The following is a 437,121-nucleotide window of genomic DNA, read 5'->3' as shown; positions in this document are numbered from 1 at the left end:
TTTATTTCAACATGAGCTTTCGTGAGCTACAGCTCACTTCTTCGGATGCACAGAATGGAACACACAGATATTTATACATACAGAGAACATGAAAAGGTGGAAGTATGCATACCAACAGGAAGAGTCTAATCAATTGAGATGAGCTATCATCAGCAGGAGAAAAAAAACTTTTGAAGTGATAATTAAGATGACCCATAGAAGGTGTGAGGAGAACTTAACATAGGGAAATAGATTCAATTAGTGTAATGACCCAACCATTCCCAGTCTCTGTTTAAGCCTGAGTTAATTGTATTAATTTGCATATTAATTTGAGTTCAGCAGTCTCTCTTTGGAGTCTGTTTTTGAAGTTTTTTTGTTGCAAAATTGCCACCTTCAAGCCTGTCACTGAGTGGTTAGAGAGGTTGAAGTGTTCTCCCACTGGTTTTTGAATGTTATGATTCCTGATGCCAGATTTGTGTCCATTTATTCTTTTGCGTAGAGACTGTCCCCTTTGGCCAATGTACATGGCAGAGGGGCATTGCTGGCACATGATGGCATATATCTCATTGGTCGGTATGCAGGTGAATGAGCCCCTGATGGCGTGGATGATGTGATTAGGTCCTATGATGGTGTCACTTGAATAGATACGTGGACAGAGCTGGCATCGGGCTTTGTTGCAAGGATAGGTTCCTGGGTTAGTGTTTATGTTGTATGGTGTGCGGTTGCTGGTGAGTATTTGCTTCAGGTTGGGAGGCTGTCTGTAAGCGAGGACTGGCCCGTCTCCCAAGATGTGAGAGTGAGGGATCATCTTTAAGGATAGGTTGTAGATCTTTGATGCGCTGGAGAGGTTTTAGTTGGGGGCTGTAGGTGATGGCTAGCCTACCTCTGCCATCTTCATTGGCCAAACCGGACAGTATAATTCGCAATATAATTCATTCTACTTTCACAATGTATAAATATCTCCTGCCTGTGTGTTCCATTCTATGCATCCGAAGAAGTGAGCTGTAGCTCACGAAAGCTCATGCTGAAATAAATTAATTAGTCTCTAAGGTGCCACAAGTACTCCTGTCTTTTTGCGGATACAGACTAACACGGCTGCTACTCTGAAACCTGTGTAAACACAGTGCAACTTACCACTAAGCTCTTTCCCAGTCCCTAACGTGTGAAATGCCAAGATATATAGAGGATCATACATATATTTGGAGATCACAAAGCAGACGGAACAGTGTTTAAATGAACTGCTTTTACTAAACTTAATGATTTACAGGTAGCATTAGCTGCGTTTGTTGCTGGTGAACTGCAGCAAAATTTGACTTAATAGATGAACTCTATGGGAAGCATTTCCAGACTTTGATCATCTTTTTGGCTCCATTCACTTCTATAAAACTGCATAACAAAAACTCATGCAATTTTGCCCTGAAATGCTTGGGTATCCCGCATTTCCAACTAGTGCCATCAAAGGTGACTTAGTTCAACTACATGCATCCGATGAAGTGGGTATTCACCCACAAAAGCTCATACTCCAATACGTTTGTTAGTCTATAAGGTGCCACAGATCCAGACTAACACGGCTACCCCTCTGATATTTGTTCAACTGGGAAATTGTTGGCTTCTACCTGAATTATTTTTTTAACAGTGTAAAACATACTGTTGGACTCTGATAGACTGAAAATCCTGCTCTTCAAGACCCATTCTGAATGCTTATTTCTAGCAGCAGCTCAATAGCTGCAGCAGTTCAAATTGAGACCTATATTCTGATGGTATTCCATTCCTCTCAAATGGGCATCTAAGTCTCCTAGAGCTCTGAAGAGAGCAATGTGGTGGGAACAGAGGATCTCTGCCATCACTAGGGTCCTATACTGCAGGAGACAGTACAAGTTTTGGAATCCATCATTATGTATTGCAGTGATGCCTAGAGGCTCCTGTCAGGATTTGGCGCTCCATTGCGCTAGGCAGTACACAAACATGTAGCCCATGCACAGAAGAGCTTACAATCTAAGAAAAGTGGCATACACAGGTAGGGGGAGATGAATACAATCAAATATATTTGCATTTTTTCACTGCCCCATAGTCTAGACCTTGTGAAGTGATTCACGACTTAGTGTGTCTTAATTAACTTGGGCTTTCTCAGGTATTGAACCTAACCATTCTCCTGTCCACACAAACAACCCTCTCACCAGAGTTTAGTGCTTTCAGCTGAGGCTACCTAGTCCATTCTGAGGGACAGGCTTAAGCCTGAATGCTGCTTTCACTCAGGCTGATTACCTTCCTGCTTTGCAGTATGGATGTAGGCTGAATCACTTGGGTGCAAAAACAAGGAAAAGTCTTGTGGCACCCTTAAAGACTAACAAATTTATTAGAGCATAAGCTTTCGTGGGCTATGACCTACTTCTTCAGATGTATGGAGTAAAATATATATTTATGCCTGCCAACTGTAATTTTCACTCCATACATCTGAAGAAGTGGGTCATAGCCCACAAAAGCTTATGTTCTAATAAACTTGTTAGTCTTTAAGATGCTACAAGACACCTCGTTGTTTTGCTGATACAGACTAACATGGCTACCACTCTGAATCTTGTCCCTTGGGTGCAGATAGTCTTCCAGTGCCTTCCCACAGTTTTGCTCCAGGGTATCCGGAGGAACACACAAGTTCTCCCTCAATTCATTGGGAAAGCATCATAGAGCCTCTTATCTTACTGAAGTGCAAAGAACCATGGGATCTGATCCCAGAGGTGCTAGTGTCTTGTATGGGTGAGTGCTGCACCAATATAGACCCAGTAAATCAAGTATGGCTTTGCAGATTGACTTCTCACACCTGATCTAGGCCAATCCAGGCGCTTAGATGCAGGCAATGATCACTTGGGCTAACTCTGTAGTGAACACATGCATTTCAGAGCAGAAGCCAGGTGGGGGAACAGCAAGGTACTCATTTAGCTGAGGACCCCAATTGAGCAGATCAAATATACATTAATCAATCAGACAATTAATTTGGAGCAGATCAGTTAGTTAAGATGATTGAGGTGATGATTTATCTGCTAATTGTGGTTATTGCTCAGAAGACAATATGGCATTTTCATGAGATTGCTGCAAGTCCCCAGGCGAAGTTGTACCAAGTAGAGGATAGTGACTCAGCCAGCAGATGAGTGAGAGTTTGTGGTTGGGATCAATCTCTTCCTGCTGGTCCCCATGCCTGCCCTGTTTGAGAGCCTGGGCAGGGAAGATGTCAGTGGCACTAAAGCCCACTGGTGTGTCTGTAAGTGAGGGATAGAGGGACTATACACCTCCCCTTATAGCTGGTCCTCATTGCTTGATCTGCTTATGGATTTATTTGATGCTTTAGATAGTTATAAGAAATAAAACTAGACTTGGCAGTGGAAATTCTCCTTGTTTTGTAGGTGCAGCTGCCATGACAACTTTCTCAGCCTCTGTCTAATGGGTTAGAAATAGGTCTGTCTGATTTTTTTTTTTCTTGATCCAAGAAAACTTATGTTACAGCCCAGAAGATGCTTTTCCCAAAGTCACCTATATAAAAAGTACAGGGCAGATACAGTATGTGATGTGCGACATTGTGGCATGTGTGGCATACTTCCATATGTGATGATAGCTAGCCCCCTACCCCAGTAATCCAAGTGGTGCAATCATTTTATATACTTTCTTTGGGTCCTCAGAAGTTTTTTCTTTTAGTTTTTACAGTGGTCATTCTTTCTTCCCACACTACAGACATAACACGTATTCTTGAAATATCACGATTTTAAGCTAAATATTTTCCAACAGCTTTTACTCTACTTTATTATGTAGAGCAGCCTATTGATTGGGTTAATGATGCATGTAATGAATAAGCTCCTGAGATCAAAGAATCTTTTGTTAGAAACTACTGATTTTTTATCTTGAAAAGGCCACTTGTTTTGCAAGTAATTGACTGTGAAGCTGACACATGGTTATGTGTAAACGACAGTGTAAAAAATCTATTCCTTTTGTCATCTGGTTTTTAGATGGCTTAACCATTAAGAAGAAAAACAAGTTGCTCCTTTAGCTAAACACAAACCTATTGATTGCAATGTTAAGACCTCTCACCGTTTTTTATTTTTGTTCTTAGATGATGTGTGATCCTTCAGCTTTAAAATATGCCACCCAAGTTTCTAATTTCCTTGAGGTATTTTAAGGGTGCTCAACAGGATGTACTTCCTAAAAAGCTGTCACTTCCGTGGGTATGTCTACACTACGGGATTATTCCGATTTTACAGAAACCGATTTTTGGAAACAGATTGTATAAAGTCGAGTGCACGCAGCCACACTAAGCACATTAATTCGGCTGTGTGCATCCATGTACCAAGGCTAGCATCGATTTCCGGAGTGTTGCACTATGGGTAGCTATCCCATAGTTCCTGCAGTCTCCCCCACCCACTGGAATTCTGGGTTGAGATCCCAATGCATGAACTGTGTCGCGGGTGATTCTGGATAAATGTTGTCAGTCAATCCTCCTTCCGTGAAAGCAATGGCAGACAATCATTTTGCACCCTTTTCCCTGGATTGCCCAGGCAGATGCCATAGTACAGCAACCATGGAGCCTGTTCAGCCTCTTTTCACTGTCACCATATGACTGAATGCTGCTGACGGACGCGGTAGTGTAGCGCTACACAGCAGCATCCCCTTGCCTTTTGCAAGTTAGCAAAGACAGTTACCAGCTCTACTATATCGTCTGCAGCTTTGCAAGTTGACAATGACAGTTACCAGTCATACTGTACCATCTGTTCCTGTCACGGGTGCTCCTGACTGGCCTCGGTGAGGTCGGTCAGGGGTGCCTGGACAAAAATGGGAATGACTCCCCAGGTCATTTTTTAAGTTTTGTCTAAGGGAGAGTCAATCCTGCCTAGAATATCAGGCAAGCTTACTAAAGAACCAGAGAGGCAAATGGCTGCTCTGGTCAGAGCCCCAGACATCCTGCAGAAATGATAAGCTGCATGCCATTCTAGGGGGTGCCCCTGCAACAACCCCACCCATTGCTTCCCTCCTGCCCACCCCTCCTGGGCTACCATGGCATTATCCCCCCATTTGTGTGATGAAGTAATAAAGAATACACTGATTTTATTGCCTCTGCAAGCAGAGCCTCAAAGGGGGGGTGAATGGCAATCTCCAGCGCCATGATATTCCAGGCACAAGTGAATCTCCATTAGACCAAGCTTAAAGAAGAGAATGACCTGGAGTCATTCCCATTTTTGCCCAGGCGCCCCCGGCCAATCTCACCAAGGCCCGTCAGGAGCACTCTGGGACAATGATGATGGATATCAGGTCATACTGTACTATCTGCCGTCTTCAAGGGAAGGGAAGGGGATGCTGCTTTGTAGCGCTGCAGCACCACGTCTGCCAGCAGCATCCAGTAGACATACGGACATTGAAAAAAGGCAGGAGAGAATTTTTTTCCGTTTTTGCTTTCACGGACGGGAGGTGGGGCGACAACAATATACCCTGAACCACCCGCGACAATGTTTTTGACCCTTCAGGCTTTGGGAGCTCAGCCAAGAATTCAAATGGTTTTCGGAGAGTTTGGGAACTGTGGGATAGCCACAGTCGTCAGTCGCCCCTCCCTCCGTGAGCATCCATTTTGATTCTTTGGCTTTCTGGTACGCCTGTCTCAGCTCCTTGTCTCAGCTCCTTAGTTTCACGCAGCACTGTGAGTCCCTGTTGTGGCTTCTGTCCATCGTGGCCTTGGAGATTTTTTAAAAATGTTTTGGCATTTCATCTATTAGAACGGAGTTCTGATAGAACATATTCATCTCCTATACAGAGATCAGATTCAGTAACTCCCGTATAGTCCATGCTGGAGCTCTTTTTTGATTCTGGGACTGCATGGTCACCTGTGCTGATCAGCTCTCCATGCTGGGCAAACAGGAAATAAATTCAAAAGTTCGCAGGGGCTTTTCCTGTCTACCTGGCCAGTGCATCCAAGTTCAGATTGCTGTCCAGAGTGGTCACAATGGTGCACTGTGGGATAGCTCCTGGAGACCAATACTGTCGAATAGCAGCCACGCTAACCCTAATTCAAAATGGCAATACAATTTGAGCGCTACTCCCCTCATCAGGGAGGAGTACAGATATCATATTAAGAGCCCTTTATATCGAAATAAAGGCCTTCATTGTGTGGAGGGGTACAGGGTTAATTCAGTTTAACGCTGCTAAATTCGAGATAAACTCTTAGTGTAGACCAGGCCTAAGGTCCAAGGAAGGAAACCGTGAAACGTATCAGATTGTAATTAATATATTTAATCTATTCATTTTCTTCTGTGAGCTTTATCAACAAGCTTTAATTCTGTATCTGACACACATTTAGGGAGGGATTTTCTGCAGTTGGTAAGAAATGAAACTACTATAATATATTTCATAAGGGGCAAGCGTGTCTCCAGTATGAGTTTCTAAAGTATACTTACTGGGCTTTGCTTTCCAAGTCTGAGTTAAAAGTTTTAAGATTGGTTGTGTGCTGCAGAACCTTGTTAGATGTTAACTCTTTTCGTACTTAATTCCAAGAACTAGTCCATTTGGGTCCCCCATCCATTTAGTTGAAATGTCCTATGTGTTCATGACTGACAAAAAGAAATCAGTTGGAGAAATTCAAGGCTGGCCTTCTGTTTAAGGCAGAGGACTGGGATTCAGGAGATACAGGTTCTGTTCACACAGACTTGTTATCTGTGCAAATCAGTCTCCTTGTGTTTGTTTCCTCAGGTTACATCAAGACTCAACGAGGTCAGAAATGCACTCAGTCAATGCAGAAAATCCAATTGAGTAAAAGGCTCTGAAAATCAAAGTTCATGTCTTCCACAGAAATGCTCATCTCTAACAGAACAGGATACTGTTTTGATGAATGTGATCTCTGCAAATTTCTTGTAGGGGGCCAATGACTAACAAAATTCTTTACTGCCTCCTGCCAGCACACTGTTCAATAGGAATTGGCTGGTCTTCTGGATATGCTGATGCTCTAAGTGAAGAACTAACGTAATTTGGGAGAAAAGATGCTCATGGTGACAGAAAACTCAAACAGCAACCGTTAAAATAGGCTGAAGATGGCAGGTACTAAGCAGGAGAAGGTACAAACAAAAGCCAAGGAGTAGTCAGAAAGTTTCTTCCTGGTTGATTGTCCATATTATGCTACAAAAACATGGAATAAGGTGATCAGCAGGAAAAGAATGCATGCAAGAAATGAAACTGCAAATGCAACGTATATGTTTATAACCAGATTAACTTCATCCGGGTTTTGTTTTCCTAAAATTGTGAGGTTAGAGAATGCAGAGGAGATTAGTAGGAAATACTTTGAGCCAGTATTGGTTACACTCGGTAGCAACACAAAATGGTCATGTGCTTAGTGTGTGTTTATGCAGTGCTTTGAAAAAAGGAGAATGGATGGAAGCTTGACTAGAATTTGCATATGGGCTGTTAAGTTTAAAAGATACTGGTATACTATGCACCTCTGTATGGGGAAAGTGGGGGGAATGAAGTGCTCCTCTCATTTCTTAAAGAAGGTCTGAAAACTTCTGTAATGCTTTTGTGAAAAGCATGTAATAGGAACTGCTTCCCCAGATGCCAGCTCTGGGCTACATGTGAGCCTTGCAATACCAGAGCTGTTCTAAAGCAGTTTCATTGTTAGGGGCCCAGTGCGCATCACTATATTGATCTAACATTCCTCCTGCTATTATAAAAGACTGGGCTCCAGAACAGTCCTCTGTTCCTCTTTGCATTGGCACAAGTGGTCTCTGAATCATTTTCCTCATGTTTGAGTAGTTATTTTAGTTCAAATTTAATTTCAAACTTCTGTGGTGGGAGGAGAGGGGGGTGTTTCTAGCCTCATGGTTGTGGACATGACTTAGAAAAAGTCACCAGAGAGTCACTCATGGAGTGGCATGTGTCTTAGTCTGCAGACAGCCTGGAATAGAAGGATCCTACCAGTCACCTCCCTCTCAGTGGCTCTGCTGGGCCTGTGCTGGCAAGAGTTGATACACAATCCTCTGCTCAGGATAGGAGGGGGCTGAGTGTTCTCGCCTCTGGAACTGACCACAGCCAACCAGAAAAGAGGGTACACTCACTGGGAAGTAGGAGTTCCCAACTTTCCACTAGGTGGTGGTCATTTCCCCAGGGACTGGCTCCAGGCACCAGCATTCCAAGCTGGTGCTTGGGGCGGCAATCTGTAAGGGGCGGCAGTCCCTGCTGTTTTGCCCCCAAGCAGCATGCCGAATTGCTGGCGGGGGGGCAGTCTGTGTGCCCTTAGGGCGGCAGGTGCGTTTCCGTGGCGGCGGCAATTCGGCAGCAATTTCTATGTTTAGCTATCCTGGGCAGCTTCAGCTAAACATGGAAGCTGCCGCCCGCTTGCTGCCGCCACGGAAATGCGCCTGCCATCCTAAGGGCACAGGGACTTCCCCCCCACCCCGCCCACAGCAGCAATTCGGTGCACTGCTTGGGGCGGCGAAAACTGTAGAGCCTGCCCTGCACTTCCCCTCAACCCCATTAACCTATCAGATGACTTGTGTGCAGGGGGTGGGCCCTTGTGGTGACCACCACAAGCAGGGGAACGATCACATTGGGGCTCTGAGGTGGGGTATGCCTAGAGCCTGGATTATGTTCATCTGGCCTGATTGTGAGAGGCATCTGGACAAATAGGAAGAAACAGGAGGATTATTGGAGATGAAGGAAGCATCTAAGAGTGTTTAGCATTTTGTTTATTTAGGCTAGCTTAAGGACTACATTTTCTCACGTGGCTGACAGTGTCTTTCACGTTTGGGCTCCTCACTGACTCCTGCAGGCTCTGGCTTGAAGATCCAGTTTAGCATTTAAGATTTGAAGAGTGTGGGGTGAAGTAATAACCACCTGCTGGTTGCTTTTTGCAGAAACTTTTTTCAGAAGACTGGTACCAGATGAAAAAATTTTCTTTACATCTTAAGCAGGCTTAAAATCATGTGCATGCTTCATAAACTGAACATGTCATTTCATAACAATGATGTTTGAGCTGTGAAAGTTGTCAGTGACTCTTGTCCATAGTAATATGTCAAGCAGGCATGATTTCCCAAGGAGAAGCTCCACAGAGGCACAGCACAGCAAAACTTTGAATGGTTGTGAATCAAAAGAATGTTCCTCTGTCAAGGAAATAGACTTTTGATATACTCTGTATGCTAAAATTACTAAAACTAGTTCTTAGTATTCTGTCCCAAGAGATCTAATTTTGTCCAAGCTTTAGAATGAGTTTGTGTGGAAGAGAATGTTTTCTGTTTAAACACAGAAATTAGAGATGAGGGAACATCTATCTTTGCTATGCCATCTCCTTATTGATGATGATGCAGGATTCATTTTCTTTAGAATATAAACTTCCTCTTATAAGTTGTCATGGTATAAACCCCACTCTGAACCTTAGCATCCAAAAGGTGGGGGTACCAGCATGAATTCCTCTAAGCTCAATTACCAGCTTAGTACTTGTAGTGCTGCCACCAACCAGGAATTCCAGTGCCTGGTACACTCTGGTCCCCCCAAAACCTTGCCGGGGACCCCCAAGACCCAGTCCCTCTGGATCTTAACACAAGGAAAGTAAACCCTTTCCCTTACCATTGCCTCTCCCAGGCTTCCCCTCCCTGGGTTTACCCTGGAAGATCACTGTGATTCAAACTCCTTGAATCTTTAAACAGAGAGGAAAATTCACCTTCCCCCCTCCTTCTCTCTTCCCCTCCCAGACTCTCCCTGAGAGAGAAAGTAATCTAACACAGAGAGAAATTAACCTTTCTCTCCCCCTTCCCTCCTTTCTCCCACCAATTCCCTGGTGGATCCAGACCAGTCCCTGGGGTCTCACCAGAATAAAAAAACAATCAGGTTTCTTAAACAAGAAAAGCTTTTAATTAAAGAGAGAAAAAACAGTAAAAAGTATACTTTGTAAATTTAAGATGGAGTAGGTACAGGGTCTCTCAGCTATAGACACTGGGAATACCCTCCCAGCCTAAGTATACAAGTACAAATTAAAATCCTTTCAGCAAAATACAAATTTGAACTCCTTCCTGCCAATATACATTTGCAAATAAGAAAACAAACATAAGCCTAACTCGCCTTATCTACCTAGTACTCACTATTCTGGACATATAAGAGACTGTATCAGAGAGATTGGAGAGAAACCTGGTTGCACATCTGGTCCCTCTGAGCCCCCAGAGTGAACACAACCAAAAACTAACAGCACACACACAAACTTCCCTCCCTCAAGATTTGAAAGTATCCTGTCCCCTGATTGGTCCTCTGGTCAGGTGACAGCCAGGCTCACTGAACTTGTTAACCCTTTACAGGCAAAAGAGACATGAAGTACTCCTGTTCTTTAACCCTTAACTATCTGTTTATGACATAAGTAGGTAAAAAGCAGTGGTCTCCAAACTGAGGAGGAACCATGGCAGAGGGAGCACCACACTCCCAGCCCCACTCCACTCCCGGTTCTGCGCATCTCCAGGCCAGATCCACCCCCCAGCTCATCTTCAGCCCAAGCTCCACTGCTGAGGAAGCTTTAGCTGTGCAGTAATGGAGGGGAGTGCAGACAGATTCTGCTAAGGGGGGACTTGACTGGAAGAGTTTGGGCACCCCTATTATAAGGGTTAGCATATGATGAATAGATGTTTTATTAAGTGGTGGTTCAATTGTCTGAGCCCACCAGGTTGCTTATAACCATCTGTCATCTACAATGTTGCACTTAAAACCATCTATAATGTACTACTTATTTCTGTAATATGCTTATAACATCTATTAACCTTTTATAAACAGTTATAAACAGAACCTTAAGTTGAAGCGTGATGCAATATTCTACTCTTTCATCCAATATAGTAGTAAATGACTTACCTAAGCAATGGGTCTAATACAGTGCAGGTGGCATAGCGATCTTTGTGTTGTAATCTCAATACTCACTTTACCATCAACAAACTTTCCAGTCGTCGTCGTCTTATGAAGTAGTTGGTCATATCCACTATTCTGGGTGTGGTCAGTCCTGAAGCACTTTTCTGACTTGATCTTCCCATTCTATTATCATATTAATATAATACACAGTGTTAGTTTTTAAGGTTCTTTTTTGGATGGCCTCTCTCTGTTTATAAGGGACTCTGAATTCTTCTGCTCTTTGTCAGCTCTCACTTAAAGGATTAATAGAAAAGCCAGCAGAGACGAGCAGATGTTTCATGAATAGACCACTTTTTTTTTGTTCCCTTCATATGAAATAATCCATTTAGCATCTCCTGGTTGTATAATCTCCTCAGCATCTATGCCATATGGTGAATCCAGAAGCTAGACAGAAATTCATAAAAGGTTTTCAGAGTATTATGTGAAGACTAATGTAGTTGAATTCAGCATTAGTGGGACTGGGCCATTTAGCAGGCTTGCTCACATTAACATGATGAGATCATTTCCCACAGTATTGTCCATTTAAGAAACAGAATTTCCTTTTACTCGAACTAAAGTCTAGAAATTCTGAAGCCACAAGCCAGTTGATACACTGACTTCTGAAAAATGCTTCTTTCCTGCCTGCATCACCTGTAGAAATTGTGGCCTTGCTTTGACTAGAATTTAAGATGTGTTAGCTATCCTGTCATATCTAATGCATTCTAAAAGTCTAGGATAGACAATGTGTCTTTACCATATTTGTAAATGTTGGATTAAAGGCTGTGGAGGAGGATAGGTTGGGGCAGTGTACCTTGTCTACAGTGGGCTTTTAAAACATGTCCGTTATCATGCATTTTCTAATGTGCTAACGTTAGACCTTTAAACCCTCATGTAGACAAGTCCTATATGGAATACATAAGGCTGGTTGTTTGTAATGGGGAAAGCCATATTTGGGGGGAGAGGGGAGGGAAAGGAAAAGCCAATTCTGAATGCATGGTAAACTTTTGTGGGAAATTATATCTGCAGTGTTGTCACTGTGTTGAGCTATACATAAAAGCTTTTCATATTACTTCAGAGAGCTGTACGGTGACCAGACAGCAAATGTGAAAAATCAGGAGAGAGTTGGGGGTAATAGGAGCCTATATAAGAGAGAGACTCAAAAATCAGGACTGTCCCTATAAAATCGGTACATCTGGTCAGCCTAGAGAGCTGTCTCTTTCATCAGCAGAAATGGGTCCAATAAAGATGTTACCTCATGTATCTTGTCTCATGGGTAACTGTGAGCACTCAAGTATCCTTTTGTTTTACAATAAATTGTTTTAAACGATTATGTCCATGGGGCGTTATTCTGGAATATCTATAGCTATTAAATTCATACCTTCCCTTATTCCAGAATAATTTCCCCTGTAGATAAGGTTTTCTTGAAAATCACATCAGCTGGTTGATGAACCATAGGGTCACGACTAGCATGTACGCTTTGACAGCCAAGTCATGCTGCTTTTGACTTCTATACATACACACAACAAGGGAGCCAGCTTACATACTGTCCAGGCACTTGAGATTAAAAAAACCCCAAGCATAACTACAGTGAAGTACTACAGTCCTCACATAACTCACCAGCAGCAAATCAGACAATTTAAAACCTCAGAATCACCCTTCCAACAAGTCCCCACCTTTACTCTTTCCTGGTGTAGACAAGCCCTTGGTGAAGGCTGATCAGACTGATAGTTTTTCATATTAAGTTATGGTCTAAAAGTTGCAGAAGTCATAGCTGTGACAAACATCCTTGGTCAAAGACTGTGTGATAAAATGTAATGGAAGTCCCTTATTCAAGCATTGATGTAAAATGAATAAAGATCCACCGAAGACTGAACAGCAGAACAACCACCACTTTATTAGCCTTTTTCTGAGAGAAGAAGATCACACGATTGACATTTTTAAATGAGTTCCTCTTGTTTTAATTGCAATACAGTACAGCACACATTGTATTGTACAGTTTGACAAGTTGGAGTTGAGCTGTATTAATTACACAATAGGATGTTTATTTTAAACAGTAAATGTAACACTGGCTGGTATAGTCACAGCTAAGTGCGCCAATCTCGGGTCTGCCCGCCAGAAAACAGGGCTTGTTCCCCAAAGTGGTGGTATAGTCTGTCATAAAGATTTCACCAAGCCAATAACAAATGTATTATTATGCTTCCAAAATGCTATACTAGTTGTTATGAAGCCACAGACATTCCCCCTTCAAGCCCTCTAGCCCTTCATGCACCATCCAGACAAACCAGACTTCTGTGATAATGATTTTTAAAACCAGAAATCACATATTTGGTTCTATTGGTTCCAAAGATGCTCATCCCAGGTCAAAATATACTTCAGATCTTACCCAAAAACCATGCTGGTAGCCAATTCTTTAGTAATTAAAAACTAATGGTTATGAATATATATTTTTTTTAAATAAGTTTATTAAATTATTAAAGTGAATCATATCCGTTACAAGTATCAGAGAGGTAGCCGTGTTAGTCTGGATCTGTAAAAGCAACAGAGTCCTGTGGCACCTTATAGACTAACAGATGTATTGAAGCATAAGCTTTCATGGGTGAATACCCACTTCGTCAGACACATGTAATGGAAATTTCCAGAGGCAGATATAAATAGCAGGTAAGAATCAGTCTAGAGATAAGGAGGTTAGTTCAATCAGGGATAATGAGGCCCTCTTCTAGCGGTTGAGGTCTGAACACCAAGAGAGGAGAAACTGCTTTTGTAATTGGTTAGCCATTCACAGTCTTTGTTTAATCTTGAGCTGATGGTGTCAAATTTGCAAATGAACTGAAGCTCAGCAGTTTCTCTTTGAAGTCTGGTCCTGAAGTTTTTTTTGTTGTAGGATGGCTACCCTTAAATCTGCTATTGTGTGTCCAGGGAGGTTGAAAGTGTTCTCCTGCAGGTTTTTGTATATTGCCATTCCTAATACCTGACTTGTGTCCATTTATCTTTTTAGGTAGGGACTGTCCAGTTTGGGCCGATGTACATAGCAGAGGGGCATTGCTGGCCCATGATGGTGTATATAACATTGGTGGACGTGCAGGTGAATGAATTGGTGAAGATGTAGCTGATCTGGTTAGCTCCTGTGATGGTGTCGCTGGTGTAGATATGTGGGCAGAGTTGGCATCGAGGTTTGTTGCATGGATTGGTTCCTGAGCTAGAGTTACTATGGTGCGGTGTGTGGTTGCTGGTGAATATATGCTTAAGGTTGGCAGGTTGTCTGTGGGCGAGGACTGGCTTGCCTCCCAAGGCCTGTGAAAATGAGGGATCATTGTCCAGGATGGGTTGTAGATCAGTGATGATGCATTAGAGAGGTTTAAACTGAGGACTGTAGGTGATGGCCAGTGGAGTTCTGTTGGTTGGTTTCTTGGGCTTGTCTTGCAGCAGGAGGTTTCTGGGTACACGTCTGGATCTGTTCATTTGTTTCCTTACTTCCTCGTGCAGGTATTGTAGTTTTGAGAATGCTTGGTGAAGATCTTATAGGTGTTGGTCTCTGTCTGAGGGGTTGCAGCAAATGCGGTTTTACCTCAGCGCTTGGCTGTAGATGATGGATTGTGTGGTGTGTCCAGGATGGAAGCTGGAGGCATGAAGGTAGGCACAGCGGTCAGTGGGTTTCGGTATTGGGTGGTGTTAACATGACCGTCACTTATTTGTACCATGGTGTCTAGGAAGTGGACCTCCCGTATAGATTGGTCCAGGCTGAGGTTAATAGTGGGGTGGAAGCTGTTGAAATTGTGGTGGAATTCTTCCAGAGTCTCCTTCCCATGGGTCCAGATGATGAAGATGTCATCAATATAGCATAGGTGGAGAAGGGGCTTGAGTGGACGAGAGCAAAGGAAGCGTTGTTCCAGGTCGGCCATAAAAATGTTGGCATATTGTGGGGCCATGCGGGTGGCCATAGCGGTACCACTGGTCTGGAGGTATATATTGTCACCAAATTTGAAATAATTGTGCATGAGGATAAAGTCACAGAGCTCAGCAACCGGTTGTGCTGTGTCATATATGATACAGTTGATTTCAGAGTTTGTAGATCAGCATAAGAGCCATGATGTTAAATCTGCCAGTTGGTAATAAGTCTGGTTCACCCAAAAGCTTGGGAACTCCCAGTCCATTGTTCATAGCTTCCCTTTATTAGAAATCAGTCCAGAGATGTGGAGCAAGAAAGCAGCAAGGAGATGTCAGTCTCCAATTTATACCCCCTAGTTCATGTGCATGGAAAGTTACTGTCTCAAACATGGAGTCAGGGAAACACATGTTCTACATGCCTTTGCTGAACTATCCATTGTCTATGTGCTCTCTAAGGCACCCTCGGGAAGGGCCCCTTGGAAGAGTTATTTCTCCCAAGTGGCCCATCAACCATGGCTGGCTAGTCTTGATGTAAATCTGCCCTATGGGTGTTACCTAGGAACACAACATGTTTGAGGTACAAACACACAGCAAAGATCCATAACTTCATAGACAATGATAATACACACATGTAAACAGGATAACATTGTTCAACAAATCACAACTTTTCCAGTGATACTGTATAAAATTGTATAAAATTTATCACAATTGTGCAACAGTGGTGATACAGAAGTTGTACCTTAGTGTAAATGTGGTCAGGCAGCCCCTGCACCAGCTGCTGCTGGGGCAGTCTCAGGCCACCACCCCAACCAGCAGCAGGAGTTTGAGTGATGGGCTCAGGGCTGGCGATTGGGGTACAGGAGGGGGTGAGGGATCTGGGCAGTGCTTACCTCGTGAGGCTCCCTGGAAGCGGCAACATCCCTTTGCTCCTAGGTAGAGGCAAGGCCAGGGGTCTCGGCATGCTTCCCCTGCCTGCAGGCACCACCCCCACAGCTCCTATTGGCCGCAGTTCCCAGCCAATGGGAGCTGCAGAGTTAGCACTCGGGGCAGAGGCAGAACAGAGATTCCTGGCCACGCCTCTGTCTGTCTAGGAGTGGAGGGAGGGGGATGTTGCTGCTTCCAGGGAGGTGTGGAGCCAGGTAGGATGCCTGCCAGCCCCCCCAGCACCAGTGGGGCATCCCAGCCCCCTCAAGCACTCGGGCCACCCCAGCACCTGCAGCGCCAGCGCCCCCAGTCCACCTTCCCTCTTCCCCCCCCTAAGATTTAGTAAGGTGTATATAATACAAGTCATGGACAGGTCACAGGCTGTGAAGTTTTGTTTACTGCCCAGGCCCTGTCCATGATTTTTACTAAAAGTGCCTGTGACTAAAACATAACCGTAGCTATAGTTAATCAGGTCTTTGCAAACCGAAGGCTGGATTCTGTCACTCTTACTTCGAGTAGTATTAAGAGCTGGTATGAAGAGCTGCTGGAGGCAGCCATTTGCAGCGCACAAGAAATTTTGTAGGTCCTGCAAAACACAAGAACTTTGCTATCTATTCTCGAGTGCCCTCTACTAGCACCTTATCTGTTAACTATTTTCACATATACAGACAGAGCGCTCCTGTGACAAGTATAGTATTCTCCACATTAGCCTGATTTATTCACTCTGAAATCAGAGTTGCAGAGCTGGATCCTGAATGATTAGGGACAAATCACCATACAATCACTTCATGCAAATCATCCCTTCAAAGAAGCCATCGAATTGTCAGTTGCTAAGCAAAAATACAAATGATCTTGTCTTTGTTGTGTCCTAAAATACAACATTTCATGACAGGTTTTTCTGGGTGCTTTTTGCAAGCAAAGATAACCCCCCTATGAAAATGATTTTCTGTTAAATGTATTGTGGGTTTGTAAAGGTGAATCCTATTGGCTTCATTTATCATATGCTTTGGGATTGCTCTGTGAATCTGTGCATTCTGCCCCATCTTCAGCCCTGTGTGAAATACAGGTTAGATTTGGGTATGGATTTATGTTGTAAATGACTACTTTGTATCACTACCCTTGAGACACAGAAAGAATGCAAACATGATAGGGCTGCAGGATGACTTTCCCCCTCCCCACTCTTTATCCCTTCTGGTTCAGTGCATAGCTCTTTCTTGGCTGGAAAGTCTGTCAGGAATGCAGAAACCCATGTCTTGTGCTCTAAGCTACATGATTTTCTCACAACAACCAGCCTGTGAGCAGTCGTATCCCCTGATGTTTACACTAAAAGTACAGTTAGGACTTATTTTAGAACGCATGAAGGATGATCTCACACAGATATTTTTCATATGAGCGGTAATACAGCTGCATTAATTTACCTGATAGGTGATTAATAGAGATGGGCTGAGGAAGACATGATTTTGCTTTGTAAAAACTGACCGTTATCTCCTGGCTTTGCAAAACTTAAACTAGGGCTGGTTTTGGTCCAAATTCTATTTATTCCAAACCAGCCAAGTTGGTGAGTTCAAAGGTGGTTACAGATGAAAACCTTCTGATCTGGGCCAATCTCTAGTTACCCCTTGTTTCATTGGACCTAACTTAAAATATAGCTGAAATTTTAATTAATTCAAAGTATATCCTGTGTTCCCTCTAATTTTTCCCACCCATGTTTGGAATCAATTTTGTTATGTGCACCAATATGGAGGTGATGTGTGTGGGAGGGTGGGGCCAAGGGATTCAGATGTGGGAGGGGGCTCAGGGCTGGGCCAGAGGGTTGGGGTGCAGGGGGATGAGGGCTCCGGCTGGAGTGTGGGCTCTAGGGTGGGGCCTAGGGTGAGGAGTTCAGGTTATGGGAGGAGGTTCAGGGCTGGGGCAGAGGGTTGGGTGCAGGGGGGATGGGACCGGGGATGAGGGGTTTGGGGTGCAGGCTATCCTGGGGCCACAGCAGGGGGAGAGGGCTCCCTCCAACCCTCTCTCATCGCAGCAGCCTGGGGCCAAGGGAAAGGTGTCTCTCTGGCTGCGGCAGCTCCAGAGCTCAGGGAAGAGCATCTCTCCCTGTCTGCGGCAGGTCTGAGGCTGGGGGAGAAGTGCCTTTCCCCGCTGCAGCCCTGAGCACTTGCGCAGCCCTTAGGCTGCTGAGCCTAGAGGGAACTTGGTGTATGACATAACTTTTTACATATTTATTACTCCTGGGAGAATTCTGTGCCAGAAGTTTAAAAATTCTGCACAAAATATTTTCAAATTCTGCATATTTTATTTGTCAAAATAACACAACATAATCAAGTCCAACAGGGTTTTTTTATGGAGTGCGGGGGAAGGTATTGTTAGGGAATTGAGCAACTTCCCCCATGCACTCTGGCTAACCCCAAGCCTCTCCCATTCAATCAGGCACATCTGCCTCTGTCCCTGTGTGTCCCTCCACCCCTTGTGGCCTTGCAACCCCTCTCAGCCACCACTCCTCCCCCTGTGGCCCTGTACCCCCTGCCCCCATGTGGTCCTGCACCCCCACTCCCACTGAGTGCCTGGCTCAATGCTGTCCACCACTAGCTCCTGTGCCCCTGCCCCAGTCTGTCCCCCCAGTAGCCTTTCTGAACCCCAGTCCATTACTACCCCAGTAGCCTCTTTCCCACCCACCCCCCAATCCCGTGCCTCCTCTCTTGGTTCCATTGTCTGGACTCTGTGAGGAAAGCAGCCTCTCCTCCTCCCTATCTGGGGCTCGCTGAGCCAGCTGCCCTCTCTTCTGATGCCACAGCAGCCCCTGATGAGTGAAAAGTGTAATTGAAGCACCTCTCTGGCAGAATGTATTTTCTGCAGCAAAAAATATCTGCGGGGGTCATGAATTCTGTGCATGCGCAGTGGCACAGAATTCTCCCACGAGTATTTTGTGAGCTGAGTTTTCATGATTTAAAACTGGTTTTCAGTATATTTTTCTTACAAAGTCTGCCCTTAGCACAGATATTAGTGTGTATGTTTTTAGTAGTACACGGGCAACATGTTAATTACAGAGTTTTCTGAGATGATGCAGTGCAGCTAAGAAGTGTGTAAGTTCCTTTTTCTATTGCTGTTGCATCATATTACTGTATTTCATGGTAACTTTAATGTCAGAGAAATTAACATCTTATTTTTTATGCAGCCCTGTGAGTCCATCATAATCTTCCAGTTTTCAGGCGTTCTCACCTAATTGGTTGCTTGCATAAATTATAAAACCAGAAAGGACCCTTATTATAATCTATTCTGATCTCCAGTATAACAGAAACCATGAAATTTCATGAGCCCAATAACCTGTGGTTGAAGTAGGGCACATCTTCTGACTTCATTTATGTGTATTTTGAATGGCTTCCTCTAGTTTTCTCTTCCTGTTTCCCTTGCTATACAGATTTTTGGTTATTTTTCATGTACTATGAAATCCATCAACTTCTCCTGACACCAAGCCTTGTCCAAGTTGTCATCTTCCACCCATACCGTCAGCCATAAACTTTATCTTATCAATAAGCCTCATTCTTCCCCTTTTTATACCATTTGTGATCCTGCCCAAGCTGACTACTTTCTGGTTATATTTGAATACATTCTTCACTATTTCCCACCTCGAATATTCAGTCCCTTTATTCCAACAAGTATCTTGATCCAACTGGATTTTCCACTTTGAGATTTGCTTTCTTGATCCTGTTTCTTGGAGCCTTGTCTCCTTCATTCTCCACCCTCTTGATGTTTATCTCCATTCTCTCCACTGTTCTTTAACCAACTTGCCCTATCAATTCATACTGTTTCCCTTACTATACAGATTTTTGGTTATTTATTTTTCATCTACTATGAAATCCATCAACTTCTCCTGCTAGGACTTCATTTAAGGGGCCAAGAGCGCTTATTTAAATGTCTGAGGATTGCCACAGGAACTTTTAAGAGGCAAAAGCATAGATTGAACTCTGGTGAACACCACTAAGGTGTTCATCAGATTAGTAATATTGGGTAATTATCTATCCATACCTTTATTTTTAACTACGTGTATTGTTAAATTGCTCTTTTTACAGATGAATATCACAGGCAACATTTCCTCCTTTGACTTTATTTTTCCCCTGGGCTTCTACTTAATTCCTAAACTTATTCCTTCTGTAACACAGTATATCCCAGTGCTGTAGCTAGTGAAACCATTAGGGAGGTGGATACAATCATGGCTGTACAGTTGAGTTGAATGAGGTAGCTAGTATTGGGTGAATGCTTATGAAAGAAATAATCTACCAGTACTTGAAGGGTGCATATACTAGATCCTAGATATCTTCATGTTAGTCTACAGATGACCAAAATAAACCAGGTACCTCTGCATGATGGGGTCATCTGCTTATTTTCTTAAGGTTTTTACTACCTTACAATGAGCACTCATCCCAGGCTCTTGACACTGTGAATACACAAACTCCATCCATTACTCGCAGATCAAATACCCCAGCAACAGTGTCAGGGCCGGCTCTAGCCATTTCGCTGCCCCAAGCATGGCAGCACGCTGCGGGGGGCGCTCTACTGCTCACCGGTCCCGCGGCTCCAGTGGCTCTCCCACAGGCATCCCTGCGGAGGGTCTGCCGGTCCCGCGGCTCTGGTGGACCTCCCGCAGGCGTGCCTGCGGATGCTCCACCGGAGCTACGGGACCGGTGGACCCTCTGCAGGGACACCTGCGGGAGGTCCACCAGAGCTGCCTGCCACCCTCCCGGCAACCGGCAGTGCGCTCCCCACAGCATGCCGCCTCTAGCACGCACTTGGCGCGCTGGGGCCTGGAGCTGGCCCTGAACAGTGTAAATTAAACAGTTTAATTTTACTCGCACTTGAGTCCACCCTACCCACTAACACCTCCCATTCTTATGGGTAAGAGAGAAAAGTTAGATCACTATGGTCTGCTGAAAAGGCCTAACAAACTTGGAACGCTGGAAAAAAAAATTATTGATGACATGGAGATCCTGCAGGAATTTAACGTTCTGATGTCTGCCTCAGGTCTTTGGAAGCTGAAGATACAGTTACTCAGGGCCTGTCTACACTTAAGAGTGGCAGTGTGGGGGCTGAGAGCCTGGGCGCTCAGCTCTGTGCAGCTCCCAGCCAGGAGCACGGCAACTCCCCATACTCTCGGCTCCCTGCTCTGCGCCCAGAAGCAGGGTGGCTTCTGGACTCTCGGCAGGGAGCCAGCAGCCTCAGGGCAACATTCGGCAGGGAGTGGGGAGCCAGGAGCCCAGTGGCAGCCAGGCTTTAGTTAGAGCTCCCTCACCCACCCTGGGGTGACTGCCCAAGCTGTGACTGGATTTCTCATCAATTTCACAGCTCCAACATAGGAGCTGTGAAATTGACAAGAAGGACCATCAACAGCCAATGTAATGAACGCAGTGTCTGTAGGAACACTGCGTCATCCTAACTACACCAACACAAGTCCTATGCCTCTCGTGAAGATGGAGTTATTATGTTGGCGTAGTAGGGCACTTACATCAGAGAGAGCAAGGCTGTTGTGTGTACACAGACACAATTAGGTCAACGTAAGCCACTTTATGTCAACTTAACTCTGTAGTGTAGATTAGGCCTAACTAATTCTTCAAACATGAGTGCTTCTTTAGGGAGACACTGTAAAGGAAAACTATCATTGCTCCTTAACAGATAATTCTCCAAGTCAAAATGTCAGTAACTTAATTTTCATTGTGCAGCGTATATTTTAGGTTATTCCTTTTTTTTTTTGGTTCTACATACAGCTTGATACACACATGTATTGATGCAACACCCCTCCCTCCCCTTTTTTGGTCTGCCTATGCTATACAGATATTGACTATTGTAGACATATAGAGTTATAGCAGACTGAAAAAAAATATTCCATCTTTCACATTGGCAAAAAAAATCAGATAGAGGAAAGTGATTTCCTGCATTCAATTCTACAGTAAAATCTATAGGTCCTTGAAACATCAATTAGAGGAATGAAAAGGTATGTCTCAATTTTTTTGTACTAATGGTGGAAGGAAGTGACTGATGCTTTAGTGTTTTCTAGTGTAGAGTAGCTAAATCAGCTGTTCTGTAACTTCTTGTTGTGACGTTAACAGTAGAGATAAGTATCTTAAAACAGGCTTTTTTTGCTGTACTCACCTTGAGTAAATTTTTCCAGCTTACTATCAAAACTCGGGCATATGTGAAGTGTTCGCTTAATAAAGCGAACAGTGATCCATTTACTCATTCTCTCACTGCCCTTTGTAACAAGTAGCTCATTACTAGGAAGAGCTGCTTTGAGGCTGAGAATACTGGTGGTAGTAGTCAAGTGCTAGCTCCCAACTGGAGTGGTGTGTGGGGGTGGGGGTCACATGATAGTAAATCTAGGATTTCTTGCTTCATTTATGTGTGTGCATAGAATATTATGGTCACTCCTAGATCAAGGGATGCTGTTAATAGCTGATTGTAATTCCTCTGTGACCTATTCACTTAGGTAAATAAACTTTCCATTCAGAAAACACCAGGCATCTTGTTGCTCACTGAACTGAAGAAGCTGAGTTCCTTTTCTTTGTGCAATCCATTTCATTTTTGAGTCCTTTTCTAATAATAAAAGAATCACTGCAAGAATTCTGCAAAAAACATCAGGTAAAAATGCAATTTTTCTAAAAAAAAAAAAAAGAAAAGAAAAGAAAAAGAAAAAAAAAGTTGTTTTAACAGAAAAATTATCCAGCTGTTCTAGTAATCTGGGGATAAAAAGCATTTTTAAAATGTACAATTGAAAAAACTTTATTTAAAAAAATAATCAAGACTTGGAAAATATTACAGGGTTTGATTAAGCTTATTTTAGCATTTATGTGCATTTGAACATATGGTACTTTAAAACTCCACAGAATACAATGTGTTAATTGTTTAATTGTAAGCTGTTGTTTTTAAATATTAAGCAATATTTACAGTAAGTGTTGCTATTGACCTTGTTACTTATTGATTAAGGTGCCAACTTTCCATAGAACATTGAAAAGATACAAAGTTTAGGTCATTTATTTTAGTTCATAGGAAATTTCATTTTGCTTGTCAGATTTTAAAACACTAACTTTTTGCCCTCAATGTATTATGCCTGCAGACGAATGATAGACCTAGTTCAGGCATATTTTTATCGGGTTATATACTTTGCAAGATAAACTTAGTATCTTTAAAACATAAATTCAGCTCTGTTGTGATTGTGTTGCAACTAACATAATATTGTATAGTATGAATACCTCTCTGAGCTAAGCAGTATAGAATTATTTAATTTGTTCTAAACACCCATATAATTGCCATCAGCCTTTTTTCCCCTTTTGTTTGTTGGACTTGATGTATGGCTCAATTGTGGCATTATGCATTTTGGCTTTAGTTGCAGTGTGCTTTTGTTACTCAACTTTCTTGAGTAACGGCAATGGAAAGAACAGTTGCTTATGCTAGAAATATGTTACTCTGCATGGATTGATCTGGTTTATGCCCCAGGAGTTAAGCTGGTTACAGTCTTTTTTTTCCCAAGAGCTCTGGGTCGTTTATAACTTAGCTGTGAAAATTCAGATCACAGTTCACACTGAAACTATATTTGAGGTGTGAATCTGGGAGTGACCCTACATAAAGCAGAATGTAACTTTGTTTTTTATGTCATGTTTGTATAATTATAAACTTTCTCTGAGTGGGGAAAACACTCTAGCATTACAGATTAAACAAATATAGGATGAACTGCAGCAATGCACTGCAAGTTTAAAGGAATAGGATTCAGTTTAAGGATAAAAATCCTTATGTATTTTTGGATAGATGCACATAATGGAAACAGTTATTTATTTTTATTGTATTTATATATACTTATTTTCTGGTATTAGCCCATGATGGCAGAAATCTCATGGAAAAAGAGTTGATCTTTTGAGATGCTACCATTCAAAATGCAGACAATCTGATATCAGAGCCTGAGATTTTAGCACCAAATCTGAATCCAAAACCTATACATGATTCACCTGGATTGTGAACGATCAACCAGTCCTCTGTATAGTTCATGGTAAGCCCAACTAAGCGTAGGGGTTTAATTACCAAATTTGCTTGGGTATTATATATGAATTCCAGCCACTAATCTCAATAGCAGAATTTGCCTCCCACTTCAAATCTTTCTCGTTAAGTTTTGAGCAGCAGTGGAAGGAAAGAAAAGGGAGGAAGGAAGAGATGTGAAACTGATGCCCAGGAACAGAAAGTGGAAGGGGAAGAGCATCAAAAGAGGTGGCTTGTTTAATGGATTTCTCTTCAGAGGGCATGTTATATAAAAACAAAGCCTATCAAAAAGAATATCGAGAAACTAGATGTTAGAGACTTAGCAGTTTAAACGGTATCGTAGAAGTAGTGTGTCCTGGGCACCATGTTTCAGGAAAGATGTGGATGAATTGGAGAGAATCCAGAGAAGAGCAAGAAAAATGATTAAAGGTCTAAACATGACTCTGAGAGAAGACTGAAAATACTGGGTTTGTTTAGTCTGGAGAAGAGAAGACTGGTGGTGGGAGAGGGAAAACACAACAGTTCAAGTACATAAATGTCTGAAGAAGAAGGGAGAAAAATTGTTCTTGTTAACCTTTAGGATAGGACAAGAAGCAATAGGCTTAAATTGCAGCAAGGGCAGTATATGTTGGACATTAGGAAAAACTTCCTAACTGTTAGTGGTTAAGCACTGGAATAAATTGCCTAGGGAGAATATAAGAACATAAGAATGTCCTTTTGGGTTAAACCAGTGGTCCATCTAGCCCAGTATCCTGTCTTCTGTCAGTGACCAGTAGTGCTTCAGAGGGAATGAACAGAACAGGTTATCATCAAGTGATCGATCCCATGTCACTCATTTCCAGCACCTGGTAAACAGAGGCTAGGGACACTTCAGAGCATGGTTTTGCATCCCTGTCCATCCTGGTTCGTAGCCAGGACCCATTGATGGACCTATCCTCCATGAACACATCTTGTTCTTTTTTGAATTCTGTTATAGTCTAGGCCAGGGGTGGGCAAACTTTTTGGCCCAAGGGCCACACTGGGGTTGCGCAATTGTATGGAAGGACGGGTAGAGAAGGCTTTGCCTCCCCAAACAGCCTGGACACTGCCCATCCCCTGACTGCCCCCCTCAGAACCCCCAACCCATCCAACCCCCACTGCTCCTTGTCCCCTAACTGCCCCTTCCCGGGACTCCCATCTCCTATCCACACCCCCACCCCCTGACAGCCCCCCTGGGACTCCCACCCCCTATCCAACCGCCCTCTGTTCCTCATCCCCTGACCACCCCCTCCTGGGACCCCACCCTTATCCAACCCTCTCATTCCTTGTCCCCTGACTGCCCTCCCAAATCCTATCCACATCCCTGCCCCCTGACAGGCCCCCTGGGACTCACTCCCAGTTCTTCCAGTTCCCCATCCCCTGACTGCCCCCCAGAACATCCGCCCCATCCAACTGCCCCCTCCTCCCTGACTGCCCCCTAGGACTGCCTGCCCCTTTACCCAACCCTCCCGCTCCCTGCTCCCTTACCAGCAGCAAGAGCTTGCAGCTGCAACACCTAGCCAGAGTTAGCTGCATGCCCCACGCGGCCCAGCAGGAGCGGCGGGCCAGAGCACGGCCCACGCAGCGGTGTGGCTGCAAAGGAGGGAGGACTGCAGCAAAGGGTTTGGGGACTAGGCTCCCTGGCTGGGATCTCAGGGGCCAGGCAGGACAGTCGCGTGGGCCAGATGTGGCCTGCAGGCCGTAGTTTGCCCATGTCTGGTCTAGGCCTTCACAACATCCTCTAGCAAAGAGTTCCACAGGTTGACTGTGCATTGTGTGAAGAAATACTTCCTTTTGTTTGTTTTAAACCTGCTGCCTATTAATTTCATTTGGTGACCCCTTGTTCTTGTGTTCTGAGAAGGAGTAAACAACACTTCCTTATTTACTTTCTCCAAACCAGTCATGATTTTATAGACCTCTATCATATTCTCCCTTAGTTGTTTCTTTTCCAAGCTGAAAAATCCCAGTCTTATTAATCTCTCCTCATACGGAAGCTGTTCCATACCCAAAATCATTTTTGTTGCCCTTTTTTTGTACCTTTTCCAATATATCTTTTTTGAGATGGGGCGACCAGATCTGCATGCAGTATTTAAGATGTGGGCATACCATGGATTTATATCTTATGTATCATTTTCCTAATGATTCCCAACTTTGTTAGCTTTTTGACTGCTGCTGGACATTAAGTGAATATTTTCAGAGAACTATCTACAATTACTCCAAAATCCCTTTCTTGAGTGGTAACAGCTAATTTAGACCCCATCATTTTATATGTATAGTTGGGATTATGTTTTCCAATGTGCATTGCTTTGCATTTATCTACATTTAATTTCATCTGCCATTTTGTTGCCCAGTCACTCAGTTTTGTGAGGTACCTTTGTAACTCTTTGCAGTCTGCTTTGGACTTTAACTTTCTTGAGTAGTTTTGTATCCTCTGCAACTTTTGCCACCTCACTGTTTACCTCTTTTTCTAGATCATTTATGAATATGTTGAACAGTACTGGTCTCAGTACACACCCGTGGGGGACACCATTATTTACCTCTCTCCATTCTGAAATGAACCATTTATTCCTACTCTCTGTTTCCTATCTTTTAACTAGTTGCTGATCCACGAGAGGACCTTCCCTATTACCTCATGACAGCTTACTTTGCTTAAAAGCCTTTGGTGAGGGACATTGTCAAAGGCCTTCTGAAAATCTAAGTACACTATATATCACCCTTGTCCACATGCTTGTTGACCCCCTCAAAGAATTGTAGTAGACTGGTGAGGCATGATTTCCCTTTACAAAAACTATGTTGACTCTCCCCCAACAAATCATGTTCATCTATGTGTCATAATTCTGTTCTTTTCTATAGTTTCAACCAGTTTTGCCTGATACTAAAATTAGGTTTATCAGCCTGTAATTGCTGGGATTGCCTCTGGAGCTTTTTTTTTTTAAATGGCAACACATTCGCTATTCTCCAGTCATCTGGTGCTGTGCAATCTCAGTCACTGGAGATTTTTAAGAGCTGGTTAGACAAACACCTGTCAGGGATGGTCTAGACAATACATAGTCCTGCCATGAGTGTAGGGGACCGGACTAGATGACCTCTCAAGGTACCTTCCAGTCCTACAGTTCTAGAGTTCTATTAAACTAACTGTTGGAGCATGGTACGTTACAACGGATAAAAGCCTTTCCATACTTATTCAGCACAATAAAACAAGATTTCCGTAAATACTCAGGAATGTTTCTGAAAAGACTCAAGAAAAATAAAAGTCTAGTGAAAAGATTTTCATGTCTGGCTGCTTTTGCCAGACTGTTTTCCATGGGGGATTAACTTTGAACTACCAATTAAAAGTTATTGCTAAATCCTGTTATAGCAGAAAGCAATTAGTTTCTTAATCTTAAGATTTTACTAATGTGTCTCTTTCAGAGTGGATTTTTTACTTTTATTGCCAAGTCTTTTGTAAGTTACTGTCACAGGGTAGCTGCAAAGCCGGTAGGTTTCCTTGTGAGGATAATAGTGGTGGCCAGTACAAACTTTACTTTAAAAACAAAAAACAAAAAAAACCAAACCAAAAAAAAATGGAAAGTGAGAAAAGGGGATAGATAATATTACTCTAGTAAAGTGTGTCTATTGGTACAATGATGACTTCATTTCTTGTTCTGAAGCATTTAAAATCCTTGAAATCTGTCATGCTATAAGAGAATTATTGCAGTTTTCAGACAGCATCATTTGGAACTAAAGGCTGGATACACTTTAGGGCTATGAAAATTTTGAGTTTTATCAGCTTTGTTCTTCTGAAACCAGACAGACCAAGCCTCCTCCATATTTTACAAAGAAGTCTTAACACTGCCAAGGTTGATAGATCCAAAGTTTAGTTTACCTTAAAAACTTGATTTTTTAAAAATTCCTGATAATTATGGGAAGTAAGGACTTATGGTACTGCAAAACTCCTGACATTTTCCAACAGCCACCAAACAGTATCACTGGCAATAACACATTCCATATTTGTCAAAGTTCCACCTTAGGCAAATACTGCATTGTCTAAGAAAACAGTGTGTGGTAACTGCTGGCAGATGCTTTTCAATGGTGATTGTTTATGCTCATCACTTGCTTACACTTGTATGTCTCTTTACTCTGTGCTGGTTAGGCCTCAACTGGAGTATTGTGTCCAGTTCTGGGCACTGCATTTCAAGAAAGATGTGGAGAAATTGGAGAGGGTCCAGAGAAGAGCAACAAGAATGATTAAAGGTCTTGAGAACATGACCTATGAAGGAAGGCTGAAGGAATTGGGTTTGTTTAGTTTGGAAAAGAGAAGACTGAGAGGGGACATGATAGCAGTTTTCAGGTATCTAAAAGGGTGTCGTCAGGAGGAGGGAGAAAACTTGTTCACCTTAGCCTCCAATGATAGAACAAGAAGCAATGGGCTTAAACTGCAGCAAGGGAGATTTAGGTTGGACATTAGGAAAAAGTTCCTAACTGTCAAGGTAGTTAAACACTGGAATAGATTGCCTAGGGAAGTCGTGGCATCTCCATCTCTGGAGATATTTAAGAGTAGGTTAAATAAATGTCTATTAGGGTTGGTCTAGACAGTATTTGGTCCTGCCTTGAGGGCAGAGGACTGGACTCGATGACCTCTCGAGGTCCCTTCCAGTCCTAGAGTCTGAGTCTATGTCCATCTCAGAAACATAGCCACGATTAGAAATAGAGATGAATGAACCACTACCATTTTCAACAGCAAGTGGAGTAAGAAAATGTTCTGAGTTGATTAGAAAAGCTTAATTGTGCTGCTACAGTTATGCATTTCTTACAGAGACGTGAAAGGGAAATACTTCGTTCAGTTGTAAAATCAACATTTTGACTCTTCTCGTGTTCTTCGAATTTACATACTCAAAGCCTGATCATACCCTCATAAAGTTAGTGGAACTATTGCCATTGATTTCAGTGATCAGATTACTTTTTCTATTAATTTACATTGAATGAGGTCAAAGCCTGAGATTTGTTCTTAAAGGGATCACTCTTGTGACTGATAGGTAAAATGAGATCAGTGACACTGATGTTATTGTGTGTCGGAACATGATTCCGGGCACAACAGAGCACCCTGCTGTCACATTCATGAATGTTTAGAGAATTACCAAGTATGTGGACTCCTCTGGAAGCCTGGTGATAGAGTACTCTACTCACCATAAGTGGTGCTTCCTCCTGGCAGTTGTGGGAAACACCTGTCAGGCCAACACCCCTTCCAGGGGTTACACTCACTCTTTCCCCTTTTATAGCCCCTCTCTCACATCAGGAACTGCAGCATCCTCTTCATGACTCAGCCCTCTAGCCAGGTCACTGTGTGGTATCCCCTTGCGGGGCTATGTATTGAAGTCCCTGCTTACCAGCAATCTCAAGCAGTCCTCCCATTCACTGCCTCACGTGTCATTACCTTAGTGCCTGGTAGGGAAACCCGGGTTCCCCACCCCCCTACTCTAGGTTCCTGCTCAGGGACTCTCTAAACAGCAGTCAAGGTATGGCATCCTCCTGCGCCTTACTGTCTTTCCCTGAGTCTCTTCCTTTTCTCCTAGCCCTTCCCATTCCTCTGGGTTTCCCAGTCTCTCAATTCCCTCCCCCCACAGAGTAACCACACGCTACTTGTCTCTATAGCCCCCAAACACACCTCCCTCCTCCCAGGGAGCGACTGCAGACTACCTCCCTACAGCTTCCTCTGTTTTGAATTTCATGTCTTTATATAAGCTCTGTCTGTTTCCCCCACAGGTGATCTTTCCCAATTAGGGCTTTCCTCCCAGGCCCAATTCTTCCAGATTGCAGCCTAATTGGGTGATTGGGCCCACTTGGCCCAATTCTGCTCTTGCAGGGCAAGTGTTGGGAGTATGGCCCATCATAGGCCTATCCAGTGTGTACTTAAATCAACTGGTGACCTTCTACAGAGTTCAGTGAGTTTAGGATTGAGCCCTATATATATCTCCTCAATATATGTTCCATTCCATGCATCCGAAGAACTGGGCTGTAGCCCTCGAAAGCTTATGCTCAAATAAATTTGTTAGTCTCTAAGGTGCCACAAGTACTCCTGTTCTTTTTGCGGATACAGACTAACATGGCTGCTACTCTGAAACATGAATTACAGTATATTTCAATAACCAAGACAAAAGCAGAGACGTAGAATGACTGGATAAAACTAGACAAATCCGCACAAGATGCTGATCTGAAGCCAATGGAAAGATTCACGTTAGCTACATTGGACTTTGGACAAAGTTCTAGATGTATCTGTCCTCTGAATGCTGTATGTACTAAAATTCTCTTACCATTCAATATAACAAAGCAATGACAAATACATATCTTCCCTCCTACAGTCATAGGACACATACTTTTAGCTTTGGCTTGCAAAAATGCCATCTAATTAACATATGTAACTTGCAGTATAGTGTCTCTACTGAGTTTTCAGAAGTCTCATTTTCTGCTCATTGCATTTTAATTATTTGCATGCTGATGCTGGTTCTCTTATTCTACTGGGAGGGTTAATTGCTGTTTTGTTTGCGTGACCTATGAAATTACACATAGCACTTTATGGATGTTATGTTTCAGGTCTGTTCTACTAACTTCTTTGACCTGAGCTGCTTATAGTGGAGTTTCACTTTATACTTGGATTATTAAGAACATTTAGTTTAATTTAAAAAAGGAACCCCATCTCCTACCTTTCTGTTTTAATTAATGAAAGCATCATGGCATAATAAGACCTTATAACCTTGTAATATCAGATGTGACAGCTGCATTGATTATTTGTTCAAGAGAGGGGGATGAGCTTAATTTGGTTCTTCACATAAAAGGACAGATCCTGTTTTCTCTGAACACCCAAAACTATTGTCTTCCAGCCTGGATCAATAGGAGCTTTTGGTTTCAGGGAGTGCAGGATTTGCCCCTGTTGTGCATCCTGTCCCAACTTGGAAGCAAGTCACCAAGGATTTGGACTTGTGGAATGGGCTGTTTCCTTTTTTGGAGGGAAATGAATGGATACAGACTTGAGATATTTCTTCTTAGTCTCATTTGATTAATAAAGACCCTGATCCAAACCTCATTGAAGTTGCTGGAAAGTCTCCCTCTGACTTCAGTGGGCTTTAGATTAGGCGCAGTGTGCACACAGTTCCTGTTGACTTTAAACTAGGATGGGTAAAACAGCAAAAGCAGCAGCACTCTCTCTCTCTCTCTCTCTGTCTGATATCCCCTGCACCAGGGAAGTAGTCCAAGCACAGCCCTGTGTTCATGTTCTCAACCCTAAGCGAGCTTACACACAACTACCTAACCACTGCTATGCTTTGCAGGCTAACTCTACTTCATCCAGGTGATTCTGTTGAGGAAGCAGGCTGTGCCCCGCCCCCTCCTGTTCATCTGCTCTTAAACACAAAAGAAAACTCACTGAAATGACACCATCTCCATTCTTCTTTTAGCACAAGAGCTGGAGTATGTGTTAGTGCTATTAGTTTTGATTGAGGCTGTTTTAAGTTATAAAATACTTTCACTCAAGGTACTGGGCTAGAACAAACTCAGAAATTTGCAGTGGATCTTTTCCTTCTCCTAAATATTCCCATAACAGATCTTTGATTGCTGATATCATTTAGTTTCTTTTGCTTCAATACTGTTGATTGCAAATGTATTTTAAGTAACTGCTAAAAAAAGTCCATGCAGAATTTAATGGGGATGAACTCACTATGTTAAATAACTCTCTCCTGGGATCCCTTTGAACAAAAAGAGGTTGTCCTTGGTGTTTTGTGTTGGGCTAAGTCATGCAATGTTGTCTTCCATTGTCGACCAGAGGGTTAGTTAAGTGAAAATAAGATTAGTGGTTTTATCAAACCAAGGAAGATTCTGAACAAAGGATTCCAGAAGCAAAAAGCTAGAGCTTTCATGTACTTGTAAGGATTGATTCTTCAAGGTTCCCTTGCAGCTCGCTATTGCTCTCTTGAACAGAGACAGTCAATTGTGTTGCATTTTGCTGTGGCTTTAGAACATGGAAGTGTGCTCCTTGTCGACTTGTAACTCAAGGTGAAAGTAGAAACTTGTGACCAACGAGCAGATCTGACATACAGGGCCACACACTTGCCATTGATCCATGTGCAAAACTCCCAATGATGTTAAGGGAATTTCTGCTGTGGATTCAGGGAAGTGTGGCACTGAATGTATTGATCATATTCATGTCAGTAGCTGCAACTGGCCAGTGGTGAAGCATGATATGGGTAGGGAGCTTATTACACAAACCCTGTCATATAAACACCATTGGCAGAATGAAATAGTGTCAAACAAGCCGTTTGACCTTAGATATATTTATTAACTTCCAGTGAAGCAGGCTAGAGTAGAAGACTACTCAACTACGTGCAGCCAGGCTGGGTTTATCATCTGTCAGAGGCTGAAGAGACTTGATCTAAATTGTTTTTCGCAACCCACTTGCATTGTACTTGTGCTAGCTGGTTGACTTTGTAATTTCATAGTGTATGAAATGGGGTTAATTTGATTACAAAGTTGTTCAATCCCGCAAATGCAATTTTCTGTTGCAAATTGTTTTCTATGGTGTATTAAGCTGAGATGCTCAGCAATACAGGGGAGAGGGCAGGGGAAACCACTTTGAATATCTCCCTGGATGAACAATCCTCTTCTGTCTGGGTTGGCATGGGAAGAACTTGCCATTTGCAGATGACTCTTCATGTGATGCCTTAGTTTCTTAGTGTCGGATATTAGTGTAGGTTATTGTAACGGTGGGGGCTAAGTAAGATCATCTCAATTACCAACATCCTCATGCAGTGGTTTTCATTTCCAGCTGCTCCTCAGAACTCTCCTTGTCTAACCAAGAATGTTAATTACAATCTTTGGAATTTTATGTAAGCACTGGTCTAGTCAGCTGAGAAATAGTGTCAGCCAAAATGTTATCTCCACCATCATATGTAGGTCAGGCTCTGTTTCTTGTCTGATTTTTGATTTGTTGCAAATGTCATGATACTGTGTGAAGTGAAAATCCCCCTGTGGTGAGTCTCTCATAACATGCAGTGCTGCAGTTTTGTACTGTGATTGGCATTTACAGTGATGAGAGATACAAGATAACATTTTTAAAAGGTCTTACGTGACTCTAGTACCTCAGGTCAATTTTCAAAACTGACTTGACTTAGGTACTTAAGTACCTAAATCCCATTGACTTTAAGACATTGAGACGCAGGCTCCTAAATGCTTACATCCTGTCTGAAAATCAGACTTGGGCTCCTGAATCACTTGGGTACTTTTGAAAATTTTACCCATAGTCATGTTTAGTGTAATAGAAAACTGAATAGCTGGTAAAGGGAATGATCAATTACCAGCTTTCGTTGTAGATTTCCTATTTTTAGACTAGAAACTTCAGTATGGAGACTGAGTTTGGACAGTGATTAGCACATTGTGAGCGCTTCCGAAATCCAAATAATTTTCCCATCTGTAAAATTAGGGATAATAAATAAATGTGAATTTAGACTGAATGAAGCCCCGTTTGTTAAGAGCTGAATGTAAAAAGCGCACACAAAAATAAGTTCTGCATATTCCTGAGTGCCTTGTACTGGCAACTGATTAACTATTTTCATGTGTACAAACATCTGCTTAAAGCACTCCTGGACCATTATCCTTTCTGTAAAGGACACTGAAGAATTTCAGTTAAATATATAGACTTTGAAATCTTCTGTTTGCGTGGTTTTATTTTGAGTCCTTTCCTTTGTTTGCCATTTGCCCTCAGAAGATTTCTGCACTGCTAGATTTTTCTGGCATCAGCTTTGCCAATTCCAAAAGGTTGCTAGTAGATGAACTCCTGTCATGGTCATAATCAGCTTCACCTGTATCTCCATACATCTGGGGGGACTCACCTGAGTCACGCCTTGAGGACAGCTGTTGCTTGGTTGTTCTTAGGCAATGGCAGTTGTGGTGGCAGGCTTGTCCTTCTACTTCTACAGTGCATGATAATGGTGTTAGTCTTTGCATACATGCCCCTGCCCTCTATCTGGTGTCCCTGTCATTAGGCACTGGCTGTAGTTTACTAGCTGTCCTTTTTAGAGTTCAGAGAGCTCCTTGGTTCCTCTGTCATAGTAGTGTTTGATTTGCTGTCATTGCTATTTAATCTCCTTATCTACTGCTGGATAAGTTCATTTGGTCTAGGCAGTAGAATCCCTGCATGATTGTGGGACATGTAATGGCGGATTGGCTGCTTCCCAGGCCTTCTGTTGGTAGTCCTCCAGACCAGAAATACTGTCTTTGGGTCTTTAATATCCCACTTTTGAATAGTTTCTTAGCAGTCTTGGCAGCTGCCCTTTGTCTGGCGGTGATGCAATTAGATCCATTAGACTGGATGAGTCGTGTTCAAATTTTGCTGATACTGCAAACTCCTAATTGGCAAACTGATGTCCATGATCTGTATTAACATTGGCTGGGATGGCATGCCGAGCAAATTGAGTTTTGCAGCATTCAATAACAGAGGTTGCTGCTGTGGCATGTGAGGGATGTATTTCCCAATAATCTGAATAGTAATCAGCTATCACAAAGATGATGTGATTTCCCAATATACATAAGTCCAGGCCTACCTTGCTCTGTGATTGAACCTGTATTTCAGGTAATTGAGTGCTTCCTTTTGTTCATTTGCTAGGGATTAATTGCAGATACCGCACTGACTACTGAAGTCTTTCACCTCACTGCTTATGTTTGGCCAGTACAGGACATCTTGGGCCTTGTGTAGACACGCTTTTAGTATCAATATGCTTGAAGTGTATGTTGGTTACCTTTTCAGAGTGGATGTCTTTATAAAGGCAGTAGGGTAATAACACCATTTTTTTTTACTAACAGTTCTCCTCTGTACATCCAATATGAATACTGAGTGGCATGTCCTTCCTTCCTGTCTGGCCATCCTGACATAGTGACTGTTCTGAGTATTTCTCTGTATCTACAGACCCTGATAATCCATCACACAAAGGGGTTCTGTCCCTCAAGTGATAATTGTGAAAGTTCATTAATATTCTTGAGAGACATCTTGGCGCTAATAAACAAAGGCTTTTTGAAATTGGATTCCAAAGATTTGGAGTCTCTGTCTACCTGCATATGGCCACGAGATATTGCTCAAACATGGTGCATGCAAAAACTATTTGAGTATAGTTTTGCTCTTATGGAGTGTCCTGGAGACACATGCTACAGGGTGACAATTTTGTAATAATTCTGCTCCCAATCGGTATTCACTAACATCACAGGGAATGGTTCTAGGTACCTTTACATTAGAGTATTTTAGGACAAGATGGTTAGTGCCACAGGGTGAGCTGGCCCTTTAGAGGAGTTGGGGCTTAATGTCACCTATGCCAGGCCTAGTCACCTCCCCATGTGAAGGGAATGACACCAGGAGTAGTGTGATGGGAGAATGGGCCTAGAATCCAGGCCTGCTGGGCAGGAGCGTGGCACAAGGAATAAAGATTTGATTCCTTTTGGGGGGCTGGAAATCACTCTCCTCCCAGGACCCCACTGGGGACCCTGTGCTCCGCCCTCCTACCCAGCCCCACCACAGGGCACTCTGTGTTCCCACTACCACCAGGGACCCTGTGGTCCCCCTCGACCGACCCCTTCCTGGTCTGCCCCACTCCCAGAGTCTGTGCTCACTGCCACACTGCTATTGGTTACGAGGATTGTCAGTCCATATCATCGGAGCTGCTAATTGATGGAAGCAGAGAAGGAGGCGGGGTGGTGAGCTCTGGAGAATACTAGCTCCTGGAGAAGGAGATCTGGCTGCCCCGTGCTGCAGCTAAGAGGTGTGCCTTGGCATGCATTGTGAGCAGACCTCTGGTATGAAACTTGGGGGGCAGATGCTCCCCCGCGCTGGGACCAGAGGAGCTTGCTCTCCCCCACAGGGCCAGAGGAGTTCTGTGCCCCTGCCAGTTATTGCGGGGGAGTGTGCCCCTGCTTGCCCCCCTTTGTGCACACCTCTGCTACTGGGGATTATAGAGGCAGGCTGAGTTCAGTCAGAGAATTCAGGGAGCCTGTTGGGAAGAGGGCAGGTTGGTGACAGCTCTCCACATCTCTGAGGTGGAAGGCCTAGGAAAAGACCAGCAAAGGGCCAGGCCTCAATTGAGGGAGCTGGGAGAGAAGCCTCAGCAGAAGGCTGCCTAGGACTGCCAGCCTGTGGAGGAGCCAGCCTCAGCAGAGAGGGGACTCAGATCTCTGCACCAAGGATTGTGAAGCAGATAGAAGGCTAGATGGAAGAGTTTCCTTTTGGACAATATACTAATAAATGAGACCCCTAGAAGGGACGTTCTTTGACCCATGAGAGCCTATATGAAGTTATTGGGGAGCCCAAGCAGTAGACAGGCAGAAACCAGACTGGGTAAGTCCCTGCTACAGTTAGTCACTAACTTTTTGTATCCATGTAAAAGCATCTTGCTGTTGGAATTCCCAGCACCATACATCATCTTTATCCATCAGTCTCTTAAGGGCCTGATATGAGAGAGAGGTGGTAGGAAGTTGGATAGATTTAATAAGTCCCCCAAAGCACTTTATGGACAGGGCGTGTCCTAAACTGCTCAAATCTTCTGAGATTTTAAGTCTTCTGTGGTTAGGTGTCTAACATATACTAGAGCTGAGAAGGAACTTTTTTACTTTCCATTTGATTCCCTTGATGTACAATAACTCCTCATTTAAAGTCATCCCAGTTAACGTTTTGTTATGTTGCTGATCAATTAGGGAACATGCTCATTTAAAGTTGTGCAATGCTCATCGTTTGGTGGCCGCCTGCTTTGTCCACTGCTTGCAGGAAGAGCAGCCCGTTGGAGCTAGCTGGTGGGGGCTTGTAATCAGGGTGGACCAGCAGCCCCCCATCAGCTCCCACTATCAGCTCCTGCTCCCCTAAGTTCCCTGTGCTGCAGCTGCCCAGCAGGCTATCAATTGCTGGCATTGAGCTGTCCCTCCCTTACTGCCATGTGCTGCTCCTGCCCTCTGCCTTGGAGTTGCTCCCAGAGACTCCTGCTTGCTGTGCAGGGAGGGGGGAAAAGGGGGGCACTAATGTCAGGGTGTCCTCCTCCCCCCTGCTCCTGCACCCCGCTTACCCTATTTCCATAGAGCAGGGGGTACACATGACAGGGTTCAGGATGGAGATCGCTTCCAGGCAGCAGCTGCGGTCTCAGCAAGCTGATCTAATTAACAAGGCAATGTACTTAAGACTGGGATCAGCTACTTAGAGGGGAAATTTGCATCTCTTACTCTCAGACGGTGTGTGTCTCTGTCTGCTGTGTTCTCTCCCCTCCCTCCATGCCTGCTGCCTTGTAGAGTGTGAGGCTACATTAACAACCAGTTAACCCTTGAGGGCTCAGCCGAGTGCTAGTTCATCAGTTGGCAGTAAGGCATTCCCTGGGAAATATCCCACCCTCTGACTTCACCACCTCAACCCAGCTTCACAATCATCATCGCTGTGTACCGGTATTAAATTGTTTGTTTAAAATTTAGTGTGTGTGTGTGTGTGTGTCCGGTATTAAATTGTTTGTTTAAAATTTTGTGTGTGTGTGTATACTTTTGTCTGGTTAAAAAATTTTCCCTGGAATCTAACCCCCTCATTTACATTAAATCTTATGGGGAAATTGGATTTGCTTAACATCATTTTGCTTAAAGTCGCATTTTTCAGGAACATAATTAAAGCGTTAAGTGAGGAGTTACTGTACCCTACTGAGCAGTGCTTTCAGACTAAAATCATCAGCAGCATTAGCCTCTTGAAGGGAGTCTCCACAACGAAATATTAAGATGTCATCAACAGTTACACCAACCTCTTCAAGTTCCTCCAGCATTTTATGCTGACCTTACTGGTACACTTCTGGCGCCAGAGAAATGGCATTCACAACCATTGATAACTGCCAAAAGCAGTCCAGAAGGATGTCAAATAGTTGATCTCTTCATCATCTTATCTGTAAGAAATTATCTTTGGCATCTAAACAGGAGAAGATCTTTGCCTGTGTGAACCTTGCAATATCTCTTCAATTGCTAGTATAGGACAGTGGGAAAGTTTAGAGCTTTACTGAGGTATAAGAAATCAATATGTATTTTGGAGTTGGCCTATTTTTTAAAGTACCATATGCTGATCCAGCCTGTCAGTTCCGTAGCTTTCTCTAATGCTCTCATCTTCACAAGGCTGCCAAGCTGTTTAAGTTCCTTCTTCAAAGAAATTACTATTCTGCTTGGGGCATGTTGTTGCAGTTTCACCTTAGGGTTGATTTCCACCGGAAGATATCCCAGGTCTTTGAAAACCCTCAATATCTATTATTTGTTTCTTTGTTGAGAGGCATGTGGCTGGAACTGTCTCTCTTGCATTGTCACTGCATTATCTACCATATGTGAAAATCCCATCTCGTCACTAGATTCCTGTGAAAGCAGAAGTGCTAGTGGTGTTTCAGTTATTTCCCAGTTTAGTTTATGGGGCTTGCTCTTGTGTGGACATGTTGCTGAACATTGTTCCAGGAGATGTGCTAATACGCCACTGTAGAATTTTAGTCTGCAGTTTCTTTTGGTGGATTTATTTTTGTACAATTGCAGTGACCCTTAATGCTCATTGCTTTGCAGGTAGAGCCACTGTCAAACTGACATTTCATCTGAGTGACATGGGGCTGCTTGAAGTTAGAGTTGTGCATATCTGTGTCATTTGCTCTTCATAGCCATGCAGCCACCTCACACACTTCATGCAGTGGTTGGTAAAGACAGACTCATCTGAGGAGGTGTCATTGTCACGCCCTATCAGGTGCACGTTTATAGGACTGTTTCTGTCTCAGCTCCATATGCTTGCAGAATTCGTTCTTTTCTTGCAATAAGCACATATATTGCTTGCCCTTCTTTTCAGACCGCTGCTCTTTCTTGTTTCACAGTATATCTCCACAGAAAAAGCTGTGCATAGGCTAGCCTACCTGAGATGGCTTGAGTCCAGGGAGCATGGGTAACAACAGTAGTGAAGACAGCAAAGCAGGGGCATCAGTGCAGGTAGTTCAAGCCCAGCATGGGCCCTGGGTACGTGTTTGACTCAGTAGCCTGCCCTGAAGCCCATGCTGTGCTGTCTTCATTGCTATTGGTCTCCACATTAGCTGGATTAAAGCTAGCAGGGTTAGGCTAGCCAGTGCACAACTTTTGCTGTGTAGACAGACCCTTAGTCTGTTTGCCTTTATTTGTGTGTGGTGTAGTATCTTTAACTATTTCTCATGCTTTCGATGTATGCACTGCGGTGGCAGCTGCCTTAAACAGCACGATTAATTTCCAACTCTGTCACAGCAACTGTGCTCTGGCTTCATTATCTCTGGCACCTAAAACTTTCAGTTCCTCTGCCAATATGTCAAATTTGCACTGTGAGGCTAACAGTTGCAGCCTGGTTGTGTATTGGCCTGTCATTTCAACTTCAGTTTAATCAGTTGTACTGAAAGTGTGCCTTTCAGATACATTTCTTTTAGGCACGAAGTGTGACACACTGGCCCCACTGTAGTCAATACCAAAGCTCATGTTGACTTCAGGGGGACCAGGATTTCACTCCAAGTATTTTTCGATAGCATCTAAGATTTGAATTGCATCTCCCCTTCTCCGCCTGCTCGCTGTAAGTACTGACAGATTAGGCAGCAAGCCTTTATCCATTTCTGTATTCCATGTAGTTATTCTGATTGTGTTTTGTCCAGCCTCACAGCTACTTCATAGCTTGGTCATGAGGCCCTGTAGAATCTCCAGATTTCACAGATACCCCATTGTCATTGCTTCGCAGCAGTGAGTGGAATATTGCTCATAGTCATTGGCAAAATGACTACCTCTGGTCAGCTACAGCAAAGAATTAAAGCAGGGGAAACTCTGTCTGACAGCATGTTGCGAGCTCCCTGTAAAATGCAGCACACAACAAGAATTTGCAACGCGCAGCAAGATGGTTTTGTTAGTCCTATAAAAGGCAGGAATTGTAGTGCATATTCGTGACTGCCATCTACTGGCCCCTTATTTATTAACGATGTACAGATAGTTCTTGTCTACAGAGCACCCCTGTAACAGCTACTAAAGAAAAATGGATCACTATTTACTTAATAGGGGCTACAGTCAGTCTAAATTTACCTAGGCCAGTGGTTTTCAACCTTTTTTCCTTTGCAGGCCCCTAAGCAATTTTCAATGGAGGTGTGGACCCCTTTGGAAATCTTGGACATAGTCTGTGGACCCTGAGGGGCTGGAAACCACTGACCTAGGCATAATAGCAGCTGCCTACACAGTTTTTCTTTGGGAATAACAGATGTGCACCAATGATGGTCCTTGTCAGCTAATAGTTGTTGTGATTTTGTTGTTGCTGTTGGAACATTTTGATTTTGAGACCACAAAATAAGTGTTATTGTTTTGACTATAATTCCATCCTCTCTGCCCGCTTCTGCTTAGTGTGGGGACAGTCACATAGACATGTGCTTGCACATTTTCAGTTTAAAATGCACATCTCATTTTGCAATGGCAGTCTAGGTATAATAATGATGCATTCATAACATTAGCAAAACTTCTGTCTGATCATTTCAAAGCACTTTAGAAATTATAGTGCTCCTGGGAGGTAAACCCTTACCCTCATTTATATATGGGAAAACTGGAACAGAATTTCAGTGATTTGCCAAAGGGCAGCCAGGAAGTCTGGGACTTTGAACAGAACGGAGATCTCTTGACTCTCAGTCCTATGTTTTAACCATTATATTTCCTCAATATATTCATGCACAGTCATGACCTAGTTTTTATGCATATACAAGGCAGGCAATATTTAAAAAAATCAAGCCTTTAAAGTTTACAGTGTCTCTATCCAATCTTGAATTTTATGAAAATTCACTTCACTTGTCTAATATCTCTTCCTAGCAAACTTTTAAAACAACTTGACTTTAGGATATTGTGTATATAAGATATATTTATATTAAAAAGTCTGCTCTGGACTTTTGCCTGTCTTATAGAACTTGGTGCTCTCAATAGGTATGGTTATTCCAGCTAAGGTAAAGGTAGGAGGATGACTATGTGGGAAGTTTTTCCATACTTTGCTTTTAGCTTGAAGTGGAGGATTACCTATGCTGGTGGCCAGGTTTGGTCAGGGGAATCGTTTTGCTTCCATCTGGCAGAATGAGAAATATCCCATTGTTTTGGAACCTGGATGAAGTGAAATTCATGGAACAAGACTCAATCCAAAAAGGTCATCTCCATTTTGATCTGACTCATGCTGGGGTGGCTGTTAAATTCTCCAACATAGATGGCAGAGTGTGGAGGATTATGAAGAATATTTGGGATAGGCCAGGGTTGGTTAGGGGTTTGCACACATTTGCCACTTTGAAATGACTCTCTCGCAATATCACAGAGGTCTGAGTTAGATAAGAGTGGCTGCATGTCAGTCAAATCTGCTCCAAGATAGGTAGCATGCTTATATGTACTATGCACAGAGTAACACTCAGTCATGATATTGGATGGTAAGGAAGCTGTTAGGGAGTTGGTGCATCTCCTGAAGGAAGGCAGATTATGTCCATGTTCTATCTGAAGGCTGAGGACTGAAGGCATTTAGCAACTGAGACACCTTTAATGTTTAGCTGATGGATTTACAGGGATGGGCCAATGTTTTAAAAATTGTTAAAGGTTTCAGAGATCTAAAAGGATCAGAGAAATAATTATTGTGTGGATTTTTTAAAGCAATTTTCCCACATCAAAAGCCATTTCTATTACCTCTGTTTTTAATCAAATTATGTTTTTTAAATCTTCACAGAGCTTGTGCTCAACATTCAAGGTTAGGAACAAATTTGAGTTGATACTGACGATGATTTATTCATAGATTCACAGACTTAAGGTCAAAAGGGACCATTATGGTCATCTAGTCTGACCTCCTGCACAACGCAGGCCACAGAATCTCACCCACCCACTCCTGTAACAAACCCCTAACCTATGTCTGAGTTATTGAAGTTCTCTAATCTGGAAACTAAACTGTCATCTTGAGATGATTAATTGTAGAATGCTGTGACCGAACGCACCCCTGTATTCACACCCGAAACTTTATTGTAATAATCTTTCTACAAAATGTGCCTTATGAGGTATCCCTTGAAAATTAATAACTCACTAGTCAATGTCATGGTGAAATGTATGTATCAACATTATATATAGTTATGAATTCCCCCTGTATGATGTTGGTAGCACATGTTCAAACCCACATAGCCCTGGTTAGGCAGGGGTAGTTAAGCAGGTTTATGCTAAACAAAGGAATGTGTATTTACCTCAATTTACCTGTAAGCAGTAAACAGGGTCCTTGAGACAGCAAAAGGAGACAAGGCAAATTGGCATTTCCGCCTGCACAGGGGGTAAGAAAGAGCACGGGGGCACCTTCACGCCCAGACTCCACGTCCCTTTCTTTACTGTTTGAATAAACTTTGCTTTGAGAGGTAATCCTCAAAAGAATCCACTTCAGAGGTGACTGGAGTTTAAAAGTGAAGGGCAAAAATACCTCATTTTGTGTGTGTGTGTGTGTGTGTGTGTTTCATTCATTCTCTTTCACCTGAGAAGACAAAGGAACCAGCTCTTTGACTTTGGGGGAGGGGAGGGCATCCTGACCTGAGAATCTCATCAGCCCTTTTTCTGGGAAATGTGGTAAGGATTTTTATCTTGAATGAAATCTAGTTTAAGTCTTAGCTTCTAGAAAGCGTTTTCTCTTTATTACTCTGGTAACCATTTCTGACTTTAATGCCTTGTAGTTGTACTCGCCTCAAATCTGAGTTAAATACACTTGTTTTATTTTTTAATCAAAATTAATTCAGTGTTGTGTTTAAAGTGAGCTGATTAGTAACTCCATTTAAAGTAGTAGGCTGTTTCCAATACTTCTTACAGGGGCAAAAGACCTATAATATATGAACTGCCCGGCAGAGGGCTGGATAGTGCTGAGCCCACATTTTGGGGAAAATTTGGGAATAGGAATGTGCTGGGTCACCTTGAAAGTAGGAACTGAGGCTGGTGGAAGCCAGATTTTGGCTCATGTGTTGCTGACCAGCTGCTGGGTCAGAGTTGCAGGACTAGGACTGCATCTTAACACAGTCAGGGTGGGACCTGCATGCTGTTTGTGAGCAGCCCAGGTTGGGAGCTACAGCAGCAAAGCATGGTGAGACACCCAAGGTTGCAGGGCAGGTGGTGACCTAACCCCTCACTGGTCTGCATTGCATCCCAGAATGCTCAACTGTAAAGCAAGGTTTTCATAGAGTTTAAAGCAAGAAGGGACCATTAGAGCGTGCAATTATCCAGTCATCCCTGTATTTAGCTCAATAACTTATGTTTGGCAAAGCATATCTTCCAGAAAGAGATCCAGTATTCATTTGAAGATATTGAAAGATGGAGAACCCACCATTTCTCTTGGTGGTTTGTTCCAGTGGTTAATCACTCTCACTGTTAAAGTGCCTTTGTCTAATTTGAATTTGTCTGGCTCCAGCTTCCAGTCATTGGTTTAGTTTACAACTTTCTGTGCTAAATTAAAGACTCCTTTTACTCCCTGTTGTTTTCTCACTGAGAAGGTACATATATGCTGTCATAAACTCACTTCTCAATCTTCTTTTTTGATGAGCTAAACAGATGGAGCTCTGTAAGTATCTCAATGTAAAGCATTTTCTCCCTCCCTTGAGTTGCTTTTGGGCTGTTTTCTGTAACCTCTCCAGTTTATCAACATCCTTTTTAAAATGTAGAGACCAGAATTGTATGCAGTTTTCAGTAGCGTAGAAAAATGAATTGAGGCTAATATAAGGATATTTAAAACAACTGCTCCTCTAATTAGTACACTGAGTACTATTTTATTGTCTTGTTCCAAGTTTCAGAGTACCTATTTCATTACAACACAAAGAGGAGATACTTGGAACAAGAACATAAGATAAGAGGTTTAAATCAGTACGAAGTAGCAGCTGCCCTTAACTTTAAAAATGAAATAAAATAAAATAGAATATTTCACCTATAATGTGACATAAAATGACATAATGGAATAATGTAAAAATATAAAAATTAGATTCATTTTGAAATGCATTTTATGTAACAACGCCAAAACAATATTTTTTTTCAAAATTTCCATTTCATAGGAAACTTCAAAAATAATAATTTAATTCCAATATGGAACAAAAACAAAATTCAAAACGTCAAAATTCTCTTAAAATGGAAATTCTGTTATGATCATCTCTAATAATCAGGGTCAGAAATCACTCAACTACAATGTGGAAGCCTCTATTTGTAACATCTGGAAGCCAATCTAGTGCTCCTGCTTCACAGACTTTTCTTTTAATTCAGACTGGAAGGAAAATAGTATTCAAATCTACATTGTGTCCCTGCCTGCAGGTATATGGGATCTTGGGGAGCAATTACCACACAGGTGGGGTGCCAATTAATTTCTTTATTAAAGGAAAAAGGAAGTGGTGGGAATTTAACAATGAAATGCGATAGGATGGGGTGTTTACAATAGACAATGATGGGAGGGTTCTTCTTATTGAATAGTGTAGGGAGTTCTAACAGTGGGGTACAGTAAGTGGGGTTCAGCACAATAGGATACAGTACAGTCAATAAGCGTATCAAAAGAAATGCAAAATAAAATGGTAGCTTCTATATAAAATGGTCAACAATCTTCGATAGAATGTATTAAGTGGTTAGTGGCCTTATACACAATGTAACACAATGGTATCAATGCAGATACAAAGTATATCAGAGAAGTGGAAGCAACCAATCGGGTGTTATAATTACAAGTAAAATGTGAATATAAGTGAACTTATGCAATGTAACGGTATAAAAGAAAAGTAATGACTTAATTTGTGAGGCTAGGATAGCAGAGAATTTGTCAAGGAACAGGAGGGGGGAGGGGAGTGAATGATTAGTGGCAACTGATGAGAGGAGAGTGTGGCTGGAAGCAGCGAGAGACTCTGAAGCCCTGCAGGGCAAGGACAACAGAGCAGTGTGATGGTGATCTTTGGTAGGGGAGGGGCAGCGGAGAAGTGTAAAGAAGGGCTAGAGAGAGGTTTAAGCAACAAGCGGACACCAAAAACAAAGGAAAAAAAGCGGCAACGGGTTTGGGAAGTTTCACAGGGGGAGAAGCAGCAAGGGGTTTGGGAAGTTCGGAGCGTGATGCAGATGCGGGGGAAAAAGCAGCAAAGGGTTATAATGGAGACACGGAGAAGCACACAGTGGGGGAGATTGGAGCGGGGGAAAAACAGACACGGGAAAGTTCAGGGAGAGATCGAGACAGCGGGAGGATGAATTTAAGCAGCAAAAACCTTATTTATCTTAACCAACGACTAGGCAAAACAACAAATATCACAATTCTAAGCAAAACTATAACAAGCAACTATATGGAGCAACAAATCAATAAACTATAACAAGACAGGTGAATTTACACGCTCTACAATCTTAACAAACTATGACTTATTAAACTAAAAAAAACAAAACCTATGGTGCACCTTATGCTATGGGGAAGTCACAGAGGGCAGAGTGGTATGTGCCCGGATACAGCTCCCAAGGAAGCCAAGTGATGGTGGCTGAAGCCAAGGGATACAGCTGAAAGCAGGGAGCCCCGAGGCAAAGCCCACAGGAGCAGAGCTTAGCAGCGGCACAAACTTATTTTTAGCAGCAAAGCGCCGTGGAGTTTAAGAGAGGTTTTAAGATACAGACCAAGGTTTAGCTTGAGTCTGTGTGCTGGGGAAACAGAGCCAGCAGCTAAAATAATAAAATAAAAGTAGGGAAAGTTTCACAGAGGGATTCTTACCAGTCCCCAAGGCAGCAGCAAAGGCAGAAGCAGCAAGAACATCAGAAGGCTTGGTACGGTCTTGATAATCTGGAGATCTCTCAGGCAGCAATTTGTTCTTCATGGGGGGGTTAAAAAAACAGGGGTATGCTCAAAAATAAAATGAGAGCGGAGAAAGGACCCCCTAAAACCCCTGGCTGATCAGACCAGGCAGCAATGCAGGAACCTTTCTCATGTTTGTTTCAAAAATGTCTGTTTTTAACGGCAAACTCAGGCAGTTTCCCACCAGTAATCCTGATAGGCTCCCTCTATCACAGGGGATGAGGCACAGGGAAAAAACTGCAGGTTAAGCATAGAAATATGTCTGGGCATAGCCCTGTGCAATAGGTGACTCAAAAGCACATGAGGCCTATGACTCATGCCCAGGATCTTAAAAACACAATAGGTCTTGCAGCTCTGGACATTGCCTGCCCTACACCGAGCCCAGGTTCAATGAGGTGATAACAGGACTAACCCTTTGAACAGGGCAGTGGTCCCATTTAGCACATAGCACAAGTGGCCATCTCTTTGAGAAGGGCAATGGCTCTTGTTAAACAACTCAAGGGGCCCTCCCTTTGAGAAGGGCAGTGGCCCTGGTAAACGACTTAACAGCCAGGGAAGGGCGGCCACAGGAGGAGAACAAAAACAAAATGGAGTATGGGGACAGCTGTAAGAAACAAAAATGGAATAGGGGGATAGCTGTAACAGACATATTGAAGATGCTTTAAATATGATGATCACTCTCACTTATACATTGTTTATAGAACTGCCATTACATTATGCAACTGTTCTCCATAACTCCAAGGTTACAGTGTTCCAACCTTTCGTACATCTCAAGGTGGTGAACTGACTTTGTTTTATACTCTTTACTATACCTTCTAAGAACTGACCCTAGGACCATTCTCTGGAACTAATTTAACAGCACAGAAATTGATCTCGCTGAGCAAAAAGCTTATTCTGAATCTACAGTTTATTAGCAAAACCCACATTACCAAAAAAGGCTTAATCTCCTGAAAAAATACACTGATCAACAATACAGAGAGAGAACTTCTGCAATTTGTGGTGAGCATATATAAAAATCTTGGGACTTCACTACAACTTTGGACTCCAGAGATACTTGATTTATGTTCAACTAAATCTCTATCGGTCTGCTCAAAATATTATTAGTATTTCATAGTTATATTTGTAATGTGATTAGATGGTATGAAGGAAAGTTAATCCCTTACATTTTTAATTGCCACGTTAAATATGTAGAATGACAACACTAAGCATTCAAGTATACAGAGAAATGTAATGTTATACAGTTTTCCATTTACCTTAGGTAATGTTTGTAAACATAGGCAATCTTATAACTGTTCCTCTGACTTTTCCATGAATGCGAGAACAACAACAATATAAATCCAGTGTGATATGAAATCCAAATATGGCTGGAGTATTTTTGAAATGCTGCATCTTCTATGGACACAATCACAGATTAACATTTTAGGATGAATCGAGTGATTCTTTGTACACACTTAATCTTTCTGTATTAGTTGTAAGGTGAGATTTTTTTATTACAACATGGGGATGAGAGGAAGAAAGCTTTGTATTTGTGGGAAAATTACTGTTGGTAAATGTTTTGAAGTAAAGTAATTTCTTTGAGGGTAATAGGCCTGATTTACATTTACATTATTCCCCTTTACATCATTCTGGTTGTGTGAAGGGAATGTAGACTGGATCTAAATGCAATTTACTCTTGCTTAAGGCCCCTTTGCAAACAGTGGGAAGGTATCTTTGTGTAAACAAGAATCAGACCCAGTGACTTTGTCTCCCTTCCTTTCCATATTTTTACTCTATCGCACAATGTGTGAACAAGGGATCACTCCATGAAGATAATGGCACGTACTAAAAATACCATAAAAATACATTTTCACACAGTATGCAGTCAGATGGTCCAATTAACTGCTGTAGGAAGTCGTGGGGTCAGATAATGTTATGACCAATAACAACTAGTCTAACTAGAGTAGTTGTAGTAGGTCTCAGGATATTAGAGATAGGGTGTGTGAGGTACTGTTTTAGTGGACCAGCTTCTGTTGGTGAGAGAGAGAAGCTTCGAGCCACACAGAGCTCTTCTTCTGTTCTGGGAAAGGAACTCACAACAAAATGCAAAGTGGAACAGGTTGTTTAGCATAAGTAGTTTGCGCATATGTAAGCAATCATTCAAGGTAGACTAGTCTGTGAACACTTTGCAGTCACAGGACAAAAAGAGGGGGTTAGTGGCGTGCATTGCAGATTGTTGTCATAAGCCATAAATCTTGTCACATCCATGATTTTTAGTGTCTTAGCAGAATAATGAATTCAGGCTCGTCTTTTGAAAGAGTTGTGCAGGTTTGCTTTGAGCATGAGGACTGATAGGTCCCCTAAAATATGTACTAACTACTTATGCTAAACCAATGGTTCTCAAATTTTGTAACTGTGACCCCTTTCACATAGCAAGCCTCTGAGTGTGGACCCTCCCCCCCTTATAAATTAAAATCATTTTTTATATATTTAACACCATTATAAATGCGGGAGGCAAAGCGGGGTTTGGGATGGAGTCTCACAGCTCACAACCCCCCATGTAATAACCTCATGACCCCGAGGGGTCCAGACCTCGATTTTGAGAACCCCTGTACTAGGCAACCTGTTCCACTTTGCATTTTGCTGTGACCAGTGTTGCCAACTCCGCGTAGCTGGAAGTCACCAGACAAACCCTGAAAAGTTGCTAGATGTAGCTGGTTTTGAGTGCTTAAACTCAAAAGGAGTAAAAAAGTCGCTGAACACAATTTCCCTAGAATTTAACAGAGAATTATATATATACACACACACAGGCGAGTATAGTCACAAAATCATTCACAAGCAGCTCAATAGTGTTAGTAAAATCTATTCCATGCTCTTCTTACTACATTCTGTTGCACACCAGAAGCAACTACAACTGTACACTGTCATCATCGGGGGACAGCATCTGCTCATTGGGAGAGAAAGTGTAGCCCCCTTACTCATTGGGAAGGGTGCTCTGTACACTGCAGCCCAGATTGGCTGTGGTTGGTTAATTTCAGCTGAGTCTCCCTTTCTTGCCAGCCTGGATTTGAGCTGACAGGTGGGTGAAAGGGAGAGCCCAGAGCCAGAGTGAGGAGGGCATTCACCTGACCTGAGCTTGGCGCTGCAGGGAGCAAAGAAAGTAGATTTAAAAACAAAAATCCCTTTCCCCTCTCTACTCCCCATCCTTCCAAGGTTTCATCTCTGAAAACAGCTGGGAAGCTAACCCCAGGCCAAGCCAGGGGAAGGAGTAAAGGGGAACTGAAATCAAGCTAGTTCCACCTTTGATCCTGTAGTAAGAGCTTCATTCCTGGAGGCACAGTGCCCCACCATCCCATTGGGGCACATGGCTCTGTCTCATCTCACCTACCTTCCAACCATGTGGCTCTCCTCACTGGCTAACCTGCCTCCGCTGCCCAGCCCACTTCATTAGCCATCTTCCCTGTATCACAGGGTGTGCCACGTACTGTGGAGCGGCAAGAAAGAACACATTTGTGTAAAAAGCCCTGGCTAATGTGAAGCTCTCTCCATGTGCTCCTGGTTTTAGCTAAGTATTTAATTAGCCTCCACAGACTTCTTTTCCTCGCCTGCAGATTATAGTGATCTCAGCCCAAGAAGCCCTGGAATGTGATTCCTTCTGAGAACATGCTCAATTGAGATGTAAGGAAGTCAGCTGGTGTGCAACAGAATGAGCATGGAATGGATTATATTAACACTATTGAGCTATTTGTGACTATACATACTGGTGACTTCTTTCTCTGAATATCACTGTAATTGGCAAAGAAAATCTCTATATTCATCACTAGTCACTTTGACACTTATTTTCTCACTAGGGAAACCGAAAAGGCACTAAATCTAGTGACAAAGTTGCTAAGTTGGCAACACTGGCTGTGACACGGGGAGTTCCTTCCTCACACCGGAAGAAGAGCTCTGTGTGGCTCAAAAACTTGTCTTTCTCCCCAGCAGAAGTTGGTCCACTAAAACATATTTCCCTGCCTCTCTAATATCCTATCTCTCTGTCTAACCAGAGTCACAAGTGGTCTGATCCTGCAAAGTGTGGAGCACTCCTGTGTGGCTCAAGAATTGCCTCCAAAGTTTGGGTCTGTACTTTCCAAAACTCAGAGTTGTTTGCACTTGCAATCTGGTTGGAGCCCATCTCTAATATAATGTTAGTTATGCATGCTACAAGCAATCGTGCCTCATCTTTTAGGTGGATCACTGTAGGGGTCAGGAAACAAAGGATTTTTCTCTCAGCTAGTTATAGAGTATTGCAAAGTTGCCAGGTGCATTATGGGAGTTCTTCACTTTCTTTTGCAGCATCAAAGTTTTAAAATTGCAAATTAGTCCAGGAAAAAAAGTCTGTCTCTCTCTTCTCTTCCTTAGTTCAGCCTGCACAATATTATATTGAGCAGTTCAAGTCAACGTTTTAGATTGGAAAGGATTGTCATGTGCTCAAAGAGCTTAGTGCTCTAAAGCCAAAAATACTTAAAGGGAAATGGATGGTATGTGGCTATTCTTTCATCCAAGCTTCTCTAAAACAGCTGCATAAGAAATTCATTTTTTTGCTTCAGAAATTTTGGAGACAAGCTGTGTGAAGGTACAGTATTCATTAGGAATGGTAGAAGGGTTCACTACTGAACTTGCTGCCTAGAAATACATTGTCTTTAAGAAGCTTTGCCTAGTAATAGTTTTTTGCTATTTGCATTCTGTTAAGATGAACTGACTAAAGATGTTATCTTCTCTTTGTGAAGCAAACTTGGGCAGTAGAGTTTCCCTTCATTAATGGTGTCTGACCAAAGGCATGTACTGCAGCCTGCCTTCCAGTCCCCCTGCTTGGGTCCCTGGAAGAAATTGCTGGTTGAAGTGTGTTCACAGTATGTGGGGTACTAGTTTTTAGCAATTGTTATGAAATTCAAAGCAAACCAAGTTTGTACTGTCTCTGTGCCTGACTGTTACATGTGCAAAGGAGAGGTGACACTGCTAGTTTGCATTGACATATACAAAACAGAATTAATCTTTCGTGGAGCTGGTGCTTGGACTGTGGCCCCACTCTGCCCCAAGGCCCCGTCCTGCTTGGCCTCTTTCTCCTGAAGCCCTGCCTGCTGCTTGTATGGGGGAGGGCATAGAGAAGCGAGCAGGGGAAAGGTGGTGTAGAGGAATGAGTGGGAGGTGGGGCCATGCAGTGGAGTGGGGGCGGGGTTGGGCACCGGTGCCCCTTCTGAGTGTGGGCATGGTGCCATTGTAAACCTGGTACTGAACATATACAAGTGACAACTGTGGTCATGGTGGGCAAGACTCAGAGTTTTAAAATTTTATTTCAAAGAGGGTTTATTTAGAGTCTATATTTTTGCTGTGGCAAAAGAGCAGAATATGGAGGTTGTTAGCAAAATGTTTCCGAGGCCTGGCAAAAAGTGGCTGAGGGTTGACCCTGCAAGTTCCTTTCCTCAGTTCTTTTATACAAAACACAAAACAAATAATACACTAAGGCACACAGTTTTCACATTATAGGGCAACTTAGAGCAGTATGAAGGATTTTTTTTCAAGGTACTTAAACAGTCTATCACCACTAGTGTGAGAGGGAGAGCATAGCTAGTGTTCATTTTCTTGTGTCACTAGGTAGTACAAAACAAAACACAGAAAAATGTTCAAAGACAAAAACTCCCCATCCCCTGTGGGCAAATGCTTTTGACAAAGCAGTCACCTCCATATCTGCTCTGTGAGTACTTGGCCTCAAAGGCAACCTGCACAACAACCAAAGGGGAGCCTGGGGATTTAAATTCATAATGCTGCTAGGCGTTAAAAATCATGGACTTTTAACAGGGACGCTGGTTTCATGGCTCATTACAACAATCATAGAAACACACATACTGTACCTGCTAACCCTTAGTGGCCCACTTCAAACCCCTTTTTGCATAACAATCTAACCCTTATTGCCCCATCCATCTCAAATGACCTCCTACAACATGGGTTTTCCTTTCTGCGTAACAATGTGTCCCATCTTGTAGTTATCTGAGACACGTTGATTTCTTTTGCCAGACCGGAAGAGCTCTGTGTAGCTTGAAAACTTGTACCTTCCTCCAACAGAATTTGGTCCAATAAAAGATTATTACCTCACCCACCCCTGTCTGTCAGTCTGTCTGTCTGTCTCTCTCAAAAATCACTTTTAGTATTAAGTTGCTTCCCAATTATCTTTCCAAATGGTATATGAAACCTCCACAGTCACTGACAAATCAAATGTCTGTTTTGCGCCTCTCTCAATCAGTATTTATGTGGGCAGAGAGAAGGGAAACAACTCAATAAAATTAACACCTTTGGAAACATTTTTGCAGCAGTATAATCCTAGACCAAAGGTCACCAATCTGGGGGCACACCTTCCTGGGGGGGAAGAGGGGGCATGGCTGTGGCCTGGGCTAGCCCCCATAGGGCGGCAGAGAGGGAGTGCCACTCAGCTCCACTCCTGGCCTTGGCTGCTGGCTTGCACTCTTGGGGTCCTGCCTGCCAGCCCTGCACCCAGGGCCTTGGCCCCCGGCTGAAGTTCCACTCCTGTCCCTGCCCCACAGCTATTGCTCCAGCCTTGTCCCCCTTATCTCTGTCCACGTCTCCCTCTCCTGGAGCTCTGGCTCTGCTCCTAGCCTCGGCTCTGTAGAAGCAGGTGGGGTGTGTGTGTGTGTGTGTGTGTGTGTGTGAAGTAAAAAGTTTTGTGACCACTGTCCTAGACTTTAGTTTTCCTGAGTTAAAGCAATGAGAAGCCAGTCTTGGTATTACTGAGCAATGTGGAACAGTTTCAGTTCCTCCTCCTTCACCTTCACGGCATATCCGCACTCTACCTATTATTTCTCATTTGCTATCAAGAAGTCAACTCCTGCTTCCGTTCAGCTCAGGATGCCAGCCTCTATCACACACCTTAAATTTACAATCCAGGATCTTTGTGCTTTCTCTAGTGCTGCCCCTCATGCTTCGGAGGCTCTCACCATAAACATCTACAGAAGTAACTCCTTTCACTTGATCCCTCCTCAAATCTCTCCTTTGCTGTGAGGCCTACAAAAAACTCAACAATGGCTAAGTAGCTTGTGTATCAATATTACTGACTACCACGATGACCAATATTGTCTCGCTGTTTTCTTGAACTTCCCTGTCTGTCTTGTATCATCTTTTGTCTCTTGTCTTAGAATGTAAACTTACTGGGGCAGGGCCCTTATTGTTGTTCTATATTTGTATAGTACCTCTGTAGTTTGGTGCTAATGTCATGCTGCTTCTTCATCACCTCAGCCTGGGGACCTCCTCAGTTGCTGGAATACAATTTCAGTTGCTCTATCAATATTAAGACGTTTTTGTTCCTTTTTATCATCCTGATGGTTGTGGAAATTCTCTTGGTTATATATTTGAAATTTCAATGTGCATAAGTACTTACGATAAAGTCATAGATGACACGATTCCTACAGGAATTACCACAAACCTCATCCCTTTCTGCTCAAAGTGAAAAGTGCACTTCTTTGCTTTATCCTTCATAAACAGCACATCACATGCATATGCATGCCAGCCAACCAACCAACCTGCAAATATTTCCCTGGGAGAGCACTGGAGAGGAGGAACTGTATGTGACAGATGCTAGTCATATTGCTTAATAGATAGTTGGAATGCATTCAGATATTGCCGTGGTGGATGCAACATAAGAACCTGAATAAATTAGATGAAAAAGACCTGTCTGTGTATTCACTAGAATTTTCTTTAGTGACCCAAAAGATGATGGGTGCATCTGTGACTCCTATTCAGAACGTATTCTGCAGTTTATTAGATCATACTATAGGAAAATTGTAGGTATACTTGGTAAAACTTTCACAAGAGATTAAAGTCCCATTTTTAAAAGTGACTCAGGCACTTAGGAGGCTAAATTCCATATACTTGCAATGAGACTTTGGCTCCTAGGTGTCTGTCACCTTTGTAAATGGGACTTGAGCTTAGGTACCTTTGAAATGTTAACTTTTAGCCTAAATTTTTCTTTGCTCAGTTTTATCCTATGACTCCTAGTTACACATCCGTTGGGCCCCTGAAATAACTCTCCTTTCCTGGTGAGGTGTTTTGCCCATTAATCTGCATTTGGCCAAACTCTTCATGTGTAGTGCTTTTAATCTGTTCTTTGAAGTCAGTGGTGGTGCTGTTTGCAGGGCTGGCTCCTGCTTTTTTGCCACCCCAAGAAAAAAAAAAACAAAAACCCAATTGAGCTGCTGCCGCAGAGGAAGAGAGGGACTGAAGGACCTGCCATTGAATTGCCACTGCAGACCTGGAGGTGCCACCCCAATAACGGACGGAGTGCTGCCCCAGGCACCTGCTTCCTTTGCTGGTGCCTGGAGCCGGCTCTGGGTGTTCGTATGCTGATCTGAGTTTAATGCTGTTTATTTTCCCTTTTGTGGTATTAGTGTGCCCCGAGCTGTACATAGCAGACATGTCCACCTACACGTGGGTAGGGGAATCAGATTCAGGGGTGGGAATTGAATGTGACTCTGACTTACTACCAGCTTTATTGATCATGTCTCCAGCTAGTGCTCTAGTGATTATAAAACATCCCACTAATATCTCACAGTTAAAGGTTTTCTGCTTTAATTCAGGTGTTAGAAGCTTGTGTTTTTACTGATGAAGGGTGGGAGTTTGATCCCACTGACAAATGTGGTGTTGTGTCTATGTGGAGACAGCTCTTTACAAGGGCATTGTGAGGGGCTCTGTGCTGGAGTGTTTGGTGGGGACCGGAAGAATGGAAAACTTCTCTACCTAGAGTGTGAAGAGACAGTGGAACTGCTCAGTATGTGCCACAGCCATCTGAGGGTTGCCGTAGACCCTGTAGCTCACATACCTGTTCTTCTGAAGGAAAGGACAGTAGGTCTGAGCTCACTGGGCTGATGCCTTCCCCCTTCTCAGTTCCCCTGTGTGCTTGAATGCCTTGAGTCCCAATGCAGTTGAACTTTGCAGCATGGGGTGGGCAGACTCTGTATCATCCTAGCATCCCTCCCCCAAGGACACAGTAGAACCAAACCATTTTTAGGACATTCATAACTGGGGTGGGCAGTTTTTACCTCTCATCAAATATCCCTTCCAAGCAGGAAGTAAATGTTTTAAAACCTCTGTTCTATGCATTCTAGGGGCCTGATCCAAAGCCCAGTGAAGGCAGTGGAAAGACTCACATAAGCTTCAACAGGTTGGTCCTAAGACTATAGTAAGCTGGCTCACATTCCACACATTCTGAAATGTGTATCTTGGAATTACATTTTCATGAGCTTTAACTCTTCATAAAAAAATCAGTTTGACAAATCAGCAGCTGTACCTTAGTCTGGGCTCACAGTCCTTGAGGACTCCTCTTTTGTAAGAACTTCTTTGAAGCAGTGAAATTACTGAATTTGTCCCTGCTGTATCATGAAGCACTGCCACTAGCAACACTGAAACACCAGTTTTTGTTGATGCCTCTGTTAATTTCTCTCCCAATATCCAGTGTTGCTGGCCAGATTCTGAATGACACAAACTGAGTTACTTTTAAAAATGGGACTTTAGTGTCCTGTGAAAGTTTTACCAAGTATCCCTAAAATTTTCCTATAGTGTGATCTAATAAACTGCAGAATACGTTCTGAATAGGAGTCACAGATGCACCCATCATCTTTTGGGTTACTAAAGAAAATTCTAGTGAATACACAGACAGGCTCATAAGAGGTCTTTTTCATCTATTTTATTCAGGTTCTTATGTTGCACCCATCACGGTAATATCCGAATGTATGTTAAGGCAAGTTTATTTAAAATGTGGAACTGATAAGAGTCAGAGTGTTGGAATTGGGTTAGTGCACTATCCAGTTTCCAGAAATGTGCATTCAAATGGCGGTCTCATTCTGTTTCCCCTCTGTTTGTTCACCCCACCGTTTCTCAAGTTCTGATTCAGACAGAGACCAATGATTAGATGATCCATTGGGTTTCCCCATCAGAACTAAGGGTTGCTGGTCCCAGCACTAAACCTGGGCGTGATCATTTAAATGGAAAGCAAAACTTCTATAGAATCAGAACTGGGCCCAATGTGGGAAAAGGAAACTAAATAGAAATCAACAAGGACTAACGTCAGTGGAGCTACTTTGATTTACAGTAGCTACTCTTGAGGGCATTCTGAGCCAAAAGTAATTCTGTGCACAATATTTTAAAATTCTGCAAAATGCTCCAAATTTTATTTGTTAGATAAATGTGGAGGCTCCAGCATGGCAATGGGGAGTTGTCATAAACAGATAGGAGTTAATAAAACAGAAGTACTTTATATCTCTTTTGCCTGTAAAGGCTTAACAAAATCAGTGAGCCTGGCTGTCACCTGACCAGAGGACCAATCAGGGGACAGGATATTTTCAAATCTTGAGGGAGGGAAGTTCTTGTGTGTGCTGTTAGTTTTTGGTTGTTGTTCACTCTGGGAGCTCAGAGGGACCAGACGTGCAACCAGGTTTCTCTCCAGTCTCTCCGATACAGGCTCTTATAAGTTCAGAATAATGAGTAGTAGGTAGATAAAGCAAGTTAGGCTTATGTTTGTTTTTTTATTTGCAAATGTATATTTGGCTGGGAGGAGTTCAAATTTGTATTTTGCTGAAAGGATTTTAATTTGTACTTGTATACTTAGGCTGGGAGGGTATTCCCAGTGTCTACAGCTGAAAGACCCTGTAACATATTCCATCTTAAATTTAGAAAGATAATTTTTACTGTTTTTCTTTCTTTAATTAAAAGCTTTTTCTTGTTTAAGAACCTGATTGTTTTTTTATTCTGGTGAGACCCCAGGGGACTGGGTCTGGATTCACCAGGGAATTGGTGGGGAGAAAGGAGGGAAGGGGGAGAGAGAGGTTAATTTTCTCTCTGTTTTAGGATTACTTTCTCTCTCAGGGAGAGTCTGGGAGGGGGAGAGAGAAGGAGGGGGGAAGGTGAATTTTCCTCTCTGTTTTGTGATTCAAGGAGTTTGAATCACAGTGATCTTCCAGGGTAACCCAGGGAGGGGAAGCCTGGGAGAGGCAACGGTGAGGGAAAGGGTTACTTTCCTTGTGTTAAGATCAGAGGGTCTGGGTATTGGGGGTCCCCGGGCAAGGTTTTGTGGGGACCAGAGTGTACCAGGCACTGGAATTCCTGGTTGATGGCAGCGCTACAAGTACTAAGCTGGTAGTTGAGCTTAGAGGAATTCATGCTGGTACCCCATCTTTTGGACGCTAAGGTTCAGAGTGGGGAATTGTACCATGACAGGAGTAAAGGCCACTGGCTGCACAGAGGTGGGAAATCACTGTGCAGCTCTTCTCCCGGGGGTCAGATGCAGGAGTGAGGCTGCACCCAACTCTGACACAGCACAAGGATAGAGCCTGCCCCAGCAACACCCCAGGGCCCTGCCCCTCTGTGCCAGGTGCACCAGGCATGCGCAGGCAGGCTCAGCAAGGCAGGATCCAAGTGTGAATTGAGAAGGTTCAGTATGGGGCAATCTGGGTGCAAGCAGCTCAGTGGGGGAGCTGGGTGTGGGGTAGGGGATGACCTGGGTGCACAGGGGCTTACTGTGGGGGTTCAGGGTGCAATAGTAATAGGATTCTGCAGGGGGATCCAGGTGAAGGTGGCCAGGGCTCAGGAAGGGGGTCCAGGTGTGGGGAGCTCAGTGGAGGGTCCAGATACTGGAGGAGTGGGTCTCAGTGGTGTGGCTCATCAGGATGGTCCAGGTGTGTGTGTGTGTGTGTGTAGGTTCTGAGTATGAGGGGGTCTGGATACATGGGAGTTGGGTGAATGGGAGAGCAGCGTCCTGTACAGAGATCTCTCCCCTTGCAGCTGAGGAGCGATGGGTTCAGGAAGCAAGGATGTGTGTGTGTGTAGGAGGGAGTTTGCAGAACTTCCTACAGCTGGGGGAGAAATCTGGAGGTGGATCTGACCTGGCCCCATAAGCCGTACTGGGACAGAGGAAGTCCCATCCTCCCCAACCCAGCCTGGACTAGCAGCTAAGCCTGGCACAGGGTAGGAGCCACCAGCTGAGTTTTCCTCAGTCTGGCCCCTTGCCCCACAGTGATTTACCTCTCTGGTGGCTGCCCTGGGCAACCGAAACATACTGCTGGGGAAGGGCACATGACCACTTTTGTGGCTTCCTTTTGCTTCCCCATCAGAAAGTCATTTTTCTGCAGGAAAGCAAAGAAATCTGTTGGGGACATAAATTCTGCACATGCGCAGTGGCACAGAATTCCCTTAGGAGTAACTAGCTGAGGAATTCCCTTCTGAAATGCTTTGCTATTTGCAATGCCTGTCATCAGAGAAAATTGTTTTAGTATTGTTAATTGTTTTATAAGATAAGAAAAATTCTGTCCCTGTGGCTTATTTTTGCAGGTTATGGTAGTATAAACCCATAATAGGGGAGCCAAGCATTTTCTGAATGTAGCTGCTGAATCTTTCAGCATAGAAAGGAACTAATTTTTTTTAAATGAAACTTTGTTTTCAAATGCTGAATATGGAAGTGGAAGGAAAATGGAAAAAATTGCCTCACGTGAAATATTTCAGGGTCTGCATTAATAAATGATTTAATAATATGATTAATTTTATCTAAAGAAGTGGCAAGACTAGATTTTTTCAATCTGTGTATTCTAATGAAACAATTCTCATTCATTTTTAAAACCAACATCATGCATTGCATGGAGCTTGTTTCATCAGCTGAAACAAATACTGTACCAAAGAGCTATGATTTCATGCATAAACCTTAGAGCATTTCACAAAACAAACTCCACCATCTGTTTGATATTATGGCATGGAAGACCAGTCTAAAAGCTATATGCCTAGGCCACTACAGTGCCCTTTGGCACTGGAGCAGTATAAGAAAAAGGATCTTTGTATTTCTAGAGTGCCGGCCATTTGGACAAGAAGATAAACCAACTGTATGATGAACTCTCCTTTTCTGCACCTGTTTGTTCTATTTTTTCCCTGTGGTACAGCTGCTGGGGCATATGGGTGCTCTAATTTCTTCACGCGGGAAGACTCCTTATTTTCATATCTTCTATGGAACAAATTTAGGCTAACAGAGGACTGGAAAAATGTGACATGAAGATTTACTACATATCAGTATTCTAGCTGCTGCTGCAATTTGAAGCACCTCCAGTTTATCAAGTTAGACATAAGAAAGATTGACACCATGAGAATAACAATAATCTAGACATGTCACTCTTGGTGGGGAATAACGCAATTTTCTGCACTGTGTTTTAGTAAGCCTGGCTCTCACATGCAGTTTTCAGAGTAATTTTAAATTTTGAAAAAAAACCTTCATGATATTTTCTTCGTAGAGTGAGGATTAAGTACCTCTGCTTGCTGATTTTATCCTTTTCCAGATGGCAAATGTTGAGTTTTCTTGTCTTTCAAATAGAGCTGCAATGAACAGGGCTTGCTTTAATTTATAATTTTTGTATGACAAAAAAGAAGGAAAAAAGCAAAGAAACCTATTTGTCATACCCCCCCAAAAGTGAAAAATAGGGTTAAGCTGTACACACATTTAACGTGTGTAAAGTATAAAAACAATCATAAAACAAATAAACTCCAAACCAACCAAACCAAAAACTGTGATTTTTTTTTTGGGAGACATTGACCTTCAGAATGTTTCTTCTCAGTAGCTTTTCCTACCCTGATGACGGTCTGTAATATCTTTATCCTGGAACATTTTTACAGTCAAGAGGATTTTAAAGATGTTGTGATGAAGTTAAATTTTCTTGGGAGATTTTCTTGAGAATACAGTATGCACCTACAGAAACTCTTGTACATCATCCTAGAAAAGAGTCAGTCCTTGTAATTAATGTGGTTCCCCAAAGGTCCTCAATCAATGAGAAGCATCCAATGCTTTTCTCATCTGCGAGGATTGTTTCATGTTCTGGAACTAAGGTTACACAGGAAGCCTTCGGATTTGAAGAAGAATGTTTAGCCTTTGTGAAGACAAATAGTGTTATGCTCTTGGAATTTTTAAAGGAATATAAAAATATGACTTTTACACCATGGCTTTTTTGTTTTTTTTTTTTAAAGTGCATGGCTATGACATAGGAGAAAAAAACCTTCGGGGTATACATTTAGGTCATGACGGAAAGGAGATTATTTTTGCTTTCAGGCCTGCAGCGTGTGTCTGATCCTACATAATCTTCTTCAATATCTTAATAAGAGCAGGGTGCATATTTTGAATGGCTTCCAGCAATGATTTGTAAAACTATATTCTTCGGGCACCTCCTGTTCACATTGACTCCAAAGAGAGTGAGACTGAGCGTGAAATCTAAATATTTTATTTTACAATACCGTTGTCTCAGAAACTACCTTTTCTATATGCTAGAGAGCATGACCCAGGCCCAGGGGGTATTCAGCACGTAGATGCCCTCACTCTACTGTCTTGTTTTAGCTCCCCCAAAACTGTGGATAATTGGCTGTTCCTATGTTGTCTTAGCAGGCTCCAGGCTATGACCTTGCCTAGGCTTGTGTGAATAATATTGGCTGAATTCCATGAGTTATTCAAGAAACTTCATGCTATTAAAAATGTTTTCTTCATTCGTCCATTTTTATGGAGCAGGAAAACTATGTGCTTATGCACAAGTTTTCAAAGACAATAGTCCCACCTCATTTTTATTAACCACCCAGTGCAAATCAGAGCCATTGGGGAACCCTGATGGAGGGCAGCTGGCCCTGTGTTGTTTCAGTTAAGTCCTGATTTTCTCTTTTTAGTGCACTGCACATTGTCGTATTAAAATGAAAGTTTAGAAATGTATAACATACTAAAAGGATGGTTCCATGCTACCAGGGATCCTTGGTGATTCTGATATCAAAGCGTAGTGCCCTCTGGAGGCATATTATGGAAGAGGAACTGGTAGGTGATTCAAAGTCCCATGCAATCAGTGGGCATCTTTGCATTCACTTCAGTAGGCTTGGGGTCAGCCCCTTTGGCAGGCATAATAATTGTTTTTTTTAAGTGTTTATGCTCCTCTTCGCCTGTTCCATGTCTTCTTCCTTGTTCACTGTTGTGCCTGCAACTCACTCCTGTCTCTAGTGGGCAAGCTGACAACTTTTCATTCAAATCCTTACTTAAAAATGTGTTTCCTACCTGAAGCCTCCACATTATCTACAGAGGTTGTGGAGTCTCCATCACTGGAGATTTTTAAGAGCAGGTTAGACAATCACTTGTCAGGGATGGTCTAGACAATACTTAGTCCTGCCATGAGTGCAGGGGACTGGACTAGATGACCTCTTGAGATCCCTTCCAGTTGAATGATTTTATGTCAACCCACTAAAAGCAGTAAGCAAGGAATGCTGTACCAGCTCCTATTTAAAACAAACACAAACAGAACAAACTAAAAACCTTGCAGCACTCTTAGGCCCATGGACATCAGGAAACTTGATCAAGAGCAGCCCCCAAACTTAAATACACTGCACATGAGTCAAATGGGGTTTGTAATGGTCTGACTTATTGGAGTAGGTCATACTGGTACTGTGCATCTAAACTAGGGGTTTACACTGGCATAGATGCACTGGTACAAGTTTCCCTGATATAGACCGGCCCTAAGACAGAACTATCCTCTGGTTTACCCAGAGCATTTTCTGTGCATTGTTTTGCTGATTCATTTAAATGGTAAGTTCTGTGGGCTAGGAACTGGGTTGTTTTCTGTTTTGTAAGATTCAGGACGTTCTGTTGGCACTTCTACACACAAAACATACAACCTACATACACTAATAACAAATTAGTGGAGCAATTCAGCATTTCTTGCTGAAGTGAATGGATTTTTTTCATCTCTTAGTTGCAATCCACCTTTTAAATGGCAATTGTACAATTTCTGTATGTTTTTAGTGAAAAAATTGCTTTTGAAGATCAGCCTGACTGCCACAAGAGGTCACTTCATCCCTGTTTTTATTCCACATTGCTACAATGGTTGATGTTTCTAAAAAATGGAAATGTATGGGAGAGCGAAGGGTGTCTTTTGAACTAGTTCTACAGGCTGGCATCTTCATTGAAACTCTGCTTCATTGTGCATTTAATGTAGCCTTGCAAAATTGTCACAAAAATTTACCAGGCCAGGCAAAAAATCGCTAGCCTTCCTTATAAATGTCTCGCACACAGCCTCTTCCTACCATCCATATTGGGACACATACCAGTGCACCAACAGAGAGAGACACACTCACTCTTGGTTTGAAAAAACCGCATAACTATTGCCAAATAACATCTTGGGAGCACACACTTTGTGTGCGCGTACACACACAAGCACTTTCTCTCACACAAGCATCAAAATAAACTTCATTTGCTCTCTTTCTCTCATTCTCTTTCACTCTCGTTCTCTTTTCACATCAGATTCTCTGTCTCTTTCACACTTGGCTGTTTCTAATACTGGACAACTATTACAAGAAACCAGAGTGCTCAATGGCTGTATATATTTAAATAGTTGAGAGAAGGTGCCAGTAGATGGTGCTCAAGAATATGTAGTGTATAGTTCCTGGGGTTTGTAGGAACAATAAAACTAATTTGTGAGTGCATTGTACTGCAAATGGTTTCCTCTGTTCAGCTCTTTGCCTCAACCCCACAGCACTATTCACTCTCTCCCTCTGCACCTATGTCCATCAATTCATCACCATACAGCATTCATCCTCAGATACCCACTCAGTGCTTCTCTACATGAACATGGTTTGCAGCAAGCTAGGGTGTGAACCTATCCCATACTAGCTTGCTGTGGACGTGGACTAACTGCCATGTGGATTCTGCTGCTGTCCATTAACAATTCGCTAATAGGGTTTGAGCTAGTCCTCTTTGAAATGGGATTAGATCAAAGCACGTTAAACGTGTGACAGCAGGGGCCACAGGGCCACTTTGTGTACATCAGGCTATTGTGGTGTAGATTCACACCTCAGCTTGTTACAGACTAAATGTTTTATGGATAAACCTTCAATGGCCACTCCATTCACCCCTCTGTTTGCTCACAGTGCATGGCTGCCTTGCCAACAAAATACTTTAGTTTTCTTTTCTCTTCCCCCATAAATTCACTGCACCCAGTCTATTGCTCTGCAGAAGTAGCTCTTCAAAGCTCTCCATCCCTTTCTCTTGGTTAATCCCTTTCCTGGTTGCAGCTGCCACCAGGAAGCACAGCACCTTTTACCAGACTTGCAGTCCAATTGGGAATCTCACCTCTCTATGCTGCAGAGTAAGTCCTCCAGGAAGTGCAGAGATACCACATTCATAAGAACATAAGAAAGGCCTAGTGTCCTGGGTTAGACCAAAGATCCATCCAGCCCAGTATTCTGTCTTCTGTCAGTGTCCAATGCCAGGTGCTTCAGAAGTAATGAACAGAACAGGTAATTATCAAGTGATCCATCCCCTGTCTCCCATTCCCAGCTTCTGGCAAACAGAGGATGGGGACACCATCCCTGCCCATCCTGGCTAATAGCCATTGATGGACCTATCCTCCATGAATTTATCTAGTTCTTTGTTGAACCATGATGTATCCAATGAAGTGGGTATTCACCCACGAAAGCTCATGCTCCAATGTGTCTGTTAGTCTATAAGATGCCACAGGACTCTTTGCTGCTTTAACACTAAAAAGTCAGTCCCATGAATATGGAATATTGAAAGACTTTCTCATTAAAGACTAGATTGTCCTGGGATGTAACAATAAAAAAGTCCACAAGCGGTTACTCTGGGAGATGGATCTGATGCTAGAAAGGACACAGATCATATCACTGTGAATACCAGAGCTAAATCATCAAAGTAAAAGTTAAAAGAAATTAAATTGGTCTGGGACAGAAAAATGAAAAGCAGGACACAATACCAGTGATAGTAGTAAAGAGTCCTGTGGCACCTTATAGACTATCACTGGTATTGTTGAAGGTACCAATGTGATATTTCTAAAGATAGATTTAAGAATCTAAAGTGCCTTCCAAAATCTGAGAGGGATGACGTGTGGGCCATGCTTTCAGATGTCTTAAAAGAGCAACACTCCGATGCAGAAACTACAGAGCCCGAACCACCAAAAAAGAAAATCAACCTTCTGCTGGTGGCATCTGACTCAGATAATGAAAATGAACATGTCAGTATGCGCTGCTTTGAATTGTTATCGAGCAGAAGCTGTCATGAGCATGGACGCATGTTCCTTGGAATAGTGGTTGAAGACTGAAGGATCATATGAATCTTTAGCGCATCTGACAAGTAAGTATCTTGCGATGCCGGCTACAACACTGCCATGAGAATGCCTGTTTTCACTTTCAGGTGACATTGTAAACAAGAAGCGGGTAGCGTTATCTCCTGCAAATGTAAACAAACTTGTTTGTCTGAGCGATTGGCTGAACAAGAAGTAGGATTGAGTGGGCTTGCAGGCTCTAAAGTTTTCCACTGTTTTATTTTTGAATGGAGTTTTTTATACATAATTCTACATATGTAAGTTCAACTTTCATGATAAAGAGATTGCACTACAGTACTTGTATTAGGTGAATTGAAAAATACTATTTTGTTTTTTACAGTGCAAAAACTTGTAATCTAAATAGAAAGTGAGCACAGTATGCTTTGTATTCTGTGTTGTAATTGAATTCAATATATTTGAAAATGTAGAAAACATCCAAAAATGTTCAAATAAATGGTATTGTATTGTTTAACAGTGTGATTAATCCTGTGATTAATCACGATTAATTTTTTTTAATCACTTGACAACCCTAATAAAAAGAGAACGTGTCCACTTCCCCACAAGAAGTGAACTATTATCTGAGATGACAGGAGTCAAATTCTTCAGCAAAATAGATGCATTGGCAGGATTTTGGCAGCTCCTCTAGGACGCTGAGATTTCGAAGGCCTGCACTTTCAACACATCATTTGTCATACACTGCTTTCTAAGACTGCCTTTCAGAATATGTTCCACTCCAGAAGTATTTCATCATACAAGGAGCCAAATGCAAAAGGGTCCAGCAGATACGAAAGTGTACATTGATGACATAATAATTTGGGGCAGCACTGCTACTGAATCTCAGAAATGACTGAGGAGAGTATTGTTACTGCCTGTTAACTGGGGGCCCTACAGGCTGGGAGCTAGCACCCCAGTGTTGGACTGTTCCCATCCTGTTGGGGCTGCTTTTTCAGCCTCCAACCTGGCTGCACAGGATTCAGGGGTGGGGTGGCAGCAGCGGGGGGCACTTCTAATAAGGTAAGGCACAGGGGAGAGGGCAGCAAGATGAAATTTTGCCTATGTAGCAGATTGTCTTGAGAGGCCTCTGTTGCTAGGGAGAAACAGTCTCTCTTTCTCCTTCCTCTTAAATCAGTTAAAACAACAAAACAACCCTCCCTTCTACCCTAGCCAAGAATTCCCTTAAACTGTAAGGCCTTGGTTACACTGGCGCTTTACAGCACTGCAACTTTCTCGCTCAGGGGTGTGAAAAAAACATCCCCGAGTGCTGCAAAATACTGCGCTTTAAAGTGCTAGTGTAAACAGTGCCGCAGCGCTGGAAGTGCGGCTCGCAGCGCTGGAAGTGCGGCTCCCAGCGCTGCAAGCTAAACCACATCAGGATGTGGAGTACGTGCAGCGCTGGGAGAGCTCTCTCCCAGCGCTGGCGCTGCTACCACACTCGCACTTCAAAGCGCTGCCATGGCAGCTCTTTGAAGTTTCAAGTGTAGCCATACCCTTTGCCTAGTCAGATGCTCCTACTTTTATATCCAGTTGACTTAATCACTTACACTGATAATGGCATACACACGTGGGCCTCTTTCGTTTGTTAACTTGAGTGAAGGAAACTGGGGTGGAAAAGTCTTCAAACTTGTGGAAAGTGGGGGGAACAGTGCCTCTGTGGCATGCTTTCCCTTTTCCCAGACATCACGTTCCTTAAGTTCCTCCATTGAGTCTGGGCTCAGCAGGTCCAAAGGAAGGATGACTGCTCTCTAAAATATCATCCCAGTTCATAAACAGTTTTTAATTAGAAGATTGTTATTAACTGATAGAACATAGGATCATCTTGAGAGCTATTGCATTCTCTTGCATCAAAGATTTCTGGCATACGACGATAGGATAATGTGGACCCAGTACGTATGTGGTGTTACAGTGAAACATTACAATGTTGAAATACACACACAAATCATAATTTAATGAAACTGTACATCATTGTCTACAAACGATAATGTAACACATTGCTGACATGTTGCCACCCTTCCCTTATTCATGGTAAATAAGTAAAGTAAGAAGCCTCATTTAGTGAACTGGGGTGCTGGGGACAGATTTTCAACTGTATCTAAGGACCTCAGGGCATAGCAAAAGAGAGGGGACACAAGGCAGGTGTTTGCACCCCCTAATTGTGGGGCTGGTTCTGCACTGGCTTGCCCAGTGAGTAAATTAAAGCAGACCCAGAGATGCTCTAAAGAACAATTGCACAGGGACCAGTCTTCTAACCAAAGATTGCTGAGATGTAGGGGTGCTGGGATGTAGGCTCTGCTTTTCTTACCCTGGCTGCAGCCAGTTTAGGAGCTGCTACAGCAGCCTATGCCACCGGAGGATTCCCACTGCAGGGGAAAATCATACCTATAAGTGCTAGGTATTTCTGGTCAGTTAACCTAGTTGACCTGAGAACAGTACCCTCACAGTGTGGAATGGATTGGTTGAAGATGAATATGTAGAAAGAAAGTTTTCCCTTCCAGGAGAATTTCCCCCAGTTCAGTTATGTACAACTAAGAAGCAGTATACAAAAAACCCTTTCAAATTTAAACCACTCAGATAAATAGTTGATCTCATTGGCACCTCAAAAGATTTAGGGAAAAAATGAATATGGTGCATTGGTAATTTACCAAAGCCTTAAAAGTGGATGTTCAGCTACTTGTGGTAGGATGGAGAGGAGTTCTGATAATAACTTGAGCATTATACTACACCCTTCTGTCATAAACAGATAGCTAAGGGTTAACGTCTCTTTCACCTGGAAAGAAGTAATCTGAAACACCTGACCAGAGGACCAATCAGGAAACAGGACTTTTTCAAATCTGGGTGGAGGGAAGTTTGTGTGTGAGTCCTTTGTTCTTGGTCTTGTGCCTGTCTCCCTCTCGGCTATGGGAAGGATTTCTCTATTTCCTGCTTTCTAATCTTCTGTTTCCAAGTTGTGAGTACAGAGATCATAATACAATAGGGGTTATTGTTTTTTTCTTTTGTATTTACATAGTATAGTATAGAATTGTATTCTTTTTGAATAAGGCTGTTTATTCATATTTCTTTTAAGCAATTGACCCTGTATTTGTCACCTTAATACAGAGAGACCATTTCTTATGTATTTTTCTTTCTTTTTACATAAAGCTTTCTTTTTAAGACCTGTTGGAGTTTTTCTTTAGTGGGGAACTCAAGGGAATTGAGTCTGTGCTCACCAGGGAATTGGTGGGAGGAAGAAGTCAGGGGGAAATCTGTGTGTGTTAGATTTACTAGCCTGACTTTGCATTCCCTCTGGGTGAGGCGGGAAGAGAGATTAGCTCTTGGTACTTCTGTTTTCCAAGGCTGGAAACGGGGAGGGTGGAATCCCTCTGTTTAGATTCACGGAGTTTGCTTCTGTGTATCTCTCCAGGAACACCTGGAGGGGGGAAGGGAAAAGGTTTATTTCCCTTTGTTGTGAGACTCAAGGGATTTGGGTCTTGGGGTCCCCAGGGAAGGTTTTTGGGGGGACCAGAGTGCTCCAAAACACTCTAATTTTTTGGATGGTGGCAGCTTTACCAGGTCCAAGCTGGTAACTAAGCTTGGAGGTTTTCATGCTAACCCCCATATTTTGGACGCTAAGGTCCAAATCTGGGACTAGGTTATGATACCTTCACAGTCAAAGTCTATATAGATTTACACCAAATCATGGTGGTAGCACCACCTTTTTAGCTCTGATATCATTCTTTTTTCCATCACCAGCTCTCAAAGATTCCAGAAAGGCTAAACTGAGCGGGATTCTATTTGGCTAATGAATTCTGGATGAGAAACTAAGAGTGTGTCTATGCTACAGAGACTATGCTGGCTTAATCCTATAGCATAGAAAGGTTTTTCCTCTCAGTGTAGGAACACCTCTTCCCTGAATGAAATTAGCTTTGTTGATGGAAGCAGTCTTCCATCAACATAGCTACGTCTACACTGGGGATTAAGTTGGCATAGCTATGTCAGCCCGGGGTGACACAGTAATGTCAACTTAACTTTTTAAATGCAGACCAACCCCAAGACAAAAAAGAATAGGATAAAAGAAGCCATAAGAGAAAAGGCCATCTATAGAGTTGGCTAATTGAGCCTACTATTATTTTGGGGTAAGACTTGAATGTTGTCATTTATAGTGACCTTTATGTGCAGGGTGGGCTTTGTTCATTTTTGATTGCTTTTCTCCTTGTAGGAAGACTAGTGAATTCTATTTGTTTTTATCCTGATTGTTCTGGAGCACTCTGGCTTAGCTTGCCTCTTCCATCTCTTGTAGATTATTTTTATTCTAATATTGTTATAGTAATTAAAGACACTAAATAATAATTTTTTTATCCTTTAGGGATTAGGGTGGGCGTTTAAGGTGCAGAGAGTGAGTATGCTGTAGAAATGTTGCTGTCTCCTTTCAGGTCTGTTCCCCTCTTTTGCCTTTCTGTATTCAGGAGGAGCATTTGGCCTTTAGTAATTAAGTGTTGCAATAAACCACATTCAGCTGTATCAGTTTAAGATAGAATGTTCTTTAACTCAATCTTCTGGCTTTTTATGTATTGTGTGGATTCTGAAGTGTGGTTTTTAAACACTTTCCACACTGAATTCTAATGATCAAAATATAAAAGCTTTTCAGACTGTTAAACACTAAGGTTTTACTGTATTCACCATTAATAACCATAAAATAAAACCTAATTTGCATCAAGATTTGATTTAGGTTTCACAAATGTAACCAGTAACCTGTGAAATGGAGGGTTATCTTCATGAAACTCAAGTATTTGATCTGCTTAATGAAGGACCACCGGCTATGGTATAGTTTCAGTGTGACTACAGTATTCTTAGAGAGTCTCCTGACTGAGAACAGAGTAGTTGCTTTAACAAGCAGTGTGGCTGCATTAGAAAGGCATTCGTGAATTAGTATTAATATGACATGAGAAGAAACTGCATGGGGGTGTCATCTATACTGTTTCTGACTTGATGAGTTTGTGTTTTGTCTGGTAGCAGTAATGTGCAGAAGAAACAAACAGGATAGCAAAGTAGAATATGATAATATTAAAAATGATGATGCTTTTTCGATTTGATTGTTTTTGTGAGGGGTGTTGAATGACAAGAGAAGGCCTCTAAGACTGCGGTTTGTAGAACTAATGAGCCACTTAATTGCTTTCTGCAACTAAACTGTTTTTCTCTAATGTCCATGCCAAGTTGAAACCGAGACTATCTGTTAAACTGCGACACACTGTACTTTCCTACACACGTGGCAATCTGTATTTCTCTTCTCTGCCTTGTTCTTGCTCTGTTCATGTAATTGACATGGCAATTTCTTGCAATATCCTTGGGAGACCATATAGAATTAAAGTTAAGTATCTTTGGGGTTCATTGTATTAAATAAATGGTTTATGTATTGTTGTGGGCCGGGATTGCATGAAACCTCTAGAAGGGGGAGATGTAACTGATATGAGACTTGGCGGTTCAAAGGACTATACCGAACAATGTGCCAGACAAGAATGGGCTCTTGAAACAAAAAAAAGCATTAAGTGGTTTTCCTGGGGAATGTCTCGGGCGAGGTGAATGCAATTCCCCACTTTCAATTATGTAAAAAACCCAGCCTTTTGAAGCTATGCCCCTGAGGAGTGGGCCTGTGGCTTCTGATCCCCTGTTACATGAGACCAAGATCAGAGGCACAAGCTGTATAAAAGAGAGACTGAACTGTTGCGGTTCTGAATCTGAAACGGTTATGAATTGGTAATCAAGAGGAAAACCTGGCTGGGTGTTTTGAAGGACTGACACCTATCAGAGCCTGAGATGGAATTGGAGTGACCCCAGTAAGCTTTTTAGCATGCATGTGGGTTCTTTTCTTGTTTTAATATGTTTTCTCTTGTGTAAGCAGAGTCAGGATGAGTGCTACCCTGACATCTGGTGGTGAATTGTAGAGAGTGTGGAAAGAATTTCAAGAATTGCATTGGCATCCACCCCCCCCCCCCACTTAGCATAACCCCACAGCACGTGGGGATGGTCATTTTAACAGCTCTGGGATCCCCAATTTCTTTGTTATTGGGGCAGGGAAAAAAAAGTTTGTCACCCTGATTATGTGAATGGGGAGCTGTGGGACTGCTTTGTGACAGAAATGAGTCAACCTCAATTGGTGGTACTTGCTAAACATGGGACATGGGTTTCAAAACCCCATGAATTGAGATAGGTTGGGGACTGGTGTGTGTACCTGATGGTATGGGCCCCTTTTGAGGGCCTGAAACACCAATTGCCATCCGCCTTTCTCTCAATGTTAAAGAGTAGAGCTAATTTTTGATTCTATTAGGAGTCATCTAGAGAGCTGCTGAGCTGAATTCATGTTGGGCCAATGGTGCACCAGCACTTGGGCTCCCCTGCTAAGAGCTGAAATCACTGAAAGAGCTGAATTGAGATCATGGAGTGCTGTGTTAACTATGGGGGAGTCTGAAGACCTATCGTTAAGCGGCTGGCAGGGCAGAGCAGGTTTGCAGCGTGTTGGGCAGCCCATGGACCAGTGAGCGGAGTGAAGCGGTTTGCAGGGACAGCTGGAGAGAGCAGCACAGCTGGTGTGGTGGAGCTGGTCGTGGTGAAGTCTGCAGCAGAACGCCATGGAGAGGCAGAGCAGTTGGCCGTGGCCCACGTAAGGTGCCCCTTAACACCCGGTGTGGACTTCCCCCCACCTTTCCACCCAGGCTGGGGGTGGGGTAACACTCTGCAGATAAACTCTCGATTCTAGGTGGCACTGACCAGAGACTTTTGGGTTGTTGGACTTTGAGGTGATTGGACTAAGACCCTAAGGGGAAAAAGGACATTGCCAAACATACTGGGGGTGGGGTTTTTTTGTTTGTTTATGGTGTTCTGTATATTCCTTTTTGTGGTGTTTCTCCAGTGGGGATGCTGCATTGTTTCCCTCCTTTATGAAAAGGATTTTGCTACACTCAGACTCCGTGCTTGCGAGAGGGGAAGTACTGCCTCCTAGAGGCGCCAGGGGGGTGGTATGTAGTGTCCCAGGTCACTGGGTGGGGCTCGAGCCGGTTATGCATGGTGTTATTGAAACGGAACCCCTGGATACTGAACCCGGCCCTTGTTGCTGCAATTCAGAAGGGGGCAGAAGGGTTTACACTAGCAATGTTTTTTGCCTTTAAGACTAAATGTGCTTGCTTATAAAAAGCTACGTGGTAACTTATAACTGCAGACAATTACACTCTTCACAACCTCTGCAGGGGAAAGCAAAGCACAGACACTAATCTTGTAGGCAGCCTGGCTTGCTGGGAATATCACTGTGTAGGGAACTGTATAGGCTTGAAAGCTCCTGGTCAAGAGGGAGAGAGATGCGGGTCTCTGCACAAGAGAGGTGCTAGCTGAGGAGCTGGGAGCCTGGAATGGATGCCCTTGTGGTGGGGGGGGGGACACAGGTGCAGTTTTCCTGCCCTGTAACAGCTCACACAGTGCTCTGTTTTACTTCTCATAGCATGTTAAGTGCTGATAAAAGAGCTGCTGGAGGAAGCCATTTGAAGCACTCAACAAGTTCTATTGGTCCTACACAACTCAGAAATTACGCTGCGTATTATTGAGTGCCATATATTGTCATGTTATCCATAAACTATTTATATATGCACAGATATAGAGCACTATATATGTAACACTCTATTGTTTTCTATGTTCTGGTAAGCTACTGAATTCTCCTGTATTTTGTCCCAAACCAGTTGATGGTGTTGGTGGTATGGGAAGGCAAGACCAGATACTACATCTCATAACATGGCTATATAAGTTTGCAGCAGGGGTGTCTCAGATAAGCATATTATGGACCATTCTGTTTATAGACTCCAGGGAGCTGATTTAGAATGGTTTAGTGTCGCAGGTAATGTTTAATCATCTTGTTTTTTCTCTTCCAATTATTAATTCCCAGAAAAACAGTACTCTTGTTACCAAACCATGTATGTGACTAGACTTACTCCTCCATTCTGAGAAGCATCCATTTCTTACTACATATTCTTTGTTAGCTAGTTTTTAACTCACAATCTGAGTTTAGCCCTTAGCTTGTGGGTTATTTATTTCTCTTAATACTCTCATGTGAAGCTCTTTGAAACTGTATCCGTTGACTGTCTCTTTTCATTCCACATTTCATGTTTCTGTCCAGGATTTTACACCATACCCGTCATTGCGGTGTCCAAGCTTGTTTGGTAAATCTTTCAAAGAATTCTAATGGGCCTGACTTTAACTTTTATGTATTCGCTTGTTTGTTTTGAATTTAGAGCCTTCAGTCTTCAATATATTTTTCTGTAGTGCTGCTCCTTTACTCTTCTGTTTCCATTTGGGGATAGAGAATAATAATAAGAATATATTATTGCCCTTACATAAATCGATGGTACGCCCACATCTTGAATACTGTGTACAGATGTGGTCTCCTCATCTCAAAAAAGGTATATTGGCACTAGAAAAGGTTCAGAGAAGGGCAACTAAAACGATGAGAGGTTTGGAACAGGTTCCATATGAGGAGAGATTAAAGAGGCTAGGACTCTTCAGCTTGGAAAAGAGGAGACTAAGGGGGGGATATGATAGAGGTATATAAAATCATGAGCGATGTGGAGAAAGTAGGTAAGGAAAAGTTATTTACTTACTCCCATAATACAAGAACTAGGGGCCACCAAATGAAATTAATGGGCAGCAGGTTTAAAACAAATAAAAGGAAGTTCTTCTTCACACAGCACACAGTCAACTTGTGGAACTCCTTGCCTGAGGAGGTTGTGAAGGCTAGGACTATAACAGTGTTTAAAAGAGAACTAGATAAATTCATGGAAGTTAAGTCCATTAATGGCTATTAGCCAGGATGGGTAAGGAACGGTGTCCCTAGCCTCTGTTTGTCAGAGGGTGGAGATGGATGGCAGGAGAGAGATCACTTGATCATTGCCTGTTAGGTTCACTCCCTCTGGGGCACCTGGCATTAGCCACTGTTGGTAGACAGGATACTGGGCTAGATGGACCTTTGGTCTGACCCAGTACGGCTGTTCTTATGTTCTTATCTCTAAAATAAATACAAGTGAATACATTATCTGATTGATTTAGCCTTTTTCCTCTGTGTATTTCTCACAAACCAATCCTGATTCCTACAAAGGTATTTAAGTATTCACTAGAGTAGATAGTTGTTGTGAACAAATTTCAGCATCTGAATTGTTCATGATGTCTTCGTTATTTGCTATTATTTATTGAGCTGTATTGGATAGTCACCTTCTGCATGACACATGTCATCTTTTTGTTCTCTGATTGGACAACTGAAACTTTTAACATCAGAATATTGAATAACAAAAGAAAAATGGACAAAATGAGTGTCACAATTCCAATTTGAATAGTGGCTTGTACTTCTCAGGGTCTATAAATGTTTTCTTGAATAAACTTGCCAGTAATCCAAATCCTCATGAACTTGATGATTTCTATGACCCCATGAATAATAGAAGTACAAATTTGCCACATATATTCACAAAAATATTTTGGAATAAATATCATCTGGTCCTAGTGATATTGCCCTTGATTTTCTCAAGTTGCATTATCATTTGCTCTTCGTAGGTCCTTACACGAACTAACTATTGACTTCTATTGTGCCTATAAAGGCTGCAGGGTTTTCTCTGCAGAGTTAACTTAGGTGATTGGTGCCCAGGTGTTGAGGAGCCACACTACAAAGCCACATGCAAGTTGCTGTGTCCTTACTGGGGTTGTGCTCACCCATGTGTGTTGCTGGTTCTTTGTGTTGCAGTAAGCTGAGCTGCTCTATAATTCTTTTCCAGTGAATTGTGATCTCTCCTTCTGGGGACATGGGGGAATTGTGAAAAGGTACAGGAGGACTATCAGCACTAGAATGGTTTAATCTGTGTCCTCACTGTAAAGCAGGCAAGTTACCTGCCTGAGTGAAAGTGGCAACTGGGCTTTAGCCCCTAGCTCCACCCAGGCCAGGTAGCCTGGAGTGAAAGCACCACCAAACTCAGATGAGAGGTTTTGTGTGTGTATGGCAGGAGGGTTGGGGAAATACCTGAGTAAGAGCTGAGTTAACTCGGTGGTGAAGTCATATCCAGAGAGGGCTGGATTCTCTCCTTTGTCCTAGATCTGCTCAGCACAAAGTGGGGGTTGCGAGGTGGAGCCTCAGGGAAATGCTTCCTGAACTGTGGCCAATCTATGTCAGCCCAAGGACTGCTCTAACTTACGTCAGCAATGTGGTGTCTGTTGAGGATTGGTTTAACATCGTTCCAATCAGCTCCTTTCTGGTCCCTGACATGCCTCCTGTGCTGAAGGGAGGAGTGGTTGGAACAAGAGTTGGCTCTAGAGCTTCCCTGTTGCTAGGAGACTTCTCAATTGGCCAGTTACAGTTAAAATCTGGCTCCTTTGTGTCAGATGAGCAACACAAAGGAGCCAGATCAGAAATGAAAATCTGGTTGTTATTGTCCTTGAGACCCTCTTACACTCATAATGGTCCACAATTCCTGCTGATTTAAGCTAGATTCATGCAGATAGCTTACTGGACTGGGGCTTAAGCGTTTCTGAGGTAAAAAACGGCTAGAAGTATGTGCTGTATCACATCTACCTTGCTGATGATGTTGTACGGGCACCTGTTTCTCATTCTGATGGTAACAATGCCAGAGCTCAAACCTGCAGTGGCAATGAATATAGTTCATTCTCTAGAATAAACCAGTTTTAATTGGGAGAAAATGTTTGTGGGGAAATTCCACATTTGGGTAAAGAGAAGGATAGCTATGTCTGGTAGGCTGTTTTATGTATTTATTTTAAATGATGGCTGTTTTTGAAGCTGCTCAAAGTTTTCAAACGTTTAAGTATTTCTAGTAGAGATGAATACCAAGCAGACTACAGGTAAGCCAGTCAAAGTGCAAGATAAATATAGTATGTCCAATGGCATTTTAACACTGGATATCAACACATGTGTATGTGTGCATGGGGGTAGATATAAAATGTGCATTCAGTATGTTCCTAATAGATTTGTTTTCAATCTTTTCAGGATAGAAAACCAGTCGAAAGGTATGTACTTGGATAGCAAAGATGATGGCGCAATCTCTAGAAATCTAGAGATGGAGCTGACTCAGACATCCTCTCCACACCATGCTAACTTGCAACGGGAAGGTGGCCGCTGAACCAATTGCCAGCAACTTCAATGAGCTGCGGCTGTTAAAAGAGTTTCATGGAATGGTGTCTGTTCAGGGACAGCCAGAAAAACTCTATCAAAATGGAGCAATAGGGCAGGATTGCTGTGTTCCCCTTGGAAGGATTTCAGCCCGCTCGCCATGCAGGGGAGGTAAGGGCAAGAACCAACAGAGTCAGTTTCTTTTATTGAAAGTTGTTTTTGATTCCCTTACGGAGTTGATAAAATATATTTTCTTTAACATCTTTCTATAACGTATGGAGTGAAAAGCTTAGCAGGAATTTATAGCAGTCGTAATTGCTTAGAGATGGTAGCTGGCTCAGCAGGTTCCTGGACTAATATCAGCCTTTATAGCTGCTCTGCATCGATTTTGCTATGTTTTCCAAATCTGAGACCTGAGTTTTCTTCACCACTCGGTGTGTTTTGTGATGGGTTTGTTTAACCGACAGAGAGAAAACATCTTTGTTTTGATAAAATGACACCCAAATTAGAAACTACTTCACAAGTCTACATCCAGGTAATATGCGCATCACTGCTGGGGAGGGCCATAGACATACAAAACACTAATAATGCAGTCATGAGCACAACATAATACCATACATGGTTGTTTAGGGTCTGATTACTTGAGATCATGAGCGCCTGCTAGGAGATGTTCTCTACACTCACTGCAGCCAAGGTGGCAGTATCAGGCCCCAAATGTGTGCAATTCTATTTTTATGTTTAAAGTGGCAACTCCACAATATTGCTAGTGCTGTATAAACTTTCCACACCCATTTTCATTGTGCTGAAGCGCTTTGACTCTGAAAGGTAGCAATCACTGAGCTCCTGAGACCCAGTTATTGTATAGAAAAATCCAACCTGAAATAAATAGAATAAGCACCCCAGTGAGAGTGGGGGTGGGAATAAAAGACATTTAGAACTGTTGTCAAGAAACCTCAGTGGTTCTGAGGATTCTTGATGTCTATTTCATAGATCCATTTAAGGCTAGTAGGGACCGTTGTGCTAATCTAGCCTGGCATTCTGCTTAACACAAGCCATAGAATTTTAGTGTTTGATTCCACCCAAAATGAAATGTTTCATTTAGATTTTGAGCATATTTTAAAAATGTTTTTGCATTTTAAAAAATTGCAGAAAATTTCAAAATAAAATAACTTTTTGAACTTAAAAAAGTTTCATTCTGAAACTGTTGAAGTAAAACATTTAAACTTCTTTGGAACTCTTGTGCTTTTTTGACATGAACAATTCAATGAAACTGACATGAATCCATGAAATGTTTAGGTATGACCAATAGACACTTTTGGAAAAAAAATAGTACTCTATAGGATGATATAAAAATATATTCTTACTGAAGAACTGATTTTTTTTCCTGTTTGTTTGTTAGTTGGGCCTCTATATGTCTGTGGGAAAGAAGCTGAGTTAGGAATTTCAGGGGATCATAATTTGTCCCAAAATTTCCTTTAGATGGAAATGTGGATATCTTTAACGTTTGAAAGAATTGCAACAAAAATAATTGAATAGTTATTAATTATTAATAAAAATCAACTCATACTCCTTAAATATTCTTCTGAGTATTTTTACAAAATCCCCAGCAGTTTGGAACAAAGTCAAATTATGTAAAAGCTCCTTAATTTCAGTGCAGCAAGAATTATTATTGGCTGATGGAAGGTCAAGATGTGCTTTTTCAGAACATGATGACAGTAAGTGGAGTATGAGAAAATGGGCTACTGTGTCTTGGGGAGCCAAAGACAACTCCTTTTGGAAAGTCTTGTATGTGTCCATATTGAATAGTGCTGTAAATACAGTGCTGAATAGCAGTAACTGTACAGTTAATAAACAGGGTATTTTGAAGTTGAAAACTACATAAGTTATAGACATTAGAGATGAAGAAGACATATTAGATCATTGATCCACCTTTCTGAAGGTAAATGAGTTACTGTGGTGATCTAGGGATAAATGTGCAATTACTGTATCATATTACAGAGAATGAGGTACTCTAGCTTTTATAATAAGCATTATGCACCGGAAAAGGGTCTGCTTGAAAGTCTCAACTGATCTGCCCTCTCCCCACCCCAACGCAATTTCAGATCTCTACATGCAAATGCCATTGACATAATAAATGAATCTTGCAGCATTTTAACTCCCACGTTTTTTTATCAGCATTATATCCAGTCTTCTGATAGCAAAAATCTGCATTGAAAAGTGATGATTTCAGGTAAAATATTTACAATAGAACATTGAGGTCGGATCTTGCAATCACTTATACTTGTGCTTAACTTTCCTCCTCTGCTAGTAATTCCATTGAAATCAATGGGATTACTCTCATAATAAAATGAAACATGTGAGTAAGTCTTTGCAGGGTCCAGGCCCCAACCTATATGTCCGTGCCTTTCCAGAGTAATGAAAATTTCACTTCTGATGTTGTTTAGTGTGATACTTACAGATGAAGAGTACTACTGATTAAAAAAGTGAAGAACAACCAACCCAACAAAAACGTCCTAGTCGCAGGAAAGAATCCATTAATTTGGCATGTCTGTGTATTTGTTTTATGTATCTATTTAAGTTAAACTGGTTAATTATCTTTCAAGGATAATAATCGCAAGGTGTCTAATTTTTCCAATGTATGCCGAAGCACGCTGTTTCAATGAAGCTCTTTAAAGGGATTGAGGATTTACTTCAGTCAATAAATTAAACTTTAAGAATTGTTCTTAAATTAACTGGCCGATTTTATTTTTGGGAGGTGGATGTCAATGAACAGTCCTCTGCATTTGCTGTAGCGTGCTGAGGGTGCCCACTTTCTATGTGGCCCAGGTCCTGCCCCCACTCCACCCCTTCCCCAAGGCCCACACCTACCCCACCTCTTCCCACCCCATTGTGACCCCAGCAACTGGCTTAGGAAGTACAGGGCCCAATTCGAACAGTTTGGTGGGGCCCCAGCAGGGATGACTTAAAAAAAATCTAAAAAAAACACGTGCGGCTTGTACTCACCAGGCAGTGCTTTGAGTCTTCGGCAGCACTTCGGTGGCTGGTCCTTCACTCGCTCCAGGTGTTCGGCGGCACTGAAGGACCTGCCGCCGAAGTGCCGCTGAAGACCCAGAGCACTGCCAGGTGAGTAAAAATTAAAAAGGTGCCTCTAGCCAGGGAAGGGATCCTTACTGGGCGCTGGGCCCTCTTAGGCACGGGGCTCGATTCAGGGAATTGGTGGAATAGGCCTAAAGCTGGCCCTGCTGCCCCCTCCCCTAGCACGCTCTGCACTCACTCCTTCCCCACCCTGCCAGCATCTCCTGCATGCTGTGGAATAGCTGATCGCAGCGGGCGGGAGGCGCTGGGGGGGAAGGGTTGGAGAGGTGCCAGTTGGCAGGGCTGCCAGCAGGTGGGAGGTGCTGAGGGTGGGGGAGGAGCTGATGGGAGGCTGCAGGTGGGTGTTCAGCACCCACCATTATTTTTAACATGGGAACTCCAGTATGGAGTCAGGCCTAGGGTAGTGGGTACATACCATGGAGGGTGTATTGCTTCAGTTCAAGTACTTCAGGCTTGTGCTTGTTCAAGGATTTGAGGTCAGTTGTTAAGTCTTCATTAGATTTGTCCTTTTAGCCTGAGCTGCCATTTACCCTATCAAATCCTCTAACTTCAGCTTTCACTCTGATGTCCCATCTGATTCTATTGCTTACCTCTTCCTCTTCATAACCTCATTGACCTAGAGCCCTTTATCAACCATCATGGTGACCTCCTGGGACCTTGTGTTTTCTAAGCACTGCTCCCACTTGGATCTCTCATCGATATGTTCTCCTTTCTGATCACCACCTTATTTCCTTCAGTATTGGTCACATGCCCCCTGGTTGCATGACTGGGTCTTTAAGAACTCCAATTTATCACCTTTTTTGACTATTTTTTTCAACTCTCTGCACTCTCCTTTCCTTTCTTCTCCATGCCTTCCATAGGTGACACCTCATCTCCTCTCTCTCCTTCCCCATCCTTAACTCCTTTGTTCCTCTCTCTTGCTGCTTACCCACATCCCCAGTTCTGGTCAGAACTCTCACCTGCTTCATGCGTTGTTAGTGTTTCTGGAGAAAAACCAGTGACCAACAGTTTTCCTCTGTCTCTCTTCTATTGAGGGGGGAGAAAGAAGGAGAGGCAGAGCACAGGGTTTCTTGCCCAACAGCTCTTCAGTGTTATAATCCACTCATTTGATACCTATGTGTCTGTCTCCTTGACATGGAGGACTGTTGAATGTGTTGGCATCAACTTCTGTTGATGCTCCCATCCATGTTGAGAGGAGTGAGGAACAGATGTTAGTGTTGGTACCTGTGGGCTGTTTTTGTTGCCGTCTTGTTGGTGAACCCTAGCATGGCAACGCCCTTATTACTCCTCTTCAGAGTTTGGCACCAGAGCCTCTTCTGGGAAAAAGCTAAACCTTGGTTCCTGAAACCTTGGTCTCAGTTTTGCTACCATTGGCAATGGAACTCAGAATCCATGCCAGGGATCTCCACCAAAGTCCATGGTAGTTTTGTCAATTCTCTGTCAGGACAATGTAGAAAGGACTTGATGACCGGGGGCCTGATCCTCAGCTAGTATCAGTCAGTTAGCTCCATTGACTTCAGTGGAGTACATGATTACAGGAACTGAGGATCTGGCTCTTGACATACAGAAGAACCAGCTTTTTTCTTCTAGTAACAAAATGGGAACCCTGTGCTGGACCCAGTTCATTTAACTTACACTTCCTCCTATATCCTGCACGGAAACCATCCCCTTTCTGCGCTTTGCATTCCTGAAATAACCCATCATCCACAAGTGGGCATAAGAAATAGACCTGATTATGCATTCTGGTTCTGCCTGAATCTAGTTCCTTTCCCTTTTTTCATCTGCCCATATGCTCCACAGTCGTCATGATTGTGGTAAAAGTGGTCCCCATCGAAAGGTGACCACTTTTATAGGCCATGAATAACATCTACAGTTATACAGGATGTTTTTAAAATCGGGATCTAGAATGCTACAGCTCATAACCAACTACTAACTGAAAGGGTTAGGAGGAAATTTCCATTATGGAATTTCATAGTTTTTGCACTTCTGGGCTTCATGTATATTCTCTGAAGCATCTGGTATCTTCCACTTCCAGAAGCAGTGTACCTGACTTCATTAATTGAACAGAGGTCTGATCTGGTAGATATTTCTTATGTTGAGAGTTGTGGGTCGTCTTCCTGTTCACTAGTTACCAATACATACTTCTGTTGTAGTATGTAGGCATCTCAATAGCATGAATGCAGATTAGGCTACCTTCGCAGGAAAAGGGCTAAAGACTTCCTGTTTTTGTACCTAAAGCTGAAATTCTCTCTATCTCAACTTGGGAGGCAGAAAAGGAGGCCTACAGCTGTGGGCTATTAGGCTCCAAAGGCCAAATCTGAATTAATCAGGAAGAAGACATAGATGTCTCTTCGCTTTGAGATGTCATTCAGACCTGAGTCTGAAAAGCTCAGGGCATTTTGGGGCTGGGAAAGATGGAAAGAAACCTGATTACAAAGCCATTTCTTCACATAGCACTTTGGGCCCTTTTCTCCTGCTTTGGATGTAATGGCTGGTCAAACCTTCCTTTGGCTATCCTGGTAATTATCATCATCTGTTTTAAGGCAAGGTCAGAAACTGGACATTTTTGGGTAGAAATTCTACATTTCTGTAGGGACTATTCTGATCGTCATGTCAGTTGCCCACATATTGGAACAGAAACCAAGGCAGTAAGAAGGATTTATTTTAGAAGTTTGTTGTTAATTCCATTCGGTAGGGCTGGAATTGTAGAAGCCTTCAGAAATCTGGTGCATACAAGCCGCAGAGGTACTAATGGGATTTGATTCCCGGTGGGCCCTTTACATGCTACTGCAGTACAAAGAATTAATAGCAACTTAACAAGTTTTAAATGAAACCAAAATTGATAATTTAGTTTAACACAGTTTTAGTCTGGCCATATTAAAGCTTCTCTTAAGCATTTATTATAAATGTGGATGTATTCAAAGATTATACAGTTTGTTTTCATGCATAAAAATATACAGTGTGAACCCCTGGAATAAATATACACTCTCTGTTGGTTATTTAACCAATACTGGCTTAATATTTGTGTGTTTACTTGCTGTTTTAAAGCATCATCCACATAACCGGTGGTCCAATGTATCCCAAATTTGAATATGATGCAATAGTCATTTCTTTGAAAAAACTTGGAGGAAGATTGAGAGTTTGCTCGTGGAAAGGGAGATCAGTGGGGGCCAAAAGGCTTTTCCATTGCTTTCATTTATTGGCTGGCTGAGAACTATTTTTTTTCCTGCCTCTGATTGTTTCTATGATGCTGTGTGATCATCACTAGTCAGTTACATAAATTGTTAGGGTGCCTAGGACTTTTTATATAGGCACTCTTTATTCCTTACATCTATAAATAAATATAAGCTATATACTGGAATTACCAGATTCATTGAAATGTGTGAAATATTTATATCAGTGCCCAGAGGTGAAAAGTAAGCTTGTACGGTCCAGTATGGCATACCGGCAAGAGCTGGTATACCGCCGACTGCACCAACAGGGGGCAGCTTCCCTAGGCTGGTGATTTAAAGGGCTCAGGGCTCCCTGCGCAGCTGGAGCCCGGGGCTCCAGTGGTGATTTAAAGGGCCTGGAGATCCCAGCCACTGCTACTGCAGCGGAGCCCCTGGCCCTTTAAATCACAGCCGGGGCTCCCGGCCCTCGCTGCAGCTACCGCTCCTGCAGTGATTTTAAGGAACTGGGCCTCCCAGCCGCCGCTACTGCACGGTAAGTCCTTCAGTTTGCTGTCACACCCTGACAGTACTTGAACTTTAGAAACACTCCTAGATTTTCTTGAAACAGGGATCATGGGACTCTTGAGTGGAAGCTGAACCCAATACCTGGGCTTATTTTGCATCAAAATTTTCACGACTATCGTGACTGAGACTGTTCTTTCTATTTCTGATATGGTAGTAACTTCATAAAGTTCCCATTATGTGAAAAGGAGTTGAAGATAATCCGTATCCTGAGGACCACCTCGTTAAAACTAGATGCAACACGTGAGAGTGACAATCAGAAGGAAAGGTGTAAGAGAATGAGGGAAAACAAAAATAAACATATTATGTACATAGGCCAAATAAATACATTAATATTAGGGCTGTCAAGCGATTAAAAAATTAATCATGATTACTCATATGATTAATCATACTGCTAACAATAATAGAAGACCATTTATTTAAATATTTTGGATTTTTTTTTACATTTTTCAAATATATTTATTTCATTACAACACAAATAAAAAGTTACACTGCTCACTTTATATTTATATTTGATTACAAGTATTGCACTTAAAAACTCAAAATAGTATTTTTCAATTCACCTAATACAAGTACTGTAGTGCAATCTCTTTATCATGAAAGTTGAACTTACAAATGTAGAATTATGTACCAAAAAAACTGCATTCAAAAATAAATCAATGTAAAATTTTAGAGTCTGCAAGTCCAGTCCTACTTCTTGTTCAGCCAATTTCTCAGACAAACAAGTTTTAATACATTTGCAGGAAATAATGCTGCCCACTTCTTGTTCACAATGTCACCTGAAAACGAAAACAGGCATTCTCATGGCAGTGTTGTAGTTGATGTGGCAAGATACTTGTGTCAGATGTGCTAAAAATTCATATGTCCCTTCATGCTTCACCCACCCTTCCAGAGGGCATGCGTCCATGCTGATGACGTGTTCTGATCAATAACGATCCAAAGCAGTGTGGACCGACACTTGTTCATTTTCATTATCTGAGTCAGATGCCACCAGCAGAAGGTTGATTTTCTTTTTTGGTGGTTCAGGTTCTGTAGTTTCTGCATCAGAGTGCTGCTCTTTTAAGACTTCTGAAAGCATGATCCACACTTTGTCTTGCTCAGATTTTGGAAGGCACCTTAGATTCTTAAACCTTGGGTCGACTGCTGTAGCTATCTTTAGAAATCTCACACTGGTACCTTCTTTGTGTGTTGTGAAATCTGCAGTGAAAGTGTTCTTAAAATGAACAACATGTGCTGGGTCATCATCTGAGACTGCTGTAACATGAAATATATGGCAGAGTGTGGGTAAAACAGAGCAGGGGACCCCAAGGAATTTAAACTTACACAAATTTAATTAATATATTATTTTATTAACAAGTGTCGTCAGTATGGAAGCATGTCCTCTGAAATGGTGGCCAAAGCATGAAGGAGCATACGAACATTTAGCAGATCAGGCACATAAATACCTTGCAATGCCAGCTACAAAAGTGCCACGCAAATATCTTGTCATGGTATAATTCCCCACTCTGAACCTTAGCGTCCAAAAGATGGGGTACCAGCATGAATTCCTCTAAGCTCAATTACCAGTTTAGTACTTGTAGCGCTGCTACCAACCAGGGATTTCAGTGCCTGGTACACTCTGGTCCCCCCAAAACCTTGCCCGGGGACCCCCAAGACCCAGTCCCTCTGGATCTTAACACAAGGAAAGTAAACCCTTCCCCCTCCCGTTGCCTCTCCCAGGCTTCCTCTCCCTGGGTTACCCTGGAAGATCACTGTGATTCAAACTCCTTGAATCTTAAAACAGAGAGGAAAATTCACCTTCCCCCTCCATCTCTCTCCCCCTCCCAGACTCTCCCTGAGAGAGAAAGTAATCCTAACACAGAGAGAAATTAACCTTTCTCTCCCCCTTCCCTCCTTTCTCCCCACCAATTCCCTGGTGGATCCAGACCCAGTCCCCTGGGGTCTCACCAGAATAAAAAGACAATAAGGTTCTTAAACAAGAAAGCTTTTAATTAAAGAAAGAAAAACAGTAAAAATTATCTTTGTAAATTTAAGATGGAATATGTTACAGGGTCTTTCAGCTATAGACACTGGGAATACCCTCCCAGCCTAAGTATACAAGTACAAATCAAAATCCTTTCAGCAAAATACACATTTGAACTCCTTCCAGCCAAATACACATTTGCAAATAAAGAAAACAAACATAAGCCTAACTCGCCTTATCACCTAGTACTTACTATTCTGAACTGTTTCAGGGAGATTGGAGAGAAACCTGGTTGCACCTCTGAGAACTCAGAGAGAACAACAACCAAATTCTAATAGCACACACACAAACTTCCCTCCCTCAAGATTTGAAAGTATCCTGTCCCCTGATTGGTCCTCTGGTCAGGTGACAGCCAGGCTCACTGAACTTGTTAACCCTTTACAGGCAAAAGAGATATGAAGTACTTCTGTTCTATTAACCCTTGACTATCTGTTTATGACATGCCTGTTCTCACTTTCTGGTGACATCATAAATAAGAAGAGGGCAGCATTATCTCCTGTAAATGTAAAGAAAGTTGTTTGTTTTAGTGATTGGCTGAACAAGGAGGAGGACTGAGTGGACTTGCAGGCTCTGAAGTTTTACATTGTTTTGTTTTTGATTGCAGTTATGTAATAAAAAAAATCTATTTTTGTAAGTTTCACTGTTGTGACTACAGTACTTGTATGAGGTGAATTGAAAAATGCTATTTCTTTTGTGTATCACTTTACAATGCAATATTTAATAAAATAATAAACACTTTGATTTCAATTACAACACAGAATACAATATATATGAAAATGTAGAACATCCAAAATATTAAATAAATTTTTAATTGATATTCTATTTTTTCAGTGTGATTAAAACTGTGATTAATCGTGATTGATTTTTTTATCACAATAACTTTTTTTGAGTTAATCGTGTGACTTAACTGTGATTAATCGATAGCCCTAATTAATATCAGCTGTTTCTATTGTCCATCTACCTAGCTGTTATTAGTTGCCAGTTACCATTGGCATCACAGTATATCTTTTGAAGGAGTGCAGGAAAGTGGCTTTATGGATTAATTCAGGGAGAGCCTATGGCATTTTGTGTTCATTTGAATTACAGCAGAGCAAACAGCAGACAGTTTATTTGATTAATTTAGTACCTTTGTTTATGAATGATCCAGGAACAGACCTCAATTTTTTATAAATTTCTTTGTTGTTTGAAATCATGTCAATAAATGATTTTATGTGAACATATTTCATTATTGTTCGTGTATTGTTCATCAGAACTGTTGCTCTGAGCTTTTTCTCTGCTTATAATTTATTGTTCACAATAGATCATGTTATCGCTTCTGTTTCCTGACTTGCTGAGAAAAGCCCATAATGACCTTTTAAGACATAAACTTCCAGAGAATCCATATTCTGATGAGACTTCTTGCAAATAAATTTCACTAGTGTGAATGTTTTGTGCATAGTGGAATAAGAGGGGCCACAAATACTCCCAAAGTGAGTTTAGGGCTTTTATTCAAATGAATATTTACAAATTCTTTTTTGCCTTGTCAAGCTTTAGTTTGAACCCAAAATTCAAAGCTAAATTTAGGGCAGTTTTGAACCTACAAAGATCAAAACTGAAACATTATTTTACATGAACGCCTGAGAAATGGTAGAAAATGGCTGAGTTCTGCACTCTTCTACTGTTTTCCTAATGGTTGTCAATGTGGTGTTTTGAGGTCTTCTTAGTTAGGCCTCCAAGGCCATTGTGGAAAGATGCCAGTGACATATGAGCTTCAATCTGCTTTGGAGTATGACAGCTGTTTCATCATGTAAACCTCTTTTTAAATGTAGGAGGCTTTTAATGTTCACAACTTTTTTTACATTATAAGGTCAAAGAGTTAAGCCAGCCAGGCAATCAGACTTTCAAAATAAATAAACTGTATGTAGGCAATTACAACTGATAAATAAGCCGTTTCTTGGATTTACATTAGCCAATTTAGATGAATAGATTCCAAGGTCAGAAGGGACCATTGTGATGATCTAGTCTGACCTCCTGTGTAACAGAGGCCATAGAATGTCCCACAATAATTCCTAGAGCATATCTTCTAGAAAAACATCCAATCTTGATTTAAAATTTGCTGGTGATGGAGAATCCACCATGAACCTTAGTAAATTGCTCCCATAGTTAATTACCTTCACTATTAAAAAGTTGCATCTTATTTTCGGTCTGAATTTATCTAGCTTCAGCTTCCAGCCAATGGACCTTATTATACTTTTGTCTGATAAACTGAAGACCACATTATCAAATATTTGTTCCCCCTCGTGTAGATACTTATAAACTCTGATCAAGGCATCTTATTTTTGTTAAGCAAGTAGATTGAGTCTATCACTATGTGGCATATTTTTTAATCCTTTGATCATTCTTGTGGCTCTTCTCTCAACCCTCTCCAATTTATCAGCTTCTCCTTGAATTGTGGGTACTAGAACTGGACACAGTATTTCAGCAGCTGTTGCAACAGTGCCAAAACCAGACGTAAAATAACCTCTCTACTTCTATTCAAGAGTCCCCTGTTTATGTATCCAAGGGTGAATTAGACGTTTTGACCACAAGGTTGCACTGGCAGCTGTTGAGTATCCACACGATCCCCAAATCTTTTCAGAGTCAGTTTCCCAAGATAGTCCCCCATCCTCTACATATGGCCTACATTCTTTATTCTTAAATGTATATTGTTTGCTCCACTCTCTGGTTACTAAGCAATCCAGATCGCTCTGTTTCTGTGATCTGACCTGTCCTCTTCATTATTTATCAGTCCCCTCAATCTTGTGCCAGCTTCAAACTTGATCAGTGATTATTTTATATTTTCTTACAGGTCATTGATAAAATTTTAAATAATGTAGGGCAAAGAAATGACCCCTGTGGGACCCCACTAGAAACATACCCATTCAGTGATGTTTCCCTGTTTATAATTACATTTTGAGACCTATCGGTTAGTCAGTTTTAACCCATTTAATGTATGCTGTTAATTTTGTTTCATTCTAGTTTTTTAATCAAATTGTCTGTTTGTGGTACCATGTCAAATGCCTTACAGAAGTCTAAGTATATTACATCAACACTATTACATTTATCAGCCAAACTTGATGTAATCTCATAAAAAATCAAGTTAGTTTGACAGGATCTATTTTCCATAAACTCCATAAAAATGGTATTTATTATTTAATTTGTTATTTGAGTCCCATATCAGCTGCTCCACTATCTTGTCTGGGATTGATGTCAGACTGAGAGGCCTATAATTATCTGGCATCCTGTTTAAATATTGGAACAAACATTGGTTTTCTTCCAGTCTTCTGGAACTTCCCCAGTTTTCCAAAACTTATTGAGAATCAACATTAATATCCAGCGTGCTCTGCAGCCAGATTTTTAAAACTCTTGGATGCTAGTTATCTGAAACTGCTGATTTAAAAAAAAAGTCTAGCTTTAATAGCTGCTTTTTAACATCCTCCCGGGATAGTAGTGGAATGGAAAGAGTGTTATTGTATGATATGACTACATCTATTTCTCCCTAAATACAAAACAAAAATATTTATTGAACACGTCTGCCTTTTATGCATTAGTATTGGTAATTCTACCATTTCTATCTAGTAGTAATGGATCAATGCCATTGTTAGGATTCTTTTCGTTCCTTGTATACATAAGAAACGCCTTTTTATTGTCCTTAACTCTGCTGGCCATAGACTTCTCTTTTGTTCCCTTTGCTTCCTTTATCAGTATTCATAATTCATACCTTCTGATTATATTAATGTGAAAGCTGGCTGACCCCCCTTAATAGATTACAAGCAGCCAGTGGGGGGGGGGGTGAGTGCTGCTCATGGAGACAGTAGCCCGAACTTTAGCACCATCTCTGTTCCTCTGCCTCAAAGCAGGAAAATCTTGCTCCAAACCAGTCAGTACTACCCAGATAAACGGGAGCATAAGATTTACACTTACCAGTCAAGTATTAACACGCAAGGGTCTTTGTCTGAATGTGTATAAAAGGTTTGTGAAATTTGTGTAAAACAGTCATTTGTACCAAGGTACAGGCTCTCCTTTTTCTGCAGAATAAAGCATTTTTTCTTATCCCTGTCAGGCTATTAATTGGCTCTCAGCTAGGCAGACCCGATATTTTGGTAACATTAATTACTAATAACTTCCCCTTTATTCCATTTTTGTATAGGTTCCTTCACTTCCTCTCTAAACCAGGTTGATTTTTTTAACCATTATGACCACCTTCTTTGATTGTGAGTTTCTGCACATGTACTAAAGTATTCTTAAACAATTCCCAAATATCATTCACATTTTTCTGATCAAAATCTTCCTCCCAGCTGATATGGTTCATATTTTTTTTCCAGCTTTGTGAAATTGGCCAAGTACATAGTTTGGACTTTGTTTTGTTTGCACATTATACATGAGATCAAGTCATGATAACTTGTACCTAAGCTACCATTACTTTTCAGTTCTGTGATTAGTTCTTCATCTGTCAAGATGATATCTAAAACAGAATGCCTCCTGTGTTGGATGCAACATTTTTTGAGTTAGGAAATTGTCATCTATAATATTAAGAAATTCCAAGATGTTTTATTTCTGGAAGCATGAGCCCTCCAGCATGTGTCATTCAAATTGAAGTCCTCCATGTCCACAAAGCTTATTTTCTTACACATTATAGATAGGTGTTTAAGGAGCTGTTCATGCTTTTCCCTAGTGTGATTTGCTACTTTGTAGCAGACACCAACTAACACCCCAGCTTGTGCTTTACCTGTTAGGACATTGATCCATAAACATTCATGATCATTTTTTTCTGAGTTATCAGTGACACAGAAACAGGAAATGCCTAGGTTCCTAACATTGGTGTATAGGCAATTCAAGAATTTATTCATATCCTTTGGTTCCTTGATTAATTTTGTTCTTAATATCTCAATTTTGTGCTAAATATGTGCTCATACCTTCCCTCTTTTTACACCCCTCCCACTTTTGTTATCAGTTTAATGCCCTCCTTACTACTCTAGTCAGCCTGTCCCTGAGGAAATTTGTTCCTTTTCTACAGAGGTGGAGTCCATCCAAATTATACAGCCACTTCTCCTTACAGAAGATGGACCAATGCTCCACACAACTAAAACCCTCCTCCACATAACTACTAAGAGGTTCACTTCTAGAATCTTCTGCCTTCTGTCATCCTTAGCTCATGGGATAGGAGGGATCTCAGAGAAGATTGCTTGGACATTCTTCAGCACACTTCTGCGTTCCCTGAAGTCATCTATTATCTGCAATGTACCTTGTGACCTAGTGTCGTAAGTGCTGTTGTGGAAAATCGACCACACCGTTGATTTTAGATCAGACAGCCCAAAGCTCTTTTATTGATTACAAGTGTGCACACAGGGAGAAACAGCGGTCCCTACGCAGAGGGTCGGCTGATCTGCCCCTTACAAATTTTACTAAGCTTTTAAAGCTTAAAACCGCAAAGCGTCACTCAGCAATACATCTGATATATCCTTATTTGGCACTTACATTGCTAATTTTGTAAACCATTAGCAAAACACAATTGATACTTTCCTTATATGGTTTATCTATTACAAATTCAGCAGCACTCTGTCATAACCATCCTGTTATTCTGGTCTGATGGTCATGTGGGCCTAAATGTTCTGTGACCCTCACTTGCGGTTACTTTAAGCAAGCAACTTATTGCTACAATATAACCCACAAAGTTGCAATGGCTCCCCTAAGGCCCCCCTTGCCTCCAGCTAGTACTTTTTCAGACAATGTATCTGTGTAAACAAGTTTTAGGGAAGTTAGGATGGTACAGCTAAGGGCTTGGCCTGTAAAATCTTGATAACTAAAAGTCCCTGTTGTGGAGGGGAATAACAGAAAAGCCCCTGTTGTGGAGGGGATTTTATTTTTCCTATCAGTGCCAGTCTGAACCATCTCCAATTGATCCTTTCCCATCAACCTTAGAAGCCTATGCAGTCTCAGAGTGGTGTTTTGTGTCAGGAAGACAGCAGACTGTCCTGTTGTTTGCTTGTCCCTTGCAGAATGTTCTCTCAATTATTTGTAGTACTGAATCCGCCAAAAAGATTGTCTGTCTTCCTCAGATGATTGGAGGTCTCTTTGTGGGCAAGCTTGGTTTTCTTACACGTTGGGCCAAGCTGCTATCCACAAATTGTGTCCAGTACAGCTCTCCATTCCCCTGGACTAGTTGGATCTTGAAAGATATCTTCCAGAGTTTCCATGTTGAGGACCTGATATTGATTGGATACTTCCAACTGTATGGAATTCCTCCTGGTCCTCGACTCTCTGGTGGCCACAGCCTACCCTTGTGTCTCCAGCTGTGTAGAATGCTGCCCTCTTGCCTCTGCTAGTTATGAACTGCTAGTTATGAACTTTCTGACTTTCTCTCTGTCTGACTCCTTGTTAGCTAACTTGGGGAATTGCTGTTGGTCCAAGGCAAAGCGTACGGCCATTGCCCCACCTGGGCACTAATTTCCCACACTGCAACATTTTATTGCTAGAACTGTTTTACCCCTTGTTTCCTGATGTTACCAGTGCCCATCTAGAGCACTCGTGGGATAATAGGTTTGACTGGTGATGCTGAGAATCTGAGTGCTACATGGGAATAGAAATTTGGAACAATAGTCAGTCATATTGATTTCAGTTACTAGACAGCAAGTCATGCCCCAGCTTTCTCCTCACGTAGGTGTGCAAGCAGGGGCGGCTGTAGACATTTCGCTGCCCCAAGCAGGGTGGGATGCTGCAAGGGGCGCTCTGCCGGGAGGGCGGCAGGCGGCTCCGGTGGACCTCCCACAGGAGTGCCTGTGGAGGGTCCGCTGGTCCACCGGAGCCACCTGCCGCCCTCTCGGCGACCGGCAGAGTGCCCCCTGTGGCATGCTGCCCAAAGCACGCGTTTGGTGTGCTGAGACCTGGAGCTGACCCTGTGTGCAAGGGCTCAAATGCACTGGAATCAATGAGGCTTTTCTGAGGGATACCAGCACAGGACATCACACAATGCAAAAGAGCACATGGTGGGTGTGGAGAGGAGTTAAGGGGAACTGAGAGGGTAGGGCTGGTGCCTGTGTAAATCTACCTGTGAAAATCCCCTCATTGGTGTGGGGAAGGTGTGCCTAGATGCTTACTGCACAGAAGGTTGAGGAGTGGTTCCAATGCTGCTCCATGGCCTGAGGAGGGAAATACAGATTCTTCAAACCTTGATGGACGTACCTAGCAGTACAGCTTATTAGCTCAGCTGGGATGTGACAAAGAGGATTTAGCCCCAAGTTTCTCTCATGTTTGAATTGAAAGCATGGACATTAATGATGGAAAAGTATTGTTAGATCTGCTATGATTTTGCAGTCACTTTGCACAAACATAAATAACTGCACTGTGCACAGCAGTGGAAAATCAGGCCCAGATCGGCACCTCAGTTGTGGGAGTATGCCTCTCATTTATTTTGGATCCTCAAAACCTAGTGTTTTTATTCAGTCCTCTGCTATGGCTGGATATTCAGGTAGAAGTGGTTTCCAGGAGAGCTTTTTGTCATTTGCTCTTTGGCAAAGGGCTTTCTGATATGGCGCTTGCCATAGCCAGTCACTGCCAGGCTGGATTATTATAACACACTCGATGCTTTAAGACCATCTGGAGATGGCAGCTAGTGCAGAAGGCAGCTGTCTATTTACTGAGTTGCATTTCCCATAGGTTGCACAGTACACCTATGGTCTGTTACCTGCACTAGCTATCATTTGATTGCCTCTGGTGTTTAAAATGCTTATGACATTGGTGATACACTCTATTGACTATTTATATTCTTGTAGCACCTATACTTAACCAGTGGTGAACCAGGACTCCATCATGCTAGACCAAAAAAAAATGGACCCTAACATACTTAGATTGTAAGTTCTTTGTAAGACAAGAGACAACAGATGGATTCAGACAAGCAGACTGAGAATACATGGAAATGAGACCAAATTGGTCAACATGCTGAGTGAGACCACTGCTCTCAATCTGGCAGCCACAGTAAAGAAACAGCATTTTACCCGTAAGCATCTTACCTGGTGATTGCTTACTTCTGTAGAGTAAGATTGCCCAGTCAGGGTAATTCCCAACCTGGGTAGATGTATGAGTATTAGCTCTGCTCAAGCTAGTGCACTAAAATATTAGTGTGGCTATGGTGGCCTGGGCAGTGGCCTGACTATGTACCTAGGATCTAGATGGGGATATATTTGGGTGGCTAGCCTGAGCCACCACTGTGGCCATACTGCTAAATTGAGCAGAACTAGTATGTGTACATCAATCTGAGCTGGAAATTTACACTTCCCAGTTACAGTGTTGACGTAAGCATGCAGAGAAAATGTTCCTGTTAGGCTTTCTGGTGGTTGGCCCTTTACATTTTCCAGCCACATGGACTCACAAGGCTGAATTGGCCATTTTGCAACTGCCTGCTGTCCTGCAACTCTCCTCTTCCTCCAGCTATTAAGTAGTATTATGAACTCATGTTGTATTTTCTCTTACTTTTTCCCTTTCTCATTCCTGAGAAGATGGCACATGTTCATAGTATTGCAGACACCCGAGAGAAAGAGAACACACTAGTCAATGTGGGAGATGAACAGAGCATGGACTAGGGATTTTGCAGGTGAGTCAATGTTTAGAGATGTAAATGGAGACGTGAAAGGTTTTAGTTGTGGCCTGGTTGTGGTGGGGAAGGAGGAGAGGAAGGAGCTGAAGATAAGTCTAAAGGTTAGAGGATTGAGTAACTGGAGGCATGGAGGTGTTGCCAAGAACAGTTGAAAAAGGAGCTAGTGGAGGGACCTGGAAGGAAATAGTAGACTTTAATCTTGGGCCATGTTATTTCTGAGATCGCGTGAGGGTGAGAGTCTCAGTTGGTGTTAGTGTAGCATAGTGTAGCATTGATTTAGGTGAGTGTAGATGCAAAAGAAGAGAGAGCCCAGGATCAAATATAGGGAATTCCCTGTAAGCAGGGAAGTGGGGCAGAGGAGAATCAGTTGAAAGGGACACAGAAGGGAGGGTTAGAGAGGTAAGAGGAGAACCAGGAGAGGATGAATCTTGAAAGTTGAATGAGGACTGAATAGCTAGAAAGATAGTGTAATCAACAGTATGAAAGGATGATCATAGACCCTGCATTTGTCTAGGAAGAGGCTGCAGGAGACTTTGAGATCAGTTGCAGAGCAGTGAAGTGAGTGGAAATCATACTGAAGTGGATCCAGGAGTGAATTAGAGGAAAATGAACTAGTGCAACAATTGTGAACAGCCTTCTCAGTGGGTCAGAGCCTCAGTGTAAAATGGCGTATCTCCCTTGAAACTGGAATAGGCAGGAGATCAAGGGGCCAGCACCATTAGAAGTGAGTACCTTTTCTTAAATGTAGCTTGTAGAAATTGATGGTCTTCTGTCCCTCAGTGGAGGTGTTCCTCACCTTGCAATATTGACTCATTTCTGCTTTCCAGCGGATTGTTTTTCCAAATCCCAATGGAAATGAAGAGCAGATTATGAACAGCATTGGGGAACTTCACTTTTCTCAAAATCACCAGATATGTGTGAGTGTATAAAGAAAGGTATCTTTCATATTTCCCCTTTTTAACTTGTTGTGCTGTTATAAGCAGATATTCTAGCAGACAGTTCTCCTAAGAGACATTCATTCCAACACACAATCATTGAACACTAAAATGTCACTTTCCCTGGAGCTAGTAAAATGTCAGATCTCTCTGCAGACAGGTGTGCACCCTTACATTAAGTGCACTGAAAATCATTCTGCAGCTAGTAAGTTTCGTAGCATCACAAAAGTTCCCAGAATAATGATCACGTTTTTAAGGATTGATGGATATGCAATCCATGTTAAATTGAACATAGCAGTTGAAAAATAGGCAGGTGCAGATGAAATGAAATTAGCCTACACATTTAAAAAAAATACAGGGTCACTATGAACTGTGATTTTTCTGTTTTTTTTTTTTTGACATTACGACTCATAAGGAGCTCAAGTGATTTAGTCTCTGAAAGCTAAAGCTGCTGAATGAGGCACTGAAATGCTTACAGCCAGTGCCCAAGCGAGCAGGTCTCTGTTTAGCATGTACTAATGGGCCTGCATGGGCAACTTGGAATCAATTGTGCAGAAAGGTCAACAGCAGCCAGTGGCCATGTGGAACCTGATCCACAGTAGCCCATGACCATAGTGTGAACGGGGGGCCAGTCTTGTCAGAGTCAGCAGTGGAGGTGGGTGTGTTGTGGTTTCATTACTTTGATTACTATTTCTTTGCACATATCTTCTACGCTCTATATTTCTGCCAAACGACGTGCAGTGATTTTACTTCTGTTAAGATGAAGTATTTTGTTTAAACAATAATTCCCCAATAGATCCAATCTGTGGTTTTTTATTGATAGGTATCAACTAGTTCATCTTCCCGAGTGAAATAGGGAGAGTTATTGCTAATGTAAGCAGTTTGGTAGTTACAGTAACTCCCAGTTTAGAGATATGTGGCAAAAGAAGCTGACTTGTCTGTGGTTTTAATGTAATTCAAAAACAGCTGGGAGAGGCTGATGGCTTCACTAGTGGTTAATGAGCTATTCCCTCTCCCTCTCTGAGTAGTAAGAATAGAAAACAGGGTCCGTCTGGCATGCCATTCATAGTGTCATTGTTATTTCTGGGATGCTGTAGTATGAAATGAAGCTCTGGTGCTGTTTTTGCATGAAAGTCTTTATGTAACACATCTATACTGACAATTTGACTGAATTTGTGTGTGTGTGGTGAGGCATTAAATTTGCCTTTGGAGTAGGAACTGTTATGCAGGAGATAAGCCTACCATAGGATATGTAAGCCAGAATTAATATGCTTGCCTGCATATTGTAAATCAATGTTTTACAACCATTACTCCGCCCACTATTGTACTTTTATATAATGTGATTTTTTTCCCTGCTACTTTTTAAAAAAAGAAGCAGCCTCGGATATACTCAACTTTAATCTCTAGGAGTGAGTGATAGGAGCAACTCTGCCTCCTCTGTCATGCCAGTGACATGTGAGATTCAATCCTCTTTGGGATTTATTGACAGCTGTTTCATCATGTAAACCTCTTAGAGTGAAAAGCATGAACCAGATTTTAATGAATATGTCTGATAAAATGAACGGTAAATCCAAAGGAAAAGTGGAAATGGAAAATGTTGTCTGGTGAACTGTTTTTAAATGTAGAATGTTTAAGGTATGCTTCAATATTACAGAAAACATACAATTTTACTCAGATTTTTTTAAACTCCGTAGTATACAGAAAACTTAGACTGTTCAGAATTGATTTCCATTTACTTACTGAATGCAGCATAGGTGCTTTTCAGCTCTTATAAAAAAGACAAGTATTCGATGTAAAAGTAACACAATGTGATTTTTGCATTTAGAACATAAAAACATGTTCTAACAGCATCTTCATCTCATGTCTATTTGGCACATAGGAAACACAGTTTTTTGTGCCACAATGCAAGGAAGCTGGAGTTATTATAGTGAAGGATGCATTTTCACAGAGAAATTCTTAAACTCAGCTTTTTGGGTATTACTACTTTGAGCACAGCTTAAATAGCAACGAACACCCAGAAAGTTGCCTTTACAAATCTTTTCATTGTTGTATAATGGTATTGAAGAGGATTATAAATTCAGAAATTTCTTTCTAATCTATTTAGTTAGAAGACAGACTATCCTGGACTTGGTACAGAAAGAAGTGTGGCTAGTTTTCATATTACATATATAAATACAATATAGGTTACATTTTTTGAAGCAAATAGCCAAGACTATTTCTAATTCTGAAATATCAAGAAGCAGATCCTTAGCTAGTGTAAAATAGAGTAGCTCCATTGAAGTCATCCACCAGCGGAGGAAGAGCTTGGAGCTTCCTTCACTACCAGGCTCCATGTCACCTTTCTTACCTCTCAAAGGGTAAAAGTTTATTCAAGCTGTAACCCTCAGAAGAATTCTTTTCAAAAGTTTACTGGTCTATAAAGATAGGGGATGAATCTCAAGTGACAAGCAATTGAATCAACTGATTGCACACATTATTACTGTATTATAAAAATGTATCGAATGTGGTCTTTTCTGAAAGCTAATGTCACGCTGGTGATTAATGTCATTAGGACATGTATTAACACTATATGAGGAAACAGGGATATTTAATTATATTATGCTTTAAAGTTTGTGACCAAACAGGGAGAAACAGACAGGAGAGAAGGCAGCTATTTACCTCTCTCCAATGAGATTAAACAAGGTGTGACCAAAAACAATGGAAGTCTCATTTTACATACAAATCAGCAAGGGGATGGGAAGTCCACAGGAAGGGAAGAACAGCATGAGGTCATTCTGCCTCTTGAAACAGTCATTGAACTTTGGAAGATATAAGCAAGGACAGATGCCACCTTTGACATCCATCACTAGACATCCACTAGGGAACATAGCTCTTACATGTTGAGAAAAATGGGTCCCTCAACTAAGGAGGGGGTTGAAATATCTGGAAACTGAATATAGGTGACAAACTATGTTGAACAAAGCCTGTTTCTTGCTAAATTAGGTGAAAGACTTTTACATGGGTGTGTTCACTTATACTGGCTTATAACTTTTTTTTTAACTTTATTCTTTTTACTTGGCATCACTTAACTTATCTGCTTTTGTAAATAAGCTTGTTTTACTATTAATGTAAACCAATTCTGCTGTGTTCAAATGGAAGGGTGTATTTCCCCCAGTTCAGTTAATAAGTTGTGATGTATTTTTGTGCCTCTAGACAGAGGAACAAATGAACCATATTATTTCTCTGAGCTGCCCAGGAGCGGGCTGGGCATTGTACAGAACGTTTCAGGGAAAATTCAGGACTGAGACTGTGTTGGGGTCACCTTGATAGTTGTAACAAGGCTGATGGAAGCCTCTGTGGGGCTTCTGGGGTTAGAGGTGCAGAACCAAGGCTAACTGCGTAGCACACAAATACTCAGGGTTTGATCTGCATGCTTGAGCTGACTGTGAGCATCCCAGGCTGGGAGTTACAGTAGCAAGGCGTTCTGAAGCTCTCAGGTTACAGGGAAAGAGGTGATGCAACCTCTCACTGGTCTGAATTGCACCCCAACTTCTGTGACAACCACTCCTTCATTAATAGCAGCAAGGCTCACAATGAGCCCAATCCTTTCCCCATAGAAATTAGCATGTTTTTCCATTGACTTCAATGCAAGCAGGATCAAGCCCTAAATAAATAAATGAATAACCATTAATAATGGGATTTGCAAAAGCTCCTAAGGAAGTGAGGAGCACAAGTCAGTGGGATTTGTGCTTCTAACTATCTGATGCTATAAAAAACCTCACCCTAAACTAGCAGTCCTTTAGTTTTGTTACTTAGTTTAGTGCTTTTCTGTTGTCGCATAACCTGGTCTTTCAACACGTGGCAGTAATACTCATCCATTTAAGGTGGATAAGAACATGTTTTTTTCTCTTGCCTGTGATTTTGCTAATGCTCTCGGGGGTGGGGGACAGCAATTCTTGTAGATTTAGTCTGTTCGCTGGTCTTACTTGACTATCTTATAGGATATATATCTTAGAGTAATACAAATTAAATTTTTTTGGGTATACGCCTTGCATTTTATTTGTATGGGTGTCTGTTTCTCCTAGTAATCTTTTTTCTTTATTTTAAACCAGGTTTTTTTATATTTCAAATCCTATTTTCTTTAAATGCCCAGATACTGGTATTTTGCTACTATGTAGGGCCCCAGTCATGTAAGGGGTGTGTGTGTGTGTGTGTTCCTCTGTGACTGCGCAGAGCCTTATTGACTTTATTGTGGCTCTCAGAAATGCAAGTGACCACTCATATATAACAACTCACGAGCTCAATACCTAATTATGTTAATCTGGGGGACTTCTTTTGTTTTGTATCTGGATACTTTTTCCTTCTTGTGTTACACTGTTGCTCTTCTGAGTATCCAGTCAGCTCTCTCCCTCCAGTTCCTGTTGCTGGGGCATCCCCCAGCCTGACTGCCATTGCACACCCTACTGGAATATCTCCTTCTGGCCATTGGCTCAGAAACACATTTTAAAGAGCTCTTTGCCAGTACAGTCAGTTAGGAATTTTTTGATGAATCAGTTTTCTGTTGGAAAATGCTGATTCATCTAAACCAAAACTTATTGCAAGAAAGGATCAGTTTTGACAAAACTTTTGTGAGAAGATTTGATAGTTCAGGATGTAATTTCTGGTCAAAACCAGAGCCCCACCCCAGAATAGCCTGGTGAGTAGAGCACTTATGTAAGTTACCTGTGTTCAAATTTCTGAATGGGTTGTGAGATCTCCAAATCAGTCCCTTGAACTCAAGTCTCTCACATCCCAGATGAGTGCCATAACCACTGGGCTATAGAGTCTGTCTTGCTCTATGGGCCAATGAATATTTAATTATTGATACAAAGTGGAACAGCTCCAACAGGTGAGACAGATACCCACCACAGAATAGCCAATGTTACTCAACTGTGATGTGGGAGGCCTGGGTTTAAGTCCTTGCTCCGGCTCATTTGGGAAACCCAGAATTTGATTAGGCAGATCAGGGATTTGACCCCAGGGCTCAGATTTGTGCATGATGGGAAAATAATTTCCTGCCCAACTGTGTCAGTCCAGTGTTGTTGTTCATCTCTGCACTAGTTGAACTGATTGTTTATGGGAGGGGTATGCTTTGTTGCGAAACAGTGGTCTAATTTGTGCTCTGTTTTCTGAAGGCAATATGAAATACATTTATACTCCCTTCTGAGAGAGTTACTGATTTAAAATCATTGAATCTTTTTGATGCTTAGGAGTTTACAACCAGGTAACAGTGTAACTGTCTGATTCAACACATACTAGGGGTCCAGTCTTTTGATACAATGCCTGTTTAAAATGCTTTCAAAACACCATAAAATGCTGGTTTTCTTATAGACTAACTAGGTTGTTCAGGCACTGTTTTGCCTATAAAGTTTTTCTTTTTCTTTTTAAATATAAAATTATGGTATGATATTTGTTCTTGTAAAATATATATATTCCACTAAACCACTCTGTCCAAGCTATTACTGTGCCCTAATGCGCCTCTTTCATGATGGGCCCAATAGAAGAGATTTTTAGTACTAATTCTGCTTCTTCTCAACATAACCCCAATCTGCAGGCTGCTGTAATGTGTTGCAGTGTGAGAATCTGCTGCTCGGTTCAGTGTCTTTCTGTTCTTTGTGCAGCAGCCTGGAACCTTCTGCCACATTAGTAGAAAAAAATTATAAAGGAGCTTGCACTGTCATACATTTATGCAGATCTCTTGTCACAGAATCCCCTTGCTTAGTCAGCAGCAAACCTCTGACATTTTTAAGTGGCGTGTCTCACTTGGTCTCCCTGCCCCAGCACGGGCAGGGGTTCAGCAGATATTCCCTGGATAGGCCTTGTTTGACTAAACTACTATTAATGTACACACAATCACACTGCTAATAGAAGACCGTTTATTTAAATATTTTTGGATGTTTTCTACTTTTTCAAATATATTGATTTCAATTACAACACTGAATATAAAGTGTACAGTGCTCACTTTATATTTAGATTACAAGTTCTTGCACTATAAAAAAAAACCAAAATAAATAGTATTTTTCAATTCACCTAATATAAGTACTGCAGTGCAATCTCTTTATCATGAAAGTTGAACTTACAAATGTAGAATTATGTACAAAAAATGCATTCAAAAATAAAATAATGTAAAATTTGAGTCTGCAAGTCCACTCAGTTCTCCTTCTTGTTCAGCCAATCACTCAGACAAACAAGTTTGTTTACATTTTCAGGAGATAATGCTGCCCGCTCTTGTTTACAATGTCACCTGAAAGTGAGAACAGGTGTTCTCATGGCAGTGTTGTAGCGGCGTTGCAAGATATTTATGTGCCAGATGTGCTAAAGAAGGGGTCGGCAACCTGTCAGAAGTGGTGTGCTGAGTCTTCATTTATTCACTCTAATTTAAGGTTTCACGTGCCAGTAATACATTTTAACGTTTTTAGAAGGTTTCTTTCTATATATAAGTAAACTATTGTTGTATGTAAAGTAAATAAGGTTTTTAAAAATGTTTAAGAAGCTTCATTTAAAATTAAAATGCAGAGGCCCCTGGACTGGTGGCCAGTACCAGGGCAGTTTGAGTACCACTGAAAATTAGCTCACCTGCTGCCTTCAGCATGTGTGCCATAGGTGCCCACCCCTGCGCTAAAGATTCATATGTCCCTTCCTGCTTCAAACACTATTCCAGGGGATATGCGTCCATGCTGATGATGGGTTCTGCTCCATAACAATCCAAAGCAGTGTGGACCAAGGCATGTTAATATTAGTTATCTGAGTCAGATGCCATCAGCAGAAGGTTTTTCTTTTTTGATGGTTTTGGGTTCTGTAATTTCCGCATCGGAATGTTGTTCATTTAAGACTTCTGAAAGCAGGGGGAACAGAAGGGAACTCCAGCCCTGTGTCTGCCAGGCTGCAGGCTCTGAGAGGAAGGGCCTAGCCACTGCAAGGAGTCAAAGGGGAAGTGACCCAAGTGACCCTTGCCTTACACCTGGCCGGCAGGGCTGGCCGTCTGGGGCTGCACCGACCCCCTGCCAAGAGGGGTGTGACTTTGGGGGTGCAGTTGCCCACATTGGCCGGGACACAGAGAGACAGCTGATTGGTCCCCCTTCCCCGGAAGAGGGTGAGGATGGACTAAAGGGCACTGCAGGAGGGCAGTGGCTCGAAGAGGATGCTGCAAGTTGGGAGCAACACAGGTCCACATGCCAACTGAGGGTGAGATGATGGATGGGACTCCACTGGGAGAGGGTGCTCCACTGGACTGAGCTAATTCCCAGAGGCAACCAGCAGGAGGTGCTGCGGTGGTGAGTCCCAGCCCCATCATAGGGATATACAATTGTACCTCAAGGAGTTGAGTCACAAATTTAATTAACACATTATTTTTTTTAACAAGTTTTATCAGTATGGAAGCATGTCCTCTGGAATGGTGGCTGAAGCATCAAGGGGCATACAAATGTCTAGTACAGGGGTCGGCAACCTCTGGCACGCGGCTCACCATGTTAAGCACCCAGGTTGGCTGGGCCAGTTTTTTTACCTGCCACATCTGCAGGTTCGGCTGATTGTGGCTCCCACTGGCCATGGTTCACTGGTCCAGGGCAATGGGGGTGGCGGGACGTGGCAGCCAGCACATCCCTCGGCCCGCGCTGCTTCCCACCACCCCCATTGGCCTGGAGTCGTGAACCGTGGCCAGTGGGAGCTGCGATTGGCCAAAGCTGCAGATGCGTCACATAAACAAACTGACCTGGCCCGCCAGGGTGCTTACCCTACAAAAATGCCATGAAAATGCCTGTTCTCACTTTCTAGTGACATTGGAAATAAGAATAGGGCAGTATTATCTCCTGTAAATGTAAACAAAGTTGTTTGTCTTAGTGATTGGCTGAACAAGAAGAAGGACTGAGTGGACTTGCAGGATCTGAAGTTTTACATTGTTTTGTTTTTGAGTGTAGTTATGTAACAAAAAAATCTACATTTGTAAGTTGTACTTTCATGACAAAGAGATTGCACTACAGTACTTGTATGAGGTGAATTGAAAAATACTATTTGTTTATCATTTTTATAATACAAATATTTGTAATAAAAATAACATACACTTTGATTTCAATTACAACACAGAGTACAATATATATGAAAATGTAGAAAAATATCCAAAATATGTAATAAATTTAATTTGGTATTTAACAGTACGATTAAAACTTTGATTAATCGCGATTAATTTTTAAAGTAGCAATTCTTTTTTTGAGTTAATCACATGAGTTAACTGTGATTAATCAAGAGCCCTAATAATAATTACTAGCATTTGTACATGACTGGGCTTTTTTCCACATGATTCCCTGCCATTTTGGCTTAACTATCTTATTCAGTATGGTATCTTTATATTTCAAGATGAAACTTAAGGAAATCACTTCTCCTCCATTTCTAATGTTTCTCTTTAGAAGACTTTATTATGCCTTTTCCCTGGAGTCAGTGTCTTCCTCCAGGAGTCATAACTTAGTCTTTTTTATGACCCTTATCCTGGTGTGGCTGGAAGGTTGAGGCTTGCTAGGCAAATAGTTAATGTATAGCAAGCTCCATGGCAAATCTGCAGTGCAGTAGCCTGCCACATATTAACTGGAGTAGATTAAAGTGAACTAGGCAACATTTAGTGGGCGGTAGCAGGGTCCACATGGACAGTGAGTGTGTGGCAGGCTGATGTGCTTTAGATTTACACCACAGCATGCCGCATACAAACTGTTCATCTAGACAAGTCCTCATTGCAACATTGAGTGAGTTTTTTTTTTAATTTGTAACCTCACTGAAATCAGAAAGCCACAGCTTGCCTGTTGCACAAGAGAGGCTTGTTGTCTCTGTGGAGATTGAGCAGAGTCCTTATGAATGGTAATTTTACTGTAAATCACCAATAATTATTTGTTTTGAGGAAAGTCCCATAAAAAAATCTGAGAAGTACGTCTCTGCTGTTTCCAGACTTCAATGATATCCCAGGCTCACTGATTGAGAAGTGTGAATCCAGGTCAAACTTAGATATGGGAGAGTTGTCCTCAATATAAATCACACTTCATGTATATATGCTTGCAGGGGAATGCCAAAACGTCTGTCATTTCAAGAGCAAGATGGAACAAAAACCAGTTTTTGAGACTAGAAGGTATCTAAAGTGTAGTTCTGTACAAGGCTTAGGGAAACACAGTGCATGTCTGTGTTGAGAGAATCTAGTATCTTTAAACTGGGGGCCAAGAAATGCCTGATTGATATCATAAAATGTGATGGATAGACTGGATGGATACTACATTGCCAAGGCAAAATCATCTACCTATTGAGGAGGGTATTTTCCCCTTCAAACCCTGGACTATAGTTTTTATTATGGTTGACTTTTGGATGTGTAGGAGCTTGTTGTTACACAGGGAGTTGTCTGAGATTATTCAAGAAGAGTTGTAAAAGAAAGCTGAACTAGTGTTAGAATTCTTCTCGCTTTTGTCTATCTAGTTTTTGGACAAGTGACACTGTGGGGAGTGCCAAACTCAGGTGTTGGCAACCTCTGGCACACGGCTCACCAGGGTAAGCACCCTGGTGGGCTAGGCCGGTTTGCTTACCTGCCGTGTCTGCAGATTCGGCTGATCGTGGCTCTCACTGGCTGCAGTTCACTGTCCCAGTGCGGGCGAGGGATGTGCTGGCCATGGCTTCCTGCCACCCCCATTGGCCTGGGACGGTGAACCGTGGCCAGTAGAAGCTGCGATCGGCCAAACCTGTGGATGAGGCAGGTAAACAAACTGGCCCAGCCTGCCAAGGTGCTTACCCTGGTGAGCCGTGTGCCAGAGGTCGCTGACCCCTGGCCTAACTCTAGTAAATGTATAACAAACAAACAAACTAAAATCTTAAGATGTTCATCAGTTTCTATAATTTGTTATCCTTGATGTTTTTTGGATCCTAGTCAATTGAGTTTATGTATTCTGATCTTGTGTTTCAAATTCATCTTTTGTTGACACTGCATCAGGAACCTGTGTTGAATAGCTAAGTGTATTAACATAGGTTAGATAACTCCTTCCTAGACTGTGGTTTTACCATCACTGCTCCCTGCTGGGGCCTTTAAAAGCAGAAGGAATATGCAGAGGTGCTGGAACAATTTGTAGAGTGAGGGTGCTGAGAGCCATTGAGCCAAACTGTAAACCCTGGATACGATGGAAACTACTTCAAGCCAGGGGCTGCTGCGACACCCCTAGTTCCAGCACCTATGGGAATATGCTTTGAAGCATATTGGCTAAGTTATAGTTTAATAACTCTGAAAGTCAGCATCTTTAGCAAATATGGCCTAAGGTTGTTGAGTTCACATTTTTCTAATGCTACAGTACATAGTTGTGCATGGTGTTTTACAATAACAAAAGAAAAGGTCACCAGCCCTAACAAACTTACAGTTTAATTAGGATACTATATAGTGAGTGGTGACCACAGATTGTAGTGCCATGTGGAGGGAGGGAGAAGGAATATGGCCACAAGAAATGGTAACAACTAATGTTACAATTTTTAAAAGTAAACTAAAGAAATGTTGCAATTATAGCTATTTTTTAAAATGATGCTTATCTTAGTTGTGTTTTTGTATCCCGCCTCGTGAATGAAACTATATGAAATGCATGGTGTTGAATTGTGTTTTTTTCTTTTAATAAGGATGTGAGGGAAGAGTTGGACTTTTCCTGCCAGCCTCCACTCTCTGCTTCACTCCCTACTCTAATTAAAAAAGCCAACCATCCTTTAAAACCAAGGAATCTGTTTATATTGTTGACATGTTTTCTATAAGACTGTCATCTGTGTGACTAATTTATTTTGACTCTATACAATAATTACACTTTGAACTCAGAAACGCGTTTCTAGGTGATCTCCTAAGGGACAAAGACAGCCGGTATAAATAATACTCTGTCCAAATCTGTGAACCTGAATACACAGGGCAGCAATTCTAAACTGAAAATTATAGAAAGAACAGCAGTTTCTATTTTGGGTTCATTTTTAGATTTATTTAATAAATTATTCCTCTTTATCTCTCAGGCTTGGGCAGTTGACATGCAACAGAAATGAGATGAGTATGTAAGTCTGAAAATAAAATGAATGTTGTCAGCTCATTAGATGTCTTTGTACATTAAATAATTTAATATTCCAAGTTCTATTGGAATAATTCTGTCCTAGTATTTTGTAGGCTTCCTGTAATATATGAGGAAGTCTGGTGCTCACATTATCCTGATTCTAATGCAGTCAGCCGTTGAGCTTGTATACATGCTTAAGAAACTATGTGGGTAACATTTCAAAAGAGTGGCCTCTATTTTGTAGGTACCATTAACACCAGTAATATTTTCACCCAAGTTTGTATGTCTTGCAACTGAAATGTAGGTATAAATCTTGCACTTCTTAAGTACCTTATTGCAGCTGCAAATCAGATCATTAGGATGACAAGTAATCTGCTGTATGCCCGCAATTTATTTTTAAAATGCTAAAATTGTAGCTACAAACTGCATCTGTCAAAAGGAAAGGCCAGCTCTGGTGCACTTGGAAGTGTATACCTTAAGGCTAGTGTCTCACTGCCTATGATGTGTGAGTGCAATAGGGAAGTAGAGCGGTAAGAAGCCTCCTTCCAGCTACAGTGGTACATGTAAGAGCTAACCATGGCTATGCCCTTCCTACATACCAGTCAGCAGAACTTTTTGGCTGCATGGGTGTGTGTATGTGCAGACGTATCTTCTTTAGGGGAAGTAGCTCTGCATGCTCTCCTGTGTGTTAGAAGAACTCCCAGGGTTCATTTTCTCAGTGAGGCAGAAGGCCTTTGATGCTGCTTCTGAGGTTTCATGGCTTTGCACCATGCACAGTGCAGGGATGTGCCTAAATGGTTCATCTAGCCCTTTATGACTTAGAAGAAAAAAGACACTCTATCCTCTAAAGAGTTTGTCCTTTCCAATGTATGTCTGAGAAACCCCACTATTCTGGATCACTGTGGAGAAAACCATTTGAAATGTCAATGCCTGGGCAGAACATGTGTTTTGAAAGCACCTGTTAATAGGTGGACTTATTTATTAGGCCCAGAAAGTACAAATAAACATTACAGTTGTTGGCCTTTATCCTTTGTAACTAAGACCCCAACCCAGTGAAGTGTGCAGTGCCCTTGGCTCTCGCTGAGTGCCCTGGGAAATGGAAGGAGCCCACACCTGACAGGATCAAGCCCTGCAACTCAGTAGAGTCTGCCACTCTTTCTTATGTTGAGTTGTGCCTTATATGATGTTGGGATGGAAATAGGAGAACCCCAGTGAAAATATCATTGCAAGACCCTCTTGACAACCTTCAGATTGTCACACTCCTCAAAATGCACTGCTGCAATTTGAGTTATTGGAAAGAGCTATTCAAATACCAAAGGCCAGATTCTACTTTCAGTTGCAACAGTGGAAATCCAGAGTAATTACACTGACTTCCATTGGTATTTGTGGTGCTGTAACTGAGGCCACAGTCTGGCCTCAAAGCACTGCTTTTCCCATTGTGGTAGCAAATGTACTTGAAAGCCTTTAAATATTGTTGACTGCTTAGCTTTGCTCTTCATTCATGCTAGCACAACTAGAAAATCCTAATTTTTAAAATTCCTCTTTCCTTATTCTTTCTCCTTCCTTATTCACATGCAATTTCTTTGCCTGTCTTTTCTTCTTTTCTTGATCTCCTTTTCCTAACCTTTTCAGTTTCATTAATCTGTCGTTCCTTCTTCTGCTTCTTTCTTTTAAAAAATGTTTTGAACAGAAGCTAGAAATTCACTAAACTGTCATTTTGTCAGGGTATACAATTGTGTGAGGACCCTAAGTCTGTTTGGTTTAACTTGATTATTAATTGCTAATCCTGTTTGAGACTCGAGAATAATGTTTTACCAATTTCTTAATGACTGAAGACCAGCATATTTTAGAAGATGTTCACAACATTCAGTTGTTCCACAAATCTGTGTTTCTTTCTGTTTTGTACTAGTGCTGATCAGCCTAGTATCTGAGCTTTCATCAATGCTAGATAATCATCAGATGTAAAATGATTAAAAATTAATTCCATGATGACTTTCCTAGCTTTGAGAAGTGTGATTCTTTGAAAAAATCATATATTTTTGAGGAATATCAATGTTAATTTATCATAAATTCAAGTTGATAGCAGATTTAGTTAAACTAAAAGCTTTTAGCAAATTCAGAGGAGAGGCAATGCTGGCATTTAAAAGTTACCCTGCTTGAGTGTGTTTTGTTGCTAAATATGTAGCCATACATTAAAAGGTTACTGAAAATGTTTTCTTAAAGCAGATTCATTTTTCAGTGTGCCTGTAGCATTTGGGAATAACTTCTCTTGACAGGTTATCTGTATCTGATGCATAGAAATGTGTGTTTTGGATTTGAACTACTGCCAATCTACACTGCTTCCTCTTACACACTTGTAAATTGTTGGCAGTTGTCAACAGCTGGACTGTTGGCACCACCTGCTTCTAAAATGTGTCACCTCCTTCCTCCCTTCCCCAGTTCTTGCTCTGCTTCAGCTCAAGGCATCTGCTTTTTCCAGAGCTCTAAATTTTTCTTTGCTGAAGGAGTAGGTGGAGGAAAAAAGCTGCAACTGCACTTTCTTTCCACTTTACAACCCTCCACAGTGGGCTTTTTTTGCACTGTGCTCATTGAAAATTCTTCTCTTCAAACAGGGCAGAAGAAGAATGGAGGTCAATTTAGGCCTCTTACTCAGACTCCGGTTAGACCAGGTTCAGATCCATGAATTCAACACCATCTTCTCAGCCTCCCTCAGTGGAGTCACTCTTTAGAGAGGTCAGCCTCACCTTATTCCAGTTCTTTATCTAGAACTTGATGGCCTCCTAAATAAGCAGTTTAAACATGCCTTCACATCAGGGAGAAAACAGAACCTTGCCATCGCAGGTAAGAATCTTGTGATATGGTAAGCTTTTAAGCAAAGGTAGCAGCTGATATCTAGATCCCTGCTGGACATTTATTCTATCAACATGGTGCCATGACAAAACCAAATCATAACTAACTCAGATCCAAACTAGGCTCCAGTTCTGAAAATCTCAGGCTTGGTCATCCAAATCCCTGGCCTTCAGAATGACGGTCATTCATCTGCCCTGCTTTCTAACTGCCTGGCTCTTACTGAGCTTAAAGATGCCTTGCCTAGCAGAACGCTCCATGAAGGGAAGGGATGATACCACTTCCTCTCTCCCACTTTAGGCAAATGCTTCCAGTGGCACAGCTACCCTTGTGTGATGTGCTGGAAGGCAGACTGCACCTACAGAGGTGAATCAAGCAGAGTGACATGCATCCGACGAAGTGGGTATTCACCGATGAAAGCTCATGCTCCAATATGTCTGTTAGTCTATAAAGTGCCACAGGTCTATAAGGTGCTGCTTTTACAGATCCAGACTAACATGGCTACCCCTCTGATACGAGCAGAGTGTGTGTATGGTACACAAGGAATGATTTCCAGCTGGGATAAGTCCAGCCCGGTTCTTATTGTTTCCTTCTAGGGGATGCTTCCTTTTTGATCAATTGTTTTTTCCTTTGGCTTACAGGGGGATTCTGGTTTGAGTCTCAGCTGCAGTGATGTGCACGGTACATTTACAGTCCAGCTACTGGATGGGGAATTCTCTGATTGGTTATATCTTCTGTAATATCTGGTCAGCAGTTGGCAGCTCCAACACCTTTGTGCATTTTGGGCACCCTGGGCATTACTGGATAAAGGGAAATTACTCCACGCAAATAACCAAAGAGAAAACAACACAGTATATAAAAAAAATGCCTTCATTGCTAAACTTTTTTGACATCTTAATGGTGCATGCTTTTAAAAAGTCAACAGGTTATTTGCTGATTTAGTGACATACTTAAAGTGGTAATTAAAAACTGTCTGGAGCCCACTTAGAGATGTGAGCTGTCAAGATGGCACTTCTCTCCTCAACTCTTAACATGTCAATTGATCAAACTGCTTTTACACTGGGTAGTCTTGCCAATGGAATTGTTTAGTTTTCCTGTGGTGTAAGTGAAACCACTGTGGCTCAGACATGATAGAGAGATAGGTATGAGATATATCAAAGGAGCAACAGTTGATTTAAACAATTGCTGTAGGGTGGGGCAGTGTCATTTTTTCAACACAGCCCCAGTCATTAAATAGATTTTATGAATATGGATGGAAGAATATGTTTAGCATTTACTTAACTTTTTTTTTAAAAAAGTTCCCAAGTTTTTACTTTGATAACATGATAGATTGTGGCTACATTATGCAAATATATTTTTAAAAATCACACAGTTCCCCAAACCAATAATTATTCTAGAATATATGACTTGGTTTAAGGACGAATATTCTCTATTGAGTCAAATTAGGTGTGCCCTGAAAAAGGTTTTGTAGATGCTTCAAAAAGTATAACTAAAGAATAACAGGCCTGCATTTGTCACTGGATTTTTGCCTGATGAATTACCAGAGGGGTAGCCGTGTTAGTCTGGATCTGTAAAAGCAGCAAAGAATCCTGTGGCACCTTATAGACTAACAGACGTTTTGGAGCATGAGCTTTCATGGGTGAATACCCACTTCATCAGATGCATGCACCTTATAGACTAACAGACGTTTTGGAGCATGCATGCATCTGATGAAGTGGGTATTCACCCACGAAAGCTCATGCTCCAAAACGTCTGTTAGTCTATAAGGTGCCACAGGATTCTTTGCTGCTTGATTAATTACTGTATCTTCTGTCTCTCTACCCCAGGGCTTATCCCCCAATAAGTCCTGCTTAAAGTTTTATTTACATTACAATTAGTATTCAGAAAAACATACCTTGGCTCTCTTGTATTTCTATGCTTCTTTTAATAAGCCACCTCTGTGACTTCTCTGAGGGCCTTAGATATAACTGATCTGCTGAAACAGTCTAACTTTTTCTGAAGCAGTTTTGCTGTAAATGTGTTTTATCTGGTGTCATTTTCAAGGAGTCCTATTCAAAACCGTTGACATTCTTGCTTGCAAATTCACCCCTTCTCCAATTCTGTCTGGTCCCTTTCCATAGAAGTGAAAATTTTCATTATTTTCCATTGTCATAGAAATCCTTATTTTACTGGTATGTAATGCAGCTGCTTAACAGACCACATGTGAAGCATTATATTCACTGGTGTTTAAAATATATACGTTATTTTATGGGGAAGAGAAATGTATTGCACTGTGTGAAATGATTAATCTCTTTTCAATGTCAAACTAACTAATTAGGCGCCTACCATCGCTAGTGATTAATTTAGCAGTGTTTGTCAGCTAACAGCAGAACTTGTGGTCTGATTTCCTCCCTCTGGTTTTGTCAATATGTTTAAGGAGAAGCTTCTTTTAGCAGCAAATTCTTTGCTTTGATGTATTGAGATTTGAAAACTTACTATTTTTTGCATTGCAATTCCCAGAACAAAATCTTGCCCTTTCCTATTATTTAAAGGAAAGTACAGTGTAACTTTACCTTGGGTCTAGGACAGACTTTTCAGGAGTGTGCTCCACAATATGTCTGATGGTGCATAAGTGTAGAAACTCAGTGTAGATGTAGATAGGAGCATGTTCTGAGAGGAGCAAGTGTAGATGGGAGCATGTTCTGAGAGGAGAGTCTAGAGCTTCTCTCACAGGCCTGATCCAAAGTCCGTTGAAACCAGTGGAAAGACTTCCAGTGACTCCAGTGGGCTTTGGAAGATGTCCACTCTGCCTGGTCTTAGGAACAGCATGTAGAGTGCTCCTCAGTCTGCCTAATACATTAGGGTTGCCAGGTGTTTGGTTCTGGACCAGAAAGTCCAGTTTGAAGGGAACCTGTACAGTCTATGGTCAGAAGTACTGGACACCAAAACTCCAGTTACCGCAATTTTCCAGGGCCATATCTAGGGCGGGAAAAGAGGGCAGCTGCCACAGGCACAGAGCTGATGTGGGGAGGTGCAAAAATGGAGTGGCACAGGATTGGGCCCAGTGGTGTCAGCCCTCCAGGACTGAGCCTGGAGCCCAGGGCAGAGCAGCACCTGCTGGGCAGGAGTGGGGAGAATGGGGAGGAGGGGCCGCCCTGCCTCCCGGCTGGAGGTGCTTTTGGTTCCACTTTGCCCCAACCCCCGAGTGGGGCTGGCTTGGCTGCTGCCACAGGCCTGGAGGAGCTGCAGCCAGGGAAACAGAGTGGGGCCTGGCTCCTTTCTGGGTGCTGGGTGAAGAGGATTCCTGTGGGGAGCTGAGCAGCCTAGGCAATTTTGACCATAGCTGTAGTGCAAGGGTGCCTGAACAGAGGGAGGGACAGGGACATATTGCCTCATTACTTTTAAAAGTGGGAGGGACAAGCCCTTCCACTTTTTCCCTGCCGTAGGGCAAGTGGGTGAGGAGGCTGAAGATGTGAGTCATCAACCTGCGCCAGCTCCCACTCAGCCAGGGCTGTTTCCTACCTGCATCCCGTGGGCGGGCAGGCAGGTGGGCTCCATGTCAGGCTGCAGCTCCCAAACCTGGCTCCATGAGTGGCAGATGACTAGTCCCCTTCTGAGCAGGAGGAGCCCAGGTGGGGGACAAGAGTAGGAGGGGAGTGCGTGGGGCCTTGGAGGGAAGGGGCAGAACAGGGGGTGAGGCCTTGAGGGAAGAAGTGGAACAGGGGACGTGGCCTTGGGGGAAGAGGTGGAACAGGGAGTGGGGCCTCAGGAGAAGAGGTGGATCGGGGCCGGGGGAGGTTCCAGCACTCCTGCTGTAGTGAGAAATTGGAAAGTTGGCTATTGCGTAATACATGCAACGTAGTATGAGGAGTTCTCAACAAACAAATGGGAGGTACTGAACCTCTCCCTGTTCCTTATCCCTCCTTATAGCCATGAGAGGGCAGTGGAGAGGACAGGGAAGGATAATTCTTTCCCCCAAAAGCAATTAGAATGAGATGTGGAAGGAGGCAGCGCACTAGGCCTGATTCTCCACTACCTCTGCAACATAGATGTAAAATACTACCAACCAGAATTGTTCATTCACTCACATTAGGGCGAGGGCATAATGACAGTGTGCTGTGGGCACCAGAGGTTCTGCCCTGGCCTCCCATTTGGTCCCCCAGGCTCTGCATGACTGCGGATGAGCCCTGCCTCCTATACCCTACCCATCAGCTTTTCCATGAGAAAGCATGGTTCAGCCCTGAAAATTCCTGTCACAGACTTCCCAATGACTTCGCAGCATTTGCATTACGTGTGAGGTGGAGAGTTTTCCACTGACCATGTCAGTCAATTTTCTGGGTTCCCATGGAAACAGCCAGACACTGTGTGTTTGTAATATCAGTGATTATGAAGTATGATCTCTGTTGTCAGGACCTGGCTAATAAAAATCAGTCAAAAGCACAACAAATGTCACATCCCTCTCCCCCGCAGCCCAAATCTGTATGCTCAGCTCTCAGCAGCTGCCAAAGGGTTAAGAATACAATTTTCTGTCTGGAGAACAGTTTCTCTCTTAATTAATAACAACATTCCCAGCTGCACTGGGAATGTGTTGAGAATAAATGCTGGAAGAGACGCTTGAATACTTGACAGTAGTTACAGTTATACTTGAGGCAGGCTATACTTTTCTTTTCTGAAACCTGTATGCGAGAGGGATCTTTCCATGTTGCTAGTGTTTTGTAGTCACTGGAAAGGACACTGTCAGTGTTTTTTTTCCCTCATGGCTATTGATTGGAAAATGAAAAGTAAACAACAAAAGTGTCTTTGAAGTATGAAAATGTTTTTCTCTATTTGTATTATCTGTTGTTTATTTCCCCTACATTTTGGATGAAGCTGAAATTAAAACGGTGTATTCCTCTCTCTCTCTCTAATTGTATTTTATGTCTACCAGCTTCTCTTAGTTATGCTGTGTTTGTGTTTGTGTGTGTGTTTTGGCCCAGAACTGTGGGAATGGGGAAGTGCTTGTATCATGGTATAATCCCCCTCTCTGAACCTTAGCGTCCAAAAGATGGGGTACCAGGATGAATTCCTCTAAGCTCAATTACCAGCTTAGTACTTGTAGCGCTGCCACCAACCAGGAATTCCAGTGCCTGGTACACTCTGGTCCCCCCCAAAACCTTGCCCGGGGACCCCCAAGACCCAGACCCTCTGGATCTTAACACAAGGAAAGTAAACCCTTTCCCCTGGTTGCCTCTCCCAGGCTTCCCCTCCCTGAGTTACCCTGGAAGATCACTGTGATTCAAACTCCTTGAATCTTAAAACAGAGAGGAAAATCCATCTTTCCCCCTCCTTCTCTCTCCCCCTCCCAGACTCTCCCTGAGAGAGAAAGTAATCCTAACACAGAGAGAAAATTAACCTTTCTCTCCCCCTTCCCTCCTTTCTCCCCACCAATTCCCTGTTGAATCCAGACCCAGTCCCCTGGGATCTCACACCAGAATTAAAAAAACAATCAGGTTCTTAAACAAGAAAAGCTTTTAATTAAAGAGAGAAAAACAGTAAAAATTACCTTTGTAAATTTAAGATGGAATATGTTACAGGGTCTTTCAGCTATAGACACTGGGAATACCCTCCCAGCCTAAGTATACAAGTACAAATTAAAATCCTTTCAGCAAAATACAAACTTGAACTCCTTCCAGCCAAATACACATTTGCAAATAAAGAAAACAAACATAAGCCTAACTCGCCTTATCACCTAGTACTTACTATTTTGAATCTATAAGAACCTGTATCAGGGAGATTGGAGAGAAACCTGGTTGCACATCTGGTCCCTCTGAGCCCCCAGAGAGAACAACAACCAAAAACTAACAGCACACGCAAAAACTTCCCTCCCTCAAGATTTGAAAGTATCCTGTCCTCTGATTGGTCCTCTGGTCGAGTGACAGCCAGACTCACTGATCTTGTTAACCCTTTACAGACAAAAGAGACATGAAGTACTTCTGTTCTATTAACTCTTACTTATCTGTTTATGACAGCTTGTCAGACACCTTCACCCCTGCTCTGCTGTCTCTTCACCTGTGCTGAATGTAAGCTGAGTTCATTACAGCTGAGGATCTGGCCCTCAGTTTCTAGCCCATGCGATTGTGAAGTTAACCCTCTAAGTGCAAACTGATTCCACGGTTTAAAGTTCCGCATGCTGATTCCCTCCTCCAAATAAGTGTTGTTCGGTCCATGTCATAGTTGCTCAGGGTTAGCCAGTGGGTAGGGAGGGATACACCTAAACTACTGTTGATAGTTTTGGGGCCATTGTAAACATCCTGTTTGCCACAGGCCACAAGAAGAGGGGCACCAGGGTCAATGAATGTGCATTAACGTGGAGCAGTGCTCCTTCCCAGAGCTCACTCCCAGACCACCTGTCTTGACCCTAAATGAACCATCAGTGCTGCATGTGTGAGACCAACCCCTAAGATAGCCATTTTATTGGGGTTTTAGAGGTGCAGAGGGCCTTGTACTAGATCTCCTTACTGGCATGAATTTCACCCCTAATTATTGCTGCCTAGTCCACGTCATCCTTCATGATGATTTTCTAACTTTTCTCCTCTCCAAAATTTTTCTCTCTGAAACTTTCCACCTTTATGGATTCTTTATGATCTTATTTGTTTTATAGTTTGTACCTCTCTCATTCTAATTAGACCCATAACCTCATTAGGGAGAGGGATCTTCTGATTTCACCAAGGTTGATGTTTTTCTGTTGCTCTTTTCTATACTTGTGTTTCCTTTAATTTTTCCACATTTTTGTTGTCATGAACAATATTGTTTTGTTCTGAAGAAAGATGTTCAGTTTCAACATATTGGTCGTTCTTTCTTGGCAGTTACATGAAGCTAGAGTTAAATTCAAAGGTGACTTAAATAGTGCAGCTCACACACCAGTAAATGAGGATGTTACATGTTGAAGGAGAGGAAGGGTAGGGTTATCAGAGCTAATGTAACCAATATGAGGTGGTAAGATAAAGTAGCTATACCTTCTTACGTCGCTTGTACCCTTCTTTTGGTTGCACTTGCTGCTGCCCCTTTTCCTTGTGTGTTGATTACTCACTTAGGGGTAGATGATGGTTTTACTGTGTGCCCTGAGTAAGGAGCAGCATGTAGCACTTTGAGTTACAATTCAGTCCTTGCTTCCCTTGTTCTCTAGGATGGGAAGTAAGACAGTGCAGCTTACTTTCCCCTTCACACCTGCTCAGCGGAGCTGGCTGATGCATTGTGGTGCTGGAACCAAGGCTTTTTCCACTTCCTATCCACTTGCATGGGAATAGAAGTGGCCCACACTAGACTGGAGTTTACACCATTTACACTAGCTGAGGACAGGGACATTTATTTGTAAATAGAAATATTTTCTGATTAAAGCAGGAGAATCTCATTCTGTGGAGGAGGTATCCTAATTCCTTTCAATGAAAATGACTGTGATCCAGCAGTTCCTGATGGATTCCTGCTCTTTTACACAGCCCCATTAACTCATGGGGAAATGTATGGGTATAAGCGTCTGCTGTGTGGATCAAATTATAGGACTGGGGACTAAGTCAGGAAATGTCTCTGTTTTAGATATGTATTGTATATGTCTACTACCAGAGTATCCAGTTGTAAACCTATTTCCATGTGGCATTTTTTAAAGGAACAGAATGGTCAGTGAGAAATAAATTTTAATCTAAGTAGTGTGGATAAGAAGTTCTAGAAGATAAACCATTAGCAAAAGAGAATGGGATCATTTGTAGACTGTTTTCTGGCTATTAATCTCAGATTTTAATTTCTTTATTATAACACAGTATCATGTGACACTGCGGAGATTGTTTGTCACATGTAAACCTTAGCAATATATAATTCCCACCACGCTCTGTCTTTTTGATTGAACTTTATCATTGTGCCCCAAGTTCCAGTGTCCTATTTTACAGGAGAAGCAGTTAATCATTTTTTGTATTATATTTTAAAATAAGCTTATGAATTCCTGATCATAGATACATAAATTATATGGGCAGAAGGGACTGACTTTCTAAGGAACTCAGACCATAGAACTTTGCCAAAATAATTCCTGTTGGAAGTAGACCAGATCTTTTAGAAAAACATCCAATCTTGATTTTAAAATCCCCAGAGATGGAGAATGTGTCACAACCCTTTGTAAGTTGTTCCAATGTTTAATTACTTTCACAGTTAAAAATTTATAGCTTATTTTTAGTCTGAATTTGGTCAAGCTTCAGCTTTCAGCCACTGGATCTTGTTATACCTTTGTCGTTAGATTGAAGAACCCATGATCAAATATTTGTTCCTCATGTAGGCAGTTATAGACTATGATCAAGTCAGCCCTCAACCTTCTTTTTTTGTTAAGCTAAACAGTCTGAGCTCCTTGAGTCTATCACTATATGGCATGTTTTCAATCCTTTAATCATTCTTCTGGCTCTTCGAACTCTCTCCAATTTGTCACCAGTCTTCTTGAATCATGGACACCAGAAGTGGACACAGGATTCTAACAGTAGTCACACCAGTGCCAAATACAGAGGAACTACAACCTTCCTACTCCTACTTGAGACTCCCCTGTTTATGTACCAAAGGATCACCTTAGCTCTTTTGGCTATGGCTTTACAGCTAACGCTCATTTTCACCTAATTATCCACTGTGACCTCCAAAACTTTTACAGTCACTGCTTCCCAGGATAGATTCCCTCATCCTGTATGTGGGGCCTACATTCTTTGTTCCAAGGTGTATAGTTTTACATATGGCTGTATTAAAATGCATATTTTGTTTGCTTGTGCCCAGCTTACCAAATGATCCAGATCACTCTATGTAAGTGACCTGTCATCTTCATTATTTATCACTCCCACAATCTTTGTGTCATTGCAAACTTCATCCATGATTATTTTATGTTTATTCCAGCTGTTACCAGATTTGTCCGTTACTTTGGGGTATGCTCATTTATTAGGGTTATTCTTGTAGGCGGGGGGTAGTTCTGTAATTCTGTCAATGTACTGCTTGTGTCACTTGTGTTCTCATATGGAGCTCTGCTTCTTCCTGCTGCAAATTCCCTCCCAATGGTGTCTGTTTTTGAAGTTTTTTTGTTGGAGAATTGCGACTTAATACTTCAAAAACAGACTCCAGTGAGAAACTGCAGAATTGGAATTAATTTGCAAACTGGACACCATTAAATTAGTCTTGAATAAAGACTGGTAGTGGATGGGTCATTACACAAAGTAAAGACTATTTCCCCATGCTAATTTTCCCCTACTGTTACTCACACCTTCTTGTCAAATGTTTGAAATGGGCCATCCTGATTATCACTACAAAAGTTTGTTTTTTCTACTGCTGATAATAGCCCACCTTAATTGATTAGTTTCCTTAGAGTGTATATGGCAACACCCATTTTTTCATGTTCTCTGTGTGTGTATATATATCTTCCTACTGTATTTTCCACTGCAGGCATCCTATGAAGTGGGTTTTAGCCCATGAAAGCTTATGCTCAAATTCATTTGTTAGTCTCTAAGGGTATGTCTACACTACAAAATTAGGTCGAATTTATAGAAGTCGGTTTTTTAGAAATCATTTTTATACAGTAGATTGTGTGTGTCCCCACACAAAATGCTCTAAATGCATTAAGTTGGCGGACTGCGTCCACAGTACCGAGGCTAGTGTCAACTTCTGGAGCGTTGCACTGTGGGTAGCTGTGAGTAGCTCTCCCACAGTTCCCACAGTCTCCGCTGCCCATTGGGATTCTGGGTTGAGATCTCAATACCTGATGGGGCAAAAACAGTGTAATGGGTTGTTCTGGGTAAATGTCATCAGGCCCCCCCTCCCTTCCTCTGTGAAAGCAATGGCAGACAATCATGTCGCACCTTTTTTCCTGGGTTACCTGAACAGATGCCATACCACGGCAAGCATGGAGCCCACTCAGCTAACCGTCACCCTTCGTCTCCTGGGTGCTGGCAGATGTGGGACTGCATTGCTACACATAGCAGCTCATTGCCTTTTGGCATCAGACGGTGCATTACGATTGGTAGCCATCGTCGTCATATTCCTGGGTGCTCTTTTAGCTGACCTTGGTGAGATCAGTCAGCGGCGTCTGGGCAGACATGGGAGTGACTCAGCCAGGTCATTCCTATCTTCTGCCAAGCACCCAGGAGATGACGATGGCTTGCAGTCGTACTGCACCGTCTGCTGCCAGCCTAAGATGTAAAAGATAGATGGATCAAAACAAAAAATTGACCTGATTTGTTTTGTGAAATCAATGGCCTGCTAAACCCAGGGTTTAGAGTTCAATCCTTGAGGGGGCCATTCTGTGTGACAGTTGTTTGTGTTTCTCCTGGATGCAAAACCACCCCTTTTGTTGATTTTAATTCCCTGTAAGCAGGGGCGGCTCTAGGTATTTTGCCGCCCCAAGAATGGCAGGCAAGCTGCCTTTGGCGGCTTGCCTGTGGGACGTCCCTGGTCCCGCAGATTCGGCGGCACGCCTGCGGGAGGTCCGCTGAAGCCACAGGCCAGCAGACCCTCATCAGACATGCCACTGAAGGCAACCTGCCTCCTGCCCTCGCAGCGACTGGCAGAGTGCCCCCTGTGGCTTGCCGCCCCTGCCTGTAATCCATGTCATCAGTCACCCCTTCCTCCATCAGAGCAACAGCAGACAATTGCTTCGCACAAAACCAGGCGAGGAGGCGACAGCAGTGCAGTGACGAGAGGGACATGGTCATAGATTTCTCACAAAGTACAGGTGGGCAATGTGTCCCGGCAATGTGCACATCATGCTGATGAGCTCTGCAAACACGCTGGCCAAATAGGAAATGAAATTCAAAAGTTCGCGGGCCTTTTCCTGTCTACCTGGCCAGTGCATCTGAGCTGATAGTGCTGTCCAGAGCAGTCACAATGGAGCACTCTGGAATAGCTCCCGGAGGCCAATACCGTTGAATTGCCTCCATACTATCCCAAATTTGACCTGGCAAGGCCGATTTCGGTGTTTATCCCCTCGTCGGAGGTGGAGTAAAGAAATCGATTTAAAGAGCCCTTTAAGTCGAAAAAAAGGGCTTTGTCGTGTGGATGGGGCCAGGCTTAAATCAAGGTAAAGCTGCTAAATTCGACCTAAAGTTGTAGTGTAGACCAGGCCTAAGGTGCCACAAGGATTCCTTGTTCTTTTTGCTGATACAGACTAACACGGCTACCACTCTGAAACAGTGATGCAGAGATCTTTTAGCTTAGGTCTGAGGAGCGTTGCTGCAGAGTGAATGAGGAAACTAAAAGACACCCAAAGGGGAGGGGGGGGAGAGAATGGAACTGATGCATATTTTGGATTCAGACATGAGAACACTTGAGCATGGGTAGATGTTTTCATAGAGAAACAACAGTGGTTCAAGGGAGAACACTAGATTTGTTTACGTATAAACTGATGGCTAATGGGAGTATACCAAAGTTGTTTTGTTCAGGCTAGACAATGGGAGCTGATCATTCCTGGCCATGGGCAGTGTTCCTTGGAGGGAGCTCACAATGCAGTTAGGGGGCTCCAGTATTTTGGATACCAGTAAAGGATTTATTACTAGAATTGGTCTGATAACTACTGAGCTGGGTGTGTGCAGGAGAGGGTTTTCATTAACAACTTTAGCAGAGATCCCCCATCATGCAGTGCTTCCCTGCTTTTCTGATCCCAGAATTCCATGCAGTTCTTGCCTTGAAATCTCTGCTCTCCATTCTGTATGCTAATAGCGATGCATCCTTGTCCTATCTTTGATGCAAATGAGGCTAGGGGAGTTTCCTTAATCCTGTCATCCTAATCCCAAGGATTTAGGTGTCTCCCACTGCCTTTTCATTGCATTTTGTAAGTCTTTCTTCTGATCGGCTTTGGTTCAAGCAGAGGCTGGGGTTGGGGGGTCAGACAGGCTGGATACTGCATTCTGGTTCCCCAGGGACACAGAACTGCTAGGTAACACAGGTCATTGCTAAAAATATTAAATCAAGTAGGGTCAAAAATCAATGCTTGTGAGGCTTTACTAGAAACACACCCACTCAATAGTGATTCCCTATTTACAATTAGATGTTGAGACCTGTCGTATAGCCAGTTTTTAATCTATTTAATGTGTGTCATGTTCACTTTGTTTCATACTATTTTTTTAATCAAAGGTCTGTCAAGTAGTACCAAGTCAAATGCCTTACAGAAGTCTAAGTCGATCACACCATTACCTTTATCAACCAAATTTGTAATCTCATCAAAAAAAGATATCAAGTTAGTTTGACAGGATCTATTTTCCATAAACTGATGTTGATTGGCATTAATTATATTACTTGCCTTTAATTCTCTATTAATCGAGCTGTATTAGCCACTCCATTGTTTTGCCTGCGATCAATGTCAGGCTGACGTGCTTATAATTACCTGGGTCATCCCATTTGCCCTTGTCAAATATTGGCAGAACACAAGAGACTTCATCCTGCCATCAGAATTGTAACTAAACATTTCAACTTCTGGTGAAAATTTCTGCAAAGAATGTGCAGTTAGAAGATATTGTTAATGTTAAATGAGCCTAAAATTATAAATCCCAATAGTATTTTAATTATGATTATGGATTTTATTTTGTAAAAACTATAGGGTTTGAAACAATCGTTTTAGACTGTGGTTGAGTTAAATGAGGGCTCAAGCTCTCAAGAACATGGAGTTTTTTTTCTTTAAACTTTTTTAATGTGAATGAAATGCTCATACAAAGATGGCATGTTGACAGCGATAGAGAATGGAGCCATCTCTTCACAGAACAGACTCTGACAACGAAACTTACACTGCAGTGCCAATGTGCCGGAACCCTTAACTATGCCCAGTCGTTTCCTGGTCTTTCTTCTGAGATTGCTATAACAAGGTGCTTACAGAGGGGCGTGCATGTAAGATGTAGACCATCTACTGAAATCACCATCTTCAGTTCACATAGGCCTGTCATAAACAGATGGTTAAGGGTTAATGCTTCTTTTACCTGTATAGGGTTAAAAAGTTCACCTAGCCTAGCTAACACCTGACCAGAGGAACCAATGGGGGAACAAGATGGTTCAAAAGGAAAGAGGGAAGTTTTTCCTTTGTTTAGAATTTCAATTTCAGTCGGAGTGAGAGAGATCAAGGAACCAGCTTCTTATCAGAGTAGTAAGTTTTAGAAAGGAATAAATAGGTTTATGTTTATTTCTTTGTAACCTGTCTTATGCAATTTGAGGTAGAATCAAATTGGGTATTTGGGTATTATTTTTTTTATGTGTAACTAAAATTGTGCCCAGGGGAACATCTTCTGTGTTTGAAATCTGTTGTCTGTAAGAGTAGCTGGTATGCTAATCTCTCCAGAGAGTTTTCTTTACCTTTCTTTTCTTTAACTAAAAGCCTTTTTTCTTAATACCTGGTTGATTTTTCCTGTTTTTAGATCTGCGGGGATTGGATCTGAACCTCACCAGGGAATTGGTGAAGGAGTCTCTCAGGCTACCCAGGGAGGGGAAGGTTTTGGGGGGACAGGGAGTGATCCAGACATGGAAATTCTAGATGGTGGCAGTGGTACCAGATCTAAACTAGTAATTAAGCTTAGAAGTATTCATGCAGATCCCCACATCTGTACCCTAAAGTTCAGAGTGGAGAAGGAACCTGGCAAGGCCATAGCAGAGCTAGCAGATGATAACAAATATTGGAAACTATCTGGCAGATTGAACTGAACACCTAAGGTCCTGATCTTGCAAAGTCTTATGTACATATTTAACTTCACACAATGTGAGTAGTCCCTCTGACTTCAGCATGGCTACTTGCAGTGCATAAAGTGACAACTGCCTCAGTGGATCATGGATAGAGATGTGATCAGTGATGTAGCTGTGTACTAACTTATTTGTGGTTTCGGCGATCGGGACCAGAGTCTTATGTCAGCAACAGAATGGGAGCTAGTAGAGGGATCAGAACAAAGAGATAATGGATTCACAGTGGCCTGCAACAATGAAGAGGTAAATTGATGCATAATGGAACCTCTTCATCGTGCCCATCCTTGGCTCCGTATATAGTGATTCAAATAATCCACTATTATTTGACAAAGAGGTGACAAAGCATGGATTTCTGTGGGTAGATCCTCCTCCAGGGCAAAGTTTACTAGTAAGGTGGAGGTGCAGGAAGCCATTTTTTACCACAGATGCTATTTGATTATCGATGGTTAATGACAAATCAAACAGGATCCCAAAACTTAGCAACCAGTTTGATGAATGGGGAGAAGTGTGGATTGCCGTGGATGGAAGGAGGAAGACAGGCGTGTCAGCCAGTTCTTCAAAGGGTTTCTTTCATCTGATCCAGCATCTCTTTGGTCTTGCCAAAACATCTGAGTCCAAATGCAGCATAAAATTCTCTCTTCTGATTTGCGGTATAAAACTCTTCTTCACAATGTGGATCTTTATTGCATACCTACCCTGGTTGCACATGTGAAATGACTTCTGTGGGAGTTAGGCACATGGAACAATACAAATTATGCAATCAGAGGGGACTGCACTCAATGAAGAAAGGAGAGAATTTTGCCTGCAATTTTTTAGAAAGCAGTCACTTGATAAGTTAATATTAATTAGTTATATCAATATACTTTTAGCTTATCAAATATTGTGTAGAGCCTTAGGGAGTCGTTCAAATGAGAATTAACAATTCTGTTGATTTATCTATTTAGTTTTATTTATTTATTTTTAAGGTACCACTTTGGTTTGCCGAAATTATTCAGTGCAAGGGTCAAAGGACAAACTGCTTTACAGAGAAGACGCCTTTGCTGAAGGTTTCCTCTGAGGACAATGGGTGGGTTATTTTTATTTCAAATTAAGGATTGCTTTTACATTATTCCTTCTGGCATTCTGATTGTAGGATTGCAGAGAGGCAGCCTAGACAGTAGGGGGTTCTGAGCGGAAGTAGGACTTTAGTGGAATATGATGGGGAAATAGGAAGGAAAGGGAGGAGTAGGTTGTGTGAAGGAAGATGAGAGGAGAGCTGTAGGTTGAGTAACACTGTCATGTAGATACCAGTGCATAGGATTTTCTTCACATATTGCTGCTTCCTGATGCATTGGGGAGCTGAGACAGCAGTGGTGTAAGAAGCTTGTAATGTACTGATGTGTTGGTGTGTATAAAATCCAATCCCTGGTGCACCAAGAGGCCAATTCTTATATGCACTGAGACACTGGCGCATCAAGGGTTCTTCCCCCATGGAGGTACTCTGTGGACTCCCCAGTGAACCAAAGTATGTGTCAAAACATTGATACATATAGACTGGATACCTTCCAACTCCTGCCCCTTCACAGACTCCCTTACACCCCAGCCACCTTTGCACAGTTACCCTTCTCCTTGTGCCCCGTCACACAGCCATACTTCTTTCCCTCTTTACTAGTTTTTTCCACAGGCCGCAGAGATGGGGAACCAGGCCAGAGACTAGCTGCACTCCAGTCAGCCTTCCATGAGTCATCAGACTGGAGCTGTTCTCTTCACTGCAGCAAATGCATGGGGTTTGACAGGGCAGAGATTCACTCTCATGAAGCATAGGTTTGTTAGAGAAGCTGTCTGCACTGCCCAGTTCCTAAACACATGCAATTTACTTGACTCTGTGTAGCTCAGCGGTCGGCAAACTTTCAGAAGTGGTGTGCGGATTCTTCATTTATTCACTCTAATTCAAGGTTTCGCGTGCCAGTAATACATTTTAACATTTTTAGAAGGTCTCTTTCAATAAGGTCTATATATATAACTAAACTATTGTAAGTAAATAACATTTTTAAAATGTTTTTGAGAAGCTTCATTTAAATTCAATTAAAATGCAGAGCCCCCAGATTGGTGGCCAGGACCCCAAGTAGTGTGAGTGCCACTGAAAATCAGCTCGTGTGCCACAGGTTGCCTACCCCTGGTGTAGTTCCTAGAATCTCAGACAGGTAACATTTCTTCCACCAAGCCATCACACTAATAACCTGATTTTGCAAACTTTTAGGCACATGCTTAACTTGATTACCATGAGTATTCCCAGTGAAATCAATCACAGGAAAGTTAAGAAGTGTGCAAATCAGGATATAAATCAGTATATTTTTAAATTAAAGGAAATCATTATTTTTTTTTTATTTATTAAAAATGTTTTGTAGGCTAGATGTATGGCTCTTCATAATCCAGATTTTACCACAGATGATGATTCATGGGATACAGCTCTGCAGAATTTGAGCAAAGGTCTCACCTGGGAAGTGAAATGGCCAGCTTGTCTAGATCTGCTTCCTCTGAGAAATATGAACTCTTGGACAACCTTCATGTCAAGTTCAATTTACCAAAGATGAGGTATGAATCCAGAGCTTGCTTGTTTTGTTTTTGTTACTTCTGCAAGGATCAATAACCAAGGCAGATGTTTTGAAAATGATTTGATTTCTGCAAATGAGTAAAATAACACTCCATATTCTGGGTCATGTTGTCCCATCATTTTTAAGTCAAAACCAAAACACACTTTGAAATTCATCGTGAAATCTGGTTAAGATTTACGGCTCCTTGTTATTACTCACATCTTGTCTTAGGTCTCTTACTAAATACTATATAAGGGAAAAATATGTCTTTATGCCTTTTTTAAAATTATTTGTGTTCATTTGTGAATATATCACAAGATCTTCCACAATAGGTTTTGCTGCTTGGATAAATTTTTGTTTGAATAGTTTAACTACCACTATTTTGTAAATGTATTTTTATTATAATTATAATAGCCTTTTTTATGTACTGTAATGCAAAATGTGCCCAAACCAACCTGCATCCTTCAGTTATCTAAAGTAGGCAGACCTTGTATAAAGTCTACATTTACTTCTTTCTTGGTGTATGGGTTTACTAGTAAATTAAATGTTATCAACACATCCTGAATTTAAGCCTAAAATTGGTCAGTGTTGGCTTTTCCTAGATTTTAGCTGCAGAATCTCTTAGTTCTAGATGCTAGTTCGCTTTGCCCCTTCTAAAAACTACAGCACTCTTTTTATATTCTAGTTGCACCTGCAATAATCACCTAGCAGCATTGCACAGGGTTCAAATATCTTTTATTACTCACATAGATGCCCTGCATCCTGTGCCAGTTTCTAGAGTCTGCCACTCTGTTACAAAATGTTATTTGGCTAAATCACACAATGTGCTTTGTTTAAGCTCACTGCTTCATGTTTATCTTCCAGTTCTAATTAGGGATATTTAAATAACATGGGATTTTCCCTATTCTCCATTGTTGTTGAATAAGCAGAGTAGGCTAACTGTATTGGCTACAGTTAGCACAGCTTGGCTGAATACTGACAACTATACCAGCACTGTTTCTTTGCAATATTAGCAGCTTGAGCCAATATTTGATATTGTTTCAGTCCTCCTTGGTTTCTTTACTTAATCATTTGCAAAACTACACAAGTTTTCATTTTAGGAAAGTGCTATATTTTCTTGGTGGATTTTCCTGTGAGATATTTTGCTGTATTGTTGAATATACATAAGGGCCAGATCCTCAGCTGGTATAAATGAGCATAGCTCCATTGACGTTAATGGAGCTACTAGTTGAGGATGTGGCTCGCAATCACTAAGTTTAGAGACAGAAGGGGAAATTCTGCCCAGATTTGCACCTCATGCAGGCCCATTGGAGTCCAATGGGATTTCCCTGGGAGTATAAATCAGGATAGAATCTGGCACAGAAGTTGTACTTGCATTACTGTGCCAGATTAGAATCGTAATGCAAGACACAGGTTGCTAAATATGGTTAAGTCAAAGGCTGGTTTGTAAGCTGTTAAAAGCGCTGCTCCTGTAATACTAGATGCCAAAAACCAACCAACCAAACAACCCTCTCCCCCAAATGCTATGCTTCATCAATAAAATAACATTTTTCAGAAACTTCTAATTATATCTTGTCAGCTTTTGAGGATGAATTTGTTATTTAAGGACAAGTAGTTATGGACTTCACAATTAACGCCTCTTGATTTCTATTGCATCTTCCAACGTAGTTGTCATCATGTATCTTGTTTCAATAAGAACTGTTGAAACATAATTTGAAAGTGCAGACTGAAGATTTATCAAATGCATTAAATCTAAAATAATCTGAAGAGGGCTTTAATAATTTGTAAAATATTAAAAAATCCCAACAAAGTACGTAAATAGTAGTTTGTTGTTAAGAGGTAGAGAATAGAGGTGGGAGAGAGAAACAAAATATATAATTAAAGACATGTACTGGGTGTTCTTCACACATCCTACTTGGTTGTAGCTCACACGTATTATCAATCCTGAGGTGCTGGTAATTGCTTTTGTAACTTAAAATTGGTCATTGCTGCCTTGAGTTTCAAACCTTTTTTGTTCTGCTATTTTTCATTTTTCAGTAGCTTGGACTTTGATGTTTCTAGATGAAAGACTTTAAATAGACTGAGCCTGCTTCTCCACTGCCCTGCGGCTTGGATCACTCTGTGGCCACCTACATGGTTTCTAATTTTCCCATGAGTGATCTTGATCCTAGGACTTATTTCCATTATGATTCAAACATGACTTCTGAATCTTTTGAAACTTGTCTAATTTAGTTTTCTATTACACAAATGACTCTCTTAATACAGCTGTTTATTGAACTAGAGCCTTCTCAACTAATTCTAATGTCTTGGAATGTTTTTCTCTTTGCCACCATCAGGCTTAAAGCAACCCACTCACTTGGCATTCTATCAGGAAGACAGCCGATTTTTTAATGTTTACTTTTAGCTAAAATACTAGGGAGACATCCATGGTTTTAGTTAACGGAGAGATTTAAGAGACAAATTACACAGCAGAACTCATTGCTACTGTGAATATAAAACAATGTGACATACCCGGGGCACAGTCCAGACTAGTGGGGGCTGTGTCACCCCTGTCCTTGGGAGTCTTATAATGCTTTGTTGTAGTAGCTCCCACCTGGGCCACTCACAAACAGCCTTCCAGCGGGCAAGCCACACGCTGAGGTCTGTGTGTAATTGCAGCCTGACAGCTAAACCCTAGCTCTGACCAGCCTTACTTATACTGCGGGATGACCTCAACACACCCCTAGTCTCAGATCTTCCCCCAGAAATTTATGTTCTGTACTGCCCAGCCCTCTCCAGTACAGTACAAATATATTGTCTGTTATTCCTTAAGGGAATAATATGCCAGCTTATTATTGTAAATAGAGTTACCCAGACACTCCAATTCAAACACACTGGATTAGATAAAACACTAAAACAAGTTTATTAACTTCAAACTATATTAGATTCAAAGATTTATCACCATATGCTTCCAGCAAGGTTTCTGACCAAACTCTTCTGGTCAGGACCCACCCTTCCCCCAAAGTCCATCTTCTGTTTTCCCTTGTCCTCTTAGGAGTGATACCAGAAAGAGAGAGATGGTGTCTTGGAGTGTCTGCCCCTTCTTTTGGTAGTCCTATCCCCCATTTGAGAAGCATTTCCAGCTGGGAGCAAGGTGATAGGCAGTCTAGTGAAGGAAACTCCATGCTGTTTCTTTGCTAAGATATAGATTTTTTGCCCCGCCCCCTTCCTTGCAAAATACTGGCCACTTAGCAGGTAATGGTTCATCAGCCTTATTTCCACCTGTCTGAGGCATCAGCTTGCCCTTTCTCAGTAACTAGTTTGGCCACTCCCCAGACTTATCTGGAAAACATACTTCAGTCATGATTTCAGCTTATATTCAAACTTTATATATAATGTTGCTATGTGCATTTTGCCATGATGTTATTTATCAGCAAGTTATGAGGTATTTATTGATACCTCACAAGGCATATCTTGTACAAACATTATTCCAGTAGCATATAGGGTGTGAGCCCCGGGGTATATTTTCTATCACACATTGATTTTACATATAGTATTGACAAATAGAAAAATAATTAGTAGAGAGAGAGAGAGACCTCCCATGTATAAGAAATAGGGACATAGTTTTTAAATGGTAAATGTAAAAACAGATTACTGGAAAACGCAAATTTTTAATAGAAAATAATTTAATTTAAAACAAGCATGGTTTGACATACTAAATATTTTCCTGAGATTTTAGCATATTTGATGGCATTGAATCTTTTTAAAATAAGTCATTGTTCAGTGTACTCAGGCTCACTGTGATAATGTAAAATATAAATCAAAACCAAGGTTCTGATAGTTTATTTGTGAATGTCCAGAAACTGGTGATGTTTTAAAGAGATAATTTGATTATTGTAGGACTCCAGATGTCTATTCCCTTCTTACATCTATGATTTTTTTCAATAATTTTCAGGGTATATATTAGAAATATTTTGAGGGAATGATCAAATTTTGGAGAAGTCAGCCATGACAGTGTGCCTCTTGTGTAATGAGTAAAATGTATTTAGGGCCCAGCCTTGAAGTTCTCATACAAGGCAAACTCCACTGATGTTAAAAGTAGCTTTGTATTTGTAAGGATGACAAGATTGGGCTCTGGAATGGCAATAGACAATTGCTTGCATTTTAGTGCCCGTATTCAGTACTCTCTGGGGAAACTGAGTTCTCTGGCTAATCATGTTTTTTTCTATGTAAAAAACTTCCGTATGATCAAACACAAATAATGTTTTTTATAAAGTTTGTACAAGTAACATTATTCTTACCTTTCAGATGCTGTTTAAGATTCCTAAAAGTTTCAACTCTTCTTATCTTTGTAGCGGTGTGCTCCGTAAGTATTGGATTTGCAACATTCTTTCATTTAATAAATTAGAATTAAATCAGTGTAATGATTTTAAATTGGAGTTACTGTAATTTAAGGCTAAATTTAATCCTGTCAGGGGAGTGAGGATCAATGGGTAAAAAGATGCACAGGTCTCTTGTGGACTAGTTAAGACTGTCCCACATGCTACATACTGTGCCCCCAAGGGAGCTTGGAGAGGAGGCAGGTCCAGTTAATTAGCATGTATGTCACTGGCAGGTGTATAAAGATTTTGAGATGGCTTCTCAAGCACTGCTTCAAAACTGGGGGCCTTCAGGGGTCAGCTTCTTCCTCTGTCAAAATGTCCACACTAACTCCTCCTTTTCCTCCTCAAACTCTCATGGAACTCCTTGCAGAGTGGAAAACAGGCTCTGCAAAACCTCGTGTGGGCTCTCTGCCTTCCCCAATGGCTGCTAACATGTGGCTGTCGGTATCTCTTTCTGGTCAGCTAGCACAGGGAGGGGAGCTGCAGAAGGCTGCACTCTAGCAGCCATTGGGGAAGGCAGAGAAACTGTCCCATGAATAAAGCTGGGAGGGTGAAAATAGTATAGAGCTTCGTATTTTAGATAATTCCCCCAGACCCAGCCCTTCTTAAAAATCTCTCCCATTTTGCTTGATGCCCTAATTCTAATTCCTCTTTCTTTCTGTCTCTAGAACCCTTTCCTCGTTCTCCTCTGTCTTGTCCTTCTATAATCTCTGCTCTTTCCTTTTTCCTCTTTTCATTATTCTAATACTCCTGTCTCTTTTCCCTGTCCACAAGTGTCTCTTGCCTGTAAATGCTGTGCATGTGTTTAATTTCTGTCTCTAATGAGCTGTAGCTCATCTGTCCTCAAATCCCCCCCTGTAGTCCACTGCCTGATTCTAGTTCTCCCCTCTCACTCTTTCCCTTCTGGGATCCTCATTTTCTCTCCTCCTTTCTTTCATGATTATCCTGGTTTTCCATCCTCCTTGCCTCATATTAACTGATCAACAGTGCTGGTGGAGGCAGCCAGCTCCCGAATAAGTGTCTCCTTTCCTGGCTCTGTTGCTCCTTGCTGTACTATAATGAAACAAATCGAACACTTGAAAGGTGGAGGCAGAAAAAGAATGGAGGGAGACACTGATCCAGGATTCAGTAGCAGTCACAGTGTTCTAGTGGAGGGAAGCTAGAGGAATAGCAGGGAAGATGGCTGAGGAGGGGTCTGCAGTTGTCAGATTGATGCTGTTGACTGGACAGTCCTAATGGAATCTGTGAACTGTTAGGCTGCAAGGCTCTGCAAGTGTTTTGGAGACTGGAAATTATCTGCTTGCCTGACATAAGGAATCTTTTTCTATTTGGCACGATTCCTGTAGCAGAGGGCATAATAAGCATTTGTTTCCCTTCAGCCAGGGAAGGATTTGGGCCTAACTTTCCAGACAGTTCCTTAAAACTAGCCTGCAACTTGGTCCTGGCCAACAAAATGTATGACTTTGCTAGTTTAAATGTGGTGAAGGATTACACCTCAATACCACTCACTCTTTTTCCGAGTCACAGGCCTGGTTTTAAGTTAGAGAAATATCAGCAATTGGAATTAATATACCTGAAAACATTATTGTGAATTATGCATTTGTTTATAAGGTTCAAGAAAGGCCATTTCATATATTTTTTGAGACAGACTGGGGAGATAGGTCAACTCTGTAACAATTCAATGTATGCTCATTTTTTGTTTGTCGTAGATTTTATTTAGCACTTATCCAGATCAAGGAGCACACTGGCAGATGTTGGCTGTGTCACCATTGGAAAGTTACTGTATCCTTTAACATTTTCTTTTGTTTAATAATCAGAGAGCAGTGCGGTCATTGGTTATACTGATAAGCTGATACAAAATGGCTTCTTGGCTGATTACAACGATTTATTTCCTTAGAGTCTGTGATGCTACCTGACTGCCCTTATGGTAGCAAATTAATTTGTTCACAAACCTGTTTCCATAGTAACTTATCTAAATGATAATGAATTGTGCAAAGGCCTGATTTTCCTATTTCTTCAACTGGACACCATTTGACCCCTACTCATGTCTTAAAAAGGGAACTGAAGTTCATAATGAAACCTGACCACAATATGCAAAATGTAAACAGAATTATAAGGTCACAATGACAGAAAAATCTCAAAACTAGTTCCCTTTCATCTGTACAGAGTGTCAGTTTGGTCAGATTTGAGTGATGTTGTGACACCGTGCATCGGATCACAATGACACTCACTGAAATTTGGCCCGGTTACCCTTTTGTCTGGACAGAGGGCTGACTGGATCAAATTTCAGTGATGTTGCAACCACACAGCTGGGGCAATGCTCTGGACTGCTCCAACAGCAGCCGTACTGATGTAGTAGGGGACCACTATTTAAAAGTGCTTGGAGCATCTCCCCCCTCCCCAGCTTCATAGCCTATGAAACTTTGAGCAAGTGCCAAAACCTTGAGGGGAGGGGGGCATTTATTTCATTTCCCCACTCCTGAAACCTCTAATTGGCACCACTGCTTGGAACCTATGCGGAGGTGAGGAGGGAAGACATTTAATGTGATGCTTCTATTACTACTAATGTGAGCTGTTCATTATACATGAGCATTTAGTGAATGATTAAATGCACCAATATTCTGGTGTTGAATCTGAGTTTTTAGTATCTTGAAATCTAAGTATTAGACTATAGGGAATTAACATCTACATACACTGAAAGATTAATAAGCACTGCCAGGCTTGCAGGTAATACATGGTATCGTTATTAGGATAGGATTAAAATTAAAAATGATCTGGACAAATTGAAGAAATGGTTTGAAGTAAGTAGGACGAAATTCAATAAGGACAAATGCAAAGTACTCCACTTAGAAAGGAACAATCAGTTGCACACATACAAATGGGAAATGACTGCTTAGGAAGGAGTACTGTGGAAAGGGATCTGGGGGTCATAGTGGATCACAGGCTAAATATGAGTGAACACTGTAACATTGCTGCAAAAAAAGCAAACATCATTTTGGGATGTATTAGCAGAAGTATTGCAAGCAAGACACGAGAAGTAGTTCTTCCACTCTACTCCACGCTGAGTAGGCCTCAGTTGGAGTATTGTGTCCAGTGCTGGGCACCACATTTCAGGAAAGATGTGAATGAATTGGACAGAGTCCAAAGAAAAGCAACACAAATGATTAAAGGTCTAGATTGAAGGGAAGACTGAAAAAATTGTTTGTTTATTCTGGAGAAGAGAAGACTGAGAGGGGACATAAGTTTTCAAGTACATAAAAGGTTGTTAGAAGGAGGAGGGAGAAAAATTGTTCTTCTTAACCTCTGAAGATAGGGCTTAAATTGCAGCAAGGGCGGGGTAGGAAAAACTCCCCAACTGTCAGGGTGGTTAAGTGCTGGAATAAATTGCCTAGGGAAGTTATGGAATCTCTATCAGGATGGCAGAGATGGTCTAGATAATACTTAGTCCTTCCATGAGTGCAGATGACTGGACTAGATGACCTCTTGAGGTCCTTTCCAGTCCTAAGATTCTATGTTTTTGTTTCTCTTGAATTCTACTGAAGAGGTCATACTTAGGAATGACTGCAATTCTTCTATATTATTTTTGTTTGCCATACTAGTTCTAGAGTGCTACATATGTGAATGGTGAATTAGGGACCAATAGGAAAGGTCTCTGCCCTGAGAACTTATGCATCCAACTAGACAGTGTGTATATGTATCCTCTGAGCCTGGCCTACAAAAGATGAGGGTCTATTACAGATCTCCACTGAAGAGTCTGACTGTGATGGGATGCCCACCCTTTCAGGGCCAGGATCCTGGGGTTAGGCAGCCTTGTTCAATTAGTCCCACCTATGCCATAGTTAGCTGCCTCCAGCCAAGGCGATAAGATTAATTGGGGTCAGGTTACAGCCTGATTAATACTTGAACCTCATAAAAAGGCCAGAGAACTCAGAGGGAGGACTCACAAGGAGCAAGCTGGAGTCCTGTGAAAGGCCCTTCAGTAGGTTCTGGAAAGACTCCCAAGTCAGAGCACTATCCCAGAGCAGGGAAGACTGAAAGGTAGCCCAGAGAAGCTGAGGCTGTGAGGGGACTCCAGGGAAAGCAGCTTGGGAGTCAGCACTCTATCCCAAAGCAGAGAGACTGCTGGGAACTGAGCCCAGAGGATGGGCTGAAGAGGAGCCCAAACAACAAGAAAGAACCTTTTGTTTATGTGAACTTTTGTTGCCCCAGAAAGCAACTGAACTCTGAGAGTGACCTAGCCAGAGAGTTGAGACACAGAAAACCCAGGTGAGGGGGAACTGAGGCAGGGAACATCCCTAGTGCCATGCTTTGCCAGCAAGGGATGCTATGGGGCAGTTATGTCTGTGACACTGGCTCGTTAGCTCAAGCTGTAGAGACTCTTTTTTTGGGCTCTGGAGGTCCCTGAGTTAATCTCTGATGGCAGCCCTGGCACGTTTTTCAATTTAATATCTGCTGTTTAGTGAATTAGAAACATATGACCTTGTCTCATCTCAAGGGTGCATCTCCCATTGATGTCTGTACTCATGTAAACGTCTGATCTTATGAGGAGCTTGCTGTGCAAAATTTGCTCACAAAGGTTAGTAGGAATAGAGTCCAGGTAAAGAACTTCTCTCTCAAGATTTGACTCTGTCATCTTCTGTGTTTGGAAAGGGCAGAGATCAGTGAAAAATAATAATGATTCAGTTCTGACAGGAAGGTCTATGCAGGCACTGCCAGTACCGCTAATTCAAAATTAACTGTGTTGGAGAGAAATAGAGGAAAGAGCTAAAGTTTTGAAAGCAAAATGTAGCTGATGTGGGAATGCAGAGGCTTATACACTCTAGAGATGGTTGGGAAAACTTCTAATGAAAATATTTTTCAGTGAAAACAAAGAATTTGGAAGCATTTTCATGCCCCAAAGAGTGATACCCTTCTTTCTTCTTCTCCTTTTGTATTTTTTCCTCTTTTCCAGCTTCAGTTTGATGTTTTTGGTTTTCCCTGTCATGCCCACTGTCTCTCAGCACCAGAATTCATTTTGTTGGAGGCAGTACTTCCCATCTCTGGCAGTAGGATGTTTCTGCTGAAATGGATATTCTCCACTTTTCATTTTACCTATGACTACCTCTTTTCCATCTTCTCTACCTCCTTCCCTTTCTTTCTTTTGTTGTTCCTCACCTGGGTTAACCCTAGTTGTCTCTCTTCCCATCATCTTCTATGTCCCTCCTTCTGAACTGCTGCTTCTTTGCTGTTGCCCATTTCACCAAGGCACATCTGGCACACAGCACTGAAGTAGCTAGGCTGCAGCTGTCAAAAGCAATACCAGAAAACCACCCCTCCAGTGACTTTGTGGAGATTTTTCCATGTCTGTAGGATTTGCTTTAGTAGGATTTTGTTCACAAATGCATTTGGTTTCCGTACTGTCCCTGGTTCAAATTAAATTGATTTAGTATAATTTTCCAAAATGGTAATGGTGCTGTTCCTTTTTTTGTTTGTTTTTTAATCGTTTGTGACTTGTTGACTTAAAAGCTCATTCACCTACAAGAGGTATTCTGTGCCGGTGCATGGCAGCAGGCCCTCTTTTGCAGAGGATTTTTTAGGGACAATCCCAATTTTGGTTTTTTTTCTTATATGGGATCCTATTACCCCTCACCCCCTGTCCCGATTTTTCAAACTCGCTGTCTGGTCACCCTATGCTGTTGTGTCATGTTTGTGAAATATTTGCAGATCTTTGAATGAAAGGCAGGTAAGTGCAAAGTATCAGTAATTAAGAAGATACACCTTTGGGAACTGGGTTTTAAAAATAGCAGAAAAGATACAGTGATGCATTAGCATAACCCAGTGCTTCTCAGTTTAGGGGTGAATACTCCTAATACACAAGGCTTTTTGGCCTACTGTGACTGCACAGTCAACAGTATTCACAAATGATCTGAGTTCATTAATTAGAAAACTGTGAACTACCAAGAGACGTATTTCTGCTTTTCTCCCATAATGAAAATAAGTTTTGGTTTTGTAGGATGTTCTGAAATGCTAGATGTTCTCCACATTCATTACCGTGCTTCTCTTCATGCTGTGTTTCTCATAGCTTTTGCCCTGATCTATACGAATTTGTATGTTGTGCAGGCAATAGAGAACAGAGGTCTGGAGCAAATCAATGCACCATAATAGAAATAGGGTTTCTGAAATGAAAAAGTAATTGGGATTCTTGTATGCTAAAGAGGAATTGTGCAATCCAACCATATATCACCTCCCCCTAGTTTAAAGAAGAGTCTGTGTTTCTTTGGCATAGTACTTATTTACCTTGTCACACCTATTATAATTATCTTTAGTTGAATGCTTCTCTCTTTAACTAGAAATGTTTGGCTCCTGTAAGAAAAGTATTGAAGGTAATAACTGTCACACCTTCCGTTGCATTGCAGTTCTGAGATTCCTTCAAATTCCTTCCAAGCTTTTGAGCCACTTCTTTCCCACAAGACTTCATATTTAGCTTATCGAGCTGTCAGCTCCCACCTTTGCTCTGCTGATGATAGCAGCCTTGATTACCTGTTTGCCCACTTCCCCCTCAAAGACCTTTGTACTGTCTCTTTTGCCAGTGCCTGCTATACACTGGGGAAATTTCCAGTCAGACTCAGTAATGTCATTTCCTTGTCCTTCAAACCCTCCCTCAAAGTCACCTCTTCTTTAACTGGACTCTAATAATGACAGAGCAGGTGGTGGGTTGCGATTACTGCCCCCAACTGGCTAAGAATTGAGCACATCTGAGCAAGACAGATGTCCATCCAGTCTCCTTTTACAAACCTCCAGTGAAGAAGCTTCCACAACCTCCTGAGGCATTGTCCTACTGTTAGGAAGCTTTTCTTGAGATTTAATCTTATATGCTGTAGTTTGAACCCATTGTCCTGCCCTCTGTGACGAGAGAACAATTTTTCTCCACCTTTCTTATAGCAGCCTTTCAAGTATCTGAAGACCTCTGTCACGTTCCCTTTCAATCTCCTCTTTTCCAAACTAAACATACCCAGTTCCTTCAGCCTTTGTTCGTATGGCTTGCATTCCATCCCTTTGATCATCTTTGTCACTTGCCTCTGTATCCTTTCCAGTTTCTCTACATACTTTCTATACATTAGTGACCTATTTGAGGCTTAACCAGCTCTGAGAAGAGTGGTACTATCACTTCCTGTGACTTGCATGCTACAACTCTGTTAAACCTAAAATTGAAAAAATATATATATATTTTGAAACAGCATCACATTGCTGACTCATGTTGAAGATGTGATCCACCACAACTACACAGATCCTAGTCAGCAGTTTTCCCCTCCCCTATACTGTATTTGTGCATTTGGTTTTTCTTCCCTAAGTGTAGCACCTTACATTTGTCTTCGTTGAATTTCATTTTGTTGTTTATAGCCTAGTTCTCCAATTTATCAAGATCTCTCTGAATTTTAGCTCTGTTCTTCAAAGTATTGGCAACCCCCCACCCCAGCTTTGTGTCATCTGTAAATTTCTATATCTATATCCAGGTCATTAATAAAGATGTTAAAAAACACCGGATCCAAAACAGATCTCTGTGGAACCCCACTTGAGACCTCTCTCTAATCCAACATCATTCCATTAATAATTATTCTTTGTTTGCGGCTATTTAACCAATTATGTATTCACTTAATGGTAGTTCTGTGTAGCCTATATCTCTCCAGTTTAGATGTCAGAATGTCATGAGGGACTGTCAAAAGCCTTACTCAAATCCAGGTGTATTATGTCCACCGCATTTTCCCCTATCCACCAAATCAGTTACCCCGTCGAAGGAAATCAAGCTAGTTTGGCATGATTTGTTTTTGGTAAATTCTTGTTGGCTGCTAGTGATTACCCCTTCATCCTCCAGGTATTCACAAATTGAATGTTTTATACATTGCTCCAGGCAGCCAGCCCTGCTGATCTGAATTCATTCGAATTGGTCTGAGGTATTCTTTACTTATCCTGATCTGCATCCCTTCCCCTTTATTGTCTATGGTAATTTGACTAGTCGTCCGGTCGCATGTTATTTTGTGTGAGAAGACTGAAGCAAAGTAGGTATTGAGTAGCTCTGTACTCATATCGTTTTCCATTACCTGCTTGCTTTCTCCATTGAGCAGCAGACCCAACCATCCCTTATCTTTCTTTTTTGTCTGACATATTTGAAGAACCCCTTCCTGTTATCTCTAACTTTCCTTGCCAGGTGTAACTTTCCTGATTTTTCTCCCTAAAGGCTCTTGCTATTCTCGTGTATGTTTCCTTGGTGACATGGCCCTCCTTTCATTTCCTGTATGTATCCCTTTTCCTTTCAGATAGCTAAAATGCAACTTGTGCAGCCACATTGACCTCCTGTGGCTCTTACCTTTCCTCTGTGTTGCAATAACTTGATGATGAGCTTCTAGTGTTACATCTTTTAAGAACTGCCAACCCCCTTTGACTCCTTTTCTTTCTAATTAGTCTTTCCACGGGACCTTGCTTACTAGTTCTGAGTTGGTTGAAATCTGACTTTCTGAAGTTCAGTGTCCCTGTTTTACTGTTCTCATCTCTTTCTTTCCATAGGATCTTGAATTCTATCCGATCACAATCTCTTCCTCCCAAGTTCCCGACCACCTTCACGTTTGCAACTAATTCATCACTGTTGGTCAAAACCAAATCCAAAATTTAGACACCCCTCCACAGTTGTTTCCTCAACTTTCAGGATCAGAAAGATGTCTCCTACACATGCTAAGAATTTGCAGCACGTATTAGGTTTTGCTGCAATAGTCTTCCAACAGATAGGGAAGTTAAAATCTGCCATTAATGCTAGATCATGTGCATTAGCTAATCTTGTTACCTGCTTGTAGGATGACTCATCCACTTCCTCTTCTTGATTTGGTGGTCTGTTATAGACCCCGACCCTAACATCGCACTGTTCTTTCCCCTTGTTATACTCACACAGAGACTCAACACTTCCCCTGGGACCTCAGAGCAGGTGTATACTTTCTCGATGTACAATGCAATACCACCTCCTTTCCCCACCCATACCTGTCCTTTCAGAGCAAGCTATATTCCTCTTCGCTGGTACTCCAGTCATGGGAGTTGTTCCACCATGTCTCTGTGATGCCAATTAGGTTACAATTTTCTTCATATAACAGATCTTCCTGTTCTTGTCCATCCTCCTTGACCCATTTGTTTGTCTCTTCCACCTGTTATGTCTTGTCTTTTAGATTGTAAGATCTTTGGAGCAAGGAGTGCCATTTACTATGTGTTGATACAGTACTCAGCACATGAGGCCCCCAACTTGGTTGGTGGCTTTGTGCTACCACAGTATAGATCTTAGCAATATTTGAGGTTCGTCCTGTGGCTAAGTTCTGAGCAATTCACAATTATCTCTTAAATTGACTGGTAAGATATGAGGCCAAAGTGTTTCTGATCAGTGATTTTCAACAAAACTATTTTGAACTTTTCAGTGTATGGGGGAAGGGGTGACATTGGAAAAAAAAAAGATATAAGCTAATGAGAAGGAAAAAAGAAGAGTGAGAAGTTGAGGATGTTAGTTACCATGATTATGGCTGAAGCTGCATGGGTTTTGAAATCAAAGATTGAATGATCACTGCAATTACTTCAGTCACAGAGCAGGCAGAGGTCATTGTGAAACCTTTTAATCATAATGCCATGAAGAGCTGGGGGCAGATGTTTATCAGTAATATCAAAAGGGTTTTTCCTGTCCTGAGCGACAATCAACCAACTCGCCCCTCACCTCATTCTTAGATATAATAGTCTTGGTGACTGACTAAAAAATCCTGTTGCATCTCTAATCTTTTGTGTCTGCCTTTTTGGGGTTTGTTTTATTGTGGTAGCTCAGTTTAATCAGTACACTCCTCAGATTTCCTGCTGCAGAACAAATATTAAGTGTCCCCTTGTACTCATTTGTAATGTCTGCAAGGTGCTGAGCCCTCTAGCTCTGATCCAGTAAAGAACTGAGGCATATGCTTTATGTTAGGCATGTACCCAAGTGCTTTGCTGGATTGGGGCCAGAGTGCCCAGCACTCTGCAGGATTGAATCATAAATGCATTAATAGTACAAATATTAGGCAAAGAGCGAGCTGTGAACTTTAACAAACTGAAGCCTCCAAGGAAACATTTCCCTCCATCCCACAAGAAACCTCCAACTCATAGCTTCCCTTCATTCATTCCTCCCCCAACATCCCTGGTATCACCTCTAGAGGAGCACCCAGATAATGTGTGACTGTGGCCCCACTCCTATTATTGGTGGGGACACTGCTAGCCATTGCTCTGATCTTTGCTGTGGAAAGGATAATCTTGAAAGTTGCCTCCCTTTCAATCCAAGGTCTCTTCTGAGATGACAAGAGGCCTGATTCCCTGGACCAGGCTTCTGCTGTATCCAGTTCTTTGCTCAGTTGAGGGTCAGTAGCTCATATGGCTGAGAGAGTTAGCAAGGGAAGTTTCCGGGTTTCTTTAACAACTATAAAAGCAGCAAAGAGTCCTGTTGCGCCTTATAGACTAACAGACGTATTGGAACATGAGCTTTCGTGGGTGAATACCCACTTTGTCGGATGCATCACCCACGAAAGCTCATGCTCCAATACGTCTGTTAGTCGATAAGGTGCCACAGGACTCTTTGCTGCTTTTACAGATCCAGACTAACACAGTTACCCCTCTGATACTTTAACAACTATATATGCTACAAAGTGAAACCCCAGAGTTCCTAGCATGCAGTTACTTTGGAACCCATTACGTCTTCTGATGCACTTTGCTAAACATTATGGGATGCCTTGTGGACTTCATGCACTGCTAGCCATAGCAAAGGAGGAGGGGTGTATGTGTGTGGGTGAAGTAGGAATCAGAATACTTCCTATACTCCCAGAAGAACCCTGGGATTCTTGGTGTGCTCAGCAGTGGATTAACATATGGGCCCAGGCCAATTTGGGGACCCCCACAAGAGTGCCAGAACCTGTGTAGAAGGGGGGCACTACTGGCACCAGAACTATGGCCCCACCCCCTGCTCCTCCTGTTCCCCCTGAGGTCCCGCCTCCTGGCCAGGCCAGAAGTAAGAGCCACCGAGAAAACCTGGGCTTCTGTGGGGAGCCCTGGACCTTCCACCTGCCCTGGGTGAGGGGCTGAGATGCCTGAGAGCAAACCCCAGCTAGTGTTCCCACTCTCGGGGCATGCTGCCAGCTCATATTACGGCCTGGCTCCAGCTTCTGGCCTGGTTGAGGGCAGGTCTTTGTGGGGGAATAAGAGGAGCTGGGGTGGGCCCCATGTAAGGGGCGGCTAAGATCCACCTCAACCCCCCCTACCAGGAAGGGGCTGGTACCACTAGCAGGGGCTGTGCTTTGTGGCAGGGGAGCTGTAGTAAGAAAGAGTCTTGGGGCTTGTTGAGTGGAAAGGAAATTGCCGGTTTCTCCTATTGGGAAAACTTCTCTCCAGGTGCACGGACTATAATGAACCTTGAACTCAGGCTCAGTGTGAGTTGGGTCTTTCCCTGCAAATGTTTTGTGCATCTCTTTGCTTTGACAAGCTTCTGAAATGAATTCAGTAAGCAAGACATTGAAATCATTAAAATGAATAGACATCATTAAAATCAGACATTTGAAAATGGTTCCAGTTTGACTCATAAAAACATGGCTGTAGTTTTCCACAGCAAAAGTGTTTTGAGAACATCAGATTGTATAGTAGATGCAGGCTATGATCTGCAGTGACATAACTGGGGAAAAAAGATGAGATTCTGAGTATTGTTTGGAAGGAGGTAACCCCAATGGGATTTCAATCTAAGTTTCCCAGCTTAGACCTGTGAAAGTTATTAAGTTTCATGTGCAATCAAATATAGGACCTTCTTGCTAGGGCTTTTTCTTATGGTTTCATGTTTGAACAGTGACAAATGAAAAATAAAGCTATGTAGCAAGAAACTATTTTGTATGAAGGCACCACTGTGCATACCTTGAAAATACGTTTTCCTTTTTCCTTATGACTTTGCTTCCTCTGTAGTAGCTCCTGAATGTGTCATCTGTATAATTACAGGATTTATGTTGGATGTATTGTGTAGCACAAAGGTGCCATAATTATATGCACCTGAAGCTTTTTCGTAGAAGTAAATTATTGGCTGCACTCATAATGGTGTACATAATGACTGTCAAAGGTGTCCCAAGTCATTAGGTTAATGAATATAGGTCAGCAAAACTTTTGAAGGACAATAATTAATGCCTCTCATTAGAGCTGTTGATATGGTTTCAATAAAGATTTATGCCATTGCACTGGGGTTTGGAAATTGTGACAGCAAACTACCCTGGAAAACTGTAGCAATGGAAGAGAAATGTAAGATCAAGTTTGCTAGGGACAGCATTTGAATTTTCCTATTTGGAATTTGTTTGAAGAAACAACTATTGACACTTCATTGTTGCTTTGCATTTTTTAATTCTCATCTTATGCAATTATCCCTTTTAAACAAATTAAAAATAAATGTTTGAGTGGAATCATTGCTTGGGAAAAGTGTCAGATATTCTGATAGCTCTGGAGACTGCAGTCTTCTTTCCACAAGCCAGGGTACAGAGGTACATGCTTCCTTATTATGCACAGGTAATAGCCCTGACCTGGAGACACCTATTTTTTTAACACAAAGGGTGGTTCAGTGTCCATGCTCATTCAGTCTTTCTACTGAGAACTGACTGTGTAACATTGTAATTCTTTGTAAAGATGTAGGAACTTCAAATAGCAAACCAAAACATTCTGTATTAAAACAATCAGAGTATGGTCAGCCTGGGATAACTTTAGTTATTTCACTAGAGATTATTTAAAAGTGGGATAAAGTGCTGTCCTGTAGCTATTCAAACTAGTAAGAATACTTTAAAAATTCTAAGTTGCTTTTTTTTCTTTCCTTGTTCAATCCTCTCAGTACTATGGGCAGTGAAATGTCTTTCTGGAAAACAAATTAATTGCCTGACATGAATTTGTAAAAATGTTGCAACATTTTTACATCTCTTTGTAAACTACCCCCATTAAATGTCAGGTGATAGGGCCTTACTTCAGCAATGCTCTTTAGCACTTTTAAAAGTTCAATGATCCTAAGTAGTATTTAATGATGTGCTTAAATGTAAACATTGGGTTTGTTTAACCACGGCCTCAATGCTGAAAATTCGTAAGTGAAATTGTGAAAGTCAAATTCCAGATTAGTTACATTAGCATGGTAGCATATTGTTTTCAGTATTTCCCATCCCGTTCCTTATGTATCCTAGCATTTTGTTGGCTGCACATTGAATATACATCTTTATTGAGTGGTCTACATGATGCCCACTCAATGTGTGTCCGCATCTGTGCACAAAATTATCTCCTGCTCAAGATGGCAGCTGGGATTTGAAATGTGTCATTCAAGCCTGTTGTCATGGTCCGGTTGTTGGCAGCCAGACCTAGTGCTGAAAGCAAGTGTCCAGTCATGAGACAGGAGTCAAGAGTCAGGTGGGTCAGGATGCCAGGAGGTCAGAAGCAGGAGACAAACTGAAGGTTAGGAACCATGATTCAGGAACTAGAGTCAGGCCAGGTCAGGATACCAGAGTGTCAGAGACAGGAGACAAACTGGAGGTTAGGAACCACAAGTCAGATGTCTGGAGTCAGACTGGGTTGGGATGCCAGGAAATCAACCCAGGGAAGCAGGAGCAGTGAGCAGGAAGCACGAGGTGTGACTTTTCCCATGACCCTTACAGGCCTGGGTTCAGGAACTGTGGGTCATGACCCCTGTAATTGGTGGAAATGTTGTTTATTGTTAGTTCCTGAGAAGAATGACTTCCTTTTCCATCTAGTTGCTAGTTTACAGCAACAAAACAGCCTTTAACTTAAACTGGAAGGAGTGGGCCTACAGTTGACTTCCACATTTGCAGTTCCCAGCCACTCCAGAAGGGGGCTTCTAGCACCACAGTTTTAAAAAAAAATGCTACCTAACAGCTGCATTTCAGAGGGTGGGAATCTTTTTACATAGGTTTTGTTCTGAGAATAATTTTGATTGCATTTGAGAGACTGCCTCATATTGCATTTTTTTTGTCTCTGAGTTAAGTAATATACTGTATTTCAATATAATGTGTAATCTTATATAACTACCACTGGAAGTTTAACCCTTAACAGGTTTTCCATCAGCTATGAATATTACAGATTTTCGTGACTGCTGCTCTGCTGAATAGTTAGAGCTAGGAGGACCTTTTTGCAGCAGATGTGGTTGATCGGCAGGCAGAGGACTACATAGTAGTGCAATGGGCAGATAGAAGACCCTGGATCAGAAGGAGACGTCAGCCCCCAGGTTATGGTTTTCACATACATTGTCTTTGGAAATTTTGTGTCACGTCTTTTTTGAGATTCCTTTCTGTTACTGATATTGGGTTATCTCTGTCAACATTACATTGGATTTTGTTTTTTGCTGTGAAATGTACATTGATGTTGGTCATTAGCTATGTTGTTGTTAGTAACTAGTAAAATTCCATTTTATCTTGACCTTACAACAATTGCATTAACCCCTCTTTTGGAATTAATGAGCTCTGGGAACAATTTCCTCTGACCGTGATCCTTAGCATACAAGTGCTGTCTGTCTAAAAGAAATCAAATTAGTGAAATTTTGGCTTAGAGGATTTGGGGGGAAAGAAGCACTCAAAGAAATAGACTTAAGGTGCTTTTTTTGCACTTATGCAAACAGATTTCATAAAAAATGAGATAATTAACTGAAGGGAGAGGCAAATCAGAGTACCATAAAGTGTGTTAATCTGTCTGCATGTGTAATATATGAAAATAAAAAGAAGCAACATAGTTTAAAAAATAACCATGACCACAGACACCTACTTTTTTTTGGTGATTCTCTGTATATGGTTGGCCTGTGATTTGTTGTTGCATCACACCTTAATCATCAGCATTGTAACTGCATACAAACTCATGGTTACTATGTATAAGTTAATAAAAGCAAATCCATTACCTCATCAAGTAACGTCATTGGGCCCAATGTTGTCGAGGTAATTATACTGTTAAACCAGCGTTTCTTACTGATGGGAGGGATGCTATAATTTGTGCAAACCGTAACAATCCCCAAAAGATCTTTCTGCTAGCTTGGAATAGCCAGAGTACAGTTTGCTCCAGTCGCCCACTTCTTGCTGGACACTTCCCTGGACTGCCCAGGACACTGGGGTGGGGGCAGGTAGCTAAAAATTATCCATGTTGACTTTATGCCACCAAGGGTTCCTTTTCCAAAGGTATCCCCAGCTGGTTGTTTAAGAACTGCTTTCTTTCTTCTTTGTGCTGTACTCTGAGATGAGGGGACAGAGCAGGAATGAGGAATCGGGTCTCCGATTTTTACTGAACTTTGTCTCTTTAAATCCCTTTTGGCTCCAAAGAGAGAGAATCTCTGCACCCATATTTGAAATACACACTCCAGTATGCATTCAGATAACTTGCCCACATACCAGTGTGCAGCAATATATAATGTGCAGAAGCTGTTTTTCCTGAGTTCTTATAGTCATTTCTCCATGTAAAGGACCAAATTCTGGCTGCAGTTTCCATTGGTCAATGATCTCCATACATCTTGGGTGTATACCAGAATTTAGACCCAATTGTGTAGACATCAAAATAAAACATGTATAGAAAAATTGAATAGAGCTATGCACCACTTTATTGATCTTTAATTACTGGTCTTGTTAAACTGAATCTCTTGCAGGGTCTTATACAACTGGAGTCTACCTTTAAACTCAAGACGAAATGAGCAAGTTATCACAACTAGAATCTTTGAGATACTTAACAGGTTGGCAGAAACCAACTGTAATAAAAGTTTGTATAAACTGATTACTTGAATGCTATGAAATATATTTCTTTTCGTTAAACAAAACTACTAAATCCCATCATTTTGTAATTCTTCAGACTGTCAGTAAACATAAAATTTCCTAGTTTTTTAAAAGTAATTACAATATGGTCATCCTATCCACTTCCTGGACTTAAGTACATTCCAAGATATGGCATTTACAATCTGGTATTCAAGTATCATAAAAGTGCTTTACATTTTTTATTTTAACTAATGTAAACAATTTTACGGTTTTTTTAAAAAAAAATACGACAGTTGCCTATTTCATTCTGTAAGGAAGCAGAACTTTCTTTTTTTTTTCCTACAGTAATGCAATCTCCATAAACATTCAAGCTTTCCTACAGGAGTCTGCAATTGTTCCTCTCTCCATGAAGCATCAGTATCTTCATGCAAATATAGAGACACAAGTAACAATTGCATCAGTCGTTTTAGCAGGCGTTTATGTGCTTATTATATTGGAGGTAAGTCAATGTATGCACTTTGTATGTCTGTGTTTGTATCATTTTTGGCAGTTAATTTACTTTCTGAAATTGAATCTGAAGCCTTCCAGTACTATCAGACACTGCTTAAGGCACAAACAAGACTCCTAAATATGTTGGAGGAATTGGAATGAATGGCAACGGATCCTAGAAGGTTTATTACTAACTGCCTCCATAGTATTTGAGCAGTTCTTGGTTATTTCTTTCTATAGGAATCTTGTGGTATTTCCATTATATTTTATAACTTGACTGTGAAACAAAGTCAGCCTGGGTTGAAATTTGATGGATAAGATCTCAAGCCAAAAGCAAATAACTCACACAAGTTAAAAAGTCACTTTGGTCATTCCCTTCTCTAAGACATCTCAGAACAAAGTAGAAATCTTTTACACATATAAAACAGTAAAGTAAACATTACTTTTATTTTTAAAACAATGATAATTAGAAATACCTACAATGCATCCTTTAGGGAGGAAGGAGAGGATTTGAGTTAATATGAGGGAAGTCAAGGAATGAAGAACTTTAAATATTTATTCCAAGGCTACTAGATATCCAGTTTAACTCAAATATCTTGTATCATGACTCAAGATGGTAGACATATGAGAAATGGTAAGGATTTATGTTTTGCTATTCAACAAGTCTTTCTTGGATTGTGAATAACAACATGACTATCCTGTAGATAAAATATGACATGTAGGAAATAATTCCTTCTACATTTACACCACTTTTATACTGGTGGAAGTCCATGGACTTCAACTGAGTTGCATTTGATTTTCACGGGTGCAGGTGAGAGGACAATCAGGTCTATGAAGAGTCTCATAATAGCAATGTCTGGTTTGCTGATTATTCTTCCCTATCCATCTTCGTGATCTTTTTCATACTGTTACCCATTAACATGCTAAATAAGATAAGGGAATGCCTTTTTTCCATCCAATTTCAGTAACAGAGACAGATGCCACGTTTACAGAGGGTTAAAAGTTTAGATTATTCACTTCAGGAGTGGAGATTTACTTATGAGGCTGAACTGGCTCTATGTGCTTTATAGATGTGTACTCAATACACTAAATGTGAAGGGGGATGGTATATTTGGATTTTGATTTAAAAGCATCTATATATGCAGCACATCATTGAAATAACCTTAATAACATTTTAATGCTGCTTTTATTGTCCTAAATTTATGCAGTCCTTAGCAGTTGCAAAAACATTAGGTTTGAATGTGTGTATGACTGGGCTTTTTGTGTGCAGAAGTTTGCAAGTTAGAGGCTACTTGTGAAGAATTCACAAGTCATAACAGCTAACAAAACTTTCAGGTACTGAGACTGCAGATGCGACTAGACCATAAAGCCTAGAAATGCTTGCATGTTCCTACTGTTTCTAAGAGAAATGTTTAAAATAACTGTAGCTGGGGTTTTTTGCTAAATATTAAGGGACAAACTCTACCCTCAGATGTGTGCTTCAGTGGAACTACTTCTGCAGATTCAAGCATAGAAACAGCAATAAAAACTGGAAAAATTATTTTGTCATATTTCCATGGTAACTATTTTTTATTCTATATCTGAGTTTTCAAAATGGTAAAGTCTTTCATTGTAACAGTGGTTAGCTGCTTCAAAATGATATTTGTTCCATTGGCAAATGTGACAAACAGAGAAACTTTTAAATGACAGAAATCAAGGGGACAGTAATCAACATTCTAACAGAATATGATGATTGTCTGGTCTCCCCACGAATCACTTGCAGAATGTGATGGAATTGATAGACAGTGACTTACCTTACATGAGGTGTTTAAAACTGTGGCTTTTAGAGTAGTGATTCTCAATTCTTAGTGCTCTATTATTCTGTTCTCACTGTCAGAGAAATCAGTTCCCAGTGTCACAGAGATAATCTTTTACTACTTTCCATTTTCTACATTGCTGCTGCTTTTCATTTTTCTGTCTTTTACACTTTCCCTTTCTTTTACGTCATTTCATTTAGAAATTTACTGTTCTCTGAGCTTCGTTTAATTCATTTTCATAGCCTACTGTTTTGATTTACTGTGAACTTGTAAAATATTTATCTTCTGAATTTGCCTATAAAAAAAAACAAAACAAGGTGACTTTTTTAGGAAAAAATGGCATAAGAGAGTTAATTACTTTTGTTCAGAGACTATGTAGCATATTGTGTCCTGACCAATAGCATTTAACTTGAACAGGAAAAGCCAGGTAGGAAAAAAGCAGCTATGCAAGGATTAGCCATTTAAATGGTTACTTTAATTTATTCCCAGATCTGGGAGCTCTGAACTGGGGAGGGAGGCCAATGCAGCCCAGTTTTGTCATGGATGAAAGTTTTGGATAAAGATTCAAATTTCAGAAGCTTATCTAAAACTCGGAACCATCCCTTCTTGGTGCCCTTTTGAGTTGTTTGCCTGAACACAAGGCCATCTTCCTCACCAAGCAAGAGTTTTTTCCTGCTTGTCATGTTCTGTAGCGAATCCTCTATGGAAAACTCACATTCCCTAGAATCCACTCCCGCTCTGATGTCCCTTAGAATCAGTGAATCGTAGTGTTAGAAGGGACCACAAGGTTAATCTATTTTAACCCTTTGCCAAGATGCAGGATTTGTTGTGTCTAAACCATCCAAGATAGATGGCTATCTAGTCTCCTTTTGAAAACCTCTAATGAAGGAGCTTCCATGACTTCTCTAGGCAGTCTGTTCCATAGTCCTACTGTTCTTACAGTAAGGAAGTTTTTCCTGAGTTTTAATCTAAATCTGCTACACTGTAGTTTGAACCCTCACTCCCTGTTGTCCTACCCTCTCTGACAGGAGAGAACAACTTTTCTCCATCTTTTTTATGTCAGCCTTTCAAGTATTTGAAGACTGCTATCATGAACCCCCTTAATTTCCTCTTGTTCAAACTAAACGTACCCAGTTCATTAAGCCTTTGTTCGTATGGCTTGCATTCCATCCCTTTGATCATCTTTGTCACTTGCCTCTGGATCCTTTCCAGTTTCTCTATATCCTTTCTATACAGTTGTAGCCAATATTGAACAAAGTACTCCAAATGAGTCCTAACTAGAGTCAAGTAGAGCGGTACTATCACTTCCCATGATTTGCACACTGTCTTTGTTAATGCAACCTAAAATTGCATTTTTTTTTTTGCAAAAGCATCACATTGCTGGTTCATGTTGCGATGGTAATCTACCACAACTCCCAGATCCTTTTCAGCAGTGCTGCTGCCAAGCATTTATCTCCCATTCTGTATTTTTGCACTTGTTTTTTCTTCCCTAAGTTTATCATCCTACATTTATCTTTATCATCATCCCAACTTCTGCTACCAGCAGCGTCTCATTAACTGTGGTAAGACTTTAGTGGCTTCACCCTTGTGCACTGGTCTCTGCTGCAATCATTCTCTTGGACTTTTCTGGAACTTGGATTTCAGTAACTCCCATTTCTGAAACCTTTGTGGTAGAGATGCAAAAGGCTCGGTGCTGTAGTCAGTATCTTGGATTTTCCTGAAAATGGGATTTCAGTGAAAATGGCTTGGTCTAGGGAATGGGCAAAAGTTTAGTCTGGTTCTTATTTTGCCTAAGCCAATTTGTCCATCCCTCGCCATTTTGATTGTGGAGATAATTTTATAGTGTGAAACTAATGGTGTTCTGATGAAGTAAAATATTCAGAACTAACAACTTAAGTGAATTGTAAATCCTCCTCCCAAATCATATTCTTGTGAATTTCACACTAGGGACCAAATTCTTTTCCATTACAGCATAGTAAATCTGTGTTGATATCAAAGGGAGTTACTTTGGATTTACACGGGGTGTCCTACAAGTAGAAGTTGTATCTAGTCTTGATACTGCACTGCGGTAGAAGTCATGCTGTTTGTTAGATCTACTCTCCTTCAGGCAAGACATTGTCATTATATCTATTTGTAGTCAGCTTCTTAAAGACATGTTAAGCATTTTTTTTAAAATTGCGATAAAAGTAAAGATAGATTAATTGGTCAAATCTTACATGCGCAAACACTCTCCAACCCCCGCAACCAACACCCACTTCCACAATATCCCACTCAAACCAGTCTCCTGTAAAAGGAAAATAACCTTCACAATCATTTTGCTTTTATTGGACTCTGCTATATTTACCACATACACCCAATGTTGTTGTAGCATATAACCTTTTTGCCCCTTATGAGTTGGCATTCTGCAACTCTGTGCTTAAAGCTATTTTATTTCTGTGGCCATCTCACCTTCATTTTCTGTTTGAAGTCTCATTTATTCATGTGACCATTCTTTCCTTCAATAACTTTACACTGATTTTTTGTAAGTTGATTTTTCCTCAAATATTGATCCATTACCTCTGTGTATTTGGAGTTTCTGTTGCTTTTATTTTATTGAAATAGCTCCTGTTTTAATTTCTTCCTTTCTTGGTTTTTCATTTGAAAAACACACTTTACCATGTTACATTTTATGTTTTGAACCTTGGCATTCATTTCTACTGTGTGTGTGTGTGTGTGTGTGTGTGTGCGCGCGCGCGCGTGTGTGATCTCCACACTTCTTATGATGTGTGGAATTAAAGTAAAAGATATATCATGATGTAGAATTGTTGACAAGTAAAGATTATTTCATCTGATTGAGAGTCACCTCAACTGCACAGGAAATCAAAGCAAATGTATGTTTTAAAACAATAATGTTTATTAAGTTTAACTATATTTTTCTTCTCATATCTTCCCTCTGTGATCCCTTCATGCTTGATAAGTGATACAGAAAAGTTGACATAAATGTTTGATGTTGTTGTATGAAGACATCTGTAATGAGATATAGACACCTGAAATATTGAATTGACGTTAATTTTCAAAGAATCACATTGAGAAAGTAGTTCACTATATAGTTCAATGCACAGATTTTAGTTAAGGTTATGTATATATTCCCTTAAAAACACTTATAGAAAATTTAAAAAAAAATCCTCTGAGTGAAATACTAAATGCTTTAACTCAGAAAATTCATGGGTAAGGATTCATTAAAGAAATATGACGAAGTCCTACTTCCAGTTGAAAGAGTTAAGCAGAAAATTGACGCTAAGTGCAATGAAATCCTGGTAATTTATTACATCTGTTTACTCAGAAGGTGTTTTGGATTTGGATCAATCTCTGTTCTATACCACTCTTCTTTCAGTTTCCTTTTTCAGTTAACCCTTATATCTATTTCTGTAATTAAAATAATTAATTCTACCACATTAACTCAAATTCAATTTACACTAGAATATATTTTTAAAGGCGGAGCGTATGCCAGTAAACTAATGTGTATAGAATCTTATACTGATCCGTTGTTCCTTCAACTTTGTGGTGGCAAAACATTTTTGACTTTTGCCCTTCTGTCTTTATATACTAGTATTTCACAATTGCTCATATTTTGGTCACCTAATACATGTATATTATATATAATTTTAATGAAATGATTTTAGGATTAATTAAGGGGTTTGGATTGATAGAACTAGAAACTGAAGTTCTCTGTTTAGCACAGGCAGCATCAACGCAAACCTTTTCTACATGGCCCCACCAATAATTCAACACAGACTTACTATCTCTAGAATCAAAGAAGGGTTGTAAAGTCTTCATGGCCGTTTGCTCTTTGGCTTTTTTCTCTGAGACTGCCAAGATGGATGCCAGTAGTGATGTTACCCTGAAGAGAGAGCTGAGAATTCCAACTTACTTCATGTAGGCCACCAAACAGTCTACTGGGCTGGATGCGAACTGGTGATCTAAAGCAGCGGTTCTGAAAGCCGGTCCGCCGCTTGTTCAGGGAAAAGCCCCTAGCGGGTCAGGCCCCTTGTTTACCTGCGCGTCCACAGGTTTGCTGATCATGCTCCGCTGGCCGTGGTTTGCTGCTTCAGGCCAATGGGGGCTGTGGGAAGGGCAATCGCAATCCCTCGGCACGCACTGCTTTCCAAGCTCCCATTGGCCTGGAGTGGCAAACCGTGGCCAGTGGGAGCTGCTATCAGCTGAACCTGCGGACACGGCAGGTACAAACAACGGCCCAGCCTGCCAGGGGCTTTCCTTAAAAGTGGCTGACCGGCCTTTGAGAACCACTGATCTAGAGCAGTGGTTTTCAACTTGTAGTCCATGGACCCCTGAGAGTCTGCAGTCTCTAAGATTTCCAAAGTAGTCTGCACCTCCATTTAAAATTTTTTAGGGTTCTGCAAGTAAAAAAAGGTTGAAAATCAGTGATCTAGAGGAAGAAAACACTACACTCTACTACCTAGTCCTTGGGTACTCAGGATTTATATGAATTAGGCAAATTATATTAATATTAGGCAAATAATTAGTTACAGCTCCATAGGAAGATGTGTGTGGTTGATACATTTAATGCAGGGGGCAAGATCATTAGTAGGGAGGAAAAATTAGTTGTGTGGCCTTGTCTACTATTTCCTCTAAATAAGGCCTCTCTTTAACTATTGTAAAGTAAAATCTAATAGATGACCATAGTTTGTAACTATTTATGCTACTTAAATATCATGCTATCAGAAACAGCCATGAAATTGCCATTTTAAACTGTTTTACAGAGACTTGTATAAAGTTAAAAATTGAGTGCAAAACAGAAGTTATTTCATTACACATAAGAAACTAACAACATATAAATTTTAATGGCAGAAAAATGATACCAGCAGATATTTGAAATTCTTTGAGAACCTTCATAATACTGTGTTTATCAAAGGAACCAGAGGTTCAGTTTCATATCCTGTTTTACAGGTAATCCTAAGAAAAAATCCTCCCATGATCTTTAAAATGACGTTTTAATAATCTAGTATCTTGAGTAACATTGAGTAATTGAATTTTTGATTAAAATATAGACACATACAAGTGCATTGTCGAGTTTTAAAATCCTACAGTGGCTTACCTAATGAAACCTAGATTTATGATCACAGTTGTTATTAACTTAATGGGAAAAAGTTGCATTTTTCTTCCATATTATAGTCATGTTATAAACAAGTTTAAATTATGATTATGTATCTGTTAGGTTTAATTTCTTGAACTCAAAGTACAGTCAATTTTCATGCAACACTTAGATGGGAAAACTGAATAAAATATTTTCTTAATATGCCAAATATTCATAATAGCAAGTGATTTGAATAGGCTCAATTAAGGTATGCTGATGTTGAGGGAGATTTTTCCCAGTGCTCAGGTAGAGCTAGGGCCCAAAGATCAGTGCACTCAGCACGGGTTCTTATCCCACTGATAGTTTCTGTTTAAAAACGGAGGTAGCAGAGTGCAGATCAGAGTATCTCTTCATACTCTGCCAGGGGACTGGTGGTAACTATGTGAGGAGTGAGAGGAGTATTCATAGCCTTTGTTGGAAAGGACAAAGCAGAACCCCCCTTGGCTTCTCCTTGTCCGACCTTGCTGGGAGTGGGATATCTCACTCTGGCTCCCATTTCCATGCTTTTAGTGAGGTAATGGGGAAGAGAATAGTTAGTCAGCTCCTGGTCTGGGCAAGAAATGGGGTGACAATCACCAGTGCTGCTTACCTCCTCTCAGTGATGAAGCTTTGGGATTCCTTTTTCCTTTAGCCTTTCTGAGAAGGTGAAGAGAAGAACTACTGGCTCTGCCAGCCCTCCATATGGTTGGAGGAGACAGCAATATGTTGCCCAGCTCATCTCTGGTCCTTGACCACATTGTTAGCGATGGAAGAAGAGAAAAGAATCCATGTACCAGAGCTATCAGATCAAGAGACCTGGCACTAGTCAGGGTTAATCGAGATCAAGATGGGCAAGCGTTTTGGCCCAAGGGCCACATCTGGGTGGGGAAATTGTATGCAGGGCCATTGTAACGGGTCCATTGCCCTGACCCACCTCCTGCTCGCTAGCTGTCCCAATAAAGTGCAGAGAGGCCTCCAGTTATGCAGCACCCGTGGCTTTATTTACACACACAGTTCTCCCACCACCAGTGTTGAGCTATATACAAGGCGTGCAGGGTTAGTTCCCTCTTTTCCTGCAGTCAGCCTGCAGCTAGGAGACTGACCTTTCCCTGGCTGCCTTTTCTGCTGGCTCCCAGCCCTTATGACTGCTGGCTTGCCAGGTCTGCAGTTGGAGCCAATCCACAGGCCAGGTGTCAGGTCTGCTTCACCAGCCCCAACCTATTTCTCTTGATTGGAGCTGGCTGAGCAGGGGTAATTAGGTGCTTTTGCACCAGCACCCTTTTACAGCCATGAATGTAGGGCTGGGGCAGGGGGTTGAGATGTGGGAAGGAGTGCAGGGTGTGGGAGGGGGTGCAGTGTGCAGGAAGGGGCTCAGGGCAAGGGGTTGGGGTGCAGGGGGGGCTCAGAACATGGGGTTGGAGTGCAGGAGGGATGTGGGGTGTGACAGGGGGCCCAGGGCAGGCGGTTGGGGTTCAGGGTGCAGGAGCGGTTTGGGGTGTGGGCTCTGGCCTGGCTCCACTTACCTCGAGTGGCTCTGGGGTGGCAGCAGTGCACAGCAGGGCTAAGGCAGGGTCCTTGTCTGCCCTGGCCCTGTGCCACTCCCAGAAGTGGCCAGCATGTCCAGCAATGGCTCTTGTGGATGAGGGCTCTGCTGTGCGCTGCCGTCACCTGCAGGTACCACCCCTGAAGCTCCTATTGGCCATGGTTCCCCATTCCTGGCCAATGGGAGCTGCAGAGTTGGTGCCTTCAGGTGAGGGCAGTGCATGGAGCCCTCTATCCCCCACCCCAGGAGTCACAGGGATGCCTTGTCAGCTGCTTCTGGGAGCGGCGTGGGGCCAGGGCAGGCAGGGAGCCTGCCTTAGCCCTGCTGCACCATGGGGCTGTTGAGAGCCCTGATGTGCCGGATCCAACCTGTGGGCCATAGTTTGCCCTGCCCTGATCTAGATGCTGAATGTGCATGGATTTGAATCCAATGAGGATGAATTCCAAACATGAAATCCATGCACAAAAACCTGGCCTGAACACTCCTCTTTTTTAGTTTTTAAAGGAACAATGTCAGGTTAGGAATCATAGGCCAGATCCTGTGCCCTGGAAAGGACACTTAGTACTACTAGGAAAACTTCAAAGTAACCTTAAAGATGTTCTAAATATATATCTGAAGTGTTCTCCTGATGCAAGGAGCACTGTGAGTGGATGTATATCTGGTGCAAGGGGTGGATGGGGGCTGGCTGCAGGCAAGGAAGTGACTTTTTTAGGCAAGGATCCTTGTCTGGTAGAATAGTGCCTTTGAAACGACTTTAGCCAGCATAAGATGTCACAGTCTTGTGGCTGCTCTATCTTGCACGGGGAGCTGTTTTAGTCACTGGCTGCCACCAGCCTAAGACTCTACTTGAATTGCAGGATGATCATTAAATAATTGAGGCTGAGTTGCAGACAAGACATGGAAAATCACAGAAAAGTAATAATGGACCTTTATTAATAGCAGTAACTTGGAAAAGCCGCAGTAGATCTATTTATTTAAGAAAAAAATTGCTGGAATGATATAAACATGCAACTGTTAGGTTATGTCTTTTCTTTTTTTTTTTTTTTTATATCTGGGGAATTTGGTGTAACCAAAGGGCTGTAACAAGGGTGGGGTGAGTGGGGAAGTCACCCAGGGTGCAAGGCTTGGGTGTAGGGAAAGAGGAAAAATGGACTGGAAAAATGATGAAAAAAATCTGATGGGGGTAGAGCCCTACAGGAAGCATATATTGACACTTTTACTTCTGTGCTACTGCTGGCGGTGGTGCTGCCTGCAGAGCCGGGTGGCCAGAGAGTGGCAGCTGCTGGCCGGGTGCCCCAGCTCTGAAGGCAGCGCCACTGCCAGCAGCAGCGCAGAAGTAAGGCAGGCAATACCTTGCCTGCTGATGCATTCTACCCCTTACCATTTTTTCCACCATTTTACTGCTCCATTATCCCCTCCCTCTCCCATGGCTTTGCAACCTGGGTGGCTGCCCCACTCACGCCACCCTGGTTACATCCCTGCCCAAAACTATCCAAGATCATTTAATGTACTAATAGGGAAAAGGTATCTGTTGCAAACCTCAAAACGTATGCAAAATTCTGAACTGTGCAAAGCTAATTTGAAACTAAACTGCGGTGGAAGCCTAATATTGTGGAATCTGCAATTTCTGCAATATTGCAAATGAAGTAGGATCTTACACTGGCCTCAAAGGAGATGTGACGGTGGCATAGAATGTTATAGTCACTGTAAGAAATTTTTTTTTAAGTCCAAACCAAATTACTGTTTTAATTGAAATAAAAACAAAAATAAATCCCAAACAGGAGACCACTTAACTCTTTTTTTTGTTCTCTTTAACTCAATCACAGTGTTGCCCCTATATTACTATCCCTGGCATTACCTCTCTAATTGTTTAAATAATTTTAAATATATTTTGCAGTTGAGTTTTGTTGGACTGGTTTTTCTTATTTTGAACAACCGTACCTTTCTCATAATGAGGTTTGACTGTACAGCTATGGTACTGTATGAAATATAAATTGTACTACATTAAGAATTCATTAGATAGGAATGTTACCACCTGGATAGTGCTGCTTGCTCTTCTAGGAACTAAGTGACAGTGAACTATAAAAGATGCTTTTGTCATAGGTAGAGCATTGTATTTTAATAGGGATGTGATACTTTCAATACCGAGTGTAAAAACTGCTTCACGGTGTCCATTTTTGAGTCTTTATTGACTTAATTTGGAACTGTCTTGCTGAATTTGTGAAGGAATGTGAAGCATGTATGTGCCCTATCTTGCATCGTATTTCTGGTTTTTTTTTCCAAACTGGTCAAGACAGGCAATAGAACATTAAATTAGCTTAAATGAATGCAGCTGTAAAGCTTCCATGCTGCCTACGGCAACCAAGAGGGAAGAGAGCCATAAAGTTTTAAAATTTTAACAAGTTGCTAGAACACACACCACACATTTCTAATGCGCACAAGCTTTCAAACGGAAAAAAAAACACTCATCACCTTTGTGGCCTCAGATGATTTCTTCCTTGAACAAAAGACTGAGATGAAGGGAATGAATGAAGGAGTGTGACGGAGTGTGTACTCCACAGATGTCCTGAATGGGATAAAGTGGACCTGAGAGGACAATTATGTTATCTGGCTGCATCTAGAAGGAGAGCAAGGCTAACTTGTGGCGATATGTTTATGAAAGATTTTGATTTGGAAATGGTCCCTCATAAGGGACTGTGCTGTGACTGTGGGAATTTGGAGATGTTCCCTGGTGGCAGAGGTGGCGAATACTGCATGGCTGTGTGCAGCAGCTCAGGAGAGAGACTCTCCAGTTTGTTTTTATTAAAGTTTTATTCCTTTCTCATTCACTGGTTTGTTGTTTAATGAACCCCAAGTTCTTAACATGGTGTCAGACCTGCTGAATGAGAAGGAATCTGCAGTCATTTTGAAGTTAACGCCTTTGTTTGTAACTGAAAACAGAGACAAAGGGACACGCCAAGAAAGCATGTGTAGCACCCTGCATGGAGGTTTTGGCATGTATTAGGTGAGCCCTATAGTAGCTTGACTAGCTTAAGAAGGGGAAAAAAGCCAAAAATGGATGTGCTGCCACCTCCATCCAGTTTGCAATTGTCAGGCAATGTTGAAGAGAACTGGAAAAAAATCAGACAGAGATTTGAATTGTATTTAGCAGCCACAGGGGCAAAGGAGAAAAATGATAAAGTGAAATCATCTATCTTTTTTCATGTTGTTCGTGAGGAAGTATTGGATATTTATAACCAACTTTAAGTTTGAAGAAAGTGAAGCAAGAAGTTAAGTAAAATACTGACTAAATTTGAGGAACATTGCATGTCAAAAAGGAGTGAAACCTTTGAGAAACTTTTTTTACATGCATGCAAAAAAACTGATGACACCATAGAGCAATGTCAGAGAATTAAGCAAGCTCAGTAAAACCTGTGACTGTGGTGAGCTGACAGAGTTTCTGGTCAGAGATAGAATCATTTGTGGCATTAAAGACAATGTGTTAAGAAAGAAACTGCTCTGTGGAGACTTAAATTCAGAATTTTTTTTCCCAAATATGCAGGGCAGCAGAAACTGAAACTACAAGCCAAAGAACTGAATTCACCAGAAGAGGTTATCCATGTATTAAGTACAAAAGAACGTAGCCAAAATAGGTCAAATCAAAGAGTGCAACCACCCTCTATGAAAACCACTGCTAGGGGAAAGAGTGGGTACAGTCAGTCATGTGGAAGGTGTGGATGGTAGCATGGCCCCAAACAGTGTGTTGCCTTTGGGAAACTCTGTTAAAACTGTGAGAAAATAATCATTTTGCAAAATTCTGCAGATCCCAAATGCAGAAAAATCAAGTGTATTTCAGTTAAAGACCATCTGGTCGAGGAGTTATTTGGAGATGTACTGGGATCTAACAAGCCTGATGAGAAGGACTGGATACTGCCTATAACAATGGAACAATTGTCCACTGAAACTGGACACACGAGCTCAGCGTAATATTCTGTCTGAACAAGATTGAGACACTAAAAATAATACCAAAACTGAGACCAATAAAAATAAAAGTAACTGGTTATTCTGGAACAAGTAAACCAGTGAAGGGGAGGTGCACTGCTTGCATCAACCATAAAAACACGATGTATAGGCTCCAGTTCATTGTAGTGTCAAAAATGCCAATTTTAGGCCTGGCTGCATGCGAGAAACTCAGTCTGGTAAAACATGTGCTCTCATTACAAGATCATACTGAACCTGGTTTATGAGGCACTCTTTCGGGAATATCACGACTTGTTTCAAGGGTTGGGTTACTTGCAGGGTGAACATACAAGCCAGATAAACAAGCAGGTTCCTCCAGTTATCTATCCATGTAGAAAGGTGCTCCATGATAAATTCAAGGCTGAGTTTGCAAGGATGAATGCAATGCAAGTAATACAAAAAAATTGAGGAGCCCACCGAATGGGTGAGCTCCCTAGTCATTGTGGAGAAAAATGCGGCCAGCTACGCACATGCTTAGATCCCAGAGACTTCAACAAGGCTATAAAAAGAGAACATTTCAAACTACCAACCACAGAAGAGGTTATCGCTCAGTTTGCAAATGTTCAATATTTCAGTAAATTGGATGCATCCTCAGATTTTTGGCAGCTAAAATTAACTGAAGAAAGCTCAGAATGATGCATATTTAATACCCAATTTGGAAAATACAGATTCTTACGCTTACCTTGCAGCATAGCTTCAGCCCCAGAAGTGTGCCACAAAACTATACATATAATCTATGAACATATGAATTGTTGTTGGCACCTCAGTGGATCACATCATCATCTGGGGCTCAGTGAAAGAGCAGCATGATTATAGACTTCGGAAAGTCCTGGATGCAGCTAGAGCTGCAAACCTCAAAAAGGAGAGAACAGTGTTTTAGGAGTTACAGAACTGACTTTTGTTGGGAGCATTATTTCCAAAAAAGGTGTAAAATGTGATGAGGAAGATTACACCCATTGAAATGATGCCACATCCACAGTCAAAAAAAGGATGTCCAACAGTTCCTAGGAATGGGTAATTATCTTGAAAAATTCATACCTAATCTACCAAAGCAGCAGCTTTGAGAAAACATCTAGAGAATAAAAATGAATAGTATTGGGATGGAGAACTGGAGCAATCACAGGAAGGTTTAAAACAACAACTGATACACAAACCAGTACTGAAGTTCTATGCACCAGGAAGGCCTATTAAAATCTCAGCAGATGCTTTACTGTTTGGGTTAGGGGCACTGAATTTACAGAACCATGAGGATTGTTGGCAATCAGTGGCATATACATCCAAATCAATGACTGAGGCAGAAACCAGATAAGCATAGGTCAAAAAGGAGCTCTTAGGAATATTGTTTGCCTGGGAGAGGTTCAGTCAATGTATTTATGAACAGATAGTGTAAGTGGGAACAGACCACGAGCCCATGATAGTGTTATTTAGCAAACTGATAAATGACTGTTAAGGATTCAAAGAACGATGATAAAGCTGCACAAATATGATTTGGTTGTGACCTACATGCTCTGTAAATTAATGTTCACTACAGAGGCACTTTCCAGACAAAGCCAGAGAAGACTATAAAAAAGAGATGCAAGCCTATGTAGATCTGATTGTAAAGTCAATTCCCACAGTTAACAGGAAACTGCAACAAATAAGAGAGGAAACGGAGAAAGATGAATCATTGGGAATCCTTAAAGAAGTGATTATTAAAGGTAGCCTGAAGCATAAGCAGTTACTATTCAAGCATAAGAGACTATCGGAACTGTAGACATGAACTTACTGTGATAGATGGGATGTAACTCCAATGAGTCTCTGAAAAGAAATGCTGCAGAATATCCATAAGGGTCGCTTAGGGATTGAGAAGTGCAAACAATGAGTACGAGAGGTGCTGTAGTGGCTGTGGATCAGTCACATCATCACTAATATGGTAGGGAACTGCTTTTCCTGCTTGAGCTACAACCCATGCCAACAGGCAGAACCACTGAGACCTCATGCAGTTCCACAAAGGCCTTATGAGAAGGTAGCCACTGATTTATTTACCTAGCAATCAAAGGATTATTTAATAGTCACAGATGATTATTCTCTGTATCCAGAAATTTGTACACTGCTCAGTACTAATAGTTAGTCAGTGATAGCTGGCAGGAAGGGAATCTTCTCCAGACATGGAACTTCAGATCAAGTCTTCAGTAATAATGGGGCACAATTTTCCAGAGCAGATTTTAGGCAATTTGCCATATATTGGGATTTTCATCACAAAACAGCAAGACGAAATTACCCCCAATCAAATGGACGTGTGGAAAGGTCTATATGGATAGTAATGCACCTTATGAAAAGGACTTTTGACAGTGGGAGTGATTTGTATAAAGCTTTATTGGCTTACCAAAGTACACCTCTGGAAGAATGGCTTTTCTCCATCTCAGCTGTTAATGGGAAGAAGATAGATCTAATTAACCAATTACTGATAACTTGCTGAAATCTCATAACAATGAAACCATATAGAAGATGAAAGAGAATCAGAAGTGGAAGCAGAAATGTTATTTTGACAAAAGGGCCCGTGATCTCCCATCTCTTAACCCACATGATAGAGTGCCTGAGGAATTACACCTCAGATACTTGGGGCCAAAGAGGTACCATTAAAGAACAGCTATATCCAAGGTCTTATGTAGTTCAGACAGACCGGTGGACATGTTTTGACATAACCAAAGGGATTTACAATCAATTCCAGAAAGTTCCAACACATTGACAGCTGAGGTGGACTCCGGCATTTCTTATTTGACTGATTCTTTAACCATCAAATCACAAAGGTGAACTTGTCAAGGAACAAGAAAACAATTCAGACTCTAATAAAAGGCTGATATTGAGAAGATCAGAGCGGGAGATTAAATGTCCTAAAAGCCTCATAGACACTTGCTAACCTGCCTGTGTAAGGGGTATTTGAGTGAAGTGAGTGGTAACGACTCACTCAAGAATGATGTACTGGTAACCTCTCCTCTGTAGGTAGCTGACACATTGGGGTTATGAAAATGTACTAGGTGGGCTGAGAATTTAATGCATGTTACTAAATAGTTATCTGTTTATATACGTGTACATAAAAGTTAATTAGTTTATATTTCTACATCTTCCCTATTAAAGAAATTTATGAAAGATTGTGATTTGGAGACTGTCCTTCATAAGAATCTGTGTTGTGAATGTGGGTATTTGGAAATGTGCCTTGGTAGTGTAGGTGGGGAACACCACATGGCTGTTCACAGCAGTTCACCAAAGACGTTTTCCAGTTTGTTTTATTAAAGTTTAATTCACTGGTTTGTTATTTAATGGACTCCAAGAGTGTTACATAACTGATTGGGAAGTCCAGCTGGGCAGGAGCAGGTTGGTTAGTATAAAGAGAGGAAGTTTGTAGTACAAAGGGGCTGCAGGGAGAGTCTGCAGTCACTCTCTGGGAAGAGAAAGATGGTGAGGAGGAAGCCCAGGGGGAAGAATAAGCCATAGGATCCTAACCCTGAAAGAAGGATCAACCTAGAGTGGCTGTGGGGAAGAAGGCTTGAGAAAGGTTGGGTAGGAAGGAATCCAGGGAAACAGCAGCAAGGAGCGGGAGTGGAAGTGCTCGTACCTTGATTGCTAGTTGTAGGGTCCCTGGCCTGGAACCCAGTGTAGTGGGAAGGGCGAGATTGCGCTACCAGTCACTGACAAAGAAGCATGAGTCCAGAGAAGGGTATGAGGACATTGGAAATCTCTGAGGCAAGGATGTGAAGGCCAAAGACCCTCTTGTGAGTACACAGGACTGTCTTATGTTAGGCTTGCTGTTACTCTGAAAGGGGTGAACTAAATCTTGCCCTGGACGGAGGGCTGATTTATGGAAAAGAGATTGCCGCTGCAATGGAGTGACTGTCAATACGGGCCTGGCCGTGAGGAGGCACTCCTGCAGTGATGGACTCTTTTACAGGAAGGCAGAAGAAAAGTAGTAATGAAGACATAGGGAAAAGACTGGAAGGAACAGGGAAATGGAGAGAACTGTTGGAGCAGAGAATGGATGTCATGAAAGGAAGGGCTGGCTGAGTGAGTGAGAAAATGGCTCACAGTGACATTCCAGAGAAATTCCCCATTGAGTACAGAATTCCACATTACAGTATTTCAATAGTTGCTGACATAGGTCTTCTGTACTCCACGGGGATTCACTCCTGCAGGAGCGTGGATGGTGTTTTCACAGACAGCTTTCCTTGGAGGGTTGTGGTGTGGGACCACTACTTTAATTTCTCTTGGAGCTTTAGGAGCTCCCCATGGCTGGAGGTTACATCAGAGGTAGGTTGTGTTCCCCAGTTATCCTGAACACACTTTCTGCATGGCAATTCCTCTTTCCCCTCTTCCAAAGGAAGCTGGCTACCATATTTTCAACTAACATTTGGCCATGTACACTACTCAGAGCCAAATTCTAGTGCAGCACTAGTTTACTTCTCCAGGGGCAACTAGGAAATCAGGGCAAATTATGTACGACTATTACACTAAACTCTTTTTCCTTCGATGAAACACAGGAAGTCCCTTCCAGTCTTATGTTCTCAAGGCCTTTTGCCTAGTATTTTTCAGGTTCTATCCCTGGCTATTGTATTTATAGCCCTGAGGGATGGAATTTTCCAAACTACTTAGCATTGGCCTAATTCTGCTCCATGGAAGTTGACTTCAGTGGGATCTCAGAGGGAGCAGAGTTAAACTAATGCTGAGCTCTTTAGAAAATCTGATCCTTAGTTTACTGTGTACTGATCCAATTTTTTCAGTTATCTAAGCAGGACTGTTATGAAAACTGCAATGTCTTTCAACTCCATAACCAGCCTCTTTGGCCTTATCAGCACACAGAAATAGTCTGATCTATATTCTTCAAGTTAACAACTCTTAGCAACACTGAAACATGCTCGCCTTAGTCTGTCTAGTTATACAGGAAATTTTGCCTGTAGCTAAAATATCACAGGTATAACATCAGCACAAAAAAAATAACCTCCTGAATTTACATAAGGCTCCCTTTTCTACAGAGAACCTGATAACCCCAACTGTGTCAGATGAGGGATTTACTGAAGCGCAGCTCATTGAGCTTTGTCTGCCTCTGTTTGTTTTCTCATTAATTAAGACAAGAGTCCCAATTTACAGCAACTAGCTACTTGTTAAATGTGATTTTCATAGGCTCCATAGGCTCTAGTTGTGACCAAAGCTCCCTTCCCCAGTTCTCCTTGTAGGTCCATAAAATACACCACCGTTGACCACACATTATTTTACCATTATTTTGTCATTTTATTGTAAGCTTTTTACAAAGTTGATTTTTCTTCTCACAAATCTTATGTGCATAATATGTTATTCTGTCAAGAGAGGAACAACATATCAGGGAGGGCAAAAAAAAAAAGCATTTAACAAGTTCAGTTGAATGAAACAAACATTTCCATTTTTCATTCCCCTTCAGCATAGATGATAACAGCTAATTTAGCTGAAAGTGTGACTAAACGCTCACATCTACATGACTTGATTTCTGTTAAAGTCCAGGAGTGTGGCGGTTTTGAAATCTGTACATACTTTCATATCATTTCACTAGCTAATGGTAACTTTCAGTGCTTGAATGTTGGTGGTCTTTGTTCCTGCAGCTGTAAGGATCATTAAAATGTCTATAATAGGAATATAAATTGAGAGGTTAAAGCCAAAGGTTGAAAACTGTTCATTCACGATACTTGTTTATAATTTAAGAATAATGAATACACTTCAGAAATCATGTTTGGGGTCACAAATGATTTGCAGAAGATTTGTGAACAGAAAAAAGGGCTAAATTCCTTAGAATATTATTCAAAATAATAATTCAACCTGATTCTAAATGTATATTAAGAAGTTGTTTGCAATGTGAAAACAAATATCAATTGGTGTAATTGATTTATTTAAACTTCATTTTTGGGTTATCTTTTCCTATGAAATAAAGAAGTTTAATAACTTAAAATTTTTTAGATTTATAAGTGAACATCTCAGCTCAGTAAACATGAACCAATATATATATATATATATATGAAGCTCTCTTGTCATCCTGTTACATTACTTATATTCACCTTCTTTATGTAAACAACTTGTCTAGTACTATCTTGTGTTTTAAATCAGTGCATTGGGAAGTGACAAAACTGCTATCTTTAGGTCATTTTCCTTCAGGCAGAGATTTCTATAGCACAGCTTTCCCCCACTGACATCAAATCAGAGCAAATAATTTGGCATACTTTGAGTAGAAATGAATATAAGGCTGGATGTCATAGATCAGTGGATTTTTTTTTACCGTGGGTTGTACCTGCTATTCTCTGGGAGTCGCACAATTTTCTACAGAATCTAAGTTTTCATTTAAAAATATTCCTTGCGGTTCACAGAGATAACCTTCCATAGGTGTTGCAATAATTAGGTTTACAGAATGCATGAAGCAGTATGCAATTTGCACAGACCTGTACGGATGATCCATATTTATAAGACTATTTCATAATTTATATGAATACTAAAATATGTAGATCATAGCCCTGATCCTGAAAACCCTTACTTATACATGCAATCTTACTCACTAAAGTAGTCCTATGAAATACTTTTTGTGCATATGACAGTACTACAAAATAGTTACTATGTAATTCTTTGAAAAATAGGAAATTATTGATCAATCTTTTTTTAAAAAAAAGCATGCAATCCTTTTCCACACTTATATGGCAAAATTTTAATATATTTTGACTTTTGCACATCCAACTGCATTTTTACTTGTTTTATAATTTTTTTCATTGACATTTAAACATATGTAATATTTTAGTTTACTGTTTGTACAGATGTGTCCAAGTAACTATAGGCAGCATTACATTCATATTACTAAGTACAGAAAATATATTATCAGTGTTGATATTCTTTTTCCTGTTAGTTGCTTTGTGGCTCCTGCAGGACAGGCTTTGTGAGCCCTGACACACCCTTTCTCTGGCCAGCTACATCTCACATTCCTGCTACATCCATATTCTTCTCTCTTCTTCAACATGTAAAGTGGAATTATGCTGGTTGTGCACACTGTGATAGACCCAGGGCAGTTGGGAACAGCAGAGTAGTAGAAGGGAGAGATACTGGCCACTGGATAAACAGTTTTCTATTCCCTGAGTGGCCAGAGCAGGAGCTGCTCCAGGCTAATGAGAACACCTGACTCCAATTAACTTGCTAAGAGTCAGGTGACACTGTTAAGCACCTGAGTCTAATTATGGCCCCTCTGATGCTATAAAAGAGCTATCTCCAGTCAGGCCAAAGGGAGCCAGAGGAGAGGAAGTGCGTGTGAGGAAGGTCTGGTGGTGAGGACAAAGAAGGTGTTGGGAGGAGGCCAGGGGGAAGTAGCCCAGGCAGTTGTAGCTATCATGCAACTGTACCAGGAGGCACTCTAGACAGCTGTAGTCCACAGGGCCCTCAGCGGGAACATGGAGTAGAAGGAGGGCCCGGGTTCCCCCCAAACCTCCCAACTCCTGATCAAACACAGGAGAAATTGACCTGGACTGTGGCTTCTGCCAGAGGGGAAGTCTCTGGGCTGTTTCCTGACCCACAGAGTGAATCTGTGAGGCGAGCAAATCCGCCAATAAGCTCAGGACCCACCAAGGTAGAGGAGGAACTTTGTCACAACACCCATTGAATGCCACACCACAGCAAGTTACACGTTGTAATTTTTTTTTGGCTAACCTACTCCCAATAACTATCTTTTACTTGGTGGAAGTCCCTGAGTAAATAATTCAGGTGCAGTGAATTTGCCCCACTCCATTTTGCACAAAGGAAGTGGACATGATTGAATTTCCACACATTGGAATCCCCAAGGGTGAAGATGAGTCCCCAGCAGGCATAGAATCCAGAAGAATTGGTTCTTACACTATGCCTTCTCCTCTGAAGATCTGGTGTAAGAAGAATATCAGGAATGAGGAGTGTATTATGACCCGATTATGTAATGCCATCCCCAGCTGTGATCAATGTCCTGCAAGAGCCATTACCAGCTGGTTTTCGTTATAATGGCCTTCCAGGCTGGGACAGAGCCAAGCAGACAATCAGGTGGCTGTAACTGGGTCCCTGAAGTTCCCCATGCTCTCCTTTCTGCTGCATTCAGAAGACCTCAGCTGCAGCAGAGAATCTATACCAGGGGTGGGCAAACTACGGCCCATGGGCTGGATACGACCCACTAGTCATTTTAATCCAGCCCTCTAGCTCCTGCTGGGGAGCAGAGTTGGGGGCCACTTCACGTGGCTCCTGGAAGCAATGGTTCCCCTCTGTCTCCTATGCATAGGGGCATCCAGGGGGCTCCACTCTGCATGCTGCCCCCACCCCAAGCATGGCCCTCACATCTCCCATTGGCTGGGAGCTGCAGAGGCGATGCCTGCAGATGGGGCAGTGTGCAGAGCTGCTTGGCCACGCCTCCGCATAGGAACCAGAGAAGGGATGTGCCGCTGCTTCTGGGAGCTGATTGAGGTAAGTACTGCATGAATTCTGCACTCCTGACCCTCCCCTCATGCCCCAACGTCTTCCCCCAGCCCTGATCCCCCCATCCTCCAAACCCCTTGATCTCAGCCCAGAGCACCCTCCTGCATCCCAAACCTCTCATCCCCAGCCTGCACCCCTAGCCGAGCCCCTATGCCCCAGATCCCTGTCCCAGCCCTGATCCTCTTCCCATCCACCAAACCCCTTGGTCCCAGCCCAGAGCACCCTCTTGCACCTCAAGCCCCTCATCCCCTCCCCAGAGCCCATACCCCAAGCCGTAGCCTGCTCCCCTTCCTGCACTCCAAGCCCCTCATCTGCGCCCCAGAGCCCACACCCCCAGCTGGAACCCGCTCTCCTTCCTGCACCCCAACCCCCTGCCTCAGCCTTGATCCCCATCCCACCCTCTGAGCCTGTCATAAACAGATAGCTAAGGGTTAATGTCTCTTTCCCCTGAAGCACCTGACCAGAGGACCAATCAGGAAACCGGATTTTTTCAACTTTGGGTGGAGGGAAGTTTGTGTCTGAGTCTTTGTTTTCTGTCTGCCTGCTTTCTCTGAGCTTTGGAGAAGTAGTTTCTACTTTCTAGTCTTCTGTTTCTAAGTGTATGGACAAAGAGATCAGATAGTAAGTTATATGGTTTCTTTTCTTTGGTATTTGCATGAATATAAGTGCTGGAGTGCTTTGATTTGTATTCTTTTTGAATAAGGCTGTTTATTCAATATTCTTTTAAGCAATTGACCCTGTATTTTGTCACCTTAATACAGAGAGACCATTTGTATGTATTTTTCTTTCTTTTTATATAAGCTTTCTTTTAAGACCTGTTGAAGTTTCTTTACTGGGAAATTTCAGGAAAATTGAGTCTGTACTCACCAGGGAATTGGTGGGAGGAAGAAATCAGGGGGGAGCTCTGTGTGTGTTGGATTTGCTAGCCTGATTTTGCATTCCCTCTGGGTGAAGAGGAAAGTACTTTTTGTTTCCAGGACTGGGAACAGAGAGGGGGAGTCACTCTGTGTAGTTTCACAGAGCTTGTGTCTGTGTATCTCTCCAGGAGCACCTGGGAGGGGGAAGGGAAAAAGGATTATTTCCTTTTGTTGTGAGACTCAAGGGATTTGGGTCTGGGTCTCCAGGGAAGGTTTTTCAGGGGGACCAGAGTGCCCCAAAACACTCTAATTTTTGGGCTGGGTGGCAGCAAGTACCAGGTCCAAGCTGGTAGCTAAGCTTGGAGGTTTTCATGCTAACCCCCATATTTTGGACGCTAAGGTCCAAATCTGGGACTAAGGTTATGACAGAACCCCTCAGTCTCAGCCCGGAGCACCTTCCTACACCCCAAACTCCTCATTTCCAGCCCCACCCCACAGCCCACACCCCACCTGCACTCCACCCCAATTTGTGAGTATTCAAGGCCCACATTCAATTTCTATTCACAGATGTGGCCCTTGCAAGTTTGCCCACCCCTATCTACCCCCTGTATTTCTGTCCAATTGGCTTACATTCTGCATTGATTAACACCCCATGCTGAAGTAAAGCAAATTCCCATACCACTCCACTGAAGCCAGGAAGCCAAGTGCATCTTTAAAGTAAATTCCTTGCAAGGCAGAACGTAGCTCAACATTTCTATTAAGAATGTCATACATTTTGTACCTTTTCTAAACAAAACCCAAATTTTCATCCATAGTACTTGACAGTGTTCAGTGGAAAATAACTAAGCCAGGTTGCCTGTGTTTCTACAAATGTCAGGTTCTGATGCCAGATTAAGGCTTTAGTCCTACTTTTCAGATTAATTAATGGCTCAAGCCCCTGTTGCATTATACACTGAAATTCTATCTGTGAACCCACATGACAGCTATGGTCTGCTGCGACAATGCAGATCACAAACACAGGATGAAGCCTATAAGACAAGGGGATGACACATTCTTGGTCATGGGGATCTGGCTATGGAACAAACCTTCAGAGGAGATCAGGCAAATGCAGAGTCTTAACCATCTTTTTCTTCCTCTTTGAAAAAGCCTTTGGTCTTTTTATTTACAACACTGACATCCCATTCTACGCATTAAGCCCCTACTGACGACAAAAAAAGTAAACAAACATTTTAAACTTCAAAACCAAAACCTCTATTTCTTGCAGAGGTTTCCCCCCCCCAGACACTCCATGCGATTCAATAGGGATTGTGGTATTAATTTTATATGGAAGGTGCTCTAATATTACAGTGGTGGGTGGCGGTATAAAACTTTTAGCAAAAGCGATGTTTGCTAGAGCTGTTTTCTATCCAAATATTGAAGCATAGCCATTTTTATTAGATGCAAATGAAGTCCTCACTAAGATAGAAATATCTTAATGCAACAGGCACACATACGTCACTGGACAAAAAGTGGAAAGGAGATGAATTGAGCTGCATTTGGAGCTTTACACGAAAGTCATTGACAATCATCTTTCAGCTGCCATTTATCACCATTATAAAGAGAAATGAAATGTTGGATATGGTGTATCATTTATCAAATGTCTTCAAAGGCAAATTTTAGAAGCCAGGATGCCCTAGATTTCAACTGGGAAAATAGTGCTTTAGAATAATGAAGTCTGGCTTCTAAATCATCTCATTTGACGTGCTTAAAAGATAAGGCACTTACATGCCTCCTGAATTTTGGAAGAATTGTTCATTTTCATAAAGGCAGCATTACAGTCTACTAAAAACACTTGATAAACTGTGCATGAGTTATACACAGGGGAGGCTTTAGCGGGGCTTGATTGGGGTCATTTGCACCCACAGAAATCACAAAACTAGAGGTGCCAAAACAACCTTCTGGGGTGATGTGGGGTGGGATTGGAGAGCTGCAGTCTTTCCTTTGTGTTATGGAGGTGCGTGCAGCTCCATAGCCTGGGCCACATGTCATGGTGGCATGTCGCTGCACAGTGATGTCAGAATCACACGCCATTTTGGAGGCCTGAAGGGCAAAATCTGCCAGAGGGAGTGCTGGTGGCCAGGCCGGTGGAGCAATGCCTCCATGTGTCCCAGTCTCTAGGCTCCAGGGAAGGGGTGTTGGGTTCCTGGCAGGGCCATCTCCCCTACCATGTTATGGGTGGGTGTCTGTTACTGCTGTGAGTAACAAGGACTGGCCCACTGAATGCACCCATAGAATCAGGAGGCTACATCTGCCACTGATTGTAAAGTTCCTTTGAATAGCTAGTGGAATTTGATCTGAAGTAGTTTCAGATGTTCTGAAATCATTCTGCCATCAATGGTTTTGGAAATTTACAGTATTTTTAATTAATGTCAAGTACCATAAATGTGTTCAGAAAGAGTTGTAGAATGGGTGAGTTGGGGCAATTGATTTCTTATGGTAAAATACATACAGTAATAGAAATTGGCATACAGGATTAGGCTAGTGGTCAGAATGCTGTCTGTGACAGTGACCAGTAAATTGTGCAAAGTTCTTGGTCTCACTGATATCTTGTGGGAGTGAGTTCTGCAGGCATATTGTGCATTGTTTTAAAAAGCATTTGCCTATACACTATATCCCATTAATCTGTGTGGTCTGGGGACACCCAAAACTTGCAGATAACCAAGTGTTGGGATCAATGAAAGTGTTGCTTCTTCCAACCCCATCCTGGTCCCACATTTCCTATGCTCTTCTGGCTGCTTCAGGTGCTCCAGTGTTGCCATGCAGAATCCCGTGCTGACTTGCTTCTCACTGCCTGAGCAGACAGTCCAGAGCTCATTGGTGTTGGAACTCAGACAGTGTCAGCTGTGGGATGTGCAGGCTGGCCATGTGTCTGCCAGTTTGATGCTGCTAGGCCTGAAGCCCCACCTGGCCATGGGAATTGGCTGCTGCCTGGCTCAAAGCTGGCCACACACTGCTACTGCAGGCACCAGCTGGGCAACTTTGCAGGCTCCTGGATGGTGGTATAGCCATGTACATTGATGAGCGCTGGGATATCCAGCTTAAGGGGCACCAGGATCAGCCCCTTCTCCAGTAGCCACCTGTGGGCGGCTAGGCATGGGGATGCCAAGGGACAGGTGACCCACTGGCTGGGGTGAGAGTTGGCACAGGGTATAGCTTTCTGAGAGACTGTGTTCACCTCTGTCCCTATAGGGAGGGGGCGAGTATTGCCATCCTCAGGGGAAGGCTGTGCTGGGGGTGCTTTGCATGGGATGCTGTGGAGTGTGCCATGTGAGGGTCAGCTGCAGGTTTACCTGGGGTACACACTGTGGATTCAGATTATTAGGATTTTCAGATAAAGGGAAATTTGGGTGACTGGGGAATATACTGTAGTAGGTTTGAAGTTTCTGCTTTTGTGGGTATGTCTTAACTGAGAAAAAAGTGTTTTTTCATTGAGGTACCTAACTCAGTATGAAATTCTAAGAGAGACAAGGCACGGTAGTTTTTAACTTCAGTGTAGCTAGCTGGGTAGGTAAGTCTACCCTGAGGGGTAGGGAGATAGGATTGACCTTGACCACCTACATTTATAGATTGTAGATCAGAAGGGACCATTGTGATCATCTCATCTGAACTTCTGTAAAACACAGCCCCAAAATAATTGCTTTAAGCAGATCTTTTAGAAAAACATTGTGTTTTGATTTAAAAATTGTCAGTGATGGAGCATCTACCTCAATCCTTGGTAAATCATTCTAACGGTTATTTACCTTCACTGTTAAAAATTTATGCCTTATTTCCAGTCTGAATTTGTCCAGTTTCAACTTCCACTAATGTATCTTGTTGTATATTTGTCTGCTAGACTGAAGAGCCCATTATCAAATATTTGCTCCCCATGTACATACTATGGATTGTAATCAAGTCACCCCTTAACCTTGTCTTTGTGAAGCTACATAGATTGAGCCCCATGATTCTAGCACTATGAGGCAGGTTTTCAAATCATTTTATCATTCTCTTGGCTCTTCTCTGAACCCTTCTGAGCACTGAATCCCAAACAAGAATCATATTCCTGGGACAGTTGGAGAACTCTGTGAGGAAACTTGAGGTAAAAACTATCATGCCTTTTCTTCAAGATGATTTAACATTGAGACAAATATACATACCCAGGCTTCACTCCTCAAGCTCCACACAGCAATTGCCTTCTCTGCTCTGCTGCTTGTCTTATACAGGGCCCTTCTGACCCCAGACTGGCTGCTCCATCAGGCCCTCTGATCAGTTGTTCCTCTATAGCCACTCTAGGCTGCCTGCAGGACTTCTCTTTGCTTTATTCTGTGGCCTGCCTCCAGACCTCATCTACCTTGCCGTTGGCACAAATGACTGGTGTCTAACTCAGAGTGAGTGAATGGTCTAACTATTATTTGCAGCTTTGAAGGTGTCTCAAATTTATATTTAAAAAAAATGTCATTGTAATTCCATGTTAGTTGTATTATGTCCCTATTAAGGCTGTTTGAAAATATTCCTCTGAAACTTCTTGTAATGGAAAATCGGGTTTTTGACTGACCCAGAATTTTTGCAAAAAGTGCCCATTGATGATGGCAAAACTCCCTTTGATTTCAATGGGATGAGGATTTGATCCTCTCCCCATATGCCTCACTGCAGAGCTTCTGCCTAAACTCTTCCCCTGCCCTCTGCCAGACTTCCACACTGGGGATGGGATGAGTAATGGGATTGATAACAAGAGAAAAAACCCTTCATTGTAGGTCACTATCATCTTTCATAAGCACTAAATTCTCTCAAATGTATTTTTAGATGGGGAATATAAAGTATATCTGCTCTGAAAGATCAGAGCAGTATGACCTAACTACAGCTCATAAGGGTTTTACCAGTAGTGTAGCATAAAAAAAATCTAAATAGAAATCTACTCTTTCCTATCCCTCACTCAAATCCACCCGCTGAATAATTGCATCTTATTTTAGACAGCATACAAATGTATTTTCCACATTTATTATTATTGTATAGCTTCTGCTTCATAGTTTGTTGGAATGAAGGGCTGCACAGTGGACAAGCTATTTACAATGTGTTTTGTACCTGAATAGTCATTGTTCAGTCTCTAGGAAATACTATTACTTATATCTCTTGGAAACTCATCAGGATGAAGAAGCTGAGTGATGACTCCATTTTTACAGGAAAGCTCTCTAGCCTTCCTGCAGAACTTGAGATCACATCGCCAGGGGTGAAAGTAATTTAAAGGACTTACTGGTACTCTGGAGTCCTTAGGAGGAGGCAGGGCCTCAAATGGAAGAGGCATGACACTGGTACCTCAAGATTTAAAGGGCCCGGGGCTGGGGCTGCGGTAGCAGCATCTGGGAGCCCCAGGCCCTTTAAATAATCTCCAGAGCTACCAGCTGCAGAGGCAGCTGGGAGCATCAGGGGTGATTTAAAGGGCCCGGGGCTCCAGCTGCTGCTACAGCAGCAGAGACCTTGGCCCTTTAAATCACCATCGAGGCGACCTCGGCCTCTGGCGGAGCTTTAAAGGGCCAGGGGCTCCCAGCTGCCGGGTGGTGATTTAAAGGGCCCTGGAGGGTAGTGGCAGTGGGAGCCCTGAGCCCTTTAAATCGCCACCCAAGCCGAGCTGCTGGAGCCCTGGGGTAGCAGTGGCAGCCACAGGCTCGGGTGGTGATTTAAAGGGCCCAGGGCTCCGGCTGTTGCTACCACCCTGGGCCCTTTAAATCATCCCCAGAGCCCTGCTGCTGGAGCCCTGGGGTAGCAGCGGTGGTGTTCCAGTGGCAAGTTAAAGGGCCTGGGGAGGTAGCGGTGGCCAAGTTCCAGGCCCTTTAAATTGCTGCCAGGGGAAGCCAGGCTGCCCCGGTATGGCACACTGGCTCTTGCTGGAACACCGTACCAGGACATACCGGCTTACTTTCACCTCTGAACATCACCACCAGGTGATGGCGAGGTCCTCATAACCTGTATTTCTGCGTATGTGTATGATGTGAGATAAACTCATAGACTCTAGGACTGGAAGGGACCTTGAGAGGTCATCGAGTCCAGTCCCCTGCCCTCATGGCAGGACCAAATACCGTCTAGACCATCCCTAATAGACATTTATCTAACCTACTCTTAAATATCTCCAGAGATGGAGATTCCACAACTTCCCTAAGCAATCTATTCCAGGGTTTAACTACCCTGACAGTTAGGAACTTTTTCCTAATGTCCAACCTAAATCTCCCTTGCTGCAGTTTAAGCCCATTGCTTCTTGTTCTATCATTGGAGGCTAAGGTGAACAAGTTTTCTCCCTCCTCCTGATGACACCCTTTTAGATACCTGAAAACTGCTATCACGTCCGCTCTCAGTCTTCTCTTTTACAAACTAAACAAACCCAATTCCTTCAGCCTTCCTTCATAGGTCATGTTCTCAAGACCTTTAATCATTCTTGTTGCTCTTCTCTGGACCCTCCCCAATTTCTCCACATCTTTCTTGAAATGCGGTGCCCAGAACTGGACACAATACTCCAGTTGAGGCCTAACCAGCGCAGAGTAAAGCGGAAGAATGACTTCTTGTGTCTTGTTTACAACACACCTGTTAATGCATCCCAGAATCACGTTTGCTTTTTTTGCAACAGTATCACACTGTTGACTCATATTAAGCTTGTGGTCTACTATGACCCCTAGATCTCTTTCTGCCATACTCCTTCCTAGACAGTCTCTTCCCATTATGTATGTGTGAAACTGATTGTTCCTTCCTAAGTGGAGCACTTTGCATTTATCTTTATTGAACTTCATCCTGTTTACCTCAGACCATTTCTCCAATTTGTCCAGATCATTTTGAATGTTGACCCTGTCCTCCAAAGCAGTTGCAATCCCTCCCAGTTTGGTATCGTTTGCAAACTTAATAAGCGTACTTTCTATGCCAACATCTAAATCGTTGATGAAGATACTGAACAGAGCTGGTCCCAAAACAGACCCCTGTGGAACCCCACTTGTTATACCTTTCCAGCAGGATTGGGAGCCATTAATAACTACTTTCTGAGTACGATTATCCAGCCAGTTATGCACCCACCTTATAGTAGCCCCATCTAAATTGTACTTTCCTAGTTTATCTATAAGAATATCATGCAAGACCGTATCAAATGCCTTACCAAAGTCTAGGTATATCACATCCACCGCTTCTCCCTTATCCACAAGGCTCGTTATCCTATCAAAGAATGTTATCAGATTAGTTTGACACGATTTGTTCTTTACAAATCCATGCTGGCTATTCCCTATCACCTTACCACCTTCCAAGTGTTTGCAGATGATTTCTTTAATTACCTGCTCTATTATCTTCCCTGGCACAGAAGTTAAACTAACTGGTCTGTAGTTTCCTGGGTTGTTTTTATTTCCCTTTTTATAGATGGGCACTATATTTGCCCCCTTCCAGTCTTCTGGAATCTCCCCCATCTCCCATGATTTCCCAAAGATAATAGCTAGAGGCTCAGATACCTCCTCTATTAACTCCTTGCGTATTCTAGGATGCATTTCATCAGGCCCTGGTGACTTGCAGGCATCTAACTTTTCTAAGGGATTTTTTACTTGCTCTTTTTTTATTTTATCTTCTAAACCTACCCTCTTCCCGTAAGCATTCACTATACTAGACATTCCTTCAGACTTCTCAGTGAAGACTGAAACAAAGAAGTCATTAAGCATCTCTGCCATTTCCAAGTCTCCTGTTACTGTTTCCCCCTCCTCATTGAGCAGTGGGCCTACCCTGTCCTTGGTCTTCCTCTTGCTTCTAATGTATTGATAAAAAGTCGTCTTGTTTCCCTTTATTCCCGTAGCTAGTTTGAGCTCATTTTGTGCCTTTGCCTTTCTAATCTTGCCTGTGTTATTTGCCTATATTCGTCCTTTGTGATCTGACCTAGTTTCCATTTTTTATACGACACCTTTTTATTTTGTAGGTCATGCAAGATCTTGTGGTTAAGCCAAGGTGGTCTTTTGCCACATTTTCTATCTTTCTTAACCATCGGAATAACTTGCTTTTGGGCCCTTAATAGCATCCCTTTGAAAAACTGCCAACTCTCCTCAGTTGTTTTTCCCCTCAGTCTTGATTCCCATGGGACCTTACCTATCAGCTCTCTGAGCTTACCAAAATCCGCCTTCCTGAAATCTATTGTCTCTATTTTGCTGTACTCCCTTCTACCCTTCCTTAGAATTGCAAACTCTATGATTTCATGATCACTTTCATCCAAGCTTCCTTCTACTTTCAAACTCTCAACGAGTTCCTCCCTATTTGTTAAAATGAAGTCTAGAACAGCTTCCCCCCAGTAGCTTTTTCAACTTTCTGAAATAAAAAGTTGTCTGCAATGCAGTCCAGGAACTTATTAGATAGTCTGTGCCCCGCGGTGTTATTTTCCCAACATATATCTGGATAGTTGAAGTTCCCCATCACCACCAAATCTTGGGCTTTGGATGATTTTGTTAGTTGTTTGAAAAAAGCCTCATCCACCTCTTCCACCTGATTAGGTGGCCTGTAGTAGACTCCCAGCACGACATCACCTGTGTTTTTTACCCCTTTTAGCCTAACCCAGAGACTCTCAACACTTCCATCTCCTATGTCCATCTCCACCTCAGTCCAAATGTGTACATTTTTTATATGTAAGGCAACACTTCCTCCCTTTTTCCCCTGTCTATCCTTCCTGAGCAAACTATACCCATCCACACCAACATTCCAGTCGTGAGTATTATCCCACCAAGTTTCAGTGATGCCAACAATGTCATAGCTGTATTTATTTATTAGCACTTCCAGTTCTTCCTGCTTATTACCCATACTTCTTGCATTTGTATATAGGCATCTAAGATACTGGTTTGATCTTGCCTCCCAGCTTTGCCCTGACCCTCCTTTCTCTCTGCCATTATAGCTCATGCTCCCTCCTGTTTCCAACCCATCTCCCAGGTCTTGTTCCCCACTTACCTGTGGGGTTTGCTCCCCTGTCCCCGTTGAACCTAGTTTAAAGCCCTCCTTACTAGGTTAGCCAGTCTGTGTGCAAATAAGGCCTTTCCCCTCCTCGAAAGGTGAATGCCATCTGTGCCCAGCAGTCCTTCCTCGAATAGCATCCCGTGGTCGAGGAAGCCAAAGCCCTCCTGGTGACACCATCTTCGCAGCCAGGCATTCACCTCCCCGATGCATCTGTCTCTGCCCGGGCCCCTACCTTCGACAGGAAGAATCGAAGAGAATACCACCTGCGCTCCAAACTCCTTAACCTGTACTCCCAGAGCCCTGTAGTCACTCTTGATCTGCTCAGTGTCACACCTCACAGTATCATTTGTGCCCACATGGATGAGTAGCATGGGGTAGTAGTCAGAAGGCTGGATAATCCTCGACAATGCCTCTGTAACATCTCGGATACGGGCCCCTGGCAGGCAGCATACCTCCCAGGATGAACGGTCAGGGCAACAAATGGGTGTCTCCGTCCCCCTCAGCAGAGAGTCTCCAACCACCACTACCCTACGTTTCTTATTATCAGTGGTGGCAGCAGACCTCCCAACTTTAGGGGTATGAGGCTTCCCCTCCTTAACTGTTGGGGGTGATTCCTTCTCTCCTGTATCCAGAAGAGCATAACGATTATCTATTACCACAGCAGGAGGGTTTGCAGCAGGGGTGGAGCACTGCCTGCTGCCAGAAGTAACCAGCTGCCAGTGTCCACCCTGAGCCATCTCCTCCTCCACTGGTGTGTCAGTAGTCCTGTGAACTGGGACAGCTACGTCAGCTGTCTCCACATGGATGCTGTCTCCACATAGATACTGTCTAGGAATTGCTCATGGATACAGATGTTCTTCAGCCTGGCCACCTCCTCCTGTAGCTCTCCCACCTGCTGCCTGAGAGAGTCCACCAGTAGGCACCTTTCACATTGGATGCCACCCCCAGCCTGGATATCAGTAAGTGGAAATTGCAAGTTACAGTCTTTGCAAGCCCACACCAGAATCTGGGTAAAAGCATCCATGCTTTGGTGCTCTGTCTGGCTACAGGCGCAGGTGGAGGAGACAGAAGCAGTGCTGCCACAGGTGTTGCGGGTCCTCCTCACCATCGTAAGCCTCCCTCTGTCAAACTTTCTCAAATTCCCGTCTGCAGCTCCCTGTCCTCTCTGCTCTGCTTTCAACAGAAAGGTTTTGGATGTGGCTTGGTTTATAGGTTCAGGGGACCAATGGGTCACAGATGAGACCGACAAGGGACCCCTACTCCCTTCCTACTCCCCTTCCCAACTCCCTTGCGAAACTCCCTGTTAGCAGCTCCTGTTTGCTAAGCTCCCTGGTCGCTTGTGCGCAGCTTTATGAAGCCCTGGCCTGAGTGAATGCCCCGCCCACTGGTTAAGGCTCAGCTAATTACCAGAGGCTTCTAGCTTTCAAACCTTCCTTAGTAGCTCCGCCTCCAACTGCCAGATTCAGCACACTGTCCTTCAAACAAACAAACCACCAATGGAGAAATCAGTCTCCCAATTTACACAATAAGGAGTACATGAAAATTCTGCAGATTTTTTGACAAATAGATTTCTTACTAGGCATATTAATACAGAACTTTGAATAATAATTCATTTAAACTACATTACATAACTGTATTTCCCGCACCCATCAGAAGCAGCACAAAGGCTTGGAGGTTACCAGAAGTAATGGAGGAGCTGAAGAAGAGGAAAGTAATTGCTAGGAAGGAGTCTAGGTGTGAACTTGGAGGATTGTTGGCTAGAGGTGGGAGAAGGATGGATCAGTTTATTTTTGTGGGGGGAGGGAGGACGGGACAGAGATTGTTAGGGAGTTGGGGAACCTGCTCCATGCAGACCCTGGATGACTCCTAGCCTCTCCCATTCAGTCAGGTGCATCTGCCCTGTCTCCATGTGGTCCTGCATCCCCACTCAGCCATTTCCTCCCACCCCCATGTGTCCATGCATCCCCTTGCCCCCGTCCCCATGTGTCACTGCACTCCCACTCAGCTTCCCCATCCTCTTGTGACCCTGAAGCCCCACTCCCATTCAGCTCCTCGGGCAGGTGGGTATCAGGGATAAGAGGTGCAGTGGGGTAGGTTATCTACCTGTGGAGCAAGGGGAGCTAGTGAGGCTTGGCCCGATCACTCTATTCCCTGGCTTGCTCCTGGGTGCCACAGCAGCTACTCCAGCCCCTCTGGGTCCTGCTCTTACCTCCACCCTCAGCAGCAATGGAACCCTGCATGGCTTGAGCTTGAACTTGCTGAAGAATAACCCGCAGGGACGGAGACATAGCTCTGCACCCACAATACTTCTATTTTGGGCATGCTATGCCCACCACCTTCCTCCCTCAGTTCTGCTCTCCCAGGGGCAATGATACTGGAAGACCAGAAAAATGGAGATTGCAGTAACTATGACAGGAGATAACCAATGCAGTAACATGCCCTTTGCCATAGAACTGAAAGGAAGATATAACTGAAAGTAATTTAAAAAGCACCGAGCACTCACCGCTGTTAGTTTATTAATAAAGCTTTAAAACTTAATCACTTGGTGTGCTCCTTCATCTCCTCCCCTAACAATCCTGCAGCCTCAGGCAGATTGATAACAAAAATCTGTCGCAAAGGGATAAGGAGTAGAGGGAAGAGAGGATTTAGGACAGAGCCTTGTAGGACATTGCCAGAGAGGGAAGGAGAAATACCTACTAGAAGAGATGCTGAAAAAGTGACCTGAGAGGTAAAAAGAACACCAGCAAGGTGCAGAGCTTCAGAAGCGAGAGGAGGAGAGAGAGAGAGAGAGAGAGAGAGAGGATCCTGGAACAGAGATTTACAGAAAATTGAAAGATAATGAAGATGGAGAAGAGCCCCTGAAGCTGTGGCAGGCAGAGATCTATGTACACACTGCTGAGAGTAGATTCAAAAGACTGAAGATAGCAACATGATTTGGAGGAGATCCAGTGGGCAATTAGAGGCAGGGCACAACATTTTGGCACCTGAGGTGGGCAGCGCAAATGACACTCCCATGACCCCTTTCTTGGGCCAAAACTTTGAAAGGTCTCAATTCTGCCTTCTTCCTGTTCTACTCCTCTCATGGTACTGCTCTGCTACCTACCCCAGTAAAGGAGAACTAACAACTTAAAATGCCTTGTTCAAAAATTTTAAGTAACACTTAACTTTCAAATGCCTGAACAGCAAATGTATCTTCTTGTCTGCATAGTAAACACTGGCATTTTTGTCTGTTTGAATAATAAAAATGGTGCTTTCTGTGCTTTCTTGGTTGCAAAGATTTGAACTGCTTCCTGGAGGTCCACAGTCTGGGCCAGCTCATGCTCTTCTCTTGCTTACAACATTTATTTCAAACAGAATGTCATGCCACAACACTAAGCCACACAGAAATTTGAAGTTATGTATGTTTCTGGTGATTCCATTTCCCTCTGCCACTGTTCTTCCACAAACAGTTCCTGTCAGCATTATCCTCCATAATGGCAACTATGGCATCATCTGTCTTCCCAATTTGGTGTTTATTGCCTCCACTCGACTTTCCCATCATGTGGCACTCAGTAGTTTCAGTGTCAGAGAGGATGTTCCCAGATGTTGCTTCAAAATTTGCCATCGATGAGTTGATGCAGAGAAAAATACAAAGATGCTTTGAATTGCATTAAAAAATTCAGCAGCCTCACTAGAAGCTAATGCTGCATCACTGACCACCAAGTTCAATGAATGAGAACTGCATGGGACAAAAAAAGCTCTAGGATTTAACTCTCAGATCCATGTCTGCACTCCTCTGTTCTTTCCTCTCATGTTGGCACCGTTATCATAGCCCTGACCTCTCATGTCAGCTATCACAATTCTCGTGTCTTCCAAATTTTTAAGAAGCACATTTGTCATACCAGCTCCTGTAGTATCAGCAATGTCAATAAATTCTAGAAAATGCTCTCTGACAGATACCATTGCAGGGACATTTTCACTAGGTTCTGTTGTTGTTACAAAACGCACCATTAAAATCATTTGTTCCATATGGCTGATGTCAGGTGTGCAGTCCAGAATAACAGAGTAATATCTTGCTGACTTCAGATCTGCCACAATCTTCTGTTTGACTTTTGTTGTCAGTAACTGTATGATCTCATTTTGAATTGTTTTTCTGAGGTAGTGGTATGTGTACATTTCTTGGATGGTGACTCTTCTTAGATGCTCCTGGAGTACAGCATCAAACTCAGCCATCAGCTCCACAATTTTAAGGAAGTTTCCATTGTTTGGCACATACAGCTGATCTGAACTGCCACGCAGTGCTAGGTTTTGGGTAGCAAGCATTCTTACAATGGCAATGAGCCTTTTCAGAACATTTTGCTAGTAAAGAGACTCTGATACAATCTTCTCTTAATGCTAATCTTCTATGGTAGCCTTTAACCTTAGTCTCATCTCAAGCTTTTTCCACCTATGGAATGCTCTCTGGTGATTTGTTGCCTTCTCATGGCATGCCAGATTTCTAGCCAGATTTTTCCAGTCCTTTGTTCCTGTAGAACCCAGTGTGGCTGGAACATTGGACTGGAAGAGTTTGCAACAAAAACAGTATGCAGCATTCTGGGTTTTTGAGTACATAAGCTATGGCCTCTCCACTTTGTCACTATAGTAATGTGTTGGATGGAAACTTCTAAATTCATTGTCTTTGGCGAACATGTTTTTTCACTTGCTGTGGGCAGTACAAGGAAGTCCCTCAGGCTACTGCTCAAGTGGGTCCACAGTCCTGGATCATCTAGATTTAAGGAACTAATCTCAGCAGCAGCAGTTTCTTGTGCCTTCACCACACTCTTCTCTGGTCTACACTTTTCTTCAGGAATGTGCATGGTTACATCTATTTCAAATGGAGATATGGATGCTGCAGTAGCTGCCAGGTCACCTGCACTCTGACTAACTGGAAGATCAGGCATCTCCTCACCACTTTCATCCTCACTGGGGCCGGAAGGCTCACTGTGAACATTTGTCTGTGTATCTCAGGAGAGCTCCTTCCTGCTTAGATAGAAAAGCTTCTTTTGCTTTCTTTCTTTTTCTGAATACTGCCCTAGTGGGGCGTTTTCTTCTTTCACTCATGGCTGCTGTTCTGTGCCAGCTATAGTGGCTCTCAACACTCAATTGAAGGGGACAAATAAGCAGGCTGGTAGCAGGCCCTGAGTGAGGGAAGATATCAGCCTCTTAAGGGACCAACTGATTCCTACCTGCCTGTTATGTCTCATACCCTCCTTCCTCCAGCACAGCACTCTACAATCTCTGTGCATCTAGAGCAGAGAGAATACATATGCACCAGCAGCAGACACAATTTTCTACGCTCTGGGTCCTAGTGGCGTCCCACCACAGTCTGGCACCTGAGGCGGCCGCCTCAGTTCACCTCATGGTAAGGCCAGCCCTGGTTAGAGGGGAAGATATCAGGCCAGCTGTTATATATGGCTCATTCAAGGAGCTAAGGAGTGTAGAATAGAGTTGGTTGGAATGTTTTCATTGAAATATGCTGTTTTGCTGAAGCTGGAATGGTTTGTAGAGATGCAGATATATTTGTGAAACTTCTGCTAGGAAAGATTTTGCATGAGAATGAATCTGCATGTCTGTTTATAGCTGGGTGGTTGGGGTCCTAGCCTCAGAGGTAGGAAATCTAAGTTTGAGTTTCTGATTTGGTGTGAAAAACTCTGCTCTGAAACAGGCAGAACAGGGACTTTAACCTGGATCTCACACATCCCGGGACAATGCCACCCATCCACAGTCAGCTATGTTTTTGTTCCACTGCAAAAAAAAAATGTCAAACATTGCAGTGAAATGGAATTTTCCTCCTCCTGTCAGTTATAGTAGAGAATGGGAGGGGGATGGGGTAATAAGTTGCAAAAGCAGAAAGAAGTCAAGGGTGTTTTATTTGCTTTCAGAATAAGGCTATGTCTACACTACAAGTGTGACAGCGGCACAGCGGTGGCGCCACAGCTGTTCTGCTGTAGTGTAGACTCTTGCTACAATGACAGAAGGGATTTTCTGTTGCTATAATAAACCCATCCCCTTGAGAGGCTAGGGTTGATGAAATAATTATTCCGTTGACCCAGTTATGTCTATACTAGAGCTTATGTTGGCTTAACCCTGTCTGTCAGAGCTGTGAATTTTTTGCACCCGTGAATCATAGAAGCATAGAATCATAGAAGAATAGGGTTGGAAGAGACCTCAGGAGGTTGTCTAACCTCCTGCTCAAAGCAGGACCAACCCCATCTAAATCATCCCAGCCAGGGCTTTGTCAAGCAAGGCCTTAAAAACCTCTAAAGATGGAGATTCCACCACCTCCTTAAGTAACCCATTCCAGCATGACATAGCTAGGTCCACCTATTTTTTAGGTGTAGAGGAGGCCTAAACAGATTTAAAATAGTCTTCAGTAATGTCTTGCCTTTTGTTACAGATTGTTCACAGAACCCTAGCAGCAATGTTGGGCTCCTTGGCAGCTTTAGCTGCATTAGCTGTGGTTGGTGAGGTAAGTTGCAACCTTTCAAGTATTCAGTTTATTTCTGTGCATTGTGTCATAAATCCACACATACTTATTCCTGTGAAAATGGTCCCATGGTGCAGCAGTCTCTATGGGACTTAAAATTCTTCAAGAACAGTATTTGTGTACTCTGTGAATTCCTGAGTTCTTGGAGCCATGAAAGAGAGATGCAGTCTTGGCTCCAGGTGGGAAAAAAGAGAGCAAGGCCAACTTAGTGGTACGATATTCTGATTTTGAAGGAACTTGAATACAACCATTTTCATCTTAATTCAGATTTACTCTAGTTTAATCTAATTTACTGTGTGATGTAAATGGGCTGAGATGAGGCCTAGTCTAACCTTCAATTTTCTTAGGTTCTGCAAACTCTTAATTTTTCTAGCTTATGTAAGGTCTATATTAATAGTGCTGGAGCTAGCACTTTTGCTAATGGATAATCTTTTACTCCATCAGGCATGCAAATCCCATAGTTCCCCAATTTTTACATAAATTGTTCTCCCTCTATAACATTGATAGAGAGATGCAGAGTTGTTTGCTCTGAGTTAATTAATAAGTAAAAGGTGATTTTATTAAACACAGAAAGTAGGATTTAAGTGGTTCCAAGTAGTAACAGACAGAACAAAGTAAGTCACCAAGCAAAATAAAATAAAATGTGCAAATCTATGTCTAATCAAACTGAATGCAGATAATCTCACCCTCAGAGATACTTCAGTAAGTTTCTTCTCAGACTGGACACCTTCCAGGCCTGGGCGCAATTCTTTCCCCTGGTACAGCTCTTGTTCCAGCTCAGGTGGTAGGTAGGGGATTCTTCATGATGGTTCTCTTCATCGTCTTTGTTCTGTTCCACCCCTTTATATATCTTTTGCATAAGTTGGGAATCCTTTGTCCCTCCCTGGGTTTCCACCCCCTCCTTCTCAATGCAAAGAGACCAGGTTAAAGATGGATTCCAGTTCAAGTGACATGATCACATGTCACTGCAAGACTTCATTGCCCACTTGCCAGCGCACATGTATACAGGAAGACTTACAGATAAAACACACCCATCTGCAGACAATTGTCCTGGTTAATGGGAGTCATCAAGATTCCAAACCACCATTAATGGCCCAACTTTGCATAATTACAATAGCCCCTCAGAGTTATATTTCATATTTCTAGTTTCAGATACAAGAGTGGTACATTTATACAAATAGGATGATCACACTCAGTAGATAAGCTTTGTAATAATACCTTACAAGAGACCTTTTGCATGAAGCATATTCCAGTTACGTTATATTCATTTGTTATCAAATTTTTATAAAATCATATAGACTGCAACGTCACAACCATGACAACATCTGACCAGCCAACTGCCAAGGAAGCCCACCAACCAATGAAAGATACTGAGACTAGAGATGACACCACCTGGTCCCTGTTCTGCAGTCTTGATGCTGATGCTCCAAAGATCAGCAAGCTAAAGAATCATTTTTTCTCTAAGACTCTGTCTACACTAGCAGTTTTGTCAGTAAAACTTTTGTTGGACAGGGGTGTGGAAAAAACACCCCCGACTAACATAAGTGTCATCAACAAAAGCGCCAGTGTGGATAATGAACGCTATGTCAGCTAGAGACAGTCTTCCACCAACATAGCTACAACTGCTCATTGGCATAGAACGGCTACACGGGAAACCTTACAGTGGTGCAGCTGCAATGGTACAGCAGTGCCTCTCTAAGGTCTGTAGTGTAGACATGGCCTAAGTAACCTTTTTCAGTTTTGTTCCCCTTTTTAATCTGCCTGGCAAGAATCCTTTGTGCCTGTATTGATTTTTCTCCAAACATTTCAAAAGTATGAACAAGAGAGTGTGTATGTCAAAGAAATAGCATGTGCTTATTCTAAATCTACAGTAAATCCTAACTTAATTGCTTCATGTCCCATTAGGTTATAAAAGAGTATCTGCTCCCAAAAGGGAAATTATGGGTTGTTCACTTTGTATCAGAGAGAGGGAGATTAGGTAAGGAAAGAGTTAACTGTAGAAAGACAAGGTAGAAGTTATTCAGTAAGTGGCAACTTTAAGGAAGTCTGGTAACTGGTTCAAGAGCTTAAAAGCAGACTATGACACCTTAAGTTTGTACAAAAATAGATCATGTGTTATATTAAGTCCATGATTTAAATCTTAACTGTTTTCATCCTATGATCTGGTCAGTTGTTGATTCCATTCCATTATTGTCAATTTGTTGATTTATTAGTTCAATTTCAATTGAAATTTTGATTTGACAATTGTGCTGTTCAATCCTTAAATAGTCTAGTAAAAGATGTAATAGTTTTAGTTAGATGTTTACTTAATTTCAAGTTTGCTTTTATTAATTTGTAATAAATCCCTTACAATCATAAAGCTGTTTTTTTTCAAAATAGCAAGAAGAGATCACAATACCCTCACCTGGGAAAAAAAATTAATGTCATTAGGTATACCAGAGCTCCTTGGCTGTGTCCGAAAACTGATATCTTTATCCCTCACATTTTTGTCATGTTCAGCTATATTAGGCTTCCCATGGGGCCTAAACAAACATATCTACTGGTTATACTGCCTTGGGGCCACCATAGATAACACTCCCTCAGTGGTGTTTACTCCTTTCAAATATTTGTATCTTCCCCCATGCTCCTTAATTGACAATTAGCAAAACTATATGTACTTGTTCTTTCAATCTTTGCACATATTCTTGTGACTACTCTTCTCTGAATTCCCTTCAATTTGTGCACACGTGAAGGTGAATTGTCCTATTCTGCTAGCAGAAAGTAAAGTGAAGTGCAGTCTATAAACCAGTTTTCATTTATTTGTGTACAAGAGAAACAAACAAACTAAAAACCAAATGTTTGTGCTAGATAATGAGCTGTTCAGGCTGTCAGCATTTTTCAGAGATAATAGAAAAGAGCCCCCTTTGGGTACATTGCAGAAACACTAATTAATTTCTATCACAGCTTATTTAAATAGTTCACCAATTAAGCGGAATTTGCAGTTCCATAGCTAATCACTTGTTAGGTCATCCACAGGATTAACAGATAATTGTATTGTTTGATTTGCAGAGACCAAGCATGGTCAAAGTGGTGGAGTGGATTGATTATGAAACCCTGGCGCTGTTGTTTGGAATGGTAAATAAAATGTAATTTTTGCTCTAAAGATGCTGGAATAATTGTAGTCAGTGTCTAGCTTTTTCTTTTTCTTTGTTAACATCCTTTTAACTGAGAGATGCTATATTGAAAATTTGGCTTCTTTAGAGTCAGGGACGGCTCTAGGGATTTTGTTACCCCAAGCAGGGCAGGCAGGCTGCCTCTGGTGGTTTGCCTGTGGAGGGTCCGCTGGTCCCGCAGCTTCAGTGGACCTCCCACAGGTGTGCCTGCGGGAGGTCCTCCAAAGCTGCGGGACCGGCAGACCCTCCACAGGCACGCCTGTGGGAGGTCCACCAAAGCTGCAGGACCAGTGGACCCTCCACAGGCAAACCGCGGAAGGCAGCCTGCCTGCCGCCCTCGTGGCGCCAGCAGAGCGCCCCCAGCGGCTTGCCACTCCACGCACGCGCTTGGCATGCTGGGGCCTGGAGCTGCCCCTGTTTAGAGTGTTTGAAAACTGGAGGCACTCAAAAACTTGGAGAAAATGAGGCACTTTGGAAAATGTTGGTCTCGGTTTCTTCCCTTCATAAAACAGGGATGATAACTAAAACTGTATAAAAGATGGATTTTTTGGTTTGCTGAGTCAAGGTGGAATACTGTTTCTTTTATTGGACCAACTTCTGTTGGTGTCAGAGAGAAACTTTTGAGCTTGCACAGAATTCTTCTTCAGGTCAGAAGGTCAGGGCTGTTTTTCATGGCATTTTTTGGCTTGCTGACAGCTCTGAAAAATTGAAAAAAAAAAAAAGGTTTGATCCAAAATGAATAGGAAAATTGCACAAAAATATTGGTGAATTTGTCCCCAAAATGAGCATTTTAAAGGACAAGAGCTAGAGGAGGAGTTCTCCTAAAATACTTTAGCCCAGAGTTTAGGGCACTCACCTTGAATGCTGGAGAGACATCTCTCTGCCTGATGTGAATAGGGTTTTGAAAATTGGGTGTTCCACATTGCAGGAAAACACCCTAGCCACTGGGCTTTGGAATATTCAGATGTGGGGCTCTCTCAATCTCTTATTTCTGCTGTTCTACTTTGTATAAATAATTAAATATACATAGGACTTAAACTTGAGTCTCCATCATTATAGGTAAGTGTTTTAACCACCAGTCTATAGAATCATTCTCACTCACTTTTCCTGGCCCAGTGACTATTCTCTGTATTATTAATGAGAATGAATAGTCATTGGACCAGGGGAAGAGAGTGAGAATGACCCTATAGCTTGGAGGATTTGAACCTTGATCTCAGAGCCATAACCATTGGGCTAAAAGTTAGGAGAGCAGCAGGAGCCACCACTTCTGCCCCTGAAAAACATTTGTGAATTTGTGAGAAAGTCACAAAATAGTTTTGGGTCAAATAAACTATTAATCAATTTTTTTGTGTGCTGATCTCTAGTGATAACACACCTCCCGTTGAAAGGATCTTTGAGATCTATAAATGAAAGCCTGCATACATGCCAAGTGTTATCACTAAGACAAGATGGGTAATACCTTTAATTGGACCAACTTCTGTTGAAGAAAGAGACTAGCTTTGGAAAGTGTTATCACTCTCATTCCGCTTGTTAATTTTATTTACATTAAGCCTTCCTCAAACATACTCATCTAGAGAAAGTGATTTCCTTTGTCCTAATTAGTATTCTGTTGTGAGCCTGAATGAGCAATTGGACAAAAGCATATACCTGGCTAGACTATAATAATATCAATTATTTGCCCACCTCTACTCCTATTAATCTATGTTGTCCTTTTGTGACTGAAATATGCTAGGGTATCATAAATAGACAAAATCCACTGCCATCTACATTCATTGCCATTTATGAATTTTAATGACCACCTGCATCCAGGCAATCTCCCTGAAATATGGAAAAATTTAAATAATCTTAGGGAGTTGATGTCTTCTGGACTCTACAGAGCACTGCCGAAGAAAACAATTGTAAACTAATGGCCACTTTTGCTTAGTGAGAAGGTCAGAGAGATTTGTAATGTGTGGTGCCTACAAAGTAATTAGATATGAAGCTCACACCTGTAGAGAGGCCTGCACAAAGTCTATGCACCCCTTGCATCCTGAAATAAGACCACGGCCCGACTGCGCAGTTGTAAATTTTACCATAAATACTAGTAATAGAAATCTGACTTCTGATACCTGGCATCCTGATTTACATCTGATGTCCTCTCCAAAAACAGGACCAAAATTGTGGCACAGTTGCAGGACTCCTTGTTATAGCAACAAACCAAACCATTCCCATTTTTTATGTGAATAATTCCATCCTTATTTCTTTCTTTTTCTGTAGATGCTTTTAGTGGCCATATTTTCAGAAACTGGATTTTTTGATTACTGTGCAGTAAAGGTAGGTTATTGTGATATCTTACATTTATATTCTTTATATACTGTATATTACTGCAGCACTCTTACATATTTATTGAACTCATACAACTGCTGTTTAGTCAAACCTATTAGACTAAACCATACATTTAAAAACATTTATGTAAGGACAATTTACATTTGTCATACTACAAAGTATAGTGGTCAATTTATAATTCTTTAAGGAGCTAAGGGTTAAGGAAGCATTTCAAGTTTTATAAGTTAAGGCCACAGACCCAGGTTCAGTAGTGTACTTAACCACATGAATAATTTTAAGCATGTGAGTAGTCCGATTAGGGTGACCAGATGTCCTGATTTTATAGGGACAATCACTATATTTGGGTCTTTGTCTTATATAGGCACCTGTTACCACCGTTCCCTAGTCCCAATTTTTCACACTAGATATCAGGTCACTCTAAGTCCCATTGACTTCCTATCCACTGTGTGCAACAGAGCTGGGCTCCATGCATACTCGTCTGTGTCCAGTCCAGAGGAGAGTAGAGAGGAGGTGTGGGTCAGACCACTGGGTTTATGTTTATATATGATTTAACGGCCACAGACCTTTGTGTAGGGGTTGAACCAAAGACTCAGCTATTATTCTATCTGAATAGATGGTAGTGTGGGGTGGCTTAGGCTGCACAGCCCATGGGTTGGGAGAATAAATTCAGTCATCCCATTCATAGTTTCCTCTGCAAAGCTTGTTTACTCAGATTGTATTCAAGGCAGTAGATTTCCATATGACTATAAAAGGAGGAATGCAGGATTTGAAGTTAAAGCAAGAGAAAACAGGAAACCTGAATTCTCTTCTTGGTTCTGCCACAGATTCCTTGTGTTACCTTTAGCAAATCACTGACTCTTTCTGTACCTATTTCCTTAGCTGTAAACTGAAATATTTTCCTACTTCCCTAGAGTAGTTTGCAGCTAAATTAATTAATGTTTGAAAATCATACTGAGATCCTTGGATGGCAGGCCCTGAAGAAGTGACTAGTATAACAAAATTTCCCCAGTCATTGTTGCACCAACTTTTATTAAGTTGTTCACTGGTCATTTCTGAAAATGAAGCTGATATGTTCCATGCCTTTATGCCATTGCTATTTGTTTGGTTTTATTAGGCTTACCAACTGTCTAGAGGCAGAGTGTGGGCCATGATTATCATTCTGTGTCTTATTGCTGCAATTCTTTCTGCATTTTTGGACAACGTTACCACAATGCTTCTCTTTACTCCAGTAACCATAAGGTATTTTATGTTATGCCTTTGGCGTTAGTTGGTTATAGCTAACCATTGCTAGTTGGTGTGTGTCAAAATCATATTTGAGATGTTTGTTCAGCAGTTTAAATGGACCTTACAACTGCAAATGCTCTGACTGTAATTACTGTCTAGAACTACAACTTTTAAAGAGTTCAGCTTCCTTATTTTCATGCATCAGTTGTGAGCACAAATCCAAGTACAGATTTAACTGTCTCTTCAATAAAGTAGGTACAGATGCAAATACTCTGAGTTGTGCCCACATTTGAATTGTAATTGCAAATTGCGCAACCCATTTCATTCAGATTGCAAAGTATTATAACTTGAGATAGACCTGTCTCCTAGAACTGGAAGGGACCTTGGATGGTCATCAAGTCCAGGCCCCTGCCTTCACGAGCAGGATCAAGTACTGATTTTGCCCCAGATCCCTAAGTGGCCCTCTCAAGGATTGAGCTCACAAACCCTGAGTTTAGCAGGCCAATGCTCAAACCACTGAGCTATCCCTCCCCCCGTTGTTCTTACAAACAGGAGTGCTGGAATTTTTGAAAAAAACCCAGCCCCAAACCCCTATTCCTTCGTGTATAGACTAATATTCATGTACAATTTTACCTCCTAATGGATGATTTAAAGAAATTATAATCCCTGCTAATACTACTGGCAATTATTCTGTACTGAAGAACTCTTTTTGGAATAGAAGACTCTGAATTCTATCCTTATTGATCTGCATGAAGTGGATACAATCCCAGATTAATTTCATATTTCTAGATTAATTATTTTTTTTATTAAAACAGTTACTTTAGTTACAGTAACTTTCTGGAGACTGCATGGGATATGTAATTACATTTAGTTCATGTGATTATAAATCACTCTTTGTCCTGAATTTAACCTACATTCAACTAGGTAAATCCAGCTAATCCAGTTCAGTTAAAAAAAACTAACTGGGGTGGGGAAGATGGTTTTAAATAGGGCATCGGGTGATGTAACACTTGCAGTCTGTATCATATTTACATGTATAGAATTGTATGAAGATATGTGTCCCATTAAAATGTAGTTTACAGCAGGAAAGATCTATTTTGTAAGTGGAATTTATTATAGGCTGTGAAACAGCTGGTGAATGAAAGCTCCATTTGTTTGCTGTGTGATTATGTTTTAAACAAATAACATCACTTTTACTCAAACAATATTTTTATCACTAACAGTAGGTAAAAATGAGATGGTTAAACAAGCTTCTCCAATTATATTGTAGAATATTTGGAATTAAATAAAATGTAATTGGTGATGGATTGAAATCCTAAAAGTCTACATATTTTGAAACATTGTTTACATGCAATACTACTGTAGCATTTATTCTGTTTTATACTAACGATTCTGTAACACTGGAAGGCAGGGTAACATCAGCATATGAAAGAATCTTTTATTTGAATTGCTGTCAGGTGTACTTCTAAACTGGCAAAATCACAATAATTTCTACTCTAATGGTTATTCTAAAAATATAAGGTTATTATGTATGTGTATATTTCTGAAAATGTCATGCTAGAGGTCATTCTTTTTATCCTGTTGTTGTTCTCCTTAGTCCTTACCTATAATTTCCCAGTGCTATTTTATACTGTTGTTACCATGGAGATGAAGCTACCAGAAAAGTCTACTGATTCCATGGCCATGAGGATTCAGACTTTATCAGTGACGCATAAAATATGGTGTTCTGTTCTTGTCATATTTTGTGGTAAATTGTTTTTAGAAATAATTCAATAAACCTTCTTTAGCTATAACTTATTTTAAAACATATTTTGAATGTCAAGAAACTTTATGATTTGCAATGTTCTACCTGTTTATATGGGAAATAGAAAATCTTGGATAAGTGAACTATAACAGTTTAATCCTATAGTTCAGGTTGACACATTTTAATTATCCTTCACAGCTTTGCTTTTATGGACTACAGTAAGCATTCTTTTTGCAAAGTTTATCTATGCCCCATCAAGAAAAAATAGTAAAGGACCATTAAAGTTGTACAGTTATGCACTCAGAAGTCAAGGAATGACTTGTGCAACTGCATTTCAATGTAGTCTTTAATTACATAATCTCACACTATTGCTCAAATAATACAATGTAACTTTTTACCATACATTTTTTCCTCTGGAGTCTTAGGTACAGTATAAATGAGTAATCTCTTGAAATATTTTTATGCTTTTAAATGGACACTATTTTCATTGTGATAACATCTGTTTTAACTTTGGTTTTTACAAGAGAAGTTCTTTTCTCTTTCTGAAATATACATTTTAATAACATATGGTTAGATTGAGTCATAAATCCAGTTTTGTCTAAGGGCAGTGTGTAGCTGCACTGCCACCCAATCCCAGGAGAAGCCCTGTGAAGGAATTTTGACTGAAGCTCAATTTCTCCTCTGCTCCCATCTTGCTTACAGGGGCATGAATTTATTGTAGCCATTTATAGAATACAGCTTATTTCCCCACTTCACACTGGCTCATCTCCACTAGTCAGCATGTTTTTTTTTTAATGGGGGTGGATAAGGGAGAGAAGGAGCCAAGGCTCCACCCACTTAATTGCCTCCTTGACCTGATGGGTTTAGGAGTGGGTTTTGGTTACTCAGACCCTGTTGCAGAGGCAGAGTGGGGCGGAAAGTGTTAACATAAGGGTGCAGCGAGGCTTTCTCCCCATTGTTCTCCTTCCTGGCTGCATTAAGCTGGGTCATGTTGTGTTGTTAGTTGGCAGCCATGTGTTGTATATTTTCTTTGCAACCAGCACCACAGCCACATTTGGATGCAATACAGATGATAAGGAAGTATTGCATATCTTTCCTTTACCTGTAGTTAGTCTTTGTCTTTTTAGTTTGTAAACTGTCTTTGGGACAGGGACTATGACATTCTGTGTGTCTGTACAGGACCTAGAGATGAAGGATGATCCAGTGGTTAGGACTAAAGTGAGATAGGGAGACCTTGGGTAAATTCTCTACTCTGCCATAGCCTTCCTCTGTTGCCTTACAGAAATCACTTAGTCTCGCTATCCCTCAGTTTCCCATCTGTAAAATGGGGATAATAGCACTTCCCTACATCACAGGGATGTCAAGGATGAATTCTTTAAAGATCATGAAGTACACAGATACTAGAGTAATGCAGGCTCATAGAAGTACCTTAGATAGAGAAAATGAGGCTGCAGTCCATATTGTTGGAGTCCGTGGGCTCTATTGTAATCTAAATAATAAATAACAAATTGGTAAAATGAAATCCTCCCAGAGATAGGGGGAATTGTAATTTGTTCACAGCCTGTGTAGGTTTCTTACCTGTGCCCCATGTCAGAGAGCTTTCCCTTCAGCCCCTTCACTGGTTCTTGTCATGCAGACAGAAAGCAGAAGACCGGAAGTCTGAAGTGCAGGCAATGCAATGTTTATTGCGCTTTAGTTCCAAACAAGCATATTCCAAAGCCCTTCAAACCAGTCAGGCTTATCTCTATACTCTGATAACGTTTTCCTATTCCCCTCCCCAAACTACAGTTTTATACGCCAATAGAATCCTCTAGCTCCGCACAGCGATGGAGCTCCCTCTTCCCAGTGCTCTTTTCCAGCTCTAACACCGCAGAGCATTTACCCTGTCTCCCCCTTCCCAGCTCTGACAGTGCCTGTGTCCCTGTTCCTCATTCCCCTATTCCCAGTCCCCCATTCTCCCATTCCCATTCCCATTCCCACTCCCATTCCCCATTCCCACTCCTTTCTCTTAGCAGGCCCAAATATACCTGCAATGCACACCCTTATAACTTATGGTCATGTTCCATTCTGGAAGGTCGTGAGTCGGGGTCTTCATCTCACCCCTTTTGTACCCAATGGGAGGGGTAAAAAATGAGGTTGTGTTCTGGTCAGCGGCAGGCATTTCTCTTTAGTGTTTTACCTCCCCCCACAAACCCCCCTTTCCCCTCCCGACTGGTTGCCTGACCTTGCTTTGAGATACAGAGTTGAGGCAGTCTTTAAGTGTGCGTTCATATATTACACTCCCACCATACCCTGTAGCACTTTTAGCTTCATCCCTTATCTCTTCCCATTGTACTAAAAGCCCCATCTGGTTGTGGGAAATGTAACACACAGCATCTTTGTCCTTTGTTCTTCACAGATATTAGTATAAGATATAAGAGTATCAAAGTCAAACCCAACATTCAATCTCAGGCTGACAAACAAGCCTATATGCTAACACCCCAAAGAAGTGTTCTGAAAACATTATTGAATATCTTAAAATAAGTTTATGGAATAGACCCTCCAGGACATTCATTTTCCATACATTAGTTTTACCCCACAAACTGAAGGTTAGCCATTTGGGCAATAATTGGTTCTATATTTATCTTAGGGATAGAATCATAGAATCGTAGGACTGGAAGGGACCTCGAGAGGTCATCTAGTCCAGTCCACTGCACTCCTGGCAAGACTAAGTATTGTCTAAACCAGTGTTTCCCAGACTTGGGATGCTGCTTGTGTATGGAAAGCCCCTGGTGGGACGGGCTGGTTTGTTTACCTGCCATAGCTGCAGGTCTGGCTGATCACAGCTCCCACTGGCCACGGTTTGCTGCTCCAGGCCAATGGGAGCTGCTGGAAGTGATGGCCAGTATGTCCCTTGGCCCGTGCTACTTCCAGCAGCTCCCATTGGTCTGGGGCAGCAAACCACAGCCAGTGGGAGCCGTGATAGGCCGGACCTGTGGATGCAGCAGGTAAACAAACCAGCCCAGCCCAACAGGGGCTTTCCCTACACAAGTGGCATCCCAAGTTTGGGAAACACTGGTCTAAACCATCCTGAACAGGTGTTTATCTAACCTGCTCTCAACAGTCTCCAATGATTGAGATTGCATAACCTCCCTAGGCAATTTATTCCAGTGCTTAAGCACGCTGACAGCTAGGAAGTTTTTCCACATGTCCAACCTAAACCTCCCTTGCTGCAATTTAAACCCGTTGCTTCTTGTCCTATCCTCAGAGGTTAAAGAGAACATTTTTTCTTCCCCCTCCTTTTAACAATGTTTTATGTACTTGAAAATTGTTATCATGTCCCCTCTCAGTCCTCTCTTCTCCAGACTAAATAAACCCAATTTTTTCAATCTTCCCCTCATAGGTCATGGTTTCTAGACCTTTAATCATTTTTTTTGCTCTCCTCTGGACTTTCTTCAATTTGTCCAGATCTTTCTTGAAGTGTGGCACCCAGAAATGGACACAATACTCCAGTTGAGGCCTACTCAGCGCGGAGTACAGCAGAAGAATTACTTCTCATGTCTTGCGTACAACACTCCTGCTAATACATCACAGAATGATTGCTTTTTTTTGCAACAGTATTACACTGTTCACTCATATTTAGCTTGTGATCCACTATTACCACCTAGATCCTTTTCTGCAGTACTCATTCCTAGGCAGTCATTTCCGCATTCACTTCCAACTCCTCTCAGCGTGGTATCATGCACAAACTTTTTAAGTGTACTGATCCCTGCGGAACTCCACTCAATCTGTCCTTCCAGCTTGACTGTGAACCACTGATAACTACTTTCTGGGAATGGTTTTGCGACAAGTTATGCACCCACCTTATAGTAGTTACATCTAGGTTGTATTTCCCAAGTTTGTTCAGTATCAAAAGCCTTACTAAAGTCAAAATATAACACATTTACTGCTTCACCCCTCTCCACAAGGCTTGTTACCCTGTCAAAGAAAGCTACTAGGTTGGTTTGACATGATTTGTTCTTAACTAATCCATGCTGTCTGTTATTTATCGCCTTATTATCTTCTAGGTGTCTACAAATTGATTGCTTAATTATTGGATGTCCTGAATATCTTTGGGAATCAATATTCCTAAATATTTCATGTAAAAGGATTGCCATTGAAAGTCTTAATTTGAGAAAAGGCCTTTATGGGCATATTTGTTAATTCCTAAAATTTCTGATTTACCCCCTATTAATTTTATATCCTGAGAGGAGTCCAACTTTATTAATAGTGGTTAGTAGGTTAGGAATGGTAACCTTGGGCTTAGATATAAATACATCATCTGCATAGAGAATAATTTTGTGCTCGGTTTGGACCACCCTGATACTATGAATATGTTGATTTACTCTGATGGCAGCAGTCAAAGTTTCTAGAGCTAAATCAAACAGAAGAAGTGAAAGGGGGCACCCTTGCCTCAGACCTCTCTGAAATGGAAATGGGGTAGAGTAATACCATCGGCAACTACCCTAGAAGTTGGGTTAGAGTATAAAACCTTAATCCAAGCAATATGTTCTTTATCAAACCCAAATTTTGCTAACACAAGCAAAAGATAATCACAGGCTATGTGGTCAAAAGCCTTTTTGGCATTTGAAGAAATGACAGCTAAGGGTTCCTCAGAATCTCTCAAAGTGACAATAATATCAATCAGTTGGTGCAAATTATCTGAGCTCTATTAAGAAGGAAGCCCACCTGATTCGTGTGTGAGGGAACTTTGTCCAATAGCATAGCAAGAGCTTTAATTAAGATCTGAGTATCACAATTGATTAAAGAAATTGGCCTGTAATTACTACATAGTTCAAGGTCTTTCCCAGGTTTAGGAATAACCAAAATTACAGCTTCTCTTAGAGTAGGCAGAAGAGTTTGCTCTTTCTTGGCCTCACTGAACATGTTCAAAAATATAGGTATTAAAGTTTCAGAGCACTTTTTTTGAAATTCAGTCGAGATCTGATCTGCACCAGGAGTCTTTCCAACCTTCATTTCTTTTGTAGCTTGAGTCAGTTCCATGATTTCTAAAGGAGCATCTAATAGTCCCTTCTGCGAGTTAGAGAGCAGTGGCAGAGACGATCCAATAAACAGTTACCTAGCGTATTTTACTCTTCAGCTAAAAATAGTTTTAAATAAAACTGTTTACATTGTTTATTAATATCGGAATGTACTGTATATAATTTGTTACAACTATTGTGAACAGCAGCAATCTTATTTCTGTTAGTCTTTTGCTTAATCTGCATGCAGCAGCTTGCCATCTCTCTCAACAGATTCCCAGTAGCTTTGCTTCAGACAGACTAAGGCAAACTCAGCCTGTTGGGACAGAAGCTTGTTGATTTCATATCTTAGGTTGATGAAGATTCTGAGTTTCTCTGGGGAGGAGGCAGGAAGCATAGTGTATAGCCAAGGCCTTAATTTCCTTCACCAGAGTATAAACTGTGTTCTGTCCATTTTATTTTAAAGATGGCACGAGAGATGATAGAGCCTCTGATGAAGGCTTTAAAGCACAAGTGATATGTGTGTGTGTGGGGGGCACATTGGGTCATGTGCCCCCCCCCCAGATTTCTGCCAAGCTGCGCACGGCTGAAGGGACGTGCCTGGGAAAGGCACCAGCAACGAGTGCTCCCACTGGGCAGAGGTGGTGCCCAGAGCAGGGAAATAAGACTGGGCTGGCAGTGCAGATCTCCACCTGAGAGGGTGCAGGAAAGCCTGCTGAGTCTCATTCCTTCCTTGCTGGCAGCTGCAGTTATCTGCTTGAATATGTGTCTGGACTAGCCTGCCTGGGGTGTGCAAAAGAGCTCAGGGAATCACTTGGGGCAATGGAGAGAGAGGCAGTGGGGTCTGGGGAGCTGAAATGGACTGGGAGGCTGGGAAGAGGCAACAAAGGCCAGGAGTGATGGGGGTGGGTGGGGAGGGTAGTGGGGGGCCAGGGATGATTGGGGGGTCCAGGGGAGGCGTTGGGATGCAGGAGTGATGGGTGAGAAGCTGGGGGAGGCAACAGGGTCCAGGACACCAAAATACAAGTTCACCCAGGGCACCATTTCCCCCAAGGCAGAACCTGGCAGGGCTAGACTTAAGGGTGGGTGACTGCCCAGAGTGCCATGGTCAGAGCGCCGTGGTCAAGAGGGTGTTGCTGAAGGGTATCTTGGCAGTCACCTGGAAGTTGACTGTGGCTGTGATGGTGAGGGGGGGTCCCCCTCAACTATTAGCAGTTACCAGTTGCCTAAAGGCTTCCCAAGGTGTGACAGCTGATGAAGTAGTGGGAGCATTTTTTAAAAAAGAGTTCTAACTCCTGCTGGATAGAATTAACAAATGATGTATAGAACAGCAGAGGTGTATGTAATTTCCACATTTTAGTTGGAGGGGCATACCCTGAGGGCCTAAAAGATATATGTATAAGAACATAGTAAGGTATAACAATAGTACCAATGCCACAGTCAGTGACAGAATTGATCGAATCTTGTGACACAAAAAATAGCCCAATCCTGAATATGTTGAATGAACTGCAGAAAAAAAAGCTCTGAGTAAGCCTATGGCCAATCTATCCACATTTTATAAGCCTAAATCAGCCATGTATATATGAAGTACCTCATGAGTATTCATGTTTTTGTATGTAGATGTAGAAGATTTAACAAAGACTGGATCTAGAGTTTTGTTAATGTCTCCAGCAACAATAATAGGATGGTGACCCATGTCATTTAAATTTATAAAAAGTTTATGAAAAAAATTGGGATTATTCTGGTTTGGCCTTTAGAAATTGGTTAAATGATTATAGAATTCTCAATTTTAGCCTTGAGGACAGTAAATTTGCCCTTACTCTCAAACCTTGTTCTTAGAATATTAACATGCAACTTTTTATATATTAGTATAGCAATGCCCCTAGTTTAGAATGAAAGAAACTAGAAATTGAAAGGCCAACCCAATCTTTATTTTGTTTACAAGCTTCAGGTTCTGTCAGATGTGTCTTTTGGAGCGTAGCAATGTCAACATTCTCTTTTTAAAGCATTTAATATATAGTTTTTCTTTTAATAAGGTTATTCAAATGCTTTGTCTTCTAGGAGAAACATGTAATTATAGAAGCCATCATTGCTAAAATATACCAGAAAAAATATAAAGTCACATTGTGAAAAATGAGGAATTGCACATTCTTGTGAGAAGCATACAGTTCTTGCTTATCTAAGCTGCAAAAGTTCCATAATCCAGTACATATTCACTGTACCTGTCACTTCCCAGTACACATTCTACAGGAAAGGAAAGGAAATTCCCAGCATGGGAGGGTAATGGGAGGAAGGCAGAAAGCGGAATAAAATAAGTGAAAAAACAAAATGGAAAATAGAGTGGAGAGAGAAATACATGTTAGTACGTTACAATAAAAAAGGAGAATCTGTTTAAACAGTCTAAAATATACATTTATCAATGTGGGGTGGCTGGATCAGGTGAAATTTGGATATCCTCACAGCTCCTGGGACCCCAAACATTACAACTATAGTAATCACCTTGTCATAAACAGATAGCTAAGGGTTAATGTCTCTTTCACCTGAAGCACCTGACCAGAGGACCAATCAGGAAACCGGATCAACTCTGGGTGGAGGGAAGTTTGTGTCTGAAGTCTTTGTCTGTCTGTCTGCTTTCTCTGAGCTTTGGAGAGTAGTTTCTGCTTTCTAATCTTCTGTTTCTAAGTGTAAGGACAAAGAGATCAGATAGTAAGTTATATGGTTTCTTTTCTTTGGTATTTGCATGAATATAAGTGCTGGAGTGTTTTGATTTATATTCTTTTTGAATAAGGCTGTTTATTCATATTTCTTCTAAGCAATCGGCCCTGTATTTTGTCACCTTAATACAGAGAGACCATTTGTATGCATTTTTCTTTCTTTTTTATATAAAGCTTTCTTTTTAAACCTGTTAAAGTTTTCTTTACTGGGAAATTTCAGGGAAATTGAGTCTGTACTCACCAGGAAATTGGTGGGAGGAAGAAATCAGGGGGAGATCTGTGTGTGTTGGATTTGCTAGCCTGATTTTGCATTCCCTGTTGGTGAAGAGGAAAGTGCTTTTGTTTCCAGGACTGGGAACAGAGAGGGGGAGTCACTCTGTGTATATTCACAGAGCTTGTGTCTGTGTATCTCTCTAGGAGCACCTGGAGGGGGGAAGGGAAAAAGGATTATTTCCCTTTGTTGTGAGACTCAAGGGATTTGGGTCTTGGGGTCCCCAGGGAAGGTTTTTCAGGGGGACCAGAGTGCCCCAAAACACTCTAATTTTTGGGTGGTGGCAGCAGTACCAAGGTCCAAGCTGGTAACTAAGCTTGGAGGTTTTCATGCTAACCCCCATATTTTGGACGCTAAGGTCCAAATCTGGGACTAAAGTTATGATACACCTATATTACCAATAAAACCAATGACAGACCTACCGGTGGCAATTTTGCAACAGAAAAGCTTCAAAAACAGACTCCAACGAGAAACTGCTGAGCAGGAATTGATATGCAAACTAGATACAATCAATTTAGGCTTAAATAGGGACTGGGAATGGCTGAGCCATTACAAACATTGAATCTATCTCCCCTTGTTAGTATTCTCACACTTCTTATCAAACTGTCTGTACTGGGCTATCTTGATTATCACTTCAAAAGTTTTTTTTCTCTTACTTAATTGGCCTCTTAGAGTTGGTAAGACAACTCCCACCTTTTCATGCTGTGTGTGTGTGTGTGTGTGTGTATATATCTCCTCAATATATGATCCATTCTATGTATCCGAAGAAGTGGGCTGTAGTGCATGAAAGCTCATGCTTAAATAAATTTTAGTCTCTAAGGTGCCACAAGTACTCCTGTTCTTTTTGCCAATAAAACCTTGATACTTCAGTAAATAAGGAAGCATCATCTAATAAAGTAATGATATATACATAGTTACTAATAAAATAATAGATTTTACATTGATGTGCCTTTCCCATGGACTAGCCTGCCTGGGTGTGCAAAAGAGCTCAGGGAATCTGTTGGGGCAATGGAGAGAGAGGCAGTGGGGTCTGGGGTGCTGAAGTGGGCATGGGAGGCTGGGGGAGGCAGCTAGGGGCCATTGGAAGTAAATTGATGATAACCCTTTAATCCTTCAACCTCAATGAGAAAGAAAAAAAGAAAAAGAACTAACATATCAGTATCAACTAGCACCCATCCACTTGTTTAGAAAAGTCATGTCAGATCTGAGCGAGCAATACATAAATTCCATAAGATCAGATCCCAGGATCTGATCTTATGGAATTTATGTATTGCTCATATACATGTCACTTCTTGTGATGAAGGAGTCTTTAGATTTTCTGAGATATTTTTCTGCCTTTTGAGGGGAACTGAATGATCCTATCTTCTTGCCATTCTTAATATGGAGTATTGCCAGGTATTTAATAATCTACTTCAAGGCCATCTGCCTAGCCAATTGTTTCACTTGGTTAACAGCTGCCCTCACTGCAACCACATCATGGGCATAATCTTGAAAGAGAAGTATTTTAATTGCTGGTTCTCTCCTTTTTTGATCTGGATTTCTGCAATATAAGCTCCTTATGAACTTCTAGAACTTCGTAATTAATGTTCTAGGCCAATCTTCTGGAGCTGGTTTGGGGGCAAGGGCCTGGTGTGCTCATTCTATTTCAAAACAAAAATTCTACTGGCAGATCCAACAATTTAGCAGTTTAGGGACAAATTCAGAGGGTTTACCTTTCTCAGTTACCTCAGAGATACCCACAATCCTGATGTTATGTAATTGTGAGTGGCTTTCCAGATCAATTAGCTTGGTCTTAATAGTCTTGATATCATTACAGTTCTTCAGAACCTGTAATTACTGGTAGTTCTTCTTTGAAATCATCTTCCACTTCAGAAGTTCTGTGTTCAGCTTCTCCCATCAAGCTGGATAGAGCCTGTACTCTGAATCTCAGTCATGTTGATCTGTAGGGTGGAAACTGTAGATTTAATTTCAACAGTATCTGCAGCTACCTGTTATAGTACAAGCCAGCAGCTGTGTTCGGGCTAAGGCACCATTTTGTTTGTACGAATGGAGGAGGCAGATTTCCTCTGTCTTTTTGGATTTGAGAGGAAGATGCGGAGCTAGAGGGCATCTTGTGGGTTTCACTAGTCAGGCACAATATTCCTTGAGGTTGGATGATAGGGGGAGAAGTGTTAGGGGATGATATTTTGGGATACCCCATGAGTTCTTCAGAGCTCAAGCAACATGCATCCACTTTGGTCACAGTGCCCTTTGGTGTCCCCCAAGCACAAATTTTTAACACTAAGGGTAATTCCATCTCTCTTAGGCACTTAGATTGCTTATGAGGGAGAGAAGTACTATTATCCCCATTTTAAATATGAAGAACAGAGGCACAGAGATTGTCACTTGCCGATGGTTACATGGGAAGTCTGAGGTAGAGCTGGGAACTGAACCTGGTCTCCAAAGTCCCAGGCTAGCACCATCTTGCCCATCCTTCCTCTCTTCCTCTAGTTCACCATTGGAACAACTTATCTCATGTGATCCATTCTCTGTCATTTGAAGTCTTTGCATCAAGATAGGAGGTCTTTCTAAAAAAGATACTGTAGCTTATGGACACAGTCACATTCTGTGCTTGTATATGCAGGACATCAGACTAGATGATTATAATGGTCTCAAAATCTGTGATTCATTTAAACACAAACAGCTTTGAACACATTCTTAAGTCCATCTCTATTCAAGAAATCACATAAGCATGTGCTTAAATGCCTTTGAAATCAAAGATATGTCTACAGTGAATCTGTGAGGTGTGATTATGAGCTCAGGTGAAAAGATTTGTGGTAGTCCAGTTTGAGCTACAATGCTCAAATAACAGCATGGGTGTTGCAGTATGGGTGGTGGCTCAGGCTTGCTGCCCAAGCTTAGACCCATAGGATTGAGTGGATTGGGTGGCTAGCCTGAGATGGCACCAGTGTCACAAAGTCCACCCTGTTATTTTTAGAGTACTACCTCAGGCTGAGCTGGCATGAGTCTGCCCACTTGTGCTGACAATCACACCTCCCAGATGCAGTGTTGCTGTACTTAAGTGCTTTGCTGAATTGGGGCTTAAGACTTTGATTCAGGAAAGCATTTAAGGACATGCAAGTCCATCTCTGTTCAGTTATGCACTTAGACGTATGCTTAACTTTAAGCACGAAATGGCTTAGCACATGCTTAAAGTCAAGCACGTGTTTAAGGGCTTTCCTTAATCAGGACTTTAGTGAACAGACTGTGCAAAATGTACTGTGTATGCACAGCATGATTTTTAATGGACCATAACTTGATAAACTCATTCTAGTGTTCTGAGACACTACTTCTCGCTGAGGGCTATTTCTTTACAAATTGATTAATACCTATAAACAGGTGTTCTGCTGGTAGTGAAGTTAAAAAAAATGCATGATTTTTTTTAATAATGTGGCAAGTGTATTTTCTACTCTCCTTGTCCTAAAAAAATGTTGAAATGCTCCAGCTCAACCTTATAAGAGGAGGGGAAAAAAAAAGTATGGGCAGAGACCAAACTTGGTAAATTCTAGCCTGAAAGGTAAATGTGTTAGAAAGTTATATACCACAGTGAAGGGTTGTTAAAATGAAAAGGCTCATGTAACTTTAACTATAATTCAACTGCTGTAATGATTTGCTACTTTTAATATTGTTTTTAAAATATGTATTTTGAATGCAGTAGCCATTGCAGTATATTGTCAAATTTAATTACTAATTATGAAAGGTCAAATTTTAACCTTTGTTCAACAGTTTGGAATTTCCGACACAAGTGCCAAGTTTTATAAATCATTTAAGGTTTGAGGCAATTTAATCAAAGATGAAGCTGATTTCATTTTCTTATGTATACCGCAGGTTATGTGAGGTACTTAATCTTGATCCTAGACATGTGCTGATTGCAGAAGTTATCTTCACAAACATTGGAGGGGCTGCCACAGCTGTCGGGGATCCACCAAATGTGATTATTGTTTCAAAACAGGAAGTGAGGAAGGCGGTATGTATTGTAATCCATTGTGTTACCTAAAAATAGGTGCAGATGTGGGTTTATTCAGTAGTTTAGACCTTTTCTTCCCACAGAGATCCATATAAGGAAACAAAATACACCTATTCTCTTCCGCTATTTTATTGTTAGTGCTACTGGGTAGAGCTAGGTGAAATGTTTCAAAGCAGAAATATGTTGAACAATGGCCTTATTTCAGAAACAATTTTAGTCCCCTTCCACATTTTTGAGGTAACGCCGAAAAGGACTCCCGCAGCCATTTTTTGGTATTTTTTGCACTCCACCCCGTTTTTCAGGGGAGCAAAATGGATAAAAGGAAGAAAGGAAAGAGTGGCAGCGGCAGATGAGAAAATAGGGAGCAGGAGATTGAAATTGCTTGGGTTTTTAGTGAAGATTTCCCCCCCAAAATTTCAAGTTAAACAAAAAAACCCACACAAACAAAAGTGATGTTTGAAATTTTTGAAACTTTTCACAAAAGAAGCTTTACTATATTTTCAGTCAGCTCTGCTGTTGGATGATGCCAAACTGTGAGACTGCTTTGTCAAGTGTGGGATCTGGCGCAGAACTGCAAACCTCAGGTGTTGTCAATTATTGTATAGTGTTATTGAAGACAGAGAACAGGCGACTTCCCCCAGCATAGGCCTCAGCTTGCTGCTAGCCTCTACCCAGAGTACAATGGCTTGAGAGGTTTTAACTTCCTACCCGAAGCTCCAGTATTAAGAATATAAGTTTCATTTTGTTGGCTAAGTGAGGTCAATGAGAAAAGTGATCTGATCTGCGGTGTACTGCGCAGTAGGAGCTTCAAGCATCTGATCTTGGAACTTCTTTATTCATAGCCTCCCCTTGAACACAGATGCCTTTTCCTTCCTTTGAGGGTGTGTAGAGCCCCTGCTCTCAGGCTTTTAGATTTTGGGAGGAGCGGAGAGTCATGTGGTTCTTCTACACCTCCCATTATAGTTCCCTTTGTTGAGAAGAAGTCCCTCTGACCTCCTATCATAAACCTATTCCCAGATTTGGACCTTAGCGTCCAAAATATGGGGGTTAGCATGAAAACCTCCAAGCTTAGTTACCAGCTTGGACCTGGTAAAGCTGCCACCACCCAAAAAATTAGAGTGTTTTGGGGCACTCTGGTCCCCCCAAAAACCTTCCCTGGGGACCCCAAGACCCAAATCCCTTGAGTCTCACAACAAAGGGAAATAAACCTTTTCCCTTCCCCCCTCCAGGTGTTCCTGGAGAGATACACAGAAGCAAACTCCGTGAATCTAAACAGAGGGAGTCCACCCTCTCTATTTCCAGTCCTGGAAACACAAGCACTTCCCTCTTCACCCAGAGGGAATGCAAAGTCAGGCTAGTAAATCTAACACACACAGCTTTCCCCCTGACTTCTTCCTCCCACCAATTCCCTGGTGAGCTGCAGACTCAATTCCCTGGAGTTCCCCACTAAAGAAAAACTCCAACAGGTCTTAAAAGAAAGCTTTATATAAAAAGAAAGAAAAAGTACATTAAAATGGTCTCTCTGTATTAAGGTGACAAATACAGGGTCAATTGCTTAAAAGAATATTGAATAACAGCCTTATTCAAAAAGAATACAATTCAAAACACTCCAGAACTATAGACATGTAAATACAAAAGAAAAAAAACAATAACCCCTATTGTTTTTATGATCTCTGTACTCACAACTTGGAAACAGAAGATTAGAAAGCAGGAAATAAAAAAATTCACTCCTCATAGCCGAGAGAGTACAGGCAGAAGATCCCAGAACAAAGGACTCACACACAAAGTTCCCTCCACCCAGATTTGAAAAAGTCTTGTTTATTCAAAAAGAATACAATTCAAAGCACTCCAGCAACTACACACAGGTAAAATACAAAAAAACATATAAATCACTATCTGATCTTTTGTACTTACAACTGGGAAACAGAAGATTAGAAAGCAGGAAATAGAGAAATCCTTCCCATAGCCGAGAGGGAGATAGGCACAAGACAAAGAACTCAGACACAAACTTCCCTCCACCCAGACCTGAAAAAGTCTGGTTTCCTGATTGTCCTCTGGTCAGGTGTTTCAGGTACTTCTTTCCAGGTGTAAGAGACATTAACCCTTAGCTATCTGTTTATGACACATGGACTGAGTGTTGTCACTGTAGAGACTTCTGAATTTTTCTCCTTGATATTTTCAATGAAATTCCTCTATCAGTTTTGCATTTCCCTTTGAGTCACTTCTGAGGGAATGATTAATGCCTCTGTTGTCTAATTCACAGAGAGCTTACACAAGTACCCCCAGCATATTCTTGATACCGTCTAAACAGTAACAATAATACAGCTTTGCAATCATCACTTTTTGCTCTCAGATGGAGATTGGTTAGGAAACCTGAGATGTTTATGGCTAAGTTTTTATTTTATATTTGTGCAAATGGTGCATGAAAGTAAGAAACTCTCAGAATCCTCCTTTCCACTTTGGCTGTAAAAATACAGGCTCATTCTGAACTGGGGTTGATTTCAATGGAGCTGTTCACATTCTTAAAATGACACATCTTAGGCCTGACACATCTACATTACGATTTTAGGTCAAATTTAGCAGCGTTACCTCGATTTAAGCCTGGACCCGTCCACACGATGAATCCCTTTTTTCCGACTTAGAGGGCTCTTTAAATCAATTTCTTTACTCCACCTCCGACGAGGGGATTAGTGCTGAAATTGGCCTTGCGGGTAGAATTTGGGGTAGTGTGGATGCAATTCGATGGTATTAGCCTCCGGGAGCTATCCCAGAGTGCTCCATTGTGACCGCTCTGGACAGCGCTCTCAACTCAGATGCACTGGCCAGGTAGACAGGAAAAGGCCTGTGAACTTTTGACTCTCATTTTCAGTTTTGCCAGTGTGGCAAGGTACAGGTGAGTGCAGATCTCATCAGTAGAGGTGACCATGATGGAGCCCAGGATTGCAAAGGAGCTCCAGCATGGACCGAACGGGAGGTATGGGATCTGCTCGCCATATGGGGAGATGAATCCATGCTAGATGAACTCCGTTCCAGTAAACAAAATGCCAAAACATTAGAAAAAGTCTCAAAGGCCATGAAGGACAGAGGCCATAACAAGGACGCACAGCAGTGCCACATGAAAATTAAGGAGCTAAGGCAAGCCTACCAAAAAACCAGAGGCAAATGGCTGCTCCGGATCAGAACCCCAAATATGCCACTTCTATGATTAGCTGCATGCCATGCTAGGGGGTGCAGCCACCACTACCCCAACCCTGTGCTTTGTCTCATCAATGGAGAATCACGCAACACAGAAGCAGGTTTTGGGGACGAAGAAGTTGATGATGAAGAAGAGATTGAAAATAGCTCACAGCAAGGAAGCAGAGAAACCATTTTCCCCAACAGCCAAGATATGTTTCACCCTGAACCTAGAGCCAGTAACCCCCGAACCCATCCAAGGCCTGCTCCCGGACCGTGAAGGTGGAGAAGGGACCTCTGGTGAGTGTACTGTTGTAAATATTACACATGATTTAAAAGCAAGTGTGTTCATTGATTAATTTGCCCTGGCATTCGCGGCCAGTACAGTATGAGGATGGAGCGGAAATCCTCCAGGGACATCTCCATAAAGCTCTCCTGGATGTACTCCCAAAGCCTTTGCAAAAGGTTTCTGGGGAAGGCGGCCTTATTCCGTCCGCCATGGTAGGACACTTTACCACGCCAGGCCAGTAGCACGTAGTCGGGAATCATTACATAACAAAGCATGGCAGCGTATGGTCTCAGTGTTTGCAGGCATTCAAACAACATCAGTTCTTTAACTCGCTGTGTTATCCTCAGGAGAGTGATATCATTCATGGTCACCTGGTTGAAATAGGGTGATTTCATTAAGGGGACATTTGGAGGTGCCCATTCCTGCTCGGCTGTTTGACTGCGGCTGTTCCCCACTGTTAGCCACGCTGTGGGGGGAGGGGTTAAGCGTGAGTGATCTCTCACACCAAACTGGCAGGCCCTCAATACAAGAGGCAGAATGCAACCTTGTAATGAAAGCACATGTGCTGTGTAATGTGAACAGCAAGGTTTAACGTGAAAGAGTCTACCCATTGTTCTCTAAAATGTGTCTCTTTAACTACCACTCTCCCTTTTCCTCCACCAGCTACAAATGTTTCTCCTTTGCAGAGGCTAGCACAGATTAATAGGCAAAAAAAACGCACTCGGGATGAAATGATCTCTGGGTCCTGCTGTCCTCCCACACTGACAGAGCATAGCAGAATGCATGGAGGCAGACAAGGTCAGAGTGCAGGAAAACACAATATAAATGTGAGGAGAGGTGGTGGGCTGAAGAGAGTAAGTAGTGGGCTGAAGATGATAGGTGGCATCAGCTTGCTGACAGAAGGCAAGAGTCGATGCTCAGGCTGATGGAAGATCAAACTCATATGCTCCTGTGTATGGCTGAGCTGCAGGAAAGGCAGCAGAAGCACAGACCACTGCTACAGCCCCTGTGTAACCAACAGCCCTCCTCCCCAAGTTCCATAGCCTCCTCACCCAGACACCCAAGAATGCGATCGGGGGGCCTCTGGCCACCCAGCCACTCCACCCCAGAGGATTGTCCAAGCAACAGAAGACTGGCCTTCAATAAGTTTTAAAGTTTTAAAGTGCAATGTGGCCTTGTCCTTCCCTCCTCTCCCACCCCTCCTGGGCTACCTTGGCAGTTATCCCCCTATTTGTGTGATGAATTAATAAAGAATGCATGAATGTGAAGCAACAATGACTTTATTGCCTCTGCAAGTGGTGACTGAAGGGGGGAGGGGAAGGGAGGGGCAAGTGGCTAGCTTACAGGGAAGTAGAGTGAACCAAAGTGAGGGGGCGGGTTCATCAAGGAGAAACAAACAGAACTTTCACACCATAGCCTGGCCAGTCATGAAACTGGTTTTCAAAGCTTCTCTGATGCGCACTGTGCCCTCCTGTACTCTGCTAACCGCTCTGATGTCTGGCTGCGCGTAATCAGTGGCCAGGCGATTGCCTCAACCTCTCACCCCGCCATAAATGTTTCCCCCTTACTCTCTCAGCTATTGTGGAGTGCACAGAAAGCAGTAATAACAATGGGAATATTGGTTTAGCTGAGGTCTATCCGAGTCAGTAAACTGTGCCAGCGCGCTTTTAAATGTCCAAATGCACATTCTACCACCATTCTGCACTTGCTCAGCCTATAGTTGAACAGCCCCTGACTACTGTCCAAGTTGCCTGTGTATGGCTTCATGAACCATGGCATTAAGGGGTAGCTGGGTACCCAAGGATAACCATAGGCATTTCAACATCCCAACGGTTATTTTCTGATCTGGGAAGAAAATCCCTTCTGCAGCTTTGAAACAGACAGAGTTCCTGAAGATGCGAGTGTCATGTACCTTTCTTGGCCATCCCACATTGATGTTGGTGAAACGTCCCTTGTGATATACCAGTGCTTGCAGCAACATTGAAAAGTACCCCTTTCGGTTTATGTACTCGCTGGCTTGGTTCTCTGGTGCCAAGATAGGGATAGGGTACCGTCTATCGCCCCACCATAGTTAGGGAATCCCATTGCAGCAAAGCCATCCACTATGACCTGTACATTTCCCAGAGTCACTACCCTTGATATCAGCAGCTCTTTCATTGCATTGGCTACTTGGATCACAGCAGCCCCCACAGTAGATTTGCTCCTCCAAATGGCCTGACTGACCAGTAGCTGTCTGGCGTTGCAAGCTTCCACAGGGCTATCGCCACTCCCTTCTCCACTGTGAGGGCTGCTCTCATCTTGGTATTCTGCCACTTCAGGGCAGGGGAAGGCAAGTCACAATATTCCATGAAACTGCCCTTATGCATATGAAAGTGTCACAGCCACTGGACATCGTCCTAGACCTGCAACACTATGTGGTCCCACCAGTCTGAGCTTGTTTCCCGGGCCCAGAATTGGCATTCCACAGCATGAACCTGTCCCATTAATACCATAATGTACACATTGTCGGGCCCTGTACTTCCTGAGAAGTCTGTGTCTATGTCTATGTCCTCATCACTCTCATCACCATGCTGCCGTTGCCTCTGCGCCTGGTTTTGCTTTTGCAGCTTCTGGTTCTGCATATACTCCAGGATAATGCGCATGGTGTTTACAGTGCTCATAATTGCTGCAGTGATCTGAGCGGGCTTCATGATCCCAGTGCTATGGTGTCTGGTCTGAAAAAAGGTGCAAAATGATTGTCTGCTCTGACGGAGGGAGGGGCGACTGACGACATGGCTTACAGGGAATTAAAGTCCACAAAGGCGGAGGCTTTGCATCAAGGAGAAACACAAACAACTGTCACACAGAATGGTCCCCTCAAGGATCAAACTCAAAACCTGGGTTTAGCAGGCCATTGATTTCACGGAGGGAGGAGGAAGCAAATGAATACAAAACAAATTGGGTCTATTTTTTCTTTTATCCACTCATTTATCTTTTACATCTTTAAGGTGGCAGCAGATGGTGCAGTTCAACTGCTAGCCATTGTCAACTCCTGGGTGCTCGACAGAGGATGCTGCATTACGACTGCTAGCCATCATCATCTCCTGGCTGCTTGTCAGAAGACAATGCAGTAGGACTACTAGCCATTGTCATCTCCTGAGTGCTCGGCAGAAGATGGGAATGATGTGGCTGAGTCACTCCCATGTCTGCCCAGGTGCCCCTGATTGTCCTCACTAAGGTCGGTTAAAAGAGCACCCAGGAGTACGACGATAATAGCTAGCAATCGTAACGCGCCGTCTGCTGCTAAAAGGCAATGAGCTGCTGCTGTGTAGCAATGCAGTCCCCACGTCTGCCAGCACCCAGGAGATGTATGGTGACCGTGAGCTGAGCGGGCTCCATCCTTGCCGTGGTATGGCGTCTGCACAGGTAACCCAGGAAAAAAGACGTGAAAAGATTGTCTGCGGTTGTTTTCACAGAAGGAGTGAGGGAGGGGGGGCCTGATGACATGGACCCAGAGTCATCCGTGACACTGTTTTTGCCCCATCAGGCATTGGGATCTCAACCCAGAATTCCAGTGGGCGGCGGAGACTGCAGGAACTGTGGGATAGCTACCCACAGTGCAATGCTCTGGAAGTCAACACTAGCCTCGGTACTGTGGACGCAGTCCGCCAACTTAATGCACTTAGAGCATTTTTTGTGGGGACACACACAATCAACTGTATAAAAACGATTTCTGAAATAGCGACTTCTATACGTTCGACCTAATTTCGTAGTGTAAACAAGGCCTAAGTGATTTGCTGCACAAGGGCCACATGTGTTTGTAGCTTAAAGTTTGTGGATTTAGCAGGAAGAAGAGCAGTTTAATAGATTAGCATAGGGCCAGAAACTTGAGAGTTGGATTCCTGTCTATGCCAATAAGGGCATATCTGTACAAAGAGTTAGTGCACAGCAGGGTGCAGTGCAAGGTACTCCAGCATGCTTTGCACTAACTGTCTGTGTGGACCGTGCTGCTGGGCCCTAATTGTACCCTTGGGTGCTTTCCATACTGCTATAGGTCAGTGTGTACTAGGGAACTGTTAGTGCTCAGCAGCAGGGTTCACACAGAGAGTTAATGAGTGGCATGCTGCAGTGATATAGATTTACACGCTGGCTTGCTGTGCACTAACTTGCTTCTTTGATGCATGATGTTAACAGGAGAGAGAATTAAAGTGAAAAAGAATGGAAGGGAGAGGATTCAGCACAAAAAATTTCCCCTTGCCTAGGGCTGAATCCATTGCCTTGTGCAGCCATTTCAAAGTGGGCATAAAACACTAGCATTCTGATTTGGTAGCCTTTTGAACTCACTCTGCACAGGTGTGAATGACTACACAAGGAGCAAGGGAATAGAGGGTCTGATCCTATGTTATATGTGGGAGTGGAGGACACAAACAGTAACAGAGAGGCCTTAAGGAAAGGTTGGGCAACAAAAATTCTCAGCGTCTCCTAATGAGTTTATCAATGTATTAAATATATGACGAGATCTTTTGTTAGGGCCATATAGAAAATCTTTCTTGTTTTGTGACCAAAAATAGGATAACGTTATTAAATTAGTTCTAGAAAACAGAACATTTTTAACACTTTAAAAAACTCAGTTCATTTTATCTGGTTTGTCTGTCTGTCTGAATGGTGTACTCATCACTGTAGTAGTATTGAGACTATAGAACTTTCATAACAATGCATAACTTTATTATACAAAATGTACAGGTGTAGGGTCATCATGAAACTGTCATTCTTTGGATTAAAAAGATATCACTTCCTGTGATTCATTATTCATTGATTATAGGTTACGATAAAGTTAGCATCTGTGGTCTATGAATAAAATTTACTTGTAAACCTGCAGCATTTATGACTGAAGCTCAAAGAAAATACTTTGTATTAGACGGTAAAAGTATTTCAAGCAACAGATTGTAAAAGAGTAGACTATAAATTAAGGTGGCCACCTAATTCAGAGGAATGTTTCTGCTGAGTTATTGTATAGTAGTAGTAGTATAAAACTTCCAATTGCTTTATAAAAATTAGGATCTTTCCCTTATTTGCACCTTTGCAGTGGTTTCCTCTCAAAAATCTGAGTGATTGTGTGAACGCCATGCTGTTCCGTGCTGATGTGTAGTGGGGTGGTCACTGTGCACCCCGTTAGGAAGGGATTAAAAGCAGCCAAGGGAAGCTGGTTGGGTAAACAGCCACAGGTGTGGCCACAAACAATTAGAGTCCAGCTGACCCTGATAAAAGGGCAGGCTGAGGGAGTGAAAGAACACTCTAGCTCTATTTGAGAGGACTAGGCTGCCCCACAGAGCAAGCAGAGTACCTGAGGCAGAGTAGGGCTGGGGAAGGGCAGGGAGAGCTGAGGAGCTCTGGCCTGGTGAGTCCCCAGGCTGAGGCCTTGATAAAGGCCAGAGAAGGTACTAGGGCTGCAGGGAGGCAGCTGGGGCTGGAAAAAGCAGCAGGTCCAAACCCCCTTGCTGATGATGAGTGGCCACTTCAGATTGCAGTTTGCACCTGAGGGAAGGAGCTAGGTGAGGACTGGCAGTGGGTCACTGAGGTGAGGTGGGCTTAGGGATTTGGGATTCCCTAGGGAGGGGAGACCCAGAGTGTTGGGGCACTGCTGTCGGGCGGCACCCTAAGGTAAGGGGCACCAGGGTCTGGGAGGGATGTGGGGCCTGAAGTGCTATAAGTGGTGGAGATCAGGAGAAAGCAGGCACCGGTAGGAAAACACCGGCCAGCTGGAGGCGCGCCGAGGCTGGAACTGAGCTATTTCCCGGATAACCAGCAGGAGGCGCCGTGGCAAGAGTGCCTGCTGTGCTACATGATTTCATAAGCTATTTCTTCTCTCACATCAGGAGAAACTATGGATCTTCATCGTTGTCTAATTTAAATATTTTCTTCATTTAAATTCATTCAGTCATTGTCGCTCCTCTTGCACATGGGAAAAGAACTTCTTCTCATGCCAGGAACAGTAGAATTCAGTCTCTCTGAGTTAGATGGGAGACAGATCCAAGCAGAGATACAAGCAACAGCCTTTTTTAGGTTTTGAAGTAATTTTATGTTGTTAATATTCAATGACACAGCAAAAAAATCAGATTATTCTGGTTATTAACTTTCATTTTGCAATTCAAGTCAAGCCTGTTTTAGTAGTCAATATTTTTTCCAGAATTTATGGTCATGTAGAGATTAATTGTTAACACTATAACAAAGAGGGGATTCCATGCTGTCTTATGGCAGGTGGCACTGGTTCTTCAAACACTAGCAGTTATTGAGCAAAGAATGCATCTGACGAAGTGGGTATTCACCCACGAAAGCTCATGCTCCAAAACATCTGTTAGTCTATAAGGTGCCACAGGATTCTTTGCTGCTTTTACAGATTCAGACTAACACGGCTACCCCTCTGATACTTAGCAGTTATTGAGTTAGTGACTGTTAAAATTAGACCAGGATGAAGTACCGGTTACAGAGAGGGAAGTAGAGGAAAGTAAGATGGTATTCAGAACTGTGTGTGTTAGGTCCAATATCATGTGAATTGCTAGCAACAGAAAATGAATGTTACCTTCTGCAGTCCATGTAGCTAATGTATCTTGTAGACGGGGTTAAATGTGTAGACATAGTTGTTAACCTTGAAAATGTACTAGCTGGTTGTAGTCAATCTTAGGTCCATTAAAGGTATTAAACAGGGTCACACTAGTGGTTAAAATGTGTTAAATGACACTTGTTTAATCACGGCCTCTTAGGCATGGCCATGGAGACTTTATTTTGGTTGTTTCTTGTTGCTCTTGAAATATAAAATAAAGGCCATTCTTAGTGAAAGCATAGTATTTGGTTGCTCCTTATGCAAGAAAAAAACCAAACTATACATTTTCAGTGATATCTTGCAATTATTTCTGCTCTTGGTCATTCAGAAGATGTTAGACCATAAAACAATACCCAGGCCAGCAGTGCTCTTTTGGCACTGGTCCAAGGCTTAAGTCCTGGATTGTTGTATTTAAGTATAATTTTCTCTTTCTGCCTTAAAACTGAAGACTTGTTCTCAAAGTTTTATGTGCAAAGAAGTAAATTTCACACCTCATAAGCAGTCAGAAGAAAACATGCCAGATACATGAAGATAGTGATATATTATTTCAGGAAAATAGTGTGTTCCTGTATCTCAGTATGAAATAGACATTTGTAGAAATTTGTGCTTAAATACAAGAAGAGATGCCCATCTGCTTTCAGTTTGGAGTCTCAGACAACAGAACCTGTAGGCTGTAATCACCCTAAAACAAAGCTTAAGGATGCCTTTGCCATCTGGGAAGGTTGGCCTATTTCACAGAATCAGTAAGGCCCCAAGTAAAGGGTATTTCAGCACCACATAGCATTTGTCTGACACACTGAAACCTCCTAGATGAAAATTATTTCTAATCTCTATTGTTCAAGTCAAAGCTATTTGAGCCAATTGTGTGAGAATAATCTTTATGACAATGCATGGAAACTTTGCAGTGTGCAGTAGACACATTAACCATTTAAATTGTGTTCAGAATATAATAATAAAAAGTTAGAAGATAATTTTCACTGACTTGTATGCCCATATAATTATTTAGATGAGTAAGTGGTCTATATAGGGCTGAATGATGGCTCTGGCTATATAGAAGTGCAGGGGAGTAGGGGGATGTGATGTGCAAGGTATGTGACTCGTAGAGGATACAGGCTCCATAGGGATGCTACATCCCCTTCCCATGCAGAGGGATGGGGAGGTGATAGGGAGTGGGTGGAGCCTTGAAACTACCCACTTTTGCACCCATAGGTACAGCTATGCTACCATCTTGGGTTGCAGTGAGTAAACTCCTAGTGCAACATATTCCCTCCACAGAGCAGCAGAGGGATTTAGTGGGAGATTGTAACTCCCTATATCACAATCCCCTTCTTGGGTTGCTCCAGGGGCAGTGCAACAATGCATTACCCCTGTGTTGTGTTCTGAGGTGAAATCCAGACCAATGAAAGATTGTTATCACTTGACCTGTGGTCCTAAGTGCTTTAAGTGCTCTGTTGCTGCGGCTCCCTGTGGGAGCCTGGACTGCTCACAGTCAGCAACAAGCATGCACTCTCTGTCTGTATGCTGTGCAACCTTCATCTAGCACTCTGACATCAGCAGTTTGTCTACTGTAGCAACACAGTCATTCCCTAGTTTCAATTAGCTTTGATTATACCTGTGAAATGACCTCAATATACCCCCAGTCCCAATTTTTCCCCAAACCGTGTGCCTGCATTGTCCAGCCCTTTCCTGGAACATTCAGAGGAATACTAAACTTGGTTTGCCTCCTCTAAAGAGGCAAATGCACAGCTTATGAGTGTAACTGAAGTAAACAAAGTCACTTCAGTTCAAACACAGCACTGGGTGCTTTAGACTAAAAGTAAAACAAGTTTATTTAGTTACAATGACATAGATTTTAAGTGAAATCAAGTAGAAGGAATAAAGACTGAAACGGGTTACAAACAAATAACTCAAAATGTTTTCTAATGCTACCACTGTAACAAGCTGTTGTCTAGGTATCAGGTAAAGATTCTACCACACACTTCTTCCAGCAAGATGACTGACCACCCGTCTCTTTGGCCAGGATCTCTTCACAAGTTTCCTTTGTCATCTTAGGTAAAAGATAACGTGGGGTTCATTGTCCCTCTCTTTCACAGTCCAGTGAACTTTTAAAATGTATTCTTCTGGAGGTTACCCACAAAATGAAGTTCATTCAAGCTGTGAGGAAGGAGACTGGGAGTCTGGTGGTGAAGGGAAGCCCCATGCTGCTTTCTTCCTCCATGGGTATTTGCTATAATGCAAATTGATCTGTTCCTGTCCCCTCCAATGCAAATGAATGGCCACTTGACATGTGATTGCCAATAGACTCCAATGACACCTATCTGGAAGTGTCAACTCATCCTTTGTCTGGGAGAAACCTGTTTACTCACTCCACAGACTTGTCTGGTAAACACATTTTAGTCCCACACATGCTACATTTGTGTGATCCCATGGGTTTTTACCATACATACAACACACAAGAATATTAATAATCAGTGTGTTATTACTTTTTCAATGATACCTTACCTCAGGGGTTCTCAACCTTTTTCTTTCTGAGCTCCCCCCTACAAAATGCTATTTAAAACTACATGGCCCACCTGTGCCACAACAACTGTTTTTCTGCATATAAAAGCCAGGGCCAGGGTTGGGGAGCAGGTGATCAGGGCAGTTTCCCGGGGACCCTCACCCTATGGGTCCTGCAAAGCTAAGTTGCTCAGACTTCAGCAACAGCCCTAGGTGGCAGGCTCAGGGCCATGGGCTTCAGCCCCATGCAGTGGGACTTTGTCTTTCTGCCCTGGGCCCCAGCAAGTCTAATACCAGCCCTGCTTGGCATACCATCTGAAACCAGCTTGTGGCCCCACAGTGGGTCCAGGACCACGGCCTTACCTGACACACATCAGATCAAGTTTATGACATTAATGAATACACTGAACTGATCAGGCCAGCTGATAATCTATACTAGATCTCAGGGAGTCCTTTTTCTCTGGCATTGGGATGTTCTTAGATTACACCCTAACATAGAGTTTTGTTGCCTGCAATTCCTCCACACCCATTTTCCTTCCGCTTATATCTCCAGGGAGGAGGTAGTACTTTTCTTCCTAAGAAATTCAAAGATGTCAGTTGACTGTTGGGCAAATCTTGCTAAATTTAATCTTGCTTGTTATTTCTCATATTACTTGGTATGGCTGCTGCACACCCAGTCCTGAAAAGTGTCCACAGTGTCAAAGGGAGCTTGGAGCATCAGACTTTATGCAAAGTATGAAGAAGATAGCAAAGGAAACTAGCCAGTGGGGCTGAGTGTTGAATTGCCTGTCCTCTTCTCAAAGATTTAAAGAATAAGCAGGGGTTGATGGGAGAAAGTTTTGGAGCTGAACAAGCCCTTGAATTCAGCCCAATTATCGAAACACTCTGTGCAGCTTGAGTAGCAGCTGTGATGGAATACCAAGAAGATGCAAATAATTTTCCTCTGCTGATGTTGTGCACAATCCTTACTTCTGAGACTTTTGTGTGTCAACTCTTGTGCCCTTGGCCTAGTCTTGAATTTCAAAGAGTATAAATTGACACTGTCCCTTAAAAATAAGTATCTGTATGCAGCGCCTCATCTCAGTTCAATTTCTTTCAGCTGTCAATCAAACTTGAGAGCTGCTTATCAACTTTAGCATTTTATAATTTTTCCTGATTGCTATGCTTTTCTTTTTCACATAGGAATTTAATTTTGAGGGGTTCAGATAAGGTATTTCTTGTACTGTGTTTTTCTGTTGAGAAGTTTCTGCATTGTTACAATTGATAACAAAAACTTTCAGCACTGGTGCAGACATCGAAGACCTAGAGATGTAAGAAACTTTGTAAATCGAAGTCTAAGACCTGGTCTCTGAGGTACCATATTCTTTAACTTTGCCAGTTCCCATAACACACGCCTCGGTCTAATCCAATGATCAGAAATAAAGGTGTTTTATCTGCATTTTAGGTCCTCCTTTCTCCTTTTCATTTTAAAAGTAGCAAATAATCTAAATGCCATTACTCTATCTCTATCTCTTCAAGAACTCCTATCAATAGGATCCACCTTAGTGCTGTCTGTCTTTGCACTGAGATAATAAATTGCTGTCAGTGCTGTGAAAAGTCTCAAGTGCATTACATTCTGAGAGTCAGTTAAAACTGAAAGAATTGAAACTTATTTCAGTAGCTCTTGGTTAGGTATATTCTGATCACCTCTCCTGTTTTACTCCTCATCCAACTGTGTCCCAGTCAATGTATTATCCCTGGAATGAGGATTATTGGTTTGTGCAGCATCAAAGTTAATACAATTCAATCACCTTTATACCTCTGGATCTCTTCAGATTATATAGGAAACCTGCAAACCTTTTAGATTAGACTGTGTAGGGCCAATTACTGCTTCTTCATATCTCTTGGATCGTGGTTCACGTGGCAGCATTTTCTGTCTTCTTTGTAATCCATATCTTTAAAGAAAGAGGCCCTTGTGCAAACATTTGGGTAGTTAGGCCCGTTTTCATGCAAAATGTCTGTAATTGTGTAAATATATGCAGGACGATATGTCTGTTTTTGTGAGTGGATGTTGAAAATCTGGCCCTGTAAGTCTTTGTTTACTCGCATGACTCTTGGTAGAGCTCTTAAAGTTTGTAGATTGATTCCTTCATAAATGTTCTCTCCTTCAGCTCTGAAACTTAATTTGATATCTGCTAAGTATCCAGACCGTCCTTTATGAGCATTTACAGGATTGACTTATACAATCTGTTCTGAAAAGATGAAAGGGGTTGGGTGGGAGGCCCTCTGTCTTGTTTGCTCTGGATGTTTTCACATCATATATACTTGAACTGAGAGCTTTCCACATAGATGCTTTCAATAGGGAGTATGGTGCAGCCTAACAATGTGTATTTCAGGTAGCAAGTCCAAGCTGTCTTAAAATTCAGGAAGTAGACAGCCCTTGATTCTGCACGGAAATGTTGTTATTATTATGTATTATTTTGCATTACAACAGCAGCAAGATGCTTTAACTGAGGCTGAGGCACAGAAAACTTAAATGACTTTACACAGCGAGTCTATGGGAGAGATGGGAATTGAACCCAGATCTCTTGCGTGGTAGTCTAGTGCCTTCATAACTAATAATAAAAAAAAACTTCCTCCCAAATCTGGCTCTGTGGGGATTCCCTGGTGAGAGAACTCTTGTTGTGGATACCAGAGGGAACCTTGATATCAATATCATCTCTAATATCTAGAGTTGAAACTCTTTGTCATTAGGACTTTATTAACGTTAAAGCAATATAATATAGACAGGGGACAATCTTGAATTTTTTTGGTAAGAAATGATGGATGAGGTTTTCAAAAGCACGCTGAATTGGCTCAACTCTCCTTCCATTTAAGGCAATGGAGTTTTACCTTTGACTTGAATGGAGCAGAGCTAGATCAGCACTAAGAACGTTTGGAACAGCCCATCCCAAATATTGAACATTACATATATATATTTGAGTTCTGCGTTGACCCCATTCTAAGCCTCTGTCATACAGGAAGTATAAAGGAACTTGAACAAATACTAAATTGAAGAAAAATATTGCAAAATGTGTTCCAATTGCTAGATAATGCTTTTGCTGTAATAGCATATTATAGAATTTGGGACAAGTCTTGGTTTGAGTAAAATGGATGCAAAAACTCATATTGTCATCAGTGGAGCCAGGAACTGGTAATTAGTGTGTAAATATATAAAAACTATTTTGATATAGTGAAATTTAATGGAATATTTTTGAGTTGGTTTGGTTGGCATGAAATTTATTTAATAATAATTTCCTGAGACTGCAGAAGCACAAAATTTGCTATGCTTGGAAATTACCTATTGCCTGCTTTGAGACATGTATATAAGCACTGAATTGTAAAGTACACAATGACAAATACTTTTTCAGGTAATGTGGGAAATAACTGATCTGTAATTTATTATTGCATTTTTATTCCTAGGGTTTGGATTTTGCAGCATTTACAGGACATATGTTTGTTGGAATTGTCTTGTTCTTCTGGTCTCCTTTCCTTTCCTCAGACCTCCTTTACTGGAACAAAAAGCTTTACAACAAGGAGCCAAGTGAAATTGTTGGTGAGTTAGAGCATGAAATCATATTTTTATAGCCATTGAGTTGGATAATGTTTAAAATTAAATGAATTCCGTGTACCATAATGTTGTGTGTATGAAAACAGATTGGTCCACACAGCCTCATTCTATCTCTGAATGTTAGTATTTTACTAATAGTTGGTTTTGGTTGTTTTTTTATTTGCAAGTAATGATTTCCTGACACTACTGCTTTTAGTTATGCGTTAAGATTTATGTACTTACTGAAGGTGTGCAGCAAACTATATGAAATATACAACCAAAGTGAATAAACATTATGCTAATTACATCACCTGAACCTAATGAAGCGTTTTTCATTGTGCTGAGAGTCGTAATTGAAATAGACTTATCAGCAATTTAAAAATCATTGTTGTGTGTTTTGTTTTTTCATTTGGGTCATTATGGTTATAGGAGGTGTGACCAGGAGAAGAATTCTAAAATAATCTAAACTACTCAAGATAACATCTGTGCAGAATTCTCACTCATGGCCTTTTGTTCTACAAGTTCCTTGGAACTTCCCAAGGTCTAAAGGTTTTTGGTCCCTAGAGCAGTTTTCATGGGTTGGGGCATGAGCTACATTTGCCATCCTCCCACTGGTAGTTCCACTATATAGTGGTCTAAATGCTGCTTTTGGAAGCTTCCAGATAGTTCTTTCTTGTCTGCAGTTAGAGAGAGAGTTACTGTAGGAGCTTTGTCTCCAGCTTTCTATTGTGGCTCTTCATCCCAAAACAGACAGGAACTGGAAGGGCTCTCTTCTTCTGGTGTGGCCATTCCTATCTGCCAATCAGGTCCAGTCCTTTTAATTTGCCTTTTAGTTTGCTGACCTTACTGACTTTTGTTTGTGTTTTCAAAGCCTTAGTCATTGCTCTGAGGCTTTAATTTGACTATTGGAATCCCCTCTCCAGTAGAGCTGCTGTGCCCTGGCACCAGCTGATGAAGAAGGTGTTACATACCCCTGTCTCAGCTAGCCCTGTTTGAACAAGGTTGGGTAATAAGTGCTCCTCTGTAATGTTGGTGATTGCTCACCTTCCTCTGCAAGAATTTAGTAGTCTGGACAACCATGTCAAAGCAAAGGAAGGCTGAGCATATGGCACCACCCCCCAGAAGGCTGTGCTTCAGTGCTGGGATTCAAAGATTAGACAAAGGTTGGAGGCAATCTTTTGAGTCATAGCCAAAGTACAGGTTGAGCTTTAGGAACAAGGTGTCTGTCCTGGTCAGATCCTTTCTGCAGTAACTTAAAAGGTAAGTGCATGAGGGTGTTGATTTGTCCTGTCATCAGATGTGGGAAGCGTTTGATGTAGTTGATACAATAATGAGATCTGCTGTCTTGGTAGTGACTCCCACCAGGGGTGAGTGGCTGTAGTCTCCTCCCTGGAGATCGAGAGAAAAACTTAATGACTTGCCTTATCAATGAGAGAGCTTGTTTTGAGCTGCAGGCTTTTATAGAAATCTAAAGAGATAACATGACACCCTGTTCTCTTGGGCTTGTATCCTGTCCCTTAGGCCATCTCCTCAAGGGAGGGAAGTGAAAGGTGCTACCGCTTAGAAAGGTGGCTTGTGCCTTGACACTTGATTTCAAGGGAGGCCAATACCCACATTGCCCAGGATACTCATTCACAGCAGCAGAAGCCAATGGCTTTTCAGTATGTACCAAAAACCAAAAAGTTTTTGAAGTGTTCTAGGGGATATAGGAGAGAGAAGGTGAGAGAATATCTTTTATTGGTGGGAGAGATACACTTTCAAGCTTACACAGCCTGTCTGTCTCACCAACAGAAGTTAGTCCAATAAAATATATTCTCTCACTCATCTTATCTCTGTAATATCCTGGGACCAGCATTGCTACAAAAACACTGCATACAACTAGGGCAGATAGGCAGCCAACCACTTTCTGTAGCTTGCCAGGACATCCCTGTCAGAACAGATTTAAGATCCTTTTACCCTTATATGTGCCCTTATCCCCCTGTACATGAGAGTCCTAGGAATTGCTCTGTGGGACTGCAAAAATCAAGTTTTCAAAAATAATCAAGATTTTTCTCAACCTCTGGATATCAGGAAGAGATGTTGCAGGAAATCTATTCCTAATGTCCAAAAAAGCTATTAAGCTTGTGCTTCTAGGCAAGAAAGGAAAGGATGTTATATCCTGATAGTAAAAAAAAAAAAAAGAAAGAAAGAAAGAAGCATCTGGCAACACCTTAGGTCTCAGGGAACTGAATCAATATTTACTCCCCAAATAGTTACTGGTTATCATGGGAACCTTCAGTGATCTTTTAGGAGAAATTTTCTGGCTAGGTGCTCTGCAGCTGCCTGATTAAGGGTATTCAAAAATAAAGGAAGGTTTCCATTGGGCGGGGTTTCTCAAAAAGGGTCACCACTTGTGAAGGGAAAGCCCCTGGTGGGCTGGGCTGATGTGTTTATCTGCCCCATCCGCAGGTCCCCGATCGCAGCTCCCACTGGCTGCAGTTTGCTGCTCCAGGCCAATGGGAGTTGCTGGAAGTGGCGCGGCTGAGGGACTTACTGGTTGCCACTTCCAGCAACTCCCATTGGTGTGCAGCGGTGAACTGTGGCCAGTGGGAGTTGCGATCGGGCCGGACCTGCGGATGGGGCAGGTAAACACACCGGCCACGTCCGCCAGGGGCTTTCCCTACACAAGCGGCAACCCCTGTTTGAGAAACACTGCCATAGGGGAACTACTCTACTAATTTTGAGTCTTGCCTTTTGGCCAGGCCTCAGTGCCTGCATCTTTAATGAAATGGTTGGTGATAGGCATAGCTTACCTGACTCCTCGTGGGAGTGGAGGGGTCAGCTTACTTGGCTGATCAAAGATACCAGTGGGGTGACAGAGTCACTAAGTTTAAATAATAATTTACTCAATTCCCAACTTGTTCTGAGTAGACAATTGAAGTATACAGAATAGGTGGGCTGAGACCTCCATTATTACTGATGTTAGGGAGGGTTCAGAACTCTGAGTGTAGGAAGTTCTCGTCTGTCTTGCACAAGGCCCAAGAATAAGAATCCTGCATGGATGAGCTCTTCAGAGAAAAATAATTACAAGGTGAGTAATTATCTCTTTTGATGGAGGGGAGAGTGAAGCCCCATAACTTTAAAATCCATTGTAATTTTGGATAATTATAAAAGATTATTACCTTTCTTTGCCTACTGGGAGTATATTATTATAATCTTCGGTATCCAGAAATTTTTTCATAACCTATCTGTTTGTTATTTGAAATGAAATTAGTTCACTTAAATGAATTTCTTTTCTAATTAAAGTGATAGCTTTCATGGATATTTTCTTGTATAATTGGAGTTGTTATTCAGTAATATTTTGTTTAAAATGCCATTCTGCAAGGAGTCTCTGTAACAGCGTGTACTGGGTCCACTGAGGTCCCCTGCTGGAGGCCTTGTGGTTCTACGACATCCTGCCCTAGAAAAAGAGCAGTAAAGGTGGGTCCGCCAGGCCTGCCTAGAAAGGCTGCAGGGAAGAAGCCAATCAGAGCCCAGCAGGCTCAGTTAAAAGGAGCTGCAAAGGCTGAGCAGGTCAGTTGCTGGCTGGGACCAGAAGAGTGAGGAAGGACTGCAATGTTGTGAAATTCTCCAGGCGAGGAGGCCAGGGAGAGACCCTGCTCAAGTAGGAACAGACAGAAAACCCGAGGACTGTAACTGTAAGGTAACTTGGGTGAAGGTGATGGGACAGAGTGGGAAGCAGCCCAGAGAATGCAGTAGCAGCAACTATTAAGGAAAGCAGCATGTGGATGATATTTGCAAGGTCCCTAGGTTGGGACCTAGAGTAGTGGGTGGGCCCGGCTTCCCCCACTGGTGAAGAAGCCAAAGCCCTGAGAAAGGGATACGTTTTATGTATGTAGAAGCCCAAGCAGAGGGCTAGAATAGAAGCCCAAGCACAGGGCTGAAGAACCTGCAGAGGGCCAACCATTTGTTGAACTTTACCAGTGGAAGGGGACTGAAGTGAAGGAGTGACCTCCTGGAGTGTTGGGGCAATAAGAAGGTCAAGAATCTCCAGGGAGAAAGCCCTGGGGACACTACTCTATATCGAGGCAGGCACAGACTTAAAGCTAGCCCAGAAGGAGGTGAGGTCTGAGCCCAGAGACAGGACTAAAGACTTGAACAAAGGCACAGGGATAGGTCCTGTTGGACCTTTTACCCTGAAAGAGGTTCATCCATTTTAGACTTTATGTGACTTAGCCATATTTAGATCATATTTACCCCTAAAATTGTGAAGTTATTTTTGTAATATTTCTTGAATAGAAAATTTTCTTTTTATGGTTTTAACCTTTACATTGTGTTTTGAGTGTTTTAAAGAAATACATGCATCCGATGAAGTGAGTATTCACCCTCGAAAGCTCATGCTCCAATACATCTGTTAGTCTATAAGGTGCCACAGGACTCTTTGCTGCTTTTACAGATCCAGACTAACACGGCTACCCCTCTAATACTTAAAGAAATCAGTTGTGTATAGTCACATTACTGATTAACGTGAATAATACATTCATTCATGAATATTATATTTAGCCAATACAGTGTTGTAAAGTTTTAAGAAACTGGCATATTTTGCCTCAAATTAGCCTTTTTATTTATAATCCCTATTACTCTCAACCTAGTATATTCAGAAATTACAATCAGTGTACTGTGTGCTTTCCCCATAATCAGCAGCTACTCCATCTCTGAGAAGCTAATCAGTAGCTGCTCAATTAAATCAAATGCTAAAGCACTATTTCTACTGAAATTTTCTGTGAAATGGGAAGAAAAGGTGATAAACACAGATTTCATTAAAAGGTAGCTGCAGTAATTTGGCTTTGGAAAAGCAACAGAATATGCTCAAGATGTCTTAATGAGTCCTTTCCATCTCTAATTGCCATGATTCTGTGATAACTTGAAATGTATTGTTTGAAGCAGCTCTTTTAATCAACTAAATATCTGCCATTTTACTCTCTGATTAGCAATGAAACAGTCTTTGAAGTTATAGGAAATGGCACTGATATGTTGTTCTCCACTGATTTTTATTGTTTGTTATGTAGTTTAAGTATCTTCTCTTGTTTTTGGCTACTTAGATTAGTCAGCTCTGAGTGGGTTACTAAAAGCAGATTGACTTTGTTTCTAAGAAAAGGTAATTCTGTTTATTTGAGGAGAATATTGACTATTTATTTTCAGCATTGTGCATTACCTGTCACTTTAAATCCTGGCATCAGTTGAGGGCTGTAAAACTCAAGCAAGCTTGTGCTCTTTCCATAATACGGCTTACCTCTTGGGGCTTGCTAATCTTGAAACAGACAGACAGAGACACACACACACACACGAAAAAAAAAAGGAGAAACAAACACAGAGAACTTTAATTCTAATCTCTGTTGTTTAGATCCCTGTTAGCACTTCTTGAGTGCACCCCTTGGGTGATATGCTTGGCGTCCTGCACCTTACTGTGGGTGAAGCCATGCGGTCCAACCACGCTTAGACTGGGTCTCTGGGCTGCAACCCCCCTGTTTACCAGTTGTGTTAATGTGACCGGCCCAACTAAGTGTTATCTGTCAGTCCATTCCCTCCAGGGACCTGTGGCCAGCATGGTGGTTAAAGTGACTCAAAAATGGCTTCTTCGAAACAAAGCATTATTTATTGATCCCCCAAAGGTACTGAGCACATAGAGCAAAGGGTAAAAACAGTAAAGGTTGATATACACATGTCCCCTTTTATTTAATCTTTAATCATTCCTTAAAAGCTTTTGTGCATTTCAATCAGCCCAATTACCTCCACCAAACTGCCCCTGCTGGTTTCTCCCTTTCTCTGTCTCTATCTCTGTCTCCTTGCCAGCCAGTCAGCTCTCACTGACACTCTGGTCACTCAGGGTATGTCTACACTGCAATTAAAAACCTGTGGCTGGCCTATGCCGGCTGATTTAAGTTCGGGCTAAGGAGCTGTTGAACTGTGGTATAAACGCTTGGGCAGGAGTCCGGGTTCTAGGACCTTGCAAAGTGGGATAGTCCCAGAGCTTGGCTGCAGCCTGAGTCTGAACATCTACGCAGCAATTAAACAGCCCATTAGCCCAAGCTCTGTGAGTCTTATTAGCTGGCATGGGCCAGCCATGGTGTCTAATTGCAGTGTAGACAAACCCTTCAGTCAACCCCCACCCTTTTCTAGGCCTGCTGTTCTCTAATGTTTAGAATGCTCTTTATTCTAGCCTTAGCCTTGGGAAGAGTAAACCATTCTCAGCTTGTCCGGAGGCCCGGTAGAGTATAATTGCCCAATAAACATCTTCCCATGGTTTTCTCCAGGACTATTGCGGTGTCATTGTTTTGCATTTCCTGCTTGGTTACTTTAACCATCCCTTTTTATATAACTCCATTGCTAGTAATCTGTCAAACAACATACAGAGGCAAATTAATCAGAAATATCACAGATATTTCCCAGTTGTTATGATCCCTAGTACGTGTGGGGGGAGACAGGAGGGGAAATGTCTTGTAGAAATATGTGAAAGAATGTTGAATTCCCCATTACCATGAGGGAAAATGTTGAAGAAACACCTTCTATAACATATGATGTACTGAAGAAAAAAATGAAAATATATAAACCTAAAATGAAGTGCCCTATGCATTTCCCTGAAACTTGGGTATTCTAAGAACAAAGGACCAAGTACAAAAAGTTCAGGGCAAAAAGTTCAGAAAACAGTCTACAAAAAAAGGCATTTGAATAGCTCAGGATGAATAAGAGAGATCTTTATCTTGTTTCAATTTGTCACCTGGGACCTGGCTTCTTTAATCTATCTTTCTTTAGTGGAGAAGAATCAAAGGAATTCCACACTCACCAAAGAAAGAATAAGATTGGGTGGTGTGGTCAGAGGATGGAAAGAAGATGTTCCCTAAAGAATAGAATGCGGGAAACAATCGTATATGCCTGTAGGAGAAAATAATATTGTTGTTCCTCTCAAATAGACAGAATTTTCAGTTGTAAAATCAAAGGCCTGTCTTAAAATCATTGTTATTCCCTTGAGGATTAATGACACACATTTTTCCCCATTGAGAAGTACTGCCTTCTACCAGAGGCTTACAGCTACTTAGCAGCTAGTGTTCAGATCTCAGGATTTATGAAGTTCTTTATCACCAGGGTGGTGGGTTATATACAATATTGTGGAGCTGTCACTCCACTTAATGACTGCTGCAGAGGCAGGCTTTCCTCTAAGAGAGCCCATAATTTGGGGAGATATAGCCCTCCAATTTTTCTATGTTGTTTGATCCAAGTTCTAACTGTATCACTCACTCAGGAAAATAACTGTTAAATCAAGAGTGTCAGATGCCAGTTGTGGGGCCATGTGCTGTCCAATTGATGTATTTATCCAGCACACATGTCAATTTAACAATATACTGTAGTCTAGCCCCCTAGCAACAGAGGAAACAGTGCTGCAGTGGCATATCACTTTGCACACGGAGCCAGGAGAGCACAGGGGAATTGTCTAGGTTTGTATGATTGTAGTCATGTGTAAAGAATTTGGTATAAAGAGAAAGTGATGTAATCTGCCTCAACATGAAGTGCAGAGGCATAGAAATAGACTGGTGTGCTACTCTGTCTCCCTCTCCTATGTGAAATGCTACTGCTGTCTCTGCAGACATCAGAAAAAGGATGAATGGGAGAGGAGAAAAAAAGGCACAAAACCTGGAGATGGAAAAGTATCAAAATGAAGAAAACAAAAGGAGAGAAAGTAATGAGGGAGACAGAAAAGAGAGAGGGAGGGACAATACAGCTGCCTAAAAAGGAGGAGATAAGAAAAGACAAAGTGAAAATCTTATTTAGTCCTCACTGAGCAATACATTTGACACCTGTGTGTTAAGTATAGAACCTCCCATTATCTGAGTAGTGTTGTTATAGCAAAAATAATATCATTGTACTGTACATCGTTTGTAGAATACAGAATGTTGTCCACTTTGTTCTGTAATTTTAGAAGAATACATGCAGTCTTTCTATGGTCAAATTAAAATGTTGTTTTAATACTTTTTTTCTTGAACTAGTATTTTATTTTTTCTTACTACTAAACAATCTAACTATCCTCTTGCATTCCATTCCTTCTAGTACGTTGTATAGGAATTCCATACTAATTAAAATTGAAGTGGTTTAGAGGTTTCAAAGTTCACACCTTCCTGAGTGCCACAGGGACAAGCTTCTGCATCCTTTCTCTGCAGGAAGGCTTAGAGAGAATTGTGGGCCAGGGAGGGGACATGGTCAGTGGTAGCTGTCTGTTGCCTGGGTCTTCTGTATAGTAGAAATACAGCATCTCTGTTTAATTCTGTGTTCCATTCTCCTGAGTAAGGGGTCAACGGTTTAGACTCTTAGGGTCTGATGCACAGTCCATTGAAGGCAATGGAAGTCTTTTAATTGACTTCAATGGATTTTGGGTCAAATCCAAATTGGACATGTGGTGTTAGATGTCACAGAGAAATTTTAGGGATCTATCATTAGATAACAGACAGTCACAAAAGGCATTTTTTGTTTTCAACTTGTCCCAGCATTTCTGCCTATCATTTTACTCTCTCTAAAGAGAATATTTGGATAGCTACAATAGCAGATTTACCTTGAATATTACATTTCTGATGGTAAAAATATCAAGTTGCTATTTCTTTCACTTGCAAAGGTACCCATAAAAATATAAACCAGTGTAAATGTCTGTAAACCGATCACTAGGGTTGAACCTTGATAGTGATTTTTTGCTTAAAGCTCACAGGTTATTCATGCTTCTTCAGAGCCCCAGAAAACTGAGATTCCCTGTTTTCAGTCACACTTAGTTATCTGATTTATTTATAAAAGTTGAGATTGTATTAATGCTTACTCATGCTAAAGCACAGTGGGGTGTTATCACAGGGGACAAGAGTTAGAAGTACTTTTTGGGAGAACAGGCCAAATCTGTTTTTTTTTTTTAATGTGGTTGAGAGTGGACTGGTGGCAGTGCTCTACGGGCCTGACAAAAAAAGTTTAGCTTTTTATGGTAGCAGTGAATTCCTCTAAAATGCCTGATTTTCTGTACAATTCCCAAATGTCATCCGCTTTAGTGGTTGGCTGCTTCTGTTGATCTTGAATCATAATTGGGTCTACTTGGGTTCTTTAGAAATAGATCTTGTTTTGACAGAGGCATATTTAAAGATTATGATAATTTTGACAACAATAATAGTATTTAGTACTTATGTAGGACATTTCATCTTCAAAGTGCTTTCCAAAAGATAACTAATTCTCACAACACTCCCATGAAGTAGGTAAGCATTACTATCTGTTTTACTGATTCTGAATAAATGCTACTTATCAATATTTCCTTCAATCCCTGGATAAACCAGTAATTTTATTTAATGTTAAATTGTTTACAAATGCTGATTTTTTCGTACATTAACCAAACACATGGGCTAGAATGTTGTATGGGAAAATAAAATATAAAAATGAAGGGTGAAGTCCTTAATTAGCTTCCATAGGCAGGTAAGGTAAGGTAAAGACCAAGCTTTTGTATCCTTTCTCCATGGCTAAGGTGGCAGCATGCTCTGTAGGCGTACCATCTATAAGGATTCATTGGCCAAACACCCTGAGCAGCATAGATGCTGTTACTGATTATGTCTGAGGATTCAGTTCCTCATCCTTGCTCATGTTAATCTGACCACATTCGTTTATTACCAGGGTGTGGCAGGAGAGACAGTGCTGCAATGTTAAATTTGTGGAGTTTTCCCCATAATGGAGAGGGGGCTACCTCCCTCCTTTTAAAAGGCAGGGTGTTTGGGCCCTGGGACCTATTTGTTCCTGTGACTTCCCACCAGCTCTGGGATCCCCTTTCTCAACCCTCTCCCCTCCCAACATGCTATAAAACTCCACACCCCACCTGTGCCACAATAACTGGTTTTCTGCATATAAAAGCCAGGGCTGATGTTAGGGGGTAAAAAGCAGAGCAATTGCTTGGGGGCCCCATGCCACAGGAGCCCCCACAAAGCTACATTGTTCAGGCTTCAGTTTCAGTCCCGCGTGGTGGGGCTCAGGGACCTGGGCTTCAGTCCCATGCAGTGGGACTTTGGCTTTCAGCCTTGGGCCCAAGCGAGTCTAATGCTGGCCCTGCTTGGAGCCCCCCATGAAACCTGCTCAAGACCTTTAGGGGGCCCCGGACCCCTGGTTGAGAGCCACTACCTTATCTCACTTCAATCTGCTTTGAAGTGTGGCTATAATGGAGTCAAGCTCCATGAAATCCCCCTGTCTTGCAGACTCTGAGACTTCTTCCTTAACTAGGTTCCAGCGAGCAGAAGGGTTCCCCTTGTATCGCACGGGAACAAGTACTTAAGTCCAGATGTACAAAGGCATTTAGGCACTGAAAGATGCAGATAGATGCATAGTGAAATTTTCAAAAGTGCCTTAGTCAAGTAGGAGCCCAATAATAGTTAGACAACTAACCTCCTTAGGTGCTTTTGAAAATCCCGCTAGGCAGCTCTCTGCATGTTGAGGCACTTAAATACCTTTGTAAATTTATCCCTAAGTTGTTGAATGTCAGGGTTGGGCAAATTATGGCCCAGGGGCAACATTTGGCCCTCTGGACATCTGAATTCAGCCCTCAAGCTCCCGCCAGAGAGCGGGGTCCAGGGCTTGTCCTGCTCCGTGAGGCTTTTGGAAGCAGCAGCATATCCCCCCTCCGGCTCCTATGCGTAGGGGCAGCCAGGGGGCCCTGCACGCTTCCCCCGTCCTAAGCGCTGCCCCCAGAGCTCTCATTGGCTGGGAGGACAGGGCAGTGTGCAGAGCCACCTGGCCACGCCTTTTTGTAGGAGCCAGAGGGGGGACATGCCACTGCTTCTGGGAGCTGCTTGAGGTAAGTGCCGCCTGGAGCCTGCACCCCTGACACCCTCCTGTGCTCCAACCCCGTGCCCCAGCCCTGATCCCCTTCCTGCCCTCTGAACCCCTCAGTTGCAGCCCAGAGTAACCTCCCGCACCCTGAACTCCTCATTTCTGGCCCCAACCCAGAGCCTGCACCCCTAGACGGAGCCCTCATCCGCTCCCACACCGCAGCTCCCAATTTTGTGAGCATTCATGACCCACCATACAATTTCCATACCCAGATGTGGCCCTCGGGCCAAAAAGTTTGCCCACTCCTGTCATTGAATGTCCTTAGCTGGATAGTGGTGTGGGTGAGGGATCCAAAAGACAAATAGTTTGCTAAGAAATCCAAAATGCCCAGTGTAATCATTTAGAATGAAAGATTATGCAAAGAATAATGTTTAATGAAAGGAATATTACTAGGGATATTAAAACATTCTGCTCCAAACATGTATTAGCATTGTTAAACCATTTTAATTTTCCAAGTGAATTACTTAGTTTATTATACTAAAGGTTGTTGTCAATACTTGCAGTAGCATTGAGGATGTCCTGAGGTATGAGAAGTTCATATATTTTTGGCACATACTGTAACACTGCTCTACAGCCAAAATGCTTCTGAAATAAATGTAGTCCAACTTTACAAATTCTGGGTCACTGAGAGTGAAAATGATGCTTAAAATTGTTGATTGGCTCTAGTTTTCAAGATATGTTATTGGGTCAGTATATATGACCCTTGACTTGGGAATGGCGGAGGATAAGTGAGTTATAAAGGGAAAGGATTTCAATTTAAACCAGAAATGACTAAAATACATCTTTGACTGGATCTATGAATAAATCTATGACTGGGTTTGGACAGTACTTGCTTTTTAGGCAAAACAATGAATGATGCAATCTGAAGCTGGTATTGCGTCATACATGATATGAATTGCATCATGTTCTTCCTAGAAGTCATGGATGATGCAATCATAACGAAGCTTACATCACTCTGCTGAACAAATTGCCCTATATCAGCTCTAGAAATCATCCAGTGTCGTGCTCTCTTATTTGTCAGTGTTTGATTTTGCAAAGGGACACATTTGTGTTTAGCCAAAGTGAGCAGAGATGCCTCGTACTTGTGTGAACAGTGCAGATAACTTCCTCTATGTTTGTGGTGAAGTGACTTTTGCATCACAAGAGCGCAGTATAACCACCATGATTAAGAAAGCCTATCACCTTTCTTTTTGGCTGCAAAACTGGAGATCAGGACAAGAGGTGGGCCCCACACATATGCTGCAACTTGTGCAATAAATCTTTGCCTGTGGTTGAACAGGAAAAGGAAATCTATGTCTTTTGCAGTGCCAATGATTTGGAGAGAGCCAACAGATCATACCAGCAATTGTTACTTCTGCATGGTGCCTCCAGTTGGGAAAGGTGTGTCAAAGAAGAAAAAGTGGACTGTGCATTATCCAAACATTCCATCAGCTATACGCCCAGTACCCCACAGAGAAGGACTGCCGGTTCCTGATGCACCAGAATCATTCTCACTTGAGTCAGATGAGGAAGAGGAAGAGGATGAAACTTCTGGTCCTGAACCATCAATGTCACAGGACCCACATTTTCTCCCATCCTCCTCCTCTGAACCACACCTCATAACACAAGGTGAACTGAATGACCTTGTCAGGGATTTGGAACTACCCAAGAGTAAGGCCGAGCTGTTGGGCTCCAGACTACAGAGTGGAATCTCCTGGCAGGCTATCAGGGCAAATGGAGCCCATCAATGCTTGCAGACTATTGCTGAACAGTGACAAGAGATGCTCCATTTAATGAATACAAGAGACAAGCCGAGAAGCGCCGAGTAGACACTGAATAGGACTAAACTATGTACATAATATTTTTTTGCCTTTTGTTTCATAATACATTTTATTGATATAACCCTTTTGCTAATTTTTAAAGTGTTACATAAACAGGACAGGTGAAATATTATCATGTAAAGCAACCATAAACACATGAAAAGACCTAGGTTTACAATTTATGATTAAAACTCTACTATCTACACAATATACATAAACATAAAATGTAAAAACTTAAATATCTTAGAAACAGTAGCCAATCAGTTGTTTTAATTGTCATATTTGAATTCAGCACATCAAAATACATAATAAATATCACATTTTATCTCTGAAGCAGATGACTTCTCAAAAATTGTAGACCCGTGTAATGTGTCTTTTAACGAGTTGTGGTCCTTTTCACTTTTTTAGGAAACAGATAAGATTTTGGTTCCTTTAGACTTGAGATTGTTTGTTCTATGTCTGAACTTCTTGAATGCTTTCTTACTGCTACTTTAAAGTTATGAGAATCCCTTGGGGAAAGAAAAATGAAGATCAAGTATTCTCCAGTTCTCTGATAACAAAATTGGATACTAATATTGTGTAAAAAGGGAAATATGTAATTTTCCTCTTATTTATGATGATTTTATTTAAATTGAAAGGTTTCTAGTTAGGAGAACTAGTGGTGCACTGTGATCAGGAATCACCTAAATTACTTTATGCAGATGCAGAAGAATACCGCAATATCTTTATGTAGCTATAGAGCAATAGTCCACACTTTTATCATATTCCTTTTCCCAAAGGGGGAACCTACAAAAACAAAATCCTAGTTGAGAGATGAAAACATCAAGAGGTGATTGCTTTTATATTCCTCTCTCTTGTTTTTATGACATTCATAACCCTGAGTGCATCCCAAAATGAATGAAGAGACACTTATGTCAGTCAGCAGGGCCTGGACTTGATTAAACTTTCTGTGGTGATATTGTGGGAAGATGTGATACAGAAGCCCATTGGTGGTTCATTACTTTGTGTCAACAACTCTTGTCAAATCTGACATACTTACTACATCTAGTACACTGTTTTCATGATATATTACATGCCACCTTTTGGGTATATATAATTGAGAAATAAATAGCTAATTGATCATTAATATTTTTGCTTGATGTGGGTATGGGGTGTGTACAAAGTTATGGATTTATGTTAGAATTATTTTCTTAAAATGTGTATGACAAGCAATGCATAAGCCCAGTCTGCCTTAGACTAAGCAATGTGTATTTGCTTGTCTCCTTAGCCTGGTCGTAAGGCAGAAACAATGAATGTATATTTACATATTAGGTAAACAAAGCTAAGAGGCATGTCAAAGGGTTACTGTCTATAAAAATGGGGTTCTGAACCTCAAATGATAAGCAATTGAATCAACTGCTTATATACAATATTACTGCATTATAAAAGTGTATTGAGTAAGGTCTTTTATGAAAGCCAGTGACACATTGAAATATATGTATTAACACTACATGAAGAATTATAGATATTGACTGATATTATTCCTTAAAATCTGTGACCAAACACAGGGAGAAAGAGCTTTTCCCCCAGAAAGTAGGGATGGTAGCTCTACTTAGGGGTCTACAATGTAAATTAAGGATTATAAAATCAAAACAATGTAAGCCTCATTTACATATGAATCAGCAGGGAAATGGGAAGTCAACAAGAAGGGAGGAACAGCAGGAAGCCCACCTGCTTCTTGTAACAGGGTCACTGAAATTTGGGAGATACAAACAGAAACAGAGAGCCATTTTGGTATCCATCACTTGGGGGGATTAAGGAGCCAGAGCTCTTGAAATCACAGAACGTTGGATCCTTCGACAAAGGGGGTTGAAGTCTCTGGGAACTGCATTTAGATGAGAAACCTGCTTCAGCAAAGATTGTAACTTACTGAAATTAAGTTTTAGAAGTGTTTTTACTTTTGTTTGCTTGTAACATTTTCTATCTTTATTCCTTATATTTGGTATCACTTTATGCTATGCCTTTTTGTTAAACTTGTTTTACTTTTATTATAAATCTATTAGGTGCTGTGATTGAAATAAGTGTTTGTCAAACCCCAGTTAAATTAATGGGCTGCAGTGGATTGTCTCTTTAAAGGAGCAACAAACTTAACTTCTGTAAATGTTCAGTGAGAGGACTGGACACTGCAGGGAGACATCTTGGGAGTGGGTGTTCACTGTTTGTTACCTGCAAGACAAGGTTTGGACCGGCAGAGTCCTGAAGAGTTTGCTGGCAAGGCAGTCAAGCTGGTGTGTCAGGGAGTTGTCACACAATTTAACAGGAGCAAAACTCTCACTTGCTGACTGAGAGGGATGACACAGTAACTCACAATTCTGGAAACCCTAGCAGAACATTACAGAAGGCTAGGTCAAAGAATCAGAGTTTTCATTTTATTTTGATTGCTCTGAGGTTTGCAGTCATTCTGAGAACTTCTAACTGTGAAGTTGGTCCAATAAAAGATATTACCTCACTCACCTGGTCTCTCAGTTTTTAGACAGCAGTTCAGACTGAATAGTTACCTAGATTTTAAATCTACACTATATACCATTGCTATAATGAGAGTTTTCACTCTGGCAATTCTTCTATTTAACAAATATCTCTTCTGATTTTGATGTATCTTTCCCTAGTTTATTTAACAAAATATAGCTGAATGTAATGATTTACTATTATATCTTAAATTGATTGCTATAACATACTCTGTATCTTCAGTGCCTTCGTTATTAGGTCTTTATGTTGCTAGATTAAAAGTATTGGATGAAATACTTATCTGTTGGTTATAGCTGAAGTCATTTTGAAGCTGCATTTTTTCATGATTCTTCATTTCTTAATAAAACTTTGCATCTGTCAGGTTTAGATAGTTGGTTGCATTCTTTGATTGTATTCATATGACCTTTTGACGGGACACACCACTTAGCACTTGTCTGGTGCCTCTGCTTGGTCACAGTGGGGATTAGCTCTCAAGGTGATGCCCCTTCCTGTTGTTGTATGTTGTCCCCTCATCTCTCACTGTGGTCTGTAGCCCCCCTCTCACTCTCTGGAATCCCAGTGTCTCCTTCATGACTCAGCCTTCCAGCCAGGTCACTCAGCATTCCTCCTTCTCTTCCAGGATACAGTCCTTCAATTCTCTGTTGGGCAGGCAGCCTTCCTGTTCACTGCCCCACCCGTCTATGCCATGCCCTTGGTGGCTGGTAGGGGAACCTGGGCCTGCCAACTTCTCTGGGTTCCAGTCCAGGAACCCTACACAAGTTCTTGGCTATCCTCTCCCAGCCATCATTGCTCCTTCCTTGGAATGCTTCCTATAACTCCTTGTTTCCCTCCTTGCTCTGGGTGTACCAGCTCCAAACCCTTCTTCCTTTTCCCAGGGAGTGACTGCCCTTTCCCAGTGGCAGCCCCTGTCTGTTACCATCTTCCTGGCTTTATAGGTCCCATCTGTTCCTGCCCAGCTGAACCTTCTTGCAATCCATTCCCTGCTCCCTGGCTCTCCTTCCAGGTGCAGTCTATGGAGTTAATAGGCCTACCTGGCCACCTTCACTCCTTCCAGTCCTGTGTCATGGATACCCATCACAGACCTTAGTAGTTATTTATTAGGTTAAAACATTTTACTGCAGGAAATTATATATCCATGGCTGAAAAGAGGATAATGAATTGCATAGCAATTTCTTTTTCTTCAGACAGTTGTCAGAATATCCATTTGTACTGTAATAAAAAAATAATTAACTTGATTTTGAAGATACTGCCATTTATAAATCTGATAGTCCGAGTTAAAAATCTCTTGATTGTGAGTATACTGGAATAATTTTGATAGATTTCAAAGCAGAGATAATTTTCTCTAAAAACCAAAATAGATCATTAGGAATTTAGTTGAGTGAATGGTGGCAACTTGTTTTGGAACTTTCTCTGATTCTGAAGTTGATAAAGTAATATTAATACTGTTAGGAAAGTGATAATTAGCAAAAGAAAAGTATAAGTAGTTATAAAGCTTCTCTTAGGGTAGAGTCTAGAATCTCTAATAGAAGTGGGAGCCCTACTATGCTAGGTGCTGTACATAGATATCCTATGTCACTTTTCCAAATAACATAAAATCTGAATAAGAAGGGATAAAGAAGCAATTATTATTCCCACCTGTAAACAATAGGAAAATGAGGCATAGAAGATTATGGCCCAGCTTTTCAGAGGGATTTAGGCATCCTTCTCCTATTGACTTCAGTGGGAGTTAACCATCAAAATCACTTGCCCAAGATCAGAGAAAGTTTGTGGCAGAACTGGAAACTGAACCAACATCTTCCGACTTGACGTTCAGTGTCTTAACCACAAGACTTCTTTCTCTCTAACAAAATGTATAGTTAGGATAACTGTATGCTAATTAATAACCAATCTTGACTGAGTGTTTTTTAATGGGTCACTGAAGCCGTCATTGTTGTCATTATACTGAATTCCTGTTTCAGAGGCATTAACGTCTTGCCTTGTGATTTGAGGATAATTAATCCATGTTAGTTCACTGTATATCTTTCAGCTATGTTTGAATGTTATTTAAAATACAGAATTGTGTTTAATTTCTTCCATTTTTGCTGCCATAAATTTAGCAAACGTTGTTGTCTGTTATAGGCTCTTAAACTTTATTCTTTCATGTGAAATGCCATAGGAGGCTGGCAATGTTTTACTGAAACCCCTCACCCAGCTAGCAATTGTGGATCTTGCTGGGGAAAACCCCCAAATTCCAATGATATTGTTCGTGATAGGGAAAAATAATCCTGACCATCTGTACTGCTGGATGCTACACTCTGCTTTGGTCCGTCAAGCTCCAGATTCTGCTGTGCAGGCTGCAAATCTCTATAAAAGTGATTCTCTGTCTATTCAGCTCTGTGAGATTGTCTATTTTGGGTTAATCTCACTTTTAGATTACAAGATTTTTTTATTTTGATAAATGTTGAGGCTCAAATAGTAGAACTGTTTAGAAGAAAATGTTATCACTTGGGTATAAACTCTTGGATTCACATTTATATATTGAAGGCTGCCAATGACCTTGGTACAAATGATTATATAAACAATACGTAATAAATAAAACTGACATTTCTAATTCCATACAGTTTCTATTCAGCAGGTGATTGGTATTTTTAGCTCGAACTCTTATGTATTTCTTTCAACAATATTGTGCAGGCTTCTTGTGTGTCTGTGTTTTTGTGATTTTTTTTTTTTACAAATAATTAAATAAAGCAAAGCATGTGCTGTGGATAATTTTTTATCATCACAGTATTTGAGAAAAACTGATCCTCAAAGCACTTCCACCTATGCTTATCTTCACCTGCATGAATAGGCTCATGGAGATGTGAGGGGGTTTGGGGTGCAATCCAGACCAACAAGGGGTTCTCACCTGCCCTGAAACACTGAATTCCTCAGATGCTTTGCTGCTGTAGCTCCCAACCTGGAATGCTCACAATCAATCTGCAAACATGCAAAACGCGCAGGTCACACCTGAGTGGGTGTGGTAGACTGCCCTTGTTCAGCAGCTGACCCCAGCAGCCTGTCTATTGCCCAACTCTCTTCCACCAGCCTGGGTTACTATTTGGAGGATGACCCCCAACAAACTCCCAGTCCCAAATTTTCCCAAACCTATGTGCTCTTTCATATCCACCCCTCTCCTGGATAGTTCAGAGAAATAGTAAGGTTTTGATGTTTCTCTAAAGAGACAAAAGCACATCATAGCTTGTTAACTTAACTGAGGTAGATACGCCCTTCCATTTAAACATAGCACTGAGTTGGTTTATATTAACAGTAAAACAAGTCTATTAACAAAAGAAGATAGGCTTTTCAGTGAATTCATGTATGAGAGAGAGAGAGAGATTTACAAGCAAAGAAAAGTGAAACCCCGTCTAAAAGTTGAAAACATAATTTAGCAAGATGCAGGCTTTGTTCTTGATAGTTTCTCTCACCAATTTTCTTTCTAGCCATGAATGACTTTCAATCAGAACCTTCCACAGAAGCACAAGGTGATGTTTCCCCTTATCTTCCTAGGTGAAAGATCTCTGCCTAAGCAGGTTTCTCACCTATGTTCAGTTCCCAAATGGAAGCATGGATCAGCGTTCACATCACACTCCCTATCAGTACTCATCCTGAGCCGGGGAAGCTAATGATCCAACCAGTGGACCAAATTCGGTGGTGAATCCTGGTCATGTGCCACTTGAGGCATGTGCATATGTTAAGAAGTTGTTCCCAAGGACTTCAGCTCTGTCTTGATTGAAGGATCCATCTTTCTCAGCTTGCAAGAGCTCTGTTCCCTTGTGTCCGTCTAGTGATGGGTGCCAAAGATGACTTCTCTCCTTGCTTATATCTTCCACAATTCAGCGACTTAGTTTCAAGAGGCAGGATTACCTCATGCTGTTCATCCCTTCCTGTGGGTTTCCCCCTGTGCGTAAATGAATCTTCCATTGTTTTGATTCCACCATGCTGAATTTTTACATAGAAGACAGATCTATAGTTGCCTTCTCTCCTGTCTGGATGGGAACCTCTTTCTCCCTGTTTGGCCACAGACTTTAATACATATTAAGTATCCAGATTTCCTCTTATATTTTCAATACACACATTTCACAATATTAATCACTGATGTCATTAGCTTTCAGAAAAAACTTCATGCTACACTTTTATAATACAGTAATATTGTATAGAACCAGTTGATTCAATTGCTTAACACTTGAGGTTCAGCCCCCATCTTTATAGCCTGGTAGACCTTTGATATGGAGTGTTCTGTGGATTACCCCTCAAAGTAAAGTTTATTCAATCTGTGAAGAAGGCAATGGGGAATCTGATGGTGAAGAAAGCTCCATGCTCTTTCTTCCCCCACTCGTTAGCTTAATAGCTAACAACATTCCACACAAAGATGGAATACAAGCCATCAGGAATAGTATCTCTGATAATATCATGGCTAACCTGGTGCCTGAACTTTGTAACTTTGTCCTCACCCACAACTATTTCACATCTGGGGACAATATATACCTTCAAGTCAGTGGCACTGTTATGGGTACCCAATGGCCCCACAGTATGCCAACATCTTTATGGCTGACTTAGAACAACGCTTCCTTAGCTCTCGTCCCCTAATGCCCCTACTCTACTTGCGCTACATTGATGACATATTCATCATCTGGACCCATGGAAAAGAAGCCCTCGAGGAATTCCACCATGATTTTAACAATTTCCATCCTACCATCAACCTCAGCCTAGACCAATCCACACAATTGGTCCATTTCCTAGACACTACTGTGCTAATAAGTGATGGTCACATAAACACCATCCTATACCAGAAACCCACTGACCGCTATACTTATCTACATGCCTCCAGCTTCCATCCAGGACACACCACACAATCCATTGTCTACAGCCAAGCTCTAAGATACAACCGTATTTGCTCCAATCCCTCAGACAGAGATAAACACCTACAAGATCTCTATCAAGCATTCTTAAAACTACAATACCCACCTGCTGAAGTGAAAAAAATAGATTGACAGAGCCAGAAGAGTACTCAGAAACCACCTACTACAGGACAGGCCCAACAAAGAAAATAACAGAATGCCACTAGCCATCACCTACAGCCCCCAACTAAAACCTCTCCAGCGCATCATCAAAGATCTACAACCTATCCTGAAAGATGGGGGAGGGATAGCTCAGTGGTTTGAGCATAGGCCTGCTAAACTCAAGCTTGTGAGTTCAATCCTGGAGGGGGCCATTTGAGGATTGGTCCTGCTTTGAGCAGGGGGTTGGAATAGATGATCTCTTGAGGTCCCTTCCAATCCTAATAATCTATGATTCTATGATCCCTCACTCTCACAGGTCTTGGGAGACAGGCCAGTCCTCGCTTACAGACAGCCTCCCAACCGGAAGCAAATACTCACCAGCAACTGCACACCATACAACATAAACACTAACCCAGGAACCTATCCTTGCAACAAAGCCCGATGCCAGCTCTGTCCACATATCTATTAAAGTGACACCATCATAGGACCTAATCACATCAGCCACCCCATCAGGGGCTCGTTCACCTGCACATCTACCAACATGATATATGCCATCATGTGCCAGCAATACCCCTTTGCCATGTACATTGGCCAAACCAGACAGTCTCTACGCAAAAGAATAAATGGACACAAATCTGACATCAGGAATCATAACTTTCAAAATCCAATGGGAGAACACTTCAACCTCTCTAACCACTCAGTGACAGACTTGAAGGTGGCAATTTTGCAACAAAAAAACTTCAAAAACAGACTCCAAAGAGAGACTGCTGAACTTAAATTATATGCAAATTAGATACAATTAACTTAGGTTTAAACAGAGACTGGGAATGGTTGGGTCATTACACTAATTGAATCTATTTCCCTATGTTAATTTCTCCTCACACCTTGTATGGGTCATGTCAATTATCACTTCAAAGGTTTTTTTTTCCTCCTGCTGATGATAGCTCATCTCAATTGATTAGACTCTTCCTGTTGGTATGCATACTTCCACCTTTTCATGTTCTCTGTATATATAAATATCTCCTTTCTGTGTGTTCCATTCTATGCATTCGAAGAAGTGAGCTGTAGCCCACAAACGCTTATGCTGAAATAAATGTCTTAGTTTCTAAGGTGCCACAAGTACTCTTGTTCTTTTTGTTGATATAGACTAACACGGCTGCTACTCTGAAACCTTAATAGCTTTGTTTATCTAATATGTAAAAATGGACCTTCATTGTCTTTGCCTGAAGATTGGGCTGGTCAAAGAATCAAATATGCATTTCTTTGTCTAAGGAAGACTTGTTTGTGAACTTCTCTTGACATTCCTGGTTTAAACACACTTTAGTCAGAATTCTAGCATATATCCATAACTCTTACTACCCACCATGGACATACATCATGCAAGAATGGTAATTCGATCAGTAAATTATTAGTTTCAAATGATACCTCGCAAGGCATGTTTTGTACAAAGATTATTACAATGATGTGTAGGATGTAAATATCAGGATGCTCTGGGTTGCAGGAGTTCAATAGGGGCTAGCCATGTGAATAAAGATAAGCAAAATCATAAATGATTGCCAGATCAGGACCTTAAACTTATTTGGTATTGTTGGGAAGTTTGGTCTGGTACTTAGAATACCTTGGTGGAAGCCAGAGACTACTGAGTTTTAATCTCAACTGACACTGATTCCCTCTGAGACCTTGAGCAGCACTTCTTTGCCTCTGTTTCCTCATCTGTAAAATGGGGATAATGCTTATTTATCTACTTCACAAGGACAAATTAGTTAATAATTGTAAAGCATATCTAAGAACTAAACCTTATAAAATTATATTATTGTTACGTGAAGCTATAAAATCCGTGGTGCTGTTTTTTTTCCCTTGGTCAATGAATATATTGATAAAGTTATCTTTGCTCTAAAATCTTAACTAGGAAAAATATATTTTAGTGAAAAAAGTTAGACTGCAATACTATGAGGAGAAAATTGTACTCCTAGGAATATGATTTGCACTTTATTATCCACAGCCCATCACTGCTAACTGTCTTGACTGTCTTTCACCAAGAGAAGTTGGTCCAATGAAAGATATCACCTCATCCACCTAGGCTTCTAGAAGTGTAGTGCACTTGCAGGTTAAAATTATCATAAAATGGCAATTATCATCTCATGTTGGATGGTCATGCTTTCCTGAGTGTATTTAATTAACAGAGCTGGTCGCTAAGGATTTTGAAAATTAATTACATTGAGTTTGCAAGACTGTGTTCTTTGATATTGCTAATGTTAGTGGTGGAGTGAATGATATTCTGAAAGAGGGAATCATTCTGAATGTGAGCAACAGGATCGCAGGAAGAGAACACACATTTGGTTTTTTAAAAAAACTAAATACAACTTTTTTAAAAGGTGGGGTGAAATCCTGGCCACCCTGAAGTCAATGATAAACCTCAGTGGGACCAGGATTTCACTTGTAAATTTGTCTTGTTTTTTCAGTGTTTAATGTGTTGGATGAAGGGATGACTGAAAGTGAATGAAGGTGCTAGCACAGATTGGCCCTATGAACCCCATAAGTTTGGTGAAACGTTTACTTGAGACTAGAACTGGATAGAAAATGTTTTTCAGTGGAAATTTTCTAAAAATTAAAAACGTTTGGCCAACCTCCTTCCTCAACTTCCCCTCCCCCAATCAGAAATGCTACTGCAGTGCCTCATGGGAGTTGCATGCCTCTCATTCTCCTCTATGGGTTGGGCTTTCTGACTGTGCTACATCTCATCTGATGCACCACAGTCTCCTCTTGTACTGAACCACTGCAATGCATCATGGGAGTCCCCACGCACAATGTACAATGAAGCAACTCCCACAAGGCACGACATTGGCATTTCTGAACTGAATTTTTTTTTGGTTTTGGGGTATTTGTTTTTTCAACTTAAAAGCAGTTTTGGAGAAAAAAAGGGGTTAAATGAATCAAACTGTATTTGATGGAAAATATTCAACCTTTTCCACTTGGGGCAAGTAATAATGAACTAGTGCAGGGGTCGGCAACCTCTGGCATGCGGCTTGCCAGGGTAAACACTCTGGCAGGGCGGACCAATTTGTTTACCTGCTGCCTCCGCAGGTTTGGCCCGTCGCAGCTCCCACTGGCTGCAGTTCGCTGCTCCAGGCCAATGGGGGCTGCAGGAAGCAGCATGGGCTGAGGGATGTGCTGGCTGAGGCTTCCCGCCACCCCCATTGGCCTGGAGTGGCGAACCGTGGCCACTAGGCACCGCGATCAGCTGAACCTGCAGAGGCGGCAGGTAAACAAACTGGTCCAGCCTGCCAGGGTGCTTACCCTGGCGAGGTGCATGCCACAGGTTGCCGACCCCTGATCTAGCGGATTCTGTAGATGGTGAGAAGAAAGAGAAACCTAGACTACTCAACTGTCTCTCATTCTAAATGACCCCACTAATTTGTATCCCCAAATTAACTAAATTCCACACATACGTTTATTGTTGAAAATAAAGACTTAGGGAACTGAGGTTATCTACAGACTTAATTACATTAAAGGAATAAATTCTACAAGATTTTCATTTCCCTGCATAAGTGAATTTTATGTCTCTTATTTTGAAACTTTGTTGCACATTACAATGGGCATTTTGCACAGAGCACTTCACACACCAAATAGTAACATATAGTACAAGTCACATTATCTTGCCGAGGAAAGACAAGAAAGGAAAACATGTTTTTGACTTAAGCTTTCTGCTCTTCAGTTCTGTTTGGTACCTCAATACAATGGTGATAGGTGTCTTCTATAAAAAACAAACACAGTTTCACTCAATGAAAAAGCTACTAGGGAACAACTTTTTACTTTAGCTGAAGGAAATTTGATAAAAGATTTAACCATCTTGAAGTAACAAATAACCATAGTAGGAGGTCTGGCCCCTGGGGGGCTGAATAGATGTGATTGAACAGGGTGTTGCAACTGAGACTATCAAAAAGCAAAACTGTAAATGGCATTATCATGCTCCACAAATGTCTGCCCCTGCAAAGGACAATAAAATGCTCTCTCACTGAACAGAGGTGCTGGAAGACCCGGCACAAAGCCATGATAATTGGGTTTGAGGATACATGAATAAGAAGAGTGAGACATAGGTCTACCTTGGTGTGAGTGGGATCCAGTAATCAAGGAGAAAGGAAAAGATAAGTTGTAAAAATAACTCTTAGTGGGCCCCAATAGTGAAGGACAAGGAAAGAGATAAGCTGTATAAAAACAAGTGCAAGAAATAATAATGTCAGCAGCAATGGCTAAGAATATGTGGAAGGAGGATAAGCAGACTTGGTGGAAATTAACAAAATATGCTGTATATGTGTGGCATGAGAACAAAGCATGCTATGTACAGGGATTGCTCCTGAAAATAACCTGATCACTCACAAAGTGCATGATATAATGTAGGATGGAAGATGCATGCATGAGTATAGGGTCAAATTTGTACATAAAGTAATTAACACTTGGACTCATATGCCCTGTACCTAGCCCCCACCCATGAGTCTGATCAGTGCTGTCTATTCTTAGTGTATGGCAATCAAGAAACCTGAGCGATGAGTTCTGGGGAACCAGTAGATTGAGGTCTCAAGAGAAATCCCAATGTGATAGAATCTTCTTGGCATCTCTCATATCTCATGTACTTAAATTCAGTGTAAAAGATTATCTCATTTAGATTGAAACAGCATATAGGATCACTTAAAGTTTTCCCTTTACCATACAGGGATCACAAAGCAACATTTTTAGAGACAAAATCAGTGTGTTGAAAGAAAATCAAGAAGCCTAAAAAGAAATCAGACTCCACTTTTTCTTTTAGATTTTTCATTGAAATGGGAACTTTTAGTGCACGGTAGCAGGGTTCGTACAGATGGAGCACAGCAGGTGAGTGTGGGGTAGATTTACAATCCAGGCTGCCATTTACTAACTGTTCATATAGGCAAGCCCTTAGATTGTAAACTCTGGGCAAAGACCATCATTTATACACCTATGAAACACATTTATGAAGCCATTCAAAATGTAAGTCAATTGCTGTATGTGGCTCTCTGTTTGCAACAGTTATGTAAAATATAATGTTTCATCAAGAGTGAATCCTTGTTAAGCCTGTCTCTGCATGATTTATAATTTTATAACTGAGAATAATTGGTCACAAAGGTAGGGGGCTTCAATAGATATGTCACTGTTACTAAATAATATGAGCAAACTAATCACAACAACAAATAGAACTAATGTTACCTCTTTCAATATATAAGGAAATACTTGTTTTCAGGACATTTGGAAGGATAACTCTTAGTAAATGAAATAAATGCTTATCTATAATTATTTATTGCTAAATTATGAATAAACAGCACAAAGAGATTCACATGCCTCTCTTCCCACACTAAAGTTCTCTGGCTATATGAGTGATCTGGAATTGGGCAGCAATTAACCCTTGGTAATTTGCTCAAATGGGTTGCATCTTGGGAAAAAAGTTTCTTCTAGGTGGTATTTGATATTATCTGTGTAACTAAGGATTCTGCTTGTACTTTCTTAGGATTCTTCTAGGAAATCCAAGGCTCTTTCCTAATGCACACATTCCATCACTCTAGCTGATGTCAGGCTCCAAGGTCTTATCTCTACTGGGGGAAAAAACACATTGTGTTAGAAAACATGACAAGGCCACTTTTTGACTGACACCAGATTAAAAATTATTTTGGCCTGAGTGTGGACAAGGATTTTGTGTTTAGAAATTTGTTAGGTGGCTTACTGTTAACCCTCACTCTCACAGATCTTGGGAGACAGCCCTGTCCTCGTTTACAGACAGCCCCCCAACCTGTAGCAAATATTCACCAGCAACCACACAGCACAGAACAAAAACACTAACCCATGAACCTATCCTTGCAACAAAGCCTGATGCCAACTCTGTCCACATCTACTCAAGTGACATCATCATAGGACCTAATCACGTCAGCCACGCTGTCAGGGGCTTGTTCACCTGCGCATCTACCAATGTGATATATGCCATCATGTGCCAGCAATGCCCCTCTGCCATGTACATTGGCCAAACTGGACAGTCTCTACGCAAAAGAATAAATGGACACAAATCTGGCATCAGGAGTCATAACATTCAAAAACCAGTGGGAGAACACTTCAACCTTTCTGGCTACTCAGTAACAGACTTAAAGCTGGCAATTTTGCAACAGAAAAGCTTCAAAAACAGACTTCAAGGAGAAACTACTGAACTTGAATTAATATGCAAATTAGACACCATCAACTTATGTTTAAATAGAGACTGGGAATGGCTGAGCCATTCATACACATTGAATCTATTTCCCCAATGTTAAGTATTCTCACACCTCTTGTCAAACTGTCTGTAATGGGCTATCTTGATTATCACTACAAAAGTTTTTTCTCTTAATTAATTAGCCTCTTAGAGTTGGTAGGACAACTCCTACCTTTTCATGTTCTCTGTCTGTGTATATATATCTCCTTACTGTATGCTCCATTCTATGCACCCTATGAAGTGGGCAGTAGCCCACGAAAGCTTATGCTCAAGTAAGTTTGTTAGTCTCTAAGGTGCCACAAGTACTCCTGTTCTTTTTGTTAACCCTAGGATGCCCAACGGTCTCAGTGCCTATGGAACAAGCATCTCAGACATCTCCAGAACTTATATCCCTGAGAAATGGTTTAATGTCATTACACCATGTTCTCAAACGCAATGCCACCACAATGGATAATTAAAACATTTATTTTATATAATTAACAATGTTTTAATATGAAAATAAAAAAAGTGAAAAGAATCCCAACAGATCATGGAGCTAGCATTGTTCATGCTAATTCTTCTTGAACAATTTCATGCTTTTCATTCCATTCCATTCACCTTCCTTAATTTATATTTGTCCATTTTCCTTGTACAGGGGCATTTACCTTCATATAGTTCTACAAAATGGCTAACACTCTGTCAGCAGTATAATAGGGTACAGTTTATTTTGTACAGGTTAAAAACCTATTCCTTGATTTTAGACCCAGAGTTTGTTTGGATATGTGTGCCCTGTTCTTTCGTCAGTCAATAGGAAACACTTACTAGCATTGGAGGGAACAATTATTTCTTTGAAAACTGAATCAGGGCTTTGTTTCATTTAAAGTTTTAATAATGTGTTTCCTCCACACCAAAGCAAACTTTCATAATAGTTTTGAAGGTCACTAGCTCTATGCTGCTTCCATTTGAGTGGTTTTGAACTTTGGAGTGCAAGACATTGTGTGTATTTGCGTTTTTTGGATTTTTTGGTGGGATCTGATATAATATGTATTCTAAATCACTTTAAGCTAAACAATCCTATTTCTTCTTAGAACTGAAACACGAGATCCATGTTTGGAGACTGACAGCACAACGCATCAACCCTGCCAGCAGAGAAGAAACTGCTGTGAAATGCCTCTTAATGCAGAAAGTTCTGACTCTGGAGATCTTGCTGAGGAAAAAGCTCAAAACGTTCCATAGGTATAGCCTGCACAAATTCACATCACTTTAATTTTGTAGAGGCACAGATTTTTTTGGAGACTTGTGAAATCTACAGTCTGGTGGAATGGAGGACAATTTATTGGGGATGGCAATTTATGGAACTTTGCTGTTTTTAGCATGGGGCTGCAGGGTTTTCTGTGTCAATGCTTTACTAGCTGTTCATAAGATTAGGAGTGAAATCTAGCCCCACTGAAGTCAGTGATACTGAGGCCTGGATTTTACATTAGTAATCCTACGCACAGCTAGTAGAGTGAAGATCAGTGTGTTCTCCATTGGGACCAGACCTGGACTCCAGGGCATGCTTTTGAGCATCATATGGGAATTGGAGAAGAGGTGCTGCCCCTTCTAACCAGCACCCTTCCTAATGATGATTAAAGACTGAGTAAGTAGCTAAAAGATGTTTGATAAATGTAAGGAGACAGAATTGGGTTTTTGAGGCTGCAAAATATATGGTAATATGCCCCTGAACTTCAGGGTCTAGAAACATCAAGTACTGTAGTTTTCATTTGAAGACATAAAAAGTAAGTTTGTGATCCTTTTCCATTCAACAGTGTCCTTCAGAACTTACAGTGTGGCATGCTGCTAAATTTTAAATATAAAATATTAAAGTGCTCTTCAATGAGGATGAGACTTTGGAAGACATCCCACTCATGTATAAAATTATTTATTATTAACATTTTAAGAAAGCACTATCAATTTAAATATGGCCCACAATTTAAATGTTGCACTGAGGATGGGAAAAGCTTTAATAAAACCTAAGTCCAACAAAATGTTAATCCAATTTTTTTTAAATTCCAATGAAAATAATAACAATAAAAGTTGCTCTTTAGAATTTGAAACCTGCCTAGTACAGTACAAACAACCTGGTAGTGAAAGTGACTCTAAAGTGAAACTGACTATTAATTTTCATTGTCCAAGCTGAGTGAAATGTAGATAATTAAATAAAGGGCATGAAAAGGGAAATGTAAATTGGATTTTAAAAATGCTTTCAGTAACCTAAAGTGTTTTTGTGTACATTATATGATGTTTACATTGACATTGTACCTATTGAACAGTCTGGCAGGTTCATTTTAAGAATCATCAAATCATGATCAAAATTAGGCAATTTAAGAGAAGAGAAATATAATATTATAAGAAATCATGATTTACCAAAGAGAGAACTTCTGAAGTGTGCATATAAACTACCTCACTGATGCTGGAAGTCAGGATTCCTTCAGCATAATGCAGCAATATGTAATCCATTACTGTTAACAGCACAGCTCCTGAACCCCAGGGTATGCTGGAAGAGCTGACTATAGTGATTAACTCAATAAATTAATCGAGATTTTAAAAATTTCATTATAAAATGCAAATGATAGTTGAAAGCTGCTATCAAATCCCACCTCACTCTTCTCTTCTGCAGACTAAATAAGCCCAGTTCCCTCAGCCTCGTAAGTCATGTGACCCAGCACCCTAATCATTTTTGTTGCCCTCTGCTGGACTTTCTCCAATTTGTCCAGATTCCTTCTGTACTGGGGGGGCAGGAACTGGATGCAATACTCCAGGTGTGGCCACACCATTGCCGAATTGAGGGGAATAATCACTTCCCTCAATCTGCTGGCAATGCTCCTACTAATACAGCCCAATATGCCATTGGCCTTCTTGGCAAACAAAGGCACACTGCTGACTCATATCCACCTTCTCGTCCACTGTAATCTCCAGGTCCTTTTCTGCAGAACTGCTGCTTAGCCAGTCGGTCCCCAGCCTGTAGCAGGGCATGAGATTCTTTCATCCTAAGTGCAGGACTCTGCACTTGTCCCTGCTGAACCTCATCAGATTTATTTTGGCCCAATCCTCCAATTTGTCTAGGTCACTCTGGACCCTGTCCCTCCCCTCCAGTGTATCTACCTCTCCCCACAGCTTTGCGAATTTGCTGGTGGTGCAATTCATCCTATCATCCTGGTCATTAATTAAGATGTTGAACAAAACTGGCCCCAGGACTGACCCCTGGGGAACTCTGCTTGATACTGGTGCCAACTAGACATCGAGTTGTTGATCACTACCTGTTGAGCTCAATAATTTAGCCAGCTTTCTATCTACCCTATAGTCCATTCATCCAATTCATACTTCTTTAATTTGCTGGCACATGACCATTGTTTTATCTCAAAATGGCACATGTCAACTTCCAGAACTGGTGCAGGAGCTAACTACAGTGTTTTGCCTCAGTCCTGCAATGAAGTTTGCAAGTTCAGGCCTAAAATGGTGCAGAGTTCCTTTGAAGTCAGTGGGACTTTTCATAAGCATAGGGTCTATGTGCTAATGGATTGCATTGCAGGATTGGGTTTTTAAGGTGAAATCCTTGTCCCATTGAAGTTAATGGGAGTTTTGCTATTGGTGTAATAAGGCCACAGTTTCATACTTAGAATGAATTGCTTATGTAAGTAAGAGGATGGTCTAAATGTGAGAGCAAGGCTGTCCTTACCCATACACAAAGCACAGAGCTGCGTAGGGCACCAGGAAATTTGGGGCACCAAATTTCCTGGTGCCCTGAGCAGCTGCGTGCTGCTCCAGCTCTTCCCCAGGGCCCCCGCCTCTTCCCTGCCCTAGCCCTGCCTCTTCCTGCCCCTATCCAGCCCCGCCCCCACTCCCCTGCCTGAGGAGTGCAGCAGGGCTGGGCCTGCACTCACTGGCGGCAGGAGTGCAGCAACCCAGCTCCAGCCGCGCTGCCGGTGAGTACTGGGGGGTGTTTCCCTCATACCCCCCAAGCCATCCCTCCCCCCACAGAGGCCTGGGGCCAGCCTCCCTGCTCCTGTCCTGCAGAGGCCTGGGGCCCACCCCTCTCAGAGGCCTGGGCTCCCCCCACACGTGGGGGGTGGGTGGGTGTAGGACCCCAGAACAGCTAGGGACAGCCCTGTGTGAGAGGAGTTAGTTGTAATAAAGAGGACATATTCCAATACTGTATTAAGATTGTGGCAGAACTCTAATTTCATAACTAAAGGGCATGTGTCCTTTTCTTTCAGACAAATTTCACAAGAAGATAAAAACTGGGAAACACATATTCAGGAGCTCCAAAAAAAGGTAGGTAAATGGCAGTTATACTAAGTTTCAGAAGAACTGGGCCTCTGATTTGGTACACAGATGATATTTTGATGTATATCCTAGCAGAAAAAGCAGGAACCAATTCAGTGCACCTATCAAATACTCTCCATGCAGGGAAGAAAAGCTGGTGGGCTGACTTCTGAATGGGACAGAATTAAGGTAGCACATTCAGATGTTCAAGTTTCTTTTAAGTTTAACCTTAAGTTTGAATTCCCCGTGTTCCCTTTTTTTTTTTTTTTTTTTTAACTATAGTGTACTTTAGGTATGTATACATACATACATACACACAAAACTGTCCGATATGTTCCTGCAACCTTAAATTTACTTAATGATGTTTTTTGGTCACACTTTATACTGAGTTTTCATTTATAAATACTTTTAATAAAGTGTTAATACATGATTAATTGATGGTTTAATAAATTGCTAATCTAGAGTTATAGATTGCAATAGTTCAACAGGTTGCTTATATCATGGCTTGTAGCTTTAGAGAGCATCTTCTACTGATATCCTTATTACCATCTATAACATAATATAAACATGTTGATGACATAAATATTAATATATTTTTTGTGGCGTGATAGCACCTAGGAACACCAGTCACGTACCCGGGCTAGCAATACTATGTGCAGCACAGACACAGAACAAACACAGTCCCTGTTTCAAAGAGCTACAGTCTAATCAACGTCTTATTAAAAGAACATTAGTGTAAAGTGGGATCAGATTTTTAAATAGTTTTAACTGTGTGTGTGTGTGTGTGTGTGTGTGTGTGTGTGTGTGTGTGTGTGTGTGTGTGTGTGTGTGTGTGTGTGTGTGTGTGTGTGTGTGTGTGTGTGTGTGTGTGTGTGTGTAGAAAATTGTGACTAGAGAGGGGAATGCCAGGACAGAGAGTGGGAGAAGGTGGGGACTATACAGAGGAATCAGGATGGGGTGGGGGAGGAATCTCGGTGGAGCAAATGAGACTAGAGAGAGGAACCAGAAGACAATAGAGAAGACTGGGACTAAAAAAGGAAACTAGAGAGGAATGAGGGAGAAGATGGGGACTGGTGATAAGAATATGGATCTTGGGGAAAAACAGGGGTCAGGAAAGGAGAGTGCAGGAATTAGGTAGAAAATGGAGACTAGAATGATGAATAAAGGGAAAGAGTAGAACCTGTGGATTAGGTTCTAAGATTTTGGAGCAGAATTCAATAGCAAGGGGTTCATTTATTTCTGTGCCATGGAATCACAGACAACATTGAGCCCTGATTATAATGGAAATTGCATTTCAGTGTTACTGTTCCCATTACAATAAAGTTAAAACTGGGGTAGCTGAACAAATATGAACATTTTGAGCAGTCATGACCTGCAGATTCCTGCTATTCACATTTGTGTCAAGAGTCTTAAATCTACTGTTGCTTCTGCTAAATTGTAATCACTTACCTAACATACAGTATGATAATGAAAATGTGTAAAAATAGGCTTCCTTTATTATCAATTACATACGAAACAAATTTAGAAGTTGTAACTGATGTCAAAAGATTTTTGTTGTCTAAAATGGAATTGTTTCTACAGAATTTTCTTTTTTCCCCCCAAAAGAATCTTTTTCCTAACTTAAGATATTTTTACTTTTCTCTTCCTGTATTACCTTTCCTTTACAGTAAGAAATTTATGCCTTACAAATGCATGCGGGATTGAAAGTGTGTACAGTATAATAAATTCTTCTGTAACATAGTTGTGAATGTTTTTCCTACCTACAGCACAGAATAACAGACAAAATGCTTCTCATCAAATGCCTGACAGTGTTGGGTTTTGTTATCCTGATGTTCTTTCTCAATTCATTTGTTCCAGGCATTCATCTAGATCTTGGTGAGTCTGATTTCTCTGCTTTATCATACTGATAGACTTAGTAACAAAAATGTGACATTTGAGCTTGGATCTCTTCACAAAGTCCTTTTCTTCTATACTATACATATCTCTGCTACACAGTCCTATAACACTGATCAGACCAGAAGTTTCCCAGAGTAGGTTCTCAAAACCTGGGAATGTCCCAATTAAATCAGTAGTGACAGGTATGTCAATGATTTCCATTCTCTGACCCTCCTTCCATTTACCAGAGAGGAGACCCATATCAGAGGAGTCAAAGATCGGTAGAGTTCCCTGGGTGCCTGTGTACATGCTTCTCAACCTGTCAAGAGCTGGGATACTATGTATGACAAAAACCAGACATGAGGGGCAGAAAAAATCATTCCTGCAGGAAAATTAAAATGTTCTGGAAGCCATTCCTTCAGTATTAAATAACTTTGTATAATTTCAGTTCTCTGATTTTGTATTATCAATGTCAATGATTTTTTATTGAGGAGACATCAGATTTGTATGGAATGTGGGGACTAAAATGAGCAATGTCCCTTGAAATAAGAGGTACCACTGAGAGGTACCTATGTATTTAACAGTTTATAATTAAGCAAAAGCTAAATGGAATTTCATGGTTCAAAGACAAGGTATTTTCCTGGTCCAATTTTCAAAGGCCTGCTGCAAACAATGGAGATATGAGAGCTTCTCATAGAAAAGGTCACAAGAATCCTTTGTACTGGAAAGCGTTAGGCAACCTACATATAGAGTTTGCTACCAGCTCCCCTTATAATTACCCACCACCAGCAAACCAGATAACTCAGAAGATTAAATCTCCCTCCCTCTCCATTATTTCCTCTTCTTAAATTTTTCTATTCCAAAGCTCCCCATTTTTATCTGCCTGGGTGGCAAGATATGTTTACACCATGACTTGAAGATTTTCAGATTTGGCCTATTTCAGACTAAGGCTATGTTTCATTGTTAAAACTTTTGTTGCTCAGGAGTGTGAAAAAACATCCCCGAACGAAAAAAGTTGTAATGACAAAAAGCACTGGTGTGGGTAGTGGTTTGTTGGCAGGAGATGCTCTCCCAATGATGAAGCAACCTCCCACCCATCTCCCCCATTGGGGGTGGTTTTATTTTGTTGCCTGGAGAGCTCTCTTCCTGGCACAAAGAGCGGCTATGCTGCGTATGTTACAACGGTGCAGTTGTAGCAGCCCAGCTGTGCCATTGTAAGGTGAGGAGTGTAGACATAGATTAAGGCAATGGAGGCTGTGGGAGAGTGAATTCTGAAGTTGTGAGGCCTTCACAAAGAACATTTGCTCAGAAGCCCTTTCTCACGTATACCTGTGGAGCTTTAGCTCAAGCACCTCTGCTGACTTCACCTGTGGAAGTATGGCACACAGAGAGAAGTACAGTCAACATTTTAAACTTCACATGGAAACCAACAGGCAGGTGGTGTGGCATATACTCCTGTCCAGATACTCTTACAAAGCCGTAGTTAAGGTATAGCCCCATGCAGAGTACCTGACAGTAATCTTAGTGAGGCAGAAAACAGGCACTCAGGGTGGGCAGCTGAATGAAGAGAACATGAAGTGAAGTCAGACTAACCTCTTAAAAAGAACCTTTCTCAATTCCCACTAGCTAGAGAGTCTTTCCAAATCGGAGGCAAGGGTTTGGCAGTTTCCACTTTGCTTCTCTGTTCCAGTCTCTGCTGGCAGCTCTCAGATACTCTAACCACCTCTTCTCCAGAGCCTCATAGGGTCAGTCAGGGACAGAGGCAGGCAAAGGGACAGCCTTACAGCTCAGAGCCTCTCTTTGATTTTTCAGCACCTGTGCTGCAGAGTGAGTGGTCTCAGCAGTCTTATGGAGCTGGAACTGTTGTGCTTCCCCAAAGGGACTCAGGATACAGCATCATACCCCACTGAGAGGTCACATAAGCTGGGGGAGGAGGTAATTCTGAGTTTGAGGAGATATACTAGTGCTAGATCCCCACCCAAACGGGCAGGACTTCCCCAGATCCTGCAGCAGGGAGGGGGCCTCAAACCATCCCAATAGGCAGCCCCCATCCCTCAACTGGCTCACATGAGGAGAGATAGGGAGGTGGTGTCCAACCCCTGTAGATGGGCATGGAACCCACTAGACCCTGGCACACACACATAGAAGGCAGTGAGAGGAGCTCAGAAACCAGAGGGGAAACGCCCCCGTACCCTACATCACATGGAGGGAGGGAGGGCTGCTCAGATCCCCCTAAAGGGGCAAGGGCTCCCCAGATATGGGCACATGGGAGGGAAGAATGTGGGTTTCACTGATATCTCGGCCTCTATTCTCCCTCACTCCACGACACTCACTCCCACGTCCACCATCCCAGTGTCCCACCTCTCCAGTCCTCCTAGCTCCCACAGCTTCCTCACTTGAGTTCCTAACCTCTCTCCCCTCCCATATCACCCATCCTGTTTTATCTTCCCCCATAACCTTCTCTTTTTACTTCAGCCCCCAACCCTTCTCCTCCTCTTTCCCCACTCTTCTGCCCCTTAATGCCCCTTCCAGGAAGCATTCACATGTCTAATTTTTTTCTGCAAAATATTTTGATTACATTCCCATCAAAATATAATTCTTCCATTGACTTAGCTACTGCCTCTTGAGGAGGTGTGTTACCTGCAGTGATGGGAGAAACCCTCTCATCAGTAATGTCTACATTGAAGCACTGCTACAGCACTGTAGATATGCCTCTGTAGCAGTTTTAGTATAGACATACCCTCAGTTCAAAATGTCTTTTGTGTTAGGTGAGGGCTTGTAATTAACTTATATTTAGGCCATATCTACATGACAAAATTATGTTGCCTTATGTCAGTATACAGCCACCGTAGTTATTAAATCACTTGTGTGTGTGCACGCTTGGCTCCTTGTGTTGGTAGTGCACGTCCTCCCCAGGACCATTTGTATTGATTGAATTGTCGGTGTGGGGCATTGTGGGGTGGCTCCTGAAAGCCAGTAACAGTTGATGAAAGTAATGCATTGTCTACACTGACACTGCATTGACCTGCCAGTAGCGGAGGTGATGTTACTAAATGTGTGTAGAGTGTCACTTATATTGTCAGGAGTCAATTTAAGTGAGGGTACTTCTACAGCTAGGTTGACAGAAGGTAGTTTATGTCAGCCTAACTGTGTAGTATGCACCAGGCCTTAGTTATGTTAATTGAACGGTAAATGTGATACTCTGTACCTTGGGGAAACACACAGGACCCCCATGTTCATCCTTGTAAAATGATTGTGTGCTATACAATGTAAAGTTTGTCATGTTGGGTGTCTTCGGAAGGCTCACGATGCACTGAACATTGTCGTTATAGTGATGTTATATTAATTGTTATTACAGTAATGTTATAGGTTATAATTTCAAGTGTATAGTTATGAGGCTGAAAATGTATCCTAATGGCTTAAAATAAGTCCAGGCAAAAACTCTTCAAGAGCAGAGAGGCAGTTCACACTTCATCAGGGTATATATGGGACAAACCCAGCCCAGCCTCATGGGAACAAATGACGCTGGCCTGGGCAGCAACAAAAGGATCTGTTGTACTCTCAGGTGAGTCACCCCCTTCCTTTGGTCAGTTTGGGACTGCGATGAGGTAATGCTCATCTGAATCTGAAGATGGAGGCAAAGCCAAGAGGGAAAACAGAACATGATAAAAGGGAGAGACTTTTGCCATGCTCTTTCTATCTCTTACACCTCCAACTACAGACACCACCACCAAGCAACTGAAGTGCTGATCAAAGGGGAGAGCTTGGCTGAAGAGCAGCTCGCCAGCCTGTGGTATGGAACATCTAAGTTTGTAAGGGCACTGAAAATGTTAAGATCAGCATAGAATGCATTTTGCTTTTATTTCATTTGACCAAATCTGACTTATGCTTTGACTTATAATCACTTAAAATTTATCTTTGTAGTTAAAGAATCTATTTGTTTGTTCTACCTGAAGCAGTGTGTTTAGTTTGAAACATGTCAGAGACTCTCCTTGGGACAACAAGCTTGGTTCATATCAATTTCTTTGTTAAATTGATGAACTCGTATAAGCTTGCAGCATCCAGTGGGCATAACTGGACACTGCAAGACGGAGGTTCCTAGGATTGTGTCTGGGACCGGAGATATTGGCTAATGTCATTTGGTTGCACAATCCTAGGAGCAGCTTGCATGCTAGAGGCTCTGCGTGAACAGCCCAGGGGTGGAGGTTCTCACAGCAGAGCAGGGTAAGACTGGCTCCCAGAGTCAAGGATTGGAGTGATCTAGCAGATCACCGATCCAGATAACACCAGAGGGGAAAATCAGGGTAAGTTCACAGCTAACAGTCTCAATGAGGTCTGTCATTCATTCGTTCATTAGTACCTCTCTGTTTAACAGAACAAGGCAGCAGAAGGAAAACATTTTGTAGGAGGTGGGGACAAGTAACTCAGACTTCAAATGACCCCAAATTTGGATCACTAACACTACCCATGTTCCCATGTGGTGCACCAAATTTCAAAGTGATCTGAGTAACTATTTGGGTTTTGGAACACTCACAGTTGCTGAGCTTTAAAGCATATAAGATGGCAGGAATGGAAACCCTGTAGCTATTGTTTTGTATTGGTGCATGGACACTATAAAAATGTACATTTTTGTAAATACCGGTCTCGGTTTCGGTCCTGTGAGGATTTAGTGGTGCCTTGCACTCCCTTTGTTAAAACTGAGACTTTTTTTTCAGGGCTTACATCTTCATAGTCCCTGTCTCAAGTGACTCTTCTGAGGCACACCAAATGTCCAAGGAATCCAAGTGACCATGTTGATTTTAGAGGACTTAGAAATATCGACCTTTAAACAGAAGTAATGACACAAGCTTAAGTACAGTGGTGCTGCTGTGCCACTGTAATTAGTGTTAATGGGGGCCGCAAACTCACACCATGAGGGCTTATTGATAACTCCAGAACTTAATTTTAACTATCAGTTACATATTATTGTTACTGAACTTTCGCTGGTGTGATTCTCCATGGATTTTCAGTTCTCCAGTGTATGGAAATAATTTTCTTAAAATACAGCATATCATATACTCGAATGCTTCTGTTAAAGTTGTGCAACATTTTTCCTCATAAAAAGGAAAGTGGATCTTATATGGGTGTTTAATTTTCCTGCAGAATAATATGTTATACAAAAGTTAGAGTGTTAGCAGTCTAATAACTTTTAACTGCATTTGGTAGAGTGAATCAGAAAGATTATAGAATTCTTTATCAAACTCCAGCATTGATATAATTTTTCCATTATGAATTATCACTAAAATAATTTGCAAAGGCTGATGTTTTAATCTAAACAATAAAATCAACATATTTAACAGCCTTATTAAATGCTAGCTGCCTTCCTGTTCAGTTTTCTTGTATCCCTTCATTAATTTACTTAGTTCTATTTATATGCAAATACATATGTTAATGCAGTGTTAAGGCTGAGGCTTTAAACAAACAGAAATAGATAATTGAGAGTGAAGGTTCCCACAACAGCCTTCATTTTATCTCTTCTGTATTTGATTTTTTAAAGTAATTTTTGTTTTATTCTGTTGGTTAAGCCCTCCAGGGAAGATACTCATTTCATTATAGGCGTGTACAGTGCCTAGCACAATGATTTTTGACTGTGGCTCATATGTGCTAGCATCATACGTCAATTATTATTTATTGATATGATTACACTTTATATGTAACAGTTCCACGTATGTAGCATTCTGTACTATTTGATCTGGTAATGAGATGATGTTGTTTTTAAAATGTATTTTTTTCCTGACTCTTGCATGGTAAAAATCCCAACTTTGATGTAGCATTTACTGATTTTTGCACAGAATTTTCTTTTTTTTTCTTCTTTATATGCCTTTCAACCTGTCCACAATTTGCTCCTCTGTATTACTCTAAAGCAGTGGTTCCCAAACTTGTTCCGCCACTTGTGCAGGGAAAACCCTTGCGGACTGGGACGGTTTGTTTACCTGCCACGTCTGCAGGTTTGGCCAGTCGGGGCTCCCAGTGGTCATGGTTCACTGCTCCAGGCCAATGGGAGCTGTTTTGGAAGTGGCACGGATTGAGGGACGTACTGGCCGCCACTTCCAGCAGCTCCCATTGGCCTAGAGCAGTGAACTGCGGCCACTGGGAGCTGCGATCAGCCTAACCTGTGGACGTGGCAGGTAAACAAACCGGCTCGGCCAGTCAGGGACTTTCCCTGAATAAGCAGCGGAACAAGTTTGGGAGCCACTGCTCTAAAGTGAACCTCCCATAACTTGGCTATGTTCTATTCATAGGCCACACAGTTTCTCTGCAGAACTTCCTTTCCAACTCCCTCCCCAGTAGAATGGTTTTTGAATCCAGTTATACATTTAGCCTCCACACCATGCCCTGGGAAAAAGTTCCTCAGGTTGACTATGTGTTGTGTGAAGAAGTACTTCCTTTTGTTTATTTTAAACCTGCTGCCTATTAATTTCATTGGGTGACCCCTGGTTCATGTGTTATGTGAAAGGGAATAAGGGAGTGTTATTTATCCTTTCTCCAAACCATTCATGAATTTATAGATGTCTATCAGATCCTCCCTAGTCATTTCTCTGAACAGTCTGTCTTTTTAATCTCTCCTCATATGGAAGCTATTCCACACCCCTAATAATTTTTGTTGCCCTTCTCTGTACCTTTTCCCTTTCTAGTGTTTCTTTTTGGAGAGGGAGCAGGCTGCAAGCAATCTAGGCTTTCTTTCAACTTGTAGACAGGGAATAAACCAGACTTGCCTGGGCTATGGATAAAGGGGTTAAGCGTACATAAAGGAATGTGTGTTTGTTATTTTATATCCACTTCTCTAAGTGCTGTGTACCTTATGGGCAGAATAAATCCTGCTTTGTTTTGAAGTAGCTGTTTCCGTATAACTGCAAACACATGCTGTCACAGGCTCCGAGAGGATGGCTCCTGCATGTGCCAGGCCCATTGTGCTAGCTAAATAACACAGCTGGCAATTGTGAGTATAAACTGGAGACCCAGTTGGATATGTGTGGATCATGAGATCCCACCCCAAGGCAAAGTGGAGGCATAGGCCTGCCACATAATAGGGATGCACTTTGGGGACTGCAAGAGGGTCTCAGCAGGAGTAGCCTACTCAGGGGCTGTGACAAGTTGTTCCAGTGGTTAATTACTCTCACTGTAAAAAATGTGCACACTATTTCTTGTCTGAATTTATCTGGTTACAACTTCCAGCCATTGAACCTTGTTATACTTTGCTAGATTGAAGGGCCTTCTAGTATCAAATTTTGGTTCCCCGCATTCTCGCTTCTAGATAGTGATCAAGTTACCTTTTAACTGTCTCTAAAATTTATAAGATTGAATTGGTGAACTCTGTGCTTATAGTCAGGTTCCTCCTTGAGAATTAATTCTCATTTGTATTTTAGATTCACTGCAGTTCAAACCTTTGGCTGTGCCATACATAGCACTGTTCTTGACTTCCAGTAATTCTGTAAAATTTTGTCCTTGAAACCTGTGTTGAGTGCTGCTAGGCTGCACCCTAACATTGGCCCTTTGAGTGCTCCTGTCATGATCAATGAGATCTTATATTGTTATAACATTTAAATCCTGTGACCTGAGCACGGTAAAAAGAATGCATTCATTGTTTTCATTTCATTTAATCTGACTTCTGCTTTATTCAGTAAACTAGATTTTACAGGCTTCCTCTTTATTTTATTGCCAATGCATTACATTTAGAAATGTGTTGCACTATTGTGATTACAAAAGCCTTTGTTGTGTTGTCCTTTCTTTGGAAACCACATCTGATATTTACTGACTCATTTACATAATGCTCAGGAAGTTTTGAAGAAATTGACAAGAGAAATTAAAGAGTATAGTTCAAAAGGGCACCAATAGAATAAAAACCAAATGACATCCACAGAGTGTGTTATGCAAATCAGACTGGAAGTTTTGTCTTTATACAAAAATGAGTGACACCTCAAATTCCGCTCGGTGAGTTTTGCCCATGTAATTTCTGTTGATTTTCAGCCTGCTGCTGTTTAAACAGACATGCAGATTGCCAGCTTTTACAGTAGTTTCTATGATTGAGCTAGTAATTATAACAGACTAGTGGTTGAGTAGCCAAGTATAGCGCTTGCTTGGAAAATTGCCTTGTGATGAAGAAAGCTCTGTGTTGCTCTGGAGTCTCACATAAACTTGATTAGAAGTTACAGTTGTACAGAAGTTTCATTCAAAACTAAAAATTTGAATGTAACCCACTTCCTTCCCTGACGGACCAAGGGACGCACTCCACCCATGTACTTATCTGCAACACCGATACTGACTTGGATTCCTTATTCATCCATGGGTGGCGTACCCGAGCCCACTTATCCACTGTCACTTTAAAAACCCTTGCACCCCAATCTAGGTCTATGCCGGTTATGCAATATGTATTTATCTTTTCATCCTTGCAAATGATATCTGTAACCCCCCATAATACAAGCCTGACCCCAGATGTACAGTACTTTCCCTCTCAAACTTGTGTATCTTTCATTTCAAACATTCACTTTAATAAAATTTTTAAACCTGCACTGCACCAATGTTCTGCTTAGAAACACTGAGCCTGATTCTCCAATCACTGCACCCTGTGAAACCTAAGCAACTTCCACCCCCTACTTATGGGTTCTTGTTTATCATGTTTCAAAAAGTGGATCTCAGAGTTCACTAGTTCATAGCAGAAGTGTTTCTTCCTCAGTACAGTTGAGGCAAATAAGCAAGGAGCAATGTGTACAGAAGCTTGCACAGATGCTGACAGTGCTGCACCTAATTCAGATGACTTAAATCTACAGGTCCAGGACTAGACAAACCCACCTATCAGTGACAAATAGGAAGCTTTTCATAACCAGTTGAGTTCTACACAATTTAAACTTCATGAAAAAGTCAAGTCCTTATGCAAAAATAATATTCCAAATGTGAAATGAATGTAAACTGGGGGGTGTCTTTCTGAGAGTGTAGAGAGCCTGAAAAAAATGAGGTGTCTATGGGTTATTGCCCCAATCTTATTACCAGGACACAGCCTGAGCAACTGACCTGTGTATTAGGGAGTTCTTCTTCGAGTGATTGCTCACATCCATTCCAGTTAGGTGTGCGCGCTCGTCGGAAACTTTTTACCCTAGCAACTCCAGTGGGCCGGCAGGTCGCCCCCTAGAGTGGCGCCGCCATGGCACCCGATATATACCCCTGCCGGCCCACCCGCTCCTCAGTTCCTTCTTACCGCCGTGTCGGTCGTTGGAACTGTGGAGCGCGGCATTGCTGTCCTCCACGTCCCTAGCTCTCCTTGTTACTACCGTTGTTACTACCGTTGTTAGTTAGTGGTTAAGTATAGTTAGTTATTTAGTTTATAGTGTAAATAATATTGTACATAGTTGTTAGCCGGTTTGGGCCGTAGCCCTTCCCGGCGCCCGGCACCGGGCTCATGCCTGGTTCGCTGGGCTTTAAGCAATGTGCGGCCTGTAAGAAGCCTATGCCGACCAGCGACCCTCACGATGCGTGTCTAAAGTGCCTGGGGGAATTGCACAGGTCGGACAAGTGCCGCATTTGCAAGGCTTTTAAGCCCAGAACAAAGAAGGAGAGAGACCAGAGACTTAGGACTCTCCTAATGGAAGCGGCACTTGACCCAGCAGCTTTGCAGACCGTGATCTCTACACCGGCACCGGATCGCACCGGCACCGGAAAGACTCCCCGGCACCGACCTTCCCCGGCACCGGGTGCAGAAACAAGACCATCGAAGTCTGCAACTCCAGCCAGGCAGACTCGAGTGGAGCGCCTGGCATCGACATCTGCCGCGGCACCACCGGCACCGTCGACTTCGGGCCCGGTGGGTCCGTCGAGTCCGGTCCCGCCGAGCTCCCCCATAAGATCTGGGGTTGAGCTATTGGTCCCATCCACTCCAGAGACCTTCGCCTCGGCACGGGACCTCATTGCCCTGACTGAGTCAACTCAGCCGCCACCCCCGGTACCTCCGGTGCGGGTAGCGTCCAGGGGCAAACCCATGATGACGGCGCCGTCTCGGGACTCACGCTCGCTGTCGAGGTCCCGACGCCACGGTCGCTCGAGATCCCACCGCCGCTCGCAGTCCCGGCACCGTTCCCCTCGGCGGTACCGGTCGTACTCGTGGCACCGATCGGCCTCCAGACGGTCACGGTCTGGTTCCAGCCGCCGATACCGACACCGGGACTCTAGGAGCCAGTCTCACCGTCATTCAGCGCACCGGTCGACCTCCCGGCACCGAGCTGGTGGCAGGTCCCGGTCCCGGTCGACCTCCGGGCACCGCGGCGGTGGCAGGTCCCGGTCCCGATCCCGGCACCAAAGCAGCGGCCGGTACCGGTCCAGATCCCGGCACCGAGACAGAACCCGGTCCCGATCCCTGCGCCGGTATGACTCCCTTTACCGGTCCCCGGCACCGAGAACATCTTCGGTGCCAGACCGCGGAGACTCTTACCAGCCGCGGTCGGCCCCGCCATGGCCTTCCAGACAGCCGTCGGTATCATCACAGGCGGACAGCGTATATGCGCTGGGCACCGACAGACAAGCGGCTCTCTTCCAGGACCCTCCGCAACAGGACCAGGGTCCGCAGCAGTGGGGGTTCTGGACATCCTGGGCGTACCATCAAGCCCAGGGCCCCCAACAGCTTCCTCCTAGGCCTGCAACGGCAGAGCACAGGGTGCCGGAGGCGTCGTTGTCCCGCCCCCCTCCCTCCCCGGATGGGGAGGAAGGATCGAAGCAGCAAGACCCTGGTCTTGCTCCTGAGCCAGAGGTGAGGGCTGAGGCGGACCCCCCGCTGGACACTTCCTTGCCAGGGGTCTCCTCATCCTCCTTTCCTGATGAAGCGGTGGCTGGCACTTCCTCCAATAGCCCTCCTCCGCTAGATCTCAGGGCACATCAGGACCTCCTCAGGCGCGTAGCACAGAATCTGAGCCTGCAAGCCGAGGAGGTCTCTGAGATCGAGGACCCCGTCGTCAGCATCCTCTCCTCCAATGCTCCCACCAGGGTCGCCCTCCCCTTCATTAGGACGATCCAGGCCAACGCCAATACAATCTGGCAGTCACTGGCCTCCATCCCCCCTACGGCGAGTGGCGTCGAAAGGAAGTACATGGCCCCCTCCAAGGGCTAGGAGTACCTCCACATTCACCCGACACTATGTTCCCTGGTGGTACAGTCGGTGAACGAGAGGGAGCGTCACGGACAGGAAGCCCCAGCCCCCAAATCCAAGGAGGCCAGGCGTATGGACCTCCTCGGCCGCAAGGTCTATTCGGCCGGGGCCCTTCAGCTCAGGGTTTCCAATCAGCAAGCCCTTCTTAGCCGCTACGCTTTTAACTCATGGGTGGCAGCGGACAAGTTTAAAGAGCTGCTGCCACAAGAGGCTCGTCAGGAATTTGCGGCGATTCTTGACGAGGGCAAGAAGGTTGCACGAACCTCATTGCAGGCCTCTTTGGACGCTGCAGACTCGGCTGCCCGTACCCTCGCCTCGGGGGTAACGATGCGCCGCATCTCCTGGCTTCAGGTTTCTGGCCTTCCACCGGAGCTCCAATACACCATCCAGGACCTCTCGTTCGAAGGCCAGGGCCTGTTCTTAGAAAAGACAGACCCCAGACTGAAAAGTCTTAAGGACAATCGGGTCATTATGCGCTCCCTTGGGATGCACACGCCTGGGACGCAGCGCAGACCCTTCCGGCTGCAACAACAGCAGCAGCGTCGGCCATACCCCCAGTTCCACCAGCGGCAGGACCTTAATAGGCGCCGCGGCAGGAATGGAAGGCGCAGACAGTCGGGGAACCAAGGGGGGCAGAATCAAAGCTCCTCCAAGCCCCCGCCTGGGCCCAAACCTTCGTTTTGAAGGTGCGCCCGAGGGCTCAGTACCAGTTTCCCCCACGGATCCTTCCCCCCTGTTTTTCAACCGCCTTTCGTTTTTCCTCCAGGCGTGGACCCAAATAACATCCGATCGCTGGGTCTTACGCACGGTGCAGACGGGATACCGCCTGCAGTTTGTATCATGTCCTCCCTCCCGCCCCTCTTCCTCGTCCCTCTTCAGGGACCCCTCTCACGAGCAATTCCTTCGGCAGGAGGTACAGACGCTCCTCAACAAAGGAGCTATAGAGGCGGTTCCGGAAAACGAGAAAGGCAAGGGGTTTTATTCCCGCTACTTTCTGATCCCCAAGTCCAAGGGAGGCCTCAGGCCTATCCTCGACCTGCGAGAGCTCAACAAGTACCTAGCGAAGTTGAAGTTCCGCATGGTATCCCTGGGGACCATTATTCCATCCCTGGATCCGGGAGACTGGTATGCCGCCCTCGACATGCAGGACGCTTATTTTCATATTGCCATATGGCCACACCACAGATGATTCCTTCGATTCGTGGTGGACCGCCTTCACTACCAATTTGCAGTCCTCCCATTTGGCCTTTCTACGGGTCCGAGGGTATTCACAAAATGCATGGCCGTCGTTGTGGCACATCTTCGGCTCAGTCGTATCCACGTGTTCCCTTACCTAGACGATTGGTTAATTCGGGGCACGTCGGAGCTACAGGTTTGCAGCCACGTCCGCAGGATCACCGGCCTGTTTGCTACCTTGGGCCTCATGATCAACGTGGACAAGTCCACCCTGCTCCCCTCGCAGAGGGTGGAGTTCATTGGGGCCGTCCTGGACTCCACCGTGGCCAGGGCCCTTCTGCCGTTGCCAAGGTTCCAGGCGTTGTCGGCGATTGTTCAGCGCTTGCGGGCAGCCCCCTTGACATCGATACGGACATGTCTAACCCTGTTAGGCCATATGGCAGCATGCACATTTGTGACCGGATACGCTCGGCTCCGCATGAGGCCCCTCCAGTCGTGGCTCATTGCACATTACCGGCCGGCAAGGCAACCACTGGACATGCTGATCACAATCCCCCAGGGGGTGTTGGATTCTCTCAGCTGGTGGCTAGACCAGTCCGTAGTGTGTGCGGGGCTCCCATTCCACCCGCCCCAGCCCTCGGTGTCCCTAACGACGGATGCCTCAGATCTCGGCTGGGGGGCCCACCTGGGAACCCTGAGAACACAGGGCCTTTGGTCCCCACAGGAGGTGAAGCTGCACATCAACATGCGGGAGTTGAGAGCGGTCCGCCTTGCTTGTCAAACGTTCCATCACCAGCTTCAGGGTCGTTGTGTCGCGGTATTTACCGACAACACGACGACCATGTACTATATCAACAAGCAGGGTGGCACCAGATCCTCTCCCCTATGTCACGAGGTGATGCGACTCTGGGACTTTTGTATAGCCCACTCCATTCACCTCACAGCTTCCTTCCTCCCCGGAGTACAGAACACGCTGGCGGACCGCCTGAGCAGATCCTTCCTCTCGCACGAGTGGTCCCTTCGCCCGGACGTCACCCTCTCGATCTTCCAGAGGTGGGGTTGTCCCCGTGTGGACCTCTTCGCGTCCGGGGGGAACAGGAAATGCCAGGCGTTCTGCTCTTTTCTGGGCCGGGAACCCGGGTCTATAGCGGACGCCTTCCTTATTCCGTGGACGACCCACTTGTTCTACGCGTTCCCCCCGTTCCCGCTGGTCCACAGGGTCCTTCTGAAGGTGCGCAGGGACAGGGCCCGCGTGATCATGGTAGCCCCGGCATGGCCCAGACAGCATTGGTACCCCGTGTTGCTGGACCTGGCCATAGCCGACCCTGTTCCCCTGCCCCTTCACCCGGACCCGATCACCCAGGACCACGGAACTCTCTGTCACCCGGACCTCCAGTCGCTGCACCTAGCAGCGTGGCTCCTGCGTGGCTGACCAGTTCTGAGTTGCGCTGCTCCACCCCGGTACGTGAGGTACTCTTGGGCAGCAGGAAGCCTTCCACTAGAGCGATATACTCGGCCAAGTGGAAGCGTTTCTCCTGTTGGTGCGTGGAGAAAGGTCTCCTCCCGATGGAAGTTTCGGTGGCCAATATTTTGGACTATATTTGGTCCCTTAAGCAACAGGGCCTGGCGATATCGTCCCTGCGGGTCCACCTGGCGGCTATCTCCACCTTTCACCCGGGTGGGGATGGCCGCTCCGTTTTTTCTCACCCGACGGTGACTAGATTCCTGAAGGGGCTGGAACGTCTATACCCTAACGTCCGACTCCCTGCCCTGACCTGGGATCTTAACCTGGTGTTGTCTCGGCTCATGGGGCCACCCTTCAAGCCGTTAGCTACTTGCTCCCTACTCTATCTTTCTTGGAAGACTGCCTTTCTAGTAGCTATTACCTCAGCTAGACGGGTGTCGGAACTCCAGGCTCTCACGGTAGACCCCCCGTATACAGTCTTCCATAAAGATAAGGTGCAGCTGAGGCCACACCCTGCCTTTCTCCCCAAGGTGGTCTCAGCCTTCCACGTCAACCAAGAGATATTCCTCCCGGTTTTTTTCCCGAAACCTCATTCTTCAGGCAGGGAGCAACAACTCCACTCGCTTGACGTCCGTAGGGCTCTCGCGTTGTATGTGGAGAGGACCAAACCGTTCCGCAAATCCCCTCAGCTTTTCGTGGCAGTAGCGGACCGCATGAAGGGGCTTCCCATTTCCTCGCAGAGGTTATCCTCATGGGTAACATCCTGTATCAGGACCTGCTATGAGCTGGCCCACGTTCCTACGGGCCGTGTGACTGCGCATTCTACCAGGGCGCAGGCGTCGTCGCTGGCTTTCCTCGCCCGTGTGCCCATCCAGGGAATCTGTCGGGCAGCGACCTGGTCATCGGTCCACACCATTGCTTCCCACTACGCCCTGGTCCAGCAGTCAAGAGAGGACGCGGCCTTCGGATCTGCAGTGCTCCATGCCGCGACTTCTCACTCCGACCCCACCGCCTAGGTATGGCTTGGGATTCACCTAACTGGAATGGATGTGAGCAATCACTCGAAGAAGAAAAGACGGTTACTCACCTTTGTAACTGTTGTTCTTCGAGATGTGTTGCTCACATCCATTCCACACCCACCCTCCCTCCCCACTGTCGGAGTAGCCGGCAAGAAGGAACTGAGGAGCGGGTGGGCCGGCAGGGGTATATATCGGGTGCCATGGCGGCGCCACTCTAGGGGGCGACCTGCCGGCCCACTGGAGTTGCTAGGGTAAAAAGTTTCCGACGAGCGTGCACGCGCGGCGCGCACACCTAACTGGAATGGATGTGAGCAACACATCTCGAAGAACAACAGTTACGAAGATGAGTAACCGTCTTTTCCTTTGAGGTGGATGTGAACAGATTTTTCCCCACAGGCCACCCCACTGAGGCAGGGCTGTGTAGGGACCTCCAGAGCTGCCAGGGAGAAAAGAGGAGGATTTATGCCAGACAGAGGTGCAAACGGCCTCCATTCATCTTGAAAAGAGTGTCAGCTCTGAATAATCTTTGTTTTTCTTAGTTTTACACCTCAGATTGCTGTTCTAGGATTCTGGGAGGCTATCGCCACCACACAGCACTACTAGTAAATAGGGTAAATCTTCTGATACTGCCATAGTGCATAGTTGCATAGGCCTATCATCTTTCATGTGAACTAAATTAATGTAAACAGAAAAGTGTAAAACTAGATTGATGCTAGGTAAAAAAAAGAATGCGGGGTGGTGGTGGAGGGAATGTTTTGACATTTCAGTTTAGAAATTAAATGTTTTCTCTGATGAGTTTTAGGGATACTTAGGGTGAAAGGTCAATAATTTAAAAGTTTGCTGCTGTCTTGGGTTTCCTTCTTCCAAAATGTTTGGAAGCACATTTTAAATAAATAATTTAGGGTAGCACATGTTAGCTTAGGAATCAAGAATATCAACTGTACTGGGAAGGCATCTAGAATATTAAACAAAAAAAGATCGTGTATCACACATTTTAAGGGAGGCTAAGGCTTTGTGCCAAAATAAAAATTCTGAAGGTTAATTCAGTATTCATAGCCTATTTCAATGTGCCTTTTGTGTAAAAAGTGATTTATTCTCTTTAATCATTTGCAGAATTTAGTGTTTTCTTCCAAAATACCTAGGAGTGAAATATTAATAATTTCCAATACAAATAAGCTTATAGGTATTGACTGCAAAGTAACTATTCACAGTGATATTTGAATCTCACCCGCATTTAAATTCTTAACAGCTAATATTTCTTCTTCCATCATTTTACTTCTAAAGCATTCCCATATGGTTTAGTAAATTAGAGGGTAGGAGAGAAACTCCAGGAATCAACCTTCTTTCACAAAGCTTTAAATAAAAGGTTGAACAAACTAATTGCATGAAAAATACTTCATATGTGTTAATGCTTCTGATTTTTTGGCCCTAATTCATTTGTGTGAGGGAGACTTTCACTATAAATTCCATAGCTGATACTATTTATGAGGGTGATGGTGAATTAGAAGAACTTTAAGTTTACTAGGCTCTGCCTGTCTGGATTTAGGCTCTTATCCAAGGCCCACTGAAATCAGTGCAAGTCTTTATGTTGACTTCACTGGGCTTTGGATCTGATCCTTAGTCTATTGCATACACAGTGTACCAATGAAATGAGGACTATTGAAAGCTGTAGAGTTCTCCATTTGTTTATGATAATGTGCACAGGATTATCTCAATTACGTATCCATCAACAGTCATGAAGGAACACCTCTTGCCATTCCATTGTTTAACTCTATGTAATACCTTTTGGTTAGTTCTGAACTCTACTATGCCTCAACCAAAGGCCCCTCACTGTTCCCAGAACATTCTAGCCAGTTCCTTTCTGACCACAATCCACTAAGCAGGTCTTCGCAGGAGTTGATTAATGCTGTTCCAGCTCTCATTGCCTGAAACCTCTCTTGCCAGACACTGGATATATCCTTTTCCCTGATTTCCAGTGAATACCAACTGAATTGTCTGGGAAGCTCCTACCTTCAGTCAGCCCTTTCCTCGGGAGCTGATGGTTGAATGTCTGTTCTCTTCCCTGGTCTGCCTGCAGGTGAGCTGTTTTGCTCCCCTTTAAATTCCTCCTCCAGCTTTGTGCAAGTCTTGCAGATGTGATGGGATGGAAATGGTTGAGCCTAGAGCAGCTCCTTAACCCCCTGTGGTCCTGGGTGGGATTTCTATACCCTATCACACCATCCCAATCTCTCTTGTCTGTAGTAATTCCTCTTGTTAATTTTTCACAAGTGTTTCTCCTGCCAAAATTAAGCTGCCAGTTTCTACAAGTGAGGCTGTCTCCTTAACTCCTGGTCTGAAAATGACGGACAGCAGAGTGGCATGTTGAGGCATTCTGACTTTTAAGGATTTCCTTCTATGAACTGCCTTCTTTTATTTCATCTCTTATGGCATATAGGAGTGCTGAGTTAAGCTGGCTGGAAGCCATGTCTTGGATTCAAGAACAAAAAGGCACATGAGTGACTTGCACATTTTATTTTGCTGCTCTCTGATGTACATCATGTAGAGATTAGACTGCCATGTGGAATAAATACTAGCTTTCTGTTTTGATTTAAGTGTGTAGGTGTTAAAAAGATGGTGAACATAATGGTTTTTAAAGTATTTGGCTTATCCTTATCTGACTGTTATATATATAAATAAATAAAAGACACCATTCTGCATGGCACAAATAATTAGATAAAGTGAACTATCTTTTTGCAATAATGAGAGTTAGCATTTTGGAATGGAGCCAGATTCTTGCAGCCAATATTGGCTTGAACACAGAATGTCATGTCCAATCCATGCCTTCTTGACAAGTTAACTTTGCAACACTTCTACTTGGAATGTGTGAGAGAAAGGTGTCTGCTTTCAAGGACACTCCTGATATTCATTTCCTTTGAGGCAAATTTCCCAAAATAGGTGCCCAAATTATGCCTTCAAAATGTGCATTCATCCTTGAAAAACAGACATTGTCCAGACAGTTGCACAAAGCGCAACTTATAATTGCGTGTACAAGTGCCCATATTTTCAGTACAACTTTTGTTTTGTGAAATATACCCTTTCAATCTAAATATTCACACCCCCTTCATTTTATTTTTCACTTGCAAGGATGATGTAGGATATATATTTTAATTATCTTTTTAAAAATCTGGCTGCTTTTACTGAGGGAAGGCCATGTAAAATGATGCAGGCCTATATACTTCTGTACCATAGGAAGTCATGTAGCTGTTACATCTGTCCATACAAATCTCATGTAGCTAGGGCAATGGTAGTGACCTGAGGCATTTGGACATCTCAGATGTCAATGTTTAATTGGGTTTTTCACAGAATTCTACCTTAAATATCATCACATCTTCTAGCACTTGGATTAAACAGGACTATCAACAAGAACAGTGAGGGTGGACTTTCTAATGCAATGGTGGGTGTGATTTCTCCACTCTGACCCCACAGTGACCAATTGCTATTGTTTTAGCAAAAGGTTACCTGAATAAAGCGCATCTGACCTTGGAATTTTAATCTGGTGTCACTCATACTGTGGATGTGCTGATCTGTGGCTGAAAAGCAGCTGATCTTGTTGTGTGTCCTCTTCTCCTCATTCTATGCTATGGTCTTTGCTTTTTCATTTGATCTCTTCCCTCCACCATGGGTTGCGGTTTCTTTTCAGCTCAATCAGATTCTTTCCATTTACTCATGCTGGATGAAGGTACCACTGTTACATTGCGAACTGCCCTACACAATCACCATCACAATTCCATCCCTGAGGCAGTCTTAAAATATGCTACTGCAAGTGGCATAACAGCCAAGAAATCATTTATATAGTGAGACCTGTTTTAGGAGGCCAACAAATTTCACTTACTTAACAGAAGAGATCTAATAAAGATGGAACAAGATTGTGTTCAGGCAACATTAGAAAAAGTCTATTAAAGATTAAAATACTTAGCTGGTGCCAACATTTATTATTTCTGAAAACTTAACACATGTTCATACAATTTGTGTATTCAGGTACATATGGTAAAGTAACAGCACTAAAATTAAGATGTTTTAAAATACTTCAGTGCAGTACAATTTTATTTTACACTCAGAACTCTTAGAACCCCTTCTCCTGGACTCTTTTTTTTCTTTCTGAGTGGAATTTTTCAGCATTTTAGTCAACATCAATAATTTTGAAATAGCATAGAGAGTACATTTATAAAGTTGTGGATGATATCAAGCTGGGAGGGGTTGTAAGTGCTTTGGAGGACAGGATTAGAATTCCACATGATCTTGACAAACTGGAGTAATGGTCTGAAATAAATAGGATTTAATTCAACAAGGACAAATGCAAAGTACTCCACTTAGGAAGGCATAGTCAATTACACAAATACAAAATGGAAATGACTGCCTAGGAAGGAGTAATGCAGAAAATGATCTAGGGTTACAGTGGATCACAAACTAAATGAGTCAACAGTGCAGGAGCGGTGCCAGGATTTCTGGCGCCCTAGGCAGAATTCGGGGGGGAGGTGGCATTTTGCCCATTCCCCACGGGGCACCTGGGGGCTTCTGGTTCTGCTGCTGTCACACCGCCAAAGAAGGATCCTCTGCCAAAATGCCACAGGTGATAGCAGCAGTCATTGCCGAAACGTCAGCGGTAGCTCAATTGCCTGCCGTTGTTTTCCACGGCACATCGGCGGAGGTCCTTCTTCAGCGGCGCGACGAGAGTGGAATCCGAAGCTCCCGCGCACCCCATGGGGAGTGCGCAAAATGCCGCCCTCTGAATCCTGGCGCCCTAGGCGATTGCGTAGGGTCTCCTAATGGAAGCACCGGCCCTGCAACAGTGTAACACTGCTGCAGAAAAAGCAGACATCGTTCTGGAATGTATTAGCAGGAGTGTTGTAAGCAAGACATGGGAAGTAATTCTTCCATACTTCTTAGCACTAATAAGGCCTCAACTGGAATACCATGTCCAGTTCTGTGCATCACACTGTGGGGAAGATGTGGACAAATTGGAAAAAGTCCAGAGAAGAGTAACGAAAATGATTTAAGATCTAGAAAACCTATTATGGAAAAATTGAAAAACTGGGTTTGTTTAGTCGAGATGAGAAAACTGAGTGGGACATAAGTCTTCAAATATATAAAAGGTTGTTATAAAAAGAAGGGTGATAAATTGTTCTCCTTATTCACTGAAGACACGATAAAACATAATGGGTTTAAATTGCAGCAAGGGAGATTTAGGTTAGACATTAAGGGTAGTTAAGCATTGGACCAACCTACCTAGGTAGGTTGTGAAATCTCTGTCCTTGGAGGTTTTTAAGAGCAGATTAGAGAAACATCTGTCAGGGATAGTCTAGATAATACTTAGTCCTGTCATGAGTGCAGGAGACTGGACTAGACGACGTATCGAGGTTCCCTTCCAATTCCACATTTCAGTGATTCTATGTCTGTAATTTCATAAATGGATCCAAATAGTTCCACATTTTGTGTGTATTTGAATGATCTCTCTCTCGCACACACACACACGCACACGCAACATTAGCAAATACTCAGTGTTGATGTGTACTCAGGTTGCATGTTTTTGTAGAGGAAATATGAAGCTGTAATTAAAGTTTTGTATTATACTGTCAGGGCAGCTAATGTGTTGTGTATTTTTCTTGTGTGTTGGAGGCCGATGGAAGTTACTTGTGAAGATGTGGAGTCTATCAGCATCCATGGAGATGATGTGTGTGGGCATTAGTGAGTGGTTAAGAGATGTCCTATAACTTGGCATTCCCCTGCTTTTAGATATGACATTCCTAGCGATGTTTCATCCCTTGTAAACAAATTTTCATTTGGGGAAACATCCTGGGTTTTTGATAAAATGCATATAAGATGTATAGTTGTCCCCTCTTGCTGGGGTTGCTGGAGTGCTGTGGTGCCCCAAACCTTCTTAATATACTTAATAGCATGCAAGATGTACCATGACTTGAAGGAAAGCACTGAAGACATGTTGGTTGCTAGCCCTGAACATACCTGGTGGGTCCCAAAAATACACACATGCACATCTCTCTCTCTCTCTCTCTCTCTCTCTCTCTCTCTCTTTCTCACACACACACACACACACACACACACACACAGTTATGAGTGGTCATTTTGACTGAAGGAAAATTTTGAATACACTGGAAAAGATAGGAGAAAAATCATTAATAATGGTGTTTAATTGCAAACTGATTTTGTTAAATGTACACTCATCACTAGCTGATTGGGAGTTTTAACTATGGAAAATGCAAATTATAGCAGGCGAGCCATTTATCAGCAGAAAGGAACTGACAAAAAGTGAGAAACGGGGAGAGTTTCCTTAAAGTGCTAATTTTTAATTAATTTCAATTCATAAACCAAGTAACAGATTTACTTACAAATTCCAGAAAATTCAATCTTCACCCACAAATAATGTGCTGTAAATTTGGGAAAGATGCATCGTATTCATCTTGCAAAACAAAGAGGCTGAATATCTTCTTTAACTGTAAAATAGATTCCAGCCTTAATATAGAGGTACTATTTTACCTGTATAATACACACGTTATGTGCACAAATGGCTGTGTACATACATATTCCCACTGCCTGTGGTGATGATATCAATATAACTGATTGGAGAACCATGTGATAAATAAAATTTACTACATGGGCCTGCAATGGCAAAGAATTCATCTACTCTGGGACTACTTCTAAAATTCCATACCTTGAGCCTTCAACAAACAATTACCTAAAAAGAAAAAGGCAACCTGACAGAAATGTTTCTTTGTTTCCCTCACATGGGGGAATTGCCATTCAAAATTACTCTGGCCCAAGTTCTAGAATGAGGCAAACTTCACCAGTGATGGGTTTAAATGTCAATATCTTGTCGCTGCACAGGGCTAGCAATGGAAATCTGTATACAACTGGATAGGGAAACTTCCAAGCTTGCCAATGGAACCCAGCATCTGTTTTGCACCTTGACATTAGGCTTTCAAATCATAACATTTTTCAGTAGAGAAAAATACTTTAGGTTATTTATAGAGATATTCATATTTCCCTCTGGGCTCTATACTGCTATGCTAATATTCAATGAGGCCTCAATCTGGCAAAGTACTTAAGCACATGCTTAATTTTAAGCGTGTGAGTAGTCCCTTTGAAGGCAAGAACAGGGCTGCAACTCTTAGTACTAACATTTTTTGGAAGCTCAGTAAAATGTATCTCAAATATTTTCTGTAACAGACTAACAGACGTTTTGGACCATGAGCTTTCGTGGGTGAATACTCACTTTGTCAGATGCATGTAGTGGAAATATCCAGGGGCAGGTATATATATATATATATATATGCAGGCAAGCTAGAGATAATGAGGTAGTTCAGTCAGGGAGGATGAGGCCCTGTTCTAGCAGTTGAGGTGTGAAAACCAAGGGAGGAGAAACTGGTTCTGTAATTGGTAAGCCATTCACAGTCTTTGTTTAATCCTGTGCTGATGGTGTCAAATTTGCAGATGAACTGAAGCTCAGCAGTTTCTCTTTGAAGTCTGGTCCTGAAGTTTTTTTGCTGCAGGATGGCCACCTTAAAGTCTGCTATAGTGTGGCCAGGGAGGTTGAAGTGTTCTCCTATAGGTTTTTGTATATTGCCATTCCTAATATCTGATTTGTGTCCGTTTATCCTTTTCCGTAGCGACTGTCCAGTTTGGCCGATGTACATAGCAGAGGGGCATTGCTGGCATATGATGGCGTATATTACATTGGTGGATGTGCAGGTGAATGAGCCGGTGATGGTGTGGCTGATCTGGTTAGGTCCTGTGATGGTGTCGCTGATGTAGATATGTGGGCAGAGCTGGCATCGAGGTTTGTTGCATGGATTGGTTCCTGAGCTAGAGTTACTATGGTGCGGTGTGCAGTTACTGGTGAGAATATGTTTCAGGTTGGCAGGTTGCCTGTGGGTGAGGACTGGCCTACCACCCAAGGCCTGTGAAAGTGTGGGATCATTGTCCAGGATGGGTTGTAGGTCCCTGATGATGCGTTGGAGAGGTTTTAGCTGGGGACTGTATGTGATGGCCAGTGGAGTCCTGTTGGTTTCTTTCTTGGGTTTGTCTTGCAGTAGGAGGCTTCTGGGTACACGTCTGGCTCTGTTGATCTGTTTCCTTATTTCCTCATGCGGGTATTGTAGTTTTGAGAATGCTTGGTGGAGATTTTGTAGGTGTTGGTCTCTGTCTGAGGGGTTAGAGCAGATGTGGTTGTACCTCAGTGCTTGGCTGTAGACAAAGGATCGTGTGATGTGCCCGGGAAGGAAGCTGGAGGCATGAAGGTAGGCATAGCAGTCAGTAGGTTTTTGGTATAGGGTGGTGGTAATGTGACCATCACTTATTTGCACCGTGATGTCTAGGAAGTGGACCTCCCGTGTAGATTGGTCCAGGCTGAGGCTGATGGTGGGGTGGAAGCTGTTGAAATCGTGGTGGAATTTTTCCAGAGACTCCTTCCCATGGGTCCAGATGATGAAGATGTCATCAATGTAGAGTAGGCAGAGAAGGGGCGTGAGTGGACGAGAGCTGAGGAAGCATTGTTCCAGGTCGGCCAGAAAAATATTGGCATATTGTGGGGCCATGCGAGTGCCCATAGCTGTGCCACTGATCTGGAGATATATAATGTCATTAAATTTGAAATAGTTGTGTGTGAGGATAAAGGCACAGAGCTTAGCAGCCAGTTGTGCTGTAGCATCATTGGGGATACTGTTCCTGACAGCTTGTATTCCATCTGTGTGGAATACACAATTACAGAACCAGTTTCTCCTCCCGTGGTTTTCACACCTCAACTGCTAGAACAGGGCCTCATCCTCCATTATCTCTAGCTTGCCTGCATATATATACCTGCCCCTGGATATTTCCACTACATGCATCTGACGAAGTGGGTATTCACCCACGAAAGCTCATGCTCCAAAATGTCTGTTAGTCTATAAGGTGCCACAGGACTCTTTGCTGCTCTTACAAAACTATTTCCGTTTTTCTTTTCCTGGGGCAGTGCAGAATATGTGCACACCCTTCCTGTGTAGGAGGCATCACAGAATTTTCAGAGTGTATGGTACATTAAAGTTTCATGATAGTCCTATTTCTCTAAAATCAACAGAAACTGTAACTGTATCCCGTAGAAACCATAACTGTGCGGAACAGTTAAGATCAGTGCATCAAGCAAGAGACACACTGATTTTTCTCTCTCTCTTTCTGATCTATAATATATCTAAAACGGAAACCATGTAGGATGTAATAGAAATGAGATGAAATTTAATAGTGCAAAGTGCAAAGTCATCCATTTAGGGCCTAACAAGAAGAATTTTTGCTGGAAGCTGGGGACTTATCATTTGGAAGTAATTGAGGAGGAGAAAGACTTGGGTGTTTTGTTTGACCACAGGATGACTATGAGTGGCCAGTGTGATGCAGCTGTGAAAAATGCTAATGCAGTCCTAGGATGCATCAGGTGAGGTATTTTCAGTAGGGACAGGTAAGTGTTAGTACCACTATACAAGGCATTTTTGAGGCCTCATCTGGAATATTGTGTGCAGTTTTATTCTTCCATGTTCAAGAAAGATGTATTCAAACTGGAACAGGTGCAGAAAAAGGCCATGAGGATGATCAGAGGAATGGAAAACCTACCATATGAGAGGAGACTCAAAGAACTTGGCTTTGTTTAACCTAACCAAAAGAAGGCTGAGGAGAGATACGCGTGCACTCTATAAATACACCAGAGGGATAAATACCAGGAAGGCAGAGGAGTTATTTAAGTTAAACACTAATGTAGACACAAAAACAAATGGATATAAACTCTCCATCAACAAGTTTAGGCTTGACATTAGAAAAAGATTTCTAACCATCAGAGAAGTGAAGTTCGGGAACAGCCTTCCAAGGGGAGCAGTTGGGGGTGGGAACCTAACTGGCTTCAAGACTGAGCTTGATAAGTATATGAAGGGGATGGTATGATGGGACTGCTTACAATGGTGTGTGACCCATGGTCGACTGCTAGTGGCAAAAATCCCCAGTGGCCAGAGACAGGACACTAGATGGGAAGGGTTCTGAGTTACTACAGAGAATTCTTTCCCAGGTATCTTCCTGGTGGGTATTGCCTACAGGCTTAGGATCTAACTGCTCCCCATATTTGATGATGAGAAGGAATTTCACTCTGGGTCAGATTGGCATTAACCCTGGTGTGTTTTTTTTCCTTCCCCTGCAGCTTGGGGCGCGAGTCACTTGCAGGTTTAAACTAGTGTAAATTATGACTCTTCTGTAACTTGAAGTCTTTAAACAATGATTTGAGGACTTCAGTAACTCAGCCAGAGGTTAGGAATCTGTTACAGGAGTAGGGCTTGTTGTTCTGTGGCCTGCAATATGCAGAAGGTCAGACTAGATGATCACAATTGTCATGATGCTCCCTTCTGACCTTAAAGTCCACGTAGGCAATGAAATACAGTAAATTAGGGGACACTGCTCTCATTCTTTTAGGTCTTAGCTGCTGTTTCTTGGAGGATTTTTCACTGTTCTTCTTTTTTCTTTCCTTCTCTCTCTGTTCCTGTCTGCTACCTTTTCTTGCTTCTTCTTCTTGCACTTCGTTTTTAGCTTCTGTTGTTGTGAGTGGGCTTCTGAGGAAAAGTGGGTTTTGCATTGTAATAAGAAGACTAGATGTCACGTGATGACTAAAGATCATTCTGATACTTGCCAGTAGGATGAACCTCAACCTGTTACCAAAAATGCTGTGTACCTCCACTCTCTTGATAGTTTCCCCATGGACACAGATAGTTTGTGTCCCTGTAGGGTACAATGGGCTCTGAGAGTCTTGAAGAGAGAAGCCAGTCTCCACAGTACCCTGGTTCCTTAAAATAGTTCAAGATTAGGGAATGAATCCTAAACTGGAGCAAGGACAAGCGAGAAGCCAACTGAGTGCACAAAGCCCTGACGTGATACGTTCTCCATAGCTAGTCCATCCCCAGAGACTGTCTGCCACGCCTTGCACAGAGAGGAGTTTCTAGTTAACTTTGATAGACACAGATAGTCCTGGGGAGAGGAAGTTACACTAGCCCAGTCATAAGACAATAAACCCATGGAGTGATTAGATCTGTATCAGTGGGCGTGGTCCCCTGGGTAGCTGGATTTTGAAGAAGGCACCATTTCAGTCTGGTTTCCACGGACTAGGGCTGAGTCTAATGATACTTGGAGGCCTCTTAAGGCAGATGATTTAAGACTATGGCCAAAGTCTTGATTAAACTCCTTGAAGTGTTTCCCTGTTCCTCACTTCTGTTTTGCCTGGGACACAGTATATGAAGACATAGATGGCACCTTATGAGAAAGATATGGAAAGTTGTGTGTAATTATAGTGGGAGGGAGGCATGATAGTATAATTATTTATTTCCTAGTGTCTCCTATACTACATATGTTTAAAAAAGAGAGAGGTGATAAGATTGCTCCCTGTACAGCTGCACATGTGAGAACTTTTGAGGGCTAGGAGCTGCTACCCATCACTACTCTCTTGGATCTGCTAGAGAGGAATGAAGAAAGCCACACTGGAGGCTGTCTTGTAGTAAACGTGTGTGTAAACCTAATACAGTTTATAAAGACTGGAAGTAACTTGTAGAAAAATATTCTAATAAAACATTGGCACCATATTAACAAATGAGTTACAATATACTTCTCTATGCAATTCAGTTACTTTACATAAACATTAGCAAATAATTATTCCCTCTGTATAGCACATTTAAGGTGATTTGACTTCATGACAGGCAGGAAGAAACAAAAAAATGCCAAGATATTTACACAGATTGCTCCAGAAATATTAAGAACTGTTAGTTCTTAAAAGTTCCAGGTTTGCTAAACATTACACTTGTGCAATATGGGTTTAAAAAGCTGCCATTTAGCACTTGGCTTGTATAGGTATAAATGTTGAAGGTACAGTAGGGCAAAGGTGGTGGAGAATCAGGGCTTTGGGACCTAATTTTACCTTTAGAATTGAATTCAAAATTTGTATTGACTTTAATGGGAACTGAGGACAGAACATCGGATCTCAGTTTGGTTTTGCTGTGGTGCAGTGGTGGCTGAGACTAGACAGTTGAGAGAGAAATCAGTTAATTTATGTGAACCATTAATTCATCATAGTCCTTATTTATACTGAAAGACACTAAAGCCAGATCTTTAGCTATGGTGAAGATCACACCAAGTAAGTCATGGTTAATTAATCATTTAATTTGCATTAATAGATTACACTTCGTTTTTAGTTTGGAAGGCAGGAACGATATAATAGAGTTGTCAATGGCGATAGCCAAGGGATGGGATGGACAGAGATCAGGAGTTCACTCCTTCTGTGGATACTGCTAAAGCATCCCTGACCGTGGACACCTTTTTTCTTCCTGTGGCTTATAAATACTTCTAAAGAGCTTAATTTCTTGCCTTTGGAATTCCCAAGATTCTTTCTACTGTCAGGCATTTTCAAAGTGTTTTCCTGGGAGCATTTCCCTCTACATGTTTTTCACATCTCAACATTTCAAATTACTCCAGGTGAGTGCTGTGCTATTCTATGATCAGGAATACTTTTTAGGAGAAAAATAGATAGATTTTCAGCTCATGCAATTATGCCAAAATTCCGCATCCATCTTGACAACAGCTGACATTATCTTTAGTCCACATCAATCCCACTTCCTTTGTGATGCCATAAAAGTGAACTGTGTAGAGGAGGGCACTACATCTGTATACAGCTTGACCCACCACCCCACATCTAGCTTTCCTCCGTAAGCTGCTGAACTGCACCAATTCCCCTGCCTGGCAAATCTCTCCACTCATGGAGATGAGAGATGGATTTGGCCCTCATAAATCCAGATTCACTCTCAGCAGAGCTGAGAGGCATTCATCCCCAGGAGAGAGTGCCCCCTTCCCTTAGGGATTCTGTCCTGGGAGGGCAGCTTCATTTTGCAACTAGGGCTTTGTCAGAGACGCATCGCTGGAGGGACCCAACTAGCCTAGCTACATCCCCTTCTAAGCCAGCCCTGCTCTTTCTTTGTGCCATTTCTGCCCCCCTTTCTCCCTTAGAAGTATAAGCATTGCTTTTGGTCTGCTTGACCACTGCTGCTGGGCACTTATTCTCACCAGAGAGTGAGTCAAACTCAGTATGTTGGCTTGCCAAATGGTGGTGTTTCCTTCCTTGGTGGTGAGTGGAGATAGCAATCAGTCATGACTTTTGGATCTGGAATCTGATTCAATTACAATGTCCTCAAAGTCTGGGGTCAGGATTTGTGGTCCAGGTTTAGGCCCATTGGAGAGTTCTGGAATGTGAGCTGTCTCAAAGTTTGGGGAGGTTTGGCTTCATGTTTCACTTTGTGTTCATCGCTAGTTATAGGAAAGTATTTTTGTTGATTTGTGAAAACAATGAGATTTCCTAATCCCTCATCCTCTTCTCTGCAGGCACATGCAACCTTGATAGATCAGGTTTGCCTCATGCTAAAGGGGAAATTCTTGTGAGAGTGGTTTTAGTAGTGTAGAGACATCAGAAGCCAGATTATGGAGGCTCAAGTTTAGGTATTGAGGAGAAGGAATCTATGAAAGGGAATGCTGTGACTTTTGGAGGGAGGAGAGAGGGCAGTAGTTAGAAAAGCAGGTGGTAGTGAGGGAACTTTATTCTCCAAGTCTTTTCCAATAGTGTCTTCATAGGTAGAAAATGGATCTGGGAGGGAAGCGCTAGCAGTTAAAGTCAAGGGGGAAAGTGTTTATATAGTAGAACTTAACATAACGCATACATGACTATTTTACAAATCCATTAAAATGAAATGAAAATTCCTAATCAGGATCCAATATTATGTGGCTTTATAAAGGTCTTTCTTGACTTTCTAATGAGTGCTACATAACTAAAAGAAATGTTCCCTATAATTTTATGCATGCAATATTTTCAACAATTGTGCTGTGCTCCAGGAATCACAATTAATCTAAAATTTCCTTGCAAGCATGCAATATGTTATTTAAAGTTCCAAAAGTACATATGTATTGGAAGAATAAAAATTGCATCTCCTGTGTAAGGGAATCTTTGTGTAGAATTACTGTGGATCTCTTTCTTTAGGAATTAAAGGGCATCAGTCAACATTCGCTCACTTCATTAATGGTCTGTATACATTGATCTGTATGTTTCTACTTTTATTTTTAATCAAATTTAGATGGAATGCCATTGAGTGTTAATTTTAAACCTTTGGATTTTCTTAAAAACTAGGTTTTGTTTGCCAGATGCTGGGAATGGGCATCAGATGATGGATTACTTGATGATTACCTATTCTGTTCATTCCTTCTAAAACACCTGGCGTTGGCCACTGTTGGAAGACAGGATACTGGGCTAGACGGACCATTGGTCTGACCCAGTATGGCCGTCCTTATGTTCTACGTTCCTTGGTGACAAGGGAAGCAGAAGCACATATGTCCCAGATGAATGGCCCCAGATCTTAAGTGCGTGGAATCAGTCTGCTGTATTTGGCTATTTCACAGAATGAGCTAGAAGTGGCCTCTTAGAAGGCCATTTTATGTATCTACCTGCCCTGTGGCAGGATCTTAGTATCTCTAAATCATCTTAATTATTAGTTTTGACTTTAAGATTTCTACCAGGAAGGATTTTTTTTCCAGTGGCATAACGTTCCAACTATAGCAATTTGATAGAGATATAGGAAATAGTCACAACAAAAAGAGAAATAACTTGAAATGGTGAGGAGCTTTGTGCATATCATTAACAATTTAAAAATGTTGTATATCAATAGTTTTTCATCAATAGTTTCATATTGGCCCCTTATCCAGTCGAGTTTCCTTCTGAGCAAAAATGGGCGCATGCCTAGTAAAAATTCTCTTTGAAATTTGAAATTTCTTAGCTTGAAATTTGGCATAGTCCCTTGGCAAAAATTGCCATTTCATGCACAGACAGTTCCAGAATACATTCAAATAGTATTGACAATAACCCGAGAGCATGAGTCAGGAAATGCTGTGATTATTTTCCCTGGTTGAATATTGAGCTTTGAGATTTTAGATGTCTGTGGATGAAAAGAAGTGTATAAGTGTATTAATGTATGCTGTGTTATTTTAGTCAGGACAGTCCCAATATATTAGACATACAAGGTGAGGTAATCTCTTTTACTGGACTAACTTCTGTTGGTGAGAAAGCTTGAAAGTTTTTCTCTCTCACAAACAGAAGTTGGTCCAGTAAAAGAGATTACCTCACCCACTTTGTCTGTCTAATTGTATTAATAATATTTACATACAGTATATATGTAAATGTCAGTACATGCATACTCCATGTATACATAGTTTATCACTGTTTTTAAGAGAGAACCCTCATATCCTGGAATAGCCTTCCTTTCCTCAGTTTATCCTGTAGCCAAAATATCCTGGAGGTCCTATATAGCAGCTACCAGTGTACTGCGTGAGGAGGACTGGACAGAGAATACCTTTCAGTGCCTATCCTAATCAGATGGAATTTTATTTGTGAAGCAAACTCAGTGGATTTTTTCAGCAGCACAAGATGCTTCCTCTAGCTAAAGCCTCAACATACTTATTGATTCCTCAGCACTTCCAGAAAATGCTGGCCTCAACAGCATAAGGTTGTTAATCAAACGTGGATCTCCTGCTACATTTGTACAAGGTTTCTATTTCTACATAAAACTAGAACATATTCTTGTAAAAGAGATTTGTGAAATTTCCTTGCTACACAGTCAGCACAAAAAAAAGGTCAGAAAATGTTTACATGAAAGTGTTACTGTATATTTTATGTCCTTAGAAAAATAAATGTGCATCTTAGACAAATCTAGAACATGTAACAAACATTCCCTGTTCTTTTTTAATGCAGGGTGGATTGCAATGTTGGGAGCTATTTGGCTGCTAGTGTTAGCTGACATCCATGATTTTGAGATGATACTAAACAGAGTGGAATGGGCAACACTTCTTTTCTTTGCCGCACTGTTTGTTCTAATGGAGGTAAGAAGAATTAAGACAAAAATGCACTTAGTCCTCTTTATTTTTAATCAATGATTTCTATAATCTGGACAGTTAGAATTGCAAGAAGGACTTGAATAATGGGGGCAAGCATTATCCTGAATAGAGGACTCACACAAGAAGGAGATGAAAGCTCTGTAATATTTCTCCTAATAGTTTAGTTATAATAACAGAGAACAGAATTATGGAATGGGGAGAACTGCTCTGGAGTGAAATCTCACTTTTCATTATATCCTGGATTTTGTCCTCTTCCCATTCCCCTTCCCCTTCCATAATTTCCAATAAGGAGAGGTTTAGTTTCAAACTTGGCATGTGCGTTCCATGTGAGCAGACAATTATTTTTTAACCAAGTTTAAAGTTATTTCGACAAGCCATAGAAAAAGCAGGAGTTAGTCGTAGTTTGAAGTTCTCACTTTTCCCCACATCCTGCCTACAAAATGGCTCATCTAAGAGGTTTCAAATGAGATTTGTTTGAAAGCTGTTTGTGCGATCTAGCACACAAGACAAATTTCAAATACTGAAAATCATTGTTAAAACATTGAATGCAAGTGAGGCTTGAATAGTTTAATACGTTGTTTGTGCATTCAATTTCTGAATGGCTGGTTGATTCAATCACATTTGAGTCCCATTTGATTCACTACTTCAGAATGTTGATGTGAAATTTTTGTTTTGGGTTGGCACAAATGTTTGGAGAATGGGTGATCTTTGTATGAATACCCACATTCACATGCAAACAAGGGTATTTGTGCATGCACAAGAATACTCATTATTCACTAGTCATTATTCTGTTTTAAAAGTTTCAATCTTCCAATCATGTTGCACAAATAAGGCCGGGATCTGACTTAGGTGAACAGTCTCATACAGTGAATAGTCAAAAAGAGCAGTTTATAAACAACTCATAATTTGAAATTTGTTTGCATAAGCAAATAACTGTAAATAGCAAATAGATGTGTATATCTGAATTCATTTATGATCAATTCATCAACAGAAAAATGGGCCAAATTTGCAGCAGATTTTTCCCATGAATAAGTCATCTAGTTCTGTTTAATACACAAATAAGGAGTTCAGAACCTAGTAAACTCCTGAAAGATTATTGGAGGCTCTGAGCATTGGAAAGGTTGCAATCAGCTTAATGGAGTTCAGCCCCCCACTCGTTCATCTATTGTGACCTAATGCATCCATTCACATACACTCTCACACATGCAGTTTCTAATGCTATCCTGAAATGTGTTAGGCAGGACTGGGAATCCCTACTGAAGTCACCATAGTTTTATGGTGCTAGCATTTTATGTTAAGTCACATTCTCTGATTTACTGTTTTAGCTTGAGTTTAGATGCTTTTATCTGAGTACAATGTTGCTATAATATAATGTAGTAAACCATGTTGAAAGCAGTTTTGCCATTTACTGAAATTTTGCAGTTCCTATTGATATAATTCCCTGAAATTTTTTTTTATAATTTCTCTAGTCACTGGTGGGTTTTGGAAGAATGGTTAACAAAACAACATTTCTTCAGGCTCTCTGGAGCTATACTGTCATTAATTCATGAAACAAACTGGGACCGATGAAATGCTCCTTGGAAAAGTGGCAACCACATTTTAACTCTTCCACTTACAAAAATTGGGGAGACAGCTCTGTTGCTGATAGCTAAATGCTGAGAAGTTTATTTTTAAAATGGGTATTATTGGAGTGTAGGTGTGCAGGCTTGCGTGGCCGCCCCTCACTGTCAATCTCAGAGGGGGGCCACACCTCTTCACCGTCACGCATCTGCAATGGCAGTCTGTATAAGGGGAAATTACCTGTCTCTAGGACTCAAACCCTCACACAGGGTAGAGAAGTGAACAGTTCAGAGGCCCAGGCCCTGGGGCAGGACATGGCACCAAGTACAATCTAGGGGGCTCTGGCAAGGGGTGAGTGTCCCAGCAAGTGCAGGTCTCCTGACCTAAGGAGTGTGGAGTACTGCCACTCCAGGGAAGGAGTAGCAGGGGGGATGTAGGCCTGCCCAATGCCCAGCCTAGGGCCCTAACAACGGCAGAGTGGTCTGCCACTGGGTCAGCAGGGATCTTGACCATAACATGCTGACCTAATCTCTGGCAGCGCTGCAGCCAGACTTGGGCTGGCAGCCCCTGGGGCACTTCCTATACTCCCCCTAGGGTGTACCTTCCAAGGGTCATCGTCCATTTCCCCAGGGTACACTGCAAGCGGCAGTCCCAGCAATTCCTCAGCATCCAGCGTGTCTGGACGTATGGGTAGCTTGGGGCCCTCCTTGGGACATCAGAAGTCTTCTGCAGGCTCCTGCATCCACAGTGGGGAGAACGTGTCCATCTCCTTTGTCAGCTACCTCTCAACTGAGCTACAGGGTCCACCTTTTATACTTTCTGTTCCTGTCCTTCCCCTCCGCTTCTGGTGTGGAGACAGTGGCCTTCCTGGTTCTGCTCAGCAGGGAGCGGCTTGTTGCCCCTAACTGTCAATCTCTGAGGGCGGCCATGCCTCTTCGCTACATGGAGGAAAAGCTCAAATATCATTAATGTTATTGCTACTCTGTACATTTTGTTAAAAATGTGAAACTTTTAAAGGGACACTCAAGTAGAAACCAAATTTAGATATGTCTAAAAAATTAATACAAATGTTTAATAGTTTTGAATTTTCCAGCAGAAGAGATTTTTCTTTAGATTAAGTCTCAGAGGGGTAGCCGTGTTAGTCTGGATCTGTAAAAAGCGACAAAGAGTCCTGTGGCACCTTATAGACTAACAGATGTATTGGAGCATAAGCTTTCACCCGCAAAAGCTTATGCTCCAGTACGTCTGTTAGTCTATAAGGTGCCACAGGACTCTTTGTCGCTTTTCTTTAGATTAAAGATTCCTGTCTGGTGTTTGTATAGTGTATGGAGGAATTTAACTGAAAGACATAGTAATCTGTTTCCTGGGTACTGCAACATTAAATGCAGAAGCGATTCTTCCCTCTTCCAGGGTCAGCAGTGAGATAGCCTCCATTTTGTTTTTCATTTCAAATGCAGAGCATTATATAGGAATCACTGTGCATCCTCTCCCTTTCCCTCTCTCCCTCTGTATTTATTCTCTCTTTTTCTAAAGTAAATGTAATCTAGACTAAAAGTACAATTTTTCTCTTTGTACCCATGTAATTAATGTACAGCATAGTATTGCTCTAGATATTCTAACTCATCTTTAATGCAGGGACTTACTAGGTAGGACACTACAATTATCCTCAATTCTTTTTCAGGAGTGCCATGATATTGTGACCTTCCACCAGGGATGACACAAGAGATAGACCTAACAACTGAAAGACAATTCCCCTGTCATTGCAGTGTCATTCTCCCTAGTACCACACAAAAACATGGACATTAGGTTTGAGCCTAACTTCCTATTTGGAATTTGAATGTTAAACCTCCTGACTCAGAAGGAAACACTGCTGCCAGCTGAAACACACTAATATCTCTGGCTCAGCTGTGTTACAGTAGGTGCAGCACCTTTTTGTAGCCTTCCGCTCTGACAGCGCTGTGTTTGACTCCCAGTTGCTCATATTCAAAGCTATATTGTCCATGCTGATTCAATAGGGAACTGGAGAGAGTAAAATAAAAGAGTAGAGGTACTCAGGCTGAGGGTTCTGTTTACTTTGAGAGAATTGGTTGTTCTCTCAGGGTCATCTCAATTGTATGTGTCCTGTGCCTCTCATATCACTGGCATGTGGTGCCTGCCCTCTTTCCCCTGTGACCTTCATGTACTCTTTTTTTTCAATAACCCACCTGAGCAGCTGGAGTTTGAGGGTGTAGTAAGAAATGTACCTGAAGAAGCTTCAGATGACTGCTCTGTTGTTGCTTGGTTTAGCACAGGAAAACAATTATAAGAGGCTAAGCTCTTTGGAGCTGCCAGCAATTCTCTGAAGTTATGAAAAAGTAGGAAATTTGTATTTGTAACAGACAGGCCATCAACATTAGGTATCAAAATTTGTATTAATAGAGCTGCTGAACCTTGAGATGGGATCCTCAAAAGTGCACCTCAATCCCATTATGGACATTCTGGAGAGGGAGGTGACAAGTCAGGGGTCTGCTTCATTATGCTGACTGCTCACAGTGGCATAAGTTAGAGCAGCCTCATGACTGTTCTAAATCATGCTGGGACCAGGCCAGTGCAGAATCAGGGCCCATAATTTTCACTTCAATGCTTGCCCTCCTCTTCTGTGCTGAGCAGAGCTAAGAGGTGAGAATGGAGCTTAGGTCTGGGAAAAGGGGAAGAGTTTGGGGAAAGGTGAAGATAGGAGTTGGCCCCTAATAAAAAACTGGAAACGAAACATTCAGTGTGATGACCTGAGCATCCCTAACTGAGATCTAGGCAGTAGAGAATGAAGTTTAGAACACTGATTTTATTTGTTTTGAGTTATTAGTATTCTCACTTGGTGGGGTCCAAATTTCTCTACCTCTGCCATAGACTATGTGGTTCAATAGTCTGGTCTGGACTGATGAAGTAAATAAAGAAGAATTTTTTTTCTTTAACGTTTACATTCAGATCTAGGGTATAATGTGACCACTTTGTGCTGTGCTGCCAGCAGAATCTTGATCCAGAGCTGGTGGATAGATAGTCAGAGGATAATTATAATGTGAGAGAGATGGGATTCCTCTGCTGCCATGGAACCAGTGTAGAAGTTCCCACACCACACTCCCTACATCAATATAGTGGTATGGGCAAGGCATCCCTATGCTGCATCTGTGATAAATGAAAGGAGGGGGATAGCTCTCTTTTTTGGAAACCCAGTTAGCTATAAATCCCTTATGATATTGTTCTCTACTTGCTTTACCTGTAATAGGGTTAAAAAGTCTCCCTGCATAAGGGAATGGGCACCTGACCAAAAGGGTCAATGGGAAGGTTAGAATTTATTGAAATTGGGAGGAGGTTTTCCCCCTTTGTCTGACTGTGTTGTTCTCTGGAGAGAGGGGGACAGAGCAGTGATGCTGTAAAAACCTTTGGGCCAGGTATGAAAAAATCATACCTAGAAACTACTCATTTAAAAACCCAGATATGTAAGTAGATCAGGAAATGTCTAGGAAGGCACAATTAGGTTTATCTCTGTTTACTTCTTTATGGCTTATGGACTCCTCTGGTCTAACCCCAGGTGTTTTTGTTTTGCTTGTAACCTTTAAGCTGGACCTCAAGAGAGGTGTCTTGATGTAATTGTTTTTTTTTTAAATCTAGAAAAAAGCTAAGTTCCAAATATATTTTCTTTCTTTCTTTTTTAAATAAAATTTACCTTTTTTTAAGAACAGGATTGAATTTTTGTGTCCTAAGAGGTTTGTGCATATGTTGTTTAATTAGCCGGTGGCAGCAGCTGATTTCCTTTGTTTTCTTTCTTAGCTCTTCCCTGGGGAGGGGGGGGGGTTGAATGAAAGGGCTTGAGGGTATCCCACAGGAAGGAATTCCCAAGTGCGCCTTCCTGGGTTCTCAAAGCAGTTCTTGCACGTGGGTGGTGGCAGCATCTACCCATCCAAGGTCAGAAAAAAGCTGTAACCTTGGGAGTTTAATACAAGCCTGGATCCTTGCAGGCCCCCACCTTCTGCACTTGAAGTGCTAGAATGGGAAATCAGCCTTGACAGCATCAATTCCTGGATGTGGTTTCATCCCTTGAAACTGTCAGCAGCCAGTGTAAATTAGAGCAGCCCTACATACAACAGTCCTTGGACTGGAAAAATGCAAAAGTGAACTTCATGTAACTTTGCATCTCCATATGCTACCTCCTTGACTTGCACTATGTGTTTCTTGGCAGTAGCTGAGAACGTGATTGATTTTTGGGTTCTGAGTCCAGCTATTTTACAGAAATTCTTTCTTTTTCATTTTTCTTTTTCTTTTTTTTTCTTTCTTTTCTCTCTTTTCTTTCTTTGCTGGAAATAAGCCACAAACTTCAGCCCCTGACCTGAACTGTCCAAAGTTTGAAATATTTGCTCTAGGTTCTTTGTTCATATCTGTCTAGGTTTCTTTAGGTTTAAAATAATTTGCACTCAAGTATTCAAACAAAATGCATCCACTCCAGAAGAAGGGAAACTTTAAACCTCAGAGTGGTGCTGTTATTGGAGATGAGATGTCTGTGCTGTACATTCCCTTTAGAGAATCTGGGTGACATTTCAAATGCAACAACATTCCACAAATAATGTGGCTCTGTTGACATTTCTACTGTTCTCCTTAGCTTGCCCAGCTGTCATGTGTACCTTACATAGGGTGAATATTGACATATTTTTGAGAGAAAATACCTGTGTTGGCTTTGTTTTAATTAACTTTAAAATATTTATTTCAACTGCATATTTGCTCACATACTATTGGTTGATCTAAATTTCTCTCTTTTAGGCTTTGGCTCATCTTCATTTAATAGATTATATAGGAGAACAGACAGCTTTGTTAATAAAGGTACATTTCAATGTTTACAGTTATTTCATTCCCAAGATAGAGAAATATTTGTATTGCTTTAATAAATATACTGACTAATCATTGCAGATTGAAGGATATGTGAAGGGTTGTATTCCTGCATCAGATGTGCAATGGGTGCATTTCACCCTTCAGTGTGAATGGTCTTCAATATACATTATGTATCCCTCTTCAAAGCCAGAATATATGATCTTATCTAAAGAGTGTGTCTTTTTTCTGTAGTTTTAATTCACTAGTAAAAAAGGTGGGGGAGATAATGTACAGGGGAAAAAAAGCTATATAATTATAGCTGCACAGGACATTTCTTGTATGAAACATAAACATGATTGTTAGAAATGTCACTTGCTGTATGCCTCCTTTCCCACATTTCTGTTGACTCAGTAGAATTATTGTGTGCATAAATCCTTCAGTTATTTCTTTAAAAAATATTTTTTATTCATATCACCTTTTTTAAAAATGAGTGTCTTGATGATTTAGTGAAGAATCTGTACAATTATGCCATTAGTAGCACACAGAAATATCAAGTTATTGCTAGAACTGAAAAAAAATGTCAGTTAGCTTTCAGTTTAAATGGAGTTATAACTTCATTTTTTTTAATACCAGGTAGTTCCCGAGGATCAGCGCCTAGCAGTTGCTATCATTTTAGTACTCTGGGTCTCTGCTCTGGCATCCTCCCTAATTGACAACATTCCATTCACAGCTACAATGGTATGTCTCTCTTCAGCAGTTGCATTTCTTCTTTCCATTATGTGCAGTGAGTCCAACTATTTGATAACAAGTTTGCTTTGTGAGACCTTAACTGTTACAATTTCCCCCACCTCTTAGAGGCAGTGAATATTATTACTGGGCTTATTCATCCCATTCAGGCCTGGTCTACACTATGCGTTTAAACCAATTTTAGCAGAGTTAAACTGATTTAACCCTGTACCCATCCACACTACGAGGCCCTTTATCTCGATATAAAGAGCTCTTTAAATTGGTTTCTGTACTCCTCCCCGATGAGAGGAGTAGCGCTAAAATTGGTATTATCATAGGATTATGGTTAGTGTGGCCGCAAATCGACAGTATTGGCCTCCGGGCGGTATCCCACAGAGCACCACTGTGACCGCCCTGGACAGCAGTCTGAACTCGGATGCACTCTCCAGGTATACAGGAAAAGCCCCGCGAACTTTTGAATTTCATTTCCTGTTTGGCCAGCGTGGAGCTGTGATCAGCATAGGTGACCACACAGAGCTCATCAGCACAGGTAGCAATGCAGTCTCCTGAGAATCGAAAAAGAACTCCAGCATGGACCGTATGGGAGGTACTGGATCTGATCACTATATGGGAAGAGGATTCAGTGCTAACAGAACTCCATTCCAAAAGATGAAATGAAAAAATATTTGAAAAAATTTCCAAGGCCATGATGGAGAAAGGCCACACCCGGGACTCAGTGCAGTGCAGAGTGAAAGTTAAGGAGCTCAGACAAGCCTACCAGAAAACCAAATCAGCAAACGGAAGGTCCTGGTCAGGGCCGAAAACATGCCGCTTCTACGTTGAGCTGCATGCAATTTTAGGGGGCTGCGCCACCACTACCCCACCCCGTCCGTGGATTCCGAGGTGGGGGTTGTAATCTCAACCATGGCTGAGGATTCTGCGGAGGGGAAAGATGAGGAGGAGGAGGAGGAAGAGGAAGAGGAGGACGACCTTGCAGCGAGCACACAGCACTCCATTAGCCCCAACAGCCAGGAGCTTTTTGTGACTCAGACAGAATTACCCTCCCAAGCCACTAGCCCAGACAGTGAAGCCATGGAAGCGACCTCTGGTGAGTGTACCTTTGTAAATATAAAACATGGTTTAAAAGCAAGAGTTTTTTAATGATTGATTTGCCATGAGGGCTTGGGATGCATTCTCGGCCAGTACAGTTACTGGAAAAGTTTGTTAACATATCTGGGGATGGAGCGGAAATCCTCCAGGGACATCTCCATGAAGCGCTCCTGGAGGTACTCCAAAAGCCTTTGCAGAAGGTTTCTGGGGAAGGCAGCCTTGTTCCATCCACGATGGTAGTACACTTTATCACGTCATGCATGTAGCAAGTAATCGGGTATCATTGCATGACAAAGCATAGCTGCGTATGGTCCCAGTGGTTGCTGGCATTCAAGAAACATCCGTTCTTTATCTCGCTTTGTTATCCTCAGCAGAGTGATATCGTTCATGGTAACCTGGTTGAAATTCAGGAATTTAATTAAGGGGACAGAGATGGCCATTTTCCTACTGGGCTGTTGCTTAAAAGAAATCCTTCCTTGCACGTAGCCAAGTGGGGGGAGGGGAGGAAGGATAGCACTAAGCTTTTTTGCGTTTGGCTAGCAGGAATCGTCCCAGCTACCAGCCACGTGGTGGGGGGGGGCAGAAAGGGGGGTGATTAACAGTGATCTTCCATGATACCAGCCAAGCGGTGGGGGGAGGGGTAAAGCAATCATCCTAGAGAATTGGATGGGGGGGTTGGCTTCTGCTGCTGCATGTTAACAGGAAGAAGCATCAGAGGGCACTGTGTATATGAAGGCTGGAGAAGCTGAAAGACAATGGCTTACCATGGCCGCATGCAAGCTGAATTCTGATGCCCGGACCTGCGTCTGTGAGATCTGTAACACCAGAATCGCAGGCACTCAATATTAAGATGCAAAATGCGACCTTGTAGTGAAATCACATGTGCTATGTAAGGTGAATAGTGTTGTTCACTGTGAAAGAGTTTAACCATTGTTCTGTAAAATGTATCTTTTAAAATACTTCTCTCCCTTTTTTCCCTCCCTCATGCAGCTGCACATTTTTCAAGCCTCCCTACTCCATCCCGAAGACTCTCTCAGATAAGGCGGAGGAAAAAGAAGACGCGAGACGAAATGTTCTCGGAAATCATGGAAGTAACCCACAATGAAAGAGCTCATTTGAATGAGTGGAAGGACGTGGTAGCAAAGTACAGGAAAGATGCCAGTGAACGTGAAGACAGGAGGGACCAACGTGAGGATAGGAGAGATGCTCGAGATGAGAGGTGGCGGCAGGAAGACCAGCGGTGGCGGGATGCAACACTGGAGCTGCTGTGTGATCAAACTGATATCCTCTGACGTTTGGTGGATCTTCAGGAAGAGCAGCGGGGTCACAGAGTGCCGCTGCAGCCCCTGTGTAACCACCCTCACCACTCACCATGTTCCATATCTTCCTCACCTAGAAATGTAAGAACGCGTGGGGGAAGGCTTCGTGCACCCGCTCACTCCACCCCAGTGGACAGTCCAACCAAGAGGCTGTCATTATATTGAAATGTATTTAATGGCCTTTTCCTTCCCTCCTATGCTCCTCCCAAACCACACCCGGGATACCTTGTCAGTTCTCTGCCTCTTTTTATAATTACTTTTTAATAATGAATACATGATTTTTAAATGATAGAGACTTTATTTCCTTAAGCAAGCTGTAATTAAAGGGGGAGGGTGGGTTGCTTACAGGGAAGGAGTCAGTAAAGGGGGGGGCGTTCATCAAGGGGAAACAAACACAGCAGTCACACCATGCCCTGGCCAATGATGAAACTCGTTTTCAAAGCTTCTCTGATGTGCACCGCTTCCTGGTGTGCTCTTCTAATCGCCCTGGTGTCTGACTGCGTGTAATCAGCAGCCAAGTGATTTGCCTCAGCCTCCCACCCCGCCATGAAGGTCTCCCCCTTACTCTCACAGAGATTGTGGAGCACACAGCAAGCAGCAATAACAAAGGGGACATTGGTCTGGCTGAGGTCTAAGCGAGTCAGTAATGTGCACCAACGTGCATTTAAACGGCCAAATGCACATTCTACCACCATCCTGCACTTGCTTAGCCTGTAATTGAACAGCTCCTGACCACGGTCCAGGCTGCCTGTGTATGGCTTCATAAGCCATGGCATCAAGGGGTAGGCTGGGTCCCCCAGGATAACTCTAGGCATTTCAACATCCCCAACTGTTGTTTTCTGGTCTGGGAAGTAATTCCCTTGCTGCAGTAGTTTAAACAGAGCAGTGCTTCTGAAGACACGAGCGTCATGAACCCTTCCTGGCCATCCCACATGGACTTTGGTGAAACGTCCCTTGTGATCCACCAGTGCTTGCAGCACCATTGAAAAGTACCCCTTGTGATTTATGTATGGGTGCCCTGGTGCTCCGGTGCCAAGATAGGGATATGGGTTCCATCTATCGCCCCCCACAGTTAGGGAATCCCATTGCAGCAAAGCCATTCACTATGACCTGCATGTTTCCCAGAGTCACAACCTTTCGTAGCAGCAGCTTAGAGATTGCTTTGGCTACTTGCATCACAGCAGCCCCCACAGTAGATTTTCCCACTCCAAATTGATTCCTGACTGACCGGTAGCTGTCTGGTGTTGCAAGCTTCCAGAGGGCTATTGCCACTCGCTTTTCCACTGTGAGGGCTGCTCTCATCTTGGTATTATGGCGTTTCAGGGCAGGGGAAAGCAAGTCACAAAGTTCCATGAAAGTGCCCTTATGTATGCGAAAGTTTCGCAGCCACAGGGAATCGTCCTACACCTGCAAACCTATGAGGTCCCACCAGTCTGTGCTTGTTTTCCTGGGCCCAAAATCGGCGTTCAATGGCTAGAACCTGCCCCATTACCAGCAGGATCTCCAAAGTGCAGGGACCTGTGGTTTGAGATAATTCTGTGTCCAGGTCCTCATCACTCTTGTTGCCGCGCTGCCGTAGCCGCCGCCTCCTCCTTGCCTGGCTTTGCAGGTCCCGGTTCAGCATAGATTGCACGAGAATGCGCGAGGTGTTTACAACATCCACTATTGTCGTACTGATCTGAGCAGGGTCCATGCTTGCTGTGCTATGGCGTTTGCAAAGTTCAACCAGGAAAAAAGGCGCAAAATGGTTGTCTGCTCCTTTCACGAAGGGAGGGGTCAGGCTGTACCCAGAACCACCCGCGACAATGATTTTTGCCCCATCAGGCACTGGGCTCTCAACCCATGGACGCACACCGTCGAATAATGTGCTTAGGGTGGCCGTGTGCACTCGGCTTTATACAATCTGTTTTATAAAACCGGTTTATGTAAAATCGGAATAATCCCGTAGTGTAGACGTACCCTTAGGCATCTCAGGGGCAATTTGCACATGCAAATATCAAATTTGCAAATGCCATGATAATTAAGTATGAAATTAAGTGCACCATTGTACTTGTATTTTTGCACTGGCCCTGGGCTTCTGGCCTTTTAAGCATCCGGCACTCAAATCTTATTATTTTTGCATTAAATCCATAGTGGCACTTCATAGTAATTCATAATGACAATGAATAGTCATTGGGTCAAGGAAAGAGTGAGAACTACTTTATAAAAACTAGTGCTTAGGGCACTAACCTAGAATTTGGGAGACCCAAGATCAAGTCCCTGCTCCAATACCTATTTACTTATTTATATAAAAAGGGAACAGCTTCAACAGGAGAGAATCAGAGAGGTCCAACCCACTGGAGGAGGCAGTCTGCCTTTGAAACCTTTAGCCCTGTAGTAAGGGCATTCTCCTGCAATGTGGGAAACTGAAGTTCATATCCCATCTCTGTACTAGGCAGAGAGGGGAATTGAAGTTGGGTCTCCTGCATGCCAGTTGAGAGCTCTAACCATTGGGGTTAATCTAGTTTAAGCTAAATAGGAACAAAGAACTGGAGCCACACAAGAACAAAACAAAAAATGGATTAAGAGAATCTAGGGAATCTCTCCATTGCTTAACAAATATGATTATTTCTAAATACAAAGGTCGGTGGTCGAGCTGAAAACAAGAGGAGGAGGCTGGAATTTGGCTGAGAGATTGTAATCTTAAAGCTCTTTTGTTCACTTCAAGCATTTGATATTGAAGATCCAGATTTCTACCCCAAATCAACATTCAAAAGGAGATGATGTCAGAGTTCATTTAATCAAAATGGTGGAAAATTGTGGAAGTAAAATCGGACAGTTGAATTCAGCATTTTGTCAATGTTTTAGAAAGATGCATTTCTGTCCATCCAGCTCAGCAATAAAGTGTGTTTTCAAGACACTTCAATAAATTTGGTCTAAACTTTGTAATAGTTGTGTTGTAAGAATAAGAGCAACAACAAGAAAACTCCACAATAAAGTTGGTTCAATGGTTTTCAAACTGGAGTACATTAGCTCTCAACAAGGGGGTATATAAGACAAATCCTGTAATGGCATATTTTATTTAGTGAAATTTAGCAGTTTAATCATAGGTATATTATGACCCTATCTCAGATTGCAGTACACAGTAGACTATATTATTTGGAAAGGGTTATGCGGCCTAAAAAAATTGAAAACCACTGTATCTGTATCTATATGTATCTAAGGGCAGATACAAAAGAGTAGGGCCTACTAGTTCAGAGAGTGGATACTCAATTATTGTATCTCTTGTGTTTTACGTACAGAACTGTAAGCTTTTCATGCTGGGCAATATGTCTGGCTATTTATGCTTGCAGAATGTATGTGGTAAATCACATAGTATTGTTTTTGTTTCATTTCACAAAAATATTCTTGATTTTTCAATGCCCCTGTTCTCTTTAACGTGTGCGTGCTGGATATATCAACAACAACCTAGCTTAAATGCTTTATTTTTTCATTTTAAATGCCTGCTGTCTTAGCACTGTTAATTCAATAGCCAGGGAGTTTTCCCCTAAAAATATTAGATGTTATAATGGGAATGAAAATCATGTTCCTTATTTTAATTGATTTGTTTTATAAGCTGCATATGTTGAGCCATCTGTTTATATATTTTTTTTCTTTTATTAACAGAGACTAAAAATGTAGCCATAATAAATCCTAGTTTTAGTTGACTTTTACTACTATTTTCTCAATATACCGTAATAAATAATTTCTATTAACCACACTGCTGGCAAGGTGACTGAAGCTTGACAGTTCATTGTTAGAAACCAGATTGACTTTGACCTGCCACTTTTTATCTCGAAAATTGACAGGAGCTCTTCCTTTGCAGTGCTGTATTTTTCACAGGTAACTAATGTCCTCAATGTCACTTTTATTTTTGGGTCTCCCTTTGTCTTCTACTTTACCAGAGTGTTTGTACAATCTTCAGTAGTACGGTCCATTGATAAAAGTGTAAGACTGGACCCTAGCCATCTGCAAAGACAGACTGTCCTTAATGAGACATCAACAGTTTTGAGAACTACAGATACATTTTCCCATGAATACACATTCTGAACAGTGTGTGCAGTTTTCATTCCAAGCAAACACTTTTCTAGTGTGTAATTCTTAGAAAAATATGTACGAAGAATTAACATGGTATAAAATTAAAGTTTTAAAAAACCCTTGAATAGAGAAGATACCATTATCAAGTATGTGCCGGCAAGCTTGTGTGTAGCCTTATGCAAGTGCACAGGAGAGATGTAACATGGTACCTTCCACCCTCCCTTCTGTCCCTATGCTGGCATTGGGCACAGACCTGTGGGGTAGCTGAAGCCACTCTTCCTGGATAGTGCTGGAAGTGTTTCTAGCTTCAGCAGTGGGAAGAGAGAGAGGGACTCTATCACTACCTGTCAGAACTGGGCCAGTTGAGAGAGGAATGCCCATCACTTCCTTTCAAAGGGTGATTGAACTGCTTTTGCAGCAGCAGCATGAGCTACCTTGAGTAGAAAAAGGAATTCTGAGTGAACTGCGGCACAATTCTTCCTCACTGCCTCCCCCCCAATATTCTCCATGGCTTAACAGCCATAATGTAATGCATTATCTATATTTGTGCTTCAAGGAGGGCTTTCCCCATCACATCCTAGCTTTTCCTTCTGCTTAATCTTGCAGTGTGATCAACTTCCTATGTGTGTAACTGGTTTTCTTTTCATAAAAATGAATTATGTACCAATCATCATTATGTTTTTCACTGTGAGATCAAGTTGAAGATTGTGTCTGTTAAGGACAGATCAAGCTCCTGCTTAAAAAAATATCTTTGGTAATGAGGAAACTTGATAAGAATTTTAAAATATGCCCTGTTTTGAGTATGCCCACTTTGTGATATTTTTGTTTACAAATGATGTAAAACGAAGGATGATCAAGGAAATGGAGGGCCTATTTCGCTCAAGGAGACTAAGAGATGTTGGTTTGTTTAGCCTAGCAAAACAAAGGCTGAGTGGGGGCACGATTGCTTTCTGTAAATACATCAGGGGGTATGAAAAGCTATTTAAGTTAAAGGACAATGTTGGCACAAGAACAGATGGGAATGAACTGGCCATGAACAAATTCAGGGTAGAAATTAGAAGGTTTCTAACCATCAATGGAGTGTGGTTCTGGAACAACCTCCTAATGAGAATAGTGGAGATGAATAACCTAACTAGTTGTAAAATGGAGCTGTCATAAACAGATAGCTAAGGGTTAACGACTCTTTCACTTGGAAAGAAGTAATCTGAAACACCTGACCAGAGGACCAATCAGGAAACAGGACTTTTTCAAATCTGGGGGGAGGGAAGTTTGTGTCTGAGTCCTTTGTTCTGGTCTTCTGTCTGACTCTCTCTCGGCTATGAGAGGATTTCTGTTTCCTGCTTTCTAATCTTCTGTTTCCAAGTTGTAAGTACAATATAGTAAGGCAGTAAGGTTTCTATTGTTTTTCTTTTTGTATTTACATGTCTATAGTTGCTGGAGTGCTTTGAATTGTATTCTTTTTGAATAAGGCTGTTTATTCATATTTCTTTTAAGCAATTGACCCTGTATTTGTCGCCTTAATACAGAGAGACCATTTTAATGTATTTTTTCTTTCTTTTTATATAAAGCTTTCTTTTAAGACCTGTTGGAGTTTTTCTTTAGTGGGGAACTCCAGGGAATTGAGTCTGCAACTCACCAGGGAACTGGTGGGGGGAAGAAGTCAGGGGGAAATCTGTGTGTGTTAGATTCACTAGCCTGACTTTGCATTCCCTCTGGGTGAAGAGGGAAGTGCTTGTGTTTCCAGGACTGGAAATAGAGAGGGTGGACTCCCTCTGTTTATATTCACGGAGTTTGCTTCTGTGTATCTCTCCAGGAACACCTGGAGGGGGGAAGGGAAAAGGTTTATTTCCCTTTGTTGTGAGACTCGAGGGATTTGGGTCTTGGGGTCCCCAGGGAAGGTTTTTGGGGGGACCAGAGTGCCCCAAAACACTCTAATTTTTTGGGTGGTGGAAGCTTTACCAGGTCCAAGCTGGTAACTAAGCTTGGAGGTTTTCATGCTAACCCCCATATTTTGGACGCTAAGGTCCAAATCTGGGACTAGGTTATGATAGGAGCTTTGATAAGTTTATGAATGGGATTGTATCATGGAGTTGCCTGCAACAGCATGGACTGGACTCAATGACCTGGGAGATCCGTTTCAATCCTATGTTTGAGTCACGTACGAAAATCAATTTTCATATAATTTGCTGACTGCCTTCCGTTCCAGTTGCAACAAGGGGGTTTGAAGCAACCCACAAAACCTGTTGAGTCAGGTTCTTTTCTAAGTATTTTCAGATATTCCAAGACCAGAATGGACTACTGTGATCATTTAGTCAGACCTTCTGTCTAACACAGGCCATACAACTTCCCTCCCCAAATAATTCCTAGAATATATCTTTTAGAAAAAGATCCCATCTTGAATTAAAAAGTTGTCAGTGCTGGAGACCACCACAACTCATGGTAAATTGTTCCAATGGTGAATTACTCTCACCATTAAAAATCTATGCCTTATTCCTAGTCTGAATTTGTCCAGCTTCAACTTTCATCCAGGGGTTATACCATTCTCTGCTAGATTGAAGAGCCCATTATCAAATATTTGTTTCACATGTAGGCAGTTACAGACTGTAATCAGGACACTTCTTAACCTTCCCTTTGTTATGCTAAATAGATTGAGCACTTTGAGTTTGTCATTATAAGGCATGTTTTCTAATCTTTTATTCATTCCTGTGGCTCTTCTCTCAACCCTCTCCAATTTATCAACATCCTTCTTGAATTGTGGAACTGGACCACTGTGTTCCAGCAATGGTTGCACTAGTGCCAAATATGGAGGTAAAATGACCTTTCTACTTCTACTTGAGATTCCCCTGTTTATGCATCACAGGATACATTAGCTCTTTTGACCATAGCATCACACTGGGAACTCATGTTCAGCTGATTATCAACTATGTCCCCCAAATCTTCTTCAGAGACGCTGTTTTACAATCTTACTTTAGTTTTGGGGACATCATCCCAGGCTTCTTTTGTGGCACTGAGCTGAGAGGAATATGAAGACATACTGCATCTTGTAGAATCATTCAGACTTCTGGGATCTGAATTTATTTCCTGAGGCAGATTCCCACTTGTTGGTATTTCCTATAGGTTTTTTTTGTTTATTTACACCAATGTAACAACCCCAATGTGTGTTTCATACATTTATAAAATTGACTCCACATAAATGAATACCAATATAATTGTATGTGTTATAAAAGCAGTGAAGAAAATGTTTATCTTCAGATTTTTATATTTGCTTTATTTTTATGTTTGTGACACAACCCATTCACTAACCATAGCGCATACTACAGTATAAATAAATACACTCTTAAATGACACTATTTTAATTAAAGGTGTCATTTATATAAAGCGGTTAGATGCCTGGATTGTTCTGTGCACATCAGTTTTGTAGAATCAAGGTTAGTGAGGGGATTGCCTTAATATAACATGTGTTTGAGGGCACTCTTCTTACTTTCAGGTGCAATAATTATTTTCCACAGACATGCCGTCTGTCTCAGTATCAGCAGGCAGACACTTAGCCCTGCAGTGAAAGGGCAAAGAGAAGTTGGCTTTGCTCTGCTGAACCCCATTCTTCACTGTCCCTAAATCCTTCTAACAGCACATTAAACTTTCCAGAAAAGCTAGCAAGCTCTCTAGAAATTAGTGGAGAGATTTCTCCCCAATAAAAACAAGGAAAAGAGTGTAAGAAAGAAACATTAATCTCCTGATATAAAGTTGTTGCTCTCATATCACTACTGTTTGTTCTATTTATAGTCCCTCTAGAGGGTAGGAGAAAGGAGCATAAACTTTGACATATGGTTGACACAAAAATAGAGATTGGCTTTTGCCTCTATTGAAGGGCACTATGTTTTAGCTAAAAAATTTCAAAACATTATTCAGTTCCAAAGAACATGAAATAAATATGGGAAAGGTAGCAGTACTGTGTTTGTTTTATCCAAATGCATCCTGCTTTGTAATAACCAAATTGATTTGCTGCAGACCCTTGTAAATATATACAGCTTGGTTCAAAGGCAGTTTTATAAGTAATCCTCATCTGAAAAAAAATATATATTGAAGCCTAGAATGACACATTTCCTTCCAACCATTTAATATTTTATGTTTCTCTTTGCAGCACTGGGTTAATTGCATCTGTAAACGAGACTGAGGTTTTAAGCATTCAGAGTGAGTTCAAAAGTGATGCCTAGAACATATAATTGTATAGATTAACATGACAAAGGACATTAAATGTTATTTAATGGGAGAAATGGAGAAGCACTTCTCTTAAACTTAAGTTCATACACTGACTTCTCCTGTGTAAAATATCATTGTTAGAAGAGGAGACATCCAATGATCAAAGGCCTGATCCAAAAGCCAGTGAAGAAAATGGAAAGATTCTCATTGACTTCAGTGGTCTTTAGATCAGGTCCTATGTGACAGAGTGCTGGGCAACAACAGTTGAGCCAGTACTCTGGTCACTGCAGCTTTAATAATGACTCCAGAGCAGACCCAGTTATCAGAACTGTGCCTAATGGGTGTGCTGAGGAGAACTAAGAGGCTACTCAGACCATTAGGTAGATGATGTAAAAGGAAGGAAGAAGAAGGGAGGGAGATAGCAGAAGAGAGGGGGAGATTACTTGTCCCTCCTTGTCTGAGGAGCTGAGGACTTCCTAGGCCTATAGATGTAAGACCATATAGTGTATGAGGGTGGTGGAAAACAATATTGTAAATAAACAGCACAAGGTGTTTTACCAGAAAAAGGTTTCTGAGTTGTTTGTGGATTTGAGAAGAGGCATGAGAGAGAGGGGCCCTGCAACACACTGCAAGAGTTACTGCTGAAGTGCAAGATGATTGATTCCTACATACACTACTCAGAGTCATTAGAATGAGGAAACGCTTGGATGGAACTAAAACAATGTGGTTGTGTTGTATCCAACGTTGATTTGGGGGCATTAAGAATTAGTCTTTTTATGAGACTCTGTACTCTGTGTGTCAGCTGGGTAGTTCACAAAACTTGGGGCATTCCTGGGCTCAGAGAAATATTTTGAACTGGAATTCTGGAACTTTAACTGACTATTTTTCTTTCAACTCAAATCCAGTTCTTGAAAGTTCAAGTTCAAGATGCACCATTGCTTGTGGAGAGTTGCTGTTGTTATCAAAGGACACGTGTACACTACATTAAAATCCTAAACCCAGGAGAAATACTTTTCAAATATGTGGAAGAAGGTTATAGTACATCAGACCCAAAATTTGACTTGTATTGTTTGGTGATGATTATATGTTGGATTCCAAGTGTCAGGGAAAATCTGCTGTCAGGGAAAGTTTTGGGGCTTTGATCAAGCTAGTAGGCCCAAAGTATTAGCTGAGCTTGCTTCTTTGTATAAAAGGCATAGAAAGACAGTGATATGGAAAAAATCCCAAGATAGCGGAACAATGACTTTGTGTACATAAGGGGCATAAGTAGGTGAAATGGAAAGTCCCCAGACATGCTGATTTGCAATAACTAAGCTTGTGAAACAAAACCACAGTGAAGGCATTAGAAAAGTCAAACCACAAACGAGACTAGGAAAGGCTGAATATGGAAAACTGATTGTTCAGCTTGGTTTTGACCTGCATTATATTTTGCAGTATATTCCAAATAAGGTAATTTAATGTACAATGTGTGTGTAATTTGTTTGTGGTTTTAACTTTTATAAGCTGACTAGAAATTTACGGAAGGCAGAGCAGCTTGCCACCTTGCATGGGGTCATGCTGACTCTCCTTGCATATAGGCTCGCATAAAATAAAGGAGCCTCAGGCTGTCTGATCCAAAACCAACCATGTGGTCAATTTTCCACAACACAAGTTCCTTTGAAAGAAAAAAATATATAAGTGATACAGCACTTCATCACGAAGACAAACATATCTATTGATAATGCATGGCTTTGCAATATTTTTCTTCTCTTGCTGCAAAAGCAGCCATCTGAGGGAATTAAAGGTAAACAATCCAGTCCTGCTGTCTCTGTTGTTCTCAGAAGGATGACACTATTGATGTTTTTGACAAGCAGACTAAGTAGACTTTTAATAAGAAGAATAAGTCACAGCATTTCTAACTGAAAGAAAAATCAATTTGTCAAATAAGGAGATAACAATAAAACTGGTGGGGTAAAATATATGTTCGAGTTTCTAACAAGGTATTACATATAGTTTATACAAGATTTTAAAATATGGATGCCCCTTTTCATTTAAGAAAATTACAAGATTTTTGTTCTTACTTTAAATCATTGTAATGTGTGTTTGTCTCTAGAAAAGATATAAAGAATCATATACTTTCCTGCTGTGACTTGTTTCTCATAGATTTCAGTGTCCTCAACCAGCAGTGGCAACAGGTCATTTGGACCAAATGGGGCTAAAGCCCATCAATAGTGCCTCAACTGGCACACTATAAATATAGAACTGGATTCTCTAGTGAGAGTGTCATAAAGAGTCTCTGATCTGGCCATGAATGCGTAGCAGAGAACTGTTTTCTGGGTGTTATTGTGCTGGATCTGCATCTGTTCCTCTGCCTCCCCTCCACAGGGGACACTTAAGGGGTCCTTAAGGAGTCAGCTGTACTCTGCATCTCAGACCATGGCCAGGAAATGTCTGAGCTGCTAGGCCCTAATTCAGTCAAGCATTGCTGGGGTCTTATATCTGAATTGTGGCATAGGCTCAGTTGGTGAAGAAGGCTCTAGCAGGGAAGATCTTCCTACTGGGAGTCCCCAAAGGCAAGAAGAGAATTCTATGCCTGTAAACAGACCAATATTATAGCTTAGCTCTTGGTAGCATTTTCAATTGTTTAATTAAATAGATTTTGTTGATGCTTAGTTCATGGTTAGTGTTACAAGTAATATATATGCATCTGTTTTTGTTTATATTTTTTTCAATAACAGATTCCTGTGCTTCTCAACCTGAGTCAAGATCCTGATGTTAACCTGCCTGTGAAACCACTAATCTTTTCATTGGCCATGGGTGCGTGTCTTGGAGGTAAAGGACTGTACTAATTTCAAAATTACTGTATGTATAACCATTCCATAGAATAGCTCAAGTGCAATAAGGCTCCATAATTTTATTATAGAAAGCACACTCAGTTCATATTGACTTTGGAGGTCATTGGATCAGGCCCTTAATGAGTGTCTGCTGCATACGCTATAATAGAGTTTTTCTGATTTGTTTGCAATCTGTGTTTGAAGGCCAGATATGCATAACATAGTCTAAATGCACAGAGAAACAGTCCAGATGGTAATTAAAGCGTTCAGATCCTTTGTGAGGAAAAAGAAAAGGACAAATTTAGCTTTCAGATTCATAGATGCCATAGTGGCTTATTTAAAAGGAGATGCAGTTACTGATCCAAAGGCCATTGAAGACATTGGGAGATTTTTCCATTGATGTCAGTGGGCTTTGGCTCAAGCCCAGAAGACTACAAACAGATATATTCACTACCTTATTTAGCACTCCTTACTCAGACAAAACACCCATTGAAGTCAACCTGAATTGAAGTCAGTGAGAGTTGTGCCTTAGTAAGGAGAGCTGAATAGAACCTGGTGGTATTTAGCTAAAAATAAAATATCATCTTGGTGCTAAATTGGGTTCCTTGTGTTGCTGCTGTAATTAATCTTCCTCAACATAAAACAGTGTGATAAATTAGATGGATTTATTTCTCTGCCAAACTTTATTATTAAAGAAGTCCCACAAGGATCTGTTGCAGGCCCAGCTGGCATTCTAATTTATAATAGCTGTATAGGATAGCCATCTGGTAGCACTTTAATTCACCTTTATGTTAGTTATTCTTTTTTATATTCTACAAATATTTCACTGTCATTGGTAAGATCCTGTTGCAACTCATTCATAACCAAAGTACTGACTAGTCTGTTTTTAAGTGCAATTAAAATAGTGTGAGATTTTAGTAGAATAATAAATCTATGTTGATTTTAATTGCTGACAGTACCTGAGAATTTAATATTTAATTAATTATTTAATTAAATGTAAGAATTTAATTTAATTTATGGTACTGTGCTATGTTTCATCTTATAAATATTTGGATACTTGTGTAGATGCTGCTAAAACTCATGTTGATTTTCCACAATAGAAACTTAAACCCAAATTGAGTTTCCTGTGCTGCAGAGGCCTTCTCTCATTTATTCAGCTAAGTGATTGCTAGTTCAAATGACCTTAATACTCAGCAAAGATTATAATGATGTAATTGACAGATTGACCTTTTAGGGTGCATTGCAGAGGTTGGACACTATATCAATCACCAATCATTTGTTACTGGGACATCTTTTCATAGTCATCATTGCGACTTAGTCAGCTGATCTATCCCTCTTCATCACCGGGATATGAAGCATCAGCATTTGTTAAAGTAAGGGCTTAGCTAGACAAAGAGTTAGTTTGCAGCGAGCAGGGATGTAAATTTATAGTGCACTAGCCTGCTGTGTGCTAACTATGTGGACCGTTCTACCATGCACTAAAAGTTCCCTAGTACATTTTAATCTACTTTCATTTCAAACAGCAGCAGGTCAGTGTGCACTAGGGAACTTCTAGTGCATGATAGCAGGGTCCACATGGACAATTAGCATATGTCATGCTAGTGTGCTGTAGGTTTACTCCCTAGCTTGCTGTGCATCAACTGATTGTCTAGACAAACATAAGAAGTGTCAGAATATCCTCTTATTTCCGGAATTTGCTCATGCTTGCCTCCGTGCATCTCTAAGATACTACTCTGGTTTCATTAAAGTGGTTGGCTGGGATTTTCAAAAGAGGGAGTTAGGTGGCCAAATCCCATTGGAATTAAACGGGACTGAGGTACCTAACCCCTTTGGGCTTTTTAGTAGAACTCAGCTGTCATTTCTAAAGTTTCACTTACCTTCTTGCCCATATTTGTTGTTGTATCATCATATGCTCTTAAAGAGAGAAAATGATTGATGTATGTATGAAGTATGCAAAATTGGTAAAGGTGTAAACAGTGCTTTGGGATTTATTTAAATGAAAGGCACTATGAGAATACACAAAGTGCTTTTAAACTAAGTACCTAGATGAATAGCTTGATAGAGCATTATCATTATTAGTTAGTAAACTCAGAAATGAACTCTCTGTTAAAGCCCTTTGTCATTATTTGAAAATAAAGTTGAAGTATTTCAAATGAAGTAGCTACTGTGGAAGGCTGAATGAAACATGTCAGTCAGTGGATGGATGGCCTGCAGGCCAAGGTACAGACTCTTGGTGCTCACATTGCAAAACTATCTGCTATATGTTGGAAGCCAGTGAAGGGGAACTTGGTGACAGAACAGTGACTGGAACTTAAGAATGAAAAATACTCAGAATACACTTGTTTAAAGTGCTCTAGAGGCCAAAAAACACTAGACCAATCTTCTCGTATGAAAAAACCAGTGATGACCTTTTTGAAATTCATTATAAAGGAAGAATTTGTGTGTTGAAATGGTGTAAAGAAATCCCATGAGGACAACTAATCCTATTGTAACTGTACAATACAATTATAATGTGATTCTCTGATTCATTGAGCAGAGACTGGATTCTACCAGCCACCCATGCAGTGAAGGAAATTAAGTACACAAGCCATTATGTAGGGGAATTTGACTAACCAGTGCAATTTGACTCACCAAACATGGATTTACAATTTGTTTGTTTGCAGTACACAGCGGCAAGACTCTGTAGATACATTGTTAGCAGGGCCTAGGGTAAATGCTGCATTCATTAGCAGAGCCTAGGGTAAAGGTTAGTGTAGGAGGGTCAGTTCACCACTCAGCCCTTTCCCTGGCACTGGATAATGCCCTTGAACATTAGTACTAGGGCATTTCAATTTATGCTGCTGCTTCTTTTCTGCCCCTGGTTGCTCCTCATGCATTTGTGGGTATACTTGAGGGAAGGCAGGGTTGGGAAATACTCTCACTACTCTCTCAACTCTGCAGTGGCTGCCATGGAAGTGGGTTTTGGGGTACAATCCAGACCAGTGAGAGGTTGTCACTGCTTGTCCTTGAGTATCTTAAAGTGCTCTGCTACTGTAGCTCTCTGTATGGATGCTCCCAGCCAGCATTCAAGAATTCATAGAGTGTCTATGGTTAAGCAGCCCTGTTTCAGCAACTCTACAGCCACACTCTGGTCTTCACCAGCGGTGGTTACTACTAGCCATGTGACCCCAAAACACCCCCAATCCTGAATTTCCCCAAAACCATCTGCCCTGAAATGCCCAGCCGCTTTCTGAAACATTCAGAGGAGTGGTCAGGTCCGTTGCTCCTTTAAAGGGACAAAAGCACAGCAATTCGTTGCCTTAATTGGTGTTAACAGCATTTATATTCAAACAGAGCAGTGGCTTAGTATAGATTTAAAAGTAAAACAAATTTATCAAGAAAAGAGAGGTTTTAAGTGAGTTCAGGTGCAAGATGGTTACAAGCAAATAAATGTAAAGTATGCTTTCTGGTGGCCAAGATTTAACAAGCTGCAGCCTTGGTTCAAAGTAGATGTCTTACTGATCTTTCTCCTTTCCAGCCATGGCTGACTTTCTCTGTCAGGAACTTCCACAGAAGTACAAGATGCCAGTTTCTCTTATCTTCCTAGGTGAAATATCTTTGCCTACGTATGTTTCCCACTTATATTCAGTTCCCAGAAACTTCAGCCTCCTTGACTGAAGGGCCCATCTTTCTCAGCTCCAGCACCTTGTGTCTGTCCAGTGATGAATGCCAGGATGGCATCTTCTTTCTCCTTATATCTTCCCAATTCAGTTTTTTCCCCAGACTCAAGATGACCTCAAGTTGTTCTTCCTTTCCTGTGGACTTCCCACCCCTCTGCCATTCGTATATAAATGGGAATTCCATTATTTTGATCACACCTGGCTTAATTAAATTGGAGACAGGTAGCTAACTGCCTTCCCTCCACTCTGGGAGAAAACCTTTTTCTCTCTTGGATTGGTCACAAACTTTAAAGCATAATATCAATGAGTATCCATAATTACTCATATAGTGTTAATACATACATTTCACAATGACATTATGACTAGTGTGTCATTAGCTTTCATAAAAGACCTTACTTGATACCCTATTGTAATACAGTTATACAGTACACAATCAATTGATTCAATTACTTATCGTTTGAGGTTCAGACACCCTGTCTTTATAGTCCAGTATGCCACTGAAATGTGTTCTCAGATAAAGTTTTTTCCTCCTCCTGGGAAGAGATGCCGCGAAATCTGATGAAGACTTCATGCTGGTTCCTTATCTGCTGGTGATACTCGAGTGATGACCTCCTCCCTTTGTTAGCTTGATGGATTTGTTTACCTTTTATATAAATGTACCTTCACTCTCAGCCTGACAAGAAGGCTGGTCAAGCAAACTAATCCAAATGCTTTGTCTAGGTCAGACTGGGCTTATGCATGGCTTTTCAAGCACATTTTAAGAAGCACCATTTCAATGAGTTATTAGTTTTCCAGTGATATTTTACATGATCCCTTTTACATACAGATTATGACAATAGTGAACTAGAGTCCACTGGATTGGTCAGGACAGCTGGAACTCATTGCAACATGCCAGGGAGCTCCTGGCCATCTGACATTGGGATGCTCTTAGGGTCACATGTGGGGAGAGATTAAAATTCAAGTTCTGCTTGCTGTTTCCCTTCTTTTGAAAAGCAGGTAGGGGTGGACCTTGAACACCAAACTTTCCTCTCAGTCCAGAGGCAGTGGTGGTCATGACTGGCTCAATGCCTCATGCAGCACAGGAGAGGCAGCAACAGCTCTGCCCAGGTACACTGGAGAGGATAGGCTCTCAAAAACCAGTCACCGCTCCCTAATTCTCAGGGATGTCCCTGAGTATTTGCCAACTTTATGCCAGCAGAGATTCCTTTTACACAGGGTGGATTCTTCAGGGGAAATCTCTGACCAGTGTAAGTTAAGCTTCTATAGTCAAAAGTGAACATGGTAGACTGGAGATTTAAAGCTTGCCTGAGCTTATGATTTCTTCTATCTGTGTATTGAATGACCCTCTTCACTCACATATGCCTGTACAGTAATGGTCAGACTAGTTAAGCATTGGGAATTTATTGCTTATAGTTTTTTCAATGCTAATTTTTTTACAGCTTTAATATCTGGCAATATTGATTACTTTTTAATAATTGATTGAGCCTGTTGGAACCTGTAAAACTGCACTAAACCAGAAAGTATAAGCAAACAAAAAACTTGGTGGTTTGTTTCCTGAGGTGTCTTGAAGACCATTACCCATTCCATAATTCTCCTGTAGGAGATTATAAGGAAAATCTAATAGCTCATATCCAAAGCTAATGTTTGGAGGCTAAATGGTGGCACAGTCTATTGTCTCCTTGATTTGCACATTTCAACACACATAAATTATTTCTTTGTAATGAATTTCAAAAAGGTCATCACATGGTTTTCTTGCACATGTGACTAGGAGTACTAGCCCAAGTCCCAGGGGAGCAAAGCCAGGGACGATTGCTAAACTCTACATTTTCAGAGCAAGTGAGGATGTACTCACAGTATTTCTATTAACTGGTAAGATTTAGAAGAGTCAAATAATAACATACAAATATAAATATATCTTAATAAGATTAAATACACAATTGGTAAAGTGTCTGTTGTTTATGAATGCTCAGTTGATTGCAACCAGACTCTTTTTTGGGCTGAACAGGCTGTTGCTAAAAATGCTACTTTAGGTTCTTTTACCTTTTGGCATCTGGAGACTTTATTTGTCCCTTTATCACTGTCCCCATCACCTAGTCTTAGTCTGTAAAAATGTAGGTGAAAAACTGAGTGAACAACTTATATTAAAAAATTATTGGTTCTTACCTGCTGATGTGGGCATATGCAAATTGTATTCACCTGCACTTGTGGAGACTGCTGAGGCCTATGTGAAATTTACCCCTCACATATGGTATTTCTGCTACTCTCCTCCCATCTTGGGTTCTTTTGTGGGAGAGAAGCTTTAAACTGTAACCAAAACAATTCTGCTGGGAGATGCTGGCTATAAAATTTGGCTGAACTGGCACATCCCAGAAGTATTCTGGCCATGCTCTCTCTCTGGTAGTTTGTACCACTTTGGAATGTGGAGTGGATGGAGGGGGCGGGGTTGTAGGCAATTTTCTGCTACTGGGCACCTTTCCAGCTTAGGTTACACTGCAGTAGCTAGCAAAACCCATGGGTGAATCAAATTCATCATCTATAGGACCTCTGTACTAGATTATAGATATTTAAAGAAGCAATCGACTACATAAATGGGCAGTCAGGTATGTCTCAGTGACGCAGCACTACAGCTTTTACTGTCTCTTGTCTTGTCTCTTTGGTTTACTCCCTTTATGTGGGTTGAAGGTGATGTGTGCTCTGCACAGTGGAGAGTATAATTTATTATACCCCTTGGTGCTATCCAATAAAATGTTAAACTATCTATGAGCCTGCAAGACTTAATGAAGGTAGAAACCTGTTTAATATTGCCAGACAAAAGTGCTTCTTTGTGACAGATAATATGAGAGAAAAGTTATAGTCTCTAATAATTAGGCTTTAAAAATATTTTTCAAAAACGATGCTAAATTGGTACTAGGAAAACAACTTAAATAGAGCTAAATTAAATTCTTTTATAGTAATAACAGCTCACATTTATTTAGCGCCTTTCATCTTGAAGGATACCAAAGCTCTATATAATTTTAAAAAAGTAAGAATGTTTGGGGTGAAAATATAGTAGCTGTTGAAGAGTACACAGTAACACTTCACAACATTTAAGATAGAAAATGGGGGCTTAGTCTTATGTCTCACCTAGAAGACAGCTATATTTTAGATAAGTTTTCTGCCTGTGAAGGTATGTCAACTCATAATCCAAATAAAAGGGTAGAATCAAACGGATTGAGACTGATTGGGATCTTTTAAAAGGAAAAGGACAGTGTGTTGCATCTTGACCTTTACAAATAGCTGAAATAAATAGACTTAAAGACTGTTCCCTATTTTTCAAGACTATAATAAATGTGTTTCTAACAATTCTGTGCCTTAGAATGCTACAAATCTAAAGCAAAAATATAGTGTACCTTCATCCTTTCATATGTTGGCACCTAATCATTTCCATTCCTCAGTATTCTTAAGCTGTGGTTGATGTCAAGTACACAACAGCACTGTTTACCTGTCCTCCTTTAAGAAGCGCTCATTTCAGATTTAAATTTTACATCCTCAGTCTCTCTATTTGTCATTCTAACAGGAACTGTATCATATCCAGAGTGAGCACCAATAAAATTGCTATCTTCTGTGATCAGTTCTTCATATTCACCATCAGTGTTTTCCAAAATGTCCTGTTGTTGATTTTTCCTATCAGCCCCAAGAATCTGTATATTTCTCTCATCTCTTAAACTCTAGAGTAATGTTGTTGCACTTGATAAGCCCTTAAGAGATATTCACCTTTGATGATATCCAAACTCTGGATCATATCACTTCATCTGTTTTCAGTAGGGAGTCCTGCTTAAATAATGGTGGTGCAATAATGCCCTCAGTGTGAGAAGAACAGGAGTACTTGTGGCACCTTAGAGACTAACAAATTTATTTGAGCATAAGCTTTCGTGGGCTGCAGCCCACTTCATCGGATGCATCAATGTGAGAGTTAGGCTTATTACAAGGACCTCACAGCCAAAAAAGATGCTGTAATCTTTAAGACTGCTAAAGAGAAACCTCTCTGGAAAATGTAAAGCAGAAGAAGCAGAATTTTAGATGATTCCAGCCAAAATTCAAAACAGTGTTTATCATCTGTAAACAGGTAGCATCTCAGGCTGGCTAGTCTTTGGACTTTGAGCTAGCCTAGAGACCAAAGTCAGGATGCTTCAAGTCCTTTCCTCAGTTTATCAAGGATGCTTTGACATACAGGTCTGACAGCAGCTGTCTCTAGTATACTTTCATATGCAGCGTCAAGGAGGAGGAAATCCTTGATCTCCAAGGATAATGTTATTGCTCCAGAGTCTCTAGAAAATCCATGGAATTGACCAACTTCATAGTTTAGATCACTTCTGAGCCTTATGTCATAATACGGCTACCAGGTTAGTTCAATCAAATATGAATTAAAGCTAATGGATTTTCCTGGTTTGATTTGACAGAAATCTCTCTCTCGTTGCTTGAACAATCTCTTTGGAATCTATACCTTGCTCCTTATACTGAATGTTTGGAAAATCAGATGCACATGTTGCCTCTCTCTGATGGCAAAACTAGGCAGTATGCGACCATCAATGAACAAAGTCATGAGGCCTGACTACAGTTAGCAAGTGGATTTGTCCCAAACTAGCTGGCATGATGACTAATTACACTAATCAACAAATGGAGCGGATACAAATATTACAATTATATTCATAAAGTATTTCCCATCCAAAACTAAGGAACTATGGTTGTTGTACAGTAATTCCAAATAAATTGTTGACCCATTTGGAAAAAATAAATAAGAGAAATGTATTGAAACAAACCCACTTGTAAAAGCTACAAAGAAAATAGATGGGAAGAAGAAAAAAGGAAAAGAATCTTAAGGCTATGCAGAGGTACAGCTGCAGCACTGCTAGGTCGATCTGATTTTAAAACATAGACCAAGCCTAAGGAACAGACCAACATTGATGATCATTAAGAACAGCTTTGTGAAAGAGTGAGCAGCTGTTTTTTATAAGTAGGGAGTGAAGAACAGAGGGTGGATGTCAAGGAGGGAGCAATTCCAAATGGTTGAGCAAATGCAGCAAACGCGTGATCATCAGCTGACCCATGAGAAGGTGGTGGAATGTCTAAAAAGTGATGCCAAAGTCTGAAAGCCCATCAGAGTGAGTCTCCTGAAATAGATCTTGATAACAATTAGAAGCAATTAAAAAGCCTTAAAAAAACCCCAAGTGGGCCAGCTTAAAATCAATCTGCCATTGTTCGAGCAACCACTATAATGTGATCACAGTTGCTCAAAACCATGAACAAATGGCATTCTGAATGAGCTGCTAATGTTTGATAAGCACTGTTGGAAGCCCTGTTAGGTAGGAGCTTAACCTTGTGATTATCAGCCCTGTGTTTTTTGTTGCTGATATAAGGTTGTCACAAGATAAATAAGGTGGATTATTAGAGCAAATTGTGCAACTGAAAAAAATGTGTGACTAATATATTTAATTGTGATTGTTATAGATGGGGTTAAAACTTCTTACACTGATGAGGTTTTTTTAATTGTATTGTTCAGAAGTTTTAACATATCCATACAGACACATTCATACACAATGACCAAAAAAACCCACGGGTCCGAAGTACGGATTTAACGATAACACAATATGAAATATTCATAGATAAATAAGACAAACTTTTATTCCCTAACTCCACCTCCTCAAACAAACAAACAAGCTCCTCTCCCCCATCCCAACATCAGATGTCCAATTTACCTGGATTCAGTTGTAATGCTCTCATGAAAGACCAAGTGTCTTCATAGTTGGATCTTGTGCTTCTATAGATTAATGTCAGTTTTTCCATGAGGCTGCTGTTAGTTAGGTCAGTTAGCCAAGCAAAAAATGCATGAGGAACAACAGATTTCCATTTTTGTAAAATGATTCTTTTGGCTACTATAAGTGCTGCCGCAATCCATTTCCTGATATTACTCAGACAGGGTAGATCTTCTAGAATGTCTGAAACACAGAGGCTTGATGTAGGGGAAATATCTACCATACTAAGGAAGAGCACCATACACTTCTTTCCAAAAAGTGGATATACTTTGACATTCAAAGACTGCATGAGAGAGGTTTGCACTGGAGCTATCACATCTCCAATGTTTACTATGTGGGACGAGTCCAGTTTTATGCAATCACTCAGGAGTCCAATAATATCTATTTAGAATTTTGTTCTGAAAGAAATGCAAAAACAGAGAACTGGATGTTTTGCATATATTGTGCCAGATATTATTCCACCTAAGAGAAGAAATGGACATGTTTAGTGTCTTCTCCCATTTTTTTATGGTATAGTTCGTAGGATAAATCAAGGAGTTCAGCCATTTGTTTGTGTTACCCACAAAATGTTTTTGGCTAATATTCTTTTTCAGGTGCTCTTCAAGTGGAATGTTATTTGTGGTCTGCCAACAATTGCCCAAGTCCTCTATAATTTAGAGTTGAAGCTTATTGTAGAAATGACCTTGATTTATTAATAGCTGGTATTTGCCACAAAGATATGTAATGGAAGTTAAAGTAGTCCATTCAGTAATATCTTTTATGGTTAATATGCCATTGATTAGCCAAGTGGATTTGAGTTTTGAGCTAATAGCAAATTTAAATTGGGTATTATTCCAGATTGGCGTGAAAGGAGGGCTGGATTTTCTGAAGAATGTGTCAGGAGGAGATAAATATTGTATTTTTCCTTAAAGGTGCAGGCAACCATTTAAAAAATGGATGTGCAGAGAGAAAGCCAAAGGGGTTAACTAATTTTTCTTCATTCTCAAGCCATAATGGGGGTTGGGAAGAGTTGGTGGGATAGAATCATCTTGTTAAAAATCTTCATTGAGAAGTCAGGTGATATAAATACAGATTAGGAAATCCCCCTTACGTTTAGCCATGATTTCTTAAGTATCTTGTGGATATCCGGGATGTCTTCAAATTCTATAAGAATTGTTGTACAACTCTATTTATGCTTGTGAAAGTTAAGCAGGACATTTAAGTTTAATTAAGCTAAACAAATATCTCAGTCTTGGTCCTACGTTCATTTTAATAGCTTCTACCTTTCCCAATAAAGATATTGGTAGTGAACACTATTTCTCTGTCTTTTTTGTCATTTCTCTAAGTATGACATCCATGTTTGCAGATACTATCTTTAGTAAATCAGAGCATATCCTGAGGCATAAGTAGGTTATCTCTATGTATGAATGAAAGGAGCATGATAGTATTTGAGATGGATTTGGTCTATGAGAAATAGCCATCACTTGAGACTTGTTCCAGTTTATCTGAAATCATGATATCTCACTGAAGTAGTTTATTGCAGATAGTAGTGATGGAATTGAAGAGAAGGGATTTTTGAGAGTAAGCAGAATGTCATCCGCATACAGACTAATCTTTACTCTTTATCCCAGATGGTAATTCCTTCAGTGGAAGGTGTCTGTCTGATAAATGCTGCTAGTGGTTCCATAGGTATATCAAATAGTAAAGGTGATAGATGACATCCCTGATGTGTTCCTCATTTTAACTGAAAAAGGAAGGCAGTCACATCATTTGTCAGAACAGGTACAATGGGTGATTTGTAAATAATATCAATCCAGATCAGAAATTAAACTCCAAATCCAAATTTTCTCAGGATCACTTGTAGGCATGGCCATTCCACTTGATCAAAGACCTTTCCAATATCTAACGATAGGATGGCAGCTGGAACATCAATTGTTTGTGCCTGCTGGATTAAGTGGAATATCTTCCAATTATTGTCTGCTGCTAATTTGCCATGACTAAAACCCACCTGGTCTGCATGAATGATTGATGGAGCAGTGAAATGAGAATCTTTGTCAGAATTTTATAATCTGTGTTCAACAGAGAGATGGGGCGGTAATCGCCAGAGTGACCACTGTTCTATTTTTTTTCAATTAGGGTAATCATCATTGTTCCCATGTTCCATGACATTATTCCTCTGCTAAATATTTCATTAAAGGCTGCTGACAGTATCAGTACTAATTGATTAAGATCTTATAAAATTCTGCTGGAAAGCCATTGCACCAGGCACTTTGCCCAAGTTGAGTGAGCCAATTGCCTGCATATCTTCTAGTGGAGAGATATCTGCCTCCATATAATCGGTTTGATTTAGTGGGAATGTATTGGTCATATAGTTTGTAGCTGAACTCAACATGATGTTTAAAGGTTAGCATAAAGATCTTTAAATTGTCTGTTACTTTTATTACATTCTGAAAAGAAAGTCCATTGTCCTGTAGCAAAGAGGTTATAGAATTATTGGATGAAGCCATATTATTTTTCCTCTCTAGTTTGTCTGCTTTATCCCCCACTCATTCATAATGCATCTTTTTTAACTCTATTAAACATGAATTTGTTCCGGGTAGACATATATTCATTGTATTTGTATTTTGGGGTAGTGAAAGAGTGCCGGAGCTCATTATTTTGGGGGTCTACTTCAGTTTTTTTTCTTTCAAATTTAACAACTTTCTCTGCCAAGAATTAAGTAATTTATGCCTTTCTTTTCAGATGTGAATTTTATGCATTCTCCCCTTAAGGTTGCCTTCAGTGCTTCCCATAACGTTATAGTAGAGGAGACAGTATTTGTATTTTCCTTCAATAAGTTGATAATTGATGTTTCAATCATTTGAAGAAATTTAGTCTCTCTAAGTAAATATGTGTTTAACTTTTGACTTGAGGCTCTTGTAGCACTATGGCCAGAATCTATATGAAGAGAAATTAGAGCAGTGGTGGGCAACCTGTGGCCTGTGGGCCACATGTGTCCTATCAGGGTAATCTGCTGCGAGCTGCCAGATAGTGGTCCGCGGCTCTCCTCCTGGCCAATGGGAGCTGCGGGAGGTGGCGGCCAGCATGTCCCTGTGGCCCACACTGCTTCCCACTGCTCCCATTGGCCAAAAACGGCGAACTGCGGCCACTGGGAGCTGCAGGTGGCCATGCAAATGTGTAAACACACTGTCTGTTGGCATGCCAGCAGATTACTCTGATGGGTCGCATGTGGCACATGGGCTGTAGGTTGCCCACCACTGAATTAGAGCATGATCAGAGATGATGATGCTACCAACTTACACCTCCAGATATGCAGGAGATAGCATCTTATATACAGAGGTGAAAGTAAGTCAGTACGGTCTGGTACAGCATACCGGCAAGAGTCAGTATACTGCTGACCATAGCAGGGGGCAGTTTCCTCAAGCTGGCGATTTAAAGGGCCTGGGGCTCCTGGCAGTAGCTTGAGCCCCGGGCCCTTTAAATCGCTGCCAGAGCCCTGCTGCTTGGAGCCCCCAGGTAGGAGCGGTGGCTCTGGTGGTGATTTAAAAGGCCTGGGGCTCCATGCCTCCGCTTCCTGTCATAACCTTAGTCCCAGATTTGGACCTTAGCGTCCGAAATATGGGGGTTAGCATGAAAACCTCCAAGCTTAGTTACCAGCTTGGACCTGGTACTTGCTGCCACCACCCAAAAAATTAGAGTGTTTTGGGGCACTCTGGTCCCCCTGAAAAACCTTCCCTGGGGACCCCAAGACCCAAATCCCTTGAGTCTCACAACAAAGGGAAATAATCCTTTTTCCCTTCCCCCCTCCAGGTGTTCCTGGAGAGATACACAGACACAAGCTCTGTGAATCCAAACAGAGTGACTCCCCCTCTCTGTTCCCAGTCCTGGAAACAAAAAGTACTTTCCTCTTCACCCAGAGGGAATGCAAAATCAGGCTAGCAAATTCAACACACACACAGATCTCCCCCCTGATTTCTTCCTCCCACCTATTCCCTGTTGAGTACAGACTCAATTTTCCTGAAATTTCCCAGTAAAGAAAACTTCAACAGGTCTTAAAAGAAAGCTTTATATAAAAAGAAAGAAAAATACATACAAATGATCTCTCTGTATTAAGGTGATGAAATACAGGGTCAATTGCTTAAAAGAATATTGAATAAACAGCCTTATTCAAAAAGAATACAAATCAAAGCACTCCAGCACTTATATTCATGCAAATACCAAAGAAAAGAAACCATATAACTTACTATCTGATCTCTTTGTCCTTACACTTAGAAACAAAAGACTAGAAAGTAGAAACTACTTCTCCAAAGCTCAGAGAAAGTAGGCAGCCAGAAAACAAAGACTCAGACACAAACTTCCCTCCACCCAAAGTTGAAAAAATCCGGTTTCCTGATTGGTCCTCTGGTCAGGTGCTTCAGGTGAAAGATACATTAACCCTTAGCTATCTGTTTATGACAGCCTCCGCTTCCACAGCAGAAACCCTGGCCCTTTAAATTGCCATCAGAGCCCGGCTGCCGGAGCCCTGGAGCGCCAGTGGCAATTTAAAGGGCCTGGGGCTCTCCACAGCGGCTGGAGCTCTGGGCCCTTTTAATCGCTGCCAGAGCCCCGTTACCAGAGCCCTGGGGTAGAGGTGGTGGCCCAGGGCTCCAGTGGCAATTTAAAGGGCCCAGGCCTCTCCTGTGGTAGTGGTGGCCGGGAGGATCGGGCCCTTTAAATGACTACCAGAGCCCCGGGCCACCCCCGCTACCTCGGGGCTCCTGCAGGGGGGCTCTGGTGGCAATTTAAAGGGCCAGGGGCTCCAATGCAGTAGTGGGAGCCCTGGGCCCTTTAAACTGCCAGCAGAGCCAAGCTGCTGGAGCCCTGAGGTAGTGGCAGTAGCCCAGGGCTCCTGAGGTAGTGGTGGTAGCCCAGGGCTCCGGTGGTGATTTAAAGGGCACAGGGCTCCCGCTACTGTCCCTGGCCCTTTAAATCACCATCAGAGCCCCGGTGATTTAAAGGGCCTAGGGCTCCCAGTTGCCGCTACTGCAGATGGGGCCCTGGGCCCTTTAAGTCTTGATTTAAAGGGCCCAGGGATTCAAAGGCCATGCCTTTTCCGGTTGAGGCCCCGACCCCCGGCTCAGGACTCTGGCATACAGGTAAATCCTTTAAATTACTTTCACCCCTGCTTAGATATCATAAAGAAATCTAATCTGGAATAGGATGCATGAGGTGGAGAAATATGCGTAGTCATGCTTCATAGGATGCTTCAGTCTCCAAGTATCCAATAGTCCAATATCCTTCAGTAGGGATAATGGATGGTGTGCCAACAAGTTCTGAGATTTTCATCTAAAGCACTGTGGTGTGCTTTGTCTATGATATCATCCATGACAGCATTCCAGTTTCATCCTAATAACACTGGGATAATCAGCTCTGCCGGAAAGAAAATCAGATATTTCGGCAAGAAAGGGTGTATTTCCATCATTAGGATTATATACATGCTCCAGAATTAATCTCATAGTATTGAAAATGTCTTCAATTATTACGAATCCGCCCTCCGGCTTTTACCGTGACTGAATAAATTGAAAAGTTAGGCTCTTGTGGATTATTATTACTACCCCCTGCTTATGGAGTTGAAAGAGGAGTGATAGTCATGTCTTACCCATAGTTTTTTAATTCTGTCTACATCTTCATTCCTTTAATTGGTCTCCTGAAGGAAAGCTATCTGACATCAGTTTGATTTTAAGTGCCCCAAACTTTTGATTTTTTTGGAGGATTCATTAAGCACCCCTACTTACCAGGAACAAAACTTAATAATGTTCATGAAAAATTAGTGATTGTTCAGCTGCTCATTGATGCCCAGTAGATTGAAAGTCTTTGCATGTCTTTTTCTATTAAGAAAAACAAACAAAAATCATATACCATCCACCTTAACTTTAACATCCCAGACTGCTAATACAATCATGTTCAGATCCCAGATGGCATATGCCTGCACCCACCCTTGCACACCCTCCATATGAATTAATTAGCAATCTCCCAGAAATATACCTATATTTACCAAAATATGAACGTATGCCAAGTATATAACTGAATGAAACCTATTGCTTCAGAGATATGAAAGCATAAGTAGTAGCATATAGTATATAAATGTTAATATGCACATGGTATATAAATAGTTACCTCACTAGATTAATGGAAAAAGGTAAACATGAAGTGACAAATGATAATGTGTGCAAACAAATATGAACATATTATTACTATATACATATTATAAATACATGTAAAAATTACAAGTGTCCATACAAAGTGATACAGGTAGTCAGAAATAATACTCAAATAATTATGAGTATATTAGCTTCATGTATATATTATAAATATATCAATCAACATACATATAGTTATAAATATAGTGCATACAAGGAAAGGAGATAAGAGTAATATAATTATTGTGAATATAGATATTTTTATATTGGCTTATCAATATATTGAAAATATTGATTCTCAAGCTATAATAAATATCTTGCATGTGACTACTAAATATACTCTATTACACTATTAAAATATCAAATATGTCAAATACTGCCTGGTTTTCCCAATCACAGGTTCCTTTTCTTCAGGGCTATACTTTCCATTTACTTTTCCTTTATGAGAGGATCATGCTGTTATCCTTAGTGAGATCTGGTCTCAAATCCAATACTGCTTGCCGAGCATCCAATGGAGTAATGCAGTATTTCACAGAATCTGTCATCTTCATTATGAAAATGGCTGGATATCGGAGGCTGTATTTAATAGCTGATGCCCTGAGAGCTGCTTTGATGCCATTAAATGCTGCTCTCTTGCTTAAATTTACAGAGAAGTCTAGAAACAAAGAAAATGTAAAATCATCATTCATAAGTGTTCCTTTTTACCTAGTAGTAGACATAATTTTGTTATTACATCTTAGCAATTGAAAAATGACAGGTCTGGGGTTTTGTACTCTCTCCTTCTGGCCCCTGCCACTCAATAAACCCTTTCAGTCTCCAGGGGAGGCAAACTGGATCCAATCCCAGTACCTCAGAGAATGTGTTCTGGAGAAAGCTAATCATGATTTTTCCTTCCAGCCCTTCAGGGATGCTTACTAACCACAGATTATTCCTGTGTGATCTGTTTTCAAGATTTTCTGTGTCTCCTCAAGATAGCTTAGTCTTTGCGTTAAGAAAGCATTCTCCCTTTTAACCTCCTTCAGTTCTATGGCAGTTTTCTGTAATTTATTCTCTAAACAGGTCAAACATGTTTTGACTTCTTACACATCTTTAGGGAGCTCATGTGTATCTTAAGATAAAAGATCAAATATGGTAGTTAGAAAGTCCTTCATAGCGGCAAAGTCCTGTCTGAGAGACTATTGGGTTTCCTTGACATTAGCTTTCTTTGGAGACTCAAGCTTGGGTCATTTAGGGTATTTCTACACTGCAATTAGACACTCACAGCTGGCCCATGTCAGCTGACTAAGGCTTGCAGGGCTTGGGCTAAGGGGCTGTTTAATTGCACTGTAGACATTTGGGCTCAGGCTGCAGCCTAAGCCCTGGGACCCTCCCACCTCCAAGGCCCTAGAGTCCAGGCTCCAGCCTGAGCCCAAACATCTAAACAGCAATTAAATAGCCCTTTAGCCTGAGCCCCGTGACCCTGAGTCAGCTGGAACAGGTTAGCACAGGTTTAATTACAGTGTAGACATACCCTCAGTGTTTCTATTTTTCCTAGCAGGATCCCTAATAACACAACAAAAATGGTCCCTCTCTTCTAATTAGTAAATTTCTGAAAGAAGGTTGTAGTTTAGGTACCCAGGAGCCCTTAATTGATTAGGTTTAGTGTGTAGGGGAGCCATCTTCTCTACAGGTCACGTAACTCCCGCCTAGGATAACCAGATAGCAAGTATGAAAAATCAGGACGGGGTGGGGGACAATAGGCTCCTATATAAGAAAAAGCCCCAAATATCAGGACTGTCCCTATACAACTGAGACATCTGGTCACCCAACTCCTCCCCAAACTGATGCATTTAACAGTTGCCTTTATTTCAGGTTAATTGTAAGAAACAATAGTGGCCTCTAAGTCAAAAGCACACCCAAGACCAATCGGGAATTCTAATGATTCAGGTTGAGAAGTTTCAACAGGGGATTGTTTTGGTAAAGGGTATATGTGTGTATGTGAGGCCTGGTCTACACTAGGGGGCGGGGTCGAAGTAACATACGCAACTTTAGCTACAGGAATAGAGTAGCTGAAGTCGAATTATCTTATTTCAACTTACCTCCCATCCTCATGGCGTGGGATTGACGGACGTGGCTCCTCGTCAACTCCGCTACCACCACTCGCCCTGGTGGAGTTCCAGAGTCGACAGGAGCGCGTTCGGGGATCAATATATCGCATCTAGATCCGGCGGGTAGCGTAGACATACTCTGAGAGAGAGGCACAGCACACCAGTAACAACACAGGGACAGGAGCAAGAAAGAAGCAGAGAGAGAGAGAAAGTCAAGCTGAGAGCCTGGAAGTACAGTAAAGTGGCCCCATGATAAAGCTAAGAGAAAATGCTTTTTGAATGCACGGTGCTGGCTGGAAAGGCAAGGTTGGAACAGCAAATAAAGGAACTGTCTCCTGCAATTTTATTCCTCTTATGTTCTGAGAAACATGACTTTTGTACATTCCTTGTAAATACACAAGATTACATTAAAGAAAATACCAGACTCTGTTGTCAATCTCTACTTCCAGCTGGAGCACCTGCAAGGCCCAGAGTTTTGACTAACTGCTTAGGTAACATTACTAAATCTTTCACATAATCATAGCTGAAGATTGGATTACTTGAAAATAAACTGAAAAGATTTTAATAAATAAAATTTTGAGTAACCAATGACAAAATCTATGGTATTTAATGACAATTACATTATCATTTTAAATGCAGAAATTAATTTTTTCAATTAAAAATCCTGTTAAAATTGATCTATTAATTAAGGATGTAGGAAAAAATAAAAAACAGAAGACATTTCCCATAAATTAAATCCCACACATCAGAATCTTTGATTACTTCACAAAGAAAAATAAAGCAGAGAGAAAATAACATGAAAATATTCCCCCAAAGGAATGATAATTTTCTCTTTTCAAAGAACAACATACAGATGAAAGCTTTTTCTTCCAGACTTATGTAGATTTTTATATTGTCCCCTACTTTAGTATCTGAGAGTCTCCAAAACATTTAACAATAGAAATAACAACCATTTATCTTTTCCCCTTCCCAGCTTGTAGGAGAAATAGGTTGCTTTGTTTACAGGTTGGTGTGTGAGAGACCATGGGTGCTTGGTGCCTTTGTGTATGTGCTTTTGAAGAGTCTTGTCACTTAAGAGTGTGAATTCCACGATCTTGGTGCATCTGCTATTAAAGTCGCTTCTTCTGCACTCAGAAGCATCTATTATTAATGTCAGTGTCATGGCAACAGTGGAATGTTGCTGTCATTGGAAGCTGGGGCCACTAAGAGAGAGGTGTTGTGTCAGGTGGCTAAAATCAATCCATAAGGGGTTTCAAAATCGGAATTGAGACCTTGAACTGGACAGAGTTTGCAATTTCTAAAACTGCACAGCATTTTATTTATAGACAGTTGCAACAAACAACTTTTAAAATACTCTTCACCAATCCCAAATACAAACACCATCGTTTTAACATGATTCTATATATGTATATTTTGGGTTGAAGGACAAATATTTGAAACATTGTTTCAGTTTTTAAAAATTGCCCTGTCAACTATACATAGAGGCAAAATCAATAGTTTGTGGATAGGATGAAGGGTAATTTACTTGTTCTGTATCCATGAGGTTTCATATTTACTGTGTTGTGCATCTTGTGTTTTTAAAAGGGTCCTATGTCATGATATAAAGAAAGGAAGAATAGTTTAATGGTTCAGTTCTGAATTGATTTAGTAAGGAATCTACAGACACTCTAACACTAATTTGATGCTGTTTACACTGTGAGTGAAATTAAAGTAAGTACTGCAGTACCTTTACTTGTACTAATGATTTTTTTCTTTGTGGAAAGCAATTATTTGCTATGCAAGCTTTGCAAATTAGTAATAGACTAATGATTGGAGAAGGACAGCACAGTTGGCATTTTGGATTCCTAAAACACAAGTGCAGGTTTATTTAATTGTATTTATTTTCTTAATACATTTACTTGTCATGAATTTCAGCATGTCCTTTGCTTGAAGCTTGTTATGTCTATATTTCAGATTATTGTGAGCATTTAAACACATTGTCTTGTGTTTACCCACTGAAATAAGAAAGTGAACTGATCTACAGTATAAAACTGGCAACTACATTCAGCTTGAATGTCCTGGGGACTTCCAGCCAGAGCAGAGGGGGAAGTAGTATCATGCTTTTAAATTCTATTGCAGCAGAAAACTTAATCTTTCCAGATTCCTCACTCTGCTGAGGTAGCCTTTTCCTAGATCTGGCCCCTGTTTTGGAAAGTCACTGACAACAGCTGGTGTTGCTGGTAGGAAGGTTGAAAAATCAGTGGAGGGAGAGGAAACAGGAAAAACTCTATCCAGGCAGTGATTGAATCATGATCACAGCAATAGTGCTATCAGGGTTCTAGCATAGTTTCACTGACCAATATAGAAAGGCATTATTTTTATAACCATTTTACTACTATGCTATTGAGAGTATTCATGCATAATATGTAACATATCACAAGGTTTCTATAGTAAAGGGATCATGGCCAGCACGTTGGTCATAACAGGAGTTACAGAAGCATTTTAAACAAGGAACCTGAAACATGGCTGATTCGAGGATCAAGTTGAAATACCTGCTTTCTAGTTCAGTTGGCTGAAGTCCCAGCTTCTGAGTCACAAAATTATGAACAACGAAAAATGTGTAAAATGTTGGTGGCATACAATATTAAAGGCTTTCAGTGGAATGAGCTTTCATTTCAGGTGCATAAATGGATAAAATACCAGGGAGTAGACCAGGGATGGGTAAACTATGGCCTGCTGGCCACATCTGGCCCTCCAGCCAGTTTAATCCAGCCCTTGAGCTCTTGCTGAGGAGCGGAGTCTGGGGCATGCCCTGCTCCCGCGCTCCAGCCGGGGAGTGGGGTTGGAAGCCACTCTGTGCACCTGTGCTGAGGCTCGCAGAAGCAGCAGCATGTCCCCCCTCTGGCTCCTACATTTAGGAGTAGCCAGGGGGCTCTGTGTGCAGCCCCTGCCCCAATCACCACACCCGCAGCTCCCATTGGCCGGGAGCTGCAGGGGTGGCACCAGCAGATGGAGCCGGACAGGGGACATGCCGCTGCTTCCAGGAGCTGCTTGAGGTAAGCACTCTCTGTAGCCTGTATCCCTGACCCCCTCTTGTACCCCAACACCCTGCCCCATCCTGGAGACCGCTCCCACACCCTGAACTCATTTCTGGCCCCACCCCAGAGCCCACACCCCAGCCAGAGCCCGCACCCCCTTCTGCACCCCAACCCCAATTTTGTGAGCATTCATGGCCCACCATACAATTTCCATAGCCAGATGTGGCCTTGGGCAAAAAAGTTTGCCCATCCCTGGAATAGACTATTGATATTATCCCCACTGATAGTGCTCCATTTCTATTTCAGTGCTATGTAAGCTGCCTTTTCTGAGAGATGTCTGTTGTTGTCTCAGATATATCTTGATGTTATAGATGTTTACATTAGAGAGAGATGCTTACTGGTTTGTTCACAGCGGGAGATAGTAAAGTAATGCACAAAGGATCTGCTGCAGCCTGCCTTGTGTCCCTCAAGCTCAAGCTTGTAAAACAGCAGAACTACACTTTTTCTTTCATAGAAGCAGAAATTTTGATTACTGATTTTCCCCTAACCCCAACAATTAAGGTTGAGTCCTGCAATACTTACTTACACAAGGTGGCCTCATGGAAGTAGTGAGATTGCTGCTAGGTGCATAAGTGTGTCAGAATCAGGCCCCTACTCTGCATGTAATTCAGTCTGGGAAAGTTAGCTAAAACATTTAATTTATCTGCATATTTTCCTGTAGACTCCATGCACAGATAAAAATGTAATCAACTCAGGACCTTGATGCATCTTGATGTTACCCAAAAGATGTCAGGTTAGAAAAAATGTTTAATTTTCATGACTGAAATCTCTTATAGTAATTCATATCCATGTGCTGTAACCTGTAATGCTCATCTTGGGTTTGTACACAGAAGTAGCAAGTTGGGGTAAAAGCACAGAAAGACACCTACCTAATTTAAGTAAAGCTCTTCTAAGATTCCAGAACCAGGCTTCATTGAAGTCAAATACAGTCATGTACAAAATGTGATTATTTTCTCCCCACCGACTGCTGGTTGTTTTCAGAACAATTAGTAAGGATAAAAATCTTCTGAGTCGATTTAATATTTCATGCCCTTCCAGCTCTTTATTTAAAAAAAATAATGTTTCTGGCAATTTTTAATTTTTTTATGCACACAAACTATAAAAATACAAGTATACAAGATCAGGAATGCAGTTTCATAGATGCATGTCAACTAATTCTACTTAAAGCGGCAAATTTGAATGAGTCTTTTGTGAAACATATAAAGTTAGCTAACCTATGTGATGGCTGTCTGTTCTCGGGCTAATAAGAATCTTCATTTAATGTTAACTTCTGTAGCCAGATTTGTGAGACCGTTTATTGCCATGTAGGAAACTGAATGCATTATGGCTCTTTAACCTTACACATCACTTTGCCTGTTTTGAGGTACACAGAGAATATTTTGCTTCAAAAGTGACTGGGAAGCCTGAACCAGAATTTATTAAATGAGAATTTTGTTTAGATAATATAAGCAAATGCTCCTACGCTCTTGTCACGTGAGTTGAACCAATATCCACTCAATGGAACTACCCAATCTAGTGTACCAAACCACGTCTGGTCACCCTCCTAGAGATACTAATTCTTAGTCAGCTGGCAAGAAGAAAGCAAAGGCTGGGCATACTTAGAATTCATTTAAATAAGTGGCTTTTGTTTCTGAATCATTCTTAATTGTTTTATCCTTGGCCAAAACTGTCAATTTCTTTTCTTGTACTTGAGGCTAATCCAGGCTTTTACATTCCATGTAGGAATATTTATCTGAGTACACAAACAGAACTGACATTTGAGGACCTTAAGTACCTTGAAAAATAGATCAGAAATATCATATTTATCACCAAATACCCTTCAAAGAACTTTTATCTTGTTTCTGCATAATGACTGCACAAAACTAAAGCAGTTCTACAGTGAGTCTATTCTATTATATTTTTTGTAGTTTCTTATATGGCCCTTATGCCGTACTATCTGAACTCCTTCCTGCAGTGCATTGTGACTAACGTCTGATATGTGTGGTTAATTCTTCATCCTCTTCCAAGGGGAAGAAGAATGCATGCAATATAGTGTTTTGATTTGGTAGGATTTTGTTTCTGTTTTAATATACATGCTGCCATGTATTTATATTAGAGAAGGCAAGGTTGTAGCACTCCTTTCCCTTGGAGAAGAAGTTGTTTGGGTTTATAATGGCCCTTAGTTTCTGTGCGAGTTCATGTCACAATCTCAAACTAACCCATGAAATAGCTCTGTCTCATTCACAGATGAGCTTTATCTTTGTGGTAGAAAGTTCCATTGTGACTGAGGAGTGGAGTTGTCAATCACAATCTTCATCCCAGAGCTTTACGCAACATTTTACATATTCTAGGACTGATCCATGGAGTGCCTTGAAGATAATGACCAAGACTTTGAACTTGACTCAATATTCTATGGAAAGCCAATGTCAATAATGGAGGACAGTTCTGATGCACTGCTGCATTCTGTATTAGTTGGAATTTCCTACAGGGTTGACAGCTTCATGACCAGATTTATAACAATGCTGTAGTCCAGCTGAGAGATGACAAAGACATTTATAACTGAGGCCAGGTCCAGCAGGATGAGATGGACTCTCCTAGCCAACTGGAGATGGTAAAAAGAATTACTTGCAGATGCTGCTGTGTGAGAGCTTAGTATCAGTGAGGAGTTCAGGAGTGTTCCTAAACTACAGACAAAACGACCAATTTTGGGTCTTCATCTTCAACCAGAGGAGACTTCACTGTAGCTGCAAACACATCAAAGTTCTTTCCTCTCTCCCTCAGCATAAGCTCTCTCTTGCTTAAATTCAGCTTCAGTCTGTGAGCTGATCTCATCCAGTCACTTAGCTATCTTGGTGCTGGTGGTATAGTCATATGTGGTGAGGGAGAGGTAGAGCTGTGGGTCATCTGCATATTGTTGGCACTTAAGTCCATCCCATGTAACCAGATCAACTAGTGGTTGCATATGGATGTTGAATAGGGCCAATGAGAGAACTGATCTTTGTGGGACTCCACAAGTGAGAGGTCTAGTGTGGAGGTACAGTTTCCCATCACTATCCTTTGGGTGTGACCGTCCAGGAAGGTCTTAAGCCATTTTAACACATTCTCTCTGCCACTGCACTCAAGGTGTACATTAGTATCTCATGTTTGACAATGTCAAATACTGTAGGTAGGTCCAAGAGGATAAGAACAAATTTCCACACACCATCCATTGACAGCGGGAGATCATCCATCAGGGCCACTAAAGCTTTTTCAATTTCATGTCCTAGCTTTAATCCAGATTGTACTGGGTCTGTTAGCTTCAATATTCACTTCAATTATGAGAGTTTATGGCGAACCTTTGGCTAGAATCTCTAAAAGGTTTTTTGAGCAATAGAATGATAGATGTATTTGCTTTACTGAAGTCTGAGTTTTTCCAGGTCAGTTAGTTCATAAATTTCCTTTGTCTCTTAGAGTTATGGATAAAACCCAGGTTGAATGTTTTTACAGTACCTGAATTTACAGAAATCTAAATTTCTGGCCTATTTATTTTAGGTTTTGTATGTTTGGGAGTAAATTTAGGGCAATATTTTTAGCATAAAAGTTAAGAAGGCCTTTTAAATGTAATGTTTATTAATTATTATTTGAAGTAGTGCCTAAATCTAATTAAACCACATGAACACGGAGAACAACAACAACAACAAAACCAAACTAACCCAAAGCCAAACAAATGCAAATAACCTTCCTACTTTCAGATAATATTTAAGATGATTTTCCCCAACTTAACCCCACTTTTGGAAATAAATTCATTGCAAAGGCAGAAACTCTTTCTATAATGCCTCATAATGCTTAGGCATTATTGCAGCTTCTATGCAGTATGTAAAATCTCCCACTATTTGGTGATCCCTACAGTACTTAGATACAACAGTGAGACACGAGGATATTGTTAACTGTTTCTTTAATCTGAAAGAAGATGAAGATTCATCATGTTACAGTAGCATTGTTTTTGTTGTCTTCTTTTGATGGTGGTATTTGGCAAAGAAATATGCTGCAATCAAAGCAGAAATCTTTTGTGAAAATGCTTGGGGACAAAAGACTAGTGATTAGTTCAAATTGTTTTGGAATTAAAAATGTTTTAAGCTTTCCCACCTGATTTCTTTCCTCTCTTTGCTTTTGGATCTATTTCTTGTAACATCTTCTACCAGTATACATGTAAGACACAAATTTGATTTCATATCTCTAAATAAATATTTCTTAATGCATTTAGAGTGAGAGATGGAGTGAGAAAACTAACTGAAAACTTGATGGATGCCCTCAAATGACAGAAACTACTTAGTTTGGGGAAACACTTCTGAAGGTTCAGTACCAATTTTTTTGTCGTGCTGCACTGTCATTTAGCTTTTCTCTCTATCCTGAAGTAGTATGTGTGTCACTTTGTGGAGGAGAGAGGCAATGCAGCAAATCTGTCTTGGTGCCACAAGTAGAATACTCCATGGTGTTACAACTTTAGGCCCTGATGCTCTGAAAGGATCCATGTGGGTGCATGCTTGCACTTCCAGGCAGTCCCAGTGACATCAGTGGAACTCCTGGTGGGCATAAATGGCCCTCCTCATATGGATTCCTTTGTAGAATCAAGGCCTTAACAGTGGGGTGAACAGCTTACTTTATTTTTCTCCATGAAACTATTAGATATTTGGACATTCTAAGACCAGAAAGGACCATTGTGATCATGTAGTCTGACTCTTGTATAAATAACACAGACTGCAAGACTCCCCAGAAATAATTCCTTTTGAACTAGAGCATATCTTTTGTCACTGAGAGCAGCAAATGTGGGAAATGGAGAGAAGTTAAGGGATTGTAAAGGAGGTATAATAAAAAAGGTATGTTTACTTACTGTTTTTCAAAGCTGTTCCTTCATGGTGCAGAAGCAGAGAAAAGAAAACCAGTATGGAACTATAACATTTAATATAAAAGAAAAGCAATCCCAAGTGAAAGAGGGAAACATACTCATGGGAAAAATGTGATAATTAAAACACAGAAAAGCACAATCCGGGGAGCAGTAGCAAGGAAATAATTCAATTTAAATGAAAAGAGATGAAAGATGGTGGAGCTGAAGAAGCATATACAGACTTGTGAAAAAATTAAACTTTCTAGGTGCAAGGAAAGTTAGTTTGCTTTTTTGCAGAATCACCAAATTGTGATTTGGGATTATCCTCTTTCTGTTTAAAGCCATGCACTGGGCTAGGTTTGAAAGTGTTTTTTCTAATTGCACTATTTTGCACAGGTTGAGTCCTTGTTCTAACCCCACAATGAATGTACAACAGCAGTGCAGGGCCCAGAGTAGGAAGAATGGTTCTAATATAGAAGCAAACTGGACTGGAATAAAAGACCTGGTTTCAGTTCCTGGCTTAATCACAGACATGCTATAGGACTTTGGATGAGACATTTAATCTAGTTTGTGCCTCAGTTCCCCATCTATAAAATGTCCTACCTTGCACAGTTGTTGAGAAGATAAAATCCATTAATGTTTGTGAGGTACTTATATAGTTTTAATCATGATACTATCTAACTACTTAGCTAGTGATCCTGAGGCTCTTAGCACTGAATCCCCATCACTTGTAGCTTCTTCAGAATGCAGCAGCAGCATGCTAGCTTGGTGGCTTGAGTGTGATCTTATTATGTTTACCCTATGTTCCTCATTGCCTGTCAATGAAGGCCTGAGTAACCACTTTTTATTCTTGTCTTATTCTGCTGTAACTCCACTGTTGATGTAAAACTGGAGTAGCGTAGCAGGCAATCAAGCCAAGGTGGCATATTGAATAATTTGGTCCTTTGGTTGCTAAATCTCTTAATATTTTATTAATTGTAATTTATTTATTACCTGTTCCAATCCATTTCTTATCTTCTTTAAAAGAAAAAGCATAAATCTTCCCCCAAGGTTATTTTTAGTAGAATCTCTCTTGGCCTCATATTTTTTACCTTCACACACTCATACCCCTCCATTTCTTTCCCAAACCTGAACCCCACAGTTTTGTTTTGCTTGAATGTGGAGAGGGTATTTTATTGAATTGTGTTTTAGACTATATGTAATGTTGTTCCTGGGTACTCTGGGATGTGGAAAGCTATGTGAACAAAATAATTCTTCATGATAGAAAGTTTGCAGGCTTAGTCACTGCAATCTCCAGACACAGCATATTAATATTTGGAAAATCATGTGACTGTCTTTCCCCAGCTTTGTTCTTTCATAAGCTGAGCTCTGGAGGACCAATAATACTTACTAAGCCAAAACAATTAACCTCAGAATTAATTACCTTCTGATCTAGTTTTCTCAAAGTCAGACCAGTAAAATATCAGTGCAGCAATGGGTGACTGGATCAAAATGTAAGAATGATCTTATGCCAGAGGGAGCACAGGAAAAATGCATTCCTAGAACAATGGATTCCAAACATAGTGCCATTGGACACAACAGATGAGTTACACTATTATCCTTGGAAAAAGCCCTATATTAGAAGGCTGCCCCTTTTGCTCAAAATATCATTTAGAGAAGAAAATGCTGAAAGTACTGTAATTTTCCCAGCAATGCTCCAGGCCAGATTTATTGGCAAAGGACACCAGTTATGACTGGTAGAGTCAGCTACAAAACTTTTATGGAGTTCAAGCAGGCCTTCCCAACCTAAAGCTTTGGATAATGAATTGGACTGTTTGGATACCTGAATAATTTATTTCTTTATGTGAAATGAAGGGATTAGAAATGGAATGGGAGAAGGTCAACTACTTGAAAGAATTGGAGAGGAACAAGATCTAGTGTGTACTTCCCCCTGAAAGGTACACACGTTTTAAAAATACAGCACAATACTTTGGTATCTCTTGAGGGAGAAGTATAAATTGGTATACCACCACTGACTACTGAAGCTATACTGGTTTATACGAGCTGATGATCTGATCCAGGGGTTTTAAAGAGACAGAACATTTGCAGTTAACTATTTATAAACTGCACCTCCTTGGTACTGAAATTCCACCCTAGTAGAGACACTATGAACAACATCTGTTCCGACCAGTCTGCACCCTCTTTCAATATTTTTTTAAATCACGAGTTTTATATATGTTTAAAAAAGAGATGAAAATGTAAGAGATTAATTTGCCAATCTCATGCACACACAGAAGAAATTCATCTGTTTTCTTAGTATCCTCAATCAATAGTTCAGCATATTGTTGCAGAAATGTGCATCCTTTCCTGTACTTCCTCCTCTTCATTTTATCCTGATAGCACCTCTCTGTTTATAAAACCAGTAATCAGAAAGTTTCTCGAATACAGGTCATTGGTGTCATTTTGACTACATGGTGTTATGTTTCATTCCCATTCTCTTTGCTTGCTGGGAATCTGAGAATGATGTGAGGCTTAGCTATGAAAGCATTAAGCTATTTATAGGCTGAGAGTTATTGTTGAGATGGCTTCCTTTCATGTATATGCAAGAGAATTGATTTTTCTTTTCTAACCAGCAGATCTAAAGTCTTCAACTTAGACTAACTGAATGGCAAAGCAAAGGAAGAGTAAGAAGCAAAGGACAAATATAAACTGATGTTAATTTTTTTTTTTAATTACAGGTAATGGGACATTGATCGGAGCATCTGCAAATGTGGTTTGTGCAGGAATTGCAGAACAGCATGGCTATGGCTTCTCTTTCATGGAGTTTTTCAGGTACCTTTTTAGACTTGTTACTTTAAATTTCTGTTTAATTTTCCCTTCAATAAATGTATCTGGAAGCCTGATATAAAATCTGTTAAGTAATAGTTTCAGTTAACATTTAAAAATGTTAAACAAGAGTTGATAAGCAGTACATGGACCTACTGCAGTAAAACAAATTATGTCTTTATTGCTGGGATTAGTTAAGCATCACAAACATAGGCCTGCAGTGTTGTCAGATCTATACAATTCAGGTGGAAGTGGAGCTCCTCAAGGAAAAGAGAATCTGAAGATAAGATTTCAGAAAGTGCACCTGACTTCAGTTGGATACAAGACTTTGGCTTGTTAATTCTAACAGGAAGCTTGGTAGTTGGGCATTGCCTGGAAAATTTGGCATAAAGCCAGTGTAACTCCACTGAATTCAGTGAAGTTACACTAATGTAAAACTTGTGTAATGAAGCATCAGTCCCACTGCATTCACTTCTAAGCATTTCATTACGAGAAACACAAATGACTGAGAAGTTAGATCGGGGTTCTTAAATTGTGGTCAGTGGACCATTTACTGGTCACAGGATGGTAGTTTCTTTTATTTATTTCCGGCTTCTGTGTTACATTAATAAAGTTAAGATACATAGAGGGCCAGACGTTAAGCTGGTGTCAGTCGGGGTTGGTGTAGAGAAAAATGAGAAACTCTGAAGTCATTGGAGCAACACTGATTTACATCAGCAGAGAATGTCTGGCTTGAATACTTTTAATTTACTTTTCTAGGTAACCAATCGCTGTAGCTACATTAACAATATTATGCCATCTTGAATGAACAGAAGGAGGCCATTGAGACAATCTGTATTAAAATATAGTTCAGAGAATGAAAAAGTTTGAGTTAGAGTGTAATGACAAGTTAGAGGTTGTCTAAGGAAAGTTAAGGGGAAAATGTACTTTTTTTTGGTGAAGGTCCACTGGAACTGGTGGCCATAGTGTACATCTGAAAAGAAAATCTGGGGGAAGGAGGAATAAAATAGATCTACTTTCTTAGTTCAATTACAATGAATAATACACAAACTGGGAGTTGAAAGTTTTTTTACTTTGATGATACAGAAAGTAGAAAGGCACATTAGAAATGGAGCAAGATGAAGGAGGACAATAGAGACCATGGTTGAAGCAAAGACTTGGCATTTCCTAGTTGACTGCCCCTAGTATTTTGTCTGAAACCCGCTACTGATATTAAAATGAATTTTTCAGTAGTTTGTTAATCATATTTTAGAATTATCGTAGCTCAGTGGTTTGAGCATTAGCCTGCTAAACCTAGGGTTGCGAGTTCAATCACTGAGAGGGCCATTTAGGGATCTGGGGCAAAAATCTGTCTGGGGATTAGTTCTGCTTTGGGCAGGGGGTAGGACTAGATGACCTCCTGAGGTCCCTGCCAACCCTGATATTCTATGAATTCATTTTTATATTATAATTAACATCCCTGGTATCACCAGGTCATAGTCTGATACCCTTGCTCATACTGAGTAGCAATTTGCTTCATAAATTGGTCCCACTTAAGTGAGTAGGATTTACTTGTGGAGCAAGGTTCTCCCCACTCTAAGCAAGAGTATTATAGTCTGGCTGTTGTGACTAAAAATGTAAGGAGTTACCAGTAAAAGAAGTATTTAACAATTTGAGCTACTCTGTACTTAATTTAAGGTGCTCAGAAGGCGTTCAAGGGACTAAAACTGGCCCTTATTTCATTTTGCCATTTGATATGTTTTCAAGTTCCTCCAGTCTTTAAGGTGCTGATGGGAAGGGATTGATGGGAATTGGGAGATAAAGGACTAAAAATCAAGCCCAATTAAAGATTAAATCACAGTTGATTTAGCCAGAATACCATATTGGGTTTATTTTTTACCACTTAACTTGCATATTTGGAGCAGAGAATACAGAAAACTTCTTCTCATAATTTCTCTCCTTTTTTCTTTTTTGTTTTTTTCTCTACCTCCCCATCCCTGCTGCTTTCCCTCATGCTGGTTCTGTGAAAGCTACCAAGCCTGGATGTAGCAGAAACCAGAGTTGAGACATTGGTAATGCTGATGAGAGAGCTGTAAATTTCTGACAAATCCCCAAACATGCTGCTGTTAGGAGAATTTGACCCAAACTGTCCCTTTAGATCCTAACATTCACATTTTCTGATCATGAATTTCAGAAGTACATAATGCAAATCAGTCACAAATTTTCAGTTTCAGGACCTTTTTAAACTATATACTGTCTTATGCAGCTAGGGTGATTGGTGGTACACTTTTAAGAAATTAAAAATGGGCACTTGTACAAAATAGGGTGATGTAGAAATGATGGATTTATTTTGGATTGCTCTGTACACATTTGCAGGCATTCAGATTGTCCTTCTAGGATTTAGCTTTTCCATCAAGAATTTTGACTTTTTGGAAAAAAATGAAACAGACAAATTTCCCTGACTGGATTTCATCTCCATGGTGACCACATTCCTCCTACTTGCTGTGCCGCCGTAACACTTCATGAGAGTCCATCCAGAGGAGTGGTTGTCCAGCTGGGGATACTGGCCCATAGAGCAAAATGGGGGCATGAAGCTCCTGAACTACAGTCTCCATGAGGCGTCTTTTCCAAGTGACAATTTTGTAGCTGAAAACTGAAAAGTTTTCAGGTGTTCCTATTGTCAACAAAAAGTCAAAATTTTCCATGGAAAGCGTACGTGGGTCATGGGAAATTTAATTTACCCAAACACTACATTTTCCATTGAAAAACAGTTTGATGCAATTTTTTTGACCAGCCCTACTAATTATAACATTTCAAACTCAAAGAGAAACCCTCAAGGTGAGGTTGAGTCACTCTTACCCTGAGTGGTAGGATACAGATGTTGTCAGGATCCACCCAGAGCCTTGCTGCTGCTGCTGTGCCTCAGACCTTGTCTAGATGAATAGTTGGTGCACTGCAAGCCAGGGTACAAATCTACCTCGCACTAGCATGCTGCATACTAATTGTCTGTGTTGACCCTGCTGCCACACACTAAAAGTTCCCTAGTGTGCTTTGATCTACCTGGCTTTGAAACAGGAGTAGGACAAAGTGCACTAGGAAACTTTCAGTGTGTGGCAGCACAGTCCGCCTGGACTAGTGTGTGTAGCAGGCTACTACGTGGTAGATTTACATGTGCACTAAATGTTCATCTGGACACGTCCTCAGAGGGAAACATGCTACTCTCACTTATACCAGTATAAACACAGATTCACGTCAGTGGAGTTACTCCAGGTTTGTATAGGTGTAACTGAGAATGGAATTTGGCTCAGAGTATTTTATTGGAACTGTATTTACAGAAGGAATGGCAAGACTGTTACAGATGAGGAATTAATTCACAGCTAAGAATCTGGCTTCTGCTTTCCACTTTTTGTATTTCTGTATGATCATAGACTCTGGTAACGCCCCCTTCCCAATGTTTAAGTGCAGGTTAGTGGCACAAAGGAGGAATGCATGAATACCTACACATGCTGTTCAGATAAAAGCTTGTCAGATAGAAGTAAAATAAATATTTTCAGAAGCTATTACCCATGAATTTTGTTTGGTTGCTCAAGTTTGTGGGCCATCGACTAGTATAAATTGCCATACCTTAATTGACTTCCATTGGAACTAAGTTGATTTACACCATGTACTGATCTGATGCTGAAGATTGATTTTTCTGTATGATACACTTCACATCTGTAAGACTCAATGTTCAACTATTCCAGATACATTTCATACCATTAGAGATGTAGTTCATTTTCCTGCAAATACAGAATTGGGCACTCTGATATATTTTCTAGTGTTTTATCCAGTCTAAATTTATAGTCCCTAGTGAACAAACTTCACCAGTTCCTTGGAAGACACTTTAGAGTGCTAGTAGGAAGCTTTTCCTGGTAATTTTTCATTATATTCCATTACTCCTAGTTACATAAGTATATCAGAGTGGTCCCATCTGACCTTAAAAATCTAGGAATAGAATACTAAATAATTCTCCTTCTTTATGGAACTAACACACTTCCTAGATGTGTAGACTATTATTGTGGCCTGTTTAACAGGGTGGCAGGACTTTGCTGTTAAACATCCTTGTTAACAGGTATCTAAAATCTTCAGGTAAATACTGAATGATTCCTGCGGAGTCACTGTGGCTCATTAAATCCAACTTGGATGTATGAGCATGGGAGAATCTCTTTCGAGGAGCTAAGATAGAGAAAATTTTGGAGGAAAAGCTAGAACAGCCAAGTTCAAGAAGGAAGCTTTGGCTGAGGTTTCATTTATATTATTTTTTTAAGTTATTAGTGAAGCTAATTAGCTGAAGGGGATTAATAGGGGAATGAGTTTGGACACTGACTCAGGATGTTGTACTCTACTGAAGATGGGAAAGGAACTCAGCCCATCAGCGTTATATTGCACCCTTAGAAATTTTTTATCCAAGCAATACTTATTTGCTTTTTAATGTTTCCTCCTGAGCAAATCTCTCTTGTTTCAGTTTGTTTCTCTTTGAACTTCCTCCAATTTGGTAGTATCATTTGGATAATATGGAGCTCAGGAATTAATGTAATATTCCAGGTGCAGTCTCACTACAGCCATGTCTATATTTTTCCTTTGTTCTTGACATGATATCTTTGCTTACAAATATCTAAATTACTCTGGCTTTTTCTGCAAATCTTTACCATTTCAAACTCATGCCTAATTTCCTATACACTTTTAACCCTCATCTTAGTATGTATTTGCCCCAGATGTAATTGCTTGCATTTTCCCTATAGGACGAAGACAGAAAAAAATATTAAATATTGAGTGGTGTGTGGATGGCCAAAAGGATAAACATTACAACAGTTAATATACATACAGATGTGATGGGATGGAAAGCAGATAGATCAGGATACAGAAGGGTGTCCTCTGTACAAGGTGAACCATTTGAAGAAGAGATCCTGTAGGGAGGGACTGGCAAGAACTCCTGGGGCCTAATTTAGAATTCATGGTAAAATTAAGTGGGTAAAAACATAGAAGTACTCACTGTGTTTTGGCATGTTTTCTTATTCCTCTATTATTGTTATCCCTCATTATGGCATCTAGAATGCTAAATTAATATTCTTTAGCATCACTGGGAGTAACAATAATTTGAAGATATTTGAAAAATATTAGTTTATATTAATAATTTCAGAAACAAATTGTTTTATTAGTAGGATTTATCCCTGAGGGGTATACTTTATAACAAAAGTGGTTACAGTAGGATATCCCATTTATCCTTGCTGGAGAGCAGTGACCCATACAGACTGTGATGCCTTCAGTGATGATTGTCATTCACATGCAGGAGGACAAATGTGATGTCTTAATACTACTCCCTTTGCATCCTATTTCCACAACACATTAAAATTGTTTGTGTAAAATATTGAGCTCTGCAAAGCCACATAAATCTCCTTACTTGATTATGTGTAAGAGAGCAGTAGCCCTGTTTCTTCCAGTTCATTTAGCCTCCATTCCCAGACTCTTTTATTACTAATACTTTGTAAAAGTGCTGTCTGCCAAAATAGTTCCTTGCGCCTCGAACTCAGTCTGTCATAGGGTGACCAGACAGCAAGTGTGAAAATTGGGTTGGGGGTGGGGGGTAAAAGGAGCTTATATAAGAATAAGACCCAAAAATTGGGACTGTCCCTATAAAATCGGGACATCTGTCACACTAGTCTGTCATGCCACACCACTGATCTTCTAGTGTTGGGCTGGTCAAGAGTGCAGACTACCCAGTTGTATTGGTTTTGGTGATGGAAACATTCACCGAGGAATCTTACAGTGAAATTAGAGTTGCCAACTTTTTAGTCGCACAAAACCGAACACCCTATCCCTGCACCTTCCCTGAGGCCCTGCCTCTACCTCACCTCTTCTAAGAGGCCCTACCCCCTACTTACTACATTCTCCCTCCCTTGGTGGCTCGCTCTCCCCCACCCTCACACACTTTCACAAGGTGTGGGAGGGGTGAGGGCTCTAATTAGGGATGTGGGCTCTGGGGTGGGGCCAGAAATGAGGGGTTCAGGGTGTGGGATGGGGCTCTGGGCTGGAGCAGGGAGCTGGGGTGTGGGAGGGTTGAGGGCTCTAACTAGAGGTGCAGGTTCTGGGGTGGGGATGGGGATGAGGGGTTTGGGTTGCAAGAGGGGGCTCCAGGCTAGGGGGTGGGACTGAGGGATTCGGAGTGTGGGAGGGGGCTGTGGGTTGAGGGGGGTTGTGGGGAGGGATGAGGGCTTTGGGTTTTGGAAGGGGGTTGGGGTTCAGGGTTGTGGGCTTACCTTGGGTGGCTCCCAGTCAGCAGCTCAGCAGGGCTGAGGAAGACTTGCATGCCTCTCCTGGTACCATGCTGTGCATGCCCTGGAAGCAGCCAGCAGGTCTGGGTCCTAGGCGCGGGGGACCAGGAGTTCCTGGCCAAAAGGAGTGCAGAGCCGGTGCTCAGGGTGGGGGCAGAGCACGGAGCACGGAGCCCCATGTCCCCCCCCGCCTAGGAGCCGGACCTGCTGGCCACTTCTGGGGTGCAGCACAGTGCCCCAGGACTGATAGGGACTAACCTGCCTTAGCATCACCAACCAGACTTTTAATGGCCTGGTCAGAAGTACTGACCAGACCCACCAGGGTCCCTTTCCGACCAGGTGTTCCAATCGAAAACTAGACACCTGGTCACCCTAAGTGAAACAATCATTTCACTTGTGTCTTTTGATAGTTTTGTGCAGCCATGCAGCTCCAGAAGGAAAAAATCTACAAGTGTACTGGTTCCCAGGCAGGTTTGCCATGCCTCCAGGATTGTCCTGGAGTCTCCAGGAATTAAAGATTAATCTTTAATTAAAGATGATGTCATGTGATGAAACCTCCAGGAATATGTCCAACCAAAATTGGGAATCCTGTTCTCAGGACGCTTCAGAGTGCAGGGGATCAGCCCATACATAACAGAATTATGACAGATGCTGCTAGCAGAAAGGAATTTGGTGTTTAAGAATTTTTCCATTATTACCATATTTAAGGAACTCAATTATTCAGCTAACTTAATTTGGCTTTTCCAGTCGCATTCACTTTTAGGATGAGACCAAGCATAGAAACTTTCAGCTCACTGAGATGAGAAGGTAGTTCAGCCTTTGTGCTTCTTGAAGTATTATGTTCTCTGCTGAGATTGCTGAGAAGGGTGCCAATTATTACTGATGACTATTGGAAAAATAAATGAGAGATTTTCAAAAGCATTTAACAGTTGCCTAATTCTGCTGGAGTTGATGTTGGTGGCAGTTTTACCATTGACCTCAGTGGCAGCATCACTTTTGAAAATCCCACTCTAAATGTTCTCTCCACCAAAAACAATGAAAATTCTTGCAATAGGGAGTGGTTTATTTTCTGTTCAGTGTGCTGCTTTGGCTTCATTTCTGTAAGGTGCAACAACAACAAGGAGGAAAAGGCAAATTAAAGACATTTGTTGCTTTGTTTTTAAGCAAAAAAATGCAGAACAATTTAGTATTTTTAAGCATTTCAGTCTGAAGAATGTTTCCTTTTCCAACTTGAAATAGGATTTGTCTACATTAGGTGTCATTTCTCATGAAGTTTAGCATGTGTAAAGCTTTTCTTGTCTTCTAATTATGACCCGTACTTTTGAAAAACATTGTTGGGTTTGTGGAAACTGAACTAATTGCTTTTTTTTTAAATTGTGAAGTGTCCTTGATTGGATTAGCAAATTCATTTGCCAGTTAAATTATGTGAAAATGAAAGAGTGAGCTGTGGGTCGTACTCTGCTTTAAAAGAATAAATAGGATTAATTGCTGTGAGTCAGTTGTTAAAACTAGTTTTTGTTTTACCTTTCATGCTGTATATAATTCATGTAGCTTAGTACATGAACAATTACATTTAAAAGCACATTACAAAATAATTCAAAGTTGGGATAAAATCCACACAAAGCCCCAGATCCTGCAACCATTACAAATGTGCTTAATTGTATTACTATGAGTAGTCCCAGGGTATGTCTACACTAAAAATGTAGCAGCTGAAGCCATGCCGCTATCGTGATTCAGTGTAGAAGCTTAACTACAGCGACTAAAGGAGTTCTTCCATTACTGTAGTAAATCCACCTCCCCAGGAAGCAGTAGCTAGGTTGATGGATGAATTCTTCTGTTGTTCTAGTGGTGTCTACACTTGGGCTTGGTTTGGCTTAACTTCTCCTCTCATGAGTGTGATGTACCTGGATTGACCCAACTTTCTAGTGTAGGCTATCCTCAGTGAAGTCAATAAATAGTGGTACTAAAGCTAAGAATGTGCATGAGTATTTGCAGGATTGGGGCCTAAATACTTCCCAGTGGAATTCTGCACAAGTACATTGTTATGCCCGAATATAGTGAAATGGAGGATTAAGGCATAAAACAATAGATTGTGTATCTGGGTGAATAGCAAGGAAAAATTTACTATAAATATTTGTTCAAATTGAAAATTAATTTTGATTTGATCATATTTCTTGTCTTGTGATCATCCTCTCTACACATTTAAACTTGTATGTGTCTGAATATTTGCCAAAAAAATCACCAAAAGCACTTTTCAAGGTACATATTTGCTTGTAAAATATTTAATTCACATTTTGTATGGTTTTACTTCATTAGGTAAGTTTATTTAATGATAAAAAAAGCCAGAAATAATAATATCATGTGGCATATGCAACTAATTAATGTAGTGTGGATGGCAGAGTGCTACCTACAGGTAAAAATATTTTCTGAAGAAATTCACAGATAATTCTGAATAATTAATAAAGCTGAGATGTTACTGGTGATTATGTAGAAGTTTCTGAGGATTCTTTACATGATTTTAAAAAGTGATTGTAAATAATATAATCTGTATATATGGAATACACGGTGGAGTTGCATAAAGGCTTTGTTGATGTGAATTTGGAAGGTTTGGATTAGTCGTGAGTGGCAAAACCATGAATACAGGACTCTGATGCCAGTAAAACTTTATGCTCCACCACACCATCATGTACACTTTATAGTATGATACAGAAATCTATTTTAGGAATTTTTTTTAGAGAATTAAAAGAAAGTTGGGACAATTTCTTGTATCCCTCTACATGTTTAGATGTTTCCATTTACCATTAGTGTAAATGCGCAGGATGCAGAGAGAGAGAGAAAATAAAATGAATACATGCAAACCATCTCCCAGTAGGACCTCAAATGGCTTTTTCTCATACAAAAATGCCATCAATTTACAGTTGGCTATCTTGACTGCCCCCAGAAGGGCCAGAGTGAGTGCTAGACTCCACTGGGAACCCAGGAATCTCCCTTTTCAGTACTATGAAGATCCCATTTGTAGTCTTGTAGATTTGCAAAATAATAGACATTAGGACCAAATTGTCTGCTTGTGTAAGTGAGCAAAAAATCTCTTACACTAGCCAGGAATTTGCCCCCCAAAAGTGACATTTTATATGCAGAAGAGATGTCCATGTCTCTGGGGCCTGGATCTTGCCTGTCCTGGGTCTTAATCCAATGTATTTTGGGGGCATATTATGCATTTGATAGTGTGGAGAAATGTATCTGTGGAAGGCTATGTTTTTGAAAAACAGTGGCTCTTTGGAGATACTCAGAGGTTTGGAATGTGAGATTCAGTCTCTGGGAGACAAATTAGTGGGTCATAAGACAAAGGTCATAAGTATGTGATAAATTGCCCCAGGGAATGATAAATGTATTTTATAACGTCTTTCTAATTTATGGGTTAGGTATGATCTCCATATTTAGGATGTGTGTGTATGTTTTCACCTATCCATGACATGCAGCCACTTCTGTGTAAAATATGAAAACTATTTAACAAAACAGTCACAACAATTAATAACAATAAGTCATAGAAGTTAAAAGTACATTGTTAAAATAAAAGGAGTAGACAGGATGCAATTACCCTTCATTGGAATTTAGCATGAAAACCATTTTTAAAGAGTAAACTCACTTTACTCTTTAAAAATGACAAGGGATCATTAGTAACCATAATTGTTCAGTACTTCCTTTTTATTATTAGTAGGAATATAAGAAGATAAATACTTTAGGTAACTTATTTTTAAGCATGTTAGTTGTGTCAAATATGGGTGGAAGTGTGTCATTCCAAGCATTAAGTATCAGAAAGACTAGCTTAGTTATAAATGTCTATACTAAATGTAGAGATTATCTGAGTGACCACTGTGGTTCAGAATCAGATTCAAAGCTTGCCATGAGACAAGTCATGACCAATTTAAAGTAATTTAATATGACTTACAAAATCAATCAGTGAACAGCGAGAAGTGCAGTAAAGCAAAATAAGATTTTTGTCACGTTGTCCATAACACAGTCTCAGTCATCCTTCCTAAATATTATCTTCCAGCGAAGTCAATATCTAATAACATCTTGACAGCATCATTTTGAACACTAATGATTTCCAGATAAACTTTTTGTCAGTGACAGGTACTGGTCACTATATTGTTGTTTGTGCCATCATGCTCTTATGCACACTGCCTGTTCTTTTATAGGTTTTCAAGGTACCTTGAACTATACTTTTCCTCATAAAGCAAAGTCACATAAAACATTTGGTCAAAGTTTCTGTAGCAATCTTATCATTAGCATGATACTTGAAAAGTGATGTATTTATCAGTGTATACATGCCAATAATTTCTGGTTTATTTCACATGTTGGAAAAGAAGTGGCAAAAGGAGAATTTGAGCTGGAGAATAGCAAAGACAATTTGAAAGCACAGGAGAATTGGGGGTGAATATCTGGGGATCTTTCAAGACCATTAAGGGGCTAGTTTCATGCAGTCTGGCATAGATACATTAGACCTCCATGTTCCCATATATCCTGGAGGTGGGGAGTTCATCCTGAGAGATGCCAGGCAGTGTTATGTCCATAGGACCTCTCTCTTGGTTTTCTCTTAAGAGGGTAACTTCAAAAATTATTGGGGGTGAGGGTTCACAGGTGACTTGCTGAAGGAAACCACTGAGGGGATGAATTGAATCCCTGCATTCCTTTGCTGTCCCAGCCTTACCCCTTTCCTGGCCAGCACGACTCACTTTTTGGGATGTACAAGCCTTCTGTAGCTCCCAACAGAGGTTATAATCAGTTTCTTGTGCTGCGGCCTTCTACCCTACACCACGGAGTTCTTGCCAGCAGGATCCACTGTCAGGATCTATGCAGTACAAGTAGATGCAGTCCCTGGGGTGAATCTTGGCTGAGGAGTGTAAGCTAGTGTCCAATGGGATGTGTAGAAGTCCTCTTGATTGAGTTATTTAAGAAGGTAGGAAATAGGACATGATGACCCAATAAGTATTTTTCCATCTTCATGTTATTTAAATAGGAGACAGTGATAGTGATAGCCAGTGAAATTCTGAGTAATGTGGGCAAGCACTACTCAAACTCTTACTCAAAGTTATATAAAGTTTCTCATGCACCTAATTCCTAACTTGCTGTTCTTCAGCTATTACAGCATTGGCCCTCTCTGGTACTGTGGTTTCTCTCTGTTGAACTGTGAAATATCTTGAGAGTTTTGTCATATAGTCAAATGTCAAAACACAACTCTTACTGCACATGTGTACTAAATCAAATGCATCTCATAATGGGATGATTTCTGTGCTAGTTTGCCACTTGTTGATATAGGTATTGCAATTATTGTCCTTTTATCAGAGGAGCCACAGACTCTATATAATAAGATTCCAGGATTATCACCGTGTCCCTCTGAAGCCTAGAACGTCTGTTGAGTCAATGTAAAGCAATAGAAACAGTTACAAGCACAGCTGAGAACTCTTTTTGTTTGTAATATCACCAGCTGCAATCATCACTGGGATTTGTGGTTTGTTACTGTCCAATTTTTGAATTCTCCTCCATTGTGACTTTATGCCAAGAGACCTAGAACATTGTGATATCAGAGTAACTCAACCAATCACCACCCATACTCTTTAGCTAATTTAATGAAACAATTTCATTGGTTGTAGAATGGACACTGCACTGATGGTGGATTTACTTGGCCCAGCTGCCACACCTGTGTGACATGGGCAGAGCTGTCCCTTGGGTAGGGCGAGTTGGGGCAACCACCCCAGGCCCTGTGCTTTGGGGGTGTCCCCACTTTTCCATAAAATCGTGACTGTCCTGATATTAGCCCTTTGTCCTGTGTCCCAACTGATGTACGATCAATATGCCATTTGTCTTGATATTCAGGTGAGGCGAGAGTGGGCAGATGAGGAGGTGAACGGGGGAGATTAGCTACAGGCGGGCAGGTGGGTAAGGAGGTGAGTGGCAGGTGGGTGGGTGGACATTGAAGAGGAGAGCGGCGGTTGGTGGGGGTTTGAGGAGGCGAGTGGTGGCTGGGTGGCCGAATGGTGAGGAGACTAGTGAAGAGGCTGATTTGTCCCAGGCCTCACACCCTCCTACGGGTGGCCCTGGACGTGGGTTTTCAGCTATTAATATAAATAATCTCACTTACATTCTCCAACCCTAAAGATGGGGTAAAATCAACACCTCTGAAGGAGAAACCACTCTTTTCTCAGCTTTACTATGTACTGTAAATCCTGGTCTGATGCTGTTGATTTCATATATATGAATGTTGCAGTACTGAAGTGAGATTATTTTTCATAGACTGAATGCTTTTGTGCAAGTGTCCAAATACTTCTTAAATTATTGTTCTAAAGTCATCCTCAGCAGATTATTTATGCATATTTTTGTTCTATCTAAAACTGTCCAGAGCAAGAGAGATTTTCTTGAAGTACCTGAACAAAAGGCTGAGGGGGGATATGCTTGCTCTTTATAAATATATCAGAGGGATTAATATTAGGGAGGGAGAGGAATTATTTAAGCTTAGTACCAATGTAGATACAAGAACGAATGGGTATAAACTGGACATTAGGAAGTTTAGACTTGAAATTAGACGAAGGTTTCTAACCATTAGAGGAGTGAAGTTCTGGAACAGCCTTCCAAGGGGAGTAGTGGGGGCAAAAGACATATCTGGCTTTAAGATTAAGCTTGATAAGTTTATGGAAGGGATGGTATGATGGGAGAGGCTAATTTTGTCAATTGATCTTGGATTATCGCCAGATAAGTATGCCCAGTGGTTGGTGATGGGATGTTGGATGGGATGGGATCTGAGTTACTGCAGAGAATTCTTTCCTGAGTGCTGGCTGGTGAGTCTTGCCCACATGCTCAGGGTTTAGCTGATTGCCATATTTGGAGTCGGGAAGGAATTTTCCTCCAGGGCAGATTGGCCAGAGGCCCTGGAGGTTTTTCGCCTTCCCCTGCAGCGTGGGGCCTGGGTCACTTGCTGGCGGATTCTCTGCAGCTTGAGGTCTTCAGACCACAATTTGAAGACTTCAATAACTCAGGCATAGGTTAGGGGTGTGTTATTGAAGTGGATGTGTAGGGTTCTGTGGCCTGCTTTGTGTAGGGGGTCAGACTAGATGATCACATTGGTCCCTTCTGACCCTAGAATCTATGAATCTATGATGGTATTAGGTGATTCTCAGGAGATGCTTTCTGTGCCAATGTGAAATCTCTAGTGTTAGTTTAGAAGTTAGTTCCCAACTTTATAAGACATTGATGTCAGACTTTTGGGAAATGTTTTGAAATGAATAAAGTCATCTTTCCATGGAGAAATTTTTGAACGATCTCCCAAGACTAGGATCTGAATAGCAGGTGGGGATGAATTGTGACAAAATAAAGTATGTATAAAGCACAATGGTTGCTCCACATGATGTTTTTCAAAGTTCTCAAGGCAGTGCTTCTTCAAAATCGTCAGTGTCTCTCTAAACACAGTAGTCACTAGAGTCATCAAAGAACTAGACTGGATGAAGCACTAGAAAATATTGTACAGGGAACAGATCTTCATTGGCAGAGGGATGGAATCTAATATGTCTTTTCCATCACCAGTGTATATGACTATATTGTTTCAGATTTAAGCCTTGACCGCATATCTCATTTGTAACTGATTGAGAAACAATATTCACCTTTTCAGTAACTTCTTCAAGTCTGCAAAACTCAAGTGGTTTCCTTCATTTTTCACAACATATATGAAGACTACACTGAGTGTCACTTCCACATGATCAAGTAAAGTTATTTGGGACAGTATTGCATATGAATTTGCATAATTTTATAGTGCACTGCAATACCCTACAACTAGAGCATGGCTTGTTATCCATTGTTAGGGGATACATTGACTGAGAAAAGGAATATTTGATTAAACTCCTGCTGCATGAAGGCAGGTGTTATCCTAGTCTCTGTGGTGCTGTTTGCTTTAGAGTTGAAGTAAATATGCTTTTGTTAAATGCTGAAAAGCAAGAAATAAAGGTCATGTTTATCATTATGCTGATGTGCTTGTCATGCTCGTAGTTGAGAAATTAAAAAAAGAAGAAAACCTAGTCTGTTAAATCGGAGATGCTATTTTTTACAGCTAAAAGAGGTCAGTACATTATTTTTCCAGATAATCCATCAATGCCAGGGTAAGTGAGTTTCCAGAATCCGTAATCCATGAGGGCAGGGGACTGGACTCGATGACCTCTCAAGGTCCCTTCCAGTCCTAGAGTCTGTGAGTCTATGAGTAATGTTAATGGTTCAGTGGTATGAGCAGGTATCAAGAATGTGTGTGTGTGTTTCTGTGCTGTCACTGTGGTCCAGCATTTTTGTTTCATTGCCGAACACTGAATGAAAGACTTACTGTTATCACATAAGCATTGGCTGGAATCTTCCATGGCCCTTGAATTATACAACTCACTGATACAACTCACCTTACTGTCTTTTCATTGCCGAGCTAGAGTTGGAGAAACATTTAGGGGAAAACTTGTGCCTGGTGTTGCACAGCTATGGGTCTGGGGAAGAGAACTTACAGAATCCCTACTGCCCTTTCTCCCCTGAACTGAACAGCATGGCTGAATCTCTCCCCAGTGCTGGGAATGGGAACCAGTTAGTACCTCAACCAACCCAGCACATCCTAGAGGAAACGGTCTGTGTTTTTCAAGGATGTGTCCAGCTAGCCAATGTGCCATGCTATGGCCGGCAAGGCCAGGTATTACGCAAACAGGGAAAATAGATAATTGATGATAAGCAAGGACAATTGCTTATTACTTTAGATATGTACAAATTCTAAACAACCAAGCAAACAAAAGATGTGCCTAACCATACGCCAGATGGCAATGCCAGTGCCATACCTTGAATATAGAATGTTAAAACATCATGAAACACACAATATGAAACCAAATAGAGTTATAAAAGATAGGAAATATACAGTGTAAGCGTACATTTTGCTCAGGTATTCAGGTTAATTCTAGAATACCCGGGCTGCACTTTCTTGCTTTTATTCAATCAGCCCAGACTCTGCCCTATGATACCCATGTATAAAAAAATTGACTGTAATTTATTTTGCTAAAGATCCTGAGTTCTGTAATATGTGTGAAGTACAGAATTGGCTGGAAGCTTCTTTGTTTCTATTTTTGTGCAGATGTCTCAGTCATCTCTAGTTAATAGTTTTTATAAGAGCAGTGAAGTTCTCTTCCTTCCCAACTTGCTTTCCAAGAAGACAGTAAGCATTGCCACCACATCCACTCCTCCTGTGACTATCCCTGCTGCTCTTCACAGCTGAGAGGCCTAGAGCTAAGTGTTTGCCATTTTAAAAAGATGAGTCAGAAGTTACCCTGCCATGTTGCAATTTAAATTTGTGCGTAACAGACAGAATGGGGGCACCCCGGAGTTGCAGTGCTGCCAAACTATTTTCTAAATGATCTTGCTCTCTGCTAATGCGTTGTCTGTGCTGTCCAGGGAAACCATGTTTGCATCATTTCCTAGAATTGTGATTAGAAGCTGCCCACCATTTCAAATGCCTCCAAGGGGCACTTCACCCTTGGATAATCTGGATTCTCCTATTAAGAGTCTATTTTTAAAAGCATAATGAGAAGTACTATGCAACTTTTGATTCAGCTTTTTAAATATTAAAGACAAGTTCTTCTTTTTTAAAAAGTCCACTTTCATCTACAAGGGAAACTCATCATCTGGTTGGTGATGAAAGAGATGAAGTGGAGGAGAGGGAAGGAAGGGCAGAATGAGTGCAGATGACACTGCAGGGAGTTGGAGGATATAGATAAGGCCATTATCTTCCAGAGAAGCAAGGAAACTTGGGGGAAAAAGTTAAATTCAAGCTGCTTAAAGGAGTAGGGTTTATATTTTGTTTTCATTTTCAATTTATTTTCGGTTATTTTAATTATAAATCTCCTTTAGTGACATAATGATAGGTTTTATTAATTTTTTTTAAATGTAGCCTGTTGGCTAAGAGTGTGATGTCCTCTTTTAGTGGCTGGTCTATATATATGCAGGATTAAAGCCTGCTTGGAGAACCTCCTAATAGTAGAACCTTCCTTTGCTCAAGTTGTACAGACCTGTACTTTGGGGGCCTGAACCAAAGCTCACTGAAGTTAATGTGAGTCTTTTCATTAACTTCTGTGGGCCCATGGATCTGGTTTCTAACAGTGAAGGTCCTAGGTAGAGTTGCCAGGTGTCTGGTTTCCAACCGGAACGTCTTGTCGAAAAGGGACCGTAGCAGCTCCAGTTAGCACCACTAAAAGTCCAGTCAGTGATGGAGTAGGGCTAAGGCAAGCTCCCTGCGTGTCTCAGAAGCGACACTCATGTCCTGTTCCTAGCTACAGGGGTGGCCACTGGGGCTCTGTGTGCTGACCCTGCCCCAAGCACCATCTCCACAGCTCCCAATGGCTGGGAACTGCAGCCAATGGGAGCTGGGGGGGACTCACAGACCCCTCGGCCCCTCCGCCTAAAAGTTGGACATGCCAACCACTTCTCGGAGCCACCTGGAGTAAGTGCCACCCAGCCGGAGTTGGCACACCAAAACCCCTCCTGTACCCCAAACCCCTCATCTCTGGTCCCATCCCAGAGCCCACATCCCCAGCTGGAGCCTTCACCCCCTTCCACACCCCAACCTCCTCCCCAAGCCCAGTGAAAATGAGTGGGGGTGGGGGAAAATGAGCAATGGAGGGAGGGGGGATGGAGTGAGTGAGGGGTGAGGCTTGAAAAAGGAGCGGAGCCTCAGGGCGGGGCAAGGGTGTTCAGTTTTGTGTGATTAGAAAGTTGGCAACCCTAGTCCTACGTTCTATGTCCATGAACAATACATGGATGGGAGCAGCCATTATATTTAAAAAATATTGTATAATCACAATACATTCCAGGCTCTGTGTGTGTTGGGATGGGATATCACCACTGCCTTTGACCTCATGTCCAACACACCAGAAGTGTAGCAGTATTTCAGTATGATACACAGCCTGTCATGTCCTATTGCTTACGTTTATTATTAGTAGTAGCATTCCGCTGCTGTCTGCCAAAGAGACACACACATACAGGATAGAATGATGTTTCTTTTTTTTAACTTTAACTTTAAAACTTAAATATCTGCCACCCACAAAATCGTGCTTGTTTGATAAAGGCAGCTTTCTTTTTACAATTTTTTCAGGAGTAACAGTTTTGACAGATTGATTGTATAGCTCTTCACATCATGTTCATAACTTCTTATTAATGGTGGCACTTTAACTGATGTCTTAAACTCCCTCTGTTTCAGGGTGTCCGAGCTTGAGCCTGAGCCTGAGCATCTACGGTGCAGTTTTATAGCCCCGTGAGCCTGAGTCAGCTGACTTTGTATTTCAGTGTAGACATACACCAGGATGTAAGGGACCTTAGTATAAATGTTAATTAGTTCTAGTGAATCTTGTATGTATAAACAATATTTACAGATTCTGTTTTGTCTGGCATACAGAGTGCAGCAAACCACAGTAGCAAAACTTAGGTATATCAGAAGTTGTGAAAAATTGTATTATATGCTTTTATTTGAGAAGTAGTTATCAAAAAGTTTTGGAAGGGATATATACAATTGAGCTTCAGGCCATAAGACAACCTCTATTTAATGGCAGTTAGAAACTTTTCCTGTGGATAGATTTAACATTACCCCCTGCAGTAGTTTCTTGAACCTTTCCCTGAAACACCTGGCACTGACCACTGCTGGGCTGAATTTTTTTAACGGAATACTGTGTGTGTGTGTGAGAGAGGGAGAGGGAGAGAGACAGTAACAGAGTAATTTATTGTAAATAATTATGTCATAGTTAATTTAAATGAATGCTTCTGAATTTTTAAATTAACATTTTGATTGAGAGGCAAGTAAATCAAACCCACATCTATTTTAAGATAATTTGGATGTGAAACCAGTTTAATGAAACATTCAGATAATTGACAAATGCAGATTGTATTAAATAAGTAGGATTAAATGGATTGGGTTGTTTTTGTGTTTGGATAGCGTAGGAACAAGAGAGATTAAATGTGTTATTTAAATACAGTTTATGTTCTAGACTAAATTTTTTGCACAATAGTATCTTCAAATAATTATTGATTTTGAATCTTAACCTAATAGTGAATATAAGCTTCCCATCATGTGGCCATTGACTTGGTTAAAAGGTTTATCAGATTAAAATAGAACAGTGATAAATAAGCAATAAACCAGATGAAAAAATGTTAACGTATAAACTTATAATAAATATATGAAGAACCCTATCAACTCAGTTTGAAGTCATTCATCTCTGCTGTATTTTCCTCTTACTCTTCCTCCCATACCTGTTCCTCTAAATCTTCTCTCCTCTCTGCCCCGTATAGTCTTCTCCTTTTCTCGTGTTCACATCTATTTCTGTGTCACTCCATTCCCTTAAAATACCCTTCCCTTTCTTCATTTGTATCTCTTCTTGAAAACATATACCTTCCATAAAGCCTTTGTGAAATCCACAAAAAAGACAATATAATACAATATTTAAGGCAGGACTCAGAAACAGCTGGTACACAGCTGCACTCTGTACTGTACTATCACTTCTCTGAAGCCATGGCCCTGTGCTCCAGAATCTCAACTATCCTTTAAAAATAAGAAAGTCAGTCTCTATCTGTTATGGTTGCAATAGATAGAAAACCTAAAAATTGTATGTATGTTTGTACATATGAGCCTGCAGAGAGCTGTGACAACATTAATCATCTCAGTGAGGGGTTAAATCAGATGGCCAGTGATGCTAATTTTAATGTCAGCATTGTTAATTGTTCCATTCTTCATGTAAGAGAGAAGATGGAGGGTCACAGATCAATGTGAATTACTGTGAGGGACATCTGATTTTGGTGCCACAAGTGAGTGGGAGATGCCACCACTTATTTTTCACAGTCAACAGGAAACCAAGCTCAGGGAGCCTAGCAGCGCCTATGTGCATGTTGAGCAAGCTGCATCAAGGGAACCAGGTTCCAGGAGCCTAGTGGAGCTCAAAGAGCTGCACAATTGTGTTGTGAACATCTGCACAATCTGTGAGCAGTCTCTCATTTTGGTGATAAGTGGGGGGAACTTATTTTGTGGCTAGAGCTTTGAAAAATACAACGAACTTTTTCCCTACCGCAATCTGACCCCTGGTTTAAGGAAATTGAAATTGACTGCTTAGAGACAAGACCCTCTATGCCACCAGTGTGCCTCATATGTCTGGACTATGTTATCTGTAGCTGATTTGGAGACAATTTCTGCTATACAGTACATATAAGGAGTCTTGTAAAGTCAATACAATCAGGATCTGGTCCGTGGACTGCAAGATTAATGGGGCAACAATCACATTATCTTTGTGTAGCCCAATTCACACATGTGTAGTCCAGCGCATTATAGCAAGTGTCAGTAATTTTTTTTCAGAGTAGCAGTTGTGTTAGTATGTATCTGCAAAAAGAACAGGAGTTAGTCTCTAAGGTGCCATAAGTACTCCTGTTCTTTTTGTCAATTATAATTTTGTTAACTCAATTGTCAGGAAAAAGCGACATAATTGCTGTTCTTTTATTTTATGTATTATTTATATTATCATAATACCCAGTTAAGATTGGGTTCCCATTGTGTAGGCACCGTTTAAACATATAGGTCCCTGCCCTGAAGGTTCATAGTCTAGTGAAAGAGCAAACACAAGTGAGCATGTAAAGGAGCTGTCTCTGGTACTGTTGAGAAAGGTGTAGTGGAGCCATGAGCCCTAAAAGTCCTGCCTTTGTAGTGGATGAAGGGGCAGGAAAGCTCAACTAGCTCCCTACATCCTGGGGCTGCTGCTTCTCAACTATCCTTCTTAGAGAATACTTGGGCCTTCTGAAAGGAAAATTATCCTTGGAAATATCCATGGAGAACTGGGGGACTGCTGTGGCAACATGTTCACCAAGATTTGGTTCCTGTGGATTTGACAAGCTCTTTCCTATTGCCCCTCATTCTACTGTTAAGTCTTCCTTTCTTGCAGGATGTACTTAGTAGAGCTAGTCAAAACTTGGAACTTCCATGCTGAAAATTGGAACAAAACAAATATTTTAGAAATTTCCCATGATGCCGTTTTTAAAAATTGTTTTGGATGTAGTTTTATTTTTTGTTTCCTCTCCCCCTCCATTTTCATATTTGTATTATTTTTATATTATTTCATGACTTGTCAGTAGTAGTGCATATTATACACTGTCATAATGTAACACATTGTAGCTGACATCAGTGTCTTCTTTATGTTGTAATGAAATGACAGCTGACACTCAAACAGGAGACACTTTGGTGTAGAAATGAAGATAACATATTTCAATCATTATGAAATAGCAGCTGCCCTTAACGATTTCTAAAATAAAATACAATTTCACCTATTCTCATATTATGTCACATTATGCACTAGTGCTACGACTGATATGTCATGAAATAATGTAAAAATAATAAAAATGCAGTAACAATGAAAAATGCACAGAACAAAATAAAATTTGAAATTTGAAAATTCCTAAATGAAATTGACATTCCAAAACAAATTTTCATTCCAAAATGAAATTTCAAAATTCACTGAAATGAAAATGTTCTTACATGATTGTTTAATTTCAAAATAACTTTTTTCTCTGCAGGATTTTTTTTCAAAAGGCTTTTATTTTGATGACGAGCATTTGTTTTTTAAAAAAATGTTTTGATGAAAACATTCTGACCAGCTCTAGAACTTAGTCTAAGAAACCAATGTTTTTTAGTTAAGTTAGTATTAACTGTATCCTGGAACCAAAATTTTAGTGACTTTAACCTGACCTCTAAATTTGTATGCCCAAATTTGTATGAGCAATTTTTTGAATACCTAACTCTGAATACCTCAAAAAAATGAATTTGAGCAAACAAATTGGGTAGTTAGATGGGGAATGCTTACTAGGGGAATGCTATTTGCATGTGGGAAAAATTGCGCTTTTGAAAATGTGTCCAGTGGTATTTAGAGGATGAAGAGGAAGAATATGATTTGCTTCTGCATTTCCCATTGGAAATTATTGACAGCATTCTTGGACAGGAGCTACTGACCTTCACTGATTGCACATCTGGATATATTTTATCACTCGACATGTTTCTACATCAAATTTCTTGTCCAGCTGGAAATACTAAAAATTTCTCTTTTCTTCTTTTCTGCACATTATTTTTTGACTTCCAATACAATACTTTAAAAAAGCAATTGTGGTAAATATCAAGCTAAATAAGAATTAATTCTTCTCAAGCTACCCAGAATTTCATGGAGGATAGGTCCATCAGTGGCTATTAGCCAGGATTGGTAGGGATGCAAAACCATGGTCTGAAATGTCCCTAGCCTCCATTTGCCAGAAGCTGGGAATGAGCGACAGGGGATGGATCACTTGATAATTATCTGTTCTGTTCATTCTCTCTGATGCACCTGGCATTGGCCACCGTTGGAAGACAGGATACTGGGCTAGAAGGACCATTTGTCTGACCCAGTATGGCTATTCTTATGTTCTTAATTAAAGTACATCTTTCTGGCCTTGATCATGCATACCTTATGCAACCTAAAATTATATTGATGTCAATGGGAATTATAGGTGCACAACAAATGCAAATTTGGGTCTCCTTAAGTTATGTTTATAGCTTACACAGAAAATTCCTCTCCTTTTAAAATTTTCTTCCCTCATTCTCATAATAGTCCTAAAGCTTTAAGCATAGACTTTAAAAAAGGAGTGCCTAGTTTGGCTCTTAAGTCCACATTTGCATTCCTAGACAAGAGCCATAATTTTCAAAAATGTTGGGCCACTGACTGTACTTATGAAAATTAGGTCATGTGTTTAAGCACTCAAATATGGACTTAGGAGTAGACCTTGGCAGTTCCAAAAATAAAATAAAATAAATTTGGTTCAGGTCAAACCAAATCTGAAAATTCTGAAAAATTTTAGCAAATCAAAACAATCAACACAAATGTTTTGATTTTTTTTATTGGGGGAATCAAACAATATGTTTTGTTCATCCAAGGAGGAGGCGATGGTGGTGCTTGCCTTGTAACTTTCAGCCCAGTGGATAGGACTCTCACTTGTCGCATAGGAGACCCAGCTTCAGTTCTCCCCTTAGCCTGATGTAGAAAAGGGATCTGAATATACATAAAATGCTTGAATAGTCATTGGGCCAGAGAAAGAGTGTGAGAATGACTCTATAGTCTGGTGGGTAGGGCATTTACCAGGAAGATGGGAGCTGTAAGTTTAAGTCCCTGCTTTGACTATTTCTACACAGTGGAACAGCTTTCATTGGAGAGATTGAGAGAGACCTACTTTAGAATATCCTCTAGCCCAGTGCTTATGGCACTGTCCTGCAAAGTAGGAGACCCAAGTTCAAATATCTGCTCCACAGCAGATAGAAGAGGGAACTAAATCTGCATGTCCTACATCCTGAGTGAATGCCCTAACCACTGGCATAAAAGGAAATGGGTACAACCTCCTCCAGATATTTTGTGAATAGTGTCTAAGCGCCACCAAAAAATTTGTCCATAATATTTCACCCAGCTCAGTTTAGGAGCCTAATTTTAGGCACCCAATAGACAAATCTTGGCCTTAAATATTAATGAATCTATTTATGTAGAATTGCGTGTTTTGTTAAAAGTAGTTGAAAGATTTTTGTTGGCAGCAATCAGTTACGGTTGAAGATAATTAGAAACTTTCATATGGAGAATATTCTTGTTAATATTAGTACTGTGAACATGCCAATACTTGTCACAAGCTCCATGACACACAGAAGCGTGACGTTTGTTCAGAGGAGAATAAATTATGTCTTTACATTCATCTAGCTGTGTATTCTTATGGTGGAGTCTTTAGTGTGATTAATCACATGGCCATTTCACGTTAGAACTGTCAAGAACCTTCTTAGTGCAAGAATAATAAATTAAATGCAGTCTAGTTATTGCTCATGGCTCTCCTGCTGTGAATTCTATTTTTCCCCTTTCCCTTTCCCTTTCCTATTTCCTGGGTTTGTTGCAAATACTTCAAGAGAGAGGTACTGCTGTGGACATAAACTAGGACACCTCCCTGGACCTCCCAGATGCTAAGGTTTATAAAACCTACAACCATTAGAGGTATTTCCACATAATTTTAACATACACTTAAAACAAAAACCTTTATGCAAATAAACAGCCCCCTGGAAAATCTGAAACCCAAACAATGCAGCACTAAGACCTACAGTGGATTTCCAAAACCCAAGAGGGAGGAAGTAGGCACCCAACCCACGTTCAAAGTCAAAGTCAATGGAAGTTCTAGGCCTGACTCCCTATTGTCTTTCACAATTTCACTCTTATATATGAAAGTGTCTTAAACAAAAAAGATGCTGAATTCGTTGGTTTTCATTATCCAAACTGAGAGAGAGGCCAGAAAAAAGTAAACAAAAGTTCAGTTGCTTCAGTTGCTTATACACGTACTTAATTTTAAGCATATGAAGAGTCCCAATGAAGTCAACACACACTTTGCTGGATTGGGACCAGATAGCCTAATCAGTGATGAATAAATTGAATTTTAAAAATATTTTATGTTTTAATAACAGAGTGTATTAGTAATATTAGAAAATGTTTTTGCAGTGCCAATATTAAAGGGTTTGTTCAATAGCATTTTAATTTTATGACCGAGCTATGTTCCAACAGAACAATGAAATCATCAACCAATAAGAAGAGCTCTTCATTCTTATCCTCATTTAACAGTTTACTTCTTTCCTATTTTTGTGTGTGCTAACACTGATGTTTACTGGTGAACATCATGTGATGAAGCAATTTTGCATTTTATTACTGATGATTTCCAGAGTTTGTCTAGTCAGTTAGTCCAACTTTTAAAGAATGGCACCTTAAAGTGTACTCCAACTCGAAATAATATTGGCGTAAGAAATGAATGTTTTGATATCAAGGTGTCGGGTGATCCTATTTGTTATAAAACTGGTAGTCCAGAATGGAACTAAGTGTTATTTCTATAACTTGTGACAGCAACAATTCATCTTAGCCCCTAATGATAGAACAAGAAGTAATGGGCTTAAACTGCAGCAAGGGAGATTTAGGTTGGACATTAGGAAAAAGTTCCTAACTGTCAGGGTAGTTAAACACTGGAATAAATTGCATAGGGAGGTTGTGGAATCTCCATCTCTGGAGATATTTAAGAGTAGGTTAGATAAATATCTATCAGGGATGGTCTAGACAGTATTTGGTCCTGCCATGAGGGCAGGGGACTGGACTCAATGACCTCTCGAGGTCCCTTCCAGTCCTAGAGTCTATGAATCTATTAATCTTATTTACTTGGCCAGCTTTGAAAAAAAGGGTATTCTAGAAGATCTAATGGAGTGATTAATGTATCTGTAGATCAACTTTACTTCACTGCACTAACTTGGCATCTGTTTCTTAATATATGTTATCCAAATGAATTGGAAGACTACTGCATATATTATACAGCTACTTTGTCTACAGGAAATAAAGGGAATAATTTGGTAGAATATTATTAATATATTTTTGCAGTAGTTTTGTGAAATACAATGAATTGCTGTTTTTATGAGTAAGATTTTTGTCTATTATTTTCCTATGTACTTTTCACAGTCTGAGTTCCTTACTGCAGAAAATTATATTGTAATGGAGCAGTAGAACCACTAGAGTTAAGGTTGTGACTAGCTTACTGTTTAACACCTGATTTTTCTAAGTTTGATCAAGTGCACATGGTTACTCAGATTGTCTTGAAAACTGCTATGCCTCATTGAGATCTACAGTACGGTTAGAGGTCCAGTGAAGGCTGTCTGTAATGCCTTGTCCTCTTCCCGAATGTTGAATGAACCTATTTTTAAACCTCAAAACATTATAGGAATAATAAGTTAAGATAAAACAAACTTAATCCCCTGAAAATTAGGAAATAGAGTTAAAGAATACAACACCTGTGAAGCATAGGAAAAGCCCAGGTATCCAGTAGGAGAGATGAGGTTAGCATGGCAGTAGTTCAGTTTGACTGTATTAGATTAAATAGACCCTTACAATTTCTAGAAATACAAGAGACTACTATGGTGGTCTGTCCCCAACAATGTCCTCAAAGAGCTTCCATTCTCTCCTCCAATTCTCTCCCTGGTTATAGAAACATAAGCTTCAGATTTGGATTTGATGGCTCACTTGGGTCTCTTGCAAGCTCATGGCCTATTGAATCCAAAGGAAATCAGGCTATATACATATCTTTTGGAATTGAAGCCTATCAGACCCTATGGATTACTAGATGACCTCCTGAGGTCCCTTTCAACCCATATAGTCTATGATTGTTTTTCCACAAGTGAAAAGACATAAGTAAATACAGATGATGATTGATTGACGTGGCAGCACATCAAAGAAAGGCTTGGACCACAACAATATACCATAATGCTGCAGGTAGCAGTGCGGAGCGGGAAAGAGTTTTAAGGGTAGCTGTGCACATGATAAATAAAATACTCCAGTTGAGACAGCTTGTATCATTTCAGACTCTCATGTGATCCCCATAGCTTGAGGATTTTACAGAGACTAAGGCCACACGGAAGGTAGATATTTATCTTCAAGACACTTATGTATGTCTACCAGCACAGGCTGGCTACTAAAATGGCAATTCAAGAAAGATTTATGGAATTTTCAAAAGCTATACTTTGTCTTAGATGTCCCCTATCATACCTAAATAGGTATATTCATAGTGACAACTTGTGTAAGGGACAGATTTGGGAGCAAGGTCTCTGGGCAGTAGCAGGCAAAAAGCTAGTTGAAGACAATCAGAGGGAGGATAACAGAACACACTTTTTCGACTTAGGCTAAATCTCCCCTGCCTAAATGTTGTTGTGTTTTTTTTAATTACAAGATAGTTGACTTGCTGTAAATGCCTAGTGGCGATAAGGACCAGGCAGTTTTTCTCGCATATACCTAGATGTGAACATGCCTAACTAAATCATGGTAAAAACTATAAAACCTTGTCTTCACTAGGATAGTACAGTGAGATAGACAACCCACAGAAGTTCTTACCGTAAAAACCTCACCTTTTTTGGCAATGAAGACATAGCCTTAGTGTCCGTAACATGCTCCGTGCTGAAAACCAGCCAGTAATGGTGTCTTACCAGAACACGCATTGCTTTTTTGTGGGCTTCTGCTTTTAAAAATAAAAATGTATAACAAGTATTTATTTATCACTTTAGCTTTGTACAGCACTTTATGCACTGAGAGAGAAAGAGAGACAAGTTCACTGCTCCAGAGAGCTTACAGACTAAACAAGGCAAGACAAACTCAGTGTATATGACAACAGTTCATAAGAGAAAGGAAAAAGAGAAAGAGAGAGGGCTTGAAAAGGAAAGCTTGAAAGAGGGAATTGAAGGAATTGAGAGGGGGCTCATGGCAAGGGAGGGCAGGGAGACTTCTCATTGACTTTAATTTAGTTATGTGTGTTAGTGAGTAGGGGGATGCTCAGGGATAGAGAGTAGCTTTAGTGCACAGCTGATTCTCTTGATTTACTTGCCAGAGTGCCAGTGAATATACCAGGTTTGTCTGTGTCTCTGAAACTGCATATCTTGTGGACCCAAAGAAGATATCTGTGCAACTCGAAAGTGTATGTCTTTCACCAACAGAAGTTTGATTCAGTAAAAGATGTTACCCACCCACCTTGTCTCTTTAATATCCTGGGACCAAAAGGGCTACAACAACATTGCAAATATCATATGTTTTGATAGCCAATCCATGCATGTATTCGCTACTTCATAAAGAAAGATCATTATAGGCTGAGGATGGCCCTGTTTTTCCATCACTTTACATATTACATATGTGATCTGTCTCATAAAATCCCTTTATTCTCTGAAAAAATATTTTCTATTTATTTTGATTTAATGTATTACAAGGCACTTATCCCAGGCTCTAGGTGCCCTGGAAGTCAGTAGGAACACAATCCATAACAACAAAAATAGTAACGAACTGCACACTAGTGGAAAAGGACAACTTGTCTGCGGATGCTGCTGTCAGAGCGGATTATTTGATTATGCACTGGTTTGCTATTTATTTATCCTATGATTGGGTTGAGTTCAATCCCTAGTTCTCAGTCTGCAAATATCTGCTACACACATTGGCCTTAAACATATAATGAGCACCACACAGACAGAAGGGAACCTCATGGACTTCACTGCAGGACAGGGGTTGTTATTGCTAACTGATTAATCAATCTGGTTTGACTTTTGAGGGTGGGACAGGGGGTTCTGTCTAAATCTGCTGCTGCTGGCAGATCTTGCTATGCTGTGGTTTCCTTATTAGATATATTCCTACAACTTCCTATAAGCAATTTCCTAATCTTGGTCTTATTCACCAGTGCTTTGGTGCATGCATTGTTTGTTTTTTGCTATTAGTAGAGAACTAGGATAAGAAGTCTGTATAACTATCTATTTTGCTGCTAGAACTTTTTTAGTATTTTCTTACATTATATGTTTTCTTTGGTACACACCTTGCCACCAATCCTGGAAGCAATAATGATGTAAGGGGGCACTTGTGGGAGAGGTCCACAAGATAATGTTATTTACAGGAATGGGGTATTATCTGTTTGAATACTTGAAGCCCTCTAATGGTGCTCACACTGGTTTATGTAAAGCTGGTTGAAAATTTTTCTTTGGAACAGTTGAAAAATGCACCATATTTAATTCAAGTGAAATGTTTTGTGGGACTGTGTCAATCTAGTGTCATATTTTGCTGTAAATTGTTTCAATAGTGTGATTTTGATTCATTTTATTTGGACTTTTATATTACATTAAAGTATTAATTTAATATTACACTTATATGTGGTGTATTTAATACTGTGTATATAAATATTAACATATTAAATACAATATAATATAAATTAAAATAAGTGGAAACCACACTTAAAGTATTTCAATCCTATCTTCAAGGGTATCAAACTCATTAATATGGTGGGCTTGACCCTGCCACTTGGGGTGTGGGTCACCTTAATCAAAAGTTATTAAAATAGAAATAGATAAAGATAAACCACGTTGGTAATTACTTACATTGATTTAGATTTTAGTGACTGCTCCTGCTGCTCCCTGATACCTGGTATCTCTTAGTGCTCCTAAGCAAATGCCATTTCCCTTCACTTGGACACATACCAGCTTCTGTCAGACGTAAGTCTCGCCAAAGCCTCTTAAACGTGGTCAAGTGGTCCTACACTTATGTGCGAGGTTTGCTAGATTGCTGTGCTGGTATCTGGATGACAGCAGTGTGATTTGTAGTGTGCACCAGCGTGTTGCATGCTAACTGCCCCGAGTAAAGCTTGATGGTACACGCTGAATGTTCCTTAGCTTGCACTGATGTATTATGGTTTGTAACAGGACTACATCAATGCATACTAGCAGGGTCTACGTGGGAGATTTGTAATACAGACTCTGGGATCATGTAGACAAGTTAGAAGATTCATGGGATGTCCAAAGGCTGAATGGAACTGTTCTATGGGCTGGATCCAGCCCACAGGCCATACATTTGACACCTCTCTTCTAAATGAATGTTTTTTCAGTTTTTGTTTTGAAGGAAATTTAAAAATTTCACCTTTTTGTTCTGATTTGGAACTATTTTTTTTCTGTAGTTTCAGAATTTCCTGCAGAACAGAAATTCCAGTCCCTGACCAGCTCTGTTTTCACATTTGCCAGAAATCAGTCAAAACAGCACTATGTATGTAGATAGGCCTTGCATATTTATGTGTACTTAGTAAACCCAGCTGTGCCTATGTGGTTTCTTTGTGTTCTTGTTGTCAAGGAAAGAGGAAAAGATGCAACAGCTGTGCATAGGAGAGTTTTTGCAGCTGGGTCATGGGCTGGAAGGGAAAAGATTGTTCCTTCTTGCGTCCCTTACTTGGCCAATCAACGCCTATCAGGATTTATGCATATTTGACTTTATGCATTGGCCCAATGCAGACCTTTTGAGAAACAGGATAAAGTGTCAAGATGTGACAGGCCCAGTGCTTTTTAGGTGCATACACACTCAGCCAAAACTGCGAGCAATTTCACTTGCTCAACTGGCAGACAAATCCTTCTGGTGACCAACCTGGGGCTTATTGTGTAGTAACGCTACAAAAACTGGAACAAAACATTGTAAAGGCAATGGAACAAATCCTGAAAATAGCAATATTCCCAGTTTTCAGAGTCCCTAGACATGATAGAATGTACGCTGTACTTTATTCATGACAGCAGTAAGTGCTGCTTCTGAGCATGCTGTCTTAGCACTCCTTTAAGCCATTCTGCCTTCATCCGCTCAACGTAGGCATAATACCTCAGGCTACGTCTACACAATCACTACAGCACCACAGGCCCCTATCCTGATTTATACTACCCAGTATTACTCCAGTGGAAAAGCCAATATGCAGCTTTATGTTTTTAAACATTTTGTTACAATATTTTGTTTGGAGGTGCAAGCAGCAGGACAGACTAGCTGCCTGAGTAATTACCTATGTGGGATCACATTCGGAGAAGCTAGGTGCTTGTGCCACTGTGGCTACACTTATGTTTTTGCTGCGTTCGCTCAATCAAAGCTAACGATGTTTGTCTACCCAAGCTAGAAATTACACCTCCAACTTGAAGTGAAAATGTAGCTGCAGAAAGATGGACGAGTGGAAACTAATTTTCTGTTATTAGCTCAATTTAATGAAATGATTTTATTTTTACTGAGACTGATTCTGCCTACTTTTTAACAAAACAAAACAAAAAAAACAGGCTGGATTTTCAAAAGCACTCAGCATTGGCTCAACTCTGCTCCCACTGATGTCAACAGACATTTTCCTAGTGACTTTAGTGGCAACAGAATTAGGCCAGTTTTGAGTCTTTTTGAAAATCCTAACCAGCATGCATCACTCTGAAAGGTTTAGGCAGTTTACGAGAATAAACAAATGAAGGCCTGATAGTCAAAGTTAAGCTGGAAAAAATGCAACTGTGCCAAAGCTCAATGATATTTCCAAAGTGCTGGTACTTAGGAGAATTTGATTTACCTCTTCCTGTGGAAAGAAACACTTTTTTCTTAATGCAGGCATTCAGGTTGTGTTCTGTCACTTTATACGCTGTAGAATTACATCCAGTGCCTCTCTGTTCCTTCGGTAATGTGACATAACCCAGGAGGTGCTATGACAACTCTAATAAAATAAATTGTCTTTTGCCAGAGGAAGCAGTACCTTGCTGGTAGGAAATTACCAGTGCTGCTTACAAAGCAGCAAGTGGTTCTTTGGGCAGCCACCCAAAATGTATTGGTTAATTTACCACTATCTGTAGTCTGTCAGCGTTTTTACTTTAATTTGCATTTGTTGCTGTCTTATATATCCTCTGTCTTTACACTGTTTTTTAATTTGTAATTTAGTCCACAGAAACATGCATTATTGAAGATGATCTTTGGCTATTAATTCATTGTAATTCATTGAAACAGAAATTTAGTTGCTCTGTCCATGGAAGTTACTTGTTGATCCCTTAGGCTAGAATGTTATGTTGTAACTAAATTGATCCGATTTCCAGTTAAAAGCAGAGAACTGTCAACAATGATAATCTGGCTTGATCCTTTACATATTACTAAATACTTTAGAAATCTTCTTTCCATACCCTTTCAGTTTATTGAGACTTTTAGATAGCTGTTTCTTTTCTTGCCCAGAGGAGCACGTTGTACCTTGATTGTATTAGTGCATACTTTCCCCTTCTGCAAGTCCCCTCCCAATGGAGCTATCCTGCAGGACCCAGGTTCCCCAGGGCTGGGTTCCTCCAGCCTCAGAAGAACGAACACTCACACACACACCCACACCCACACACACATACCAAGTCTGAGTGGCCTGGGTCAATCAGCACTTTCAAGCTGCCACCCTTATATGCCATAGGTACCACACCAGAATAGAGTAAATCTGAGCAGGCTGGGCCAAGAAGCACTTTCAAGCTGCCACTCTTATATGCCCCTGAACTCAGAAGTCTGGGTTGAGCAGCACATCCAAGCTGCCACCCTCATATGTCACAGGTTCAGCACGTCCCTATCCCCACTTTCATGTTACAATTGTACTAGTGGTAGCCCACTTTATAAACAAACCCCACAAGATTTTTGGGTGCTACAGGGATCTTTAGCTTAAAGTGTGAATGGGAAAGCTAAAAACACAAAAGAGTAAAGTTCAGAGAGAGAGAAAGAGAGAAAGAGGAAAGCACCAGCTTAACCATAAAAGTTATGTATTGAATAATAGTGATAACTACACAAGGAGAGCCTAAACAACCATAACAGTTACATTTTATAAAAGGTTACAAAAGTCATATATAGAAAGCCTGAGGTAGAAAAGAAAACAGAGAGAGAGCTGGGATCTCACCAATCCATGAAGCTTGAACTGGTCGGGGTTCCCAAGTGATGGTGGTAGCTCAGGGTTCTAAGTGCTGGAGACAGGCAATGCCTCCAGCACGATCAGCCAGGAGAAGATGAAATCCCAGTAGAACTGATCCAGAGTTTGGATCCATGCATCAGAACACTTACTGGAGTGTGCGTAGGGTTTTTTGTAGGGACAGAACAATGGTTCAAGGGAGAACACTAGATTTGTTTGAGTGAACTGATGACTCGAGGGTTTTATTTAGGCTAGACAATAAGGGCTGATCACTCTTGGCTATGGGTGATGTTCCTTCCAGGGAGCTCACAATGCAATTAGGCTGGTTCAGTATTTTGGATATCAATCAAGGATTCTGTACTAGAATTGATCTGATAACTGCTGAGCTGGGTCCCCCAGGATGCAGTGCTTCCCTGCTCCCAGAGTTCAGTGCTGTTCTTGCCTTGGAATCTCTGCTCTCCATTCTGTGTGCTAACGGAGGTGCCTCCCTGTCCCATCTTTGATGCAGATGAGGCTAGGGGAGTTGTCTTAATTTTGTCACCCTTGTCAAGAGGGTTCTAGGTGTGTCTCCCACCATCCTTCACTGCTCTCTGCAAGTCTTTTCTCTAATCTCTTTTGTTTCAAGCAGAGGCTGGTGGGGGATGTCCTTTCATGAGTCAGACAGGCTGGATATTGTGCCCTGGTTCCCCAAGAACATAGAGCTGGATATGGACAGACAGGGAAATACAAGAAAACAATGAGTCATTTTTAGTAAGCATGGTAGGCTGCTATCTCAGCACACAAGAGGCCTTATCATTGTCAAGTTTTTATAGGCATCATGTCAAAGGAGAGTTTTGAGGAGGGATTTGAAGGAGAATGAGTGAGTTTGCAGATGTTTACAAGGAGCTTCTCTCAAGCATGAAGGGCAGCATGGGAGAAAGAACGATGGTGCTTGTTTGAAAATTTAACAACTGAGCAATGGTGGCTAGTATAATGGGCTGACTGGAAGTAGGAGTCAACATTTCAGTAATGAATGAGAGACATTAGGTAGAGGTTAGGTTAGAGAAGCAGTTTTTGCTTGATTCAGTGGAGAAGAGGGAGCCACTGGAGGGATTCCAAGAAAGAGGTGATGTGTTCAAAATGATGGGCTAGGAAAATGTCTTTGCGGCAGCATTCTGAATGGGTATCAGTATGGCAAGATTGCATTTGTCAAGGCCAGAGAGCAAGATATGGCAGAAACTGAGATGTGATATGATGAGAACTTGGATAAGAATTTTAGCTCTATGGATCAATAGGAAGACTGTATTTTAGTGATGTTATGTAGAAAGAATCTACAACATTTAGACATAGTCTGAATGTGAGAACCTTAATAGAGGTTTGAATCAAGGATGACATCCAGGTTGTGGGCCTGAGTGACAGGCAGGATGGTGGTGTTGTCCACAGTGATTGAGGAAGGTGGTGTGTGGGACGGCCTAGGGGGAAAGATTAAAATCTCTGGTTTAGCCATGTTCAGCTTCAACTGATGGCTAGACATCTTCAAGGAGATGTCAGAGAGACAGACCAGTTTTTAGTTTGGACAGAGGAGACAGGTCTGGAGTAGAAAGAGTCATCAGCACCGAGATGGTAGTTGAATTTGTGTTTGCAGATGAGATCACCCAGAGATAAAGTGGGTAGGGGAAGAAGAAAAAGGACCAAGGACAGAGCCCTGTGAAAATGTCACCAAAAGTGGAGGCAGATGAAGAGAATCCTCCAAAGGATATGCTGAAGGAATAACTAGAGAGGTAGGAGGAGAACCATGTCATGAAAGCCAAGGTGAGGACAAAGATTTCAAGAAGAGGAGCATGATTGATGGTACCAAACATGGCTGACAGGTCAAGGAGGATGAGGATGAAGTGCTGGTTCTGACCTTTGGCTAGGAAGAGGTCGTTAGAGATTTTAGTGAGAGTGGTTTCAGTGGAGTGCAAGAAGCACAAATTAAATGTTTTAAAAAGTCAATTTTTAATTCTTATTATTCAAGGGGGAAAAACAGGTTAATGGTCAAGTATGGCCCTGAATTTAGATCTGAACTGGGTCTTAATTGTTTACAATTCAGTTGACAAGAGACCAAATCCTGCTTTTGGATGTATGTTCATGGCTCCTACTGGAAGTCAAAAGGAGCCATGTGCTCTGCATCTAAGGGCAGACTTTGGCCCCCAGCAGGTGCTGTGAATAGTATATAATTTTGTGCTCATCACAAGGAGAAACAGGTTGGAAATAATGTAGACCTTTCTCATCTCCACTGGAGAGCTCTCTGGCTTATATGTTTATTCATATTTTTTCAGCATATATATGCACACCTAAGATAAATGCTTTTAAATCTGATACACTGCAGTTCAGAAAGCCATCTGCTAAGTTTGCAGTCACTTAGTATGTTTTCATGGAGTTTACTATTCTGTCATTCTGCTACTCAGAGTAAGTGTTCCACACACTTTAGTTGTTTATTTAAGTTACCCTGAATTTTGAATACTATGCAGAATAATTAAGTGAGGATGTGCTTCTGAATGCTATCAGCAGTTCATATTTCAGTGTATAGCAGAATTTGAAATATGGAATACCGTGTCCTTCAACTACACTTGTGCAAAGTTGTTTACTTCCAAGCTAATGTGTAACTATCCAAAGCAAAGTACATTTGGTATAGACTAACACAGGTTTATGCATAGAAATACAATAATTGTATCACACATTTGCAGTGTGTTTAGTAGTCAGAATACATTGATTCTTCATATAGTATACTGATAGAATACGAAGTTTTTTATTTTTGTCACCACTCTGGACAGAGCATTCAGAATATGTAACTATTTGGAATATAAATTGAATGCAAAGGTATTATTACCTTGAGCAATAATGATGCATAATTCCTCACTTCAGTAATATTTAAAGAGAAGTTTTAAGTCATGAAATTGCTTAAAAATCTTTTGGTAAATGACACATCTCATGTGCATTGCTTACCAAAGCCTCAGGTATAAGTTATGGATGTGTCAATAGCAATTCCATAGTTAACCTTGTCTTGAGGTTTCATCTGAAATCACAATTCCTCTTATTTCAAACTTTAATGATTGAGTTTAGTCTCCCAATTAGTACAATAAGTCTTCAGAGGGCACTTGAAATTTATTTGTGATTTTAAAGAGAAATTTATGCTAACCATTGCAGAAGAAAACATTTAAAATGTTTTATTTTTGCTCAGTTTTCCTCACATTTCCTTGCCATTTCCATAGTCCCTCCAAATTCCATTCTCTCTCCACTACTTTCCATACACATTTTGGTAACATCTGAGATATTGGCACTTTAAAATTAAGCAGAACTGTTATCTCCCTTACTTATCATACCTTACTTGAGTTATGCCAAGATTAACTTTTGGAACTGCTCAAATCAGTCAACTACTTCCCTTTTCAACAAAAATTTCAAAATTTCAAAATTTTTAATTTTGTTCATCAAAAGGTACTTTAATTAAAAGTTTTCCTACCATCTCTGTCCCTGAATCACCAGCTGTGCTGGGCATGTAGTGTCGGTGAGCCAGAAAGGCAGACTGGGCATGAGATGGACTCTGTAATGGGATGAACAGAGATTGGGAGAGGGAGGCGCAGTAAGCTATCCAACAAATCAGTACTTTCTTTGAGACCTCTGCTACTGGTTTAATGTAGCTGCCAAGACTTGAATTAAGTACTGTGTACTTAGTCTGATTAGGCAGTCAGCGAAGTTGCCTAAAGACTTTCTCATGTGAACAATATCAAAATTGGAAAAAAAATTGGGAGACAATGTAAATGAAAGATGGATGAGACTTGGAGACAGCCACCCAAGGTAACAGGACATAGCAAAAAGTATTGTGTATATGTACAGTACACTGATCCCCAATCCTTATTAGAGCATCTAGGTACTACTATAATACAACTATTAAATAATAAAGCTGCATTCCTACAGCTTATCATTAGATTGGATAGAGTGTGTGTATGTATTCCTGGAAATGTATTGTTAGCAATTCATGGTTAAGTTGAGAAAGCCTTTACTTTGTTCAGAAATCCTTTTGAAGTTTGAAAAAGGCATAAAGTTAGTATATAGAAAGAAGAGGGGAAGACATCTGCCCATTCCTTCTTATTGTGAAATCGGTGCTTTGTATACTCTGTGGCAAGTTGGATCTCAGTTCTGCAGAAAGGTCTCTGGATTCTGTGGCAGTGTCATTTGTATTTAAAAAAATTGAGGGTTTGGGTAAATAAATGTAATGTATGAATAACTCGGTCATTACAATAGCCCCTCTGTTATTTGGTTAACCCTTCTGCCCCTCTGAGTTGGCAGCAACAAGGGCCGGGTTCAGTATCCAGGGGTTCCGTTTCAGTAACACAATGCATAACCGGCTCGAGCCCCCACCCAGTGACCTGGGACACTCACATACCACACCCCCCTGGGCGCCTCTAGGAGGCAATACTTCCCCTCTCGCAAGCACGGAGTCTGAGTGTAGCAAAATCTTTTTAATAAAGGAAGGAATCAATGCGGCATCCCATTGGAGAAACACCACAAACAGGGTTATAACACAAACCATAAACAAAAACCCACCTCCAAGTACGTTTGGCACTGTCCTTTTTCCCCTTAGGGTTTTAAGTTCAATCACCCCAAAGTCCAACAACCCAAAAGTCTCTGGTCAATGCCACCCCAGAGTTCGAGAGTTTATCTGTAGAGGCCCCTCCCCCCCAGCCTGGGTAGAAAGGGGCACCTTACGTGGTCCGGGGCCAACTGCCCTGCCTCTCCGTGGGTTCTGCTTCCACCTTCTCCATGAACTGCTCCGCTTTACCAGCCGCTCCACGCTGCTCCTCCAGCCATCCTCAGAAACTGCTCTGCTCCACCAGCTGCTCTGCTCCATGAGCTGCTCCAGTTCTCTCTGCAAGCTGCTCGGCTCCGCTCACTCTGTGGGCCGCTCCACCCGTCGCACAGCTACTCCACTCTGCCAGCCGCTCTGCTGCCACCAGCTGTCCCGTGATCCGCTCCAGCCATCCCCACAACTGCTCCACTCCGCCAGCTGCTCTGTTCCACAGTATAGCTTCAGGCTCCCCCACTAGTTAGCACAGTACTCAGTGCTCTCAGCTCACTAATTTCAGCTCTTCGGTGATTTCAACTCTTAGTGATCTCAGCTCTTAGTGGGGGAGCCCCAGTGCTAGTGCACCATTAGCCCAAAGTGAGTTCAGCTCAGTAACCTGTATTTAGATTCTTGAGGGAATAAAAAATCAACTCTGACTTTCCACAGTGGAGAGAGGAGGGGGTGGAACTGGTGCTTCTGGCTCCACAAGGAGACTGCACCACCAGGCATAGATACCTGTCCCCAGCCTCTCTCAATTCACTGGGTTTTGGAACCCATGTCCCCTGTCTAGCAAGTACCACCCAGCTGAGGGTGAGTCATTTGTCACCAAGCAGTCCCACAGCTCGGCAGTCTGGGATAGGGTAGGCGTGCCTATGCAAATACACTCTCTGAAATTCTTTCCACCAGATGTCAGGGTAGAGCTTATCCTGACTCTGCTTACATTTGTTTGATATTAAATTCAGTTCATGTTATGCTGTCCCCACAGATTTCACTGTGCCAGACATTTTCATACTGACAATTTATAACTGCAATAAAAGAGAAAATCAGGGCACACCTGGCAGGTCTGACAGTTGAGTAAAGCGCAGCTGGAGCCTCTGGCAGTTGGGGATAGCCATCTTGCATTTGTTTCTGTTAAAATGGTCAGAAGTGAAATAGTTGATAAAGTTGCAATTGCTATCTCTAGTTTTTAGAATTAACACCCTATTGAGATAAATGGGACAGTCCGTACCATTTACAGCACAGTTTAGGCAGATATTACAATCAGTTCACATTTTTAAAAGTTTTCTTCACAACCAGGATTTTCAAATAAAAGTTTAGATTCTGTCATGTAAACCTCTGGCAAGGGCTATAGCATATCTGTAACTGCAGAACACACTGGGTTCTGAATAGTCAGTCAGCCAGCCAGCAGAAAGGTCCCTTTCCAGAAAGGGTAAAATCTGACCTTGCCTGACCTAAACCAAGACAAGACAAAACTACTGTTTAAGTCCTGATCCTGCATGTGCTTAACTTTAAGACTATGAGTAGTTATTCATCACCTAGTGGTAGGTGGGTTAGGCCTCTGTTCCTACCAGCTCTGATTTTTCTCTTGGGCCACAGTCATGCCATTTAGTGGTCTGCCTTTTGGTGGGTGTTGACTCAACCCTTCGGTCAGGTCCCGAATCCATCTTCTTTCTTCCTGAGGGGATGGAGTCTTCAGGAAGATATGGGATCCCCCGGACTCATGATTGGGGAGAACTTCAACCCCTATTAACCCCCCATGGGTGTCCAATACCAGTCATGTGGTTCTAAAGGTCTTTAACCTCTCCTTCCTGCCCCAAGGGAGAGTCTGTAAGTAAGGGTTTTCATGCCCTTTGCAAGGCGAAGGTTGGTGGGGAGCCTGGGCCCTCCCACTCCACTAGGCTCCTGCCCAGGACCCAGTAAGAGGCACCAATGTCCAGCACCCAGGAATGCCTTAACACCGTTTCCCTGGGCCATTTCCTTCATCTACTCTCACCAAAATCTTACTGTTTGCCTCAAAGTAGTAAAATAACTGAACCTTCAGCCCCTCTGGGCTCAGTAGGGAAGCTCTTTCTCTCCAGGAAAAAAAAGGTTTCTCTAGCATTCTTCCTCAGGATTTCTCAGGACAGATCTCTCTCTCTCTCTCTCTCTCTCTGCCCTATCAGGTCCTTTTTGAGCTGCCTGGCTCCCTTTTAAGCTTCACCATCAGCTGAAGCATGCTCTGCAGTTGGGGCTGGGTGGGCTTGCCTGGGTCTGCAGCTGCTCCTTAAACCCTTCAGTTCCAGCGGGGGATGTATAATTCCTATCACAGTAGTCCCACTGAAGTTAAAATATGTGCATGAACTGTTGCCAGATCAGGGCATTATTGCTTCAGGAACTCAAGAAACTCAATAAAAATGGGCCTGATTTTAATCTATTTGCCACTGTAACTCTATTGACTCAACTGATTTACATCAGAATCAGGTCCAGTCATCTATTTTCAACTTAATTTTTAATGGGATTTAACATTCTCAATGTAGTTAAGTTTAAAAAATTATATTAATCTAAAACTTGCAATCTGATTTTTCTAGTCACCAAAATATAGCACAAAATGCCAAACAAAGAAATTGCAAGCTTTGCACTATACATCCCAGAGAGAAGAAGAATTGCAAGTTCATTGTTATTTCCTCAGTAAAAAAAACAAAACCATTTGAAAGGAGAATGACTTGTACCAAAGTGTTCTTTATATAGACTTGTAGACATATTTTTGTTGTTATTTTGTGTGAACTAGAAAATCTTATACATGTAAAGAAAACCCACAACCCCCCTCCAGTATTTATAACTTTGTTATTACATGAATTTAGCAATTGTTTTGGTAATTGTTAGATGAGGTTACAAATACTTTTCCAGCTATGCTTGTACTCGTGCAGTGTTACATTTATTTTAAAGCAGGGTTTCTCAAACAGGGGTCCCGGCTTGTGTAGGGAAAGTCCCTGATGGGCCGGGCCAGTAAGTTTACCTGCCCCGTCCGCAAGTCTGGCCGATCATGGCTCCTAGTGGCTGCGGATCGCTGCTCCGGGCCAATGGGAACTGCTGGAAGCTGTGTCCAGTATGTCCCTCAGCACGTGCTGCTTCCAGCAGCTCCCATTGGTTTCCCTACACAAGCCGCGACCCCTGTTTGAAAAACCCTGTTTTACAGGTATAAAACACTTGTGTAATAGCTTGCTGCTCAAGCATTTTGCAGCAGTTCACATTTGCAAACTGGTTTCTTTGAGATGGAGACAGGGTGCTCTACAGCCTTTACATAATCCTAAACTGACAGTGTCTAAGAATTGGTTATTAGGAGAACATAAAACAGTCGCTAATAAATAGAAGTGATTTTGCAATTTATGGGCATGTATCTTCAGGAGGTGGGACCCATTTGCTTTGTAGTTGTTATGAAAAATCAAATGAAGACAAAGGTGAAAGAAATTGCCCTAGGGAAGTTTAAAAATTAGTTTTTATTTCACACAGACTGGTAAAATTTAACAGTTGAAACCATTGCTTGCAAATGATTTCTTTCCTCCTGAGATGAGAGCTCTATCCCAAAGGAATATTGTTCATCATAATTCCTTTTAATTTATATTTGAAGATGATAAAGCCTGAAGGACAGATTGTAAAGCCTCTAAGTTCGGTGGTGCCCACACAAATAAAAACCATTTGGGGTAATATGGAAGTTATCTAAAGCAATTTTTTTATCTTTGGTAAGTCTAAATAATTCCAGCCATTAGGACAATGTTCATGTTCTTGCCCTTCAGTGCATGAAGGATGTTGGTGCAAGCGTCAGTGAAAAAGCTTGTTTCATAATGCTGCAGTTCACATTTATCAGAGTAAAAATATTGCGTTTTCTGTCTGCATTTTCCTTAGCTGAGGAGGCCAAATTCAGTGAAATAAAAACCTAAAGTGCAAAATGATGTAAATGCACTGGAAACAATGGACAGACGCAAACCTGATATTTAAAAAAATAAGATAGTGTTATGATCTTGTGGTGGGGGAATTTAGGGCCTATTTGGAATCACTAACCACACAGTTGGTTTTCCCAGTTGTATGTAAGAGTAACTTGACAGGTAAGAGAATAATGGAAAAGTGCCATTTTACCTTATTCTGAAAAATGATAAGGGAAGTGGAATGCTTTGTAAACCTCCAAAGCATAACAAGACTATTCCAATAATCTCTTTATCTTAATCCCTATGTACTCATTATAGCTGGAGGCTCGAGTAATATTTATGATTTTCTTTCTCAAAAAGACACTGGAAAACATAAAGCCTTGCATTTTTAAGAGTTAACTAGTGATTTAAGTTGCTCAGATTGAGACACCTTAAAGGGGCTGGATTTTCAGAATGTGCTGAGCACCCCTCTTCTCAAAATCAGGTTCCTTTATGGTGCCTCAGACTTGGCACCTGAAATAACTGATCACTTTTGACAAGTTCAGACAAAAAGTAATTCCGATGAAATGGCAGTTCACTTCTATGCAAAAGCAATGATGCATCTTTTGTTTGTGGAGGGTGCCAAAGGAGGGTGAGATTAAAATGTTTGTTTTTGATCTGTTATGATGATGTAACAATTTCCTATTGTCTGCACTTAATTCTGAAACTCTGCTCTGAAGTTTAGATCGTATTCATTAGACAGAGGATTCGTTCAATGTGCCAATGGGAAGGCAAGAAGTTTGTAGGCTCTTTCCTGAGAACATTGATGATCTATGGTCCCAGTGGATGGCATTGTATATCTGTCCATTTTAATCGGAGGTATAAAGAGAGCTACTGAATTTTGCAACTGACAGTGAATTGCAAGGTGATACAGAAAAACTGTCAGAGCTGAAGAAGTGTCGCATTATTACTTATCTTTGTTATAGAAATTGACCCTGAAGTACTCAAAGCATAATGTACACCTCACATTCAGGGCCAGAGTCTGCAAGTACATGGAGACTACCTTCCTTGTGACTTCCATGAAGACACAGGGTATAATCACAGCTGTAGCTTCTACACACAATTATTGTTTCCTAACCCACTGCCCCCATCCGGGTCTGTAAGCCAGTCTAAAGGGGGCTGGCAGGGGAGGCAGCAGAGCTTTGGTTACAAAACTGGCCAAGTAGACTTGGAGGAGTGAGCTACATCTTCTAGGGAAGGTGCAGCTGTCACAGTCCCTTGCATGCTGGGGAGTTGTGTGTGTGTGTGGAAGGGGAGGAAGAAACGTGTCTTTTGAAGCACAATCATTCCTGGAAGTCCCTCTGGGGAAGCACAGCTCCATGCCACTCCTTGATCTATCTGGCACAATTTGGCCTTCAACTTTTCTCAGGAAAACAATAATTCAAGAAATGTTATTTTAATGGGGGAGGGAAGTTCTCTGATGCCATACAGAAGATAGCTCATGCCTTAAACCTCACTGGCATCCTTGAGGCTCTACAGCATATCTGTCAGCTAAGCATAGCTAGATGAGATGCCTTTCAAAGCCAATCAACACCACCCCTTATTCAGTGGGAGATGGCTTTGCCAAACAACATGATTTCAGTGTGCTGTACAAGTTTGCTAAACTTTTAAAGTGGCTCTACTGTGTAACATCCATGACAGCTGCCCCATCTAAGCAGAGACCCAACCAAGAGAGGATTTAAGCAGAGCCCGCAGCAGTAGCATTCATAACATAGGAGCATTTTAGTGATGTAAAGTACAAACGCATGAACAAAGAGGATGGAAAGAATCTCCTCATGTGGGCTATTGGTGTGAGAGAAGTGCAGTTCACAGCCCCTGCTGCCATTCTCTGTCTTGCCCAAAGGAAAAAGTTGCTCAAATCCTGAGCTGATGTGCTCAGCTGTTTTCAGCTTGTGATAAATCTGGAGCTTGGAAAGTAAACTTTGAAACATTGAACCATTTTTTCTATAGTAAATGGAATTAAAAATAGAGTGAAATATGACTCATGTTTTGATTAAGTGGGCAATGGGCGTGCATGCTGGTTTCAACCTGCTGCCACCAACATTATTTTCCTGGTACATCCCTGATTTGGCCATCTCTTGTTTCAAGTCACTCTGTTGGCTTCCCATTCTCCACTGCAGCAAGCACAAACTTCTGTCCTCATCTTCAGGACCCTTTATAATCTAGTCCTTCCCTACCTGTTCATCCTAATGTCTTACTGTAACATTGACTCCTGCCTTTGTTCTGTCAGTGGTGCCAGCTTTAATCACCTGCAAGTACTGTAACGCTTGCATCCATGCTGCCTAATACATGTGGAAAAATAGAATTTTGAATCCCTGTCAGGATCTGTAAAGCCACCATATTTTCCTCTTGCAAGTTCCTCCTCAAGGCTTACTTGTGCCAAGATGCCATCAGAAATCTGCAAACTGTAATAGACAGGCAGGTATCCAGCTGTGATGGCTGCTACTGGTTGACTTTACACACCTGTGAATTGTGCACACAGCTACTCTAAGCTAAAACTTCCTGTTATTGTTCTTACCGCTTCCTCCTTCCCCATTGCCCATTTGTTTGCCTCACTTATCTGTCTTGTCTTTTAGACTGTAAGATCTTTGGGGGCACTTATGGTATGTTTGTACAGCACCTTGCATAATGAGCCATTCACTTAGCTGAGGCCCTTAAGCATTACAGCAACATAAATAAATAATAATAATGACAATCTATTATTCTTTGATACTGCAGGGATCTTAGGGAAATGAATGATGCAAAAGCAAAAGATGCCAATTTTGGTCCCTGTGAGATTTGGAGACCGTTTGGTGACTACTTCGCTTCTGAGTTGTGTTTGAGTTTTTAATACGTTCAAAACAGAAAACTCAAAGGATACGTCTACACTGCTGTTGGGAGGTGTGATCACAGCACTTGTAGGCTGACTGTAGCTAGATCAAAGCGAACTTGGATATGTGAACCTTTGCTGAAATCAGACCTCCCAGTTGCAGTGTAGATATATCCAAAGTGAAATCAGGAAAAGCTCAATTATTTCTGTCAAAACTAGCCAACCTCACATGGATCTACCCTCCATAGAGGTACTTCTTCACTCCAATTGACCCTGACTGTCCAGTGTATCTGGTGCTATCGTTTTGGGGAATGCAGAGTGGCCTGCTGCTCTTCAAACCTCCAGGAATGTTCAGGTGGTGGTGTCCTCCTCCTGGCTCTGCAAGAGGTATTCAGTTGGTTCTTCCTCCCTATCTTTGCTTTTAGGGCACCAACATATGCACCTGCTTGTATTCCCATATCCCTAACAAGAGGCTGTTCTGATAGCTGACCTTCTCGCACTTTCAGTAGGAATTGAAAGCTCCAGCAGGTTCCATTACTGCTGCTTCTTCTTCAATGGCATTTCATTCTGAATATGAGAGTTGCCCCCAACTGGGGAGCAGGGATAGCTCAGTGTTTTGAGCATTGGCCTGCTAAACCCAGGGTTGTGAGTTCAATCCTTAAAGAGACCATTTAGGGATCAGGGCAAAAATCTGTCTGGGGATTGGCCCTGCTTTGAGTAGGGGGTTGGACTAGATGACCTCCTGAGGTCCCTTCCAACCCTGATATTCTATGTGCCATATTGTAATAAGAATCCACATTTTGTGCCACTATTTTAAACTTGGGAAACCCTTTAAACATGAATGGAAAATGAAACCAACCTTAACCACTTAAATCATGGACAACATTATCAGCACTACTGAGTGCACCCAGAAAAATAATAAATGCACACAAGTGTATATACATTTTTCATGTAAATTTCATTTTAAAGCATGTGTTTTTAAAACTATCATACAGTCTCTCCATTGTCCTTATCTGCTGATGAACCACTCATAAAGAACTCAGCACTCTCACATTTATATTAAGCATCTAGCTTCTGGCAGGCTCTATAGGTTCTGTATTTAGTGCTAGATGCTCTGAATCTGCTGAGGTTACTAAAGATTTGACTAGTTAGCGCTATATTGCATGACTCCATTTTCCTTTTAGCTTGTGTTTTAGCCAAAGAAAATGAGCACATTGGGGGGAAAAAACCCAAATGGGGCTAAAAAAAACTGCTTCATAAGTGCTTTTTGTGAGGTTTGCATGAAGGACTTTCTTGAAAATAAAATTCAGACATCTTCCACTCCAACATCCTTACTTGAGAGCAAGATAAAGCAGAATCAAAACAGATAATTTACTTCAAGTCATTGTGGGGACAACGAACCATAGTTACTGGTGGTTTTACACTAGCTTTGAATGTCCTTGCCTGTTCAGGTTGTGTAGAAAATTCATTCTAATTTAAAATATTTTATATTTAGTTATCTTTTATTAATAACAAAATAACAATACACCTTCAGTGTTATGAGAAGCTTATATAACAGGAAATTGGAGCCATTTTAATTGGACATTCTAGTATAAACTTGGATAAACCTTTACTTATGATCATCCCGAAGTCCTGTTATTTGATCTGTTTGTCAGTAGTGTGTAATGAATGAACAAAAAATGAATTGTTGATATAGTAAAATTTGAAACATTTAGTAATGGTCCTAAATATAGCAAAATACAATTTTGACAGTCCCTATAGATGCATATTTACATTATGTACCTTAACAGCTCTGGGTTAATCAGTGTAATTGGTTCCAGTGAATGCATCAAAACCTTGCAAACTGAATTTACTAATATGGGTTGCTACTAAAAACAACAGGTTTTAACATATAATCATTTCAAGATTTTCAGAAAGTAGGTTGATCTCTTTCCTCGCACATCACTGTAATGATGCCACTGGCAATAGTGTTGTGAGGCAGAGAAGAAGTTCTGTATGTGTTATCTAGTAAATCTCCCATGATGATGTTCATCTCACTAGCCAATGGATGCTGGTAAACACATAACTACGCTGTAGCTTTCTAAAGGTGCTGGAGTCATTTTATTATATTTACATTTTCTAACTGTTAGAACTGTGTGAAGCTTTGATAATGAAACCAGAGGAAATTGAAAGACTGGAAGAACATATGCCAAGTCTGTTGTGGGGTGTGGTTAAGGGGTGGTCACATTGCCTGCCTCAAACATTGGGCCAAGCAATATTTTTCAAGCCAACCCTTAAAGATAGTGTGTATGTGTGTGTACGTACATACCAGCACACTACACAGAAAGCTAATACATGATAGTGTGGTTTAGCAGTGGCATGAGGCTGAATATAACCAGTATAATGCACAAGCAGTGAAGCTATGAAAGCCATCTCAAATCTCCCATACTACAACAAATTCTGTGTCTCAGCTCTTTTGCTGGTAGCCAGGTAGGGCATTAGTCAGCTGTTCCTGGAAGGCATAATGAGCTGAGAGTGTTCTGTGGCACCACATAGCAGACCCATTGGTACCTCGATACATCATATTTTCTGGGGCACCACCCCCTCCCATTTCACCCCAATTTTACCCCAGTTACTGATGTTTTAGGGGCCCCTTGAGCTCAAGTCCCTAGCACAATCATCCCCCGCTCTCCCTGCTCTTGTCAGTCCTGCTGGTAACAGTGCTTATAGGGCATGGGAGTATTTTGATTTGAATGTTTAGGTTTTAATTAACAGGCCTGAAACTTATATGAACAGAAACCACGCAAAGTGAATTTACCCATAAAGTTTTCCAAGACAGGTGAAAACTGAAATTGAGCCACTTGGCTCAGTCTTGCTACCGAGATACTTTTGTCTAAATATATGGAGCCATTATAGATGTTGTTTCAATTGACTATATAATATACATGTGTGTGTTAGACTTTTTTTTCTCTGTTTAGCACACAAACATAAGAAACAAAAGGAAGTTCACACACAAACCATTAGCATAGGATTGAGAATCTGGTTTAAACTACAAAACCCAGGAAATCCAGAGCTAAGGCTAAAATTCAATACTTGACCTACCCCAATATGCTAACATATGACATATAAGATTTCTCATATTTAGATACTTGTAATACTGAGGCATGCTCAATTGACTGGTAAAGAATGGAGTTTTTGCTCTGACTATAAATTTGCTTGCTTCTGACAGCTCATTTTGGAGCCTTAACATTTTTCAGTAGTATTGTATTTTTCCTTGGGAATATATGTTGATGTAGAACAGGGAAAATGTATTTTTAAGTGGAGTCAGCTGAATAAAATGCTGCAAACAAGTAGATATAAAGCAATTTAGATTTTAAAGGACTCTGTAGATTTTAGCAGTATTAAAACTCAGGGAAAGCTGCTTATGGTACAAAGCTGTCTAGTAAAATTGCTTGAAGCACCTTTGTATCTCTAAAGCCACTGAAAAAGACCATATGCATGATGGAAAATATAAAGAATGGATGCAATATTGAAGCACTGTTAGTGGGTTGTGTGTTGTTTCCTCTAGTTTTTTTTAATGTAGTCGATATTTGAAGGAAAAATCTGAGTGACAGACAACAAGGTACTCTGAAATAATTAAACCAACCTACCCCCCAGCTAAATTACTAGAATTTGGAGAATGATAAATGTAACCTAAATTCCATTAGGTAAGTAGTTAATAATTGTGCTCTTTATTAAAAAAAAATCACTTATTCTTTCAGGCTGTCACCTACTTCTCAGTAATGTAACATAATGCAGGTGTTAAGTGTTCAAAGTCCAATATAAATAATCCTCTCGTGGTCAAAGTCAAAGTGTTTTTTTCTGTTTTCTCTTTTAAACTCTCTTTCTCTCTCTCACACACACAGGTTTAAAAAATACTAAGACATAGCGAGACTAGAAACTGAATTTCTCTCATTATCTGCCTAACAGTATAATGTCTGAAAGTCTGAATATATAGTTCACCGCTGGAGCAAGAGCAAATAACCAGAATCTTGACTTTGTAAAGGGTGTCATCTTCATGTTTACATATATATATTTGTTCACATTGGCCCTTGAGAAGCTAAAATGTGCTGTGTTGATGGACATTAGTGTTCTTTCTATGAGGAAACTAAGGAAAGATCATGGTAAGTTGGACCCAGTCAAGAAAGGGACATTGGGTCATTTGCATTAGTGGTATAAAAGAAGGTAACTGGTTATCATAGTGGAAAGTAGGCATTTTAGGGTGTTCTTGCAGTGTGATATTTTGGCTATTGCAGTTAGTAAAGATACTTAAGATAGCAGCTCCTTGGACATTTAAAGGGTTGCTGGCGCACTTTACTGACTCGCTCAGACCTCAGCCAAACCAGTATATCCATTGTTATTGCTGCTTGCTGTGTGCTCCACAATCTCTGTGAGAGTAAAGGGGAGACATTTATGGCGGGGTAGGAGGTTGAGGCAAATCACCTGGCCACTGATTACACACAGTCAGACACCAAAGTGATTAGAAGAGCACACCAGGAAGCGCTGTGCATCAGAGATCTTTGAAAATTAGTTTCATGACTGGCCAGGCTACAGTGTGAGAGTTCTGTTTGTTTCTCCTTGATGAAAACCTGCCCCCTTGATTGACTCTTTCCCTGTCAGCCACCCTCCTTCCTCCCCCTTCGATCACAGCTTGCTTTCAAAGGAAATAAAGTCACTATCATTTAAAAACCATGTATTCTTTATTAATTGATCACAAAAATAGGGAGAAAACTGACAAGGTAGCCTGGGTGGGGTGTGGGAGGAGGGAAGGAAGGAAAAGGCCACTTCAAAACTTGTTGAATGACTGCCTTTTGCTTGGGCTGTCCACTGGGGTGGAGTGGCAGGGTGCACAGAGCCTCCCCCCCTGCATTCTTGGGCATCTGGGTGAGGAGGCTGTGGAACATGGGGAGGGAGAGGGCAGTTATACAGGGGGTGCAGCAGCATTCTATTATCCTGCTGCCATTCCTGAAGCTCCACCAGATGCCGGAGCATGTCCGTTTGATCCCGCAGTAGCTGCAACGTTGCATCCTGCCTCCTCTGATCTTCCTGCCACCACCTCTCATCTTGAGCATCCCTCCTGTCCTCATGTTCATCCCTCCTGTCCTCACATTCATCAGCTGCTTTCCTGTACTGTGATACTGTGCCCTTCCACTCATTCAAATGAGCTCTTTCACTGCGGGTCGACTGCATGATCTCAGAGAACATTCCATCTCACGTGCGTTTTTTTCACCACCTTATCTGAGAGAGCCTTTGGGACAGAGGAGGGAGGCTTGAAAAATTTGCAACTGTGGGGCGGGGGGGAAAGGGAGAGAAGTATTTAAAAACATACTCTCATAGCTTTCCTTCTCAGATCTGCACCTTAGAGTTCAGAAAATGAGATACTAGCACCTGAATCCTCTAAGCTTAATTACCAGCTTAGATCTGATAGCGCTGCCGCAACCCAAAAATATAGTCTTTTGGGGCACTCTGACCTCCCCAGCCTTCCCTGGGGACCCCAAGAACCCAGATCCCTTGGGTTCTTAAAACAAGGAGAAATAAACCATTCCCCCACCTTTCCCCCTCCCAAAATTTCCCTCCCCGGGCTATCCTGAGAGATACTGATCCAACCTCTTAAATCACCATACAGAGAAGCATCTCCCTTCCCTTCCACAAAGAGGCAAACAGATTCAAGGAAAACAAAGAGAGATTCTATCTCTCCCCTTCCCGTCTCCCCCCCACCCGTCTTGGTGAGTTATCCCAATCCCCTGGAATAACGCAAGGGAAACAAGGAAAAAAATCAATCAGGTTCTCGGAAAAAAAGAAATCTTTTAATAAAAAGAAAGGAAAAACTAAAGAATTATCTCTGTAACTTCAAGATGTAAATATTACAGGGTCCTATAGCTTACAGACACCAGAAAGAAACTTTCCCCCCAGTACCAATACAAATCAAAATATTCCCAGCAACTACACATATAAACGTTAACCAGCCAGATCCACAATTGCAAATAGAGTAAAACAATCAAAAAGCCTAAACCGCCTGTTTTTACTTACTATTTGGAAAGAAACTTAGAGAGCCTGTAGTAATGTCTGGTCTCTCTCAGACCCTCCGAGAGAAGAACACACAACGGACAAAGAATACGCACAAAAGCTTCCCTCTGCCCAAATTTAAAAGTATCTTGTCTTCTGATTGGTCTTCTGGTCAGGTGTCCAGTTCCCTGCTTCTTACCCTTTACAGGTACAAGAGACATTAACCCTTAACAATCTGTTTATGACAGATACATTTTACAGAACAATGCGTGTACTCTTTCACGGTGAACAACACTATTCACGTTACATAGCACATGCGATTTTGGTACAAGGTCGCATTTTGCATCTTAATATTGAGTGCCTAGGGCTTTGGTGTTAGAGATCACAGAGATCACAGATGCAGGGCCGGGCAACAGAATTCAGCTTGCATGTGGTCATGGTAAGCCATTGTCTTTCGGCTTCTGCAACCTTCATAAAAGCAGCGCCCTCCTTTCCCATACCAAGCAAAGCCCATTGAGTGTTGCTGTTTTTGTGTTAACGTGCAGCAGCAGAAACCAAACTACCCCACCCCCACATCCAATTCTCTGGGATGATCACTTTACCCCTCCCCCCACCATGTGGCTGGTATCAGGGAAGATCCCTGCTAGCCAAATGCGAACAGCTCAACACCAATGCCCCCACCCCCTGCCACTGCTTGGCTAACTGCAGGGAAGGATTTCTTTTCAGCCACAGGCAAACAGCCCCATAGGAATGACCACCTCTGTCCCCTTAATTAAATTCCTGTATTTCAACCAGGTTACCATGAATAATATCACTCTCCTGAGAATAACACAGCGAGATAAAGAATGGATGTTGCTTGAATGCCAGCAAACACCAGGACCATATGCTGCCATGCTTTGTCATACAGTGATACAAGATTACTTGCTACTAGCATGGCGTGGTAAACTGTCCTACCATGGAGGACAGAATAAGGCTGACCTGCCAGAAAACTTCTTCAAAGGCCTTTGGAGTACCTCCAGGAGAGCTTCATGGAGGTGTCCCTGGAGGATTTCCGCTCCATCCCCAGACACATTAACAGATTTTCAAGTAGCTGTACTGGCAGTGAATGCATCCCAAGTCCTCAGGGCAAATTAATCACTAAAAAACTTTTGCTTTTAAGCCATGTTTTATATTTACAAAGGTACACTCACCAGAGGTCCCTTCTATGGCTTCATGGTCCAGGATAGCGCCTTGGGAGGGTTGGGAGGCTACTTCAGTCAGTCTGAGAAAAAGATTCTGGCTGTTGGGGAGAATGGTATGCTGTGTGCTCTCCGCAAGCTCATCCTCCTCCTCCTCCTCCTCCTCATCTTCCCTGTCCGCGAAATCCTCAGGCATGGCTGAGAGTACTCTTTGGAATCCACGGTCGGGGTGGGGTAGTGGTGGTGGTGCCCCCCTAGAATTGCATGCAGCTCAGCGTAGAAGCGGCATGTCTGTGGCTCTGCACCAGACTGTCCATTTGCTTTTTTGGTTTTCTGGTACAATTGTCTGAGCTCCTTAACTTTCACGTGGCACTGTAGTGAGTCCCTATTGTATCCTCTCTCCATCATGCCCTTGGAGACTTTTTTAAATGCTTTGGCATTCCGTTTTTTGGAACGTAGTTCTGCTAGCACGGAATCCTCTCCCCATACAGCGATTAGATCCAGTATCTCCCACTAAATTCTGCTAAATTTGACCTAAACTCATAGTGTAGACCAGGCCTCAGTGAGCTGTCCTTCGCACTACAGCTCACTTTTTTTTCTGTTGGCCTGGCCAATCCCAGATTTGTTCAGGTTTCACTGCAAGGCTCATCTATTATCTCAGGCTTTTCAGGGAAGAGTGACTCTGAAGGATTTAAGATGGTTGGTTGAGGAGTATGGTAGTGGATTAATTGTGATTGCTGATAATAATGGGCTATCTTGTGAAGTGGCTTTGGACAGTAAAGAATTAAGGTTAGCTATCTTTTTGGTTTTATGGGAATGTGTAAGAACGTCTGTATCAATTGTTGTTTTCCTTTGAGGAGCAGCTTCTATGTTGCTGTTGGCTGAACAAACAGAACTGTCCCATTCTTCAAGTCTGTCGTCTTGTTTGTTCCAGTACCAACTAGCTGACTTGAGTTTTGGAGTTGCTGTCAGGTATTTCAAGGCAGCAGTGTACACCTTGAGAGAAGTATCAAAAGCCCTACCAGAAATGAGTGGGAATGCACTGTGATGCTGCAAGGATTTTCACTAAATTATTGAAGACTAGACTGATGAGCTTTGTATTGCAGGATATTGGGTTGAGGTGGGGGAAATAGTTTGTGTTTTAGCCAAAGAAAATGAACCCATTAGAAAAAAACAAATAAGTCTAAAGAATGCTTCATTGTTTTCTTTTCTGTTTTTGCTTGCTTGCTGAAGGAGACTGTACAGATGAAATATAATGCCTCTTGATCACCTATGTGTACTATATGTGTTTAAATGCTTTGTGAATCGCAGCCTTGAATCTTGAAATCTATGCCCATAGCTACTCTTTACTAGCCCACAGCTAGTCTTCGGCTACCTACCTTTCTAGTGTCAAAACACTAAGGACTAGTCCATAGAGGAAGAAATGTTGAATTGGTGTGATATGCAAATTTAGCACTGTCCATCATGACCTATACCAGATCTGCTCCCTCTTCCCACATCAGTGAACACATCTCTAAAAGTTTTAACATGATAGTTTAATTTAGCCACAGTTTATACATGGAGAACTGGACCGTGGGCTTCTGATGCATTTTCTAACTTCTTTATACTGATATGATAACTTCAAATAAAATTATCTTCAGATACAACAGGAAAGAAAGAAAAGTGACACAAATGCATCCATGGTATGTTCCTTCCCAGCATCAAACTACTGACATTCTCTCTCTTTTTCATTACAATTTGTTGGCTTTAATTTTTAATGTTCTACCCTGGGGTCAGCTGGACTTAATCATTTCCTGTGGGAGGCAGACAATTAATGCCAACAGGAAGATCACTATATTCATCAGCTGCTGTTGCTATCTCACCATTAATATGTTGCAGGCTTTTGAAGTCATAACTACACTGCTTTTCTCCATATTTCAATGGGGCGTTCATAGATTTCAGTATTTCTTCATGGTGTTTCATACAGGTATCTACCATCACCATCTCTGCCTTCTCAGGCTTGAATAGCTTTTGAATTGTTATTATAAAGGCATTTGTTTTTCTGAGACCCTTATATTTCATATGAACTGCACCAGGGAGATAGTAGAGCTGGGAAGATACTGCAAAAACATTTCTGTGACTATTGATTTGATCATTCAAGTTGGAACTGGTAAATTAACCATTTCTTTACAGTGAAGGACTATACTTACTGTACTTTTTTTCCTTCAGAAGAGAAGATTTTGGAAGGCCAGCAAAATGCTTACTACAAGTTATGTATGAAAAGCATCAAGTTTATTGTCAAAAAGAATTCAGATGGTTTTTTTTCCAGAATGTAGGGTGCACAATTTAACACCATTTATTTTTCTCACTTAAAATTTCTTTTTCCTGATCTGAGGTTCATTGCCTGGAGGGACTGTATGGAAAATCTTGGTACAGACAGAAAACTGGGAGAAATTATTGTAATTTTAGCAATCAGAAGAAAATGTGGTTATAGGTTACATTCAGCATTTTCAATTACATGTTGACTACTATGTATGGTAACTAGAAGGTAACCACACTGTAATTTTTATGTAATTTCAGGCTATGTGCAATTCACAGTAATTTTAGTGTTTCATGAATGATCATTGGCAGTGTTAGCCACCTGCTATTTTAGAAACAGGTGTCTGATTGTAAAGGTGTCATAGTTATGTGGATAAGCAGGAGCACCTCTTTTGTAGACCTTTTCTTTAAATGGGCACTAGAGACAATACCAGCCTGTTCTTTCAAATAATGGAAATAACAGTATTTTGCGGATTTGGGATGATGGGAAGTTGAGACAAACAAGAAGGCAGGAGACACAGAGGTCAGCATGCAGTGGAAGACAGAAGAGAAGGAGGAGATAAGGTAATATGAGGGAAACTAAGAGAAATAGAAGGAATAATAAGAACAGAGAAAGAAAAGGGGGAGATGAATTCCCAGGACCTTGATGACTAGGGGACCATGCATTAAAAATATATCCCAAATTAAGGCTGAGTGAATATTGTAAAAAAATTTCCCACCAGCATTCATTCAGATTTTTAAATGAATTTACTTCAACTGTGTTTGCACATTTTTTTGGTCTTAGCTTTACATGTTTTCTACTATCAGAGGGGTAGCCGTGTTAGTCTGGACCTGTAAAAGCAGCAGAGAGTCCTGTGGCACCTTATAGGCTAACAGACGTATTGGAGCATGAGATTTCGTGGATGAATACTCACTTCGTTGGATGCATGTCCGACGAAGTGGGTATTCATCCATGAAAACTCATGCTCCAATACGTCTGTTATTCTATAAGGTGCCACAGGACTCTCTGATGTTTTCTAGTGAATCAATATACTTGTTGGAATGGTTGCAGAAGCAGATAGTTTTCAGAAGACTTCAGTATTTACATAAAACTTTCTTCTAAGGGTTATGTTTATCCAGTCGGAGAACAGAAAATATACCACATACTTTTGGTGACCAATCACATGCTCAGATTTTAAATATCAAAAGTGAAATTTTCTGTTTGTAACACAATTTAATAAACAGTACTAAAACTATACTGGCTTACTCTGGCAGCAAATTTGGCAGCAATACTCAGAATGAGTTCCGTGAAAATGAGCTGCATACCAAAGATTATTTACAAAAGTTATTTAGCAAGTAATTTTGGATGAAGACTAAATCTGCAAAAATTGCAGTGTTCACGGATTGTTCATAAATGCAAAAAAGTGAAATTTGTACAAATAAATCTTGTCTCAGTTCTAGATGAGATGTAGGACTGGGGCTTGCTCCTTGAAAATATGAGTTGTTTTCTTTATATTTAAATAAATATAGACCCACAGTTCTTTTGTTAAGAAAACTAGTTAACAGCTGCCATTCTTCATCAATGATAACTGTTCTTCCTTCCTCCCCACAAGAAGTGTGTGTGTGTGTGTGTGTGTGTGTGTTAATGTTTAAATAAAGAGGATTACAAACATATCCTTTTGATTAAGAACCATGGATATTGCTATTGTTATACATTCCTTTTGAAAGGAAATGTAAAAGAGACACCTTGTAAACCAAATGATAGAAACTTCATTAACAGGAGTGACTTGTCTTTCACTCAGAAGCAGCCTTGAATTGCCTCTAGGAGCTTCAACACCCAAATCCAATTTTCAAGGCAGCTTTTGTAATTTCAGGATGTACATTTTTGAAAATGAGCTTGTCACTGTAGGACTTCCAAACCAAAGTGTAGCATATGTTCAAGGACTGGCCTGAAATGACAGGGACTCATATTGTATCTTCTGCTGGGTTAAACATCTTCTCATATAACACGGCACTTGCCAAGCATGCAACATATTTCCTTATTGTGTGTGCAAGTGTTGATAATGGAGAGGCCAGTAAGTAGGAGAAAAGAATCTACAAGAAGGGCTCTAGAGTGGTCTATAAATTATATTCTTAAATGGATATTTAGGTATAGATTAGGGACCAAATTCAAGCCCCATTTTAAACCAGTGTGCAACCCCACAGCAGTCAGTTGGGTGACATAGAAGTGAGAGCAGAATTTGGCACTCAGTATTCATATATACTGCCACCATGCTCCACCTCTGTATCAGCTTGAACCACCACTGCCAATGGTTTGATACTGGAGGATTGCTGGTATCATCTTACAACTCCAGAACTGATTAGAGAACTCCACCTTCCATTTTGTGAGCTGTCTCTGCAGATCCCCTAATGATTCACTACCCCTTGGTGCTATGAGCGCAGAACAATCTAGAAGGCGGTGACTGTTGGGTCTGTCTTTCCTCCAGGGTAAATCACTTTTCCAGTAAATCCCACAATAAGCCAACCCCCCCCCCCCGGCCAATTTCTCTGAATGATTCTGATGTCTCTGTCTCTCTCATTATGCTATGACTTGCACAAAATGTTTCAACACATCGGTCGATTAACTGTAGGTGTATTGTTATAACAGGAAAATGACTCCCTATATAACTAGCCTTACATTTAATATACATTTCCTTTTTAATTACTTACGGGAAAAATGAGAGAGATGTTACAGACCTTCATACGCGTCCCAAGTGTTGGTGTGCTCACACCCATTTGAAGTGTTGGTGTTGATGTAAGGAAGGGTTGTTTTGACTTTTGAGCTCTGTTGATCTGTGGTGTTATGATTTGGAGTGGCATCAGATTAGCACACTACCAGGCACAACCCTAGTTTTGCTTTGGAGGAGCATACCATGACTGCAATATAGCTTCTGATTTGGTCCCATCTTTATTCCTGTCCCTAACAAACTGTGGTTCAATTCTCTCTTGTTTTTATATTCTCATTCTCCTAAATACAATGGCTGAAATTCTGGCCCCACTGATGTCAAAGGGAGTTTTGCTATTGATTTCTATGGGGCCAAGGATTTCACCCTCTATTCCAGCAGTTGCCCTGAAGCCAATGTTTGTTCTGTACACTGCGCAGCAATAGTAATGGTGTAGTTTTTATGTTCTGTGAAATATGTTCTTAGATTTGTTTTTTTTTAATTGAAAGTACCTATAAATTTCATTGTAAACATTTTGGGGCAGGTACCATGTCTTCTTGTGTGCCAGTACAGCACCTAGCATTGTAGATCCTGATCCTAACTGGAGTTTTCCAGCACTGCAACTAATAAATAATAATAATAATGTTTTTGTTCAGAACGCTAACACTTCTCTCATCTGTACAATCTGGCCCACTGCAAATACCCCAAATAAATCAATGAAGTAAGGTATTACGCAACATGAGTATGAATGGTGGAACCGGACCTTTGACTCTTACTGTTAAAGCAAAGGTATGATTAAGAACCTTGCATGTTGTTCTGCATAATTCATGTACTTCCTGTACAGAATTGCACAAAGCTGGAATCAATTTTTTTTTACAGAAGGGATAGCAATTATTGTTTTTTTTTAAATCTCCTCTCTTCTTGTCCTTATGCACCCAGGTATTAAGTGCCCTTCATCTCTGAGCTCTTGTGTATTCACTTGTGAGACCCACTAAGTTATATTAGTAAGGACAGGACCTGGGCTTTGCTAAGTCACTGGAGCTTACCCAGCTGAACTGAATTCATTGTTCAGTAAGTGCAAGGTCTAATGCAAGTCTGCAGTTTCTTTTCTTATGAACTCCTTAGCTATCTCACCTTCACCAGCTGTTGTGTGGAAATGAGCCGTTCATGGAAATCCACTGGATGTATTTACATTTGGAGGAGGACTTTTGTACAGCACCATTTTATTTTTAAAGTGCGTTTGTCAGATCTGAGCACTTTTAACAGTGAGGTGGCAAGTCTTAGGAAAATCAAATGAGCTCAGAAAGAAAAAGAAGGGTTGATATTGTCTGAAAAGCAGTTAGGTGACATATATATATATATATATATATATATTCATGGCCTTGCCAAACAGCTTTCTGAGTTTTAGAGCTGCCTTTGAAATTACATATATATATATATATATATATGTAATTTCAAAGGCAGCTCTAAAACTCAGAAAGCTGTTTGGCAAGGCCATGAATTTAATAATACAGTAATTTTGTGAAAGGATAATTGTGTAGCTTTTTAGAATAAGTAACCATTCAAATGCTAGGACCAGTCTAGCCCGGGAGAAAATATACTACAATAGATTCATAGGTGATCAAAATCAAATTCAGACATAAAAAGGAAGCCATGCCTTCTGGGTAACTTTGTGACAAACTATTGAATTCCTATCTTACCAAAAATCACTAGGATTCGGTCTCCGTTTTGTTCACATACATAAATGAGAGTTACCATACACCTTCCTCAGGGAATATTTGGCATTCTTGTCAGCCTGGCTGCCACGTTTAACAATCCCTTATTCCCTTTCAGTTCTTCCAAACACCCCTTTCTAGCCCCAAACAAGCAAAAACTTAACTCTGCTGTTGCTAACCAGCTCTGATGATGCATGGCCCCTACTGCCTACTAGTGACATGGGCCCTCCCAAACTTCTCCCATAGAGGGGAGAGTGTCTGGCATCATATGTAGGAGTTGCCATAATGGATCAGACTCTATTGCAGGGGTCAGCAACCTTTCAGCAGTGGTGTGCTGAATCTTCATTTATTCATCTAATATAAGGTTTCGCGTGCCAGTAATACATTTTAACATTTTTAGGAGGTCTCTTTCAATAAGTCTATAATATATAATTAAACTATTGTTGTATGTAAAAGTAAATAAGGTTTTTTAAATGTTTAAGAAACTTAATTTAAAATTAAATTAAAATGCAGAGCTCCCTGGACCGGTGGCCAGGAGGTGGGCAGTGTGAGTGCCACTTAAAATCAGCTCCCATGCCGCCTTCAGCACGCGTGCCATAGATTGGCTACCCCTGCTCTATTGTCTAACATTCTGTCTCTGACAGTGACCAACACTATGTGCTTCAGGGAACGTGCCAGAAATCCCACAGTAGGCAGATGTGGGATAATGTGCCTGCCATGAAAGTCTTTCCTTTTACATATACTTAGTTTTGTGGGTAACTTCTTTTTTTCTTGGGTTGCCTCAGTTTCTGTGGAGTGGTCAATGTTGATGAAAGGCTCACTGGGACATTGGGTCCAGAGTGGTGAAGCAGACTGGTGGGGACATATCAATGAGGAGTGATGAAGCAATTTATTTTTAACAATGGTAGTTCAAACAAACATTGTTCTTTATGCTATCTGCCTGGTATTGCTTCTCTACCTTGTCTAAGCTTCTTAGGCAGGGACTGGCTATCACTATGTGTTTATACAGTGTCTAATGCAATAGACTTCCGATCCTGACTGAGGCCTCTAAATGCTACCATAATACAACTGTTACTAATACCAAAGTTCCTCTAATGCCATTGAACCTGTTCTGCTCAGATCACTCTGCATGGCAATGAAACAGTATTGGAAAAGCATTACATAAACCCTGGTCAGAATGGTGTTGCAGGTGCAGGTAGGGAGCAGGAGGAAGAGCAGATTGCACCACACTCATCACAAATTTTATTTTCTTTTAAAATGTATATATAGTTGTATATGGAGAAAAGGAAAATAAGGAGATTTCAAGGCACACGGGACCTGAGAGTTTTCTCTCCTTGTCAGCAGCTACACATGCATTCCTTTTCTGTCTGAGTAATTAATGGTGGATGAAGGGTGAAGTCTGGAATCCTCTAGATGCTGCGTAATATGATAAGTGAGGCAAAAAGCACCACTAATACACGCACATACACTAGGTGCCAGTGAAGACAATGAAAGAAATATTGGCACTTCAAAGAACACTATCACACTTTGATGATGGGTTAGTAAAACAGGTGGATGAATATGAACATGGAAATATGAGTAAAAAGGTCATGAAATATGAATGAGAATATGAGTAAAAAGGTATGAGTAAAAAGGTATGATAAGACACGGCAGGACACACAAAGTCCTGCCCAATCTTCAGTTTCTGTCATTTTGAATTTTCTATCAATAGAAGCTTTAAAAGCTTAAGTTTATTCTGAAAAATGACACTCTGTGATTTACTCCTGCTGAAAGAAGTGTTTTGACATGAAAACAAAGCTTTTAACACTTTCCACACAGGCCAAAGAGATTTCCTCAGATACTCTCAGAAGTTGATGCGTCTTGTAGGACTACAATACTTTTCAACTGATCATTCAGCATTATGGGGATAAATACAGTACCAGCATGATGAGGTTTATTACTTAAATGCCATTGGAAGCAGCTAAAAAAATATCAGCCATAAACCAGAGTTATAAAGAACCTTATTAAGATTAGACTGTACACACAGTATGAAGACATAAGTAGTGAATGAGCTATCCTACTGCTTGCTTAACTTGTGAGAGCTGATATAATTCATGCGTATTGACTTGCACATGACCAAGACATCCAGTTCTAGATTCTCAGTTGGCATAAATTGGTGAAAATCCATTGCAGTCAATGGAGCTTTGCTGATTTACACCGTGTGAGGGTCTGAGCCACACTTTTCTAAATGTCATATCTGGCAGTAGAAAGTGTCAACTTGAACTTTAGCCCACCAGAGATCACTGTTTAAGCCTGCAGTACCTTAATGTTCTTTCATTTTTTTGAAATGTTGCAAAGGTATCAAAAGCTAAGAACTTTTATGATAGACTTTTTTTTGTTGTTTCAGGTTGGGTTTCCCCATGATGATTGTGTCCTGTACTATTGGGATGTGTTATCTCCTTGTTGCTCATGTCGTACTAGGTTGGAACTCTTAATAATTTATACTTTCAAGACCAAAAGAAGCTTTCTGTCTCGTTCAATCTATACATCAGAGCACTAAGAAGACATCATTGAAAAGAAGAAAAAAACCCACTTTAAAAAGCGACATATTGGTTAAAATGATTGGCAGTCTTAGTTTTTGTCATTCATAACCTTATGCTCTGTGAACAATTTGCAGAGCTGAGTACTGAAGTTTAATGGATTCAAATTTTTTGTCATAGTCAATATTAATAAGCATATAAAGAGATACCATCACAAGGGAATATCTTGTGTCCTGAAACTTCGTCTCATCACAATCTGAGTACAGTCACAGATGGGAAAACGTCATTCACAATGGAAGATGTTCAGTAGTTTCTTCCTAGGGGTTTATTTGTCTTTGTCAATATATTTAGCTATTTGTATTAAAGTAACTAACATTCAGTCTGGACATGCTGTAACAATAGACATATAAGCAGACAATCTTTACACTATAAGGCATGTACTGTTGTCTGTGTTCAAAAATAAAAACATCCCAATAAGAATTTGATATGTAAGAAATTATTCTTTTGAAATTGACTAATAAGTCATACGCCATAATGTTTTTTCATTTTAAAATTTCTTGTTCTTTCTAATCTTGTTGGCCATAGAATGTGGCAGAGCAATAAACATTTTTTCTTTCAATTATTAATTCAGTTCATTAGTGGATTACCCTAAATCTTTTAATAGGTTCAGAATCTACTTGTAAAATGAAATCATACTTTGTCTGTGCTTTTGTTTTCTTTGATAATACTATGTTAAATCATATATATTGATTCTTCTATTTGGCTATTGGACCAGGTCACATTATTTATTGTAAAAGCGATTTCAATCCTCATTTTCTAAGCCTTTCCTGGGATTGGCCAAAATTACCCAAAGGTCTGTCTCATCCTGTGTAACGCTAGAACTGACATGCTGAAGCGTGAAACTCATGTGAATAGGAATGAATTTCAGTGAACGAACACAGAAGAACAAATGCTGTCACTTGCCCCTGTTTTCTAGAAAAGTGATCTGGTAAGTTAGAAAGGAAACCGGTAACAGTATCTTTCCCTTGACAGATTTAATATTAATAATAAATCACATAGCTTGACTCACCTAAGTAGCTGGAGTAGCTGATCATTTGCAGGTTGTATTCCTTGACTAAATGCCTTTGAATTCAAAGTATAAGTTAATAAGCATAATTCAAATTAGTTACAATGTTCCTTCAAAGAATGATTATCCCTCCTCCATGTTGCTTCATCCCAATAATGAGCGCAACTTCCAGACCTCCTTTTCAATATGTTGCTTTATAAACAAACAGAATAAATAAACCCAGCCTGAAATACATACTTATGGGACTGAGCTGGGCCCAAGTCCCATTCAAATCCATAGGAAAACTGCAAAGTTTTTCTTTGGAGGAGTGCTTTACTTTGTAATGAATGAAATTCTGTTACCATTTGAGAAACGTGTGTGCTAATTTGAGTTGATCCATAGTTTTAAAAAAATCATGGTAATTTCAGTTGCCCTCCACATTTCTCACATCATGCTTATGATAGCGAGGTCAAGGGGTTGCCCTTTACGTGCTGAATAAAACAAGTGAGAAGGCTGATTCAAACCCCCTTAAATGCTTTTGTTCTTACATTTTGCCTTTTAGTCACCAATGTATATAATGTTTCTTTTTCTTATCTATAAGAATCACTCTTACCTTTTGAGGGCCAAGCCTTCTATATAACTTTAAAAAAACAACAACAAAATTGTAAGAAAAATAAACCCTTGTCTGAGTTCCTGCAACACCGAAAGTAGTCAAGCCCATAATGTGGTTGCACTACCACACATGAAAATACATGGCCCCATTTGCAACTTCCTGGAAAGGGATGAGGGTCAGGGGGGGCATTGGGTCCCATTACCACCTACCCATCACATCGACTCATCCAAAATACTGGTGTGGGTGGGAGGTCTCATTGGTTTCTATTTAGGAACTTCTGCCAGCAGGACTGTTTTGAGATTTTCTTTGTCCTAAACGACTCGATCTGCCAGTGGTGGGTGTATAGTACATAGGGAATAAAATATTATTTTTTAACTGTTATCCCATATTCTGAGGCAACCAAAAGTTTTGAAATAAATTCAGTCTATTTCTGAAGAAGCTTGCTATGCTGTAATATTTTTCTGATAATTTCCTTGAAATAAAACTGATTTATTTCCTGGAGTATCCTTGCTGCTTCATTTGTATTGTGAGACCAGGCTTACTGAGAGCACAGAGGACAAAGCAAATGAGGAACATAAGATAATGTTTTTTTATGTGATTGTAATTGAGTGCTCAGCAACCAAAGGAAGAATGGTGATACATCAACATGTTTTCATGCTGTATTCCTCGTGTTTCTCACTTCAGCAGACAATGTGCTTAAATGAGAATTACACGCATACTTAGAGCATTTCAAGATAATGCAGGAATTTTCATTGACTTCCTTCATAATTATCAGCGTAATCTGCACAGCAGAATGGCTACATGCTCAACAGAACTAGTGCACGGGATTGGTTGGAATACTATTTACAATGAAAACGAATTTAAAAATTTGAAAAACAGAGAATTTCAGTAATACATTATATAATTAGATCATCTATTGTATGCTTAGAGCTGGTATCTGTAAGCCTGATTCTCATTTTCAAGAAGGCCCCTTTACATCACTCTAGCAATGAAATGGATTTTAGAGTGAATGTAAATTTATGCCTAGTTTGAGGACCTTTTACCAGAATGGTGTAATGTAAAAAAACAGGCCTTGTATGTACAATTTCCACCCCTTTGGTCTGACAGGAAGTATGTTCTACCCTAATATTTAAGAGACATGGATTAAATTCTTGGCTTTGGGGAAGTCACTTAGCCTCTCTGTGTCTCGGTTCCCCATCTGTAAAATGGAGATGATAGCACTTGCCTACATCACAGATTGTGAGCTGCTCAGATAGCTATGGGGATTATATTAGTATCATAGACAGAGTCACTGCTACATTACTCTACTGAAATCAATGTGGAACACAGAAAACTTTTAGAACCTACATTGCAAGAGAATTCAGAAATAACTAGCCCCTAAAGAGAAGATATCTTACTGTTAGTCCAGAAGACATGCCTACTGATCTGATTCATTATTATTAATCAAATAATATTTTAATACATGGATCACCGTGGTAACCAAGTGTCTCTGAATGCATCACTTCAATTCAACCAAAATAATGTTTAAAATCTATCATAGTTGTTTCAGAGAAGATTCCAATGTTCTTCTTGTAAGGACAAGTACTGTATAATTTATTTGACTTCTTATGCCAGACAGAAAATATTAAAGCATGGGAGGCTTCAACAGAAATATCACTTCTCTTGACCTGTAAATTCCTCTAGAATTGTAAACATCAAGGATAATATTATGCAAATTTAAAGGAAGATTATCTTTTGTGAATTTGTCATTCATGTTTTACCCAATTGAATAGCTTTGTATGTAATTGAAATGTAACAGTAAATCAGGACTTTCTTTTCCTTTCTGCTCATTGTTGGCAATTTTAACATTTTAAAAGCAGAAATGCATTTAACTCTTGGTTGTAAGCATCTCATATGAAATCCTAGCCCCAATGGGGAATTTTGCCCCCATTTTCAATAATGCAAAGATTTCACTCTTGATTCACAACCACTAGAAGAATGAAATGTACTACAGTATGGTATTTGTGATACTAACTTCAGAAAATGGAAATCCAACAGAAGGGAAGCCAATAGAAAGGAATATAAACTATGGCAAATATTGTGTAAGAATGAAGGTTAAGATGGATTTTGAAGACCAAGTAGTCAGAGCTAAAAACAAATAACTGTATCAAATATATCAAGTATATCAAAATTAGGAAGACCGTGGGTGCATTGGACTGCCACTGGATAAGGGCAACAATTAAAGAAAGCGGACAATACAAAATAATGAATGAGATAGAACAGATAAAGTTGGCATGTTTATTGAGCCTTTCTCAAAATACAATACAAGGGGACAGTCAATGAAAATATTACGTAGCGAATTTCAAACCGATTAAAGGAAATATTTTTCACATCATGCACAATTTGTCTTTGGAACTCATTGCAATAGGATATCATTAAAGCAAAATTAAACAGAAATAATTGTCATTTATATGTAAGCATCCAGAGTTATAATAATAAGGATTAGTAAACCTCGAAGAATTTTGAAAGAGATATAATACCTCATGCTTCAAGGCATAAGTCAAATTCTAACTCCTGGGTATAGGAAGAAACTTTCCTTGTTGGGTAGGTTATTTCTAGAGTTGGCAGGGAATTCTCCGACAAAAATTGGGTTTTCGTTGGAAAAATACCAAGTTTGTATAAAATTTTGAGGTTTTGGAATTTTTCATTCCACCGTGAAACAAAACAGACCTTTCCATTTTTTTGATGGAGACAGAGACCATTTGCAGAGCAGCCCATACCATGGTAGTTAGAGCACGCATGTGGGATGTGAAAGACCCAGTTTCAGGTCCCTGCTGTGCCTGATACAATTTCAGTCTATATATTGGGGTAATGACATCTTCTTTTGTAAACACTTAGAAAGCTACACATGCTATATAGCTATTAAGTACTATTTTTATAAATAACATTGCTGCAAATACCGTCTATTATTTTAAAGAACCAGATGGGGAGAAAATGTGGAAGCGCACTTATTGATTCGTCCAGTCTCTCTTCTGCTCACTGTAGCAGCTCTGTCAGTCCATTCTGTGACTGCAGTTACTTCAAACTCCCTTCTGGCCACAAATTAGTTCTCTGTCTCCCCTCCAGCTACTCAATCCTCTGCCTCACCACAGCCTCATTAGCAAAATTCACCCATTAGCTTCCCATCCCTGCACCTTGCTCCTCTGCCTTCTAGCAAAATTAATTCTTTGCTTTTCTTCAGATGATTAGATAGGGTGTGAACTGGACAAGGGGCACATTGCTCACAAATTCCGATTCTATATTCCACCCAACCTCCTTCAAATCCAATTTTTTTCCACTATAGTTTCTCCATTACAGACATGACAGCCTATTAAAACATAGATGGTATGAAAAAGGAGCCACACATTCTGTGCAATTCATGCTAGCCCATAATCTTATTTATATGAACATCTTGCCCTTTCTGCATGTCATCTGGCATTAACGCTGAAGCCTGAAATTAGGAAAAAAATATAGAAAGGCAGGGGGATTGTTGGTTCAAGGAATTAGTAATAGGCCACTGAGCCTTTCACCTCAAGGACACTGCTCAAACTTAACTAAGATAAATATTTACTGTAAATCATTTCTATTTGATGTCTGTTCTATATCTTCTGTTAAATGAGTTTGGTGGTCTTGCCCTGTGAACATGTGCCACATAATACATGGCTAATGGATAGCTTAAGAAAAATGACCAAAGAGCTGACTAGGCATCATGGCTGGAGCAGTAGACCTGCTACTAATTCTTCAAGAAAATGGATTGATGTTTGTTGATTAGGAGTGTGCAGACTTGGACCTAGCTAGGTGGGGGGAAAAAAAGCATGAAGGGGACTGTGCAGTTCTGTAGGGAGGCAAGGGAAATGTTAGTGGGCATGTTTGGGTGTCTTCACCCTCCTCATGCAATCCATCTCCCAAGTCAATGGAAATGTTCCCATTAACTTCCCTGGGAACTGGATCAGGCCCTCTGTATGGTGCTTCCCTGTCAAGGAAGAAAGACATTACTGTGGAAGTGTGGAGAAGGTTGAAATGCTGCTGCTTATGTTCTACCTCCTTTGTGACTAAATACAGACTTCAGTCTTCAGGGCTGTTAATCCAGCAACCATTCAAAACACTAATAAATCAATAAATAGAAATAAAGGAAATACTTAATTCCTAAATTTGCCAGTGCCAGAGGTATATGTTCAGTTAATAGTTGATCTAGCTAGCCAGCTACCATCTCACATATTTAATAGTGTATTGGGAAAGCAAAATGCTATAGCCATGGAGTTGAAGGTTTAAACGCTCAGCAAGTTGGAGACTATTTTGGCTTGTGAGGGTAAATTGAAAGTGAAAGTTTTTCTGGAATTGACTCTGGAGTGCTTAAGGATCAGGGTGCTTTTGTTTGTTTGTTTTGTTTTCCTCTTCACTGTCCCTCTTGCATTTACTGTTGAGCTCAAAGAGCTAACAGCTACAGTCACCAAAATTGAATTTTTAGCCTCTCAACAAGTCTGAGAGTGGGAGATCCGCAAACTGCAATTTTTCATTCTTTGTTTTATATAAAAAGAACAAGTTATTTGATTTCTTCCTGTGAGGTGGAAGTATTTAAAGCTTTAGGCTGCTGGTTATTTTCTCTGGAACAAGAGCTTTATTGGTAGATGGGTGTTGGGAATGAGGCAATGCATTTCAGGGTTGCCTTGAAGGTTCATGCACTTTCATTGAGTCTGGTCAGTACGTTCTAAGCACTGTAATATATGTGGTAAAAATGACAGACTTGAATGGTATTCCTCCACCTCTAAACCTTGTGAGAGTGAGAAAAAAAATACTCCTCTAAGATTACAAAACTCAGGGGTTTCTGACCCTAAAACTTGAGGTAAGAAAGGAATGGAAAAGTAGCTAGATCCAGCTGACGAAACACTTCTGATAAACCACAATAAATTCTGTACTGCATTCACATACATAGTTGATAGTGGTTGCCATTAAAATCCTGACAATTACTGTTTGAAAGTAATGAATATTACTACATACTTGGCAGTGTAGGCAGCACCACCTAGAGGTTTTTAAGGTCAGGCTTGACAAAGCCCTGGCGGGGATGATTTACTTGGGGATTGGTCCTGCTTTGAGCAGGGGGTTGGACTAGTTGATCTCCTGAGGTCCCTTCCAACCTTGATATTCTATGAATCTGTAGCTAAGTTTCCTTATACTTCCTATTACACGACTCCTGGGTCCAGAGCCAGTTGCTTACAACTTTTCCATACTTGAACAATTTGGGTTAAAAATTTCACTGCTGAGTGTTTTCCTCATGCTAAATTTTTGACAAAAGTTTCAACAAAAATGGTTCAGCTTTTTCTGAGAACAAGATTAGGAGGAAATATATTTTTAAGCCCATATTTAAAAAAACAAAACAAAACATGCTACCTTTTTATTGAGAAGCTCTAGTGCCCCCTGGGCCTTGAAGCAGGGACTTGAAAACTGGCAGGAAGTCACCATGATGTCAGGGATATGTTTTTTTTCTGACCCATGAAAAACTGCACAAATTTGGCCATGTTAAAACACTTTGAAAAATCTCAGTTCACCCCTGCTCAGTAGAGGCTGCTTAGAATTTGACAGCTAAATTCTCATACGATTCTGCCTGTCTTGAGCATGCTCTATCCTAGGGCTGCATGGAATGAACAGAACTTTCCCTTCAATCTCTGGTCCTAGGTGCTGTGGCTCTGGAACTGAGAACAGATAGACTCTCTTATGCTTTCAGTGCTGCCCTTACTACTGACCAGGCAGCTTAGGGGAGGAACACCCTGACTGCAATACAGAGGGGACAGAAGCAACCTTAATAGTGGCATTTCCTAACTTTTACCTGTTTCACTTTGCAACCTTAATGCTCTTTTGATATTTTTGCATGTAATAAGTGTGTTTATAGTAAGCGTATGGAAATTAATTAAGCTAAAATCAAACTGAGGTCACTTTAATGCTGAATGAGAGTCTCCACACAGGGGTTTAATGCAGTTTAACTAAGCCACTTCAAATTCACATTTTCAGTTCATTCTGATTCACTTTCCTGAATGTCCCCAGGTAGACAAGCCCTTTACGTCTCCCCTTCCCTAAAAATAGGGAAGATGGGGACTGTGTTGTAGGGAGAGCTTTTGACTGTCTGAGAAAGTCTGACTGTCTCAAAGCAAAAGAGTGCAGCTGAGGATAACAAGTTTTTTGAAATAGACAGTGCTTTTATTATGGTAATGGGTTTTCTGCTAAAACAAAATCTGCACTAAAGTGTTGGATTTTGTAAACAAGTTGTCAACATCCTTTTTTATGTATTCACATTACAGTTTTGGCTTATTATTCCTAGCAAAATTGATGTCAACTTGCATTCCATTTGATTGCGGAGTGATATAGGCATCACCATGATAAAACTTAAAGGAACTCACACATTTCTTCCTGCTAACACTTTTTTTTCTCTTTCAAAAAAATAGGAATTATATTAACAATTCTCCAGTCACAGGGTACAACCCCCAAGTTTACAGTTTCATTAAAAATCATTGCTATTAGACTTGCAATTTCATGTGCCAGTTCCTTTAATATTCTTGGATGGAGATTAATCCAGCCCTTCCAATTTAGTCCCATTAAGCTGTTTGAGTTTGACTTCCAGCTCTACCTCCATATCCTCATTCCCATAGTCACTCTGCCACTATCGCTAAGATCTTCACTAATCTTATTAAAAACTGAAGCAAAGTATTTATTTAGGAGTTGGGCCATGCCTAGATAATCTTTAATTTCCACTCCATCCCCAGTGCTTACAGGTCCCACTTCTTCTTTCCTTGTTTTCTTTTAATTATATGGCTACAGAATCTTTTCCTATTGATTTAAATTCCCTTTGCAAGGTGCAACTCTGCTTGGCTTTTGGCAGTTCTCACTTTATTCCTACACTTTCTGACCTCCAAGAAGTAGTGTTCCTTGCTGATCCATCCCATTTTCCATTCCTTATAGACTTTCTGCTTTCTCTTAATCACCTGTTTGAGATACTTGCTCATCCAACTTAGTCTGCAATCCATTCCTACACATTTATCCCCTTGCTGGGGATGCAGGCTTCAGATAGTTTCTGCAACTTTGACTTAAAGTAATTCCTAGCTTCCTCCACATTCAGATCCCTGAGTTCTTCAGTCCAGTTCACTTCCCTAACTAATTCCCTTAATTTTTTAAAGTTAGCCTGTAGTAGGGCGGTTATCCCACTCCTGGGATAAAAGGAGTGAGAGCAGCTGAGGGAGGCTGGCTGGGTAGCTGGCCACACCTGTGGCCAGCACAGTCAGGGCATAGCTGGCCCTGATAAGAGGACTGTGCATAAGGAGCAGTGAGGACTGTGCATAAGGAGCAGCCCTGGAGTGAGGAGGACCTAGCTGCCTGGGTGAGACAGGGTACTTTTGACAGAGCATCGCTGGGGAACGGGAAGGCTGACCTGGAGAGTTCAGGCCTGGCTACCTCCCAGGCTGAGGCCTGGCAGGAAGGCCTAAGGAGGTTTGGGGGCAGCAGGGAGACAATTAGGGCTAGAAAGGCAGTAGGTCCAACCGCCTTGCCAATGATGAGTGGCCATTACAGTTTACCCCAGAGAAAGGGGGCTAGATGATGACTGGCGGTAGCCACTGAGGCAAGGTGGGCTTACGGGGAGGGGGTTCCCCTAGGAGGGGAGACCCAGAGTGTGTGATTGCTGCTGTGGGGCAGCACCCCAAGATAAGGGACACCTGGGTCCGGGAGAGACATAGGACCTGAAGTACAGTGGTGAAAACTGATGAGGCAGCAGGTACCAGTAGGGAGATACCAGCCAGCAGGAGGTGCTCTGAGGCTGGACTGAGCTAATTCCCAAACTGACCAGCAGGAGGTGCCATGGCAGTGAGGGCCCATCATGCTGCATAGCCCTTTAGAAATCAAGGATCCTAGTTGCAGATTTATTTTTGATTATCCTTCCATTAAGTTTAAACTGAATTAATTCGTGATCACTCGAACCAGGTTATTCTCTACAATCAGCTCTTCTATGAGGTCCTCACTACTCACCAATACCAAATCTAAAATGGCATCACCTCTTGTTGGTCCAGTGACTATCTGGTGAATAAATCTGTCAGATATCACAGCCAGGAAAATCTGAGTCCTACTGTTATTAGAGACACTTGTCCTACAATCTATATCTGAGAAGTAAAAGTCTCTCATAATCACACAATTCCCAGTAGTATTCATTTAGTTTAAACATTAAAGAGAGATCTCTTGATATCCAAATCAGATCCAGGGTGTCTGTAGCATACCCAAAGCACTAGCCTGGGGAACCTCTAGTAGCTTTTTTCCCCAAAGTGATTTTGGCCCAAATATACTCTGTCTTATCCATTCCATCACTTCTAATTTCTTTATAGTCTACCTCATCATTAACATTAGGGTGATCATATGTCCTGTTTTGGCTGGGACAATCCCTTTTTTAAGCTCTGTCCCAGCCGTCCCAACTTTTTTTTTTCAAAAGGCGGCACTTGTCCCATTTGCTCTTGTTTACTTGATCAGTTGGCAAAAGCAAGCAGGACAAATACCCACTGTTGTCAAAAAATGGGGTGCAGTGTGGAGGAACGTGTGGGGAGGTAAGCAGAGATGCCAGCATCCAGCAGGAGGGAGGCAGGGCTTGGAGGGGAGGCAACGTTTCAGCATGTGCGGGGGCCAGAAGGATTCCAGCAATGGACAACAGCCTTGTACGCAAGGCGGGGGGGGGGACAACAGATGAGTGGCTAGGGGTGTCCCCTTTTCTCTTTGGGAAATATGGTTACCCTAATTAATACACAATACTACTCTACCACCTTTGCCTTTATTTCTGTTTTTCCTGACCATCACTTACCCTTCAATGCCTTTATCCAGTCATGACTACAATTCTACCATATTTCTGTTATCCTTATAATATCTGGTTTCACTTCCTGCACTAATAGGTCTAGTTCCTTTTTGTTACCCAGGCTCCTTGCAGTGATGTACAAATATCTTAACTATCGCTACTTGTCTTTGCCCTAATTCCTCTCCTGATTGGGTACAGTCATTCTACTGCCAGTATCACCTACCTGACTGTTAGCTTCATTTGTATGGACACTATCTTTCCTCTTAATGTCCACTCTCCTATGCACTGCTCTTCCTTTCTCCATTGTTGTATCCTTCCTTGATTTTCCTCCCTCTCAATGTTAAAATCAAATAGATTTGCCCTTGTTTACATGAGAACTGAATTTGGTCAATTGTAACCATTTGATATTAAATAAATGATTTCGGTAGAGGCTTATGAAAACTGAGAAAACTGATACATAAAGGTCTGCTGAGAGGCAATTTACTGTAGCTGGTAATGATTGTACTCCTTTCTGACTCAAAACAAAGAAGGCATAGCCAATCCTTTCTACTAAGAGAAGGCCTGGCTGGCAAATCTATTGTATATTGATAACCAATTTTATGCCTGGTGTACATGAATGTAAAGTTGCTGGTTACATTTCATTTTGGCCAACTTCCCTAATGGAATGCCAAAGAAACTTGTTTGGCTACTAACAGTTGGATTAATAGACGATGAATCTAGGAGGAACCACTGTCTGACCTCCAGGAAGTTTCACCTAACACTTTCTAGTAATTCGTGGCTGAATTAGAGCATAGCTTTTAGAAAGATATCTATTCCTGATTTAAAGATTTCAAGCGCTGAAGAATTTACTACACTCCTCCCTGGCCATAAATTATTTCAGTGGTTAATTATCTTTACTTGTAATTTGTTGCTGTAATCAAGTATGTTATCATTATGGCTGTGACTATTTGTGGACAGGGTATATCAATAGCAAATAGAGTTGTAGCTTGCTAACACGAGATCTGAATTTGGTCTACCATATCCATTTGGTTGCTTTTCATGCTAGTAGTAAAGAAGTTATCCAGTACTTTCTGGATCTGGATCTCTATTTTCCTAATCTAAAAAGAACAGTATAACTACAGTAGTGTTAATGAAAGAACACAACCAGCTGGTGTTCAGCTGTGCATGACTTATCTGGCTCATTGTATCCACCCCCTGAGTGCAGTTGTTGGTGCCATACAACATTTTGATTAAAAGATTAGAACAATATAAAATTAACATGGCAAACATTAAATGAATTAAAAACTAGCTAATTGATAGGTCTCAAATTCTACTTGTCAATGGGGAATCATCATCAAGCAGGTGCAATTCCAGTGAGGTCCCACAGGGATTGGCTCTTTGACCTATCCCATTAAACATTTTTGTCAATGACTTGGGAGAAAACATAAAATCATCCCTGATACAGTTTGCAGAAGACACAAAAATTGGGGGAGTGATAAATAATGAAGAGGACGGGTCACTGATTCAGAGTGATCATGGTAAACTTGGTGCAACCAAACTGTGTGTGTTTTAATATGGCTAAATATAAATGTATACATCTAGGAGTGAAAAATGTAGACCATATATACAGGATGTGGGACTCTATCCTGGGAATCAGTGACTCTGAAAAAGATTTGGGGGTGGATAATCAGCTGAACAGGAGCCCCTCTATGATGCTGTGGCCAAAAAAGCTAATCCGATCCTGGGATGCATAAACAGGGAAATCTTGAATAGGAGTAGGAGGTTATTTTACCTCTATACTTGGCACAGGTGCGACTGCTGCTTGGCTACTATGTTCAGTTCTCGTGGCCATAATTCATGAAGGATGGTGATGAATTGGAGAGGATTCAGAGAACAGCCGTGAGAATGATTAAGGGATTAAAAAATCTGCTTTATATTGATAGACTCAAAGAACTCAATCCATTTAGCTCAACAAAGGGAAGGTTAAGGGGTGGCTTGATTACAGTCTATAATTATCTATATGGGGAACAAATATTTAACACAGAGCCCTTCAATCTAGCAGAGAAAGATATAACATGATCCATTGGCTGGATGCTGAAGCTAAACAAATTCAGCTTAGAAAAAAGGCATACATTTTTGACAGTAAGGGCAATTAACCTTTGGAAGAATTTACCAAGGGTTGTGGTAGATTCCCATCTCTGGCAATTTTAAATCAAAATTGGATGTTTTCCTAAAACATCTGCTGTAGGACTTATTTAGGGGACGTTTTATGGCCTATATCATACAGGAGGCCAGACTAGATGATTACAGTGGTCCCTTCTGGCCTTGGAATCTGTGAATTGTTTCAAAGTCAGTTGTAAGCCACATGGTTTGAAATCCAGCATCATCACTGTGAAACCCAGGAGAAGAGTGAAGCCACCTTGTTCTGTCTGGCTCTCTTTCCTGATAAATATCTGCATTTGCAAATCTGTCCATAGTCTACAAACAATGGGCTAGAGTCTCAGATGGTGTAAATTGGTGTGGTGTTATCAACTTCAATGGAGCGATGTATGTTTACACCAACTCAGGAGCTGGACCTTTTGCTATTTTGCCTGATACTATGAATAAATGACTGAAAAGCAGCAGGGGACAGAGAGGTAAATGTAGAGCAAATCACATATAACATATGCTCTATGCATGCTCTCATTCCATCTGTGAAACTTACTGGCATGGGACTAGCAAGGATCTTGAGGGGTTCTGACTCTTCTTTTGAATGATGGACTTGTATGTTACACCATTGGAAGTAGAACTTTGATACAGGAAATATAAATGGTGCTTTTTACAATACAGCTCACTTATTATTTCTAAATAGAATGAACACTTCTCTAGCCCATTCACAAGCCTGGCCTTCACTTATTCTCCACTTTTTGAAATCATTATCTGTATTGTCACCTCTCAAATTCTCTGTTTCTCTTAGACCTGGTCTACACACAGTTTTTGTACTGATATAACTACTTTGTATAGGAGTGAGATTTTTTATTGATGTAATTATACAGGCACATGTCTTAGTGTGGATACAGATATAAAGTTACCTTATAGCTTATACTCCTTCCCACACAAGAATAAGCTATACTTGTATAAGCATATTATTCCAATATAATTTGCCAGAAGCTGGGAATGGGCGACAGGGGATGGATCACGTGATGATTACCTGTTCTGTTCATTCCCTCTGGGGTACCTGGGATTGGCCATTGTCAGTATACAGGATACTGGGCTAGGTAGACCTTTGGTCTGACCCGGTAGGGCCATTCTTATGTTCTTATAATTGTGTCCATATTAGGTGGTAGTACTGCTGTAGCTATACCAATATATTTTGTGTGTGGACAAGCCCTTATTCTTTCCTGTACCTGTTTTGCTTCAGACTCTCCATTCATTCACACTAGTAGAGTGATGGAAAGGTGTGCTGGGCAGGTCTGAAGCAATGGGTGACAGGTTTGAGCTCAAGGAGGATCATGTTTGAGGGAAAGGGTTAATTACACTTGGTGAGATGGTATATGTGGGGAATTGGTAACTCCACCCCTTTAGCGATCCTTGTACTTTCTTTGGATTAGGTCTGGCTTTTAATGCCAGCATGGAAGTATTTAAAAGGTTTATGCAGCTCTTCTAAGTACAAAACCTTTTCTTTATTGAGAAATAAAATATAATGTGTAGGGTTTAATTTTTCTTGACATTTCACTCTAATCATGGGATTCATTAGATAATTCTCATGAAATTAGAGACTCAAATTCAAGTGTAAAATGCATATCTTCAATATCATATTTGTATATAGATATTTAGCAATATGATGAAATAAAATTAATTCCAGGCTATTTTACATATTTATCTTCCTCCATTGTGTTCGAAGTGGAAATCTAGAACAATCTGAAAAGTAAAGTTAGGTTAACTAGTAATTTATGAATATTCTTTCTATTAATGGTTTTTGAGAGAACTGTATTTCTACTGGAGCAGTATCATGTCAGTGCTATCCATCTGATGATCTGTGCTTCATGATGATTGTCGCTCATGTGTTTCACTTATTGCAGCTGAGGATCTAAATATATTTCATTCTTTCTTGAGAGCATTTGTGCATTTGTCTTGCTTTCTCATCTCATTGGTTTCAGATAATTACTAATACAAATTTTGCTTTAAGATTTTTGCCACCTTGAAAATCTTTCCTACAAGGATATGTCTTCATTTTATCACCCACTCTCATAGGCACTAGAACTGGGAGGGACAATGTTTTCCTGTTCTGCAAAACTTTTCTCCTGTTCCACATCAAATCAACACCTTCAAAATCTTTCAGGAAAAAACAGAAAGAGAGAGAGACCCCAGGACAGTCAATAAGCTTGTGATTAGGGCACTCATTTTGGATGTGGAAAAGTGGCTATCCACCATCGTGAGTGAGTACCTTATCCAGCAGGCTATTGGCCATTGTGAAGTAAGATGCTCGTTCTCCAACTGTGACTAGATTTTCCAAATGGATGCTAGAAAGCTTTTTTGACAAAAGTTTAATCAAAACTGGTATGTCCTTGTGAAAAGTTTTGGTTTCAGTGTTGGCATTTTCTGATGAAAAATCATTTAGTCAAAAAATTTCGGAATAGCCACCTGGCTACTCAGTTGAGATCAGATTCTTCATCAACTCTTTTATCTATAAGAGAAAACCCACAATGCATGCTGCTGCCATGACACGATAACCAGTCCTCTATTCCCTCTAAAAGAAGAACTTTTAGCTGCTTCTGCTGCTGGAACTCTATTTATCTCTTTAAAAATGTTTTTGTCCCATTTTGTGCACAGGGAGGCACATTCACCAGTATATTCCAGCTGCTTTGTATTGCTTCTGCATGCAAAGGAGCCATAAAACCACTTTAACCAGTCACTTAAATCTAGTTGGTGGTCACTTTATGAAACACGTGTGGCTCAAAGGACCTGAAACATACCAGATAATGTTCTTAAAGAGGAAAACATACAATATCAGGGTGGAAGGGACCTCAGGAGGTCATCTAGTCCAACCCACTTCTCAAAGTAGGACCAATCTCCAGACAGAATTTGCCCCAGATTCCTCAATGGCCCCCTCAAGGATTGAGCTCACAACCCTGGGTTTAGCAGGCCAATGCTCAAACCACTGAGCTATTTGACTGGTGTTTTATTATTGGCTTCTTGACATTTTTTTGTGGTTCTTTTTTTTCTTTGGGCAGCGGAAGCTCAGCTAGTTGGATTAGATATTGTCAGACTTTGTCTTTATACAATGTAATTGCAAGTACCAATTAGTGGAAGGAAGGATGGACTCTCAGAGGCAGCAAAGGTGAATTCTTGAAACTTACATACATTCTAGTTAAGCTGGAACTGGAGAGGGAGCGTATAGGTTTAGTGTATCCCTATGGCTGTGCATCCCTCTCTAACATGCTGGGCTAGTGACTCAATGGGAAGGACTTCAAACTTTGTGCTTTTTAAGGACAGTGAAATCTGGCCTGATTGAAGTCCACAGGAGTTTTGCTATTGAGTTTTTGACTAAACAAAATATATTTTTTCAAAACTGACACATTTCGATTTAGTGTTCAGCTGAAGTGGCTCATGGAAATTGTCATTCAGGTGCCTAGTTTTTGAGCAAAAGAATTTGGTTATTGATATTTTTTGTGAAAAGTTGAAATTTGCAGAGAAAAATTTTAACCAAAATAATTTTTGTTTTGTCATCTTCCACAGGAAACCCTTCTCTCCCCCACGGCCCATTTTTCAACTTGTTTTATTTACAGTTCAGCCAATATGAGCATAAAATTCTATCATTGCTTGTATGGTACATTTCATTCTTATTACTTAGCTACTTGGTGTATAGTATGCCTTTATTGTGATAAATTTGTGTGTGTGTTGGGGGATGCAGGGGGAAGATTGGCATACCCTGCAGGTTGTCATTTGTGCCATTGCACTCTTCACAAGAAAGACTTGTCGTGTGTGCTTTGCAGTCACATTACTCCCATTAGCATATAGAAATATCCTGACTTCTCAAACAGTCTTTGTATCGAAGCCATTTTAAAAATGGTTAATACCTACCCCTGAGACATCCGGAATACTTTAAAGCCTACAGCAATTTACATCAAGCCAAAAAAATGTTGAAGCCAAGCTTTATTAGTTCAAGCTGTGCACAGTTGATCATTTGGAGTGGAATGTGATAAGAAGAGCTTTTCAACTTATAGCAACTCTTGGGAATGAGAGCACGATGCATTGCTCTGAATAAAAGAATAGCTTTTGTCACTAGAAAGAAATAAAACGAAATCAGTTTTTGGAGCTGTGTATCTTCTCTGCTTGCTCAGTGGTATTAATTATTTTCCTGTAATCACTTTTTAAACTCCAAGTAACAGTGTCGTCAGGACACTGAAATACCTCTAGCCAGCATCCCTAGAATGACACCTTTCTGCTCAACCGAACTCATGTCTTTTGAGGCATAACATTTTCAAAATGGCTTCTAGTTTATAGCTGTATGTGCTCTTTATTTATGCATATGTTTCATGTTACTGGGCATTTTAAGGAGGATATGCCACATCTCTATTTACTTCAGTCACATTGATCCAACCTTCCTTAAGGTTTTGTTACAAAATCAATCTATTGTAATAGTGGAAAAGTGAGCCATTGTAAGGGGTTACACACTGGGAACTAACCTGTAATATTTGTTGCTACTTGTATATGGTAATTCTAGGTTCTTTCTAGAGGGCAGAGGAGTAACCCTGGAGCCTTCTCGCTCTTCTAAGTGTTTGTGTCCTCTATGAAACTCTATGAATCTATGATTATACAGTAGCTGCAGTTTTGCAAGAGGGAAGCTAGATACTACAATATGGGACACTGCTTAAGTCGATGGATTATGATGTGTGAGGCAGTTACGTGGTTGTAAACCTGGGGAAGGGGAAGAAGAACAATAGAGAGATAGTAAATGAAGTGATTTTGGTTCTTTGAACTTTAAAGGCTATCCTTGTGTCCTGTTTGCATTCTGATTATTCTGCCTGACTTTTCAAATGTTTGTTCAGGGTTTTCCTCTCTTTTTTGATTGTTGTGACTAGCCACTCTTGACATTGCCATTCTCCAATGTTCTCCTTCCTGTTCAGTTTTCTTCCTCATGTCAAATAATATGATGTTTACCTTTTCTTTTTCATTTTGTTTTTGCAGCACAAGAAACGTCATAGGAGAAATGTGGATATTAGCAGGTCAGCAAGGCGCCTGCTCTACCAGTACAGGATTGTGACCTCCTATATATTTTCTAGTGGCATTCAGTACATTAAAATTAGTCTTACCTCTTTTCTTCTAAAGGAAATCCCTCCTCCTTCTTTTGCAGCTTCCTTGAACAAAGTTCCCATCAGGTAGATCCATTATCCTTTGTCTCTCTCTTTCCCACCTATTACAAAACATTTTTCACCCAAAAAGGAAGTAAAATACATTTCTTCCTATTCTACAGCCAAAAGTTCCCATAGTACCTATGCCTAATTAAAAAGTAAAGTCTTCTGGAAAAGCAAAGGCTAGTTTTTTTCCTAAATAATGCAAAAAATTAAAAATTAAAAGCAAACAAATTTTTGGAATGAAGTGGAATGTATAAACATTTCCTTGGAAAGGAACCATGATTCATAATTGTCTGCAAATTTTCAGAAATATTCTTCTGCATGTTCTTGCTGCAGGTCCTATAATTCATACTCATTAATGGCTTAGGGAGCAAGCTGGAGCTTTTTAAATAATAGTTTGCAAGAATGATAATTACAGGCCTGTCAGATGGTACATAAAGCTATGGAGACACCCTGTGCATGTGAGAGGCCTACATTATAAGAGGAAAATCATGATTTCCTGATCAGGAAAGTTGAATTATACTTAACTATTACATTATGTCTCAAAGGAACATGTGGAGGTCAAAATCAGTGGTAGTTAAACTACTTTAAAGGTGAACTGCAAAAATAATTGCTTATTCTTTTACTTCTCCTTTATGGTCTTTTGCAGCCTCTGAGCTCTGTCGAATCATGCCTAGGGGTCAAAGGGCCTCCAGCATTCATCTTATTTGTAGTATTTTCCATGACACAGTCTCTGGGTGAGAGAAAGCTAGAAGGTTGCATAAGATCAAAACAGTCGTTCTCCAATGTAATTAACAGATCAAGAGTAGGCTGCTCCTATTCTTAGTTGTGTCACATTCTAGAATGGACTGACCACAAAAACCTGAAAGGCTGGTGAAATGTTTGTTTGCCAAAGAATATTGCATATGGTTTTTAACTCTGAAATCCTCTGCCATTCCTAGTAAGCAGTAACTGAGTGAAGCACAAAAACAAAGTGTATGTTTTCAAGAGGCTAAAACGAAATGCCTTAAACACAGCTGGTTTTTTAAAAGGAGGAAACGACACTTCCAGCAACTCATGGATCAGCTTCTGCAGATTGTAATAGAGAGCTATGTCCACCATCACCTGCAACAGGAACCAAATGCCAGTTGCCTGAGATGGCTAGCATTTCTAGCATTTCTTATGGACCAGCATTTTAAGTCTTTCCCTGCACATAACTTTGGCAGAAAATGCCATTATTTCTGCTCATCCTGGTTTGCTGATTTTCAATGGCTCCATTATTCCGAAGCTAATGACAGCATACTTTGTTTTTACTATTGTACAGTTTTTAGGTGCAATCTACTTTTGTCTAAGTTCTCAGCTGAAGCTTTCACAAACTCTAATTGGAAAAAGGTTTCAGACAAATTTGAGAGGCACCAAGCTTCTTTGTGTTATCATGAAGCAGCTTATATTCTTCAAAAGTCCACAAGAAATGTTGGCAACATGCTATCTTTTCTGTACTCTCCAGAAGAAAAAAGAATACAGGAAGATCCTAGTGAAAATACTAAGTAGGATACTATCTTGCCACACAAAGACTTCTAATACTGAACAAACTGAAGATATACCCTAAGCTGGAGATGTTGACTGCAGCTTTATTCAACTGCTTTGTATGCAGGCAGAATATGGTCATGATATGTTACTGTAGTTGAAAAAGAAATCAAGAAAAAGAATCAAGACAAATTCACAAGTCCAATTATTCAGAATGAGATAATAGAAATTATGGATCTTAAAATAAAAAATATCTGGACACTGGTATACAATTATGGTAGAAGAAACAACAGCATTCTCTAAAAAATAGTACAGAATATGTGAGGATATTATTAAAAATAGAGAGATCCAAAGAGATACTCCTGAAACTGTTTACTAAATCACAAGATTAATTTTAAAATCTTCTAATGAGATGCTGTATTTCTAGATATGAAACATTGAGTACATAACCAAGAATCTATGTGCCCCCCAAGATGGGATACTTGTACAGAAGCGTTGGCTTTCTTGTTTGAAAATGACCTTGTAACGTGTGTAGCTTGGAAACTTGTGAAAGACACAATGAAAGATCTTGAAATGAGATCTCGAATTGGCGGCGTAGCAACTGAGTTGGAAAAATTCAACTTGTTCTTTGGTACCGAATGAAGTTGAAAACTCCTAAACATGCTGGGCGATCTGCCCAAAATTCTGCAAGGGTTGGACATTTCAGCAACAGAAGACCAATTTCTTATGAAAAAAACTTCTTCATTCACTTCAGTCCTGGTCAGTGACTGGGATGTGACAACAGTGCCTAGAGGCTAGAGCAGGAGTCAGTAGTCAGGAACTGGAGCCCAGGGCCAGAGCTGGAGTCAGAAGCCAGGATCCAGAGCAGAGTCAGAGTTGAAGTCAGGAATTGGAATTGAGGGCTAGGACTGTGTTACGTGGAGCGAGGCAAGGCAAGAGCAAGGTTGGGTCCGGAGCAGGAGCATGGCTAGGAACAAGCAGGCAGAGGAATTATCACTGCTGTGGGTGAGTGCTTTGAGCAGACACTGAACTGCTGCTGCTGGGCTTAAGAGATGGTCTGTTGACTTTTCCAACTAATCAGGTAGTATAGCCAATCAGGCAGCCTAATACAGGCCAGCTGACCTCATTAGGTTGCCCTGAGATTGGCTCTCCTGCAAGCTCTGATTCCTGACAATACCTCCCTCCTTGAGGGCTCCTCTCAGAGGCTTCCAGGCCTGGTTTATCAGGGTCCTTCCAATGGAATTCTTGCAATAGGTCTGGGACATGGAGGTTCTCTATCAGTTTCCAAGACTCCTCTTCTGGACTGTAGTCTTCCCAGTCCACCATGTACTGGAGCCTTCCCATAACTTGCTAAGACTCAAGGATTTGGTGGACTAAGAACTCCTGTTGTCCAAGACTGTTATGAGTGGCTGGTGGGAAATTTTGGGTATAGGTTCTCAGTGTAGGGCTTTCAAAGTATGATGTGAAAGACAGGGAGGATCTTCAGTGACTTGGGTGGCTTTAACCCTTATGGCCAGGCTGGGGACATCCCAATGGTCTTGGTTCACATGGTGTTTATAGGCTTCTTGCAAGTGTTCCTTCAGCTCCTGGTGCAGGTGGGGGGCTAAATCCATAGCAGTCTGTACTGGGGAACTCACAGGTAAGCATGGGGATTCAAACCTGGGTCTCCTATATGTTGGGTGACTATTTTAACCATTGAGCTAAGGTTATAAAAAGAGGCACTTTCTTTTTCTCCTCCAGAAAAGTACTACACTGACTTAAGTACCCAGCTCTGGGAGACGGTTCACAGCTGTGAATTCCAAGTGGAGACATGCAACTCGCTCCAGCTGGGATTTAGGTACCTAATTCCCTTTGAGGGGTAGGGCTTGCGTTTCACCCCTCTGCTCGGCATTTCCTATTGGCTAGCCTATGTGTCTCCCTGCTCTGCATGCCAGCTTTTATGAATCCCGTTCCTATGTGCAGAACTGTCCCCATGCCTTATATAGGGAGCTTGAGTGCCTCACTCAGGGTGCTGAATACCACTATGTCTGTGAGCAGTGAATCCTTTTAAGATGATGCTATCATTTCAAAATGGAATTTTTCCCCCAGATCAGCTGGCTCAGCTCACTAGATAACCAGTGCTCTGCATAGCTTTCATTTCAAGGATGGACATTCTACAGGAGAAATGAGTTTGGTTTCATTTACACCCACTGCATCACTGACTGTGCAACACAGAAAATAACAACCACAATCTGAGCGAGAACTCTGACTGAATTTAAATACGACATGTATTGACTGTGCATAGTATGAACAGTGGTTGTTGATAGAAAGGTCTTTTGCATTCTTCTTGAAACTCAAGATCTTTCCTAAGTTGCACAAGGGAACATGTTGTTTGCCAGAATCATACAGAGATGCCATTTGATTATCATTATTAAAAGATCTTGGATTTTAAATTCTCAGAAGTGAAATGATTATATTTAGAAGGTTAATTTAATTATGCATTAAATTGGGACTGTTATTCTTTCCCTGCTGTCTTTTCCATACCTTGGCATATAGCCTAGTGTATATTACCAGCATGTTGCATGATAGCTCTTAACAAAATGATCCCATGTTAATTAAAAGTATTCTTCAAAGGCAGTGTGGTGAACCCCCTTCATTATTAAGTGTGTTAAATTCCATTCAAAAGTATCAAAATACACAAACCACTGCTGAAAATTTAAAATACTGAAACCAAAAATATAACCAACTAGTCTATTTTCACCCCTGAATTAAATAATTAAAAATGACATTGTGCATAGTAAACAAGTCCTAGACTTTGTGCAGTTATGATTAATATTATGTGGAGATTTTGCTTTCATTTTTATTTCTTTCCATTGTGCTGTCTCTTTGAATAGTAGAAGTTTACAGTAAGAAAAAAATTGATCTCAAAGACTCAGGGTACTTTACATTTATTCACGAAATGCACACAAGCCATGTTTACCTTGCTCAGAGATGGCAAAAGCAGCAAAACTGTACACTGGGTATCCCAGTTCCAGATATACCAACAGAGCCAGCACTGTGTCCCACTCTGTAAAAAGAAACTCCCTCTATGATCCTTGTTCTCTGTTCTACACTTAGCATGCTGCCTCTGTCATGCCTGCCTTCCCTGTACCCTCATATGGAAACCCCACTCAGATCAAAGCCATATAGCTGTCAACATTTTTGTCAAAAACAATGAGGAGTCCGGTGGCACCTTAAAGACTAACAGATTTATTTGGGCATAAGCTTTCGTGGGTAATAACCTCCACTTTTTCAGAAGCATTTTTGTCACGTGTCTGAGTTTATTATGACTCAAGATTGTCGAATAACAGGTTTATTTGGAATGATTTCATTAGAGATTATCAATCAGAGATTTGTACAGCAATACACAGAAAGAATAGATACATTACCACCCTTTGTTGTCAGTCTAAGAGCTGGATCAGTGTCTCTCCTCCACTTTGGCTGGAGGGACATGGCAGATTTCATTCCCCAACTAAGTTCCCAGCCCAGTGCCATTATAGAAGGTTTCCAAACAAAGAAAACCTCTTTTGACAAAATAAACATGTTCTGATGTTATTTCTGTACATTCTCAGTTTACCTGATTTCATAGAATCATAGAAGATTAGGACTGAAAGAGACCTCAGGAGGTCATCTAGTCCAATCCCCTGCTCAAAGCAGGACCAATTCCCAACTAAATCATCCCAGTCAGAGCTTTGTCAAGCTTGACCTTAAAAACCTCTAAGGATGGAGATTCTACCACCTCCCTAAGTAACCCATTCCAGTGCTTCACCACCCTCCTAGTGAAATAGTGTTTCCTAATATCCAACCTAGACCTTTCCCACTGCAGCTTGAGACCATTGCTTCTTGTTCTGTCATCTGCCACCACTGAGACCAGCCTAGCTCCATCCTGGAACCCTCCTTCAGGTAGTTGAAGGCTGCTATCAAATCCCCCCTCACTCTTCTCTTCTGCAGACTAAATAATCCCAGTTCTGCATTTATATGTGAAGGCATGATTATTTACAGCAGAGAGGACTAACAAGATAATATATTTCAGCGGGTCCTTCCCCCATAAATATTCTTATCTGCTGTGACAGTTATCGTGTTCCCCAGATTTATATTTGCTTATGTAAAAAATATACTTATAAAGTTGTAAGCTCAAATGTTGCATTTACTTTAACGCATGTATGTTGTGAGATCATGTTAATGAAAGATCCTAGAATGGTCTATATTCACACTAGGTTTGTGTTAGATTAAGCAGTTAATGTCTCAGTGTTGAATTTGCAGCTATGTAGTTTTTGTGTGTTATATAATACAGTTTCCCACTGCAGTAGTGGCCACCTTTAAATTTAAAGTCAAAAATTTACCTTGTATTGAGTTAAGTCAGCACTTTTCAGATATACATTGTACAAGGACAAATGCAGAGCTCCCATCAGTCTTAGCTTATACATTTAGAAATGTATATCTGTTCCTATCACCAGGATTTGGGCATCATATTGTCATAAAATGTATCATCGACACAAATTCAAAATATAAGCCTTTCAATCTAAAGACCCCAATAACAGAACTCCCAAAACAAGAACCATTGTTCCCTGTAACAGATTTGACTGCCACCCAAGTGCCCCATGGCCAGAGGTCACTCTGTGGCACCTTGCCTCTGTTTTCCCTCCTTCCGGGGTTTCTTAAACTCCATACCTCAGTCTAAAGGTAATTTTAAACACTTCCCTGCTGAAGGGCCAGTTTATTTAGTCCTCTGAGTGGACACTGGCACTCCAGGCCCCAAACCCAGTTCAGTGTCTCTATCTTCCTTAAGTAGGGAGTGTTCCTGGAGCTTGTCTCAGTTGCATCTTGAATCTCTTCTTGCATTCATTTATGCTACCCGCTGGCTAATATACTCACACCAGCTAGAGTAGTGGTGCATTCTACTAGAGCACAGGCAACTTTGGCAGCTTTCTTGGCACAAGTGCCTATTGCAGACATTAGCCAAGTGGCAACTTGGTCATCAGTCCACACTTTTGCCTCTCATGCCATTCCCCATAAGTCCAGAGACAATGCCGGTTCAGATGGGATGTCTTACAATCACTGTTCAGGTAGACTCCGAGCTTGCCGCCTTGTGTGTTTTTGAGTCATGTACAGTGGAATGGACATGTGCAAGAAAATAAAAAAACTATCTTTCTGTAGCTAATGTTCTTTGAGACATGTTGCACATGTCCATTCCATGGCCCTCCCACCTTCCCGCTCTTTCAAAGTCTATCTGGTTTGAAGGAACTGAGGCGAGTGAGGGATGGCCCCATCCTCTTATACCAGCATGCAGCGGTGCATGGAGACATTGGGCACGCAAGTCACCCTGATGAGTACCACTGCAGAAAAGTATCTCTGGCAACTATGCCTGGGGCATGCATATACTCACAGTGCAGTGGACGTATGCAACAAATCTCAAAGAACAATAGTTACAGAAAGGTAGATAACCATTTTTCCCCATGTCCAGACCCAACCTTTTGAAGCTAAGCCTTAGGGAGAAAACCATTTGCTGGCTGATTGCCTATTCACTATCTGCAGATCGATGACACAGACTTTATACAAGAGTAGCTCACAGATTCATGGGGATTCATTTTCTAAGCAAAAGGTGTTATGAACTTCTGTGTGGGGTTTGAAGGACTGTTCACCTGCCAGGGCCCTTGCTGGAGTTGTGATGAGCTCTAGTAAATTTATTAGCATGCATTTAGGTTCTTTTGTTGTTTTTAATATCTTTTCTCTGTAATGCTTGTATCTTAAGAATAAGTGAGCTTGCTTAGGAAAAGCTGTGTGGTAACCTATACCTATAGGCAATTACATGGTTTATAGCCTCTCAGGTGAAGGCAACTCGGGCCTGCTTAGACTGTCTGTCATGCAGGGATGTTCATTAGGCAGGGAACTGTGCAGCCGGGAAACCCCCCAGTCAGGAGTGAGAGAGATGTGGGTTTCTGCCCAAGAGAGGTGGCTGCTAGGAAGCCAGAAGCCTGAGACTGAGTGCCCTTACTGGACCATAGAGGAATGTAGGTACAGAGGGGAATGCAGGTGCAGTTGCCCTGATCTGTGACTCAGGATATTTTATTTTATGGGTCCTGTTGCTCTGTGTGACACAGTGAACCTTTGGGAACCTCATTTAGCCTTTTCATTGTAACTGGTGAGTTATCAGGATTTACCATGTGAGTAAAGTATATGTTTTAGACACTTCCTGTCTGCAAAGGAATTCCGTTTGCAGCCTACTAAATCTGTGTTTTATAGCAAGTGTCTTTGATGCATAGAATGTCTGCTCCTGACCTTTTCTTTTTGCTTTTATTCTGAAAAATAAACAAAGCAGTACACTAACATTAAATACAATACACGGTCTGTGAGCATAGCATTTAAGTATACCTGATAGGATAAGTACAGTATGTCTAGCAGAGCTGGTCAAGAATTTTCCAATGCACTGTTTTTTCATCAGAAAATGTCAGTTCATCAACATCAAAACTTGTTGCAGGAAAGGGTTGGTTTTGACAAATTCCCATTTCAATTTTTTTTGGGAAAAAATATTGAAGCTGTCAAAATCATAGAATGGAAGGGACCTTGAGAAGTCATCTAGTCCAGTCCCCTGCACTCAAGGCAGGACTAAGTATTATCTAGACCATCCCTGACAGGGGTTTATCCAACCTGCTCTTAAAAATCCCCAATGATGGAGATTCCACAACCTCCCTAGGCAATTTATTCCAGTGCTTAACCACCCTGACAGTTAGGAAGTTTTTCTCATGTCCAACCTAAACCTCCCTTGCTGCAATTTAAGCCCATTGCTTCTTGACCTATCCTCAGAGGTTAAGAAGAACAATTTTTCTCCTTTCTTCTCGTAACAACCTTCTATGTACTTGATAACTGTTATGTCCCCACTCAGTCTTCTCTTCTCCAGAATACACAAACCCATTTTTTTTCAATCTTTCCTCATAGGTCATGTTCCTAGACCTTTAATCATTTTTGTTGCTCTTCACTGGACTTTCTCCAATTTGTCCACATCTTTCCCGAAATGTGGCGACCAGAACTGGACACAATACTTCAGTTGAGTCCTAATCAGCGTGGAGCAGAGCGGATTACTTCTCATGTCTTGATTACAATACTTCTGCTAATACATCCCAGAATAACGTTTGCTTTTCTTCTGCAACAGCGTTACATTGTTGACTCATATTTAGCTTATGATCCGCCATGTCCCTCAGATCCCTTTCCACAGTACCCCTTCCTAGGCAGTCATTTCCCATTTTGTATGTGTGCAACTGATTGTTCCTTCCTAAATGGCATGTTTTGACATTTTTTAAATGTAAAAGTTCTGCTTTTTGGGTCAAAATGATTGTTTAAAAATGTAAGTAAATTTACGGGAAAAATTGTAAAAATAAAAATGGTTCAAATTGAAACAAAATATTCTGAAATTATCCAAATAAAACATGTTGATTGACCTGCTCTATTTTTCCCCAGAGTTTTGGTTTGGGAAAAAATTGAAGTTTCAGTTTTACATCCCAATTCAGACTTGAACATTTTTCGGAATCTCAAAAATTCTCATGGGACAGAAAAAGTATCTCCCACTCAGTTCTAATGGCAAGGCTAAACTTTTTATTCTCTAACAGTGTTGTTAAGAAGCATTGAGGTGAAGAGCTGCCGAGCTGTATTGTAGGTGTCTTATGTACTATGCCTAAAAGTCTGTCTCCTAGCAACATAAATGTTGCTCTTTCGGCAATTTAATATTAGTTTTGAACTTGATTGAAAAAATTCAGTGACAAGTTGAGCTGTAGCACAGGTACCCTGAAGAGAAGGAACAATGGTATTAGAGGTGGATGTTGAGTACTGTATTCTGATATCTCAAAGGTATGCAAAAAATTATGGATGTAGTTCTCAGGCCCCGCCATGCATCTGGGCTAAGATTTTATTTAAATAGCCTATGGAATATGGATACACAGTTCCTATTAATTCTGATGGTAATTGGGCATCCAAATCCCTCCGGTAGTTTTGAAAATCCCAGCTGTTAGGTAGTACTTACTCATGAGAGAACTTAATGGGACTACTCAAATGAATAAGAACTATTCAGCATGCATGGGACTGGACAAAATCAGGCCCATAATATAGCTCCAACACAGTAGATGAGACATGCAGCTGAACAGGGAGGAGTTTCCTTTAAGCTTTCCTCATGTGCAAAGTATTACAGAGGGAACCATATCACAAATTTATTTACTACCAATTGCTTGCAAACAACTGACAGAGTATCCTACAAGCACTCACATACAGAATGGAATATATTTCAGAATGGCAATGTGATACTCCCTTGTGTGTTTGTGCTAGGTTACTGTCTCTTTAAAAATGCAGGACTCACAGCCTGGGTTATATTGGCTTCTGCTCACCATCTTTTGACCAAAACTTCCCACCTCCTTGCATCCTTTGATTCCTTCTCCCACTCTCATCTGCATGCTTTTTTCCCTTCTGCCGCCTATTCCTTTAACTTCCTCCTCTCCTTGGGGCCTGAGCTTGAGAGTTTCTGCATTCTTACAACTGCTGTTGACTTGAATGGGGGGTTTGAGTGCTTGGCTCCTCTCAATTTCAGGCCTTTCCTAAGTAAGGTGACTGACTACTCTCCATTCAAGTTTCACCTTAAAACTCCCTTCATTCCTGGAGTTTGCCAATATTAACCCACCAGGAGGGCCAGCTCCAGGCACCAACAAAGGAAGCAGGCTCTTGGGGCGGCCAACGGTGAGGGGCGGCACATCTAGGTCTTCGGCAGCAATTCGGTGGCATGTCCCTCAGTGCCTCTTGGAGCGAAGGACCTGCTGCTGAATTGCCGCCAAAGAATGAAGTAGTGCGGTGGAGCTGCCGCTGAAGTACCACTGATAGCGGCTTTATCTTTTTTTTTTTTCCCGCTTCACTGCTTGGGGCAGCAAAAAAGCTGGAGCCGGCCCTGCCCACCAGAATAAAAAATGTTGTTACATGCCACACTGTAGGTCATAGAGCTGTCCTCTGCCTTCTATGCTACAATTTTCTGCCAGCCTTGCAGGATGAACAGTGCAGAGCCTCACCATTCCAGAGGGAACTCTGGGAGGAGTAATAATAATGAATCATTATGTCTTATTTGTGTCACAGCAGAGCCTAGATAGTCCTACTCAGACTGGGGCCCCATTGAATACGTCTACACAGCAACACCCCCCCCCCCACCCAGCAGCAATGAATTTCAGAGCCAGCGTCAACTGTTGGGCTCAAGTAGAAGTCTGAGACCAACCCCCTCGCAGGGTCTCAGAGGCCAGGTTCCAGCCTGAGCCCAAACATCTACACTGCTATTTTTAGCCTTGCAGTGCAAGCCCCGCAAGCCTAATTTAGTTAATCCAGGCTGTGAGACTCACTGTCACGGGTCTTTTTATTGCTGTGTATACTTAACTATTGTGGTGAGAGCTGTACACACACACAGTAAGATGCAGTCCTTTCCCTGAAGAGTTTGCAATCTAAATAGACCAGGAAGAGAAAGGAGTTGTGGGTTTGGAGGCACAGAGAGATTAAATAAGTTGCTCAAGGTCACAGAAATGGTCAAATCCTGGCCCCATTTAAGTAAATGGGAATTTTACCATTGACTTCAATGGGGGCCACGATTTCACCCAAGGCCTGTGACAGACCCATATCTCCTGGGTCCCAGTGTGGTGTTGCAAGAGTAACCTACCTTCTTTTCATTAAGAATGATTATTATAGTTTGTAGTACTGCCTAAATTTAATTCATTAAAATCAGGATGGAAGATGAAATTACAACTGTTCACTTGCAGATAAAGACCAAGAAATATTGGCATTTGCATCCTAGCTATTGTGGCTAATAATATTTTGATTCAATTGCTATAGATTTATTTGGGGAATGTAGTTTGGCTTAGTAATTCTGATTGACAGTGGTCTTTTATTTTTAAGCTCTACTGCTTTACCACACCTGTTTGCAGTTATTTTTGTTATAAATGGGTTAATTACTGAATTATTTGCAATATTTACTTCATCCAAAAGAGTTTTTATTGAACGAAATCTATTATTTTAACATTTATTTGATGGAAGTTCCTCTCCTGAGTTCACAGAGCATGATGACATGATTTCTTCTAGTACCTTGCCTCATAAGCCTACCACAAAATGGACTAGTAGGTCATTATTTAAATGCTCCATTTAGAGTAAATGTGGATTCCTTTGATTCATAGATATTAAGGCTAGAAGGGACCATTTGGTTGCGCACATATGCTATCCTAAGGAACAAAATTCACAAAAATTAGTTGGACCGAATACAGTGCCTGTGCAAGCAGACACAGTGCTCATTCATTGGCATTGTGCCCATTATGCCAGGGCTGTATTTGTCACTTTACTAGCCCAGCCCTCTCCAAGAAAAAACAAGTAATAGATAATGTCTAGATAGAAAGTACTTACCTCAGCAAGCAGTATGAAAGTTTAATAAAATTGACTAATTCAGATGAGGTGTCCAAAGATCCAGAAAAAATAAATCTACAGGAATGACAGTAAGAAAAACTTTAGAAAACAACAGAAAAAAGAAGAAAAGAAAAACAAGGGAAGTCAATGGTGGTATTGGAGATCTTGCCGATAGAGGGGACTGGGATGGGGAAACAAGAATGCAAGTATTTTAAGATGACACCGAAGTTATAAGGCCTGGGAGTTTGGAAAGATAGTTGCGTGGACATCAATTGCAGAGAGAGGAGCCGGTGAAATGTACTGAGAGAAAGATGATAGCACTGCTTGTTATTTTTGCAAGCCAATTAGCTAAGGATTTAGGAAATGTAAAAGTTCTTCAATTGAAGCTTAACACATTTTTTTTTATTTTCTCCCACTTTAAAATACTTTTTTTTCCCTTTAGAGAACCAGGGAAATTAGCTGCAAAAAACTCTAGTGTTAATACAATTTTAGATTTAAGAAATCAAGCACGCAAAAATTAAGGTAATACTAAATCATTCATGTTGCACACACACATATTTTCCATTTCAGTTTACCCTGTTAACTGGAAATCTCGATGTGTTATTGTTGCTTATTAACATATGCCACAGAATATAAAAGACGTTGAACTTGGCCAAAATCAAATGGCAATATTACCATTGATTTTAAAGGGAACAACATCAGGTTTTTAGAGTGTCCTGATTTTTGAGCAGCTGATTTCATTAATGCTATTTCCCATCACCCCCAGTATATAGTATAAAAATGAATATTCTATGTATGGGAACATAATCTGGCTTTTGAATTTGGCCTCTGAAAAGTGGTGCTGCTACTATTTAATGTCCAGTATTCTGAATCTCTTAGCATTGTTGCTTTTCAATGAGGGCAGTGAAGTCACTTCTAGTCCAATTCTCAAGCTTTCTCTATAATTTCTTATTCTTGAGGAACAGAGAAGGAAATAGAATAGTGTTCTTACATGTATCTCGTTCAAAGAATATTGCTTATTCCAGCACTGAGGAAATTATCAAGGCACCAGGTTGTTTGTATGGCATGTATTATATGATGTAGAAATAGAAATAAATTAATACCAAGCCTTATCTTTATAATGCTACAAAAATAAAAGTGTGTGCTTGAGATCGCTGTTTGAGGTGCTACTAAAAAATAAAAGATTGTTGTAAAGGTGATCTCCTTTGGAAATGACATCCAAGAGATCACAGAGGCACTGAATTGCTTTCATCTCTGCCAACAAGCCACTTCCTTTGAGAAACCGCATATGTTCAAACAAAAACATAAGCCAAATTAGTTTTATGACAGCCTGTCCCCAACACATGTACATCAACTTCAAATATACATTGGAGAAGAGAGTTTAAATTTTTGTTTGTCTCCTAATCTTCTCAGGATAACAACAGAATTATCCAAACACTGTCACTGCCTGTAGGTTAAGTAACAGCTTCCAAACATGAATACATCTGTCAGTGGCAAATTGCGGCTAATACTTCATAATTGGTACCATAGACTAGAGAGAGTGATGAGAAACACCTAATAATTTCTGCTGTTTAGTCCCATGCTTTTGTTTTTTTTTGATTAATTTATGTATGTTTAAAAATTTTTAAATTAGTTAAAATTAGTAACAAAGATTACTGTAAATTTCCCATTTTAATGGAAATTAACTGCAAGCAGGATAAACATCTTTTGAAGCACTTTCTGTAGGTGTTCACCATAATTTACTTTATCGGTATAATAATAAGATTACATACAACTCCTTTCCATGCTGCAAATAAAAACAGACTTCCTACAATAATTCTCTTCCTTAATTGGTATGAGAAGCTGCACAGTACACTTTTTGCTTATAGGACACATTTCTCAGTCTCTTCAATTCCTGAGGATAATTACTAACTGGGTGAAAACCATTTCTGAAGATTTTTTTGCTTGAATATTTATGTATCTATTCATCTGTTATCTTCCTCTTTTGCGGCTTTTCCTATACTTAAATTGATCACATCGGCTGACAGCTACTGTGGGGAATGTAGCACATGACTGTGAACAAATTAAGTGCTGTATGGGAGATACTTCTTTCAGCTAATAAGAAGGATCTTGATAAACACACAAAAACAGATGTTTCCTGTTCTATCAACTGCAAATATGAGGAGATTAGTTCAGAGCTAACATATACTACATGTTGAATTATGTACGTACCTTTCCTTAATAAACACAGAGCAGTTATATTTATATTGCTGTCTCCAGTAGCAACTACAGAGAAACAAAGAAGAAACCCAGTTTAGCTTTAGTAGTTATTTGCATATGTCAATATTTTGCTTCTTCTTTCTCTCTTTTTTCTCTCTCTCTCTTTCTTAAAAAAAAGGCAGTGAATCAAGGGAAAATTATATAAATTCTGCCTCCCAATTCAATTTAACACAAATATATTGACAATAGAGAATAGATTTTCCCTTTTAAAACATTGTTTTACTCATTCAACCAATGGCTTTCTGACCAAGCTTGCACACATCTTATTACAGGTTCAGGCCTTTATCTGATTCTGCAGTAAAAGTTTGGTTGGAACAAGGTTGTACCTAACTATGCTCAGAGAAGACCATGCCTAACTAGGATCATAGTTGCATCTGACGAAGTGGCTATTCACCCATGAAAGCTCATGCTCCAAAAAGTCTGTTAGTTTATAAGGTGCCACAGGACTCTTTGCTGCTTTTAGGATCATAGTACAAGTGGTTAGTGATGGTGGTTATATTTAGAGGGCCATTCTTAATGAAAGGAAACAGACATCCATACTTTGCACTATATTTTTATACAGGAAAAAGGAAGTGGGGCGGGCCCTTCTCTTGAAGTCTTCCAGAGCTTGGCCTAACTAAGTACATTAAGAGACCAGCTGAAGTTATTAGAGCTGCCAGACTAAACTGTTAGCTGTGTATGGAGGGCTTTTTTGCTCTTCTTTGACTACAGCTATAGTGAATTTGCTGTAGAAAATAACACTGTGCAGAAGTAAACAGAATTCAGAACATAAGACTAAAAACTGAAAATGGCAAACACATGTGATGCCAATGTCTTTGAAATACTGGTATACCTGTGTCTGGTCCCAGATTTCCATAGATTATGTATTTGGAAAGTTGACAGATGTGTCGAATTTACTAACCTTGGTTTATCACAGATTTAGCAGATTATGCTACCTGAAAGCTCAGAGACACATTTGTCTACTAATACTCATAAGAGGTTGCATTGTTATAGCCAGTTCCTTATGCTGTGGCCTGCAGCTGCTGTGTTTTAGAGAATAATGGAGTCAGTCCTGAAAGGTGTACAAAATATTTGTTATTTAAGTGCTTTATGGTTCTCTTTGCTTACACAATGCAGAAGGGAGATGAAAGCCCCAAAGTTCATGAAGCAGCAGGAGTAGGCAGAATGCAGAGGGGAATATTATTTATGCTGTTCTGCAAAGCTGAGGGAGAAAGGACCAGAGAGGAGGCAGAAAGAATTGGGAACAACTAACATATGAGGCATTGTGACAAGTCCAGGGAATTAATAGTGAACCTGCACTCTGATCACTCTGGCAGTAATTGGCTCCCCCAGAGAGGTCTGACTGGGGCATGAAATAGAATGAGCTAATCATGATAGCAGGTTGGGTGAACTAAAGGATTAATTAGCCCATCAGCTCAAGACTGATAAGAAGAGCACAGGAAGTGAGTGAGGAACCGGGCTAGCTGAGCCCAGAGTTAGAGCACTCTTCAGGAATGGAGACCTCATCTTCTCTTGGACCCTGGGAAAAGGGCTGAGGGTATAAGAAATGCTGTAAATAGTATTGCTGCATGAAACCATAAAGGTGGTGGTGGTGGTGGAGAGAACATAAATAAGCAGCATAGTGTGGGTATCTAACCAGAGGAGTCTGAGCAGGTTTCTGTAGTTCAAGAAGGCAGGAGTGGACCATGCTCTGCTGCAGGCCTTTCAGACCCATTGAGATTTACTGCTGCTGTTTCATCTGGGCAGTAATAGCCCTGGTGGGAATGGCAGTATTCCAGGGGGATGTTTGTTCTAAATACCATGGGCTCAGTCCTTTGCTACTCAGCCTCTACATGGTGTAGCAGAAGTAGAGGATAATGATTATGGTGGTGTGTTGGGAAAATTTTGACCTCTAGTACAGTTTAGAGCAACCTAAGTGCTGCTTCACACTATGTGCAAACTGTGACTAGGGCTCAACAGATATACAGAATTATATGGTCTTGGTTGAGACTCTCAAGCTGAGTATAATACTGTAATATATATGAAAAATGCGTTAGCCACTGTATATTGAACATTTGAATCATAGAATCATTGTAGATTATCGGGTCAGAAATGTTTTATTTTGCAGGACTGTTCCCCACATATCTATCTTAGGTACTTATAAGGAAGGAAGTGATCATGATCTGATAGAATTCAAGATCCTATGGAAAGGAGGACATGAGAACAGCAAAACAAGGATGTTGAACCTCAGGTGGAATTCAACCAACTCAGAGAAATAGTAGGCAAGGTCCCATAAAAAAGACCAATTAGGAAGGAAAGGAATTCAAGATGGCTGAAGTTCCTAAAAGATGTAAAACTAGAGGCTCAACATCACGCTATTCTGACGCAGAGGAGTGAGGAGGCCAATGTGTGGCACAAGGAGCTGTTTAGTTATCTAAAAACAAAAAGGGATACATACTGGAAATGGAAGGGGGAAATGTCACCAAGGAAGAATACATGGGAATAGCGCGAGTATGTAGGAACAAAATCAGGAAAGTCACAGCTGGCAAGGAATGTTAGAGACAAGAAGAAGAGGTTCTTCAAACATATTAGACAAAAAAAGAAAGATCAAGGACAGTGTAGGTCATCTGCTCAATGGAGAAGGTGAGCTGGTAATGGAAGATGATAGGAGGGCACCAGCTGCTCAAAGCCTACTTTTCTTCAGGGCAAGTCTACACTATAGCTGGGATTGCTGCTCTGAGATCGATCCACCGGTGGTCGATTTAGCGGGTCTAGTAAAGACCCACTAAATCGACTGCAGATCATTCTCCAGTCGACCCCTGTACTTTACCTCCGATGAGAAGAGTAAGTTAAGTCGGGAGATTTTCTCCCGTTGACCCCCTGTCGTGTAGACCCCATGGTAACTTAACCTAAGATATGTCAACTCCAGCTACGTTATTTATGTAGCTGGAGTTGTGTAGTATAGGTCTACTTACTACGGTAGTGTAGACATAACCTCAGTCTTCTCACATAAATAACATGTGACCAGATGACTAGCAAAGTTATCATAGACAATAAAGGGGAAGGGATGCAGATCGGGATAATTAAAGTATATGTTGTTGTTCTTCTTATCAATCTGAATGAATTCAAATAAGCAGGGCTGGATGCTCTGCACCCGAAGGTACTGAAGAAATTAGCTGAAGAAATCTTGGAGCCATTGGCAATAATATTTGCAAATTCATGGATGACAGGAGAGGTCCTGGGAGATTGGATAAGGGCTAACATAGTGCTCATCTTTAAAAAGGAGCGGAAGGAGGAGCCAGGGAACTATAGATCAGTCAGTGTGGCTTCGATACCTGGGAAGCCACTGGAGCAATGTATAAATATATTCAACTGCAAATACCTGGAGGATAAACGGGTAATCACTAGCAGGGAACATGGATTTACCAAGAACAAATCATGCCAAAGCAGCTTGATTTCCTTCTTTGAGAGGGCAACCGGTTTGGTGGATAGTGGGAATGTGGTGGACATACTATACCTGGACTTCAGCAAGGCTTTTGACACAATCTGACATGATATTCTGATAAGTAATTTGAAGAAATGCAGGTTTGGTGGAACTACCATTAAGGGGATGCATAATTGGTTAAACAACCACAAAGAGTAACTATTAATGGAATGATGTCAGATTGGAGGGAGGTCTCAAGTGGGGTTTCACAGGAATCTATTTTGGGTCCAGTGTTGTTTAACATCTTTATTAATGACCTGGAAGTAGGAACAGAGAGCATAGTGATCAAATTTGCAGATGACACGAAGCTAGGAGGGGTTGCTAACGCTTTGGAGGATAGAGCTAAAAGTTAGAGGGATCTTGATAAATTGGAGATCTAAGCTATAGAGAACAAACTGAAATTTAACAAAGACAAATGTAAGAAATGTAGAGAAGAAAAACTAAATGCACATACAGAATGGGGAATAACTGGCTTGGCAGCAGCACTGCTGAGAGGATCTGGGAGTTGTGGTAGATCACAAGCTCAACATGAGTAAGCAATGAAATGCAGTTTTAGGTTGCATTAACAGAGAGCATGGTCACAGAAGGTTATAGTACTGCTCTACTCGGTGCTGGTTAGGCCTCAGCTGGAGTACTGTGTCCAATTTTGGTCACCAATGTATAGAAAGGATGTGGAGAAGCTGGAAAGGCTCAAAAGGCGGGCAACAAAGATGATCAAAGGGATGGAATGCAAGGCATGCAAGCAAAAGATGTTTAGTTTGGAAAAGATGAGATTAAAGGAGGACATGACAGAGGTCTTCAAATACTTAAAAGGCTGCCATACGAAAGATGGAGAAAAGTTGTTCTTTCTTGCCACAGAGGGTAGGACAAGATGCAATGGGTTCAAAACTACCTCCTTCACTGGAGGTTTTCAAAAGGAGGTTGGATGGCCATCTGTCTTGGATGGTTTAAACCAGTGGTCGGCAACCTGCAGCCTGTGGGCTGCACGTGGCCTGTCAGGGTAATCCACTGGCGGGCTGCCAGACAGTTTGTTTACATTTGCATGGCTGCCTGCAGCTCCCAGTGGCTGCAGTTCACCGTTCCTGGCCAATGGGAGGTGCGGGCTGCAGGGACATAAACAAACTGTCTGGTGGCCACCAGTGGATTACTCTGATGGGCTGCAGGTTGCCCACCACTGGTTTAAATACAACAAATCCGGCATCTTGGCAGGGGTTTAGACAGATGACCCTTGTTGTCACTTCTAACTCTATGGTTCTATGATTTTATGCTTTCCCCATACTATAATATCACAATCTGTATTGTATTTATCTTCATAATAACCCTTTGAGGTAGGTAAGCGCTAGTATCTCCATTTGGCAGGTGAGGCACAAAGAACCTCAGGTCTTACAGAAAGTCTGTGGGAGAGAAGAGAATGGAACTCAGGTTTAACATGTCTGGATCACTTGCCTAGTCCCTATATCTTGTGCATGTTACAGCATTATTACAGCCCCTTACTGGCAATGGATACACTAAGACCATCAGTGCCAAAAAAATTAAAATTCTCATTCAGAAAAGGACACTGACAAGAGAAGAAGGTTTTGTTGACTCCCCTTCTGCTGCAGAGTGCTAAAAACTGGGTAAATATTTAGGCACCAGAAAAATGATTTCCATCTTAAAACATTTTACAGAAACTATCTCACAGTTTTTGTGGGGGAGGTGGGCACATCTCCTGCAGCAAGGTGCTCTATAATTGGTGGATACACGGTCTTACTGTGTGAGATGCTTCTTCATAATCAGTGTCTTCTCTTTGTAGGAGACAGGATAATGCAAAGAGTTTGCTACTATGTACTAGCTCATATTATCCAGACTAAATTACAAGAGAATTGCAAAGGTATAAGCATTGTCTAGATTGCCGGTGTCAGTTGCGGTATGAGCAAAAGGGATTCAAGGTACAAACATTTCATTCATATGTTTTTTGTTGGGAAAACACACAGATAATTTGCTGTCATCCTTCAATTGGCACAGGTGCTTAGCCCTTATGAAACTATAAGCTGCTAGAAAACATTAGCAGTTGTGTTAGATGGCAAGTTCCTCATTTAACTGGAAAAGACATTGCATTGGTAACAAAATGTGATCCAGTCCTATCAAAGGTTTTTCACTGTATACTGCATGGAGCTTTTCTAAACATGCCTCTCATGTTGACATAAAGCCATATTTCAAAAGGTGGCCGGATTTTGTCTGCCAAGATGGATTATGTGCTGTATGGGTTTCATATAATAAACCTTCAGTTTTTCCAGCTCAGCTTGTTGTCTGAGCCACAGCATGTGCTTGAACATCCTTGGTCTGGCCAACGTGAGAATGTTAGCTAGGGAGCTACTTTTCATCTTCCGTTAGACAAAGATCTTGATGACTGTCAACAACTTTAAAGATTACCTGCTACATGGACACATGCTGGGCTCGAGTTGCATTTACATCAAGGCCCATTTACACCACAGTGTACACCCACATTAAGGTCCCTTTACAATTCTGGAGTGGAGTCAAGGGACCTTAGGCTGTGTCTATATTACAAGCTAAGAGTGTGAGTCCCAACTCACATACAAATACTTGTGCTAGCTCACCGACAGCTAGTGCAATATGACTAGTAGTTTAGCTGTACTGAGTACGTACCCCTAATGTTTAGGCGGGTTTGTTCTGGGCATGTCTAAGCTGTTCTGTTGCTGCTTGTGCTCCTGTGGCTACTTGTGCTATTTATACTTGGGCTAACTCTCATCAGATTAGTAAAAGCATGTGCAGGATCTGGGAATCACACCCCACAGCTCGTAGTGTAGATGTAACCTTAAGAGATATCTACACTGCAAAGAAAAACCCACTTCTGGCTTGTGCTAGCTGATTCGGAGGCTCAGGCTGCTGGGCTCCTCCATTGCTGTATAGACTTGTAGGCTCTAGGACCCTCCCATCTTGCAAGGTTCTAGGGCCTGAGCTCCAGCCTGATGCTGGAAGTCCACACAGCAATGAAACATCCCCACAGCCTGGGCCCTGTGAGTCTGAGTTGGCTGGCATGGGCCAGCCACAAGTGTCCAGTTGCTGTGTAGACATACTATTAGCTTAATTTGTAATGAAAGAGGTGCCGGGGCTCAAGCAATTTTTTTATATTCATAACTGACACAGCAAGCCCAGAGGTTCTGGAGCTATGAATGGCCAAGCCTAGAGGTACCAGGGCTCAGCCCTGGTTCAAATTAAGCATCATCCTCAGTGGAAAAAGTCTGAACTTCTTCTGTTAGTGCCTCAACAAGCAGGGGTTTGCTGTTTCACACCAGAGGTGATGGCATTAAGTGGCATCCATTTGTGCACACAAATGCTGTAAGCCAAATAGCAAGCACTGTCACCTTTATGTGAACACAGCTCATAGTTTTGAACATCTCTGCAACTGGCTGATTGACACTCATAACTGTGTGCACAAAATAGATGTTAGTGCTCTAAGGTGCATAGGTACACACAACTTTGCATGAACATCAGTGGAAGCCGAGTTAAGGCCCTTTGAACATCTATGTGTCAGTTATATTTGGAGAGTATAATTCTGTAAAGCTGTTTGAGTTGCTCTATAAATCAATAGGTAATATAATAATAAGTCCTGGCAGAGAATTCACATGCAGTAGGAAGACATATATTTTCTTGTGGCAGCTGCATATTCTTGGTGGCCAGAGGCATATGTGCCAGCATCTGAAAGCTACTATTAATAGAGACATTTAAAGGATTTTAAATCCCACTGAAATCCTTCACCTAGATGAAGTTCTTGGAGGATAAATTTGGGTTATGTCCTTCCTAGGTAGTAGAGAGAATTGACATGTCTGCTTATGAAGTGGTAGCCTTTCATAATTATAGCAGAAACAGATTAGAGTGCGGTTTTCTTACCAACCTGAATAATCCCCTCCCTAGGTTTCCAGAAAGTTGTTGCTGTTTTAGTTTTTAGTTGTATTAGAGTATTTATAGGTGATATGGGACTCCTTGTGCTAAGCACTGTCATTTATATATCAGGGGGCAGTTCCTGCTCCAAAGAATCTTCAATGTAAATACATGGAAGATGTATGAAGGGGAGGAGGAGAGAAACAAAGTATTATTAGCTTCATTTTACAGATGGCGAACTGAGTGACAGATAGATTAAGTGACTTTGCTAAGGTCACACAGCGAGGCTGTCGCAGACAGGCGCTCAGCCCAGATTGTTAAGGGACTATCCTTAATCACAAGACCATCCTTTGCTAAAAAGAAAGCTCACTGAGGTTTGCAAACCTTTCAGTAAGCTTAACTCCAAGTCTCAGATTCAGGTAACCCCTTTCAGCTCTTGGACTCCTCTCTTCCTCCAAATGGACTGGTACCATATTCTTGGGTAGGAAGAGTGTGTAAGGGAGGGCAGTGACCTGTAATCTCTTCCCCTCCACTGGCTTTTAGATAGACCTTACAGAAGCAGTAAATTGGCCTAGTCCCCTCCTCTTCCATCTTTAATGGAGAGAGGAGTAGAGATTTTCAGGGAATTAGGCCAAGGGTGCTGGAACAATTTGTATAGTGGGGGTGCTGAGAGCCATTGAACCAAACTGTAAACACTGTATATGATGGAAACCACTTTAAGCCAAGACATGCAGCAGCACCTCCATTACCCTTAGTTTCAGCACGTCTGAATCAGGCTGCCTGATAGACTCCTCCTTCCCATTCAGAAGCAGCAGCAAGACCCCAAGCTCTAGCAGATGTCACAGCAACTCCTGCAAAGCCGTTTACCACAGAGGACTGCTCTAACCTAAGCTAAGTTACAAACAGCCAAAATGGATTGAACACATTAAAGAGTACTGTAAAGATGCAGGGTGTTCCAGCCATACTCCTGTCCTCCATCCATGTCTCCTTCCCCTGTTATGCCAGCAGCACAAAATCAAGTCACATAAAATTCCTTATGTTGGTTCTATACCACCAGAGGATTATCTTTACAGAGGCTGATACTCCTTGGGCCAGCTAAGAGGACTTGAGGACCTGATTGTCAGCAGTATGATGAAAAGTGGCTACATCAGCCCAGAGAATCTGGACCATTTTGCCCAGGTGTGCATAATTACATGTGGTGCAAGGCAACAGGGAATAAAGCCTCTAAAGGTTTTTTTAACTATGCTGATGAGAGAGAGTTTCAAAGAGTAGGGATTTATCATTTTTTGACCTAGGCTGATCATTGCGATGACAAATGACAGGCTGGCTTCCTTTTTCAAAAAGAAATTATTTGGCATAACGAACACTGGTGTACTTGGTCCAAAAAAAAAAAAGCCAATTTATATTTTGAACGTCTACTTTTTTAATGTTGGAGGTTTTGTTCTCTAGCCCATTAGCAACAGCTTCAAGTCACTTAAATACTGCTAGCCAGGTCTATCTAATGAAGCTAGCACTTTATAACGAAAAGAAGAGATTTACAGTTAACCTGATCTCCCTTTCTGCCTCCAGGTCTCCCTCTCTCTTTCTGTTGTGATGGAACTCTCTCCTTTTTAATTTTTATAAGTAGTTCTGAAAGCTGAAATATTAAAGCTTTTCCTCCAGAGATGTGTGAAGGAGAGCAATTTCCAGCTCTGAAATGCTTGGCATGGCACTTGCAGATTTGGCCAGCAGGAGGCTTCTCTTCACTGCAGCCGGTTAGAGCTGCTGTGACAACTGGGCTTTGATTGTGGGTTGCAGTGCTGTGCTGGTCCACACCCACCATGTTTCCTTTGATACATAGCTTTTGAACATTACTTAAAGGACCACGGGCAACCATCTTTGATCCCATATTTGACCTATCATAAATGATCTGTCGAGGAAGTGTCCTCAGGGTACCAAAGAGAATGTTTTTTGTATAAAGGGAGTTCTCTGTTTCCAAATAATAATAGCCATAGTTTAGATAGGACCAGGACAATTTTTGTGTGTATTCTTCTGCCAGCACATAAAAAGAGCGTATGTTAACGACAAACCCCTTTTCCCAAATTTGTGCTGATAACCTTGAAGAGGCTGCTATGTGAACAATCAAATAAAAGAAACAGAGCCAAGTTGGCTCCTGAGCCACTGGAAACATTAGGAGTGTGGGAGGGATGTCATTGTTTCCCAAACAGAAAAAGACAAGTTCGGTAGGGAAAGAAATGGAATGTTCAGCCATTTACAAGGCAATGGTGTAGCTAACATGGGACATTTGGGTTGACCCTAATTTTGGGTAGGCAGGCAATGACTGAGAGGGGGGGCAGACAGAGTGAGGGCAGGAGGGATCAGGGGCTTGCCTCCACCCACCCCCTTCAGTCCAGCCAGCCTTCTGGGGGGCAATGGATACTCTGGCCAGGGGCCCCCTGAGGCCCTGTGTGCACACCCAGCTCTGGAAGGAGAGACCATTCTCCAGTGCACACAGCTCCCATAAACTGTCCCTGTTGCACTGCCCCTATGTTTTTTTATGATGGCTGCTGCTGGGTTGGCCTGTCAGTTGCCCTCCTCCTCCTGTGGCATGCGTGCATGTGTGTGTGACATGCTCATCTTTGAGCAGGGGGTTGAACTAGATGATCTCCTGAGGTCCCTTCCAACCCTGATATTTCATGATAGCAAAGCTGGCGTTGATATGTGTGGAAATTCAGCCTCTGTGATCCTGTTCAGAAACACTATGATAATACTAAGATTTTCAGTGATTCCTGAATCAAGGATGATCACCTGACTATTATCTGCTGACAAGCAAAGCAATCGTCCTCTGCTAGCTGTGTTCCCAGAATGGTCAGTCAATGTTTAAAAGTAGCCAATTTCCAATAAGGCCACCATTTTGAATATCTGGGGCTGAGGGAGGAAGAAGGGAAACGTTGCTGTGCCAGTTTCTCAGTGAGTCAGACTAACCCTACTTAAGCTGACTTGAGTTTTACAAAGTGGAGATTTCTCAAGGGAACACTATGTCTAGTTGCTTTACATTAACAGTGAAAAAGCACCTTAAAGCTTACTTACATGCAATTTAAAGGGTTAATGAAGAACACTGTTTTTACAGTGTTGGTTCTGTCATGGTATAATTCCCCACTCTGAACCTTAGCGTCCAAAAGATGGGGTACCAGCATGAATTCCTCTAAGCTCAGTTACCAGCTTAGTACTTGTAGCGCTGCCACCAACCAGGAATTCCAGTGCCTGGTACACTCTGGTCCCCATAAAAACTTGCCCGGGGACCCCCAAGACCCAGACCCTCTGAATCTTAACACAAGGAAAGTAAACCCTTTCCCGTACCGTTGCCTCTTCCAGACTTCCCCTCCCTGGGTTACCCTAGAAGATCACTGTGATTCAAACTCCTTGAATCTTAAAACAGAGAGGAAAATTCACCTTCCCCCCACCTTCTCTTTCCCCCTCCCAGACTCTCCCTGAGAGAGAAAGTAATCCTAACACAGAGAGAAATTAACCTTTCTCTCCCCCTTCCCTCCTTTCTCCCCACCAATTCCCTGGTGGATCCAGACCCAGTCCCCTGGGGTCTCACCAGAATAAAAAAAAATCAGGTTCTTAAACAAGAAAAGCTTTTAATTAAAGAAAGAAAAACAGTAAAAATTATCTTTGTAAATTTAAGATGGAATATGTTACAGGGTCTTTCAGCTATAGACACTGGAAATACCCTCCCAGCCTAAGTATACAAGTACAAATTAAAACCCTTTCAGCCAAATACACATTTGAACTCCTCCCAGCCCAATACACATTTGCAAATAAAGAAAACAAACATAAGCCTAACTCACTTTATCTACCTAGTACTCACTATTCTGAACATATAAGAGCCTGTATCGGAGAAATTGGAGAGAAACCGGTTTGCACGTCTGGTTCCTCTGAGCCCCCAGAGTGAACAACAACCAAAATCTAACAGCACACACAAAAACTTCCCCCCTTCAAGATTTGAAAGTATCCTGTCCCCTGATTGGTCCTCTGGTCAGGTGACAGCCAGGCTCACTGATCTTGTTAACCCTTTACAGGCAAAAGAGATATGAAATACTTTTGTTCTATTAACTTTTACTAATCTGTTTATGACAGGTTCGTTAAGAAACAGGGAATTATGAAGGAATTGGAGCCCAGGGGAGGCTAAAGAGAGTGGATTCTCTGAAGGCTGATGTTGCTTTCACAGCTACATGGATTATGAGGGCAACTGATAATCAGTCAATTTCAATTGGGTAAAATTTCATCTTTCGGTGACTAATGTGACCATTTCCCCTCCTGCGAGTATTTTCAAATGCTGGGATCCCTCATACTGTATACAGAGTCTGGGCAAATATGCCTAATACTGATAATGTTAGAGACAAAAATCAGCTATTCATGCACAAGAATCATATGCCTCCAGCATAAAACCATTCCCTTCCTCTTGGTTTTAGGGTCAATGGCTCACAGTTTAAAAAAAAAAGTAGCTCAGTGGTTCTGTCTTATGAGCACCATTATAAGATGCTTTCTGGGAATGTCTGTTAACTGCCAAATTCCCAGACATAGTAGCCATGTGGTTCCCTTTAACAATACCACAAACATGTTGACAGCCCTCAGTGGCTGTAGTGTGAACACTTTTTTCACAGTGCTTTGCCTACAGCCTGCATGGTTTTGTATTAATAAAAGCTGTTCAAAAAAATTCCTGATAAAAGTTTTTCCCATACGAAAATCCTACTTTTAAAAGTGAAAAGATTGCGGTTCCTCCCACTTTCATTTTCCTTTTAGAAAAAGTTACGGATAAGTAAGAAAGGGTGGAGGTGTGAAGGGGTGTCAATCCAGACAACCACTGAGTAGGTTAATGTGGGCCAGAAAGGACCAATTAATCTTATAAGGTGCACCTGAAGGGAAGTCAGGGTTTATAAGCACTAACTGCAGATGAAGCCCAGCTGGGGGGCAAGGCTGGGCCCGGCAAGACCTGGCCTGGCCTGGCCTGGAGTAGCTGCTGGCTAGGCTGCAGCCTGGCTGTGTAGTCCAGGAGAGGCTGAGAGCTGGGGCTTGGAACTCAGGGACAGCTTGGGCTGGTGGCTGGCTGACCAAAGCTGTAAATATAGGCTAAGAGGGAAAGGGTGGAAGTTATGTAGGAAAATGAGGGAGAAGAAGTGAGGAATGACTTCAGATTAGGAAGAAGAAAAAAAAGAATAGAAGTGTCTGGATTTGAAGAAAAGGGAGCAGACGGATGGGAAAAAGCACGAGGAAAAGGATTGACATCTTATAATTATCAAATCACTAACTGAAGATAACAGATGTTAATCCCTTGAAAATAGTTGATTTCAACAATTAGGTGAAGTATTGGAGATGTATTAAATCTAAAAGAATGCAGGCTGGAGATTTGTTACTAGAATGTACACATAAGGAACAGTCTGAGAAACTTCTTAAAACTACAATTTTAGAGAAAATAAAAATACTTTGCTAGCTACCTACATTTACGACTGGAACAAGAGGGGTAATGTATAGGGTACCACTAGGCATGACTGAGGATGAAATTAAAAGGGGTATAGGTGAGGACCAAGTGCTGTTTGTTAAGCGATTGATTAGCAGGAGATAGAGAGAACACAAGCCATCCAAATAACATTTAAAAGTGCAACTCTGCCTGATAGGGTTTGTAGGATATCAGCTCTCCTGGTTTAAACGATATATCGCAGCTCCTTTGAAACATTATACGTGTTAAAGTTTTGTGCATGGGGCAGCTGTCTGAAGGGGAAATGAGGGTGTGGTAAATGGGGAGAACGCCACTTGTATGAGAACTGTATGGAAGGAACAGAATTAAAATGCAGCAATTGTAGGGATAAGCACAGTGCAGCATACTAAGGGCGTGTGGCAGCAGAATGAGCTAGAGAGATACAAAAAGTTAAAACTATCTGTTAATTATCCTATATAGAAGCTACCAAAAGATATTCACAGCTGAATGTAGAAAAAGAGGAAAATGCTAGGGAGGGAAAAGAGCTACTGGTATAACAACATGCAGTTCAGTCAGGAAAGATAATATAAGAATATGACACTGAGCCAGGGAAGATAAAGCAACTAGCAGGCTAAATGACCCAAATTCAACCTTTAAAGACATATTAGAAAAGTATATAAATGGTAATTAGGGCCATTCCCTATAAATAGCCAACAAAAGCATGTTAAATAGACTAGAGCAGAGGTTCTCAAACTGTGGTCCGTGAGCTCCATTCAGGCGCTCCATGGATAGTTCCCTCCAAGTTGTCACCTAGGTTTCTGCACATGAGAGAATGAAGGGCCACCCACCCATTTAGTGGAGCCGAGCAGGCATGACACCACTAATTAGGTGCCTCATGTCATAAACAGATAGCTAAGGGTTAATGTCTCTTTCACCTGGAAAGGAGTAACCTGAAACACCTGACCAGAGGGCCAATCAGGAAACAAGACTTTTTCAAATCTGGGTGGAGGGAAGTTTTGGGGTCTGAGTTCTTTGTCCCGTGTCTGTGCCCTCTCGGCTCTGAGAGTGATTTCCCTGTCTCCAGGCTTTCTAATCTTCTGTTTCCAAGTTGTAAGTACAAAGATAGTAAGACAATAGGGTTATATTGTTTTTTTTGTATTTACATGTGTGTAGTTGCTGGAGTGTTTTGAATTGTATTCTTTTTGGATAAGGCTGTTTATTCACTTTTTTTTTCTTAAGCAATTGACCCTGTGTATTTGTCACCTTAATACAGAGAGACCATTTTTATGTATTTTTTCTTTCTTTTTATAAAGCTTTCTTTTTAAGACCTGTTGGAGTTTTTCTTTAGTGGGAACTCCAGGGAATTGAGTCTGCAGCTCACCAGGGAATTGGTGGGAGGAAGAAGTCAGGGGGAAAAGCTCTTTGTGTTAGATTTACTAAGCCTGACTTTGCATACCCTCTGGGTGAGGGGGGAAGAGAGATTAGCTCTCTTGGTACTTGTGTTTCCAGGACTGGAAACAGGGAGGGTGGAGTCCCTCTGTTTAGATTCACGGAGCTTGCTTCTGTATATCTCTCCAGGAACCCAGGGAGGGAACACCTGGAGGGGAGGAGGGGGAAGGGAAATGGTTTATTCCCCTTTGTTGTGAGACTCAAGGAATCTAAGTCTTGGGGTCCCCCAGGAAAGGTTTTGGGGAGACCACAGTGAGCTAGGCACTGTATAAATCCCTGGCTGGTGGCAGCTTTACCAGGTCCAAGCTGGTAACTAAGCTTGGAGGTTTTCATGCTAACACCCATATTTTGGACGCTAAGGTCCAAATCTGGAAAAAAATGTTATGACACCTCACCCTTGAGAAGATGCACATGTAAGGTGAGGTGGTGACCTTGGGGGAATAGGAAGTAAGTGGGAGGGGGCAGTGGGGTTAGAAGAGAGGGTGGGAGGAATTTGGAATGTGCAAGGCTGCGCTGGCCAGAGAATGAGGCAACTTTCACTAGCTCCAGGTGACTTTTGCTAGCTTGGCGAGACCACCTCCTTCTCAGCCCCAGCTTGGGGGCTGCCGTGGCAGGGGATAGACCCCCTCCTTCCCAGCCTCAGCTGGGAGTCTGCCACGGAAGGGGAGAGAGGGAACATCACATTAGAAAGGTAAGACTACTGATATTAAAATATGAATTGTGTGCTTTTATCTGTAGAACAAAAAACCCATTAATTATTATTAACAATTTTTTTATATACTGCTTTTATCCAAAGTGCTTTACAATAGTTAGCTAATGGTACAAACAACATTAGGAAAGATCATTAAGTGATCCACTGAGACCCTCAGCAATTTTCAAGTGGTCTGTGAAAAAAAATATTTGAGAATCACTGGATTAGAGCTTTGAAATGTAAACTTGCATGGTTAGAGAATTGGAAGAAAATACTGATTGTATTTCTGTTTACCTATATCTTGTTAGATGTTAATCAGATTAGCTTTCAGATACTAAACTTCTGTTCCTGTCTGTTACTATATTATATTGATTCGGAGATCAAAAGGGAATATTGACGTTCACATGAAATGTGGTGTAATAATATCATTGTCTTTATTTCTCTTTGAAGTTTGTAGTAAACTGCCTATGGAATGCTCGAATGAATAATTGCCTTATGCTAAGCAATGCAACTAATTACCTGTGTATACATAGGAAATAGAATTGACTTTAAAGCCATGATATATATATTACCTATTCTTCATCCAATGAATGCCTGCTGTGTTGATTACCGTCAAGAGGCTAATGCAGCCTGTCAGAGATCTATAAAAGAACTCTAAGGCCCC

The 437,121-nt window shown here is 41.4% G+C and overlaps 1 protein-coding gene and 1 long non-coding RNA gene across 2 annotated transcripts; both read left to right on the top strand.

Moving 5' to 3' along the window:
- Nucleotides 1–74,654: 74,654 nt before the first annotated feature.
- Nucleotides 74,655–390,784, top strand: OCA2 (OCA2 melanosomal transmembrane protein). The gene is given in 30 exon segments (XM_030571121.1): nt 74,655–74,744; nt 74,746–74,895; nt 74,898–74,926; nt 121,701–121,743; nt 121,746–121,805; nt 123,123–123,177; nt 123,180–123,309; nt 127,596–127,653; nt 129,379–129,451; nt 141,776–141,837; nt 141,839–141,927; nt 143,334–143,417; nt 143,782–143,935; nt 181,079–181,150; nt 184,217–184,282; nt 186,577–186,633; nt 187,760–187,884; nt 201,466–201,604; nt 217,588–217,627; nt 217,630–217,667; nt 217,669–217,720; nt 245,220–245,367; nt 248,388–248,445; nt 250,203–250,311; nt 280,968–281,095; nt 287,462–287,521; nt 288,143–288,247; nt 301,638–301,731; nt 330,067–330,160; nt 389,379–390,784. Coding segments are annotated over 30 exon segments (2,550 nt in total). The 3' UTR covers nt 389,467–390,784.
- A 33,653-nt stretch (nt 390,785–424,437) lies between these two features.
- On the top strand, nt 424,438–436,304 carry LOC115648195. Its single transcript, XR_003999486.1, has 3 exons — nt 424,438–424,449; nt 429,360–429,363; nt 436,219–436,304. It is a non-coding gene; the product is annotated as an uncharacterized LOC115648195 (long non-coding RNA).
- The last annotated feature ends 817 nt before the right edge of the window (nt 436,305–437,121 follow it).

This window comes from Gopherus evgoodei, chromosome 1 (assembly GCF_007399415.2).
Source record: "Gopherus evgoodei ecotype Sinaloan lineage chromosome 1, rGopEvg1_v1.p, whole genome shotgun sequence".
In the NCBI taxonomy this organism is placed as follows: domain Eukaryota; kingdom Metazoa; phylum Chordata; order Testudines; family Testudinidae; genus Gopherus; species Gopherus evgoodei.
The sequence above is the reverse complement of the archived record's forward strand: the minus strand, read 5'-3'. Positions and strand labels throughout refer to the sequence as shown.